This window comes from Delphinus delphis, chromosome 14 (genome assembly GCF_949987515.2).
Source record: "Delphinus delphis chromosome 14, mDelDel1.2, whole genome shotgun sequence".
Classification (NCBI taxonomy): Eukaryota; Metazoa; Chordata; class Mammalia; order Artiodactyla; family Delphinidae; genus Delphinus; species Delphinus delphis.
This window is the reverse complement of record NC_082696.1, coordinates 51609607-52095492: the sequence shown is the minus strand read 5'-3', so window position 1 is coordinate 52095492 and position 485886 is coordinate 51609607. Positions and strand designations below refer to the sequence as shown.

The 485886-nt window shown below is 42.2% G+C and overlaps 4 protein-coding genes and 1 pseudogene across 10 annotated transcripts; 3 read left to right on the top strand and 2 right to left on the bottom strand.

The window, feature by feature from the left end:
- Nucleotides 1–6714: 6714 nt before the first annotated feature.
- Nucleotides 6715–7347, bottom strand: LOC132437156 (RNA binding protein, mRNA processing factor 2-like; annotated as a pseudogene).
- Nucleotides 7348–21655: 14308 nt separating this feature from the next.
- LOC132437155 (collagen, type I, alpha 1a-like) lies at nucleotides 21656–168773 on the top strand. Its single transcript, XM_060030438.2, has 2 exons — nucleotides 21656–22158; nucleotides 168155–168773. The coding sequence occupies exons 1-2, from the start codon at nucleotides 21656–21658 to the stop codon at nucleotides 168255–168257; spliced, it is 606 nt and encodes a 201-aa protein (XP_059886421.1). The 3' UTR covers nucleotides 168258–168773.
- Nucleotides 168774–168905: 132 nt separating this feature from the next.
- LOC132437024 (beta/gamma crystallin domain-containing protein 1) lies at nucleotides 168906–226010 on the top strand. 2 transcript variants are annotated; one of them, XM_060030155.2, is made up of 20 exons: nucleotides 168906–169707; nucleotides 174682–176968; nucleotides 179996–180043; nucleotides 180130–180248; nucleotides 181239–181407; nucleotides 184339–184478; nucleotides 197648–197774; nucleotides 200579–200614; nucleotides 201858–202006; nucleotides 202696–202822; nucleotides 202914–203059; nucleotides 209795–209921; nucleotides 210120–210152; nucleotides 211112–211200; nucleotides 212760–212889; nucleotides 216095–216234; nucleotides 217845–217968; nucleotides 218636–218794; nucleotides 220462–220624; nucleotides 224244–226010. In XM_060030155.2, exons 1-20 carry the CDS (start codon nucleotides 169031–169033, stop codon nucleotides 224330–224332), a joined length of 5079 nt encoding a protein of 1692 aa, XP_059886138.1. In that variant the 5' UTR covers nucleotides 168906–169030; the 3' UTR covers nucleotides 224333–226010. The 2 variants fall into 2 exon arrangements, with proteins under 2 accessions (XP_059886138.1, XP_059886137.1); XM_060030154.2 differs by having other exon boundaries at nucleotides 168907–169707; nucleotides 211088–211200.
- Nucleotides 226011–227308: 1298 nt separating this feature from the next.
- RTN4IP1 (reticulon 4 interacting protein 1) lies at nucleotides 227309–345974 on the bottom strand. Of its 5 annotated transcripts, XM_060030162.1 has the most exons (12): nucleotides 345636–345974; nucleotides 337877–337921; nucleotides 337590–337759; nucleotides 335033–335116; nucleotides 265913–266064; nucleotides 265048–265116; nucleotides 264011–264135; nucleotides 251493–251541; nucleotides 244138–244274; nucleotides 240497–240680; nucleotides 236100–236192; nucleotides 227309–227680 (listed from the first exon to the last, which is right to left on the bottom strand). In XM_060030162.1, the coding sequence occupies exons 5-12, from the start codon at nucleotides 266036–266038 to the stop codon at nucleotides 227573–227575; spliced, it is 891 nt and encodes a 296-aa protein (XP_059886145.1). In that variant the 5' UTR covers nucleotides 266039–266064; nucleotides 335033–335116; nucleotides 337590–337759; nucleotides 337877–337921; nucleotides 345636–345974; the 3' UTR covers nucleotides 227309–227572. The 5 variants fall into 5 exon arrangements, with proteins under 5 accessions (XP_059886145.1, XP_059886143.1, XP_059886141.1 ...); XM_060030160.1 differs by lacking the exon at nucleotides 337877–337921; XM_060030158.1 differs by lacking the exons at nucleotides 335033–335116; nucleotides 337590–337759; nucleotides 337877–337921; nucleotides 345636–345974 and adding an exon at nucleotides 270411–271109.
- QRSL1 (glutaminyl-tRNA amidotransferase subunit QRSL1) lies at nucleotides 271204–303819 on the top strand. Of its 2 annotated transcripts, none has more exons than XM_060030156.1 (11): nucleotides 271204–271322; nucleotides 280247–280406; nucleotides 280949–281047; nucleotides 282512–282608; nucleotides 284931–285107; nucleotides 293215–293390; nucleotides 293477–293589; nucleotides 294466–294658; nucleotides 295198–295315; nucleotides 299123–299328; nucleotides 301946–303819. In XM_060030156.1, the coding sequence occupies exons 1-11, from the start codon at nucleotides 271299–271301 to the stop codon at nucleotides 302161–302163; spliced, it is 1581 nt and encodes a 526-aa protein (XP_059886139.1). In that variant the 5' UTR covers nucleotides 271204–271298; the 3' UTR covers nucleotides 302164–303819. The 2 variants fall into 2 exon arrangements, with proteins under 2 accessions (XP_059886139.1, XP_059886140.1); XM_060030157.1 differs by lacking the exon at nucleotides 301946–303819 and adding an exon at nucleotides 300748–300968.
- Nucleotides 345975–485886: the final 139912 nt, after the last annotated feature.

Below are 485886 nucleotides of genomic sequence, written 5' to 3'. Positions count from 1 at the left end.
ACATTCATAACTTGTATACATTTGTGTTTTAATTTTTGATGCCCCAAATTACTATTATTCTTTAAAAAATCTTTGAATTAGATTATTTGGCTGTTCCCATAGGAATATTTTCTATAAATAGCTCCTATTAAAAACTGGGAAAAATTAGTCAAGCAGCTTTTCAATCTGTTTTCTCAATGTGTGCAGAAGAAAAATAGTCTGGGAAATATAAAACTGAAGGGAAAGTCTTAAAAAAAACAAAACCCAACTGAACAACCTGATTCTTGAAACAGCAAAATAAATCCTTGCAATAATACGTTGCTGTCACCAGGTGTCACAATGAACCTGACACAAAGCTCAGAGCTTCCCAACCAGCAAGTCCAGTCAGTAGCACCCTCAGTGATGTAATAGACTGTTTCCCAATAGGAAAGTGCAAGTTATCTCAAGAGATTTTGTGAAATCCTAAAAAAGTTTTCACAACAAAATTATTTTAATTTGAAAAAAAACAAACACTTTCTAAACCTTGTCAGTACTGACAAAATTTCCTTCAAATCCATTCCCTTTCCTTCACCTGTGTTTGTTCTTCGATCATAAACTAGTGCAGTATAGCATAGCTGAGCATGTGCTTTTAAATCCCATATGCGACGTCTATTATCTGTGTGGCCCCAGAAAAAAAAATATTTAACCAGTTCTGGCTACGTAATTCCACAGGGCCAGTGCAAAATGAAAATGAGGGCTCTTTGTTGAGGAAAGGAATTTGAAGATGGCGACAGCAGAGCATTAAATCAAGTGCTGTGCATACGACAGGTCACATGCCCAAGAACCTGACTCTTATGTAACTTCTCCCAGCCTCCATTTCTCCATTTTCCTCACGGTTAAATGAGGATAATGATAGCACCTGCTTCATAGACCCGTGAAGGTGAGGGAGGATGATGCACATGAAACATTTACCACAGTGCTTGGTAAATGGTGAGCTCTCAATAAACAGGAGCTGTTGTTTTTATGTCCTTCATCAGGCTCTGTGCCTCCCTTCCCCTGCACCAACCCATTTTACAATCTTCTGCCAGAGTAATCTTCTTTAGCACAGTTCTAATTATGTCGCTGCCCTGTTTTTTACAAAAGCCAACCCTCACTGCCTACAGAATAAAACCCAAATTTCTTGGACTAACCTAATCCAGTTTTCCAGCTTCATCACCCATCACTTGTCTGGCTCCCTGGTCTCTCTCTGACCTCTGCCTCACATCCTGCGTCTTTGCTGATGCTGTTCCTTCTGCTGGAAATGCCCTCTCCCTGGGACTGTAGGGGAAATGCAAGAATAAGAGTCACAGTTCTGCCTTAGAGCTGTTTACAATATAGACTGGGAAACAATATCACACAGAGATTCAGCAAGAACGCAAGACAAGATGAAAAGAATGGTCAAGGAAAAAAATGTCTTAGAAGTTCAGAAGTAGAAGCCATGACTGAAATGGCACTTTTTAAAGCATTTCATTTCATAGTTTATTAATGGTTACTATGTTATGCACAGACTCTATGTTATATGTATCAAAACACAGAGCTCCATGGATTCTTTTTCAAAAATATAATTCATATCCCTCAGTTATTAAATGCTAAACTTAAAAGCAGGGGCAATATATACTTTTAATTCATTATTTTTAGAGCAGTTTTAGGTTTACAGCAAAATTGAGCAGAAAGTCCGGAGTTCCCATATGCCATCGCCACACACACACAACTCCTTCCACTATCACATCCTGCAACAGTACGTTTGTTACAATTGATGAACCTACACTGACACATCTTTATCACCTGAAGTCCATATTTACATTATGGTTCACTCTTGATTTAGTCAGAGAGGCTAAACATGAGTTTAGTCAAATGTGTAATGACAGGTATTCACCATTATAGTATCATACAGAGTTGTTTCATTGCCTTAAAAACCCTCTGTGCTCTGTCTATTCATCCCTCCCTCCTCTGAACACTTGGCAACCACTGATCCTCTTATGTCTCCATAGTTTTGAGTTTTTGAGAATGTTGTATAGTTGAAATGATAAAGTATGAGGCCTTTTTAGATTGGTTTCTTTCAGTTAGTCATATGCAATTAAATTTTCTTCATGTCTTTTCAGGGTACAATGTTTTTTAAATAAAATTTTGAATGAAAGTCACATTTAATTATACAGAGTACTAGTTTATTACTTTAAAAAGTAGGTTTAGGACTTCCCTGGTGCCGCAGTGGTTAAGAAACCACCTGCCAATGCAGGGGACATGGGTTTGATCCCTGGTCCAGGAAGATCCCACATGCCGCAGAACAACTAAGCCCATGTGCCACAGCTACTACTGAGCCTGTGCTCCAGAGCCTGCGAGCCACAACTGCGCCTAGAGCCCATGCTCCACAACAAGAGAAGCCACCGCAATGAAAAGCCCACGCACTGCACCGAAGAGTAGCCCTGGTTCGCTGCAACTAGAGAAAAGCCCGCGGGCAGCAACAAAGACCCAACGCCGCCATAAATAAATAAATAAATAATTTTAAAAAGAAGACCCAAAACATACACATAATTTAAAAAGTAAAAAAAAAAAAAGATGTATGTTTACCAACAACTCTTGTGTTGGGGACCTTTCTGTGGGATAATTTGCCCACATACATACAGTAAGTATCAGAATTGTCATCTCAGAGGTGGTATGTTCCTAAAGTCTCTCTCAATTTTAGGGACAAGCGGGAAGGTTTAAAATACTGATTTTTTAAAAAATTCAGGTATTCAGTTTGCCTAAAAATAAAGTCTGTTGTGGAATAACTGCTGAATTTTTAAAAAGCCCATTGTGTAATCATTACTTTTTTCATTCGCCTCCCAGATCTGATGGCACAGTCAGTCCATACCTTTCTCCTTTATCTTTCTCCTTTAGTGGTATCGCTACCACACACATGCCATGGTTTACTTTTCATGTTTTCCTAAACACTACTACTGACACGCTCTATAGCCATCACTGAGTTCCTAGGATCCATTTATTACCTTGGGCTTTATAGGACTGTCATGATTTAAGAGAATGAGAGAGAAGGGAAAGGTATAGGTATTTCAGGAAAGGAAAAAAGAATGATCAAAAGCAGGGATGAAACAGTCACGTTCACGCCTGGATGCTGTGAGTATATTTTATTCTGCAAATGTAAGGTACTCTAGGTCAGGAGGTTAGACAATTCATCATACACACTACTTATCTAGTTAGTTAACATTTACAGAGCATACTGTGTGCTGGGCATGATTCTATAACACTTTTCTAATATTCTAACCTCATACAATTTGGGAGGTCCTCTTTGGAAAGCACACATACAAAGAAATACAAAATTAGGTGGCCTTAGAAAGGACCCATGTAAGTGAAGAGACCTGAAAATTAAGCTTCACAGTAAACTCACCTCCATTTCCCATGACTGAGAGACTGAAGTGAAGAAGTAAGCTTCAGGCAGCCCAATTCTTCACCTCTCACAGGTATCCAAGACTGCTTCTTGTCCCATGATCTCCATTTCTCCCTAGAAGAGCTCGGTTATATTGCCATTAGAGCAAAGGGCAAAATTAAACAAGAAGCTTTCATGTTCTGCTTGCCACACATTTCTAGCCACCATTTATGCACTGATTTTATTCACTGCCTTATTCTAGGCAGATTTTCTAACATTCTTTTCATCTTTTCATCAAACTATAACATGAAATTTCTGTATTCCAGAAAGACGGATATGAATAAAGTATCCTTTTTTGCCCCCTCTCCACACTTTCCCAGCAATTTATAAAATGATTAGTGTTCTCACAGAACAGTGTGTTCATTCACTTAATAGGCTTTTATGTGCCAGGCTGTACCAGGTACTCAGGATACTAAGATGCATCAGAAATTAATTTCTTCCCTCAGGGAACTCACATTCCAGTTTGGCAGAGAACAGATAAGTAAACAAATGATTGCAATAGTCCCTAACTGGCTGTAATAGGACTATGTACAACTGTTATGGGAACCTAGCTTTGAGAATCAGTAGAAACGTATAAAATAAATCTTAGAGGATAAATAGATACAACATGTGGACAAGGAAAGAAAGGGCTTTTAAGCCAGGGGCTCTTAACCAAGGGGTCCACGGTTCAAATTACGGAGCTTGAAGAATTTGGATGAGAAAATGAGTACGTCTTTATTTTCACTAACCTCCAGTTTGAAATTTATCATTTTTTTCCATTATAAATGTAGGGCACAAACTGGAGTAGTATTAGCAATACTTGTAACTTGTCACCAGTAGAAACATAGATATATTCAACATAGATATATTCATATTGCAGTTGACTCAGATTCTTGAAACATTATTTTACACATATTGCTACTTTGAAATTACAGTAGGAATTTGACTCACTGTGAGACCTTATTATTTATTGCATACTACATAACACAAATTTGTTTTCCTAACATTCTGATAATTGTATAGGAATATACAATTATCTCTTTGTAGTAATACGTATGTCTATGTAATAATATGTATGTTTATGCATTTAAATATATTATTCTGAGAAGGGCTCCACAGACTTCACCAGACTAAGAGATTCATTGTGAAAAGAGAATAAAAGTAAGGTTAAGAATCGCTGTTCCAGGCAAAGGGAACAGAAGACACAGCAAGTTTGGGACTTCCCTGGTGGTGCAGTGGTTAAGAATCTGCCTGCCAATGCAGGGGACACGGGTTTGATCCCTGGTCCAGGAAGATCCCACATGCCGCAGAGCACCTAAGCCCATGCACCGCAACTACTGAGCCTGCGCTCTAGAGCCCGCGGGCCACAACTACTGAGCCCACGTGCCACAACTACTGAAGCCTGCGCGCCTAGAGCCTGGACTCCGCAACAATAGAAGCCACCGCAATGAGAAGCCCGCGTGCCACAACAAAGAATAGCCCCCCGCTCATCGCAACTAGAGAAAGCCCGCACGCAGCAACAAAGACCCAACACAGCCACAAAAAAAAAAAGACACAGCAAGTTTAAAGATAAGAACTTGTTCAAGAATTCAGTCACCAGTGCTGCCTTTTCTTTCTCTTGACTCTGAATTCTTCCCACTCCTCTTTCTGCCACTCCCCTAGTTTGGGACACCTGTCCATTTGGCCCTCTTCTAATTTATGTTCCACACTTCCCACTGTTGGGAATCCATATTCCCAAAGCTGATATTGTGTCACTGCTATCCTGGTTGAAGGGGATCAGGAGAGCCCAGCCTGCTTGGCCTTGGTATTGCCTCTGCAGGCAGAGGCAAGATCAAGGAGCCCTTGGGATCCCTCGGACAGATCTGGAAACCCCTGGCCTAAAAGAGCAAGTGTGGCTTTCAACACCCTCCATGGGGCATTAATACCTCTCCATCCTTATCTTCTATCATATTCCCTGAGCTCTGTCCTCCAGCCTCACAGAAACACTTTTCACTTTTCATAAAGATCCTGCCCTCTATCACCTCCGGGGGTATACAAGCTATTTTTTCTGCTCGGGACTCTACTTCTCACCACTCCTTTTTCCTGGTTAACACCTACTTATCTGTTAGGTGTTAGTTTAGAGGTCTCTGCCTCTGGGAAGTCCTTCTACTCCCCACGAGAATGGCCCAAATATCTCTCCTATGTGTTGCCTTAACAGCCTGTATTTACCTTTTTTTTTTTCTACTTTATGTGGCATAAATATTTTGTCACACAAGGTACAAAAATACTTTCACGTTTTGGTTGGTTTCAAAGTTTGAAAAGAATGACGGGCCACAGTAGGGGTGGGGTGCGATGTGGAGAGGTACGCAAAACGGGCAGAGAAAGGATTTTTTTTTTTTTTGTGGCTGCTTTGGGTCTTCGTTGCTGCACATGGGCTTTCTCTGGTTGCAGCAAGTGGGGGCTACTTTTCGTTGCAGTGCGCGGGCTTCCTATCGCAGTGGCTTCTTTTGTTGCCGAGGCAGGGCTTTAGGCGGGGACTTCAGTAGTTGCAACACGCAAGCTTCAGTAGTTGTGGCACATGGGCTTCGTTGCTCTGCGGCATGTGGGATCTTCCTGGACCAGGGATCAAACCCATGTCCCCTGCATTGGCAGGGGGATTCTTAACCACTGGACCACCAGGGAAGTCCCGAGAAAGGATTTTATTAACGGCTGTTGGCCCATCTGAGGAGGAGGAAGCAGAGGACCCCGATTTGAAGTGACCAGGAAAATGCTCTGTCTTGGCTGGGTGGTCCTTCCTGTTGGGCCGAACTGGCTGCAGGGCTTGGTGCTCACTGAAGCAGGGTGGGTGCAGGGAGGGGTGTGGACAGAGGGGCTGGGAATGATGAACCATTCATGGTCAGGACCTGTTGCTATGGTGACACAATGTGAGAACAAATGGTACACTCACATATACACAGGTTTAAGTGTCTTAATCCATTCCAGAAAACATGCAAAATTAAACATGTCGTTTCTTTGAGATGGAGCTATGGAAGCACATTTGGACTGGAGGTCAGGCCTCGCTCAGTCCCAGGGAGGCCTCTGAGCTGGGTCTGGGTGTCCCAGAGAGAAGGCCCCTGAATCCTGCCGTAAGCACCTTGAAGAGGGGTTTGGGGGCAGGACAGGGCTGAGGAAGAGGAGAGAAAGGAAACAGGGAACAGTGCACTGAGTCACGCTTAAAATTCTCAGGCTTTGGAGGGAAGCAGCAGCTCTGCACAGGCTGCCTGGGGGCAGTGGAAGCTCAGGACGGCTTCCTCCTCAGTGGGGCGGGGGCCTCGAGCTGTGGTGACAAGACCGAAGAACTAACAGAACTGACAAGACTTCCAACCTTGCTGGGTGGTATCAGAGGAAGGGTACCAGCGCACCTCTGAACATCAGTTTCTTCATCCTGAAAATGGGAAAGCGCCACCTGACCTGCATCCTCTGAGCATGTAGGGCAGTGGCGGCAGCGGTAGTGGCAGCGGGGTAGGTGAGCGCAGCAGGTGAGGTGGCTGGGGTCAGCTCTGTGGTGTACAGAGGGCAGGGGGCCCAGGACCCTGGGTATGCGGGGATCAGAGGGGCCCCCATCAGCTCTGAGTGTGCTCCTAGGGAGGGGTGAGCGTTGGTGGATTTGGCGTAGCCGTCAGCTTGTTCTTGGACGTCTTGGTGTTGGCTTTGGCACACTCTAGCCTCAGGGTCTGCGGGTTCTCAGGATCAAAGCGAATACCGTTCAACGCCTTCTGGGCGGCTTCTGCTCCTGCCCGGTCGTCAGAGATCGTAAAACCAGCAGGCTGCCTCGATGTGAGCTTGATCGGAGACGCTTCATACCCCTTGCACGGCCTGAAGAGCAGGTAGAATTCTTTGGGTGGAATGTCCACAGGGAGTCCACTGGCGAACAGGGTCCGGAGCGCCTCCTCCGTGCGAGCCGTGCGGGCGCTGGGCGCGCAGTCCGGCATCAGGTTGCTCGCGGTGCTGGGGGTGGGGTGTGGTAGCGGTGACGGGGGCAGCCAGCGGGTCCGGCTGGAGTCGCATCAGGCTTCGCGGGCGCGGGAGACGGGGAGGTGGTGCGGCGGACGTGGCGCTGGGAACCCCGGCCGAGCCGTGGTGGCCGCCGCTTCCGCCTTTTCCCTGCGACCGGCGAGTCTTGCCTTCCTTTTATCACGGAATGGTAATAGACCTTTTACTGGTCTGCGCTCTTCTCTCTGGTCGGCACTGACCCTTTACCCACTGTTTAATTCCCCACATAGGGCCTGACAGTAGTGGGCGTTGGGCGGCTACTTACTGGTTAGACGGATAAATGAATGAATCCAGAATTGTCACCTAGGGCTATAGTAGAAAAAGGCTTGGAAACCGAGGTAAGTGGTTTGAACTATATCCCCTAGGCCAGGATTTTCCAAACTGTACCTTATGACCTATTAGTGGATTGTGAGATCAATTTAGTGGTTTGCAATAACTTTTTATGTGAAATAGAATTTTATAGAACAGAAGAATAGAATAGAATAGATCCGAGTGCATCACAAGAAGCAAGGGTAGGTTTGTTTCATAAAACTTTTACTGCAGTTATACATATCATGCATATATATGCACATCCTGAACTAGTATGTGTGCCTTGAGTTGTGATTATTTCTTCCAATAGATTAAGTCAAGAAGATTCTAAAGCTCCTGCTGTAACCACAGGGGAGCCGCTGGGAAGGGTTTCAATTAAGGATGTGATACGATCAGATCTGTGGTTTGGGAAACTTCCTCAGACCATGGCATGAAGGGTATTTTGACCAGCGATGGTGGCAATGGGAGCATCTGAAAAGCTACTAGAGTCAACTGAGAAATGACAAGAAAGATAATGGCGTGGGATGGAAAGGAAGGGGTGGGAAGGAGAAATAGTGACTGACTGGAAGACGGTGCTTTTGAGGGGGTTGAGGTTTAAGATCTAGTACTATGGGCTTGATCTGGAATGCCGTAATTCAGGTAATGGAAACATCACAGCCAATGTCAATTCAGTAGGAGGAAAATCAATTATACTAACTTTTGAATTGAATTGGCTGATCCGTTTGGTCAGAATAATTAGCCCACGTTGATATGAATTGCTCTGGATGCTAAATATAGTAGTGACTAATGGGCTAGATTGTCCCAAGTATAAATTACCCATAACTAGTGTTTGAATCTAGTTGCTTAAACATTTAAGCTACTTTTATTATGCTATCACTACAGTGTATGAAATTATCTATGTTTTTGAGTGGGGAAATCAACCTACATAGCCCATTGCTTATGAATTATCTATAGTTTACTCACCTACCTCAAATTCTTTTCTGGAACAAGACAAATATGAGGAAAAAAATCCAGTAATATGTAATTCATGTAATTTAATAAGCATGGCATATGAGAATAAATATTATTTTTGTTTCTCTATATACTAATTATGTCTTCTCTCGCAAAGTCCTCATTCATCTGGAAGAATTATATAATGTTCTCAATTTACTACGGATGGGTAATGCTTAACCTGGGTGGTATGTGGATCACCATATCTTAGTTGTAGGACGGGACCGCCTCCAAGCAATCTGAATGTAAATCAGGTGTGGGTGTTGTCCTGAATAGTTATTTAGGAGCAGAGGAATAATGGTGGACGAAGGTGCAGCCAAGGAATGAGACAAAATAAAATGTATTAGTTTTATGCATTAGATGAGTAAGCGAATGATAAAATAATGATTAAAGGCTCACATTAGAGCAACAACTTTTAAATTTTGACCCTTACCATTTAATGTTTAGTCTTACGTGTTAAACTGGATGTTAAATTCCTAAAGGATGTTGTGGGCCCCGCATAGCACTTAGCAGTGCCCTGAGCCATGCTTACTGACTGAATGATATATTTATTAAAAATTACAATGTTGCCCATCAACAGACAATTGGCTTGAGGAGATGTGATATATAATGGAATATTACTCAGCCATGAAAAGAATGAAATATTGCCATTTGCAGCAACATGGATAGACTTAGAGAATATTATGCTTACTGAAATAAGTCAGAGAAAGATAAATACTCTATGATATCACTTATATGTGGAATCTAAAGAATAATACAAATGAATCTATAAACAGAACAGAAACAGATTCACAGACATAGAAAACAAATTTATGGTTACCAAAGTGGGGGAGGAGAGGAGTATGGAATTAACAGATAAAAACTACTATACATAAAACAGATAAGCAACAAGGATTTACTGTATAACACAGGGATTTATGCCCAATATCTTGAAATAACCTATAATGGAATATAATCTGCAAAAAAAAAAAAATCTGAATCACTATACTGTACACCTGAAACTGATATGATATTGTAAATCAACTATACTTCAATAAAAATAAATAAAATATTTTCAAACTCTTAAAAAAAATTCCAGTGTTAATTTCCAATTACCACTAAATTCTTTTTATAGCTAAAATGAATTACTTGAATTAAAGCCATCTGCTTAAAGGTACAACTATAAATTTAGGTGACTTTTAAAAAAAACATAATGAAATATAAATTATGTTGTTCCTCAAAGTTGAAACTCCAGAAGGCTACACACTTGTTGAACAATAATGTAATTACTCAAAATGAAACAGGAGGGAAGGAGGCAGGGCACAGCCTTTGAAAGAATGACAGAGCCTGAGGACATGACATAAACTGATTAGAACCAAATAGGTCCAAAATGGTGGACAAGTCGACTTCCACTAGACCTTGAGCCTCAGTATACGCCCACATCAGCAAGCTGAATGACACACCCACAGGCGCCATGACAGTTCCATAAGGATCAAAAAGTGGGCAGTGGCCCAATTCCTAGAAATCCCCTCCCCTTCCTAAAATAGCTGGAGTACTCCTCCCACTCTTTAGCCTATGAAATTTATATATCTTTATATCTTATTTATATATCTTTATATCTCTCCACTCCTATAAAAACTGAAAAGGCCATACCCTGGGGCCTTTCTCACCTTCTGAGATGGCCCACACTCTGTCTGTGGAGTGTGTTTCTCTCTAAATAAATTCACTTCTTACCTAACACTTTGTCTCTCACTGAATTCTTTCTGCAATGAAACATCAAGAACCTGACCTTCGTTAAGTCCTGAAACCAGGTGTGTGATCTCAGTTGGAAGACTGTGGGTTTTGGCTCGGGTTCGAGTCCCAGCTGTGTGGGTTCAAGTCCCAATCTGAGGTGCATGGTTTCAAAAGCATCAGCAAACTCTTTTGCAATTGCCTTTAAAGCCAATTTAAGAAACATACAAGAAAAACAATTCAGTTTATAAATACGGCTAATTTCTGTTACCCCTCCCACTGGAAAAAAATACATATTTGGATTGTTCATTTTATTCATCATATTTGGCTTTAGATAACTCTTGGTTGTGTGTGTGGTACGTGGGCCTCTCACTGCTGTGGCCTCTCCCATTGCGGAGCACAGGCTCCAGACGCGCAGGCTCAGCAGCCATGGCTCACGGGCCAAGCCACTCCGCGGCATGTGGGATCTTCCCGGACCGGGGCACGAACCCGCGTCCCCTGCATCGTCAGGCGGACTCTCAACCACTGCGCCACCAGGGAAGCCCTCTTGGTTGTGTTTTTAAAAAATGTCCTTGAAGAATAAATTTGTAGCCATTAAATGTACTGAAATAAACATGACATAGGATCATTGTAATATACTAAATCTCCATATTGAGAAATTTTTAAAATTGTGTTGAAGTATAGTTGATTTACAGTGTTTGTTAATTTCTGCTGTACAGCAAAGTGACTCAGTTTTATATATATATATATATATATATATATATATATATATATTCTTTTCCATCATGGTTTATCACAGGATATTGAATATGGTTCCCTGGGCTATACAGTAGGACCATATTGTTTATCCATCCTATATATAATAGTTTGCATCTGTTAATCCCAAACTCCCAATCCTTCCCTCCCCTCCCCTCCCTTCCCCTTGGCAACCACAAGTTTGTTCTCTATGTCTTTGAGTCTGTTTCTGTTTCATAGACAGGTTCACTTGTGTTGTATTTTAGATTCCAAATATAAGTAATATCATATAGTATTTGTCTTTCTCTTTCTGACTTACTTTGCTTAGTATTATAATCTCTAGGTCCATCCATGTTGCTGCAAATGGCATTATTTCATTCTTTTTCATGGCTGAGTAATATTCCACTGTATATGTATATATCATACCTTCTTTATCCATTCATCTGTCAATGGACTTTTTTTTTAAACATCTTTATTGGAGTATAATTGCTTTACAGTGGGGTGTTAGTTTCTGCTGTATGACAAAATGAATCAGCTATAGATATACATACATCCCCATATCTCCTCCCTCTTGCATCTCCCTCCCACCCTCCCTATCCCACCCCTCTAGGTGGACACAAAGCATGGAGCTGATCTCCGTGTGCTATGCAGCTGCTCCCCACTAGCTATCTATTTTACGTTTGGTAGTGTATATATGTCATGCCACTCTCTCACTTCGTCCCAGCTTACCTTTCCCCCTCCCCGTGTCCTCAACTCCATTCTCTATGTCTGCGTCTTTATTCCTGTCCTGCCCCTAGGTTCTTCAGAACCATTATTATTATTTTTATTTTTATTTTTAGATTCCATATATATGTGTTAGCATATGGTATTTGTTTTTCTCTTGCTGACTTACTTCAATCTATATGACAGTCTCTAGGTCCATCTACCTCACTACAAATAACTCAATTTCGTTTATTTTTATGGCTGAGTAATATTCCATTGTATATATGTGCCACATCATCTTTATCCATTCATCTGTCGATGGACACTTAGGTTGCTTCCATGTCTTGGCTATTGTAAATAGTGCTGCTGTGAACATAGGGGTGCATGTATGTTTTTGAATTATAGTTTTGTCTGGGTATATACCCAGGAGTGGAATTGCTGGATCATATGGCAACTGTATTTTTAGTTTTTTGAGGCACATCCATACTGTTTTCCACAGTGGCTGTACCTATTTACATTCCCACCAACAGTGTAAGAGGGTTCCCTTTTCTCCACACACTCTCCAGCATTTATTATTTGTAGATTTTTTAATGACGGCCGTTCTGACTGGTGTGAGGTGATACCTCATTGTAGTTTTAATTTGCATTTCTCTAATAATTAGCAATGATGAGCATCTTTTCATGTGCATAATTGGCCATCTGTATGTCTTTTTTGGAGAAATAGCTATTTAGGTCTTCTGCCCATTTTTCAATTAGGTTGTTTGTTTTATTCTTATTGAATTGTACGTGCTGTTTGTATATTTTGGAAATTAAGCCCTTATAGGTCTCATCATTGGCAAATATTTTCTCCCAGTCCGTAGGTTGTCTTTTCATTTTGTTTTTGGTTGCCTTTGCTGTGCAAAATCTTATAAGCTTGATTAGGTCCCATTTGTTTATTTTGTTTTTTATTTCTATTGCCTTGGGAGACTGACCTAAGAAAACATTTGTATGATTTATGTCAGAGAATGTTTTGCATATGTTCTCTTCTAGGAGTTTTATGGTGTCTTGTCTTATATTTAAGTCTTTAAGCCATTATGAGTTTATTTTTGTGTATGGTGTGAGGGTGTGTTCTAACTTCATTGATTTACATGTGGCTGTCCAACTTTCCCAACACAACTTGCTGAAGAGACTGTCTTTTCTCCATTGTATATTCTTGCCTCCTTTGTCAAAGATTAGTTGTCCATAGGTGTGTTGGTTTACTTCTGGGCACTCTATTCTGTTCCATTGATCTGTATGTCTGTTTTTGTGCCACATATTGAGAAATCTTAAACCGTGTATACAGGCTGAAACTGTATAGTGAGGATTGTCTATAATTAACCCATGGACCACTCTCTTTAGGCATTCTTTCTTTTAAAAAATTTATTTATTTATTTATTTTTGTCCACTTTGGGTGTTCGTTGCTGCACGCGGGCCCTCTCTAGTTGCAGCGAGCGGGGGCTACTCCTTGTTGCAGTGTGCAGGCCTCCCGTTGCAGTGGCTTCTCTTGTTGCAGAGCACGGGCTCTAGGCGCACAGGCTTCAGTAGTTGTGGCATGTGGGCTCAGCATTTGTGGCTCGCAGCTCTAGAGCACAGGCTCAGTAGCTGTGGCGCACGGACCTCGTTGCTCCGCGGCATGTGGGATCCTCCTGGACCAGGGCCCGAACCTGTGTCCCCTGCATTGGCAGGCGGACTCCCAACCACTGCACCACCAGGGAAGCCCTCTCTAGGCATTAAGTTTGCTCAAGCATTAATACTAATAATACACCAATAAAGGGGAGAATTTTTACCGTGCATCTCCTAGGACCCAAAGTTGGTTAATGACAACTATGTTTGTAATATTAGCATCACCAGATGCCACAGCAGTTTGATTAAATGTAGATAGGAGAACAACTATGTTTTGTGACTATAAGCAAACATCTAGGTACACTTCAACATGTCTCCTAAGTACAAGAATAAGCTCCTATGTAACCACAGTATAATTACTACACTCAGAAAATCCAGCATTGATACAATACCATCATCTAACATAAATCCATATTCAAATATCCCCAACTGTCCATAGGCCACATGTTTTGAATCCAAAATTGAGAATCCCTCCCAGAAAGAAGTTCTCTACCACTAGGATTATATCTTTCACCTTCTTATCTGCCATATTCCTTGCACCACAAAAAGAAAACTCTTGGTTTGCTCTCATCTCTGCTGAATTTCAGGTCAGCTATTCTTTGTGGAATGTTTCCAAGCCAGCTATCGATTTGTATCTATTTTTGAGACGTTTAATATGTATTTGGGTAATTCCTGGGTTAAAGTCCACTTCTCCCACAAGACTGTTCCACAAGGATAGTGAGTGTTTCCTCCAGCCCCAAATGTATTTCCAGGTGCAAGTGCTTGGTGCACAGTAGGTTTTCAAGAAATATTTTTGGAATGAATGAATATATAAAGTGTTTAAGTTGGCAGAATGCCTGTATTGTCTTTATATCTCTCTGCATCCCATAGAGTGGGCCCTCAATGGGAGTTTAACAGACCTTTGTAAAGTGAAAATATTCAGCACCATAGCTGGAAGTATGTTCTGACTATTTCCTTTGCACTTTCCTTTGATATTTAATAACATTTAAAGAGCAGAAGAGGTATACAGGGAATGCTGAATTTGATCTCCAATTCAGTACACCGAGATGTAGGAATTGATTAACTATGGGGAGAATCATTGCTGTGACAATGAAAAAATCAATTTTTCATAATTTTCATATATTAAACTATCATTTATTATGCACTTACTAAGTGTCAAACACTGTGCTAACTACTTCACATGCATTGAAAATTTTTATTATTATATTTTTAAAGATAAGTTTTACTGAGGTATACTTGACATTCAGTAAAATTCATACCTTTTGGTGTACAGTTCCATGAATTTTGACAAATGCTTTAGTCATGTAACTAACTACCATTACAATCATGATATAGAATATGAATATTTCCATCCCCCCCAAATCCTCTTATGTTCCCTATTAACACACGTCACTTACTCTTCCTACTTTAGTATATTTTTCTCATTTTTTAAAATAAATTTGTTTATTTTATCTATTTATTTTTGGCTGCATTGGGTCTTTGTTGCTGCGTGGGCTCTCTCTAGTTGCAGCGAGCAGGTGCTACTGTTCGTTGTAGTGTGTGGGCTTCTCATTGCGGTGGCTTCTCTTGTTGCGGAGAATGGGCTCTAGGTGTGCGGGCTTCAGTAGTTGTGTCACGTGGGCTCAGTAGTTGTGGCTCGTGGGCCCTAGAGCTCAGGCTCAGTAGTTGTGGCACGCGGGCTTGGTTGCTCTGCAGCATGTGGGATCTTCCCAGACCAGGGCTCGAACCCATGTCCCCTGCATTGGCAGGCAGACTCTTAACCACTGCACCACCAGGGAAGCCCCTTTCCCATTTTTTTTGGAGAAGAAAAACTGAGGCTAAGAGCAGTTGAGTAATTTATTCAGAGTTACATAATTAGTAAGTGGCAGAGCTTGGACTCCAGCCAAGGTCCGTCTGACTCTAAATCACAAGATTTAAGTATGCCACCCTGCCGTTACTACTTTGTGGTATTCCACTTGCTCAGCATCGTATTTCCCATTTTGTTACACAATGGCCATAGAGCTGTAACAACAAGAGGAAATTAAAATGAACCTTTCAAAAATACTAAGAATAGGGTAAATGAATTACAAGATAAATTTTATGTCAAACTAGAGGTATATACTCTATTGCATAAGATTAAAAGCAAGTAAATTTTTGGTTCGTTGATATGGTAGTAAATATTTTAGTAGTTGTGAGTTTTAACTTTACTTCACAACTGAGGACTCTATTAGCCACTTGAATCTAGGAATATCCTAGGATAAAATTTGGGGGTTTGTCGCTGCCTGACATGTCAGACCCAGACAGTTCCTGTCCTCAGGTAGCTTACCACTGAATCTCAGATAAAACAATTACCTGCATTATGGTTTTATTTAGAGTTCTAACATGATGCATCTTAGCCTAAATCAGTTACAGAGTGTTTTGCTGAATTAGATAAATTAAAAATCTACTTAAAAATAATTTTAATAGATGGAACAGGGAATCCTCAAAGTAGCCTTAATATAATAAACATTTTGTATTTGTAGTATATTAGAAAGACAGTGTTCAATTTAACTACTAAATTTGGGGGTGGTTTGTTATGCAGCAAAAGACAATAGAAAACTGATACAGGTACTAGCTTATTGGTCTGTTCAAGCAGGAAGATCAAGTCGCATTTTTGAAGTCTCCAAATTACAAATTAGCTGCATTTTGTAAGTCAGTTGTTTAAAATTTAGAATATATTGTCTCATAGAAACAGATGCATTTTCTTACCAAGTAGTTTGGAATAATTGAATCTTTATGTGGTAGTTCAGGATTTTTCCATTGCCTACATTCATTGCACATCTCTGAGGTTAAGATACAAAAGGTGCTCACAACTGAGTTGGCTGTTTATTGACCTTGTGCCAGGTCACTGCTTTTTTTTAAGCAAATGTTTTTAGACAAAAAACTAGTGGCTTAAAACTGCACCATTTATTTGGCTCATGAATCTGCTGGGCAGTCCTGGTCTGGGACAGGCTTAGCTGATCTCCAATGGCTCTTTCGTGTGTCAGGGATCAGTTGGTGGCTTGACTGGGTATTGGCTTGTCCCAGATAATCTCACTCATATTTCTGATGGTTTGCTGTCTGTTGGTTGGGGGTAATAGGGGTGACTTAGCCACACATCTCTCATAATCCTGTAGGCTAGTTTAGGTATGTTCATAGAGCAGCAAGATTCCAAGAGAAGCAAGGAACTAAGCCCCAAAGTGCAAGTTCTTTTCAAGTACTGCTTGCATCACATGTGCTAATGTTTCATTTGCCAAAATAAGTCACATAACTCACCTAGATCTAAGGAGTGAGTAAATGGATTCTACTTCTTTATGGGAAGAGTGGAGAATTATGGGCATTTTTACAGTTTACCTCAATGTCAACTTAAATTCAGATAGAAAATATAAGAGAAGGCTAAAGAAAGAAATAAAAAATCAGTGTAGGTTAGAGACAGCTGGCCTCTTGACCTCATTCTCTGTTGGAGAATGAGAAGAGATGTTAAATGCACCTGAGATTGCTGGATAGAGGGAGAAGAGTGCAAAGGGCATAATAAGATAGAGGACCCAGCTTCTATCTATCTATAAAATCTTGAAGATAGGCATCACATGACGTTGCCAAAGGGATGCACTTTGCCCCAGACAACCTCCTACCTCTTTAACTGCACTGTCTGGCCTCTGTTGTGTGTAGGCTCCCCCTCACCTGCAAAGCACGTAAATGTCAGTGTTACTCAGGGTTTTGTCCTTGCTCCTCCTTTATCCTTATTCTACACATTTGCCCTAGGTAATTTCACCTGATTTCACAGCATCAGCTTCCACCTATTCGGTGATGAAGTCCAAATCTACGTATGTAGCCCTGACCTGTGGCCTCCATAACCATATGTTTCAATGAATTCTTAGACATCTGTGCCTATATAGCCTCCAAGCCCTTCAGCCTCAATATGTTCAAAACCAAATTATTTTCATGCCCAGAGACCCTGATCTTTCTCCTGCTTTCCTGTTTTTAGTTAATGGTTTCACCTTCATCCATTTACCTAAGCTAAAAATCTAACCTCATTGTCATTCTTGATTACTTCTTCTCTATTTACTACAATTCCTGGTGATTCCATCTCCTACATGATTTTGTATCCCTCCCCTTCAGTCCATTTCCACCCCATCGCCTTGGTGTGGACTCTCATCACCTCTCCCCTGACCTCTTGCAGCAACCTCTTAACTGGTCTTCCTCAAATATTTTCACCTTTCTAGTTTTTCGCTACTCCATTCCATTCAGGGACGTTGTAAGACCCAAGTTTGTTCATGTCACTCTATTTAAAAATGTAAGCTGGGCTTCCCTGGTGGCTCAGTGGTTGAGAGTCCGCCTGCTGATGCAGGGGACACGGGTTCTTGCCCCAGTCTGGGAAGATCCCACATGCTGCAGAGCGGCTGGGCCTGTGAGCCATGGCCGCTGAGCCTGCACATCCGGAGCCTGTGCTCCGCAACGGGAGAGGCCACAACAGTGAGAGGCCCGCATACCGCAAAAAAAAGAAGAAAAAAATGTAAGCTGGGTCCCTATTGCCTACAAAGCTAAGTCCCAATTCCTTAAAAGCATGGCTCACCAAGTGCTTAGCAATCTGGCCCCACCTGATCATACCAGCATCATCTCCTGCCATCCTGCCCCACCCCATCCCCTTTTATCCAACCTCACTGAACTTCTCACTATTCCCCACCAACACATGCACCTTGCACAATGCTGGGCTTTGGCCCATGTTGTTTACCCTTTCTGGATTGCCAGCCCTCTCTTCCCTATCTGATAAATTCTTATTCATCAGCACAGCTCATCAACCTGTCACCTCCCTGCTGATGACTTCCCAGAGCCATGCAGAGTTAGTCACTTGTTCTGTGTTCCCATAGCCTTTTGCCCTTTCCTTCGGCAGTGACCATCTTGTGTGCTTTTGGCTGCCTAGGTTCTTTTCAGTATCGGTGTTACATTTGGCAAATTTTGAGCCACATGAATTCCATCTCTCTGAAGTAGAACCCAGAAATCTCAAATTTCCCTTGCAGCTAAGAAGCCATTAAAGGATGTGAGCTCCCTCAATCAGATGTACCTGAACGGAACTTTTTTTTTAGAAGTGAGCATTAGTGTGTAAGGGGGCAAGGTGTGGGGCTGATCTTCGGTCAAGAGTGATCAGAACAAGTCTTTGATTCTCGGGATGGCAGTAGCAGAGCTGCCTGTGTGTAGCCCCTACTGCGGAGAGGTGGTAAGTGTGGTGTTTGCTAGACCAGCTCTCAGGAGTGGCTGGGCATGTTTGGGCTTCAGAGCCTGGCTCTCTAGCTTTGTGGGATAGTCTGTGAGCCATCTCACATGCCATGATAAGTTAATTTATTGCTTAAACAAGCCTAAGTTTGTCTACTTTTGCAATGACTGGAAAACAGTGAAACACTTTGGTTAGAACATATCAAGTTTTATGGTACAAGTTATATTTTATCAAGTTGTATTTAAGTGTCTATTTCCCTCACTAGATTAATCACAAGTACTGTATTTTAGGCCTCCTATATGTAGTTCTAATTTCTTATCACTCAGAAAAAAAAAAATCTATATTGGGTGCCAACTCTGTGCCATGCACCGTGCTAGTCACTGGGGATATAATAGTAAAAAAGACCCATGTGATCTTTGCTCTTACAAACTAAACAGTCTACAAGATCTGTGCCTGAAACATTCTAGGTATCCAGTTAGTTTAAATACCAATTCATTTGATTAATTATTTCAATGAATGGATATTTACATTTTGAAAATGTAAAAATAAATGAGAAATGTTCTTATGTTTCTCTCAGGCTAATAGGAGACACATACGTAAACAAATCATGTCCGATATGGACAGTGTGATAACTGAAATATGTTCCAGATTCCTTGATGGTAGAAGGGAATAGCATGAAGAATCTGCTTGGAGGAGTCAGGAATGAAAGAATGAATTACTGAACTTGTAATATTTGAACGAGTGTGCTTGAGAAGATGTCCTCTTTTTTCCCTTTAACTTCTCTTTTCCCTCTTTCCCTCTTCCCTTCTCTTCCTTTTTTCTTGCTGATCCCTTTGCCCTTCAAGATTCAACTCAAGGGGCTTCCCTAGTGGCACAGTGGTTAAGAATCCACCTGCCAATGCAGGGGACACAGGTTCGAGCCCTGGTCCGGGAAGATCCCACATGCCGTGGAGCAACTAAGCCCGTGCACCACAACTACTGAGCCTGCGCTCTAGAGCCCACGAACCACAACTACTGAAGTCCACGCGCCTATGCTCTGCAACAAGGGAAGCCACCGCAATGAGAAGCCCATGCACCGCAACGAAGAGTAACCCCCGCTCGCCGCATCTAGAGAAAGCCCGTGCGCAGCAACAAAGAGCCAACACAGCCACAAATAAATAAATAAACAAATAAGATTCAACTCAAGGGCTACTTTTATAATAAACCTTTACTGACCACTCCTCTTCCTCCCTCCCAAACTCCCAGGCTGGGTTAGTAATGTTTCCAAACTCCCATAAGGCCTGGTACATACCTCTACTAATTCTCTTACCCTTTGACGTATATCATCTATGTGTCTGTCAGTCACCAACACCCTTCCCCCCAAGTCAAGGCCTGGCACATAATTAGTACTCAGTAAACTCAATAAATGTTTCTTGAGGAAATATAAATTAAGACTACAGTGAGATAACATTACACCTCCATCAAAATGGCTGAAATTTTAAAAATTGATATCAAGTGTTGATGAAAATATAGAAAAACTGGAAGTTTTAAACATTGCTGAAAGGAGAATAAATTGATACAACCATTTTGGAAAAATTTTTGGCAAAATCGATTGAAGCTGAACATATGCCCACTGTGTTACCCAGAGGCTGAGCTCCTGGGTACAAATCCAAAAGAAATGGATGCTTATAGTGAAACAGGTTCACACCAGCTTTATTCATAATAGCCCCAATCTGGAAACACCTAAATGTCCATCCACAGTAGAACAGACAAGTGAATTGTGGTATATTTATATCATGGGAGAGTACACAATAATTTTTTTAAATGAAAAACTGCTATGTGAAGCAATGTGGATGATTCTCATAGACTAATACTGAGCAAAAGAAACCAGAGACAAAGAGGTACATCTTGTGATTCCACTTCAGTGAAGTTCCAGAAGAGTCAAAATTAATCTCTGGTGATATAAATTGAAATAATGGTAAACTTTTACAGAAGGGAGGGGTAAGGCAGTGGAAGGGGACAGGAGAGGGACTAAGGTGGTTTGGGAAATATTCTATATTTTTATAATGGTATATTTAAAATCCACATACAGAAGGATTTTCTAAGGCAATGTCAACTGTCCTTTTTAAAAACATTTTATACCCCCAACCACATAAATATGTAAATATTTGAGTTATATACTTAATGGTTTGTGCTTTTTTTTAACTATATGTAGGATTACATTGATAAAAATGTAAATATAAAAATAATTAAATAAAAATGAATGTTCTTGAATGAATGAATGAATAAGTTGGGTCTTCAAAGAGCAAAGAAAGAAGAAAGTATTACAGTGTAAGAGGGACTTGTACTGCATTGAATTTTAAAGCAGTACTTGGTTCTTCAGCACTTTATACTCCAATAATGCCCAAAGTGAATTGCTCATGGACTTCTTTTGCTTAAATATTAGTCCCCTTTGCTACTTAACCAGGATTGTGTGGTTAAAAAAGGAAATCATTAACAGTAAAACAGATGTCGCAGACGCCTGTGGGACTGGCATTAATTCACAATGAGGGATCTATTAAGCCCTTGGGAACTGGGGAATATGCCTCATTCCCTTCAGTTTTTTATCCTTTTGTGCTTTATGAGGTGCAAGTACAAATTAATTTTTCAGACTCTTGAAGGGAGAGGAGAGGAGTTGGCACCCGTGATTACAAACAGGAATAGAAGCCACCCCTCACATGACATTGCTCAAGACATCTAAAGGGCAGAGTAGATTAGTTCTAATTGACGAGCAGCCCGGCCACGGGATGCGCCTCTCCCCATCCTTCTTTCAGGCGGGGCTCGTGGCTTAGCATTCTTCGTGCCAGCCTTGCGAAGGCCAAGAGTGACCAGCAACTCCTCAGACGACCGATGGCACATGCGTCAGAGGTGGTGTCAAAACCCGACCCGAAAAAAAAAAAAAAGACCCGACTCTTGCTCCCACTAGGGTAAAGGATGCAGCGTCAGGAGACGCGGTTCCCAGGCTGTCCAGTAGGTGTCGCTGTCCCGCGGCCGCCGCGCTCCTCGAGGCCAGGGACCGGGGGCGTGTCCTCCCTACCCTGGGACTCCGGCGCGCGCACCTCACCTGGGCTCCCACCCCTTGCCTTCCGCGCCGCGGTCGGGTGGGGGGGGGCGCGCTGTGCTGCGGTCCCGCGACCAGGGGGCGGGGTCGGACGGCGCGCTGGGAAAGGCGGGCCAGCTTGGCGCCCAGGTGCGTTCTTCCACAAGGGCCGGGCGGCGGAGACGGCAGCATCCGAGCAGCCGGAGGAGGAAGCAGACGAGAAGATGCCACTGTCGCTGCCACCTCAGGGCGACCACGGGGAGTCCAGTCCGTCCAGGACCCCCAAGAAGCACGCCTCTTTCCATATCTGGCGCTCCAAGAAGAAACAGCAGCCTCCGCGGTCTGACTGTGGGGTGTTCATTCCGCACCCGCCCCCGGCGTCCTTCGGCGAGGCCAGGTAAGCCCCTCGCCGAGCTCCTCCCTCCCCCCAACAGTCTCACCTCCTCCTGCCCCCTTTCTACTCCTGCTGCGCTGACCCTGGAGTCCTCTCCACCGTCAGCCCGCTCGACCCCTCGCGGAGAAGGGGAAAGGCCCAGGGTCGTTTCCCCCGACAGGAGCGTAACGGGCTCCAAGGGGGGGGATGTGGTGGCCGCTGCGTGTGACCGGGTTCCTCGCGGCTTCTAGCTCAGACCAAGCTCCAGCGAGAGGAACTTGTGCCCACACATGTGTTCTTTATTTTGACTGGCAAAGACTCTACACCAGAGTCTATGCTATCAACTTGCTAACGAGAGCGTGTGGGTTGTGAAGGGTTATTACCATAATGAACGATGATCGGAGCTCCACCTGGGGATTCTGTAAGACTTGATAGTGGTGCCTGAATTGTGAAGAGTCCCACTCTTGCAGTTGTTATATCTCCATTGTCCTCAGAGGATCCGAATGGAGGAAGAAGTGGGAGGAATGGTTACCCCCATTTTATGCGTGGAGAATCTGAGACCAAAGGGTGAATGGCTTGTCCCCATTGGAATCAGTGGGAGAACCAGGCAGAACCTAGTTATTCAAAGTGTAACTGCCATTGTGCTTTTAAATTCTTTGCCATGATTTTGTGATGATTTTATCCTTTATGCATAATTATTCAATTATACTATCTGAACTGATGGATTCGTTGAACAATAATCAATTGGATGTAACAGTATTTTTATGGAGTACAGGTGTGTGAAATATTTTTAATGAAGGACAGTTGGCAATATCCAGTATATCCTTCTGTATGTGTTTTTAAAACACACCTTTATGAACAATGAGAATAATATTGTGCAAGATTTGCATTGTAGGAATATTTTTCCTTTGTTTCTAAAAAAAGTCTTAATTTGCAACACATTTTCATTCATTTAGCAAATATTTTATTAACTAAGTGCTGGGATATCAAAAACAATGAGAGTGGTCTCTGTTATCAAAGACTTTTTAGTGTCTTGAGGAGCCCAAAAAGTAAACAGTGGGATAAGTGCTATGATAGTTGTTAGCATAGAGGAGGGGATCTAGGGAGGCTTCCTGGAGGAGGATGACTGAAGCGCTTTAGTCAGACAGAAAAGGGGAGGAGCAACAAGTTCCAGGCAGAGGTGCATTATGAGCATCGCCAACACTTGGAAGAATATGGTACTTTCTGAGAAGTACTTCCTGAACAGGTGGTTCAGGGCAGTCTATGTGTGAGGGCATAGGGAGAGGTGTGCTAAGAGAGAAGGTATTTTTTCTCATATTTATCATTCCCGGTAGTACTTGGTTGTAATAGGACATTTTTTTAATCCACATAAAGACTTACTGTGCTTAACTACTAATTGAAATTTCTAACAATATATGTTACTTAATAATGATGTATCCAACATAAAAGCATTTTTCCTATTACCTCAGTAAATATTTTAAAAACTTCCATAATGGTGGTTCTTATTTGACCTAGTCACATCATTTCGTATCTATCAAATGAGATAATGCACAGCTGTAAACAATTTATTCAAACGCAAATACGTTTTAGATTGAAACTTAAAATAGGAGTCTTTGTTTCTCTCCTCGAGCTTCATGTATTTTAGTTCAGTCTTGAAGCATTCCATTCTTTCCTTCAGAACTATGATGAACTTTGTACTAACAAATGTCCTGAGAACTAAACTTACTGGTCTGTCTTTGGGATGTTTTTCTAGTTATACCATGTTTATAAATATTTTGTTTACTTCTGAGAGATTGTACCTGTTTCTAGTAAAGAGAGCAGCTAAAGCACACTTAGGTTTCTGGCCCATCTTTGGCCAACGTGGCTCTCTTGAGCCATCTGCCCTGTACGTTCATTTCTGTCCAGGATTTGGAGGTGGTGGACCTCAGCTGGAATGTGCAGCACTCACTGTGGCCTTTGTTTCTACATAACGATGGGACAGTCAGGTGGCCACACTTATCTGCTGGGCATACACGATTAATATTGTGGGCTTTTAGAGCAAATGAAAGTGAATTTATGTCCTGGATGCGTGACCTTGCGCAAGTTACTTCACCTTTCTGAGTCTCAGTTTCTTCATATGGAAAATGGAGAAAAGAGTAATACTAACTTTGTAAGGCTGTCATGAATATCACATGATAATTCATGTGATTAAATGTAAAACTCTTATCACACTTCTGGACACAAAGTAGAAACTCAGTAAATGTAAAGCCATCATCACCATCACCACCACCACCACCACCACCATCGTCATTATTATAAATGCAAAGGTCTAATGGGAGAAATGGAAAAAACAGGGTTGGGGAGGGGGAAAATGCTTCTCTTCCTAAAAGAGCTTTTACCACTCCAACGATGGTTCAAAGTTTATTGATGTCAGATTTCTGTATTCTGCAAATATTTGTGACTTTCAGTGTAGATGTTCTAAAATTCAGTGACCATTGCTTGCTTTCTTTACATAAAATAATTTGAACATGGCTGACTCTCCTCCTGAAATTCACCCTTAGAGGTTTTTTTCAGCTTGGTTTTGGTAAACATGTTAATATGTAATTTTCCATAGAAATAGAGCCTTGCCCTTCTGGGTCAGCCTCATCTCCTGTCTCGTCCATTCTGCTCTTGCCATCAGAGGGACCACGTTGGTGTGTGGAGAGGGCATGGCGAGCTATGGCCAGACTTTCCTTAGCAGCCGTTAGTGGCACCGTCATTTATTAGGTTTTGAATTATACTTCATTTTTAAAAAATTTTTTATTTATTTATTTTTGGCTGCGTTGGGTCTTTGTTGTTGCGTGCGGGCTGTCTCTAGTTGTGGTGAGCGGGGGGCTACTCTTCGTTGCGGTGCGCGGGCTCCTCATTGCGGTGGCGTCTCTTGTTGCGGAGCACGGGCTCTAGGGGCACGGGCTCTGTAGTTGTGGCTTGTGGGCTCAGCACGGGCTCAGTAGTTGTGGCGCACGGGCTTAGTTGCTCCTCGGCATGTGGGATCTTCCCGGACCAGGGGTCGAACCCGTGTCCCCTGCATTGGCAGGCGGATTCTTAACCACTGCACCAGCAGGGAAGCCCTTGAATTATACTTCATTTTGTAAACAATTTATTCAGAGTGTGGATTCCCTATCTGGGTTTAAATCCCTGTTCTACTTACTGTGACACTGAGCTGTGTCATCCTGGGCAAGTTATTATCCTTTCTGTGCTTCAGTTTTCTCATCCATAAAAGGGACATAATAAGCATTGTTATAAAAATAAGTAAGTTAATGCATGTCAGGTGCTCAGAAAAGTGACTGGCACATTATGAGTGCTCAATAAATGGGAGCTGTTTCTCCTTTTTCTTACTACTATCTTGCCTATACTTTCTTTTTTTTTTTAATAAATTTAGTTTATTTTATTTATCTTTGGCTATGTTGAGTCTTTATTGCCGCGCACGGGCTTTCTCTAGTTGCAGTAAGCGGGGGCTACTCTTCGTTGCAGTGTGTGGGCTTCTCATTGCGGTGGCTTCTCTTGTTGTGGAGCACAGGCTCTAGGCACGCAAGCTTCAGTAGTTGTGGCACACAGGCCCAGTAGTTGTGGCTCGTGGGCTCTAGAGCGTAGGCTCAGTAGTTGTGGCACATGAGCTTAGTTGCTCGGTGGCATGTGGGATCTTCCTGGACCAGGGCTCGAACCTGTGTCCCCTGCATTGGCAGGTGGATTCTTAACCACTGTGACACCAGGGAAGCCCTATACTTTCTTTTGAGTAGTAATTTCATTGTTTATTTTCTGCTAGAAAATAGTTCTTCCTTTTTATTCTCCCTAATCAAGACATCCAGTGTTATTTTGACTAGAAATGGGCTCTTCGCTAAGGTCAGTACAGTGAATTAAAAATGATCACCCACGAACTGAACTGAACTCGAAAGCTAGAAGCAAGCATTAATGCTCTCTGCAGGGAAGCCAAACTCAGGTGATGGCTGGGCTCCATAATCCTCTGAAAATCAGCAGACCTGGTTTCGTTTGGAGGAAAAAATGCAGCCAGAGCCAGAGAGCAGAGCATCCTCATTTCAGGGTACATAGGTTCAAGTTTTGGGACTGTCAACAGTCCCTTAGTTTTTCTGTCCTGGCATGGACCTTTTCCTTCTATAAAGGGAAAACAACTTACTCCCTGTTTATATCACTAGAGTGTTGTGAGGATAAACTGCTGTTTTATTCCATGAGAAAAAGAACAATAAAATGTTATTTGAAAGCGTTCTGGAACTGTAGAGTGTTAGTCTTCGTGACTTAATTGACTCTAATTTTCAGTCTTTTGTGGCTGGTTTAGTGTTTAGAACTCTAAACAGGTTTAATTATTTTCTAATATAAAGGACATAGCTAGATAAGCCTAAGTTTGTTTTACCTAATATTGCATCTAAACTGGTTAATACATACTGGGTTATTTCCCTTATTTAGCTTATGCCAAAGGCAAGAGTTTGACATTTTAAGTTTATGTGGTTTCACCACTGATAAAGCAGGAGTTTAAATTTTAGCCCTGTCGCTTACTAGTGGTGAGCTCCTGGGGAAGTTTCTTTACTGCTCTAACTTCAGTTTCATGATCTGCGACCTACCTCTTAGCATTGTTTTGGAGACTTCTAAGTATGTATTTACAATGACTAGCGCAGTGCCTGGAAGATAACAGAGGCTCAATAAATAGCTCTGAGAGCACGCTGCAGTGGAAAAAGGCATAGACTGTGGTGTTGGACAGACTCAGTTTCAAATTTGTCTCTGCTATTTGGATAAGTTTTGCTAAGCCTCAGCTTTCTCTGTAAAATGGAGACAATAGCACTTCTCTTCTGGGGCTCTCTGATGGTTAAATACTATCTATGTAAAACACCTGGCCCAGGGCCCAACCTGAAGTAGGTGCTGGACAGATGAAAGGTGATGGGAGTGGGAGTGATTGTGGCAGTGATGTTGTAATTGTCGTTGTCTGCATAGTAATGGTGGTAGCATTCATAAATCCCTTTGTACTTTGTAAGTGGAGCCAAACAACTCCAAGTCCAGGAGAGGTTGTAACCAGGTCTGTCAAGACTTGAAGTACCTTTGGGTAACTGGAAGTACCTTTGTAGTTGTAAAAGTGCAGGCCTTTGTGCATTCAATGACTTAAAAGTCTTAATACATCTGATTTAAGAAGCCAAAGATAAACTTTATACTTGAAGTTAGAGGCATTTCTCCTGAAGTGATTTTTTGGTTTTGTTTTGTTTTTTTAGATTTTTTTAAAATGTGGACCTTTTTTTAAAGTCTTTATTGAATTTGTTACAATATTGCTTTCTGTTTTTATGTTTTGGTTTTTTGGCCACAAGGCATATGGGATTTTAGTTCCCCAACCAGGGGTCGAACCCACACCCCCCGCATTGGAAGGCACAGTTTTAAACCACTGGACCGCCAGGGAAATCCCTCTCCTGGAGTGATTTTGGAGTCTAAGTTTAGTATAGGATAATTCTTTGCCACTTAGCTCTGCCATTATATTACTTTATCCACTCTATTTCTACACTTTTAGTCATAATCGTCTTAGTCCGTAACCAAGTGATGTGAACACTTTTGGAGACCTTTAGTACTTCTGGGCTTAGGTTTATTTCTTTTTTCTTCTGTAGCTTTCAATTATAAATTTTATTTATAAGGATGAGACAGCGAATCACTGCTTTACTATTCATGCATGATTAGAGCCATGTAGCAAAGATATTCAATATTGAAATTTATTTTCTAACTGCTAATATTCATTCAAAATGCCCATCTTACTATGAACATTAAAAACGCTTATCTGTCTTTTAGTTCACCTAAGGCGTTGGTTGTGTTTTAGGAATGTCCATGCAGAAAGAAGTGATTTAGTTATTAAAAAAACTGTGTCTGGTGAGATTATTTGAATCTTGAACTGTATGCATTTCTGTTTACCTTGAAAAATTTATCAAATGATTGTTTAATCTCCCTTTCATGTTTTAGTTACTGTATAGAAGATCTAGAGAGCCTGTTCATGAAAAGCAATGCAATCTTACCTACAGAATCATTTTTCTAGGATTAATGATACATTTTTCTATGGCAGCAAATTCCTTTCTGTATCTTATTGAAATGATTCTCAATCCGAAGTTAAAGAGAAGTTTCTTATGTCCAACAAACACTTACTGAGCACTTATTCTGTATCAGGCACTGGAGAAAAGAACAATGAAATTAGAGCTGACCTCTGCTCCTAAGATACTTGTAATTTAGTGGAGGAGGGGCACATGGATGAATAAAGTAGCATATCATGCCTTAAGTGCAGAAATAGAAGATTTAACCAAATGCACTGAGGTCAGAATAAGGATTACCTTGAAGGAGGAGAAAATTTTTTCTCTCCTGAAGAAGTTTTACTCATACTGAATAATTAATGAGAATTTTTATTCTCTCATATAAAGATCGTCAAAGGCTCTAAATCTTCTTCAGATTATGCTCATCTTAAACTATATCCAATACTGGACAAAAAGAAAAATCATGGAAACTTTTATTTTCTCAGTGGCATTTAAAACAAAGAGAATCATGTATTCAGGATTATGCATAAATAATTTTCTATTTAAAATATCTAGAGCCTTAGATTATCTCAGCTATTCTATCGCATTTTGGCACCTAGGAATAAAGATTGGCCTTCAATTGTGACATATTGATTTGAAAACCTTCGCTGAAATTATAGGTAAACATGATATTAATACTCTAAAATTACAGGCTGAAAATGAGTGGTTCTTGACATTTTTTAGATAGATTTACAGATCCAGAGAGGATTGTTATATAGGGTACACAGCTAACTTGGTGTCTACTCGATCTCCGTCAGAATGATTCTGGAGTCTCCTTCAGGAAGAGTCCAGCATTGCCTGTGTTCTAAAAGCAAGGTGTTCTTCCTTAAGAGCAACCTATCTTTATTGCCATACCAAATTTCCTGGCATATCCCACAGGTGTCTTTTCATATATGCACTTTAGAAAAATGAATTCTGGACTTTTACCCAAGAGAGGATTGAAATGTGAATTCTATATCTTGTCCCAAAGTGAGTTTTCAAGATAAGGTATGTATAAATATCTGACACCTGTGGGGATTTTGGCAAGAAAGGCCAGTCAATTGTTTATGAGTCTCATTAGCTCACTTATCGCTCCCTTAAAACACAGCTGCGTTGGGCCAATGCAAATGCCTCATCAAAATACCTCTGTGCGTTCAGGTTTATGAGACGCCTTCACGCTAGAGAATGAGCACTTGCTTAGTGCTGTCTTTACAGCACTGTGTGTCTCCTGGATTGGCCTATTCAATGGGAGTGAAGCAATGATAGAGAAACTTCATAACAAGGGATCATTTTGACAAAGTACCAGGAGACCCCCGAGACACACAGGTGAGGCAGAGAATCCTGAGTCCGTTTGTGGTGTCCCAGTTTCTCTCATCTACAAGTTATAGATAAGACGAGGACAGGTAGAACCTGTAGCTAACGCGGAAGAATGAAACACAGAATTAACGAGTGCCTTTTGTTTTTTACCTTCCCCTGTATGGAAGTTAAATGAGTGAAAATAAGTTACTGTTAAGCTTGGCAAGATATTGGTTTGTAGTTTGGTTCTCTAGTTGGATAGTTTTTTATCTTGAAGTTGGGGTCAAGAGGCAAAATAACGTGTGCTATGAATAAGACAAGAAAATACAGGAGGCAGTTGATTTATAATAGCTTTAGACCATGTCTGTGAAAACATTGATTTTCCATCAAGATTTCGTTGAAAGATGCAGTTTATTTAACATACACTGTGTCTGTCAGACACTGTTCTAAGTACTTTACAACTATTAACTCACTACAGTTAATTCATAACATCCCTGAGAGGTAGGTAATATTATCAATATTATTCCTATTTTGAGGAAGAATGAGGTACGGAGAGGTATATGGTAACTTGACTGTCAGGGAGTTCATTATGGTTGGGGCTGGGGTTCTCCAGCTGGTGGTCTTGAGTCCTGCAGTTAATCACTGCAAATTGAAAGCACTGTGGTTAACGCTACCTTCTTTGTATTCCCACAGTGAGTGTATTTAGGCTGAAGATTTCACATGCAGGAATTATAATATACATAGGAAAACAAATTAATGTTTGGTACTAAACAATTTCTATATTAATTAGTGAAGAGAAAAACTATTTAAATACATTAAAGTACCATGTGTTAAATTCTTGGAAGAAAAAACAATTTTAAAGCAGAAATTCTAAAGTGTATGTTATATCCAAAAGCATCCGTGTCTAGATCCTTAGTCTGGGGCTTCTGCCCAAGCTTCGTCAGGAAACAGCATGACCTGGAAGGGGACCTGGTTGGTACACCCTTCTTCTTCCCTCACAGTCTCAGCCCAGGCAGTAGAGTGCAAAGTCAGATATAAGTGGCTAGCTAGGTGGCCCTCAGAATTTATAGTTGCTGCTCAGGCTAAGTGGGGTGTCAGAATTTCTCAAGGAGTAACTCTCACTTAGGTCTCTAGAGGTTCTGCTGCTTGAATCCTTTGGTTTTACTTGCTGATTTATCATTGAGGGCTCCCTGTTAACGAATACAAGTTTCACCTTATGTTGACCTTACACTTCAAGGATTATAAACTACTGCTGGTATTTTATCCCTCATGAAGCTCGTAATGGCTCTGTGCAGTAAGCCCAGACCCTCATTTTGTAGATGAGGCAACTGAAGTTCAAAGAATGCAATGCAAATGGGGAAGTGCAACTAAAAGCAGGTTTTCTGCTTTCTGCTCAGCTGTTCTTTTGGATTCTCTTGGGTTATAGACTGTACCGCTCCATTCCTGGCCTCTACCCAACTCTGGCAGGAGCCCAACTGACTCATCTAACTTCCTGATGACTATTCTCTGGGAAATCTTTGCCTAGATTCATAAACCAACAACTATGAGACTGTCTGATCCCCAGATTGAGTTATTAGTTATTCAGCTGGAATATACACTGTAGTCTGCTTACTGACATGCTGAATACCTTCAGAGTTCCTGCTATAATTAGTACTTCACCTACTACCTAAAAAACAAAAAAGAAACAAACCCAAAACCCAAACAAACAAAACACGCACACACACAAAATATCTTAATTCATGTTTTCAAAAAATGTTTAAAGTTTGCACAACCCATATTTTATAATAATAAGATGGTCTTTAAAATTATAGAGTAGGGACTTCCTGGTGGCGCAGTGGTTGGGAGTCTGCCTGCCAATGCAGGGAACGTGGGTTCGTGCCCTGGTCCGGCAGGATCCCACATGCCGCGGAGCGGCTTGGCCTGTGAGCCATGGCCACTGAGCCTGCGCGTCCGGAGCCTGTGCTCTGCAACGGGAGAGGCCACAACAGTGAGAGGCCCGCATACCGCAAAAAAGAAAAAAAAAAAAAAAAGAATCCGCCTGCCAATGCAGGGGACATGGGTTCGAGCCCTGGTCCAGGAAGATCCCACATGCCACTGAGCAACTAAGCTCGTGTTCCACAACTACTGAGCCTGCACTGTAGAGCCCACGAGCCACAACTACTGAGCCTGTATGCCACAACTACTGAAGCCCATGTGCCTAGAGCCTGTGCTCTGCAACAAGAGAAGCCACCGCAATGAGAAGCCCACGCACCGCAACGAAGAGTAGCCTCTGCTCTCCACAACTAGAGAAGGCCCGCGTGTAGCAACGAAGACCCAACGCAGCCATAAAAAAATAAATAAATGAAAAAAAGTATAGAGTATATGAATGTGTCCCCCTAAAATTCATAACTGAAGCGCTAAACTCCAATACCTCAGAATGTGATTGTATTTGGAGAGAGGGACTTTAAAGAGAAAAAGTTAAATAATGAGGCCATTAGGGTGGGCCCCAAACAAATCTAACTGTTGTCATAATAAGAAGAGGAGATTAGGATACACAGAGAGACACCGGGGCATGTACGCACAGAGGAGCAACCATGTGAAGAGGCAGCAAGAGAGCAGCCGTCTGTAAGCCAAGGAGAGAGGCCTCAGGAAAATCAGCCCTGCCGACACTTAGGGCTGGGATTTCTAGCCTCCAGAACTGTGAGAAAATAAATTTCTGTTGTCTTATCCAAAAAATAAATAAAATAAAATTATAGAGTCTATCCATATTGTACCCATTCAAGAATTCCTTTTATGGGGCCTGACATAATAATGGTGCTGAGATGGGGAATATATTTTATTTATGATCTGTCATTTAAATGTTTTCGTAATACTGATGAATTTCATAAATACTCTATGAAAGCACAGTTTGATTGTTTTTGCCTCTGCTATTAGAAAAAGTTGACAGTAGAACCAAACTGTTGACATTGATGTTGACATACAGTGTAAGTGTCTCCCTTATCATGAGCGCCACGTGCAAACCTAAGAACTGGCCCTTTTCAAGCCTGTGCAGGGGAGGCTGCCCCAGGCCTTGCCAGCCGTTCTTGGCTCTACTTGCAAAGGTTGGCTTGCTTGCCCACTGTTCCCCTCCTGAGAACTAAGTGGTTGCTATTATCTGCAAGGAATATTATCTTGCTGTTATTATATGCAAAACAAAATGTAGTTGCTCCAAGGTGGGGTTACAAAACTATTCTCTTTTACTATTGACTCCCCAAAACAATTTTGTCTGGAATAGACTCAGTTATCGTTCAGGAATCCTTCATTGGAGGCTACTTTGGATGGAAACAAGAACATTTGTATTCCCCATATGTGTCAGTAAACATGTTTAAACAAGTTAGTCTAAAACTAGAAATTGGATAATTTTTTTCAAGATAAAAAAGCAAAGTATGACAAGTATGACTGAATATCCAGCATTGGCTCGGTTTTGACTTTTACCACTTTGCATATTGTGATTGTCCTAATCTCACCCTGTAAGAAGTTTCAAGTACTTTGACCTAGAAGTCATAGTAGCTAGTGCATTACCGGTGCTTAATTGTATCCTTCCTTGTTATTTCACTTTTATTTAAAGTTCTTTTTTATGCCCATAAGGGAACAATCAGTCCTAGATCTAGGTGATAACTTGATGCATTGAGGCTGTGTTTGCTTCATCACGTGGTTTCCCACAGAGAAGCGTCTCAGGAGTTTATGCATCGACTTCCTTGCTCACTACAGGACTCCTGGTTGCTTTCTGTGTGTGTAATCATACTCTGGTTACAATTCCACAAATTTACAAAGCCAGCAGATGTTAAACAAAGGGGAGCACCAATTTTTGTCTTCATGCCACCCAGGAACTGATCAACAAAGAGCAAAAGACAGCCAGTTGGGTTTGGGCCGTTTTCTGAGGAAAATGGGTGCGGAGGTGGGGAATGGAGGAGGGGAATTCTTCTCAGCCCAATAATTCCCAACCTCTCCTATAAGTTAAGTAAACATAAGAAACTTAAGAATACATAGGTGGGGACTTACCTGGTGGCGCAGTGGTTGGGAGTCCGCCTACCAATGCAGGGGACATGGGTTCGATCCCTGGTCCGGGAGGATCCCGCATGCCACGAAGCAACTGAGGCCATACGCACGGCTACTAAGCCTGCGCTCTAGAGCCCACGAGCCAAAAAGAAAAAAAAAGAATACATAGGTGAAAGGGCACGAGTTGTTGATTACCTATTATGTGACAGTTGCCTTAATATTCAGTGTATCTCATCTAATCTTCATAATAGCTCTGCTAAGTAGGTGATTTTACCCCCATTTTTACAGTTGAGAACACAGAACCTGAAAGAGGGGAAGTAGCTTACGCAGGCTGATTTAGCTGGTAAATGACAGAACAGTATTTGAACCCAGGTCTTTCAGACTCCAGAGCTCGTAATATTTTCACCACACCATGAGAAAACTAAAGCTGATTGGATGAGCAGTTGGTAGAATGTGTGAATGAGTGTGTGTGTGTGTGTGTGTGTGGTAGTTAAAGAACAGAAGCATCAAACAGAAATGCAGAAATGTAGTTATCCATTTACTCTCAGAGCAATCACCCTTTCAAAGACCAGGAAAGATGCATTTCTCCTTTTTAATTATCTGCACACTACCACAGCCTATTTAGAAAAGGGGAATACCCAAGAATGAAGAATTCCTGTGTGCTGGGAAGTCCATGAGGCATTCTTGTTTTCCTGGGAACATTTGACTTGAGATAATACTGCCGAGAATCAGTGACTCAGTCCCTGAAGTGTTAGCTAAACTTGTTGCACCTGATTTCCAATCCACTCTCAAAGCCACCAAGCCTTTACCTGTTGCTGAGATGATTCACAGAGTATGCAAAGGAATCTAAGGTGAAAAATGTTGAGGTTTTTTCACTCTGCGCAAAGATTAATCATAGCCCTAGAAGAGGAAGGAAAATGCTGGTGACCAAGACTCGGAATTTATAGGAAATACTGTTGGCTTGAAAGACGTAGATCTAGAGAGTTTGATGTAAAAGGATTATGAAAACCCTTTAAATAATCTTTCTCTTTATAGGAGCTAGCAAGTTTGTCTTTAGTGCTCATTTCTCTGAAAATTGAATTTTATTTTGACTTTTATGTGTTTGAGTTATTCTTAAAATTACATTTAAGAATGTTCATTAATTTCTATGAGTATTATTATACGCACAAAACTAACTTACAATAGTTCATAGAAGAGAGTGAATTTCTTTTTCCATTATACTAGGCTAAAACTTCTGCTCTGGTACTTAGATTTATTGTAGTTATTTTAAAGCCTAAATTACTATAGTCATTAGTACTGCCTAATTTCCAGAGTACAACTGGAAATTTGCTACTTTATCTTGAACCACACTCTCTGCTCAGTTCTGCTTATTATAGACTTTCTCCAATTTTAAAAACAGTTATCCAGTGATAATGGTAATTGAAGCATCAGGTTTGCTTCTTTCATGTGACTCAAGCAACTGAGCAGATGTTATCTCTATCAAAAGCGGTCTTAATGTATGGTCTTTGGTGTCTGTGTCTGTCACACTCAGGAAGGTAAGTAAATGTGAGAGTGAAAGTGCACCGATGGGGCTTCCCTGGTGGCACAGTGGTTGAGAGTCCACCTGCCGATGCAGGGGACACGGGTTCGTGCCCCGGTCCGGGAAGATCCCACACGCCGTGGAGCGGCTGGGCCCGTGAGCCATGGCCGCTGAGCCTGTGCGTCCGGAGCCTGTGCTCCACAACGCGAGAGGCCACAACAATGAGAGGCCCGCGTGCCGCAAAAAAAAAAAAAAAGAAAGTGCACCAATGTAATTCACTTATTTAACATATGTGGACATCTGCTGTGTGTGAGGCCCTGGGGTATGGGCTGGCAAACCAGTTCAAGCTCTATTGTTGGGAAACTGAGTCTCATTCCCCTGTCTCTGAAGACTGTGCAATACTCACCATTAAAATGAAAAGCTGCCCATTTGCCATTATAATAAGGTAGAAGAGTAAATGTTCAAACATGCACAAGACAGAGGCTGAGAGATACAGGAACTTACGACTCACGGGGGATGAAGGATTTATGTTTGAGAGGTCTCAACATTGATACTGCTAAAGGAATTCCAAAGACCACTCGATAATGTTCTATCCATCTGTTCTATGGACATATGTATGTGTAAAGTACTTATTGCTGGCATGTGTGTGTGTGTATATATACACACACTCTGTGTATCTTTATATGCACACACCTGTATGTATTTATATGTACTCAGTGTGCATGTATGCATGCATATGTGTATACACACATGTACTCATATCTGTGCTCAGTGCTAGATTACTTACTTGGTAAATTAAGCATGTGCTTACCATATTAGCAAAGCAGGGAGGGATGAGAAAGAGAAAAAACTTCAGAATATGCCTAGAAGTTTTATGTTATTTCAGAATATCAACATTTTGTTTTAGAGTTTAGAATTGTTTTTATTTTGAGTGGCATATTGGTTGAGAGAGGCATAACCTTTTTAGTGGTTCAAGTGATCATTATACAGACTTCTCTATATTCCTTGTTTAAAGAGCTGCCGGTTGGGGTTGGCGGGGGTGGAGGAAAATATGATGTGAACTATGGAAAGTAAGAGAGAAATGTGCCCAGTTTATTCTCATGTTCTTCACATGAGTTGTATTCCAGATCCCAAAAGTATCATTTTATCTTCCCTGAAAAGGCTTGATTGGTTGACACCACTTTTCAAATGACCTGTCCAGTTCTATGGAAGTGGTCAGAGTAGTGAACCTTCGAAGGGACTGTTCTTTTATGATTGAGACTCTCGTTTTTTTGGTTGATGTAGACTACATTTGCTTCAGCTATTTTGGTAGCTTTAATAACTAGTTATGAAAACACTTTCTGTTCTTTTTCTGTGCATATTTTCATATAATTTAGCACTAAAGATGAAATTACAAAGGCAGCATTAGATGCCTTTTGTGTCCTGTTTTATCTTCACTTAGCGTTATATCATAAGCATATTCTCATGTAGTTGAAATATGTAAAATAATTTTCTTACTCATTCCCCTATCGCTGGACACTTAGGTTCTTTCTGATTTTTCATTATTAGTAGTAATGCTGCAGTGAACAACTCTGTGTGAAACCTCAGTCTCTGGATATTCTCTGTTTGCCCTTCCAGATCCACTCTCCACCTTCCTCTGTGCTCCTGAGAGCTGATTGATAGACTGTGTGGACCAAGCTCTCCTGCCCTCTGGTTTCTAGCTGGGTTCAGCCAATGGGAGGCTTTGGAGGAGAGGGCAGGAGCAGGAGGTGGCACTGGAGTGTGGTAGTGGTTTTGTTACTCTGCTGAAAGCTACAGCCTCTTCTACAGCTCAGATCTTGCCAGTTCCAGTACTCACACCCTCCCCTTGCCTATCTGTCTAGAGGTAGCAATGATTTCCTGCTGTTAGGAGCCCTGGGCTGCTCCACTGCCCTTTATTGATTTTCCTTCTCCTTCCCACATCTTGTAAATAGTTCTTTAAACACTTTTCAGTCATCTCTTCTGTGTGTGCCATCTGTTCCCTGCTGGGATCCTGTCTGACATCATCTGAATCTGAGTGGTATGTTCTTTTTATTATATTTTGTTAGGGTCTTTGCACTGCAGAAAGGTAAAAGACCATTCAGAATAGGGTAGGGAAGTTCAATGAGGTCAGGACCAAGCTGGTGCTAGATTGAATTAAATTACTCTCATAGAGATATAAGCAAATTGCTTTTGGAACAGAGAGAAGGGGGCAATAAAGTCTTCCGTGCCCTGTGTTGAAAATGCCTGTACTTAAAAGATAAGGAGGATATCTTAGCTGCCAAATGTTTCCAGTTCTCATGTTGCATTTGGGTATAATTGGCTCAGTTCTGGGATTTTGTGGCTCACCCCTTATATTTTTCCTCCTGTTCTTGGCAGTTTGCACATTCATATATACGGCCTTCTATATCCACTTACATTGTGTTGGCCAAAAAGTTTGTTTGGGTTTTTCCATAAGATGTTATGGAACTTTTTGGCCAACCCAATATTCCTTCTTCATCTACATGTTTCTTATGACCTCTTCCTTATAGAAAGCACACTTAGGATTTTGTAAGCTGAGTAGATGCCATGTGTTTGGAATTCCTCCATATATAAGTGATAACTTCCTTAGTCTTTAAATAAAAAGCAAAGCACCTAGCAAACAGTTAACTTCATTCACTTTTGCTTCGTTTCGAAATCTTAGAGTCTATAATTTTCCAGAACAAATGCCAAAGTGTTCATCAAACTTACTAGGGGCTGTTATTAGTTCACAAATCTTTTCAGTCGAATGATAATGTCATCCATGGCTAATGGGTCATCACTGACCAGATCCCTGACTGACATGGAGTACTGAGGCTTATCCAAGGACTCACCTGGTTGCTCAAAAGTCTAGTCCCTTTTAAAAAATAAAGTTTATGTATTTTAGGAAATGTCTTTGTTGATTTGATATTCACATTATATTTCATGCCCTTAGAAATGTGAATTGTTATGAATATATTCTACCCCAGGTATGGAGTAAGGATAATTCACTTAAAATTCAATGTATAAAATTCTCACCATTTAATAATTACCACTGATGGCAGAAAAGAAAAAAACAAAACCAAAAACCCAGCAGTAGAGAAACGAGAGGGCTTCGGTCTTAATCCCGTATTTCTCAGTTCCAAATTAGAAAACTTTGGGCAAATCATCTAAACTCTTTGAGCCTCAGGGTATTCATCAATAAAATGGGAATGATACCAACCTGCCTAGCTCCCCACCAGGCTGTTGAGAGGCTCCTTGGAAACAGTGTGTGAAAAGTGTGGTGAGAACTGTGAGGTTTTCGGTAAACTCCATCACCCCTTGACTCATCCCTTGGCTCTCCTCACTTCTTTTCTGGAAGACTCGTAAATTATTTTCCCTTTTCCTTTGGTCTTTTCAAAACTGAGTGGATACATGGCAGTATTCGCTTTTCCTTATCTTTTCTCCATCCTAATCTCCTCGGTGTCCATTCCTCCCCGTCTCCGGAATTCTGGTCTGAAGCTGGTATGGGGCACTCTCATCCATGTCCCTGTGCAAAGTGACGAGGTGAAAGTGGGGACTCTGGATCCTCGTGCTGTTCTGCACGGCCCCTCCTTCTCGGCTTTCTTCCCCTATCCCTTCAGTCTGTGCCACCTAAATGCCTATGGGAATTGTGGTAGCTGGATGGACACAGCCAGCTATTTCCTCAGCCACTGCCAACCGGTTGCCTTTCTCTTACAGATGCAGCGTATTTCACAGAGGAGGCTCATGGGATTCCCACATAATTCTAGGTAGTTAGGTCTGGTTGTCTCCATTTAACAGATTAAGCAGTTGAGGCATGAAGTTTTTTAATGAAAGTGAGCACTATATCCCAGGACTCCAGAATTGCAGCCAGTGCTCTTTCCGCTCTAGCTTCACAGATGTCCCGTCCCAGCAGGGTAGATAGAAAAAAAAAAATGTTTGTAGCTTTATTGGTTTTTGTGATGTGCTTTCTTTTTCTTCCCTTTTTTAATTTAACATGGTCAAGTTAATGGAATAAAATGATATTTAAGTAGAAGAGGAAATTGAAAAATATTTACTTGATTAGTAGCGTAAGACATTATCCTTACATTCTACTTAAAGATTGCACTTTAAAAAAAAATAAATTTATTTATTTATTTATTTTTGGCTGCGTTGGATCTTCGGTGCTGCGTGCTGGCTTTCTCTAGTTGCGGTGAGCGGGGGCCGCTCTTCCTTGCGGTGCACGGGCTCCTCACTGCAGTGGCTTCTCTTGTTGCGGAGCACAGGCTCTAGGGTGCGTGGGCTTCAGGAGTTGTGGCACATGGGCTCAGTAGTTGTGGCTTGCAGGCTCTAGAGCGCAGGCTCAGTAGTTCTGGCGCATGGGCTTAGTTGCTCCGCGGCATGTGGGATTTTCCCAGATCAGGGCTCAAACCCCTGTCTCCTGTATTGGCAGGTGGATTCTTAATCATTGCATCACCAGGGAAGCCCAAGATTACACTATTATAAATATTAAATTTCTAAGATAACATTTCTAAGAAAATTCTATATGTAGAAAATAATGGATTTTTTTTTCTTTTTTCTTTTGCTGTACATGGGCCTCTCACTGTCGTGGCCTCTCCCGCTGCAGAGCACAGGCTCCGGAAGTGCAGGCTCAGCGGCCATGGCTCACGGGCCCAGCCGCTCCGCGGCATGTGGGATCCTCCCGGACCGGGGCACAAACCTGTGTCCCCTGCATGGACAGGCGGACTCTCAACCACTGCGCCACCAGGGAAGCCCCGAAAATAATGGATTTTTGTTAGTAACAAATGGATGGCTGTTGAATTGGCAAGTTTGACTCTTACCTATTGTATGCTCTTTTGAAAGACAGTTGTCTCTAGGGCCTTTCAGTGTTTGGAGTTGGATAACCAAAGACACTGTCCTGACTTGTACAACTTCAGTGGAGCAAAATCTCAGAAGTTATTACTCCACCAGACACCTTTCCTATCAGAGCTACTCATGTTCAAGTCCTAGCACACACCTTCAGTTGTGTTTTTTCCCCTAAGTGGAAATTTGAGTATCATTGAACACAATGTATTTAGGAAATTCAAATATTTAACAAATAAAAATATCCCTAGGGTAATTTCATTTGGGAACTCGCGATGTGAATCATCAAGAGGTTCTGTAGCCCCAAAGCCAAGGCTTGGGCATGGACAGGAACCCAGAGTAGCTGCAGTCAACTTCCCTGAGCATTGAAGCCTGGTGGTGGATCAGAGGGCCGGTGGACTAGCCACCTAAAGGAGTCTGATGGTTTATTAGCCATCGGAGGAGGATGTAGCTGTTTCTATCACAATCTTTGTATTTTTGTACCAGTCATGTAGATGAATTTTTTTTAAAAAGGAGATTAATAACAATTTGGGGAAAGAGCCAAAGCAGAAATCTGAAGACTTGGATCTCTACTTATTGGCTCTGTTAATTCAGTAAAATCAGTTGTCTTTCCTGGAGCTTAGGTTCCTCATTTATAGTAGGAGAGGGTGAATTTGGTCTTCCATCATAAGGTTTGTTCTTGTCTAAGTCCTCTGAATTATGTATTCGAGTTGATCATTTTCCAGGAAAGTTGGTCAAGGTTTAAGTACAATAAACAGCAATGTGTAAGGCATACAGAAACTGAGTTGGTTCTAATGATAAGTAGTTATTTCTACCCTTTTCAATGAGAGTGTCCCTTGATGAAAAGTAGAGCCATCAAGGTCATGAGGTAGGTTGGCAAGGTTAGAGTTTCTATACCTCTTATGAGTAGGAAGCTTGTACGTCTTGCACAGCTGCAAAAGGGAAAAGAAGGAAACATTAAGCGTTATGCGTTTAACTTAGACACATGACATGAAGGGTGAATCATATAAATACTGTTTTGAGGAGTCTCTTAAGATGTATACATCTGTGTCTTTATGTTTGGTCGTCATTTCACTAATGCAGCCTAGGATCATAAAATTCAACTGAGGAATGTGCAGACAATCCTATTTGCAGCCTAGAAGCCTTTACTAACGACACGTATTTGGGGAAAAAATGTAGAAAATGTCTATGTCTGGCTTCTACGTAGTCATAAAGTATCTTTTGACTTCATAAAATAGCATACTACTTTCTTTACAGGTTTGAGGCATAGTGTCTTCAGCCCTGAACTTGTGGCCAAAACATCTAAATTCTGCTCCTGGTTCAGCCGTTTCTGATTGTGTTGCCTTAGGCAAATCATTTCACCTCTTTGGAGCTCAGTTCCCTCAGATATGAAAAGTGAACCAGTGGGATGATGAAGGGATTTTAATCAACCTCTTTCCAGATTTTATATTCTGTTTGTCTACAGATTCCAGCTTGCTATTGGGGAGGTTGAACGACATAAACAAATGCAAATGTTATCTCCAACATTTATGCACCAGCCAATCGCAAATGTTAAAAACCGTATCCAGGGAAAGCTAGTTTAACTGAGGACTGGCTCCTAGGAGATGGTTCTCCCAGAAGCAGGTGCTATGACAAGGATTCAAGTACAGCTAGAACTCAGGAAATACTTCTAGGGAGTGAGAAAGTGAGCAGGCAAGGGAAGCCAGCCAGTAAAGGGGGAATGATCACTTCTGTTTCCACTGTAAGTAAATGGAGGTTAGTCCCCTCAGGGAATCCTGAATGTCACTGTAAAAGTCAGAGCTGTGCTATCTCTGGGGCAGGGGAATTGGAGTATTAGAACAGCAGGTTCTGCAAGTCACTGGTTGAGAGCTGCCCCTGCAGGGCATTGTTTCTCTGGCACTTCCTGCCTCAGGCGATGTGGACTGTTGCAGGCCAGAAAGCCCCCTGGTGGTTGGAAGTGCAGGGTCCCAGGCCACAGTGTCCTGAAGGGATTACAGTGCCTGCCATAATCTGGTTACAGCGGTACAGCCAGAGCAGTACAGCGAAACTACTGCCCTGTGGTGCACCAGCTGAGGGTAGGTATGCATCCACGTTCAGAAGGATGCACCACTAAAGGACACTGAAGCAGTTCACCCGGAAGTGATGAGCAGCCCTCCCAGCTGCAGAGATTTCCCGTCTAACAATGTTTTCCTAAACACAATGACATGTAGCAGCCAGGGAGGGGCAGGCTCCTGAGTGCCCGTTTAAGATCTGGGAGGCAGGCCATGGACATTGCAAAAAGACGTGTTGACAGTACACGTGCCATGAGTGTAGTCAAAATTGCAGGGCCTAATTGCTGGCTGGCTACGTCTGGGACACTTTAAAGGGAGTAGCATCCATGAGAACTTTGTGATGCAAAGGGTGAAACGCAAGGAATATGTTTTTGTTTTGTAGAAACTCTCCTTTTGATAGAGAAAGCACATTCTCTGAGGTGTTATAAAAGCATGTTAGGAGATACAGAATTTCCTTCTATCAGGTTCTATGGAGAATCAGACCAGCTGTCAGCAACATCCTTGACTGATTTTGAAACATCTGGGTTTTAAAATAGAATGTTTGGCATGAGCATTAAATTTTTGTTCCTTCAGCATCACCCAAAGTTTTGTGAAAACTCTGTTGCTTTCCAGGTGAAGTTGGCTTTTAAAAATCAATCTTTTTTTTCTATGTTTTGCTATTTATACAGTGGAAAAATGTGTTTTCGAAATATAACTATATTTCTGTTAGAAATGTAACTTTGTTTCATATTTCTGTAATAATTAAAATTAAATATTTAGGCCAGAATTAAAAGCTAAGTGTTTAAAAATGGTTTCTGTACTACTGGTAGGGAGAAGCTAGCAGAAGACCTTTGATAATCGGTGTACTTACCATTATTATAAAAAAGGTGTTATTAACAATAATATGCCCCAGTGTATAATTGTCCTTGATTTAGTCACACTGCAAAAGAAAATGATAATGAAGGCATCATGACTATATTGCTATTAGGTAATCTGCTTACTCCAAGATTATTGATATCCAGGTAGGACTAATGGGAAATCCTGCAATCGTTTTCTCATGTCTCCATGTCCATGAAAGGCAGATAAGAAATCAAGAGGGCAGATGGACTCTTTAGGTAAGATCTTTGGGGAAAGGATGTTGAAAAGTGAATTTGAGCTAATCATGAAGCAAAATTTTATGGATTTTTAAAAAGTATGTAAGGAGGTCTAGTGTTTCTCAAATATCCAAATCAGAATCACCTGGAGAAAAAAGCAGAGTCCTGTCCCCACGTCCAGGAATTAAAATTTGGTAGGTTTGGAGTAGGGCCTAGGAATCTGCATTTTGACCCACCTGTCAATGTTTGAGAACCACAGATCTAGCCCAATGGGGATTAGGATATAAAAATCTCAAGAGGATGGGGCTTCCCTGGTGGAGCAGTGGCTGAGAGTCCGCCTGCCAATGCAGGGGATGCAGGTTCGTAACCCAGTCCGGGAAGATCCCACATGCCGCGGAGCAGCTGGGCGCGTGAGCCATGGCCGCTGAGCCTGCGCGTCCGGAGCCTGTGCTCCACGACGGGAGAGGCCACAACAGTGAGAGGCCCACGTACCGCAAAATAAATAAATAAATAAATAAAAATCTCAGGAGGGTCTTCCCAAGGTTACCCAGCTGCCTGGTGGCAGAGCTGGGGCCAAAACCAGGTCTCTTGAGTTTAAAGTTTGTTTCTTTATATTTATAATTTTTATAAATATTTGAACCCATATTCCAAACTTATCCTTTGCATAAGTAATTATTGACTACAGAACCAAATACAGCAGATGTGTAAAGTCTCAACCCTCTTATATGTATAAATATGTAAATGAAATGTATGCAGACTAGAATAATAGGAACAGTTTTGGAAGGCTGGGCTTTACATCCTAAAAAAATACAAAGCACAACAAATGACTAGTTCTGGTATGAATGGATTTCTAACAAGGCTCTGATACGAATGTATCATATGATTTGTCACACGTATTTTTCCTCTGATCACTTCTTCATTTCCACATCTATTGTTCATATTTGACAAGTTTGCCACAGATAACTTCCTCCTGCAGTTTTTCATATTCAACCTCCTACGTGTTCCAACCAGCAAGTAAACTGCTCAGAGCCAGGTAGTTGATGACTGTGTGGGCTGGTGAGTTTGCATGATTAGTACTTGGGGCTAGGGAAGCTGTAATTGCGGTTCTCATTCCTGTATGTGACCAGTCAGCTTTGCTCTAAGAAAAATAAAATGCTTCCTTGTTCATAAACTGCATTTGTCACAAGGCAAGTCTTCCTGAATATGTGCAGTGTTGTCCGTGCAGGCACCAGGTGAGAGCAAGTGCACAGCTCAGCTCAGCACATCACCTGGGAGGAGGGCAACTTGCAGGGCACTTCCTGCTGTTGGTAAGTGGTTAGTGTCACCTTTGTTGAGGATGGGAAATTCCATGAGTTTAAACAAGGCTGCAGAGAATCTTCTGTGACCCTCTGACCCTCCAGGAGCCTCTCACAGGTACCTGGGCCCTCTAATTTAGAGGAGACAGAGTCGCGACAGGTTGATTTTGCACCAGGGTTGATTTTGACATGGATTAAAGCAAAAATAGAATTGGGAGACAATTGCTCTACTTTGTCTCCTCTCTTGCCCTTCCTTCTTGTTCTTGTAACCTTATCTTAACCCAGTAAGGATTTCAAGCCTTTACCAGGGGGCATAAAATATAACAAAGCAGCATAATTTACAAATATAGTAAAACAACAATGAAAAAACAAAGGTGGGACCCAAGTTAGTAAGGCTAAATTTATTGATCATAATGACCTACCCACTAGTATGACTGGGCCTCAAATTTGGTGCTGAGTTTTCTAACACTCTCATAAAACAAGAAATGGTTTAAGTCACACAGTTCAGTCCTTAATTTAGAAGAGACCCATAAAGAGAATTACAACACTTCTTTTTATTCAGATCAGAATTCTCTCTGGGGCATCCTTATAAAGAGAATTCTATGATCTAAGGAACAATGCTATTGACAATTTCTTAAAATAGATTAAACAATAAATTTCCTGGGGTGAGGGGTGTTTCTTAAAACCCCTAATGTTGACTTGGAATATAATTTAGTTAAGGCAGTTCTGCAGGAGGCCAATACAAAGCAATCTAGGAATTGATATGCAAATTAATAAAATGACAATATGAAGTTGTAGGGATTTAAAGAATGTGTTGAGCTGTTAGAATTTCCACCAACACTGAGGAGAGGTGAGGAAGAAAAAAGCTGAGGAAGATAAACTCAACCTGCCTTTCATGTGCAGGAGAGACAGAAGTTTCCAAGTTTCCTCATGGGGCCTGGAGCATGGGGCAACTGTACCTTCCTCTGTACTCACAGCCCACCCCTCCAGAGGCCCTTTCTCCTCTCCCCTGCCTGGCACTCTTATTACCAGCATCCCCTTGTACTCTTGAAAAGATCCTTGTTTGAACGATAAGTTATAAGGTCACCCCACCCTGAACTAACTACACTGCTTTTTCTAAGCTTAAACTTAAGGCCCTGCTGCCACATTGGGAGACTGGTGAATTACATGCACTTCTTTTCTGTGTATGTTGAAAAGCTTCCCCAGAAGTCTGAAAATCACTTGATGGGTATTTTTACTACCTACATCTTTGCACCTCCAACTATTTCTGGGCCCTGAACTATCTTGGGGCTAATGCAAGGGCTAATGCACTGCACTTAAATGTGAAGAAGGGAGGGGAGATTTGATTCCCTTTTCTACCCTGTCCCTTTCCTCCATCCTCGCCCAGGAACTAAGTATTCTTCATAAATTATTGGCAATTGTTTAATTGAACTACTTCCTTCTAGCTCTATTAGTAGCGATTTCAGAGCAAACTCTCTTATGGTTCAAAGATATCTTAAATATATAATTTTATGTGTATTAAGACATTTCATTTTCAGCAGAAGCCTCATAAAAAGGGGAATATACTTCAATTCAGAGTAGTATAGTAATTTCTGGCATCAACCATCAATCAGTGTGCAGAGAAAAAATACCATCTAATCTATGGCCTTGTGAATTACATTATACTTTTCACTTTATAGGTTCAGATTGGCAAGTTTATTTCTCAGGCTGTTTCTATTTATGTACTCTCCTAATAATTAGAGTAAGATGCCGCCATACAAGAAACAGTATTTGGGTTATAGCCATCTTGTGAAAACCCTAGCTTTATACCACAGAGGTGTCTAGCTAAGAGAAAAATCAGTGTCTTTCACAGTTTTATCTAATTTAAAATAAAAATAGAATTCTTTACTATGATACCTAGGAATATTTAGTACTTCTAAACTTTTAAAAAAGGAAATACCTAAGCAGAAAAATAAACACTGGCATAAAGTTGGTACCGATTTCACCAATTTCTAAATTACCCAGAGTTTAGTTTATATTTTTGCTCACCTATTTATCCTCAGCTCAGTACTGAGATTGCACTTTGAATTAAAATTCCTTTCCCCAAAACTTCCTTCATAGTTTCATCTGTCTTTCATAATTTTAAAAATCTCTTTTCTTTCTTTTAGGTTAAAAATTGCCTTTTGTTGATGTATGATTTGTATTTATTTGATTACTAGGGAAGTAGAAATTGCCTCATATGCTTATTGGCTATTTATTTGTATTTATTCTTTTGTGGCATGTCCTTTGCCAATTTTAATATTGGTGTGTTGGTATTTTCTTACTGATTTGTAAGAGTTTAGGAGTAAAATTAAAGTGGGCAGAGGGCGTTTATTGGCAATATGCTTTTTCTTAATATGGTGAATGGAACCACTTTTCTTTTACAAAATTCAAGTCTATATGTCCAATTAAAAATTTTTTATGAACCATAGTAGTGTTCCAAATTTTGTCAAAATTCATTCTTTGAAAAAAATACTATGAAATAAACCAATCAATTGCTTCAAAATTCAAGGCATCCTGGTAAGACAGAGATCACATATTTTTTTTTTAGTTTGTCATCTTAAGTTATATTTTAGAAAAATAGTAATTATTTACCTCTTTATATACTATAAGTGTGAGTTTTCTTTCTTGAGCAGGAATTGGAAGTAACTTATACAACATATGTTAGCTGGATATTTTTGTGTGTGAGAGAGATGGTTGAGTCCTTTTTGACATTTACTTTTATGAATTATATATATATATATATGAATATTTTATCACTTTTTATTTTTTGCATAATTTTCTAGTCTCATTGAACCCTGTAATGAGAGGTTGTATTGTATTTCTGTTGTATTGTGATTTTTGGCTTTTTTCAGCTGCCATAACTTGTCATTAATGTTAAAATCAACTTTATTTCATAATTACTGTTAAAGTAATTTAAGTGCTCACTCTTTTGGCAGAAGAAATTATTAATTTTTATGTCTGTAATTGATTTGAATTGAAAATAATCCATAGATTTAGATAAATAGTTTAATTAATTTTATCCCTGAAGACTGTTATTGTTCAAAGACAAATAGCATTAAGATGAATCTTTTGTAAGATGGACCTATAAAGAAAACTGTATTCTGATTAGACCTACCAAAGAACAAATATTCTACTGTTTGGAGATGCTGGGTTTTAAGGGCTTGGTAACAAAGCAGAAAATATTATTGTAGAAATTACCACAGGTTCTTTGGTGCTTCCTTATTAAATCACAGTGTCTGAGGCAGCGGCATGGTGTAGTAGCTCTCATGCCCCCCCAGCCCCCGCTTCCTATCCTCTCTCTTTCTTCACTTTCCTTTCCTCTTCCCTTCTTTCATTTCTAATTGTGGTATAGCTTACACAGAGCAAAGTACCAAAATATTAAGTACAGCTATTACTTATTAGTAGTACAGCTAGTTTATTTTTTATGTATTTATGTACCCATGTAATCACAGAACAATGCCATCACCCCAGAAGCCTTTCTTGTGTAATGCCCCCTTCCTCCACCAATGTGAAAATAACTGCTATTCTGGCCTCTGTTCACCATGAATTAACTTTACCGTTTTTATCTTTATATCATTGGAATCATATGGTATGTGTCTGGCTCTCACTCAATATTACATTTATAAGAGATCCATATTTTGCATAAAATAGTTATTGCTGTGTAATATTCTATTATATGACTATGTCATAGTTTATTTTATACATTCTATTGTCACTGGACCTTCGGGTTGTTTCCAGTTTTTCACTATTATGTATAAAGCTCCTATGAGCCTTCTTGTGCCTTTTGACAAACATAAACATCTGTACTCATATCTGCTGGGTATACTCAATATTTGAATGGCTGGGACATAAGGCAAACATATGCTTAGAGTAGTAGATACTTCCAAACTATTTTCCAAAGCGATTGTACCAACTTACATTCCCACCAGTAGTGTATTAGCATCCCGGTTACTTGTCAGTCCTTTTAATTTTGGCCATTCTGGTGTGCACTGGTGGTTGATAGTGTATCTTGTTGTGGTTTTTTTTTTTTTTTACAGATTTTTTTTTTGATGTGCACCATTTTTAAAGTCTTTATCGAATTTGTTACAATATTGCTTCTGTTTTATGTTTTGTGTTTTTGGCCGTGAGGCATGTGGGATCTTAGTTCCTTGACCAGGGATCGAACCCGCACCCCCTGCATTGGAAGGTGAAGTCTCAACCACTGAACTGCCAGGGAAGTCCCTCGTTGTGGTTTTAATTTATCTCTTTTCCCTGATGACTAATGATCTTGAAAACCTTTTCATAAACTTACTGGCCATTTGATATCCTTTTTTTGTGAAGTGACTATTAAATATTTTACCCATTTCAGAAAATGGATTGTTTTCTTTTTTATTTATTTTTAAAATTATTGGAGTATAGTTGATTTACAATGTTGTGTTAGTTTCAGGTGTACAGCAAAGTGAATCAGTTATACATATATGCACTCTCTTTTAGATTCTTTTCCCATAAAGACCATTACAGAGTATTGAATAGAGAGTTCCCTGTGCTATACAGTAGGTCCTTGTTAGTTATCTATTTTATGTATAGTCGTGTGTATATGTCAATCCCAATCTCCCAGTTTATCCCTCCTCTCCCTTACCCCCTGGTAACCATAAGTTTGTTTTCTACATCTGTGACTCTATTTCTGTTTTGTAGTTAAGTTCATTTGTACCCTTTTTTTTAGATTCCACATATAAGCGATATCATATATCTGTCTTTCTCTGTCTGATTTACTTCACTCAGTATGGCAATCTCTAGGTCCACCCATGTTGCGGCAAATGGCATTATTTCATTGTTTTTTGTAGCTGATTAATATTCTGGACTGTTTTCTTTTAAAATTATTGATTTATATGCATTCTTTTATATCTTTTATATATACCAAGAATGGTATATATAATATACAAATACAACATTAATTTATCAATCTTTTCTTTCATAATTCTTTTATGTTTACTATTTTGGAAATCTTTGCCCACCATGTAATAGACATGTAGTAAATATTTAATAGATGAATGAGCTATGGGAACAAGTATATTTTCTACATTTTATAAGTAGTATTTCATAGCACCAATTACTTCTATTTGAGGTGTTGTATCTATATTATTTATATTTTCTCTCCAGTCTTATTTCATGGAAATAAATGTATTGATTGCTGTTTCCCACAAGCTCTGTGCCCCTGCTGTATGGGAATGTCTCCTGCCTCCATCAAAAGTTTGGGAAACACCTGTTAAGGACAGCTGACGAGTCTGGGTGAGGTGCTGTAGGTCATGTGTAGCTGAAGATAAGCAAGTGTTTCTTTATTCACTAGTGATGAATCACCCAAGTTTGCCTGGCTCTGACTGTGCAGCCGGTGCCCTCCACATGTAAACACTCCATACTTAGGTGTCTTCTGCAAACGTCATCTTTCTTCTCTGCTTTTTTTGTCCACTCTTTCTAGAAGCACCTTTACTATGAACTTGTACACTTTACACTTGATTCAACTTCCCTGGCACCATATTTCTTTGGCATCTCTGAACACTGCTTGCTAGTAATTGTCTCTAACATTGTTTATCCTTCGCTTTGTCCTGTTTACCCTCATGTTTTCCGAAGGTTCCATGTCTGCTATTTTTCTTAGAAGTACAAAACAGCATCTTACACTCATGGGTGTTCACTACTCATTAAGTGTTTACTAAATATTTATATTTTCTGCATCATGCCCATTTCCATTTATCACAGACAACTGAGTACATTTTTACTCAACTGGTAAACATATTGGTAAACATTTTTTTTCTTTCAAACCTCCAAGCTTCTTTTATGTTCTTATAAGATTATCTTAGAGTTGTTGTCAAGGGATTGCTTTAAGCGGCCGAATTCTAGAAAAGCTGGGCATCAAAACACCTTGATTTTCATTCCTGGCATCGTTAAGCACCGTATCTGGTAAAGAAAAAATAAAGTGATTTTAAGTTATTTCCGAAATATAAGCTTGTTTTCTAAAGTAAAGCAGTTTCTAAACAAGTAAGTTGTTTGTTTCATAATAGTGCATTCAAGTTAAATGAACCATGTAATTTCTGCTTATGGATGTTAAGTTAAAAAGCAAACATTTTAAAGAAACTTGACAAGCTTAATCTTTCAAAGAAGAAAAAAAGAGTATTTCTTATTTGGTAGTGCAATGCCTTAGGGAGGTTATAGCAATTGTGTTAAATGCACACAGCAGGAATTGATACTAATCACATTTTAAAGTGCTCTTTCTAAAAATACTTAGACTTCAAAGGAAAAGTGAAGAAACACTGGAGATCTTACTAGAACCTTAAATATAGCTCAGTATATACTTGATGATTTGTAAAGAACAATTTAAGGGAAAAGGAATCACCTATATCAACTTCTGAAAGTAGAAACCTAAAAAGTTTATTTCCTTGAGTTATTCTTGCTACAGTTATTAAAAATATTATACATTATTATTATATCATAGTTTTAAGAGTACTTTAAATATTGAATCTCCTTTGAAATTATGGATATATTGTAGAGTTCCAAAGAGTGCTAATACCCATCTATGTCTTTCTTGAAAACTTTTTTGTTTTAAATTGTTCAATGTGTATTTCATGCACAAAAAATAGGTTTGCTTTTTTTTTTTTACAAACTTTATAATTGTTAACAATTTGCCAATCTGTCTCCTTTTTTTTTTTTAAGAAAAAAAACTTACAGATTTGTGGGGTTTTTTTTTTTGTGGTACGTGGGCCTCTCACTGTTGTGGCCTCTCCCGCTGCAGAGCACAGGCTTTGGACGTGCAGGCTCAGCAGCCATGGCTGTCGGGCCCAGCCGCTCCACGGCATGTGGGATCTTCCCGGACCAGGGAACGAACCCACATCCCCTGCATTGGCAGGCGGACTCCCAACCACTGCCAACCAGGGAAGCCCTTACAGATGTATTTTAAGGCTGTCCCCATTCATTCCATTTTCCTCCCTTTCTCTAGTTGTCATTTTTAACTGAAATTGGTGGGTATCCTTCCCACTCATGTTTGAATACTTTTATTGCATGTGCATGTGCCCGTAAGTGATATATATTATTGTTTTAAATATTTTAAGTTTACACAAATAGTATTGTATTGCTTTTACCTATCCTTTTACGATCTGCTTTTTAAAATACTCTATGTTTTTTGAGATTTATATATGATGGTATAAGTAGATCTAGGATTTTTTAACTGCTATAGAAATTTACATATTTTTGCAATATCATAATTTATTTATATCCAATCTCTTCTGATGGATATTTAGGTTTTCCTGATTTTTCTAATTTTCAATCATGTGAAAACACCATCCTATTTGAGTGTGAACACTGAATGAACTACCAATTCAGTGGGAAGCAAAGATCACATGACAATTCTTCCATATTTAAACATCAAATAATTATAGTATTAGCCTTTGTATGTATGACTTCACCAACCTCTAGCAAAGGAGAATTCTACCACTTTTGCCAGAGTTTGTAATTTCATTTCTAGCATTTCAGGAATGACCCATTTTTCCTCATTGACAGCTTTAACACCAGAGTCAGGAAAACCAGCACCTAAAATCTCTGGCATGCCATTCTTAGCATGGGTCAGTGGAAAGGCCAAGTCTAATGATATTGCCTTCTGACCAAATATGCAAACGATGTGGCAGTGAGCACCCTTGTCTACCTCTCTTTATAGCACATGTATAAACGTTTCTCTTGGGTTTTTACCTAGAAGTAGACTTGCTGGGTAATAGGATATGTGCATTTTAAACCTTATTAGAAAGTAAGAAATTCTTTTCCAGTGTGGATTTATCAAAATGTGTGAGTTCCCATTTCCTACATCCTCACCAACATTTGGTATTATCCAACTCTTAAATTTTTGCCAATCTGATGGGTGTAAAATGGTATCTGTGTGTTGGGTTTTTAAGAAAATTTTAATTTGGAAGCATTTTCAAACTTACAGAAATGTGGGGAAAATAATACAAAGCACTCTCATATACGCTTTACCCAGATTCACCGATTGTTAACATTTTGCCTTATTTGCTTTTTCATTCTCTCTGTATATGCATATTTTTCTGAGTCACTTCAGATTGAGCTGTTTGCATTATGCCCCCTTACACCTAAATGTTTCAATGTATATTTCCTAAGAATAAGAATATCTCTTATATTATCCCAGTACAATGATCAGCTTCAGGAAAATTAACCTAACATATAATACTTTTATCCAATCTACCACTCATAATTTTGTCCATTGACTAATAATGTCCTTTATAGCAATTTTCTCCCTTGTTCAAAATCAGGTGTAGTATTTGATTAAAGTCTTTGATCTTTAATCTGGATCAGATCCTCAGCCTTTCTTTGTTTTAAAGAATATAGAATATTTGAAGAATATAAGAATATAGTCCTAGTGTATTGATAGAATGTTCTTCATTTTGAGTTTTAATGTAGTTTAATCTACATTTTCCTGGTGAAATTTTTTTTTTTTTTTTTTTTGGTGGTTCGCGGGCCTCTCACTGTTGTGGCCTCTCCCGTTGCGGAGCACAGGCTCCGGACGCACAGGCTCAGCGGCCATGGCTCACGGGCCCAGCCGCTCCGCGGCATGTGGGATCTTCCCGGACCGGGGCACGAACCTGCCTCCCCTGCATCGGCAGGTGGACTCTCAACCACTGCGCCACCAGGGAAGCCCTCCTGGTGAAATTTTTTATATGTGTATTGGTTATTTAAATTTCCTCTTCCGTGAATTAATATGTGTATGTTTTGCCCATTTTTCTGTTGAGTTATCCTTCTTGAGTTCTTTCTGTATTCTGAATACTAATCCTTTGCTTCTTATATGTATTGTGAATAGCTCCTCTCAGCCTATGGCGTTTTTGTTGTTATTGTTTAACTTTAATGGTTTCTTGTGTAATATAGAAGTTTAAAAAATTTTAATGTAATAACATTTATCAATATCTCCCTGAAAGATTTCTCCTTAGTCTTCCTCAAAATTGCCTTGGCTATTTTTGGCCTTTTGCTCTTCCATTATAAATTTAGGATCATCTCGGTAAGTTTGTTGAAAAGATCTCATGGCATTTCTATTAGAAAAGCAGTGGGTTTGTAGGATAATTGGAAGGAAATTTGACATCTTTGTGATGTGAATTATTCTTATCCATAATTATATCTCTCTATTTAGATCTTTATTCATGTCCTTTAGGAAAGATTATAATTTTATTCCTGAAAGCCTGGACTGGTTTTTTGAATGCCTAGATACCTTTAGTTTTTGTTATTGTGGACAGGATTTTAACAATTTTTTTTACATTCTCTAATTATAGTTTTTGGTATATAGAAACATAACTGATTTTTGTACATCAATCTTAAATGTAACAACCTTGATAAATTCTCTTGTTACTTTTAATAGTTTGTAGATTGCCTTGGCTTTTCTTAGATAATCATTTAATCCATGAATAATAACAATTTTGTTTCTTTTATTCTAATCTTTATACTATATTTCTTTTTCTTATCTTTTTCACTGACTAGAAACTCCAGTTCAGTGATGAATAGACATGGTGATAGAGGTATCATGGTCTTAATCTTGGCTTTAAAGAGACTGTTTCTAACATTTCACTATCGTATGATGCTTGTTGTATGCTTTTTGTAGATATCCTTTGTCAGGGAAGAACTCCAACTTCTGTTGAGAATTACAGAAAGTAACAAGACTCCAAAAGAGACACAAGGCATCAGGTTGTCTTGCCATAACTCCACAGATGCCTAAAATAGGTAATGAGACTCAGTGGGTCAGAGCATGACAATTTATTATTCACACACAGCAAACAGCTTGAGCATCAGCATGGCATGCCAGTTCTCCTGACCCCCACGGACCTTGGTGTGATGTGACGGCCCAGTGTGCCAAGCTGAGAAACCCAGGGCTAAGAGCTCAGCACATTTTATATCAAGCAGTAAACAAGCCAGTCCTCCCCCACAGAATGAGTAGTTGTCCCACAGTCATGTCTCGGTTGCCTTGATCTATTTAGTTGGCTGCAGAAATGGTTCAAGGATGGGCTGGTTAAGGCCTTGAGATTTGGCATACTCAGAAAGGCCCTGTAAGGATGTTTGGAAGTGATAGCAGATTGCATCTCACAACAAGAATTTTTCTATTTAGTTTGCTAGGGGATTTTTTTTTTTTTTACTTTTTTAGCTGCGCTGGGTCTTTGCTTCGTTGTGGCGTGCAGGCTCCAGAGCACGCAGGCTCAGTAGTTGTGGCGCTTGGGCTCTCTAGTTGTGACACGCAGCCTCTCTAGTTGTGACGTGCGGGCTTCTCTAGTTGTGGTGTGTAGGCTTCTCTAGTTGTGCTGTGTGTGGGCTCCAGAGCACACAGGCTCAGTAGTTGCGGTGCGTGGACTCTAGTTGCAGTGTGTGGGCTTAGTTGCCCCGTGGCATGTGGGATCTTAGTTCCCGGACCAGGGCTCGAACCCATGTCCCCTGCATTGGAAGGCAGATTCTTAACCACTGGACCACCAGGTAAGTCCCTGCTAGGGGATTTTGACATGAATGGCTATTGAATTTTATCATGAGATTATTCTGTGTATATTGAGAAAACCATATAGTTTTTCTCCTTTAATTTGTTACTCTCATTTGTTATATTAGTAGTAACACTAATTGTCTAATGTTAAATCAGGCTGAAATTTATGGGGTAAATTCTTCTTGGTGAAGATACATTGTATTTTTATACATTGATTGATTCATTTTGCCAATATTTTATTTAGCATTTTTGTGACTATGCCTGTAATTGAGATTGGCCCACAGTTTTCTTTCCTTTATATAACCCATATCTGTTTGGATATCAAGTATATATGAGCCTCAAAAAATTAATTGCTGAGCTTTTCCTCTTTCTGTATTCTCTGTAACAGTTTACATAAGAGAGGTTATAAGATAAATGTTACCAGAAGTTTTAGTAAAGGTTACTGTAAAAATATCAGGGCCAATGAGTTTTTGGTAATTTTTGGAATACTGTTTCAATTTCCTTAATTTAATAGGACTTTAATCAGTGTGTCTATTTCATCTTGAGTCAATTTTGTTAATTTATATACTTTTAGAAAAGTTTCTATTCTCTTTAAATTTTCAAATATATTGGCATAATATTTCATGATTTAGAAAACCATTTCTGTTTCTGCAGTTAGGTTTCTGTCATTATTCCTAAAGTTTTTAGTTTTCTTTTTCCTCTCAAGTATTTGTTTCCTATTTCATTAATTTCTGATCTTATCTTTATATTCCTCTCATTTGTATAAACTGTATAAACTGTTCTTTTTCTAACTTATTATGTGAATGCTCAGTTCATTAATTTTTTATCTTTTTTCTTTTATATATATTTAAAGCTCTGAATTATTTTCCAAGTACTGATTTACCCAAATACCTTTAATTTGTTAAACAGTATAGTATTTTCATTGTTATTCAGTTCTGTTTTACGTTTCTAATTATGATGTCTCCTTGGACTCATGAATAATTTAGGTGTGAGATTATAAATTTTCAAAGATTTAGGATTTTGTTTATTTTCTTTAAGTGGTGGTTTTGCTTCTGCCCTACCTGCAGGAGTCTCATCTATTCAAGACTAGTTTTTATATTAGTTCCTCAGCTGTGATTACTACATTACAAAGGTACTATAAATTCAGACCTTGGCGTTTTGTTTTTCATGGGAGACTTTTTTCCCTATCCTGAGCCTTGGGCACATGGCAAGCTTCCTTATTCTTTCCCTGGGCCATTGTGGGGTGTTTCTGCTTCCATTTTCATGGAAGAGGTACCCCACCCATGGATCCAACCTTATGACTGGGTCTTATTTCCAGCTCTCTGCCTTGCGTGATCCTAGGGCTGTGTGTCTTGTCTCCTCAGGATCATTGAAGCCCTAATCTCTAGATATTAGAGCTTATTTCTGGATCTGCTATCCGCATCAGGATGTCTGAGTGCCAGCTTGTGCACTTACTGCTTTTGCTTTGAGTCCTTTATTTATTTCTGATGCCAGGATATTTGTTTTTCTTTCTTCTCTCTCTCTCTTTAGCTCAGCTATGAATTTTAATTTAGTAAATTTTTTCTCACATTTCTGTGTTTATAGTGAAAAGGTGTCAACCTTTGATTAGCCTCTCAGTGATCTTTCTAGGCAGAATTGTGACCCCTGTTTCAGAGTGGACAGCAAATGAACTCGTAAATTCAGTGGGAAGTAAAGAGCACATCACAGTTCTTCTGTAGTTTACATCAAGTAATTTTAGTATTGGCATCTGTGTGTGTGACTTCACCAGCCTCTAGCAAAGGAGAATTCTACCACTTTTGCCAGAATATGTAGTTTCATTTCTAGCATTTCAAGAAGGACCCATTTTTCCTCATTGACAGCTTTAGCACCAGAGTCAGAAAAACAAGTACCTAAAACCTCAGGCATTCCACTCTTAGCATGGGTAAGTAGAAAGGTCAGGTTTAATAGTATTGTCTTTTGACCAAATGTGCAGACTGTGGACTTGCTGATGCCCTGTTCTGCCAGAAAAACAAGACCTCAGGGCAACACCCACTGCTTGAATTTTGATTGATTACATCATGGTATGCAAAGACACCCAAACTGAAGTTGCTGTGGTATTACATGAAGTCATAGTATTTAAGAACTATATTTTTCCAAATGGCTGTTATCCTGATTCACTTTACTTTTAATATGTATGTGACTGTAGATTCAAAGAGGGCTTGAAATCATTGTTTCAGAAATTGCCTCAAATAAGAGAAACATCAGGTTAGAGTTTAGGAGCTGAAAGGTTAGGTACTTTTAATGAGCTCCATTCAGTTCATGGCCTGCGACACAATCCTTCTATAATCCCCGGCTTTAGTCCGCTCATCTCTGATGAAGGAGAGGGTGTGATCAAGGAACACAGAGTGCAGAAGTCAGCTTTATGCCCAGAATGAGGTGGTTTGGGGTCAGTGGAAGGCTATTTTCATACCTGCCTCTATGAAAACAGTGGGGCGTATCACCACCCACTCCCTGACGACTGAGTGATAATCTTCACATTTGAAATATTTCTAATGAAGAATTAACTAGGGATAAATTGTAATACTCACCCACTCCCTGTATAATTCCAGGAAATCCTGTGTTTTTACCCTTTGCTATTATAAATGCAGGAATTTGAGCTGCTGTATCTCTGCATCAATGGAGCCTTTGGGTGTTGACTGTCTCTAAATCAAATTTATAGGCCCTACATTCTCTAGCAATTAGTGTCATCATGAAATGTACCCTAGTTTATCAGCAAGTGCCAAAAAGACCAAGTCTCATTGTGCTGTCATACAAATTGTCTTTCATTTTTTTCCTCAGGAAGTTATGAAGTACAATATATATATTGAACCCTTGCCCATCTTCCCTACTTTCAAGGATCTCAGGTCTAGTAGACAGGAGTATACTAAGCAAAGGGAACAGAATAATAACAACAAAAATTCAACAAACAACAACCAATGAATTCAGAAGCCATTTCAGCAATCGATGGCAAAAAATCTATCTCCTATAAAATATACAGAAGTGTGTTCTTTTTTTAATTGAAGTGTAGTTGACTTACAATATTGTGTTAGTTCAGGTACAGAGCTCATTGATTCAGTTACTATTTTTTCTGATTATATTCCATTATAGGTTATTATAAGATATTGAATATAATTCCTTGTGCTATACAGTAAATCCTTGTTGCTTATTTATGTATAATAGTTTGTATCTATTAATTTCATACTCCTAATTTGCCCCTCCCCTTCTTTGGTAACCACAACTTTGTTTTCTATGTCTGTGAGTCTGTTTCTGTTTTGTGTATAGATGAATTTGCATTATTTTTTAGGCTCCACATATAGATGATATCATACAGTATGTCTTTCTCTGTCTGACTTACTTCACTAAGTATAATATTCTCTAGGTCCATCCATGTTGTGGCAAATGACAATACTTCATTTTTTTATATGGCTGAGTAATATTCCATTGTGTGTGTGTGTGTGTGTGTGTGTGTGTATGTATATATATATGTATCTCACAACTTCTTAAGCCAATCGTCCGTAGATGGGCACTTGGGTTGTTTCCATATCTTGGCTACTGTAAATAATGCTACTGTGAACATTGGGGTGCATGTATCTTTTTGAATTAGTGTTTTCATTTTTTCTGTATATATACCCAAGAGTGGGATTGCGGGATCATACGGTAGCTCTATTTTTAGTTTCTTAAGGAACCTCCATGCTGTTTTCCATAGTGATCATGCTAATTTACATCCCTACCAGCAATGTACAAGGGTTCCCTTTTCTCCATACCCTCTCCAGTCTTTATTATTTGTAGACTTCTTGGTGATGGCCATTCTGACATGTGTGAGGTGATACCTCATTGTGGTTTTGATTTACATTTCTCTAATAATTAGTGATGCTGAGCATCTTTTCATGTGCCTATTGGCCATCTGTATGTCTTCTTTGGAAAATTTTCTGTTTAGGTCTTCTGCCCATTTTTTGATTGGGTTGTTTGTTTTTCAGTATTGAGTTGTATGAGTTGTTTGTGTATTTTGAATATTAACCCCTTGTTGGTTGTATCATTTGCAAATATTTTCTCCCAGTCCATAGGTTGTCTTTTCATTTTCTTTATGGTTTCCTTTGCTGTGCAAAAGCTTTTAAGTTTGATTAGGTCGATTTGTTTATTTTTACTTTTATTTCTTTTGGATCGGGAGGCTGATCTAAGAAAACATTGCTGTGATTTATGTCTGAGAATGTTTTGCCTAGGTTCTCTTCTAGGGATTTTATGGTATCATGTTTTATATTTAGGTCGTTAAACCATTTTATTTTTGTATATGGTATGAGGAAATGTTTTGATTTCATTGATTTACATGTAGCTGTCCAGCTTTCCCAGCACCACTTGTTGAAGAGACTGTCTTTTCTTCATTGTACATTCTTGCCTCTTTTGTCATAGATTAATTGACCATAGGTGGGTGAGTTTATTTCTGTGCTCTCTATTCTGTTCCATTGATCTATATGTCTGTTTGTGTGCCAGTATCACACTGTTTTGATTACTGTAGCTTTGTAGTATAGTCTGTAAGGATTGCTTTGACAATTCTGGGTCTTTTGTGATTCCGTATAAATTTGAGGATTATTCTAGTTCTGTGAAAAGTGTCATGGGTATTTTGATAGGGATTGCATTAAATTTATAGATTGCTTTGAGTAGTATGGCCATTTTAATAACATTAATTCTTCCAATCCAAGATTATGGGATATCTTTCCATCTCTTTGAACCATCTTTAATTTCCTTCATCAGTGTTTTATAGTTTTCTGAGTATAGGTCTTTTAGCTCCTTAGTTAAATTTATTCCTAGTTATTTTATTCTTTTTGATGCAGTTGTAAATGGGGTTGTTTTCTTCATTTCTCTTTCTGATAGTTCATTGTTAGTGTATAGAAATGCAACAGATTTCTTTAAACTAATTTTGTATCCTGCAACCTTGCTGAATTCATTTATTAGTTGTAATAGTTTTTGGATGGAGACTTTAGGTTCCCTATATAGAGTATCATGTCATCTGCAAACAGTGACAGTTTTACCTTTTCCCTTACAATCTGCATACCTTTTATTTCTTTATCTTGTCTGATTGCTGTGGCTAGGACTTCCAGTACTATGTTAAATAGAGCAGTGAGGGTGGGCACCCTTGTCTTGTTCCTGAATTTAACAGGAAGGCTTTTATCTTTACACCACTGAGTGTGATGTTGGCTGTGGGTTTGTCATAAATGGTCTTTATTATGTTGAGCTATGTTCTTTCTATACCCACTTTGGTGAGAGTTTTTATCATTAATGAATGTTGAATTTTGTCAGATGCCTTTTCTGTGTCTATTGAGATGGTCATGTGATTTTTGTCTTTTCTTTTGTTAATGTGGTCTATCACATTGATGATTTGCATATGTTGAACCATCCCTGTGATCCTGGAATGAATCCAACTTGATCATGGTGTATGATCCTTTTTATGTATTGTTGGATTTGGTTTGCTAATATTTTGTTGAGAATTTTTGCATCTATATTCATCAAAGATATTAGCCTGTGTCTTTATTTTTTTGTAGTGTCTTTCTCTGGTTCTGGTATCAGGGTGATGGTGGCCTCATAGAATGAATTTGGGAATATTCCCTCCTCTTCAGTCTTTTGGAATAGTTTGAGAAGGATAGGTATTAGCTCTTTTTGTATGTTTGGTAGAATTCCCCAGTGAAGCCGTCTGGTCCTGGACTTCTTTTGCAGGGAGTTTTTTTTGCTTGTTTTTTTTTTAACTACAGATTTTCTCTATGAGTGATCAGTCTGTTCAAATTATCTGTTTCTTCTTGACTCGGTTTTGGCAGGCTGCATGTTTCTGGAAACTTGTCCATTTCTTCTAGGTTGTCCAATTTGTTTATAGTTATTCTCTTATGATTTTTTATATTTCTGTGGTATTGGTTGTTATTTCTCTTCTTTCATTCTTATTTTGTTTATTTGGGTCCTCTCTCCTTTATTCCTGGTGAGCCTGGCTAGAAGTTTGTTAATTTTGTTTATCTTTTCAAAAAATCAGCTCTTGGTCTCATTGATCTTTTCTATTCTTTAATCTCTATTTTATTTATTTCCTCTCTGATCTTTATTATTTCCTTTAGAAGTGTGTTCTTTTGAACACTAAAATATTCAAAGTCTCTCTGGGGTGACCTTTTTTCTGACCTTTAAGCTATCCTCAAGTCTTATTTATTCATTTTCTTATCCTACTTCTCAGTTGCTCGAATGTTATTTCAGAGTGCCACCTCTTCTATGAAATCTTCTTGGTTTCCTTCAAGCAAAATTGACCCCCTTCCTTCTTTTTGTCATATCTTCTAAATCCTTCTGTCACAATGCTTTCTTGCATTTGTTTGTTTACATGCCTGTTTCTCTCCACCAGAACATCAGCTTCTTAAAGGCTAGTGTCATCCTTTGTCCCTAGTGCCTAGCATGATATGTGGCACGTAATACATCTCCCATAGAGATTTGTTGAGTGAATAAATGAAGACTAGGTTAGTCTTAGTGTTTTTTACCTAGATTCTATTAAGAACAATAGTGCACCTTTCTATTAAACCTTTCCAGTGAGGAAGTTTGCCCAGAGAGCCAGTTTATTTTCCATAGTAGAAGCACCGACAAATATATAGAATACTTTAAAATACCAAATTTAATTCCAACTTGAGTCTGTGCATTTAAAAAATAACTGAAGAAGTGTGGTGAGTCACCTTGCCACTTCTTGTCAAAGCCTCTTCACCTCAGAAAAACCTTTTGGTCAGCACTTTGATAATTGGGTATGTAGAAAATCCTGACATGAGTCAATAGATCAAACACTGTAGACAGTTTTTGCAATAAGCTTAAAAGGAATTTCTTTTTCACCCTTTAATTGTCTAAATTACAATTTGTCTCATACTTTAGTTTACCCTTCTAACTTTCTAGACCAAAAAATAACTCACTACTATCTTACAACTTACTTGGTGCCCTTGTTGCACCTCAATCATTAAATATCAAGAACTTAAAAAGTTACATTCATGTTTCTTTTAGACAGTTTTGAACTTGCTGAGAGCAGCCATTTGAACAACTTTTTGGATGTGTAATATAGAGATGGTAAAACCTTTAAAAACTCTGTGGACCCAGGGAAGTAAGCTTTAAATATTCTCTTATTGTTTAGAAAGAGATTTTTCTGTGTGATAACTTTAGTTTGGGTTTTCCAGATCTGTTCTTTAAGATGCAATATTAAACGTATTGCCTCCACATATAAAAACAGACATTGCCAAATCTTACTTGAGGCAGTACCCTTTTTCTTTTTTTTTTATATTAGTGAAATTATGTTTGTGTTTTCTCCATCTCTTATTTCACTTTATTGGACCCTAGAAATGGATGGAAAAAATATTCCAGAAGGATAGGAATGAAAACAGGTGCAACAGAAGGAGCAGTTTGATCACAAGTGAGGGCAGAATATTTTCAGGTAGTCATGAAAAGATTTGCCTTGGTGTTGGAAGAAACTGAATGATTTATCGGAGCCCTTTAAGAGTGGACTCTTAAATATTTATTGGATACTTATAGAACACAGAATGAACCCCAGTAAGTGCCAGCCACTGTGCAAAGAACGAGAATAGAAATAGAAAGATGAATGTGATACACTTCATGCCTACATGGACCTCATAATCTAGTGGTACAGACAGACACTGACCAACTATCTATAATGTCATAAGAAAATTACGACACCCACAGCGTTTATGAGGACATAGAGGAGGGTGATCAGTTCTTTGAGGGAAAGTCAAAGATTTCACAAAGGAGGCACATGAGCTAAATCTTAAAGTAGGAGCTAGGTAGAGGAGGGCTAGGGGAAGAGCATTTTAAGCAAAGAGAAGGTGAGTACAGCTACGAAAGTGCCTGGTGCTTCGGGAAACTGTCTTGCTAGCTAGTTGAGGTATTGATCAGTGACCCAGTGCTATGCTCTCACTGAGGCAGTGCCCGCAGGCACTACCTTTTCTTCTCCAAGTTCCTAGATTATCTAATGATCTTCTGGTCATAACTGAGTTTTCAGGTAAAAAGAGGTATGAAGGATTTTTTTCTTGATATTAACTCTAAAATTGTGAAGATTCTCTGAACCTCTTTTCGACATGCAGAGCAAATAATAGAGTTGGATTCATTTGTAACAAATAACTCTTAAGAAAGAACTGGTGAATGCTTTGGACTTTACTTGTATTTTGTGTGTGTTATCTACCACGGAGAGAGTTTTACCTTCATTTTGCTTTTTTAAATTTTTATTATTTTTAATTTCTAAATTTCTTTTTCATTTTGCTTTTTTTTAAATAGGAAATTAGATTCTGAGAATTTTTCAGTCATATTTTCTATCACTAGTAATATCATTCTCTTGTCTTGTGAATGAGTCTTTGACACTTGCTCAGGATCATTCAGTGAATGATGGGGACATGTCAGGGGAAGTGACCGTGAGGAAATGACACCCGAGCCCTTTGTCTGTGGCCTGAAAAAGGAATGAGCATGAGATCGTTAGCTCAACGGTATGTGGGCTCGGGGTGCTGGGCCAGGAGTAGAGAGTGAGGGCTGTGTACTGAGCAGACCCACCGGTGGCGAGGAGCATGCTGCATTCAGACCTGCATTGTAAGCTCTGTGGGGGCAGGGAGCTGGTCCGGGCTAGCTCGTGCACCTAGAACATCGTCTGACATGTGGCAGGTTCCTAACCAAACAACCTGTTGAAGGAGGAATTGAAAAGATCCCTTTGTGGCTGGGACACAGAGCACAAGGGGTTGCATGGAATAATGTGATTCTGAGAGAAAGACAGAGCTATACAAGGCCTTGTGTCCATGTTAAAGATAAGGGGCTTTGTCCTTGGCAGTGGAACACCAGTAAAGGATCTTAAGCATGACTGGATTTGCTCTGCAGTATAAAGCCAGTGCTTTCCAACTCTTTGATGGTGACCAATAGTGAGAAACACATTTTACATTAAAACCCGGTAAAACACACATACACATAACTGAAATAATGTTTATGAACAGTGCTTATCCTTACTAAGTGTGTTGTGCTCCATTATTTTCTGTTCTATTTGGTATTTTTAAAAAGTAGTGGTCGAAACCAATATGACTCATGGGTCGTAAGTACACTTTGAAATGGATTTGATTCTGTGGGGAATAAAATCTCTACTGATGGAGGCTCTCTGCATAAAATTATAGGCACCATCAACTTTAGGTGATCTAAGAAAGGTCAAAACATGATAGCTTAAAAACAATATGCAAAGCAGAAATCTGGAGAGATGCTAGTTCCAGGGGAATGTATAACAGCTGTCAAGTGTGGGAAAGATTTTAGGAGTTATAGAATCCAGATGGAAAGTCTGCCATAGAGAAAACCTGCTTCAGGGCACAGGGGAGTACTATCAGAGGGGACTAATGCCCAGATTTCTCCCCTATCTGTGATCTTTCCATGGTTCCCTTCAGCCTTGCCTGTCAGTGCTTTTTCACAATGATCTGAGGCGCGGAGGCTTGCTGATCTTACCACCATTTCATACATCTGGATGCTGAAGCCTAGGGAGGTCATGTGACTTGCCGCAAGGCTACAAGGCTACAAGGCTACATGGCTACTGAGAGGATACAGCAGAGCTGGGTTCCAGGCCTCCTTATCACTGGTCTGGCGATCTTTGCATCATACTGCACTGTTTCATACATACGTGTGGAAAAAGAACTAGGCTTATAAAGCGACGGTGCTACGTTTTGACAGGTCTACGTTTCTGTGCTAGAACTATGAGTTCTGCTGCTAATACTATTTAATCAATTTGGTATTAAAAATGAAGATTGAGGTGTATGAACCGCTTCTTCAGAAATCTAGGAACATAATCGTTAATCTGTGTCGTAAAAAGAATGATTATATCTGAACATCCAAATCTCAGTCACATAATATCTTCATTGATATTTTGGCAGAAAGAGTGGGAGAGTAAATCAAGAAATGTATTCATCATAAAAATGCTAATGGTTGAAAACCCCTGGGAGATTGATTTTAATCTTAAGAACTGGGTAAAAAGATGAAAGGTAAAATGTGGTTAATAAGTAATGTATATAAATTAGAAAGCATTTGTGATGTTGACTTGAGGTAGTAAAATCAGTTTGAAATACATTTTCTGCTGAGCTTCTAGAGGAAATTGGCTTTTTGAACTATCACAGAGCACTTTGGGCCATAAAATGTTCTGAAAAAAAATTTTGTAACCATGTATGGTGACAGGATGTTAACTAGACTTCTTGTGATGATCATTTAGCAATATGTACAAGTATCAAATCATTACATTTTATATTTGAAACTAATACAGTGTTGTACATAAATTATACCTCAATTTTAAAAAAGAAAAGAAAAATCATGTACAAAACCAAAAAAAAAAAAATCCAACTTGTATTGACCTACTTTTGACTGGGAACGTTTCTGAGATGAGCTTCTCTGTAGCAGGGTTGATTTCTGTGGGCACCCCATGTGTGCCCTGGCCTGTGGGGTTACACCCAGGAGGCAGCCTAGCATCTGCCTACTGGTTTCACCAGGGTTCAACAGGTTTTTTTTGTTTTTTGTTTTTGTGGTACGCGGGCCTCTCACTGTTGTGGCCTCTCCCGTTGCAGAGCACAGGCTTCGGACGCACAGGCTCAGCGGCCACGGTTCACGGGCCCAGCCGCTCCGCGGCATGTGGGATCTTCCCGGACCGGGGCACGAACCCGTGTCCCCTGCATCAGCAGGCGGACTCTCAACCACTGCGCCACCAGGGAAGCCCAGAACTCAACAGTTTTAACGTTAGTTTAGTTTCTTGTCTGAGAGCTTCTGTCACCATATATTTGTATCTACATAGGCTTAAGGTGTTGGGTATAAATTTTTTTGAGTGATGTTTTTTTACCCAGAGTTCTCTTTGCATCTTATTGCCGGGGCTGCAGGTGAATCTTCTTCTAGTCCTTCTTACAACTTCACCTTCCTCACATGAGGCATGATGCCCCCATGCCCGTCCTGGTACTGGCATTAAAGACCCAGCTCTAGGGAGTGGATTTTTGGCCCCAGTATGCCCCCTCCCCCTATGCCAGGCAGCTTCACACTGCTTTGCTGATGGTTTGAGTCTCCTCTTCTTTTTGGCACCATAAAATTGTCTTTCTTGCTTTTGAGTGTAAATTACATATTTTAAATATTTTATTATGTATCCAGATTTTCTTTGTGTTTGGAATGGCATCACCTGAAGTACTTCCTATTACTTTAAAGTCTGACTTTGTTAGAAAAAGAAGGTATCAATATGTTATTGCAGTATTGTTTTATCCCACACATGTGCAGGGTGGCATGGACTGTAGTGGATTGTTACTGTGGTTGTGTGGTCATCACTGCTGCATGAGCCTCGCCCTCATGATTAGGGAAATTGGTCTTTGTTTACTTTGTCCTAACAGAAGTTGGGAAATATTAAAGCAAAGAAAATATGACAAAGCTTATTCTCTCTTATTTTCACCTTCAACTCTGAACCTGATGCGGCTCCAGATTTCAGTGCTTTTTGTTCTCCCCAGTGAACTTAGCCAAACTTTTGGAGAAGTTGGCAATGTTCTCATTCCTTGTAGCATCCAACTGAATGAAATTGCTGACACCTCTTGGTACGATCAGCTCCTGGCTTTGCTCCATCCTGTGTGTGCTCTTTCATCTGATAAGACTTTCTGGTTTGTGAGCCTCTTGGATACTACAAAGACTTCCATTGCCTTTGAAATATCCAGAAAGTTTCAAAAATTACCTTTTTAAACAACACTTCAAATGGAAGTGAATCTTGACCTTCTGTGCTCTGGTGGAATTCCTTTGATGCATAGCAGCACACTTAGTTTGCTCCTTTGGTGAAGAAGAAACTCCACGAGCTGTGCTGGCTCACTGACCGTCTGCACAGGCATGGATTGCTACCATGGGCCTGGCCAAAGAAAGCCTTGTTCGTTGCAGACTACTCCTCCAGAGCCAGAGTGGGGAATTTCTTCCCCTTTGAGAAGTTTTTACCAAGAACTGGAGCAGCATATCAAGTTTTTCTCTATTCCACAGAGGGCCATTGGTTCTGGAAGACAAGTTGGAAGTACTTAATTGACCTTCAGAAGTTTCACTTTCTTTTGACAGAGAGATAAGGAAAGTCCATTCTTGGAGCAAGTTTACAGGGAGCTGTAAATGTTTGTTTTGGCTTCACTTATACATGTTTAGCTTTGTCAGTCATGTGAACCTTGATACTCACAGCCCTGCAGGCAACGTTAAGGATGCTGCTCCTAGAGCAGAGGGAAACATGGGGAGATTAGCTGTGAGTTCTAAGCTATCCCTCTGGATGAAGAGTTCGGAGGCACACAATTATGTGGACTTTTCAGGACGAGAAGCAGGGTTGAGGCAGGCTTTCATCACTTTCTTTGTAGGCAAAGATCACCTGGAAACACTATCAATTACTTTCAAGAGTACTTTTTAGCCCACGTGACTTAAAAATTGGAAGTGGATTTATAATCTCTTCCTTTCTCGTAGAACCAACATCAGCCACATAGCCCTGGCTGAAGATGATCTTATTGACTTGAGGACAAAAGAAAGAATGCAAATGAATTCCACTGGCAGAATTTTGAAGAAATCCTGACCTTTTTTCACATAAATTTGACTGTAACCTGGCAAAGTGAGAGATGAGAGTTTTTTCTTTCCAGTTTTATTGAGATGTGATCAACATACAGTGAAAGCTCAGAGTCCACCTGGTTCTACAGCCTTTATGAGTCCAGGTTTTCAGCTGTGATTGCCCTTAATATGCAAAGTTAAAATTGATAGAATGTCAAAGACCATCTCATGGTTTTAGCTTCTTACTCAGGTTAAATAACATTAAGTATCTCATTAGGATGTTTCTTTATATTTTTTATATATAGTTAATTGTTTTTGGGAAATAGATATTACTTTTTTTCATAAAAAAATAGTAGGTGACATAATTCTGCATTAAAATGCTCTTTGAAAAATCTGTTTATATAAAAGTAATCCCCAGTGCTTTTTCTCCAGCTCTACTTTTAAGACTGGGCAGGGGAAGGAGTGATTGGAGGAAGAAGGGCAAAAATCTTCCACTTGGCTGGTAAAATTTGACTCTCCTCTTTTGGCTCTGCATATGGCAGGTCTTCAAATGTTGGCTGTTTCTCTCTTGGTTCACTCTTGGGGTGATTTTATGGATTCCTTGGAAGCTTCAACAGGTGATTTGACCCTGCAGCATTCCCCGATACGGGCAGTGATGTGACTCTCCTCTTAGCATCCCTTTTCTGGCCTCTGCCCTGGAGTCCAGCCCACAGCCTCTCATTGTCTAGTTCCCTTTGCCAGAGCAGCAGGCCTCTTGGGGGGCCCAATTAAGATGACGCAAGTCTGGCAACTTTGCAGCACGGATCTCTTCCAAGAAAAACTCCTGCAAACTTACTGGAGACTCTTCCCTCTGCTGCCCCCTTTCTTGGTCTCACAGTTGAGAGTGACTCTAGTCCCTCAGCCTTCAGACTTCTCCTGGTAAGAAGCCAGCACTGACCTCTGTCCGTGTATGTCCCCAGACTCCAGGGCATACTGGTCAGACTCTCCCAAGAATGCTTCTACGGTGGACCCATGGCACCCCCAGGGCCAAATTCCATAGTGCAATAAACAGTGTTGGGGGAAGTGCTGTCTTTCCTTCTTGCAGGCATTTCTAATTTCTATTTTTGATTTTCTTGGGGCTTCCCTCACTTGGTTTGCTGCAGTGGAGAGAAAAGTACTCTCTCTTCCCACCATGAGGGAAGGGAAAGACACCCAGGTGTAAGCTTTACTCTGATGGCGCTCTTAGGTCTCCCCTCAGATTTCTAGTCTTGTTTTATTTTAGCCTAAGGTAAAAGGCGGGGGTAGATAGTTGCTAGACTGGTTCTGCTGTATTTTAGTCAGTCTGGCACAGGGTTTTCTGATACCTTTCTTCAGAATGTGTTGCCCATTGTTCTCAAATGTGGAGCTTCAGCTGAAATTTTGAGAACAAAAAGGAAAGTTGTAAATATTTGAATAAATGAATGTTTATCTCAGAGTGATTTAGAAAAGCAAAAAAACTGGAACCATCCTAAAAGTCCTTCAATCAAGGATTTAGTAAAAAAAAAAAAAAAATTACGGTATTCGTTAAACACATTGTGTGTGTATGTTTTGGAACACAGAAGCTACTCATGATACACTGTTAAGTAAATAAAATAAGAACAGTATGTATAGTCTAATCTCATTTTTGTTGAAAAAGATGTGTGTGCATGTGTGCGTGTGCATATGCAGTGAATAATCTTTATAATGTTTATCTCTGGCTGTGGCATTATGGGGATTTTAATTTCCAACTTGTTTCTGTGGGTTTTTTCTTCCAGTTTTACTGAGATATAATCGACATACAGCACTATATAAGTTTAAGGTGTGCGGCATAATTACTAGACTTAAATATATTGCAAAATGATTACTGCAATAAGTTTAGTTAACATCTATCATCTCATATAGAGGAAAAAAAAGAAGAAACAAAAGTGTATTTTTCTTTGTGATGAGAACTTTTAGGGTTTACTCTCTTAGCAACTTTCCTACATGCCATACAGCAGTGCTAACTATGGTCATCATGCTGTACATGACAGCCCTAGTACTTATTTATCGTGTAACTAGAAGTTTGTACCTTTTGACCACCTTCATTCAGTTCCCCTACCCCTACCCCCGAGCTTCTGAAAACCACAAATCTGATCGCTTCTTCTATGCGTTTTTTTGTTTTTTTTTAAAATAAATTTGAGTTACTTTTTGATTTACACAATACTCCTTTTTTAAAAAATTTATTTATTTATTTTTGGCTGTGTTGGGTCTTTGTTGCTGCGCACGGGCTTTCTCTATTCGCGGCGAGCAGGGGCTACTCTTCATTGCAGTGCACGGGCTTCTCATTGTGGTGGCTTCTCCTGTTGTGGAGCACGGGCTGTAGGTGTGCAGGCTCAGTAGTTGTGGCACGTGGGCTCAGTAGTTGTGGCTCGTGGGCTCTAGAGTGCAGGCTCAGTAGTTGTGGTGAACACGGGCTTAGTTGCTCCACAGCATGTGGGATCTTCCCGGACCAGGGCTCGAACCCGTGTCCCCTGCATTGGCAGGAGGATTCTTAACCACTGTGGCATCAGGGAAGCCCCTTTGAATTTTTATTTATTTTTAAGATTCCACTTATACTGTGTTTCTTGAATTATTTTCCTTTAAGCATGTTTTTCTTTAACAAACAGAAGAAAGCCATAGTGGAATTTACATTTTTTTAAATTGATTTTTTTAATTTTTAAAAAATATATTTTAAAAGGAGGGCTAGAAATTGGCAGCTGAGATGTTGAAGAGTAAGGAAGAGAAAGTGGCAGCCGAGCTGAGACTAGGGTGAGTCAAGAGAGGCATCTAGGGTTTAAAACAGAGACGCTCGATCTCAGGGTCGAGCAAGTGGCCTGAGAGTGGGCACTTCTTTAGAGTTCGCACCATAGATGCCTCTCTTGCTCACCCTAGTCCTAGCCCTGTGTGTCAGAAAGAAACCCAAGGAGCAAAATGTGGAAGATATTGCTCTGTTTGACCCTCAGACCACCACCCTAGACACAGGGCATGTATGTCTCCCAAAGTCTAAATCCTGTAAAGATAATCAAATGCTCTTACCTTTTTCTGCTGCTTTATCTTCCATCATTGGTATCTTCCATCAACGGAAGGTGATACATTATCTGTTCTTTACCATTTACAACTCAAATTCAATTCTAAATTCCTTTTCCAAACTCCACTTTTGTTTCAGCCTGAACAGCCTCACCGTCAACTCACAGATGTTTTCCAACCTGTTAACTGCCATCATGACAAGAGTTTGGCAATGACTTGGGTTCATAATTATGGAGTCAGTAGACATGACTCATCTACATTAAGCATAGTACCACGAGAAAGATAAAGAAATATAAGAATTAACATTAGCCCTTCCAAGTTTTAAAGTGACAAGCTAGTCATGCTGGGAAAGCTTAGCACAGAAACGTTACTCCACTAATTCAGAAGAGCCTCCAGCAAGCTCAACGCTGATTTATGATCAAAACTCCCAAGGCAGGAAAAAAATCCTCCGAGTTGCAAATATAGCTGTTTTGAAATTTTTATTCCTTTCTGAATAGAGATTGAAGCTGTCCCTGAGGCCAGACCATACTGATTTAGATTTGTATCTGTAAAGCCACTGATCTAATAAACTTTGCTCTCTGATTTCCTCGGCAGTTCATCCTAAGTCTAGCAGATCAGAAACGTGTGCTTTTAGCATGTGTTTACAACGGGAGATGGGACCATATAGAAGTCCTCTCAGCCAGCTCAGACAGTAGGCTGTAGTAATTTTGTACACTTCAGTATGATTCCAAATATTAAAGGAAAGGTACGTTATATTCCGTGTACTCTGAGGGCAAAGAATCACATACTTTGGCACAAATTGCTGTCAAAAATGGTTACGTTTTTGGTAAAGTTACGTTTTTGGTAAGCTTCCATTTTTTAGTATATTCACTTATGGGGAAAGCCTCATTTGCTGATAATGCCAAGTACCGGAGAGGTGAGGGTAAGAGTAGGATGTGCCAACAGAGCAGTGAGGAGAGTGAGAACATGGACACGTGCGAAAAGGAGAGATCTCCAAGGAGGCTTCCTGGCCTTGTGGGGAGGCTTCAGAGGGGCTGGGGCTGTGCTGGAATGGAGGCAGAAAGCCCTCCCACCCGGAAAAACGGAGGGAGTCGACACATCCAGGAGAGAAGCAGTGACGGGGTCAGAGGCCAAGGAAGCCTGGGGATTTGGGAGGCTACAGTGGCAATGGAAAATAAGTCATATATCAGCATAATAATGCAGGGAGACTCATTACAGCTTAGCTGCTGACCGGATATGGGTAATGGGAGTGTAGAGGAGTAGAGAATGATTTCAGAATTTCACGTTTGGGCAATGAAGTTTCCCTTACCATATCCTGAACGGAACTTGATGTAAAGTCATTTTTGGCTGCAGGGGAGATGGGGTGGTGGAAACCATCCTTTTTATTATTGAAGTGTAATTGAATTGCAATTTTATATTATTTTTAGGTGTAAAACATAGTGGCTTGATATTTTTATACATTATGAAATGATCATCTTGAGAAGTCTAGTTGCTATCTGTCACCATACAAAGTTACTACAATAGTCCCTGTGCTGCACCTTACATCCCCATGACATTTATTTTATAACTGAAATTTGTACCTCTTAATCCCCTTCACCTATTTCACTCATCCCCCCACGTCCCCTCCCTGGCAACCACTAGTTTATTCTCTATATATACCATACTTTTCTACATGTAATCAGTTCCAGATGGTAGACGCCCATATGTGTGGATGTGTTTCTTGGGAGTTTGGGTCCCGATTGCCTTTAGGACCACTGGAGCTAAGCCTGAGAGAGTAGGGCCTCTAGCTTCCATGAGAGGCCCTCGAAAGCAGAGGGCTATGCGTCGGGTGTCATTTGGACCCCACCTTAGATATGACTCGGTATCTTGTCCTTCTAGTCTACGGACTAGGATCTCAAATTTCTCTTGGTTTCAGCTTCCTCTCTCACCTTCCTCCACCCCAGATTCAGCTTTCTTTCAGTGTTTTGGGCCTTGAGGTCAGCTTGCGGTCTTCTCTTAGTTCTTCTCATTAGTGTTGGTGACCCCCTCCTGGATCCTACTGTGGCCTATACATACGTACTTCCTTTATGGCCCGACAACCCTTTTTGCACACAGTCTTTACATGTTTGTCTCCTCAGTAGTTGATAAACTCTTAACAGAAGAAAACATGGCTTTGAAGCTCTAGTGACTAGTGATTTCCTGGAACCAAAGAATCTCAGTAAATGCTAGTTCGTGTGTGTGTGTGTGTGTGTGTGTGTGTGTGTGTGTGTGTTGGGTTGGCCAAAAAATTCATTCAGGTTTTTCCGTAACATCATATATATATATATATCCTTCGTTTATCCCTTAAAATATATTATGATTCCTTGAGAGTGAATTCACCAGAATCTGGGATAACCCCTTATATTTCCCCCTGATGTCTGATGTTTTTGATTTGGGGCAGGAAGGGTCACTTTAGGATAGGAATTATTCTTTGTTTCTCTGGTACTGAACAGTCTGCTTTCTTCTCTCTGCTATTAGCTCATTTGTTAGAATACATAAGGTATTCAAATTAGAATAATATCTTACATTCATACATCACTCTATTAAGTGATTTCATAAACATTATTAGACTAATCAAGTAACAAGGGCTTCCCTGGTGGCGCAGTGGTTAAGAATCCGCCTGCCAATGCAAGGAACATGGGTTCGAGCCCTGGTCCGGGAATATCCCACGTGCCGTGGAGCAACTAAGCCCGAGCACCACAGCTACTGAGCCTGTGCTCTAGAGCCCGTGAGCCACAACTACTGAGCCCATGTGCCTAGAGCCCATGCTCTGCAACGAGAGAAGCCACCGCAATGAGAAGCCCACGCACCGCAATGAAGAGTAGCCCCTGCTCCCCGCAACTAGAGAAAGCCCACGCACAGCAACGAAGACGCAACGCAGCCAAAAATAAATAAATTAATTTAAAAAAACCCCAACAAATCAGCCAAATGAATGCCTTAACAAATGGACAATTAAAAAAAGATAAACTTCTGGACAATTAAACTACATACATATATTATAATTTTCCATGTGATTAGTTATTTCTCAAAAAAAAAAAGGTTAATGGGTGCAAATTATTCCATTGTGTCCAGAACTGATACATGGCAGATGCCCACCAGTAAAATATCCTAGTCAACTTCCATTTGGATTGATTGGGTGTCTGTTTTAATTAGTTGGCATCTATCTGGTTCTTAAATATTTTGAATATCATCCCTCATTGTATGAGTAGATTATGTCTACTTCGAGACTATGAAATACATTATAATATCTAAATCCAAATTCAAATAAAACTATTTAAGACTTTCCTTATTTCAGTAGAATACCCATTTCTTCTGTATCTAGGTATGGTATCACTGTTTTATGACTTGAGAAAATTGATATCTCACATTTAATATTTTTAAGAAGCAATTTGGTATATTTTGTATTAACGTTTTCATGGTTTGGCCCTTAGTTAGCTATCCTGTCAACATTATTCTTATTAGTGTTTCAAACTGTATTTTTATGAATTCAAAATTGTAGTGCCCCTTTAAAAATAGTTTTCTTTTTTCCAAATAACCATACTCCTTTTCTCTTGCTACCCTGACCTATTTCATTTCTCCTCCATCCCACTCTCTCTCTCTCTTTTTTTAAATAAAATACTGTGGAAACTTGGAATTCCATAGAGGAATCAATTCCTTGTTAAAAGAGCATGTTAAGTATTATTTGGGAAGTATTGGCAAATAAAACTCTTCAGGTGGTAGCATTGTCAAGAATCTAGTAGATAGATTTTTGTTTTGTTTTTTCAGGAATAAAAAGCACACATTTCAGTCCTTCTTCTGCAGTCTAACTTGGGAAAATACATAAATGTTCTTATTTGCTACTTATTCCGTAATGTTTTTTATATAGACTACTGGGGATGATGAAAGATGGTCCCTTCCCTCAAGGAGTTCTTTTCAAGTAAATGGACAGAATCAACAGCTAGATAAGGATGTGGTGATGCTATCAACAATCGTGGAGATTAGGTGCCTAAAACCAGTGTGACTCACATTATCACCTTTTTCAGGAGCTTCATTTTAGAATAGTGATGTTGCTGTGGTAAAGTCGGAGAAGAGCAGGTACTTTTTAAAGTCCTTCAAAGGTGGATGGTGACTAGCATACTCTAAAGTGAATTGTCCTGTTGGTAAGTTCAACAGACTCTTGGAAGCAACCAGGACACCATTTGGTCACCTGCTGCCCTGATGTGGTTCTTGGTGTGTGGAAAAAAACACATTTACTTTTTAATGAACTCTTGATCTTTGGAAAATAATGAATTGATGTCAGAGAATCACAGTCTGGGTTGAATTAATTGAGGAACTGATATCACCTGCAGACTAAAGGAAGCTTGACTCATCAAAGTAATGCTGGAGTTAATTGTTTTTATGAACAAAGACTTTTTCATAGCAAGTACATTTTGCTAAGGTACCTCCCAGCCACAGTTCAGTCATTCAACTTCTTCTTTTTCTTTTTTGAATCAAATTCATTAGGGAAAAAAACTTGATCTGTCAAGCAGTTTTCATGTAAAACTCTGCAGCAGAAACATTTTTATTTGTGTTATAAATATAGACACAAGCATAACATTCAGGCCTATTTATGTTAATACAAGAGGTGTATTGAAGCACATTCCAGTTGAACTATTGGGGTACTGTTTTAAAATACTGGAAGATTTAATTTGCTTTAACTTCCTTTTCTCCCTTTCTCCTCCTCCTTCCTCTTCCTCCTTCACCGCTCTCCTTTATATGTTGTGATTTAAGGTAACCTAATATACAAAAAGCGAAATTATGTAAATAAGCAAGCCAGAACCATTTGTACTGCAAAGGATTCTCCACTTAGAAAAATAACTTCTTTTACCTCACAAGCTATAGATAATATTTGGTTTATAAAATTCTGCGTCCAAACAACTTTTCTAGGAATACATAGTACAAAGCACGATAACAGGTGGGTTTTTTTCCTCCTATTTGTTGCACTCTTTGAAGGGTAATTAATCAGCCAACTGGCTTTTCCTCAGCTTCCAAATAAAACTACAAAAGTTATTAACAATGTACATTTTAATAATCTAATGATGACACAGGACTCACAGGACTCTCTTACTGCAGTGAAAAGCCAGACTTGTTTCTATTGATTCACTCATTCACCACATGTGTGAGGAGCACGTGGAGGCCCAAAGAGCCCCCTGAGCACCACCTTCTCCTCCAGCCCAGCTGCACGTGGCCCTGAGAACCGGCCCCAAAAGGAGGCTCTAGTGAGAACCGATTCTTCAGAGGCCGTCAGGACCAACCTGCCAGGGCCTGCGTGCTGTCGGCCTCAGTCATTACCAGAAGTCTCTTCACTCTAGTCACTCTTTGTCATTGGGCTTTTCTCTCCAGACTCTCTGAACTTCTCCCCAAGTCCTTCCACTGTGTCCTCTGCAATCTGGGGTGCATCATCAGGAAAATCCCCCCAGACTCCCTCCGGGTACGCTTCAGAGCAAATATTTGATACCCCCCCAGGATATTACCTTTCCCGCGTCCCTCTCCCATAGTGGATGCCTGCTTTCTCAGTTCTGCCTCTCACTCAGTGGGGGAGGGGTTTTCCTGCCTCCTGTTGCTCTTTCTAGACCATTGTTCTGCCTACCTTTTCAGCCCCACAGAGACATATGCCATCCTTGCCAGTCCTCCTGCTACCCCCCTCTCACTCAGTGAAGACTTAGCACTGGGGTCACCTTCTCTCTGGCTGGCCCTATTCCTGGCCTGGCTCTTGGCAATTTCAATATCCATGTAGATGACCCAGCCTTGATTCTCAGGTTGCTGTCCTCACCTCCGCCATGCCCGCTATTATGCCCTAGGCCTTGTCATTACCAGCATTTTCACTATCTCCAGAAACCTTAGTTTATCCCATGCCTTGACCTTCGCCTTTTATACCGTCTATCATTCCACCCAACTCCCTCCAGTGTAGATTTTTGGTCCATTACCATCACTCCTTTGCACACAACCTCAGCTTCCTTGCCTCCGTCCCATTATATTCACCTGGGAAAACCCCAATACTGACAAAATACAGTTGCCTAACCAAATACCTTTTCTAACTGAAAGTGACTGGAGAAAAATTCACAACTGTGCTGACTGGTTTCACTTTACAATCATGACCGCATAGGCTGGATGGGTCCTAGGTGCTGACCCGCAAGCCTATGGTATTTCCTTAAATCCTTCATTCTCCCACATCATTGCCTGTCCCCAGATCTTCAACCCCACACCCCCATCTCAGCGGATGACGTTGCTTCTCATTTGGAGAAAATTCAGCCACCACTAATTTACCTTCATTTGTACTTATACCCTGACTTTTCTCCTACTACCATGGATGTCCATGCTCCTATGTAAAGCCAAGCCTTCCACTTGTGCATTTAATCCCATCCCTTCTCACCTACTCAGGGATCTTTGCTCCATGAGTAAGCTCTCTCCCGCTTCATTAGTCCTTCCACTCTCTGTTGGATCATTCCTATCAGCAAACTAGCACTATAATACCGTCTATCTTAAAATACATACAGCTGCCTTGGCCCCATGTCCCCCTCTTCATTTCTCTGATGCCCTTGAGCAGAAAACCTCACATATGCATTGTTTATACTTGCTGTCTCCATATTTTTTCTCTTCACTTTTTTTCCTTTGAAGCTTACTCCAACCAGTCTCCTCTGACACAGTGAGGCTCTGGAGGTCTCCACGGGCTGCCTAATTAATAGCACTCATTTTCTTGCCTGGGTTCTGTACAGATTATATCTCAGGCTCCCCGACCTGGGCAGAGATCCTGCCCGCGGAGAAGCAGAGAATACCTGCTCCCTGCAAGCAACCAGCTCCCAAGAGGAGGAGAGATGAACCAAGCATGCCCAGTTAATTCTGCCGAGATTTACCGCCTGGAGAAGTCACTGTCTCTACAGAGGCAGAGTGAGGATAGGTGTGGACAGGGGCCAAGAGTCACTCTAAATGAATTCCTTCCATGTGGAACGAGACATCAGGTTTAAGGGCTACCAGGCTGCAAAATTCAACAGTCAGTTTGTAGATCTTATTTAACTCAAATTATCAGCATCGTTTTGCACACCTCCAGGCTTCCTTCTTTCATTGTGCTCGTGTGACGCTAATACGTCTTCATTTCTCTCCTGTCTCCGTAGAATCTCTTTTTACCTCGTTGGCTGTTTATTCCTCCTCTTCCCAGTCTTGGAGGTTACTCTTTCTCTTCTAAATGTTGGAAGGCCTCAGGGCTCAACCCTTGGAGCCCTTTCCTTTCTCTGCATTTACTTTCTAGGTGAGCTGTCTAGTCCCACACATTTAATCATGCATATGCTGATGACTCTCTTATTTATATCTCCAGTGTCAACCTGTCTCCCACATCCCAGACTCATATATCCAGTAGCCTTCTGACATCACGACGTAAATGTCTAACGTGCCATTCTAGCATAACAGGTCCAAAACCCACCTCTTCCCTAGTGCTCCCCATCTAGCAAACCTAATAACCCAGTAGTTCAGGCCAAAAAAATCCTGTAATCATCTTGAAAACCTCTTTTTCTCACACCCCAACTTCATTTTATCAGTAAATTCTGTTGGCCATAGCTTTAAAATATGTCTAGAATCTGACCACTTCTTAGCACGTCCTCTGCTACTTTCATCCTGGTGCCTACTTGTACCATATCTAGCTTGGATTATTCTAGCGGCTTCTGGTCTGGTTTTTCTCTTTTCACTCTTACTCTCCCTACAGTCTGTTCCCTACATATCAGCCAGGGGGATTCTTGAAAAACCTGTCATATGGTATTATTTCCCTGTTCCAATTCTCCCCACTGCAATAAGAATAAAATTCCAAGCAGCATGGCCCATGACCTAGTCCCTAACTGCATCACCTCCTGCCACTGTCTTCCTTATTCAGCCCTTCCATACACACTAGCCTTTTTGACTTTCTTGGACCACATCAAGCTCAAGTCTTTGTGTTTGCTGTTCCCTCTGCATAGTAATGCTCTTCCCCGAGATGTGGGCTTATTTTACATATGTGTGTGTGTGTGTGTGTGTGTGTGTGTGTGTGTGTGTGTATATATATGAAATATATATATATAAATTAAATATCTCCTCTCTTCTGGTTTTTGATGTGTCTGAGTTAAACAATCAATATGATGTATAATAGTATATTTTTTTGGAAAGTTAAGAGTAGTACACTCATGTAATATACAGTAAAATGTTCCTATAAGGTAGGAGACCTTATAATAATTAAAATTTGTCATGAGCTTTGCAATTTACAAAGTGCTTTCACAAGTACCATCTCATTTAAACCTTACAACAACTCTGTGGCATGTCGTATCATCATCCTTATTTTACAGATGAATCTGAAAATCAGACAGATTAAGTGTCTTGCCCAAAGTGATACAGTTAGATGTGGCAGAGATGGTATTTTAGGTGAGGTCCTCTGATACCAAATCAGATTCTCCTTTTACTCTAAGGATGCAAGTACACACAAACGTTTGTCCTAAAACAAGCATATCAGTCCTTTAGTTCATTGTCCTTTGCACATATCAAAGCATCATCCTGAATTCTAGTGCGATTTGGTAAAGCCGAGAGGCTATGAAGGCTCTTTGTGGAAGTAACAGATCAGGTGTTCTGAGGTTTGGTAGCTTCTCCTCCAACTTTTTATCAGATAAACAAGAGTGTCCTTTCCCTTGATCTTTTGTGAAAGCAAGTTGCGGATTAAGGTTCTAGAAGCAACCAAAACTAGCCATTCACTTGGTTTTAGAACAACACTTCTTTGGGGATTTTTACAACGTGTTTAAACTCTTTGAAATAGAAAACTATTTTGTAGTGCTGGCAGAGTTGATAACCTGGAAATTATACCCTTTGACAAAATTATGTTCCTTTCATTTCCTTCTATTCTCTGGCTCTGTGTGGACTATATTGCTATCTGCAGCCTTGCTAATCAGGGTTATTGAGTATGAGCCCTCTCAATAATGAAAGGATAGCATGTACTTGTGTGAGGGAGAGTGTGTGTCTTTGAAAGAAAGGAAAAATAGGTGAGATGGGCAGGGCCAGCCGAAGTAGAGAGCAAATCAAATGTTACGGTTCACAGGAGGACTGGTCAGGATAAATCCTCAGAATCAGATGGTGATGCCTCCGTTCTACCTTTTGTGTAACAAATAATCTTCTAGGAAGTATAAAACAAAATAGCAAAAGGACAGATGTCCATACTGTATATGAGAAATTTTCCTGTAGCTTCCAATAATTATATAGCATGAATCTGACAGAATACTGTAGTAATGCAAAAGGATGCCAAAATGCATGCAAAATACTTAAGACCAAAATACGGCTTTATTTTCACTATTATTACTGTGGGACACATTCTCCTCTGAACATAAAGGTACCCAAATAATGAAACTATTTTACTGTTAAAGCTGCAGGCTGTATTGTACATTAAATAGTTAAAAGGCTTTCATGTTGGGCTGGCCAAGTTCAAATCCCAGCTCCACAACTTCCTAGCTGGGTGATTTTAGGCCAATTGCTTAATCTCTTTGAGCCTCAGTTTCCTCATCTATATAAAAGGCAGATAATAACAGCTATCTCACAGTTTTTTGTTTTTTTGTTTTTTTGCGGTACGCTGGCCTCTCACTGTTGTGGCCTCTCCCGTTGCGGAGCACAGGCTCCGGACGCCCAGGCTCAGTGGCCATGGCTTACGGGCCCAGCCACTCTGCGGCATGTGGGATCTTCCCGGACCGGGGCACGAACCCGCGTCCCCTGCATCGGCAGGCGGAGTCTCAACCGCTGTGCCACCAGGGAAGCCCTCTCACAGTTTTGTTGTAAGGATTAAATGATATAATAACTGTAAAGCACTTAGCACAGTGCTTGGGATATAGCAATCACCCCATAAAAGGTAGTTATTACTACTACACTACAATTATCTTAGGTGCTTAGTACTGCTGAGTTGATTCTCTATTTGTCCTCCCCTACTGCTCTATTCATTTAAAATAAGATAAAAATTACAAAACGTATATATATCTTTTAAAATAAAAACTGGGACTCCCTGAATCTTTCTATCCTTTCTAGAGTATATCTATTCAGATTCCAGGTTCTACCTAATAAATTCTTAGTACAACTGGATGATTTCTGTAAGAAATAACCAAGTGTGGCGTTTTAAAAAAAAAGGATTTTAGCAGAAAGCTATTTGACATTAGCCTGTTTCAGTTATCTATTGCTGCATAACATCTATCCCAAAAGTTGGTGACCTAAAATAACAATCACTTTATTGCTTCTGATGATTGGAATTCGAGCAGGACACATGGGATCAGCTTGTCTCTGCTCTACGTGATGTCTGCTGAGGCTGGAACTTCTCAGATTGCTCCCTCAGTCCCATGCCTGACAACTCAGCTAAACAGCTGGGAGCTGTTGGGGACTGTCCTACTGGGACTGTATGTCCAGGGCCTCAGTTCTTGCTTTTGGTCGAGTCCCAAGGTTCTCCCTGTATCCTCCCTCCATGTGGCCTCTCCCCCAGGGTAGCTGCATCTCTTATAAGGCAGCTCAAAAGGGGACAATAACTCCACCATTCAGCGTGAGGATTAGCAAGCAGAACCCAGAGAGGGCAGACTGCTGGGGCCGTCTCTGGAGACCACAGCCTCCTAAAAATGTGTCCATCCAGCCCTCTACCATTTAGGCTCCTAATCCCTGCTTTGTAATAAACCTCTCTAAATAGCCTATAACCTTCCTAAGTGATATATAAATACATTCTTAGGTGGACACTTTAATATTTCATTCAGTCCAAATACTTTCTTCACACAGTCTTTTCGAAACTTAAACATTCAGATTCCAAACCATCTTGGGAATCATGTCTGAAGTGGAATTTAAGACAAGGGGATTATAGACCCAGATGGGCAAACAAACTGCCTATTTTGGTCAAGCAGACACACCAAACTGAAAAAGCGGCATTGGGTTCTATTTTATTGACTTCATCTTTCTACCTGTAGGTAGGACGATTACACCAGGGTGGGGGGAAGATACATGCAGAAATAGCCACATTTCTTTGTGGTTTGTTGTATTTTTTGTTTTGAGCACTTTCAATATTTTGTCAGAGCTTGTCCTGTGAAGGTGCCCAGGTGTGCTTGGAATGTTTCTGTAGCCTGCAGCACCCACTGTACCGAGGCTTGGCTGGCTCCCTGGGAGTCTGTCAGGGCCAAGAGCTGATGTGGGTCCACTCTGGACTCTCAGAACCAGATGTTATCAGTGGGCACAAATGACATGATGAATGTGCCACCCACAAGGTTGTGTTTACATGGAGGGGTTTCTTTACATTGTTCGCTGAGTCATCAATTTGTTTACAGGTGCTTGTGGGCAGGGCCCTTGGTAACACTGCTATAAATAACGATTATGTTCTTTTTTTTTTTTAACATCTTTATTGGGGTATAATTGCTTTACAATGGTGTGTTAGTTTCTGCTTTATAACAAAGTGAATCAGTCATACATAAACATATGTTCCCATATGTCTTGCCTCTTGCGTCTCCCTCCCTCCCACCCTCCCTAACGATTATGTTCTTAAGGGAGCAGAATATTAATTTCAGCATGACAAAAATCATTGCTGTCTTCTGCGTGCCTGTTGTCTCTTGAAGCTCTTCGAGAGTGCAACATTCCAATACACATAGTCTCTTAATTGTGCCTCATAACCTAGATTTCTTAGAAGATGAGTCACTGTTAATTCAAAGAGGAGCTTTTCTCCCCTCCTTTGTCTTCCATTAATGTTTTCTGCCAGATTTTTGTCCACTTCAGAAATTGTAAATAGAAGGAAGTCCATCAAGGGAAATTATACACCTTTGTTTAAAATACTTTGTAATACAGTGGGTTTTATAGGTTGAAGAAGAAAATTATATTATTCGTCACATCCCTTCTTTACTTCCTTCCTCTTTTCCACTCTCCTTTCCTTTCTCACACATTTATTGAGGACCTTCCATGTGAATTCACTGTACTGCAAGCTGCTGGGGGGTACAAAGATGAGTACCTGCCCTCCAGGAGTTAAGTATGTTATCAGGGTAACAAAGGTTCTTGGAGGGCTTGAACAGTTGAGGGTCAAGGGTGTGATTCTCTAATCCAAACATAGAAGTTATTATGGAGAGTGTGCCCTGGGTAGTGAACCTGAGGAAAAAATGGGGTTCTCTGGTAGAATCCTGGTAATGGGGTGCCACCAGGGTGACCTCAGCCTGTCCCCACGACCCCTGATTTGGCCTCTGAGGCCCCTCCATTAAACTTCTGGGCTTTGCACATTCTCTGCAAAACATCCTAATACTTCACAGAAATAATCAGATGCTATTTTCTATTCTGATACTAATATTCTCTGTCTTAAATATTAATCTCTCTTAATGTTCTCTCTCATCTCATCTTAAAGTAAGATGACTCTTTTTTATTGAAGTATAGTTGATTTACAATATTATATTAGTTTCAGGTGTACAACATAGTGATTCAATATTTTTATAGATTATACTCTAAAGTTATTACAAAATAATGGCTATACATCCCTGTGCGGTACAACATTAAAGTAAGATAACACTTTAAACCTACAAGTCAGGGTTGCTTTGAGGATTAAAGATAGAATATCACATAAAGTCATTACTTTTCTAATGACTAAGTGCTACAGAAATGTGAATATTTTTGGTATCGTTCACCTCTCCTGGTAGAAGTACAAACAAGGCTGAAAGCTGTTTGGAAGCCTAAACTGGTCTGCGAAGTTTGAGCTCAGGTTCCCACGACACTTTGGGGGTTTGTTTGCTGTGTTCTGGTGGGTTTTAGTCCTCCTGGTGTGGACATGGTGTTGTTTCCAGGGCCCCCATGTTACCTCAGTCATCTCAGTCTTTAGCATCTTTGTTGCAGTAGAGAGGAATAATTAAGAGCTGCTTTAGTGGCTGACGTAAACCTGGAGTTTTTATAGTACAGAGGAAAGTTTCCGATTGGTTTGAAGCCCATGACATTTATATTGTGACCTGAGCTAGGTCCAATTCAGGATCCGTTTCAAGGACCATGTCTTATGTCTGACAGTCCTGTGCAGAAAGCTTTCCAAAGCTAGAAACTGGGATATGTAAGTGGAGGCAGAGGAAAGTGTATTCGTTACCTGTTGCTGTGTAAACAAATTACCCCCAAATTAAGGGGCTTAAAAAACAAACACTTATCATCTGACAGTCCGAGCAAATCAGGAATTTGGGAGCAGCTTAGCTGTGTGGTTGCAGCGCAGGTTCTCTCTTCGGTAGCAGTCAAGCTCTCGGCCAGGGCTGCAGTCGTATGGAAGACTGACGGGGGCTGTTACTCATATGGCTGTTGTGAGGGGGCCTCAGTTCCTCACTGGCAATTGGTTGGAGGTCCCAGTTCCTTGTCATGTGGGCCTCTCCATGGGATGACAGAGTAGGTGATGAGAGACAGAGAGATAGAGACAGAGGGAGAGAAAAGCTACATTGTTATGAGTCTTAGAAGTGAGATACCGTCACATGTGTGAGTGAACTACCCAAAGCCATAAATACCAGGTGGAGCAGATCATGGGGGACATCTTGGAGGACAGCTGCAACAGGAGTCAAGAAAACTAAGTAAATCAAAGAATTATGCAGATTTGGACCTACCTCTAGGATTGTGGGTGAATTTTTCCTGTCTTTGAATTTATCCAAACTTGGGTAAACTTGAGCCTAAGGTGTATGGTGACTACCTAATAATATTTATTAGAGTTTTAGGAGTACTTATTCCTCTTCAATGAAGGTTATAAAGGTGCAAAAAGAAGACCCTCTGCCAAGCAAGCCTGTAGGAGTTTATGATCTAAAAGAGGGATCAGCAAATAAAGGGCCAAAGAGTGAATAGTTTAGACACCGTCGACCATCTAGTCTCTGCCATTGTAGCACTAAAGCAGCCATAGATACTTCTGGGTTACAACTACTGTGTGGTTGTTTCAATAAAACTTTATTTACAAAAATAGGCAGTGGGCCAGACATGGCCTCCAGACCATAGTTTGCCAACCCGTGATGTAAAAGAAAACTACAGAATAATAAATCAGAAGATTTGGGGCTTCCCTGGTGGCGCAGTGGTTGAGAGGGCTCAGTGGTTGAGAGTCCGCCTGCTGATGCAGGGGACACGGGTTCGTGCCCCGGTCTGGGAAGATCCCACATGCCGCGGAGCGGCTAGGCCCATGAGCCATGGCTGCTGAGCCTGTGCGTCTGGAGCCTGTGCTCCGCAACAGGAGAGGCCACAACAGTGAGAGGCCCGCGTACTGCAAAAAAAAAAAAAAAAAAAAATCAGAAGATTTTATCCAGGATCAGTGTGAAAGCAGACCTCCACCAGTTTCATTTTACGGATTTACTGATTTATTCTATTAAATGTATATAAATAATAAAAAAAAAAAGCTGCAGGAGCAATAAAAAGATACAGAGCTCTGGAAAATGAAACAATAAGTGAAATCAGGATACTCATTGGTTATTTGCACCATGTCCCCTTTGAAGTAGAATAAATGATTTTGGAATTACGCACAGTAGGAAACAAAATCATCCTCTGTCAGTTTCTGTGCTCTCCTGTCCCTCATCTCAATCTAGCTGCCACCACTGCAAACCTACCTTTCGATCAAGATATGTTTTGACAAACTCAAAACAGATCTTGATTGCCTCAAACAGGGTGAGGTTCCCTGAAAGTATTCTTTTTCCTTGCAAATTTTTTTTTTTTTTTTTTTTTTTTTTTTTTTGTGGTACGCGGGCCTCTCACTGCTGTGGCGTCTCCTGCTGCAGAGCACAGGCTCCGGACCCGCAGGCTCAGCGGCCATGGCTCACGGGCCCAGCCGCTCCGCGGCATGTGGGATCTTCCCGGACTGGGGCACGAACCCGCGTCCCCTGCATTGGCAGGCGGACTCTCAACCTCTGCGCCACCAGGGAAGCCCTTCCTTGCAAATTTTAAAAACAAATGGTGTCTTGGAAACTACCCAAGAGAAAATTTGTGACTCTCATGAGATAATTGACAATAACTTGGGGTATTCCAAAATCTAGGCTGGGAATTATTGATATTAGCCTAAGAAATTGGCAAAAAGAAATTGAGACTGGCAAGTAAAAATCTGTGCATTAATATTTTATTAGATTATATAAAAAGTCTGTCTCATCATTTAGGTTTTACCTTCTGCTATTGCCACTCAAAATCATTATTTAAACTTCCCTGAGGAGGCTATTAGGAGTTTTAAAACTTTTTAAATTAAATATTTTTCTTACTGGAAGAGACTGTATGACAATGTGGAAAATACTGGTAAGAGCATAAATTACTCATAATCCAACTAGCCAGAGATGACCACTGTTAAGATTTTAGCGTATGTCCTTTCCGTGTGTTCTTGGATATTTAACATAGTTGATACATACAATTTTTTATTCCACTTTTCAACTTACCATGATATCACAAGTCTTACCCCATGCCTTAAAGGATTAATGGTATTCTATAATATGGATGTTCCATAACTTACTTAATCATTACCCAAGTTGGTTGAGTTGTTTACACATTTTATTATAGATAACACTGCCATAACATCTTGGTAAAAAAACTTTGAATACGTCTTTATTTCCTTATAAACCTTTCCTAGAAGTATAATCACAGGGTACAGGTATATTAACATTTTAAAGTCTCTGGATAGATACTAATAAATTGCTTACTAAATGGCTGTGGCAATTGATATACCTGCCCCCAGTAGTATGTAAAAGCATTGAGCATTGTTAATTTTAAAATTGTATCTATTGTTACTTTAATTTGCATATTTTAATTACTAGTGAATTTGGGGAAGTATTATCATTAAACATTTCTTTCTTTCTTTGAAAATTATTTATTTCCTTTACCCATTTTACCAGGTTTGTTAGTATTTTTCTTATATATTTGTATGATATCTTAACCAGTTGTTGGATGTTTATGTTGAAAATATTTTCTTGGCTTGTTATTGCCTTTCACTTTTTAAAAAATGTATAAAAATTTAAACTTTTTGCACAGTAAAATTACCAGTATTTTTCTTTTTCTTTTTTCTATTGCTTTTAATCTTAGGAAATTGTTTCCCATCCTGTATTATCTTCTAACATGACATATAGTGACCTTCTAATCTTCTTTGTGATTTCATGTTTTTATATTTAATTCTTTCAGCCACCTAGCATTAATATTGCTATATGTTGTGACTTTGCTAGGATATAAAGGAGCGAGTGGTATAGAGATATACAGTGCTGTTTGTTAGAGATTCTCTCTTAGTACTCCTGTGGTTCTTGATTTTATTTCAGGGTTTCTGGTTACCCGAAGCAGCGTTTTTTTACCTCAGGACTTTTGGTGTCTTTTGAGTGCCCTGGATGGCAAAGTGCATTCACCCTTTTCATTTCTCTTTCTTCCCTCCCTAAGGCTTAGTAAAATGCTCCACTCAAACTAGTCCAGACGCATATCTCCATGGAGGAGGCTGCTACATGCCAAGCTTTATTTAAAAGGAACTCAGAAGGCCCACATCCCTAAAAATGTCTTCTCTAAGTTATTTTTCATGCCGGAAACACCTGTTATTTCATCTCTTTGCATTAAAGATCGCCCTCTTCCAGAAATCTTCTTAAAAACGCACATTCACCTCAGCAGAGTAGCACAGTGTTTTAGTTTCTTCTGGCAGCCATGACAAATTACCACAAACTTGGTGGTTTAGAACAACAGAAATTTATTCTGTCACAGTTCTGGAGGCTAGAAGTCTGAAAACAAGGTGTCGGCAGGGCCATCCTCCCTCAAAGGCTCCAGGGAAGCTCCTTCCTTGCCTCTTCCCAGCTTCTGGTCATTGCAAGAAATCCTTGGTGTCCTCAACTAGCATCACTCCAGTCTCTGTCTCCAGCATCACATGGTTTTCTTCCCTCTGGGTCTGGGTCTGTGTTTGTGTATCCAGATTTCCCTCTCCTTATAAGTTCACCAGTCATTGGATTAGGGTCCAACCAAATCCAGTATGACTTCATCTTAATTTAATTAATTACACCTGAAAAGACCCTGTGTCAGATAAGGTCATGTTCTGAGGTTCCAGGTGAACATGAATTTGGGGGGATACTATTCATCCCAGTACACACAGTGAGTGAATAGTTCTTTCACATTACTTAGTTTTATTAGATCACCTTTCTGTTTAACAGCTGACATGGAACCAGAGGAAGATCCTGGGATCTGTAGTGAGGAGGCAAAGGGAGAAAATGCAGGGAGAACTGAGGGGGAGGGGAAAGGGGCCAATGTCAGATTCCACCCCTTTGTCCATGGCTGGTCCTATAACCAGATAAATGGTAAACCCGCATCTGTTTTGCTTTCTCGGTAACTTGCTTGCATTTTAAGTGGGGAGTCCAAGTGTTTAATTAGGTTGACCAATATCTTCCTTTTCTGTTAGTAACATATATAAACTGTTTGATGGGGAAGTAAAAGAATAAAATGAGTAATCCTTTGGAATGATTTAAAAGATTCATGTCAAATCTTTTCTGTTTTCAAAAAAATATATTACATAAATTAATAGTAACTGAAATCATTGGATTTTTTCATATTTGATGTCTAGTGACATGAGTTGTAACTACTAAATTCAATAACGGGAGAAAAATACTTCAACTCTTTCCTAAATAGGGGGAACCCTAAGATTCTGTTAATTTAAAGGGAAAAAAGAATGACAGATTGGAAATTAATTTTGCTAATCATATTATTTTGATTCTTTTTAGTAAAAAGCAATTGCTAAGGCTGGGGAAATGCCAGTAGCCCTTTTTATCCATTTAAAACAATATGCCAAATGAAAATTTTAAATAAAATTTGCATATCTACTATTTGATTTTATAAATTGCTCATTTTTTAGAAGCATTTTAAGTCCCACCATTACCTGGTTTATGCAAAACAAGTTTATTTCCTTTTTGAAGTATTGGCCATATTTAAACATTTTTATTACAGAAACAGTCTGAAGATATTTTTAAGCGAAGAAAGTGAAGATAGCTCTTCCTTTCTGTTAGCTTGTGGCTGATTTCACAGCCAAACAGTGAGAAAGTCCCTTCCTTCATCTTGAGTACAGAAGTAAAGCTCTCCTGTGTACACAGAGCTTGTTGACTCACAAGTTCCCATTATACTGATGAGATAACACTGCCTAATTTAAAATCCTATTAGACAAAATAAATATTTTCTTAGGGTAGAATGCTTTATGGTTTAGTGACTCAACTCTCTCTCAGTGCTGGAAACTGGGTTCTCAGTCAGTGCCACAAGAAAAAACTTGTTTTAAATCATCCCTGTCTTAAAAAAAAAAAAAGCATTTATTATATACCTATTGAGTTCAGGTTATAGGGATAGAAGAAGATATGATTCTTAACTCCTCAAAACACATAATTGAATTGAAAAATGATATATGTTCACAGAAAACCTAATTGAACACCTAACAAATAATACTAGGTTGAACCACGTGGAATTGCAATATTTGACTGGTTTTGACCTACACAAATGATACTTAAAAACATTCAACCTAAAAGTTCAAAACCAGTTACTGTCACTCACCTGAATTTTGCACGTTCTTTAGTCCTTTGTGTATAAAAAACTGTGGTGCACAACATCCTGTCCTGAGCCTTGTACCTCAACCCTCAGCCTAGGGGATGGGGGGCCAGTGGGTTTTCCCTCGGAGAACTGTGCACAGGCCATGCTGCCTCTTTTCTTCTGCCCTCAGCTGTCCGTCCCCAGCTCTATTATTTCCACATGTGAGGATTTTCTTTCCTCCTAAGCATAGCCTCACCTTGTTTTGAATACTTTCCTCTCTTCCTGTTTCCTTCTGGTTTTTGCCAAGGAAATTCTCTCCCCATCCCTCTCCTCCCTTCCTCTTCCTCTTTTTTTTTTAAATTTTTAAATTTTATTTATTTTTTTATACAGCAGGTTCTTATTAGTCATCAATTTTATACACATCAGTGTATACCTGTCAATCCCAATTGCCCAATTCATCACACCACCACCACCACCACCCACGGCTTTCCCCCCTTCGTGTCCATATGTTTGTTCTCTACATCTATGTCTCAATTTCTGCCCTGCAAACCAGTTCATCTGTACCATTTTTCTAGGTTCCACATATATGCGTTAATATACGATATTTGTTTTTCTCTTTCTGACTTACTTCACTCTGTATGACAGTCTCTAGATCCATCCACGTCTCAACAGATGACCCAGTTTTGTTCCTTTTTATGGCTGAGGAATATTCCATTGTATATATGTGCCACATCTTCTTTATCCATTCATCTGTAGATGGGCATTTAGGTTGCTTCCATGACCTGGCTATTGTAAATAGTGCTGCAATGAACATTGGGGTGCATGTGCCTTTTTGAATTGTGGTTTTCTCTGGGTATATGCCCAGTAGTGGGATTGCTAGATCATACGGTAATTCTATTTTTAGTTTTTTAAGGAACCTCCATACTGTCATCCATAGTGGCTGTATCAGTTTACATTGCCACCAACAGTGCAAGAGGGTTCCCTTTTCTCCACACCCTCTCCAGCATTTGTTGTTTGTCAATTTTCTGATGAAGCCCATTCTAACTGGTGTGAGGTGATACCTCATTGTAGTTTTGATTTGCATTTCTCTAATAATTAGTGATGTTGAGCAGCTTTTCATGTGCTTCTTGGCCATCTTTATGTCTTCTTTGGAGAAATATCTATTTAAGTCTTCTGCCCATTTTTGGATTGGGTTGTTTGTTTTTTTAATATTGAGCTGCATGAGTTGTTTATATATTTTGGAGATTAATCCTTTGTTGATTTGTTTGCAAATATTTTCTCCCATTCTGACAGTTGTCTTTTCATCCTGTTTATGGTTTCCTTTGCTGTGCAAAAGCTTTTAAGTCTCATTAGGTCCCATTTGTTTATTTTTGTTTTTATTTCCATTACTGTAGGAGGTGGATCAAAAAAGATCTTGCTGTGATTTATGTCAAAGAGTGTCCTTCCTATGTTTTCCTCTAAGAGTTTTACAGTGTCCAGTCTTACATTTAGGTCTCTAATCCATTTTGAGTTTATTTTTGTGTATGGTATTAGGGAGTGTTCTAATTTCATTCCTTTACACGTAGCTGTCCAGTTTTCCCAGCACCACTTGTTGAAGAGACTGCCTTTTCTCCATTGTATATCCTTGCCTCCTTTGTCATAGATTAGTTGACCAAAGGTGTGTGGGTTTACCTCTGGGCTTTCTATCTTGTTCCATTGATCTATGTTTCTGTTTTTGTGCCAGTACCATATTGTCTTGATTACTGTAGCTTTGTAGTATAGTCTGAAGTCAGTGAGCCTGACTCCTTCAGCTCCATTTTTTTCCCTCAAGACTGCTTTGGCTATTCGGGGTGTTTGGTGTCTCCATACAAATTGTAAGATTTTTTGTTCTAGTTCCATAAAAAATGCCATTGGTCATTTGATAGGGATTGCATTGAATCTGTAGATTGCTTTGGGTAGTATAGTCATTTTCACAATATTGATTCTTCTAATCCAAGAACATAGTATATCTCTCCATCTGTTGGTATCATCTTTAATTCCTTTCATCAGTGTCTTATAGTTTTCTGCATACAGGTCTTTTGTCTCCCTCAGAAGGTTTATTCCTAGGTATTTTATTCTTTTTGTTGCAGTGGTAAATAGGAGTGTTTCCTTAATTTCTCGTTTAGATTTTTCATTGTTAGTGTATAGGAATGCAAGAGATTTCTGTGCATTAATTTTGTATCCTGCAACTTTACCAAATTCATTGATCAGCTCTAGTAGTTTTCTGGTAACATCTTTGGGATTCTCTATGTATAGTATCATGTCATCTGCAAACAGTGACAGTTTTACTACTTCTTTTCTAATTTGTATTCCTTTTATTTCTTTTTCTTCTCTGATTGCCATGTCTAGGACTTCCAAAACTATGTTGAATAATAGTGGTGAGAGTGGACTTCCTTGTCTTGTTCCTGATCTTAGAGGAAATGCTTTCAGTTTTTCACCATTGAGAATGATGTTTGCTGTGGGTTTGTCGTATATGGCCTTTATTTTGTTGAGGTAGGTTCCCTCTATGCCCACTTTCTGGAGAGTTTTTATCATAAATGGGTGTTGAATTTTGTCAAAAGCTTTTTCTGCATCTATTGAGATGATCATATGGTTTTTATTCTTCAATTTGTTAATATGGTGCATCACATTGATTGATTTGCGTATATTGAAGGATCCTTGCATCCCTGGGATAAATCCCACTTGATCATGGTGTATGATCCTTTTAATGTGTTGCTGGATTCTGTTTGCTAGTATTTTGTTGAGGATTTTTGCATCTATATTCATCAGTGATATTGGTCTGTAATTTTCTTTTTTTGTAGTATCTTTGTCTGGTTTTGGTATCAGGGTGATGGTGGCCTCATAGAATGAGTTTGGGAGTGTCCCTTCCTCTGCAATTTTTTGGAAGAGTTTGAGAAGGATGGGTATTAGCTCTTCTCTAAATGTTTGATAGAATTCACCTGTGAAGCCATCTGGTCCTGCACTTTGGTTTGTTGGAAGATTTTTAATCACTGTTTCAATTTCATTACTTGTGATTCGTCTGTTCATATTTTCTGTTTCTTCCTTGGTTCAGTCTTGGAACGTTATACCTTTCTAAGAATTTGTCCATTTCTTCCAGGTTGTCCATTTTATTGGCATAGAGTTGCTTGTAGTAGTCTCTTCTGATGCTTTGTATTTCTGTGGTGTCTGTTGTAACTTCTCCTTTTTCATTTCTGATTTTATTGATTTGAGTCCTCTCCTTTTTCCTGGTGAGTCTTGCTAATGGTTTATCAATTTTGTTTATCTTCTCAAAGAACCAGCTTTTAGTTTTATTGATCTTTGCTATTGTTCTCTTTGTTTCTATTTCATTAATTTCTGTCTGATCGTTATGATTTCTCTCCTTCTGCTAACTTTGGGTTTTGTTTGTTCTTCTTTCTCAAGTTCCTTTAGGTGTAAAGTTAGATTGTTTATTTGAGATTTTTCTTGTTTCTTGAGGTATGCTTGTATAGCTATAAACTTTCCTCTTAGAACTGCTTTTGCTGTATCCCATAGGTTTTGGATTGTCATGTTTTCATTGTCATTTGTCTCTAGGTATTTTTTGATTTCCTCTTTGATTTCTTCAGTGATCTCTTGGTTATTTAGTAACGCATTGTTTATCCTCCATGTGTTTGTGTTTTTTACGTTTTTTCCCCTGTAATTCATTTCTAATCTCATAGCATTGTGGTCAGAAAAGATGCTTGATAGGATTTCAGTTTTCTTAAATTTACTGAGGCTTGATTTGTGACCCAAGATGTGATATATCCTGGAGAATGTTCCATGTGCACTTGAGAAGAAAGTGTAATCTGCTGTTTTTGGATGGAATGTCGTATAAATATCAATTAAATCTATCTGGTCTATTGTGTCATTTAAAGCTCTGTTTCCTTATTTATTTTCATTTTGGATGATCTGCCCATTGGTGTAAGTGAGGTGTTAAAGTCCCCCAGTATTACTGTGTTACTGTCAGTTTCCTCTTTTACAGCTGTTAGCAGTTGCCTCATGTATCGAGGTGCTCCTATGTTGGGTGCATATATATTTATAATTGTTATATCTTCTTCTTGGATTGATCCCTTGATCATTATGTAGTGCCCTTCCTTGTCTCTTGGAACATTCTTTATTTTAAAGTCTATTTTATCTGAGATGAGTACTGCTACTCCAGCTTTCTTTCTTTTTTTAATAAATTTATTATTTATTTATTTATGGCTGCATTGGGTCTCCGTTGCTGCACACGGGCTTTCTCTAGTTGTGGCCAGCAGGGGCTACTCTTCGTTGTGGAGCGCCGGCTTCCCACCGCAGTGGCTTCTCTTGTTGTGGAGCACGGGCTCTAGGTGCGGGCTTCAGTAGTTGTGGCTCACAGGCTCTAGAGCACATGTTCAGTAGTTGTGGCACATGGGTGTAGTTGCCCTGCGGCATGTGGGAATCTTCCTAGACCAGGGCTCGAACCCATGTCCCCTGCATTGGCAGGTGGATTCTTAACCATTATACCACCAGGGAAGCCCTCCAGCTTTCTTTTCATTTCCATTTGCATGGAATATCTTTTTCCATCCCCTCACTTTCAGTCTGTATGTGTCCCTAGGTCTGAAGTGGGCCTTTTGTAGACAGCATATATATGGGTGCTTGTTTATGTATCCATTCAGCAAGCCTGTGTCTTTTGGTTGGAGCATTTAATCCATTCATATTTAAGGTAATTATCGATATGTATGTTCCTATGACCATTTTCTGAGTTGTTTTGGGTTTGTTTTTGTAGGTCCTTTTCTTCTCTTGTGTTTCCCACTTAGAGAAGTTCCTTTAGCATTTGTTGTAGAGCTGGTTTGGTGGTGCTGAATTCTCTTAGCTTTTGCTTGTCTGTAAAGCTTTTGATTTCTCCATTGAATCTGAATGAGATCCTTGCCGGGTAGAGTAATCTTGGTTGTAGGTTCTTCCCTTTCATCACTTTAGGTATGTCATGCCACTCCCTTCTGGCTTGTAGAGTTTCTGCTGAGAAATCAGCTGTTAACCTTATGGGAGTTCCCTTGTATGTTACTTGTCATTTTTCCCTTGCTGCTTTCAATAATTTTTCTTTGTCTTTAATTTTTGCCAATTTGATTACTATGTGTCTCGATGTGTTTCTCCTTGGGTTTATCCTGTATGGGACTCGCTGCACTTCCTGGACATGGGTGGCTATTTCCTTTTCCATGTTAGGGAAGTTTTCAACTATAATCTCTTCAAATATTTTCTCTGGTCCTTTCTCTCTCTCTTCTCCTTCTGGGACCCCTATAATGCGAATGTTGTTGCATCTAATGTTGTCCCAGAGTTCTCTTAGGCTGTCTTCATTTCTTTTCATTCTTTATTCTGTTCTGCAGCAGTGAATTCCACCATTCTGTCTTCTAGGTCACTTATCTGTTCTTCTGCCTCAGTTATTCTGCTATTGATTCCTTCTAGTGTAGTTTTCATTTCAATTATTGTATTGTTCATTTCTGTATGTTTGTTCCTTAATTCTTCTAGGTCTTTGTTAAACATTTCTTGCATCTCCTCGATCTTTGCCTCCATTCTTTTTCCGAGGTCCTGGATCATCTTCACTATCATTATCCTGAATTCTTTTTCTGGAAGGTTGCCTATCTCCACTTCATTTAATTGTTTTTCTGGGGTTTTATCTTGTTCCTTCATCTGGTACATAGCCCTCTGCCTTTTCTTCTTGTCTGTTTTTCTGTGAATGTGGTTTTTGTTCCACAGGCTGCAGGATTGTCCTCTTCCTCTTTTTCTTTCCTTCTTTGTGTCTTCTTTCATTCCACTATGAATCATGATCACACGGTCAATGGCTGTAAAGCCCAAGAGTAAAGCCAGTGATACATTTGTGTGAAAGAAAGGGAAAACCATGAGTTTTGATGTGAAATAATGGCAATCTAGATCTGGTAATAACAAAAGCTCTGTAAAGTCACTTTATAATCTCTGAAAAAATCTCTAACCATTATCTCTTTTCAGCTGAACCTTTTTCTCAGTAATCCTTATCTCAGAAAGAGAATAATCCCCTTGGGAAAAAGAAAGACTATTTCTCAGACTGTTTTATTGCTTTCTTGTTTTTTTTTTTGTTTTTACCAATACTGAAACAGTTCTGTCTTTCATATTGGCTTTCATTTTTCCTTTCTTTTTTGCTATGACGTACTATTTCAGCTACATGAAATTGACTTTTAGGGCTTATTTGGGAATTAAACCACCATTATAACTTTGTATTTACAGAATAATGTATCAGTTATTAAAAAAAAAAGTTTGGAACACAACCTTTTGGTAAATTAGGATTTCCTTTAGTATAAACCGGATATCTAAGGGGTAAGGAAACACAAGATTCATTACAATCAGTGATATTCCGGGATAAATGACTTTTGTAATTAGTTTTAATAGAATCTGACAGCCAAAGATTGCAAAGAGAAAAGGGAAAAGAATTAATAGGCAGCCCAAGCAAAGACATATAAATAATGAAGCAAGGTGTACATAAGGGAAATGCAAACAGATTTCTCTGACCATGACTGAAAGGCTGAGTTTGGAGAGAGGAGAGGGGGGTTAGAGTGGTGTTGGAGAACCCCTCAGGGTGGGGAATTTGGAGATTGTTGCTAGCATCTCTGTAAGGACAACTTTATTAAGCTAGATGGAGAGTAGGGACACAGTGATAATCTCTTGTTGCCTCATACACCTGAGAGATTTCAGTTCATGAGAGCCGAGATGATAAATGTCAGTCTGTTCTCAGATCCAGCTTCCCACCATCTTCAGTCAGCAATCTGGATTCCTGATATGTCGGCAAGATGTTTTACATTATTACTTCTTGTTAGAGATGATTTTTAATTAGAGTTTTCTTTTGTAAAGACAATTAATTTTCTAATGTAAAGACATTAATTGAACTCATTCATTAAGTAAATGATAACAGTTCTAGTCACTACCAAAGGATGTATCTAGGAGACCCTTGTGGCGTTTACCCACCTGGTGCAGGTGGATAGGGGAAGCCAAAGATGTAATTCAGGCAATTATGTACTAATTACTGTGCATGTTACATTAATCATCAAACAACTGACAGGTATTTGGAAATCCAGTAAGTCTAACATGATGAAATTGACAGTTACGAAAATTAATGTAAAAGCTAACCTCCATAAGACTTATCTTGAAAAGTAGAAAAAAAAGAGATAATGAGGCTTCCCTGGTGGCACAGTGGTTGGGAGTCCGCCTGCCGATGCAGGGGACGTGGGTTCGTGCCCCGGTCCGGGAAGATCCCACATGCCGCGGAGCGGCTGGGCCCGTGAGCCATGGCCGCTGAGCCTGCGTGTCTGGAGCCTGTGCTCGCAACAGGAGAGGCCACAACAGTGAGAGGCCCGCGTAGCACAAAAAAAAAAAAAAAAAGAGATAATGAGACTCATCCTCATATTTTGAAAGTTTTTTTAGTTTCACATTATCATCAAAGGACATTTACTATAAGCACCAGATTGTGTGTGGGAATGTTTTAATGTCTTATAAGTAACATTTAAAGACTCAATTCTCACTTTTAGGTTTATGAGAATTACAGACCATCATATAGCAAAAACATATTGATTAGAGCCTTTAAATCTCTGAATTATAGCTGTGAGAATTTTGAGAGTATCTGATTTGTAGGAAAAATAAGTATTTGTAAGTTCAGGAAATGCCGTAAATACTAAGCATTATTGGTATGAGGAACAAATTACACAATTTCTCTTGAAACTTTATTGCTCCTAGAAATGCTACAAAGTAATAATGTTTACAGCAATGCAAGTATTATCAAAGCTCTGGATTGAGGAAGATAATCCTTTGAGTGCCTGGAAGGACTAACTAAGGCAGAAGAGTTCAGTTCCAGGTTATTTAGGGACCCCAGAGTTTCATAAACTCCTAATTGTCATGGCACCAGAGTCGTTTTGGACTAGTGAGGTAGGTGGGGCCAAGGTAAACAAAGGAAGTAGATGGTGCCTAGTAAAGGTGCTGTAAAGTCAACTTCAAAGTATGTGACATCACCATAGACTTGTGGAAAATAATGACAGACCAGCCTAGCATGCAGCTGTCATGGTTAGGAAGAGGTGCTTTTGAACTAAAGCTTTATGTTGACCTTCTTTGAAACAGTCGTAAACAGCAGGCTCTGCAAGCTGCTACTTACGAGTAGTTGTAAGCTACTAGTTATGAGTCAAACCATCTTTGCGAAAGGGGCTTTGTATTCTCTCACCCAGGAAGTCCTTACTGAATGTCTGTGATGTGCCAGATGTGGTCAGATGCTGTGTCAGAAACAGAGGGAATTATATACACAAAGGAACTTCCTCTCTGGGATGAGAGAAGGAACCATCCATGATTATGATAAAGCTAAATTACAGTAAAATTGCCTGTGACATAGGGCGTGTAGGAAAGCTATGTTTGAAAAGGTAAATTGGGTCCAGAAAGTAGAAGAGCTTGAATACTAAACTATGGAGTTAAGACTCTTCTGTACACAGTGCTGAACCGTCTGATGGTTTTCAAACACCAGTATACACCAGGAAGATCAATCCATTCATAGCTTTAGAATGGGTTAGAGGATGCAGGAGAGACCAGATAGCAGAGAGTAGCTGGAAAACTCTGTAAATTGAAGAGATAGTGAAGTTAGGAAGTAGGATAATGGTAGTTGGAGTGGACAAGGGGAGATGGACATCATACTGGCAAGGTGGAAGCATGTTCCATGCATTTATAACTTCCACCCCATCCCTTCCTCCTCTAAAGATTTACAGTTTATCTTGAATTAACAATGTAAATAAGTGAAGAAAACTAAAGGAATAGTAGTGTGATAAGGCCAGAGAGACAATTACTTTACAGAATGTATATGATTCTGTATAATTATTAACATTTTTTCATGGTCAGGTACACAGTCCACATTGTCTGAAAGACACCTGGTGAGGAAAAGAAAAGGTTTATTTGGCACTTAAGAAAGAGAGAAACTTCTCCTTTCAGTCCCTGCAGAGAGAATATTAAATAAGATGGTGGCTTACACCCTTCTCGGGTTCCCTGCAATATGTTCAACAAAGAGGTCTAATGTGGCTGCATTTTTAGTGGCTCTCAAAGCAAGCTCAGGTATGATGACAAAGAGCCCCTGACCAGTGATCGGAGGTGGGGTGCTGCGAACAGGAGAGCTCAGGGATAACTCCCCAGAGTTGCCTCTGGTGATTCGGGGTTGGTTTTCTACCCTTGTACATATAACTATATTCCAAGCTTCCTGCTCATTGCCTGCTCCATGGTTATATAATCACCATTAGCTCTTGTTTTGTGTTGCAAAAGACAGCAATTTAAAATACTCTCTCTTGGGCTTCCCTGGTGGCGCAGTGGTTGAGAGACTGCCTGCCGATGCAGGGGACGCTGGTTCGTGCCCCGGTCTGGGAAGATCCCACATGCCGCGGAGCGACTAGGCCCGTGAGCCATGGCCGCTGAGCCTGCGCGTCTGGAGCCTGTGCTCCGCAACGGAAGAGGCCACAACAGTGAGAGGCCCGCGTACCGCAAGAAAAAAAAAAAACTCTCTCTTGAGTGGCATGGACATATATACACTACCAAGTGTAAGATAGATAGCTAGTGGGAAGCAGCCGCATAGCACAGGGAGATCTGCTAGGTTCTTTGTGACCACCTAGAGGGGTGGGATAGAGAGGGTGGGAGGGAGACGCAAGAGGGAAGAGATATGGGAACTTATGTATATCTATAACTGATACACTTTTTTATAAAGCAGAAACTAACACACCATTGTAAAGCAATTATACTCCAATAAAGATGTTAAAAATAAATAAATAAATAAAATACTCTCTCTTGCATTATTTATTTGTTATTTATGAGCTTAGTAAAGTCATTAGTCTTTCTTTGGGGGTTATATATGTCGTCAAAAGAAGAGCTACATTTTCTCTGCTCTTAGGTTATAGAAATTTGAGTAGGCTTAAAAGGAAAATACGAGCAATCAAGGAAACTTTTTATATTTTGACAACTAAAAACTAAACCTGTCCAACTGGAATATTGTAAAGAAAAGCTGAAAAAAAAGCCAGAATCTTCAGCAGCTGTAAGTGAGAGCATATGCAGTCATGCATGAAACACAAGACTCCTGATGAACCTAAGCCATTCCTCGAGATACAGACCACGGGTCCTCAGTTCTCTCGGGGTTTTGGGCAATGATTCCCCGGCTGGTTTGGGCCCTGGTCCTCTTTGCTCTTGCTCAGATCGAGATCCTTCTTTCCTCTGGGACCAATACTAATAAAGCCAAACCTCGCTGAGCCCAGCCTGGTTCTGGGGGGGCTGCATAGTTTGTTAATCATGGGAAGCGATCCCAAGTGACCAAAATTTATGTATTATATTGGTCCCGAGATAGCTTAGTTAAATTTCACACACTCTGTAGCACCCAAAGCCTAGATTCCACTGCATGGAGCTACTAGGGCAAAACCCAGCCTTGGTAGGAGAGAAGATGATCTGCATTCCCAGCGGTCAGATATGAGGGGAACTTGGACAGACACGGGGGGAATTCTGTCCCACGCAGCACATCGGGAGATGGTTCCCAGCTTTTGAGCTGCCATTTAAAGCATCGAGTTTAGTGACACGCGCTGCACTGGGGTTTGCTGGCCACTGTATTTTTTGGTCATTTATAGTTGGGTTTATATTCTGTTTCAGAAATGATAGCTGAAAAATAGTTTATTTTTATGGAAATAATGAGCCATAGAAGAATGTTTTATCATTTGTTAGTGGCATCTGCCAGTTTCCTTGGCAGTGCATAACAATAAATAGCTTTCTTGCTCTAAAAAAAAAAAAAATCAAGGGGCCCAGAAAGATGGAGGCAGTTGGGAGCAATAGAGGCCAACCAAACCAGGGTGTGTTACTGTTTACAGAAACACTACTAAAAAGGATGAAAAGATTGATGCTCTAGTGCAACCACTAGATGGCAGCCTTTCTGCATTAAAAGCGATCACCGTTTGCTAACACCAAATACTGGTATTAATGATGTAAGTAATTCTTTATATGGCTAAAACTATGAAGATGTTTTGGATTTTCAAAACTTGAATGAGCATAGAGAATTTATTCATCTCTCCATCCAACTAGGGATTTTGTGATCATAAAACTCATCTACAGAGAATTTGAAATCAGTCTCTAAACTAGGAGTCAGACGGGTTCTATACCCTCAACTCTGTCAATAATTAGCCCTGTGACCATGAACAATGAACGCCTCTGGTCCTCAATGAGCTCAACTGAAAAATGAGATGATTGGGTCACTAGATTATCTCTGAGGTATCTTCCAACTCAGATATTCTCATTTCTATATCCTTTCGTAGTTGAGCCTGATAAATATGCTAGCTCAAAATACAATCCACATGATGCCTAGTAAGTTATTGTATTCTTCAGCAAATGTCAACTGATATTCATAGGCATAATTAACATAGCTGATACTTATTGAGCACCTACTATGTGGCAATACTAGGCTAAGTGTTTCATGAGCATTACCTAATTTAAGTCTTCTGACAGTCTGATTCTAATCCCCATTTTTCAGATGAGGAAACTGAGGCTGAGAGAAGTTAAGTAAGTAGCCCAAGATCACATGGCTAATGACTAGGCTGGTATGACTCTGAAATCGGTGTGTATACCATTGCTATATTTCCTCTCTGATTCAGGTGAGAAAAATACAAATTTGAATGCATCATTGCTTCTGAAAGAAAAACTCATTCTGTAAATCCAAAATCCTTGGTTTTCCAAGGGAAATATATTAGGGTTTTTTTCGTTTGGTTTTTGGTCTTTTTTCCTGGAGATAGGACAGATTTACTTGGCTCTACTGTCACACTGTCATTAGATGCCTCTTTGTGAGTCTTGGCAGAAAAGCCTAACATCCAGTTTCATGCACATGGGTAACCAGCAGGCCCAGGGCCCTGTCAACCTTGTGGTTTCTCAGAGCCAGTGTCTCTTTAAATGTGCAAAGAGGGACTGCACCAGGTACTCACTAGGGACCTTTCCAGGTCTAGAATTATCTGATGGTGTGTCCATAATCTGATACAGGGTCTAATATTAGCAGGATAGAAGTTGCTCAGTATATGGCAGCTCCCTACCATTTAGCAGTTGCAGCAAGGAAATACTACACATACTATTTAGTGCCGTTTGTTAGTGAATTAAAAGTTTCCTCCCTTTCTTTGCGGCCAGAAAACTTACGTAGCCTTACAACCACTGCCTTAATTCAGAAGAGTGGTTCTAATATCTGGTGTTTTCAGCTCTCTTGGAGACGCCTTTTGGTATCTTTCAAGTCACACCTCCAAGGTTTAGTAGAACATACTGTGAATTCTCTGAGTAGCCACTAGATGGCAGTAGAGCATCAATTTATACCCTAGAGTTAATCCCAAACCTTTAGTTTTCTGTCTCATTTTATTTTACATGTACATTATCTCTGAAGCAAGAATTATTAGACAGAGAAGCTCATAACTTGCTTTATATTGGGCTACGCATATTAAAATGCTTGAGGAACAGCTTGATGGAGCAGACCAGATCAGGAAAACCTGAGGTGGATTTATAGGAAGCAAACAAAGCTGAAGTTTCATGGGCAGCTCCAATGCCTTAGGAGGGGCCCTAGTGCTATAAATTTTGTTTTCTTTTTCTTAAAGAGGGCTCCAAAATTATATAAGCTTCAAGCCTCCCAAAGCTTGGATTTGTCTGGAAATAGCCATGTGGCTCTTTTAATTTAGGAAAGGGTAAACAATCCTGCCATTATTAATTTTCTACCTACCTAATCTCCAAGGACAAGGGCAATCTGGTTTTTAAAAGCAAGCCAAATAAAAAGGAAACAGGAAATAATGGAATGAGTGGGCCAATATTCCACTTGTTTATGAGTCTGAGTAAAATACAATACTCAACACTGAAACTCACTTCTGGCAGCATAATACCTGTACTAAAAAGAGGAAAGTACAGATTATAAATTAGCAAATTAGTAAATTATCCTCTGCTAAAACTCCAGACCGGTATGGCAGTGTTTGAGGATTTGATTTTATTCTGTCTTATTTTTTAACCCCAGAAGTGTTGTGCTTAATAAGAGACCAGTAGTGACTATTCAGAAGGGACAGTCTACTTTCATTTATAAATCTTAAATTTCTCACCAGGGGGCTATGCTTAGTCTTTCTTAAGACTACCAACAGCCCATCAGGAGTTAAACTGAAATGTACCCTTTGGAAAAGAAAAATGAACTTTCCAATTGGTCTTTCCTGTTGCAAACACTAAGATTTTCTTTTAAGCTAGGGGGACTTATCTGTGTCTAGCTCCATCTGTGACTATTATTCACAATTAAAATATTTTGTCCACGCGATGCGCTCCTATGTCTACTAGACCTTGATATCCTGAGGGCTTCACCTTTGTGTCCTTGGACATATGACACATGACAGGAAATGTAAAAATGCTTGCTGAAAGAATGAGAGCTAGATATTATTTCAAAGTTAATGTAGGGCCTGGGGGTCCCTCCAGCATGATTCTGGGTGTATTATATCTGTGTCATGTTTCGCAAAGGTTGTGTTTCAGGAGACACACTTGTGTAATACGTTTGCCATGAGTAGAAGTTCTGTGTCTGACATTAGAGGAACTAGAAAATGCTCACAGGGTGGCCTCAGCGTCTAGGGGGAGAAGCTCCCAAAGCTGAACTCGGCTTGTGAAGCCCTCCCAGCCCACACATCCCGTGGCCTTTCTTCACCTCCCAACCGAGTCCTGGGGCCAACTTTGAAATAATGACACCTGTGACCAGGTGCTCAGCAGGACTGCTTGGATCTGGATCTGGAAGAAAAGGAATTCAGCCAACCCCTCATCCCCCTCCCCTCCAAGGGAGGTCAGAGGTCACTGGCTGTAGCACAAACTCGGCAATTCCTGGCTTGGGAATTGCAGATGAAGCAAGGACCTTGCCTGGACTACCTGTGAGGGTCATCCCCTTCCTCTGACCACTGGGAAGCTAAATCTGCCTTCTGAGATCATGACCCAAAGCATATAGAATTGACCTTTGGATAGCAGGCTAAGTCTTGTTAGTTTATCCCCAAATCAGGAGGACAAGTACACTGCCTGGGTTCAACATGCAATGAGGCCAGAGTCATGAACGTTTCTGCTTTGGTAACTCAAATTCAACCATGAGTATATACCGACTCCACGTCTACCAACAGTGTAGTAGGTGTGGGGAATGTGTTGTCAGACAGGGAGGTGAGGTGACACACACCAACATCCACGTCCACTTGCCCCCTAATCCTCTCTTCCTGATAGAACACCAGCTTGTTCTGGTGCCCACTCTCTGCATGGTGATGTCCTTTAGGCCCCAGCCTCAAGGGGGTAGGTCCAGTGATTGTTTTGGTGTAGGCATGAGACACGTAGAGAAGTCTGCTAGGTGGTTTCTAGAAAAGACTTCCTTACTTCTTTATATATATATATATATATATATACACACACACACACACACACACACACACACAGACACATATATTTTTTATATTGGAGCATAGCCGATTAACAATGCTGTGATAGTTTCAGGTGCACAGCAAAGGGACTCAGCCATACATATACAGGTATCCATTCTCCCCCAGACTCCCCTTCCATCCAGGCTGCCACATAACATTGAGCAGAGTCCCCTGTGCCATACAGTAGGTCCTCGTTGGTTATCCTTTTTAAATATAGCAATGTGTACATGTCAATCCCAAACTCCCAAGACTTCCTTACTTCTGAGAGAGAGACACAGGAAAAGATAGTCTTTTCATCCCCTGGAATTATCGTATCTATCATATCTATATGTAATGACCAGAACTGTAGCAGTCACTCAATTCAGCAGAAACTGAATAAACCGATTAAACCAACTCAGTCCACCCTTCTCGTTTATATGCAGTAATAAACTTCGTGTTTGATTAGGCTTCTGTGAGTTGGAATTTCTGTTACTTGTAGGCAAAAGAATCCTATACTATAGGCAGGGATTGGATCACAAGAAAAATTTAGAAAAAAGAGCACCATTGCCAGCTTTTCATCACACAATACATAAGTATCTAGCAGGAAGGGAGAACTCCGTTTTGGAACTCTGCCCACCTCCAACAATATAAAGCTTAGGAAGCACATGTAGTTCAGGTTTATCACTGCAGCACTAGATCCATTCAATGGCATATATTTTTTTCCTCAAAAAGAAAAAATACTAAAAGTGGCAGACTTTCTGTACATTTCTTGTTACTTTTACAATTTATAAAACTGCAGTGGTTGGAATCCATTTTCTGTCCTGAGTCCAAGCTTGTACTGCTCACCTCACAATATGCCAATAAATCGAGAAATGAGGTGTTGACGCAAGGAATACGATTTTATTTGGAAAACCAGCAGCTGGAGAAGATGGTGGACCAAGGTCCCAAAGAACCATCTTGCCTGGGTTTGGATGCTAGTTTCTTTTACAGAACAAAGAGTGGGAGGAGGGGAGGCAAAGTTAAAAAGGGGATAAAGCTGTTGCAAATACTTCCTGGTCCAGCCAGACTCCAGAGGGGGTGTGTTAATTTCTTCTTTCCTGCTGCCGTTTACAGGTGGGCCTGGTGAGGATGTTTCCTGTGAACTTAAACAAAGGCACTTTAGCTTACACCTCAGGCTTGGGCGGCAGGGTTCCCAGATACCGGCCATTATGTATACTTTAAACTATAGGCAATGTCTCTTTAGTGATGAACTTGCAACAAAAGCAATAGAATACGAAAGTAAAAGGAATAGATGCAATATGGAGTCAGATTTGTTCTTCCCCATTGTAGTCCTAGTGGTCTTCTCTTGCTTGCTGCTCTTCTTGGCTTATTTGTGAGCAGAAGAAGGACAAGGAGTGTGGTTTAGGGTCAGTGGACCAATTAGTAAAAATAAGTCTTGATGCAGACATACAAGCGTGGTTAATTCTTTAACACCTTCTCAACTCTAAGATACCTTTCAGTTGTTAATGTGATTCTCAGGGAGCTAGGTGTGTTTTTCTATCCCTTTATACATGCCGTCTGTAATTCCTAAGGAGACATTTTCCTCAAAGGTGAACTTCAGTGCTTTCTTTTAGAGGGTAGAAATGTTTTTTTCCTAAGTCCTTATATATGATGTAAATATTGCAGGAAGGAAACAGTTCAGAGTGGTTACTTATGCAGAGAGAAATTGTGACTGGGCTAAAGAAATTATTTTTTTATTTCAGTTCCCATGGAGAAGACAAAAAGAAATTGTTGCTGCTAATATATTTTCTATAACACAAAGAATAATGTTTTCTAAAACAAAGAGGTACAAGATGAATTTCTTCAAATTACTCCCATACAGCCCTTAATTTCTCAGCCTTAATTATATGCTTAAGAAATATATCAACCTGGACTTCCCTGGTGCCTCAGTGGTTAAGAATCCGCCTGCCAATGCAAGGGACTCGGGTTCGATTACTGATCCGGGAAGATCCCACATGCCACGGAGCAACTAAGTCCGTGCGCCATAACTACTGAGACTGTGCTCTAGAGCCCGCGTGCAACAACTACTGAAGCCTGCATGCCTAGAGCCCGTGCTCCACAAGAGAAGCCACTGCAATGAGAAACCCATGCACTGCAACGAAGAGTAGCCCCCGCTCGCCACAACTAGAGAAAGCCCACGCACAGCAACAAAAACCCAACACAGCCAAAAATAAATAAATTTTTTAAAAAAGAAAAAGAGGGCTTCCCTGGTGGCGCAGTGGTTGAGAGTCCGCCTGCCAATGCAGGGGACACGGGTTTGTGCCCCGGTCCGGGAAGATCCCACATGCCGCGGAGCAGCTAGGCCCGTGAGCCATGGCCGCTGAGCCTGCGCGTCTGGAGCCTGTGCTCCGCAACGGGAGAGGCCACAACAGTGAGAGGCCCACGTACCGCAAAAAAAAAAAAAAGAAAAAGAAATATATTAACCCTTGTATCAGTTATAACGCTGCTCAACTACAGATAATAGAGAACAGGTGACTCAAAGTGGCTTAAAGAATAGGACATTTATTATGCAACATAACAAGAACTCTAGAGCTAGGGCAGGTCTAGGGTTGGTTAATTCAGCTACTCAACAATGTATTTGAAGACTCAAGTTGCTCTCATATTTCTGCCCTGCTTTCTCCTCCATCTATTCTCCATAGGCTAATGCCACTTCTGGTCCCAGGATGGCTGTCACATTCATCACATGCAGTCATGACACTGGCTTTCAGGGAAGAACTGTTGCTTTCTGTAAACCTTCTTTTAAGAGAAAGACCTTCTCCTGATTCCTTCAGCAGTTGTCTCTCTCATATCAGTGGCCAGAGTTGCATCAGATAAGTAGGGCAAAGTACAAACACTTTAAGGGTCAGGTAGACCTAAATCAGTGTGTTGATGCCAGCCAGACAGATATGTATGGGCATATGTCTGAGTCAGTTACTGGCGAGGGGAGTGGGACACCAGGATTAGACCAATCGTGATTGATTATCAGGGCAGGAAGCAGCTTCCTCTGAAGCACATGGATATCTGAACAAAATCAGGGTTATTAGCAAAGAAAATGTGTGTTAGGGGTGTGGCAGTTAGGCTGGGGGTTTAGATAAAGGAAATGGTTTTGGGCTAGGCAACCACCAGTGTCTGCTAAAACTCTCTGCCTTCGTTGGTTTGCATTCCTTTTAAATCTAATAAATATTATAATCCTGGGAACAGTTTCCTTTGCCTGGCATAGCCTAGATTCCTCCCCTAACTGGGAGTCAGTTTCCACTTTATTTCCAATGTTCAGGAAACATACAAATGTCTTTTTTTTTTTTCTTAAGAGCAATGACAGCAGAGCAACCATACAAATATAAAATGAAATTGTATTGCTTTCATGTCAAAATCTAACCATCTAGCAATTTACCTATTTACCCATCTATCTCAATTTGTTTTCTGCACAGGGTTTAAAATAATTCTGTTTATAAATGTGTTATGAGAGTACCAAGTTATCTGCAATCCTGTGTAGGCTTTGAAGAATGATTCATTATTTTGGTTGATTGGAAATATACACAGGGAAGTGTGCCTTTGGGCTTCTTGATTTTCCAGCATCCTTGATAAGTTGTTGTTTCCACTCTTTACAGAGCTTTGGAGGTAGTGGATGGAGGCCATGTGGCTGGAGAGTGCCAAGAATTTACACTGCACTGCGGGGAGTCCCGGTTCTTTCACACTGCCTGTGAGGTGCCTGGTCCTTTACCTACAGAGTCTGGAATGTTTAAAAAGGTAATGCTTCATTTCCAGTATTTGGCTCCCAGGACTAAACACTTTAATGAATTAAAAAGTGAAAAATAACCCCTGTCTGATTGAAAAACACATACTTGAAAAGAACGTAGATGGTAAAAAGGTCATTATATATCAACGCACCAGGATAATAAATAAGGATCAAGGGATAAGTTTGAATCTTTGCTCTTTGCTGCCTTCAAATGTTCTACCTCATTGTCCTGGGTGCCTTTTGCCTGCCTTTTTCCCTTTGTATACCTTTAACTCAAAGGTATACAAAATAAAATGACATCAATATTTGGAAATAATGATTCATTCCCATAAAAGGCATTTTTACTACTTCCTACTGTAAGGCATTTAGAGTTGTTACCATTCTATCGGTAGTTACATCTTAATATCTAGATGTTTGCACAGAAAGTTCTGACTTAACTATATTGCCTTGAAAAGTTTTCCCCAAAGTGGGAGATAACGTGTATGCATGTTAACTGCATCCTTTCACCCATGAAAAGACGTGGCTCCTGTCCTTGCCTGCAGGCAACAAAGTAGAATAAAGTCTTGAGTCACAGTGTGAGAGCTGGTTTAGCTGCCAGGCTTTGAAGGTTGTATAATACATTTCTTGTTACAACTTCTTATAAGATCACTGAGGGTTAGTAATGAAAGATATTTTGTCATGAAAGAAATCTCCCTCCCAAAGGAATTTGCTTTAGTAATGCTATATATTAAAAGTGAAAAAATTACTTAGTGCAAGATGAAAAATTTTGGAGATTGGATGCACAACAATGTGAATGTATTTAGGACTACTGAGCTATATACTTAAAATGGTTAAGATGGCAAATTGTATGTTATGTGTATTCTACCACAATTAAAAATTAAAATGAAAAAATATCCTTACTGGTGGAAAGCAGTAAGAAAAAAGGACATGATGCGATTATAAACTCATATTTTATTAGAAAATGACAAAAGTAGGTAGGGAAATTCAACAGAAAATGCTTTCTAACTCAAAGTAGGATAATATCAATCAGAGTACCAGAAATATAAAATTAAATTTTATGAAATGTTGAAATTAAAAAATCAAATTTAAACTAAAAAATTAAATAACCTGGCTTCCTATAATTTATACTCACTTTCAAATTGGTTTTGCATTTTGTTCTTCTTTCTGTATAAGAAATAGTTTATAACTGGAAACAAAACCTGATAAATCCAGTCACTGGCCCTGAGTTTCGAGTTGTTTTCTACATTTTTCCTTTAATAACTTAAAATAAAAATAATTCTGCAAGTATCATGCCATTAACTATCCTATGATGTTTCCTGAAGTCCAGGAAACAATTGGGGGCAGCATTCAAAGTTGCGGCAAAAAGTAAATTCCCTGAGAAGGGTGGCGGTGAAGGGTCTGCAGTGCCCCCTCCCTTGGTCTGCAGTTCAGCAATAGGCGTGTCTTCTTCCTAGTCCCCTTATCCCATCTAGACATGCTCTCTCAGCCCTTGCTTGCTGTCCCAGGCTGCAGTCAAGGAGCCCTGAGCACCAGGCAGCTCATGGGAGAGGCCCCGAGGCCAAGCCAGAGAGCTCAGTCCCATGAAGGCTGGCAGGGAGAAAGAGGCCAGTCGGTACACCTGGGGAAGGCAGAGGCCTGGGACCAGAAACGGATGAACTGGGAACCCAGTGTAGGAAGGGAGCCAGGGCAGATAGAAACAGGGTAGGAACTGGACGAAAGGAGCAAGCAGAGGCAAAATGTCCTTCTGGCTACACTGTCTCCACGTGTTGCCTGAAATGGGGTCAGCCAGGCACCGTCTGTACTCTCTGCCTGTACCACACCCTCCTGCTCAGAGATGGTCAAACGTCCACATCAGGAAGAACTGGCTCCCGGGTCCACTTCTGGATCTGCCTGTTTCTCCCTCTCCCGCTCCCCGCCTCCATCAGCCCTCTTTCTTCCTCCTGCTTGCTCTGGGCTCTAGCTCTCTGGATCTTTCTCATCTGCATATTCTACTAGGGCTGGGAGAAAGGAAGAGGCATGGAACAGACGTTCTCTTGCCTACTGATGTGTTCTCAACTTTATGTCTCTTGAGATCATGGCTGAGAGGAGTAACCAGACCATTCTCAGAAGTGCAGGACAGCCCCACACCACCAGCCTGGCCAGTAGTACTGGGAAACAGAAGCTTACTCCATGTAGATTCTGGGTAGTTCGTACCCACTGTGAGTGCCAGCATGCCAGGGCGCCTCCCATACGTCCAAAGGACTCTTCTCTTAATCCACTCTGGGCAGCAAGCCTGGTCATTTCCTGCAGGATTCAGCAGATTTACTAGGCAGTTGTATCAGGGCCACCCTTGGCGCCTTTCCCAGGCAGAAGGCCATCAGTTCTTCTTAAGATACCTGACTTGATCTAGCCCTCTAAGTTATATCTATTTACTCAGATGAATGTTTCAATTTTTTATTTTCATTGAAGTGAAGCCATGTGCCTTCCCCCAAACAACCAGGATTTATTCCTTCTCTATATTTGTTCCATACACTCTGTGTTACTGTGTTTACTTATTTAACATGCTATTAACATTCCTTAGACATTCTTTAGAGCTGACAATACTGTACTGAATCCTTCAATTAAAAGAAGACATTGTTCTTCCAGCTTGTATAAACGGAAATAGGGATTTATAATTATAAAGCTGGTATTGCCTCTCAAATGCATGTATACGTCAACTAGGAAAAAAAGCACAACTACAAATCAAAGGAGAATATTACTAGAATTTAAATCTTAGATGAGAAACATCATCAGGGATTATATTTATTTATACCAAACAATTTTTCCTTTAAACGGCTACATAAAACCTTTAGTCAGCTTTAGAGTAGAAGATATATTTATGTAAATATTTATTACAAATATTTATATTTGTAACAGACTTTTAATATGAGAGAAAAGCATAAGGAAGTGGTATCATTGAGTGAAAACATATATCATATGTGATAATTATATTGAATAATTCTTTCTTTGCATGTAAGAAAGGATTAATATTGTAGATTAATATGTTTTGCTGTATTATATACTTATTATATTTACTACTGAATTCATTTTTTAAGTGAAAATGTCTTAATTCCACTACATAGAGATATTTCCAGAACATGAAGTAACACCCTTTATTAATTAAAGCATTTCTTTAAAAAAAAAATAGAATAAGAATACTGAGCAAAGTATTGTTAATTAAAATTAGCATCTTCAAAGAGAGTAATTACCTTAATGAGAATTTCAGTGATTTCTAGTATGAAAATCTTTTAATTTCCCTTCAATTCTAGTCACTTATTTTGATCTAGAAAATTGTATCTGACAATAGTGATAAGTAAAATTGTCACATTTTCAATCCTTCTGGAGCCAAGTTCAAACAAGTAAAAAGGAATAAGTGGGCACAGCAATTGTTTGATTAATTCAAGCAAAAGAAAAGAATGATTTTGCTTTAGCCGTTTGGATTTTTTCATTCTTGACTTGGATAAAGCCTCTAATTCCCATTGCCTGTAAGTGTGTTTGCACGTGCGTGTGTATAAGTGTGTGTATGTATACTTTTTAAAAGAAAAAATAAGCCCCACACCCCCGAACCAAAGTTGCTATAATCTATAGAGGAGAAAGAATTTTGCCAAATCAGTGCTGCTTCTTCAGAACTCATGTGTACAGATTTTGATTCTTGTTAATGCTTCTCTGCCTCATCATTCAGGAGATATCTGTGAAGGTCTCATCCCACCCTTGAGATTGGGATGCTCCCAAATCATCCAAGACAGGTATCTGCTTTAGTCTCAAGTATCTCAGAGATGGTTCTACCACAGTTGCTTTTGACAGCTTTTTCATCGCCCAATTAATCTTGTAATTGTCAAGGTGGAGTGTTGTCCAGCTTCCAGCCTGGTTATTCTAGTTCAGTCAATAAGGATAACAGTTCAATTCAACAAGCATTTGTCGAGGTAGCAGAGAGGACAGAACATTTCCTAACACGTTCATTCCCATGTTTCTCAGGTGGTTGAACACTCTGAGAGGTGACATCCGTTTCTCTTCCCAACCCTATAACTTCTGCTTTCTGTCTCTCTAGCTGCTCCACATGGGCCCACTGGTTTTCCTCTGGATGCCCAATCCCCAGGCTTACCTCATTTCTTCGGTTGGACTAAGTTCAAAATATGAAGTACTTAAGAGGGCTCAGACTTGTCCACCCGCCCTGCCCCATCCCATGCAGCCCAGTGTTGGGTTGGCCTGGGACACAGTACGTGAACATTGGTTGCTGGGCTCCTACATTTTGTCTCAGATCACCCATGTTGCTGATCTCACCAAGGACTCTTCTGAAATTATCCTGCAGGTAGTAAGACCTTCGAAATCCAAGTTCCGACCCCCAAGCCCTAATCCTGAGACGGAGGCATTTAATTACTAAGGTTAGCCTTTCCCGATAGTGACCTCCTTGAAGGACTTAAGAGTAAAATCCATCTGTTCCAACTCTGCATTCCACACTCCTATTGGCACTTTGTCTTACACTTGCATGTGTCATCTGGTGTGTGATTAGGGACTGCTGGCCCCTTAGACCTACCTTGTCCCAAATCTCTGCTTTCATCGTCCTTCAGATCTTGACATCATTTTACCCACCCTACCCTGGGACCGGTCCTAGCCATACAGGTAGGCCTAGTGCCCAGTTTCAATCTCTCATCCCTTTCCCTACTGGCTGCATGGCAGGAGTCTCTCTGTGCTCTATAAGTACTGATCTAAAAGGCTAAATATACTGTTAAGAAAAATAATTCAACATAGAGAGCAATGTGTACAGCATGTTACATTTTGCGTAAAAGGGGGATTAGAATAGATAGATAGATAGATAGATATAGATATATCTTTGTAGATTCATTAAGAAATTATGGAAGGATACATGAAAAGCTAGTAATAATTACTTGTGATAGAGGTGGGGGAAAAGAGTAGATAGGGGATGCAGGTGGGAGAGAGACTTTACTGTGCACCTTTTCATATTTTGAATTTTGAACTATTTGAAAGTATTGCCTATTCAAAATATTTTTGAAGATGGAGGAATGAATAGATATGATTTAAGTTATATTGTGATTAAAGTCACATTGAAATGGTTTAGGTATGCACGTGTGATTTTTTTATGATCCTCTGATTTGCTGTAAACTCTACCAGTCCTGACTGCGTTGCCGGAGGACGTTACTGTTGTTCCCAAATTTCTTATTGCACCATTCTACTACCTTTGCCTATATTCTTTCCCATGCCTAGAAAGTCTTTCCACTTGTCTACCTGCAAAATTCTACTCATCCTTTAAGATCCTGCTGAAACAGCTCTTTCTTTGTGATCCCTGCCCTCAAAAACTTGTTTATTTACCTTGGGTGTATCATGAACTCAGCATTTACCATATTGATTTACAAGTCTCCTTCCTTACCAGACTGGGAGGCCCTAAGGGTCAGATTGCATTTGTATGGCTGGAACATTATCAATTTTGCATGAATGAAATGCTGTCTATTTGCAGTAAAAAGTAGTGGAAAACAATGCTATTGCAAATGTGCAGCATTTCAGCTCCGTATGAGTTGAATTTTTATTTACGCTCTAGAAGGTAGAGAAGGAAAGCTCAGCAAATGCATATACACACAGGTAAGCCATGTGTGGGCAGCAGAAAGAGAATGTGATTGTTTCCGGAGCATGACTCCACCCTCCTTCTCCAGCACTTGGGCTGTGGGGTCCGCGAAGATCAAGGTAGAGCATAGTGGCCTAGGGAGCACTTTCCCTCTGAAAAAGCCTGGTATTATTGGATGCAGCAAGAGGTGCTTTTCCTATATAGGAAGTTTCACATGTTGGGCATTCTGTGGGCTGGAGAATGTTGCTTTAATAACCCAAGAATGGCATTACAAAAGCAGGATATGGTATACCAGTTCTTTTTCTCATTAAAGCTAAATGTCTGGCCTTATAAGAAAAAGGTTGATTGCCTATGCATAGCTGGCTTTGGGAAAATCAAGCCTATGGATATAACTATCTGTGATATTGTACATTTGAAGGTACCATGGTCACAAGGAAGCAGCAGGAGATCAATGAGTGATTTGTTGTTGTTTTTTTTTGTTTGTTTGTTTTTTGCGGTACGCCGGCCTCTCACTGTTGTGGCCTCTCCCTTTGCGGAGCACAGGCTCCGGATGCGCAGGCTCAGCGGCCATGGCTCACGGGCCCAGCCGCTCCGTGGCATGTGGGATCTTCCCGGACCAGGGCACGAACCCGTGTCCCCTGCATCGGCAGGCGGACTCTCAAGCACTGTGCCGCCAGGGAAGCCCGGTTTTGTTTTGTTTTTTTACACCCCAAGTACCTGTGTTGTCTTCCTTTGAGGTAGTGGCTGTGGGTGCTGTTTATTCACATATGTATAAATAAATATATAAGTATATATTAACTAGTCCATTTCCCCATAACCCAAACTGGAAAGCTTTGTCTGTGGTAGGGTTTTGAGGTCTGTTTGTTTTTTAAATGTGGTAATATATTTATTATTTTTCTTCTAAATATTATATTTGTTTGTTGCAAAAAGTTTCCAAGAGTGTGAAACATACAAAATGAAGACTTAAATTCTCCCATTACACTTGAAGGTAACTAGTTTGGTGTGTATACTTTCAGAGTTTTTTGTTATGCATTTATGTAAACAGAGTTAGTGTATTTGTACTTTTCCAACCAAAAGATATCACTCAATGCATACAATTCTCTAATTTGTTTCTTTTTACTAAGCAATCTTTGTGATCATCTTTCCAAGTCGGTATCTATAAATACGCCTCTTCTGAACTACTACGTGATAGTATTCCATATGTATATTATGATGGCTGTACTATTCTATAGTTAACCAATCTTTATTTATGAACGTTTAAGTTATTTCCACTTTTTTTTCTTTTATAAACATTGCCCTCTCTCTGGGTGTTTTTTGTCAGTATTTCTTTTTTTTTTTTTTTTTTTGTGGTATGCGGGCCTCTCACTGCCGTGACCTCTCCCATTGCAGAGCACAAGGCTCCGGACGCACAGGCTCAGTGGCCATGGCTCATGGGCCTAGCCGCTCCGCGGCATGTGGGATCTTCCCGGACCGGGGCATGAACCCGTGTCCCCTGCATCGGCAGGCAGACTCTCAACCACTGCGCCACCAGGGAAGCCCTGTCAGTATTTCTATGGGATAAATTCTCTAGAAATGGAATTGCTGAATCAAAAGTACACTTATTTTTAGATGTTATAGATATTGTCAAATTGCCCATAAAAAGGTTTTATCAACCTAAGTTCCCAACCAAAGTGAATGAATGTGCCTATTTTCCTACCACTTCATAAATGTTGTATGTAATTGATTTTTTTTTTTCGTTTTGTTATTCTGTTGGTATCTCATTGTTTAAAGCTATAGTTCTTCAATTAGGAATGAGGTTGGGGGACTTCCCTGGTGGCACAGTGGTTAAGAATCTGCCTGCCAATGCAAGGGACACAGGTTCGAGCCCTGGCCTGGGAAGATCCCACATACCATGGAGCAACTAAGCCCGTGCGCCACAACTACTGAGCCCACGTGCCACAACCACTGAAGCCTGCGTGCCTAGAGCCTGTGCTCCGCAACAAGAGAAGCCACCACGAGAAGCCTGCGCACCGCAATGAAGAGTAGCCCCTGCTCACCACGACTAAAGAATGCCTGCCCTCAGCAACGAAGACCCAACACAGCCAAAAATAAATAAATTTATATAAAAAAAAAAAAAAAAGCATGAGGTTGGGCTCTTTTTCTATGTTTACTGGCCATTTGTATTTCTTCAGTGAATTATCTTTTCATGTATTTTGCTCACTTATGTGTTGGGTTTATCTTGCTTAAGATATTGTGACAAGGTGATAATCATTGGTATTCAAACTGGTTAAAAATTGTGTTTTTACAGGGGACATTTTAACCTTTTTGTATTCTTTTTCTTTTAAAAAGTTATTTTAAGTTATTTAAAATAACTTAGTGTTCGGTTATCCAGTTAAGGTTTAAATTTGTTGTGTGCTTGTAGGGGCGGGAGTTTTGTGTGGCTGGAACTGTTAGGTAGTGAAGACCCGAAATGCTTCTCTGCTCTTACTAGAGAGTGGGTATCAGAGGAGACGGGAGTGGGAATGGGACTTGTGAAATAATATTTTTTGGTCACTCATGCAGTGGAACTAAATGACAGTCTCAGAAGAGTCACTGAAATGTTTTTCCCTCTCATTCACCTCAGCCCTGCTCCTGTATGTCTTTCAGTCCCTTTGTTCAAATGAATTTCTTTCACTTACTATAAAAAATATTTACAACAGTCTTAGACTCAAAGTATCAAGGGCTGAAAATATTTAAGTTAAAGTCCTTCAGGATTCTGTGTCTAGCTCTAGTCAAGACAGATCCATTTCCATCAGGAATCCCTGGCTGGTGGTCATCCTGACCAGCATGGCTGTCTTGTAAGGATCGTTAGTGACTGTAAAGCCCAGGGCATATACAGAGCTCTCTGTAAGTAGTAATTATTGTTATTCTCTGATATCCTTAAATTTCAAACTGAATTCCTACCAGCTAATGTAGTACAGGAGAAAATTAAAGTTCTTTTGACGTCATTCCCAGAATAAAGAGGAGTCACTGGCCGGCGACACTCATTTGTTTTCCTGAAGAAATCGAGAGAGGATCACGTCGTCATGTTGGCCAGAGAGAAGACAATTTGGGGGGGGGGGGGTCTTCTTTTGAATATTCTAATCATAGAATATTTATGTAGGTCAGGAATCCCTCATTGGGGATCCCTTCTTTAGTCAAGAACAAAGCCCTCTGGCTACACTCGACGACATTTGGGCCAATTGGAACGTGATCTGGTTGCTTATGTAGCTCTGGACACTGCATTTCTGCAATACTTACTTCTGAGGAAAATCTGAAGACTGGCCTAACCCAGAGCCTCAATGGGTGGGTCGAACCTGCTGTGGTTCTGGTTGTGGCAGGTGCAGTGGGTGTGCTGACAGTCGCAGCGGGAGGGCAGACTCTCGGAATAGGTGCCCCGACTCCCGGAATAGATATGAAAATTCCAGAAACAGGTACTGTAACCGGGATCTAGAGGTGAGTCCTGCTGAGGGAATCTTTCTGAATATTGATTTGTCCAATGTCACTTTAATAACAATTGAGTATGAGGTACATGATTGGGAATCAGTATGTGTTACTGTTTCACAGGGCTAATGCCACGGTAGTCTTATATATTTGATAGTATCCTGGGCACTATTTATTAACATACTCCCTTACTTTTTTTTCTGAGTGTTAAACAATTTTTTTTTTTTTTGCAGTTGGTTAGAGCTTAATTGGGAAAGTCGATGCTGGTGAAGGTAGCTCCTGCTGGGTACTGCTCTCTGAGACTTAGTCTTCTCTACTTCAGGCTTTTGAGAACTTTGAATGCTGGGAGAGAACCATGCTACCCTACAGTCTCTCAAAAGCTACTTTCCTGTGAGCTGAGCTTATTTGCAGATTACCAAGTTCTTAATTGAATCAGATATTAAATCACATAAAGGTGCTTTGAACAGTGGAATGATTCGTTTAAGGTTCTGAATCAGCAGCTCAGAATTGCTTTTTGTGTACCGAATTTGACAGGAGCTGTTGTCTTTTTTATATATATATATACATTTATTTATTTATTTTTGGCTGTGTTGGGTGTTCGTTGCTGCACGCAGGCTTTCTCTAGTTGTGGCGAGCGGGGGCTACTCTTTGTCGTGGTGAGCAGGCTTCTCATTGCGGTGGCTTCTCTTGTTGCGGAGCACAGGCTCTAGGCGCACGGGCTTCAGTAGTTTTGGCACGCAGGCTCAGTAGTTGTGGTGCTCGGGCTTAGTTGCTCTGTGGCATGTGGGATCTTCCTGGACCAGGGCTCGAACCCATGTCCCCTGCATTGGCAGGCAGATTCTTAACCATTGTGCCACCAGGGAAGTCCCAGGAGATGTTGTCTTAAGATTGAGAGGTGACTCAAGGTCTCAACACCAGTGGTCACTCATGATCCCCAGTCCCTGTTTGTTAAAGCCAGTGTTTTGTTTTAGTAGTAGATCGTCTGTGCTACTTTGTAATATGTGAGGTGGCCAGCACCACCAGCCTGAGCTTGCCTTTGATGCTTATTCATCCCCCTCTTCTCCACCTGTAATATTATACATCTGCTTTGTTTTGCACATGATAGCTTTGAAGCTACTGGAATGGAATGTGTAGAATGTGTATGTCAGACTAGTTTTGTAATGTGCTTTAGAAAAAGCAAGCTCTATGTACTTCTGAGCTACAGTTTCCTCAGGGTACTGATTAGAATGTAACCCATAACTTAATGAAATGGGTAATAGATTTAAATATATATGTGTGTTTGTATGTGTGTGTGTATATATGTATATACATATATGTTTGTGTGTTACACGCATACACACACACACACACACACACACACACTTTTGAAGAACATCTAAATGCTGAAGTGACAGTTGAAGGTGGAATTAAACATTTGAAGTTAGTACTTTGCAGACCACATTGGTCAGATGGACCCCTCTTAGCTGTTTCTTATGTTCAAGTCTTCAGACTTGAATACAAGGGACTTAGTATTTTAATTATTCTATGTGTATTCCCATGATTATTGATTTTACTGTCTTCTTAGCAGAGCTTTGATTTCTCTCTGCCATTTTACCTAATGACTTTCTCTTTTGGAAGCTTTAGTCAAACACCATCTATAGAGAGGTCAAAAATTTAGTATTACAGATTTGTGTCCTCTGATAATTAGTGGTTCATTATCAGCTACCAAGGGGTATTTTTAATGACTTTCAACCAGCAATATGGAAAAAATGTCCAGAAAAACATGGGAAAAAACGAAAATTTGTGACTGGAAGACAACCAGATAACACTAACTTAAATGCTTAGAGCCTTTGGGTAACATGTGATTATGAGAGATCTCTGTAATTATATGACAATTGCAACCTAAGTGAATCTCTCCAAGGCAACCTGGGTCATCTCAATGAACAGTGGACCATCTCACCTAATTCCCTGCTGACTTTGAATGTAGATCTTAGAAACTTGAACATGCTATTCACCAAAATGATCCAAAAAAGAACCCCAAATAATGTGGAACTTTTGTCTTATTTGATTTTGTTTTATTAGTATCTTAAAATGAACATCAACCAACTTAGAAGATGAGGCAAGTAGGGACTGATTTGGCACTGATGCTAAAATTCCTAATTTAAAGCATCGCTCTATTGGTGATAATGTCATTCAAACCAGTGCAGAAGACTTTGCCCTTGAATTCTCTCATAAGCTTTGCCCAAAATAACTAAAGAGAATATCAAAATACTTCTAAGAATTAACTTCTATGAGCTTAGCAATTAAGTGAAGTTCCATCATAATGTATATGTTAATTCAAAATATCGAATTTTTTCAGATATTTTCCAAAATGACAATATACATTGTAACAATGATAAATACCCTGAAAAAAAAAACTCTTTGATTTTCTATTTTAAAATGGTGATAATCCAAACTGGCTAAAGTAATCTGGTAAGTACCTGTGAATGCGAAAAATTATGACTTATCATCATCTATTCATCTTTAAAACCCCAATTAAATATCATTTCATTTGTGAAGTTCCCCTGAATTCTCAGGTGGTATTGTCTGATATCTCTCATGTTCTCATGGAATTTTATAATATCCCAAGTGATTTCTCCATATTATTATTCAGAAATTATGTCTCTTCTCCACTAGACTTCTGTAGGGCAGGGTATTCACATTCACATCTTATTCACACCTAATACTGTGCCTGCCATATAGAAGACACTCAATACACTAATTGCAATAACTGGAAAAGTGAATTATAAAGCACAGAATGTAGCCCAAAGACCAGAGCTCTGATTTCAACTTTTATATTTGTAAATTAGGAGATGAGAGTTGGATGAGACAGTGCTCTGTAGAACCCTAGGGATCCCCTGAGATGCCTTGGAGGCTGCAACAGGAAGAAAGGGATGGATGGAAAGCTGGATGGGAGAGGAACTCAGGCTTGCAAGCTTCACGCCTTGTCTTCACTCAGAGATGCTCACTTATATCTGTTTTCTATATATGACTGAATCCCTGTACAACTTCTTTTGAATAAAATGCTTTACTGCTGATAGAATCATGAAAACAACTGGACTAGATTACATATAATGTTCTTCCACTTCTAGTGTCTGTAATTTTATGTAACATTTTTATTAATTCATCTTATCATATTGTCTTTTTTTACAGATTTATTATTTTTAAATTTCATTTTATTTATTTTTGGCAGCCTCGAGTCTTAGTTGCATCATGCGGGATCTTCGTTGAGGCACGAGGGATCTTTCGTTGGGGGTGCGCGGGCTCCTCATTGCGGAGCGCAGCCTTCTTTCTAGCTGTGGTGTGTAGGTTTTCTCTCTAGTTGTGGCACGCGGCTCCAGGGCACGTGGGCTCTGTAGTTTGCAGCACGCGGGCTCTAGTTGAGGCGCGCGAGCTCAGTAGTTGTGGTGCGTGGGCTTAGTTGCCCCGCGGCATGTGGAATCTCAGTTCCCCAACCAGGGATCGAACCCCCGTCCCTTGCATTGCAAGTGGATTCTTTACCACTGGACCACTAGGGAAATCCCTGATATTGTCTTTTAAGAGAAACTTAATAATCACATTGCTCTCACTGACTTGTTACTTATACCCACACCACCCCCCATCATACCAGTCTTTTCTGTTCTATTTTGTGCTTAGCCAGCTTGTCTATTACACCTTGTAGTTACTCTTTAAATCTGAATGTTCTTTAGTTTTGTAAAATCTGAATGTTCTTTAGTTTTTAAAATCATTCTTAAATTTAATTGTTTTGAAATTCATTCCTATCTATCTGAGCATTAGCAACCTTGAATATCTAGTTTCATCTATAAATCTGATGATAGTATTCAGGTTGGAGTTATTGGGAGAGGGATGGTTGAGTAAATTGATATTCCGATCTTCCTATGGTGCTTGCTGATTTTGCAATGAGTTGTCTTCTCGACCCTCATCTTGTTTAAAAATGATATTTGAGAGAGCAAATATTTTAAAGTTTGTGAGTAAATATTCATGATGGTCATCTAAAGTACTAAATAGAGCAACACATATTTTCACAGCATAGATAGTAATGATGGAATTAGTAGGTAGGTTATAGGAGAAAAGGAAAGAAGCAGGAGAAGGTCAAAGTACACAAAATAAGGAAAGAGATTCAAATACCCATGTGCTCAGCATTCATTCAAAGCTCATTAAACGTCCCTAGTGCGTCTGCAGTTTTAGTGCTAGCATTCTGCGGATGGCTTATCCTTTGTTCCTTATGTTTGGTACCTGTGCTATTTATGTATTCATTTCATGCTTGTTAATGAGGTACAAGCATGGGAGTTTCCTCTTTCAATGGAGGGGAATGAAAAGGGAATTGTTGGAAGTACACTGACTAATTCAGTCTCACAAATTACCAACAACTTACCCTAAAACAAGCCTAAAAGAAATGACAAACTAATTTTACTTAAGACAAAAAATAAGACCCAGTGTACCAGTTACATTTGATACTGTGTTGTTCTGTCTTACAATTAGGAAAGGCATCAGAATTGAGGCGATAGTTGAACACATGAGATGATAAATTAAGCAAAGTATTGATAGAATGTATTTGGTTAGAGAGAATGGTACAGAAAGGAAACTTAGGAAGTAGAATTTTTTTCAGGAATAAGTGTGGGGTGGGGTCCAGTCTTTAAATACAGAGAAATTATTGTAAGGTCTTGAGGAAAGAAGAATTTGTAATGAATGCAGTATTTCAGAGGTAGTGGCATTGATATTCCTGGTGTGATGGAAGGGCAGTGTTGAGGGATGTAAAAAGCTGTGAACAGAGGTGGGGACTGGGATCTCAGAAACTGCCCAAGAGGCTATTAAAACAGTATGGGCTTGGGGCTTCCCTGGTGGCACAGTGGTTAAGAATCCGCCTGCCAATGCAGGGGACACAGGTTCAAGCCCTGGTCTGGGAAGATCCCACATGCCACAGAGCAACTAAGCCTGTGCACCACAACTACTGAGCCTGTGCTCTAGAGCCCGCGAGCCACAACTACTGAGCCCGCGTGCTACAACTACTGAAACCCAAGTGCCTAGAGCCTGTGCTCCGCAACAAGAGAAGCCACTGCAATGAGAAGCCTGTGCACCGCAACAAAGAGTAGCCCCCACTTGCCGCAACTAGAGAAAGCCCGCGCACAGCAACGAAGACCCAATGCAGCCAAAAAAAAAAACAGTATGGGCTTGTATTAAGGTAGAGGCTGTTGAATGGGTGAAGTCAAGAGATCCAATGATGCATTACATGTAGGAGCAAAAGTGCATAGAATGAAAGATTTTAAGATTTTTAATTTGGGAGGCTAGAAAAAATGGTGTTCCTGGTGACAAATGAAATCCTTTAGAAAGGAAGCCTGCTTGCAAGGAAAAATTGATTTGTTCCTTTTAGAAAATGTTGACTTTGAAGTAGGAACTTGAAAACCAGGTAGAAAGTTTTAGAATAAAAGAGAGAACAGGGCTTCCCTGGTGGCGCAGTGGTTGAGAGTCCACCTGCCAATGCAGGGGACGCGGGTTCGTGCCCTGGTCCGGGAGGATCCCACATGCCGCGGAGCGGTTGGGCCCATGGGCCATGGTGAGAGGCCCACGTACCGCAAAAAAAAAAAAAAAAAAAAAAAAAAAAGAGAGAGCAGTATGGAGAAATAGATTTGTGCTATCATCAGAGCAAATGAGAAGTGGAAAAATTTTCAGTTTTACTTTTCTTTCTCTCTCTCTTTCTTTCATTTTTTTGTTTGTTTTTGTTTTTTTTGTAGATTGACATTGAAACTCACTTGGCAGCAAAATCTGACCTGAATGCTTATAAGGCAATTTATTATCTTTAATTATCCCATTTACAGTAAATTGTCATACATTTTTGCTACAGAAATATTAATGTGTTATGGTACGTATACATACTACCTTTCCAAAATCTGAAGATTGTTACTTTTGAAATACTTCTGACCCCAATGAGATTTGCATCAGGGATTGTAAGTTTGGAGAAAGAATGCCAGTGATGGGGTAAGACAGAATCATCCATAACTGGGAGTTGTCTGTAAGGTTGAATAAATGACAAGAGAATGAATGATTAAACTTAAAAAGAAAAACATTATAGTTCACACAAGTAGAAGGTAAAATTGAAAGAGGGAATTCAAGAAATAAGTAAGTTGAAGGGGATAATGGATTTGGCAAAAAGAAGGATATAGCTGCATTCATACAGTTCTTAAAGGTTATGGGAGTGGTGGAAAATGGGCACTGGCAGCTGGAGAGAGAGCCTGAGGTTTATTTACAGGTTAAAGGAGAGCAAAGACTGGACGGGGAAGATTTAGGAAAGACTGTCAAAGGGGTAGCAGCACAGAGGGACGGGCTGCTTGTTAAGATAGGACAAGGCAGTTATAGAAGCTGAAAAGAGGAAAAAGGAGAAGGACTATAGTAAAAATGCTTCAGAATGAGGGCATCATTTGGGAGGTGCATATTGGTTGCAAGACAGACCTTGAGCTCAGGTGGTCTGTAGTTTTGGAGAAGAGAGACATCTTCTCAAACTAAGAGGAAGCTATCAGAATGTGAAGCTGACACAAGAAGGAATTCCTCCTGAAGAGTTTCACTTTTCTTTGTAGAGAAAGAAAGTCGCTACCCCAAAAAGTAGGTCTGGGGGAGAATTGATGATTGAGTGTGGTTTTGGTGTAACCACTGACAAAAGTATGGTAGGAAGTCAACAGTAAACCGAGGGCGTCAAAAGGGCCAGGATGAGTAAAACACCATAAATCTACAATTCAGGTGTACACAGAGTACCACTTGGCAATGACTCTCTTGTTATTTAATGCGATCTAAAATTTCCCAGTCCACAAAAGTGGGATAGCTCTGTGTCCCAGCAGACATGTAGATGTGACATGTGAAGTGATGCACACAAAATGATCATTTGTCATTTGCTTTCCCAACAATGAGCAAGTAGTTATCCCAGGACTAAGGACGTAAGTGCCACACTGCAGTCGTCTCCTCGCTGGTCTCTCTGCCCCCCTTCTTACCCCCACCATTATTTCTGCATAGGGCAGCAGAGTCATCTTTTCAAGGCATAAATCAAATCCTACTGTTTCTCTGCTTGTAACTCTCCAAGGGCTTCCTATCACACATAAAAGAGAAAACTCTGGGGTTTTGGGTTTTTTTATTTTATTGGAGTATAGTTGTTCAGTTATACATATACATATATTCAGTCTTTTTTAGATTCTTTTGTCATATAGGTTATCACAGAATATTGAGTAGAGTTCCCTGTGCTATGTAGGTCCTTGTCAGTTATCTATCTTATATATGGTAGTGTGTGTATGTTCATTCCAAGCTCCTGATTTATCCCTCCCCCTGCCCCATGTTTCCCCTTTGGTAACCATAAGTTTGTTTTCTATATCTGCAAGTCTGTTCCTGTTTTGTAAATAAGTTCATTTGTATCGTTTTTTAAAATTAGATTCCACATATGAGTGATATCATATGATATTTGTCTTTGCCTGTCTGACTTACTTCACCTAGTATGGTAATCTCTAGGTCCATCCATGTTGCTGCAAATGGTGTTATTTCATTCTTTTTTATGGCTGAGTAATATTCCATTGTATACATGGACCACATCTTCTTCATCCATTCCTCGGTTGATGGACATTTAGGTTGTTTCCATGACTTGGCTATTGTAAATACTGCTACAATGAACATTGGGGTGTGTGTATCTTTTTGGATTATGGTTTTCTCTGGATATATGCCCAGGAGTGGTATTGCTGCATCATATGGTAGTTCTATTTTTAGTTTTTTGAGGAACCTTCATAGTGGCTGTACCAATTTACATTCCCACCAACAGTGTAGGGCGGTTCCCTTTTCTCCATACCCTCTCCAGCATTTATTGTTTGTGGGCTTTTTGATGATGGCCATTCTGACTGGTGTGAGGTGATAACTCATTGTAGTTTTGATTTGTGTTTCTCTGATAATTAGTGATGTCGAGCATTCTTTCATGTGCTTTTTGGCCGTCTGTATGTCTTCTTTGGAGAAATGTCTATTTAGATCTTCTGCCCATTTTTTGATTGGGTTGTTTGTTTTTTTGATATAGCGCTGCATGAGTTGTTTGTATATTTTGAAGATCAATTCCCTGTCAGTTGCTTTTTTTGCAGATATTTTCTCTTGAGAAAACTCAGGTCTTTATACGTGTTTACAGGCCTTTTGTGAACTGGCCCCTTCCCTTGCCCAGCTCAAACTCCCCCCAGCTCTGCCCCAGACACACTGGAGCAGTTACTTGATGTGCTGAACCCTTTTTTTGTCTTGAGAATTGGACCCTACCTGTTTGCCTGGCCTGGAACACACTCCCCCAGTCCTCACAGGACTGATTCCTTTTCATCCTTCACAGCTTAAGTGTCACCTGTGCAGAAAGGTCAGTCACCATCACCTCAACCTGCATGAATTATCTGCACAATACGGATTGCTATATATTTTCTTGTTTATTTGTTTGCTTGTTATTTTCTGTCTTTCTCCCCTACAATATAAACTCTGTGAAGCAGAGATTTTTGTCTCTTATTCACTGCTATACCCCCTTCCTAACACAATGTCTGACACACACTAGGTGCTCAATAAATGTTTGTTGAATGAATGAACAAATGTTTCTCTGTACCTTCTACTTTCAACTTAATTTCCTTAACTATTTTATTTTTTAATGACTACTTAGTAGGTATTCAGCACTTTGTTCAATTTTCTTAATTTGGTTTGATTTATTAATTTCAATTTGATACTGTAAGTACAGTGCTTCTCTTTTCTACAGTTTTGTAACTGTTGGGATTAACCATCCCTGCAGTGTTTCCTAGGCAGTCGCATCTGAAACCTGTTTTGTTCCCTTGTGCCACAACCTTCCCATCTTCTAACCCAATTAATGGCATTAAAAGGACCTTGCAGCTATCTTACGTAACAGAAAGTCAGTATTTTTGGTCAGGAACCAGTTTTGTAACAAACAGCTTTGACGACTCTGCCCCAAGGCCCATGGAGCCTACACATACAGAGATAGTAAGCTGTCACACGTGCTGCTGGGGGTGGTGGTATAGCACTCAGGCTGCCAGGCCAAGTCCTGGACACGGAGCTTCCCTTTGTCCCCAGGTCGTTAGTGTAGTCACTCCTGTCCTGTCTGTCCAGCAGAAGCCTGGTAAACACAATGCTCTGAAGTGACTGAAAGCCAGACACAGGTAAGAAGTTAAATAAGAAATATAAATACAGTAATTCTGCACCATGAAAAGGATGAATCTAAAAATAGGAAAACAGGGACTTCCCCTCTGGTCCAGTGGTAAAGAATCTGCCTTCCAATGCAGGGGACGCGGATTTGAACCCTGGTTGGGGAACTAAGATCCCACATGCCACAGGACACCTAAGCCCATATGCCACAACTACTGAGCTCACGTGCCTCAACTAGAGAGACCGCGTGCTACAAACTGCAGAGCCCACGTGCCCTGGAGCCTGCGCGGCACAACTAGAGAGGAGCCTGAGCGCCGCAATGAAAAAGCCCAAGTACTGCAACGAAAAAGATCCTGCGTGCCTCAACTAAGACCTGACACAGCCAAAAATAATAATAATAATAATAAAGAAAATAAATAGATAAAATAGGAAACCAAAAAACAAGTATATAATCATAAAGAACTGGGGTGGGTCTACTAAGACCACCTTCCTCAGTGATTGACACAGCTTTGCTGGGCTCTCACACAGTGTAATTCCCATGTGTTACTCCTCAAGGGACATATTACCTGCCTGTACCATGAAGCCTCTTTATATTTAGCCCTGTGCAATCATTAATTAGCTCATACATGAGCCCCTGAGTTGCTATCATTAGCTCTCCTTTGCAAACAAGAAAAAGCAAGGGTGTTGGTGCCTAGACTCCAAGCAGTGTGCTGCTGGGCTCAGTAAAGAATCCTGGAATTCCTGAACTTGAGTTTCCTGCACTGTAGAGTCAATGTATCACATTGTCAAACACAGTCAAATGGACATGACCCAAATACCTGTTGTTCTTGCAGTGTTTTGGCCCCGCCCTTGTGGTCTTCTACCTGAAGGGAGGCTGCTCTCTGCTTGGCACAGTTGGGGCTGGAGGAGAGGGACCGGAGAGGAGGGGCATGGCATGGGGAAGTGGAAGGGACATGTATCATGTGATTTCTAATCTTTAGAGAGAAGTTACTTGAACTAAGCTTTTTGAGGATGTCTCTTAGGTCTGAAAGTTATGTTGGTCTCCATGGAGCAGGGCTGAACATGCAACGTGGCCTCCCCTTCCAGAATGTTGCTGATAAATCCTAGAAGCAAAAAGCAGACAAATCTTGACTTAAGGCAATATCCCGGCGCCAGGAATGGCAGAACAATGAACTATGAAAACAGAGGGAACATGTGTGTATCAATGAGCGGGTCTTTTCTGCAGGCATTTCAGAGGTACCTGCCTGGTCTGCTGAGAGATAATGCTGACCTGGTTTCACTATTCATATTTCCACAGGATCATCTCTATTTTAATCGTCTCTATAAATTATTCAAATGAGCTCAGAAGCCTTTCTGTACCAGATAGGTAAAAAGTACCTGGGGATTAATTTCTGGAACATCATACCCCAAGAAGAGTCCTCTTAAGGGAGTGCTTGGCACAATCTCTTGAATGCAAGTTACTCTCCCAAGGAGGCGACAGCACTACCAGCCAGGTGACAAGTGGGATGTGGGTTAGGGGTGAGCAGGAGCCTCTGAGCTGTTGCAGTTTTCCAAGCCTCTCCCCTTCCCAAGCCTCTCCCCTTCCCAAGCATGTTTTAGCCTTATTAAGGTCTCTTTATGCCAGGCACTCAAAAGAGAAAGAGTCCTATTTATTTGCATGCCATAGACAAAAAGGATAGAATAAGTAAAAATAGATAATAGCTAACAGAATAGACAAAAACAGAGAATCTTTCACCCTCTATCTCTTATCTTTGGTCTGATTTAAGAGAGAAGTTTAATAGTAATTGTCGAAACATTTCTTTCAACAGAATGGGCTGGCCAATAAATTGCTCACTGATTCAGGGTATTTTTAAGCAAAAGATACTTACTCTCTGACACTAGGCATATCAGTATGGCTTTAGCTTCTCCTTTGCAGGGAGAGAAGAAGATCACAGTATTCTATGAAAAACTTTGCAAACATAAGATGATATCTGCTTAATATCTTTAATCAGAAGTGGAATTTGAAAAAAAGTCAAGTAGTATTTTTCCTTCAAAGAGTTATTAGAGTGGGAACTGATTTTGTTGAATTATTTTTTTTTCTTTTTAAGGTAAATTTGAGACTGCCATGAACACTAAATGTGTTTCTGTGGAAATATAAATTACATAGATATTTTGGAGAACCGGGTGTCTATCCCTGACTTGTGGTACTTGGCTGTCTGGAACTTTGGGAAGTGAGTTGTTCTAAACAGCTGAGTTTTATAGATGACTTAGTGTCTATCCTTGTATGTTGGAAACTTCTAAAGTTTTACTGTTTTGAGTAAAAACTATCTGAAGATATGTTTACTTATTTTTTCTTTTTTAAAACAGAATATGCTAAAATTATTTAGCTTTTTCTTGATGAAGCATGATTATTATGGATAACAGCATTTTTTATGGAAATACAGTAATGTTCTGAGAGCCTATTGAAGTGTATTGTTCTGTCTGCTATTGCAGCAAATTATTTCTGTATTCTTTTTTTTCTAGAAGTTTCCTTTTTATTACCTGTCATTTCTTACTTTTGTCACTGTGTACTTTAAAAAAATCTTTTAAAATGTTTAAAGTGTTTGGATTAGTTACATGTTTGGAAATTAGCTAACAGTGCTCTTTAGAATCTTGTATAAAGGAAGAGTAAATGGGCTTGAAGTGAGGCCAAGACTACCTTCTCTAACTGTTCTTATTTAAAAAAAATTTTTTTATTATGTATAAAAATTTTTTTTGGTGTGTATTATTCTCTCCACACGAAAGTAGAGAGAATAGCATAATGTACCATCACACCATTCAACAATTACCAACTTCTGGGCAGTCTTGTTTTCTCTACACCTCCTCTACTTTCCCACCTTACAGCTGGATTAAAAACTGCTTTCAACATTAGTATGAAATCATATTTAGCTTAATATAGATACAGGTGGTTACATATGGAAACATTTAGGTATATTTGTATATACACCAGTTAGTATACACACACATATTTCCTTGCTCTGTCAGGTGAGCGGGTCTAGAAGCAATGACACCGCAGTAGCAACAAGCACTAGAGCCCAGATCTTGGTTTCTGATACCATTCTCCAGTAAAATAAACCAGGGCTTCTTGAAAAAATGGCTGATTTTAGGACTGGAGCACAAAATATACAAGATGAGCCTGGAATGTCTTATAGTGCCAGAAAGTAAAAATGTACCAAACGCGCGCGCGCACACACACACACACACACACACACACACACACGAATATGCAATAATAGAGATACGTCAAAAGGTCCTAGAAGCTAACTGAAATAGTTCCCAGTAGTCAAAACTGGAACAATTTGAGCAATAAAATAAAGAAAGCAGCACTGTATTATAACTCAAAGTATAAAATAAGTATTGTTGAGTCCGTACTGATAGAAATAAGTGAGTAAATAAATAAATAAATAAATAGAGGAGAAGAGACAAAGCTCCAATGCAGAATTTCAAATAATTTATGTAAATACTGCACCTTTAAGGAGGGGGAACATAATAGCCCCACTCTGTAAGTGTGAGCTCCGCATGGGGACTTCCTTCCAAAGACTACGCTATAGAAGGGGGATCAAAGAGTAACTTCACAGTGGAGAAACATGGCAAACATTACCAAAGTCAACATCAGTAGCCACAAATCATGTTGATAGTATGTACCCTTGATATAATATGGTGAAAATCACATTGACCTCTGTACTCGTCTTCACCAAAACCCATAACCCCAGTCTAATCATGAGAGAAACACCAGACAGATTCCAGTAGAGGCTCATTCTACAAAAGGTCAGACCCGTACTCTTCAAAACTGTCAAGGTCATAAAAACCAATGGGAGTCACTCATGGCCAAGAGGAGTCTAAGGAGACATGACAACTAACTATTCAGCTAGTGTCATAATTGTCTGTGCTGTGACTGCATCTCTGCAAAAATTATATTATGGGAATATAAAAGATGAAAAACATCCATTTATTAGGCTTATATGACACTGGTAAAGTTTTAATCTTTAAAAATGTGTATTCATAATGTTAAGAAAGTCAATTCCAGAAGAGGGAAATAGCAGGAAGAGGATTACATTTCTAGCAAGGGTGACTATCACTGGAAGGTTTAAGGCACAAACAAAAGAGAAAAGAGAACCAGGTAATGGATGCAGCAGAAGTGAATAAAGAAAGAAGAGGGGACAACAGGAAAAAGAGAAGAGAGAGGGAGATACATACAGTGGAGAGAATGTCAATAATATTCTGTTCACCAGTAATAATAACTGCTGACCTAAACGATCTCTGTTTTGTCATCCCTTTTTTGGATTCTTTATTTACTATGAATACTAACAAAAAATTATCAGAATAAGATTGAGTACTGTTTCTTGACATTTTTCTTTTTCTTCGGTGGTACATAAGATAATTTTCTGGACATGTAATTTCAAAACATGTTTTGGTCTGTTGTCATCTTCTGAACTAACCATGAAAGATAGACTTGTCTTGCATAAACTGAGACAAACATATATTTACATATTCAGTGAGGAATCTAATTCATGGAGAGTTGACTTATGATTATATCTTTATAAGAAGAGCACTGCTTGCTTAGAAAAGATGGTGACTATGATTACATTTGCCAAACTACTCCATGACTCGGAAGCTAATCTGGAGAAGGACTGAAAAAAATAACAATGCAAAAGAAGCTGTGTCTTGCTGTTCATTAAGTTATACATCTGTGGTCATTTTTTAATTTATATATTCAGATATTGTCAGTTGTGACCTTGACACCTTTGCCAATGTGTTTTTTGTTTGTTTGTTTTTTTGCGGTACGTGGGCCTCTCACTGTTGTGGCCTCTCCCGTTGCGGAGCACAGGCTCCGGACGCGCAGGTTCAGCGGCCGTGGCTCACGGGGCCAGCCGCTCCACAGCATGTGGGATCTTCCCGGACCGGGACACGAACCCGTGTCCCCTGCATCGGCAGGCAGACTCCCAACCACTGCACCACCAGGGAAACCCCGCCAATGTGTTTTTAATATTAACCATCTTGCTATTCACACACTGATATGTTCCTAGCAATAGTTATAGTGTGTAGTAACTTGCAAACATTTATAATTGTACTATGTATTTCTCTTTTTAAAGTGCTTTTACATTTAAGAAGATGAAATTTAATTTAACTGATTTTTTAAAGTCATAAAGGTTTTACTTTTATTTGGTATTTTGATGCAGCTATACATTCTGAATGAATTTATGTTAAGAAGTAAAAAAGAACAGATTCAATATCTCCCCTAGACCTGGGCAAGAATGGCCCCACGTTAAAAAGAACTCTTCTTTGCCTTCCTCCCTGAGGGCAGGCCCTGCTACCACGGTGTGTAGCCCCAGGCCTGAGAGGTGGCAGGGAGTGTGTCCAGAGGATGGAGAAGCAAGGTAATATCCACTTGGCGAACGTGGGAGGCCACTTGTAGTGCATAATGGAGACAGGGGAGAGAAGAGAAGGAGGCAAAGCTGGGCTTGAGGTCGTTTTGAAGGTGTATTTTTTTTTTTTTTTTTTTTTTTTTTTTTGCGGTATGCGGGCTTCTGACTGTTGTGGCCTCTCCCGTTGCGGAGCACAGGCTCCGGACGCGCAGGCTCAGCGGCCATGGCTCACGGGCCCAGCCGCTCCGCGGCATGCGGGATCCTCCCGGACCGGGGCACAAACCCGCGTCCCCTGCATCGGCAGGGAAGCCCTGAAGGTGTATTTTTAAAGGCAAGATATTAGAACATACTTTAATAGTTTGTTAGCTTCATTTATAACGTTGAAATATTTAAACATATAGTAAGTGAGCCTCAATTTATATTCTTATTCCCCTTTAGCCACCAATGTTGGGGCAAATTTGGGTAGATTTTAAAAGCAAGACAAAAACACATTAAGCTCATCTGTTCCTATTTTCTTAATTCTCTTAACCTATTAATAAGTACTCTAACAGGTGATCTTTGAATTTAATCATGAATTATAGGTAAAAGGCTCTTACTTAAAGATATATCCTATAAGCTTTTCAGTTTTTAGAATAAGTGTATAAAATCATCCCAAATGTTTTCAGTGCCAGCTCTTCAAGGAGAATATTGGGGGAGGAGGAAGAAAATGGAAAAGCAATTAAATAACCAGCTATTGATACTTAGTTCTTTATGTGTTTAATGCAGAGGAAATATTTTTAGTCTTAAAAAACGTATCCTGCTCTAAAGGATAAACTGGATGGGAAGGCAAGAGAAATGCACATGGAAAAATTAAAGTAAGACTGCAAATATGAAATCAGTGTTACTAGTAATAAATGCTTTCAGAAAGGGAATTCAGGAAGTTTGGGTTGTCAGGGAGGCCTCCAGGCTGGACCTTGCAGTGTGAATCAGAATGGGATTGGCACATCTATTTACAATAGCCAGGACATAGAAGCAACCTAAGTGCCCATCAACAGATGAATGGATAAAGAAGATGTGGCACATATATACAATGGAATATTACTCAGCCATAAAAAGAAACGAAATTGAATTATTTGTAGTGAGGTGGATGGACCTAGAGTCTGTCATACAGAGTGAAGTAAGTCAGAAAGAGAAAAATACCATATGCTAACACATATATACGGAATCTAAAAAAAAAAGGTTCTGAAGAACCTGGGTCAGGACAGGAATAAAGACACAGACGTAGAGAATGGACTAGAGGACACGGGGAGGGGGGAGGGGAAGATGGGACGAAGTGAGAGAGTGGCATGGACATATATACACTACCAAACGTAAAATAGATAGCTAGTGGGAAGCAGCCGCATAGCACAGGGAGATCAGCTTGGTGCTTTGTGACCACCTAGAGGGGTGGGATAGGGAGGGTGGGAGGGAGACGCAAAAGGGAGGAGATATGGGGATATATATATATATGTAGAGCTGATTCACTTTGTTATAAAGCAGAAACTAACACACCATTGTAAAGCAATTATACTCAATAAAGATATTAAAAAAAAAAGAATGGGATTGGCACAGACAGATGAGGTGATATCCTGGGAGGGAAAAACCACATAGGCTAAGGTACCATAAGACAGGTAAACACTACGTGTGTTTGGGGGAACTGGAGACTTACTAATTTGGCAGGAGAGGACGGTTTGTATCACACACAAAGGCAAATGGACTTGAAAGATATGTAGTACTGTCTGTTTAGGGTTCTGAAAGTTTGGGCTTTACCCTGTAGACAGTGGATAGTTGCTGAAGGTTTTTGAGATACAGATAATAGTATGAAATCTGTGACTTGCAAGGAACGATCAAATGGCTGTGTTCAGACGCACTGGCAGAGAGAGATGAGAGGCAGGCAGACCATCTGGCAGGAAGTCCTGAGCTCCTGGACCAGAGAACAGGCCAGGGATCAGACATTTTGAAAAAGAGACATTTTCTTTTTCACAGAATTTTAAACATTTCCTGATGGTTTTCAGAAATATCAGCAACAGTTTCCACCAGGAACAAATGACTGGTGATGAAATATAATGGAATAATAGAAAATAAAAGTAATATACATTTTCCACTTAGGACACTCATATTCCATGTCCTAGTGTTTCTTATTTACCTGTCTGCTTCTCTAAATGAAGAAAGGTAAGCACCACCTAACTCATAATTGAAGCAGTTCAAGTATATTTACAAAATTCAACTGTTGGAATATCATTATGTTAACCTTGTCTGTACAGAGCATAGGAAAGTGTCTTTAGCCCCAGGTAATCAGAACATGTCACTCCTTTATATAAAAATGTCACATCGGGTGAGGCAAGCAATGTGGTAAAGAGGAAAAAGACATTGGAACCTAGGGGTCTGTGAGGTTGTTCTGGTGACGGTCCTTCCACCGAATGGCTCTTAAGACCTGGGGCAACTCCTTTATCTTTCTGGAACAGCCTCCCTTAAGGAGATTAAATTCTAAAAACTCCAAGGCCCTTTTCAACTCTAACGTTCTATAATTATGGAGTTAGATCTAACACCAAAAGAGCATTTCATAAAATGGATTTCTAATATACTTTGAGTCAGACTCTCTGGTTAGGTTTCCTGGCGGCTGAGAATAAATGCAAGTATGGATTTATCTACAGTTAATTTGAGGGAAACTTGAGGTAGAGTTTTTGTTTTTTTTTAATGCTGCATGTATAACAAGGTTATTAGGTCATTCAGTATGTGAAATGATATTTCCCCTTCCCCATGAATCACCGTTAAAAATGGGTTAGTGTGTAGATGTGACTTTTTTGGTTTTTTTTTTTTTTTTTTTTTTTGCCGTACGCGGGCCTCTCACTGTTGTGGCCTTTCCCGTTGCGGAGCACAGGCTCCGGACGCGCAGGCTCAGCGGCCATGGCTCACGGGCCCAGCCGCTCCGCGGCATGTGGGATCTTCCCGGACCGGGGCACAAACCCGTGTCCCCTGCATCGGCAGGCAGACTCTCAACCACTGCGCCACCAGGGAAGCCCGTGTAGATGTAACTTAATGGATGATATTCCTTCTGTGAAATTTTTAGGGACTGCCCACGAGGGACAGGAAGTGTGGCCAGTTCCCTGTAGACAGTGTGGTAAATTGGTTAAAAGCATACATTCTGGAGTCACATCACCTCAGGTTCAAATCTGAGTTCTGCCACTTGTTAGCTGTATGACCTTGGGATAGTTACTAAACCTTTCTGTGCTTCTGTTTCCTCATCTGCCTCATTGGGTTGCTGTGGGGATTAAGTGAGTTTATTACAAGTAAAGCACTGGGACACCACCCACCACAAGGATTTGGTAAGATGTTATTATTATTAGACAAGGCAAGAATAAAGCTATTTATCTAGGAAGGCACCCTGGCGTGGAGAGCTGGAGGCATAATTATGTGGACCAGCCTATCTCCTTCAAGATCAGTTCAGCCACTTTTGCAGTGATTTTTTGTATTGGTCGGATTGTAACTCCAAAGCCACAAAAAATGACTGTTCTCATCATTGTTTCATCCTATTTGCGGTTTGCTAAAGATGAATGTATTTTTTTCTGTATGCTTTCAAGAAGGAATGTTCTGCAGTGAACATTCAGGAAGAGGAGGTTTAGAGGCAGAACGAAGGAAGTGGATCTTATGTTAGCATTGTGCTTCCAGTAGATAGTGAATATTCTTTAAAAGGTGTTTTCTGGGGGAAAATTCTGCTATAGGTCGAGTTCAGCTGAAGCAGTGAGTCAGGGTTTCTAAGACCAGCCCCATCCAGGCTACTTCATCTTAGATAACAAACTGAGGTTGGTTTTCAACTCATAGCTAATGGATTACCTCAGATTACCTCAAATTAAGCTTCATTTATTTGGGTTTTAGAAAACTCCTAGCAAAACATCTCACTTTCAATCATCCCTGGTGATCCGAGCTCTGACCAAATAGACAGAAAAGAAAAAAAGAGAGAGGGAGGGGGACGATGGGTCTTCTTGTAGCCCCACCCTTCCTTCAGACCTTTGTTTGCCCTATTGGAGAGCAACTTTCTGCTGAGGTTTTCCTGAAGTTTCTCTCTGTTCCTTAGCTGAGAGGGAACCACGTTTATGGGGCTCATCAGAAGAGGGTGTGAAGGCTTTCTTCCTGTCTGAAGGATCTCAAGCCATGAAAAGGTCTTTTCATTCTTCATTTGGTGGAGCCAGAGCAGGGCACTGGGCCGTTTGGGAGAGGTGTGCCAAGGCACCAGTTCCTTCCCTTAGGGCAGGGGAGGCTCTGTAGGAGTTCCTGTCCCTCCTCCAGGAGGAGGGCACACTGTGCTCCCTGGCGGGGAGCCAGACAGCAGCTCAAGTGCCAGAATTGTGCCTCCTGGTCTGGGATGTGGCCATCCACAGTGTGAGACAAAGTGTGGAGGGACGGCGATGGTTTCCACGACTGCCCCCTAGGTTTAGAAGATGCCAGGAGAACCCTTCATACGCTGCCCTCCGAGGCTAGATCTGCACGCCGTGGAAGAGCTGCTCTGTAATGAGGGTGCAGGAAAATGAAAAAGAAAATGAGTGCGTTTTCTTTTATTTTAAGAAGATTAGCTCTATCTTATCTCTCCTTCTAAACCTTTAATTCCAATTATGTTTGTAACCAGACAAAGCCAGTTAAACTGTGGTTTGGGCTGAGGCTGATGACAGCTACAATCTAGAAACTGATGCACAGGCTGAATTGTAAAATCTTGGGCTGAAAGTAATGGCCACGTGGGACAACGCCTGAAGGATTGGGTTGTGCCTCTCACACATCTGCTAAGGACAGGTCGACATTTGACAGAGCACAAATCAATGGAAAGGATGCCCATGTCAAGTGTATTTTGCAGGCATTCTTTGAATACCGACGCCAGCTTTACTTTTGAACCCTTTCAGGCTGAAGAGACCATGCCTTTCCCAGGCCTTTTCTAATCGGTGTGTACCTCTGATTAGACATAAACACAGGACAAGAGAAACCTTGCTGGGGTAATAGCTGATGCTCAATGAATGTGTGAAGGAATGAATGAATGAACCCAGTTTCGCATGGGCCTTGACACCAAGAGCATATACTTTAATCAAAAATCATTTCCACCAGTGGAACATCTGTATCCTTCCTGGTGTTTTACATGTATTCTATGATTGTATGTTCACTCTCCTTATAGCAGCTACAACATGTTATACAGATTTCACCTTGTTCTATTTGAATCTCATATTCCACCCCCCCTTATAATCTAGAAGGTGCGTATTTTATCATTTGTGCATTTCTCATGTCCAGGTCACCCCCTCCACCTGGACCCGCAACTCAGCCTTGCTTTCTGAATTGTGAGGAGGGCTACTCATCTGAGTGGCATTCCTTTGATTGGGTAGGACTCAGTATGCGAAAGCAGAAACAATCAAGATTATTCCTTGTCATCACTGTCTTTTCAGAAAAGTTCTATGGGGCTTCCCTGGTGGCGCAGTGGTTGAGAGTCCACCTGCCGATGCAGGGGACACGGGTTCGTGCCCCGGTCTGGGAAGATCCCACATGCCGCGGAGCGGCTGGCCCCGTGAACCATGGCCACTGAGCCTGCGCGTCCAGAGCCTGTGCTCCATAACGGGAGAGGCCACAGCAGTGAGAGGCCCCCGTACCGCAAAAAAAAAAAAAAAAAATTCTATGAACTATTTCCTTTCCGTCCCCTGGATTTATCACTCCTTCTTAGAAAGTAAAAATCTTTAATTCCAGTGATTTAAATGTCTGGCCCAATGTAGTAGTTAAAATTCTAAATGTCATCCAAGTGGTCATTCTCCCTTTGCCCAGCTAGGGTTGGTTTTGGGTGGGGCCCCCTGCAGGGAGGGAGGGGGTAGCTGGCTTCTGCTCTGTTCCCCCCGCTCCCCGATTTTACCCCTTTGCTCTTCAGTCCCAGCTCACACTCATTCTCTGTGGGTTAGGCCCAGACGGAGTGGGGATTTGGGTGGAAAAGGGGCACTGTCTTATGTTGAAGGTGTTGTCTGGCTTAAGTGGATATTTATAGCTGCTTCTTTCTCTCCAGGGGCTTTTGTGGTTTTCTCTAGGGCTCTTGTTGGACATATAGCTCACTGTAATTCCCAGGGTGGCCAGAACTTGCCCCTTAGCCCTCAGGCGTTGAGTCCACCCCACACTGACCCTGCTAGAGTCCAGATCCACACCCTCCCCCTTCTCGGGCAGAGTCTCAGTCAAGACTGCTCCAGGCTGGCTCTTTCCTGCAGGGTCCACATCTGTTCCATGGAAAACTTCCCTCACCATCAGTCCAAATACCAGTGCCTCCTTCTTTCTGTCCAATAATCTCAGCCCCTTAACTTTAGATCTCCCAAATGTGAGGCAGACACTTGTCTTCTGTGTCTCCCAGCCTCTAAGAGACACACATGAAGCTCTCCATTTGTCCCCCTGAATTTCTCTCACTAGGCTTGAGGGAGGGGAAGCACCTGTGTTCTCTCTTCCACGGGGGAAGTGAGAGAGGGAAGAAAAATTCCACCCTGCAGCAGCCTTCTCCAAATGTAATCTCTTTCACAGCTTCTTTGACTTCAGAATTTCTTACACTGGCTCTGAGACATCACCTCTGCAAGTCCTGGTATAGGCGGTCGATGCACCTCACTTTGGAATGTGCAGGTACCTGGCACTACGGGTTTGTTCTCAGATTTGAGGTTTACCTGAAACTGAGCACAAAGCATTCCATTTCAACATCCTGTTACATATGTATATAGAGGATAGGTATTTTTACAAACCCTGCTCATTGTACTGTGTTGACATGGAGAAATTGTATAAAACAATAATAGCAGATTCTTACATAGCACAGCATTTATTGTATGCCAGGCACTGTTCTAATCCTGGAATTGTTTAGTGTTTTTGTTTTTATAGCAGTATTCACATATTTATTGAAAGGTATAAAATACATGTGGCCAATGTTGTTATTTTCATTTGCAAATGGAAGTGTCGGAAAGTATAAAGACCTGTACTTAACTTTTTGTCAAGGTTATCTGCCGTCAAACTACTCTCATTGAGGCTTCTGCAGGTCTGGAATTCTCTTTCCACTGGATAAGAGTATATAGTGGGAATCCCAGTTGATGATAACTTACTTGTTAAAAAAAAAAAGAAAATCAGCACAGTCAAGTTTCTTAGTCGTAAGGATTTTTGGATTTTGTCCTTGAAAGAGGTCAGGATCTTCCCGAGTCCTGGGTCCTTGAATGTTCTTTCAGTCATCAAAAGTGGAGTCCTTTATTTTCTCATACTCTGATTCCAATGACAATTCATTCATTTTTAGTTTTTGTTTTTCCAATTTAAGATCAATTAGATTACCAGTTTATTATAAAAGGATGCAACTCAGGAACAGCCAGATGGAAGAGATGCATAGGGCAAGGTATGGAGAAGGGACCACAGAGCTTCCATGCCCTCTCCAAGCACACCCCTCTCCCAGCACCTCCACGTGTTCACAACCCAGAAGCTCCATTTAATCCTTATAACAACTCTGAGGTAGATACAGTTATTACTCCTATTTCTCCAGATGAGAACCCTGAGGAATAGAGGTCTCTCGACTTGCCCAAGGTCACTCAGTAGTAAGTGTCAGAGCTGGGATTTGAACCTGTGTAACAAAGCTACATGTGTGCTCCTGACCACTGCATTATGCCACCTCACATGCTATTGTAGAGGGAGGGGCATCCTCTCTGGAGCCAGGCAGACCTGGGATGAATTCCATCCAGCTCTACTTGCCATGTGACTTTGGAAAAGTTACTCTTACCTCTAGTTTCTTCCTCCGGAAAATGAGGATAATGCATTTGGCCTTTTGCATCCATGTGGCATGCATCCGGTGGGACTGGGCCCTTCCCACTCCTTCTCTACTCTCCTCCCACCATGCTAGCTGAAGAAGAGTCTGTTTACATCAGGTGCTCCGAATCCTTTAGGATCTGTCCAGCATGGCGATAGTAAGCCCTGCTCTTGCTTAGCAAGCAACCAGAGATGGCATTTCTGCTCTGTTTAATGTGTGGTCCTCTCTTTAAGAATGTAGGGAAGGTCCTGCAAAGATATTTCTCTATTTCTGGTCAAATGCAGGCCTTGAGTGGAGTTTCTCAGTTGTGTGTCCTTCTTCCAAGTAGTCCTGAAACATTTTCAGGAGCAGCAGAGCTTTGGGGAAGGGTTCTAGCAGGATGTGAGTAGTTCCTCCAGCAGCCTGGCTATGATCAAGACTGTACACAAGGGCACCATGTGGTCCCAGGGACCTTGGCAGAGGGGGTGCTCTGGTGCATTTAAGTGGAGAAAAACCTACAGTTTCACCCTTCATCTTCTTTAACATGTGAAAGTGGCACCATGAGTTCTGGTATCAAACAGACCTGGGTTCAAAGCCCAGTCACATGACTTTGCAAGACAGGTCAATTAATTTAGTCTTACTGAACCTCAGTTTTCTCACTTATGAAATGGGACCATAATATATACCTCTTGGGGTGGCTGTGGGGCTTAAATATTATCAGGGCTCCTCAGAAATTAAGAGAGGCCGAGCTCACTCCCATTTTAGAAACTCCTAATACATTAGAACAACAACAACAACCAAAAGTCAAAATGTCAAAAATAGGGTTATGAAAATACTGATTTTTACTTTTACTAAATTTTTACTTTTTAAAAATTAATATTCTTAGCATACACAAATATAATTATGTATTTGCAAGATAAGGATATGCTAAAAAATACTAGTTTATATTTCATGAGATGTCATTTTATAAGGGACAAAAATTCCTGTTATTGTCTCCATGTACTTGAGTCTTTTATGTCATTGACAAATACAAGTTTGTATCTGAGGCCCTTCATGAATGTGAGCCCTGGGCTGACTGCCATGCTCCTGCCCCTTGTTAGGGACCTCAGGCTTTGCCGAAGTCGCCGACTCATAGGAGGCACTCCCGGACCTTAATTACCATCCTCCCTTCTTTCCATTTCCCTTTCTGCAGCTGCCACTAGAACACAGTGAGAAGGCCTTCCATAGCGCTTTCATGGATTTGGCCTTAGCATTGTTCCAGGGCCCCATAACTTTTTTCTTGCAACTTGAGATCTTATTTTACTTTCATTAGTTTCCTTGCACTGGGGCAATAAGGACACTGGAAATAGTCTCACTTCATTATTGTTTATCATCCATTTTTTAAAATTGAGAAGTGATCCACATACCATAAAACTTGTCCTTTTAAAGTATACAGTGGTTCAGTGGTTTTTATTTCCAAGGTTGTACAGCCATCACCACTACCTAATCCCAGAACATCTTCAGCACCCCAAAAATAAACCCATCCATAGTCCCTCCCCACTCCCTCTCCTCCCGCCACCCCCCCCTGCCCCATCCTTGGCAACCGTTAATCCATTTTCTGTCTCTGTGGATTTGCCCGCTCTGGATATATGGTAAAAGTGGAATTATACAATATGTGGTCTTTTGTGTCTGGCTTTTTTCACTTAGCATCATGGTCTCAAGTTTCTTCCAGTATGTAGTATGTATTGCAACATAATATTCTCCTGCATGGATATGCCAGATTTTGTTTATTCATTCATCAGTCAATGAACTTTGGGGTTGTTTCCACTTTTTCGCTATTATGAATAATATTACCGTGAACATTCATGTTCAAGTTTTTTTTGTGAACATGTATTTTCAATTCTGATAGTATATACCTAACAGTGAAGTTGCTGGGTCATATGGTACTTTTATGTACCAAAACTGGTACTACCAAACTGTTTCCCAAATTGGCTGCAATTTTACAATATATAAGAGTTCTAATTTATCCATATCCTCACCAGAATTTGTCATTGTTTTGATTGTATCTATCCTAGTGGGTGTGAAGTGGTATCTTATTATGCTTTTGATTTGTGTTTGCCTAATGACTAATGATGTTGAGCATCGTTTCATGTGCTTACTGTCTATTTGTATATCTTCTCTGGAGGAATGTCTATTCAAGTCCTTTTAGAATTGGGTTATTTGTATTTTTGTTGTTGAATTGTAAGAGTTCTGGATACTAAACCCCCACATGTGGTTTGATGTTTGATTTACAAGATATGTGATTTGCAGATATTTCCTCCCATTCTGTGGGCTATCTTTTCACTTTCTTGCTAGTATTCTTAGAAGCGCAAAAGTTTTTATTTTTGATGAAGTCCAATTTATCTGTATATATTTTTGGTGCTTTACATATTATAAGAAACCATTGCCAAATTTAAAGTCACAAAGATTTACACCTATGTTTTCTCTTAAGAGTTTATAGCTTTAACTTACATTTAGGTCTTTGATCAGTTTTGAGTTATTTTTTTATATATGGGGTGAGATGGGGGTCAGCATCCAGTTTTTTGCTAGAATTATAGTTTATTTTCTCAGTGACATGATGTCTGGGAAGACATAATTGCAGAAATGATTGCCAGGACTTAAGGGAAGTATAAAGCTCATAAGGTCTGAGGTCCAGTGATTCTCATTAGGTCCAGTATGGCCGGCAAAGATGGTGTGGGCCACAGGAGGGCCTGGCTGACCCTGTGACCAAGCTAGGATTGCTCAATGCAGCCTAGCATGTACCAAGAGGATCTGAGTATTAAAGGAAACTTGGCTGCTACAATGGAGATGAAAGTTCAGCTTAGAAGAATTCTGTCACTCTGACGAAGTAAATTTAGGAAGAGAATAATTACAAACCCTTACCAGCTGGTGATTCTTATCAGCCAGTAGAATTAGACCATGACTCATATGTCTGCAGTACTCCATGCTAGTCTTTATGATGATGAGGCCTCTAGCTCTTCCTTTCCCTAATCTCAGCTGCACCTCCTTCAGAAACGGCAAGAGGGAGAGGCGAGGCTTACTCTTGCCCCAGAGATTCCTTTGCCTTCTCAGCTGGAGACCCTCCATTTGGCCCTCTGGGTTCCTCTCCACCCTTCTCCAGGTCTGGCTTTGGCCTCTCGCTTCCTGATGAGCTCAGTCAAAGGGAGTCACACCAGGAGATCAGAGGGAGGGAGGGGAGATGGGGCATCTACCCACCCTGATCCCCTCCCTCCGGGGTGGCTGCAGGCTCCTCTCAGTGTCCTACTCAGCACAGCCCTCTGCTCTGTCTGTCCTGGTATCTGCTCCCTCCTTGCCCTTCAGACCCGTTAGCAGCCTCGGAGCAGGACATAAGCTTCTTCGCGCCCTGCCCACACCTTTGCCCTGTTGTCAGACTCTCATCAAATTCTCCCACTCTTCCTGTACTTACTTACACCTGGCTGATACACCTTATCTCCCAGTCAGGCATGTATGTGCAGACCAGACCTGAATCAAGCCTTTCACTATCTGTGAGTGCCTCTATTCATTAAGCGGATGTCTTTCAAGTACCTATTATACATGTGAGATGCCTCTTATGCGCCAGCTCTTTTAGGCAACTGGGGGTTTGGGGTGAGTGAAATAGGGAAAGTCCCTGCTCTCCAGGAACCTGCATTCTGACGGGAGACAATCAAATAGATACATTGTATCATTAGCTAGTGGTAGGTGCTGGGGAAAGCAGCACAGGCAGAGGAAGCAGAAATGATGGCAGGGAGTGCCATTTTAGATAGCATCAGCAGTCACGGAAGGCCTCCCTGAAGGGACTTGAGTTAAGTGAAGAATGCCCATGCAGCTCTGTGGGAGAAGGGCAGCACACACAAAGGCCCTTGGCTCTGTGAAGGAGTGGTAACGAGAGCACAGCGGCTGGAGGGGAGCGACTGAGGCAGGCAGGGGCTGGATCACGCAGGGGCTTGATGGCCATTGTCAGAGCTTTGAATTTCTTTATGAACATCATGGAAGCCATTGGAGGATTTTAAGCAGGGGAGTGACATGATCTGACTTGTGGTTTTAAAAGGATCGCCATTCAGCGGGACCAGGGAAAAAGGGTCCCTAGATAGCACTGTCAACTGACAAAAATAATACAATGTAGTAACAAGTTTGATGTCCTTTATTCAAGGGAAAGGACTGGATCTGGGAAGTGCAGTGCCTCACAAGCGGTGGAGCTCTCTTCCTGAGGGATTTTGGGCAAGAGCGAGATTTATGCAGCATTGGAAGTGGCAACAAGGAAACAGGATGTGATTGGCTAGGAGGTGGTGATTTCCATATAAGGCTAGTAGGTGCTGGTTTCTAGGGCGGGTGAGCTAAAGCTGAGTTGGAGAATTGTGATTGGTGTGTGTGTGTTCGGTTTCCTTGACAGGTGTTTCCTATAAGAGCCGGATGACTTAGATTTGTGATGTGGGCTAGGCTACTGGGGCAGTCTCCATTTTATGGGCCCCCATATACGAATTACCTTTATCAGCAACTAGCCTTGCCTCTTCCTGTGTGGCCTCAGCCACATTCCCTAACCCATCCCAGGAGGCTGAGTGTCTATCTACCCAATGAACTTGACACGGTATCTATGGTGCGGGAACATACCGAGAGAGACGCCCCCAGAAGATGGCTGGATGCTCCCAAGAGACAGCAGAAATTACATTTGAGGTGGCGGGGGGATTAAAAAGGAAATTGATAAGAGGGAGACAAGCAAGAGGGTTATGAGGGAAGACAAGGGGGAACCAGAGAAACAGAGTGGTTCCCGGTAGAGCAGTGTGGTGAAAGCTGGTGTAGAGAGCGGAGGGTAAGAACATGGGATTCGGAGCCCAGCAGCACTGGGTTTGAATCTGGACACTGTTGATTCGTTCTCTGCCCTTGGGCAAGTTACTTACCTTCTCTGAACTTGCTTCCTCATTTGAAAATGGGGACAGTAACAAGTACCTCTTCAGAGTCAATAAGATTATGTATATCAAGCACTTAGCAACATGTTTGGGACATAGTTAACCCTTATGGTTGAAATTTATAAAAATATAATACAAATATCTGCTATTTGGTGTCCCCCAAGACTTCCAGCCATAGGAGGACACCTGTCCTTCAATGCTCAAATAAAAAGAGGGAAGCCCCCTTCCACATGCTGGGCAAAGCCAGAGGCCTCCCTGCCCTCCCCCACCTCTGGCACTGACCCTTCTCAGGGTGTCCACTCCCTCTCTCACCTCTCCTCCCATGTTTCCTTTGGCCACACGTCAGCCTGTACGTGGACTTCAGTCCCCTTCTTGATTCTCCAGAAGCACCACTACCCTCACAGTCGCATACAGAGAACTCTTACTGAGGGTGTGGCACAGCATGGCTAGCAATTGAAAATCATGTATTCATCACTACTGTTGATAAAATTTCCTCAGCCATTCTCCACACTGGGAATGACTCACTGACCTTTTCTCTAAGTCTCAACCTTTATTCTATTTTTAGAGGCCAGTCTTCAATCCCCCAAATTCCTTTTTTTTAAAATTTCCCATGAAGATCTATGCTTCCTACTCTGATCTGTCCTATTTTTCAATATATAAATCTTTTAAAAATTTCTCTAAACCAAGGGCCATCTTATTTGAGATGTCTATCCACTAAAATGCACAGATTTTGAAATGATTATCTTCTTTTCCACATAATTTGATTCTTGTTAGATATGAGTCTCTTAAATGGAAGAGAGCGTATAGACTGAGCCTGCTGCTGCGTGCCCTTCCTCCACCTCCTGATGAAATGGATCCGGTATGTGTTTTGTTGCAGAGATCGGAAATCTCCTTTCTGTTAGTAAACAAGATATTTGATATCATAGAAGGAAAAAAACCCTTAGTGTTTACTGCATAGTGAGAATCAGGAAGCAGGTGAGATAACAGTATCAACATCTGAAAAGCCAGGAGAGAGCAAAGGATCTCCCTTATCTTCTGAACCAAGAAAGCAGTCAACCTTTCCACTTAGATGGAGAGCCAAACATTTGCTACCCTTGTTAACACACAAAAGGTGCCTCTCTTGCCTTCAAAGGCTGCCTGTTGATCACCAATAAAGTCCCAAGCAACCCCTACGGGAACTCTGTTTCAGCCAGAGTGTTTCATTGGCTCCTCCCTAAATAGACATTGCACTTTTCCATCTCTGCTTTGCTCACGCTCTTCCTTTGTCCTGGGATGCTGATCTACCTCATTTCTACCTAGCACAACTATTCAAACTCCAGCTTGTGCCACCGCTTTCACAAAGCCTTCCCTGACTGCTCTCCTCCTTCACATTCCTAGTTTAAGAATTGCTACAACTTATCAGATACATGCTGCTTTATTTTGTCCCCACAGAGTTGCCTATATTATGGTCCCCAGTAGATGAAAGTTTCTCAAATACATGGATTAATCTTTACACTTAAAAAAAAATCTATTGCAAAATGTAGCCCAGCAAAAAGTGGCCAATAAATATTTATTGATATTGAATTAGTTTTCTACTGCTGCATAACATCATGAATTTAGCAGCTGAAAACAACATGCATTTCATTGTCTCAGATTCCATGGGTCAGGAGTCTGAACAAGGCTTAACTGGATTCTCCACTCAGGGTCTCACAACCTGCAATCATGGTGTCAGCTGGGGCTGGAGTTGCATCTGAGGCTAGGAGTCCTCTTCCAAGCTCCTGTGGCTGTTGGCAAGATTCCACTTCCTTGCTGTAGACCTCATAGCAGCTTGCTTTTCAAAAGTCATCAGGGGAGAGTCTTTGATGCTTCAAGTTTCTGACCTCTGGGCTCTCTTTTAAAGGGCTCACCTGACTGGGTCAGGTCTACCTAGGATAATCTCCCTTTAGAGTAACTCAAAGTCAGCTCATTAGGGAACTTAATTACATCTGCAAAATCCCTTCACCTTTGCCTCATAATGTACCTAATCACAGAAGCGACATCCATCATATTGTTAGGACCTGCCCACACTCCAAGGGAGGGGATTACACAGGGTGTGTGTACCAAGGGTGGGAATTTGGGGAACCATCTTAGAATTCTTCCTACCACAAATACTTTTTGAGCAACAGTCTTAATAGAGTGTTTTTTATTTGATTGTGTCACAGATCCCAAATTACTTCAAAATAATAGGAAAAATTTCAAATTCATTAGTATTTTGAGAGATTGAAAAGGAAAACAATAATTATTTTGAATCATTTTAGTTTGGTTGTAGTTTATGTTGTTTAGAGTTGGTTTCAGTTCATTTTATTCAGTCTGTACACAAGAACACAAAATTATCCCGTGTAAGTGACAGAGTTGAGTTTGTTTATTAATAGTGAGGAAACAGACTAAATGTCTAAAAAGTGCATAGATTGAGGAACAGGTAAAGAACTATGGAAAGACTTTGTCTGGAATGGAGAGACTAATGCCTCTAGCAGGGCATGAAAATTCAACCACAGGGGAGTCCTTAGTCTAATGAGCTCACATTACAGTGTTGTTTCCCTCTCACAATCCCACCCAGCCTTTTATTAAAATATATCCACAAAAAAGAAACAAAATTGAGTTATTTGTAGTGAGGTGGATGGACCTAGAGTCTGCCATACAGAGTGAAGTAAGTCAGAAAGAGAAAAACAAATACCATATGCTAACACATATATGTGGAATCTAAGGGGAAAAAAAAGGTCATGAAGAACCTAGGGGCAAGACAGGAATAAAGACACAGACCTACTAGAGATTGGACTTGAGGATATGGGGAAGGGGAAGGGGAAGCTGGGACAAAGTGAGAGAGTGGCATGGACATATATACACTACCAAACGTAAAATAGCTAGCTAGTGGGAAGCAGCCACATAGCACAGGGAGATCAGCTCGGTGCTTTGTGACCACCTAGAGGGGTGGGATAGGGAGGGTGGGAGGGAGGGAGAGGCAAGAGGGAGGAGATATGGGGACATATGTATACGTATAACTGATTCACTTTGTTATAAAGCAGAAACTAACAGACCATTGTAAAGCAATTATACTCCAATAAAGATGTTAAAAACAAAAAACAAATATACCCACAGAGATAGGGTGGTGTAATGCTGCCGGTTTCTGAATACAGCTAGAAGAATCCCTAGTTCATGCTGGTGTGAATGGAAGCACTTTCCCCTAGAAGACTGTGAGCTTTGGGAAATCAACAGCGATGGCATAACCATCTTTAAATCAGATTTGTGACTGGTCTGATGGTTCCTAAAGGAATAAGCACAGAAAGAAAACTCTACAATTCAGTTAATGAGGGGGACATCTCACCAGGAGGATTATGAAAGAGGAATTAGAACCTAAAGCAATAGATTGAGTAGATTAAAAAAAAACAGAGGGTGGCAATTTAAAGATGAATTTCTTTTTTTTAATAAATTTATTTATTTTATTATTTGTTTATTATTTTTGGCTGTGTTGGGTCTTTGTTGCTGTGCCTGGGCTTTCTCTAGTCGTGGCGAACGGGGGCTACTCTTCGTTGCGGTGCGCCGGCTTCTCATTGTGGTGGCTTCTCTCATTGTGGAGCACAGGCTCTAGGTGCATGGGCTTCAGTAGTTGTGGCACGCAGGCTCAGTAGTTGTGGCTCACGGCCTCTACAACGCAGGCTCAGTAGTTGTGTTGCACGGGCTTAGTTGCTCCACAGCATGTGGGATCTTCCCGGACCAGGGCTGGAACCCGTGTCCCCTGCATTGGCAGGCGGATTCTTAACCACTGCACCACCAGGGAAACCCCTAAAGATGAATTTCTTTTGCAAAATTGTGAAGTTTGCATATTGAATTTTTGCACTGGGAAGATTCATTGGGCCCTGTGAACACATGCTCTGCATTTATTCATACGCCTATTCTGTGACTAGTAGCTGAAATATGTTGATGTGAATATTTTCCAATGTGATACAGAAGGGCAGGGCCAATGAATGTGAGAGGAAAGTCAGGCGTTGGCAATTCTGCTGTCTTTTGCATTTAGCTCCTGCTCTGTGCTCTTTAGAGACCCAGCCATAGAGTCAGGGGCAGGAATTTTTCGTATTTTCCTATTCCTGCCTTCCTGCTCCAGAATACAGATTCCCACAGGTAGAGAGGGAATGAGTGGGTGAGGAAATGAAAGGCCCTGAAGCTGGAATGACCCCTGGGGAACTGGGGAACTTGGCTGAGGGGGCAGGAGGGAGGCCTGCCAGATTCTCGGGCCTTTCCCCACCCCCTGTGAGGAGTCCTGTTGCTGGCTCTGAGCGTCTATTTTTCAAGTTGCACTTAAAAAAAATGTACAGTAATGAAACAGTACAGCACCTCCAGTGAGGCTGGAAAGTAAATGAAACTGGCAGCTCTTCCTCTCATCTCTGTGTGATGTTGATTTAATGAAGTCTCCTCTCCCAAGAGGATTTTCATTGGTTTCAAAACAGAACTACACGCTTGCTGTTTTTACTTCATTCATTATGAGAATCACAAAGCATGACCTTTTTTCAAACACTTTATTTAAACAAAATGATGTCACGTCAGAGTGGTTGTTACTTACGTTTATTAATGCCCTTCTCACTACAGAGGTGGCTCAGCAGGGGCCATGTGTGGATGAGGCACATCTGGAGAGACTGAGTCCTGACCCAGCTCTGTAAAGCGCCGATGGCAGCTGAGGACAGACACGGGTGTCTTTCATCTCTTTTACGGGGAGTAAGAGCACGTCTGGCCCTTCATAGAGCCGGCGATGCCAGTTACAAACTGTCACTTATGTCTTTCCTACCAAATTGTGATCTGGTATGTGACTGCTTGAGACTTCAGGTACGGTGTAGATATGTAGCTTTGAAAATGGAAATGGGTTCCAGGTCTGTTCCAGATGGCGTGTGGACATTTCCATGTGGAAACATTTACTGTGCCCTGAGTTCAACATGACTCACGCCAGACTCCTGAGCTCCGAGGGAGCTCCCAGGGTTCTCCGAGGCATCACGGAGTTCTTCGGAGTCATCTCTCTCTCTCTCTCTCAGTGTCTGCTTTCCTGCAGTCCTTTCTTTTCTTCCCTCTGTTTCCACAGTCGGTGGTCACTTCAGGCTCCTCAGCCCTTCATGTCTCAACTGCTGACTCCAGGTCCGCATGCAGTTGAGCCCACCGCAGCCTGCCATGCTTGTCTTCCTCCATCACTGCTTTGAATCATGTCACTTCCCTGCTCAGAAACCTGCAAAGAGCCCATATTTCTCGTGACATCACACCTAGGCTTCTTGACGAGCCTTTCAAGGCCCTCACCAAACTAAATTATTCTTACTTATTCAGCCTCCTACTTACTTATCCCACTGACCTTCATTATGCACCGTCACTCAAGCGAACCCCTATGCCTGTTGTCACTTCATTGCCTTTATTCTGGCTGTTCCCTTCACCTGGAATGCTGTTCCTCCACTCTTGCCTCATTAAATCTATCCTTCCAGGCAGTCCTAGGTCCTTCCTGCAGTCTTCCGGCACATTGTCACTCCTCTCTTCCTCTTTGAACTCTTGAAGCATTACAAATGTCTCTTCTACACGTTTTAGCACTTAATTATATGCCTGTCTGCACACTGGTGGTTTGGTGGTTATTTTATAGACAACTCTATAAGCTTCTAGAAGTCAAAGTAAGCCTTATGTTCTCTACCTCTCACCGAGTGAGTACATGGTAGGTACTTATAGAAGATAGTAATTGTTTCATGGCTTTTCTGTCCAGGTTGAGTCAGTAGAAGAATTCTTATTTTCATCCTATATATATATATATATATATATATCCATATCACCAGGTAAATATTTTTAATATAAATGATTTATATTAAACTGCAGAATTAATATTAGATTACAAGGGTTTTATCTGTTAACCACAGTACCATAACTAGGATACATGCATTTTAAGTATCAATTCAAATGCCACCCCTTCTATAAAGCACTACTTTTTCTACACAGGCCATCCATTCATGGTAGCTATCATCAGATGCCCACTGCATCCTATACACACCTCTAAACAATAACATTGCTTTGCTCTGTCTTGGCACACATCTGTCCTCTTTCCTTCCCTTTTACCCCAAACTGTGAGTTCCTTGATGGCAGAGACTGTATCTTTTAATTCCTGAATCTGCAGAAACTGACAGAGTTGGCAACCAATAACTGCTTGTTGAATGAATACGTGAACTATAAGAACCCTCATGTAATCATGAGTGTGACACTCTATAAATACAGTTATGGTTGGCAAATGACCATTGAGTCTTTTTATAAATAAACCTTTTAATATTTTTTAAGTAGTTAAGATAATTTTTTTTTTTTTAGTTTTTGGAGAGTTTATCTCTCAATCTATTCAAAATTTATCTTTTTACATAGATGATTACAGAGGAAATTACAGCTGAGTTTGCCAAGCCTAGAGAAATTTATAATATATATTTTAAATAAGTTTAGCCATCTACTTCTTCTAGCTTTTCTTTAGAATAGCACTATCGCTCAAAAACAAAACAAAACAAAAAACAAATAATCACCACTTCATCATTAGGAAGACCACTACCAAAAAACCAAAAAATAACAAGTGTTGGTGAAGATGTGGAGAAATTGGAACACTTGTGCCCTGTTGGTGGGAAAGTAAAATGGTACAGCTGCTAGGGAAAACAGTATGATGGTTACTAAAAAAATTAAAAATAAATGACCATATGATCCACTTCTGGGTATATATCCTAAAGAATTGAATGCAGGATCTTGAAGAGAGACTTGCACACCCATGTTCATTGCAGTGTTATTCACAAAAGCCAAGAGGTGGAAGTAACCCAAATGTCCATGAACAGATGAATGGATAAAGAAAATGTGATCCATACATACAGTGGAATATTGTTCAACCTTAAAAGAGGAGGAAATCCTGTCTTATGCTACAACATAGACAAATCGTGAGGACATTATGCCAAATGAAATAAGGTAGTCACAAAAAGACAAGTACTGTACGTTTCCACTTTATGCGGTACCTAAATAGTCCAGCTCGTAGAGACAGAAAGGAGAATAGTGGTTTCCAGGGGCTGCAGCGTTGGCAAAATGGGGAGTTGTTGTTCAATAGGTATAAAGCTTCATTTGTTCAAGATGAAAAAGTTCTAGAGATCTGTGCACAGCAGTGTGAATATAGTGAGCACTACTAACCTGTACACTTGAAAATGGTTAAGATGTAAATTTTGTTGTGTGCTTTTTACCATAATTTAAAAGAAAATTGAAAACATACAAAAGAGTAATAGTACCTCACATACACACTCACCATCATCAATACAAACTTGCACATTGAAATGAGCCAGTAGATGCTCAATAAATGTTTCTAATACTGATGCTCATGATGAAAAAATTAGGAGAGCACTTTTTTATGATTGATGTCACCTAATAACAAAGACTTAAGAAATATTGGTCTAATAGTAGTGTGACTATTTCGTTGAAGAATAAACTTGTTACCAAATGCTGAAAACTTCTGATCAGACATATAAACTAGAAACTTTTGGAACAAATGTCATGGTAATCTCTAGTTATTGAATCTTACTTATTGATGAAAATAGGTATCAATTGTTTGGGTTTTAATGAGGTGGACATAATTTTTACATTTTCTGTTAGGCTGCATGCTTTCATTTTTGGTAATGTTACATGGTATGTGGCTTATGGGATATAATTTATATCTTTTTAAGAAAGCATAAGTAAATAGAAGCTGGAATTAAAACGAGACATAACAAAAACTCGGCATTAAAGAAAGCTGACCTCGTTCACCAGAGAAAGAAAATCAAAGCTAAGAGGTTCTTCTCGCTCTACTTCCTATCAGGTTTTCCAATTTAATATATTCAGGGCACCTTTCCCCAAACTGCCCACTACTTCCTCTGTTGTCTTTTCAGCAATTTTGGGTCAGTGTCACACCCAAAAAAGGGCGCACCTCGTTAACCCTTTCAACTTTTGACTCAAACACGCCTTTGTTAAATGTGCTCTTCACATAAACAGTCAGTAGCTGTCATTCAGCTCGGGCTCTGGGAGAGAGCAGCACTGCCAGGAAGGTGAGCTGGAGAGAGTTAAACACAGTCATCTGGGAGGAGGAGGACAGACAAGGCTATTCTGAGAAGTCGGAAGATTGATCTTGGTAATGCCTGCCCAGCTACACTGTACTTCTCATATTCTCTTGGTGTGTCTATAGAAAGGAAAAAAGAAGCCACATCATGGTAAGAAACTAAGTGAAGTTTTGTTATCTCTTCACTGACCGAGACTTTTTATTTTAAATTAATTAGTTAATTAATTTTTATTTTTGGCTGTGTTGGGTTTTTGTTGCTGCGCGCGGGCTTTCTCTAGTTGTGGTGAGCGGGAGCTACGCTTCGTTGTGGCGCGCTGGCTTCTCATTGCGGTGGTTTCTCTTGTCGCGGAGCACAGGCTCTAGGCGCGCGGGCTTCGGTAGTTGTGGCAGTTCGGCTCAGTAGCTGTGGCGCACGGGCTTAGTTGCTCCGCGGCACATGGGATCTTCCTGGACCAGGGCTCGAACCCGTGTCCCCTGCATTGGCAGGCGGATTCTTAACCACTGCGCCAACAGGGAAGCCCGCTGACCGAGACTTTGTTTTGAATTTATGTAGTATTATTATTAATGACATCAGTTAACTTCACAGTGTGTTTATTGTCTAGAGCTGGTAAATTCTCTGGGCTTAAAAATCGTGAGCAATTGTGAGTAGAAGGAATATAGTAGGAGGCTGAGGAGTAGAGTGGGGGCTAAGTAGCCTTGGAGACTTTGAAATAGAAATGAAAACACTAGTATGTGATCTACTGTGTCTGCCCTTCTTGAGGTTCTTTAAATTATTGCAGGTAATCATTGACAAGCTGCCCTTGCTGACTATATTTGAGTTAGTTCCATCAGCCATTCTAACGACGCCAATTTTATAGACCTGTTGTTGAGTGTGCTGCAAAGAACTTAGTTACTCCTTTTTTCTCCCCTGAGTGGAAAAAAATCTTTTCCCCACCCCTTTTCCAAATATCAAAGGCAAACTGACATCTAGCCCCTTGGAAGAAACTAGTTGGGAAACATGGTGTCGAGTGCTAAGGATTGATTTTTATTTTTCATCATGGTAGGGAAAGGTAGATCTCTATTACACTTTCTTTGAAAATGTAGGTTATCTTTCAGATACATTCTCCACTGGGTGTCGGCTGTTGCTGCTCACGCGGGCCTGTCCCCGTAACACGTTATTATGTGTTGCACGTACTTTCCCCAAATGAGATTTTATTAGGACACAGAAATTTATAGGAGTGACTCGGCTTCTTACAACCCTATCATTCCAGAAGTGCCATGGCTTAAAGGAAGTTATGAGAAAAAAGCAATCTTGTAAACTTTTCAGAAAAAGGAGTTTATGTGAGAGTCTATTAAACTTTGCTTCACTACTTTGCTCAGAGAGGCACAAATATAAAGGGCCAAGTAAGCGTTGGGCATTGTTGCCATCATCTTCTCTGTTAATTCTTATCACTTTCCCCTATCCTTTGATATTTTAGACACAGTGGCTTAATAACTACGTGGACAAATAGTCTTTACACTTAGGATATGAACTCCTAATCATCCCCTAGAAATCTTAACAGAATTAATACCTTGTGTTTTACAAGAAATGCCTTTTTTAAAGTGAATTTTCCAAATTAAAAAAATAATAATAAACAGCTAGGATTAAGAGCATTAGGACTATAAACCTCCAGAAAACATCTTAAGTTTAATAAGTAAAATTTCTGATGTTTTGGTCAACCATCTGATTAAGGCCTAATTGTAAATATCTATAAATGCACTAAGCAGATTAACGTAACTGTAGCCTATGCACCTTGGTAAGTAAGCTTGGCGTGGGGTGGGGAGGACAGTGCGGGGAGGTATAGTGGCCAGGCTGGTAATTTTGAAGGTTGCTTTTCCCTTGAGTTTCTCTGTGATATGAGATAAAGGTACGTGGAGTGCTAAGAAGGCACTGTGGGTGCTAAGAGCGTGGTGGCTAGTGAGCCAACATTCTCATTTTAATTCAGATGTTGAAATGGGCAGGAAGCTGCTGCCTGTGTCTCCAGGCATAATCAGGACTGGGGCAGTGCTCAACCTGGGTGCACAGGCTTGTCCGCCTCAAGTCTGTACAGGAGCAGTGTTTGCAAAACACACTCTAGACCTGCAAGCTGAGGCAGAGAGTGGCATCCAAGGCTCCTGCCGCCCGCCAGGAACAGAGTGGTGAGAGGTGATGAAATGCTTCTCTTTTCAAAATTGAACGAGCAGCAACTTTCTCACAGTCTTCCCACTCCCAGCACACACACACACACACACACACACACAGTCCCAATCCCCCATGACAGAGTCTAGTGGAGTCAATGAAGAATAAGGCTAAATTCCTTGGGAGGGTAAAAAGGAAGCGAGAGGAAGGGTCAGAGACCCAGAAAGTGGAAAAAATATTCATTCGACGCTGGATGAAAACCCATAATTGTATAGGCCCCAGCGAGCTAAAGTGTGAATTCCCCCCACCCCCTCCAGTTTGTTGGTTCAGTGCTGTTCCCTGGACTCCCCTGGAGCTGCCCCTCCCAGCCATTTCCTGTCCTCACAGGGCCCCTCCTCCCCACCTTCCTTAGCAGCACCCTTTACTTCTCGGCTTTTTCTGTGTCTGGGGTGACCTCCCTTATCTCTCTGTTCATATTTAAGTATGGGTGGGTGTGTGTGTGGGGGGGGTGTGTGTGTGTGTGTGTGTGTGTGTGTGTGTGTAACCAATAGAAGGAGAGAAATAGCACAAACATCGCAGTGCATCTTCTGGTGCCACCAGCTATGCATGACCTTGGGCAAATCACTTTTCACATTGCAGTTTTCTCAAACGTAAAATGAGGATGATAGTTATCACCTCACAGGACTATTAAGAGGTACCTGGCACATGGTAGGTTCTTAAATGTTAGCTGAAATAAATCACAAAAGAGGAAAAATAAAAGGTCAATAAGGATATAAAAAACATGTTCAATCCCATTGGAAAGCAAAGAAATGCAGTTTACCTAGTCATTGTAGATTACAGCATGCATCAGAAAAGTGTGTAAAATATAGATGTAAGGTATAATGAATAATTATAAAGCAAGCACCTCTAATAACTAGGCGCAGGTCAAGAAATAGCATATTGCTACCACCTCTTAAGTCTCCTGTGGGTCTCTTTCTGATCACACCCCATCCCCTCCTTCACCATCAGGGCTAGTAGTAGGGTAAGGGGAGTGGGAGTAGGGTAAAGGGAGTGCCTCAGGAGCAAGTGGGAGTAGGGTAAAGGGAGTGCCTCAGGAGCAAAGTTTAAGGGGGTGCCAAAAAACTCGGTAATCAAGATAAATAATATATCAATCCAGTCTTTTATTGCAATATTTTTAAAAACAAAAGTTAAGGGGCTTCCCTGGTGGTGCAGTGGTTGAGGGTCCGCCTGACGATGCGGGGGACGTGGGTTCGTGCCCGGGTCCGGGAGGATCCCACATGCCGCAGAGCGGCTGGGTCCGTGAGCCATGGCCGCTGAGCCTGCGCGTCCGGAGCCTGTGCTCCGCAACGGGAGAGGCCACAACAGTGAGAGGCCCGCGTAACGCAAAAAAAAAAAAAAAAAAAAAAAAAAAGTTAATGCAAAAAATCCATGTGAACAAGATATCAAATTTTTAAACAAAGAGAGGATCTGTACCACAAGAGGTAACTACTCCCTTAACTGTTATAATCATCATATCTCTTCTTTATAATTTTACCACCTATGATTTTATCTCAAGACAGTGCAAATTAACTTACTTGTTCTTGAATTTCACATGAATGGAATTATACCCCAAGTTCTCATTCGGGTCTGGATTCTTTCAATCAACTTTATGTTTATAAAATTCATCCACAGATTTTGCTGCCGAAGTTCATTCATTTCTGTTGCTGTAGAGTATTCTGTTTTATGAATGAACCACAATGAACTTACTCATCTTGCTGTGGCTGGGATCTGGGTTGGTTTCTTGTTGGGGGCTTGTACAAGCAATGCTGCCGGGAACATCCTTGTGCTCATGTCCTTGAACAATGTGCATGAGCCTCGAGGGCAGCAGTTCTCAAAGTGAGGTCTGGGGACACTTGGGGGTTCCCCAGATCTTCCAGGGGAGTCTGTAATGTCAAAACTATTTTCATAAAAATGCTAAGATGTTATTTGCCTTTCACTTTCATCCTATCACAAGGGTACAGTGAAGATCGAGAGGCAACGTGATATGCGATGATGTCTTGCTCTGATGACTAATAGAATGTGTCCTGAGTATTGTTGAACTTTAAAAACAGCTCAGTTTTAATTTCTAAGCTGAGAAGTGTAGATCGATATAACCCATACAAACAAAGGCTCTTGGGGGCCTTAACTTTTTAAGGGTGTCAAGGAATTCTGAAACCAAAATTTTGAGGACTGCTACTCTAGGGAATATGCTGCTATGCTCATAGGGTATGCATATCTTCTGTTCTATTCAACAATGCCAAAGTGTTTTCCAAAGCAGTGGTTCCAATTTACACTCCCATCACCAGTGTGTGAGCGTTCCTATTGCTCCACAGCCTCTCTTATATTTGGAATCATTGCTCTTTTTAATTATTTTCCAATCTGATGGATTTGTAAAGATATCTCATTGTGGTTTTCCTTTTCATTCCCTTCACTACTAATTAGGAACATATCCTGTGGGAATAATTAAGGATGTGTGTAGAGATAAGGTACAAATATAGTTTCTGTAGTCTGCAATGCATTGAAAATAACATAAACTGTAGGCATTGTGGTACACTGACATGGTAGAATTTAATGCAACCATTAAAATATTGTAATAGAAATGTATTTATTGGCATGAATTCAGTGAAAGAATAATACACCAAAAAGCACGTACAAAATGCTATTATACAATGCCCTGATAAAAAGCCAGAAAGAAAAAATAGTAAGAGTGGTATTTGGGGATAGAAAAGATAAAGGACAATTTATATTTTCTTCATTGTACTTGTTTATATAGTCTGACTTTCAAATATGAATATGTATATATATTTTTTAAGGTTTCCTTTCCCATTCCCTGTCTCTTCCCCAGAGACTGTGCTAGGTGTTTCACAGACATCTCATTTGATCCTCAAACAGTCCAGAGGATGAGCATTTCAGAAACTGGATTTTAAGGGAATCATTTGAGAAGTGGGCCAAGGCTAGAGACAGGCCTTTGTTCCTGTCTGAGAACGTTCACTGAGGGCCTCAGTCATAATTCATTGCCCCCAAACTACTGGCTGAACCATTACACAATGTCGTCTGGCTCTTGTCTGTGGGAGACTGAGAGATTTCTGGAAAATATGGTTGGTGTGTTCTTTTGATAAATATTTATTCAGTGCCTATTGGTACCACACATTGAGGAAGGAATAGGGACATAGTGGTGAACAAAACTACATTCTTATTCTCATGAAGCTTACATTCTATGAGGAACGACAGACAACAAAGTATACAAATAAATATTAAGTATTTTCAGTTCAGGTAATAAGTGCTATGAAGAAAAATAAAGGAGCATAAGGTTATAGAAAGTGAGGTGCTTTTTTTACATAGGGTGATCCAGAGGTGTTCATTCTACCTAGTTGCATATCTTCTATGCATGATGATCTGGAAAAGATAATGTTTACGAGGAAGGGTAGACTTCAGTTTTTCATTATTCTAGTCATGACACATTGAAGATGAGTGCCCATGAGCAATGATATGCCAAGTTCTGCATGTCTATCATATTCTGTGTTCATCTCCATCTCACCAAGAATCATAAATTAATCCTGTTATTTAGTCAGCGTCAACTTGGGTTATGAAACATCAGCAGAATATCAGACTATGAATTATGCCAGCCATCACCGTCTTAGGTACTTTGTGCTTTTCAAAGCATGTTCACATATATCATTTCACGTGAATTTCTCAATACCCTCGAGGACAGAAGAGGAATTTTTGAGAGGACAAATTATTTGATCCCTATTTAGTAGTATTCCTGAGTTCTCTCCATGAAAGCCTGCATTTTCCTTCTTAATTTGAAATGAATTGCCAGGAAGTCAATAATTCTCACTAGAAATTGCAGAAAACGGAGATATTTCTGGGAAGTATATATTAATTGGAAAGATAAAGAAATAAATTTATTTTTTAGGGGAAAACCCCACCATTTTCTGCCATACTTTTAACTGTGGTTACACTAAGCTCAAGTTATGAGGTGTCAAGGTCACTAGAAGTCTCAGACGGAGCCTGGAGTTGACAGTGCTGTGTTGGAGAGGCTTCTTCATTCTTTACAGAGCTGCTACCTCCGAGTTCCTTCTCTCATCCTGGTCCCCTTAGTGGACTTGGTTGCCAGCTGTGCCTGGTGGAGACAGGCATGCTGTGTCAGTCTCTCTTGGTCTGCTTCACCCTCATCTCCCCAATATCCCTATCCGTCTCATCACATCATCTACATATGGATGACCTAACTGGAAGTTAATCCTTGCGACTTGAGCACTTGGATTCGGCAATGCACTGATGGTTTTCTAGTGTTTTAAAGTACTCATTCTTGGGCTTCCCTGGTGGCACAGTGGTTGAGCGTCTGCCTGCCGATGCTAGGGGACGCGGGTTCGTGCCCTGGTCCAGGAAAATCCCACATGCCGTGGAGCGGCTGGGCCCGTGAGCCATGGCCGCTGAGCCTGCGCGTCCGTAGCCTGTGCTCCGCAACGGGAGAGGCCACAACGGTGAGAGGCCCGCGTACCGCAAAAAAAAAAAAAAAAAAAAAAATCTAAAGTACTTATTCTTGATCTTTGGCCTGAGTTATTGTACAAGTCATTCTTTTTTTTTTAAATATAAATTTATTTATTTATTTTTGGCTGTGTCGGGTTTTCGTTTCTGTGCGAGGGCTTTCTCTAGTTGCGGCAAGCGGGGGCCACTCTTCATCGCGGTGCGCGGGCCTCTCACTATCTCGGCCTCTCTTGTTGGCAGATCACAGGCTCCAGACGCGCAGGCTCAGTAGTTGTGGCTCACGGGCCCAGTTGCTCCGCGGCATGTGGGATCTTCCCAGACCAGGTCTCAAACCCGTGTCCCCTGCATTGGCAGGCAGATTCTCAACCACCGCGCCACCAGGGAAGACCCGTCATTCTTTTTTTTTTTTTTTTTGCGGTACGCGGGCCTCTCACTGTGCCAGCCTCTCCCGTTGCAGAGCACAGGCTCCGGATGCGCAGGCTCAGCGGCCATGGCTCACGGGCCCAGCCGCTCCGCGGCATGTGGGATCCTCCCGGACCGGGGCACGAACCCGTGTCCCCTGCATCGGCAGGCGGACTCTCAACCACTGCGCCACCAGGGGAGCCCCTGTCATTCTTTTTTAAAATATATAAAGGACATGCTTTTTTTGTTCTGAGTCAATAAAAAAGGAACTAATTTGACAATGAGCACATTTTCATTTTCCAGTTTGGCTAAGCTTCTTTACTCCAACTAGGAGCTAGCTAGCTAGTGATTTGAATATGTACTTATCAAAATATGCCCACAACCCAGGAGGTAGTAAGAAATATTCGCTATCCCTGTCAAATTCCCATATCTCCTGTAATTTACACATTATACATGGGAAAAAATTATTCACCAAATTAGGATTATATTTACATCTCTACTGTAAAGCAAATTAATTCAGTGTGATAGAGAAAAAAAATGTTGGGGGAAACTGTTCAGTTTACACAGAGAGAAACATTGTGAGTTATCTGTTACCTATGATTGAGCACATAGTAAATCCTAGTCAGGATCCCAGCATGGGAAAGGGCACAGTCAACTTGGATGATTGAGTTAAGTAAGAGGGGCTACGTACAAAGCATGGGCAAAGTTTTAAGGAAACCACAAGAGGCAAAAGAAGCTTAAGCTTCACGATTTCTTCCTTCACAAGGCCTCTTCCCAGGCTCTGTCCCTAAATCTGTAATCTAATATTCTGTTGTCGTCTTCTTAAAGAAAGCTCTCAAAATTATATATGCTTCATGCCCCACAAAACCTGGTTCCAGGGGCTTCCCTGGTAGTGCGGTGGTTAAGAATCTGCCTGCCAATGCAGGTGACATGGGTTCGAGCCCTGGTCTGGGAAGATCCCACATGCTGTGGAGCAACTAAGCCTGTGCGCCACAACTATGGAGCCTGTGCTCTAGAGCCCGCAAGCCACAACTACTGAGCCTGCGTGCCACAACTACTGAAGCCTGCGTGCCTAGAGCCCATGCTCCACAACAAGAGAAGCCACCGCAATTGGAAGCCCGCGCACTGCAACGAAGAGTAGCCCTCGCTTGCTGCAACTCGAGAAAGCCCGCGCGCAGCAATGAAGACCCAAGGCAGCCAAAAATAAAAAAACAAAACAAAACAAAAAATCTTGGTTCCACCCCAAGCAAAGGATAGTGAAGCACTGCCAGGCCATCACCACTGAGACCCTTTCCATCCTGGGCCTGGAGGAGTGAGAGAAGAAGCAATTACTGGGACGTGGCGACAGAAGTGTAGCTGCAGGGGTGGTGCTATGACCGATGCTATGGTCATGCTGGACCACACCCAACCCAGAGCCTAACAAGGAGAGAGAGGGGTGGGAAGGAATTACCTTGACCTCACTCTAGTCCCTCCCTTTGGTTTCCTGTCAGTGTCTTCTACTGGTTGAACCTATCAAAGCCAAAGGGTAAGGGAGTCTGTTTCTCTGTTCCTCATGGTCAAGGGCCTGGGGCACAGAGAAGGGTGACAAAGGGTGAGCAAACAGAAGTGCCCACTGTTTACAGAGTTACCTGATTCTACAGCCAGCACTCCATCATAAGTGAGAGCTCAATCCCGGCCATTATTATATTGCAAGGCTCAGGAGGAAGCATGCCACACAGGTGTAACATACTCTATATAGTCAGTACGTACATAAAAGTGGTACGAAAGTCATATTCTAGTAAACGAAATCTTATTTTCCTAATGATATACTATAAGTTCAAAAGCAGACTCTCAATAATTATTAGCGGAATGAACGAGTAAACGACCCTACAATTCAAACATTCTATGATCTTACCTTCCTTTCTAATTGATCAAGTGTCAGTGGCTTTAAACAATTAGCTTTCACTCTGCTTCTTTCAAACAGTAAATGACCTAAAGACAATCCTTAGCTGGAACTGGGAGTCTACTTTTTAAAAGAAACTCTTTACTTCTTCAAACCCTCTGAAAGGGTGGGGAATACTTTTGGAATAACGAACATACAACTATTTCCTAAATTATGGCTTTCATATTCAATAACGCCTCTTTTTCAGGATGCTGTTAAACCTGACAGTTTAAAAAAAAAGTCTGCTGCTATTCTTTTACATAATAGTATACCTATAATTCTGTCAACAGGATATGGTTGCCATTTGGTTTGAAGTGACAACATTAGAAAAAAAACAAACATTGAGGTTGTAAGTAGAGAAGTATGTGTCACATGAAATGGAAAGGACAGAGATTTAAAAAAAAAGAGAGAACGATGGTGAGCAGCAGAGATGGGGTGGGCAATGGGATGCTGACAGATATTGAAAACAGCACAGGGGCAAGCATCCCACCCCGAGAGACAGGGGAGCAGTGAGAGTGGAGAGAGGCTCTGAAGGTCTGATGCAACATACTGTTGGTTGCACCGTATGAAATTGTACATAGATCAAAACTGGTTGAATGCAGTCATTTCCTGTGCCTCTTCGTAAGAGGCCTGCTTATGATTAAACAGTATTATAGTCTGTGGGTCATTTAGTGCAAACCTTAGTCTATACTCATTGTAACAGCCATGGAAGAAATCATTATTATAGCACAAATGTAAATAGTTCTGTCTCCAGAATCATTAAGCCGTAGCTAAATTATATTTAGTATACTCTGAGGGAGGGAACTTGATAACATATGAAAAAAAATACTTGAAAAGTTAAAATGAAAAGTTTCAGTGTTTAATAGGTCAAGCTGTATTTATGTGAACATTTCTTCGTTTGCATTTTGTGTGCATGTATGTTGTATTATTTAGAGTGGGCCATATATATTAGCGCAAGCAATACCAAAAAGATAGATTGATGAAGAGGACAGTAGATCATTTTAAATGCCTATTACAAATCTCAGTCCGTAGTGAGCTCACAGGGAATCACAAGTGTTTAAAAAAAAAGAGTTACTTTTGTACATCACTGACCACATTTTAGCAGGAGGCACATGTGAATACATGTAAAAGATCTTGATCTGCTTTCTCAAGTGAGACTCAGGCTGGGAACCAGCAGTAAACCTGAAGAAATCCAAGTTTGTGTGCCAGCAGCTGCGTCGCCGTGCAGAATCCTCACATGGGCAGAAGAGAGCTGCAAATTCTTGACCACACTAAGTCTTTTTTTTTTTAATAGATCTTTATTGGAGTATAATTGCTTCACAATACTGTGTTAGTTTCTGTTGCACAACAAAGTGAATCAGCCATATGCATACACATGTCCCCTTATCCCCTCCCTCTTGAGCCTCCCTCCCACCCCTCTAGGTCATGGCAAAGCACGGAGCCAATCTCCCTGTGCTATGTTGCTGCTTCCCACCAGCCAACTATTTTACATACTGTAGTGTATATATGTCCATGCTACTCTCACTTCGCCCCAGCTTCACCCTCCCACCCCATGTCATCAAGTCCATTCTCTATGTCTGCCTCTTTATTCCTGCCCTGCAACTAGGTTCATCAGTACCATTTTTTTTGTTTTTTAGATTCCACATATATGTGTTAGCATACGGTATTTGTTTTTCTCTTTCTGACTTACTTCACTCTGTATGACAGACTCTAGGTCCATCCACCTCACTACAAATAACTCAATTTCGTTTCTTTTTATGGCTGAGTAATATTCCATTGTATATATGTGCCACATCTTCTTTATCCATTCATCTGTCAGTGGACATTTAGGTTGGTTCCATGTCCTGGCTATTGTAAATAGTGCTGCAATGAACATTGTGGTACATGTCTCTTTTTGAATTATGGTTTTCTCAGGATATATGCCCAGTAGTGGGATTGCTGGGTCATATGGTAGTTCTATTTTTAGTTCTTTAAGGAACCTCCATACTGTTTTCCATAGTGGTTGTATCAATTTACATTCCCACCAGCAGTGCAGGAGGGTTCCCTTTTCACCACACCCTTTCTAGCATTTATTGTTTCTAGATTTTTGATAATGGCCATTCTGACCAGCATGAGGTGATACCTCATTGTAGTTTTGATTTGCATTTCTCTAATAATTAGTGATGTTGAGCATCTTTTCATGTGCCTCTTGGCCATCTGTATGTCTTCCTTGGTGAAATGTCTATTTAGGCCTTCTGCCCATATTTTAACTGGATTATTTGTTTTCTTGATATTGAGCTCTCTGAGCTGTTTGTATATTTTGGAGATTAATCCTTTGTCTGTTGTTTCATTTGCAAATATTTTCTCCCATTCTGAGGGTTGTCTTTTTGTCATGTTTATGATTTCCTTTGCTGTGCAAAAGCTTTTAAGTTTAATTAAGTCCCATTTGTTTATTTTTATTTTTACTTCTGTTACTCTAGGAGGTGGGTCAAAAAAGATCTTGATGTGGTTTATGTCAAAGTGTGTTTTTCCTATGTTTTCCTCTAAGAGTTTTATAGTGTCTGGTCTTACAGTTAAGTCTTTAATCCATTTGGAGGTTTTTGGTTTTTTGGTTTTTTTGGTTTTTTGCGGTACGCGGGCCTCTCACTGTTGTGGCCTCTCCTGTTGCAGAGCACAGGCTCCGGACACGCAGGCTCAGCGGCCATGGCTCACAGGCCTAGCCACTCCGCGGCATGTGGGATCCTCGGAGACCAGGGCACGAACCCGTGTCCCCTGCATCGGCAGGCGGACTCTCAACCACTGTGCCACCAGGGAAGCCTGGTATTTTCTTCTTTTTGTTGCAATGGTAAATGGGAGTGTTTCCTTAATTTCTCTTTCTGATTTTTCGTTGTTGGTATATAGGAATGCCAGAGATTTCTGTGCATTAATTTTGTATCCTGCAACCTTACCGAATTCATTGATTAGTTCTAGTAGTTTTCTGGTGGCATCTTTAGGATTTTCTATGTATAGTATCATTTCATTGGCAAAGAGTGACCATTTTACTTCTTCTTTTTCAATTTGTTTTCCTTTTATTTCTTTTTCTTCTCTGATTGCTGTGGCTAGGACTCCAAAACTATGTTGAATAAGAGTGGTGATAGTGGACATCCTTGTCTTGTTCCTGATCTTAGTGGAAATGCTTTCAGTTTTTCACCATTAAGTATGATGCTCGCAACCACACTAAGTCTTGTGCAGAAAAGATTTCCATTCTGTTTTTGTTTTGTTTAGAACTAACCATGTTTATAGTTGTCTGCAAGAGTGCTGATGACTCCCTTTGGAAGGGAGTGGGGATGTTACTAATTTTTTAGTAGCATCAAATAATTTATGTCCACCTCTACTGTAAGTCCCTGTGCTAGGTGCTGGGAATACAGATTGGTCAATTTTCTTGCTCTTAAGGGGCTTATATTCCACTGTGCAAGGAAAAGATGGGAAATATATGAAAGATTTATTTTTAAACAGTTTGTTAGTTACATTTTCAAATAATATGCTCAACGTATTTTCCTTCAACCTCCAAACATGATTTAGGTGAAGCACTTCTAAATTTAAAGCAACAACTTCAAGGTAATCTTTAAAAAGCAATAAACTATTTTGCCTGTATATCCAAACATTTTGGTATACTAACAGTTTATCCTGTATTTCCTGACCTTTTGTTCCCCACCAGTGAGCAGATAGTAGAGATCTCTGAAATTATTTATAACAGTACAAGGTAGCTTTTATCTAGTGGCCGCTGTTGATAGTAGGTGCTACCATACCAAGAAGGTTGAGAATCAGAGAACAGCACTGCAGCCAGTACTGCCTGGGCCTCTACACACTGCTGGACTGTGGTCTTGTTACAGATACTTGCACACGGCCCCCCATGAGCCACATGTAATGTTTGACAAAAAGAACACTAAAACGAATCCCAGCACACAACCCATGGACCATTTCTAACATTGTCCTATTGTGGATTACGCTTATCTCAGTAGGGCATTGGTGACAGGAGGATTCCAGGTGCAGGTTTCTGCACAGCGAGGTGGGCAGAAAGGACAGGGGAAAAAGCTAACTACAAAGGAGGTCCCGGGTTTGCATGGCTGTGCTATAGTCCGAGAACACCCAGCCTGAGAACCCTCAGGACCCTGACCACACCAGAAGAGCCTGAGGAGTAGCCTGGGGGAGCAGGAAGAAGACTGATGGGCCCCCATGGCCTCTGTGCAGAACACTCCCCTTCCTAACAGATGATCATCAAGGTCGAGGGGGAAGGTGCTGGGTCTTTGGCCTCCCATTCTAGGTTTAGGACTCTAGGTGCAAAGGCTCCTACTTAAGGAGGTGCCTACTCTCTAGACAACTCCCAGGCCATCTCATTTTTGTTTTCCATCTACTATACTCATCCTTCCTCCATGAACACTGTAATGAAATAATCCCTGGCTGAAAAGAAACGTGTCCTGTTTTAAGAAGGGGTGTTCCTCAAAGATGTGACTGTGAACTTTACTCAGGAGGAATGGTGCACTCTGAACTCTGAACTCTCAGAGATCCTACACAGAGATCTGATGCTGGAGATGCAGGGCCCGGACCCCTCGGGGGAAGACTGCATTCCCCTGTAAATGAGAAAGTAGCCTTTGAAACAACTTGAGGCCCCCATTGACTAAGAACTATGAAATGGGCACCTGAGCCAGATGGATTGTGTTTCTGCTCTTTACTTCCCAGGGAAAAACCTTTATTTTTAAATCAACTTTATTAAGATAATTTACATGTAAAAATTGTCCCCATTTTAAGTGTACGGTTTGATGAGTTTTGAAAGATATGTACACATGTGTAACCATCACCACAATCAAGATCTGGAACACTGCCTTTATCCCCCAAAGTTCCTTTGTGCCTGTTTCCAGTCACACCTCCTTGCCCACCCCGCACTCAGGCAACCTTTGATTTACTTCCTACGATTATAGATTGGATTTGCATTGCCTAGAATGTCATCTAAATTGAACCATGCAATACCTTTTGAGTCTGGCTTCTTCCAGTTAGCATAATGCTTGTGAGATTCATCCATGTCATTACATGTTTTAGAAGTTCGGTCCTTTTTATCGCTGAGTAGCATTCTGTTGTATGGGTGTACCACTATTGGATCCATTCACCAGCTGATGGGACATTTAAGTTGTTTCCAGTTTTTGATTATTATGAATGAAGCTGCTGTGAACATTCACATCTAAACAAAAGTCTGGAATTCTAGTAAGTTCAACAGACAGAGCAGCTTGGCAGGTGACAAACTGGCTGCCCCTCTGGGGGGAGAAGGAGTCAAGTAGTTGATGAGGTCAAGTTACAAAGAACAACCGGTTCTGTAAAAAGCAGCTATAGCCAAAAATGAAAAACAAAAACCCGTACTGAGCAGAGAAGACGGCTGATCAGACGCCTTTCAACCGCATGGGAAAAATGGATTGCAACATCATTGGCAGGACGGGATAACATGTACAGTAGTCTTTTTTGGACATGGTCTAGAATTGAGCCAATAAGACTCAAACCTATTCCTGGCTACTTCTTTAGGATATGTTTGAAGGCCTGTTGAGGCAGCAGAGACAAAGAGCTCCATTTCCGGAGTTAGAGAGACTACTGGCTGTGGGACCTTGAGCAAGGATAAGGAACCTTGGCAAATGAGCATAAAAACACTACCTATCTTCAGGGCTGTCTCTGATGAGAATCTATGTAAATCACTTAGTAAGTCTAGTGCCTAAGGAATTATTACGTTTCAAAACCATGTAATACCTTTGACTCATAGTGAAAGAGTCCAAATATATTCCTTAGGAGACTGGAATATTTTAATGTATTTTTTCTTAAATTACACAGTGAATTCTTCCTATATTATTTATATAACTACTGAATAATTATTAATCAAAATCTGGTTAAATTTTAGAAGCGTATCAACTCAGTCACAAAAGCTCCCAGTGGCTGCAACGTTCAATTGTTCCTCTCCTCATGCAGCAGCTGTCTAGTTCCAAAGCTCCCACCAGGGCCTTCTCAAGCGCGAAGAATCACCTCTGGAGTTTGTCAGTAAATCTGATTCAGGAGCATTTCCTCAGGAGCCGATTCTGGGGGAAGTGTGGCCTGCAGTCTACTCCTCTGGGCTGACTCTGGCTCAGGGTGCCCACTGCACTGCCATGTCCTCAGTGGGGAGTTGGGGGTGCTCGGACTGGAAGCTGAGGACCTGGGTTTGGATCCTGACTTTATTGCCCCCACCCCTAACACACCTTAAGTCTCTCTGCTCTGAGCTTTGCTTTCCTTATTTCTGCTGTTGGGTGACAAGCACCTCACGGGGCTGTTGCAGAATGACATGATGTTACAGTGCCAGGACTGTCTCAGTAAATGCTTGTGGACCCTGCTACTTCCATGCTTTATCTTACAGTCTTTCCTATTTCCCACCATCTCCCACGTCCACTGGCTGCATATAATTCAAATGAAATGAAGCCGCTTTAAAGAGTGATTCAGGAACCCCTCTGTAAGCAGTCAATATTGTAAAAACTGCCCTTCCGAGAAAGGTAGCTCTCGGGTTTTAGGTGGAAGAGGTAATTCTTAAGTTATTGTAGCCACACGTGTGGTCTGGGTTGCCGTGGGCTCGTTACCGGGAATAGGCTTCCCTCCGCTAGGAGCTTGTCTGGACTCGCCGCTCGCGCTCCCTCCTCCCGCAGGCGGGCCTCTTCCTCTTTCTGCCCGCCCGGGCACCTCGCGTACCGGCTCCCGGCGCGCCACGGCGCCCATTGGCCGATTTGCTTTAATTGATTTGTTCTGAGCGCCCTCCTGGCTTCCCGCGCGGGCGCCAGGTGCCGGCCGTTTTGCCGCAGGCTTTGTAACAGGCGCAGGTTTCTCCCCTTACCGGCACCCCAGCTGCTCGTCGCCGGCGGCCAGGGCCCCTCCCATGGGTGGGTCCGCCCCCTGGGGTTCCCCCCCGCCCCTGGGGTTTCCCCCCCGCCCCGGTGCGCAGCCGGAGCCCAGCGGGGTGGTGAGGGACCGAACCCCGGCCGAGGTCGGCTTGGGAGAGCCCCGCGCCCTTCCGTCAGCCCCGGCCAGATCGGGGTGGGGTCGGGGGGTGGGGACCTGCGAAGGCGGTCGCCCAGCACCTTCGCCCTCCCTCCCGCAGGTGCTCGACCTACTGACACTCCCCGGAACTACCCGCGGAGAAGACCCTCTCGGGTGAGCTCGGCAGGGGTCAGCTGTGTTCCATGAGGACTAGCGGGCGTTTGATGCCCACGTGCTTCTCCCATTGGACGCGCGCTGCCTGGCGCGCCGAGAACCTCGGGCTTGGTGAAGGGCACGCCCAGGGGCTCGAATTCTCGTTTTCTCAAGGTTTTTCGTTTGCAGTCACGTTGAACCCAAGTGGTTTCCTTCAGTTCTGGAGAAGGCTGTTCTTCCTCGTACTCCTTTCCGCCTACAAAAAGAAAAGGCGGCATTTCAGAAAAAATTCCGCCTTTATTATGGTTACTGCTGCCCTGTAGTCACGCATGGATGTTTTGCAATTGCATCTTTACAGAGGAAGGAGGTAAAAAGCAAAACGTAGAAAGGCCTAGGAGTTGTTTATTTTGCTTGAGTGATTATTTGGACCTTCCGAATTTTCTTTAATAATTTTTTTTCTGTAGTTAATGTTACTCTTCAGTAGCGCCAAGCATAGATGGTGATTGAGAAAAATTCAAAAGGTAAAATAAGAGTTTATTTTGTTGGAATGAATTCCCAAACACAAATCTCGTTTTCAGTTAGAAACTCTGGCCTATTATCATTTTGGCTTGTAGTTCCATAATATACTTAACTACTAAAGGAAAAAAACGGATTCTCAGGTTCTCTCTTTCCCCATCCCCTTTTATTTTTCAGTCCAGCGCACAACCACCAGAAGAGAACAAAAGGAAACCAGTTTTGGGAAAACTCGGCACTCTGTTCACGGCAGGAAGGAGAAGGAACACCAGAAACGGGTTAGAGAGTCCCACCAGCTCAAATGCCGTATCAGTCTCTCCCAAAGAAGTAACCTCTTCCAAACTCCCCGAAACAGAGACTGAGAAGAGTCAACTTCAGGGCAGCCAACGAAAGCAGACAGAAACGTGTGAGGAGGGCTCCCCCCAGGAAAAGTGCCAGGAGCCGGAGGGCCAGCGCCCCGAGGGCTGCGTCCAGGCGGCCCCCCCGGACGCCGAGCGGTCACCTGGCTCGGGCAGCCGTGCAGCGGAGGCGGCTGTGCAGCAGGGCCATGAAAGTGATTCACCCCAATTAGAACCTCTGGAGGCAGAGGGAGAGACTTTCCCAGATGCCACCACCGCTGCCAAGCAGCTGCACTCCTCACTAGGGAATTCCTCCGGGCAGGAGAACGCTTCGCCCGGCGCTGGCCGCGAGCAGGAGCCAGCTCGGGGAGCGAGGGGCGTGCCGGGCTCGCCCGCCGGGGAGCAGTCGGCCGACAGGGCCGCCCGCTTGTGTGCCCAAGGAGGCTCTCCGGAGCACCAAGACGCGCCGAGCCAGCCCCCCAAGGACGCATCGGCTCCTGCGGGCAACCGTCCCGCTGAGGGCGCAGAGAACCAGACGGGTTCGGCGCCGGGGAACAGCAAAGCCGACCCCCCGGGGCGAGATTGTCGGCCCCGCGAGCGCGCCCACCCCGCCAAAGTGTTGACTCTGGACATCTACTTGAGTAAGACTGAGGTGGCGCGGGTGGACGAGCCGGTCGTGATCAGTCCCGGGGCTGAAGATTGCGGCGATTGCGAAGATATGGAGAAGAGGTCGAGTGGCCGAAGGTCGGGGAGGCGGAGGAGGTCGCAGAAATCCACCGACTCCCCCGGTGCTGACCCGCTGCCGCCTGACTTTGAGCCCCGGAATGACGCGGTCTTCGACAACGAGGTGGCGCCAAACGCAGCCGCCGAAAACGGCTCTGCTGAAAAGAAAGTGAAATCTCCTCCAGCGGCCCCCGACGGGGGCGTTGCCTCTGTTTCCGGCCTAGAGTCCAAGCCCAGCCCCGACCCCAAAGGGCAGCCGCTAGGGGAGTCCGAGCGGAGCAAACAGCCGCCGCCCGCCTCGTCCCCCGCCAAGAGGAGGGGCCGGAGCCACGTTCCGGAGGCTGTGCCCACCTCACCCGCCGGCGGCCCGCGGGCTCCGGCCAAGGACTCTCTTCTCAGGAGGGCGTCCGGCCCCGGCCCGGCCGCCAAGGAGAGCGGGGAGGAGGCGGCCCGGGTCATCCACCGCAAGCTTATGGTCAAGAGCAGCTCGCTGCCGCCCGAGATCAAGCCCAAGCCCAAGAGGGGGCCGCTCCCCAACCTCTTCGACGGCCGGGGAGAGGGAAGTCGAAGCAAAGAGCTGGGCAGATCGGTCGGAGGTTCTGACGCCGACGGCTTGAAGCCCAGGAACCATTTCGGTGGGGGCAGGTGGACAGTGACCACTACAGTGACCATGTAAGTAACTGCGGGGTTGGGCTGGCGAGCCGCGGTCGCCGCACACGGGCTGGGCGGCCGCTCCGAGGGGCGCAGGTTCTTTGCATTTGTGGAAGAACTGTGTGCACTGGGTTTTCTCCTCGGTGGTGAAATTAAGATAGTGAAGGGCTAGTTAGCACAGTTAAGGTTTAAGAAGATGACCCATTCGGGACCTTAGTTGGTTGTTAATTCCTGTTAATATAAGCCTTTTAAGTTCAATGAATGTGAAAGTGAGCTATCTCTGGAGGTTCAGTGTTTACATAAATAATAGAAGACTGCATGGCTTGACGAACTAATTCTATTCTTTATTCAGAATATGCACCAGCATTCCTGGGTGGGTCATTCTTAAAACACAAATGAATTTGAAAACGGAGCAAACACTAGTACGTACAGTATACCCAGTAGCTTTGAGGTGTCTGAGTTCAAGAGAATTCACAGAACCTTTTATGGAACTTGGTGCATTATGGGCCTAAAGCTTTACAAAAAAAATCTCTAATACGAGTATCTTGGTTCCCTTTTATAATGTTAGGTAGTTTTGTGATATCTTTGCCACCAGGTCGAAAAGTAATTTTCAATTATTGAAATGAAGAAAGATCAGTGTTTTTACTGGAAGACTATTTGATAAATGAAAGGACACGTTAGAAGGATCAAGCTCAACAGCAGACTGTGACCACTTGCTGTTAAGTTTATTGATTTCTCAAATATTTATTGAGTACCTTCTTTCTGTGCATGGTAGTGTGCTAGGCACAATGGGAAAAATGCCACAACTGTGATTCAGTATATATTGCCTTTGAAAAGTTTATGACACATTCTGGCACCCAAGATGCTGACAAATCAGGTAACTGTAAGAGGTGATAATCTGATTAAACTGCCAAATGGATGTTACCATCCCCAAGGCTGGGGATGTGCACAGGAGGAAGAAATCACTGTTGGTGTTTTGGAGGAAATGGGATTGTGCCTTGATGGTGGGTGTGATCTGTATAGGTAGACAGGACGGGGAGGGCACCCTGGAAAACTCTTAAGACCATCCCCCTTCCCACACTCATCCTCCTGCGTCTCTCAGCACATGTGAAAAGTGAGTATCTAAACTTTTTCCAGCATTCACACATTTATTAAAAGAGCTGAGATTTTCACAGTGTTATCATTCTTTTTATATATATATAAATTTATTTCTGGCTGCATTGGGTCTTCGTTGCTGTGTGTGGGCTCTCTCCAGTTGTGGAGAGCGGGGGCCTCCCACTGCAGTGGCCTCATTCGTTGCAGAGCACGGGCTCCAGGCACGCGGGCTTCAGTAGCTGTGCACGTGGGCTCAGCAGTTGTGGCGCATGGGCCCAGTTGCTCCGCGGCATGTGGGATCCTCCCGGACCAGGGCTCGAACCCCTGTCCCCTGCATTGGCAGGCGGATTCTCAACCACTGCGCCACCAGGGAGGTCCACAGCATTATCATTCTTAAACTGAATGGATTCATTCTATTTGAATTCTTGGATAAGTAAGCTTAAGAGTAGGCAGTCTGCTTGGTAAACATAGGGGAGGAAATCCTGCTTAATGAATAACTTGAGCTACCTCACCAGCTGCCAACCTGGAGAACTTTGATAGAGTCAGCAATTTATTCTGTAACAGCAGCATCGGAGAAATAACCTGAGTGAATGATGCCCATTATTTGTAGAAGGCCAGTGTGACTGAACATTCAGACCTCCTAAGTGTGAGCCTTAGAGAAACTATGCTGTGTACCTGGTTAAGGGTGCTTCCCCGGTCTTCCAGTCAGAATACACCAGTGGAAAAACCAGAAATGTTACACCGTTAAGGGATAGGGTAAACAAACCAAGCAATCTTGCAGTGAAACTCTTCTTCATGTGCTGTTTCCTGTGACAGAACTAAACCAAATGTCTTTTTCTAAGGAGTGATTATTTCCTACCTAAAACTTTCCTTTGCCAGAGGCTCAGTTTAATTCTGTTTTGCACACGGCCTTGCACTTGGTGAATCGGCAAATTATTGGAATGGAGAATTAATAATTGTTTCTCATCCTTTGACCCATTTATGTTTGACTGATGGATTTTTTTCAGACCCTTTAGTTTTTCCTCATTGTTTTCAACTGGAGATGTTACGCAGATTATTTCTAAAAACAACTTGAATCTAAAATTTTATAGTTAAAACCATTTTATATTCTCCGAAAAATAATCACTGTGAAGCAGCATGTTTCTTGATGCTGCTAGAGAAATTATGTCTTCAGTTCTACCAAGTATTGAATGTTGAGATTCTTAACATGGTATGTTTAGAATAAGGAGAATTTTCTTCTCATACTATAGCCATGGCTTCTTAGACTCCAGAATATTTTCCCTTCTCACATCTTAATGAAGGCATTACAACGCGAATTATAGGAGTCTTCCTTTTAATCAGTTTGAACCAGGTTAATTGTAGTGACTCTCTGTAGCAGAAGTTAATAGTACAGAAAGTTTGGTTGTAAAATGTATTTTGATCTTGGTGTAAATCTTTAACGTGCAGATGTGTGTGTCCTGTCCTTAACGTAGCTTATTGGCTAACCTGGAGCATTTTCCATTTACATCATAAGATCTACTTTGATATTTGACTGTTCCTTGAGCTGATTAGTGAGAATTTTTTAAATGTATATTCCCTGCTATGTGAACATCCCTCATTAATTGATAGCATTTGTAAGTTCTCTTATTTCTAATCATCTCACTGGTTTTAGAATTTAATCTTTAAGGAAGTGCTTGTAAGTTAATTTTGCTTTTAAATTTCAGGTAAGGGCCCACCGTGAGGGAGCTTAGATATCTTAAGGAGCTATTGGGGAAAGCAATGCCAAGGAGAAATTCATGAGAATATATCAAATATAGTATTTAAATAAAAAATTTAAAAATGAACATCTAATTCTTAATGCTGTATTTGGGAAGGACATCTCAAGTCTTCTCAGTCTAATCATTTTCTCCAGAAGAATAAAGTGTCTTCTTCCAAGGTCCTACTGCCTGTTCCTTCAAAAGGCTCCTCAGGCCCAGCCTTCTTGAAGGCCAGTGAGTCCATGCAGGAGACAGTGTGAGATGTTAGTGCTTCCCTACTTTGTGTTCTCATTATCGAGGTGGCCTCTGAGGTATGATTATCTTACAGCTCTCTTGATAATTTACTGACTCCTTGGATCATAAAGCTGGACAGAACCAGAGGCGGTCATTGAGGCGAAGCTAGTCTGATCCTATCTGGGGAAGCAGAATAGTAGAGTTGTTGGGAGCATAGCATCTGAAACCAGAACACCTGGCTTCTGTCACTTACTAGCTGTGTGGCTTCAGGCAAAGTACTTACCTTCTCTAGATGCCAACATCCTAAAAGAGAATGTGGGGCTTCCCTGGTGTTGCAGTGGTTGAGAGTCCGCCTGCCAATGCAGGAGACATGGGTTCGTGCCCTGCTCTGGGAAGATCCCACATGCAGCGGAGCAGCTGGGCCCGTGAGCCATGGCCACTGAGCTTGCGCGTCCGGAGCCTGTGCTCCACAACGGGAGAGGCCACAACAGTGAGAGGCCCGCGTACCGCAGAAAAAAAAAAAAAAAAAAAAAAGAATGTGTAAAATTGTACATGAGGCAAGCCATAGAAAGTGCTTGACGATCAGTGAATGTCAGTGGGTGTTATCTCTTACATTTTATAAACCACTAGACTAATGATTTAGACATTTTTGTTTTTAGCTTTAGAGTCTGTTCTTCTTGGAAAGCTTATATAAAAGTGATATATAAAAATAAGTAGGAGTGATTCTGGTTGAAAGGAGGGTGGTTGGCCAACAATTCCATCCCCCAGTTTCTACTGTCCCCTTTTGCAGCCCTTGAAGAGAACCACAGGATATCTTCAATGATAACATGTATGTGTGTGAACCAGTACACACACACGTTCTAAACCATCTAGTTTTTTGTTTATTTTTACAGGTAGAGAAGGTAGAGTTTAGAGAGTTAAGGTGGCTTGACCAAGTTCACACAGATAATTGGTATAAGAGCCAGGACCAGAGCCAGAGGACATTTTTTTCCTCAGAAAGAAAACAGTGTGTACATTCAAAGACTTAAAATTTCCATTAGGGGGCAATTACACCCAAGAAATGTGAGAAAGAAGGGAGACCCTCTTTGCCCCCAGAATGGTGGCAAAACCAACAACTGAGTAATTGATAAGTAAATTGTGGTACATCTATATGATGGATTTTTATGCAGACATTATGAAGACTTTTCATATTTTTTAGTAACTTGAAAAATGTTAAAAATGTTAAATCTCTTTTTTTTTTTTTAAGGCAAGATACCAAACTCTATGAACAGACTAATCTCAATTCTATTGAAAATATTTCCCTATGCATACAAAAAAGACGGGAAGTATACTAGAATGTTGACAGGGATAGTGTTTGAGTGGTAACATTATGAGTGGTTTTTTGTCTTTATATTTTCTAAATGTTCTATAGTGGACACACTTGTATAGTCAGAGAAAATTTTTATGGGGGAAGGATGAAGGGAATAAACTATCCAAAGAGGTAAATAATAGATAAGTATTTTTTATAATCTCACTTTTGAGATAATGTAAAAAAAAAGTTATAAAAAAATACACAGTTGATTTTTGGGGAAATCATTTACATATTTAAAGTATGGGAGTACAGGAAGTATTTAAATTGGTTCTAATGTTCTTCAGTCCCAACTCTAGTGCCAAGCACTGTACTTATCTACTAGGTACATGATAAACTTATTAGAAAACTTGTTACCCTCTCACCTCTAGCCTTTCTTAGCTATGTAATTTTTCATCCCTCATACGGAAGCGCAACATCCATTAAAGGTAACTGATAGTGTATTTAGAATTGTTTAAAAATTGTTTCATCAAAAATGTTACCTATCAGAAAGATACTGGCTTTTCACAGTTTTGTAATAAATCGGTATGTTCACTTTAAAACCCAGGTTAATAACTTTATCTTGCTCCTTTATTCTTGCAGCCCTGCCAAGCCCAAACATGTGGAACTAAATCTTAAAACCCCTAAGAATCTTGGTGGTTTGGGAAATGGGCATAATCCACTTAGCCAGCCAGTTCACAAAGGAAACACTGCCACCAAAATCTCCTTATTTGAAAACAAGCAGGCAAATAGCCCAAGACACACTGACCTTCGAGGTGCGAGGAACACTCCTGCCTCTAATAAAACATTTGTCGGGAGGGCACAGCTGAATTTAGCCAAAAAAGCCGAGGAAATGGAGCGGCCTGAAAAGAAGTTGCCGCCAGATAGTCACCAGAATGGTGCGCTGGGGAAGGAAGCCTCGGCAGAAGCCAGAGTTACTGTTCCTGAAGAGGAGACTCCTGGTTCTCCGCTTAACCAAGGTGATAAGGTAGATGGGCAAACAGATGCTGGCTGCCCTTCTGAACCAGTGGTTGCTGCTCTGATTCCTGTTAAGGACCACGAGCTCTTAGGAGAGGACGACTCAAAGGTTGCCGACCGCAAAAGACTTGAACGTGAAAATATGACTGATACAGCACAAGACAGCCCTGCCGTTCTTGAGGCCAAAGATTCACCTCCAACAGCCATACCGAAGCCGCAGGATGGATTTTCTGACTCCCAGCACCCAGCTGGGTCATCTAATGGGCCTTCTCTTTCACTGGCTGCCCGCATTCCTGTGGATGATCCCAAAGACACAGGTGCTCAAGCTCCTGTAAGCAGTTTTCTGTGCACTGATCTGAAAGTGTCGGAAAACCATAATGGATGTACTCTGCCTGTGTCTCATCAGAATAATGAGATGATGTCCCCCTCCAGACTGGCAGGAGGAGGAGGGGGAGAAAGAAGCCCTCCTTTGTCCCCAGAGCACAGCCTGGCAGCTATGGGAAATGAGTGTCCATCCAAGGTCCTTGTCCAGGTCAGGTCCTTCATGCTCCCTGTGGAGAACACCAAGGATGTCCGCTCTGGGATCATCTCAGATAGCTCTGAAGTTAGAGAAGCACAGTTGCCAAGCTATCACAATAAGGAACTTGAAGTGGTTTCCGTTGCAAGTCGTACTCCCCAGAAAGAGGAAGTACAGGGCAATAAGAGCACATCACCCAAACACATTCATTGCACAGAGGAACATGTAACAAAATCTGGCCCACAAGTCATGCTGCCCGAATCAGAAAAAACTCTGCCTATTCAGGGCAACGGAAAACCCCTGAAGACTGAATCCAGCACCACCAACTACCCTGGCAACAGAAATCATTTAGAAACCCCTCAAAGACCCAATCAAAATGTTGTAAATGGCCAGGACAGTCCTGCAAGCCTTTTGAACATTTCTGCTGGTAGTGATGATAGTGTATTCGATTCTTCTTCTGATATGGAAAAATTCACTGAGATTATAAAAAAGATGGACAGCGCAGTTTGTGTGCCCCAGAAGAAAAAGAAGGCCAGGATGCCAAACTCCCCTGCCCCTCACTTCGCCATGCCTCCTATTCATGAGGACAATTTAGAAAAGGTGTTTGATCCCAACGTGTTTACCTTTGGTTTGGGTAAGAAAAAGGAAGGCCAGCCAGAAATGTCACTGGCTTTACATTGGATGCAGAATCTTGACACCAAATCCAAACTGAGACCCAAACGTTCATCCACTGAACAGAGTGTCCTTTTCAAGTCCTTGCAAACTCGCACTAATGGGAAAGGCGAGCCTCTGGCGGCTCCAGAAGTAAATGACAAGGAGAACAGGGATGTCACAAACGGTGGAGTCAAGAGATCGAGGCTAGAAAAAAGTGCGCTTTTCTCAAGCATCTTATCTTCTTTACCACAAGACAAAATCTTTTCTCCCTCTGTAACATCAGTCAATACCATGACCACATCTTTCGACACCGCTCACAACAGTTCTCTTTCTCGGCCTTCCGTGTTACAGCCTGTGGCTGAGGGTGCCCCACCCTGTGGTTCAGAGAAAGAACAGCCAAGTCTGCCACCCAGCAACGTAAAGGTCTTCAATTTCAACTCGTCAGATACGTCTCATTCGGGATTGGAAAGTCCGAGCTCCGTGGAAAAGTACCTGCAAAAAGAGGAAACCGGAAAAGATCTGGATTCACGAAGCAACCTACCCGTGCCCAAAACTACATATTCTGAATTTTCAAAACTGCAGAACAGTGGTGATATGGAAAAGGCTAATCATATTGAAAGTGTTCTTAAATCGAACTTGCCGAGCTATGGAAGCAGTGACACAGACTTCCCCGGTCTTTTCAAATCCACCCTGTTTGACCCAAGCATTTCTTTTTCTGAAATGTCATTATCAGATACAACAGTAAGTAGCAACATAGTATTATTTATGTGGGGTAGTTTTAAGTCAGAGGAGAAGGGGACGATGAACAATTCATGTTATTTGTTTAAAAATGGTTATGCTCGTGTCTGATAGTTTTTTATTCATTCATCACATATTTGAAAACCTACTATGTACAAGGGTCTTTAGAGTCCAAGAGAAAAGGTACTTGGATTCTGTTCTCAAGGCATTTGTAGTCCAGCAAGGAAAATAAGCTACAAATATTTTAGGGCACTTGTGAATTTATGTGTTGTGTTGTGAAAGGTGTAGTTAAGGTACCTTGAGAGCTCAGAGACAGGGTGTTTTTTCTTCCCTAGTTCTGTGTAAAAATGCTCAATACTATACCTAGAATTTTGAGCATTTATGAAGCAAGCTTCCTTTATCTGGAAAAGCCTCCACCGAGGAATCTTGTTCCTAACCGTTTCTCTTGTACTTTGAGATTCACTGTTTCTTCCCCTTACTAGCAATAAATGTTTATCCCACATGGTTGATAAAGTATTTTCTCTTTATCTGGAATTAGTTTTCATTAGGGAAATATTATTTTCCTGCAAAGCTGTTGGGAAGTAAAGAATTTGGTCTACATTAGCACTTTCCTGTAACGGAGTAGAAAGGATGGCAAAATACCATTTTGAGAAACAGTTAAGATTTCTCCATCTTCTTTTATCTGACTGCTGGAAGTTGTTTTCTTTACTCAGTTTTTGATGTGAATTTGTGGCGTTCCGTTACCAAGCTTGATACTCAAGTTGAAAGAGGGAGGCAGATAAGATTTAGAGCTCAGCTCTGCTAAGCCCAGAAACAGGAGTGGGCCTCTGTATTCCTGTTGCCCACCCTGTGAACCAGGCTACCTGGCAAGTGTAGATCAATATCCAACACAGTTTATCCAGGCAGAAAATATCTTGCCCACTTCCTCATTTGTACAGGGCACTGCCCCATGTTTGAATTTGTTGTATTAGCTTTTGCTACAAGCCTATCATGGAATACAATTCTGGAAGCTCTTTCAAAATGTATAGTTGGATTTCCAGCAGAGGCTCAGATCCCTCTGCTCAAAAGTTTTCATATTTTTTACTCTTAGGATGACACACACACACACACACACACACACACACACACACACACACACACACACACACACACACACACACACATAGATAGATATAGATATAAAGTAAAAATTATTGAGGACCCCAAAGAGTTTTTGTTGATATGGGTTATGCCTATTGGCATCTATTACATTAGAAATTAATACTGAGAAAAATTAGAACATACAAATGTACATTCCTGTAGCCATCAGAGCAATGATGTCATCACATGTCATGGACCCTCTGGAAAATTCCGCACTACACCTGTGAGAGAAAGAAAGTGAAAAAGAGAAATAACCTCTTCTTATTATGAAAATGGTTTTGACCTAATGGACTCCCTGCAGAATTATTGGGGACCCTCCAGGGACCCCTGGATTTCACTTTGAGAACCACTGCTGTAAACAGATAAAACTGAATCAGCCTATAGCACTTAGAAATCCTAAGATTTTTGAGTATTTCTCTGAAAATTGACACTGGTCCACTTCCCGTTCATTACAGCATTATTCTGTCTTTTTAATCATTCTTAGATTACCTCTCTTTGACAATGAGTCTGACAACAGAATATACAGTTTCCCTATGGAGTCCCTTGAAAAACCCAATCAAATGGAGTAAAAAGGAGAAACAAAGTACTTTATACTTTCTCTAGGCCTTTTTATGATTTAAAAAAATTTTTTTGTTTTTTTTTTTTTACACCTTGGGCTTTGTTGTCTATATAACTATTCTCCCTTTAATGTCTTAACTGAATTTCATTTAAATACCAGGCTTTTTCTTTAGCTTGTCTTCTTGAAATGTGCATATATAAATAAGCATATGGCATTTTAATCTGTAATAATGCTCTACTGAGGCCCTTCCTATGGTCTTTCAGGCATATTCCACCCTGGTGTGGTGCAAGAGCGATCAGATCAAAGGCCGTCCTTAGAATAGGCATCCTGTTCAGCAGTGAAAGTAGTCCATGTTTTATAATATTTTTACATGTGTAATTACTATTTTTATTATCTTAGGCATTTCTGGTTTTGCTGGTCAGATGGTCTTGAAAATGATTAGTTTTGGAGCCATATAAAAATATATTTTGTTCATCAAAAAGGAGGGATTAAAGTAACCATGTACAATGTACATTGTGAAATATACCATAAACACTTTATTTAGACTAGTTATGTGATGAAAAAACAGTAATTATAGATTCAGATAAGATATGTATATGAACACATAAAATGGATTCAGCTCATTCTAGATATGTGATTAATCCATTAGAATTTCTCTGTTTATTTGAAATTATACTGAGATGGTTTGAATTATAATCTCTTAGCTGAGTTCTTGTTCTGTGAACTGATGTAAAACATAGGTCTGACTCTTACGCCCTGAACTTTCCAGATTGGTGGAAGTATCCTAGGCATTTAAATGAAAAGAAATTGAAATGTCAAATACAGTTGCGGGGGGGGAAAGCCCTTATTTTAATAGAGTCAAAGAGAGTTTGTTTTGTTTTTTAAATTTTTATTTATTTTTATTTTGGGCTGCCTTGGGTCTTTGTTGCTGTGCGCATTGCAGTGGCTTCTCTTGTTGCAGAGCACGGGCTCTAGGCGCGCAGGCTTCAGTAGTTGTGGCACTCGGGCTCAGTAGTTGTGGCTCGCGGGCTCTAGAGTGCAGGCTCAGTAGTTGTGGCACACGGGCTTAGTTGCTCTGTGGCACGTGGGATCTTCCCGGACCAGGGCTCGAACCCATGTCCCCTGCACTGACAGGCGGATTCTTAACCACTGTGCCACCAGCGAAGTCCCGTCAAAGAGAGTTTTCAGACAACTTTGGCATAGATCAAGGTAGACATGTTTCCAAATTGACAAATACGAGGCAAATACGATCTTAAAGGATCATGAGAGGAGAAAAGAGGACTTTACATAAAGTTTAATTATTTGTTGTGTTTTTGTTCATCTGATTACAGACACTTAAAGGAAGTGTCCAGAATAAAATCAATCCCCGACCTGGAAAGGTAAGATTATTTTCTATTCCGAGTCTAGATTTCATTTTGATCTGTTAAAGTGCAGTAAAACGTGCTACCACTCTCACTTTCTTCAGGTGGTGATATACGGTGAACCTGACGTGTCAGAGGAGTGCATTGAAGTGTTCAGTGACATTGAGGATTGCAGCTCTTGGAGCCTCTCTCCCGTGATACTCATAAAAGTTGTTAGAGGATGGTAAGAGTGACACTTTGTGTTTCTGACTTGGAGGGTGTGTGTTTCACATTTTTAATTACCCTTTTGGTCATTAGTACTTATTTTAAATTATGCCCTTAGCAGTGTAAAGGGCAGACAATACTAGTCATAGTGAATACTAAAAGAAATTCATGTGTAAGAAATATGGTTTATAATGTTATTTCTGATGATAGGAATGCTGCATGTTAAAAGCATGTCAAGCTTTTGTTGACTTCTCTTAAGACCAGCACTGTCATATATTGTCATGAGGTTTCTCTTTAGTGTTCGGATGTTGTTGGGAAGAATACTGTAAAAATGCTTTTTGGGTCACGAAAGTTAAAGTATTACATGGTATATCTGAAAGTTGCTAAGACAGTAGATCTTAAAAGTTCTCATCACTAGGAAAAAAATTGTAACTGTGAGGTGGTGGATGTTAACTTATTATGGTGATCATTTTGTAATATACACAGATATCAAATCATCATGTTGTACCACTTAAACTAATACAATGTTATATGTCAATTAGATCTCAATAAAACTGCAAAAAATGTTTTCCATTAACAATAACATGCATGTAGTAGTCCTTTGTATCAATATATCCGTTGATATGGTTCTAATATATAAGTTAAAATCCCTCAAGAGAAGTGTTTTTTACATACATAAAAAGAAAAAAATTGCAATAAACGTCCATTTATCTGACATATTACTAAGTCTCCACCAACTGGCAATTCTATAAAACTTTAGTAGCTCTATAATGTTCATATTGATAGTCAAAAGTCCTCTAAAATCCTGATAAAATTCTTCAGTTATCAGAGCTTAATTATGCCCACTGAAGTTTTAGTTTTAGGGAGAGTTTATGCTGTTTTAATTGCTAGAGAATTGGCCACTAATATATGGTGTATATATATATAGTGGCTATTGGCCAGAATATTTGCGTATTCAAAATCTCTCTCACCAAGACTGGCTAATAGTTTTGCTATGTTTTATTCTTAGCTGGATTTTTTATGAGAAACCAAATTTTGAAGGACACTCCATCCCCTTAGAAGAGGGAGAATTGGAACTGTCTGGTCTTTGGGATATAGAAGATATTCTGGAAAGAAACGATGACGAGGCAGAGTCGGCCAAGCCTGTGGTGATTGGTTCAATCAGACTTGTGGTCCAGGTAGGTAAAATTCGTAAGGTTTTAATAAAGGCAAACTGGATTTCATCCATTCTTTCAGCAAATATTTATCGAATGCTGGGTATAATTCTTTTGAGAGAGAGTTTCATTTTATGATAAAAGTGGGACAAATATTTGGTGTTTTATGGATGTATTTTCTGTATTTTAAACATTTGTACATGTTAAATGAATTAGAACTAAGAAACATTCTAATTGGTTAGTCATCTTTTTCACAATAAATCCTGAAGGTAAATTTCTCATTCCGGCCCCCCATTCCCATCTGCAAATGTATTTTACTTAATAACCTAGTTTTGATGTGTTCTGTACGTACAGATTTTTGTTTTTTTAAAAATAAATTTATGTATGTATTTTTGGCTACGTTGGGTCTTCGTTGCTGCGTGCAGACTTTCTCTAGTTGCAGAGAGCGGGGGCTACTCTTTGTTGCGGTGAACGGGCTTCTCATTGCGGTGGCTTCTCGTGTTGCACGTGTTGCGGAGCACGGGCTCTAGGTGCGCGGGCTTCAGTAGTTGTGGCATGTGCGTACAGTAGTTGTGGCTTGCGGGCTCTAGAGCACAGGGTCAGTAGTTGTGGTGCACGGGCTTAGTTGTTCCGTGCATGTGGGATCTTCCCGGGTTCCCTGCATTGGCAGGTGGATTCTTAACCTTAACCACTGTGCCACCAGGGAAGTCCTGAACAGATTTTTCTTTCTTTTTTTTTTTTAATTAATTTATTATTTATTTATTTTTGGCTGCGTTCAGTCTTCGTTGCTGTGTGCGGGCTTTCTTTTTTAGTTGAGGCGAGTGGGGGCTACTCTTCATTGTGGTACACAGGCCTCTCATTGCGGTGGCTTCTCTTGTTGCGGAGCACGGGCCAGATTTTTCTTTTACTTAGTTTTTTGGTTGCTGTGCGAGTTCTTATTACCTTGAGTGGCTTACAGGAGTTATGTTTTGGAAAAATAAATAATCCAAAGATAATTCAGTTGATCAACTCTGGCATTTCATGTGGGTTTTTAGAAAAATAGGTATTTAAGGCCACTTTATGGATTGGGTAAAAATTTCTTGGTCCCTTATTCGTTGTTGAGGAACTTGTATCAGTTCTTCACGGTTCTTGGCATTTGATGATTCTTTACCTTTAAAAATGTAAAAGGTATCTTCCAAGTGAAAAAACTCCATTTGTGTACTAGACATGGGTGTTGGGGTACAATAGGGAAAAAAGCCATGTTCCAAAATGAGAACGAGTAACCGTGACTAACAGCTTTTGGCGGAGGAAAATGTCACCTGTTTCCTGGGTTAACATTTCTGAGTGACTTAGGTGGTAATATTGGTATTCTAAACGATTTATCTCTTACTAGTTTTAAGTACATAATGTGATGAACCTTATGTAAGACACGAGAAACACCATTTTAAAATGTCATAGTGGGATAATTTACCTGCAGTTTTTATTTATTACTCAAATAGTATTGGTAATGAAACAATATTTTAAACTATCATCCAAAATCCCATCTCTCATGAAGTGTCCTCCCTTCGTTTTTCTGAATTCTCTACTCTTTCTTGGCCATATTATAATCTGCTTTTTCTATAGTTGTAATCATAATACAGGTACAGTGTTGTTTTCCTTTAAAACTGTGATTCTCAATCCTTTTTTTCTCTCTCCATACCACTTTCCTGAAGGTTACACTCCCGTTTGTAACATCTCTCAATGATTTGCAACTGGGGGAGGTATTAGGATCTGGTGGGGTGGGGATTTAGGGATCCCGGAAGGTGGGCTAAGGGAAATGAAGCACATTGGTAAAGAGGCCTCCTATTTCCCCTGATAATAGCAGACCTAAGGTGAATTAATGCTTTTCATGTTATTATATGGTTTGGGGTTTAACTGAGCATCATATTCCAATGGTATGATGCGCTATCATTCATTTTACCTTTCTTCTTACTGTGGGACTTAGGGAAAAACTTACCTTAAATAATACTGCATGAACATTTTTGTGCATTTAATAATGTATACATTTTCTGATTTATTTCCTTGGGGTAAGTTTTTCTGAATGGTGTCATGTTAAAGGGAAGGAATACTTTCATGGCTCCTAATATGTGACGAATTGTAACTTTTTACAGATTGTGTTTATGGTTTCTTGACACATAAACATAAGTCACAACGTATATTCAAGGGGGTCACCTTTTCAGTTCACTAGATTTGTTCCTTTTGTTAATGTTTGAAAGAGCTGCCCTAAACTGACCCAAGTGTTAACCATTTTTTCTGTACCTCAGTTCACCTCGCTCTGCAACACAGAAGAGGTTCAAAGAACATTCGATCAGGGCTCAGGCACTCAGCCAGGAGAGGCCTTTTGTAGAGTGTTTGATGGACGTGCAGTGCATGGAATAGTGACTAAAGTGTAGAGATTTAAATCACCATAAACGTGTGCCTTTGCCTTTTATGACTTAGACCAAGCCGACATCATAGTCAAGGAGAGTTACCACAGGGGGCTTATGGGCACAAAACAGCTGAGGAAGATTCCAAGTGCAACCACTCTATAAACTAGTATCCCTGGACATGGACGGTCACAGGAGAGCAAAGGAACTAAAACTCATGTTACCAAGGAAAGCGAAGCAGTTTTGTTTTTTTGTTTGTTTGTTTGTAAGGATGAGAGAAATAACTATGTTCCAAAACTCTAAAATACATTTCTGGTGCTCTTTGCTTGAATGTAACACTGAGATATATGACTAAACCAATGTGTCTGCCCCGAAAGATCATATATTATTAGGTCATGGGTGAAAACAGGAAAGGGATAAAGTGGCAGGTGATCTGTGCAACCTATTGTATATTTAAAGCTTCTTTTAACTATTTGAAAAGAAGAATAATGAGCCTACTGTAGAGTTTAATACATGGTGTACTATTATACATGTATACGTGTATTCATTTTTCTTTTTTTTTTTTTTTTAGGATTACAGAGTTAGTCAAATTGACTTATTTACTGAACCAGAAGGGTTAGGACTTCTAAATTCCTACTTTGATGATATTGAAGAAATGCAGGGGTTTGGTATGATGCAGAAGACTTGTTCCATTAAAGTACATTGGGGCACGTGAGTATTTTATTTCCAATACAATTCTAATGAAGCCCTTTTTTGAGTGTAAAAGGAGGACTTAAGATACTCTGTCTCTGATTTGTTGTCCTGTCAAGTAATTATTGACTACAAGGTTTTATTATTTTTTTGATAAGGCACATAAAAATCTGATATTTTTGGTTACTGTGTTACCTATGTTCTTATGATTCAGCTCTCTTATAAAACAATGATGATTTCTTGGAGGAAGTGCAGGGAGAAAACTGCATTTTTTAAAAAAATTTATTTATTTATTTTTGGCTGTGTTGGGTCTTCGTTGCTGCACACGGGCTTTCTCTAGCTGCCGCGAGTAGGGGCTACTCTTTGTTGTGGTGTGCAGGCTTCTCATTGTGGTGGCTTCTCTTGTTACGGAGCACGGGCTCTAGGCGCGCAGGCTTCAGTAGTTGTGGCTCATGGGCTCTAGAGCGTAGGCTCAGTAGTTGTGGCGCACGGGCTTTGTTGCTCTGCGGCATGTGGGATCTTCCTGGACCAGGGCTCGAACCCATGTCCCCTGCATTGGCAGGTGGATTCTTAACCACTGCACCACCAGGGAAGTCCAAAAACTGCATTTTTAATGTGGGAATTTCCTTTTTGCAAACGAACCTGATTCATTCAAAGCTGAGTTGCAGATTATACCTTCAGGGTAATTCAAAGGGGGTAATTAAAACATGTGTGCCCCTGATATTTCAGGTGGGATGGAGGCCAACATGCATGCTACTTCCTTTAACATTTTCACACAATGCTTTCCAAAGCCCCTAGAATGTTGGTTTCAAAAATCACAGGAAATTGCAAGGGTATTTTGAAGGAAATGGGAATATCTCAGAGGAGAAATAAGGCTAGAAAGTTCAGGCTGCAGAACTGAAGCTTGTGGCTTCTGCAGTGGAGCGCACAGCCCAGGGCATGTGACAGACATCCACTGAGATGCAGGAAAAAACACTAAAGCTTCTTTATATATTATTTAAAATCTTCTTTTCAGATTTTGTCTTTGTGTATATTTTCTAATCAATTCATAATATATTCAGTGGTTATATATATAAGTTATATATTCAGAGACTGCTCAAGAGATTTTATTAATGGAATATGCATAAGATAATACATATGTAATGAGTCCGAAGGTAAATACTACAAGAAACATAAATTATGGAGAGGGACAGTGGAAGTGCTACATTAGAGAGTGGTCGGGAAGGTCCCTGGTGACCTTTAAGCAGAGACCTGAGGAAATGAGGCAGTCAGCTGAGGGACATCTGAGGGAGGCGGAGCAGGGGAGTGTCCTAGGCAGGAAGCCCAGCATTTGCAAAGCCCTCCAGGGGATGTTTGGGCAACAGGTGGGAGGTCTGGCTGCAGTAGAGTGAGCTAGGAGGACCAGTGATGGGAGAGAGGCCTCCTGTCATGTCAGACCTTGAAGGACTTGGGAGGGATTTTAGATGGCTCCAAGTGACGTGAGAACTCATTGGAGGATTTTGATCTAACTTGTGTTTTAGGAGGATCACTCTAGCTGCTGTGTAAAAGTAGATTGTAAAGAGGTAAGAATGGAAGCAAAGAAACCAGTGAGGAGGTCACTGCAGTTACATAGGCAAGAGGTTTTGGTGACTTGGCACGATAGTAGTGGTGAAAAATGGTCAGATTCTGGATACATTTTGAAGACAGAACCAACATGTGCTGACAGATTTTATGTGGGGTGTGAGGGGCTGAGAAATGTCCAGGGTTTGGGACCCCAGCATTTACCAGAATGGAGAAAACTAGGAGGGGGAATGAAATCCAGGAGATGAGTTTGTGAGGTTAAGTTGGAGATGTCAACTGCACATTCAAGTAAGAGGTCAGGAAGGTGACTGGATGCATGACACTGGAATTCGGGATTGGGGTGAGGCTGGAGATAAAATCAGGAGTCATCAGCACGGAGAATGTATCCAAACCGGGTGCTAGATAAGATCTCATCGGGGAGTGAGTGTAAAGAGCAGAAAAGGCATCTGAGCTTCCGGCACTTTTGTGTTTAGTGACTGGTAAGAAAAGGAGGAATCTAAACAAAAAAAGTGTCTTCATCTCTTGCTGCCTTTTATTTTTTTCACATCAAAGAGATCTCTACATCTTTTTTCTCAAAGCATTTAATGTTGAGAAATATCACTTTCCTTAGAAGAATGAAATAGGCGTCTGCCATAATATTTTAATCTCCATGTCTGGAAGGTTTCAGGACTCAGGCTTGGGCTATGTGGAAGCATAATGAGCTACACTTAAATAAAGTTTCTTACCTTGACAGTAAGTTTAACCTAGTTTTATAGGTGGTAGTTACAAACCAGTAATGTTTTACAAGTTTTGATGGGCTTGCGTGGCAGTAGACTTTTTTTTTTTTCCCTGGTTCTTCATTTCCGTTAGGATAATAGGAAGCTGCCTTGGATGTCAGCTCAAAGTTTGGGGTCATTGAACTTGGTCATCTTGGGACCAGGTCAGTAGTACTTTTACAGATCTCCAAGGAGAACCTCAATGGGTTGGAAGAATTCAGCTGATAACAGGTACCCGAGCTCATGTTGCTTCTGTTGGTGCAGCAGTCCCCTGAACTGGTGTAAGAGAAGATTTTGCTGGGGGTGGTGTAGGGGGCGTGGTACTTGTTTAGATTCCATTAGGAGATTTATTTCAGGGCCTGTTCATTCTGGGTTAGGTTTTGCTACACATACACAAATTAAGAGTATTACTTGTCGGTTTCTTATTTGGGAAAGTGAGACATTTCTAACTCACATTTCCTTTCAGATTCTGTTGCCTGTGATTTGTTTTTAAACCTTTGTTTAAAGCAGCTGGCTAATCCTGGTACCCGTCCTTGTAGAGGTGAGGGCGCATCTTGTTTTGAGTGTAGTTCTAATAAACAAAGCTAAAGGATTTTAGAACTTCAAAGGGAGCATTATGAGCATCTGTTCCAACACCATCATTTAACCAAGGAAGACAGGTTTTGGTCACTTTCTCAAGTTGGATTAGTTGTTAGGATTAGTCGTCAGCAGAACAGGTACTGGAATGCAGGTGTTCTGAAGTCAAGGGACATTTTTTAATAGCCACATATTCTTTTGATCAGTGCTGTTATGAAATATTTGATATATAAGAATATGTGTATATGTGAATTACGAAGTCTAGTAGTCAAGCCCCCACGTGCCCATCACCCGACTGAGAACCTCACCGTTACCAATGCTGCCGCAGGACCTGGCATAGCCCGCCTGCTCCCATCCCCCTGACTCCTCTACGTGTGTGACCCCTCTCTGAAACTTTGTGGTTTTCTCATTCCCTTATTTTATAGTTTCATCCTATGGTATCTGTCCCTGCACTGTTTTAGTTGTGCTTGCTTTTGAACGTCATAAAAATGTTATCAAACGTCCGTGTGGCTTGTTCCTTTTTCTTTACGTTGTTTCTAAGATTACCCATATTGATGAGTATATCTTTACTTACTCTTTTTGTTTGTTTTAAATTTATTTTTTGGCTACATTGGGTCTTTTTTTTTTTTTTAAATAGGACTCTATTCACAGGAGTCTTAGCCTCTAGAAATGTTTTGCATTGAAAGAAAGCTATAAAGAATTGATCTTTTCTTTAGATCAATTCTTTAGAATTGTTTAAAAGTATTATGTTATATAACCACATGTAAAAATTATGACTAATGAATTCAATCAAACTCCAAATACTAATCCTCTGAAAGTAGCTTTTAGGTTAAGATATTAAGTGTGGCTCAATGTTGTACCTTCAGTTGACTTGTCATCTATTGAAAGAAGGCCCACTTGGATGGGAGCCCCATCTTCCTCTCTGCCTTGACTCAGGTGGGCCTGTGCTCATACATATCCCTACTTGTAGGCATGACCTGTTCTTAGATTTCAACTCTCTGGTGGGTTCAAGAAATTCTGTAATCTTCTACTTTATCCAGCTTTTTCTTCTTGTTAGGATAACACTCTTCACAGCTTTCTCCATCTTAAGTGGAAACTAGCAGTCCCATTGTGATGATTTTTTTTAATTAATTATTTTATACAGCAGGTTCTTCTTAGTCATCCATGCTACACATATCAGTGTATATATGTCCATCCCAATCTCCCAATTCATCCCACCACCATCCCCCGCCACTTCCCCCTCTTGGTGTCCATACGTTTGTTCTCTACATCTGTGTCTCTATTTCTGCCCTGCAAACCAGTTCATCTGTACCATTTTTCTAGGTTCCACGTATATGTGTTAATATATGATATTTGTTTTTCTCTTTCTGCCTTACTTCACTCTGTATGACAGTCTCATCCATCCACATATCCACAAATGACCCAATTTTGTTCCTTTTTATGGCTGAGTAATACTCCATTGCATATATGTACCACATCTTTATCCATTCGTCTGTTGATGAGCATTTAGGTTGCTTCCATGTCCTGGCTATTGTAAATAGTGCTGCAGTGAACATTGGGGTGCATGTGTCTTTTTGAATTATGGTTTTCTCTGGGTATATGCCCAGTAGTGGGATTGCTGGGTCATATGGTAATTCTATTTTTAGTTTTTCAAGGAACCTCCATACTCTTCTCCACAGTGGCTGTATCAATTTACATTCCCACCAACAGTGCAAGAGGGTTCCCTTTCCTCCACACCCTCTCAAGCATTTGTTGTTTGTAGATTTTCTGATGATGCCCATTCTAACTGGTGTGAAGTGATACTTCATTGTAGTTTTGATTTGCATTTCTCTAATGATTAGTGACGTTGAACAGCTTTTCATGTGCTTCTTGGCCATCTATATGTCTTCTTTGGAGAAATGTCTATTTAGTCTTCTGCCCATTTTTGGATTGGGTTGTTTGTTTTTTTTAATATTGAGCTGCATGAGCTGTTTATATATTTTGGACATTAGTCCTTTGTCCATTGATTCGTTTGCAAATATTTTCTCCCATTCTGAGGGTTGTCTTTTCGTCTTGTTTATGGTTTCCTTTGCTGTGCAAAAGCTTTTAAGTTTCATTAGGTCTCATTTGTTTATTTTTGTTTTTATTTCCATTACTCTAGGAGGTGGATCAAAAAAAGATCTTGCTGTGATTTATGTCAAAGAGTGTTCTTCCTATGTTTTCCTCTAAGAGTTTTATAGTGTCCAGTCTTACATTTAGGTCTCTACTCCATTTTGAATTTATTTTTGTGTATGGTGTTAGGGAGTGTTCTAACTTTACTCTTTTACATGTAGCTGTCCAGTTTTCCCAGCACCACTTATTGAAGAGACTGTCCTTTCTCCATTGTATATCCTTGCCTCCTTTGTCATAGATTAGTTGACCATACCTGCGTGGGTTTATCTCAGGGCTTCCTATCTTGTTCCATTGATCTATATTTCTGTTCTGTGCCAGTACTATATTGTCTTGATTACTGTAGCTTTGTAGTATAGTCTGATTCTTCCAGCTCCGTTTTTTTCCCTAAAGACTGCTTTGGCTATTCGGGGTCTTTGGTGTCGCCATACAAATTTTAAGATGTTTTGTTCTCGTTCTGTAAAAAATACCATTGGTAATGGCATCGAATCTGTAGATTGCTTTGGGTAGTATAGTCATTTTCACAGTATTGATTCTTTCAATCCAAGAACATGGTATATCTCTCCATCTGTTGGTATCATCTTTAATTCCTTTCATCAGTGTCTTATAGTTTTCTGCATACAGGTCTTTTGTCTCCCTAGGTAGGTTTATTCCTAGGTATTTTATTCTTTTTGTTGCAATGGTAAATGGGAGTGTTTCCTTCAGATTTTCCATTATTACTGTATAGGAATGCAAGAGGTTTCTGTGCATTAATTTTGTATCCTGCAACTTTACCAAATTCATTGATTAGCTCTAGTAGTTTTCTGGTGGCATCTTTAGGATTCTCTATGTATAGTATCATGTCATCTGCAAACAGTGACAGTTTTACTACTTCTATTCCAATTTGTATTCCTTTTATTTCTTTTTCTTCTCTGATTGCCGTGGCTAGGACTTCCAAAACTATGTTGAATAATAGTGGTGAGAGTGGACATCCTTGTCTTGTTCCTGATCTTAGAGGAAATGCTTTCAGTTTTTCACCATTGATAATGATGTTTGCTGTGGGTTTGTCGTATATGGCCTTTATTTTGTTGAGGTAGGTTCCCTCTCTGACCACTTTCTGAAGAGTTTTTATCATAAATTGGTGTTGAATTTTGTCAGAAGCTTCTGCATCTATTGAGATGATCATATGGTTTTTATTCTTCAATTTGTTAATATGGTGTATCACATTGATTGATTTGCGCATATTGAAGGATCCTTGCACCCCTGGGATAAATCCCACTTGATCATGGTGTATGATCCTTTTAATGTGTTGTTGGATTCTGTTTGCTAGTATTTTGTTGAGGATTTTTGCATCTATATTCTTCAGTGATATTGGTCTGTAATTTCCTTTTTTTGTAGTATCTTTGTCTGATTTTGGTATCAGGGTGATGGTGGCCTCATAGAATGAGTTTGGGAGTGTTCCTTCCTCTGCAATTTTTGGAAGAGTTTGAAAAGGATGGGTGTTAACTCTTCTCTAAATGTTTCATAGAATTCACCTGTGAAGCCATCTGGTCCTGCACTTTTGTTTGTTGGAAGATTTTTAATCACTGTTTCAATTTCATTACTTGTGATTCGTCTGTTCATATTTTCTGTTTCTTCCTGGTTCATTCTTGGAAGGTTATGCCTCTCTAAGAATTTGTCCATTTCTTTCAGGTTGTCCATTTTATTGGCATAGAGTTGCTTGTAGTAGTCTCTTTTGATGCTTTGTATTTCTGCGGTGTCTGTTATAACTTCTCCTTTTTCATTTCTAATTTTATTGATTTGAGTCCTCTCCCTCTTTTTGTTGATGAGTCTTGCTAATGGTTTATCAATTTTGTTTATCTTCTCAAAGAACCAGCTTTTAGTCTTATTGATCTTTGCTATTGTTTTCTTTGTTTCTATTTCATTTATTTCTGCTCTGATCTTTATGATTTCTTTCCTTCTGCTAACTTTGGGTTTTGTTTGTTCTTCTTTCTGTAGTTCCTTTCGGTGTAAGGTTAGGTTGTTTATTTGAGATTTTTCTTGTTTCTTGAGGTAGGCTTGTATAGCTATAAACTTCCCTCTTAGAACTGCTTTTGCTGCATCCCATAGGTTTTGGATTGTCGTGTTTTCATTGTCATTTGTCTCTAGGTATTTTTTATTTCCTCTTTAATTTCTTCAGTGATCTCTTGGTTATTTAGTAACATATTGTTTATCCTCCATGTGTTTGTGTTTTTTACATTTTTTTTTCCTTGTAATTGATTTCTAATCTCATAGCATTGTGGTCAGAAAAGATGCTTGATATGATTTCAATTTTCTTAAATTTACTGAGGCTTGATTTGTGACCCAAGATGTGATCTATCCTGAAGAATGTTCCTTGTGCACTTGAGAAGAAAGTGTAATCTGCCGTTTTTGGATGGAATGTCGTATAAATATCAATTAAATATACCTGGTTTATTGTGTCTTTTAAAGCTTCTGTTTCCTTATTTATTTTCATTTTGGATGATCTGTCCATTGGTGTAAGTGAGGCGTTAAAGTCTCCCACTATTATTGTGTTACTGTCGATTTTCTCTTTTACAGCTGTTAGCAGTTGCCTTATGTGTTGAGGTGCTTCTATGTTGGGTGCATATATATTTATAATTGTTATATCTTCTTCTTGGATTGATCCCTTGATCATTATGTAGTGTCCTTCCTTGTCTCTTGTGACATTCTTTATCTTAAAGTCTATTTTATCTGATATGAGTATTGCTACTCCAGCTTTCTTTTGATATCCATTTGCATGGAATATCTTTTTCTATCCCCTCACTTTCAGTCTGTATGTGTCCCTAGGTCTGAAGTGGGTCTCTTGTAGACAGCATATGTATGGGTCTTGTTTTAGTATCCATTCAGCAAGCCTGTGTCTTTTGATTGGAGCATTTAATCCATTCACGTTTAAGGTAATTATTGATATGTATGTTCCTGTGACCATTTTCTGAATTGTTTTGGGTTTGTTTTTGTAGGTCCTTTTCTTCTCTTGTGTTTCCCACTTAGAGAAGTTCCTTTAGCATATTTTGTAGAGCTGGTTTGATGGTGCTGAATTCTCTTAGCTTTTGCTTGTCTGTAAAGCTTTTGATTTCTCCATTGAATCTGAATGAGATCCTTGCCAGGTAGAGTAATCTTGGTTATAGGTTCTTCCCTTTCATCACTTTAAGTATATAATGCCACTCCCTTCTGGCTTGTAGAGTTTCTGCTGAGAGATCAGCTGTTAACCTTATGGGAGTTCCCTTGTATGTTATTTGTCATTTTTCCCTTGCTGCTTTCAATAAGTTTTCTTTGTCTTTAATTTTTGCCAATTTGATTACTGTGTTTCTCCTTGGGTTTATCCTGTATGGGACTTGCTGCGCTTCCTGGACCTGGGTGGCTATTTCCTTTCCCATGTTAGGTAAGTTTTTGACTATAATCTCTGCAAATATTTTCTCTGGTCTTTCCTCTCTCTCTTCTCCTTCTGGGACCACTATAATGCGAATGTTGTTGCGTGTAATGTTGTCCCAGAGGTCTCTTAGGTTGTCTTCATTTCTTTTCATTCTTTTTTCTTTATTCTGTTCCGCAACAGAATTCCACCATTCTGTCTTCCAGGTCAGTTATCTGTTCTTCTGCCTCAGTTATTCTGCTATTGACTCCTCGTAGTGTATTTTTCATTTCAGTTATTGTATTATTCATCTCTGTTTGTTCATTCTTCTAGATCTTTGTTAAACATTTCTTGCATCTTCTGGATCTTTGCCTCCCTTCTTTTTCTGAGGTCCTGGATCATCTTCACTATCATTATTCTGAATTCTTTTTCTGGAAGGTTGCATATCTCCACTTCATTTAGATGTTTTTCTGGGGTTTTACCTTGTTCCTTCATCTGGTACATAGCCCTCTGCCTTTTCATCTTGTCTGTCTTTCTGTGAATGTGGTTTTTGTTCCACAGGCTGCAGGATTGTAGTTCTTCTTGCTTCTGCTGTCTGCCCTCTGATGGCTGAGGCTATCTAAGAGGCTTGTGCAAGTTTCCTGATGGGAGGGACCAGTGGTGGGTAGAGCTGGCTGTTGCTCTGGTGGGCAGAGCTCAGTAAAACTTTAATCCACTTATTTGCTGATAGGTGGGGTGTGGTTCCCTCCCTGTTGGTTGTTTGCCCTGAGGTGACCCAACACTGGAGCCTACCCAGCCAGGCTCTTTGGTGGGGCTAATGGTGGACTCTGGGAGGGCTCACGCCAAGGGGTACTTCCCAGAACTGCTGCTGCTGGTGTCCTTGTCCCTTGGTGAGCCACAGCTGCCCCCTGCCTCTGCAGGAGACCCTCCAACACTACCAGGTAGGTCTGGTTTAGTCTCCTATGGGGTCACTGCTCCTTCTTCTGGGTCCCAATGTGAACACTGCTTTGTGTGTGCCCTCCAAGAGTGGAGTCTCTGTTTCCCCCAGTCCTGCCAAAGTCCTGCAATCAAATCCTGCTAGCCTCCAAAGTCTGATTTTCTAGGAATTCCTCCTCCCTTTTCCAGACCCCCTGGTTTGGAAGCCTGACGTGGGGCTCAGAACCATCACTCCAGTGGGTGGACTTCTGTGGTATAAGTGTTCTCCAGCCAGTTTGTGAGTCACCCACCCAGCAGTTATGGGATTTGATTTTATTGTGATTGTGCCCCTCCTACCGTCTCATTGTGGCTTCTCCTTTGTCTTTGGATGTGGAGTATCTTTTTTGGTGAGTTCCGGTGTCTTCCTGTCGATGATTGTTCAGCAGTTAGTTGTGATTCTGGTGTTTTTGCAAGAGGGAGTGCGAGCACGTCCTTCTACTTCACCATCTTGAACCAGTCTCCTGCGTTGGGTGGAACCAATCTCCTGCGTTGGGTCTTTGTTGCTGCGTGCAGGCTGTCTCTGGTTGCGGTGAGTGGGGGCTACTCTTCCTTGCGGTGTGCGGGCTTCTCATTGCGATGGTTTGTCTTGTTGCGGAGCATGGGCTCTAGGTGCACAGGCTTCAGTAGTTGCAGCACATGGGCTCAGTAGTTGTGGTGTGTGGGCTTCAGTAATTGTGGCTCATGGGCTCAGTAGTTGTGGCTCGCGGGCTCTAGAGCGCAGGCTCAGTAGTTGTGGTGCACGGGCCTAGCTGGTCCGCCGCATGTGGGATCTTCCCGGACCAGGGATCAAACCTGTGTCCCCTGAATTGGCAGGAGGATTCTTAACCACTGAGCCACCAGGGAAGTCCCAGCCACTGACTTTTTGAAGAATTTAGATTAGCTGCTTAGAGAATGTGCTACATTCTGGATTTTCTGAGTGTTTCCTCATGATATCATTTAACTCGTTCTTCTGTCACCTGAATTTTCTGTATAGAGGTGGTTGAGTCTGCAGGTATGATCAGATGCAGATTGAAGAGTTTTGACAAGGTTGCTACTTCCTGTAGATAGTGGTGTATATTCATGCTGTATCACAACTTGTGGTACATGCCAGCCTGCTTCTCATTAATGATCCCAAGTTTGATTGCTTGGTTAAATTGGTGCTTCCCACATCTCCCCATTGTAAAGGCACATTTCCCCGCTTGAGATTCAGAGCTCACCCTCCTCTGAATAACCTCAAAGTTGGCACGTTCATACTTAATCTTTTGAGTACCCCGCTGGTTTCTGTACGTAGCCAACATTCATGTGCAGCCATGTCTGGAGAATAAGACTGAGGATCCAGCCGGAAATACTGTTTCTTTGTTTGTTTGAGAACAGTGTTTGTTTAAGATAAGACCAGTTTTTCTTGTCTGACTCAAAGGGTATTTCTGAAAGAGTAATTATGCAAATGTTTTTAATGAATGGATGGCCATTGTTATTAGTTCAACAATATTCATTTGTATGTATACTTCTGTTATTTTTTTTAAAAAGTTCTTTATAGTCATACTGTTTATTCATAATGTAAGCAAAAGCTCATTATCTGAGTACATGGGAAAATAAAAGAATACCTTTAGAAAATGAAATAACACTGCCTGAAGGTAGTTTCCTCCTCTCTTGAGCGCCTCGTGAATAATGTATCTTGTTGGAATAGAATTTAGGGGAAAAGGATCACACTCTGTATATGAGTTTTCAAATTCCAGAGTCCACCGAACATTCATAAATGTCTGTTTGAGTTACCCAGGAGGCCCTTAGCACTCACTCACTGAGGAGGAACCCTCAGAACAGCAGTCTTTTCAAGTGTGGCAGTTTATATGTTCAGTTTTTTGAGAAATTACCCTTTACCCCAAATTACCTTTCTTCTATGAATGTTATTGTGACTAAACCATGTGCTTCCAGGAAAGTGAGATATTTAGTATCAGATGAATACATACCCTCGGACCTCAAACTATAGAAGGAAAGACTGAATGAAAGGGTACTTCAGTAAGCATCATGTCGGAATCTCAGAATCACTGGTTTATGAGCTGTCCATTGTGTTTATGAAAAATTCACCCTGTTTACTTGTGAAGAGTCAGACTTCAAGGCCCTTGGCTAGTTTGCCAGATACCACAGTGTATGACAAGTTGCCATTATTTAGCTAGGGCATCAGTGTGCGGTGCGCGTGTGAGAGCGTTGAGCTCCAATGAAGACATAATGCATCCTTAACTGTCGTGCTTTAAACAAAAGGAGGTTTAGAGGGCCCCACCCTTAGCCTCTGCTTTCTTGTGGTTTAGGGATATTGCAGTGATATTTAAAAGATGTCTCTTTTTTCCCTTCATTTTTTACTGAAGTATATATAACATTTGTATTAAAAGATACACAACAAATCATACATGTGTAAACTGAGTGAATTTGCAAAATGTAGCCACCATTCAGATCAAGAAATAGTGCACAACCAGTGTCTTAGAAGCTCCCCCTCATTCCTGACTTCTCCTGGTTGTCCTTGTAGCTATTATCCTGACTTCTAACCCTGTGGATTAGTTTTGATCCCGCACCCATACACCACACACAGCCTCTCAGCATTCGTGTGTGTGTGTGTGTGTGTGTGTGTGTGTGTGTGTTGACAGGTCTTCAGTGGGATTTTGATTAGAAAACTCTGTATAACTAGTCGAACGAAGTTGCTGATTCATCCAGGGGAATCTTTAACAAAAACCATCACCAAAAATATGCCCTTGGGCCAAAATTGTGAACTAGAGAAAAACAAAGAGGGGAGAATCAGAACCATTTTGCTGGTAAAAGATTGCCTTTACAGCCATCCTCTTCTTGGTTCGGTATTCCGGGAAACATGGTCACGTTACCCCAACTAGGATGCTTTAGCAAGACTAATAAAGAATTGTCGGGTGTGAGTGATCACCGAGAATTCCTTATTTGTTTACGAAGAGGAGGGTGAGGCTTCTGATTTTCTGACTGCAGCAGACGTGACAGCTGACAAGTCTGATAGAAGGGTGTGCTACTGAAAAGCCGTAAAAATCACGTCCAAGAGCTCAACAAGCTTTGGGCCTGGGAACAAGCAGCCTTAGACTTTCAAAAGCCCCACAGACGTCACTGTGCATTGAGTCATACTCACGGCGATGATCTTGAGTCATTGTGAAATTACGTTCAGTGCACTCTCTGGAAAGAGAAGCATTGCTGTCAAAGGATGGTTGGGAGCTTGGCTTTGGGGTCAGCTAGAATCAGCCCTGCATTTGATACTTGTAGCTGTGTGACCCTGGGCAATTTACTTAGCCTCATCTGTAAAATGGGGACAATAGTATTTTTTCCCAATAGCATTGTTGTGAGGATTACATAGAATTCTGAGTGGCATTCCTTGTAAGCTCTTTTGCTAGATGTTACTAATTTTTGATTGTGAAAAATTATTAGGTGGAACATCCTATTCTTTGGTTACAAATGGGATGTAACCTTTTAAAACATTTGAGATCTCCTGGGTAGAGCCTCTCTAAACACATATAGTGCAAAAGATAACTACTTTCATTACTTGGAAGTAATAGAGACATTTACACTTTGAAGCAATTCATAGTAGAAAGTAAAATAAGTGGACAAAGACAGCCAAGCCAGGGAGACTAGTAAAAGCTCAAGAAGAGGCGCATATAATGGCCTGTTCCTCCTTGAGTTTAATGTTGCTCTGTTACCTAAGTGTCACCGTACATCGTCCAGATCCACATCCTCTCCTGCTCTGTTCCTCTCTCATTAGTGGGGTGCTGTGTCCCACTGACAGAAATGATGAATTGTCTCTGTTTCTTCCTTCCTTGGTACTTATTTAGATGGCTGATTTACGAAGAGCCTGGATTTCAGGGTGTCCCTTTTATCCTGGAACCTGGTGAATACCCTGACTTATCCTTCTGGGATACAGAGGAGGCGTATATTGGATCCATGCGGCCTCTGAAAATGGTAAAGATGGAATCCAACGATGTGTTCTTAGAATCAGTAATTCTTTGCTTAACTTTGGTAATTCATGGGATGTGACTTTAAAGCAATAAAGCAGACTTTTTAAAAACAAATATGTAGAAGATGGGACCTATTGCTAGATAGAAATAATAGAAAGGTTAACTTGCTAGATGCTACAGATGAAAAAATGTGGATAAGCCGATGGCCTTGGCCTTCAAGGTGTTCTCGGCCTTGCAGAGCCACTGATGTGTGTGCAGAGCTCGGCCCAGAGCAGAAATGAGAAAGTGAAGAATTAAATCTTTGGGGAAGAACAGGAGGACGGGCAGATAAAGTCCAACTTGTAGGTGTTAGAAAAGAGAAGGGGGATAATTAGGAGAGCTTCACGATAATTCAAGAGGGTCTTATAAACCAAGCAGGGTTAATTTAGGTGAAGGTTTCAGAGTACACTGCATGATCCAGGGCGGAGCTGGGCAAGGACGGGGCTTGCTGCGGACCAGCCAGTTGTAGTGACAGGAGGCCAGGCGGGTGGCAGCTTTGGGGGCCCTGGAGCTGGATGTCGGAATGAGTGTTGTTCTCCAAAGCTTTTGCCTTAGAAAGGGCCTGTGCTTCCTTCCCTGTATTTTGCCTTGTTCTTTGTCTGTTTCATCTGCAAGACTCTAAGCCTTGGGAGGATCCAGTCTGCAGCTCAACCCATGTTGAGCTGCACTGTAGTAGGTGCTCACTAAAAACCTACCGCATGAGTGAGGCTCCTGTTAAACCGTGTTCTTGAAATTCCGCTTCGTGATTGTCTTCTGAGGCAGTTTGAGACAAATTAGAAAGGCAGGAAGATAATTTTTTTATCTTAATTTTACCCCTCCTGCCAAAGCTTGTAGTGTATTTACCTAGATGTCTGCTGGTCTTCATGCAAATAGTGTTGGGCTTTTTTCTAAAGTTAAATCCATTTTCAAAGAACAAAGTTTTGTTAGTTTTATGAATGTATGAAAGAATCACCTCAGGTTTTGAAGCCAGGTTTTTTTTATACATCTTTATTGGAGTATAATTGCTTCACAATGTTGTTAGTTTCTGCCATACAACAGAATGAATCAGCTGTATGCACACACATATCCCCATATCCCCTCCCTCTTGAGCCTCCCTCCCACCCTCCCTATCCCTCCCCTGTAGGTGGTCACAAAGCACCGAGCTGATCTCCCCGTGCTATGCGGCTGCTTCCCACCAGCCATCCATTTTACATTTGGTAGTGTATATATATGTCAGTGCTACTCTCTAAGTTGGTCCCAGCTTACCCTTCCCCCCTGTGTCCTCAAGTCCATTCTCAATGTCTGCATCTTTATTCCTGCCCTACCACTAGGTTCATCAGTACCATTTTTCTAGATTCCATATATATGCATTAGCATACGGTATTTGTTTTTCTCTTTCTGACTTACTTCACTCTGTATGACAGACTCTAGGTCCATCCACCTCACTACAAACAACTCAGTTTCGTTCCTTTTTATGGCTGAGTAATACTCCATTGTACATATGTGCCACGTCCTCTTTATCCATTTGTCTGTCGACGGACATTTAGGTTGTTTCCATGTCCTGGCTCTTGTAAATAGTGCTGCAGTGAACATTTGTGGTACATGTATCTTTTTTGTTTTTTTTTTACGTAAGTAAATTTTATTTTTTTTGTACAGCAGGTTCTTATTAGTTATCTATTTTATACAAATTAGCGTATATATGTCAAGCCCAATCTCCCAGTTCACCCCACCGCCACCACCACATACTACATGTATCTTCTGAGGTATGGTTTTCTCAGGGCACATGCCCGGTAGTGGGTTGGTGGCAGTTTTTAATGGTAAGCAGCAGAACTGTGAAGTTCACAGCATTCCGAAAGGATTACTTTTGAAAAGCGTACTTACTTGGCTGTGTGAGCCCTGGTTTGTTGATAAAATCAGCCACATTCCTTTATAATTACAGTTCATTTGCTGTATTTGAGTGTCTTTGGCTGTACTTTTTTTTAAGGCTTTTAAACATAGAGGTGAAAACTATCCTTCTTTCCCACTGCTGATTTTAACTTTTACCCTACTTAATATTTGTATGAGATACCTCTTCTGTGGTTGATTTTTAGTGAGATTTTTGATTAAAAAAACCATTTTTATTATAAAAATAGAGCAACCCCCATAGACCCATCCTTCTGGCTGCTTTAAATTTATCTAACAGTTTACCTGGTTATTTCAAAAGTCCTTCAGATCATATTGTGAACTTGAGGGAACTTCAACAGTTTTGTAAGCCAGCGGTTGCAAAATCAAATGCCTCCGGGGCCAGGCAGCAAATAGGCGTGAGTAGGCTGGCAGGGAGTTGAACTGCGGAAGAGGTGGAGACAGGCAAACCGCAGCCTGTATCCTGGCTGGAGGGTGAGCCCAATTAATAAGCGCAGATGGTGAAGGTTGCTGCCTGTGAGAATTTGGGTCCAGAGATGTCAGATTTTAGGACTCCTTTTTAAGGTAAGTGAGAAATACGCATTTTTTTTTGAGAAGTTTATTGAGTTAAAACAAACAAACAAAAAAAACCCTAACACTCATTTGGTTAAAAAGCACAGCTACTGTACAGATTCAGCTTATAGACCGCCTCTGTGAGACTCTGCTTTAAGTCTTCCTATATCTTCCCTGCGTTTTTGGTAATTTTAGAACTGTCTCAGCATTGATTAAACAAACAGGAATGTGGTTGCTCTGCAGTTCCATGGCTTACCGCAGACTGCTGTGGGTAATAGAAAATGGTAACGTATCAGTGACAAACGGCTTTTCTTATTATGTTATTTTTCTTTTCAGGGTGGCCGTAAAGTTGAATTCCCTATAGATCCAAAGGTAATCTATATATTTTAAAAATTTTATTCCCGTTCCGTCTCCACGAAGGTAATGCTTGTGTGATTTTACATATCAGCTTCCATAAAACATAATTGCAGCCAAAGGAAGTTGTCCAACTTACACGGCATCCTTCAGGCTGGAAGGTGATGCTGACGGCACCAGTTGTCACTAACAGTATGCATAGCTGTGGCTCAAAGCGTTCGCTGTTGTATTAAGTTTGTAGTTTGTGGTTGTATTTACTAACTGCAGGACCTGTTGCTACTTGCCAGTTAGCAAGGAAAAACCTCACTTCTCAAGACAAGTTCTCCCTATTCCCAAATGCTCTTTCTGTTAGTTCTACTTGACACATCTATGACACATAGTTTGATCTATAGTTTGTTTCATTTTTAAAGCAACTTAGAATACTTTGGTTCCTTTAGTTTGGCCTGAGCAAAATTCTAAATATCAGTTATAGACATTGAACAAAAACCAATTATGCATAAACTGTCTTTTGAACCTTGACTTCAGGCTACCCCACAGCAGAAAAAAATTTCTGATTTTTAAAATTACATTTCATGGGGCTTCCCTGGTGGCACAGTGGTTAAGAATCCGCCTGCCAAGGCAGGGGACACGGGTTCGAGCCCTGGTCCGGGAAGATCCCACGTGCCGCGGAGCAACTAAGCCCGTGCGCCACAACTACTGAGCCTGCATGCCACAACTACTGAAGCCCGTGCACCTAGGGCCCATGCTCCACAACAAGAGAAGCCACCGCAATGAGAAGCCTGCACACCACAACAAAGAGTAGCCCCTGCTTGCTGCAACTCAAGAAAGCCTGCGCACAGCCAATGAAGACCTAATGCAGCCAAAAATGAATAAATTTATTAAAAAATTACAAGATACTGTTATTTAATTAATTTAAAAAATATTAGAACTTTTTTTTTTTTTTGCAGTATGTGGGCCTCTCACTGTTGTGGCCTCTCCCGTCGCGGAGCACAGGCTCCGGACGCGCAGGCTCAGCAGCCATGGCTCATGGGCCCAGCCGCTCTGCGGCATGTGGGATCTTCCTGGACCGGGGCACGAACCCATGTCCCCTGCATCGGCAGGCGGACTCTCAACCACTGCGCCACCAGGGAAGCCCTAAAAAATATTAGAACATTTTAATTTGTGTTCCAGGACTTAGTGATATTAAGTGACTAATTTAATGTTTGGCTATTGAGATATTTAACTTTCAACAAATTACTAGCGTATCTCATTTATGTTATAGGTAGTTATTTATGAGAAGCCTTTCTTTGAAGGAAAATGTATGGAACTAGAAAAAGAGGTGTGTAATTTTATCATGGAAGGAGGTGAAACAACTGGAAATGAACCTTTGCCCCTTACATCAGTGGGATCTATGAAAGTTCTAAGAGGCATGTAAGTAGACAGGAGTGACCTGTAAGGATTTCTTTTTATTCCCTTTAATAAAGTAAAAATACATGTTCTCTCTCTCCCAAAGATAGCATTCCAGATTGTATGGTAGAGTGAATTTCAAACATGTTTTCTTCAGCTGGTTGTGACCTGGATCTGACAGCAGTTTGATGGGCTGTTTTGGGGTCAGTCAGCTGAGCAAGGCTGATAAAGTGGCCCATCCAGATTGATCAAATCTACAGTCTTGTTTATTAATATTATGCTCCAAACTATTGAACTGTTAGTTTGCTTTCTATTTTTTAGGATCATATTTTGCACTTTATAGATCTTAACATATTTCCTTTAGAATTGTACACTGAAAATGGCGTGTAAATAGCCCAAAATCTACAATGTTTTAATTACTATTGGAAGAAAGTTCATTCAGTTTTATTTGCTGAAGTTCTTTTGAGTCAGTTCTTAGACACACATGTACGCATGCACGCTTACCCCACCATACCCCTTCTCGGAACGTTGGTGTGTGCATCTTAGGTTGATTTCTTGGGGCCATTCTGTTAGTCTCTTCAATGCTAGGGAAGCATTCCAATAGTCATAATGCATGAGTCCATGTCTAGCTTTATAGCTATTTATATTTGTCAATGAAACTGATACTTTAACACTACTGAAAATTTCTACTCCTTCATGTTCTTTTGTTGTAGCTGGGTTGCTTATGAGAAGCCTGGCTTTACTGGTCATCAGTATTTGCTTGAAGAAGGAGAATATAAGGACTGGAATGACTGGGGAGGCTACAGTGGAGAACTTCAGTCTTTACGACCTGTATTAGGTGTAAGTCAAAGAAAAGCTAATGGCTAATACTAGGGCGTTTTGGGATAATAAACGGCTAGCCTTTGAATTTTGAATTTTTTTTTCTCAATAGGATTTTTCAAATGCTCACATGATAATGTACAATGAAAAAAACTTTGGATCCAAAGGTTCCAGTATTGATGTATTAGGAATTGTTGCTGATTTAAAGGAGACTGGATACGGAGTGAAGACACAGTCTGTTAATGTACTGAGTGGAGTGTAAGTGCAATAACCCAATTGGGATTTTAAATATGGGTTTCGCTTTGGTTTGTGTTAAAGTAATGGAGTCTCTGACCCAGAGTAGCACTCAATAAGTACATATCTCAAAAACTAAAACATTAAGTCAGCCATTTAATACTTACTGCCACTATAATTTAATAGCTGCTTTTTAAAATCTTTCTCATATAGTATTTTTTATGTGTAATATAACATTGGAGCAGGCTTTTGAGTTTCATGATAGAAATCTGCAGATCCACTTCCCTTGTCATTCTTCATGGAAAGAACTCATGAATTTCTTATGATGGGAAACAAATAATAATAGTGATCTAACATTAGAAACCTGAGGTTGAGACAAAGTCCCATTTGATTTTCCTGTGGTCCTACACCTGCTCCATTATATTTCCTCACTTTCATGTATAATGTACAGCAGAGTTAATTATATTAAACATATTCTAGATTATATCCCCAGTATTTATCTTATAACTGGAAGTTTGTACCTTTTGACCCCCTTCCTCCAACTCCCCCTCCCCCCCCGACTCCCACCTCTGGTAACCACAAATTTGATCTCCTTTTCTATGAGTTTGTTTGTTTTTTAAGCATAATTGGACTTTCAACAGCATGTTAGTTTGTGGTATACAGCATAGTGATTCAGTATTTCTATGCATTTCAAATGATCACCATGATAAGTCTAGTTACCTTCTGTCACCACACAAAGATATAACATAATTATTGATAATATTCCTCATGCTGTACCTTTCACTCCCGTGACTCATTTATTTTGTAACTGGAAGTTTGTACCTCTTAATTTCCCTCACCTACTTTACTAAGCCTCCCACACCCCTCCACTCTGGCAACCACCTGTTCTCTGTATCTGTGACTGTTTCCTGTTTTGTTATGTTTGTTCGTTTTGTTTTTTAGATTCCACATATAGAAGAAATCATATGGTGTTTGTCTTTGTCTGACTTATTTCACTTAGCATAATACTCTCTAGGTCCACCCATGTTGTCACAAATGGCAAAATTTCATTCTTTTTCATGGCTAATATAATATATATATATATATATATATATATATATATATAGACACAGACCACATCTAGCTATCCATGTAGATAAATAGGTTGCTTCCATATCTTGGCTATTGTCAATAATGCTGCAGTGAACATAGAGGAGCACATATCCCTTTGAATTAGTATTTTTGTTTTGGTGGGTTTTTTTGTTTTTTTAATGGTACGCGGGCCTCTCACTGCTGTGGCCTCTCCCGTTGCGGAGCACAGGCTCTGGACGCGCGGGCTCAGAGGCCATGCCTCACGGGCCCAGCTGCTCTGCGGCATGTGGGATCTTCCCGGACCGGGGCACGAACCCGTGTCCCCTGCATCGGCAGGCGGACTCTCAACCACTGCGCCACCAGGGAAGCCCTGGATGCTAGTTTCTTTTATAGAACAAACAGGGGGAGGTGAGGAGGTAAAGTTAAAAAGGTGATACATTGTTGCAAATACTTGGTTCTGGTTCATCCTCCCCAGAGGATGTGCTAATTTCTTCTTTCCTGCAGCCAGGTTTGTGGAGATGTTTCCTGTGAACTCAAACAAGAGTATTTTAGCTTAACACTTGGGCATGGGAGGCAGGGTTCCCAGAGGTGGGCTATTTTGTTGACTTTAAGCTATGGCAACATCCCTTTAGGGATTAACTTGTAGCAAAAGCAATAAGGTTAAAGTAAAGAAAAGGATCCAGTATGGAGTCAGATTTGTTCTTCCCTGTTCCGCTTTCTATCTGGGACCTGTGGTGGGAGCATCTTGCTTTTGTTCTCAAATCTCACTGCTTCTAGGGGAAAGCTTCTCTTTCCCACAGAAGTTCCAGGTTTGACTTTGATTCTGTATGCTTAAGTCATGTGCACCTGTCTGAATCAATTGCTGTAGCCAAGGAGATGGCTGTGCCTGTGTTACATGCCCAGCCCTGCAGCTGAGATATAGGGTCAGTCCCATGGGGAGTACTAGTGTATATAGGGCTGAGGAGTTCCCCAGGCACATCAGAAAGAGTGGGTACAGATACTGGATTGGCAAAAGCAGATGTCTGTTAAAGTGATTTATACAGTTATTTTTATGGTCCAGGCTGATGTCAGTTATAATTTGTTATAAGTGAGAGTATTCTTAAATGGTCATATGAAATCATTTGACACCGATTCTGTTAAAAATGTTTGGTGTTAGGCTCTTATGCTATGAGTAACATAGACTATGCGTCATTCTAACCTCAACTCTACTGTATTTCAAGGGGCTTCCCACAATAGCCCTGGATATTTGAGATGTGTCTACAATGTAATATGCTTTTAGTGTTAGTCACGTTCACTAAAGTCTTGTGTTGGTTTAGAGAGAAAATACAATAACCAACTCAATGTGGGGAAACAGTTGCACATTTTCATACTCACCAGGTGTGTTGGTTTCATTAGTCAGAGCCCAGTCATGCACCCTAGCAGAGGAAGCAAAAGGATGCTGGGTGGAATTCCCTTAGGGCATTTACGTAGATTATGCTCTTAGCACCTGTAGAATTATTGTGCCTGGAGCCAGTCTCTCTTTTTAATCCAACCCTTACTTAAAATCCCTTTCCTTTATAAAATGTTGCTTTTATATGTTTCTATTTTTAGTTATTTCTAGTTACATTTCCTGGCTTAGGCTTTTTTTGGGGGGGGGGGTTTGTAGCAGTTGAGTTTTGTTGTTGGGAGGAAGTTGAAAGGAGGCATGCATGTGTGCGCGCACACACACACAACTTCCTTTTAAATTCTGTGGTTATAGAAGCGCTTCTGTACTTACCAGGGCCAGCTGCTTCCTCATATTTCATTCAGTCCATCGTTTGCTAAATATTTATTGAGGTCTGTTATGTGCAAAGCATTGTATTACATCCTCAAAGAAGTTACAGTATTTATATGAAACCTAATTATTGCTACAAAATACAGAAAGATTAAGTGCTTTGGGGATCCACGGCAGAGAGAGATTAATTTCCAGTTTGGACACAGGGAAGACTTTGGAGGAGGTAGCATTGGAGTTCAGCCCTGCAGGATGGGAAGGTTGAGATGCGCCACTATCACATGCGTAATAAATTCCCTGGGTGGTGAACTCAGTATTAGCTCTGAAACTGAGAACAGCCTTCAGGAAGCATCCTTGCAAATCCAGCAAGTGAGGTTTTAGGAACCGCATTTTGTTTCTTGTTGAAACATCAAAAGAGAGGCCTTTACACATCCCTCCTAATCATTTTCTAGTTCTGTGCTGTCTTCTTGTTCAAATAGTGGAAACTGGACTAATTTTTTTAAAACTCAGAGCAAAATGAAATATTTGTAGAGTCCAGATTTTTTTTTAAAGTGTTGGTTTTGAGTTTTTTCCTTTTCCCTCCACAGAAGGGCAGGTTTGCCCTGCTGCCCTTAAATTCTGAGCAGTGACCCCAGGAGGCTAAGACCCGTTTGTCCTTATACTTGGCAATCTTATAGACAGAGGAGTGTTGATTCACATGTACGGAATATGCTTAAACAAGGACAGGAAGGAGTTTTTTTCTTAAGAGTTTCAGGTGTAAGTTGTAAGTAGACTCTAGATCATAGATATACCAGAGAATCTCAGAAATGAATTTTGGATTGGGGGCTGCATCTTGGAAGGAAAACAACACTATTGTCAATTCAAGTGACATTTTAATAAATGGTTTTCCTTTTTCAACTTCAGTGGGTTAGATAGGCATACTTGGGTGTTGGGTATTTTCTTACAGGTCATTTATTTTGTTTTATAGGGAAATACAATACTCACAGTTGTGCTTTTTTTTAAAAAAGCACTGGCTAAAGTGTCATCCAAGGTTTGCTCAGTTGTCACCTTCTCTCCTGCATATTCAGACTTTCCCTCCTCACTGGCTGTTTTCCCTCCAAACCTTAAAATCAAACAATCAAGCAAAAAGGACTTTACCCTCTCTGTTTCCCTCTAACTTGCTATAGACCCAGAGCCTTGCCAAGACTACTTTTCTGTGATATGTCTTATCCTCTTTAATTTTTTTTGTTTTTAGGTCTTGGCTTTTGTAAAGTAGATGTACTTGCTCTGCAGAAATTCCTCCCCACATAGCAGTGTTCTGGGCCCCCGCTTTCTTTTCTCTTCATGACTCGTGATAAGCCAAAGGCTGTGTGAACAGAGGCCACACACAGAGGCACCTGTGAGCTGTACAGCCTCCCACCCTGTCAACACTGGGATCTTGGTCAATGCCCTTACTTAAAAATGAAAATACGGACTTTGACAAAGGTTGAATGACCTCTTTAAAGTTATCTGAAAGTTAATGTCATGACCACACCTAGAACCAGGCCTCCTAATTCCTCACTTCACAATGTTGAAGAATAGGATTTTAAAGTTGCTAATGAGGTTCTGAAGTGGGAAAGCGGCATTTTCTGAAATAGACTGATTGGTGCTTCTAGCAGTTTCTCCATTCAGCTGGCCAGAAGTGAGTCCCCAGATACTAGCTGCCGTAGCTCATCATCACTTGAGATTTTTATAGTGTTCTTCTTCATGGCTGCTCGTTTCCAAGTAATAACAGCACTTGAGTTTTTAAGTCAAACCCTTTAGATAGTAAAATTGTAATCTGTTGTAATTGTGAAGCATGTGGGCTGTTTTAGGTATGGCTTAATGGAATGGTAAATGAAAAACTACAAGGGTAGGTGGCAGTTCGGGTCACAAGGTGAAGAGACCTGGTGAGCCTCAGGAGACTTGGTCAAGGGTTCATTCATCCCTGGCCACTAACTGACAGGTCACTTCCCATTCAGAACAAACACCAACAAATAATACCACGTGATGCTCCGTACCCATCTCTGAACTTTCGAGGGCAAGGATTTTGTCTTTTTTTTTCATCTTGCATTCCTAGTGCCAGTCTAGTTCCCAGCACATGGTAAACGGCCAATCAGTTTGTTGAATGAATAAAGGAATTACTTTTTCTGTCTTTAGGTTTTCTTTTCAGTAAAATGTGAAAACCAGTACCTCCCTGTTACCGAGTCCAAGTGCGTACTGCTCGCCGCACAACAGGCTAGTAAATCGAGAGACAAGGTGTTAGGGCAAGGAATAGTGACTTTATTTAGAAAGCCAGCAGACGGAGAAGATAGTGGGCTAGTGGCCCAAAGAACCATCCTCCCCGACTTAGAATTCAGGCTTCTTTTATACTAAAAGGCGAGGGGCTGTGGTAGGTTGTTGCCAACTTCTTGGTGCTGGAATCCTTTGCTCTTGCAGCTGTCCACGTAGGTTTGGTCACAGTGTTCCTAGAAACCTCCACAAGACAGTTGTTATTTTCTGTTCTGCAACTTGATTTATCTCTATGTGAATGGAAAAGTTTTACACTAAAGCTTTAAACGTCAGAGCCTTGAGAATGGACCATCATGTGTATTTCAGGCAATAGGCAGCATTCCTTTATAAAGGTGCAGGGCCAGCATGACTAAGCACAGGCAACAGAGCACAAAGGTTAGAGCTAAAGGACTAGATCTAATACGAAGTTCAGGTTTATTATTTGTTATTCTGTGTTACATCCCTAAAAGATTAAACGTGATAATAGATGTGAATGCATTTTGGAAAGTTCTGAGCATATATATGGGCATAAAGGTATTATTTCTTTAAGCTGTGAGAGGATCAATATAGGGCTATGAATTAACTGAGGAGAAAACAGTATCTCCTGAATATAACAGAATTGAAAAACTCTTGTCCCTTCAAAGACTTTATCTTTGTATAAGAAATAGCGTCAGTAATTTGTTGATTTTCCTCTCTGAGTGTGGATCATTTAAAAGATAAATATGAAAACATTCCAAAAGAGATTCATTCTTAGTATTCTCAAGAGTTTGTTCAATTTTGCTTATTACATAGTTGTGTCATGTTGGAAATCCTGATTGAAACAAAATTTTCATTATTTAGCTGTTTTATTATCTTTTTTTTTAAGCATTTTTTTATGTCAGCTTTTTTTTTCCAGTGTGGTTTGTTGTGTAATAGAGACATAGCTTCCTGTAGTATCTTTCTGGAAAAATACTTTAACATTGATAACAGAAAGACTTGTTTATTAAAAGAACTTTTACAGCTACTTCTTTAAAGTCCAAATTGTTTCCTTAGAATAGAATTAGAAAGAAATATAGAGAAATGGGCTTATTGGAGTTTTCTCAGGGAATAAGATTTGATAAGCGAGAACACCAAAAGGTTCATGTAAAGATACTCTTTCACTTGCCACTTTGATTTATCCTACAGACAAATCTATCTGCTCCTATAAGATTAATGGAGAACCAGAAAAATTATTCAGATTACTTATTAGTAAAACAAATGAAAGTTGCTATACAATGTATATTTATCCAAATGGGTGTGATAGTTTTTTTTCTTTTTTTTTTTAATTTTTAAAAATTTATTTATTTATTTATGGCAGTGTTGGGGCTTCGTTTCTGTGCGAGGGCTTTCTCTAGTTGTGGCAAGCTGGGGCCACTCTTCACTGCCGTGCGCGGACCTCTCGCTATCGCCGCCTCTCTTGTTCTCTGTGGAGCACAGGCTCCAGACGCGCAGGCTCAGTAGTTGTGGCTCACGGGCCCAGTTGCTCCGCGGCATGTGGGATCTTCCCAGACCAGGGCTCGAACCCGTGTCCCCTGCATTGGCAGGCAGATAGATTCTCAACCACTGCGCCACCAGGGAAGCCCTGGGTGTGATAGTTTTATTGTGAATGTAAACTATGAACTATAACAAGTCAGTGTTTTTTGTTTCTTTAGATGGGTAGCCTATGAAAATCCTGACTTCACAGGAGAACAGTATATACTGGATAAAGGCTTTTATACCAGCTTTGAGGACTGGGGAGGCAAAAATTGTAAGATCTCTTCTGTTCAACCCATATGTTTGGTAAGGAGTTACATTTTTCTCTGAGAATATTTAACTGAATTTTGGATTCCCTTAACGTGTGCTTCTGGTTCATGTAATACTTAACTATAGAAACTATCCTGAGACTATTTTTAATGGTAATTGTCAATGACCCACAGAACAATTTGCAAGATGTCTGCCCCACTCACTTCCTTTTCTCTTCTCTCTAAAAATTCTTAGGATTCTTTCACCAGACCAGGGAGACAAAATCAGGTAACTTAACAAACATTCTATCATTCATAATTAGAAACCTTCTGTTAAAAAGCTGAATTTATGTGTAAAACATCATACATTTGGGAACATATTGTTAGTTTTACCCATTTTTGTGCCTGAAAGCATAACTATATTTTAAAATTAATTTAAGTTTACAGTAAGGCTTAATTGATAGCACTGACCCATATCTAAATATTTCTTATAAAATGTTCTTATGTAAAGTTAAATTTTTATATCATTACAGTGGATCAGAGTTTTACATTAATACACTAGGATTAGTATTTCAAACAACAGCGTAGAGTTATTGTGGAAAACAGTAAAATGAATTTTCGTATTTGCTGTGTCTGCATTAGGCTTTTTATATAGTGTCTTTTATATGGTGTCTCACTTAAGCCTTTTGAATGCTGACTCTCTGTATCAACTGAAGTGTTAAATTTGTTAAAGACTTTTTAATGGAAGTGTTCAGAGAGCCATAATTACAGAGGCACTAACACCACTGTAGCCTCCTTTATTGGCATACAAAAGAGTCTAATAAGTCAGCAGGTAGCTTCCATTGAGAGGGAGGAAAACTGCACTACATGTTTCCAAAATACAGTTTCTTGTAAATGTTAGAACTGTGAACAATTACTTTTGGCCACAGTAAAGCTTTAAAATGCCTGGCAGCTTGTTACAAGAGGGTGTTCTGTAGAAAGCTGCCTCTATTGTTGGACTATCCTTTGATGTCTCTGAATGAAATTAAACAATCACGAATGGTGCAGCCAAAGTATTTCTAATTGATCATTAATGTAGAAGTAAAAAATTAAAGGTTTTATAAAATTCATGCCAGTTTACAGTAACAAAAGTTAGCAGGTCATGTTTGGTTATCATTTCAGAGGCTGAATGAGTTAATGTGTTTAGGAAAAGAATTTTATGTATTTCCGTTTACTTTTTCAAAGATTCACTTGTTTTCGGAACCACAGTTTCAAGGTCGCAGTCAGTGTTTTGAAGAAACAACAAGTCAAATTGATGAGTCATTTTCTGCCAAGTCTTGCAGAGTTTTAGGAGGCAGGTAAGCAAAACAGTGGACTGGCAGAGCCCAACCCGTGGGGGAAAACAGGATTCACATATCAGCAAGTAAATACACTTGTAGGAGCCTGGTACCTTATGAGACCACCACATAGTACAAGACCGTGTGAGTACTGAAGTGGACTTCAGAGCACTGAGTGCTGGGCGGCAGAGGACATGGACATCAGTGTGGGTGGGAGAAGTTGAAGATCACCACCTCGTTGTGCAGTGGGACTCAGACCAGGTTCTCTGCTCTCTAGGCCTCTCCCGTCATCTGTAAAGGGACTTTAGATCATCTCTAAGGACCTCCCAAGATAGATTTGTTTTTACAGATGGGTAGGAGTAGGGCAGGCATTCTGCATGATAGGCAAGTGCATGGTTGGGGTGGAGATGCTGATGAGGGGCACACCACCCTCTCTAGCTGGGAGGGCTTTGTACAGGGGGGAGGGGAAGTGAGTTTGGACAGGGAGGGTGGGCTCAGGTGATGACTCTTCTGAGCATATGAATTTGGATGGATGCCAAAGGAAAACACAAGATGGGCAAGGCGAGGAGCTCAAAGTCAGGGAAACGGATCAGGAAACCCTTGGAGCAATCTGTGCAAAAGGTGATGAATTAAGTTGAATAATAATAAGTAGTAGTAGCAGTAGTAGTAGTAGTAATGCCTTTAATCATATAGTTCTTCATGGTCTAAACAGCACCATCATGCCATTTGGCAATGCAAAGTGGAAAGAGCACCGGCTTTGCATTCAAATGCGTAGATTTATATGAAGCTTCACTGTTTATTAGCACATACCTGCACCTCTGTCCTAGTTTCTCTTTGTCCCATATGCTGCTTCATTTATTACTACCAAGCATGTACTTTTTTGTTATTCATTTATTGTCTGTCTCAGCTCACTAGGGTATAAACTTCAAGATAACAGGGATTTTGTCTTGTTATATCCCCAGCAATGGAAAAATACCTGACACACAGTTATTCCTCAATAAGTATGTGTTGGGTTAAACAAAAACAAAACAAAAAGACCCCCACCTCCTCTAGGGAAGCATGGTAAATCACCATTTTGTCAATAATGCTGAGTGCTAGAGAGACTAAGTGACTTGTCTAAGTCACTGTGGTATCTTGACTCCTGGCCCAGTGCAGAGGTGTTGGAAATGAGGATAAAGGGGTGAGGGAGAAATCTGGGGAGGAAGCAGTAGACCCAGGTGACTGACTAGCTCTGAAGGTTGAAGGAGTGTTCAGAAAAGACTCGAAGACTCAAGGGCTTGACAGAACCACCTTGGCTGGGAGAATGGTGGCACCATGAGAGGTGCAAGGAATGCTGGTAGGTGGAGAGGTGAAAGCATTAATCATTTCATGGAGAAAAATGTTGTATTTCCCAAATGACTTATGAATATTAGGTTGCCACAAGATGAAATGCAGTAAACATATCCAGACATTTTTGCAGAGAGAACACTGTTAGCCATAAGCATTGTTTATTGTATGGCAGCTACCTCTAAATTCAGACTCCTTGACTAGGAAGACTCAAATTACACTTTATACGTGTGTGTGTGGTTTTCCCTCTATAGCTGGGTTGCATATGACGGAGAAAATTTCTCGGGTAATCAGTACGTGTTGGAGGAAGGCCACTATCCTTCGCTGTCTGCAATGGGATGTCTGCCTGAAGCAACTTTCAAGTCTGTTCGTTTTATAGATGTCGTAAGTATCTCAGGGTGAATATAGCGTTACAGAGATGTATGGTCACACAGCTGACAGACAGAGCAAGGGAACCAGCAGGCAGGCTTACTCAGGACAAAGTTGGAGGCAGAAAAAATAGTTTCGTGGACAACTTCCTACCCTGGTCTCTTTCCAGATCTTTAAAACGTAAACTGTTTGCTGTTTTCTCAGACTTCAGGGGCAGTGTTGGGCCAGTCATGGTGCACAGTGCACAATCATGGGCTAGTTCAAGGCCCTTCTGTCTTGTTTTTTTCCGTTTCACACCTGAGCCCTATTTCTTTTTTCAAGATTTATTTATTTATTATTAATTAATTAATTTATTTATTTATGGCTGCATCGGGTCTTAGTTGCAGGATCTTTGTTGAGGCATGCGGGATCTTTTGTTGTGGCGTGCAGGCTCCAGGGCGCATGGGCTCTGTAGTTTGCGGCACTCGGGCTCTCTCATCGAGGCGCCCGAGCTCAGTAGTTTCAGGGCGCTGGCTTAGCTGCCCCGCGCCATGTGGGATCTTAGTTCCCCGACCAGGGATTGAACCCGTGTCCCCTGCATTGTAAGGCAGATTCTTTACCACTGGACCACCAGGGAAGTCCCCCTGAGCCCTATTTCTATACCTCTACCTTTAGAGGTACCCATTCTAATGTGTTTGGAGTACAGCTTGGATATTCCTATAAAATACATGTTTTTAAAAATATGTATACAGCCTTTTAATTTATATACAGTATTATGCTGTAGTTCTCATCATGTTATAAAAACTCTCCTTACATGAAATTTTTTGGGAGCCATCCGTTATGGTGTGTACATCTAGTTATTGATTCTAATGGGTGCCCATGATGTAATATGTATTTACAATATGGAATCATTAACTAGATGTACATACAGCATAATGGATTACCCTGGGATCTTTGGGGGATACGTATTAAAAAGTGGATTGGGACTTCCCTGGTGGCACAGTGGTTAAGAATCTGCCTGCCAGTGCAGGGGACACGGGTTCGAGCCCTGGTCCGGGAAGATCCCACATGCCGCAGAGCAACTAAGCCCGTGCGCCACAACTACTAAGCCTGCGCTCTAGAGCCCGCGCGCCTAGAGCCTGTGCTCTGCAACAAGAGAAGACACCGCGATGAGAAACACGCCCACCACAATGAAGAGGGGCCCCCGCTTGCCGCAACTAGAGAAAGCCTGTGGGCAGCAACGAAGACCCAGTGCAGCCAAAAACAAAGAGTGGATTTACTGGATCTCACGTGCGTGAATATGCAACCTTCAGTAAGTACTGCCGAATTCCACCACTTTACACTGTTGCTGGCAGTGCATGTGGATTCGTTTTCAGCATCATGGCCATTATTGAGTATTCTCTGACATTCAAACTTTTGTCAGTTTGAAAGAATGGGGTAGAAGTTGTGTTAGTTTGCATTTCACTGTTGGTGAGATCTCATATACGTACTAGTCATTTAGGTTTTCTGTTCAGTGAATTGCCTATTTATATCCTTTGCCCAGCTCTTTAGTTTCCCGTCATTGTTGTTATTGATTTGCAGAAATTCCTTATAGTTTTTAAATCTATTCCTCTGTTGTTTTAGAGATTTGCAATGAAATGACTTTTCTCAGTTTCTCATGTATGTGCCAATCCAGGTTATAGTGCTCCTTTTTGACCAGAGATCTTTAATTTTAATGCAGACAAAGCAATATTCGATAGAACAATACTGCAAGATAATGTTCAGATGTTAAAGTCTGGGTGTATCTGACAGTTTGGGAAGTATTTGTTAGTTTTTGGTAGCTGATATCTCATAAAAAGCTTTAAACATACGTAGTTGGTGATTTTAGCTTTAAAGGTAGAAGGAACATATGTGAGCTGGCTTTTTCTCATCCCCTCCTGCCCGTTCAAATAACGAAAATGTTGACCTTCCTTGAGATGTGAAAATAGTAGCAGTGAAACATAAAATGATGTGGTAAGATTCATTAGCTTACAAATAATAAAATATCTAAAAATTTGATATTTAACCTGCTTAGAATTCTAAAAGCAACCTACAAGTATTTAAAAAAAACAAACCCACTTTAGATTTAAAGCTTTCAAATGCCTCCCTTCAAGCAGAACTTAGCATATATGCTCACATCACTTTTGACATTTACAGATGATGTTCTTTTAAGTTTTGATTACGATGAAATGAATATTTTACCCATATTAAGAACGTATATTTTAATTGTGACTTAGTACTTCAAAATCGTTTGGTTGTTGTCGCTAGATTAGAGTGCTTGGAACGTTTTAGCATGCCAGCTCAGAAAAGTGCAGTGAACGTGCAAAGTAGTGATACTACCACAGTTTCTGTCATTTCCTTCTTGTATGGTTTATATAACCTAATTTCTAGACCATATAGAACACGTCTACACACTGATCTGCTCTGTTTATTGGTCAAGATCTTTCTACACATCAGAGCACATCCACATAAATGAAGCAGTAAGGTGTCACACCGTTGCCACAAAACTTTAAGCAAGTTAGGGAATTTTTCATGTATCATTTATGATTTTAGGATTATTATCATCAGAGCTTAGTCTAGGGTCATAAGGGTCTGTAATCTGAAAAACAAGCATAAGCTGCCAACTTCTCATTTTTCTGAAAATCAGTGGACTTGAACTTGGGGCTTCCATCCTATTTTTTCTCTCCTAACAATTATTCCTACAGGAAAGTTTGGGGATACACAGAATCATTGTCTTATTGACAGTTAAAAACAACAACAAAAAGACATCTGAAAATGCATACAAGGGGAAGCTTCCTTTATTAGGCAGATTACCACTAGACCCCCAAAGATCACCACAGCCCCCGCCCCTCGCCATTTATGTCTTTGACTTTCCAGCCCCTTCTTATCTCAATAGAAAACAGAAAAGTTGAAAATAAAGTCCATTAGAATTGATATTCCAGGCATATATACCTGTTCCTTTATGCCTGGGATATGTTCCCCATTTTATAATACTTTACATTTACCTGCCTTTCTATGTAAGGGAAAAACTTTCTGCCCTCCATCCTTCCTTGCTTTAGCTTTGGAGTATATAACCACCCAGACGTTGCTGGAAAAGGGAGTTTATGAGCAGGCCAAGTCCAGCCAGATCTTCTGCTTTGTCCTTGTAACAAGGTGATTTTCATGTTAAGTTCGAATTACTATCAAGGATGAGTAACAGAACATTATTTTTGTTCCTAAACAGGAATTGTCTGAACCAACAATTATTCTTTTTGAAAGAGAAGACTTCAAAGGAAAAAAGATTGAATTTAGTACAGAAATAGTTAATCTCCAATCCCTAGGATTCAACACGCGCATACGCTCTGTTCAGGTGATTGGTGGCATGTAAGTGAGTTCCTACTTGTTTATTCAATAAAATAGATTTTAAAAATTAAGTTTGATCATATTTCTCTTCTCTGTTACCTTAACCAAATTGACATATAACCCCTTTTTTTCTGTAAGGGTTAATATTTATGTTCCCTCACAGTATACTTTTCCTATTGGGAAGAGCCATGTGTGGGACATCATCTCTTCATCCAGATTTTTAGTTTACTTAAGATAAGGACTCTCAAAGTTCCTAGGCGAACGCTTTGCAATAAATTGAGCACTTCCTTAGCAAGTAGGAAAGAGAACTGATTTTGCTTATCCTTTTGAAAGACCAAGTCCTTTGATTTTGGAGTAAGGGTTGGGATTTTCCTTCGGCTAGGAGTGACTAGCAGATGTTATAGGCAAAATGACTTAATGTCAACATGGGAACATTTTTCTCAACTTTGAATAATTTTGAAATTAAGATGTAAAAATGAATAAGGACTATCAATGTAATGTGTTTTTACAAAAGTATTTTTCTTTCACTCACCGAAACAGCAGGTGTAGTTTGAAGGCATCAAATGGTGGAGAGGACTATAGCTATTTAAAGAACAAATTCGGATTATTAGGGTGATTGATAGAATTTTATGCATGACTTTTTTTCCCAACAGGTTTAAACTAATATTTTGTTTTTATGATAAAATGACTACGATGATAACATTTTAGAGTTGCAGGGTTAAAAACAGAGAACCTTGATGTAATACATCAACCAGAGAGAAAGATTGCTGTGTTGCTTGCATGCTGGTCTGCGCTGGAACCCAGACTTCAGGTGTGGGTACCAGCATCTCTGTGTGGAAGAGACCTGAGTATCTTTAGTAGTTCTCTGGATTGAGGAAGATTACTCTCATTTTAAATAAAACTTTATTATCTATTTTTATCTAACCCTTATATAGCACCCTGTGTAAGAACTTTACAAGTATTAACCATTTAAATAAAGGTCTATTATTACAACTGAAGATGTTTTATGTAAAGTTCACAGGAAGTACTGGGCTGTCCTGCTAAAAGACTATCTCTATTGAAGAAAAAACTTACCTATTTCTCTTCAAGAGTGGAACTTTTGGGCATAAATACTCATGTACCATGAATTTGCTATTTGTCAAGACATGGGTGCTGTAGCTGTTTTTGATAATAAGGTAGTTTCCTTTTTTTATCCTCCAACATATATTTAAAGTATAAAAAGCTCGGTCTAGGTACTTCCCTGGTGGCGCAGTGGTTAAGAATCCGCCTGCCAATGCAGGGGACATGGGTTCGATCCCTGGTCCAGGAAGATCCCACGTGCCATGGAGCAACTAAGCCTGTGTGCCACAACTACTGAGCCTGCGCTCTAGAGCCCATGAGCCACAACTGCTGAAGCCCGCATGCTGCAACAAGAGAAGCCACCACAATAAGAAGTCTGTGCACCGCAATGAAGAGTAGCCCCCACTCACCGCAACTAGAGAAAGCCCAAGTACAGCAATGAAGACCCAACGCAGCCAAAAATAAAAAATAAAAAGCTCAGTCTAAAAATCAAAGTGTTCTGAAAATATAATTGGTGCCCACTGTGAAATGGATATTGCTACTTACTGTGGTTATCTCTTTTTGTTTTCCAGATGGGTTACTTATGAATATGGCAATTACAGGGGTCGACAGTTCCTGTTGTCACCAGCAGAAGTGCCTAATTGGTATGAATTCAGTGGCTGTCGCCAAATAGGTTCTCTACGACCTTTTGTTCAGGTACTTTCTTCTTTTACATGCTTTGAATAGACTCTTCTCTGAAATCTTTTTTGTAAATGTAATTAACTTTTTAGTTTCAATTTTAAGTGTGAAATTGGCCTCTCCCCCACCCCACCCCCGAGAATTTCTGAATTTCGGCTGTGTCTCTGGTGCCAGAAGGTTGTGACTGCTTTCAGAAATGTTATTACACCTGACATCAAAACCTGGTATGGGGCTTCCCTGGTGGCGCAGTGGTTGAGAGTCCGCCTGCCGATGCAGGGGACACGGGTTCGTGCCCCGGTCCGGGAAGATCCCACATGCCGCGGAGCGGCTGGGCCCGTGAGTCATGGCCGCTGAGCCTGCGCGTCCGGAGCCTGTGCTCCACAATGGGAGAGGCCACAACAGTGAGAGGCCCGTGTACTGTAAAAAAAAAAAAAAAAACAAAACAAACAAAAAACCTGGTATGTCCCAAGCCCTGGGTTGTCCATAGGCAGGCTCCCAGCCCCAGGCACTTTGAAATTCTGTCAGCCTCTCCTCACTGAGAAAATCCTAAAGCCTCTGAAACTCTCAGATGTAGCAGTTTTCCCTTATCCAGCCTCATCTGGGATTCTGCCCCTGCTACTGATGCTTGTTCAGTGCTTCTGAAGTACAGCTTGTATATGACTATTGCTGGGGTTTTGTCTTCTAGAAACGAATTTATTTCAGACTTCGAAACAAAGCAACAGGGTTATTCATGTCAACCAATGGAAACTTAGAGGATCTGAAGCTTCTCAGAATACAGGTCATGGAGGATGTCGGTGCTGATGATCAGATTTGGATGTATCAAGAAGGATGCTTCAAATGCAGGGTGAGCTTTTTGGATTAGACAAGGGTCTATAATAGCATCTCTCCTCAAGTAAAGTAGATGCTACTTCATGATTCCTGGAGCATTTTCAGAAATAAGTTAGAAGGTTTTTCATGAAACTATTTCTTAGTTCTGATAGAACCTGTTTAGGAACCAAATGGGAGGTAAATCTAGCACTGATCCAAGATAGAATCTTTATATCTATACTTGATTTTTATACAGTAATAGAAAAAGCAAGTGTCTGTGTTACCCTCCCCTTTTTCCTTAACCTACTTGTTATAGAAATAAACTTATAAGCCCCATCATTATCAACACAGATCACTCTTGGTTTGTTTCCATTTTGGAGGACCCCACAGACTAGGTTGAAGCGTGAAGAGATAACCACCCTGTGTACAACACAGTCCATTTCCTAATTGTCACACGTTGTAAAATGGAAAATTGCCCATCTCCCTCCTATCACTCCCGCCACAATGCACATTTAAAAGCTGAGTGCTGTAAGATTTTATGAGAGATGCTCACACTTCTATTGTACGTACTCATTTTAACTCCTTGATTTTATGGGCTTGACTGTTTGCTCCTGATTTTTTTAATCCTGGTGCCCTGTGAGTCAGCAGAAGGCATTACGGCCTGCTGAAAGGAAGTACAACTTGTTAATTGGGTCTGTTGTGCTTGAGGGAGAATCATCCTTTAAGTAAACAGAAGTACTATTTAGACATGCATAGAAGAAATAGCATGGGAAACAGAAGTAACTAATATAGAGGCATAGAAAAAGCTTCTGCCTTTGAATTATCTTAATTCAAGAAAATGGCATCTTTCAACAATTATTTCTAATGAACATTACAGTGATATTATTTTAACAGCTTTGAATTTGGTAGGTCAGTGAGAAAAAGGAAAGTGTCCTAGATTATCACAATCCTTTTATCTCAATATATTGTAGAACAGTACACTTTTCATAAGCATTTTCTATAGCAATATGTGTGAATGCCAATATGAACATGACTACCATACCTTATTTATATTATATTAAGGGTAGATTCACTTCATAGAAGGACCCGTAAGATCTTTGCATTAGAACACACTCTACTGCATTTATGTTTTCTCTTTTTATACTTGGATAGCATGCCTTTTTAGAAAATTTTAGACATTTCTCATGAAGGGGAAGACAAGACAAATCAGTAAATGGAATTCCAAGTTTTAAAATGATAAAATGCCCTTTTAGCAACTTCAGTGCTACAGCAGCCTTCAAAATTAGAGATGCAGTCATATTCCGGAAGGGTCAGGCTGAGTGGAGTGGATACATCGGGGAGATTAGCTACAGACCCAGCCTCAGATCATGGTGATTTCTGGGGGGAAATATCATGATGGGCATTTTTAGTGTTCTAAGGAGGCTTCCCTTACTTATAAGACAGAGGGCCTCACAAAGGGCATAAATCTCTTAACAATGGACAAGAATTGAGAACTTTCTATCACAGGTTATCTGAAATGAAGGGCATAAATATTTGTTTGATCCCAGTTACCATGGCTAAAAGCTGAAATTCCTCATGTGGGGTATAAATGAAGCTAGGAACTAAGATAACTTTAAAAATCAGCTCACACAGGAAATTGCTTACAATGGTAGCTGAATGTATATCCACCCATGTCTACGATACCTTGTCTTTTCCACTGAGCAGATAGCAGAAGACTGCTGCCTGACCATCGTGGGGAACCTAGTAACCTCTGGCTCTAAACTGGGCCTGGCACTCGAACAGAACATCGACAGTCAGTTCTGGAGCATGAAGTCTGACGGCAGGATCTATAGCAAGCTGAAGCCAAATTTAGTTTTAGATATCAAAGGTAAGGATCGTTTCCTTTATTTTCTTTGTTGTGTCTTCTTTAGTTAACTAAAAAGCTCTTCTTTACTTTTGAAAATGATGCATGTACTATTATTAATAGCAAGTGATCCCTTACTACGTGCCAGCCTCAATGCTATACACTGTACCTACGTTATCTCACGTGATCTTCACAGCAGCCCCAAGAGGCCTGTGTTATCCCTCCTCCCCCCACTTTACAGCCTCCATACTGCGGCTCAGAGGAGTTAATCAGTTTGGCCACAGTCTCACACCCATTAAGTGCTGAGGTGGAATCTGGACATGGGCCGACTTTAAACCATTTATTATAACAATGTTAGACTAAAATTCACAAGTTAAAAGGCTATGACCTCAGTCTGTAGAGTTGATGATTCTCAGGTACACGCATGTAAACTTTCATTGTAAAGATCTAAGACTGAAAAGGAATTAAAACAAACAACATAGCCAAAAAGATTTCAACTGAACATTTGTTCAGTGAAGTTAATCCAGAGCAAACCGATTGATGGTGCTTGGGGAAGAACAAATACATTTAGGCCAGGGGTTTCCAAACTTTATCTGCATGAGAATCCCCTGGAGGGCTTGTTAAAAAACACAGATTGCTGGGTTCCACCCTCAGAGGTTCTGATTCAGTAGGTCTGGGGTAGGGCCCAAGAATCTGCATGTCTAACAAGTTCCCAGGTAATGCCCATGCTGCCTGTCTACGAGAACTACTGATGATAATTTTAAAACAACATAAAGCAAAAAAAACTGACCTCAAGTAGACATGGGAATTCAGTGAACCTTTGTTGCTATAGACAAGCAAATGACGATGGTGTGTTTTATTCATGTCATATGGGGTAATTTTGCTTCAAATTATTAATGGAGACTTTCTGTCCCCTATCAGGAAACCAGTGTGGTTATGTTCGTCAATTTAGTGGAACCATACTATACCACACACCACTTTAAATCATGGCTAGAAAGTTGGCTCAGTTTTACCTGAGTCAGGGTTCTAGGCCAAAGCTGTCATTAAAAATTAAGACAGAGTGGTAAAGAAACAGCTGGTTTTAAACTAAATTTTGTGGAAGATGGAGAATAAGCCTGAACATTTCCATCAGGGGCTTTGGTGACTGCCCCTGGAGAAAAGTGGCCGTCACTTCTGATCTGCAGGTGGGGAGAGTGGCCAAGCCACCTAACAATGGGCTTCGAATTTACAGAGAATCTGAGGAACAGAAAAGTGCTCAGAGGCAAACTAAGTTTAGTGAGGCAAAGGCAGGGCACTACATGTAGGGAGCACCACTAAGCAATATCACTCCAGGCTGGATGGGGCCCAAAGTCGTACAGCGTATAAAGTACCAGCAGGAGACAAATGCACTGTAGGCTGGCACGACAGATCTGTCCACAAGTAAGATACCCATTGTATAGATGATCCACCGGAGGTTCAGACTGTTAAGAGTCACTATCATTCTATTCTTACTTTGAACAACTTGTTAAACTGGAGCTCCTCAGTCTATACAAGATAGAGTTTGAAAACCTCCAGAGAAGCCAAAGGAGTGTGACTAGACTGAATTGGAAACATGGATTTTGGGGAAAATACGGACTCATGTTTCTTACAGATGTGATCAGCTTCCTATGTCCAGGGTTAAGGTCACTGTAATCTTTACGAGCTAGTCTCTTAGAGCATTCCTTTTATTCTTTCAACATGTATTTATTGGGTACCCAATATGTGACAGGCTCTGTGCCACACACTGGGGGTATCAAACTGAAAGGAAAAAAAAAAAGACAGTACCTTGGCTTCAGAGCGCTTACATTCTGGAAGCTCCAAGGATATGGGATTTTCCCCCACTTGCTACCCTGGCAGTTGACCAGGAGTAAGGATTCCTGGCTTTCTAGTCTTCGACTCTGAAAAGGACTGTGGGACTTCAGGAGCCTCCTCCTTAGGGCTTCGCTTGAAAGCTCCAAGATCACTTCCTAAAATGCAATATAAATTAGTCCAGTGCCTTTGGAATAAGGCTACTGTTCTGTATGTTTGTGAACTCTCAGTATATCGAGTATGGTAGCTACAGTAATCACTTGTTAAACTAGTTTAAATGTCTCAGAATGTGGGAGAATGATGCCATCTTGTGGACAAGAGAGAGTAGGGCCACACATCCCACATACTGTGCAAGGGGGATAGAAATACATCCCTCAATAGGAGACTGTGACTTTCACTGGCTACAACTGTTGACCATTTGTTACCTACTAATATTACCATAAGGTTTATTTCTTTTATCTCCTGGTGTTTTGGTAGACATCCGTGTATTATTCCAGACCAAAGACATTATAACAACAGTATAAGCTAGTTCACACTCACTTTAAAAAAGTCTGTGAGGATTTTAATCCTCCCCAAAGGCAAAGAATGAATCAGATTATTTCTCAAGAACTTTCTAGTCATCATGACTCTAATTAGAATTATGATGTAATATACACAGAAGGTATGTTTAAGATACTATAATCTTGAAGAATGAAAAAAGACATTGTGACCTTAAGATAATATTTGCTGAAATCTCAGTGGAGTGGAGTGTGTTGTGTCTCAGTGGAGATGGTGGGGTTTGTGGTAGTGGTGACTTTTTTTCCCAGACTTAAGCATAAAATGCCCAGGGCACCTTGCCTTCGTATTCTATACCTAGCTGTGCAGAGGCTCTTAGTTATCATGATGATTAACCAATTTCTTAGAAGAGGGGCATGCATAAGAGATGATTTCCCTATCAAAATCTATTGTGTAAGTTTTCAGACCTTTTGGATGTTTTGTAAATGCTTTAAAAGAGAATAAGAACATTTAATTCCTCTTGGCCTGAGGCTGCAGTATGATTTCAATACCAGTCGCACTTACCCCAGCGAGTTGAACAGATTTTAATTTTGATGGAGTCCTTGGTGCTATGACGTTGGTACAGAGGCTTATGCTGAAAAGGATAAGGTATCTGTTTACTCCACACTGGAAAAAAAAATCACATGGCCCTTTCTTTTGTTAATGATACTTCTCCATTGAAAGAAGAGGCCACGAGGCTAAAGAATCTGAAATATCTAGTAGGCACCCTTGGAATATTCCGGTGAAAGGGAAACCATACTAGCTTTACAGTCTGATGGAACGCAGCATGTTAAATGCTATGAATTTTTATACACCACAGCCTGTGCGTTCCCAGAAGTGGGAGTGCTGCCCTGCCTATACTTCTGGGTGTCACTCAGACCTCCCCTTTGACCTAATACAACTATTTTTCATTGTTCATGCAAAATTTGTTCCGATGACTATTCTACTCAGGCCTGCCTGCTTATTTTGCTGGTATCTCAAATCCACAATCCCACACTGAATATTTGTCACAATCTCTTTACTCCTTTTCCCATTTCTAGATTCTGCCCCCGCCCCCCGCCGGTGCCATATGATGGGGCTTTTTAACACATCGCCCCCCGGAGGCTGGAGCCTCTCAGCCCTCCGTGCGTTTCTGGGCTTTCCTCCCTGCTTTGTCTCCTCGAGGCACATAGTTTTACACTTTGCTTGCTCTTGTTACATTGGTGTTGTGATAAACTGTGTCTGCTACAGCCTCTTCACGTGGGCATGTTTCCTTCTATCGTTTTCCTCTTCTGTCTTTCAGGGGGTACACAGTATGATCAAAATCACCTTATCCTCAACAGTGTCAGCAAAGAGAAGTCAACGCAAGTGTGGGAAGCCATGGTCCTATAGACCTGAATTAAAGAACGCAGGAGGAATATTTCTGGAGGTCTTTCAGCTACCTTATTTAAACAAACAAAAAAAAAAAGAAAAAACAAGGGCTGCAGACAGAAGCACCAAGAAGAAAGTGGACCTGCTCCTTCAACAGCTCTAAATTCTCTCTTGAATCACACCACCGTGACCAGGACAACCACTCATCTTCTCAAAAGACTGTAATCGTTTTAAACCAGTCATTTATCCTCCTCTTGTTTCATCCCTTTCATTTCTTTTCAGTAGCTGCTTAAACAGGTTGTCTTAGCAGCAAGACTATGTACAGTTTAAATTATATCCAAAGATAGAGAACAAGAACAAACTTACCGACCTTGCAGACCTACAAGTCCTGTACACTTTAAAGGGAAGGACAGAAGCTCAAGTTTGTATGGTAGGAGACTGTTCAGCATCTGAGAAGAAATAATTTATTAGGCCTGTAATTTTGGTCCTTGATCTTCTGATTTCTGGACTTAGTAATTATGCCGTACAGCAAAGTGGGGAAAGCCTTATCTAGTCAGACCTACCTTAAGCAACTAAGTATAAACAAAATGTTTCTGTTCATATTAAAAATTAGGGGACTTCCCTGGGGGCACAGTGGTTAAGAATCTGCCTGCCAATGCAGGGGACACGGGTTCGAGCCCTGGTCCAGGAAGATCCCACGTGATGCAGAGTGGCTGAGCCCGTGAGGTACAACTACTGAGCCTGCATGACACAGCTCCTGAAGCCCGTGCACCTAGAGCCCGTGCTCTGCAACAAGAGAAGCCACTGCAATGAGAAGCCCACACACCGCAACGAAGAGTAGCCCCTGCTCGCCGCAACTAGAGAAAGCCTATGCACAGCAGCAAAGACCCAACACAGCCAAAAATATAGTTTAAAAAAATTAGTAAATTTACAAAGATAGCATGTCCATGTCTGCTAACATTTATTAGCAGGATCTGGATTATTTTAACCCACTCTAGAATGTCACATGTGAGTGTTGTTTAGTGCTTTTCTTGCAGATGCTACTGAAACAGTATTACCATGACCTAATTTATGAGCCCATCCTCATCTACAGGTAGTTCTGAAGCAGCGTTACGCAGGCCTTTGCTAAACTCAGGTCTTTTAGCCCAATTTCCTGCCCCCCTGTCCGGCTGCACTGGCACGGGGCTGCCTTCCCTGTGAGGCTCCACAGCCCTGCACCTGCTGTGACTGCTGGGGGACAGCCTCAGGTCATGTACTTCTGGGAGCAGAAACGAGAGGTGTGGGGGGCTCAAGAGGATGACCAGCAATTCTCTCCAGAAAGCGAAAGAAAGGAGACTGAAGCAATCCTAGTTGGCCAAATCTCAGACCTGAGAACCCTAAGACGCAGCAAGTATTTCAGTGGGAATTGAAAATATTTAGCTGCTGATTGTACGCTCCCTGGCCTCAGTGCTGGTCATAGTTTGAACAAAACTGCTAAACATTCCTTGAATACACGCTTCCTCCTTTTGTCCTCATGTCGTTGTCCTCGTCACTGAACACTGGTGCTTGGAAGAACAAATCTTGTTTCCTTTTCAGCTACTCCGTATGTTTCCAGTTGTAAAATGTTGATCCTCTGGAGCCTGTGGTGGGCAGTGGCGGCCATCAGAGTAGTTTACCTTCAGCTTTAAGATGCTCGCACACGTCCGGCAGCAGCCGCCACGCGTCTTGTTCTTGGGTGCACAGCTCTGGCCTTAGGCCTTTGTGTGTCTCACTGCAGTAAGGTGGGGTAAGACTGTCTGTCTAGTCTGTGTTGAATTCATCTCTTGAATAAACTTGTTTCTGGTTAACCGTATTGATGAAATCTGAGAGAGTCCATTCTAGCCCTCGTAACACTTCAAAGAGGGTCAGCAGGCAGATTAGAAACAAATGTCTGATCTGGACGAGGTGGGTTTCAGAGCTGCTAGAATAACAGCAGGGGGAGATTTTTGACTACCCTCTTTCCAGACTCAGTGGTGAAGGGGCACACTCCACTTTTCTGAGTGGACATGAGGGTAAGTGAGGTCGTCCCTCGAGAGATGCCCCTCACTACCACTGGGAGGCCTCAAAGAGAAAGAGCTGAGGTTGAATTCAGAGAAGTCAAAAGTGGCTTATTCACACCTGGAAAAACATCTTGCTTTTGAGGTAAATTTGTACTGGTGAGAACAGCAATTCTAGAGAAAAACCCTCATGCAACACTACAAATGAGTGTCTATCAGGAAGAAACCAAGTAGAAGGCTACTCAGACAGGTCTACATCAGAAGCCAAATGATAGCAGCTGAGCTGCAGTAATGAGGGGATCGTGGCAGGAACTGGACACTTACCGTCAATGATCAGAGGGCACAGACTAGAGACTCAAAAGCCGCAACGGGTTTATTGGCGAGATACCTAAATGCAAGCATTTCAGGTCAAACTGGAGAACTCTGGTCCCCAATGGAATGGTGGTAATTTCCACGGAAAAGTCCCCAGAGAAGCACGTTTCCGTTGCCGAAAGAGGACTAGCCTTATGCAAAAAAGTAAGTGTTTTAAAAAGTTACAAACTTTACATCACATTTCATTTTCTAAAAGCGTAAACAACCAAATCGCTGGCGAGATTTTTACATATGACCCTAAGAGATTCAGAACTCAGGGCTGTTATGACCGCACACTGGAGCAGATGGAATAAAAATCAAAGGAAACTTTGGCCAGTGGGAAAAGTGCTCACTATGACCCTAAGAAGGAATTAGCTTTAAGTAAGCTCTTCATGCTGCCATCCCTCCACATGCTGAAAGTTCTAATCTCTCACAATTGTTAAGATGATAAAACAGAGTTTGAGCTACTAGAACAGAAGGTGCCGCCACAATTTGCAAATCTGCTGTGAAAGAACAGCTTGAAAAAAACAATAGGCAATTTTCAGCAACTTTATAGACAAGTCCAAGTGCAGAGATGTTCATATCTTGTCCCTGCTTACGTGTGTATCCCCTGCGCTTGGCATGGAGGAGCTCGGCGGACAGTGCGCAGCCGCGTCGGGGTAGGTGACGCGAGAACGCTCTGGGCAGAGCAAGGCGATGACAGAGGGTGGGGCTGTGGCTATAAAATCAGTCTCTGCTCAGCTCAGCAGACAGGAAATGACTGGCAGAAACGTGTGCGTGCTAAATTTATTTCATGGAACTTCTAGTCTAAGCTGGAAAGGGACGACTGGAAAAGAGTCGGGGCCTACAGGCACTCACCAAATAAGAGCCCACAGGCACCAAACTGAGTGTTTATTTAAACGACACTGACGACAGTCTTTCCTCGCGCGTGTCCTCTTTCTACCTTCAGGAAGGCTTCTGGAACTTTAGAAAACGGAAAGGTTTTCTCAATAACTGGCTGAATCTGTAAAACACAAGAAAGGTTGACGAGCAGGTGAGAAGAGCCGCGTGGGTCAAGTCGGGTGACGTCGGTGGTTGGTTGCGTCGCGTGGCCAGCCCGGGCGGGCCTCTCTCCAGTCTGCGTGGTGCCCCCGGGTCAGGAACTCAAGGCGGGCCGGCAAGACGGCTGCCCCCTGGCTTCTCCTGCCTCTTCCCGTCTCCGGTGTAAGGGAGCCCAGCCTGACCAGTAACCCTCCTCCGGCTCCACGCCGGGCGCCTCGCTCCCCTGTTCAGGGCCCTTCCACGGCGCCCGAGGCCAGCATCCCAAGGCCACTACCGTTCCAACCTCCACCCTCCGTGGACCCCGCGTTCCCAAAATGGCCTAGCTGCCATTGTCTGAGCGTGAGGTGTGTGCCCCTCTGCGACGTCTGCCGGGCGCCCGGCCCGGCCCCAACCCGAGCCTGCGGTGCGTCCTCTCCTTGAACCACCGCAGAGCCTGTGTGGCCCTCCTCATAGACGGCCCGCTACAGCCCAGTGCCCGTCTCAGCCACGCCGTCCTGCGTGGTAAACGCCAAAGAAGGCGTCCCAGGGTTCTCGCTGCGTGTGTCCCCGTGGCCCCTCACAGGCAGTGCACAGAAGAGGGACAGATTGTTTCCATTTGTTGAATGTCTGGCCCGTCTACTCAGTCAAAGCTTAGCGCACCTGTGGGCTAGTCACCTCTTGTATCCGCCCCCCAACACCCAGCACAATGCTAGGCACACAGCAGGAGCTTAATAAGTGTCACTTAGGTGAAAACCAGTAAGATAACTGGGAAGCGAGAGTCTTGCGTGGGCTCTGTGGCCCTTCCCTGGCTGCAGCTGCCCTAGGGGCTTTGCTAAGCCACACGGCAGCTGGGTAGAACTTACAGGAACGCCAGCTCAGCCAGCGCATAAAGGCTTGAGTGCTGCCGGTTCTTTTTACTGTAGCGTTAGTACTGCCAGCAACCTCCTTTGAAACTAGGACCAGTTAGCGCCCTCCCCCTATGCACGAATCCAACTGAACTCATCCTTTTCAAAACTTCAAGCAAAAATCAGTAACTATCCACTGGCTCTTTCCACAGGCAGGTGTAAGTTGTCAGAAGGCATAAGCCTACGTCTCGCAACCCTCTCCCTTTACAAGAGGAAGAAGTACGTGCTTTTGTGCTCGCATGCACCCGACAGACCTTGCTCTTGTGTGAATTTCACAGCCCTGCCACCAGAGAGCATCTCGGACTCCAAAAGTTCCCTTCTCCAGAGTTGAAAATTCTTTTGTACCCACAAACCACGATAAGCTCATAGAAGTCACAGCACACACTGTGCTCACTGTGTGCCAGGCACTCTTCTAAGTGCTCTGTATCATTTACTTCATTTAACCCCTACAACCACCTTATGAGGTAGGTACTATTATTCCCCTTTTACAGATGAATAAATTAAGGCGCAGAGTTAAGTAAGTTGCCCAACGTCCCATAACTGCTAAGCGGCAGAGCAGGATTCAAGCTGGCGCCAGAGTCTGTGCTCTCTCCACTGCGCACTGAGCCTTTCATACATCAGCAGCTGCTTTCCACATCTACTCCTGAAATCTTAAGGGGAGGGAAAGGTAGCCAAGGATTATGACGATTCATCACAGCCTGCATCTTGGGTGGCCTGCCTCATGCTAACAGACTGCGCCACCTGAGGATCCAGTCTCCAGGCCACCAGGATAGCAGTTGCGTGGTCCATAGGCCACCACTCCCACCTGCACCTGTGGACGACATCACTGACGAATAATCGTGGCACTCTCCAGCAAGCTGAGGGTGACCTCAACCTCCCCCAGCATGGTGGCCGCTGTGAACGGAACAGATCTGAGCTGGCTTGTTAGAGGAAATCAGCTTGCCTTGTCTGGTAAAGGAGTGGAATGCACCCAAGTTGTTCCCTGCATGTCCCACCCAAAACCTCCCGAACCCGTCCCTCTCCTTCAAGCTGCTGGGACACTGCTTTCTGGATGCTGATTACTTGAAAAGGAATCACCTGAATGCATGTTTAAAATGCAGAGTCCTTGGTCTCCAGTTAGAACAACTAAATCAGGATCTCTAGGGGTGGAGGTGAGTTTTCTGCACATCAGGGAGGGAATCACTGCAGCCTTTTGCCTTATGCTTAGGGTTCCTGACTTGTGTCCTGCACATTCACCCACTCCACAGAGACTGTCTGCCCTCTAAGTTTCAGGCACTGACGCAGGGCAGGCACACAAAGCAGGCACCAGAGAGAGACATCGAGAAAAGAAAGGAGGCAGGAACACCCATTCGTTGTCACTGAGCACCGGACACCAGCAGCACGGCATTACGAGAGGTCACAAGGGAACCGGAATCCACCTGCTCCGCCCAGGATGAGCGGCCCGCCCACCTAGCTCCGCCCACTCTAGAACCTGACCGGAGAGACAGACCCTGAACTGATGACCCAGGCAGCCCACAGCGACGGCACACTTTAATCTGGCTGGTCAGGCCTATTGTGGCGGATAATCCCACAGGGCTGACTGTAGCATAACGGGCATTCAGTTCTTCCCGTAAGTGACAATGAAAAAGAGGCTTTCAATTAACAGGCAGGCAAAAGCCACCGTTGGCTGAATATATGACAGCAAACAGAGATTAACGGGATAATGAGGCAGTGTCTACACACAGCCTCACGTCAGACCTGGAATGCTTGTTTGCTATGGACAAAGGGATCAGAGCAAAAATCCAGAGAGGGGAAAGAAAGGTTACTCACGGTGAGGTGGGGACATTATGTGATGACACTGCTGTAGTCTGGCCGGCTCAGGGAGTCCTGGTATAAAGCGGCGGGCTTGATACCACACTCGAGGGCGACACGGACGCGCGGGGCACACAGCTGACCGGGAGTCCACAGCGGCAGCGTTCATCCCAGTCTCAGACCCAAATTCAGGCTCTCTGATTGTCCTTTCCCTTCCTAAACAAAGGCTGCACAAAACCAGGCCCCGGGGTTTGGCACCTGCTGCCTGACATCCCTCCCGTGAGAACAGGGACCATGGGAACCTCAACCTCCCTGGTGTGGCCTCAGACGGGCAAGCCTCCCTGCTTCTCAGGCAGAAACCCTCTCAGCACAGGAACTTCGGAGAGCTGGTGGAGAGAGGATGGCACCCAGGCAGACACGGTGGCCTGCAGAGAGGTTCTCCCTCCATCCCCACTTCCCCGCGCAAATCACAGAACAGTAGAGCTTAAAGCAGGGGAGCCTCTGAGCCAGCCTGTTGGATAGATTAGGAAACTGAAGCGCAGGTGTTTACATGCTAAGTGCAAGGTCAGAGCTCTTAGCAGAGGAGCAGACTTAGGGTCCCAGACACCCGATGTCATCACTGCATGGCATGGGGGTGTTTTGGGGAGGTAAGCCCAAATCTGTCACCTCTTCCCCAGACCCTCAGCCGCAGCCTCCACAGGGCACAGAAACTGATCTCAGAGCGGGGGCGGGGGGAGTTCGAGGAGACAGAGGCCAATGACAGAGATCCAGGGAGACCTAAAGGCCCCTGGCAATCCCTGTCCTCACGCCTGTGGACAGGCCCCGCGCAGGGCGGCAGGACACAGTGCCAGCACCCCCTCTCGGATAGGCGTGGCCCTGAGCTCTGCCACAGGATCAGTATTTCCTGGGGCGGGACAAAGGGGCAGAAGGGGGCTTAAACCAAGCAGATATGAAGAAGGAAAAGGTGGGCTTTGCTCAGACTTGCTATTTCTGAACTTCCTGGCCCCAGATGGAAAACTCAAGGCTGGAAGATAGGAGGTGCGATTGAGCTGGGGGAGGATACTCTCCAAGGCAGTAAATGTGCATCCCAGGACTTGTCCCTAGGCCCCCCTAAAAACAGGCACTTCTTCTAGCCAGAAGGTGAGGGGAGAAACTCGGCCTATGTTTACCCATAGAAGCAATTTTCAGTGGCATCTGAAAACTTCAGTAGCATCAAGGCTGTGAGGTACCTACCACATCTGGCAAGATAACACTCTCGTAGTGGTCCCAGGGATTCAGTGCCTAGCCGTTACATTTTTTCTATGGGAGAAAAAATCCAGCTGCAAATAAGGAGTTCAAAGTTTTGGAATACAGTTCATTGCAAAACTAGGGCCTGGCCATCCCAAAGCGGGTCTGGGAAATCATTTGCCTCAGAACTTATTACACTGTCTCTAAAGCTGCACTATCCAAAATGGTTAACCTCGAGCCACACGGGGCTACTTAAATTAAATTAATCAAAAGTAAATAAAATGAAAAATTGAGTCCCTCAGTTGCACTTTCAAGTGGTCAACAGCCACATACGGCTAGTGGCTACCACACTAGACAATGCAGGCAGAGAACATTTCCATCACTGCAGAAAGTTCTAGTGGACAGCACTGCTCAGGATGTAATTCAGCGTGACCAACGCATCTCTCCACACACTACTGGGCGAAGCAAAGTGCCCACTAGCCCTCACTAACTGTTTTGAATTAAATTCAAATAACTTCCACAGGAACTATTCTAATGCTGGCTAAAATAAATAAACCGAGATACATCATCGTTCAGCCGAGAAGCTTGGCTAGTCACCTAGGATCTTGAATGGACCTGTGGACTCCAAAGGCCTTAATAAGTACATGAACCACAAGTGCGTACACATGCTCAACAAGATGAAAGGGTATGAAGGAACATCTCCCTCCCATACTTGATCCTCAGCCATCTAGTTCCCCTCCTCAGGGGCAGCAACCAGTATTGCAAGTTTCTTTCATGTCTTTTTTTTTTTAAGTGTTTTTTTTTTTTTTTTTTTTTTTTTTTTTTTTTTTTTTTTTTTTGCGGTATGCGGGCCTCTCTCTGCTGTGGCCTCTCCCGCTGCGGAGCGCAGGCTCAGCGGCCATGGCTCACGGGCCCAGCCGCTCCGCGGCATGTGGGATCCTCCCGGACCGGGGCACGAACCCGCGTCCCCTGCATCGGCAGGCGGACTCCCAACCACTGCGCCACCAGGGAAGCCCTAAGTGTTTTTTTTTAATAGAACTTTATTGGAGTATAATTGCTTCACAATACCATGTTAGTTTCTGTTGCACAACAAAGCGAATCAGCCATATGCATACACATGTCCCCTTATCCCCTCCCTCTTGAGCCTCCCTCCCATCCTCCCTATCCCACCCATCTAGGTCATCACAAAGCACCGAGCTGATCTCCCTGTGCTGTGCTGCTGCTTCCCACCAGCCAGCTATTTTACATCCGGTAGGGTATATATGTCCATGCTACTCTCACTTCACCCCAGCTTCGCCCTCCCACCCCATGTCTTCAAGTCCACTCTCTATGTCTACCTCTTTATTCCTGCCCTGCAACTAGGTTCATCAGCACCTTTTTTTTTTTTAGATTCCACATATATGCATTAGCATATGGTATTTGTTGTTCTCTCTTACCTCACTCTGTATGACAGACTCTAGGTCCATCCACCTCACTACAAATAACTCAATTTCATTTCTTTTTATGGCTGAGTAATATTCCATTGTATATGTGTGCCCCATGCATTGTGGTAGGCACCCCACCAAAAACAGTTTGCTAAATAGTATAAAAACAGGAAATGTTTATTGTGCTTAGGAGAAAATGCCAATAAACTTCAGGCATAAGGCACAGTGTCAGTAGCAGCCCATTAACCTCATTGTGCTAATTATAAATCATTTTTTTGTTTCACCCTACTGAATCACAAAACGTCTTTGGAATGCCCAAAAAACTGATAATGTTGGGGCCCTGACAAGGAGAATCTCCATGACTAAGGGACAGGAGTCAAAGGAAGAGTCTATGAAATAACTTTTCCTACCTTTTGGATTTTGAATATTACAAATGTATTATTCATTCCAAAGCTTAAAGTATTTTAAGAGTAGCCTCTTCTGGTTCATGGCCTCACACTGTCAAAAAACAACTCCAGCCCCTCTATCGGATACCTGCTAATTAGATTCATTAAGCAGTCAGCCAAAGGTTGGAAGGATTTCAGTGTCCTCGTCCAACTTTACAGTCTTTACTAACCACACAATGGGTAAGCAGATCTGTTCTGTTATCCTTTCCAACTTCCCAGTGTAGACAGGCAACAACCTCTCACACCCACAAAGAAGCAGGATGCACAGCACAGCTGGCCGCTTCGTGGATCCGGTGTCACATATCAACCGCCATAGTCCCAGAGCGCTTCACTGTCAGAAATGACTCCTGAGCCCAAATAACCCTGGTGAGAAGAGAATCAAAGGCCAGAGGAACATCTCCTCCCTCACCCTTGGAGGAGGACACTTGAAGGGCATCATTATTTCTACCATGTCCTCTTTTAGCCATTCCACCAGTTATCTACCAAATTCAATAGGGACATGTACACAAACACCTCTCTTTGTTGCATAAATAGTAATTTCTAGGTAGAGAGAGCGTCACAATATTTTGAACACAAAAGAGCAATGATAAGCATGTGGACAGTCTGGAGCCGACGTCAGGACAAGTGTGGTGACTTCTGGAGGACGGGGACCTCTCTAATGATGAGGCTGCATCCCCATTCAGCACTGTGCAGAACTATGGGCCGTGTTATCTGACGATGGCTCATTTCCTTCCTCCTAGAAATAAAATAAGCATCCCTGTGGGATATGGGGAGATCCCTACAGAGAGGCACATTGCAGCCACAACAAGGCTGAGCTCCTGTCTACCCAGTACACATCAAGACTTAGAAGTCTGAGAAGAGGCAAGCAAACTTGGAACCAAAATATTTGGGAAATAGTAGTGGGCCATTTTCTATCATAAGTTCCTTGGCTGAAATAGAATAAAAAAACTAAATGCACAAAAAGCAGCCAGTAGTTCCTAAAAACATTTTTTTCCCAAACCAAAATGGAAAGATGAGATGGGCCAGCAAGGGGCAGGTGCCAACACAAGAAAACCCATTTCAAGGGGCTCTTTCCATATGGCTTAGCAAGGATCACGTGGTGTGATGCTAGACTTGCTCCAGACCCTTTCCCTGCCCAGTGTAAAATGACAAGTCAATTTAAGCTGAAGTCCTAGATCAGCTTCAAGCACGAAGAATGCAGCTTAATGGTGGGGAGGGAAAAGCACAGGACTGGGGTCAGAGGTATGAGTCCTGGTCCCACGTCTACAAATTTGAGCATGTCCCCTTATCCCTTTGAGCCAGTTTTCTCATCTATAAAACGAGAATCATTTTATCTATGACTTCATGCAACCCTCTAGGGTACATAAGCCTCTCCAATCATTTGGAGAAAAAATAATCATTATTATTTATTTTATTTATTTATTTTTTTACTTTTGGCTGAGTTGGGTCTTCGTTGCTGCCCGCGGGCTTTCTCTAGTTGCGATGAGCAGGGCCTACTCTTTGTTGTGGTGCGCGGGCTTCTCATTGTGGTGACTTCTGTTGTTGCAGAGCACAGGCTCTAGGCGCGTGGGCTCGGTAGTTGTGGCGCACGGACTTAGTTGCTCCGCGGCATGTGGGATCTTCCCGGACCAGGGCTCGAACCCATGTCCCCTGCACTGGCAGGCGGGTTCTTAACCAATGCGCCACCAGGGAAGCCCTCCCTTCATTTATAATTCCATATAATTTCTCAATAAAATCACAAATATCAGTACCAGAATATGAGTTTGCCTTCTGGGTTATTCTTCCAGAGGTGGCACGTCTGAGCCGTTAAAACCACGTAAGAAGTTAAATAGGCAGGTGGTAGCTAAGGAGTCTTTCAACTGCCATCAGCCCTAAGAGCCCTTTCGACACCCAAAAGGGGCTGACCAGGCTCCAAGCAGTAGTCCCTCCCCACCAAGTCCGCTGCAGGACAGACTCGAATAGACAGAAACACCAACCAGCTGTCTCTACCAAAATCGCCATCAATCCTGAATCACATCCTGCCCACTGACCCTCTCAGACATACCATTTATTTGCCGACGTTATTACACTGGCCTGGGAACAGGAGACCCAGGGACCTAACTTCTAGTCCAGTTCTGTTTAGATTCCACAGTGTTTGATCTCCTTGCTCATCTGGAAATCTGCTTGCCTCCAAAGCAGCCTCACCCTCGGACTAAAGAAGCTCAAGAAGCAATTCAGCTGTAAACTCACAAGTGTGTCCCCACCTTTGTGCAACAGTTGCCTTCACGGTGCCTTCTCTTCAGGACCATTATCAAAATAGCAGCAGCCCAGCTGTAGATCCCAGCTCTGCTACCACGTAACCAAGCGTCTTTGGGAAAATCACATAAGCTCTCTGGGCCCGCCTCTCATCTGCAGACCAAAGGGGCTGCGCTAGATGGTGTGCGCTCTGTCTCAAATGCAGCAGCCTATGGCTATGATTCCCATGGAGACAGAACCCAAAACACAGCACTTAAACTCGGCGTGTAAGGCAGTATGGACATCGGCCGAGCCTACCTCTGCGGAGTTCCCATTGACTAGGCTTGCTGGGCAGGTCACCAAGGTGACAAGGGACGCCCTGGCAATACACTTACCTTTCCCGCATCCACCAGTTCTGCAATGTCATCTAGATATGGACCACTGGCCATGAAAAAAGCCCAGCGATAATGGACTCCTTGCCAGAAATGCTAAAAAGAAAACAAAACGTGTCAAATATAGGAAAGGATGAAATCTGACAAAATGCAAATTTTGGGAAAAGTATTGCCTGCATGACTAAGACAGACAAACTGCTTTCCCATTTCATGCTGCCACAATGAGCTGTACACCCAGCACCTCAGCACAGTGACTGACAGACAGTGGACGCTCCGTAAATGTTTCATAAATAAGTGAATGTACAGAGATATACCCACGTGAACTCGGGCTTCTCCCCCAGGTTGTGACTGACAAGAAAGTAAGCACAGGAAAGCCCTTCTTAAAATGACAGTCTAATCTTACACACTCATTTCTTCCCTAGAACATATGAGGGGCTGAGACCTCTAGACCTTCCCTACCAAGGTTTGAATAAAGCCCTGAGGCACCAGAAAAGAGCCTTCACCTAATCCAAGAATGCTTTAAGGGCAAAAAGGCACCAACAAATGATCTTAAACAAGAAATCCAATCAAAACATTTTTTTCTGGCTCCGAGAGGAACTAAGACGGCTTTCAAGACAAAACAAAGCATAAAGTTCCTCACGCATCGTGGCTGGATCTTCCCCTATAGTTATAGCAAGTCCCAAGCCACCTAATCTACTGTGGGGCAAAATGCCCCCTGGTGAAGACAGGCAAAAATCGTACACCAAGAGGGTTCATGACCACTCTACTGCCATAGCCACTTTGATTATTATTCTTTATGTCGGAGGTAGGGTAGGCCTTTATCAAAGCAGCAAGTGAGCTGAGGTTCTCAGTGATACCTCAACGACCTGCCCAACTAAACTTCATCAGACGGCAGCAACCCAGAGGCAGGAGGGGGGCCAGCCAGTACCTCCCCGCCACCTCCCTCCCTGCACCTGCCCCAACTGCTGGGCGAGCTCAGACTTTCTCCACTGAGCTCACCGCACAATCTCAGCATGACGGTCAGCTACCATCACGGCATGAAGCCGGCAGGTGCAGTGGAACTCCCCTGCTACTCTACCTCAGGCCTTGACAGCTGTGTTATTTAGGGCAAGCTACCACTTTCAGCCTGTTTCCCGGCCTGCAGAATGGAGGTACCACCACCCAGCTGACAGGGGGGCTGGAGGGACTAAATGAGAATGTATGTAAGGTGCCTGACACATCGAAAATATTTGATAAATATTTACCTAGTGCTGAAGGTAAAGCTTACTGAGGAAAGGCTGGGGCAATGCAAATAGAGTTTGAGATTGCGGAGAGACAAACCCAAGCTGTGGTCGAGGCAGAGCTTCGCAGTGAGTGCGCCAGGAACAGCCTACTGGTTTGGCTGGGTGACCCTTATTGTCTAACCTGGAACAACTTGTAAGAGTTAAAGGGGTCACCACTGATCATTATTTCAGGACCACAGATGTAAACAGAGCCAAGCTCACCCTAGCATAGGTATGACAAGCCCTCGGAGTAGCAGGGCAGAGCCTGGGCTAACGCAAGTCTCCAGGTAGCTTGCTCTTGGCCCAGAGTGGTCTCGATATGCTGTTCAAATACTATCATTTTCTCTGCGTGTCAGAGCATGAAAGAGGTCAGGAAGCATTGGTCTAGACAACTAACTTAAAAACAAACAAACACACACAAAAAAACCATTTGAAGGCTTAGGTGGCTAGACACCAGAGGCACTGGGACTGTCCCAAGCTTAGAGCAGGTCCAGTTAATTACAATCACAGAAGACCTGTTCATGTACTTCTCCATAGGGCTGGTTTTACAGACTATAGTTAAAACCTTCTGATCACTGTTCAGAGTTTTAAAGAGGAACAGCGGTGGCCATAACTGCCGTATCTGTAATTCCTTTACAGCAGGCTGCCCCGTAAAGGGAAACATTTGGTCTGCAACAGCAGAATTTTTATATTCTGCTCTAAGAGGTCTGTGTAGGTTTTCCAGGCCATTACAGGAGAGAGTAAACCAAAGCAGGCAGGCATTACAATGAGGCTTTAACTGTGCACATTCTCAGAAAGACATCAGAAACTACTTAAAAGGTTTTCACGTGAGATTACCACTATCATCTTTCAAGACGGGGGAAAGGGAAACGAAGAGAGCTATGCCTGTCTTACTCTCGGAGGATAGCTCTGAAGCTTAACTTGTAAGAGGTCTCACTGCAATTCAAACTGTGAAATTTTATGGAAAACTTAAACTTATATCTTAAAGCAGGTGGGAAGCCCGAGTTTCATGAAAAGAGAAAGAAGAGACAAAGGACAGCTAAGATTCCTTCCTCCACCACAAAGCGCCCCGTGGACACTGCTGCTGGCTGCCGTCTGAACCAAGTGAAACCGAAGAACCCGGAGCACAGCGCCCGGTTTGTTCACTCCTATCACCCAGACCCAGCTCCTAAGGACTGAGCAGCAGTCTCCTCCGTCACAGCTCTCCTTCACCACCTCTAAGGACTTAGTACACAGCATTCAAGAGACCAAAGTCCTCAACTTCACCCCTCAAAAGGTTCCAAATTAATTTCGAGAATCAAGGAGAAGCTAAAGAGAATTAGCAAGCCAGTCATCTTGCAAATACATGGCAGTGCTGGCTAGGTCGACGTGACTCACAACCTTTTCACCCTTGAGGGACCTTCTACTGCCTTTTTCCTGAGCCTGGAGTATTTTGTCTAATTAAAAAAAAAGAACAATGTATATTTTCTTGTCACTTATTCCATTTCAACACTGATTCAGATTTTAAACCAATAAGCTATAATTACCAACAGTGCATAACATGAAATTATAAGCCTCTGTCACCACTGTCATGTCAGGTAGAGAGCAGACTCTGGAGCTCTGCTGTCAGTCCTGTACTAGGGCTGATCTGCACTAGTCTTGAAGGCCCACCATGCACGGGATGTGTTCAGTTGGGTGACATAGCTCCTTACGGCCCTGTTAACAAAATCAGGCTGACTAATCAAATCTTTGAAACCCCCAGAATGCCATCAATAGTTAGAGTTTCTGATTCACATGGGACATGTACTGTCAAGACAAGTTGACACAATTCCAGAAGAAGCATGATGGTTCCATTAGTCTTTGTAGGCTCGCTGACGGAAGAATACAATTTCCTTCAGTTTCTTTTTAATTAATTAATTTATTTATTTTTTGGCTGAGTTGGGTCTTTGTTGTTGCACGTGGGCTTTCTCTAGTTGCGGTGAGCGGGAGCTACTTTTCATTGCAGTGCACGGGCTTCTCATTGCGGTGGCATCTCTTGTTGCGGAGCACGGGCTCTAGAGCGCAGGCTCAGTAGTTGTGGCGCACAGGCTTAGTTGCTTCACGGCATGTGGAATCTTCCCAGACCAGAGTTCAAACCCGGGTCCCCTGCATTGGCAGGTGGATTCTTAACCACTGTGCCACCAGGGAAGCCCCTTCCTTCAGGCTTTTGAAATTCAAAAAAATTCCCATGGACCTCTAAAGGTCCAAAAGCCCCAGTCTGGGAATCACTGGCATATCCCAGTGTTACTACCATGAAAACAGCCAGCTCTATGCTGTCTTAATGAAGCTTCTGCCTTCATATACAAGAGACTGTATGTATTAAGACAGTGAAACAGAGAGCCATCAGGTGCAGACAAGAAAAAAGCGGAAGGTGTATCAGATGGAATCAGGAGCGGTAATGATAGCTAATAATAAAGGTTAACATTTAACGGGACTTCCCTGGTGACACAGTGGTTAAGAATCCGCCTGCCAATGCAGGGGACATGGGTTCGAGCCCTGGTCCGGGAAGATCCCACATGCCATGAGCAACTAAGCCCGTGCGCCACAACTACTGAGCCTGCGCTCTAGAGCCCACGAGCCACAACTACTGAGCCCGTGTGCCACAAGTACTGAAGCCTGCGCACTCCACAACAAGAGAAGCCACCGCAATGAGAAGCCCACACGCCACAACGAAGAGTAGCCCCCACTCACCGCAACCAGAGAAAGCCCTCACGCAGCAAAGACCCAACACACCAAAAATAAATAAATAAATTTTAAAAATAAATAAATAAAGGCTAACATTTAATAAGAACGTCTTGGGTACCAGGCATTGTGCCAAGTTCTTCACATGGGTGGATTATCTCATTTAATCCTTACAACATACAGTAAGGGAGATACACCATTAGCCTCATTTCTCAGGTGAAGATGTTGAGGCTTAGTGACGCTAAGTAACTTGCACGGGGCTACACAGCTACCAAGTGGAGGCCAGAATTTGTACCCCGTCAGTACGTGACTCCAGAGCCCGGCTTGCAGCCACTGTGCTGTGCTGGCTCCTTGAGAAAAGAAACTGGCTAGGAGGAAACCAAATTCCAGAAGCCCCAGGCGCCTGCTTGCTCTCACCAACCAAGACTCTCCCCCTACCTTCAATGTCTTAGAGCCCACGGTGACGCCTGTCTGCAACATGCCATCCGCTATGCCCAACCGGTCCATGTTCAGGAGGAAAGGAGTCACCAAAGTCACGTACGTGGCTCCCGACCACTTCTTGAGAAAATTTAGAGCCCATGTTTCGGTGGATCCACCAACACTGTCGAGAATAAAATCAAACCTGGAGAGAAAGAATCAAATCAAAACATCCTGGTCAGCCTTTATCCAGGGCTCCAAGCCGCCTTCACTCCCAGCGCCGGTTAGCTACAGGGTTTGTTTCCGTGACAGCTCGCAGACAGCAGGGGGTGGATGCCCGGACAAAGGAGAAAAGGGCACACCCACTTACTGGATCTCTGGGTTTTCTCCACCGTATGTCAATGTCATTTTTTTAAATCATAAAATCATATTATTTTCAAATACTTTAAGAATGACTTAAACAAGTGGTTTTCAACCGAGGGTGATTTTGGCCCCCAGGAGACATATAAGGCAATGTCTAGAGACATTTTTAGTTGTGACGATTGGGGGAGGCGGTGGGAAGGGGGTACTGGCATCTAGAGGCGAGGGATGATGATAAACATCCTACAACGCACAGAACAGCCCCTCACAACAAAAAATTATCCACCCAAAAGGTCAGTAGTTGAGAAACTAAGGTTGTCAAGGCTGAGAAGCCCTGACTCAAGCTTTATAGAAAACTGCAAAGCTATCCATCCAATGTGAAGTCAAAGTACTCTTTCGTTCACATGAATACTTGAGAGAAAAGTGTATTAGGTTTTGACCCACACAAGTCATTTGCTTGCATTCCCTCCACAATCAGAACTGCTTGTAGAAGCATCCTCTTCACCTTATGGAATTTTCTTCTTTTGGTTTCATGCACATCAACACAAAGCAAAAGAGAAATCAACAGCCTGCTCTCAGTCTTCAGCTCTGCTCTAACATGCCAAAAAAATGCAGTCATGATGGAATGCACAGGAGCTGACAGATATTCAGCTCCTTAAATCTAACCTAAAATTGCTATAATTGCTACATTCTACTTAAAGGGGATAAAACCCAATGAAGCTTTAAAATACTTTAGAAAATAAAGATCTGTTTAGAGAATGCATGCTTACATATTAAGCAAATTAACAGAGGAATTCCTTTTGGTAAGTCCCTTTTCCCTCCTAAGTTCGTCTGGATGAACGTCAAAGCTTCTAAAACCAGCTTTGGCCAACTTTGTGGCTCTTGAGTTCTTTCATGGGACTAAAGAAGGGCAAATAAAAATTAAAAGATATGAAGTGCAGGAGAATGACCTTACTAGATGGTTATTCTCATTAGAAAAGAACAGAAAATTTCTTCTTCATGAGTTTACGTTTCTGCTTAAGTTTCTACTTTTAAGTTCCTATTTCATTCCCAAATTTTGGATAAACAAGCACGATGGCACTTAATTTAGATAAAACTTAAGGGCAGCCTGGTATTACAGAACTGGCACTGCCTGCAAAAAGAAGTCCAGAGACCAGGCTCTAGACCCAGCTCTCCCACCAATGATTAAGTGGCATGACCCTGAGCATGAAAAAAACTCCTAAATCCTCTGCCCCTTATTTTCTCGACTATAATGCCATAGAGAAGGACTGAAGGATTTCAAAGCCCTTTCCTGCTGTAAAATCCTAGGATTCAAACCCAAAAGGCTGCTGTTTGGAAGGAGGAACACATTTATTCTAGGTGGATTAAGAGGCCAACCTCCAGGCAGAAGTTACAAAGATCAATTTTAACTAAAGCGATCATTAAAAAAACAATAGCCTGCATTTGCGAGCTGGTGAGGTCCCCTGACTGGACAAGAGCAAGCAGAAGGGGCAAGGCCGCCAGGCGGAGACTCGGAGGAAGAGAGTGAGGTGCAAGGTGAGAGGCTAGCCTGGGTGCGCTCTCGCCTTCACCCGTCAGGGTCTCTATTCTCTGGCAAAAGATTCCAGACATGCAAAAAACTCAAGGTGGATGGGGGGAAAGGGTGGGCCTTGGCCTGTCTCTGCTGCTATTCCTAGAAGCAGCAGACGAGAGGTGATTGACCGAAACTACCACTATCTGGAAGCCTTGGTCCTGCCACACAGGCAGGGATCTCCTCAAGGGACAGCGTGCCTCAAATGTGCCGTAGAGCGTGTTCCTGCCACAGGGGCTTTACATTGGGTGTTAGCTCCACCTGGAACAAGTGTTCCTCTCCTAGATTCCCTCGACAAGTCATTAAACAAATACTGACTGTAGGTCACTACACCATCCCGGGGTGGAGGGGGACACAGCAGGGAACAAGACCCCTGCCCCCAACAAAAAGAAGTCCTATCCTCCTGGCTTGCTCCCCAAAGCCTCTGCCCAAATGCCTCACTTAGAGGCATTCTTCAACCACACCATCGCAAACAGCCTCCTCCTTCTAAAACAGCCTTTCTTTCCCCCTTTCGCTGCATCAGTGTTCTTGAGAGCACTAACCACTAGAACACAAGCCCACGAAAGGGGGCAATGTGTCTTGTTTGCCACTGCGTCTTAGCCTGTGCTTAGAACACTGCCGAGCAGGAAGGGACATTCCATAAAGAGCTCCAGGACGATGAGTGGCCGGCTGCTCCCGGCTGTACCGCCAAACATCTACTGTTGGGAGTTGGGGTGCTGGCTGAGAGTCTGGGCTGTGTCAGATAGGGGCTCCCTTTGTCTCTTTTTTTTAACGCATGAAAATATACTTCTACTTAAAGTGGGCAAGAATAATTAGCTTCTGAAAACTAATTTAAAAAAGGAAAAATCCTTGAAATAGAAGCAGTAAAACAGCTTGCCAAATACTCCTCAGGCACGCTCTCTGCTGCAGCTTTGCCTGGGCTGGGTGAAGACCAGATTCCTAAGCACCTCCGTCCCTGCCCGAGCCACAGTCAGGAGGGACAGGGCCTGAGAGAATTCCTGAATCCGCTCTCACTTGGTACACTCCGTCAGACCACAGCCTGGCGTTCAGACGCACCGAGAACATCCACGGAGTCCCATTACTGATATCTATACTGCCTTTGCTTCTCTGAAACCCTCATTATGAAGCCAAAACACTAATCATGTATTTCACGTACTGCTCTATGTTCTTCTTGTGGCGTCAAATGCTCCTGGAGGGAATACACTTCCAATTTTGCCTTCGGACCTATTACACACGAGCAATAAAAGGAAGTTAACTTAAAAATTAGCAAAAGGGGGCTTCCCTAGTGGCGCAGTGGTTGGGAGTCCGCCTGCCGATGCAGGGGATACGGGTTCGTGCCCCAGTCTGGGAGGATCCCGCATGCCGCGAAGCGGCTGGGCCAGTGGGCCGTGGCCGCTGGGCCTGCGCGTCCAGAGCCTGTGCTCCACAGCAGGGGAGGCCACAGCAGTGGGAGGCCCGCGTACCGCAAAAAAAAAAAAAAAAAAAAAATTAGCAAAAGGCTAGGTAGGCAAAATGTCTTCCTCAGTACAAATTTCATTCCACAATCATGTTGTATTAACATCTGGAGTTAAAACAGAAACCAACCTAAATAACCTCTGGAGACATGGAGTGTTTTCGTAGATTCTTATCTAAGACTCCAACATGACAGTAAGGCCACACAACCATCTCAGGCTTGCATTATCAGCTGTCTTTGTTCCCACCTTCCCAATATGAACATTGTTTGAATACATACGGCTTTAAATATTTCAACTGCTCTTCCATATTTCCGGATTTGTAATCAATTACATCATCTGCCCCGAGCTTCCTTACAAGTTCACTGGCATCCTGAGAGCAGACTGCTGTCACATGAGCATCCCACGCTTTCATTACCTGCCCAAAAAAGGGGAAAAAAGGGGGGAGGGAAGTAGAAAAACTGAATTAAATAAAAAATAGTTGGCACCATGTATACATATATCAGGTTAATCTCTAGACAATTCTAAGTGCTCTGTCTTAACAAGAGCTACAGGAAGCTATCTGCCAGAGACTAGTAAAATGATTAAACTTTTGTTCACTAAGAAAAATCCAAGAAATAGATCTCATTTTCCGTGGACGAGACAGTTAGTCGCCTTGCTGTCATGAAGTTATAACCAATCCAATTATAGAAGGGCTCAGTGCCTCACCAGCATCAGAAAAGACAGGAGTTGATGGCCTTAAGCTCAGCATTTTCAATGATGACAAAGGAAAATGGGGGAAAAAAAAATCATGTCCTCAGAAGATGAATATTTAAAATGCGCCCAAAACATAAAAACGCAACATCTCTTCATTTGCATCTCCAGTAAGTGTTAGTATAATCTTGAGTCAGACAACTGGGTAATCAGGTACTGGGTAATAAATGAAAGGTGCTCTTAAAAAGAGGGGAAGAAGGGACTTCCCTGGTGGTCCAGTGGTAAAGAATCCATCTTGCAATGCAGGGGACACGGGGTTGATCCCTGGTCGGAGAACTAGCAATCCATGTGCCGCGGGGCAACTAGGCCCGCGCACAACTGCTGAGTTCGTACACCTCAACAAGAGAGCCCGTGAGCCGCAAACTGCGGAACACACGCGCCACAACTAGAGAGAGAAAACCCACAAGCCACAACTAGAGAGAGGCCCACAAGCCACAACTAGAGAGAGGCCCACACGCCACAACTAGAGAGAAGCCCGCGCTCTGCAAGTAAGACCCACCACAGCCAAAAAAAAAAAAAAAAAAAAAAAGAGGGGAAGAAAACATGGCCATTTTACTTTTTTTTTTTTTTTTTTTTTTTTTGCGGTACGCGGGCCTCTCACTGTTGTGGCCTCTCCCGTTGTGGAGCACAGGCTCCGGACGTGCAGGTTCAGCGGCCATGGCTCACGGGCCCAGCCGCTCCTCGGCATGTGGGATTCTCCCGGACCGGGGCACGAACCCGTGTCCCCTGCATCAGCAGGCGGACTCTCAACCACTGCGCCACCAGGGAAGCCCCATTTTACTTTTAAAACATGCATCAGGTCCTCTCCTTTGGAGTAAAAAGACCTAAATAAATGGTTTGGAGGATTTAAAATGCAGATACCTTATATTTTAAAAATAATATATTTTAAAATAACTAGACTTAAAAAAAAAGGATTCAGGATTAAGTATCCAGAAAGCATCATGCTCCAAAATTACTACAGTTCCTTTCTATAATGACAATGTGATAGAATTAAAAGGGGGCCATCAGCAGCAGAATTTGAGAACAGTTGCTTGAAGTTCACTGAGAAATTTTCAAATGGGCAGTTACAAGTCATAACAAATCAGCTGTTTTCTCACTCCTGTCCTCAATACCAATTTCCTGAACTTCCCTAATATAAGTTGCAGAGGTTCACTAGAATATACAAGATCTGTGTTTGTTCTGTTCACTACTGAATCCCCATTCTGTGGTACACACAGATGCTGGAGATCTGTTAAAAACAAAAAACAATAAAGGATTGAAAAACTACTCACAATCTTATCTCTCACTTTTAAAAAGTAATACTGACCAGGGAATATGCCCTGGAAATCTGAGGGGAATTAAAACATTTAGGGACTGACATGATATATGATAGTTTAAGTTTATGGGCCACAAACAGAGACACTTGAGTATAATGACATGTTGCTTTCAACAGCAAGTCCCAAACTAAATTCAAATATGTGAAGAATACAATCCAAGATAACCATCCAGTATCTGTATAAAAAAAGAAACTGTCAAGGAAAAGGGAAATTGTGTTCTAAGCACCTACATTTGTGTTTTCCTTAAACAGTATTAAATCCTCAGGAAGAATCTGTCGTATCTTGAAACAGTTCAATGAATTTTTTTCCAAATTTCTAGATTTTCCTCTCCCACTTAGAACTATCTAATATCTTTGCACACTACTAAAAGGTTGTTTTACTATTTTATGTAAACTAAAACACAAGTATAAGAGACGTCCGTAAGGCAGACACCACTCAGACAGAGACAGCAAGCTGGCTGCCACTCCAAAAGCTCTTCCCTGTGCCTGGTCCCCACACAAGTCACCGTTACCCTGATATTTATAGTAATCACCTCCTTGCATTAAAAAAAAAAGGTTTTATCACCCATATATGCATTCCCTAGATACCATAGTTTACTCTTACCTACCTACCTATCGATTTATTTGACTGTGCTGGGTCTTAATTGCAGCACTCAGGATCTTCGTTGCAACATGTGGGATCTAGTTCCCTGACCAGGGATCAAACCGGGGCCCCTGCATTGGGAGTGTGGAGTCTTAGCCACTGGACCACCAGGGAAGTCCCTATCCCCTTCACTTTCTTAAAATTTATCTGTGAAAGAATCTAGGCCATGTGACCTGCAGAGTTTTTCCCACTGGAAACTCTGGAATTTCTGATTGCACACCTGGGACAGTTCTACCTGTTACTCTGTCCTCTGTCTCTTCTGTTTCAATCCATTTAGCAAGACTATGAATAGTGTCTGGCAAAATTATAGGATGCATAGCATATCTGGTTGTTGCCCTTTTTATTATCTCAGTGGCTGTCTACTGGTGGTTGCAAAATGGTGATATTCTCTCTCCTTTTTTCATTTAGTAGTTGGAATACTTTTATAAAGAAACACCTCTCCTCATATATTAGTTTACTCAGGTGTACAGTTCATATAGAAAAGGCCAATAATTTTTTCCTTTTTTCAGTTTATAAAATAATAAATTGGTTTCCTATCATCTTCCAAAAGTGACCACTTTTTAAAAAATATCATCATGAACTCATGGATTTAAACATAGTTGAAGGATTTCAATTCACTGTAATTTATCATTATGATTACTGAATCTCAAATTGTCTTCTTTGACGATCTTTGGGAGTTTCTTCAAGTTGGCTCCCGAGTCTTTTTGACATGGCTCAACTAGTCTTTACTAACTTCCTTGCTATTAATATATTCTAGGCTCATTCTCGTACATTTTGCGCCCTAGATCTGGAATCTGCCGTTTCTCCAAGGCGCTGCATTTTTTCTGTGTGTAAGCAATGATATTTCAAGAGACAGCTTTACATACATACATATACAAAATATCTCTTGAGTTCATATTGATACTTCCAATTCAAATTCCAGACTGTCAAGCTTTTACTTAACCTCTTTTCCGTTACATCTGTATCTCCTTTCCTCCACTCCTAAAACCCTGGTTGTCAAAGACAAAGGGGATGACAGAATTAAAATATGCCATAAATACCCAACTGTTCCACTGTATATTACAACATGACAGTCTCTGAATAATAGTACTAATATCAATATGATTAATGAAAGGATTCAAATAATTTTAATATATGCTCTCTGTTCCTCCGCTTTTTAAAAACAGCTGTACTGTTTACCTTGTCAGAGCATACGGCTGTTACACACTATACTCTCTTTTTCTAAGCCCTCATTTAGTTTTAGTTCTACAGATAACTTTATATTTAACATTTACCACCAGTCCTTGGTTCGATGTCTCTCTGGCCATTTTAGTTTTCAGAAGCTCATTTTCTAGTAGATTTCTCAGAAAGGGATCAGAAGAACATATTCCCCAAGTTCTTGCATGTTATTAACAGTTCATATGCGCCCTTTAGCGTTTGGAGCCCAGTTTTGCTGTATATAAAATTCTTAGCATGTTCCTTCTCGAGTGTCTTAAATATGTTACTCCATCCCTGCTGCCTCCACTAGCATTAAAGCACTGCTGTCAAAAAGTCTGCTGATAATTGAATTTTACTTACATGTCACATGCTCTTTTTTTAAAAAAATAACATTTTTTTCTTAAAAAAAAAACAACTGGTGTATAAAGCAGAAACTAACACACTATTGTAAAGCAATTATACTATTTAAAAAAAAAAAAAAAAAAGAATCGGTCCCAAAAGGGAAATGTGAAGGCAGTACTATGGAGAAACTTCCTCTACTTAACCACTTGACTCAATTCTAGATCGTAAAGACCAAGTTTGACTTTAATTATCTTTCTTTCCAAGTCCCTTTCATTATATCCTCTGTCAGCCTTGGTTTTCTCATTTGTGAAATAAGAATAGTAATGCCCACCTTATAGTTTTGTCAGAGGATTAGACATTAAAATAATTAAATGCAACCAGGATATTGTATCTAGCATCTAGTGTGTACTCAATAAAACTACTTTCCTCCCCGTGTAAAACAAACAAACAACAAGCAAAAAACCTGGTGGCGCAGCAGTTAAGAATCCGCCTGCCAATGCAGGGGACACGGGTTCGAGCCCTGGTCTGTGAAGATCCCACGTGCCGCGGAGCAACTAAGCCCGTGAGCCACAACTACTGAGCCCACACACCACAACTACTGAAGCCCACGCACCCTAGAGCCCATGCTCTGCAACAAGAGAAGCCACCGCAATGAGAAGCCCGTGCAACAAAGAGTAGCCCCAGCTCACCGCAACTAGAGAGAGCCCGCACGCAGCAATGAAGACCCAACACGGCCAAAAAAAAAAAAGAAAAAAAAAAAAATGTCCCAAGGTTTTTTTTGTTTGTTTCTGCTTTTTCTTTAAGTGCCAGTAATTTTACTAGAGTTCCCCTGGATATTGCTCATTCTGGGTCCATGTTCTTAGATAAGTGCTTTGGTTATTTAATACGTAGTTTCAAATCATTTAACTTCAGGAAAGCAGGGAAGTTTCTTGAATTACTGATTTTAGTATTTGTTCTATCCCCTTGTTTAGGTTTTCTTCTTCAGAAACTCCTATTATCCATACAGCAATCTTCGTTCCTGTCTTCAATATGTGACACTTTCTCTGAATCTGTTTTTATCTCTTCCCTTCTTTTGTAATTTACAATTTTTCCTGTTTACACGTTCTATCAGGCCAGCATTATGTATTGTGTTTGTTATTGAGTTCCTTCTAGTTTAGTCTTCATTGCTAAATAATTTGTTTTACTTTTTTTTGAGTTTTCCAATTATGATTTATTTCGTTCTTTCATGCTCTCTATCGTATTTTTTTAGATATATTAATTTGTTTATTTTTAATTAATTTATTTATTTTTGGCTGCATTGGGTCTTTGTTGCTGTGCAGGCTTTCTCTAGTTGCGACGAGCGGGGGCTACTCTTCATTGCCATGCGCAGGCCGCTCATTGCGGTGGCTTCTCTTGTTGTGGAGCACAGGCACTAGGCGCACAGGCTTCAGTAGTTGTGGCGCACAGACTCAGTAGTTGTGGCTCACGGGCTCTAGAGCGCAGGCTCAGTGGTTGTGGCGCACGGATTTAGTTGCTCTGTGGCATATAGGATCTTCCTGGACCAGGGCTCGAACCTTCTTAACCACTGCAATACCAGGGAAGCCCTCTATCGTATTTTTAATTGTTTTTTTAGCTTGTTTTTGAAATTGCAGGTTTCATTTTGATGTTTTCCAATGTGTTTTGTCTGTAGATATATTATTCTACCTTGATATTTATCTATTACTCAACTGTTTAATCTTACTAAAATATGTTCATTGTGAAACATAACACACAAAGTGCATGGAATATAAATGTACAGCTTAACAAATTATTATAAAGCAAATACTATTTTAAGCATCACTCAAGATTAAGAACTAGATTAATCTAGTTCCATCCCTGCTGCCTCCACTAGCATTAAAGCACTGCTGTCAAAAAGTCTGCTGATAATTGAATTTTACTTACATGTCACATATTTTATGGCTGAATAATATTGCTTTGTATATACATACATACATACACACACACACATCTCCTTAAGCCAATCATTCAATTGCGGCTTTGATTTGCATTTCCCTAATGACTAATGATGTTGAACATCTTTCCATCGACTTACTATCCATTTTTATATCTTCTTTGAAGAAATGTCTATTCAAGTCCTTTGTTGATTTTTTAACTGGATTGTCTTTTTGTTGTTGAGTTGTGAGAGTTCTCTACATATTCCGGATACCATGCCTTTATTAGATAAGTGATTTGTAAATATCTGCTCCCATTCTGTGTGTTGTCTTTTTACTTTCTTGATAGTATCCTTTGATGCACAAAAGTTTTGAATTTAATCAAGTCCAATTCATCTAATTTTTTCTTCTTTTGCTTGTGCTTTTGCTGTCATCTCTAAGAATCTATTGCCAAGTCCAATGTATGAAGATTTACTCCTATGTTTCCTTCTAAGAGTTTTATGGTTTTAGCTCTTACATTTAGGTCTTTAACCCCGTTTGAATTAGTTTTCACATATGACATGAGGTAGAGGTCCAACTTCATCCTTTTGCATGTGCATCTAGTTGCCCCAGTACCATTCACTGAAAAGACTATTCTTTCCCCTGTTTAATGGTCTTGCCACCCAGGTAAAAAATCAATTGGCCACTGGGACTTCCCTGGTGGTCCAGTGGTTAAGAATCTGTGCTTCCACTGCAGGGGGGCACGGGTTGCATCCCTGGTTGGGGAACTAAGATCCTACATGCCACATGGTGTGGCCAAAAATAAAATAAAATAAACCTTTAAAAAGTAAATCAACTGACCATAGGTTCATTTCTGGATGCTCTATTCTGTTCCACTGATCTATATATCTATCTTTATGCCAGTACCACTGTTTTGATTACTGTAGTTTTGTAAGTAAGTTTTAAATTAGAGAAGTGTGAGTCCTCCAATTTTGTTCTTTTTCAAGATGGTTTGGCAATTTGGGGTCCCTTGCAATTCCATATGCATTTTAGGTTCAGCTTTTTGCCCATTTATGCAAAAAAAAGGCAGCTGCCGTTTTGATAAGACTGCGCTGAATCTGTAGATCACTTTGGGGGAGTATTGTCGTTTCTATACAGCATTTTGGCTATTGCATTTCTACATATATTTTAGAACCAGCTTATCAATTTCTACAGAATTGTAAACTTCCATCCACTTTCACTGCCCATGGTCTTCCTCCTTAAAAGCTTTCCTACATTTGTTACATAGGCCAGCCAGAAACTCACTCATATATTAAACCACTGGAAAGGTTAACACTTCCTTCTACATTAGAAAATTTCCTTCTTAGAAGAGCAAGCTGAAATCACAATGAATGTAATTTCTCTCACCTTTCAAGGAAAAATAGTTCACAATATATAAATTTATAAATTCATGAAAATAATAATCTTCCTATTCACAAGATAAAGAAATTGTCTTACCTGTATAGCAAAAGTACCAACTCCGCCTGAAGCACCCAAGATTAAAACACTGCAATGCAAAAATACTATAACTAATGAAAATATTAAGCCAACATAACTGGATAAACAAATAAGACGTTTTCAACATGTAACTGGCTCAAAGATAATCCCCAAAGCAAACAAAATCATTCAGCTTCCCAAGATTCTACTACACAAGGATTTTTTAGGTTCACCAAGAACCTATAAGTGCTTAAAGTTAGACATACTATGAACTCTTTGCCAAGAATACAATATACCAAAAATACCAATGATTTGTATTTTTTAAAGTAGCTCAGATGCTGCTTGGTAACATCTGTCTTACAATTTTTCTGGGCTTAAATTACCACAACTTTCTCTATAAGAGGGAGCTTTGGGATCCTTTTTAGTGTGTTACAGTATATTCAGTTGCTCTCTAAGAAAAATCACATTCCTGACCACATTCTTGCCAAAGTGGAATAAACGTCTTTTGTTCAGACATGTCCCATCACACTCACCAGCTTTCATAAATGGAAACCAATCTTATCTTCAATTTGGCTTCTCGTTAAGCAGATGAATCTGTTCTGTCAGCACAAACATGCTTGTGCTCCAGGCTTTTACCATGTTTCCTTACTGTATGTAGTCTTCCTGCCACTCTAGACCAAGGATGTGCAGCCTGGAGTTTGTGGATGAGTGCTGGTGAGAGCTGTGATGGTGTGAACCCTGTGAAATTGTGAACTGACTGAAATAACATGCAAAGTTTGGTGAGATCATGCATATGTGCATCGGGGAGAAGAAGGATCCAGACTTATCATCAATTTCCCAAAGAAGGCATGATTCAAAAGAAAATCACGAGTCAAGAATCACTGCTTTACATATTCTCACATTTTATTCTGAATTAAGCTAGAGCTCCAGTGAACTGCCTTCCCTAGACTGCATAGATTCAGGTCCTCAGAAAATTGTTTGTACTGAACTGCACTTTGGTGTTCTGTTACCAGTCTAGGCTGAGAGACATTATAAAAAGTGTCCATTTGATATTTGACACTACATTAGCTAAGGAGATACTGTTGAGAGAATTCTTCCTGAGAATTCTCTTTATGAGTGCCCACAGGAAAAAAACATTTTTCTGAAGACTAAGTTGGTGGCAGTAGCTATGCTTCTATTTATCTGTCACTGCAAATTGCGTAACTGCAGGCTGTGGGTCCCTCTTTGACTTGGCTGCTGGAAAGCGCAGGGAATTCTGTCACCTATCTCAATCAGGTACACCTGGAACGTACATTCTGTCTACAATCTTAACCCTAGTTTCATTTTATTTTTTTTTCTCTCTTACCCAAATCACAGAAGGTTGGTTGTCACCCTTTAGATCTTAGAAGTTATTCGTAATATTTGTAAGCCAGCTATTCCCTTTGTAATTACCACCAAATTACCATCAAATGTAATTAAGGCAAGTCTTTTTGAAAATGATGTTCCTTTTAGAAGTTACTTTTCGTTTCATGGAATTATAAATTGTGAAGAATAAAAGAAACTTTAAAGACCAACTCCTCCAAAATCCTTCAATTCACACATTTAATAGCTTTAATGCTTCCTAAATGGGGGCACGGTTGGGGAGGGGAGAAGCACTAAGACTGCTTCACAGATACAGCCCAAAATTAGTTCATCCATTGGATATTATACCCTCTTATTTTGGCACATTCTTATAAAATGTAACTGGTCAAACTCTCAGTTAAGTTCTTCACAATCTAATCTTTTTTGCAACTCCGACTTCCTCTACTTCTGGAACAGAACTCTCCACCTGAGCCTCCCTAGTCCCCTCACTCGGAACCCAAAGTCCCATGCACGCTGGCCCACGCCTCAGGCTCTCAAATGCCTTTCACTGCCTGCTGAGGTCTCCCTTCCCTCAAAGGCTCAAATCCCAGTTTGCCTGCGCAATACCCTAGAGATAGCCCTGAGCCTGATATCCATGTCCGCATTTGGCATTGGACACATTGTTAACTTTCATTCACATGCTTGCTGCCCAGGCCATTCTTCAAGACTCTGAGGACAGAGACCTCATATTACACCCAGCACCAGCCATACTACCCTGGGTGTAGCAGATGCCTGATCACTGTTGCTTGACTTTAAAAATCATCTAGGGACTTCACTGGTGGCGCAGCGGTTGAGAATCCCCCTGCCAATGCAGGGGACATGGGTTCGATCCCTGGTCCGGGAAGATCCCCCATGCCACAGAGCAACTAAGCCCATGCGCCACAACTACTGAGCCTGTGCTCTAGAGCCCACAAGCCACAACTACTGAGCCCGAGTGCTGCAACTACTGAAGCCCATGTGCCCAGAGCCCGTGCTCCACAACAAAGAGAAGCCACCACAACGAGAAGCCTGTGCACCACAACAAAGAGTAGCCCCCGCTCGCCGCAAGTGGAGAAAGCCCGCACACAGCAACAAAGACCCAACGCAGCAAAAAAAAAAAAAAAATTAAATAAATAAAAATAATCGAAATCAGCATTATATCCCACAATTAACAACAACTGCTACTACCCCAAATGAGGGAATCACCTGGCTATTTGAAAGACTGCATTAAAATTTCTTCCAGTAAAGAAAAACTTGAAATGAATTTCTAATTCTCACCCTGAGAATTAAGAGGATACCAAACACAATGGATGCTTAAGGATCCAATGGCCAGACACATCTCCAACTCATTATTGTCAATTCATAGCTTCCCCATAACTCTTGATTCAAAGCAGTCTCACTCCTCTATATGAAAATGCAAAAATGTGTTTCTTAGCATTCTTGGTGGAAGAGGGAGTGGTTCTGCATTAGCAGCTTCAGTTCCTGATGGTGCCACTTGACGGCGCCCGCGAGTGCAAAACAGGCAAGGAACAAGCCCAAAGAAGTACTACAGACAGGTCAGTTTGTGAAGCAGCCCTGGGGGCACACCATTCATTCTCTGGTCATGCAAACTCCATGTTTCGTGCAGGTTCAACCAGGGCCTGTACTTTTCTTTAAACAAAGAAAGTCCCCAAAACGGACAGCAGGCAAATATATTTTTCAAGCCAGCAATAAGTCAGGTGGTCCTCCATGGTTCGAAGCCCTATGGCTGAAGGAACTATTCTTGTACTCTTCAAAGCACTTTCAATACAAAGGGAAAATACTGCTATTGCTTACCCCCTGTGGCCATTCACTTCATAGTGGGAATACTTTCTACCCTGCTTGCTATAATGGTCGTGAAATATATTCAAACTTCACCGAAGTAGTAGCCTATTTGTAGAGTGAAGAAAGGCGTACTGCTGTATCTTCTACGTATTGCTTATCGGTTTATAAAGAGTAAGGGCCCAGGAAATACTCTCTTTACGGAAAGCACTATAATTCAAAATTGCCAAGAATTTTAGTCACATTCTTCTCTTACTTCCTAAGTCCACACGCACAGCTTCTTTGGCAGTCAGTGGGAACCGCACTGTGGCAGATGTAAAAATATGAGAGAGGGCTTTCCTGGTGGTGCAGTGGTTAAGAATCCACCTGCCAATGCAGGGGACGTGGGTTCAAGCCCTGGTCCGGGAAGATCCCACGTGCTGCGGAGCAACTAGTTTCCTTTCCATGACTGAGTCACTTTGTGTTTAGCATCTGGGCACCTAAGTCCTCTACAATCACATTTTTCAGTATCACAATCTTACGAGACAAGGCATCAACACCCTAATTGCCTCACGCATAAAAAATATATGAAACATACTACAAAACAGCAGGCGATCCAGAAGCAGGGAATTGCCTTTCAAATTTCTACATTCTGGCTAAGCCCCAGAAATCTCTGAACGCCAGGGCCAGATATCTAGAGGCCTGGGATCTAGTCACAACTCTCTCATTAACTGAATCTCTAGGCCTCAGATTCATCAGCTATGAAATGATAATCACAGAGGTGTACTCTAGGTGTTAGTGAATGAGAACTGGCATTTTCAATCTAATTTAAGCTTATATTTAGTTTCTCCACCTTTCTAACGTAGACATATATGACCTTCACGATTCCCCCCAGACCACATACTTGTAATGGGAAAAAAAAAGTCACAAGAGTAGAGTGCCCTTCATTAAGTCCTGATGGCTCTGAAACAAGGCTGATTCAAATATGGCTAAATCTTCCATCAGTAGAAATAAGTGGTCTTTAAAAGATAAGGATGATGCTGAAAATGTATAAACTCATCTTTTAGTTTCACACACTACTTTTAAATCTGGAGGAAAAATGGGTGAAAGATAGCAAAGCGTATCATAATATGCTAAATTTATTCCCTCAAGTGAGAAACTTAATCTGAATAAGGGGAATAGAATTACAAAATAAATCAACCAAACATGACTAAGACAGCCTGGGTTTGTGTGTCCCCTTCTTCTACTCCTCCGTAATTCATGCAGACATTCCCCAATTTACAGAAGAGTTCATGTGTAAATTAGTTGTTCAGAACTTTAAACACATTTTCCCATGAAAACAAAGCTATTTATACATCTTGGCAAGATGCCCAGGGTAGCCCTTTAAAAAGGTTTAGTTAACCCATAATGGACCAAGAACCTTATACACAGTATAACGATGGTTCTGGGGGACATGTACTCAGAATTTCAACCTGGGGTACTGGGAACACATCTCCCCAAATGGGACAGGCAGTGGGAACCATTCCAAGACACTGGTTCCTTCCATCTGGTGGCAACACGAGAATGGATGAGAGAAGTAGCATGGTCAGAGGAGGTTCACCGTGGAAGTGACAGGATTCAGGAAGTACCACCTGAACATAAGGCACCTTAGCAGACTGAATATTTTAAGCTGAAGGAATTCGAGAAACAGCACGTGAGGGAAGGACCCTCTGATCTTCTCCCATGAAGCTGGTCATAAGACCCTCGTGTGAGAGGTGTACGCCCTAAACCTGGAGGAAAAGAGCACCTTATCTCCAAGATGGGACACAGTGAGGACTCGGAACGAACAGGCCTTGCTAAGTTTTCTCAGTGTACTACACTTGGCGCGTATGTTTGTCCTATCACGTTTTTTTCACGACTCTCCACTCTTCATCAAAGCTGGCATAAAAATGCTCAGGTTTAAAAATGGAAACAGGGACTTCCTTGGCGGTCCAGTGGTTAAGACTCTGTGCTTCCAGTGCTGGGGGCACGGGTTCCATCCCTGGTTGGAGAAGCAGGATCCCACATGCGGCGCGGCCAAAAAATTAAAAAAAAAAAAAAAAAAAAGAAATACACTTACAGACACAGAGAGCAAATAGGTGGTTGCCAGAAGGGAAGAAGACTTGGGCAAAATAGGTGAAGGGGATTAAGAGATAAAAACTCACAGTGAGGGCTTCCCTGGTGGCGCAGTGGTTGAGAGTCCGCCTGCCGATGCAGGGGACACGGGTTCGTGCCCCGGTTCGGATAGATCCCACATGCCGCGGAGCGGCTGGGCCCGTGAGCCATGGCCGCTGAGCCTGCGCATCCGGAGCCTATGCTCCGCAACAGGAGAGGCCACAACAGTGAGAGGCCCGCGTACCACAAAAAAAAAAAAAAAAAAAAAAAAAAAAAAAAAAAAAAAGCTTACAGTGATGAAATAAGTCATGGGGATGTAATGTACAGCATAAGGAATACAGTCGATAACACTGTAATAAGTTTGTATGGTGAAAGATGGTTACTGGACTTGTGGTGACCGTTTTGTAATACATTTGATTGTTGGATCGTGTGTCCTACACTTGAAACTAACATAATACTATATGCCAACTGTACTTCAATTAAAAAAAAAAGCTCAGGTTTAACCACTTCTTTGGGTCTTCATTTCCTTATAAAGGCTCCCATGTTGCATAAAACTTACAAACAAATAAATGTGTATGCTTTTCTCTTGCTAATTTATCTGCCTTTTGTTACCGGGGCCCCAGCCAAGACTTAAAAGAGCAGAGGAAAGATATTTTTCCTCCCCTACAGAGCCAGTGAAGCTTAAGCTTCAGTCCCTCCCACTTACACAAGGCCTGGAGAAGAGCCCCAGCAATGTATCTGAATGGACATGTAAGCAGATAGGGTAGGGGATCCCCAAAGAAAGAGAACCAGACCGGGCTTTCTTGACAGAAGAGAAGCCATTTTTTGGCCTAAACCATTTTGCGATTTAAGCCTGGCCACAAGGCTTGCCCTTGAACAGGTCTCAGTAATTAACGATCTTAAGGGAACAAAAGAATGCAGAAATAACTCTTATCAGGCAAGAAAGTAACAATAGCAAAGATAGTATGTCAGTTGTAATGACTCCCAGTTCTGTCAATGATAAAGATTAGCCTGAAGCGCTCAACCACCAGACGAACTGGAACCTAAGGGATGATGATGTTGCCCTTTTCTGACCCTTGTGACTTCAATCAACTAAAGGCCAAGCCCCTTCATGAATATTCATGTTCTCTTAGCTTAAAATTTACCCAATTTTGCTGTTTGGAGAGAGACTGCTTTGGGAAAGAGCCCCACCGTTCTCCTTACTTGCTGCAAGTGATAATGTTACAAGTCCTTCCTTCTCCTTATCTTTGGCGTGGTTGTGTCTTTTGGCTTGACACCCACCAAGAGGCGAACCAAGTTTTAGGGTAACAGACGTATGCTTTTGTAAAACTTGCAAAAGTAAGATATGCTAATGAAGGCTAGAAGAATATGGCACGCCAAAATATGCCACTTACGCATAAGAATTATTCAGAGCTGAAGGCAACTGAGAAGAAGTAGGCGTAAGAAATCTCTGTACTCCCCCTATTTGCCTAAAAGCAGGACAGAAGTTTACAAAGGTGCTTGCTTTACTCTTTACCAAGGACAAAGGTTAATCCCTGGAGATAACTGTAGACCCTTATCAATGGAGGAGGCAGCAATTTAAATCTGCATGACTAACTTTATTCTTGCTTTTCCTGGTAAACTTTCCACAACTGGCCTTCCCTACACTCCTCTATCTTTTGTCTTTTACTAAAAGATGGCATTTTGGCCTGAATTCTAAGCTAACTCTTTGAGTTACTCATTTTGCCTGGGTATCTCGTGTATACGTGAGGTGCACATGTTAAGAAACTTCTGTTTGTTTTTCTCTTGTTTCCCTGTCTTCTGTTACAGAGATCTCGGCAGAGAACTCAGAAGGGTAGACGGAAAATTATCTTTCCTCCCTACTAACCACAATCAGTAAAACTGCTGCCTCTTTCCACTCCTACTTTCCTCTCCACTATACTTCCTCTCTTGTCAGGTGACACTAGATTTGATTTGGAAATACAGCTGCTTTGGGCTTAGTGGGAAATACTGATGTGGTTCATAGTAATTTCTGAGTACAGTTAAGTTATTACAGGCTGTCCTGGTTTAAGAATGCCTTCCAGGAATATTCCTATTTCCCACTAAGTCAACACAACAAGGTATCATAACATTTTATTACGATAAGACTGAATATCATGGTACCTAGCATTGGATTATATGAGCAGTGAAAGAGAAGTGAAGCCTGAAATGTACAGAACCAGAAGCTGGTCTATAGAAAATTCTTCCAATTAAAAGACATGTAAAAACGTACAACACATCACTGATAAAGGTAATTTGTGATTCAGGACCCACAAAATGGAGGCCGCCCCAGTGGCCCAGCCCATGTCCCAGCCTGCCTCACTGCCAAGGAAACCTAGCACTAATCACCATCCTTCAACTCAGCTTTAGCTCACCTCACCCTAGAAACCAGCACCTGCTAGCCTTATAGGGAAATCTGACCTCCTAGCCAATCACGCCTTGTGTCTGTGTTGCCACTTCTAACGCTGCATAAAACACAGTCTTGCCCAAAATCCCTTGGGAAGAGAGCTCCGCCACTTGTGGACGGTTTTTCATTGAATAAAGGATATTAAACTGGTTATTAAATTGTATTATTTGATACCACTATAGGGAAGATATCAATAACAAGCTAGTAAATGAAAGTTGTCAATTAAAATGCAAAAGTATTTTGGGCTTATTCACTGCACAAGGAAACATGAGATGCCCTGGAATCTTGCAACTCATAAAGAAACTTGGAAGACATTTTTCCAAATCTGACAAGAATCCTAAGTTTTACATGACACGGACAATAATGAGTTGCACAGAAGGGGAGGGAGCAGGGTTTGGGAACAATACCATATTTTGGCTTATGGAAAATCACAGTTAACTGACAGTAGGAATATAGAGAAAGCGTCAGGGTGGTCATCGGTAAGTCTTGTTTTGTACAAGTTGAGTTTCAGCTGCAAAGGGGACACCTAACTGGATGGAACTGAGTAGAGAGGATGCGGTCAGAAATAGGATCTGCAAGTTACCAAAATATAAAAAGAGGGCTTCCCTGGTGGTCTGGTGGTTGAGAGTCCGCCTGCTGATGCAGGGAACACGGGTTTGTGCCCCGGTCTGGGAAGATCCCACATGCCGCGGAGTGGCTGGGCCTGTGAGCCATGGCCCCTGAGCCTGCGTGTCCGGAGCCTGTGCTCCGCAAGGGAAGAGGCCACAACAGTGAGAGGCCCGCATACCGCAAAAAAAAAAAAAAAAAATTATATATGTGTGTGTGTGTATATATATATATATATATATAAAGAAACTGGGAGCAGATGAGATAACCCTGGGAGACAGGAAAGACGGAGGGAGACAACGGGAAAGCAGGTACAGTGCAAGGGCTGGGGGAGGAAAGGGAACCTTTAAAAATGATAAGAATTGGTTCAAAAGGCAAGAAGAAAACTAAAGGAGTTTAGTGTCCCTGAAACCATGGAAAAAGTGAGCATAACAAAAGTGGGCAACAGTGCCAGAGACTTCAGAGGTCAAATTGTAAGAACTGAAAAGTATCGTTGGGTTGGCAACTCGGTCAGCTATGACCCCGGTGAGAACACCTGCACCTGACTGGCAAAGCCGGAAGTGAGGTTACGGTGCACTGAAGAGTGAACGACTCCTAAACGTCACAAGATAGTTTTCTAGGTGACAGGAGCAACTATCTGTAAAACACAAATGGCCAGGAAAGAGTTTGCTACTAATTCCTTTAACAGATCCCTCCCGGAGCTCCCTGGAAAACAGGCCTGGGGTGGAGACGATTCATCGGCAGCACACCAGCCAGGCCAGAGCCAGCACCCTTCCTCACAACCCCAGGATTTCTCCAAGCAAGTAGACCACAGGGGTTTCTTTCTCTTTCCCCTTTCCCCTCTCCCCGTACAATCTAGTCAAAGTGCAAATGAAAACCCAAAGTCCCCAGGGGTGGTGGGAGTGGAGAGGGCAGAGGAACAGGTGGGTCGGGTGGGGGAAGGACAGGCAGGCAAAGGCAGCTGAAAGAAGGAAGCTGTTGTAATTACCGGTGTAAGCATATGGGGTGGGGGGCGATACAATGTTTTATGTTTGAGCCTGTCTAATTCTATAAACAGAATTAATCAGACACCTAATTTACAATTACATGACTAAGTGTTACTGTCGTAAAGCCTAATCTCAAAAAAGAAAAAGGGAAAAGCATTCCTAAATCCACTTCATTGAGTTTCAAGTATACACAATTTAAAAGTGAAATTTATTTTGCGGGGGAGGAATGGTTCAATTTCTAACACTTTGTAATACCTCTGTCAAACAGTGAAGTACAACCTCGCAGCAAGAGATGAATTTCAGGCAGAGCATGACACTACCAATAAATATAACCATCAAATAGAACCCCTTTCCAAAAATATCTGGTGTAACCACTTTTTTAAAAAGTTCTATTCGTCTTGAGAACCCTAAGTTATCTATGTGTTCCTACGGAATAAATCACGAAGAAACTATGGATGGGCTGATAACAGGGAAATCATTTCATCTGACTTTTCTAGTGATACCAAAGCACGGGCAAAAAAGACACATGACGTCAATATTAAATTATCCCCTTGGTTAACTGATGCTCAGTTGTTACAGAAATATAATTATAGAACAAAGAAGGAAAAGCAAAACACCATCGAGGCCTTAGAAAGCTTTGTCTTAATTTCAAAAAGCTGTTTGTTACAAAGAAATCCTGTAAAATCTTTCAAGGTGGGTGTTTTTGTCATTGTTAGTTTTAGGGTTTTTTAATTAACTGGCTAGAAAAACACTGTTGGTCCTTGATGACAAACACTGATTTGCTTTGTGCAGACTAAAGACTACCTTAATGCCGAGAGCTAACAGTAAAAGAATAATTATTGCTTAGAGAAGCCAAAATATGCTCCACCAATCACAAAGGATAGTCAAACTGAAAAAAGCCACTTTGGACACCAGAACCTCTGCATTTAAGTTAGTAAAGTCCCCCTATAATAGTAATTTCTTCATGTAAAATTATTTTTACAGTATTTTAAGGTGCTCACATCTCTCATGTGATTCTCACAAATAAGGAGTTGGAGGGACTTCCCTGGTGGTACCGTGGAATCCGCCTGCCAATGCAGGGGACACAGGTTCGAGCCCTGGTCCGGGAAGATCCCACATGCCACAGAGCATCTAAGCCCATGTGCCACAACTACAGAGCCTGCGCTCTAAAGCCCGCGAGCCACAACTACTGAGCCCACGCGCCTAGAGCCTGTGCTCCACAAGAGAAGCCACCGCAACAAGAAGCCCGTGCACCACAACGAAGAGTAGCCCCTGTTCGCTGCAACGAGAGAAAGCCTGCGCGCAGCAACGAAGACCCAACGCAGCCCCCAAAAATTAATTATTAAAATTTCTAAAAAAAAATAAAAATAAGGAGTTGGAGAGGAAGGCCATTATTACTACCCATGTGTAATAATTTCAGTAAACAAATTTCCTAGAGCAGCAAGGGAACTCAGAACAAAGGCATCCTGAGTCACCACACATGTGAGAATGTGACACAAGTCCATGATATGAGCCAGTGAGGCTCTTTCAATGGATTTCATTCCAGTGTGGTTAACATGTGGCTAAATCAATGAACTGACGCAACTCAATATAATATATAAATCACTTCTATAAGTATAAAACTTTCCACTTCTCAAAGCTCGCCTAACAACCTACATTGTCCTACACTCAGTAACTTGGTGGAAACAGCAAAGAGACCATAAAAAGCATGCATGTGGTCAACTGATTAGTTAGTAGCGGTGTAGAGAGAGGAACCCAGGTCTCTACTTCCCCAGCTCCCAGCCATTACTGCTTAAACAGAAGATAACATAGTACCTACAAAGCCAACGATAAACTGGGAAGACAAGAGATAGTTAGATCAGTTTCTAACTCATTTTCTACAGAATACTAAAAAATGTATGCCTGGAGGGCCTGAACCAGCAAAAGGAATGAGAGCTCTTTATCTGGAGTGGTCATGGGGGCACAGAAAGCTGAATGCTTTTAAGGAAAAGCAAAACAAAGCATCAATGTCACTGCAGAGTCTACAATAATAATAAACGTCTAAAAATCCTGAACATGATTTTTGCAAGGTTATTATTAACTAAGACAAACCATTAGAAAAATCTACATGATCAAACTGATTTAATTTAAACAAAGTGTTGGACCAAAATGGCAACTTCAAGAATGATAAGGCCCAAAAGCTTAAAAATTAAACAGCGCTGACCTTTAGAATACTTACCTTGAATTCTATGATGAAGGGTAGCACCTCATTAGATGAATAGCCTTTATACTGCTTTCAGAAATACAGCTATTAAGCGTTCACTAAATTCAATGTCTATAATCCAACCCATTAAAGGTAAAGTGCAATGTTTCATAACAACAGGAGTATAGATTGACACAGACTTGTTATTTTTCTGGCACAGTCTTTAGCAATCAGAAAACAAAATTTGACCTACAGCTCTCTCCTTCATCACAATCACTGAATGGTTCTGAGGACCTAGTTTTCTCACCAAATAATAAAATCATCCGTTTTCTCTATGATGCCAACTTTCTGAAACACAAAGAACACAGTAGTCGCATTGCTAAGAACAGTAGCCACCATGTACTGAGTGCCTTCTGTGTGCCGCAGCCTGTGCCACCGATTTTATGTGTTATCTCTTCTCACCCCTAAAACAAAACTCACAAAAGAGAAGTGTCCAAGTGGGCCACCCGGCTAGAAAGCAGCAGAATCTGAATCTGAACTCAAGAACATCTAACACTCACTGTGTTTTTGCAAACTCAGCAAGCACACCTGCAAGTCCTGGAAGCACCAGAACTGCCTAAAGGAGCCTGAGAGAGCACAGAGCCTAAGAGAACTCAACAATATTCAAACCCTTTATATCTGTTTTTCATAGAAACCTTCAAGTGTGAAAGCAACTCCGTCATTCTTTAAAATCTGTAAGGAAGTCATTCTTAACCTTTTTAGGAATCTGATGAAAGCTACGGATCTTCTTCCCAGAGACTGACATACAAAAATTGTGCATCATTTTAGAAGGTTCAGACTCCTAACATCCATCTACATATTTTTAAAATTCTCAATTGATTGAGCTAAGAATCAACAGAATGAGATGAAAAAAGTACGAACTGGCACAAGAGTTCTTTGGAAATTGTTTGAACTGTTAGCACAACTCTGCTCATGTAAGTGAGCCTAGTTTTCATGCTTCTGACAAATCTACTGCAAAGACGTCACCAAATGAAAGAAGGGAGTTTTAGATGCCACTGCTGATGCTCACCGTTTTCCTGCGCAATTCTTATCATTCAGGCCACCGATCTTGTTTATGGCAGACCAGGCTGTGAGGGCCACGTATGGCAGAGAGGCGGCTTGACCATGAGTGAGTGACTTGGGCTTGTGAGAGACCTAGATTTGAAGATAACAGTCAAAAATAAGCAATGACTTGCAAACCTATGAACACAATTAAGTACATCTATCTTCACAGGAATCCGCTGTTTTCAGAGATGTAACATTCGGCCAGTTTCAGTGGTTATTGCAAACCCTGCTCCAAGATTATCCCTAAGGAATTTCTCCAAATGACTCAACCTGCCTCGCAGAGGTTCAGAAAGGTTTTATAGGTTACATTATCAGATACTGCTGCATAATGCTTCATAAAAAGACCACATTCAACAATACCATTAGTCCTAACTATACCCAGAAATAAACCCAAATAAACCTTGAACCCTCATAAATACAATCTAATTTGTTTTTGTGATCAGCTGTTTCCTTCACCCCCATTTACTGGAAGGTAATCTTTCCGACTTTTTCTAATCTTATCTTTTTTCTAATCCTTTCTCCCTTCCTGCCCTCCCTTCTGTAGGCAATTTCCTTAATATTAACCCCCTTCTTTCTAATTAAATCGTTAGGCCTCCTGACTGGATTTGATTAGACTCCTGTTTTGAAAGTTATCTGAAACAGCTTGGTACTTCCATGCTTCTGTTTATGATGCATCGGTATGCGCCACTTGGTATATTTGGTTTCAACTATTTATACTGGATAAAACCAAGAAACACAGCAGGGTTTCTAGATCTTGCTCCAAATCCCTGTTCCACAAGACAAAGATAAAAACGCTTTGGCAGGCAGTGTTATTTAAACGACATCCAATACTTTTTTAGATCTTTTAAAAATTCCTATTCTCTATCTCGGTTCTTTCAAAACTACCCATAAAACTTGAACCTGATCTCAAAAAAAAAAAAAAAACTCCAATTATTTCAGAGATATTTGTCAGTCTTTGTTTCTACTTTCCAGTGGCATTTCAGCACAGAACTGGTGAGTTACCTCATTCCCACTGACTACAACAAACTCTGAGAGAGTGCCTTGCTTCCAGGGAGGAACTGCAGCCCAGACCTGAAACACACACAACTTCGTTAGAAACAGATCTTTTTAAGCCAAAGTTAAGCATGAGAGTGTTCCCCAATACATATGCCACCCTGTGATAAAAACCACAAGTCAGCAATCCAGCAAATAATAGAGTTATTTTCACATGATATCAATGTATTATTTAGTATGATTCTAGATTTACCTAGTCAAACCAGTTTGGAGGTAGATAACCAGTAAATCCTGCTGTATTTACTGGCTACTTAGAGTACCAGTAAGAACACAGTCTCTGGGGCCTGAATCCTGGCTCTACCACTTATTAGCTGTGGGACCTCTTTATAGCTTGACTTTCCTCACCTGTAAACTGGGCCTAACTGTACTTACTTCATAGGGATTAAATGAGTTATTTTATGAAAAACAACTAGAACAGTGCTAGCTATTATTATAAGCTGACCTTAATTTCTTGGTATAAAAGTTCAAAGTGACAAGGGACAGGTGATTATATCAACCTTCAGCTATTTTAAAACCATCTAACCCATAAGGTAGAAATTGTCATTTAAAGACTTAAAAAGTCCCAATCATATATATCTTAAAGTCTTGCAATTCTTAAGCACTAGATTTAGAAAAGTTCAAGCACAGCAAGCTATTGTGACAGAACTAGAAACAACAGAAAGAAGAACTGAACCAAGAAAATGAGGGCTCCAGCCAAAGCTCACTATATTTGTTGAAAAGAAGAAAAAAGGTCAATGATATGGAATATATTTCCAAAAGCAGCAGAATGAAATCTGCAAATTTTGAGAAGGAATAGTGGAATGTGATAACTCACCTCATCGCCAGGCTTGAAGTACCTCACATCAAGTCCACACTCCATCACCACACCAGACACATCCCGGCCCAGAGTCAGGGGAAATTCTTCTCCTTTGATTTTAATATGTAAAGGATCACGTTTCATATTTAAAGCTGTAGCTCCATAGCCACCTATGAAATACAAGTTATTTGTTTCTTCCAAAAGAATGGGATGATTTCAAAACTACTGCAGGGTTACAGGCCAGGTACAATTCTAGATCTTCAAGATGCAGATTATAAAGTAATCAACCTTATACATTTTTTACCATCACACAAGAAAGCATAAAAACAATGAATGTTGTTCCTTTCAAAAAAATTATTTGGACAGTCATAATCACTGTTTTTAATTTTTATTTTATACTGGAGTATAGTTGATTCACAATCACTGTTTTTGAAATTCCAATTTTGAAACTGTCTTCAGAACTTTAAGTATTTCCTTTTATAGGTTTTACTTTGTTCTTTGAAGATGGTTTCTTTGTTAATTTATTCATTCATGGACTTTTTAAATAACAAAGTCATCGGAAGCCAAGTCTGGTGAAGAAGATAATGTTAAAGTTGTCTGGTTAATAAACAAATAAATAAGGCATGGATATAGTAGTTGACACTGACACTGGTCTATGAGTAATTGTCCCTGCCTCACAAAAAAATGTTTCTAGAACATCTCTGGGTTAAGTGCAAGGTTCCCAAATGGAAAAGAACCACTTGGCTGCATCAGTTCTGATATGTTAAATCAGGTTGGCTGCTTTATTATACATCATTTTATTTTTAAGAACATTTACATAAACATCAGCTAAACAGAGCTGAAAACATTCCTCTGATCAGTATTTTTTTGGTTCAAATAAATTGGCTATGATAATCCAAAGTAGTTTATTACACAGCTTCAACATCTAAAATGGCTCTTCTAAGACACAAAAGTACTGTTGTCATCTCTTCTGCTCGACATCCTTCTAAGAACATTTCTGCTATGTAAGGCTCTCCAAGATAAGCACCCTGCTTACCTTTCTAGTGTCATGTACCACAATTTATGCTCCAGAATCACTAAGCCACTCAGTAAGTCTCCCCTTTTCTCCCTCTCATCCTCATTAAATCCTAAGGATGGGGAGAAACCAGCAAAGAAGCCTGAGAAGGCTTGGCCACTGAAAAGGTGTTCAGAAAGCCAAGAGAAGAGGGTCATTTAAAGAAGTCAAATACTGCTGATGGGGAAGACAGTTTTTCAAATAAGGTCAAAAGCTGCCAATAGGCTTTTAAAAAACAAAACCCCCCAAACAAACAAACAAAACAAAATACTAGATCCAACAACACAGCAGTCTTTCGTGACCTTCATAGGAGCGGTTGCTGTGGCATGGGGTGACAGAGAGAATGGGAGTGAGGAATTGGAGATCATGAGAATATTCAACTCTTTCAAATAGTTTTGCTTACAGAGAAGAGCAGAGAAATGGGGCAGTGGCTGGAGGGGGACTAGTGCGATAGAGGAAGGATGTTTAAGGTTGTTTTTTTTTCCTCTTTAAGAATGGAGAAATTAACAGCAAGTTTGTATGCCAATGGGAATGATCCAGTGGAAAGGAAAAGACTGAAGATGCAGGAGAGAACTGCTGAAACAATGCTCCTGTGTGGGTGAGAGGGCATGGGGTCTAGAACCCAGGTGGAGAGCTGGGCTTAGATGAGAGCAATGACAGTTAATCCATGCAGCAGGAGGTAGAGGATACAGGGAGAGAGGCTGACAGGAGGGTAGCTTGCAGAAGTTGTTTTTAATAAAAATCAAGACACATGGAAGAAAGTGTTTGAAAGTTGGGAGAGTCCCAGAAAATCTAAGCTGATGGCCACCATGCCAATATTACATACTTGCCAGCTGGCTGGTTACGAGTGCATTCTATCAGGGGAAAGAAAAACTTCACATGTAATACTCACAAAAGTCACATTTTACTTTCCTGTCTTACATTCCTTTTCCACTCTCAAACACAATTAAACAATTATTCACTGAAATTCCTATGTGGTTTGATCAACAGAAGCGGGCATTTAGCTATGTCAAATTTTAGCTGCTGTTTCAGAGCTGCAAAAAAAAAAAAATCTTCAGTCCTCTCTAAGCTACACAGCCTGCAGGGCAAGGTTGTTTTCTTGGTCACCTCGATATCACCTGCGTTAACTCTGGCTCATTGGTACCAGCTAAACTAGCCCCAAATCCAGAAACAGCTGGTAGTTAGGAACTGAGAACCTGCTTGGTGACACAATGAATGGGAACCCTTAGGAGCTCTGTCCCATTCTTAGAGGTGACCAGTTTGGTTCAGAGTTGGAGTGGTTTGGAAAATCCTAAATCTGCCCTCCGTTTTAAAAGCTTTAATTCCATCTAAAGAAACCAAACTTTGCTGGTATGATGCTGTTGGCTGTATTTTTTTTCTATTTTAAGATTATTCATTAGCCATTTATATGATTTATGATTTTATGTCCAACAATAGTGGACATCTCCAGAAAAACAGCTGGCTTTCATCTTTCAAAACAGACACGTCCTTGCTTTCTCATCAAGGGAAATAACTGCTCCCTACACTTTACGATCTTATAATCATTATTTTATTTCCCCATATTTCAGGTATCTTCCGCAACGATAATCACACATTCTCCAAAAAGAATTCATGAGCAGGAAATAAAGAGGATAACTTGCAAATAATATTACCCACTCAAGTCATAAAAAAACTAAGATGTCTCAAGAATACTATATAAAAGTAAAATGTGTTATAATATTACATTAAATAGCAGCCTAGAAAGTCCAGATGCAGCCATTCTACTGAAGTTAAAATGTACACAATACAAACTGTGCATGTGCATTCAAAGAAATGAAAAGTTAACAGACCTAAATGAAGATGAAAACCACTTATTTTAGTTTGTAATCTTAAATTAGAATGAAAATATAAAATGACATTAAAAATAATGACTGGGCTTCCCTGATGGCGCAGTGGTTGAGAGTCCGCCTGCCGATGCAGGGGACGTGGGTTCGTGCCCCAGTCTGGGAGGATCCCACATGCCGCGGAGCGGCTGGGCCCGTGAGCCATGGCCGCTGAGCCTGCGCGTCCAGAGCCTGTGCTCCACAACAGGAGAGGCCACAACAGTGAGAGGCCCATGTACCGCAAAAAAAAAAGGAAAAAAAGACTGAATGACAACTACACATGTGAAGCATAGAAACAGGCTACAGTTGACAGGGCATGGGATCTACCTACAAAGAGCTTATAATCAAGGAAATGAAAAAAACATAATGCTCACTGGGTATAAATCTACCACTTAAAGATAATTCTGATAAAAACTACATTATCTTCATGCACAATGTAAATGTAATAAACTGAAACAATATGCCCAACTAGTAATAGCAATTATTACTTTAAAGCGAACAAAAAGAATACAAATGTGTATTTCATGAGGCAATCATCATCAAGTCATTTCAATTAATTCTTAATAGACCTCTCCAGCTACATTTTGAGTCCAAGTCTTTCCCCAAACTCCCTCCCCACAAAGAAATACGTAACAGTTATTCCTCACATGTCTAGATCAGCACTGTCCAATAGATATAATGCAAGCCACATATCTAACTTAAAATTTTCTAGTAGCCACTATAAAAAGAAAGAAGTGAAATTAATGTTAATATTTTACTTAATATATCCAAAATAATATCAGGTTAATATGTAATGAACATAAAATTATTAATAAGATATTTTACATTCATTTTTTTCTAAGCCTTTGAAATCTAGTGTATATTTTACACTAACTGTACATCCCACACTAGCCACATTTCAATTGCTCATTTTTTTGTCATTATTTTCCAAAGTTAAAGTAATTCACAAATGGTAATCAATCTTTTCAGCACTATAATAATTGCATAAGGAATACAGTACTCTCCAAGCTTTGTCAATATCCACCAGCAGAAATTAAGATAACATTATTCCCATTGAGGATGGCGCAAAACAGAAAAGTACATTTTAACTTTGCAGAATGCAACAGCAAAAATGAGGAAAGTACTGTGTCTATATCCTGGCATCCTGTTCTGCTGCTTTGTCCACTGGACCATTAAACAAAGCTGTGATTAGTGGGAGGGAAATAAAAATTACTATGGAAATGCTAATTCTGAACTGATATGAAAACATAAGCATACCTCTAAAACCTGTGATGGACCTCAGAATATCACAAAGTTCCCAGGAGAGTGTACCACAAAGTTAGCTGTGGATACAATTCTCAAGTCCCAATTTACATTTTTAGGTAGTATTGGAAGCAATTCAAACTTATATTTTGTTAAAGATTAAAGCATACCGTAGACATTGCAATTTCAAAAATTTTGTAAATAATATATACTGAGATACTGTCAAAACCCTAAACAATTCCTTTGTGTTAACCAAACAAGTGTAGTCAATAACAACTGACCTTTTAAAACTAATCCCTGATGAGATTGTCTGAAGAAAAAAAAAAAAGGTAATTGAGGAATGTCTTTTGAAACTTACTTCTCATATTAACATCTATAGGATTTATACTCGCAGCGTGAACTTTGATAATGACTTCATTTGGATAGTGTATCATTGGTATCATCATGTTCTGAGTAAATCGAAGCACTTCATTACTCCCATATTTATCTATCACCCAAGCGGGCATGACAGTGCTCCTTGGAGAGGTAGTACTAATCTTTCTAACTGAAGGCTTTTGTATAAATTGTCTTCTCCAGAAGCAAACCGCAGTGCATGCATTTCTTCTAAGTACACAGGTCTTCAGAAATCCCATCGTAAACAGTGGTTGAATTGCGTGCCCTAATTGAAAGGCACTTATACTGGCTCAAACCCTCACACCTGAATTCGGTCAAATTCTGCCAAACACTCTGGCCGGTTTCAAAGTTGAGAATTCAAAAATGAAGTTAGACTAATGGAGCAACTGAAGAAAGAAGAGTACGGAACTACTCTACTCTTCACATCTGAAATGCTCCAATTAACATTCCGGCCAGTATTCTGTCCATTCTCCTCCTCCCTTACACCCCCTCCCCTTAAAAACAAAAACAAAACCGCTGGAATCCTGCCCTGTCCCGGGAGCTCTCTGCGGGACAAGCCGACTCCGCTCGCGATTCGGATGTCAGAGAAATTCACACACTTCCAGGCTCCCGCCGCGACCCCCGGAGTCTTCTTGCCACCAGCTCTACTTCCCCGCAGGACTTCCTTAGCGGCGCCAGCCAATCGCGTGCAAAGATCATTTTCCTCGGGCTGCAATTCGACCAATCTGAGTACTCGGTGGTGACAGGTTCGCTGGGAAATGGCTGCGCCCATGTAATACCGGCAGCGGCAGCTGACCTTTCTTTTTCCTCCTTGACACCAAGCCCATGTGGTGGCGGGTGGGACACGAGGACCATGTTGGGCCGGACCCTCCGAGAAGTGAGTGGAATTGTCTGCTGAGGGCCCAGGGAGGTCGGGAAGATTCGCGGAGTCCTTGTTCACGTGGACGTGGCGTCCCCCGGCCGGCGTGCATCTTGGTCAGCCTCGCCGCTTCCTTCCCTGGAACTTGGTGGGGGATTCGGACCGCCGGGTTCTTAGGCTGTGCTCCTTATATCCGTTCAGGAATTAGGATCTCCGCGGGGGAGGCTTCTGCACCGCCGCGCTGTGGGGTGGAAGGGAACAGTGGCTTCTCTCGATTATTCGTTCGCCCTGGCTGCGTGGGGCCCTGGCCGGTCTCAGCCAGATATGGGGGATTTGGCTGGTCCACGTCAGTCTCTCTTGTCCGCTACACACATCTGATGCAGTCCTCACTAAGAAGCCCGCAAATCTGACCCTTGCAAAAGCCAAACTAGTGATTCTTAGCTTTTTTCCCTCCTGGACATATTCAAGCTTCAACTACCACCAAGATACCAATGATTCTCTTACCCGTGTCTCCATTAATTGGACATCGTTTTTGAACTCTAGGCTATATTTGTGAATGTCTAATGGACATCTCTTCCAAAACTCCCACAAGAGTTTGATGAATCTAACCAAAGCTGACTTCATCCTTGTAACAGAATCACCTCTTGCGTCTCAATCTCCATCATAAAAGACAAACAAAAACCTAATTATGGAATTCTTAATAGTCTGTTTTTAGCGGCACAACTGTTATCCCAGGTGCCCTTAGATTCTTCTTCATAGGTAATATCCAGTAAGTCACTAAACCGTGTTAGTTCTCTTTTGAACTTATGTCTGGGATCTGTTCTCTCACTTTATCCCTGCTGTTAGGGCTTTAGTTCCGATCTCCTTGCTTTCTGATCTCTCAACCTGCAGAGCTGTCTGCAGGCCCACTGCTATCAGAATCACCTCGGCCCGCCTTAAAACTATAGCTGTGTCCCACTCAGGAAGGTTAGTATGGTAAGGCCCAGAGTGTATGGTTTAACTTGGGTTCCAGGTGATTCTGCTGATAAGTAGCAATTGAGGACGTCCCCCGTCTTCCATCTTCATTTGTATCTTCACCTGGGAAGTCTTTTTTTTCTTTTTCCAGCTGGCAGCCTTTTAGAAAGCTGTAAATTATGAGAACTTTAAATCCACAGGTTTTAAATAATAGTTATTCCCCTAAATACATTTTTGTTTTATTATCCTAAATTGTATCTTGTATACTGTCAGTGAAGAATCCAATTTGTTTTTAAAAATTAAAAAATTTTTAACTCCAAACTTGTTTTAAAATGAAATATAACCTAAAAAAATACGGTATTTTCTTTTTCTGCCCTTTCCCCCAACACTACCTTTTTTGTGCCACCCCTTCCTAATGTCCAGTGAGCCATTGTCAGAAACAACTTTTACCTCAAGGGGGAAAAGGGAAGCTGACCCAAGGGTAGTGAGGAAATTGCCTTGGCATGATTACTTTCACTTAATCACTCTTTTAACAGATATTTATCGATGCCTATTGTGTGGAAAACATTATTTGCTTATTTTCCCAGCCCATAATATATCTTCTGTCCACTTTGTTCTTTCCATATCATTGTACCAATGCCCTAAATTCTACCAATTAGAGATTAATTAATTTAGTACACATTCTATTTTAAATATGTAAAGATGCTTGGGAAGGGTGAATGATTTATTTATCCACTGTTGTGAATTATTATAGTTCAATCAGATTTCTCTCCATCACACCCTGGCTGAGATAATCAGTTAAGGAAAGGGAAAATTTTGCGGGGGAGGGGATTGAGGGAGGGGCTGGAAACTATGGCATTTTGAGACAATTTGGGGGGCCTAAGTGGAGGCTTAGGGCAGTAGGGGAGCCCTAGGAGGAAGCACTAAAAGGAGGTAAAATGCCAAATAGGAGGTATACCTGCTACTTGTAAATTTTACCCAGGTACACTCAGTAAGGGGGAAGAGTCTTACTTTCACCTTCCTTTCTTGTGGCGTGATCCCAGTGTTTCTAGCAACCAGATGCCAGGCTAATATTATTAACCCTAAAGTTATATTAAATGATTACTGTTATATTAAAGAAAGTTAATTATATATCCAGTAGCCTTCTTGGGGGTCTAGCCTAAGAACATTTAATTACTGTTCTATGGGAAAATAGCCTCCAAATTTTAAACAACTCAGTTATTCATTCAGTTAACATTTATTGAGCACCTCTGTGTTCCAGACACTGGGGATTAGCATTGAAGACAGTAATTCCTGCCCTCATGAAGCCTACATTTTTGTGGGGAAGCAGGCATTAAATAAGTTTCTTTGTTTAAGTAAATAATAGAATTTCAGGTAGTGTAGGTGCTATGAAAAAAGGTTAAGCAGGCTATAGTGTGCGAATTAGTTGGAGAGATGGATGTTTTAGATAGAGTGGTCAAGGAAGGTTTCGCTGACTGAGTGGGTGATATTTAGTAGAGACCTGAAGGGTGAGAAGGGTGAGCCCTGGGAAGATCTGGGAGAAGGGTGTTCCAGGCAGAGGAAAGAATAAAAGTGCAATGTCTCTGAAGCAAGAGCAAACTTGATGTGGTCAAGGAATAGCAGGAAGGCCAGCAGACCCAAGAGAACTGAACGAGAAGAGTAGTGGGAGATGAGGTTATAGATAAGGAGGAGCCGGATTACCTTTCCGGCCATGTTAAGGAGCGTGGATTTTATTCTAAATGTAATGCAGATCCTCTGGGAAGTTGTGAGTCTTTGGACATGATCTGACTTAAAAATTAAAAAGCTCCTTCAGGTTATTCAGGATTATGGTCTATAGGAAAGCAAGTAGGGAAGAAGAAGACCAGTTAGAAGGTCGTTGCATTGTCAAGAGCTGATGGCAGCATGGATAGGGTGATGGGAGGAGAGGTAATGCAAAGTGGGTGTTAGTTTTTTGTTGTTGTTGTTTTGGGGTTTTAAAATTTTATTTAGTTATTTATTTTTGGCTGTGCTGGGTCTTCGTTGCTGCCTGCAGGTTTTCTCTAGTTGCAGCGAGCAGGGGCTACTCCGTTGCGGTGCACGGGCTTCATTGCGGTGGCTTCTCTTGTTGCGGAGCACAGGCTCTAGGCACGTGGGCTTCAGTAGTTGTGGCACATGGGCTCAGTAGTTGTGGCTCACGGGCTTAGTTGCTCCACGGCATGTGGGATCTTCCTGGACCAGAGCTCAAGCCTATGTCATCTGCATTGGCATGCGGATTCTTAACCACTGCACCACCAGGGAAACACAGGTGTTAGTTTTTTAAGGTATGGCTTTCTGGTGGATTGGATATGGGATTTGAGGGAAAAGAGATGAATCAAGGAGGATGCTTAGGTTTGGGGCCTGGGCAATTGGAGAAATGGTAACATTTATCAAGATGGGAAAGACTCTACAGGGAGCATGTTGTGAGGAGAAAGTTATCAAGACATGTTAATTTTGAGATGCTTCTAAAGATATCCAAGTGAAGATGTCACTTAAGCAGGTGGATATAGGAACGTGGAGATCAAGAAAGAAGCTAGGTATGAGGATATAAATTGTCCAGAGTAGAGGACATAATTGAAGTTATATGGTCAGATGAGATCTGAGTGTAAATATAGAACACGGCCTAAAACTTTCCAACATTTAGGGGTCAGCGGTAGGAAGCAGAGCCCGCAAAGGAGACTTGGAGGAGTGGCCAGTAAGGCAAGAGGAAAACCAGGATGGCTTGGTGTCCCGAAGTACAAGTGAAAAAGAAGTGCTTCAAGGAGGGAGTGATGTCTTGTGTTGAATGCTGAGTGCTGCTGGACTGGGCCATGACTGCTGGATTTAGGAATGTGGAGGTTACTGGTGATCTTGATGTGCTATTTCTTGGAACAATGGCGACAAAAAGCATGAATGTTAAATGAGTGTGTTAAAGAGAGTACCAGTCAACCAGACACTCAGCTTTCAAGGGCTCTTCTATACCTTCAGCATTTATCAAGACAGTTTTTCTTTTGAAAGACAGTTCTTTTCCTAAGTGAAGCTTTGATGCTATCTGTAAAGTTAACAAAATGTTCTCTCTTTGCTACAGAGGAGTAAATGCTGTAACAGCCTGCATAGAGAAGTAGTAGAGTATAGTGGTCCAGAGCATGGGCTTTGGAAACAAGATCAGGCCTTGGTTGAATCCCAGCTCTGCTACTTCCTAGCTATGTGATTTTAAGCAGGAACTTCAGTAATTTATCTGTAAAATGGAAATAATATCAGCCTCTTAGTGTGGATATGAAGATTAAATGAAATACAAAACATCTAGGATAATGCCTAGAACCAAGTGCCATTATTAACACTAATTTTGTTACAGTGACAAAATTACTAGATTATATGTATTTACAGTTTTCTCTTCCCCTGTTTTCTAAGAAGAATGGTTCCTGAGGGAGATTTCTTAATTTTTCTAAGAAGGTATATTACTTTTCTACTGCTGTGTAACAAATTAGTATAAACTTTTCAGCTTAAAATAACACATTCTTAAAACACACACACAATCTTATCATCTCACAGTTTTGTGGGTCAGGAATGCAGGAATGGAGTAGCTGGGTTCTCTACTCAGAGTCTCACAAGGCTGAAATCAAGGTGTCAGCCAGAGCCGCAGTCTCTTTGGATGCCTTGGGATCCTCTTTCCACCTCACTGGTTGGCAGAATCCATTTCTTTGTGGTTGTAGGACTGAGGTCCCCGTATTCTTTCTTTCTTTTTTTTTTTTTTTTTTTTAACATTTATTTATTTATTTTTGGCTGTGTTGGGTCTTCATTGTCGCACGTGGGCTTTTCCCTAGTTGCGGTGAGCAGGGGCTACTCTTTGTTGCAGCACGAGGGCTTCTCATCGTGGTGGCTTCTCTTGTTGCAGAGCACAGGCTCTAGGCACACAGGCTTCAGTAGTTGTGGCACATGGGCTCAGTAGTTGTGGCTCGCAGGCTCTAGAGCGTGGGCTCAGTAGTTGTGGCGCACGGGCTTAGTTGCTCCATGGCATGTGGGATCTTCCTGGACCAGGGATCAAACCCATGTCCTCTGCATTGGCAGGCGGATTCTTAACCACTGCGCCACCAGGGAAGTCCCTGTTCCCCGATTTTTTGCTGACCATGTGGGTAGTAGAGTAAATGAGCTCAGGGGACGAGATGTGGGATAATTAGAACTGAGGTTTGGGAGATGATACAGATGTTGGTAATGATATAGTCTGGGCTAATGACCATGTGAGCCGGTAACTGGGGTGAGGTGACGGAAGAGTTTGTGTGAAGTGAGGTCAGGAACGGAGAGGCCTGGTGTCCGTGTACCTGACTTGAATTTTGAAGTCAACAAAAAGAGCAATAGGAGCCATAGAAAAGAAGATTACAGCAAACCAGCTGCTAAAAACTTCAGTGAATGAAAAGGAGTATCAGGAAGACTGTAGATTAACACACCAGGGAGAGTTATATAATCTCCTTCAAGGCCTGTGCTTCAGATGAGCTGGGGGTTTTGAGAAAAGAGGGAAGAGAAAACTTTTCTAGTTGATTTCATCTTATATTCAGATATGATACCTTTAGTTTTGCTCCAGGAGAGCTGTACTATTTTTATGTCATAATCCTTACATCTAATCCATTCTAGCTAATTAGCATCTTTGTTTTCATTTCTCTTCTCCAATACCCTTATTGAGGTTGTCAAATCTAAATTTCCTAAAAATGATCCTAACAAAGATTACCATTTAAAATGAGTACTCCCAAAAAAATAAAAAATAAAAAAATAAAAAAAATAAAAAATAAAATAAAATGAGTACTCCCAAGGACTTCCCTGGTGGTCCAGGGTAAAGAATCCTCCTTCCAATGCAGGGGATGCAGGTTCCATCCCTGGTCGGGGAACTAAGATCCCACATGCCACGGGGCAACTAAGCCCACGCGCCACAACTACTGATCTTGCGTGCCCCAACGAGAGAATCTGCATGCCACAAACTACAGAGCCCATGTGCTCTGGACCCTGTGCATGTCACAACTAGAGAGAAGCCCGCGCACCACAACTAGAGAGAAACGTGCACCACAAGGAAGAGCCCACGCTGCAACGAAAGATCCTGCACGCCTCAACAAAGACCCAGCATGCTGCAACTAAGACCCAACGCAGCCAAACAAAATAAAGAAAATAAATACAATTTTTTAAAAATAAATAAAAAATAAAATGAGTACTCCCAGAACAGTAGGACGCGGCCTTAAAAAACTAAAAATAGAGCTACCGTATGATCTGCAGTCCCACTCCTGGGCATATATCTGGAGAAAACCATAATTCGAAAAAATACACACCCCTCAATGTTCATTGCAGCACTATTTACAATAGCCAAGACATGGAAACAACCTAAATGTCCATCAACAGATGAAAGGATAAAGAAGATGTGGTACATATATACAATGGAATATTACTCAGCCATAAAAAATGAAATAATGCCATTTGCAGCAACATGAATGGACCTAGATATTATCATACTAAGTGAAGTAAGCCAGACAGAGAAAGACAAATATATGATATTGCTTATATGTAGAAACTACAAAAAAAGAAAATTATACAAATGAACTTATATACAAAACAGAAATAGACCCGCAGACAAAACAAATTTATGGTTACCAAAGGGGAGGGGTGTGGGGGAGATGGATAAATTAGGAGCTTGAGATTAACATATACACACTACTATATATAAGATAGGTAACTATATACTTTATAGCACAGGGAACTATATTCAATACTACGTCATAACCTATAAGGGAAAAGAATCTGGAAAAAATAGATATATTTGTATGTATCACTGAATCACTGTGCTTTGCACCTGAAACCAACACAACATTATAAATCAACTATACTTCAATAAATAAAGAAAAAGAATGCTCCCAGACAGTCTCATTTCTTGCCCTTGTAACCATAACTGCAGTTCCTTACCTCTTATTCTCATATCACTTGGCAAGTCAGAAGACAACTTGGCATTAGGGGACTTGAAGGGAGACAAAGAAGAAGAGAAAATGGCAGGCATAATTTTCCTCATTTTTATAATTTTGCTCCGGGGTAGGCCTGTCTATATACCTCTCTGTGTCTCTAGCTTTCCGTTTTTGCTAGTTCTGACGCTTGCACTCAGCCTATTTACATAAGCCCACTCCATGTTTACAACATTACAATACACTGCTGTCGTTTCTTTTTCTCCAGTTTCTCTCTTCTAAAGAGTTTACATCTCATACAAACCGTTCAACAGAAATATCTCTTCTTGTTGCTAGGTTACCTCCTTTAAGTTGAGCCCAGCTGCCCCTCCCCATTCTGAACCCCTCCCCCAGCATCCCCATGGCAGCCCTTTCCTCCTCTTGTGCATCAGCGTTAGGGGTCCTCTCAATGGCCTATTTGCACTGCTTTTCTGGCTTAAAACCCTCAGACCTAAGAATACCACCACTTTGATGATTTATTCAACAGCCTAGAGCAGATCATTTGCAGATTTTCCCCTAAATGCAAATTCCTATTGCTTGATGCATATAGGACACGTGGAAGTACAGTCAGCATACAGGACAAGCTAAGCTTCCACTGGTGCAGAGAGAAATGGTGAAGGAGCAGTTAGTTACCTGTTAAATTTTAATATTACTACCTGTTAAGTTACTCTTTACTATTTCTGTGACTTTGGACACATCACTTAACCTCTCTTAGCTTCAGTTTCTTTATCTATAAAATGAGGTTAATAATACCTAACTTAAGTGGTTGGGGTTTTTTTGATTTTTTAATAAATTTATTTATTTTTTGGCTGCATTGAGTCTTCGTTGCTGTGCACAGTCTTTCTCTAGTTGCAGCGAGCGGGGGCTACTGTTCGTTGCAGTGCGTGGGCTTCTCATTGCGGTGGCTTCTGTCGCTCTAGGTGCACGGGCTTCACTAGTTGTGGCTTACGTGCTCAGTAGTTGTGGCTTGCTGGCTCTAGAGCGCAGGCTCAGTAGTTGTGGCGCACGGGCTTAGTTGCTCCATGGCATGTGGGATCTTCCCGGACCAGGGCTCGAACCCGTGTCCCCTGCATTGGCAGGCGGATTCTTAACCACTGTGCCACCAGGGAAGCCCTAAGTGGTTGTTTTAAGGGCTAAATAAAGTAATAATGAATCTAAAGCAACAACAGTGCCTGGCTCTTGGTAAATATTCAGAAAATGTTACTTTTCCCCCCATCCCCCTTGTCTGAGCTACCATCTTATCCAACTCTTTTCAGATGGTCTCTAAAGACTTGGTATCATCTTTGACTTCTTGTTATTCATTCCTTTTATTCAATTAGTAAGTATTTATTATTACTTCCTGCAGGAAGTATTACAAGTCATCACTTCACCTTAGGCTTTACTTACTGTCAATATGCAAGGTCTGGTCACTTGAAGTGCAGTTTATTTTAACGCGTTCTTTACTAGCCTTCCTAATGCATCAAAGACAGAGTTTTAGAAAAGCTTGTTTTTAGTTGGCTTTTGAACCCATATTTTACAAGCATTTCTCTCAATTTGTAGTGGCTCTTGCTTGAATTCTCCAATAGATAAAAAGGTCTATTTAATAAAGATCACTTATTTGGGGCCATAAAGTCCTGTAATGCCTTGTCTAGTTCATTCTGTTTTTTGCACTGTGGATGGCCTGTGTTGCAGCTAAGCTTCTCTCTGTACACTATCTACCCTAACCCATGATTCACCCACACTGGGCCTCTCCTTCTCCTAGACAGGGCGGCTTACCTAAACCAGCGATCTTGTTTGTTCAAGCCTGATGTAGAGTTCCTCAGCTAGGGCTATGACTGTGGTGTCCTCCAACCCATCTTTCAGCTGACCAATGTTACCCTTATTCACCACCCTAAGTAAGTGTAGACTTGATAGGTTCTCCTGGTTTTGAATCCAAGCCTCACTTTAAATTTTTATACTCAACCACTCTATCTGCACGCCTCAGTGTAACATTTGAAACTTCTGCAGACTTGGCAAAGGGTTTTTGAATTGTGTATACTCTAGGTTTCTGCGGCACTGAAACAAGGCCAAGTTACTCCAACTGAGCTCTGTCAAAGATGTCTCTCCCTTATCAAGAAGACCAAGTTTCTAAATGCTTACATTACTGTATCAGAAGAGGTGGCCTTAAAGCAAGCTGAAGAATCAGAGAAAAGATATAAGAAAGGTAAATTACTTTGAATTATACTTAATTGTGACATCCCAAGAGAAAGAGTTTAATTGGATGTAGCAGTCTCCATTTGGCAAGTGGAGCTTTAAACATAAGAAATTCCCTTATTTAAAGAACTGGGGAATTCCCTGGCGATCCAGTGGTTAGGACTCCGAGCTTCCACTGCTGGGGGCCCAGGTTCAGTCCCTGGTCGGGGAGCTAAGATCCTGCAAGCCAGCCGGCATGGCCAAAAAATTTTTTAAATATAAATAAATATATACATACATAAAAGAACTGGCCATGAGGTATAATAAAAATGAGGCTAACGGGTATAATGTCCAACTGTAATAATTTCTAACACAAATTTGATTTCTGAAGATGTATCTTTAGCAAAAACTAGTAGTTATTTTAATAACTATTATTAATATCTGTATTTTGAACTAGATACTGGGTTGGCCAAAAAGTTCATTTGGCTTTTCCCATAAGATGCTATGAAAAAACCCTAACAAACTTTTTGGCCAACCCAGTATTTCTTCTATTCTTTTGGCTTTTTAATGCAGGTCACTCACTTGGGGATTTAGATGGAATTCCTGTTGCGGTAAAAGACAACTTTAGCACGGCCGGCATTGAGACAACATGTGCGTCAAACATGCTGAAAGGTAAAGTTTAACTGACCGGAGCATTGTTTTATAAAACTAGGTATTTTTCAGTTTAAATTAAAGATAAGATACTAAAGCACAAAGATATTCTCAGACTGATTATATTTGCAAAGGAAATAACTTAGGGTAGAATATTACCTTTTTACTATTTGCTCTTTCAGAATGCAAAATTATTCTTCAGGGGTAGGCCTGCTTAATGGATGCATCCTACTTAGGAAGACTTGATAACTGACCACAAACATGCTAAGTGACCTCTAACACCCACTCGTTGGTAACACAGAAATAAGTATAAAGTGGCTGTCATTCCCCCTCTTTTGCAAATGGTATGAGGATTTATTAGCATCTACTGTCTGGTTTTTTTTTTTTTTTTGCGGTACGCGGGCCTCTCACTGTTGTGGCCTCTCCTGTTGCGGAGCACAGGCTCCGGATGCGCAGGCTCAGCGACCATGGCTCACGGGCCCAGCCGCTCCGCGGCATGTGGGATCTTCCCGGACTGGGGCACGAATTCGTGTCCCCTGCATCGGCAGGCAGACTGTCAACCACTGCGCCACCAGGGAAGCCCTGTCTGGTTATTTTTATCTCCTGACTCCTCCATCTATCACTATACTTAGTATAGTGAAGCTTAGTTTTATTTTTTAAAGTTTAGTAGGTCAAAAAGGAATCATATTTATCAAGATATTTGGATCCAAGGAGGAAAAAGAAATGGAAAAAGCATATTTAGGGTACTGTGCACTAAAACTAACATTCTATGAGGTGTATGCCCCAAGTTCCTCTGATAGGTAGACTTGTTAATTGTCTGGGAATATACACTAGATAGAGGAAATTTTAATTGACAATGAAGATCTATTCCTGCTGGAAATGGATAAAAATTACCATGGTATTTGCACATCTGAGAAGAGAAAGTCAAGTACAATGAGCAAAATAATGATTTGTGATTAGTTTCAAATGAATTGGGTACATCTCAGTCAATACTTTGTAGTACTAACTGTTAAAAGTCAATTGTTTTAGGATGTAAAGACAGAATATATAGACTTTCTTTGGAAAACATATAGCAATTAGCAGTAGAAAAAATTAACTTTCAGAAGAAAGTACAACCTACTACTTAAATTAGGAATAATTAACATGGCAATATGAATTGCTTAATTGCAGTTTAAAATTTTGTTTCTTGTATATGATTTACGTGTTCCCTGTTTTCTTTCCTATGATAAAAATTACTGAATTTTTAAGAGGACAGGGGCAAGGTAGGGGAGGGGATTAAGAGGTACAAACTACTGCGTATAAAATAAGCTACAAGAACAGCACAGGGAATTTTATCATAAAATTCCAACATTTTATAATAACTTTAAATGGAGTATAATCTATAAAATTTTTGAATTACTATGTTGTACACCTGTAATATAACATTGTAAATCAATTATACCTCAATTTTTTTAAAAAAGAAGAAAATAACTGAATTTTTTTCAGGTTATGTACCACCTTACAATGCTACAGTAGTTCAGAAGTTGTTGGATCAGGGAGCTCTACTAATGGGAAAAACAAACTTAGATGAGTTTGCTATGGGGTAAGTAAAATTGAAATTTTCTCTTCTTGTATTTCTTTCATCTGTATCTTTAATTTCATTAAGTGTAGGTACCTAAAAGTAGTGAGGTGATTTCTTGAGGACTCTAATGCCAGTTTCTCAGACCCTCCATGAGATTATGTTCTGCTAATAGGTCATATCTCATTTTAGTTTTAATTTGCATTTCCCTGATGACTAATGATGTTAAACACCATGTGTTTATTTTGCTACCCATACATCTTCAGTGAAGTATCTATTCAAATCTTTTGCCCTTTTTTAAAAGTTGCATTGTCTTCTTACTGAGTTATAATAGTTTTTTCCATATATTCTGGATTCAGGTCCATTATCAGATAGATGATTTGAAAATATGTTCTCTGAATCTCTGGCTTGTCGTTGCATTCTCTGAACATGCCTTTCAAAGAGTGAAAGTTTCTAATTTTGATGAAGTCCAGTTCATCATTTTCTTTAATGACTTATGTTTTTGTCTTTTCAAAGAAATTGTTACCTTTCCCAAGGTCATAAAGGTTTTTATCCTATGTTTTCTCCTAGAAGTTTTATAGTTTCAGTTCTTACATTTAAACTTGTGATCCAGTTGAGTTAATTATTTTGTACATGATATGAAGAAAACCAGAGTTCAGTTTTTTTACATATGTCTGTCCTATAGATCTGGGACTATTTGTATAAGAATTCAAATTAAATTACTTTGATTCCTTTGGCAAAAATCAGTTGAACAGGGGCTTCCCTGGTGGCGCAGTGGTTAAGAATGCGCCTGCCAATGCAGCGGTCCCGGGTTTGAGCCCTGGTCCCGGAAGATCCCACGTGCCCCGGAGCAACTAAGCCTGTGCGCCACAACTACTGAGCCTGCGCTCTAGAGCGTGCAAGCCACAACTACTGAGCCTGCGAGCCACAACTACTGAAACCCGTGTGCCTAGAGCCTGTGCTCCCCAACAAGAGAAGTCACCGGAATGAGAAGCCCGTGCACTGCAATGAAGAGTAGCCCCCGCTCACTGCAACTAGAGAAAGCCCACGCACAGCAACAAAGACCCAGTGCAGCCAAAAATTAATTAATTAAAAAAAAATCAGTTGAACACATATATAGGTTCATTTCTGGATTCTGTTTTGATCTGTGTATCCAGTATCACGCTATCTTGATTATTGTAGCTTTATAGAAGCCTTGAAATTAGGTAATAAGAGTTCTTCAACTTTGTTGTTCCTCTTCAAAATTATTTTACGTATGCTAGATCCTTTGCGTTTCCATATAAGGCTTAGAATTGGCTTACTAATTTCTACAGAGAAGCTTGATAGGATTTTGATTGTGGTGGTATTGAATTTATAGATCAAGTTGTAGAAAATTGACATCTTAATATGTGCCTTCTGACCTATGAATTCTGTATATCTTTCCATTTATTTAGAGTTTAATTTTTCTCAGCAATATTTTTATGATTTCTGTATATAAATCTTGCACATTTGATCTGTCTCCAAGTATTTCATGTTTTTTTGTTTGTTTTTTGCGGTACACGGGCCTCTCACTGTTGTGGCCTCTCCCGTTGTGGAGCACAGGCTCCGGATGCGCAGGCTCAGTGGCCATGGCTCACGGGCCTAGCCGCTCCGCGGCATGTGGGATCCTCCCAGACCGGGGCACAAACCCATGTCCCCTGCATCGGCAGGTGGACTCTTAATCACTGCGCCACCAGGGAAGCCCTATTTCATGTTTTTTTAATGTTATAGAAAATGGTGTTTTCTTTTCAATTTCTAATTGTTTAACATTGTTCGTTTATAGAAATGTAATTGACTTTTTAATTTTTTTTTATTTAAAAAAATTTTTTTTGGCTTCCCCATGCAGCATGTGGGATCCTAGTTCCCTGACCAGGGGTGGATCCTAGTTGCCCCTTGCAGTGGAAGTGTGGAGTCTTAACCACTGGACCACTGGGGAATTTGCCTCTTAAAACTTCTGATTAACAGAGGAATTCCTTCAAAAGACTACTTGTTAACTGTTTGGATGTTTTGTAACACTCTTCAACTGGAAGACCTTAATTTACGAAGGAAATCATCCTAAGCTGAATTAGATGATCAATTGGGATAAAAATTTTCTTTTCTTAGCAGACTAGTTTTTTCCTACTTTCCACCACAAATGCTTTTACTTCCCTTCCTTCACCTCCTCAACTGTCTAATTAAAGAAAGGTACATCTAAGCAGGCTTCCTACCTTTTCTAATTCAAGTTATAGTGGATTATACAGTGTCAGAAGCAAATAATACAATCAGGAGATGAAAATTTTACATAAAATGAATTGTATTAAGATAACTTGCTTCACTACTTCATCTCAGATCTGGAAGCACAGATGGCATATTTGGACCAGTTAAAAACCCCTGGAGTTATTCAAAACAATATAGAGAAAAGAGGAAGCAGAAGTCTCATGGTGAGAATGAGGATTCACATTGGCTCATAACTGGAGGAAGCTCAGGAGGGAGCGCGGCGGCTGTGTCAGCGTTCACATGCTTTGCGTAAGATGTTTTTTACTATCTGTACTTTAAAAACCCAACCTAATACAAATAGTCATAAACCATACACAAAATTCAACAATAGAGTCGTTCATACCTTGGTATTTTTATTTCCCTTTACTGAGCTATTTGTGCTCAATGGTGTATCAAAATTATATCTTAAATACACTCAACTTTATGGTACACTTATGTGTATTCTAACATTTAACTTCAATTTAAGACAGCATTTAAACTCTTCCTCTATAGTATATGGTCCTCTTAAAAACATGATTTTACAGAATAAACCAGTTAGCTTAAATAGACTTCATTGAATTTCATTTTTAAATAATTTATTTGGGTATCTGCTCACTGATACAGATATTTAGAGACTAACATACCTTGGCTTTAGTCGAGTGCTGCTGAACTAAATTGTTAGCTATGGTTTATCCTTCAGCTAAATCTGACTTAAGAAAAAAAAAAGGAAGGAAAGAAAGAAGGAAGGGAGGGAGGGAGGAAGAAAATGTTCCTAATATGTATCAATAGAATATATTAAATAGTGTTTTTCTAAACCTATAACTAAAAATGTATATAAGTACATAAAATTTTTTCAAATTTGTAGGGAGGTTATTTGTTCAACTGTCATAGTTTGTATTTGGAAAGAATCCATCAATCAATGCTTTTGTCTTAAGTCCCATTTGTAAAGCATTTCTTAACCATCTAAAGAAGAGTAAATAAATATTGCTGTTATTATATTTATTTTATTGGTCTCAATTTAACCAAATAGAATGTTTTCTTTAGCAGTACTATGTGTATTTTATCTCTCCTTAATTATCCACTGAAACTAAGCTCTTTCTGAGGCACTGCAATCAATAAATGATTTATAGTTTTTAGAGCTATGGAGATTTAGATTCTACAGGTTTTTAAGTTTCCCTGAAATCTTGTTAACAAGTAAAAGCATTTCATTTTATCTCTGTGGAATTTTATAGCACCACATTAATATTAATGAGAGTTCTGACAAGCAAGGGTTGCAAGATTAGGGGCTTTTTTCTATCCTCCTCACCCCACTTAGTGTTCATCTTTCTGAATGTGCTTTGAGAAGATGGCATTTTGACACATGATTCCTATGGAAATGTAGGTTTTACTTTTACCCAGACATCAGGGAATCCTAATAAGAAAATGTGTCCTTTTAGAAATTGTGAAAGCAGCAGTCTGATTTTGTGGCTCAAGTGGACTTGGTAAGAAAGACAATCTAATTTGCATTTTCTGTAGAGCACAAGGGCCATGTGACACATAGGAGCCTTGTTCAGTCCAAAGCTTCACTCTGGATGTACTCAAGAGAGGCACAGACCCAAAGTAACTCCAGGTTGAATGGGTCCCAAACCATCAGGTGTTCTGATTTGTTTTCCCCCCTATTGACTTGTTTCTTTTATAATAGTTTTTAAAACAGGAAGATTCTAGGAGTATTGATACTATGCAACCACTAAAAAGAATGATTTAGAGTGCTATGTGGTGACATGGGAAGAAATCCAAAATACACTGTTAAGTGGAGAACAAGTTGCAGAACAGTATGTATCGTATGTCTTATTTCTGTTAAAAATAATAATTACATATGTATATATGTTAGTTGCATGGAAGTGTCTGAATAAATATATATAAAAAGTGATAACAGGATTATTATGGGGGCAGTGATTATAAGAGAAATATCACTTTATAGATCATATAGTTGTAAAATATTTTAATTTTTACAGTAGACATTACACTTTTCTAATCAGAAAAACCTTTTTTCCTGAAATAGTTTAAATTTTTAATTGTGGTAAAATATACACAACAAAATTTCTCATCTTAACTATTTTTAAGTGTACAATTCTGTAGTGTTAAGTACATCCACATTATCACACAGCCAGTCTCCAGAACTTGTTTCATTTGCAAAGCTTAAACTCTGTACCACTTAAACAATAGCCTCCCATTTGCCCTTCCCCCACCTCTCCAGCCCCTGGCCACCACTCTTTTACTTTCTGTCGCTGTGAATTTGACCACTCTAGGTACCTCATATAAGTGAAATTGTGCAGTATTTGTGCTTTTGTGACTCACTTATTTCACTTAGCATAATGTCCTCAAGGTTTTTTTTTTAATAAGAAAAACATAGACTATATAGATAACTAAGCAAAGAAATGAACAGACACTTCATAGTTGGGTAATGCAAATACAAATAGATGTGAAAATTTATTCAAAAATGCACATTAGCAAAGCTTTAGGTTATCAAATTAACCAAATTTTAAGAGCTGCTAGTATTCAGTGATGATAATGAAACATAAAAAAATCCGACTCACTGCAATTGGGAATATAAATTGGCATAACCTTTCTGACAAGTAATTTGACAAAATATATTAAGAACTCATAATGACAGGTAGACCTTTTGTCCCATTAACTCTACTTCTTGGAAGCTAGCCTAAAATTTAATCAGATATATGGACAAAGATTTATGTTTAAAGGTGTTTATTACAAAGTACTTTATTGATTGATTGATTGCTGCACTGCATGGCTTGTGGGATCCCCAACCAGAGATCAAACCCAGGCCCTCGGCAGTGAAAGCACAAAGTCCTAACTACTGGACCACCAGGGAATTCCCTACAAGTACTTTATTATGCAGTTATACTAGCTGGCAACAACATAAATGTTTAAATAACTTAAAATACATTTCTAGCCATGAATCTAAATAAGGTAGTAGAATGGCTGTATCTGAATTTCTGGGAGGGGTGTGTTTAGTTTGTAAAAGCATATTATAAAATTGCCATTAAAAGAAGGTATAAGATTTGTATGTGTATAAATTGTACCAATGTTTTCTTAGGTCAGTCTCCCAAGGCAATAGAAATAAAAATAAACAAGTGGGACCTAATCAAACTTACAAGCTTTTGCACAGCAAAGGAAACCATAAAACAAAGAGACAACCTATGGAATAGGAGAAAATATTTGCAAACAATGCAACCAACAGGGGCTTAATATCCAAAATGTACAAACAGCTCATACAGCTCTATATCAAAAAAACAAACAACCCAATCAAAAAACTGGCAGGAGACCTAAACAGACATTTCTCTAAAGAAGACATACAGATGGCCAATAGGCACATGAAAAGATACTCAACATCACTAATTATTAGAGAAACACAAATCAAAACTAGAGTGAGGTACCACACCACCTCACACTGGTCAGAATGGCCATCATTAAAAAGTCTACAAATAACAAATGCTGGAGAGGGTGTGGAGAAAAGGGAACCCTCCTACAGTGTTGGTAGGAATGTAAGTTGGTGCAGCCACTGTGGAAAACAGTATGGAAGTTTCTCCGAAAACTAAAAATAGAATTACTATATGATCTAGCAATCCCACTCTTGGGCATATATTCAGACAAAACTATAATTCAAAAAGTTACATGCACCCCTGTGTTCACTGCAACACTATTCACAATAGCCAAGACATGGAAACAACCTAAATGTCCATCAGCAGATGGATGGATAAAGAAAATTCGTGTATATAATGGAATGCTACTCAGCCATAAAAAAGAACGAAGTAATGCCATTTGTAGCAACATGGATACAACTAGAGATTATCATACTAAGTGAAGTAAGTCAGAAAGACAAATACCATATGATATCACTTATATGTGGAATCTAAAATATGGCACAGATGAACCTAACTACGAAACAGAAAGACTCACAGACAGAGAGAGCAGACTTGTGGTTGCCAAGGGGGAGGTGGGGAGGGGAAGGGATCGACTGGGAGTTTGGGGTTAGTAGATGCAAACTATTACATATAGAATGGATAAACAACAAGGTCCTACTGTATAGCACAGGGAACTATATCCAATATCCTGGAATAAACCATAATGGAAAAGAATATGAAAAAGAATGTATATATGTGTATAATTGAGGCACTTTGCTGTACAGCAGAAATTAACACAACACTGTAAATCAACTATACTTCAATTAAAAAAATAAAGAACTTAAAAGAAAGATTTGTATGTATATGGATAGGAGAATGGACTTTAAAAATGGGAATCAGTTGGGAATTGCCAATTGATATGATAGAGTATTATACATATTTAAAATTTTCAGTAATTTTATTGACATAGTAAAAGGCTCATGATAAGCAAAAAAGAGATGGAAACTTATGATTACAGAATGACCTGAACCGTGAAAGAAAAATTCATTTAAAAAAAGACTTGAATATCAGATCAGAAATAAATGAAAAAGAAATGAAGGAAACGATAGCAAAGATCAATAAAACTAAAAGCTGGTTCTTTGAGAAGATAAACAAAATTGATAAACCATTAGCCAGACTCATCAAGAAAAAAAGGGAGAAGACTCAAATCAATAGAATTAGAAATTAAAAAGGAGAAGTAACAACTGACATTGCACAAATACAAAGGATCATGAGGTTACTACAAGCAACTCTATGCCAATAAAATGGACAACCTGGAAGAAATGGACAAATTATTATAAATGCACAACCTGCCGAGACTGAGCCAGGAAGAAACAGAAAATATGAACAGACCGGTCACAAGTAATGAAATTGAAACTGATTAAAAATCTTCCAACAAACAAAAGCCCAGGACCAGATGGCTTCACAGGCGAATTCTATCAAACATTTAGAGAAGAGCTAACACCTATCCTTCTCAAACTCTTCCAAAATATAGCACCGGGAGGAACACTCCCAAACTCATTCTACAAGGCCACCATCACCCTGATACCAAAACCAGACAAAGATGTAACAAAGAAAGAAAACTACAGGCCAATATCACTGATGAACATAGATGCAAAAATCCTCAACCAAATACTAGCAAACAGAATCCAACAGCACATTAAAAGGATCATACACCATGATCAAGTGGGGTTTATTCCAGGAATGCAAGGATTCTTTAATATATGCAAATCAATCAACATGATACACCATATTAACAAATTGAAGGAGAAAAACCATATGATCATCTCAATAGATGCAGAGAAAGCTTTCGACAAAATTCAACACCCATTTATGATAAAAACCCTGCAGAAAATAGGCATAGAGGGAACTTTCCTCAACATAATAAAGGCCATATATGACAAACCCACAGCCAACATTGTCCTCAATGGTGAAAAACTGAAACCATTTCCACTAAGATCAGGAACAAGACAAGATTGCCCACTCTTACCACTATTATTCAACATAGTTTGGAAGTTTTAGCCACAGCAATCAGAGAAGAAAAAGAAATAAAAGGAATCCAAATCGGAAAAGAAGAAGTAAAGCTGTCACTGTTTGCAGATGACATGATACTATACATAGAGAATCCTAAAGATGCTACCAGAAAACTACTAGAGCTAATCAATGAATTTGGTAAAGTAGCAGGATACAAATTAATGCACAGAAATCTGTGGCATTCCTGTACACTAATGATGAAAAATCTGAAAGTGAAATTAAGAAAACACTCCCATTTACCACTGCAACAAAAATAATAAAATATCTAGGAATGAACCTACCTAAGGAGGGCTTCCCTGATGGCGCAGTGGTTGAGAATCTGCCTGTCAATACGGGGGACACAGGTTCGAGCCCTGGTCGGGGAAGATCCCACATGCCGTGGAGCAACTAGGCCCGTGAGCCACAACTACTGAGCCTGTGCGTCTGGAGCTTGTGCTCCGCAACAAGAGAGGCCGCGACAGTGAGAGGCCCACGCACCGCAATGAAGAGTGGCCCCCGCTTGCCACAACTGGAGAAAGCCCTCGCACAGAAACGAAGACCCAACACAGCCATAAATAAATAAATAAATAATTTTTAAAAAAATAAAAATAAAAACCTACCTAAGGAGACAAAAGACCTGTATGCAGAAAATTATAAGACACTGATGAAAGAAATTAAAGATGATACAAATAGATGGAGAGATATACCATGTTCTTGGATTGGAAGAATCAACATTGTGAAAATGACTCTACTACCCAAAGCAATCTACAGATTCAATGCAATCCCTATCAAACCACCACTGGCATTTTTCACAGAACTAGAACAAAAAATTTCACAATTTGTATGGAAACACAGAAGACCCCGAATAGCCAGAGCAATCTTGAGAACGAAAAATGGAGCTGGAGGAATCAGGCGCCCTGACTTCAGACTATACTACAAAGCTACAGTAATCAAGACAGTATGGTACTGGCACAAAAATAGAAATATAGATCAATGGAACAGGACAGAAAGCCCAGAGGTAAACCCACGCACTTATGGTCACCTTATCTTTGATAAAGGAGGCAAGAATATACAGTGGAGAAAAGACAGCCTCTTCAATAAGTGGTGCTGGGAAAACTGGACAGGTACATGTAAAAGTATGAAATTAGAACACTTCCTAACACCATACACAAAAATAATCTCAAAATGGATTAAAGACCTAAATGTAAGGCCAGACACTATAAAACTCTTAGAGGAAAACATAGGCAGAACACTCTATGACATAAATCACAGCAAGATCCTTTTTGACCCGCCTCCTAGAGAAATGAAAATAAAAACAAAAATAAACAAATGGGACCTAATGAAACTTAAAAGCTTTTGCACAGCAAAGGAAACCATAAACAAGACCAAAAGACAACCCTCAGAGTGGGAGAAAATATTTGCAAATGAAGCAACTGACAAAGGATTAATCTCCAAAATTTACAAGCAGCTCATGCAGCTCAATATCAAAAAAACAAACAACCCAATCCAAAAATGGGCAGAAGACCTACATAGACATTTCTCCAACGAAGACATACAGATTGCCAACAAACACATGAACGAATGCTCAACATCATTAATCATTAGAGAAATGCAAATCAAAACTGCAAGGAGATATCTCACACTGGTCAGAATGGCCATTATCAAAAAATCTAGAAACAATAAATGCTGGAGAGGGTGTGGAGAAAAGGGAACCCTCTTGCACTGTTGGTGGGAATGTAAATTGATACACCCACTGTGGAGAACAGTATGGAGGTTCCTTAAAAACTAGAAATAGAACTACCATATGACCCAGCAATCCCACTACTGGGCATATACCCTGAGAAAACCATGATTCAAAGAGTCATATACCAAAATGTTCATTGCAGCTCTATTTACAATAGCCAGGACAGGGAAGCAACCTAAGTGTCCATCAACAGATGAATGGATAAAGAAGATGTGGCACATATATACAGTGGAATATTACTCTGCCATAAAAAGAAACGAAATTGAGTTATTTGTAGTGAGGTGGATGGACCTAGAGTCTGTCATACAGAGTGAAGTAAGTCAGAAAGAGAAAAACAAATACCGTATGCTAACACACATATATGGAATCTAGAAAAAAAAATGGCTCTGAAGAACCTAGGGTCAGGACAGGAATAAAGACGCAGACATAGAGAATGGACTTGAGGACACGGGGAGGGGAAGGGGTAAGCTGGGATGAAGTGAGAGAGTGGCATGGACTTATATATACTACCAAATGTAAAACAGATAGCTAGTGGGAAGCAGCTGCATAGTACAGGGAGATCAGCTCGCTGGTTTGTGACCACGTAGAGGGGTGGGATAGGGAGGGTGGGAGGGAGACACAAGAGGAAAGAGGTATGGGAACATATTTATATGTATAACTGATTCACTTTGTTATAAAGCAGAAACTAACACACCAGTGTAAAGCAATTATACTCCAATAAAGATGTTAAAAAAAAAAAAAAAAAGACGAAGTTACTATGCCAAAATGTTAACAGTGCTTGCCTCAGGGTGGTGGAATATTTTGTTACATCTTTACACTTTTCTGTATTTTAAGAATTCTCTGGGGCTTCCCTGGTGGCACAGTGGTTGAGAGTCCGCCTGTCGATGCAGGGGACACGGGTTCATGCCTCAGTCCGGGAAGACCCCACATGCCGCGGAGCGGCTGGGCCCGTGAGCCATGGCCGCTGAGCCTGCGCTCCTCAACGGGAGAGGCCACAACAGTGAGAGGCCCGCGTATCACAAAAAAAAATAAAATAAAAAAAATTCTCTGAGATGAGCACGTTTTATTTTTTGTAAAATCAGGAGGAAATACATTTTTAAAATATACATTTAAAAAGATAAATTCCAAATATAATTAGAGATATATTATCCTGCTAAAGAGAATTTCATTTAAATTTCAGGGCTTTAGGATCAGATACAGGAGGATCAACCAGAAATCCAGCTGCCCACTGTGGGGTTGTTGGTTTGAAACCTAGCTACGGCTTAGTTTCTCGTCATGGCCTCATTCCCCTGGTGAATTCAATGGATGTGCCAGGAATCTTAACCAGATGTGTGGATGATGCAGCCATTGTGTTGGGTATTTAAACGATTCCATATAGTTTCAAAACATTGTTATTTCACTTCAGTACTGTGTCTGTCACTCATAAATATTCCTACTTACAGGTATACTAGCTGGGCATGATCCCAAAGATTCTACCACAATTCAAGATCCTGTTAAACCATTTACGCTTCCCAGTTTGACAGATATGAGCAAACTATGTATAGGAATTCCGAAGGTAAGTCTCTCTTTACAAAAGTACTGTCAAGTCAAATACAGAGCACAGACTTGGGAAACAGACTGGTTGGGTTTGAAGCCCTGCTCTGCCACTTTTATTAGCTATGTGACCTGAGCACATGAAAATAGATATGTTAAATTACTAACCTTTTAAAATTTTAACTTTGAGCTTAGCAATAATTTTTTGTTCTGGGAGACTGTGCTGTGCATTGTAAGATGTTGAGCAGCATCGCTGGCCTCTAACCCTAGAGGTAGCATCCCCACCACCACCACTGCCCCACTAGCAAAACTGTCTACAGATGTTACCAGATATCCCCTGGTTGAGAGGAAGAGGAGAGGAAACTGCCCCCAGTTGAGACCACTGCTGTAGAGAAATACTGTAAAATCTTTAAATCTTTAAAATCTTCAATTAAGGTAATAGGTGTGCCTACTTTTAAGGATTTAGAGAGAAACAGACTTAGTTGAGAATCCTGGATCCTCTACTTACCTGCTGTGTAACATTAGGAAAGTTAGTTAACTTCTCTAGTCTCAATATTTTTCATTAATAAAAAGAAGGATGATAATACCTACATCGTAAGACTGTTAAAAGCATTAAATGAGAGAACCTGTGGAAAGTATCTAGCAGAGTGCCTGATATATAATGAACATTTAACAAATATAAGTTCTCCAACCAGATCTCCAATCTTTAATATTATTATATCGAGCTCACAGTATCTTGTCATGCCATAAGCACTCTTAAATTAGTTCAGTCTTTCTAGCTACCTGCTAGCCATTTAATCAGATGTTCTAATGTATTGCCAAAGTTTCTGGAGTACAAATTTTTATAACACCATCTATACGATATTTTAATTTCTGTATTTTGACTTTTTCCAATAAGGAATATCTTACACCAGAATTGTCGAGTGAAGTACAATCTCTTTGGTCCAAAGCTGCTAATCTCTTTGAGTCTGAGGGCGCCAAAGTAATTGAAGTGTCCCTGCCCCACACCAGTTACTCAATTGTCTGCTACCACGTATTGTGTACATCGGAAGTGGCTTCGAATATGGCAAGATTTGATGGGCTAGAATATGGTAAGTTGCCTGTGTTTTGGAAGTTGTCTCAAACATTTGAAAGGTTCGTTTATTAGTAGCAAAATATATTATTGCCAGGGATAATGTTAAGATTTAGAGAAGTAAATCAGTGAATCCTTTTACCTTTGTCATTTTAGCATTATAGTCACACTATTCATCATAATATCTCTGTATCTTCAGCTTACCCTCTGGACTGTGCGTATCTTGAAGGTAGAGTATTTTAGCTTTGTATTATCAGTCCATACAGTGTGGTACCTGGCACAGGGTAGGAGCTCAGTAAACATCTGAATAAAATGAATGAATGAATGAGGGAGTGAACAACTGAAGTTTCCCTCTTCATTATCATTTTCTCTCTCCTTGCTTCCTGACAAGTCAGTCAGTCCAAAGGCAGATGAAAAAGAGAAACCATTAAGGTCAATCTCATGAAATTTTAGTATTGGTCACAAATGTGAATCTAGACCTGCTTTTCAGCCAAAACTTTACTTCCTTTTCAATTAATGTTTTGTGGGTTTTTGTTTGTTTTTGTTTTTTGTTATCAGGTCACAGATGTGACATTGATGTGTCTACTGAAGCCATGTATGCTGCAACCAGACGAGAAGGCTTCAATGATGTGGTGAGAGGACGAATCCTCTCAGGAAACTTTTTCTTATTAAAAGAGTAAGATAATCAGCTTAGGAATTTTCCCCATTCTTGAAAACTCCATAGTAAAGTAGTAGCATGTCTATCAAGTCTTGTAAGTTGAGATATTTGCTAAGGAAGCAAAATCCTTATGATTTAAATTAGAAATCATAATTAAAGGCCCATTTATGGTACTTTTGGCTCCTGGTTATTCAAAAACAAACCAAATCATTGATGCTCTAGCTGAATGATTAGTACAAGCTAAGTAGGAAGCCCTGAAGGATTTTAGCCTCATTAAATGTCCCTTATTATTGCCACATTGTCTTACTGCTCTGAGAGCCTTAAGCAGGAAGTTACACTGGTGTCTCTTAAAAAACTTAGTGAATCAACGTAGTTTTCCCTTGCATCATGTATCTGTTCACTCCAAAAAAGAATTTTAAATTACTATGACTTTGGTATAAGTTTGTTCACCATCTTGTGAATAGGATTCATCTTCCATACTACCAGGTCTGTCTAAGAGGACATGAGAAGTGTGAAAAAGCAAGAGTGGTTGTACCAATAGCTTCCTGGGGTTTTGCTCTATGTCCCATTGATAGATAGATAGATAGATACATACATACATAGCATTTTATTCATCTGTGCATCTCCCCAGGGCCAATAGTTAGGATTACTTTTTCCAAAGATACTATTTGAACAGCTACTGTGAAAAACAGTATGGAGATTCCCCCAAAAATTAAAAAGAGAATTACCATGTGATCCAGAAATCCCACTTCTGGGTATATATCTGAAGGAAAGAAATCACTGCCTCAAAGCATTATTCACAGTAGCCAAGACATGGAAACAACCTAAGTGTCCGTCAACAGATGAATGGACAAAGAAAATGTGTGTGTGTGTGTGTGTATATATATATATATATACACACACAGCAATTTTATAGTCAATTATATCAATAAAGCTGGAAAACAAAAACTAAAATTATTATTTGATTAATGGGGAAATCAAAGGGCTTTGTTTATTTGCTTCCCTTCTAATGTTGTCTAATGTCTGAAAATGGTTGTTTCATTTTGTCTAGTTTTCGGTTGTTTAAAATGGCAGAGTAAATCCATCCCTAATATTCCCATCATTGATGGAAGCAGAAGTTGGGCTTTTGAACTATATTTAAAGTAGGAAGAAGTTTAATAGAAGTATTTGTTCTTTTATAAAAAGATATTGTTAGTACATTATTTAAGCCATCAGCTGTTGGGTAAATTATACGTGATGCCTGCATTCATCTCCCTATAGATCCTGTGGTCAAATGATAATAAGGACATCTGATATTTCTATAGCATTTTTCGAGATAAAAAGATTTCACATTTTTATCTCATTGTATTTGGTCCTCAGAAAGATTGGAGTTGTTATATCCATTTTTCAGGTGAGGAAACTGAAGTTAGAATGATTAATACTTTTGCCACCTTCATTAACAGCTTCAGGAGGATCTAAGGAGTATTTTCTTTTTCCATTTCTTTGCATCATTGACTTATACTCACGCCTATGTCTGGCTAATTCCTTAATCTTTTCAGTAAAGTAAGCATTTTTTCTTTTGGGGGCGGGTGGGGAGTAACCATATCCTTTATTATTTTTTTTTATTACCACAATTAGTTTAGTGAACATCTATCATCTCATATAGACACACCATTAAAGAAATAGGAAGAAAAAATTTTTTTCTTATGATGAGAACTCTTAAGATTTACTCTCTTATCAACGTTCGTGTATAACATACAGCCGTGTTAATTATATTTATCATGTTGTGCATTACATCCCTAGTACTTATTTATTTTATAACTGGAAGTTTGTACCTTTTGACCACCTTCATCCAATTCCCCCTCCCTCCACACCCCGCCTCTGCTAACAACAAATCTGATCTCTTTTTCTGTGAGTTTGTTTTTGAAGTACAATTGACCTACAACACTATGTTAGTTCCTGGTGCATAACGTAAGTGATTTGATACTTCTCTGCATTTCAAAATGATCACATGATACATCTAGTTGTCATCTGTCACCATACAAAGATATTACATAATTACTGACTGTAGTCCCCAAACTGTACATTTCATACCTGAAAGTTTATAACTCTTAATCTCCTTCACCTATTTCTCTCCTTGCCCCTCACCCCCCTCTTCTCTGGCAACCACCTGTTTGTTTATCTATGACTCTGTTTCTGTTCGTTATGTTTGTTCATTTGTTTTTTAGATTCCACAGATAAGTGAAATCATACAGTATCTTTCTCTGACTTATTTCACTTAGCATAATACCCTCTAGGTCTAACCATGTTGTCACAGATGGCAAGATTTCATTCTTTTTTATGGCTAATTTTCCATTTTTTATATGTATTGATACTACATCTTTATCCATTCATCTACTGATGGACACTTTAGATGGTTTCCAAATCTTAACTACTGTAAATAATGCTGCAATGAACATAAGGGTGCATATATCTTTTCAAATTAGTGTTTCTGTTTTCTTTGGATAAATACCCAGGAGTGGAATCGCTGCATTGTGTGGTAATTCTATTTTTAATTTTTTGAGGAATCGCCATACCGTTTTCCATAGTGGCTGCACCACTTTACATTCCCACCAACAGTGCACGAAGGTTCCCTTTTTCCTACATCCTTGCCAGTATCTGTTATTTGTTGTTTTTTTTTTTTTGCTGTATGTGGGCCTCTCACTGCCGTGGCCTCTCCCGTTGCGGAGCACAGGCTCCGGACGCGCAGGCTCAGCGGCCATGGCTCATGGGCCCAGCCGCTCCGCGGCATGTGGGATCTTCCCGGACCGGGGCACGAATCCGTGTCCCCTGCATCGGCAGGCAGACTCTCAACCACTGCGCCACCAGGGAAGCCCTGTTGTCTTTGATAATAGCCGTTCTGAAAAGTGTGAGGTGATATTTCATTGTAGTTTTGAATTGCATTTCTCTGATGATTAGTGAGGTTGAGCATCTTTTCATGTGCCTGTTGGCACATCTGTATGTCTTCTTTGGAAAAATCTCTGTTCTGGGCCTCTGCCCATTTTTTAATTGGTTGTTTATTTTTTTGATGTTGAATTGTATGAGTTCTTTGCATGTTTTGGATATTAACCCCTTATCAGATACAGCATTTGCAAATATCTTCTCCCATTCAGCAGGCAGGCCTGAAGCATCTTTTCATGAATTTCACATTTCCATTTCTGGGCTATACCTGTCTGTAAAGTACGAAATTGCAAACACTGCATACTTTCCCCAGTTACTGTGTCCAGAGCTTGCTAGTTTCTAGTGTCTAATTCTGATGGCATGTTAGAATTTTCCAAAACTTCAGAGTCCTTATAATAATTATAACTATAGATGAAACAGGACATTATAATAATAGAAAAGATTGGAATGAGCCTCCAGAGACCTAAGTTCTAGTCCTTCCTCTACCCCTGTCAATCTTTGCAGCCTTTAGAAAGTCATTTAGTTGCTATGCACTTGATTTTCCTCACCTGAAAATGAATGTTCTGGTTTAATGATGTCCATGGAAGCGTTAATATTTTGTGATTATATGTACAGAATTGCATCTACTGGTGATTTTTAATTAATTCCAGTTATACAAACTTTTAGAGTAACAGTGTGGTTGAACAAAATTCATTTTTATGTGTTGTTAGGAATCTTACTGGCGCCTGCTCCAACAGGCCAAGAATCCAGTGATTCTTTAACAAGCCTTATGCATGAGAATTGATTCAAAGAAATAACAAAAAGCCCTTAAAGTGTCATCTATTTTTTTTAACAAGCCTTATGCATGAGAATTGATTCAAAGAAATAACGAAAAGCCCTTAAAGTGTCATCTACTTTTTTCCACAGAAACTATGAGAATTATTTTGTCAAAGCACAGAAGGTGAGACGACTCATTGCTCGTGATTTTGTGAATGTTTTTAACTCTGGAGTGGATGTCTTGCTAACTCCTACCACCTTGAGTGAGGCAGTGCCACACACAGAGTTCATCAGAGAAGACAACAGAACACGAAGTGCCCAGGATGATCTTTTTACACAGGCTGTAAATATGGCAGGTGAGGATCCCTCAAGAACATTCTGGTTTTCTTCAATTTTTAGGTAGGCACCCTGATCTTCGACTTAGGTTCTAGCTAGATTGTTCCCTAAACACAATAGCTTGTCCTTCTGGAATGCTTGGGAATGTGTGTTTGTGTGTGCATGCGTGTATCTATAGGCTTGCACTTACCACACACACATACATTAATTTTCAAACCTACAGAAAAGTTGAAGAAGTCGTATAATGAATACCCATATGTCCTTTACTTGGATTCATCTTTGTTAACATTTTGCCTCACTTGCTTTCTCCTTCCTCTCTCTCTCTCTCTTTCACACACACACACTCAGCTTTTATTTGAATAATTTGGAAGTTTCAACATCGTGTTACTTCACCCCTAAATACGTTAGCATGAATCGTCTAAGAATAAAGACATTCTCCTACATAACCACAATTCCATCATCACACCTAAGAAAACTAACACAAATACAATAATATTCCAAATACAGTTCATATTTAACTTTCCTCAGTTGTACCAAAAATGCCTGTTATAGAGTGTTTTCCCCGATATATGTTTATGATATCTCTCAAAGTCTAGAACAGTTCCCCAGTTCTGTATGTTCTACAACAGTCTGAACCACATCAGACTGTTATAATTTTTGTTTTAATCATCAAACATAATGTAGGAAACTCAAGGGCAGAGGGAAAAGTCTGTTGTATTTATCTATCTATACTTTTATTTACTGTGTTCATTTCTCCCCGATGTATCAGATCCTTTGCTTTACCATATCCTTTCTGTTTGGAGAACAGTTAGCCATTCTTTTAGGGTAGGTCTGCTGGCAACCAGTTCTCTTAGCTTTCTTCTGAGAATGTCCTGATTTTCCTTTCATTTTTAAAGGTTATTTTTGCTGGATATATGATTCTGATTTGACAGTTCTTTTCTTTAGCACTTAAAAAATGCCCTGCTACTTTCTTCTGGCCTGCATAGTTACTGATAAGAAATACCCAACCTTTTAAAAATTTTGTTTTAAGTGACATTGACTCTTTTGAGGAGTCTAGTACACTTGACCTGTAGGATATCCCATCTGTAATCTGAATTTGTCAGACTGCTTCCTCATGATTGGGTTGAGTTGAACATTTTTGGTACAAATACTACATATGCTTCATGTCAAGAAACAGTTAAATATCAGTTTGTCCCACTTTTGGAAGCTAAGTTAATCCCTTGGTTAAGGAAGTAACTACCAGATATTTTCCTTATGAAGGCACATTTTCCTTTTGTCAGTTGTAAGCAATTGGTGATGTAATACTTTGAGACAGTGTTTCCCAATAAACTTGAACCCACTTTTAGCATCTATTGATGATCCTTGCCTGAATTAAGTATTACTTAGAGAATTACAAAATGCTGACTTTTCTAATTCTACCATTCCTCTACATATGTTAGCTAGCAGTCTTCTCTAAAGAACAGCTTTCCTGGGACTTCCCTGGTGGCGCAGTGGTTAAGAATCCGCCTGCCAGTGCAGGGGACATGGGTTCGAGCCCTGGTCTGGGAAGATCCCACATACCACAGAGCAACTAAGTCCGTGCATCACAATAACTGAGCCTGCGCTCTACAGCCCGCAAGCCACAACTACTGAGCCCACGTGCCACAACTACTGAACCCACGTGCCACAACCACTAAGCCCATGTGCCACAACTACTGAAGTCCACACGGCTGGAGCCCGTGCTCTGCAACAAGAGAAGCCACCGCAATGCGAAGCCTGTGTACCACAACAGAGTAGTCCCTGCTCGCCGCAACTAGAGAAAGCCTGCAAACAGCAACGAAGACCCAACGCAGCCAAAAAATACATAAATTAATTTAAAAAAGAAAACATAATTTTTAAAAAAGCTTTCCTTTTTTAAAAGAATTCAATGTATTATAAGTAATTAACTGTCATTATTTTTGATGCTCAAATTTAACCAACAGTTGCGTATCCTTTAGACCAGCCCCCATTAATTTTTGAAAACTTTCTTATTTTATGGCATAACAAGATGTCCCAGGCTGTCCTACTTTCTCTTCCCCAAAACTAAAATTAAAACGACCCTGAATTACTATTTTTCATGTAACAAATTGGCAAAAATTCAAAAACTGAACAACTCTATAGGTGAGGCTGTAGGAAAACACTCATTTTGCTGATAGGAGTTGAACAGGTACAACTTTTTTGGAGGGAAAGTTGGCAAAATATCTAATTACATATGCATTTATCTTTTGATGAAACAGTTCCTCTTCAGCTGAGAAACGTTCAGGAATACCAGAAAAATACACAAGGTAATTCACTGGGGCTTGGCATGAAATAGCTAAATACCGAAAACAACCAAAATCTCCAACCACAGAAGAATGGTTGAATAAATTATGGTAAAAGCACATGATGGAATACTATGCAGCTATAAAAAAGGAATGAAGAAGGTCTCTGTGAACAGATATACAGTGATTTCTAAGATATTAAATGAACAAAGGAAGATACAGAAGCATACATGTAATTTTTGTGATTCTTTTTCATTAACCTTGTCTTGTATCTACTGGCACTGGAAAGTGGAAGAGGTCTCTGCATCTTAGGGTGGAGAATTAATCAACATTTAATGGGTCTCTTTCTTTTCCTCAGGGTTGCCAGCAGTGAGTGTCCCTATGGCCCTCTCAAGCCAAGGGTTGCCAATCGGACTACAGTTTATTGGACGTGCATTTTGTGACCAGCAGCTTCTTACAGTTGCCAAATGGTTTGAAAAACAAGTACAGTTTCCTGTTATTCAGCTTCAGGAGCTAATGGATGATTGTTCATCAGTCTTTGAAAATGAAAAGTTAGCTTCTGTTTCTCTAAAATAGTAGTGATAACTATATCATGCAAATTATGACTTGTAAAGATTTTATATTCTAGAAAAGTCAAGTGATCTTGCAATTTGGTTCACTGTCAACACAGTCATTCCTTGGAATCGCTTTTTAAAATTCTTGTGATATAGTTAATTACTTATGAATAATCTGTCAGCATTTATTAAGCATCCACTAAGTATAAACAAAGTACAGGATTTCTATTATAATACAAGATACATGTTCCTGAAAAATGATGCATTCTGTAAAAATGTTCATTAAGAAGAACATTGCTTACAGTACTAGTACTGTACTGTACTGTAAGCAATGTAAGTACTAGTAAACCTCTCAAAACTTGTACATCTTTGTAACCAAAGCACTAACAAAAACAGGAAGTGGTACCTCCAGAGATAACCTGGACAGCCCAGCTGACAGGCAACTCATCATGCGGTGGAGGCCACCTCAGCGGATGTTAAAAATGCACAAAAACAATAAAATGGGAATATCCACTTCTAAGTCTGAGCAGAGCAGGTAGAGGAGGAGCTCTGAGCACAGGAGGAAGTGCAACCTGCTGGGGCCCAGAGTCCTGCAAGACAAGGGTGTGCCTCTCTCTCTGGGGAGAGCCCCAGGTGCAGACACTTCTCTAAGAATAGAGCTGCAATGACTGAGAACTTTTTTCCTTTCCTGCTAACAGTTAAAATCTTACTTCTGCCATTCCAGAGCCCCATGCCAAGGAACCAGAGTAACTCCATGTTACACTGAGTTCATTCTAGTTCGATCCCAAACAAGCTCAGTGATGCCATAGAGACATTTGTTGTGACCTAACAGACCAGACTGGACTCGAAACTTGGTAGCTAGTAGAGCATGGTTTTAGTGAGAAAGTTTCAAGATACACAAGTAAGATCCCATATGAAAAACTTGTATATAATTTGGTGAGGATGCCAAAGAGAAGAAGCCCGTGGACCTCCTCCCTTACCCCAGATTCTCTATTCCTTATGGTTTTCTTACCCTCTCGACTTTCTTTACAAGTGCTCTCTCTTTGGGCTCCTTGAGCACAAAGAAACATTAACGGGAATATGTATTCAGAATCTGAAAAAAAAAATCTGATGAAAATCATAATTTACCCGCTATAAAGTTTCACTGTTGGATTTGTCTTTGCCAGAACACCGTTGTCATCTCATATTTATCATGTGTTCTAATTTGACACTTGTTTACTGTTGATAAGTATAAGTGGGGAGCTGAATTATTATTTAACAGATTCACTTTGTTTAGTAAGAAAAAAGTCCTTTCTAAATATGAAAGACCTGAAGGAAAAACATAGGCAGAACCTTCCCAGAACCACTAGGATGTTGAGTGGTGGTAGTTTAACCTGCGTGGTACTTTTCATTAATAATTTTCTCTCCCCCTGGGATCCTCCCACTCCCAAATACTCTATCTGATAAACTTTACATAAAAGTTTTCTGTGCCAGGCCCGTAGGCCCACTAGGATTCTTAAATATTTTGACGTGAGTCCCTGAAAAAGGAAGAAATTCATGACAGAGAATTGCTTTACTTTATAACACGAGAAAACTTAGTTGGGGGAGCTAGTATGATGCAAATGGCAAGCAGATGAATCTTTGCCCCAGTCTTTCTTTTATGTGTGTATAATTCAAAATAAAAATTTTTCAAAGAATATTTATGTAATTTCTCTTATTCCTGTATCTCTGCTTGAGTTGCACTAACGATTTGAACTGGAAATAACAAAGTGAAACATTTACTGTTCTCACGTAATAACACCCAACTAGCGTGAAATGATACCTAATCTGTTCTTTCTTTTCCATCTTTACCCTAAGTCTAGTAGATCTCATTTTGCCAAATCACTGTCTGGGAATTTAAGGGGAAAACGGTTTCTGTGTCTCAGCTAATTAAACCCTGAAATAGTTAGCAACAGGGCTGCCACAGCAGAGCACGTCAGAAAGGCGAAGGTGGCTGCAAGTGTAAGATGAGTTCCTTGATAAGACAGCGAAACAAAGCACTGCTAGAGTGAAAAAATGTGATGCGTTCACAAATCTTTGCACCCTGACACCACACAGCCAAATCCAAGCCAGATCCGTGTTGACCAACACTTAGCGTTACCAAGAAAATCGCTTGAAACCAGGGAGGCAGAATGTTCTATTTGAATGGCTATTTGACACCAGGTTGTTGGGAACACAGGACTGTGGGCCATCTAGAAAAGACAGCATGGTACAGAAGAGGAGCTTCTAAAAATGACAAAGGATGGTGATTCCTATGAGGAAATCACCTGCACCTTCTACAGTGGACAAGAAATATCTTTAGGATTTTAGAACAGGATCTAAAGAACAGTGAAAAGAGATCTGGTTACAGGGCACCAAAAAGTAGACCTCGGGGATTCTGTAAACTGTGTCATACCCTGTTCCAGTTTAAGGGAACAAACTAATGGGATTTTCACAATAGTTTCTGTTACGAACTTTCATTTATTAACTACTTTTACTCTCCCTCCCTTTCCTCAAATATGTGATTATGCTGAGGCTAAATATGTGTTGCCTGTGCGAGCCTAGGGTAAAAATTACTCACTGCGTTTAGAAGCACCAGAGGACAGTTTAAAGTGGAAGGCTTTCCTCAGTTAGTTCACAACTTAAGCAGTGTGTACACTAGGACAAAACGCTGAAAATTTAATGAAAGCAAATAACACGAGAAAACCCCAGCCAACATTAAATAAAAGGAATTATGGGATTTCAGAGGGGCTTTCATTTCTTTTTCTTTGTACCTCAATGGAATATAAATCCAAAAGGATTTTAGGCACTTTATTAGAAATATATTATTACAATGGTATAAAAGTAAATAGTTGAGGAAATCACTGAATTGATAAAAATAGGGGAAAAGGTTAAAACCAAGAATAAGATTAAAAGTTAACGATGCTTGTCAAGGTATTTACTATACAGATACTAAGGCTGTGTAGTGTGATATGGTGGGAAATTTCCCAGTTGCTTCCCTAGTGGGTAAGGCCACCAGATTTAAAAATCAGATATACCTGGGTTTGAATCCTATTACTGCCATTTACAAGCTGTGTAACCTGTCTGAGCTTCAGTATCCTAACCTGTAAAACGGAGGTAATATTTACTCCGAGGGAGGGTTGGGAGGATTAAATTTAAATGATGCACTTAAAGCACCCAGCATAACAACACAGAATAAGTATTCAAAAGTTTGGAGCTATAAATATATGCATACAATCATGAAATTATCATTTTCCCATGGATGCTATAGATACACATTAAACTAATATGACCAAATTGCAATTTACTGAAAACTTATGCTAGAGACCAGCTATATAGCTCTCTGATGATCTGGCTTCCTCTGAAGATAAAGTTTAAAATACCTGGAAGAACTGATGGACTGCACATTTTTAAAGCAATTTCCGTGAGCCTATAATAAAGAATTGGCTAACACAGGGTTCAAAGACCCGGAGGTCTTTTTTTGTTTTTTTAACATCTTTATTGGAGTATAATTGCTTTACAATGGTGTGTTAGTTTCTGCTGTATCACAAAGTGAATCAGCTATATGTATACATATATCCCCAGATCTCCTCCCTCTTGGGTTTCCCTCCCACCCTTCCTATCCCACCCCTCTAGGTGGTCACAAAGCACCGAGCTGATCTCCCTGTGCTATGTGGCTGCTTCCCACTAGCTAGCTATTTTACATTTGGTAGTGTATATATGTCCATGCCACTCTCTTACTTTGTCCCAGCTTACCCTTCCCCCTCCCCATACCCTCAACTGTGTTTAACTTTTCGAGGAACAGCCAAACTTCTCCAAAGTGGCTGCACCGTTTTACATTCCCACCAGCAATATATGAGGGTTCCAATTTGTCCATATTCTTGCTAACCCATGTTATTGTCTGTCTTTGTTATTTTAGCAATCCCAGTGAGAGTGAAGTGATACCTCACTGTGGTTTTGATTTGCATTTTTCTAATAAGTAATGATATTGAGTATCTTTTCATGTGCTGACTGGACAATTATATATATATTTTTTTTGGTGGGGGGAAGAAATGTGTATTTAAATCCTCTGCTTATTTTAAAATTGGGTTGTCTTTTTATCGTTGAGTTTAAGAGGTTTTTTAAAAGATATATTTGGGACACAAGTCCCGTATCAGATATATGATTTGCAAATATTTTCTCCCATTCTGTGAATTGTCTTTTCATGTTCTTGATAGTTTTCTTAAAAGCAGTAAAGTTTTTTATTTTATCAAAGGCTAATGTACCTATTTTTGATTTTGTGGCTTTTGCCTTTGGTGTCACATATCAAATGTACCTGTAATGAGGCGGAGTCAAGATAGCAGGTGGGAAGATGCAGAGTTAGCATCTCCCCACAACTAGGGGGCCTAACGGCTGCTGGTGGGGGATTCTGATGCCCAAGGAGATGGAAGGAACCCCAAAGTGAACCGGTAGGACATAGCGGGACTGAGGGGGGAGGAGAAGTGGAGGCCAGACAGGATTGGCGCCTCTGAGACTGGGGAGATCAGGAGAGGTAGAAGGGAGGGACTCTCCGGGAAGAGTGGGAGAGGAGCAGGGGGTGATCGCCAGGACCACTCGGGCCGGGGAGCCTGCTGGGCTCCCAGGTGAGGTCCTCCGCCCTCTGAGACCAGGGGTGTGGGGCATGGCTGGGCCCTTCTGTTCCTTGAGCCTAAGCCCCACCCCTCACAGCCCCCAGGGCCTTTTCCAGCCATGTGGGTCCTGAGCATAGGCCCTGCCCACTGCCCAAACCCCACCCTTGCTTAGGCCCCGCCCTCCACAGCCAAGGCCTCCCCCCCTTTTTTTTCTTTTCCCTCCTCCTCCTCTTTACTGTTGTGGTACTGATGTACCTTCATTCATCTATATTTTAATTTATTCTTCCTAACATACCTGTTAGTTTCCTAGTCTAATTTTTTACTTTGTTATTGTTTTGTTTTTTCCCACCCCAGGTGGATTGCGGGATCTTGGTTCATGAACCCAGGGTCGGGCCAAAGCTCCTGTGGTGGGAGCTCCGAGTCCAAACCACTGGACCAACAGAGAACCTCAGACCCCAGGGAATATTCAAAGGAGTGAGGTCTCACGGAGTTCCTTATCTCAGCACCAAGACAAAGCTCTACCCAAGAGCCTGCAAACTCCACTGTTGGAAGCCTCAGGCCAAACAACCAGTAAGAAAGGGACACCAACCATTTAAAAAAAAAATGAGATGGCAAAAAAATGTCACAGATGAAGGAGCAAGGTAAAAACCTACAAGACCACATAAATGAAGAGAAAATAGGCAATCTACCTGAAAAAGAATTCAGAATAATGACGGTAATGATGATCCAGAATCTCGGAAATAGAATGGAGGTATGGATTGAGAAAACAAAAGCAATGCTTAACAAAGATCTAGAAGAACTAAAGAACAAACAAACAGAGATGAACAGCACAATAACTGAAATGAAAAATACACTAGAAGGAATCAATAGCAGAATAACTGAGGCAGAAGAACGAATAAGTGAGCTGGAAGACGAAATGGTGGAAATAACTACCGAGGAGCAGAATAAAGAAGAGAGAACAAAAAGAACTGAAGACGGGCTTCCCTGGTGGTGCAGTGGTTGAGAGTCTGCCTGCTGATGCAGAGGACATGGGTTCATGCCCTGGTCCAGGAAGATCCAACATGCCACGGAGCGGCTGGGCCCGTGAGCCATGGCCACTGAGCCTGCATGTCCAGAGCCTGTGCTCTGCAGTGGGAGAGGCCACAAAAGTGAGAGGCCCGTGTACCACAAAAAAAAAAAAAAAGAATTGAAGACAATCTCAGAGACCTCTGGGACAACACTAAATGCACCAACATTAGAATTACAGGGGTCCCTGAAGAAAAAGAGAAAAGGAAAGGGTCTGAAAAATATTTGAAGAGATTATACAGTCGAAAACTTCCCTAACATGGGAAAGGAAATAGTCACCCAAGTCCAGGAAGCACAGAGTCCCATACAAGATAAATCCTAGGAAAAAACACACCAAGACACATATTAATCAAAGTAACAAAAATTAAATTCAAAGAAAAAATATTAAAAGCAGCAAGGGAAAAACAAAAAATAACATACATAAGGAATCCCCATAAAGTGATCAGCTGATTTTTCAGCAGACATGTTGCAGGCCAGAAGGGAGTGGCAGAATATACTTAAAGTGATGAAAGAGAAAAACCTACAACCAAGATTACCCTACCCAGCAAGGATCTCATTCAGATTCGATGGAGAAGTCAAAACTTTTCAGACAAGCAAAAGATAAGAGAATTCAGCACCAACAAACCAACTTTAAAACAAATGCTAAAGAAACTTCTCTAAGCAGGAAACACAAGAAAAGAAAAAGACCCACAAAAACAAGCCCAAAACAATTAAGAAAATGGTAATAGGAACATACATATCGATAATAACCTTGAATGTAAATGGATTAAATGCCCCAGCCAAAAGACACAGACTGGCTGAATAGATACAAAAACAAGATCCATATATATGCTGTCTACAAGAGACCCACTTCAGACCTAGGGACACATACAGACTGAAAGTGAAGGGATGGAGAAAGATATTCCATGCAAATGGAAATCAAAAGAAAGCTGGAATAACAATACTTGTATCAAATAAAATAGACTTTAAAGACTGTTACAAGAGATAGGAGGGACACGACATAACAATCAAAGGATCAATCCAAGAAGAAGATATAACACTTATAAATGTATATGCACCCAACATAGGAATACCTCAATACATAAGGCAAATGCTAACAACCATGAAAGGAGAAACTGACAGTAACACAATAATAGTAGGGGACTTTAACACCCCACTTACACCAATGGACAGATCATCCAAACAGAAAACAAATAAGGAAACACAAGTTTAAATTATACTTTAAACAAGATGGACTTAATTGATATTTATAGGACATTCCATCCAAAAGTGGCAGAATACACTTTCTTCTCAAGTGCACACGGAACATTCTCCAGGATAGATCACATCTTGGATCACAAATCAACCTCGGAAAATTTAAGAAAATTAAAATCATATCAAGCATCTTTTCTGACCACAATGCTATGAGACTGGAAATCAATTACAGGAAAAAACTAAAAAACACAAATACATGGAGACTAAACAGCGCGCTACTAAATAACCAAGAGATGACTGAAGAAATCAAAGAAGAAATTTAAAAATACATAGAAACAAATGACAATGAAAACACGATGACCCAAAACCTATGGGACACAGGAAAAGCAGTTCTAAGAGGGAAGTTTATAGCAATACAATCTCACCTCAAGAAACAAGAAAAATCTCAAGTAAACAATCTAACCCTACACTTAAAACAACTAGAGAAAGATGAACAAAGAAAACCCAAAGTTAGAAGGAAAGAAATCATAAAGATCAGAGCAGAAATAAATGAAATAGAAACGAAGCAAACAGTAGCAAAGATCAATAAAACTAAAAGCTGGTTCTTTGAGAAGATAAACAAAATTGATAAACCATTAGCCAGACTCATCAAGAAAAAAAAGGAGAGGACACAAATCAATAAAATTAGAAATGAAAAAGGAGAAATCACAACTGACAATGCAGAAATACAAAGGATTATGAGAGACTACTACAAACAACTATATGCCAAAAAAATGGACAACCACAAAGAAATGGACAAATTCTTGTAAAGGTACAGTTTTCCAAGACTGAATCAGGAAGAATTAGAAAATATAAACAGACATATCACAAGTAATGAAATTGAAACCGTGATTAAAAATATTCCAACAAATAGGGCTTCCCTGGTGACACAGTGGTTAAGAATCCGCCTACCAATGCAGGGGACACAGGTTCAAGCCCTGGTCCAGGAAGATCCCACATGCTGTGGGGCAACTAAGCCCGTGCACCACAACTACTAAGCATGAACTCTGGAGCCCGCGAGTCACAACTACTGAAACCGGCATGCCTAGAGCCTGGGCTCTGCAACAAGAGAAGCCACTGCAGTGAGAAGCCTATGCACTGCAACGAAGCACAGCCCCCACTCTCTGCAACTAGAGAAAGCCTGCATGCATCAACAAAGACCCAATGCAGCCAAAAATAAATAAATAAATATATATATATTCCAACAAACAAAAGTCCAGGACCAGATGGCTTCACAGGCAAATTCTATCAAACATTTAGAGAAGAGCTAACACCCATCCTTCTCAAACTCTTCCAAAAAACCGCAGATGGAGAAACACTCCCAAATTCATTCTACAAAGCCACCATCACCCTGATACCAAAACCAGAAAAAGATATCACAAAAAAAGAGAATTATAGACCAACATCACTGATGAACATAAATGCAAAAATCCTGAACAAAATGCTAGCAAACAGAATCCAACAGCACTTTAAAAGGCTCATACACCATGATCAAGTGGGGTTTACCCCAGGGATGCAAGAATTCTTCAATATACGCAAATCAATCAATGTGATGCACCACATTAACAAATTAAGGAATAAAAGCCATATGATCATCTCAATAGATGAAGAAAAAACTTTTGACAAAATTCAACACCCATTTATGATAAAAACTCTCCAGAAAATGGGCACAGAGGGAACTTACCTCAACATAATAAACGCCATATATGACAAACCCACAGCAAGCATCATACTCAATGGTGAAAAACTGAAAGCATTTCCAGTAAGATCAGGAACAAGACAAGGATGTCCACTCTCGCCACTCTTATTCAACATAGTTTTGGAAGTCCTAGTCACAGCAATCAGAGAAGAAAAAGAAATAAAAGGAATACAAATTGGAAAAGAAGAAGTAAAACTGTCACTGTTTGCAGATGACATGATACTACACACAGAAAATCCTAAAGACTCTACCAGAAAACTACTAGAGGTAATCAATGAATTTGGTAAGGTTGCAGGATACAAAATTAATGCACAGAAATCTCTGGCGTCCCTATACACTAATGATGAAACATCTGAAAAAGAAATTAAGGAAACACTCCCATTTACCATTGCAACAAAAAGAATAAAATACCTAGGAATAAATCTACCTAAGGAGACAAAAGACCTGTATGCAGAAAACTATAAGACACTGATGAAAGAAATTAAAGATGATACCAACAGATGGAGAAATACACCATGTTCTTGGATTGGAAGAATCAACATTGTGAAAATGACTATACTACCCAAAGCAATCTACAGAGTCAGTGCAATCCCTATCAAACTACCAATGGCATTCTTCACAGAATTAGAACAAAAAATTTTACAATTCATATGGAAACACAAAAGACCCCAAATAGCCAAAGCAATCTCGAGAAAGAAAAACGGAGTTGGAGGAATCAGGCTCCCTGACTTCAAACTATACTACGAATCTACAGTAATCAAGACAGTATGGTACTGGCACAAAAACAGAAATATAGATCAATGGTACAGGATAGAATGCCCAGAGATAAACCCACACACGTATGGGCACCTAATTTACAACAAAGGGGGCAAGAACATACAATGGAGAAAAGACAGCCTCTTCAATAAGTACTGCTGGTTAAACTGGACAGCTATATGTAAAAGAATGAAATTAGAATACTCCCTAACACCATACACAAAAATAAACTCCAAATGGATTAAAGACTTAAATGTAAGACCAGACACTATAAAACTCTTAGAGGAAAACATAGGAAAAACACGCTTTGACATAAACCACAGCAAGATGTTTTTTGACCCACCTCCCAGAGTAACAGAAATAAAAATAAACAGGTGGAACCTAATGAAACTTAAAAGCTTTTGCACAGCAAAGGAAACCATAAACAAGACAAAAAGACAACCCTCAGAATGGGAGAAAATATTTGCAAATGAAACAACAGACAAAGGATTAATCTCCAAAATATACAAACAGCTCATGGAGCTCAATATCAAAAAAAACAATCCAGTTAAAAAATGGGCAGAAGACCTAAACAGACATTTCACCAAGGAAGACACACAGATGGCCAAGAGGCACATGAAAAGATGCTCAACATCACTAATTACTAGAGAAATGCAAATCAAAGCTACAGTGAGGTATCACCTCACACCAGTCAGAATGGCCATTATCAAAAAATCTAGAAAGAATAAATGCTGGAGAGGGTGTGGAGAAAAGGGAACCCTCCTGCACTGTTGGTGGGAATGGAAATTGATACAACCACTATGGAAAACAGTATGGAGGTTCCTTAAAAAACTAAAAATAAAACTACCATATGACCTAGCAATCCCACTACTGGGCACATACCCTGAGAAAACCATAATTCAAAAAGAGACATGTACCCCAATGTTCACTGCAGCACTATTTACAATAGCCAGGACATGGAAGCAACTTAAATGTCCATCGACAGATGAATGGATAAAGAAGATGTGGCACATATATACAATGGAATATTACTCAGCCATAAAAAGAAACGAAATTGAATTATTTGTAGTGAGGTGGATGGACCTAGAGTCTGTCACACAGAGTGAAGTTAAGTCAGAAAGAGAAAAACAAATACCATATGCTAACACAGATATGGAATCTAAAAAAAAAAAAAAGTTTATGAAGAACCTAGGGGCAGGACAGGAATAAAGACGCAGACGTAGAGAATGGACTTGAGGACACGGGGAGGGGGAAGGGTAAGCTGGGACGAAGTGAGAGAGTGGCATGGACATATATACACTACCAAACGTAAAATAGATAGTTAGTGGGAAGCAGCCGCATAGCGCAGGGAGATCAGCTTGGTGCTTTGTGACCACCTAGAGGGGTGGGATATGGAGGGTGGGAGGGAAACCCAAGAGGGAGGAGATCTGGGGATATATGTATATGTATAGCTGATTCACTTTGTTATATAGCAGAAACTAACACACCATTGTAAAGCAATTATACTCCAATAAAGATGTTAAAATAATAAAATAAAATAAACAAGTCATATTCATTGGAAGTAAAGAGATAAAATGATCACTTTTAGATTATACTAATTGCATACTTAGAAAATTCAAGAGAATCAAATAAGAAATTCTAAATAATGTAAGAATTGAATAAAGTGGCTGAACACAAAATTAATGTTCAGAAATAAATAATCTTTCTATATACAAATAAAAATCTGTTAGAACCGCTTTGTCCAACACAGCAGCCACTAGCCACACGTAACTATTTCAATTTTAATAACAAAGAAAATTTTAAATTCGGTTCATTAGTAACATTAGTCATACCCCAAGTCCTCAATAGTCACTTGAAATTTGGAGGGAAAGAGCTAATTTGGAATTATTTTCCATAGGCCCTATGAAAAAATAAACAAGCAATAAAGGCCAGGAAAATTCTGAAGAATAGTAATAACGGAAACAGTCCTATAAGATATCAAAACACATTACAAGGCTATAATAAAGTGTTTGAATAGACTGCTCTATAATAAATAAAACAGAATAGGAATTCTAGAAACTTACTCCAACACCTATAAAAATTTTGCATGTGATAAAGGAGGCATTTCAAATCAGTGGTAAAGAGGAATTATTCAATAAATCATGTTAGGACTAGACTTCTAGAAAAAAAACTGTATCCCTACTTCACTTCTTACTCCAAAATAAATTGCAAATGTAGCAAAGATGTAAACATAAAAGAAAGCCCTATTACAGGTTTGCTTATAGTAGCAAAGGATTGGAAACAACCTGAAGGCCCTTTAATGATTAAATAATCATGGTATATACATTCAATTTAATACTATTTAGTTAATGGGAAAGAATATTTGTATTATGTTCAGATAATATAAGTGGGCCACATAAGTGGCCCATTATCATTCCTTGTTAACAAAGAGGCAACCAATGCCTTCTAAATATATCAGATTTGTTTAATTCTTTTTGTCTTCACCTGCACTAAGGTTGCCAAGTGTCCAGCACTGGATTGTGGTTTAGCTTTCTGTCCAGCAAAAGGAAAAATTTAAAACTAGATACAAGATGCCTTTATCATTAAAAACTTACTGGAAAAATTTTTTAGAAATAACATTATCCTGGTGGGTAGACAAAGCAGTGTTTTTAATAAGGGGAAAAGAGGAATACCTGAATAAATGACACCATTTGTGGAGTCTCTGTCGTAACAGATATTTTTGTTTTAATTTTTTAAACAAAATTTGAGATCTAATCTATTGGCTTCCTGTCATGTAAAGGGAGGTTTTTAAATTTACAGTCTTCCACCTCACACACACACACAAAACACACGTTTCTCCTCTCAATTACAGCATAATTCTTGGTTAGATAAAAATTTAGCATTTACATTATTACAAGTAAGCTGCAGTGGATGCTGTGATGAGCCACCCAGCTCCCTCCTTAGTACAGAATATATCCCCCAGCTGCTGGAGGCACTGCTGGCAGACGCCTCTCCACCGGCAGCCTTGGAATTAGCTTCTGAGAGTCGGCTCACGGATGTCAAGACCCCTTCCCAGACATGGTGAGTGGCTGTCATTCAACGACTGCTCAGCATGGAGGTAAAAGGCCCTCACTGCAACTTGGGACAATCCTCAAGGGCCAGCCCAGCTTTAGAGCTCCCTATGGGTTCAGCTAAGGCCTTTATCAAGGCCAAATTTTTCATCTGCCCAGTCCTGCTTCCTTGCTTTTCTTCCTTCCCACAGGTATTGATCTCAAGAGCTCTCCCTAATAAACCTCCTGCCTGCCAATCTCTGTCTCCGAGGCTCCTTTCAAGGAACGCAACCTGTGACAGTGGGTACCAGAAATGGTCTGAGAAAGCAGTTGCTAGGATGGGATTCTGGAGCTGGATCTGCCGTCTGGTTGGCAGAGCCCCAGTGTTGGTGGAAGGGGAAGCAGACAGCATGAGGCAACAGTGCAATTGTTAAAACATTCACTGGTGGTAGCAAAAGCACTAGCTGATGCATTGTACCAGGCATTTGAACAACAGGGGGGAAATGATAATATTGGTAAAAGGACAGTGAAAGTGGCTATCGCTAAACTCAATTCATGCTTTGGAAAAAGATAACAGACTAAGAGTGATTAATTGACTTCATAAAGTGTGCAAATGTGAAAGCCAGAAGGCCTCCTTGGTAGCGTGTAAAAAATCTTTTTTCTCCTGCAGCAAAGATGTAGAGAAAGCTGAGGACCAGGCTCAGGACTTAATCATAAGGGTAGCAGAGCTCCAAAAAAGTTAATCTGTCAGACAAGGCAGGCTTGCTCTGCCAAGGTCAGAGCCCTGGTTAAACACACAACAGGAGCCTGAGGAGAGGATGGAGACCTCTGGATTGAGGCACCTGCAGAACTGCTCCATCCCCCGCCTATTACGGGCTAGCCCTCCCCTCTTCTAGAAGATAATTTGAAGGCCACACCCCTATGAAACAGCGTGACCCCCTCAGATCTGCCCCAACCTCCCAGCCTGGCCACCAGGCCAATCACTAGATTTAAGTCACAACACAACTCAGCTGAGGAGTGCAGGACTCAGCAAACAGGTCCTGGTAGGGCCGGGAGAGAATCCATGGGACAAGATTCAAAGGGTGTTGGATCAAAGCAGGCAAACTTTACTTTGGATTCAACACCCTGGCAGGAACCCCAGGAGACGGTGCGAGCATGCTGTCAGGATGACCCCAGGAAGTAAGGAAAAAGCAATGATCCGCATTAAGTGAGGTTTAAACGCCAGCATTGCCCTGTCAGATGGTGGAAGAAGGGGTAAAAGGCTCAGAGAAGTGGGCGTGTCAGAGTGGATGTACTCTATAAGGCATAGATGACTGTGCTGGGGGGCAGCACCAGAGGATACACGATTTACCAAAGCAGTAAGCGACGTGCTGGCGAGAGGGGTGCCAATGGCTCTAAGACTTCAGCGGTAGCTCTCCTCCACAGACCAGGGATGAAGTGCTGTCTTTACAGAACTCAGCTCACTGACAGCAGTGAGAGGGATAGGACAACTCCCACCTTTGCCCCAACCCCGTCCTCATAGAGGCCAGAGGTGGTACTTAGCCGTCAGAAGCCAGGTGGATGCAATTACTGTAATGAGCGGTAGGGTTGAAGTGGCAGCCAAGTGGCCTGACCTACATAGAGTTATGGAGATGGTAAATAAGCGTAGTGTTCCCAGAAGCAAACGCATGAGTAGCCAAAGAAAGTACTACTTAACCTGTACAAACAAAAGAAATCAAGGAGGATGGAGGATGGAGGCAGTCATCCCAATGAAAAGTCAGGATGCCTTTTGCCCATTTTACAGAACGGAGCCAGCTTTGGGCCCGGAACCCATCAATTAAAAGAGGCCAGGGCTTCCCTGGTGGCGCAGTGGTTGAGAGTCCGCCTGCTGATGCAGGGGACACGGGTTCCTGCCCCGGTCCGGGAAGATCCCACATGCCGCGGGGCAGCTGAGCCCGTGAGCCGTGGCTGCTGAGCCTGCGTGTCTGGAGCCTGTGCTCCGCAACGGGAGAGGCCACAGCAGTGAGAGGCCCGCGTACTGCAAAAAAAAAAAAAAAAAGAGGCCAGGTGCCCAGGAAGGCATAACAAGTGTTCACAGTAATGATTTCCTAGTCCTTCTCCAATGAAATCCATGGCCATTTACTTGGGTAACTCTACACTGGGGGAAGTGGAAGACCGAAACACTATAAGGACAGTTGGACACAGGGTCCAGGTTGACATTAATGCCCAGAGCCCTGAAACAGTAGTATGGAACCCTGTTAGAGTGGGGGCCAGTGTCATGGATGTGTGTGTGACCTGTGAGGTTCTAAGTGTGGTTTAGTTCTTGGTTTAATGCTCTGATATTGCCCTTTTGAAATTCTTAATAGCTTTCGAACAAGGGACCCTGCATGTTCAGCTTGTGCTGGGCCCTGCAGAGTATGTAGTTGGCCCTAGTGGGAATATATGAGTGGCCTGGAAATGAATGGAGCTCTAGCCGAGGTGTGGCTTACTGTGCATCTGTTGGGTCTGCAGACCCATCTGTAATACTTTCCTGGTCTCTGACTGTATACTTGGGATAGACATTCCCAGTAACTGACAGCAAGCACCATTCTGCCTCCTTGGCCTGTGGGATAAGAGCTATCACAGTGAAGACGGCCAAGTGGAGAGCGCTGAAACTGCCAATCTCTTACACTTACACACACACACACGCACGCACACACACACACACACACACACGGCCAAGATAGTAAATAAAAAACAATATTGCATCACAGAGGATCTGGCAGAAATTAGTGCCACTCTTAAAAACTTAAAGAATGCAGGGGTGGTGTGTGCACCCCATAATACCTCCATTTAAATTGACCAATCTGTCCTCTGCAAAAAACAATAAAACAAAACCAGAATTTGAAGGGTAACAGTGGACTATTTAAATGTAAACAAGAACTAGCCCTGATTACAGAGGCTGTATCAGATGTGGTATATTTCCTAGACCCCATTTAAATTCCACCAACCGTCCAAACCACCCCTCTTTTTCTTTTAAGGTCTAGATTCTCATATGGAATCATATTTATGTGTCAGTCTGAAACAGTTCCACAGTCTTTCCCTGTCTCTCAAGTCATCAACAGTCTTAAGAGGCTTCCCTGGTGGCGCGGTGGTTAAGAATCTGCCTGCCAATGCAGGGGACACGGGTTCGAGCCCTGGACCAGAAAAGAAGCTTCACTTATAATGTTTTTGAAATCTTCAACTGCTCCCTATAATATTTCTGTTTTCTCCAAGTCCCTTCTTTCTTCTTGTTTCTTCTCTTTCATACTGGAGGTTTTCTTAAAATACCTGGCCTCCCTCGGCTGTCTGTTTCATGAGAATGGGGCACCGAAAACCTATGTTTAGAAGCTATGGGGAAGGAGAGGAGGGAGAGATTATTGACTGATAGATTCTACTGTAGGGCTTAGGGTGATCTGGACAGGCTTGGTCAGTTTCTCATAATAATCCTCCAGTCACATGCCTGGATAATGCATTTGTGGATGTCTATGTTCTCAGAGCTGAGTCGAGCAAGAGGCTAGAATCCCACTGGCTTTATTAGATTCTTACATAATACCCACATTCAGTATGAAACCTTTACTTCACCTTCTCAGAATCAGCCTCTCTAAAGAATGAATTGCTGGCAGCCAGAGGATAGGGTTTTCTGCCTGGTGCCTCTTGCTCCTAGCCTTTGGGGAATTCTCTGGCGAGAACAAATCTGCTTCTGGACTCTCCCCTTAGAGATACTTTTGGTTTTTTTCTGATTCCCTAAATCAATGGTTATGAACCAGGGACAGCTTTGCACTCAGGAGACATCTGACAATACTGGAGATATTTTTGGTTGTCACAGTTGGGGAGGAGATGCTACCAGCATCTAGTGGGTTGAAGCTAGGGATGCCGCCAAACATCCTACAAGGCCCAGAACAACTCTTTACAATAAACAATTAGCTGGCCCCAAATGTCAACAGTACCCTGTTGAGAAACTCTTACCTAAATCATTCAGCGCAAATATTTCTTCCAGCTTCTAGTTTTTGGATGCCACCTCATTTTTTCTTCCACTCTGAGGTTTTGTACCTTTATGCCTTTTAAAAATCCTTTCCTGACATTTAAGAGTTAGTCCTAGTAAACATAATTGTTTAACTAGCACATTTGACCTAAACTCATATGGTGGAATTTGAATTTGGATTTGTTGAAAATATTTCAATTCCTGTCTCAAATGCTGGCTTAGATGAATGGTTAGTGTTAGGAAGAATGTGTGAACCAAAGAGTGAAACAGGATGCATGTGGAATCTGTAAGAAATGGATTTTGGGTCTTATGGAACATTCCATACAGTTGTTCTGAAGGTAAGCTGTCATTTTTTTTTTTTTAATAAATTTATTTATTTATTTTTGGCTGTGTTGGGTCTTCGTTGCTACATGCGGGCTTTCTCTATTTGCGGCAAGCGGGGGCTACTCTTCATTGTGGTGTGCGGGCTTCTCATTGCGGTAGCTTCTCTTTGTTGTGGAGCACAGGCTCTAGGTGCACGGGCTTCAGTAGTTGTGGCTTGTAGGCTCTAGAGCACAGGCTCAGTAGTTGTGGCTCGCAGGCTCTAGAGGACAGGCTCAGTAGTTGTGGTGCACAGGCTTGGTTACTCTGCAGCATGTGGGATCTTCCCAGACCGGGGCTCGAACCCATGTCTCCTGCATTGGCAGGCAGATTCTTAACCACTGCACCACCAGGGAAGCCTCTTAAGGCTGTTGATGACTTGAGAGACAGGGAAAGACTGTGGAACTGTTTCAGACTGACACATAAATATGATTCCATATGAGATTCTAGACCTTAAAAGAAAAAGAGGGGTGGTTTGGACAGTTGGTGGAATTTAAATGGGGTCTAGGAAATATACCACATCTGATACAGCCTCTGTAATCAGGGCTAGTTCTTGTTTACATTTAAATAGTCCACTGTTACCCTTCAAATTCTGGTTTTGTTTTATTGTTTTTTGCAGAGGACAGATTGGTCAATTTAAATGGAGGTATTATGGGGTCCACACACCACCCCTGCAATCCAAGTTGCCATTTTTTTTAAAATAAGAAATGAATAAATGAAAGCTACAGAGAGCAAAAACTACATTATCACTTGAAATGTATAAAATACTTTTTAATCTTCACAGGGGCTGATCAGAATTTTTTTTTTTTTTTTTGCAGTACGCAGGCCTCTCACTGTTGTGGCCTCTCCCGTTCCGGAGCACAGGCTCCGGACGCGCAGGCTCAGCGGCCATGGCTCACGGGCCCAGCCGCTCCGCGGCATGTGGGATCTTCCCGGACCGGGGCACGAACCCGTGTCCCCTGCATCGGCAGGCGGACTCTCAACAACTGCGCCACCAGGGAAGCCCAAAAGTTAAGTCTTTGGTTGAAAATCATACACATACTCCTCCAACATTTCTGGTTGTGTCTTTTTCCATGAAAAACCTCCATGGTTCTCAAAAACACAGGAGAAATAGCTGAATAAGTAAATCTTGATTAAATTTGTATATTCATTACTAAATAATTGCTTCAATTGTGTAATTCCATTTACTATAATTTGAAGAGAAAGGTATTTGTGTGGCCTAGAAAGAACATGTAAGACTCAGTCATCATAGTTTTTTTATAGATAAAATGATTCTGAAGCTAAATTATTTTAGCAATTCTTGACATAAAGATAAAGGCAAAAACATACATATTTTTCTCTGATGCCCTTTTCCACTCTTACAAGAAAAAAATAAACAACTGCATTTCAAAGAAAGTATATTAGTTGCCTAAGATTTGATCGGTTTTTAAACTATCAGGGAATTTGTTCCTTTTGAGAAATGAGAAAGCCTAGCTATGACCTGGAAGTGAAATATAGAGCTCTCATAACCACAGCAAGACCAAAAATCAATCTCTCAGATCTATGCCAAAGTCAACCCTTCCAGTCCCTCCCACCTGAGACATAGATAGTTCATTGAATTCTACTCCATGGCATTGAGGAATGAAGCCTGTCAGGCGGTTTCTGCATGTCAGTGAGGGCGGCCTTTCTGCTGGAGGTCAGCCTGGGAGGGAACTCCTAGGCAGCAGGGTCAAGGCCGCAAGTTGTGACACAGCAAGTTGGCAGCATCGCGTGACAGCTTGCTCTAGACTCTTCTTCGTGCGTGGCTTCGGTTTCTAACGCCACACAAAGCACTTCAAGACAAAAGGCTAGAAATGCTACCCCTCCTGAGACTTGCAGAGAAACTGTAGCTATAAGCCAATTCCCTGCCCTACACTCAGTGAAAATACTGTTACGCAGCCTCCCACAGGGTTTCCACAGAGGTAAACCTACAGAACTTCTGAAAATATTATTAATAATCCAGTATTTGTTTTCCTGCACCTCCTCCACTCCCATCAAATGACTCTGAAGTCTAATTTCTTTTGCTCTGACAAACAGAGCAAGGGAAGAATCCATGATCTCAAGGGAGATAAAGGCAAAGCAGAGATAAGGCCAGGGACCCTGGAATGGTGTCCGTATTCACACATCCCCTCTTGGATGTCCCCTGTACCATCCCTCCCCGCTTTACAACCCATTTCTGTTTCAGTAATCCTAGGAATCGTCAGAAAGGGGGTGGGGGGGTGGGGGGAAGGGTGTTTTTCATCCAACACAAAGTATTCAGCTGGGACTTCCCTGGTGGCACAGTGGTTAAGAATCCATCTGCCAATGCAGGGGACATGGGTTCGAGCCCTAGTCCGGGAAGATCCCACATGCCACGGAGCAACTAAGCCCGTGTGCCACAACTACTGAGCCTGTGCTCTAGAGCCCGTGAGCCACAGCTACTGAAGCCCATGTGCCTAGAGCCCACGCTTGGCAACAAGAGAAGCCCACCCACCGCAACGAAGAGTAGACCCTGAGAAAGCCCGTGCACAGCAATGAAGACCCAATGCAGCCATAAACAAACAAACAAACAAAGTATTCAGCAAGCCTTTCTCTACCCTCTTACAGCCTCCGGCTGGGCCTGAGGATTAAGCTGATAGGAGACAGATTAACAGGAGGAAAGCACGCAAATTCTATTTAGTAGTTTTACACGCACATAGGAGCCTTCCCAGGCAAATGAAGACCCAAAATGCAGTTAGGCCTGAGTGCTTAGACACTAGGTTGAACAACAAGTAGTCACTGTGGAAAAGTAACTAAAATGTCTGTGGAGGCTAAAGGAAGATGAAGGTTATCCTAACAAGGTCTGTTTGTACAGATCTCTCTTAGCCTCAACTTTCCATCTCTGTTGATAAGAACGTTTCTTTCCTCCTGGTACGGGGAGGGCATCGTTCACGTGGGAGTTTTATCTCCTGCTTTTAGGAAGAAAGGTGAGGTCAGCACACCTTTCTTGCATGTGCTGTTTTTCAAGTGCCTTTATCTCAAGATCATCCTTTTGACAAAGTGGTATGTTTGGGGGTGGCCATGCGGCTTATAGGATCTTAGTTCCCTGACCGGGGATTGAACCTGGGCCCCAGCAGCGAAAGTGCCAAGTCCTAACCACTGGACCACCAGGGAATTCCAAACAAGGTGTTATAGACTGAATTGTATCCCCCTCAAAATTCATACGTTAAAAAAAAAAATTTATAGGTTGAAGTCTTAACCCCTGGTACCTTAGAATGTGACTGTATTTGGAGATAGGACCATTTAATTAAGGTTAAATGAGGTCATATGGGTGGGCCCTAATCCAACATAACCCATGTCCTTATAAAAAGAGATACTGGGGCACAAGCACAGAGGATCCACCATGTGAGGACACAGCAAGAGGGCAACCATCTGCAAGCCAAGGAGAGACACCACAGAAGGATCCAACCCTGCAGAAACCTTGACCTCAGATTTCTGGCCTCCAGAACTGTGAGAAAATGCATTTCTGTTGTTTGAGCCACCCAGTCGTGATATTTTGTTATGGCGGCCTGAGCAGGTTAATATACAAGGTAAAAGAGTATCACATGAAATGTTTTCCTGAGGAACTATGTAGACTTTCCTCTTGATAAATTCCAGCAGTCTTAAAGCACAAGAAGATATATCTAAAGGAGTTCTGTAGCTAGTGAATGATTAAACTTAGAACCTATTTACAATCAGCGCTGTCTTCCGAAAGGTTACATCTTACAGGCTCTTGTCCGATGTGTGTGTTCTCCCTTCTGGCTCTGTGATGACACTTTGCTGCATCATTTGCCAGTTCCCTAATTGGTTTTCTATTTTCCAAGGGCCAGTTTTCTGATGAAAGCTCTTTACAGCCTCACCACTTTGGACAGAGGAGGGGGCGGGAGGGAGACTGCCTGTTGACAGAAGCTGCTTCTAAGAAACTCATCTCTTATTTTCTCTTGATACAGTCTGTGATGGGAGAAGAGACTGAAGGGACAAACTTAGGAAACAAAGTACCAAATCTCAAGCAGGGATGCGATTCCCTGCAGGGTGCTAGCCGCGAGCCATTCAGCCACTATGGCTTGCGCTCCAATCCTGAGCCAGGCACTGAGGACATACACAGCCAAGAATGAGTTAACCTTTTAGTTAAGTGTGATGTCTTTTTTTTTAGGATGCTATTTTTTTTTAATATTTATTTATTATTCATTTTGGCTGTGCCGGGTCTTAGTTGCAGCACATGGGATCTTCGCTGCGGCATGCATGTGGGATCTAGCTTCCCAACCCAGGGATAGAACCTGGGCTCCCTGCATTGGGAGCTCGGACTCTTACCCACTGGACCACCAGTGAAGTCCCAAGAGTAATGTCTTAATTCATGAACCCTGAGACTAGTGCTCCTCTAAAATGAAGTTGTGTGCATTAAAAAATAAAATAAAATCTCCCATTCTGAAGGCACCACAGAGACGTTTGGAGCTCAGAATGAAGAAAGTGGGGGAGAGGGTCTCACTTCCAGAGAGCTAAGTGGCAGAATCAGAATGAAGAGGCAGAGACATGGCAGAAGGGGGGTCGGGGCTAAGGAAGAGGCGGCCTCGGTGAATGGAAGAGGCCTTGACCTTCTCCCAGCTGTAACCTCAGGGCACCTCCCACCCCCCAGCACAATTGCTGACACCTTCTCTGTGGTGGGAACCTGTTCGCAGGGCTCCGCCAGCCCTCTAGGCAAGAGGCGGGTGTTTAGAAGGAAGGCGGGACCTTGCCCCTTCTGGAGCAGGAGAGCAACACCAGTGTGTGAACTGCAAGCCGCAGCTAAGCAACCAGACTGAGAACCGTCACAGTCTCCCTCGACCAACCTGAGACTCTCCCTCTATCAATCGCACCCCACCCCAGCCATGGGGTCAGAAAGCAGATCCCCAAACAACACCCAGGATCAACCAAACCAAAAGCTGGTTCTTTGGGAAAATTTCCAGATCTACCCACATGGAAAATAAGCAGCCCACAGAAAATTACAGGTTTTACTGCTTCAGGAAATAGAGGAAAAAATTGAGAGGAAAAAATGCTAACAGTGTGGGCCTCCCCGGTGGCACAGTGGTTGAGGGTCCGCCTGCTGATGCAGGGGACACGTGTTCGTGCCCCGGTCCGGGAAGATCCCACATGCCGCGGAGCGGCTGGGCCCATGAGCCGTGGCCGCTGAGCCTGCGCGTTCGGAGCCTGTGCTCCGCGACGGGAGAGGCGACAACAGTGAGAGGCCCGCGTACCAGGAAAAAAAAAAAAAAAAGCTAACGGTGAGTGATAAAAAGAGTGACCAAGGGAATGAACTTAGAGGCCCAACCCCCAGCCCTCTTCAATGCTGAGCTCCAGCTGCAAGCAAGCCAGTTTAAAAGATGAGTTCAGTGCATTTGACCTGGAGTTGGAAATTATTGAATTCCCAAAAGATGACAGCCTCCGGGGACACCTGGAGGGGGTGGGAGGTGGTACTGCTACCTCCTAGTTTGAACCTTTGAATCAGCATAGGTGATAGAACTACTTTACAACTAAACAAACCCTCAGATTCTATTCCTACCCTTCAAACAACAGGTCATGTAGACTTGAGGGTATTGGCTGGGCCACATTTGTAGTGTGTGGGTTTGTGATATATAGAAGAGAAAAACGAGCCATGAAGCCGTCTAGAAACAGAAAAGCACCACTTTGATTTCGGAGGTTTCCCAAACCCAGTTGCATGAGGAATAGTTCTACTTTGACCGGAATGCATGTGAGATGGTCTGCTGTTGTTCTACTTTCGTTTTTGTAACAAGCTCTCTCTTTTTTGAACTGACTTGGATGTGTTTCTGTCTCCTGTAATAAAAAGCTCTCTGGCTAAGACCCTCTCCAGAAGACCACATCTAGATGACCATAAAATAAGACATTTAAAAATATATCTACTGGCTATGCAATTTTCTACTCAGTGAAACAGAGGTTTCCTGACAAATTTTATATTCGGAGAGAAATGAAAGACCATGCCAGGAAACATGAAGTTCTTAGGAAATAATTTGGTTATAAACATATTTCCTTAATAGGATACAACTGGATTCTCTCATTACCTTTTGATAAGAACATAAGACACCCGTTGTTTAGTCAACGATTCATGATGCTTTCTCAAATGTTTGCAGCCCAGTAGAGTACACAGCAGATGCCAGCATCCATCTTCATTTTACTGATGGGGCTGAACTCTATGGCTGGAGAATATATGAGATCACAAGGGCAGTACGTAAGAAGCTGGCCCGTCTTTGGGTTCTTGGTCCAGTGCTCTTTTTACCACCATGCATTATTCCATGGTGCCTTTTTCACCCTTGTAAGCATCAAGGAAACTTTTTTCTGACCAAACAGACCTCCAGGTTCCATTAGAGCCTTTCCAGAGCTTACTGTTCCATAGAGGTCGTTATCATATCATGGTCAGTTAGGGAGCTCTTCAAAATATAATGCTTGTCATAAAGTCATCTGCTTGCAGATGTGTCCTTCTATGACCAGAAATTTCAGTGCTCTGAGGACATCCTAGCTTTGAAATATTTTATTGAACCCACTTCTATCAATGTTATGAAAATCACTCGAAGTCCCATTCTTGTAACAAAGGTGACCATATAATCAAACTTTTGGGCACTGTTCACAATGGCACAGCATTCAAATGGGACAACAGGGTAATCTTTATTCACTTCCTGTGGATATTCTGAAACATTATTTTGAAAGCTCACACCTGCCTTCTGCTCATAAAGTAGCAAGGTCAGTGTGCCCCTGATGCTGCCATGACCCCCTCCCAAACCAAGAAGCTTATTCAGTTTTTGCATCCTTTTGAAATGTTCTCAACCTTAAGTGGCCGTCGGAGAGTTTGGTTAAGCTCCAACAGAAGTTTAAATGCAAGAAACATTTCAGGGGCTTCCCTGGTGGCGCAGTGGTTGAGAGTCCGCCTGCCGATGTGGGGGACGCGGGTTCGTGCCCTGGTCCGGGAGGATCCCACATGCCGCGGAGCGGCTGGGCCCGTGAGCCACGCCCACTGAGTCTGCCCGTCCGGAGCCTGTGCTCCGTCCGCAATGGGAGAGACCACAACAGTGAGAGGCCCGCGTACCGAAAAAAATAAAAAATAAAAAAAATAATAAATAAAAAGAAATATTTCAGGAGGATTTCGGAAAAAGGAATAAGCTATAACGGTAGTTGAAGTGGTGCACTGACATTCCAAGTTTAACGTGGGAAGGTCATGTACCATTTGGTAGGTTTTGTTTGACTCTCCTTTCCCTGTCAGGCATGCCATCCTTGACCCTCCTTTCTTCTACTCCTGAGATTGGCCTTTATGCAACTCAGGCAAAGGCCAAAGGGGCTATGGCCTGAAGGGCTGCTAGGCCTGTCAACCTGCACCCTAGAATGTTGCTGCCTGGTCATCTCTCTGCTAGGCAAGAGCAAGGATGGACTCTGATGCGCACAGGTTTGCATCTCCCAAACACAGAACAGTCCACTGTCCATTAACCTGCTTCTCACGAGATGACTAGGGATAAGGCTCACACCCTGACAGTCAGTGACAACACAGCGTCAGATCATTTCTCAGCCGTTTCTCTGCTTCGTCTTATGTTTTGATCTCAAGTTGAAGAGGGTAGGAGGTTGTCTAGACATAAAGATACAGCTCCCTCTTTGGGGCTATTGTCAACAGCAGTCTAGAAAGTCTTTGGATCTGATTTGTGCAAATCTGAGAGAATCACACACAACTTAGTGCAGTTGTTCCTTGGTATCCATGGACCCCTGCAGATACCAAAATCCTGTTGATGCTCAAGTCCCTTATATAATGTTGTAGTATTTGCATATAACCTATATACATCTTCTCATATACTTTAATTCATCTTTAGGTTACTTACAATAGCTAATACAATGTAAATGTTATGTAAATACAATGTAAATGTTATGTGAATAGTTGCTGGAGCACGACAAATTCAAGTACTTTTTGGAACGTTCTGGAATTTTTTCCTCGAATATTTTTTCAATTGAAGTATAGTTGATTTACAATATTGTCTTAGTATCAGGTGTGTGGCAAAGTGGTTCAGTTATATATATAATTCTTTTCCAGATTATTTTCCATTATAGGTTATTATAAGATATTAAATATATTTCCCAGTGCTATACAGTAAATCCTTGTTGCTTATCTATTTTATGTATAGTAGTTTATATTTGTTAATCCCTTACTCCTAATTTATCCCTCCTCCACCTCCCTGTCCCCTTTAGTGACCGTAAGTTTGTTTTCTGTGTCTGTGAGTTTCCATTTTGTATATAATTAGATTCATTTGCATTATTTTTTAGATTCCACATAAGTGATGTTATAGGATATTTGTCTTTGTCTGACTTACTTCACTTAGTGTGATAATCTATAGGTCCATCCATGTTGCAGCAATATTTCATTCTTTTTTACGGCTGAGTAATATTCCATTGTATATATGGACCACATCTTCTTAAACTAATCATCTACTGATAGGCACTTGGGTTTTTTCATGTCTTGGCTACTGTAAATAGTGCTGCTATGAACATTGGGGTGCATGTATCTTTTCAAATTAGAATTTATCTTTTCCAGATATATGCCCAGGATCATATGGTAGCTCTATTTTTAGTTTTTTAAGGAACCTCCAGACTGTTTTCCATAGTGGCTGTATCAATTTACATTCCCACCAACAGTGTACAAGGGTTCCCTTTCCTCCACACCCTCTCCAACATTTATTATTTGTAGACTTTTTGATTATAGCCATTCTGACCAGTATGAAGTAATACCTCATTGTGGTTTTGATTTGCATTTCTCTAAAAATTAGCAATGTCAAGCATCTTTTCATGTTGGGCATCTGTATGTCTTCTTTGGAGAAATGTCTATTTAGGTCTTCTGCCCATTTTTTGATTGGGTTGTTTGCTTTTTTATTTTTTTGGCTGCACTGGGTCTTCGTTGTTGTGCACGGGCTCTCTCTAATTGTGGCAAGTGGGGGCTACACCTCATTGTGGTGCACGTGCTTCTCATTGCAGTGGCTTCTGTTGTTGTAGAGTACAGGCTCTGGGCATGCGGGCTTCAGTAGTTGTGGCACATGGGCTCAGTAGTTGTTGCTCGTGGGCTCTAGAGCACAGGCTCTGCAGTTGTGGTGCACGGGCCTTAGTTGCTCCACGGCATGTGGGATCTTTCCGGACCAGGGATCAAACCCATGTCCTCTGCATTGGCAGGCAGATTCTTAACTACTGCACCACTAGGGAAGTCCCCTGTTTGCTTTTTTTGATTATGAGTTGTATGAGCAGCAAATTGAACAATGTAGAAGAAATGGACAAGTTTCTAGAAATATACAGCCTGCTAAAATTGAGTCAAGAAGAAACAGATAATTTGAATAGACTGATCACTGGAAGTGAAAAAGAATCTAAATAAATAAATAAAAACCACCTCCCTGCAAATAAAAGTCCAGGACCAGAAGACTTCACTGGGGAATGCTACTAAACATACAGAGAAGACCTTGTACCAACCCTTCTCAAACTATTCCAAAAGATTGAAGAGGAGGGAACACTCCCAAGTTCATTCTATGAGGCCACCATCACCCGGGTACCAAAACCAAAGACACTACAAAAAAAGAAAATTACAGGCAAATATCTCTGATGAATATAGATGCAAAATCCTCAACAAAATATTAGCAAACTGAATCCAACAATACATAAAACGGATCATACACTATGATTAAGTTAGATTCATTCCAGGGTCACAAGGATGGTTCAACATACGCAAATCAATCAACGTGATACACCACGTTAACACAAGAAAAGACAAAAAACACACAATCATCTTAATAGACACAGAAAAAGCATTTGATAAAATTCAACATCCAGTCATAATAAAAACTGTCACCAAAGTGGGTATAGAGGGAACATATCTCAACATAAAAAAAGCCATTTACGACAACCCACAACAAACATAATACTCAACAGTGAAAAGCTGAACGCCTTCCTGCTTAAATTCAGGAAAAAAACAGGGATGCCCACTCTCACCACTTCTATTCAACATATTTTTACCGAATATTTGCAATCCCCACTTGGTTGAATTCTCGAATGCAGAACCCACAGACATGAAGGGCCAGCCGTAAATCTGTTTGAATCAAAACAAGTCTTCCTGAAAGGAGCTACCCTGATTTATACTGATCTTTAAGTAGGCCTGAGGAATTATCAACCAAGATACTCCCCTTAGATTGAGCCTATCTGTGCTTTAATCTCAGGCCCCAAGTTAACATCACAAATTTCTCTTCCCACTAAATTCTTCAAAGTGAGCCCATGCTTTCATTGGTCTAACCTACCTCCACAGGCCTCTGTGATTCCACCAATTCACCTCAACATTGAAGCCTGGAACAGCTGTGGGTAAATACCAGGGTTGTATCTCGGGTGATACGACAATCTGCATCTCCTAATTTTGCCACATCTCTTCTTTGCCAGTGGGGTTTGGCCCTTAGGGAATTGAGAATTTTAGTCTCTTGAGACTTCATTTACAACTTTTTTGGGGGGCCGAGTCATAAAGGAAAGTATAACCCCTAGACCTGAGATGTTAACGGGACAGTTCTAGGTCAATTTTTTTTTAGCCTCACATGATTGGCATTTGGGGCCAGATAATTCTTTGTCATGGGGGCTGTCCTGTGCAATGTAGGATGTTGAGTAGCATCCCCAGTCTCTACCCACTAGACGCCAGTAGCTCTCCCCACCCCCACCAGTATGACAAACCAAAAGTATCTCAGACAGAAAATGTCTCTTTAAGGGCAAATGGCTCCTGGTTGAAACCTGCTGTGCTTATACGAAGCAAAAGGCCTGCAAGGACTTTTCCCCTTGCCGGCCTTCTCTCACATGGCTCTCAACGAAACTCTGCCAAAAACTAAATCTTGGTTTACTTGCAGTAGCTCTATTCATGTAGCGTTTCATAACAAAGTTTATTCAGCATTCACCATAGGACAGCCTTTGTAGTAAGTGCTTTCCATACATTACTTCATTAAATCCTGACAACAATCCTAAATGGTAGGTACAACGGTGAGTAATGCCCAATTAAAAAGGAAGAAACTGAGGCTTGACAAGGTCAAGTGACTTGCCCAAGGTCACACAGTGAGTCAGTGCAGAGACACCTCCCCCGCCCCTTGACCACCAGGCTTTACTGTCTCATTTCTGCAGGACAATAGAATTGATGAGATTCACAACACTGGGCAAAACTACAGCAGACCTTGTGGGTATACTCATGGTTTCCGAAAACTCTTCAAGTCTGTGTGAATCTGTCTCCATTCATTTCACATGTTTTTATAAACACCAGGGGAACAATAATCATTTGAACAGTTAACTGATTTAGCACGGTAAAATCCACTTTTTTTCAGTCTTGAAATTACAGTGGATTTTGCCATTCTAACTGGGCTACTGCTTCTCCTTAGCCCCCGACACCACCCCATTTCTCTCCCGCTGCTCCTCAGGCCCCAGTACCTACACTTTTATTTTTCTTTTTATTTTTCCAAACAAGAAGATTGTATTTTATAGTCCAGATATCGCTCCAAGGGACAATCATGGGGAACGCTGCAGCCAAAATGCTCAGAAGGAAATCAAACGAATCGAGAACGGAAGAGAGTGGAAAAGGAAAAATGAGAACACAAATATTTTCTAGACCCCTCGAAGTTAAAGCTTGAAAAACCCCAGTGCTTTGCAAAATATCACATTCAATTGGTAGTTAAAAAAACTTTTGTTGGACGCGCCCTTTGTGCACCAAATGGTTGGGAGAAGGCGCTGTCTGACCTGGGGAACCGCACCCTGGGGGTCCAGGCCTTTCTGATATGGTAGAAAGGTATGAACAGAATCTTTTAAAATCACTAATCTTTCTTACCTTTCTCGAGGCACCAGGAGGCCTTTTGGGGTCCGGAGTTAGGTCAGGTTGGTTAGGTCCTCTCTCCCTCAGACTGAGTCTGGCTCGGGGTCCAGAAAGTGGCATTCAGACACGAATTAGGAGGTGAAGGGAGGAAAGAGCGTCTTCAGGTAAGACTGCCCGGCAGACTCCTGACGCCATAGTCCGAATTGGCATCATCCCCTTATATGGGTTCTCAGCTGTGATCTCAATTAGAACAAATCTCGAGAACAGCTGTGAATCGTTTATAGCTTAAGACGACCGAATCACACTTAAAATGTGAAAGCCTCATTTTAATAACAGTTTTAACCACAGTTTTCCCTGTTCTTTTCCAAAAGCAGGGCCTAGTCAAGATCTTTTATTTCACAAAGGTATTTGGTACTACTTTTCCTGAAGGAAAAACCCAGCCCTAAGGCCTCCCCTGCCTATTCTACCCCAGGAGGTAATTAGCATGGAATTCTTTGGAGGAAGAGGTCTAAGACTTTTAACATGCTTAAGTTTAGATTGAATTTGGTATTTTTAAAATTGCAACCCTTTAGAGATTGATAAAATCAATTTGGTAAGTTGCAAACAGCACTTGAAAAGAAAGAAAAAGATTCGACTCCCATGGCATGGTTTGAAGCTTTGCCTGGTGAGAGCGTATCCAGGAAAGGCCTAGCTTGAGTTCTCCCACCTGCAGGGAGGCATCCTCTCCAGGTCACTGTTTATCACAGTCAGGTGTAGAGGCTTGAGGAAGTTTAATAGCCCTTTCAAGAACTCACTAACGCAGTGGTAACAAGTCCTTCCCTACCAATCTGGTAGAATCTGCTTAGAAACTGCACACTTAGCCCACAGCCTTCTTCCCAAGCCCAGGTGCAGAGGGATACCTAGGCTTAGAGCAGTTTTATTTTCTAATGTAGGTTTTTTGAAAAAAGGTTTCTAGGGTCAACTATTTGAGAAACACTCTATACTGGGATCTTCTCGTAGATTCCCAGGGCACCTTAGCCTATGGAAGAATACAGTAAAGAGACCCATTTACTTATTTCACCTGATGTGTTCCCTGCATGTTTGACCTGGGCGTCCTTTAGTAAACAACCTCTATCAACAGTTGCGCTCCCCCAGACCAAGCCCTTAGCCTCGTAGCTCCTCCCTCAGCTTACCACATCGCAGCATTGCCCTTTATCACGCTGGGACCCGGGCAGTCTCTACTCTGCAGTCCACAGTAGGTCGTCTGTGTTCTCTTGATGGACTCAGGAAGTAAGATTTGCCAAATTACCTCCTCGACAATTCAAGGACCTTTAACACTGGGGACCCGATCATCACTATCACACTTTGGATTTTATTTAGAAAAGGACTTTCCACCCTGAGTTGATTTCTACCGTGACTGTGGAATTAAATCGAAATGAATCTAGCTGTTGGTCAGTTGATCACTGTGTGTGAAGTCTGTTTTTCTTGGCTTTCACGTTATTTTATATATTTTTTTCCTCTTTTTTCCCTGGGGTGCTGTGCTGTGCAGTGTGACCTGAGCACCTGCCGGTGTGCACAGCGCCGGGAACTCAACTGTTCAGCCACTTTCTTTCTTTTTGTATCATGTTCACACAGGAGAAACGGCTCGCTGGCCTGGAGTTCATTAAGGAACTGAATATATATATTGTTACAAAGCAGTCAACACTGCAGCCTGTCCTTTAGAAACAGGTGCCAAGAAAGGAAATGTTTCATATTTTCCAAGTGGCACGGACGCCATCAGAGAGTGTTTCCAATCAGAGTCTGTTTGCGCAGCAAAATCATAGGTCTCGATTCTTCCTTATGCCTCAAGGGTACGGTTGCTGGCTCACGGCCGGCCTCTCTCTGACCCTGCGTCTTTCCTGCCATCATGCTGCTGTGCCAGCTGCCACTTCTGGGTGAAAACCTAGCTCTGGTCCCCTCCAGTGTCAGCTGGCCTGGATATGTGAAAGCTACTCTTTTCAACTAACCCTTCTTTGTCATTTCAGAAACCAATCCTGCTTTCCAGCAACTAGGCTGGCCAGGGTGTTCCATGCTTGCCGACTGCAGCAGCTGTTTTCTGCCCCCAGTAGGAGCCCCGGGGACATACCCACCCACTGAGAGCCACCCTTGGCAGGCGACTTGAGGGGCAACTACTCAGCCCAGCCTGCTCCCACCCCGAACCCCCGATTTCCATCCTCTCTTTGTTCTAATTTCTACTTATTTTCCTCCCTCGCATTTAAACAGCACCAGTGAAATAATGCCAGATGTGAAGGCTTTTTAGTTGACAGGCTCTAATCATCATGTTACCAAATTCTGCATGTCCCTGCAAAGTAAGGCTTAGCGGTCTGAAGGTTTCATTTGTTCATTTTACCAGTAAGTATGGACTGTGAACTGTGTACCAGACAGTTCTAGGCCCTAGAGAAACAACAATGACACCATCCCTGCCCTGGTGCCTACGTACTAATGAGGGAAGCAGAAAATAAACAAAGCAGGCCAAATATATAGAACACTAGTGATAAGTGCTCAGAAGAGAAAATAAGGCTGTGAAGGTGGGGAATGGAAGTTTGGGGGCAGGGGTGGGGGGGTGAGATTCTAGCAGGGGTGACCAGGGAAGCCCTCTCTGACAAGACGGTGTTTGTACAAAGACCCGAAAGGACAGTGGGAGAGAGCTGTGTGAGGGAAGCACATTTCAGACCAAGGGACCCACCAGTGCCAAGGTCCTGGGGTGGGATATGCCTGGTAGGGTCAGTGTGCACCGAGCCACAGGGCTGCTGTGAAGATTAAATGTCTGTGGAGTGCCTGGCATCCAGATAGTGCTCAATAAATGGGAGCTATAGTTATGATAGTCACTGATCAGATATTTGTGGTTTGATTGTTGTAAAAAGGTACATAGGTCCAAGTAGGTCCAAGTCTGTTCCTTGGCCTCGAGAGGAGTGTTTTATTACAACTCTGCAGACCTCTGAGTGTGACCCCAACATGCCTCCCATTGGCATCCCTAGTTTTCCCTTTCAGTAGGGGCATAAAGCCATTGCCCAGCAAAAAAATGTTGCTGAGCAGATTGCGTTTGCCTACTACGGGGCAGTCATTCCTGAAGTCTCGGTAACACGTGGGAACTTGCTAGAAATGCCACATCTCAAGCTGCACCCAGATCTACTGAATCAGAAACTCTGGGACGGTGCTCAGCGAGCAGTGTTTATCAAGCCCTCCAGGTCATTCTGACATAGGCTAAGTTTCAGAACCACTGCCTAGAGTTTCTGTTCAAAATGTCTCCCAGGGCTGGAAAAGGCTTCACTAAGTCCCCTTGGTTGAACCAACTGATCAGAAAGAAGGTTTGTTTCCATTGTTGCTGTTTAAGTTTCCTGAGATGCCCTGTGGCCTCTAGGATGGTTGCTCCCCAGATCTCTAGAGATGGTACATCTGCTTTTCCTATGTCACCGAATTCTGAATGAAAACAGCTGCAGCTGGGCTCTGAGACCCACTTGGAGGATTCCCTCTGCCCTGATTACCTCCGCCAGCACTTGCAAAAATGACACTGACCACCTCTGAGAGCTATTTTAAGTTTTGTTATTATGGAATTTAAAAAAAAAACAAAACTTTCAAAACCAAGATAGACCAGCTCAGATTTTCAGACACGACTCAGCATTTATTTCTCTCCCTGTCCCAGGAAGATGTTATCTTGCTGTTTACTGTGAATGAGATGAAACCTGATGCTCCAGGAACCAAGGCCACTTCCACTAACTTTTCTGGCATTGAATGGCAACATGACCCAACTTTTCCATAGGAAGTGGTGTAGTTAGAGTAACAGCCCTACTGGTCCTCCACGTGGGGATGGGTGCGCTGCGGGGAGAAGAGGAAGGAGGTCTTTGAAAATCCCATTTTGTTGCTCCTCAGTTTGAACCCTCTGGTAACTTCTGTTGTCCTAAGTAGCAGTTCTCAAAGTTAATCCAAAACCTCAAAAGTGTGCTCAGTGAAAGAAACCAGACACAAAATAACACCTATTGTATGATTCTACTTATGTGAAATATCCTAAAAGGAAAATATATAGAGAAGGAAAGAAAGAAGATTAGTAGCTGCCTAGGGCTAGAGGTGGGAATAGGGAGTGACTAGATGGGCACAAACTTCTTTTTAGAGTAATGGAGTTGTTCTAAAATTAGATTCTGGTAGATGATTGTATAACTTTGTAAATATACTAAAATTCATTGTATTGTACACTTAAAATGGGTAAATTCTATGCTACGTAAAATATCTCAATAAAACTTTTTTTAAAAGCAAAAAAAAAAGTAGTATTAAAAAAAAAGGTAATCCAAAACAGACTTACCTGGGTCTCTTGTTTGAAATGTAGATTCCTGGGGCCCTAAAACAAGTGCTTCTAATACAGGTGGTCCTTCACATTTTGGGGACTCTAGGAAAGAAATAGCTTAACATTCTTAATTTCACAGGCACAAAAAAGTTCTTTATGATGTAGGAGTTGCTACCTCTCAAGACCAAATCTCCTACCATTCTCCTTTTGCCATTTAGGATAATATTTGTTCTTATTGTTTGTAGTCTTTAGTATGTTTTATCATTTTTATAAATTTTATCATTTTTCTTCTGTTTCTAATTTACCTTATTAGGAATGTCTGCTAAATTTTATTTTAAAATATTTTTAGGACCAAAATGTCCATCAACAGATGAATATATAACAAAGATGTGGTGTATATATTTACAATGGAATAGTATTCAGCCATAAAAAAGAATGACATAATGCCATTTGCAGCAACATGGACAGACCTAGAGATTATTATACTAAGTGAAGTAAGTCAGACAGAGAAAGACAAATATAATATGATATCACTTATATGTGGAATCTAAAAAAAATGATACAAATGAACTTATTTACAAAACAAAAATAGACTTGCAGACATAGAAAAAATTTATGGTTACCAAAGGGGAAAAGGGGAGGGGGAGGGATAAATTAGGAGTTTGGGATTAGCAGGTACAGACTATTATATATAAAATAGATACACAACAAGGACCTACTCTGTAGCACAGGGAACTATATTCAATATCTTGTAATAACCTATAATGGAAAAGAATCTGAAAAAGAATATATATATATCTATTCAGTTATCTTCCTAAAATCTCCATCTTTTATCATTTTAGGGATTGCCTGACTCTCTCTCCTATGGTCCTTATCTTCTTTCTTGGTTAACTCTCACATCGTGAGGGAGCACATCCTCCAATAGCTTTCTGAGGAAGGGTACATATAAGTTAAGTTTTTCGAAAGCTTCCAGAAAAAATTTTTTATTCTGCCTTCAGATCTGATGGTCTGTTTAGCTGGGGTATAGAATTCTAGACCAGAAATAAATTTTCTCTGAGAATTCAGAAGGCATTTCTCCCTTGTTTTCTGTAGAAAATTTTTGCCGTTCTCATTCCTAATCCTCTGTATGTGGCTTGATCTTTCACTGTTTTGTCCTTAGTGCTATGCAACTTCATAATGATTTTTTTAAATTAAATTAAATTAATTTATTTATTTTATTTTTGGCTGCATTGGGTCTTCGTTGCTGAGAGCGGGCTTTCTCTAGTTGCGGCAAGCGGGGGCTACTCTTCCTTGCAGTGCATGGGCTTCTCATTGCGGTGGCTTCTCTTTGTTGTGGAGCATGGGCTCTAGGCACATGGGCTCCATAGTTGTGGCTTGTGGGCTCTAGAGCGCAGGCTCAGTAGTTGTGGCGCATGGGTTTAGTTGCTCTGAGGCATGTGGGATCCTCCCGGACCAGGGCTCGAACCTGTGTCCCCTGCATTGGTAGGTGGATTCTTAACCACTGTACCAAAATGGAAGTCCCATAATGATGTGTTTTGTCAGAGATTTTTTTATCCTTGTGCTTGGCTCTGGGTAGACTCTCTCAATCAGTTCTGGGAAACTTCCTTGATAATTTTTTGTGTCTGTTTTCTCTGTTCTCTTTTTCTAGAACTCCTTATCATTCAAATACTGGACTTCCTCAAATGATCTTTGAATTTTATTATGTCTCTCTCTCTCTCTGGTTATATTTTCTTGGAGATTTCATCAAATTTGTCTTGGAACTAGGGTTACTAAATAAAATATAGGATACTTAGGTAAATATTAATTTCAGACAAATGAAGTATTGCCTGGGACATATTTATACTAAAAAAATTTGTTGTTTTCTGAAATTCAGATTAAACTGAGAGTCCTGTATTTCTGTTTGCTAAAATTGACAATACTTCATCTAATTATTCTCTTGAATTTTTCCTTTCTGCTATTCTATTTTTAATCTCCAATTAAAAATATATCTCTAAAATATATATATATATATATATTAGAACAGACTTCTGGTTGCCAAGCACGAGGGGTTTGGGGGAAGGATGGAGTGGGAGATTGGGGTTAGTAGATGTAAACTATTATATATGGAATGGATAAACAACAAGGTCCTACTGTATAGCTCAGAGAGGTATATTCCGTATCCTATGATAAACCATAATGGAAAAGAATATTTAAAAAAAGAATGTATAGGGGCTTCCCTGGTGGTGCAGTGGTTGAGAGTCCGCCTGCTGATGCAGGGGACATGGGTTCATGCCCTGGTCCGGGAAGATCCCACATGCCGTGGAGCGGCTGGGCCCGTGAGCCATGGCCACTGAGCCTGCGCGTCCGGAGCCTGTGCTCCGCAACGGGAGAGGCCACAGCAGTGAGAGGCCCGTGTACCGCAAGAGAAAAAAAAAAAAAAAAGAATGTATATATATGTATAACTGAACCACTTTTCAGTACAACAGAAATTAGCACAACATTGTAAATCAACTTGACTTCAATAAATATATATATATATAAATTGTTCTCTAAATGTTACTTTTTAATTGCTTCTTTTGTTTCTTGAATACAATACCTTTTCTCTCCAGGTGATACTGAGGACTTTTTAAGTTTTCTTCTGTTGCCTATACTTGTTCCTTTTTTCCAAATTTTTTTATCTTTCTTTCTGGTCTCTGCCTTCCATGTTAGATTTTTCTTACGTATCCGGTGATCCTTGATTATTTGCTCATATTTAAGAGTGATGTACTACAGACATAAAAAACAAACATGGTTACCAAAGGGGAAAGCGGAGGAGGGATAAATTAAAAATTGAGGATTAACAGATATACTCTACTGTATATAAAATAAACAATAAGTACTTACAGTACAGCACAAGGAACTGTATTCAATATCTTGAATATCAATAACCTATAATGGAAAAGAATCTGAAAAAGAATATATAATATGTATATGTGTGTGTGTGTGTGTGTGTGTGTGTGTGTGTATAACTGAATCACTTTGCTGTACACCTGAAACGTTATAAATCAATTATACTTCAATTTTTTAAAAAAAGAATGCTGTACTAGATGGCAGTGTAGGAGTTCAGTGTGTGGGTGGAATCTGTTGACTGGTGGGCTTCCCTGCAGCACCGTTTCATTGAGTGTTTCTAACTATCAATATCTTTAGGTCTTCTCCCTGGAGCTGGTCAGGTCCTCCAAGGGGAAACCTCCAGTTCCCTTCTGAGAGGGATAAGCATGGCTACTAGTGTCTGAGAGGTGCGGCACAGAAGAAGACCAGGGCCCAGGGATCCCACCTTTCTGTAACTCATCTTCCACCTCGTCCCCATTTTCAGTGTGGTTTCCTTGCCTCGGTGTGCCTGGTGGCCTTTAGTCCAGAATCCCTCTGGTTCAGCCTCTAGGAGAGTCTTTGGCCAGGAGGCGTTGGAGGGCCACTCATCCTGGGTGAGGCAAGAGAGGTGACCTGGGAGCCTAACTCCTTCTTATACAGATTTTTAAAAAAATTATATATTTTTTTTTCTGAGAACAAGATATTATTTTCCTCACCAATTTGCATCATTTCCCCACAGAGATGCTTCCGCTCTCTTCTGATTCCCCATCACTCCAATAAGATGAGAGGTTTAGAATCATTTTACTTTCCATTTTCCTCCCTTAGACTTTTGGAATTTTATTTTTTTCTCCCTCTCTTTCCACCCACCAGCAGTTGCTATTTTGTCATGGAAGCTCATATCCCTGTCCCTCCCCCACTCAGACATGCCTCTCACAGCTTCATCTTGCTGGGAATGTATTTTGCTTTTTCTCTCTGGCTGCTGGCCCCTTTTAGATGGCATGGTATTTTTCTGTGTGAGCTCTTCACGTCTTAGGACATGGGGGTTTATGAGCCCCAAGTGATGAGAATCCCACAGATGGCAGAAGCAATCTCTGTCCCCACGGGCTGACTTACAGAAGCTGCAGGAAACCCTTCCCTCCAGACTTCTCACACTGGCCCAGCTACAGGGTAGAGGACCCAGTCCCCATTCAGTTCCTTCTTCGCCTCTTGGGGTGGGAAGACCAGCACAGACACACTGGGCCTGTGTTGACTTTATCCCCAACAGCCCAATCTTTCCAGGGTTTGCTGCTCCCACTCCTGGCCTTTGACATCATTCTCTAGGCACCTGCCCACCCACTGGGAGAAGCAGAAACCTCACAATTCTCTCTACTTGGAACCCGCCAAAGCCCAAGGCCTCACTCATACCCAGCCACCCACAGGAGTTAGCAGCTTATCTGGTTCCAGAGAGGAAGAAATTGGGGGTTTGGGAGTAGGAAAGATGAAAGTTGCATCTCGGTTGTTATATTCCCAGACTCCCCTTCAGCCACCATAATTTATTTTCATAGCCATTCATCACACAAGGGCGGCCCTGATTAAAAAAGCAGAGTTGGAATGAATAGCTATAGTCCTGGTTTGAAACCTGAATACAAGCTCATCCCACCCTTGAACTTCGGATTGGTCCATCTGGGAGACACATGCCAACTCCTGTGTCCTACACCATGATTTTAGCACCAATGCATTCAGAGATGAGAGAGAGTTACTGCACTTTCACCGTGAAAGAAAAAAAAAAATCAAAATGACTCAGAGTAAAAATGTAAGCCTTTCCTAACCCTGCTTTATCTGATGAGATATCTACCTGCAATGAGGAATCACTGCCAGTCTCACCTCAGAAAGTTTAAGGATCAGGCTAGTTCTGGAAAGGAAGATTGAGTGGGCACGTTATTAACCTAAATGGAATTAGGTTTCTGTTTCAATAAAGATTCCCATGAAAGCTGAAAGCAATACAGCTACAGCAGTGCAGCCATAACACCCCACTGCCTGTAGGAAGATGTGCTTAAATTACACCTGGCTGTGCACCCCATTATCACTTTGCAAAAGGCAGTAACTTGAGGTGGACCTCTGTGGTCACAGTGTCCTTCAGGTGACAGCCTCAAAGGAATTCTAGCTTGGATGCAATCAATACTCCAAACAAGAGGCTGACAATGATTAATCAACTAATTATGATAGGCTCTCCTCATCCCATTATACGTGACTTATTGAATGTTTTGTATTTTTGGTTTAGTTGCAGTGAAGAGGGTGTGACAGCCATATTTCATTCAAACTGTGTCCATCTGGAAAGGTAATCAGCATCTTCATCCTCATCAGGTAGGCATCGCCAGGGCCTACCACACTGGGGCAAACAGCAATGCAAGAGACTTTGTCTCGTTTGCCTGTTTCCAGTCTGGTGAAAATTTCAATTCTCCTCTCTTACGAGACTCAGGAAGGACATCACACACTGGCAGCTTGTGGCTGCGTCCAGCCCTCAAATGTGTTTTGTATGAGCAACAGGGTTTTAAAAATGAATTCACTGTCAGCCTTTAAAATCAGAAAATTTAACATGAAAGTCTGGACTCCTAGCTTTTCTTGGAATAAAGATCATCCGGGGGACTTCCCTGGTGGCGCAGTGTTTGGGAATCCGCCTGCCAATGCAGGGGACACGGGTTCGAGCCCTGGTCTGGGAAGATCCCATGTGCTGTGGAGCAACTGGGCATGTGCACCACAGCTACTGAGCCTGCACTCTAGAGCCCGCGAGCTGCGGCTGCTGAGCCTGCGTGCCACAACTACTGAACCCACGTGCCACAACTACTGAGGCCTGCACGCCTAGAGCCCGTGCTCCGCAACAAGAGAAGCCACCGCAATGAGAAGCCTGTGCACTGCAACAAAGAGCAGCCCCTGCTCGCCACAACTAGAGAAAGCCCGTGAGCAGCAGCAAAGACCCAACACAGCCATAAATTAATTTAAAAAACAGGTTTAAAAAAAAAAAAAGATCATCTGGCCACTCTGGCCCTGACAGCTGGCAGGTCTGAGTGGAGGTCACCACTGTTTTGACGCGTCAAGTGCTCTCCTGTTGACCCTAGACCCAACACTTTCTTTTTTTTTTATATCCAGCAACTTCTCTCATTTTCACCACCTGCCTGGCTGCTGACTTAGGGGTACAATCCAGTAGAACAGTCTCCAGAGGCCACAGTTCCAGTCCCCACTGCACTGGGAAACTCTGGGCATCTCACATCACAATATTAAGGTTTTATTATATGTCAGGGAACAGGGAAGTGGTTGCCCGAGGGCATGAGTCTAGTATTCTTTCCCATGCACCTGTGATGAAGACCCTCCATGCAGGGCACAGACAAAAATGCTTCCATTATTCAGGGGCAAGAAAGGGCAGCAGGAGCTGAAGGGACATGTGGCAGCATGCATGTCGGGCAGGGTGCCTCCCTGGGTGACCAGACATGTCTAAAGGACAGTCCTAACCCTCCATAGAGAAAGAATGTTAACCACGCCTTAGTTCCTCCACGCCTGTTACTTTGGATCCAGATGACAAGTTCTAAGAATCCCTCAGCGCCTCCAGCCTGACTCTGGCTTGGGGCACCTCTGTCCAGATCAGAGTGCCAAGGGGAGTGACACATCCTGGATCTTGGACCCCACCTGTTTAATTGGGACAGCTTCCTGGTAAATTCAGAGATCACACAAAGCCCCAGGCGCCTTCCTGTTGATTTGAATCTGTTTAACCCCCAGCAGAGGAAAACAACATCAACAGATTAGTGGACACAGGAATCACCTGAGACCTTGTTAAAATGTGAACTCTGATTCAGAAGGTCTGGGGAGGGGCCCGAAACTCTGCATTTCTAACAAATTCCTGGGTGAGGTCAATGCTGCCAGTCCAAGGACACTTTCAGTAGAAAAGGGCTATGAAAACACCTTCTGTACCTGCTCATGGACATTTTTTGCCCTTCCTTCTGGGGCTCTTGTCTGTTTTCTCCACCCTATCCTTCTTTTTTCTTATCCTGCTTTTCCTCTCTCCATCCATCCTTCTTCTTGCCAACTCATTATTCCTACCAGGCATCCCTACCATCTCCCAACCTTCCCCCTTTCAAAGGATAAAGAAATTCCTGCCCCTTTCCCCCTGGACATTCATCTCCCTCCCTCCTCTCCTCAGTAGTGCCAGAAAAATAAAAGTCACCATTCATCAACAATTGTGTGCCAAGCACTGTCTCAGTGTGTTACTGTTACGTTGCACCCCGCAGGCCTGCAAGCCATGTAATTGCCCAGCTGCAAGACCCAAGAAAGAGCCCAGAGATAGAGATATCAACCATTTATTGAATAGGGAATCTTATAAGTCTGAAGCAAAGTCCTGGAGCAATACTCTATCATGTATGGCTGCAGTCAGGAACCTTCGCCACTCAGGGGAGAAGGAGGCTACCATTTATAGGAAAACCAGTGGCTGGGGCAGGGGGCAAGCGCATAGGTAGGTCATGATTAAGCCCTATGATTAAGAGGATTGGATAGTCATGTGGGTAGGGTATAGGTGAAGCAGGGACTGGTCCAGCAGGGGATGTATAAAGAGCAAGAGAACAGCCATCCTGAGTGGCCTGACCATACAGTTACCCATATTATTTAATTCTCACAACAACCCTACAGAGTATATATCAATACTGTCATTTTAGAAATGAAAAAATTGAGATTTGGGTAGTTAAAGAAACTTTGTCCTCAACTAGGAATTAATAAGTAGAGATTAGAATTTGGATCTGTTCAATGCCAAAGGCTACAACCTTTATACTACATTATGCTCATAGAAGGTGAAATGGTCTAGAAGTCAGCAGGTAAGGGTGGACTGAGAAAAAAAAAAAAAAAAAAGTGCCCCAAGCATCACTCTAGTTATGCATCCTGTATGGTCCTCTGCACCCTCCTTAAGCAAGTGCCCTATGGGACAGCTTGACATAGCGACAATAAGAGCTATTTTAGGAAAGCCCAGATTAGCTGCAGTGGTACAGGGTTCCAAATAACAGAGTAGTAGTATTAAAACCCAAACTTACCAATATGCCTAAATTTTCAAGGTAACTCTTAAATTGGGTTCATAACTGTACACATAGAACCTACTACCAAAAAGAGAGTCCCACCATTAGCCAATCACCCAATCATATGGAGTCTAAAGGATGGTTCCAAATCTCTCCTATCAATCCACACAGGGTCCTCCATGGATGGGAAGTCAATTCCCTTCTCTCTTTCTAGCTCCTCTTCCATAACCGCACCTCTAGCATCCCCTTGGTCTGTTATTATTCTCTGCCTGTTCTCAAGATTCTACCTAAGTGTCCTGGTTTCCAACCAGGGAGCCTTAGCTGATCTTAAAAACCTTTGTTTCTTTCAACAGAAACAGAATCACAGACATAGAGAACAGACTGGTGGTTGCCAAGGGAGAGGGGGTTGGAGGAGGGATGGAGTGGGAGCTTGGGGTGAGCAGCTGTAAGCTTTTATATATAGAACAGATAAACAACAAGGTCCTAGCACAGAGAACTATATTCAATATAGTTGAATATAGCACAGAGAAATATATTCAATATCCTATGATAAACCATAATGGAAAAGAACATTAAAAAAAAGAATGTATATATATGTATTGCTGAATCACTTTGCTGTATAGCAGAAATTAACACAACATTGTAAATCAAGTGTACTTCAATTTAAATAAATAACTACCTTTGTGTCTTTCAGATTCTTCAAACTGCAGCATTTACAAGACAAGCAAGTCTTGCTTATGTTGGCTATCTCCCTCCCCTGACTTTTTTAGGTGTAGCAAAATTTTTTTAAATCTCCTTTTAATTTATCCCAAAGATCCCAGAAGGTATGAAAAGAGAAAAGGCAAGAGGTACGGATGAGGAAAATTCCATCTTGACACAAAAATTTTTTAAAGGTCTAAATTCACTCAAAGGAGAAGAGTCAGAATTTTAAAATATGGAATGGACAGGCAAATTGGGAGCAGTATCATTTGGGGGAAGGAGCCCTGGCCCAGTAGTCATGAGATTTAGGTTCTAAATCCATCTTTGCCACAAACCAGCTGTGCAACCTTGGATAAGCTGTGTCAGTTTTTTGGACACTGGTTTCTTCACCTTTGGAGTGAGGGGATTGAATTGAAGGATTGCCAAGATTCCTTTGATCTCTACTTTTCAGTGTCTTCCCTAGCACCTAAAATAAAATGAACCAGAAAGCTGTTGTGAAATAATGTGGCATTTCACCAGAAATTTAGACATAAACTAGGTTGAGTCAATGCATGAAAACAAGAGGGTAAAAAAAACAGTGATTAATAATGATAAGTGAATAAAAATGATCAAAATAAAAGACCAAGAAATTAAAGACAAAAAATGGCTGATTCTATAGTTTTTCTTTTTAAAAAGATTTTAAATTCTCTACCAAGTGGCCACCCACTGTCCATAATTATCAGTTACTTATAAAGTATGTAATTGGGGCAAGGCATGTTCCATTCTGTAATATATTGTCATTGAAAAAATGTTTTCTGATAGAAGTATTGAATTATAAGGTCAACCACCAACATTTTTATCTAAACAATGGTAGGTAGATCAGAAATAAAATTAGGTCAATGTGAATAATTTCCTTCCTGTCAGGTTATGTAATTTTGCATACATGGTATTTTCCATCTCTGAAGTCAACATGTAATTATGTTTGTTTTATACCAACTCATCTGCCCCCAAATGTTTCAAACTGAAAAAGAGAAAAAGCGGCCTGTAGCTACCACTCCCTCCATGCACATACCCGGCCGGAAAAGAGAATTGCTGGGACACACCAGCCCTGGACTCTTTTGGGGAGTGTGCTTGGGGGAAGGCCCACCCCCCAATACTATAATGGCAAAGATAATAACTCTGTGTTTTCTAAGCATCTGGATCAGTAAAAATGTATCACTCAGTCTGTATGGACACCACCTTCCTGAGTCTGTAATTAAGGATGCCCTCCCACATCTGGCCCTTGAAGACCTGATCTCTCCTGAAGGGTCATCACTTGTCTTCTGTGAATCACCCTTCATCAGCCCAAACCATGTGTGTAGGAGGATGCCTCAGCCACTCTACTCAGGGGGCTGTGCCTTGGTGGAACATTTTCTGTGATGATGCTACAGTTGAAGATTCATCTCATTATCTTCCTTCTGGAGCTCCACCCTGGTCTCAGGTACCAACGCCCTCTATGCCAAAAATCACATTTGAAAATAATATTTTGATCCTTTGTCCTGAACTCCCCAGGCTGACTTAACATTTACCATTGAGAGAACTCTTCTTTCTGAAATAGCAGTTATTAGCTTGGAGAACCCAAGTCCCATCATTCTGTGTCCACCACATTCCCAGATGAGGGAAATGAAAGGCACCAAGAAGCCTGGGGTGTCAGAATCCTTACCTAGATCGAAGGACAAATTTTGAACAACCTCCTGCTCTTCTCCACTAGTCACTAGGACCTACTTACTTCTTACCTTCATCAAGAACAATTGGAAAACACGGCTGAAGATGTGGATTGCAAATTGACCCAAGCCATTTGACAATTTGGTAATTATGACACCCCTGTGGTAAATAGTGCTAGTACCTGGGGTTAGAAGAGGGTGGAGCCTCTGTATCCCTTTCCCCCACCATCTCACCCCCAAGCAGGTCATCATGGTGAAAGTCATTCTTAGGCCAGTTTCTGCCACACATACAAACCTTCATTAAGATACAAATACCAAATCACTATGTTGCACACCTGAAAACTAATATAATGTCAATTCTATCTCAATTTTTTTTTAACTTACTTTACAACGCTTCCCTGGTGGCGCAGTGGTTGAGAGTCCGCCTGCCGATGCAGGGGACACAGGTTCATGCCCCGGTCCGGGAAGATCCCACATGCCGCGGAGCGGCTGGGCCCGTGAGCCATGGCCGCTGAGCCTGCGCGTCCGGAGCCTGTGCTCCACAACGGGAAAGGCCACAACAGTGAGAGGCCCGTGTACCGCAAAAAAAAAATAAAATAAAAATTGCTTTACACATGAAGGGATAAATATTTAAATGTACTTAAAAAAATCTTCGTTAGCAAACAGGCACAAAACCCATCATCGTATCCTTCCTTTAATCTTGGTCAAGGCCACACACTCAGATACTAACACTCACCTTAATGAGAAGGAGCAGACATCCCAATATTCTGACAGCTGCTCAGCTGGGCTTCTGGAGAAATCAGGCAGCAGAGCCCCCCAGGCAGTGGAAGGAGGCAGGGTCAGATGGATTTCTGGACCTGGAGCACTGCCCCAACGTGTAAGGCTCGTGGGCTTGCTGGAAAGGTACACTTTTTCCATGTAAGGTGGGCGGGACCTATCAGTCTTCTATCAAACCTCAAAGCTTGAACACTCTTCATTTAGCCAATGAAAAAGTCTTTTTTACACCACCTAGGCTAGTTGACATATCCTCTGGAATAGAATTTTATAACAATATTTAGAATGCTTACATAACCACTTCTGGATGGTGATTTCCTTATTAGTTTCCTTCACGTGCTATCCGTAACTCCCAGAGTGAAAATTAGAGTTAATTTACACATATGTGCATCACAGTGTTTATAATGAATTATTTTCAATTACCAAAGAGACAACTTTCTGACACACCCTATCTGCAGATTTGACGTCTGAAACCCTTCCACTACTCTCATCCATTATATTGCTGGAGAAATTATGGAAACTTGCAAATAAAAATAGTAGCATTCTTTTTTGAGTTTACATCCCAGTTCCATGTTTAGCCATTACAGAAAATGTATTTGAATAGAGTACAGAGGAAGAAAGGCATGTGAAGACAAGGTGGAGAAAGAAATGACCTGGGGACCTAGGAAGTTGTTTTAGCTTAATTAAATTGTCTTAGCAAAGCAGACTTTGCTAGAAAGGATGGTGAGAGATGGGACAGAGGAAGGGACTGGAGAGAGATGGGTGGGGGGCATCCCCACAGGCATCTTCCCTGCAAAAGGAGCCCAAGCCACTTGGTAGAGGAGGGATTCCCTTTCTGGGCTTTGCGTGGTGTACACTGAGCTTATTAATAGCAGCTCGTGGAGTCACTGGTCAGATAAAAACACAGTGAAAGGGGCCATTGATCAGATCCTTCCATCACCTGTTCATTGAAGGAACAAACCAAGTTCTTTACCAGAGTCATTTACCTTTGCAGACAACTCAGACCATTGTTCCCTGGGGTAGGACAATGACTCACTTGATCAGTGACCTGCTGCTTTATCAGTTATAATAACTCATGCCTCGCCCCTTTCCACTCACTGTTGACATTTGCTTTGGACAATAAGTTAGTAGATTAAAAGAACAGCATAGTTTTACTTGGCAAAATGTTCAGGAACACGTTCAGTACTATCCCCTATTATTTTTCTTAATTATCAGTTATCAGTATTGAACTTCCACGGATGACTAAAAAGTCATAGAATAAGCAGAGCAATGAAAAAGAGACCTGGGTTCTTGTCCCAGCTCTACCACTCACTAAACATGTAGCAGCCTGGTCCCTTCTCTGAATTGAGACCAGACCAGATGACGTCTAAGGTCCCAACATTCATTCCTTTAACCATTATTATTATTTTTTTAAAAAATATATATATATATTTATTTATTTTTGATTGCATTGGATCATCTTTGCTGCACGTGGGCTTTCTCTAGTTGTGGTGAGCGGGGGCTACTCTTTGTTGCAGTGTGTGGACTTCTCATTGTGGTGGCTTCTTTTGTTGTCTAGCATGGGTTCTAGGCACGCGGGCTTCAGTAGCTGCAGCACACAGGCTCAGTAGTTATGGCTCGCAGGCTTAGTTGCTCCATGGCATGTGGGATCTTCCTGGACCAGGGCTCAAACCCGTGTCCCCTGCCTTGGCAGGCAGATTCTTAACCACTGCACCACCAGGGAAGTCCTCCTTTAACCATTATTTATTGAGCATCTCCTACATGTGAAACATTGTTCTAGGCTGTGTCTAGAGGATACGATAATGAATTAGAAAGAGAGTCCTAACCTAATGGAACTGACATTTTAATGGGGGGTGAAAATAATAAATAAAGTAAGAAAACAAACACACAATATGTCACATTATGTGATAACTGCTATGGAGGAAAATGAAGTGGAGTAAGGGGGATAGGGTGTTGTTTTATGTCGCGTGGTAAGAGAAGGCCTCACTAGCATTTAAGCAGTGACCCCCTGTCTCTGTGTTTATCGGGGTGAGGAGTGTTCTAGTAGAAGGAACAGCAAATACAAAGCCTCTGAGGTAGGAATGTGCTCAGAGTGAACAAGGAACAGCAAGGCAGCCAGTGTGACTGGAGCAGAGTTAAGAGAAGACGACAGTGGGGAAGAGGCGAGGGGGCAGTAGGGTGTGTAGGCATATGAGGTCTTTGGCTTGTACTCTGGGAAATGTGGGTGACCACTAAGGGATTTTTGACCTGAGAACTGCAATGTTCTGACTTACACTGGAACAGGATCCCTCTAGCCACTGACTACAGGGGTTAAAGCGTAGAAACAGGCCAGAGATGATGGTGGCCTGGACCATGATGAAAGCTGTAGAGGTGGTAAAAAAGTGGTCAGGTTCTGGATATATCTTGAGGACAGAACCAACAGTTTATAAGAAAAAGAGAAAAATCAAAGACACCTCTAGGATTTTTTTTTTTTTTTTAATTTTTTGGCCGCACCACGTGGCATGCGGGATCTTAGTTCCCCACCCAGGGATCAAACCCACGCCCCCTGCAGTGGAAGCACAGAGTCTTAACCACTGGAAGTGGTTAAGTAGGAAGTCCCCTAGGATTTTTGCAAATGGAAGAATGCAAGGGTTTTTTTCTATTTGTTAACTGGTGGTGTGAAAAAGTAGAATTAAGTTTGGCTTGGGACGTGTTAAGGACGAGTTGCCTATTAGATGTCCAAGAGGAGATATTAAGTAGCCTGTTGTATATACTTCTGAAATTCAGGAAGGTTTAGGATACAGATATAGAGTAGGTCCTGAAAGTGTCTTGCCAGTATCTATTTGGCACACGCTGGAGGTCACCTTCAGCTTGGTAGATAGTTTCCATACCTTCTGTGGCAGATAGACTCCTAAGGTGGCCCTATGATTTCTGCCTCTTGGTGTTCTTCCTCTTGTGGGATGTCCCTCCCTGTAAGTGTGGGACCTGTGACTTGAATGGAGCAAAGGTGGCAGGATATATGTGATTATGTGTACATGATTATGTGATTATGTTCCACAGAACTGCGGTGCCCATCGTACTAGAGTTTTCCTTTCCCTGTGAAAAAGTAAGTGGCCAAGTTGGGCAATCGCAAGTAGTGAAGAACCATGAGCATCCTCTAAAAGCCAAGGGTGGCCTCTGGCCAACAGCCAACCCAAGACTAAAGCTCTCAGTTCTATAACCACAAGGAGATATATGCTGCTACCACCACCATGTGAGTGGGGAAGTGAACCCTAAGGGCTTTCCTTGGAGCAGGGTAGCAGTATTAGAGAGTCAATGTCCCCAGGGGCAACCTTTAAGCAATGAGTAAGAGGGGTGGGGGAATAAATATTCCAGATTCCTCAGCCCTTGGTGAGATAAATCTGGAATGTGAAGTCAAGCCCCAAGGACAAATAGACCAAAGGAAAGGAAGGAGAGAATCCAGAAACAGATGCTCACTTGGATGAACACTTGATTGTGACAAAGGTGGCACTGAAGAGTAGGAAAAGAATGGCCATTTCAATACATAGTGCTAGATCAATAAGATGGAAAGAATTGAAACTCGACCCCTGTCTCACACCATACTAAAAATCAATTCCAGGGGGACTTCCCTGGTGGCACAGTGGTTGAGAGTCTGCCTGCTGATGCAGGGGACACGGGTTTGTGCCCCGGTCCGGGAAGATCCCACATGCCGCGGAGCGGCTGGGCCCGTGAGCCATGGCCGCTGAGCCTGCGCGTCCGGAGCCTGTGCTCCGCAGTGGGAGAGGCCACAACAGTGAGAGGCCCACGTACTGCAAAAAAAAAAAAAAAAATCAATTCCAGGTAGACTGTAGATATAAATTTGAAAAGTAAAACAATCAAGATTCTAGACAATAACATAAGAGAATAATTTTATATCCTCTGAGGTAGGCAAAGATTTCTTAATCAGGAATTGTAAAGCACTAACTATAAAGGAAAAGACTGACAAATTGAACACCCAAAATTAGGAATGTCTGTTCATCCAAGGACACCATTAAGAGAACCACAAAGAGGGTGAGATTATTTGTGACACGTATAACAAAGAGCTTGTATCCAAGCTCTCTAAAGACCTACAAATTAGCAAGTAAAAACTGACAACACGATAGAAAAACGGGCAAAACACTTGAACAGTCACTTCACAAGAGAGGAAATTCAAATGACTGAAAATATGTGAAAAGGAGCTTAACCTCATTAGTCATCACAGTGGTACAAATGAGATATTATTATATACCCACTAAAAGGCTAAAACTTAGTAAAGTAAAATACTGAGTATTGGTGACAATATACCTACTTAGTTTAGAAAACTGGCAATATCTACGAAAGTTGAATAGATGCATACACCTAGGCTGCATTTTCACTCCAATGTATATACCCAAGAGAACCGAGTGCATTTGGGCATCAAAAGATGTATACAAGAATGTTCACAGCAGGATTATTTGCAATAGCCAATAAATGGAAACAACTTACATGGCCATCAATAGCAGAATGAATAAAGGTGTTCTAGTCACACAATGGACAAATTACTCAGCACTGAAAATCAACAGAAGCCCCATTGATGAACCCCACAGGTGCAATGCTGGGGAGTGCAACAAGGAATGCCAACTTTAAGAAATGTTCTTCGTTTCATATAAAACAGTGTCTGAAACAAAAGTGAAAATTTGCCAACATTTGTTAATTCTGGGTAACGGGAACACAGGTGTTTATTACACTATTCTTTGTACTTTCTAGAATTAAAAAAAAATGTGCCCTCCTCAAAAGGCAAAAGCAAGCCAACGTGTGGTGTGTGAGCAGAGGTAGTGAGGATGCCCATGCTAAGGCCTATTTTCCTCTCTGCTAACTTTTTTTTTTTTAATACCACACAGTTTAACACCTAATTACTGATTATTTTGCCTCACTGGCTAATTGCTTCATGTATATTATTTTTGCAACCTGAACTAGATTGTAAATTCAGGCCACAGACTGAGTAACATTTCTCCAATATTCCTCACTGGTTCTTTGTATCATGAAAGGCACATCTTGAAATAATCAATAAACACTTGAGTGATTTATGAATTGATTGGCAGAAGGAAATTTGGTATCTCAGGCAAGACATTTACTTAACTTTCCAGGCTCCATTTTCCCCATTTGTGTGAATTCTTTCCTGTGTACTTTTATATCCATCCCCGTATTTCACTAAGGCTTTGCTGTAATAGACTTCAATAACTATGTATTAAATAAATACATTAATTTTAGGGGGATTCACACACAAGCGCACATATTTTCCCCATCTGGAAGATGCAAGAAATTTTAAGCTGCATCTCTTCCACTGGCTGTTGAGCCTGGCAAAATGCCAATATCTCCATAGAAATAACATTTTCAATTGTTATTAGTCATTTACACTTTAGCATAAACTAAGCCCACCATTTTAATGTTTTTAAAAGTTCAAAACCTATTTTAATTTGATTCCTCTTTTCAGCAAGCCCGGAGCACAGAACCTGGAGATGAAGTATTTCTCTTTAAATGTGTTATTGCCAAGTGAGGCTGGCCTGCCGGGGAATGCGACTTGCAATATAGAAGCAGCTAGCAAATTCATTCTAGATCGTCCTGGTGGAATGCGGAGTCTACTTGAAATTTGCTAAAGCAATGCCGAGGTTTTTTCCCTTTCACTGAGTTTGAGTGTTTTGGGGCTAAAAAAAAGAAAAAAAAATTAGTTTTTCGACTCCTATGTATAATACGGAACTGGTAGGAAATAGGCCTCATCTCTCCCATTCCTCTCACTTTTCTGCTTTTCCGCAATTTGCCCCAGCAGGACCCTTTGAATTCTGAGCAGCTCAGAGAGAGCCTAGACCCAAGTTGGAGCAGCATGGCCCCGAACCTCTTCCCAGAACCCTTCTTCAAGGCAGGAGCCACCTCCCTCCTCAGCCTTGGCCTGTGGCTACTGCCCACCTGGGCCTTAGTTCACAGTCAAATTCAGCATATCCTGAGACCCTCTGGGGGTGGAGCTGCCAGGATAGAAACGAAGTTTGAAGGTTGTTCTATGCAAGCAATTTCCTCCACAGAACAGGTTAATTTCAAACTGGCAAAAATTATACACTTAGTAATCATCTAGACTGGGGGCAAAGTACCAGTAAGTTGATGGCCACATAAAATAGAATTTAAAGAAAAGAGCACAGAGAGAAACAATCTGGGAGTTTGCCTCTAGCTATTCTAAGCAGATATTTGCTTACAATGACCCTCCGCTCTGTATCTTCTGCCCTAACCTGACTTGTCAGCTCCACACCCAAATTTCAACCCTGTGACCTTCAGTGACTCCTACTTGCCCTCAGGGAGCCATGTGAGGTGCATGCAATCCCTTTCTGAACCAGCCCCACTGACATTCCCGGCTCACACCCGTACGCCAGCCACACACAGCAGCTCCCTTGCAGCTCCCCGGAGGCCCCGTGCTCTAGGGGCCTTCCTGTGCTGTGCCTCCTGCCCGGAACGCTCTCCGCTCAGCCTTCCTGCCTGGCTCACTCCCGCTCATCCTCCAGAATGCAGCTTACGCCCCATCTCTTTACAATATTCCGGAGCTCCCTGCTCAGGGAGGTGCTTGTCTGTGCGTCACCACAGTTCCCATGGCTCTGTCTGATGACTGACTATATTGATCTGTTTTCTCATCTTTTGCGCACCAGGTTTAGTGGGGATCTGGGCCTTCCATCCTTGTGCCCCCAGCTCAGGTCCTGGGTACCTCTCCCAGGGACTTCTGTAGACACCTTCATAACAGGCTTTGCTGCTTTCAGTCAGCTTCTCCCCTCCCCCATTCTCCCTCTTCCCCACTCCAGAGTTATAGCTCTAAAACATTTAATTCCGCCCCCCTTCTTTTCTTTCAAAATCTTCTGTTGCTTCTCATTGCCCAAATTCTGGGGCCCGCAAGCATTCAAAGACCTTGCCAACCTGACCCCAAATTCCTCTTCCGTGTTCTTGCACCATTTGGGCCCTACGGCCCATCATCCATTCAGGATTCCCCAATGGGCTCACAAAATAGCTCTCTTCCACTTTGGCTCCTGGGGTTCCCTCCTTCTCCGTACCTGATAGGCAAGTCCCAGGTGAAATAGTACCAGTGAATGCCGTCAACTCCTAAGCCAGTGTCCAGCCCTTCTCTGGGCTCTGGTAACTCTGGCCAGCTCTGCTCAGCTTCTCCTCGGCAGGCTGAGCTCCTGACCAGATACTTCAGCTGCACCAGCAGGTGGCAGCTGGATTTGGTTGTCTGACCTTGTGCTCTGAGCCTGAGGTGAATCTTCAGGAGCTGAAGCAGCAACGGCTACCTCCCAACACATCACACAGACACACACACGACACAGACTCGCAACACACCGTGACAGCCCTTCAACAAGAGTGCGCCATCTGTCCTGAGCACCACCCAGGATGGCCAGGGGTGCTCTGTTACATGTACTATCACAGACCCTACTAGCCCCAGGGCATGGGTGACCACTGGGTCCACTGCAGGCAGCTGTCAGGGAGAAAAAAATTTCCTCTACCCTTCTAGGCTCTACTGACTGGTCTAAGAGTTAAACTGACATGAGACAGATGAACAGAAAGTCACATGAATTTTAATGACATGCATACATGAGGGAGACCCAGGAAAACTGAGTAACTTGCCAAAATGGCTGAAGCCACACTTTAAACCCCATCTTCAGCTAAAAACCAAAAAGGAAGTTGGGGGTAGTGGTTCGGGATTCAAAGGGAGGTAGGCAATTCACATGGAGATGGCAGAGCAAATGTTGGGTAAACAAATGTTTTCTGGGCCAGGCAGAGGCGATGGGACACAGAGAGGAATGATAATAAACAGACATTACTAGGTTCCTTCCTGTCTACACATCTAGCTCATAATGCAGTTATCTACATTATGATGGAGTTAGAGGACCAGGTCCTCTGTCTACATTCTTTTAGGCAGTTAAGAGGAAGGGCAAAGGTTCCTTCTGAGTCTTTTGGGCCTTACATATTTTCAGCTTGAAATAATCCACGTGCTAAAGAGACATGTTTTGGGGTGGCAGGTTATGCTCCCCTGCACCGCCTTCATGAATGCTCGTTTCTTCAGTGCTGTCCTAGTCCATTCAGGCTACTGTCACCAAGTACCATAGACTGGGCGCTTATCATCAGCAGAAATATACTGCTCACAGTTCCGGTGGCTGGAAGTCCCAGCTCAAGGTGCCAGCACGGTTGGGCTCTGGTGGGAGCGCTCTTCCGGTTTGTCTCCTTGTTATGTCCTCACATGGTAGAAGGGGCCCTAATCCCATTCATGAGGGCTCTGTCCTCATGACCTAATCACCTCGTAATCAGAGGCCCCATCTCCTAATACCATGAGGATGTCAACATATACATTTTGCAAGGAAACAAACATTCAAGCCATAACAAGTGAGATCCTCTTAAATCTTTCTGAAGAGACTAAGAACAGGCTCTAAAAACCTAGCATGTACCCTCTCACCAACCTTGACACAATCTGGTGCTTGGTTTTCTCAGGCAGCCCCTGTAGGGTGGATAAAAGTGTGGGGATGTGTACATTCTACTCCTTCTGTGGGACTCGAGGGACATTGTTCCAGCTAATGATTAAGAACTCTCCAGACAATAGGGGCTTCTTAGACAATGGGTGAATTTCCAGGATGTCCCTCCTTCTCGGAAATTCAATGGGTGAATTTCCGAGAAGGAGGGAGATAAACAAAATGTAAAAAAGGTATCTGTCAAAGACCAATCAGGAAGCTGGGGACAAGTTCCCTCTCTGGTCCAAGCCTAAGCCGGGACCAATCAGCAGGAAAACACAACCAACTCTATAATTTACATACGGGGAAATGGGAACCTATAAAACTGACATATTCGCGCCCAAAAGGGGTTCCTTCTTCGACCTCCTGCGTGAGGACCAAGGAACCCCGGTGCACCGGCCTTCAATAAACCTCTTGCGTTTTGCATCGGCTTCCGACTCTTGTTGTTTCCTGGGCGAGTCGAAACTCCTAGGAGACCGCGTAGGTCTAACACTTTCAATGGGGCCTCCCAAGACACACCTTCTCAAGCCCCAGGCTGAACAGGCTAGAAAGACAGTGCAGTGTCTGCCCTTGAAGTGAGTACTGACAAAACTGTATCTGTTCTGGGTGTCAAATAAGCCAGGTACACACCAACCACAGCCACAGAAATGTAGCCTAGTCCCTGCTGGGTCATTTAGTCTTATCTTGGCTGCCCCTGCTTCTGCAGTTACTCTTACTCACATAACTGCACCATTTCCTACTCACTCTTTATTTGTATGTGTGTAGTGTAGGTTAGAGAAAGTTTTTTCCTCTACCCTCCTAGGTTTTCCAGCTGGGGCCCTGCAAACTAGACTAACAAAAGACAGATTAACAAGGGAAAAACAAACAGAGCTTATTAACATGTGCATCTCACACACACACACACACACACACACACACACACACACACACACACACACACGAGAGAAATTCATCACTCAAAGGGCTGATTAGAACGTGGGCTTATATAGCATCTTAACAAAGATCAATACATTTGTAGAGAAGCTGCAAGACAAAGAAAATAGGTTTTAGGCTTCCAAGGGCAGCAAACTTGTGGGAAGGTGAATACATGGGGGAAACTAATGGAAGATAAGGGCTGCTTTAGTAAGTCGATTCCTCTCCTGTTGTCTCTGGACTGATAAGAGTCCCTGGTGGTAAGGAGTCTACGCCTGCTTTTAGGCAAATAGGAGAGGGAAAAAAAAAAAAAATAGGAGAGGGCAGAGAGCTTTTTTGCATCTGCTGTTTCTCAATTGTCTTCAGCTCAAAATAATCCTTATGCCAAAGTGGTGTATTTTGGAGTGGCACATTCTGGTCCCCTAAGTAGTGACCTCCAGAGCCAGCTCCTCTTAGGGGAAGCCAACGTCCTCTAGCTTCTTCCTGTTCTCTGGGTGCCTTGCTTCTCAGAGGACTCCAGTGTTTCCAGCTTTCACTGTTCCTCCAACAAAACTGGGGCAGATGAACTCAGCATGCTGTCCAGGGCCACGTCCCAGACCCTCAGCCTGCAGGGTGGAGCAAGCCCCAGTACACCCCAGGGAATCTCAGAGAGCCCCTTCTTCCAAGCACTCTGCTTACTAGAAAGGCATTTCTAAGAAAGAAATGAGCTGGGAAGTATTGCAAAATATTGTCGCTCTACAAGTATGACTGAATATTCCTGCCATGCCAGGGGCATGGGGACTTCCTGACTATATCTCTATGGGTCTGTTTGCATACTGACACCCAGCAGCCCTCAGGCTTAAGTGATAGGAGATTATCTGAGCCTCTTGGGGGATCTGGATCTCCATTACCGGAGGATTGCATTCTTTTTTAAAGTTTAGGTAGATGTCTTTATATTAAAGAGAATGCTGAGATCATATCACCTGTTACTCACCCCAAGGAGCCCACAGGTGTGATAACACAATTGGCTAAGAAGATTTCAACTCCCCACTGTGCCCGCAACATTGCAGTGAACCTGCTCATATACAGAGACAAGTTCACAGAGAGGCTGATGAAGCCTCAGCTTTGAGACTTCTCACCTGCACAAATCCTTTTCAAAGCTCTGTCCCCAGCTTTTATGTTTATAATCTGTACTCTTCTTCTCAAATAGTGTTCCCCAGTTATATAAACTTCAAGCCCCACAAACCCTGATTGACTCCTGCTTCTACGTGTCCCTTTAATGGGCATGCATGAGAATTGCTAAAGGACCTAGGCCATGAAGGGAATTGCTGGGTTCTAAGGTAACCATACACTTAATCTGATTAGCTACTGACAGATAATTCTCCAACCTGTGCTCCCACGAGCAGCAAGAGGAATCTCTATCCCCACACCCTGCCAGCACTTGGCATTACCCAGCTTTCTAGCTATGCTAGGCTAGTAGCTGCAAGCCTTATAGCATATTACTCCCTTCGAATATCACCTGCACCTATGCATTTCTCTGGTTATCAATGAGCAATTTCTTTCATATACTTGTAAAGCCTTTGGCTTTCCTCTTTCATAAGTCGTCTGTTTATATATTTAACCCATTTTTCTTTTGGTGTATTCTCCTTTCTAATTGAATTGCAGGAGTTCTTTGTGTGTTCTAGATGTCTATCCTTTGTCACTTCTAGACATCATAAACCTCATAAATTTCCCAATCTGTCACCCATCTCTTAAGTTCAACGGTGGTGCCGCTCGTTAACAGAAACCCTTAATTTTGATGTAATCGGATCTATCATTTTGCCTTGTGGTTTGTACTTTCTAAGTCTGGTTTAAGAAATTTTTACCTGTCCCAGGTTACGCTTTTCACCTGTTTAACTTTATAGTTTTACCTTTTGTATTTAGGTCTCTAATCCACTGGAAATCTCCTTTGTATGTGGGGTTAGAGAGAGACCCAACTTTACTTCTCTTCATTCTTTCTTTCACTGCCTGTTTTCCCACCACCACCTACTAAACAATCCATCTTCCCCCTATCGATCTGTGGTACCACCTCTGTGTGAGATGAAGTTTACAGGTAAACACAGGACTACCAGTGCACTCTCGATTCTTCTCCACTGCCACATTAAAAACAACTTTGTAAGCGTCTCAGTATCTGGTGGGCAATTTCCCCCTCTTTATACTTCTGTTTCTAGATTGATTTTGCTATCTGTGAAACTTATTTTTCCCTATACATTTTAGGATAAGTATATTAGGTTTCTTAAAAAAACTACAACTAGAATTTTGATTGGGATTGCACTGAATTTATAAATTTATTTGGAGATAGTTGATATCTTTATAATTTAAGTTGTGCAATCCAAGACGTGATATGTCTGAAATGACAGAATCGTGAGAAGAAATTAAGATAGCTATGAATGAATATCTTTGAACGGGCCCCAAACCCTGTTCTCACTATGCCTCCTTATTTGGGTCTGGGGAGGCGGGGCAATAAAAAATTCCCATGCTGATCAAGGAGGAACCAAGTGTGCAGGGAACTGTGCTTCACTTCCCGGGGTGTGGGCCAGGAGCTCTGCAAGCATGTAAGAGATGGCTCTGACTGGCATGGTACCAGCAGTGACTGGGCAAGGGGGCAAGGGAGTGTTTCAGAGATGCCCACTCCCCAGCAAGGGCAAGAGGAAGCAACCAAGTGTGCCCAAGTGGCCAAGCACTTCCAGCTTGCAGAGTCAAAGGAATCTGAGATGTAGATCAAGAGAATGTGAACGTGGAGGCCTGCTGGTTGGAGGTCGCGGTGGGATTGGGGGCATGAATGGTGGATCCCAGCCCACGAGGACAAGACATGATGAGTTCTGGCTGAGTTCATGCCAGTGGGGGGCAGAGGATGCCAATAAACCAGAAACTCCCTCTCACCAATGCCTGGGGGCTGCAGCGCCCTCTCTCCCTCTGCACAGGGACTGGGATGGCCTCCAGGGAGAAGGTGGACCAGGGGGAGGGAAAAAATCCAGAAACTGACTATTTATTCAGAGGAGTCTGAGTTTTAAAGCAGAAGTTATCTTGAATTAGTAAGTTCAGTTCTGTAGAAATAAATACTAGCCTTTTTTTTCTTTTAAAGCATCTGAGATGTCAGACTACAGTGGTTCTATAAATTTCATATCCACTCTACAGATTTTTGGTTTCTGCAGACTGGATTTCAGCAGTAGAAGAAAAATCTCGTAAGGAGGGGCTGGGAGAATTAAATAAATATGACATAACCGTAAGGCAGGTAAAGGAACTGAGGCATAAAGAAACCAAAAGCTTTGCTTCTCAGCAAAGTGAATGAATGGCAGGCAATCGCATCATTTCCGGTTCTCATTCTGGCTCTGAATTTCAACAAGTACCTTGAGGGGATTCTGGAATAACCCCCTTGAGACCACAGCCCTGCTCACAAGAGCTCTGCTCAGTCTAGGATGTTGAATTGCAGCACCGGGAGCTCTTCCCTGAGGCCCCCTGTCTGCAGGGTGATGTGACTCCCCACAGGAAGTGTCCAGCACACCAGGGCTGGCTGGGCTTCCTGCCACTGCCAGGCGACCCCTTTCTCAGACAGAATGTGCAGCCCCTTGGGTGGCCAAGCATCCTGCAGCTGATCTGGGAAGCCCTCCTTGTCCTCTGGTAAGAGATGGCTGTGGCTTTTCCACATCCCTCCTTTTGTGTGGATAAAAATGTTCTCAGCAGGGGCTTCCCTGGTGGCACAGTGGTTGAGAGTCCGCCTGCCGATGCAGGGGACACGGGTTCGTGCCCCGTTCCGGAAGGATCCCACATGCCGCGGAGCCGCTGAGCCTGCGCATCCGGAGCCTGTGCTCTGCAACGGGAGAGGCCACAACAGTGAGAGGCCCACGTACCGCAAAAAAAAGAAAAAAAAAAAAAAAAAAAAATGTTCTCAGCAGATACTGCTGCTAAGAGGACACACCGGACCCTAGGTCAGCTTCAGTTCTGGCGTTGGCAAGCTCAGAACATGCAGTCCCCCAGGTTCCTCTAGCACAAGTAGATGAAAAGCCCTTCTCCCCTGACCCTCATCAGCTCCGGGGAACCCGGAGGAGCGGAAGCAGGCTGCTTCTCCTCCGAGGAGAGCCTCGTGCCACAAAGGCTTTGGGTGTCACCCGCTGCCTCAGCCGTCCCTGCTGAGGTCCCCTGTCCTGCCATGGCCTCCGGCTGTGGGCCCGGGCAGGTCGCTCCTCTCAGCCCAGCCTTCTCTGAATCGGCTGGCTGCCAGACAGCATCCCCCAACACTCTCTCTGAACGGGGCCCCGGGAGCTCTGATGCTTTGCTCTCACCGCTCCGGCCGCGTATCACAGAGCTGGAGCCAGGCCCTTCTGTCCGTGCCTCTCCCTCAGCCACTGTTGCTCTGATGCTCCTGTGCCGAGGGGCACATGGCATTTCCACAGGGGGCTCACAGCCTCCCCAGGGCTCACCCTGGGAGGAAAGCCCAAGCCTTCTCCGCCCTGAGTGCCCCTACCAGCACGTTTATCTGAGGCACCCATTCTATACCCCAAACCCCCAGCACTCAGGCGGGGCAGAAAGCAGGCGCTTCAACCCTGCACCTATGCTCTCATATTGTTTTGGTACAGCCTGCAAGGTAAGGACGGCGCTTACATTTCTAAATGGCTGAAAATACATCAAAAGGATATTTTGTGGCACATGAAAATTTATAAAATTCAGATGTCAGGGACCAGAAATAAACTTTTATAGGAACACAGCAGTACCCACTCGTTTACGTGTTGTCTGTGGCTGCTTTTGTGCTCCAAGGGCAGATTGGAGTAGTTGTGATGGAGACTGTAAGGCCCACAGAACCTAAAATATCTGGCCCTTTGCAGTAAACATTTGCTGACTCTTGTCAGGCACGAACCCTCCCTGTCCCCCCTCTCCTGAAGCCCCACTGGCCATGTGTAGCGAAAGCTACCACTGCTCCGGGAATGGTGGGGAAAAGCAGAGAGAACAGCCTCCACCAGTAGACTGACAGCCACTGGAGGGGATCATGGCTTTCATCATCATATTAGGGGATCGCTACATGTTCCATCCTATAGTAAATAATTTTCCATAGCTCCAAGTTACAAGCTCTCCTTATAACCAAACTAATTTTTATTTCTATGGAAAAAAAAGGTTACTGCTTTCTTATAATAAATTAACTGTCCTTCAAAGTTACAATAGAGTGAGTTGATAAATAACTTCCAAAGGGGAAGATGATCTCAAACCAGTTCTGGTTAATTTTTAGATGAATCAGTTGGAACCACAAAATTGGGTACTAAAAGTACTGAGTACCATCTAAAATCAAAACAATTCCTCTGGGTGTGTGTGTTTATCCGTGTCTGTTTCCGTGTGTCTCTGTGTGTTGTTTAGTTCAACAAACTAGATTGAGAATAGGATAGGAGAATTTACCTTCTCAAGGGAGATTTTTAAATCTGATTAAGGATTTATATTTTAAAAAATTAGCAGTGTTTCTCTAATCTCATGGAATAGGAAAGGCTTGGGGAAGGGGAGTGGGTGCTAGGAAACATGACCATCCTTTGTTCAACTTTGAGAGAGCCAAACTGAAGGTATTGCAATCTAAGACAATAATTGCATAAACCTGTCTGCTCATTGGGCTTTCAAAAATTCTCTTAATCAGCATTCGTTTCCTGAGAACCCATTATTTACCATGCGTTGTATTAGGGGAAAAGAGCTACAAAGATACATGCCGCCATCTTTGCCTACAGAGAGAACACAGTAAAGGCTGCGGGGGGTGGAGGTGCTCTCGGTCCTCAGGGGCAGATCCAGGCTGGCTAGCTCAGGAGGAGGATTTTTTTTTTTGTAAAACTACATGTGAAGCGTTAATGGGGCTGGTCTTTCACGACGGCCAGGGACAGGCATTGGAGGGGGCAAGTTCCTGGCACTGGGAAGCCACTCTAGTTTCAGGAGACCGCTGGGCTCTGTGGCAGGAGTCATGCCTATTGACCTATAGCTCAGTCTCTGCTGGGCTTGAAACTCTTCTCTCCTCCATCACTTCTGCTTACTCATAGTTTCAATATTTTGTAATTTGGGCTCATTGTGACTCACTGTGGCCTCAGCTCTTATTTTCTTGTTTCTAAACATCCTACCAAGTCTTTTTCTCTTGACATTTCCCTGTTTAAATTTCTAAGGGAGAAATAGGGATGAACCCAGCTTTCATACGTGTGTGTGCCAGGTTATGAAATGAGCTGCCGACCAGCCTACTGAGTGGCTGCCTGTTGGTTGGGTGTCCACCCTGCACCGATCAGCTCTAGGGGTGGGGTCATACGGGACAAAGCGTAACCACTTACAGCTGCTCCTTTGGGTTTCCCCTAGCAGGGTTAGTGAGAATGACAGATAATGTGAATAAGTTGTTCACCATGGAGAGACCCATATAAAATTAACCCTCTGCTGTGAAAACACTACAAGCGAAATTCACTGGGCAAGCTTGGCAGCACAGGTGGTGGTGGGGAAAACAATCCTATAACCAGGTAGGACGGGGAGCCTTGTCAGCAGGGCTCCCTTCCCCAGGGGCAGCCAGGAGGGCGATATCCAGAGGAGTTAGCAGCTGCAGGCTGTGTATTGTACCCAAACGGGCTCATGGCAGCCGGTCAGGCAGCATAGCGTGGTTCTGGGTGATGCGTCTGCTGATAGCCAGTGATTGGTTATATCATAACCAGGGTAGGTTCTAGGCCTATAGGGAGGAGCGACAAGATCAAGGCAGGATCTCCATGTTGTCTAAGTTCAGAGCAAACCACTAATCCCAGTGAGGAAATGGAGTGCCAAGCAGACACACAAGATTGAGGCCCACTCTTACGGAATTTGCGTGGGGCACGCAGGTGTATGTGTAGGGGAGAGCACTGATACAACTCTGGGGACACGTATCAGCTGCAGTAACACCAAGGGTCAGTAGTGGCACAAATAGCTTGAGACCTCTACCTGCGACGGGGCTTGGGCTCCCGGCCAGCATGGAGGGTCAGCAGTGCATCCGTGTCCAGGGCTCGGAGGCTAGAGGAGGAGGGAGCAGCAGAAGTTTGTACAGAACCGGGGCAGCCATGACAGATGACTTTTCAGCTGACGTTTGCTGTAAGTATTTATCAGGAAAAAGGGAGGAAGGTGAGGAACCTTCCAAGTGGTCAGTAGAACCAAAAGATTCTGGGGCCCCTCTGATATCTTCCTCTGGGACTCAAAATTACCTACTTAGCTAAGGAGGTTGTAAGGGAACTCAGAAGGTAAATGACTCCCAGTTACAACCCCCAGACTGAGAGCCACCTGGGGAAGCCAGCAAGTAGACCAAATCCCCCAGAGTGTTGGTAGACACACTAAGAACGGTGGTGGTAGGGGGGGAGCTCCAGGGCCCAGCTGCTCTTCTCTTCATTTTCAAAGAGCAGGGTCTCATGGACCTTTCTTTCTTTCTTTCCCTTCCCTTTCCTTTCCCTTCCTTCCTTCCTTCCTTTCTTTCATGGCTGCATTGGGTCTTTGTTGCTGTGCGCAGGCTTTTCTCTAGTTGCGGTGAGCGGGGCCTACTCTTCGTTGCAGTGCGCAGGCTTCTCATTGCGGTGGCTTCTCCTGTCGTGGAACACGGGCTCTAGGCGCTCCAGCTTCAGTAGTTGTGGCACGCGGGCTCAGCAGTTGTGGCTCGCGGGCTTAGTTGCTCGGCGGCATGTGGGATCTTCCCGGACCAGGGCTCAAACCCGCGTCCCCTGCATTGGCAGGTGGATTCTTAACCACTGCGCCACCAGGGAAGTCCTCATGGACATTTTTAATTGCTCTTTAAAAGTCTCAGCGACTTCTGTTGTGTCCATTAGTTCACCATAAAAAACGTACTCAGGTTGTTGCCCCAAGTGCTTTAACTATCTTTATCTGGAATCAGAAGCTTGGCTAATTAGCAAAATGAATGATAGAAATGGCTTCTGTTGGCAAAATTAGAGATCTGTTAATTAACATAAAGGATATTATACATGGGCTTTTACCGTGAAACCTTAATGGTGTTCAAGACATGAGCTTGGCTAGAACATCAGGGCTATGCTCTCTGTCTACTCTATGTAAGCTGAGAATAAGATTCTAGCCAGACCTTTACCAGTCGCCTTTCAGAATGGCGTCAGAGGCATGATTTGGAACTTGTCCTGTGTTCAGCCATGAATTCAGACAATTCTGGTTGCCTGATGCCAACTAAAATCTGGTCTTTAGAATAGTGCCCTGTCACTCTCAAGAGAACCTTTCATGTAAAGTGTGGACGGAGCACCTAAAAGGTCAGAGGGCTGGGACTTCTCTGAGCTTACAGAACCAGCTGCTTGAACATTTTTAGATCTTCTTACTGATAAATATGTACGTGTGTGTCACAGCACTTGGTCTGAGACCTACTTTCATTATTACATCACAGCGGGGCTGTGGGGAGATGGGGTTAATCAGATCCCACCACATCTTGGCTAGGAATGGGCAACCTCAGTGATGCAGAAGTGGGATACTCTGTTGCGGTTGAATTCATCCCTTCAGCAAATATTTCTGGCATAACGTCTATTTGCCAGGCATGTGCTTGATACTGAGGGTACAATGTTGCATGAGGCAGACATGATCCCCTCCCTCGAGAAGCTTCCAGTCCAGGAGGCAAGTGATCAAGCAAATAGCAACAATCAGTAGTGAGCATCACGGCGGGGGGAAGTACAGAGGCGTGGGGACACGGAGTAGACAGGATATACAAACTGGGAGGTCAAAGCAGTTCCTCCTTTTTTCTGGAAAAATACAAGTGCTAGAATTGACCCCACAGGCCACTGGACAAATGCCCAAGGGCACTGATGTGGCCTGACCCTGTTGCAGAGTTTGAAGCTCAAGGATATTTTTGAGGTCCTGTGGTCATTCTCCTCCCATCAGTTTGAGCCCACATGGACACCTGGCTCCCTTGTATTTTTATCCCGGAGGCCACTAAGGTTCAAATCCACATGATGCAGTTGGCAGATTTCATCCCCAGAGACCGCAGCACGAAGAGGCTTAGTGACTTGCCCAAGGGCATGTATTGAGTCAAGTGTAGAACTGGGAACAAAACTCAGTCACCTGACGCTGGGGCCAGCTCCCCTTCCCTTAGACGCGTCACCTAACAGGGAAAATAATCTTCTGAAATATCAAATAGCATTGGTCTTTTGATGAGTAAGCAAGCTGATGAGCAAATAATGAGAAAAGTGGGTATTGAATTTCCTTTGACATACCCCTTTGGAAAACGCAGCAACAGATGCAAGAAGAGTGTGACTTATAAATGAAAGCAAAAATCTTTTAAGATAGCCTCAGACAGCTGATAAACAGCCACAAGGCCTGAGTGTCAGTGCAAAGGAGAGAAAGAACCAAACATGTAAGACACTAGAGTTCTCAGGCAGGCAAGGGAGTCGCGGTCTCAGGAGTCACGGTGTTTGTATAGGGACTGAGTTGCCCTTTCTCGTCCTCTTGGTTATGGAGGGAGAGGGGAGAGGTACTTTTGAAACACAGATCACTTAAGGGTAGTCCCATGTGAGACGTTGATAAGCTGACTGAAGACGCATGCCTGATAAAATCACGGTTGGCCGAGTTCTTGTTGAGATGAGAGAAAATACTACCTGCTTCTGAGAAACAAACTTATGGTTACCAAAGGGAAGGGTGAGGGAGGGATAAATTAGGAGCTTGGGATTAACAGATACACACCACTATATATAAAATAAACAGCAAGGACCTACCGTATAGCACAGGAACTATATTGAATATCTTGTAATAACCTATAACCTCTGCCCCGCACCAAAATAGTGCTGTGTCATTGCCTCAACGGCAGCACCTAGGACTAGGTTTCTCCAGCCTTCCTTTAACAAAACAGAACAAACAACAAAACTGAATTTCCTTAATGTCTTTCAGTTTGAGAGAGAAAAGGAAGTTGGAAGAGAAAAGGGTTTCCTTTGACCCTCTAATCCACTCAGTTTACTGAAACATGTCTGTGGGCTTCGTTTTGTAGATACAACCAAATACTGTCAACGTCATGGAACATATAACATCCAGGCCCCTGGGTAATTTAGGATCAGAAAGTTCAGGTGTGATTGGCCTCGGTGTGCTCACTGCACTCCATTTCTGCTTCCTCATCTAAAAGATACTCAAGTGTGGACTCCCGGGTCGTATTGGGAAAGGGGAGGGGGCAAAGGTCATTGGAAGTTGGTAACACTTTGACAGGTTTTATAAGTTTCCTAACGTGGGAACAAATCTCCCTAGACCTAACTACACAAGAAAAAAATTCTATTCCTATGAACAAATGTTCCACTTGACAGGATGAAACCTTTAGTCTTTCTTTTTGTAGGTCAATTCTATGGAAGAACCCAGAAGCTAGTTTACAGAGAAATCTCAGTGAGGATCTGTCTCTTGAGCTCTACACACATATCCAACTGTGGAAGTCATTTTCCTAGATGCCCCCAAACTCGACGCTTCCCGAGCAGAGCCCGTCGTCTCCTCTCCCCGCCCCTCCGGCGCTGCTCTACTGACCGCGCTCTGCCTCAGCGAATGCCACCATCTTCCTCACGGGCATCCAATCTAGAAGCCACGGAGTCCTCTTTGATGCCTTTCTCTCTCACTTGCTCCGCTTCCAGTAAGTTACCCAGTCTGGTTACTGCTGCCTCCTAAATCTCTCCCATATTTACTTGCTTCTCTTCATTCCCACCACCTGCCACCACCCTAGCCCAGTCTGCTAGCACCTCTCACCTGGATCACTGCACCAGCCCCTAATCAGGCTCCGCCTCCTGCCTTGCCTGCCATGCTTCCTACATGCGGGGAGAGTGATACTTCTAAAATACAACTCTGATCCCCTCACTTTCCTGCTAAGACCCTGCAATGGCTCCCCACCATCAGGGAATAAGGACCAAATAAGACCTTCTCTGTTTGAAGGTTTATCTCTTCGGATTCTTGACTTGCCATGCCACTCCTACCCCCTCATACTCCAACCTTGAGCTATGAAAACTTTTAGGTCCCGGACGAACCTGACTTGCACTCTGCCTCCTCTTGGCCTCAGGTATCCCTATTCCCACAGCTTGGAACGCTTCTTACTCTCACTCCTCCTCACCTGATTAACTGCTATTAGCCTTCAGCACTCAGCTTGGAAGTCCCTTCTTGACATCACTTATGTGCTCCAATAGCACAGTCTGTGTGTCCCATTTCAAAACTCTTGCCTCATTTGGGAGTACACATGCCTATTTACTGTTTTAGCTGTATTTGCTGTTGGAAAGTATGTTCCTTATATGATGCTAGAAAAGGCAAACTATAGGGACAGAAAGCAGATCAGTGGTTGCCAGGTGCTGAGGGTGGGGGGAGGGGATTGACTGCAAAGCAGCCAAGCAAACTTTTTGAGGTGATGGAAGTGCTCTATATCTTGACTGTGGTGGTGGTTATATCAGAAGGAGAAAGGGAAAGAAAATCCCATTTAAAAACACCTCAAAAAACAAAAACAAACCTAGGAATAAACTTAACCACTGATAAAGTAAACTGAAGATGATTCAAAGAAATGGAAAGATGTTCTATCCTCTTGGATTGGAAAAATTAATATTGTCATACTACCCAAAGAAATCTACAGATTTAATGCAATTTCTATCAAAATACCTATGTCATTTTTCACAGAACTAGAAAAAATAATCCTAAAATTTATATGGAATCAAAAAAGACCCGAAATTTCCAAGCCAATCCTGAGAAAAAAGAACAAAGCTGGAGATATATCCCTTCCAGATTTCAGATTTTACTACAAAGCTATAGTAATCAAAACAGTGAGGTATTGGCACAAAAACAGACACTTGGATCAATGGAACAGAATAGAGAGCCCAGAAATAAACCCACACACTTATGGTCAATTAATCTACAACAAAGGAGGCAAGAATATACAATGGAGAAAAGACAGTCTCTTCAACAAGTGGTGCTAGGAAAGCTGGACAGCTACATGTAAATCAATGAAATTAGAACATTCCCTCACAGGACTTCCCTGGTGGCGCAGTGGTTAAGAATCCGCCTGCCAATGCGGGGGACATGGGTTTGATCCCTGGTCTGGGAAGATCTCACATGCCGTGGAGCAACTAAGCCCGTGTGCCACAACTACTGAGCCCGTGTGCCACAACTACTGAGCCCGTGTGCCACAACTACTGAAGCCCTCACGCCTAGACCCCTGCTCTGCAATGAGAAGTCCATGCACCACAATGAAGAGTAGCCCCTGCTTGCTGCAACTAGAGAAAGCCCGCATGCAGCCAAATGCAGCCAAAAAATAAAGAATTTTTTTTAAAAAGAACATTTCCTCACACCATATACAAAAATAAACTCAAAATGGTTTAAAGACCTAAATGTAAGACATGACACCATAAAACTCCTAGAAGAGAACATAGGGAAAACTCTTTGACATAAATCAGAGCAATATTTTCTTAGATCAATCCCCCAAGGCAAAAGAAATAAAAGCAAAATTAAATAGATCCTAATCAAATATAAAAGCATTTGCACAGCAAAGGAAGCCATCAACAAAACAAAAAGATAACCTACGGAATGGGAGAAAATATTTGCAAATGATGTGACCCACAAGGAGTTAATATCCAAAATATACAAACAGGTCATACAACTCAATATCAAAAAAACAAACAACCCAATCAAAAAATGGGCAGAAGACCTGAATAGACATTTCTCCAAAGAAGACATACAGATGACTAACAGGCACATAAAATGATGCTCAACATCACTAATTATTAGAGAAATATAAATCAGAATCACAATGAGGTATCATCTCACTCCAGTCAGAATAGCTGTCATCAAAAAGTCTACAAACAGTAAATACGAGAGAGGATGTGGAGAAAAGGGACCCTCGTACACTATTGGTAGGAATGTAAATTGGTGCAGCCACTATGGAAAACAGTATGAAGGTTCCTCAAAAGACTAAAAATAGAACTACCATATGATCCAGCAATTCCACTCCTGAGTATATTATATAGTCAAAGAAAACAAAAACACTAATTCAAAAAGATACATGCCCCACAATGTTCACAGCATCATTATTTACAATAACCAAGACATGGAAGCAACCCAAGTGCCCATCAACAGACAATTGGCTTGTGAATACACACACGCACGCACACACACACACACACACACACACACACACACACAGGAATATTACTCAGCCATAAAAAAGAATGAAATACTACTGTTTGCAGCAACATGGATGGACCTAGAGAATATTATGCTTAGTGAAATAAGTCAGACAGAGAAACACAAATACTACATGATATCACTTACATGTGGAATCTAAAAAATAACACAAACTACTATACATAAAATAGATAAGCAACAAGGATTTACCTATAGCACAGAGAATTATACCCAATATCTTATAACAATTTATAATGGAATATAATCTGCAAAAACACCCAAAAAACAAAAAACTGAATCGCAATGCTATACACCTGAAACTAGCACAATATTATAAATCAACTGTACTTCAATTTAAAAATTTAAAAATGCATCAAACTTTACACTTAAAATCGGTGAATTTATTGTATAGAAATTACATGTCAATAAAGCTGGTTTTAAGAAAAATAAATGTATCCCCCCTGAGGGCAAGTTTGTACTTAGAACAGTGCCTGGCCCATAGTAAGTGCCTACAATAGGTCATTGTTAAATGAATGGATGGATGAATGAATGTATATTATTCCCTTTCCCTACTGTTTTATACAATTGGCATAAAAAATTTTTAAATCAATGTGTAAAAAATGTGTTATGACTTGCCCTGGCATCCCATGAATGGGATTCAAATTTCTCTCAGTGAAACATGTAAACATAAGCCCCATGCATGTCCTTTGGAGAAACATGGTTCCAGCAAGAGCTCAGGAGAAGGCATTTCAGTGACATGAGACAGCAGTTCTGCTCGCCTTACGAATGGAGAGGGTGAGAAATAAAAGCTTCAGTGGGGTGGCTACTGGCACTTCTGAGGCCTGTCTGCCCAGAGGCTTCCTTCCTGGAGCTCCAGGCAGATCTGTGCTCTGAAGACACTGACAACACCCACCTCCATTCCTTAGCTGCAAACTCTTTGTTCCCACGGACCAGGCAGCTCAGGAGAAGCGGGGTGGAAGCTGCTGCCTAGACCACCACGTAAATGCCTGGGCATCGCTGCAGAGAGACTAGAAACAAGCACCTGCCCTGGCCTGAGATCCCCTTGACCAGAGGCATGGGTTGTCCTTGGTTCACAGGGACCTAGACCCAGAGTTAACCCTTGCTCAGCTGTCCAAGGTTAAGAGCCCTTTCTCTGTATGGAGACCTACACTTACAATCCCTACCAAGAACAAAAGAAAATTTAGAACTGGAAAGGGTCAGCTTGCTCATTAGTTCATTTTCAGATGAGGAAACTGAGGTCAGAAAGGATGAGAGACTTGGCTGGATTCTGACCAGACAGCTGGGCTAGATCTTTGTTTCTAGCCATAAGGACCAGCTACCAGCCGCCTCTTCTCTGAGCGCTCAGCCTCCCTGGTCAGTTTGTTCACCTTAAAGCGCTGCAGTGGGGACCGTGCTTCTCCTTTACAACCAAGCAGGGGTTAACCCAGTTTGCTTCGCCGGTTTTAGAGAATACTTGGTGAATCAAAATAATGGATCTCGGAATTCAAATTTTCTCTCAGATTTTATCACTGAACGAATGAAAAGAAGAAAAAGCGAAAGCAAATGGACTGATTTTCTGATCACACAACTCCTTTGGCTGGGAGACGGGAGACTCCCCACTGCTCTTCGAAGGTATCGTCTCCCTGGGAAGGTGCCCGCTTCTCTCCCATCTGTCCAGGCACACACAGAACACAACAAGTCTGCTCTCTGTATCTCTCAACACCACCTCTTTTCTTCTCGCACACCTGGTGCAGACTGTTGAATGAATAAACAGACAAGCTCATTGGAAAGTAGGTGGCATGGAATCCAGGATACGTTTTCCAAAGGAAACGACGTCATGAGAGGGTTTGGGTTTCCTGAGCCTGCCCACAAAGCCGAATCAATCTATCACACCACTGAAAGGCTACATATTTTAGTAGGAAATAAGGGGGAAAAGAAGTACAGTTACCATATTAATCATAAAATAAACAAACAAAAAACCTGAACAAGAAATGTTTGCTGGGGCGGATCTTACCCACACTGCTGAGCTCCACTTGGAAGATGAAGGGGGGCCGTCTCCCTCTTGAGTGATTATGCCTTGAAATTAGTGACTTTCTTTGCTAACAGCCGAATCTCTCTCTGACAGCTGCTCAGATCAACCAGGCATGCATTACTTTCATCTTTAATAAACAGGCACTCTGAAGTCAGTGGCTGGTCTCCATGGCAACCAGATCAAGTTTTTCAACTGATGTTAGAGGCAGAAAGGAAGAAGGGATAGATCACTTTTGCTGAGGCGCTGAACCCTGAGATGGCAGAGGAAGGCGGGTGTGGGGTACACGTACTATCCTCCACTTCTTTATGGGTCCCAGGAGAATGGGAAGTGACTGTCCTGATCAGCAATATAAGACACAAGGGAAAGGGTTCCTTGAGACAGCATAGCCCACATCAAGGCCTGCACTGCCAAGCACCTAAATGCAATTCAGTCCAACTTAAATCACATTCACTGTGTGTGCCTGGCCCTCTGCTACATGCTTCAGGGGTTACTTACAGTAGGAGGATATAGAAAAAGTGACCAGCAACTATGTTGAGGGGTGTGAGGTGCGTGGGGCAGGTTCCCAGAGAAGGTTCAGCCCCTGCCTCTCCCAGCCCAGAATGGCTGCAGCTCACAGCACCCTTCCCCATCAAACTCAGCCATACCTAGTCCTTGAGCTGTAGCTGGGATGACTAGCAGCTGGTCAGGCTGGAATGAATAGTTTGTTGATAGTTCACCGCTGCAGTGTCCATGGGCCTTTACCACCTGGGGCCCATGGAATTTCCACCTTCTCTGAGCTCTCCCTGGTGGGTCCACTTGGTCTGCATGACTGGGATCTGAGTCACTCTCCTGATCCAGGCTGGGGCCCTGACATTTTGCCTCGCTCTTGCCTGCCTCTTCTCTCGGGCTTTGGAATCAGAATTGTAGTTCCATATCCCCAGGTGGGGTCCTGCTCTAAGGAACCTGGTTACCTGGAGCCACACGGAGAGACTTGTCCCTTAACTTCAGCTGTCGCCCCCTGCTGCAACCGTCTGCCTCTCTGCCCCAGCAGGAAGCTGGACCCTCCAGGTTACTGACTGATGCTTACGGGAACTAAGCTGTTAGTCTGCTGTTGGCCCCTGCAAACTGGACCTTGGGCCACTAGCACCCACTCACATTACCACCCCAAGGCCTGTCAGCTTCTGGTCCTAAGATCCTCCTTTCCCTCCCAGACCAGGGCTGCTGCCAAAATACCAGAAAGCCTTACTCCTGAGCCTGAGTGGGCTATAATGGACGTGGTATTTGAGGTGAGTCTTGAAGGGCAGCCAGGATTTGGAAGGTAGAAGAGAGAACTTTCTGTCAGAACAAGGGTCCTGGATGAGAGTCGGAGGGTGAGGAGGCATGCCTTTATCCAAACCTCAATTAGGCAATCCCAACTTCCTGCGCCCACTCAGCAGGGAAGGGTGCGGGTCATCCCGGCTGGAGGGGTCAAGTCCTGCAGGGCACCTGTTTCAGGAACTCTCTCACAGCTTCTCCTGGAGTTGGGCCCCGTAAATACAGTTGATACCCTCCTAGGATTCTTCAAGTGGAACTAGACAGCCAGATTCTGTGAACAGGATTGCAACTAAAATTTACTAACACATTAACTCATTATTCACAAAATAGATGAGGGTGGAGGAACGAGAAGGGATGTGTCAAGAAAGGCACTTGTAAGCCATATTAAGAAGCTTGGACTTTTTAAAGAGATAATGTCAAGCTATTAGATAATTTTAATCTGGGGATTAATGTGATCAGATGAGGTTTTATGTTGTAGGCGCAGTGGAGGGAGAGGCGAGCTCAGAGTCTGAGACGAAGAAGCCAGGAGACAGCTCGCCCACCCAGCTGCTTCCCGAGGGGCACAGATTCACAGGCTGCAGGTGCCAAGGGCACAGTGGCCCTGGCTTCGGGGTCTCGTCCACTCACACCATCTACGTTTTCATTGAACTCTCTGCCGGGTTCCCTTCCCCTCTCCTTGCTCCTGCTGTGTCTTCTGTTTGTTCCCCATGGTGCTGCCCTGTACTCACTTTCTCCCGTGCTTTTTCACTTTCACCCTCACTTCAGCATCCTCTATCCTGGCCTCTCTTTTTCCTGCTTTCCGTCTGCATTCTCAATGCAGATGGAAAGCTGCTCGAGAGACCCACCCTCCCCACCAACTTTAAAGGAAAAGACTGACCCCAGGAGACAAACGCTTCCTCTGGGCTGTTGGAAACAAGCCAGTTGATTTTTCCATTACAGAAGCAGAACACCAAAGGCTGTTGACCACCCCAGTAGATCAGCAGAAATGGCTATTAGGAGTTTATTGCTCACTTCTACCCATTCAGTGTGGAATATGCTAGGAGCTTCCCTTGACCCTCCCTTGACCTGAAATACCTCTTCTACTGATGCCTGAAAGCCCACCATTGAACCGGTCATTCCTTTGTGTTAATCATTACTTTCTCCCAATGGTTTTCCTTTGAACATACAAATCCTCCTGGAAGGGGAAACATATTAGCTTCCTAATGCTTTGATGTAACAAAGCACAGAGGGGAAAAGTACAAAAGGTTTCCATTCTCTCCTGAACATCATACGTGCGACTGGGGATACATCTAATTTGACTGGAAGCAGAATTAACAAAACATTTAAATTATGGAACTGCTGATGTCCATGTGATCATTTTCTTCTTTTACCTTTTCTTTTTATCTTTTTCGCTGAAGTATAACACATACAATAAAGCATACAAGTCTTAAGTGTACAGCTTAATGGATTTTTACATATTTACACACCCATGTAACTACCACCTAGATTAAATATATTTCCAGCACTCCAGAAGGCTCCCTGTGCCTCTTCCTAGTCAATATTCCCACAAAGATAATCACTGTTCTGACTTCTATTACCATAGATTAGTTCTGCCTGTCTTCAACTTTATGTAAATTGAGTCATGTGAACTCTTAGCTTTTGGCTCAATACAATTTTTCTGAGATTCATACACATTCTTACATGTATGAGTCATCCGTCTTTTCTATTGGTGCTTAGTATTCCACTGTATGAATATACTACAATTTCTTTATTTTTCTGTTAATGAACACTTAGGTTGTTTCTAGTTTCTGGCTATTATGAATAAAGTAGCTATGAACATTCTTTTTTTTTTTTTTTTTTGCGGTACGCGGGCCTCTCACTGTTGTGGCCTCTCCCGTTGCGGAGCACAGGCTCCGGACGCGCAGGCTCAGCGGCCGTGGCTCACGGGCCCAGCCGCTCCGCGGCATGTGGGAGCTTCCCGGACCGGGGCACGAACCCGCGTCCCCTGCATCGGCAGGCGGACTCTCAACCACTGCGCCACCAGGGAAGCCCCTATGAACATTCTTATACAAGTTTTTTTGTAAACATATGCACTAATTTTTCTTCGATATATATCTAGAAGTGGGATTGTTAGGTCAAAGAGTAGGCATATATTTAACTTTATTAGAAACTGTCAAACAGATTTCCAAAAGTGACTGTATCATTTTGCATTCCCACCAGCAAATATATTAGAGCTGCAGTTGCTCTGCATCCTTGCAAACACTGGGTGTTGTCAGTCTTTTTAATTTTAGCTATTCTGGTAGAGAAATATTTGTGATATGTTTGCCTGAGACAGGTGGATTCCTGAGCTGGGAGTTCTGAGCAGGAGAATGGAGCCCTCCTATCAGTGATAGCTATGGGAGCGGAGTCCTGATGAATTTTGTTGTTTGTTTGAATAACAAGAAACTGTAAGGGCTAGAAAGCTAGAGGAATATTTTCTGTTAGTACCAGCTTTAAAAAACCAATCCTGGAGGCTGTGTCACCAGTGGAAGAAAGAGCTCATTTAGGCTAATTCTAGAATATTCTAGACAGCGTAGATGTGAAGCTAACATTGCAGACCCACCTGGGATGGTCTAGCCAGAAAGGGATCTTGTACCAGAATTCTTGGTTGCAAGCAACAGAAACCAGTTCAAGCTAAGATAACCAAGTGGGAATGGATTAAAAGCCATCTGGGTACTCACAGAATGGATAGGAGTGTCAAGGGCCAGGCTTGAGATGGGCAGGAATTGAGGAGGGTCTAAGAGGTCAGGAGCAGACACGTCAGCCTACTCAGCATGGCTTCCTGCCAACTCCAGGTTAAAGTTCCAGAAGAGCTCATCAGATTTGCTGGCTTAGACCATATGTCCACCCTCGGGGCTGAGAGAGGCAGAAGCAGGTCTCTCCTAGAGTTTCCATAGTGGGGTAGGCACCTGGGTTTATACCCCACTACGACTGCATGCGTGGGGAGGAGGTGATTCCCTAAAAGAAATCAGATGCCGTCAGGGACGGGGGGAAAGGATGTCGTGTAGCCCAGGAAATACTACACGTTCACCACAGCCCTGACTTCAACAGCATTCCTTTCACACCAGGATGTTAATCAGGAAAGAAGTGGTGAAAGAACACTGGCCTGGGCCTACAGGGTGGGGAGGGAAAGGGAATTTGACAGGACAATAAAACCTGATTTGCTAACCTGTTTTCCAATGGACTTGAATAAGATGAGATCAAATGACTCACAGTTTGCTAAACTGTCTGTCATTTTCAGCAAGTCTGAGTCACTCCATGATCCCTTTACCGTGCAGTCAACCCTGGCTGAGGGAGTCCTGGGTGGATGTGAAGGGTGGGGACTGCAGAAACTAAGAAGAGAAGATCACCCGGACGGCACTCCTTTTCAAGTCCTCATCTCACAGGCTCTACAAACATAGTGTCTAGGGCCCGTGAGCTTCTCAGGGCCTTAGGAAACATCTGAGAGTCGGGGGGAAATTACAGGTGCCAAAATACATAAAGAAAAATCGCAAATTAAAAAATTTTTAAGTGCTCAATCAGCATTTAGCTACCCTTTTCCCCCTCTTTTGTGACACTCCTACCCCCAGCTCAGAGTTCCCCAACCTTCAGCCTATGGTGCGTTGTTCCTAATTACAAAGCCACCAGCAAATGAGAGTAAGCAAGAGAGAGCAGAGGCAGGTGACGTGGCTTCTCCACAACAGGTGACCACATCTTGGTCTTCATCTGAAACTAAGAGTCCAATCAACTCCAAAAAGAAGGAAAAATGACTAAAGCTTTAACCTTAAGTTCAGAGACCTAGTTTCTGAATCCCTTTGCTCAATGGAATTAACTCAACATGGCTTTACATCCAGGAAAGATTTTGAAAATGTCTTTGAGTTACCTGAAATTGGGCCAGAGGTCACACCCAGGCTGGACTTTTGGAGCGTTCATTTTCTCACAATGGTAAGAACACAGGTCTGGGCGTCAGAAGACCCAAGTATCATCCAGGCTGTCATGAACTCGCTATATGACCTCAGACAAGTCACAGCCTTTTTTCTCCTCTTTCCTCTTGTAAAATGAAAGGAGTTGACTGAATGAGCACTGACGTTTGTTCAAGTCCTGTGATCACTTAAACTCTTAAGTGGATTCCTAAAGCAAAGAAAGAAACCACATTAGCCTCGCTGACACGTCTTCCGTTATGCTCCACAAAAGACCAAACGATATAATAAAAAGCATCTCTGTCCCCCAAACCATGCTTAATCTCCAAGTTATGCAGCCTGTGATTAGTAGAACCTATTTCGCCGTAACTGAGTGGGGTAGTTCTAGGAAAAGATTATACCGAATTTCACTAAATATGCATTCATTTGGTTAACCAGACCACTAGGGCTAACATACTGTACCGATTACCTAATATGAGTACCATCAACGTTCTTCCATTTTCGGTGAATTGGCTTTTTAGCCATCAGGCTAGAGCTCACTATAATTTATTTTCTTTGTGGTAGCAGCAAGCATGTCTAAATTAGTTAAATTACTTAAATATGTGGTTGCTTGAAGGCTCAAAAATTCCTGACCGCTCCTTCCAAGGAAACATCAACCCACAACATGTGGAATAAATCTCCATTTTCATGTCTTTGTTTCACTTGGGGTTCTTCTGAATGACTTCATTTTTGTTGCTGTTGCTAAATCAACTTAAACTGGGGACCTGACTAAACACTCCAAGAGTTGTGCTTTTGACCAAACACCTTCCTTCATTTTCCTCCCCTGACCCCCACTGGGCAACATAACTGTGATCAATTACAAATTGCTGGATGGCGAGCTCTTCATTGTGTCCACAGCAAGATAAATGACTTCCTTGCCTAAACAACCTCTTGTGGATTAAGATTCTGACCTCCTCTCATTCTCCATCCTTCTCAGAGGAGGCCAGTCCAAGCCAGGCTGCCGAGCCACGTGGAGGTAATTAGAGCAGTTTGAAAAATGTGCAAACACGGTATTAGCAACGTGTTTAAACAGCACCATTCCCTGAGGTGTTCATAATCCTTTAAAGTTATGACATAATTACTCCTTCCGGCATCACTCTAACATGTATACAGCACAGCAAGAATTATATTTGTCAAGGAACATGACAGTTATGAATAAATAAAAATTATTTCTCAGATCACACAAAGCATTGGTCTTTATTTATGGGATCTAGGTATCCCCTGTCTCTTTCAAAAGGATCTGAGGCATCTGACAAACTAATGTTATAGCATAACTCTAACAAAATAGGAATGAAACCACGATGGGAGGTAGGAAAGCTCTACCCAACAAGACAAGAAGCCTTAAAGGGAAGTGTGACAGATTTGATCTCACAGAAATCTAAAAGTTTTAGGTTGCAAAGGTCAAGCAGCAGGGCAACAGGTAAGGGGTTAACACCACAATATCAACTGTATAAAAATGCCTAAAAATCAATAAAAGAACAATCACTCAAGTGTGTATTTTGTGTAAAGAATGTGAAGATTAGGCCAGAAGAAGAAATACAAATAATCAAAAATCTTGGGGAAAAAAATGCTTGAACTCTAGTTCCTACAGAAGGAGTTTCAAATTAACAAGATGACAGTTTGCACCTACTCAATGGCAAAAATAAAAATAGAAAGAGGTATAGCATACAGTATTATATGGCCATTTTGGTTGTTTTAACTTTTTTCCCAGTGCAAACAATGCTGTAATGAACATCCTGGTACATATATCTTTTAGCAAGTACACAAATATTTCTATAAGATAGGTTCCTAGAAGCAAAATTGAGTTAAAATGTATATGCATTTAAAAAAATGATAAACACTGCCCATTTACTCTCCTAAAATATTGTTCTGCTTTACACTTATACCTGTAGCATGAGTGTGCCCATTTCCCCTAAACATGCAATCACCATACAACCCAGCAATTATACTTATGGACATTTATCCCACAGAAATATAAACTCATGTTCACACAGAAATTGTCATGAATGTTCAAAACAACTTTATTCATAACAGTCAAAAACTGGAAACAATCCAGCTGTCCTTCTGTGGTTGAGTGGTTAAACCAACTGGTACGTCCACATCATGGATACTACTCAGCAAGAAAAAATATGATACACACAACAACTTGGATGAATCCCCAGGGAGTTATGCTAAATGAAAAAGCCAATTCCCAAAGGTTATAAACTATATGATTACATTTATAGAACATATCTGAAATGACCAAAGGATATAAATGGAGAACAGATGAGTGCTTGTCAGGAGTTAGGAGTGAGGGAAGGTGCAGGAGGGCAGGGGGTTGGGTATAAAAGGGCAACACAAGGATCCTCATGGTGACGGAACTGCTCGTACCTTGACTGTGATGGTTCACACAGGAAACTGCACATGTGATAAAACTGCATAGAACACACACACACCCGCACACATACACACACCCAAATGAGTACAAGTAAATCTAGGGATGTCCGAATAAGATTGACGAATTGTATCAATATCAATATCCTAGTTGTGATACTGTACTATAATTTTGCAAGATGTTACATCGGAGGAAACTTGCTACAGGGCATATGGGATCTCCCTGTACTATTTCTTACAACTGCCTGTGAATCTACTATTATCTCAAAACATAAAGTTTAATTTTAAAAAGCTATAAGGTGGATCTATATGATGTAATATGAGATCTGTGATATACTGTTGAGTGAGAAAAGCATGTCACAAAATAATGGGTACGGTATTATCCTATTTGTGATAAACAAACAAAGCCATATATCGGCTTGTGTGTGCATGTGAGTAAATAGAACATTTAACACTGCTTACCTCTGAGGAAGGAAGGGAAAAAGGGAGTCCATTTTTAGTCCGTATTTAGTCTGTATTGGTGCAGTGCTTTACAGCCAACATGTCTGACTTTTGTGATTTAAGTTTTTTTTTTTTTTTGCGGTACGCAGGCCTCTCACCGTTGTGGCCTCTCCCGTTGCGGAGCACAGGCTCTGGATGCGCAGGCTCAGCGGCCATGGCCCACGGGCCCAGCCGCTCCGCGGCATGTGGGATCTTCCTGGACTGGGGCACGAACCCGTGTCCCCTGCATCGGCAGGCGGACTCTCAACCACTGCGCCACCAGGGAAGCCCTGATTTAAGCATTTTTTTTTTTAAGCATTTTTTTAATTGTACGGAGAGATTAAATATGCCAACATGAGGGTTAACCAACTGCTCTAGAGTATAAGCTGTATCTCCTCAAGCAAACTGGGCCCAAGGAGGTGCTCACTGGAAGGGCAAGTTTCAGTGAAGGCAACGAAGCACAGGAGCCTGAGAGACGAACGGAAGGATGTAGAAAAGGGAGTGGTCTGCAGCGGAACAGGCATTGAGCGAAGGGTTGAGTGAGGGAGGAGCATCCTGGGAAGAAACGCAGAGCCGAGAGTAAGAGGGAAGCTGGAGAGCGACGCTTTCGGGGTTTCCCAGTGGGGACAGGAATAAAATATTGCTTTTGGTTTAATATTTGGGGTAGGGCATTTATCATTTATCAGGGAGGTGGTGGCACTGCCATCATAACCCTCAGGGAACCACCATGGGGAGCATTCCATTTCCTGAGGACATCTCCTCGAACGATCCATTCTGGGACAGGGGATCGCGTTGGACTGTGGTCTCACTGGACCCCTTGTTAGTTCAGGTCAAGGCTCTATCATCTGATCTCAATAGCCATTCCTCTAGTGAACCCAGATGGCATTTCTGATCTAGGGATCAGCATAAACTCAATAACAACCCCCCAAGGAGATGGATAGTACACTTTCCCCAGTACTCAGTCATCCTGATAAATGGTCACTTGTCCCTCTAGGCTTGAGGTAAGTTGCAGGGTCCTTTCTCAAAAGGTTCTTGGTCTGCAAACTGGCTTAGGTCTGGGAACTGGATAAGAAGCTATATATTCCCAATATGATGATGCAAGTTTGGTCTCTGCCCAGCAGAGCTAGAATTTTTCTCCCTACATTTGTAAGGAAGTAACTTAGTACACTGCCCATCCAGTTCATTTTAGGTGATCAATTAGCCATTGATTGCCACAGATCCCTGCATATAAAATTCTATTTCTCCATCCCTGTGGCTTATTAAGGTAATTGCATTTACCTTCTCTCTGATGGAAACCAGAGACCACAGAAACCAATTTCATTGCCACATCAGCACTGTAATTTCTTTTTTTTTTAACATTTTTTTGATGTGGACCATTTTTAAAGTCTTTGTTGAATTTGTTACAATTTTGCTTCTGTTCTATGTTTTGGTTTTTTGGCCACGAGGCGTCTGGGATCTTAACTCCCCGACCAGGGATCGAACCCGCACCCCCTGCATTGGAAGGCAAAGTCTTAACCACTGGACTGTCAGGGAAGTCCTCTGTTATTTCCGATCTTCAGAGAGCCACCTCAGAACTCTTCAATGATTCTGGTGCCCTTTACCAATGCATTTTTTCCTTCCTCGGTGGGTCCTCCCAGGGCATTTTTTAAAGATTAACTAATTTATTTATTTTTGGCTGCATTGGGTCTTCGCTGCTGCACGTGGGCTTTCTCTAGTTGCGGTGAGCAGGGGCCACTCCTCGCTGCAGTGTGTGGGCCTCTCCCACTGTGGAGCATGGGCTCTAGGTGTGCGGGCCCCAGCAGCTGTGGTGCGTGGGCTCAGCAGTTGTGGCTCGCAGGCTCTAGAGCGCAGGGTCAGTAGTGGTGGCGCATGGGCTTAGTTGCTCTGCGGCATGTGGGATCCTCCCGGGCACGAACCCATGTCCCCTGCCTCGGCAGGCGGACTCTCAACCACTGCGCCACCAGGGAAGCCCCTGATTCATTTTTGAAAGAGCAAATGCCCAAGCCTCAGCTTCAGAGTTTCTAATTCTGTAAATCTGGGATAAGATTTAAAAATTTCCATTTCTGTAATACATTCCCAGTTGATGTTGATGGTCCCAGGTGATGTGGTCACCACTCTGTTTGAACCACTGTTCTACATTATGCCAGAGAATTTACAGAACTTTGACCTAAAGAACCACAGACCATCATAGACTCCAGGCTCTAATATCCAATCCAACATACTATTCACGCCGCTCCCTGGTGCTTGAGCCAACCCTGAGTCCTAGGTGCTATCCCGTGTCAATATATTCAGCCTGATGGAGTCTCACTATCTTCCCCCAACACCCTTACAGTCTCCTCCCACATATGATCTTCCCACTCCTCCAGATACCACGTGTCAAGATCTTCTAACTCTCTTGGTGGGTAGACTATTTTACCCTGGAGCAGGACTTTTCTATTTCTCCTTATGGGCTATATTGAGCTCTAACTCTTCTTACAGAGCTGGAGGCAGAGAAGAGAGAGTGCGGGCCCGAGAATAAGCAGCAGCTCTCGAGGCAACTGCTCCATGTATAGTCACTGAAAACACTGTTTTGCAGAAACAAGGCTCAGGGACATTTAGAGCTCAAAGTTTTCAGCCTTATCCATGTCCCACCAGTGCCTTACACTAGCATTAGAGACCTAGAAAGGCTGAACTTTTCATTGGCACTTTAACTCTGCAACCCTTGCAATGAGACCCAGGGCTTGGCTGTTCGCGGTAAGAACTTCAGGACAAGAGATTTCTTCAAGTTTGCCATGGAGGTTCGATTCTCCACAAGTGTTCTTAAATATATTATATATATTATATATATATGTACATATATATATTCATACTCTTATCTTTTTTGCCTATATATGCACTTTGGAGCTGTAAGAAAAACGTAGATGACTCTATAATCTGTAAAATCACTTCCTTCAGAGCAGCTAAGTGCCACAGCCTCTCGATCTCCCCATGTCTTGCACTCCCCTTACTCTTCATGCCATGCTATGACCGCTGATCATCTGAATGATTGTGATACTACTGCATGCAAGGATGATGAGCGTCCATTTCCATCCTTTAAACCTCCGCATTCTCCCAAGGTTATCGTTCAGCTCCTCGAACATGACCAACCCAATCCCAGAAGCACATTATGAGGATCTATTTCTTGGTGCAACTTCTAATATCAATGACTCTATCAGCCGAGTACCAGAAAGAAACAGCAGGTGTTCAAATGAGGATAATTTCAAGAGGGAACTATTTACAATGGTGTAGACAGAATATAGGGAAATCACAAGAGAGAAAGCAATAACCAGGAGCTGGTAGCAGCTGAGCAGAACTGCCCTAGACTTGAGGAGGAGGGTCATGCAGAGACGCCCCATTAAGAGAAGCAGCGACCTTCAGTTAAGGGAATCAGGCAGCTCCTGGCAACCTCACAGACAGGGAGCTAAGGGAGTGAACACCTTGACCTCACTCTCTCCCCAGTTTCCAACCTCTCCCCAGGGATCCCCAGTGGCCAAACCCAAGTGGAAGTCAGAGGTAAGGGAGCCAGTGGATATAGTCAACTAAATCAGCCTCCTGGGTTGTGAAAGTGGATCTGGAGAGGAAAATGCAAGATCTCTGGCATGATGGGAAAGGCCATGAGTTTAGTTCTAAACAAATGTGTTTGTGTCATCTAAGCATAGATGTAAAGCAGGTAGTCAAGAAGCTCTGGAGATTGGAGAAAAGTCTGAGCTGTTGTACAAATTTGAGAGGATAGAGATGAGGCTGTGAAGGTGGGTGAGATGACTTAGGCAGACAGTGTAGAGTGAGAAAAGTAGAGGATCCAGGGTTGAACCTGAGCAGTTCCAATGTTTAAAGGTCAATTAGAAGAGGAAAATCTGCAAAGGGACAGAGAGATAGAGCCATAGAAGTGGGAGAAAAACCAGGAGAGTATATGGCAGCTTAGATACCAAGAAAAATAGTTTTTCCCAAAGAAGGAAGGTTAAATTGGCTACAGTCTACTGAGAGGTCAAATACTGTGAAAATTCCGCAGTGTCCATGAGATGTAGGGGTGTAGAGGCCACTGGATACTGTGATAAAAATAGTTTTAACAGAGAAGTAGGGGAGGATGCCAGCTGAACGGGGCTGATGGGTAAACAGGTGCTGAATGAGGGCAAACAATGACTGTGCACAACTCTCCCAAGCAGTTTGGGTGTGAAGGGGAGGAGAGGAAAAGCGTAGAACCAGGAAGGAAATTGGGGGTCTGGGAGCGGGATTTTTTAAGAATAGGAGTGACTAGAGCACGTTTAGATGCTGATGAAAAGAATCCATTAGAGGGGAACAGATCAAGGCTAGAAAAGGTGAGATGGTTGGTAACACACATTTTCTGAGAAGGTTGGAATCCATGGCCTTGGGAAGGGAACTGACCTTTCAAGGAGGAGGGACATCACTTCCATTTTGTCAGGAGGGAGGTGCAGAGAATGGGCTCAGGAGCTAGTACAGGTGCAGGCTGGGTTATGGGTGCAGGTGGCAGGAAGTGAGATAATTCCCACCTGAGGGCCTCTATTTCTTCTGTGAAGTAGGAACAAAGACACCTGGCACTAGAGAGGGATGAGATGGGGACTAAAGGCTTGAAGAGGAAAGTTTGAAATGGTTGTTCAGAGACTGAAAGGTGAGTGGACAAGAGGACAGTGGGATTCCTCAGGGGTGGAGGTGATAATGAAGAAGACTCTGCTAGGCTGGGGGGTTCTTCTCGAGTCGTGCTTTTCTGCCTAGGCAGAGATGTGAAAAGGGCTATGGTTGAGTTCTTCTAGGACTGACTTTTTCCCCAGGTAAAAGTGATAAAAGGACAAAATAGACCAGTAAGTTTTCGGTGTTGGTGAGATAGTGATTGACATAATGGACCATGTATCTAACGTGGCTTCAAAGGGAAACAGATAGAGTGGGTTGATGGATAAGGAAAAGTAGAGGGGCCAGGAGGCTAAGGGCCTCAGTAGGGTTGGGGCACAGACTAGGTGAGCAAGCAGACTAGACTAGAATGAGAGGGGATTGTGAACAGAGGGGAGTTTTGACAGATGACAAAGTCCACAGTGTGACAGAGAAGTAGGTGCTGGAGGTGGCAGGGTAGATTAAGGAACTGGGAGGCCAGAGTACGGACTGGGTCATCCGTGGGTACCCTCACGTCTTCCAGGAATATGGCAGAGTTGAGGTGTGAGGGAATAGTGTGCGTTAGGAGGCAAAGTTCTCAGGGAAGCAGAGGGAGTGTTCCAGCGGCCAGTGGCTGTCAACGACACCAGCACTTCAGAGAGCAGCCATTTTTACAGGAATGTTTGGACTCTGCTCCAGGGAATGAGGAGCGGGCTATTCCCACCCGTCATCCTGGGGGTGTGGGCTGCGGAAGAATACTTAAGAGAGCTGCAAAAGAAGTGATACCCTCTGGGTAGAGCTGAGTTTCAACTCAGGCCAGGAGACAGAGGTTCTCCAGGGGGCCGATGCAAGCAGAGACAGCAGAAGTGACCAGGGATGAAGGAGGAGGCTTCAACTTGAGTACGTTTGGGTCACGGATTGTAAAAAAAAAAAAAAAAAAAAAAAAAAGGTGCCATTAGGAAGATTCGAAATAAGTATAGAATCTATAATAAGTCCAGAAAGCATTATACTGCTTTTCAAAGACAGACACATATGCCAGCCCCAGTTGTCCTTCACTTTCAACAGTGACCCGCTGTGTGTGTGGTCTGACTCGGGAACAATGCCTAACCAGCAGTATTTTCTCCACGCTCAGGGCTGTCCTTGGGCTTCCTTGTTTCCAGCTGTTTTTTGCTGAGTCTGGCATGAGTTTTACCTTTGTCTCCATATTGCCTAGTTTACCAAACTCCTTGGTTAGGAGATTCTTAAAAAGAATCCTCCCACCAAGGACTGTTTAGGCCAGTTTTCTCTAGGGTTTCTGTCTGCCTCTCACCACATCTTTCGGCCTTGTCACATCCTTTGCTCTTGTCCTCCAAAGATTTCTCTGTGCTGTTCTACCCCCACTTCACTTCTGCGTGGGTATCCATCCTCTGTCTTTACCCATTTTCAGCACATCTAGGGCAATGAATGGGGTTACGGGGCAGCCAGGGTGCCTCTAAGATCGCCAGGTGGATGACAGTGTAACTGATGTCTGTTCTCAATAAAAAAGATGACATGAGAGTAAACTTTCAGGATTTTTTAGCTGCACCATAGATGGCTAAACAAACACTGCAGGTATCACTAAGCAAAATAAAAGTCAATGTGTAAACGGTGAAACTGAACTCACCAATTTTCCCCTTGACTTTCCCAATAAGCTTTTTTCCTTTCCGTTTGACTTGGTTACTAATTCTTCGTAGGCAGGCTGTGACCTCCTCTTGACAAACAGATCGCCAGTGTATGCTGTTGTTTTTTCTCATTCCTAAGGATACTCACGCACCATGGTGAACACGCCAACTCAGTATCTAATCACATGTGAAAGACGCACTAAACAAACTGGTTTCTTTATGCAACAGGATGACTTAGAGCAGTCACATAACAAGTTCTTGCCCTTTGGGTACTCTCAGTCAAAACTCTTCACATAACCTTCAATTCAGTGTTCTCTCGCCCATGTTGTCTGTGATTATTGTTGGGAATTTTGTTGCTGTTGTTGTGAGAGCCCTCAATATTTAAGATAAATACCTTTTTCATTATAGGCACAACTTAAGTTAGCTGAATCAGACCAAAGGGAAGGATTTATAGTCCTTGCTTCAAGGAGGAGTTTTCTTGCTTTTTCTTCCTCATGCTAGATGTGAACAAATCTATACACGTAGCCCCGTGCCCCAGCAGATTTCTTAAAACCTGAAGGGAGTCAATCTTAAGGTGAAGGCTTTGCAGAGAACAGCAGAACAGGGAAGGAGGAAACATGGGTCCTTGTTGACATGGTGGAGTTGCTGAATCAACCAGCCCTGGAGCCCACCCTACCTCTGGAAATTTCAGTTTTGTGAGATAATGAATTTCTTTATCTTTAAGTCAGTTTGGTACAGTTTGTTTTTTAATTTTTTAAAATTGTTATTATTGGCCATGGAAAGCCTCCCAGGTATCACAGGTACTCACAAGTGCCTGAGCTGTGTAGCAGAGGAGAACCCAGCAGGAATGTGAGTGATTAGGGGTAATTCCTGCCAATCTTTCCTCTATTTCCCCTCCCTCAACCTGATTCCTGATATGAGGTTATTTGTGCTTTGAGTTAGCTTTCCGTTGTTTCTTCCCCACCCCACCCCATTTTCTCTACCTCTTAGAAATCAGTTATTCTCCATCTAAATATAATATGACGTTCAAGTTGAAGTTAAGCTGGAGTCAAATCAAGGTAAAATGTTTGGAGACCCCATCTCAGGGTGGCCTGAAAGAGGAACGTGGGAAAAGTGTACCTTAGAGTTGCTTTCTGGAGTTAGCCAAATTCTGGGATGACATCTTTGGAATTCTGTCAGCATCACCACTGCCTCTCAGTATTTGTATCCTACCCCAGAAGTTTTATATCTTGTCAGTGAGTGGGTGGGGCTGGGGTTTGGGTCAAAGATATCTAAATGCCTGAAATTATCCTATTTGAGGTTTGCTGACATTACTATTTTTCATCAAATTTAAAAAAATTCCAATATTTCTTCAAATACTTTTTCTTCTTCATCTGCTCTCTCCCCTCCTTCTGGGACTCTAATTACATGTACATTAGATGGCTTGATACTATCCCACAGGTTATTAAGGCCCTATTCTTTTTCTTTTAATCTTTCTTTTCCTCTTTGTTTAGATAATATCCATTGACTTTTCTATAGATTCACTGATAATTTCATGTGTTGTGTTCATTGTGCCTAACCAATGAGTCTTCAATTTCATATATTGTATTTTTCAGTCCTAGGATTTCCATTTGACTCTTTTTTCAAGTTTACATATCTTTTCTGAAATTTCCCATCTCTTCACCGACTATTCACATATTTCCCACAGATTCCTTAACATATTTATCATAATTATTAAGACTTAGTTAATTCTAACATCTGGGTCCTATGTGGGTCTGTGTTTATTGACTATTGTTTCCCTTCATTATGGAGTACATTTTCCTGCTTCTTTGCACATTGAGTAATGTTTTTATTGTATACTGAGCCTTATGGACAGTAAATTAAAGAGACTTTAGATTCTGCTATCTTTCTTTAAAGAAAGTTGAGATTTGTTGTAAGCAGTTAAATTACTAGCATACCACCTTGAGCCCCTAGAGCTATGGCATTCAAATGCCGTATAGACATGTTCTATACTCTGTGCAGTCCACTATAATGGACATTAACCACAAGTGGCTATAAGCCTTTAAAATGTAGCTAGTGACTAAGGAACTGCAATTTAAGTTTTATTTAATTTTAATCAAATTTCAAATGCCACATGTACATGGAGGTTATTGTATTGAATAGTGTAGCTGTGAATAATTGGTTTTAAGATCTGTTAAGGTGGGTCTATTTGGGTTTTGCCTTTACTCCTAGGGCATAACCTTCAGTCCTGGGAAGTAGTCCTTACTCCTAAGGTGTGCCCTCTGTGGCCTCCGTGGAAAGTCTTGGGTATTTGCCACACCACTCTAACTGGGGAGGAATTGAACTCTAAGCTCCATCTTCCAACACAGAGCAGCCATCATTTCAGCCTTCCAGCTATTGCTCTTCCCTGGGCTCCCTGCACCTCACTTTGCACATGCACCGTGCAAGAGTCAGCTGAGGAGCTGAGGGAAGTTTGTACATAGACTTTGGAGCTCCCCCTCTGAGGCTCCCTCCTTTCTGGGGAAGCCCCAAACCCCAGCTTCTGCCTCCTCAGCTCATAGGGCTGCCACTTTCCACTTGAGCTCTGTCTCTTGCCATCCTGGGAAGAGGAGAGTACTGCCAGAGGAAACGCCTGATCAACATGGACCTCGCCCAGTGGGATCCCCCCCCACTTTTTTCAAGGATCATATCTTCTCCAGTTTTTGTCTTCAGAACGAAACCGTTTTGGTTGTCCTCCAGGACCTTAGAACAGGTTTTGTTATTGTCTTGTTTTAGGTCCAGAACTTATCATTGTTTTTGGCAGAAGGATTAGTCAGATAGTATTTACTCAGCCATTATCAAAAGCTGGAACTGATCTGAATGGCCAAAACTAGACACTAAAATACTGAGTTCAGTGGGAAAGCTTGGCTCTCCTTTCCTCCTAACATACTCTCCTGCGTCTCTTTGCACCAGAAGGGGCTCAATATTTGCTAATGAAAATTTGCTGAAAACTGGAAATTCTCTTGAAGGAGCCATACTTTGAAGCATTATCAGTTGTTCATAATTTAGAATGGACAATCCTTTCATGAAAGAAGATTTTGATAGGGGTTAGTGAGAAGGAACAAGAGGTTCTTGGGTGTATCTGAATTCTGATTACAAGTGGTAGAAAACCTGACACAATTTTGGTGTAAGCAAAAGGAGAATTTATTGAAAAGCCTAGCTTAACACTCCATGGTAGGGCTGGCTCTAGGCATAGCGGTTTTTAGACCTCATATAGTATCATCAGAATGCAGGTTTTTCTTTTTTTTAAATAAATTTATTTATTTTATTTTATTTATTTTTGGCTGTGTTGGGTCTTCATTGCTGTGCATGGGCTTTGTCTAGTTGCGGCGAGCGGGGGCTACTCTTCGTTGCAGTGTGCGGGCTTCTCGTTGCGGTGGCTTCTGTTGTTGTGGAGCACGGGCTCTAGGCATGTGGGCTTCAGTAGTTGTGGCACATGGACTCACTAGTTGTGGCTCACGGGTTCTAGAGTGCACGCTCAGTAGTTGTGGTGCACGGGCTTAGCTGCTCTGAGGCATGTGGGATCTTCCTGGACCAGGGCTCAAACCCGTGTCCCCTGCATTGGCAGGCAGATTCTTAACCACTGCGCCACCAGGGAAGCCCAGAATGGAGGGATTTGGGGTTTGTTTTTTTATTTCTGTTCCCAGCTTTCAGACCTGCCTGTTGCATTGATAGAATTAATCTCAGCTTCCTGTGACTGCAAGAGGATGGCAGCAGCTTCAGCCCTGCGTCCTCTCAAGTGTCCAGTCCAGAGGAGAAAGTGCAAGCCTATTTTCCAGAAATACCCATGAAAATCTCACTGCCTCTCATAGGTTCTGCCTGGGTCATGGGCCCATCGGAAGCAATCACGTGGCCATGAAACAGGATGAAATGATTGGCCTCAGCGCGCCTCATATGCTCCACTCCCCAGTCAGAGGGGTGTCAGTTTCATCAGACCCCCACGGACTGAGAGGGGGGAAGGGGCACTTCCCCTGATAAATGTCTGGATTCTTATTCACTGGAAGGGCAGACACACGCTGGGGCAGAAACAACGGAAGCCCACTAAGGTTGTTATTGGAGGAGACTGGAACCAAGGTACCCGGAAGGGGTTAAAAGGCTACAAGTAGAGAAGCAGGGGGCCTAAAGGAAAACCCTGCCTCTCTCTCCACTTAGCCCCTTGGCTTAGGGCCGCTGGAGGCTGGGCTATGCTGTGTCATTGCTTCATGGTGACTGTGCTTGGGCACCTGGCATGAGTAAAATCCATGAAATTTAGATACCACAGCGGTATCTTTAAAGGTATCAGGTGGAGAATGGCTTTTAATGTGGAATCCGGGCCTCCAATGAGAGGCTTGTTCCACTTGCTAAATTTGGTTTGGGTTAAATGCCCACTGACCTCTTGTCCCTATAGCATTTCATCACTGTGATGAATGCTCGAGAACAAATCCTCCTCTCCCCCGCCCTTCCTAATGGTACACGCTCTCTATACCGTTAGAGTTCTGAATTCTTTTCCCAGATCAATTGCCAGGCCCCCCTCTCCATCTCTTCCATGAGTGAGGAAGCAATCCAAGGAAAAACGACAACTGCGCCAAATGCAGCAGCGCTTCCGAACGTCCGCTTGGCTCGGCCAGTGCCTGACCGGCACCTGCCACTGCTCCAAACCTCCACCAGCATTTGGCGGGGGGGGGGGGGGGGGTTGGGGAGGGGGCTGGGGAAGTGGAGGCTTCCTTTTCTCTCCCCCTCCAGGAAACCAGAGAAAACATAGCCGACTTCAGAGACCAGCGAAAAATACCTCTGGAGTCTCTCAATCCACTCAGTCCCCACTGACTGCTCCTAAGCACGTTCTAACTTGAACCTAATGGTTCTAAGATAGCCCAGTGAAAGGGGCTTAATTGCTTCCCTAAGCAATGAAGAGAACTCTCCCCAATTTTTCAAAAACGTCTGTGCTTTTTAGGATCTCACTTTTTTTTTTTTTTTACAATAAGCATGCCTCACTTTTGCCACAAAAAAAAAAAGTACGGATATTCAAAGTTTCAGAATTTCCACAACGCTTTGCCCCCTTCAAAGCTCCCTCTGTAACCAGTGGCTGACTTGAAAGTCGCTGCTCGCAGCATTTCAGGCTTTTTCTGTCACTGCAATTACATCTAATCATAAAAAGAGAAATATACTTCTGACGAATTTAAAAATGCAACATGGAAGATGCCTCTGGAAAAAATTCCTGTCAGCTCTTTTCATACCCGGGTGCCCTTGGTGATAAATTCCTAGTCTTTTCAGGAAATCAGTTCCTCCTTGCTTGCTTGATGAAACAACTCAGCTCACTCGCCTCAGCCTCACCTTCCTGATGAGCTTGTCTTCTGAAGCATAGAGATATTCTGGTAGTTTCCCCCTCTTTCCTCCCCCCCCCCACCGCCCACCCAGCTTCTTCACTTGCTCTGCATCCCACCGTGCCGAGGACACCTGCCGCTGACCTCGTTCTCAGCTTTGTTTCCCCGATAAGTTTATTGGCCAGGTGCTGTAATCTTTGGTTTGCTGGGCAATTGCCTCCGTGCAGTTCCTGTGACCTACTTGGACTATGGAGCAGACTTCTTCATTATTCACGATGAGCTAGAGGTGCAGTTACCAGTAGGGTCCACCTCCGAAACTTGTTTAGCCAGTTTCCTTCTTTCACTGAGCCGTTCCAAGACCGGCACATGCAGATTGACAAAAACACCGAGAGTTTCTGTGTTCCCAGAAACAAATCCCACCAGAACAAACCTCCGTCTGTTGCTAAACTATGATTCTCGTTTCCTCTCCCCACACTGTCTTCCCCCTCTGCCTCCACCACCCTTTCCTACAAAGCTAAGGACCATCAGGTTTAAATGCAGTGTTGAGTTGTTGATGAAAACAGGGTGTTTTTTTCTGAATGTCAAACAACATATGAACATAAAGCAGGCATAAAAATATCAGGAAAACAAGCGTGCACTGCTTCTGCCCGGGATGCAAGTGCACAACTGGCTGAGCTTAAAAAGCTTCCATGCTCACGAGAAGTTCTGGAGCATTAAAATTGACGATGGGGATTAGGTTGTCTTTCAGAGCAGCAGAATCTGTATAACTGAATCCTCCTGGATGGAACCATTTTCAGCCCAGGCATATTAAGTTGGCTGGCTCTGAGTCGACTTTTGTACACACACGCACAATATTTAACCACGAGTGCGGTGGGCCCCAAATTGAAACCATATTTTGTTAGCACCACGTGTTCCAGCCTTGACAGTATTTATCAAAGGGGAAGCTGCTGGATTTATTGAAAGAAAAGAACTTAACCAGAGTCTGGCAGACGCAACCCCAATAGGGAGTTGTTATTTTTACCCCGCCTGGTGAGCAGTACTGTAGCTGTCAGCGCAACGCTGTTAACTGGCTTCGGGCACTGTTTGCTACTGGACCTCTCCAGGGCCTGCCTCCCAGCTGCCTGGGCCTCATGTGACGTCATCAGCGCCACAGCCGTTTGTTCTTCAAGCCTCTGTTTGTGTTCCTTTCTCTTCTGTGAGGTCCTTGCTCCTTGAGCCAAAGGTCGTTTCTTCCTCCTCTGATCTCTCCAGCATCAGCTGGGGCTGTGGTGGAAATGCAGAGTCCCAGGCTCCACCGCAGACCTCCTGCATCTGCATCTTAGGAAGAATCCCAGGAGACTCCGGAGCACACTGAAGTTTGAGAAACACTGCTCTACCCGCACTGACCTTCTCTACCAGTGGCTCTCAGTGGGAGTTGTTACCCCCTACAGGTGCTTTGGAAATGTATAGGGGGATTTGGGAGTTGTCACCATGGTGGGTGCTGGGCGGGAGAATGCTGGGCAGCCTGCAGTGTAGAGCACAGCTCCACATAAGGAAGACTTGGTTCATACATCACATAACTTTCTAAAGCGCCGCCAGGCAGGCAGGTTGGTGAAAAACCTATTTTTAATTATCTGAACCCGGAACTGAATTCCTTTTTCCACACAGACACAAAGTATTGTTTGCACAGTTTTAATATACACTCAATTTTCTAGGAATTCAACTTCTGAGAATTCAGGGAAGACTGTGCTTTGTTTTGTTCAGAATTTTACCTTCGTTTTTCTTTTCTTTTTTTTTTTTTGGTACGCGGGCCTCTCACTGCTGTGGCCTCTCCCGTTGCGGAGCACAGGCTCCGGACGCGCAGGCTCAGCGGCCATGGCTCACGGGCCCAGCTGCTCCGCGGCATGTGGGATCTTGCCGGACCGGAGCACGAACCCGCGTCCCCTGCATCGGCAGGCGGACTCTCAACCACTGCGCCAGCAGGGAAGCCCCGTTCTTCATTTTGGAAGCACATTATTGACAGGAATGCTGCTTACAGTATTTCAGTCTCCAGGACAATATATCTGTATCAGTGTGCCTTGGTAGCTGTCCCAGTACAGTGATTTTATATCTGACGACTTCATTGGTTTTTGGTATAAATATGCCTGAGCATTTATATATTGAAATATGTTGTTTTATTACAAATTGATTTTATTCCTTCATATCAGAATTAAGGAATTCATTATACAGATTGAGTTAGTTATATTATTCATGGATTCTAGTTATTTAATTCATGGATTCTATTTTAAGAAAATGAAGTCATTTTAAGGCATTAGAGAATGTTGGGGTCTGGTAGGGTTGGTGCTACATTCTTCAGTTGGCCCTTATTACATACTACCTAATCAGCTTAGTTATATTTTTGAGACCATGCATAGTCTCACCTACGAGATGATAAACATTCTTGGGGCAGGACTGTGTTTTATAAACTTGGTATTCTACTCACCACTTAGTTCAGCATAACGCACCTATTGAGCATTAAGTAATTGATCACATGACTACTTCAAGGACAGCCCCCCATCCTGCATTCCATCCCTCAAACGCTACTGAGTTCCTACCGTGCGCGGAGAACTGACAGCCCGGCTACAACAGTCATTAAGAGAAGGTTCGGCACTTGCGCTGAGCGTAAAGCTTAACACAAAGATTTCTGAAAGAAGTGGAGGTTGGAAGTGGTCCACTAGGGAAACAACATGCTATGGGGTTATGGAGGGGAAAACAATCCCAACACGTGCCTGTGCACATACACAAGTCTGGAGCGGCAAATTGCACGTATAGGTTCCTTTATGTACGTTTTTATTTAATGGGATGGCCACCATCTTCTTTGCCCCGTTGAATCAGAAGCGTTTTGAGAGCCGGTCTCAAGTTCTCTAATTCGTTCGTATTACTGCCAAGCTTCAGTGTTGTGTCCGACAAAATCCCTTCTATTTCTTGGGACAAGGACCACAGACGTACAGTCTTTTCAATCTCATGTGATAATGTGACATTTTTTGTGTAGGCTAGATTGGCCTGGGGGTCCAGGGTCTGGATTTTAATCTGTTGATAATTTGGATAGGTCATTTCACCACCCTGGTGGTCATTTTCCTCATCAGAAATGATGGACCAGATTGATGGTTCCCAAACTTGACTGTTCCTGAGGAGATTTTTAAAAATACAGAATTCACTGGGCTCTACTCCCAACATGTTGAAAAGACTTTGGAGGTGGAGTCCAAGTCGCTGTAGATTTTAAAGGCTATCAGGGAATTCCAATAGGTGGCCTGGTTTTCTTTCTTTCTTTCTTTCTTTTGGCCACGCTGCGTGACATGCGGGATCTTAGTTCCCTGACCAGGGATCAAACCCATGCACCCTGCAGTGGAAGCACAGAGTCTTAACCACTGGGCCACCAGGGAAGTCCCTAGCCAGTGTTTCTTTTCAAACTTTAATATGAATACAAATCACCTGAAAGATCTTAAGATGCAGATTTGATACATCAACTCAGGTGTGTAGCCTGGGCGTCTGTAGCCCAACAAGGTCTCAGGTGCCATCGATGCTGCTGATCAATGAATCCCACTCTAGTAGCCAAGAAAAAAGACTTAAGTCTTTTTCAGCTGAACACTCTCCATCCACATCAATTACTAGTGAGTAATGTTATATAAGATGCCATTAAAAATCATCCACATTTAGTGTAAGATGACCTAACCAAGTTAAATTGTCGTGGCAGAGTATAGAATTAGTTCCCTCATTTATAAATTTTAAGTGATACTCTCAAATAATCTATGGAGGATTTTTTTTCCTCTTAAGTTAGCATCCCATAGTACAACATTGAAAGAGTTTTCAAAAATCTTTAAGACTAGAAGAAAATTTTCAACCAAGCAGCAGACTTCAAACTGACCTTTTTGTGGCACAGGGAGCTCAGTGCCAGTGTGATCTGAACATCACAGAAGGCACTATCTCTTCCCAAATCCTCCCATGGGCTGGCATATGCCTGAAATTCCTTTAGCAGAGGACAGAGACTCTCGCTCACTCCGCAATTAGTGATGAGGCTTAAAATACAAATATCTCTCAGGAGGGTAAAGCACTGACTTTACATCTTAGCAGAATAAAGAAATGATGGGGGAGATATTCACAGAAAGACGTTTTCATAGGAAAGAGTTGGATTGGGGGATGCGGGCTGGAGCAGAGAGTGAAAAAGATGTTTCAGAAAGGGAAGCCAGGGGCTGAAGTACACTTAACCTTCTTCATAACCTTGTCCAAAGGAGGCTGACCTAATGGTTTTCAGAGAACTGCAGCTAGCCAGGAGAGCCGCCACGCTCTCTGGGGAGGCAGCAGGGGGAAGGGAGGAGAGTGGGTCTCCTCCTGAGAAACAGACACACCCCCAATTCCTTTGCTCATTTCTTAGGTTCGTATGAGAGGCCCTTAGGCCTCTTTTTCCTACAGTCCTGCAAACGAGCAAAGGAGTGGGTCCCAGGGAGGAGAGGGTCAGGATGAGGGACACTTGTGGGGCCTGAGCTGACCAAGGAGGCTGAGGGAGGGAGAGGGTCAGCAGGAGAACTGAGGTGGACACCAGAAGAGGGAGGTGGGTGTGACCCGCAAGACAAGGGGCCCCATAAAGCTAGGTTTGCTTCCAGCACTACACAGCTGCTCAAGGTCTTGGCAATGCAACCTCTTCCCAGTCTCCTGTAACTCACCTGGAGGTCACGACTGCCAGTTTGCGACACGTAAACAAGGCCAAGGAAGTTGATCTTTCTTCCAGCAATTAAGACACTCAGTCTCCGCCACAAACTCGTGATACTCAAGGGCGTCCACTCTCAAGGGAGGCAGCGAGGCAGCTGGAAGATCTATCAGTCTGGCTGCTGCCCAGGCTAGATTCGCCTCTGGGCACAGCGGCCGAGTATCTAAGATCTGGAACAATCTCTAAGAGCGGGGACAGACTGGGCACCTGACAGGACGTTAAAGCCGGGAAGAGCTTTTGCTCCAGCAAACCTCCCTCTCAAGGTGTATTCTTTTACCTCTTAATCACTTTTTTTTCCTGAAAAGGAAAGGAGCTGAAGAGAGGCATACAGATCACCTGGGCTGTGGAGGCCAAGAGGAAAGATATTCCAGGTTCATATGACATCTCTACGTCTATAAACCACATGATTCACTGAGTATCAACTGACATGCAGACCCACAAGTGAATGCTCAACTCAACTAGCGTGAGGGGAAAGAAATTGTGCAGTGAAGGCTGCAGGAGCACGGCAGCCCAGACCCGCCAAAAAGATGAGAGGAAGGTCTCTGGTCCCTGTTGACTCAGGGCAAATAGACAGGGTCTCTTTCCAGGGCCCCCAGGACACAGGCTGCCCACCACGACTTCAGAACAAAGTCCATTTGTGCTGAAGGAGAAGAGAGGAGTGTTACCTTCACTTACGTTAGAAGTCACCTTAGAACCCTCCTACACTGTTGGTGCAAATGTAAACCGGTACAACCATTATGGAGAACAGTATGGAGACTCCTTAGAAAACTACAAACAGGGCTTCCCTGGTGGCGCAGTGGTTGAGAGTCCGCCTGCCGATGCAGGGCACACGTGTTCGTGCCCCGGTCTGGGAGGATCCCACATGCCGCGGAGCGGCTGGCCCCGTGAGCCATGGCCGCTGAGCCTGCGCGTCCGGAGCCTGTGCTCCGCAACGGGAGAGGCCACAACAGTGAGAGGCCCGCGAACCGCAAAAAAAAAAAAAAAACCACAAAAACAAAAAACTAAAAATAGAACTACCATATGATCCAGCAATCCCACTCCTGGGCATATATCCGGAGAAAACCATAATTCGAAAACATACACACCCCGCAATGTTCATTGCAGTACTACTTACAATAGCCAAGACATGGAAGCAACCTGAAATGTCCACTGACAGAGGAATGGATAAAGAAGATGTGGTACAGGGCTTCCCTGGTGGCGCAGTGGTTGAGAGTCTGCCTGCCGATGCAGGGGACGCGGGTTCGTGCCCCGGTCCCGGAAGATCCCACATGCCGCGGCGGGGCCCATGAACCATGGCCGCTGAGCCTGCGCGTCCGGAGCCTGTGCTCCGCAATGGGAGAGGCCACAACAGTGAGAGGCCCACGTACCGCAAAAGAAAAAAAAAAAGATGTGGTACAGATATACAATGGAATATTACTCAGCCATAAAAAGAATGAAATAATGCCATTTGCAGCAACATGGATGGACATAGAGATTATCAAACTAAGTGAAGTAAATAAGACAGAGAAAGACAAGTATCATATGATATCACTCATATGGGGAATCTAAGTTAAAAAATGATATAAATGAACTCATTTATAAAACAGAAACAGACTCACAGATTTCAAAAACAAACTTATGGTTACCAAAGGCAAACGTCGGGGGGAGGAATAAATTAGGAGCTTGGGATTAACATACACTCACTACTATATATAAAATAGATAACCAACAAGGACCTACTGTATAGCACAGGGAACTCTACTCAATATTCTATAATAACCTATATGGGAAAAGAATCTGAAAAAGAATGAATACATGTATAACTGAATTACTATGCTGTACACCTGAAACACAACATTGTAAATCAACTATACTTCAATAAAATTTAAAAAAGAAGGAGTCACCTTACCCAATGAGAGCAAGGTAGCCTAAGGATTTTGGCACTTGGAGGGATTTTAGATCATTTAATTCACACTCATTTTATAGGTAGGGAAACAGAGGCCCAGCAAGGGAAAGAAGTTTGTACAAGTTCACTGGTAAATTCTTGGCAATGTTGAGTCTAGAATCCAGCTGACTCCCAGAGCCACTCTCCTCCCTTCCCCTCTGCTGCCTCCCAGAGAGCCCGGTGGCCTCCTGGCTTACTACAGTTTTCTGAAACCTCTGGAGTTATCAGAGCTTGCATTCCCATACCCTTATTTCCTCAGCTCTCTAGGTGGTGCTGGATGAGGCTGCCCTCCAAGGTGCCCCAGCTCCAAGCTTAAAGACCAGTGCGAAAGGGGTCCTTGGCAAAGGCCCATGATGGGCTTGAAGAGACAAAACTTAGGTTCATGAACTTATACCACCCCTTTCAGAACTCCATTTTCAAGTTTAGGGGGAGAAATGAAAGCTCTTACCAGACCCAACAGCTGGGCTGCATCGCACAGGCCTGTAAGCCTCGTAGTTGCCCAGCCCAGAGACTGAAGAAAGAGCCCAGACACAGCAACAGAGACACCAGCAAAAGGTCCGAGAGCAACACCCCACTGTAGATAGCAGGCAGCACGTGGCGGCAACCTCCGCTACTTAGCGGGAGAAGGAGGCTACCACTTACAGGCGGAATTGATGTCGGGTTGGCTCATCAGTTACCAGGGAAACCAGCGGCTGGGGCAGGGGGCAAGCACACAGGCAGTTACTTATTAAGCCTTATAATTAAGAGAATTGGATAGTCATGTGAGTGAAGCAGGGCGTGATCCAGCAGGGGACGTACAGAGAGCAAGAGAAAAGCCATCTTGAATGACCCGATCATACACGAACTCATTCAGCACACGCTAAATCCAGTGTGGGCGTGAGCAGGTGCAAATGGGACTCTCAGGCCATGGTTGGCTCTGCATCTGGAAGTTAGGATCCCATAACCATAGAAAATATCAGTAGCCTGCTACGGTCGGACACAAGTGGGGCCTGCACAACTCTACCCCAACAAGCTTGCTGCCAAACGGGGTTGTTGCAATAAATGTGAGTCTCAGCTCACACCAAATCCCATCCAATGCAGGGAACTTTGTCAGCTAGCGGACAAAATTAAGCTAACAAGTCTCATTTGTGGTTCAGAAGATATTTCTCTTTTTTCTTCCTGCACCCCTCTCACTCCCACAAAAAAATCAGCAGAAACGCCCAGGCAAGAAGGCTTGCTGTTCTCAGCCTTGTCCTTCAAGGGGTAACTCTCTGGCCCTCCTCAGGCACCCTCTCCACACAGGGCAATGAGTCACAGGGCCCAGGGAGTGTGTCTACCCAGAGCTCATACCTCACCTCCTAGACCACCCTTTGGTACCTGGGATCCCAGAGTTCCCTGCCCAAGGGTCCTGAAATCATCTCCAAAGCCTGCATGGTCCTCTCCTCGGGCTCTGAGTTCTGAGAATGGACTGGCCCATGGCTGTGCCTCGCCCCTAGGCCTGAGGAAAGGCCGGGAGACAGCTCTTCACAGAGACATGGGGTGTGGGATAGAGCTGGGGGTAGGCAGAGAAGGGGCAGCCAGGGAGGAGCAGGTGGAACTCTGAGGGGTCTGAGGATTCTACATTCAGACTCTGCATTCCAGGTCCCTCTGAAGACAAAAGGATAGAACATATTCTATTATATAGTTTCTAGGCTAGATTTGCTGCTTTTCAATATTTGGACATACGGTATGTGGGTCTGCATCTGCCGTCTTGCCCCAGTCTGCAAACCTCTGTTGGAGGCATGTTTTTTGAAGCAAACACAAAGACTGGGCTCCTGTGGTTAGATGGTGGGGAGAGGGTGAGAGTCATCCTATCCCTGGAGACACCACACCAGTGGACCCTAAGCTCAAGGCTTGCTGATTTTTAACCCTTATGCACACAAGGCAATTAGCCCTATTATATACACATACCAAACACATACCAAAAAATCGGGGGGTTCTACTAAATCAAGAATTCCTTCTCTAAAAAAAAGAATTACTTAGAACACTTTTATGCAAATAAGGCAACTTAAATTGTTGACAGAGCCTAGAATTGATTTGCTTGCTTTACCCACTAATTAACCCACCCTGAAGAGCTAAAACAGATTAGGATTTACTTGTTCATGTACATATCACATTACTCATGCCAGGGTATTTAAAAATAAATGACCACGTATACAACACAACAGCCAGCCTCCCGGGGTCCCCCTTTGTTCCTCAGATGGATAAGCCTAGGATGGTGCTGGGAGCGCAGCCCCTGGGGTGAGGAGTGGGCCGGGCCTCAGCAGCCCAGGACTAAGGGGTTCTCTGGCTCCCCCCCTCATCCCCCCGAAGGGGCATGCCAGCCCCCAGAGATGACTTGTATCACTGTATCAAGCAATAATTCTGCCACTCCACAAGCCACATACCCCAGGTCTATGTCCAGGTTTGGGATTATAAAATATTTACTCTACAATATGTAAACAATCTCTCTTTTTTCCTGTGCCAGCGCTCCATGTTAAGCAACTTCCCTTTACCTGCACTTATTCTACAGGACCTAAGAATTTTCTATTTACATCCACTGAGGGGCTTATGAGCCGGCCTGGCCAGGACCTACTACGTGCTGATTTTCCAACTCTCTGCTGTGGTTACTCTTCACATAAGCTTGGGCTACTCTAACAATTGCTTTTCAACATTCTCAGGAGTTATAAGAAGGCAACGTTGAGCCCAAAACACAGGATCAGAACGAAAAGCTGTGACATTAAAAATTCTCTCCAAAATTCTCCAGAAAGTCGATTAAAACCCTAGGTAAATTAACTGGAAGAAAATCTTTATCATTTAACGGCAGACAGTAGCAGGTAAAAACCTTAGTCTACAGATACGTAAATGTTTCTTTACTTTTCTATAACCCAACTTAATCTCTAACCCTCATTTCACGAGAGGAGAGAAAACTTTATCAGTTTGGGGTTATATCTTTGCTCTAGGGCACAAAGGGCTGTGGGAGGGTGGTGAGGCCGGGCATCTAGTCTTCAGTCATCTGTCCACAAGGGCATCTGCTGAGACCATCATCACCTCATCTGACCTTGGCCATCGTCCATGCAGATGGCTGCTGAGCTACTCCTCATCCTACCCACTAAGCCCTTTCAAAGCCAGCCACTCTGCCCTGCCCTGCCCCTCTCAGCAGCCTGGGGGTCATTCCCTTGCTCTCAATCCATGCTGTGGCATGGGGAACTTCGTGAGGCTGTTTCTACAGCCCTGTCTGCCTAGACATGCCCCAAATCCATTTCTTTAGGGTCTTGCCACTTTCCTAGGGCTCGACCCTAGAAGTAAGAAACGGGTCCCTCTCTCTCCAGTCTCACAACCTAATCGGTGGGTTCTATCATGGGGTTCCATTTCCACCCACCTGGGACACACTATCCTGCTTTCAAACATCCCTTAATGACTATACAGTTCTTGCTTTCCCTCTGTGCCCCCTCTTCCCCCAGAGTCCTCAGGGACTGGGGACAGGGACCTTCAAGTGGGGTATCATGTCCTCTCTCAAACCTCTGGTATATGTCAGAGTCCTTCCTTCACACACACGGGCTTAGACTTGAGAAACTCAAAAGCCAGCAAACAGGCCCTTCTCTCTGTTGAGAATCCTTCACTGAGGTGATGAACACAGACTAACCTTGCTCAGAGGAGCAAGATGAGAGGTAGGTGAGACGGTGAAGAAAGATATTAGGAGAAGAAAGCCTGCTGGTATTTCAAAATTATACCCAAGCATAATACTAACTGACGATAGAATGATCTTTCTGAGATACAGATATGATTATCTAACTGCTCTGCTTCAAATCCTCCAGCGCGTCCACGTTGCCCACAAAGGCAGTCCAAGATCCTCGCCTTCAGAGATGTGAAGGGCTTTCTGAGCTGTTCGTCTGGGAGACCTACAATTTGCACGAGCAGACAAAGCAAATATTCACGTGGCCTATCCAACCACTAAAGCATCAGGTCCTGGGACCAAAACGAACAATTTCCCGAACAGTTCCAAAACCTGGCTCCGACCTCTTCTTGCGCAAAAACTCTGACCTAATTTTAGAAGATCCTGTTTGATTTCTTCAATCAAATATCCTTATCCTTCATGTACTATGGCTGCTCTCAACCAATAAGAACAAGAGCAACATTAAAAAATACCATAAGGGCAGTTTCAATGCTCGTTTTCTCTCCTCCTTTCTCCCTGCCTGACCCTGGTTTCTCTTTTCCAAAACATGGCTGGAGCACCTCCTTCAAGAAGTCTTCCTCCCTGTCTTGACCTTGTTTTAATCACACCATGGCTTGTGTGAGAGGCACAGATCCCGGCTGTTGCAGCTGTGTGTATCGTGTTGTTTTCTCTGTCTTCTTTCTCTGATTAGCCTATGAACTCTCCTCGATGAGGTCTGTACCCCTACTTCTTTTGCAGCACCCCAAGCATTTAGTCTGCACACAGAGGGAACTTAATAATTTCTGCAGTTTGATAGCTGGGTCCCTACCCCAGCTCCTGGGTAATCACTGTCAGCAAACAAATTAGTTATCAGTACAACAGCCAAGGTTTCCAGAGTGAATCATTTGTATTTCCACTGCTGGAAAAAACAACACATGCCACTCTCCTTGCAAAGAGGAATTTCAGTAGAGGAATGTGGTCATGACGCCACGGGCAGATCTCTCCTGAGAGTTTTGACACTTGTAACTCTTTGACCTGAAAAGATGAATCAACTTTTATTTGGAATCCTGTGATCCCCTAGGTTCTTTTAACCTAAAGGCGTAAAAGCCGGAGAAGGTGAGCCACGTCCTACTGGTAACAACAACAAGTAAATACGCATATGGTCTCGGCTGACCACCCACTAATAAAATTCCTGGGAGCCAAGCACCGCCTCAGCCCCTGCAGCGTTCGGGACCGGCTAAGAGATGGCTCAGAGGCTGCACCTGCCTTGGTTCATCCCAGGCGCGGTCCCACCCACGTGCCGAGGCTGCTTCTCTCTTGCAGGGGCTGATTCTCCTGCTGATGCCCAGAGCCTGCCTCTTCGGCCTGCCTCACAGCTCTAAGCCTGTCCAGGGGAGGAAGGTCCTGCCCTGGCCTCTCCTGGTCCCCTATTCCCAGGTGGGCAGCTTCATGAGTCAGCCCAGCCCCAGGGGAGCTTTTTGAGGAAGGGTTCTTTCCCTCCACCTCCTGTCTCCACCTCCCTCTTCCCCTCTTCCTTCTTTTTTTTCTCCCTCCTCCCTTCCTAACTCAAGTAGGGCTTGAGGGCGCAGCGTCTGGTCCCGAATGGGGTTTTGTCCTCCCTGCAGCATCTTTCCTTCTTCTACCAGCAGTGTGGGAGAACCCAGACACCCCAGACACTCCACCCACCAGAAAAGGGAATCTCTTCCCTCTCCTGTCCAAGTCCCCTGCACAACAGGGCAGCTCCATTTCAGTTCCCAGCCAGGTTTCCAAGCTCCATCCCCACACGGGGCCTCCAGACCTGCTACCCTGTTTCTTCAGGGAACGTAGTGGCCATTAGCTAGAGACAGGGCCGGCTCTGTGTTCTTCTGGACCACAGGAGGTGCCCCTGAGAGCCCTTTCCTTCCACCACGGCACACAGGCAGGCCCTCTGTGCCAGGCACTCTGCAAAACACTTGTTGGGCCCAGATAACCAATGCCCAAGGTGTGCAGTCTGCAATGGAGCAGAAGGGCGGGAACTGGCCGGGTCCAACCACCACCCATCGGGATGCAGACAAGAGAAAGGGGCTCTGGGAGGAGAGGGGGCTGCACCCCAGCGTCAGGGAGGGGGTGGGCAGGACACCAGGAGTGGGCCAGACTTCAAGTGGACAACCTACTGTGGAGTTTGAAGATCTCCGAGGGGCCCCCAAAAGATTCCTCTGCCCTTTGCCCCGCCTCGGGTGCACGTGCAGGGTCTCAGCAAGGCGGCTGGACTTTCCTCTTCCTCTATCCATTCCTGCTTCTATGGAGGTCCTGCCCGACACCTGTATGTTCACTCCTAAGTACCAAATCTCACGCACAACACACTTCAGTAGCTATAGACTCTTTAAATGTTACTGCTGAAATTCTGTTCCCCTCCTTTACCGCCATCCCATTCCCTTCCACCCACTCTCCCAGTATTTTCACAAGGAAATCATGAATCGAACATTTGAGTCACCCTCAATTAGCCCTTTCTGCAAGTTTCAGGGCCTTGTGACCATCTGTGATCTCCTGTGAGGTCATTGTAAATCCAGACACTTGAACTGCAGTGGACCACGGTGATCGTGCCTTTCACTTTCTCCCTGTCATCCTGGACAGGGGCAGGCCTGGCTGGTTTCAGGGCACACAGATTCTTTCCTGCCTCCACAGTAAAAAAAAAAAGGGCCAGTCACAGCAGAGGTAAAGGTCCCATGGACAGTCCTCACTCCCTCTGACCAGGAGGAGGTGGGCAGCAGGACTCAATACTTGGCAGGGGAGGAGACAAGACTGAATGTCTCCGGAAGCTATAAAGTCAGAGAAATGATACTGACGAGCAGGCACTGGGCTCTGATCCCTGTGCTGGGTGAATTATGTTCCCTGAATCTTTACAATAATCCTGGGGGTTAAGTTCTATTACTACCCCCCCACCCCCATGCAGACAAGTAAATTAAGACTCAGAATGGCTCCATAACTCACCCATGGTCACACAGGCCAAAGTGAAGAGAAAATGGCTTGCTGCATCTCCCTTGGTCCCCAGGAACTGGGCAAGAAGGAGTTGGACCCAGCTGGCATAATAAGGTGACGGAGATTTGCTGAATTGGCCCCAGAGCTTCAAGAAAGAACACGGCTGATGAAGAGAGACGGGGCTTCCTGGGGAAGAGACAAGGAGGATTGTTAGAAACTTGTAAAAACTTGTCTGCTGTTGACTTATTGGCATGTTCTCATGCTGGGTTGGGAAGACCTGTAATTCGCTTCTGCTACTCCCAAATCTCCCGTAAAAGGCAGCCAGATGTACTCACACCACCTACCCTCATTAATTAGCAGAGGTATGTGTTGCTTGGAGAACAAAATGGGGGAGCAAGGTCTGGCCTGGAGGGAAGCAATGGAGAGAGAGGATGGTGGCTTGGACTAGCCAGACAGCACTGGGCCACTTGAGGGCTTGTTCTGAGCAGGACCCAGAGGGAGAGGGAGGCCATAGGAACGTACATGCCCTGGGAATCTTCAAACATGCTGGGAGGAAGCTAGATTCCGTGTGTAATTGGGGATGCAGGCTTGAGCCGTTTGATGTGGATATTAAAGAAAGATGATTTCCAGAAAGTTGAAGGATTTAGAAACCTGTTTTACCTCATGCAATTCTAAAAACCACCCTATGAGGTAAATAATTTACTTTCTCCTTTGTGCAGATAAGTAAACCCACGTCGTTTAGGAGGTGGAACTTGTCTGGAACCAAAAGCTAGGGCCCTAACACAGGCCCTGTCCACCCGCTCTGCTCCAAGAGCTGCTCTCCCACAGAGAACTTCAACCTGCCTCGAGCTCCATCCATTCCTCACAGGCCTTGGTCGGAAGCCCTTCTTCGTGAAGAATTCATATTCTACCTTACTCCCCATGCCAGTGCAGCCTAAGTCTCTTTCCTTGAGGACTGCAGTGTTAGCAGTCCTGACTCTAAAGTCAGGCAGCCCAACTGTGTGACCCTGACTTCACTGAGACTCAGTTTCTTTATCTGTAAAACAAATAATAATAACATCTATTTTGTAGGGCTGGTGTCAGGATTAAATGGAAAAAAAAAAGAAAAGAAAAGAAAAAAAAAGGAAGTCCCTAGCATATAGTTAACTTGCAATAAAAATTAATTGTATTTCTATTATGGTTTTGCCTCGGCTAATGGGCACAGATTGTTTTCCTTAAGTTCTAGAAACATTGAAAAAAAACAAAACTTCAAATTAAGTTGTATTCTGCAACATATGGATATTAAAGTTATCACAAGAAAAGTATTTTGGAAGGACTCATTTTGGAAGGAATAATAAATCCTGATTGGTTACTTTCCCTATTGCTGTCATTTCAATGCAGGTTTACATTTAGTGTTCCAAAGAACTTTACAACCTATAATTAAATACTTTGATAGCCTCAGGCAGAACTCAGAAAATCACCAACTGTAATTTCGCTATCCGCATTATTTTGATACACTAACATTTCTTGGCATACTTTAAAACTAACAACATTTCTTTTACTTCTAATGATAAAAGTCAAATATTGTAGAACATTTAAAAATAAATGTATAAAAAGTATAAAATAGGAAATAAAAATTGTACACTCACCATCCATAGATATCACTATTAACAAAGATTTATTGCTACCTTGTCTGCTTAAAAATTACACTTAACGGGCTTCCCTGGTGGCGCAGTGGCTGAGAGTCTGCCTGCCGATGCAGGGGACACGGGTTCGTGCCCCGGTCAGGGAAGATCCCACATGCCGCGGAGCGGCTGGGCCCGTGAGCCACGGCCGCTGAGCCTGCGCGTCCGGAGCCTGTGCTCCGCAACGGGAGAGGCCCCAACAGTGAGAGGCCCGCGTACCGCAAAAAAAAAAAAAAAAGAATCCGCCTGCCAATGCAGGGGACATGGGTTCAAGCCCTGGTCCGGGAAGATCCCACATGGTGCAGAGCAACTAAGCCCATGCGCCACCACTATCGAGCCTGTGCCCTAGAGCCCGCGAGCCGCAACTACTGAAGCCTGCGTGCCTAGAGCCCGTGCTCCGCAGCAAGAGAAGCCACCGCAGTGAGAAGTCCGCGCACCGCAACGAAGAGTAGCCCCTGCTCTCAGCAACTAGAGGAAACCCGTGTGCAGCAGCGAAGACCCAATGCAGCCAAAAATTAAATAAATGAATAAATGGATTAAAAAAATATATTCAGGATATGCACCATATGTCCTTACTAAAAAAATCGGACCCACAGGGTTTCCACAATAAAGTGATGATTCTCAGTCTTGCTTCAATTGGAATAATCTGGTAAGCTTTTAAAACAAAAAACACTAATGCCCAGGCCCAGTCCTAAATATTCCGGTTCAATTATATCTCCCAGTTTTTGTAATATACTTTTTTAAAATTAATTACTCTATTTATTTATTTTTGGCTGCATTGGGTCTTCCTTGCTGCACGTGGGCTTTCTCTAGTTGCGGCGAGCGAGGGCTACTCTTCGTTTTGGTGCACGGGCTTCTCCTTGCGGTGGCTTCTCTTGTTGCCGGGCACAGGTTCCAGGCACTCAGGCTTCAGTAGTTGTGGCACGTGGGCTCACTTGTTGTGGCTCGTGGGCTCTAGAGCACAGATTCAGTAGTTGTGGCTCACGGGCTCTAGAGCACAGGCTCAGTAGTTGTGGTGCACGGGCTTCGTTGCTCTGTGGCGTGTGGGATCTTCCCAGACCAGGGCTCGAACCTGTGTCCCCTGCATTGGCAGGCGGATTCTTAACCACTTGCGCCACCAGGGAAGTCCCAGCTTTTTATTTTGAAATAATTATAGATTCATAGGAAGTTGCAGAAATAGCTCAGAAAGCTCCTGTGTACCCTTAGTTTTCCTCAGTGGTAACATCTTGTATAAAACCAGGACATTGATATTGCTACAATCCACAGATTTCATCAATTTTACATGTACTCGTGTGCGTATGTGTGTGTGTGTGTGTGTGTGTGTAGTTCTGTGCAATTTTATCACCTGTGTAGGTTCATGTAACAACCACCAGAATCAAGATATAGAACTGTTCTATCTCCACAGCGATCCCTGTGCTACTCCACCTCCCTCCTTGCCCCATTCTTAACCTCTGGCCCCATTTATTTTTGAGTCCCAAGGAGATGTCTCACAGAGAAACCTCACATATGTTTCCCCACACCAGCATGCTTGATACCGTCACTTCCTACAGGCCCTCTAGAGGAGGCCCAGTACTGTCCCTTCTACCATTGCTGTCTCCAAGTCCATGCCCTCCTGTTTCCAGGAATACCCGAATCCTACAAACCTTGGATATGCCAAATGGGGCCATGATATGTGTCATTTACCCAGGATGATCTCTAAGAAATGGAAAGACTGCCCATTCTCCAGCTGCGTCACAGTTTGCCAGCAGGGTACCAGAGCAAGATTGCCTCTGCCAGAATGATACACCCTCTAACCCTTCTGACTGCCATTCCCGTGTCTTTGGAGGTCAGCTCTAAGCCCCAGTGCTGTGCTGGGCAGGCACTGCCTTTCTTCCCTATGTCTCCACCTCTGTCCCGCAGGGGCCTCTGTTCAAAGCTCCTTCATCACAGTGTCCAGATCCTCTAGGTAAACAGACGCCTGGGGGGTTCATTGCACACAAGTGCATCAGTTACCACTAGGCTAAATTGCAGAATCACAAGTTTAGGCTTGGCTGGGAGTCCCACTCATCTCAGGATAAATTCAACAGCATTAAAAAGGGATGGATAGGGCTTCCCCGGTGGCTCAGTGGTTGAGAGTCCGCCTGCCGATGCGGGGGATGCGGGTCCGTGCCCCGGTCCGGGAGGATCCCAGATGCTGCGGAATGGCTGGGCCCGTGAGCCATGGCCGCTGAGCCTGCGCTTCCAGAGCTTGTGCTCCACGGCGGGAGGGGCTGCGTACCGCCAAAAAAAAAAAAAAAAAAAGGGATGGATATAGCCAACTTAAGCTCAGGGACTATGTCATCAGTTTAGCACATCCATAATCTCATTCAAAATATACAGGTTTCACTGAATCTAGCTTTGGTCAAAAATGTTTGATTGTCTAAAGAAGATCCTCTCTCATTCCCTTCCCGTGTAACATAAGATGTGTTCCTGGTAATTAACTGTATACTCTAGTATTCAAGTCACAGAACAGCAACAAGGGAGTGTGACTTTGCTAGGACAGGAATTAACGTCACCCAAAGAGAGATACAAGGACTCTAGAACCTCTTTACAGGAGAGGGTAGCATGTTTTAGGTGGTCCAAGAATAATTACACCATGTTAGGCAAAAACACAACGTTGCTATTGTCTTTATCTGGAAGCAAAACAGGAATAAAAGAAGGGTACGTGAATGCCAAGTCGACAAGGCCTAGACTGTAGCGGCTTTGTACCATGGGAACTGAGCTGCAGCAGAACTACGTTTCCACGAATTCCCTCGTCTGTAGAGTTCCAGGTTTGCATTGGCCACAGGCGATGTTTTGCATCAGATTTGGAAGGTGGCAGGAAAGCAGTAGCCGTGTTCTCACTTCCTGGAGGTACCTGCAGAGTAGCGGCACCGTGGTCGCCTGTGAATATTGCCACTGACTTGCTGACTGGGCTGGTTAGCGGGAGGCAACATCCAGTCCAAGGTTCCTCCAGCTCCTGCCAGATCTCCTCTGTCAGTTTCTCTGAGTCCTAGGCCAGGTACGAGTGCAGATCTGTCGCAAAGAGAGCAAGCTTCTCCTTCAGGTCACCTCGTAATGAAGGTTGGGGACGATGAGAGACAGATGGAGGTCCCAGTGTGTCTTTGTTGTGTCTGTCTGTTCTTATCCACCCCCAGCTCCCTTCTCAACTGCCCATCTCGTTGACCCATAGCAACTTCAGCCTTAACCCTAGATGCGGGGCCAAAGGTACACACAGGCAGCTCCCTCAGCTCATCCAAATGCAAAGACAGGACCCCTGTCCTCGGTATTCCACATTCCTCCAGTGCTCCTGCATCTTTGATCAACCCCTGACGGACACAGATTTCTGTACCGATTACCTCTCAGAGAAGCTCTAACTGACGGAACTTGGAATTTGTTGATTGAACAGAAGATCAAGTGTTAACTATATACTGATTGGAGTGGTGGAAAATGAACAAGAAATAAAAATGCCCTGTGGAGATGCATGAAAATATATATTCTCGACCCTGAACAACAAATCCTACGTAACACTGGGCCTTTCTACTCTGACACTCAAATATCCTGCCTGTTCCTCAAACGGGAAGCGTCTTTACGAATGCTTAATCATTCATTTACTGGACAAACGATGTATGGTTAACCTCTGAGGTATGTCTGCCCCACCTGCTATGCCCCACCTGGACTCAAGCACGCATTAGCAATGGTTCAACAAATTTGCTTAGACATTTTCCTTCCTCCCACCCTAGCCTTGACCCCAGACTTCCTTCACTTCCACTTGCTCTCTCAAACTTGCAGCTCTAGATTCTGAGGCCCTGACTCAGATCCCGGCCTTAGGAGGGGTCCCAAGATGTCACATTCATCTGTGTGCACCCTGGTACCTGGACCTCAGTCTGCCTATGGACCCTGGCACCTCCTGGGGTTTTCAGGAACCCATAGCCCCAGCTCCTACCGAAGTCAGTTTCAACTTTGATGACCTCGATGGTGCTTCCCAGTGGGACCCCACATGAAGGTCCCAACACCCTGGAAGTGGAATTAAGCCACATAAGAAATACAATGTAAGCATCTAAACAGTTTTGAGGAAAGCCCACTCCATTCCACCCAACCCAAGGTAATCAGGGAAGTCTTCCTGGATTAGGTGACCTTTGTAGGACTGGTACAAATTTAAGCATAACCCCAGCTATATTTCACAGTCCAAGAGATGAACTGGGCAGGTTGGAAGGGAAAAAATGCTTTGGATAATGGGGGAAGCCAGAGAATTGGAGCATGAGGCCTTGTGTACATAAAAATCAGTTAAATGATTAAAATGTTGTAGAGAAAAAGGTAGGAAATACAGGCAAGTTCTAATTTTCGGTTCTAAAAAGAACCAAGGAAACTCTAACCACCAAAAATCAGCCTTTAGTTTGTCGATCACTTAAAACTTGTCTTTCACAAACTTCTTGCTGGGGTAACAAACACCTGAACGGTGAAAAAGAGGAAAAACCAGATGAACATAAATTGTTAGTTGGTTGCCCCCAGATTAAGAGTGTACCATTCCATAACGATGAGAGACAAGTCCCAGTTCTGAGGCTTTCGGCAGTTCAGGGAAGCACACACACATCTCCTGGACTCCATGAGCGCTCTTTACAGGCTGCGTTGGTGAACACAGTCTAAGAATGCATTTTTGAACCTGATAAATCATATTAACAACTTCTCTAGTAAAATACATAGGGGAAAAAATGGCCGAAGATATTTGTTATAGATAAATATAGCACCACAGCTTTCTGACGGCTTATGGAAGTAGAGATTTCTCTCATAATAATTTTTTTAAAAAAACAAGTTGGAAGGACACCAGAGGGACACTGTTCCCTCTAAAAAAATTGTTTTGACTACATTTCTGCAAGACAGGTGTGATCCTCAGAGGATTCTCCAGACAAGAGGATGAAACAAACCTGGAATATTTTGAAACTTATCTAACAAATATTCCAGTCAATACATTTGGAATAAGTTCCACAGATCCTCACTATTTAAATAAACTCTGATTAGAAAGTTTCTCACCAGGGAATTCCCTGGTGGTCCAGTGGTTAGGACTCTGCGCTTCCACTGCAGGCAGCCTGGATTTAATCCCTGGTAGGGTAACTAGGATCCCATAAGCTTCACCTCATGGCCAAAAAAAAAAAAAGAAAGTTTCTCACCCATGGTAATAAAATAGTTCTTCTCAGATTCATCAGATTAGTTAGAGATGAACTATGTCTACAGTTACTGTAGACACATCCAAAGGACTGTGATCTACCTCAGGATAGCCAAATCATGAAGCTGTGTGATCATAATATTGTGCCCCTGAATTGGAGCTAAGTAGTAGAAAGGCTTAGAAAAGGAGGGGACACAGGAATATTTTTCATGGATAACCTGTACAAAGCCAGGATCCACATGGTTCAGTCTCAGAGTGGTGTGGTGGTCAAAGAAATACAGTCCACTAGAGATTATCATATGAAGTGAAGAACACCAGACAGAGAAAGACAAACATCATATGACATTGTTTATACATGGAATCTAAAAAAAAAAGAAAGAAAGAAAGAAAAAGAACTTATTCACAAAACAGAAATAGACCCACAGACATAGAAAAGAAACTTATGGTTACCAAAGGGGAAAGGTGGGGAGAGATAAATTAGGAGTTTGGGATTAACATATACACACAACTATATATAAAATAGATAACCAACAAGGACCTGCTATAAAGCACAGGGAACTCTGTTCAATATTTTGTAATAACCTATAATGGAAAAGAATCTGAAAAAGAATATATATATATATATATATATATATATATATATATATATATACACACACACCTGAAACTAACACAATGTAAATCAACTATACTTCAATTAAAAAAAATTTTTTTTTACATAAGAGAATACAGAAAAAAAAACCCTCCATCTCAACACATTGGTTTGTTGGTAGTGATGATGTGGAACAGACACCTTCAGACATTGCTGATGGCTGTGTTTGTTAGCAGAACTTTTTGGGGAAGCAATTTGCAATATGTATCAAGAGTCATTAGTATATTCATACTCTGAGCCTGTAATTCAACTTGTAGAAACTAAAGAAAAAATTAAAATATAGAAAATGCATTACAATGGTATATATTATGGATTTATTAATACCATTAAAATTATAAACAAACAGAAATATGATTAATATATTTTAGTAATCTCCTGAATGAAAAACCATCCATTCATTAAAATATGTTCTTAAAAAAAAAAGAAAGAAAGAAATACAGTCCAGCACAAAAAGGAATTTCAAAGACTCACATTCTTTAGTTGAGGTTCTTGGAAACCATGAGGGCCAATATGGCACACAGCAACATTTACGAATTTTCCTTTCTTCTCTGCCCATCTCACTCATAGCTGCTGCATTTGTTCTAAAGAATCTCTTTCCACAATTTCCCCATTCCTTTTTCCAAACCCAGCCCCTGTCTTTCCTTTCTTTACTTTCTCTCCTTTTCTATCTCTTGATTGTGTATGTTGATACAGCCCCTCTCCCAGCAATTAAAAAAGGAATAAAACCACTCCCTTTTTAGGGGGGGAAGGGGGGAGGAAATTGGGCAGGCCAGGACAGCATTATTTTTTGTTATCTGGGAAAGGGAGGAAGGCTGCAGACATTCCCACATAACAATCTTTATCCCATTGAACACCCTCCCTGCCAGAGAGAGATAAGAGGACTTAATTTATAGTTAGATCAGGATGGGGAACGCAATTCAGAGACAGAAATGAATCCAGGGCCACACACTCATAAAAAGCATATATTTCAACCATCCTTGTTGGTTGATGGATTATTTCTTTATTGTAAGAGACTAAATATGTCAAAGAGCTCATGCTTTGAAAATCATGAAGAGGCAACAAAACTTGACTTAATAAATGTCACAAATAAATATAACAATAATAAATTATAAATGCTGATATGTATCCAATTATCTCTCTTACCTTTAATAGAGATGTAATGTTAGATAATTTGAAGGGGTGTGGGTTCAGATAAAAGAAGTTTCTTCCTCACATAAAAGCTACACCCTAACTCCAGCATGGGAAAACATCATAGAATTCATCCCTCATAAATTCCAGGTACTATGCCAGCCCTTAGAGTCACACCAATATTCCGGTGTCTGTGAAGCCCATTTTACAATTTTTTAAAGCAAGATTTTAAGTAGAATCTTATTATGGTATACACACTCTGGGGCAGGATTTTACTTCCCTGACCAACATCGGGGCTGGGGTGGGGCGGGGCCCCTTGAGGAATGAGGGCTGCTGAGCTCAACTGCTCAGCTTGGCGGGAGCATCGAAACTGGCAGAGGAGAGAGGTCTGGTAGGGAACTAGGGTTGGAGCTCCTGCAAATTCCTTGAAGCCAATAAGGTGTGGAGAGAGAGAACAGCAGGAACCTAACAGCCTGAAGTGGCATTTCTGGTGTGCAGCCAGGCAGCTTTTTTCATCTGTTTTGGTAAAGTCCTCCCTTACATAGAACTGGTACATCCCTCTGTGAACTGCGTAAGCCAGGGCAAGGTGTGCACAGCCTCTGGGAACAAACATGATGCCCCCCTCCAACCTACCCCCAAAACAACTCAGCGCAGCACTGTGCTTCAAATAAACTGACGAGCCCTGCGGCCCATAGTCAGTGACTTCACCCTCAAGCCACCAAGGACTTCACCCTGGCAAGAAAATGATGATGATACATAATGTAGGATTAGTCTGCTTGAGCTGTTATAACAAATTACCATAGACCAGCTATCTCAAACAATAGAAACATTTATTTCTCACAGTTCTAGAGGGTAGAAGTTCAAGATCAAGGTGCCAGCATGATCAGGTTCTGATGAAAACCCTCCTCCTGTTTCATGGCCACCTTCTCCTTGTGTCCTCACATGGTAGAGAGAGAGAAAGCAGCAAGCTCTGATGTCTCTTTTTATGTGGGCACTAACTGCATTCATGAGGGCTCCACCCTCATGACCTTAACACCCTCCAAAGCCCCCACCTCCTAACACTGTTACATTGGGGTTAGGATTTCAACATATGGATTTTGGGGGTCCACAAACATCTGGTCTCTCACACACACACGCACGCACACACACACAATTTACAGGCATAGGATTCTAAAATTACACAGCGTGAATTCTCTTAAAAGTCACCAACATTCACTGATCATCTATCTAAGCAGAATTCTATACTAAGGTCAAGAGATTTTTGGTTTTATTTTTAATTATGGGATACTGCACTTTGCTAAAGAGGCATCATGGATGGAATAAAGGCAGTCCCAATGATACTGCTATTTATTTACCTGAGGAAGCCACTTACCTGCTCAGAGCCTCAGTTTCCTCATCTGAAAATTTGGGGATGATAAAACCTGCCTTATAGAATTTGCAAGAATACTAAATGAACGAATTACTCTATGAAAAGCAACTGGCCAGAAATAGTAACAAGCAACAGTAGAATTTAGAAAAAGGATTTGTTTGGCTTTAACAGATGCTCTCCAAAGGTGAAAAAACGAGGTTGGTGAGAAAGGCGGTGGCTGGTTGGTAACGAGGCTTTGAGAGCCGCCCGCCCGCCTGCCTGCCTGCCTGCCATGTTTGATTGTGAAATCTCGGGCTCTTAGAAGCTTCTATAAGGGAACGAGCAGTCACAATGCCGCACCTTGTAGCGCCGGTTGCAAGGATGCTTGTAAAACACTCAAAGCCTATTAAAAATTCCCAGCAGATCTCTTCTCCCAGATCCTTCCCCACTCTCCACCAATGAGCCACTACACATCCAAGGGAAACAAAGAAGCAATTCTAAAGCACAAAGGAGCTGCCCAACTATTCCAGTAGTTTCCCCAGGGGGGGAGATGTGCGTCCTGACATGCTTGGCTGCAACTGATTGGGAACCAGACTGCGTTCACTGAGCAAGCTGAGAAAGATTTGCCTCTAGCTTTGGCACATTATGACATCATCTCTTGGCATTTTAAATATTCAATTGTTTACCTTGAAAAGCCTCTTGCATTCATGTCTTGTCTGGGTTGAATAAAATAGGCCTACTTCCAGCTTGTGTTAGTTTAAACTCTTAAGGAAAGAAGCTTTATCTAACCCACTTGAGAAAAAACAGTTCCTGGTCTGATGGGAAGAAAGCACTGGAACGGAAGACTGCAGAACTGGGTTCCCAGTCACTCCCTCGTGGTTACCAGAAACAATCCAGAAACACGTTCCAGCCTCCATTTCCTCACCTGTAAGATGGACCGAGACATCTTTAAGGTTCCTTTCAGCTCTGAGAGCTACATGACTTGGGGACAAATGAACCAAAGAGCGAAGGGCTTGACTCTCACCTGCGGCTTCTGCTCCTTGAAGGAGTGAGGATTAGCTGCCATTTAGCCACAGGAATGCAGTGCTTTGATTATTTTGGTGTCTGTTTTCACAGGCATTGAAGCCGAACCCACAGCCAGCCGTGAGACCTGACCGGACCTCTCCTCCGCTTTGAAAGTCAGCAGGCCTGGCTGATACGTGACACCACAGAGGTGCGGCCCCCCACCAGCCCCGCTACGATTACACCCCATCTTGTTGCTTGCTGGGTGTGTGGCCTTGGTAAACCACAAACCCAGCTACCTGCCTCCCTGGCGGGCCAGCTGAATGCCGCTGCTTCCTACCCAGCCCCTTAGGGATATGATTAGAAGAGTTACTTAAATGTGAAGATGTTACATTCCTAAGGCCCTGGCTGTAACCCAGAGGGGCTCCAGGCAAGATGACTGTCCCAACCACTTCACTCCTAGATGAAACTGAAGTCACCTGGTGTCCTTGGGGTGGCATGGTGTAGAGAATGGTGAGTGAAACTAAAGCTTTTTCAGCAGTGAACTGAGGTTCTCTGAGCAGGTGGCAAAGGAAGAAAGCACTGGCTTTATTTAAAAGGGCAATTAAAGTTCAGGCAGGAAAGGAAGTGTTGTTCTTCTTAATTTTTCACACTCTCCCTGACCCCAACTTCCATTCCACAAATAGCCCAGGGTACCAGTTTGCTGCCAGCAGAAGTATATGGATACCTCTGGAAAGCTATGAATGATTTACAAGCTGGGTCAATAATTAAGTTGCTAGGGAATGTGTACAAGACATAACGAACCTTAACTCCTTCAATTCCAGGAGAAATGCTCCCGGGGCTGGCAAGAGAATAATGGTTGCAAACAAAACACAATCCACGCAGATTTGAAATGCTCTGAGGTAGTAAAATGTGTCCGTCTGTTACTTGGGACCCAAACCCACAACTTCTGTTCTATCTCTGCTCTGGGAGGCTGGGTGGGCTTGAGTGGACCCTTTTCCTGGACCCTGCTGGAGCTCTCTCAAGGACCTCCCCAACGAAGATTTTAATCATGGCAGATCCAGGTCAGTCCTAAGGGAAAATCACCCACACATTCATGTGGGGGAAGGGAGTCTATGTGTGCAATCCATGGGAGGCACAGTCCCAGTCACCCATTCTCAGTAAGGGGTCAAGGATAACACCCCGGAAAGAGTCAGCAACAGGAGCCTGTGCAAAGCGCAGAGAAGTTCAGAGAAGTCAGCCAGGTGTGGGAAGGCCTCTCAGGTGAAGCAGGGCTGGACCCAGGCCTCAGATGATGTGTGGATGAGGGACAGGACACTTCAGGAACAGACAGTAGCTTCTTTCATACAGTCATTCCAGCCACAGGCCTACGCTGAGTGCTGCCTTCCACGAGCCAGACACGGGGATGGGCGCCGGGGACACACGAGCGACAGAGAAGGATAGTGCCCGTTATGGGCAGAGCTGTGTTCCCCCAAATTCACACGTTGAAGCCATAACTGCCAGTACCTCAGAATGTGACTGTGTTTGGAGACAGAGCCTTTAAAGAGGTGATTACATTAAAACGAGGCCATTGGGTAGGTCCTAAGCCAATCTGACTGGTGTCCTTATAAGAAGAGGAAACACGGATACACAAGGAGACGGCAGGGATGCAGGGCACAGAGGGAAGACCGCGTGAGGACACAGTGAGGAGGAACCATCTGCAAAGCAAGGAGAGCGGCCACAGGAGAAAGCAAACTGGCAGACGCCTTGGCCTTGGACTTGCAGCCTCCAGAAGTGTGAGGAAATGCACAGCTCTGTAAGCCTACCAGTCTGCGGTACTTTGTCACGGCAGCCCTGACAGAGTAACACGGTGCCCCCAGCGCCCACAGGGCTTGAGTCTGTTGAGACAGACAGACAATAAACAGAAATTACACAGTCAATACGTCAGTGACCACTGTGCCAGGTACTAGGAAGGCGAGGACAAGGCATTTGAAAGCACCCAAAGAACAAAATTGGGCCGAGGGAGTCCCGAAGCCTAGCCTCAAAGGGATCGCGGGGAGGAGCTGGACCGGAGCGGCCGCAGGGAGTGTTGGCAAGACAGGCTGACGAGCCTGGGAAGTCCAGAGCGCAAAGCTCCTTGATATGGGCAGAGGGATTCACGCTCCACCTCCAAGGCGATGCGGAGCTATTTCAGGTTTCCAAGTGGAGAAACAGCTCAAGGAGAGCAAGACTTTGCAGAGATTTGTCTCTTGGCATATGCTGAGGGGCTGCAGGTCTCAAGACAAGGCCGGGGCGGGGGAGGAGGGGGGCAGGGAGGAGGGCTGAACCAAGGTGGAGGAGAAGGGGGGGATGGAGGGGAGAGGCTGCGTGCGGAAAGCCTTGTGAAGAAGGGACAGGCCTTGGTGACTGACGGGAAACCCTTTGTTCATTATCTTGTCCCTGCAGTGTCCCGTTGGGGATGCTACTGACCCAGGAAGGCCCTCCATAGACCCATCTCCAGGGTCAGTGGTTGCTATGGTACCCGGCTTTGGGCTTAAAGACCAAACGGAGAGTTTACCTGACGCCTTCCTTCTCCATCCCCGAGGTTGTGCACTCCTGAGACCCAGAGAGCTTCTTTAATCTGCACAATGGGTATCATCCGGACGGTGGCCGGAAGGCATTTCATCATGGCTTTGAGACTCAGGAAGAAAGTAATACCTGGATAATGTCCATAAAGCCATATTGCAGATTTCTTTCTTAGGGTGTCCAACTTCTTGCTGCATTTTCAGCTGTTCACAGCCAGAGTGGGGTGGCAGTGGAGGGTTTGTGGGTAAAAAAAAATTACTGAAATAATCAAACTTCCCATACCTCCCCCTGAAGGGATGTTCATGTCTGACTGACAGAAGCAGGCCAGCAGTTGCTTAGATCTACTGGGAAAGAGATGAAAATGTGAAAAATACTGGGGCTAACGTGCCAGAGCGCCTGCGCGGCCAAAGCCCATTGACTTGCAGAAACAGCCTGATGGAGAGAGCTGTAAGGAAGTGGATCCTGGGCTGTCAAGTGCCGGATGAAGCTTGTCACCAGCGTCAAGGAGAGGGGATGCCAAGCCACGTCAGGAAACCATGGCTCTACAAGCCAAACTTCACAACTGCAGACAACTGCCAAGGCCAGAGCCCACCGCAAGGCGCCGACGGGAGAATGTCAGCCTCATCTGCCATCCGTCAGCAGCCGATGGTTAACTTAGAGATCAAGTTAGAGGCACTGCTCTCTGCGAGACCCGCATCTGAAGTACTAGGTAAAGGCTAATATAAGCACATGTGGATAAAACACAGGGCAAGAGAGTCTAGCAAAACATCTTAGCATGCCAGCTGACCCTAAATGCATTCTCAGGATACGGGTGGGAGGCAGGGGGAGTCTTTTTAAGGAGTAGACCATTTAAGAAACTATTTGTGCATGGTGGACAGCTTTCATTATTTTACCATTACTTTTTAAAATCTCTTAGAACTACGTGGCTTCAAGATGCTCCATTTTGCCCTGGCCAGAAAAGCTAGTAAATGTTATTTGTAATTTGGGTCTGAAGACCAGCTGCACTGAGACTAGCCAGGAGCCCAATACAATCAGAGAATCTCAGACCCCAGCCCAGACCTACTGAACCAGAATCTGCATTTGAACGAGATCCCTGGAAACTTCGAGTTCAACTTATAGTGTTAAAAGCACCGCTTTAGAGCAAGTTAGGCAAAAAGAAGAACTGAGACAGGTTGATAGCTAAGTGCTGGCTGGCTTTAAACACGGAGTAATGCTATAGCCAGTTCAGTGCCCACTTCCACTCACTGGGCAGGAGAACTAGAAACAGCCCCTGGGGCCACAGTGAGATGGTGTCGATGGCAATGAAGAGGCAGAGGAAGAGGGCCCAGCTTTAGCTTCTTCCACGAAAAGGACAGCACAGGTGCCTCTCCCTCTACATACTATCATATGTTCTCAGCCTTTAACCACAGAAGGCCAAGGCCCCGAGGAATACAGTTCATTCAAAGGAAGCCTAAGCAATGTAAAAGAAAAGAGATTTGTTTTCCCAATTAACAAAGGGTAATGGACCTCTTCGAAAAATTGTGCTTGGTGGTACAGGCCACATAAGTAATTTTCCTTTTGTTTACTTTTCCAAAGAGGCTATACCAGGACTAGCCCAGATAATTGCTTTCAGTCTGGTGGAGCAGCAACTGTTTGTGGTACCTATGCTTCCCACCTGAAAGATCAATGAGAAAGGGATTCTGTTCATCAAAGCTGGGCTTAAATCCTGGCTGTTCTAGTTACCATGTGACCCAGGACAAGTCTTTTACTTCCTGAAATGGAGAGAGTAAACTATAAAATGCCGAGTGTTAATTACAATTATTACTCATCATGGAGTGGAAGCATAGCAGCACAGCTTAGCGTGGCCTAATAACAGCCACTATTATCCCTGTGTTACAGTCTAGGAGACCAAAGCTTTGAGAGGTATGGCCCAATGTCCTCCAGCTAGAAAGTGACAGAGCCTCGAACTGATAGATGCCAGGACTGTCTCTCTCAAGAGCCCAGAGGATGGTTAAAACTGATTCCATATTCTCCATGCACGGGAGGCGCAGTCTCTCTCCCAGCCCCTTTCGCCCTGCCCCATAATTGATGCTCCCACACTTTAAGATGAAATTACAAGTGAACCAGATTTACAAAGGGTACTCATCGACAATTTATGTTAGGAGAGTAATCAATGCTCACATCATTTATCTTACTACCCTTATGACTGCAAAAGTAATTATTGATATTTTAAATTGTGACCTGTTCAATCTTTGCTCTCCTTTGCTCCTGAATCATTTCATTTTTCACCCCGGAAAAATCTTAACTCTTCATGTCAACAAGAAAAATCTCAAAACAAGCTGGTAAAACAAACACCCTATCTACTCTCCTACTGTAAAATAACTAGCCTTCTCCCTCTTTCTCCCCACCCCGTCTTCCCCCTCCTCTTTTCTTTTCTTTTTTTTTCTTTTTTTTTAGTGCAAATGAAACTGAGCTTTGAGCTCTCTCCCAGGCCGGAGAGTAAGTATACCCTTAGCCTGAGTGAAACAGAGAAGGTTGAAACTGAAAGATTGAATAGACTTGAATTAAAACAACTTTCTCTCAAACAATAGCATTTAAGAGAATTTGGCAAAGGTTAGGCATGCCGAGAATGCTGTATTTCCTGGTATCATCTGATTAGCTTTTAAGATAATTAGTGGCAATGAGAGTATTACTTGAGCAACGAGCACATTCCTGGAGAGAAGCAGGAAGGGGAGAGCTGAGAATCCTGAGCAGTAGCCTCGCTGGCTCACCAGCTTCTTTTGCATCTGTAAATTCTCTCCCTGGCTTCAGTGCCATGTGGGTGACCCTAGGGGCAAGACTTTGATGTGTGGGTTTGGTGGCATTCAAACTCCCAGCACTTTGCATGCATTACCCTTAGCTATGCGTCCTACCACTTTTCTGGGGGAAATATTTGCTATCCCCATCGCAGGAAGAAGGAATGGCTGCACGCACACTGACAGTCCTCATGACAATCCAGTGTGGCACCTACAATTATTATTCCCATTTTGCAGATGAAGCAACCGAGGTCTAGACAGATTTAGTAACTTTCCCAATACAGTTCAATAAATATAGAAGCTGGAATTAAACCCAACTTTCTCTGACTCCAGAGCCTGGGCTACAATAAGTAACGTTTCTGCCTTATCTCGCGTCCTTGTTTTACGTCTACATTTCCACAACTGCAAGATAAAGAGAGAAATAAAAATGTCATGAATGTTTCCAAGAAGTACTAGGCTTTTTTTTTTTTTTTTTACCATCTGGCTGGCCAAGCAGCCAGGCGGGTGCCGCCAGAATAGATATTCAACCAACTCTGGTTTCTATCTTTTCTCAGACACGAATTACTTCTGAGTAATGTTCATAGTTTCTCTTTCTTTCTTTCTACTTTCCTTCCTTTCCTTCCTTCCTTCCTTTCCTTCTCTTCTTCCTTCCTTCCTTCCTCACTCCCTCCCTTCCTCCCTCCCTCCCTTCCTTCCTTTCTCCGCCAACCAGGGATCAAACCCATGCGCCCTCAGTGGAAGCACAGGGTCTTAACCGCTGGACCGCCAGGGAAGTTTTTCATTTTTGAAAAATCTCTCCCAACGTTGCCACATTTTAAGAGAAAAACTTGACAGCTGCTGAGTGTTTAGTGTGGGCTATGTTAACAAACAGACTGCCACTCAACTGCTCCCACACCTCATCAGTCATTATTAATCAGTCGTACTACTCTTCCCTAGTAAGGCTGAAAAGAGCTTCAGAGTCCTTCTCAACACAATGCTTTAGACAACTGTACACTAGAAATCAACTAGAGCTGGCCCACAGGGTGACACCTATTTGTGCTTCCTTGTCTAAGTATGTAGCTGGGTACTTTCCCATAGCTGTTAAACTACCCAAGTTTCAGATGTGAGGTTGCGCAGAAAAAGCAAAAGTCATCATAACACAAAAATATTCACTTAAGGAACTGACCACTCTTCTATGTCAGACCTCCTCAGCCATCTGTCCCATTTTTACACAAGCCAGTTCCCCTGAAGTAAGAATGTTATGCTCTTTGTTGACTGTTTTGCAAGTATATATTCAAACATGCAAAGAGATGGCAAACGTTGGGAAATATAAACTTTTGTGAAGTGGGTAAAAGTGATCTTGGCAAAGTGCTCAAATCAGACACGTGAAGCCATCAACAAATGAGAATCTGGAAAAACTATACCAGCTAACAATTGAAGAAGAGAAAATCTAAGGGTGATGACAAGACAGGTGCTTCAAAAGAGATTATTTATATATCAAAGGGTTGGGCTGAAGCTCCTGGGAAAAACTGATAAAGCCTTGGAATACTTTTGCAAAAAACAGTGATCTTGCTTATGCATGTACTGTGAAATCCAAACAAAAAGTGGAGGATTAAGCCACGCCCCTGCACAAGTTTGTCAGAAAACAATTATGCTGAGAAAAAAATCAACACTCCACTAATTGAATTCTTAATGAAGTATTTTTTGCAGGTAATTCTATGCAAAATGAATCAGACCCGGTCCCACCATTCATATTGTTTTGGAATTTAATATGGAGCTTGGAATTAGCTGGGGGAATTATGTGGTTGTTGTTTTGTTTAAAAAGAAAAAACCCTTAGTCCAAACCTCTTTACAGATGAACTGACTAAAGGTCACCGAGAGAATCAGTGATTTGCTGAAGTCACACAGCAACCTAGAGCCTAGACATAGTGCCAGAGACCCTGAGGAGCCATCGATTTAACATCTTCTCAGTCACGTCTCTGACCTGAACCTAAATTCCTTAGTTCCCCGGAGGTGATAAAGAGAGTGGTGAGACTAGGTCTGATTCATTTTGTATAGAATTACCTGCAAATAAAACTTCATCAAGATTTCAAAGAAAGGCACATGTCCCATCTCCTGCCCCATCACATTTTTTACCTGTCATATCTCCCAAGAGATAAGGTGTCTCTGGATGGTTCCTCCCAAAATCGGGTAGGGCAAAGATGTAAAGCTCAAAGGGAACCGGGGCTTCCCTGGTGGTGCAGTGGTTTAGAGTCTGCCTGCCAATGCAGGGGACACGGGTTCGAGCCCTGGTCTGGGAAGATCCCACGTGCCACGGAGCAACTAGGCCCGTGAGCCACAACTACTGAGCCTGCGCGTCTGGATCCTGTGCTCCACAACAAGAGAGGCCGCGATAGTGAGGGGCCCGCGCGCCGTGATGAAGAGTGGCCCCTGCTTGCCGCAACTAGAGAAAGCCCTCGCACAGAAACGAAGACCCAACACAGCCAAAAAATAAATTAATTTTTTTAAAAAGCTTAAAAAATTTTAATTAATTAATTTTAAAAAAAGCTCAAAGGGAACCTTCTAGGTGAGGGCTCCTGGGTAGTATGCTCAAGTGGTTAAGGCCACGGACATTGAGTCCAACAGTATAGAGTGTGGCTCCACAATGTACTAGCTGGGTGACCATGGGCAGGTGAACTAACCTCTCTGAGCCTCAGTTACCTCATCTGTAAAGTGGAGATAATAATAGCCACCCCACAGTGTGGTTATGAGGTTCAAGTCAGCAAATGCCTGCTAAGTACCCAGAGTAAGATTCAGTCAAAGATAGACTTCTTCCTATCCCCCTTCTCCTTCCTATCCCTTCCTATCCCAGTCTTGGTCCAGCCCTTTAGGAATGCCTCCTCCTCCCCTGTCCCAGGTACAAATGCATAGACAATGAAAATCACATCTTCCCTTTCTACCCTGTTCCGCAGACACCATGGCCCTCTCCCCAGAGGCAGGCAGGTCATCACCTTCCTGTGATTACTTCCTGAGATGGTCAAAGCACATACAAACATGTATATGTCCCTGTGATTACCACACTAATAGCACAGCTCTGTACACCCGTTCTCATCTGTCTCCCAAGTCACTATAGGTCTGTACCACAATCTACTCAACCAGGCCCCTGTTGAAAGGCACCTGGGGTGTCCCGTCCATCTTTTGCAACTTACAAACAATGCTGAGATGACTATGTCTTTACAAATGTCCTCTCACATACATATCTATATCCTGCACAGTATTCCATCCTGGGAAGGTACATAATTTATTTAGTCAACTCACTATTGAAAATCATTTAGGTGATTTTCAACTTTTGGTGTAACAAACCGTTCTGTGATGAACATCTTTCTACATAAATTTCTTAAAATAATTCCTTACAAAGAAATTGCTAGGTCGAAATGTGTTCAAATTTAAAATTTTTGTCAATATTGTCGATTTTCCCTCCAAAGAGGTTGTACCAACCTACCTGTCTCCCAACTGTGTTTGAGTGTTCCTTTCTCTGAAGTCTCACCTAAACTGTTTGTTATAAAAACTTTTTGATTTTTAACAATCTAATAGGTGAAAAATGTCATCTTGCTGTTGTTTTTGTTAGCATTTATTTAATTATTCATGCACTTGGCATTCTCCTTTATGTTTATAAAGCAGTTGTATTTCTTTTGTTGGCCTCTAGCTGGTCTTTGCCCATTCTTCTACCGAGTTGTAGGTCCTTTTCTTACTGAGTTGTAAAACTTTTGAAATATATATTCAGTAAATTATCTCTTTGCCATATATATATATATATATATATATATATATAGGAGGCAAAATATTCAAAATACAAATAACTTAGGAAAATGTCTCAAATATTTTCCTAAGTTTTTATTTGTATTTTGAATGTCTATATGGTAATTCTTTGCTATGTAGAAATTTAAAACTTTTTTATAAATTTATTTTATTTATTTATTTTTGGCTGTGTTAGGTCTTTGTTGCTGCATGTGGGCGTTCTCTAGTTGTGGTGAGCGGGGGCTACTCTTCGTTGCGGTGCGCGGGCTTCTCATTGCGGTGGCTTCTCTTGTTGCAGAGCACGGGCTCTAGGCGTGCAGGCTTCAGTAGTTGTGGCTCACAGGCTCTAGAGCTCAGGCTCAGTAGTTGCGGCGCATGGGTTTCGTTGCTCCACAGCATGTGGGATCTTCCTGGTCCAGGGCTCAAACTCATGTCCCCTGCATTGGCAGACGGATTCTTAACCACTGAGCCGCCAGAGAAATCCCTTAAATTCTTGATGTAGTCAAACTTGCTAGTCTTTTCTTTTATGGCTTCTAGGTTCTGTATCTTAGCCTCAGAAAGCCTGGACTCATTTAAAATTCTTTCATGTTTATTTCTAACATTTTTATGATTTTACTTTCTTATACTTAAATTTGTGATCCATCTGGAATTTATTTCGGTATAAGGAATAAGGTACAAGGGGTGTCCCGTGCCCCTCCTCCTGGGGTCTGCAGCACCAGCCTAAAGTGTCTCAGGTCCTATTTGGCAGCCACAAATAGAACTCCTAATGAAAACATCATTTCAAAAATGAGCATAGTAAATGATGTAGGAAAAACAATAGATACAACTTCATTCACAATTTTGAAGCAAAAACTTAAAGGAAAAGGAATTTGGAGAAGTCATCAGCAGAGGGGCACCCGGACATAATACAAAGTGCCCTGGGTGAAAAGCCAGAGCCTTGGCCTCTTGTTCCAGCCATGGAGTACCTACACGTCTCCTCTCCTCTTCATCTCTAAAATATGGAGCTTATGCTAGAAAAAGCCCGAGTTCCTTTCAGCAGTAATACTTGAGATTCCAGAACTGCCTCCGAGACCCTTTCCAAGGTTTTTTCTCAAGTCCCATAGGCTCCTTGGTGAGAGTCCCCTGAAGCTACTCTCATGCTCTGAAGCTTCCTTGACTTAACCTTGCCCGGGAAGTCTCAGATCATGACCCTAGAAGGAAGCCCCTCCTTTACGTTATTATTTTCAAAAATTTCTCATGAAACTAGCAGAGTCTCTCACCTTCCTGGGTCTCATTCTTTGAAAGAAACAGTAAAGTAGGACGGTCACCTGGACTTTAACAAGCTTCTCTTTTCAGCTAAGATACTAGAACTCAGAGACGTGAGCCTGTGGGGGCCCTGGAGAGCATTTGACCCTTGGAAAAGAGGAAATGCTGAGTCCATCTCTTGATAAGGAAAAAAGGCCACTTCTGGGGAGCCTTCAATGCACGCTGCGTGACCCAGCAAAGGGAACAGAACCCAGGTTACCATCATTTCCACCCTGAAGCAACAAATCAGGAAGTTCTCAAAGCAGTTATTTTACAAGAAGTTTTGAGGATTTAGAGCATGGGAAAGATTACTGTCTTTTCCTCCTTCTCCTCCTCCCCTTCCTCCCTCCTCCTCCCCCCTCCCCCTCCTCCTTCTTCTTTTTTTTCAATAGTTAAGATTGTTTTCTAGGCATCACATATAAGGCAGGCTGAAACTAGAAGCCCAGAGCCTTCCGTGAATGAGTCTAGCTAAGAGTTCATTTCAACCGTGGGCTGCACAGATCCAGATGGGATTGAGGAGAAGGAATGGGGAGCATTAAATACTATGAATTTTGATATGTGTGAGTTTCGGGGCAAGTGAAGGTTCTCTCAGACGTATTCGTTAGGACTTTACATTTTTAGATAGGATAGAGAAGTAAAAGAAAAAAATGAAAAGAACTGAGCCTTCAATGTCGAGAGGGCTTGGGATTGATAACCCGATGGCATATTCTGGTTGTCCAAGAAGCTTCTAGATGCCACGTTTGTGGATACAATGATTCAGCACTCAGAGGCTTAAATGCTCTTTGTTCTTATTGCAGAGAAAAGGGCCTGGAAGGACTCATTTCCAATGCTAGCAGTGTCTCTATTGAGGGGTCAAGGATGGGGGTGAGGGAGAAGGTGGATGGAAACTTTCACTTTTCACTTTATCTGCTTCCATGCATTTTATTTTTTATAACAGATATTTATTCCACTGAATGTTGCAAACACATTTTTAAAGACCTCATTGAGATCATTCAATCCCATGAAGCAAAAGGGTGCCTGGACATTGCATTGCGGAGGAGGGTTTGGCCAGAACTTACAGTATTTGGTTCCCCAACCAGAGCTTTGGGTGTCAGCTGAAGCCACCCTGGGCGTTTGTGTCACCTGCTCCTGTCCCCGCTTCCACAGAGATGATTTGCAAATGAAGTTCCTTTGCTGACCTGCCCTTGGGGTTGAGGCGTGAGTGGGAGGCTGGAAGAGCAGTGTGGAAGGTGGTCCTGGTGGGCTGGGAAGGGAGCCTGGAGGTGAGGGAGTCAAAGTTAGCCAGCAAGGTCAGAGCTGGAGACACCACACCTCTGATGGGATTCTCCTCCTCTGTCTTTGCCAGTCTAGCACTTTCAAGGCAGAGATCCCCGCCTATGGAACAAGGCAGGTCCTGAGCTTTCTAATCTGGCAGGAGGAGAGTGCGAGGGGCAATGGGGAGAGCTTCCCCTGCCAGGAGGTTGGAGAAGCTCAAAGGTGCCCCAGATTTCTTGCTAAGAAAAACGAGAAAGTGGTCTTGACCCCAGTCCTAGCCCAGAGCACTGAGAAAGGCCCAGGGGGAAGAGAACAAGATAAATCTTCGACTCCAGCCCCCAGTCACTAGGAGACTGAGCAGTTTTCTCAGGGGCCCCGCTGCCCAGCTAATGGATGTTTTTTGGGGGTTGGGTTTTTTTTTTTCCAGTTCATTAAATCTCTCTTCAAAATGCTGGGTTAAAGTGTGCCCTCCATGTAATTTTTCACCTGGTGGGGGGACCAGGGTAGAGAGGAGTGGGATTTACGTGGTTTGAATCCTGTGTAATTAATCTGTGTCCTTCTTCCCTCCCCCCAATAAAAGTTACATGATCTTTGGATGTTTTCTCCATGTATATTTTGCATATACAAATACACAGTATTCTCCTCTGGATTAGACTTTCCTATGTTTCTAAAGCATTGACAACCCTTCTCCTTGTCTGAGTTCATTTCTGATGCCTTTCCACTGCTTCTACCATATTTAGCCTCAAATCCTGTACCCAAATACTGAGCCTGGTTCTTTTTTTTTTTTTTTTTTTTTTTTGCGGTACGCGGGCCTCTCACTGTTGTGGCCTCTCCCGCTGCGGAGCACAGACTCCGGACGCGCAGGCTCAGCGGCCATGGCTCACGGGCCCAGCCGCTCCGCGGCATGTGGGATCTTCCCGGACCGGGACACGAACCCGTGTCCCCTGCATCGGCAGGCGGACTCTCAACCACTGCGCCACCAGGGAAGCCCAAGCCTGGTTCTTTTAGACAGCTCTGTAACTTGATATAATCCCTCAGTTCTGAAACAGACTAGAGCAGTGAGCACGTGGCTGTTGACCTCATCAGTGACATCAGATTGGTGACAACGACTGTCCTTTCTCATGGGTTTGGGCAGTCCTGGATTTTTAGATCGTCTCTAATATAAATGCATAGGGTCCTTCCATAGACTACCTAGCTCTGACTTATGCCTGTTTCAGGAGAAAATCAAAAGTTGAACTAGTGTTTCATGTCTGGCATCACCCTGGTAGAACCCTCACGGGACTGGAGGATCCTGAGGACCAGGGCCCTCACCAGACAGACTTTCAGCCCAAGGAGGAAGGGAGGGATTTAACCTTGGTGAAAAACCTAATAGTTGCCACTCAGACTTATCCCATTCTGCAAGTTCCCAGGCCCATTTCTGCTCTGCTTCTCTGCCACACCCCATACAAGCAATAATTTAACGAAAAGCAGGCTTGAAAATTGACTACAAAACATCAGAATCAACAAGGTCTTCAGTGCCCCCACCCTCAATTCATCATCACTGTAGCATCTTACCCTGGACAAATAGGTAATAAAGACTCTTTTTTTTTTTTTTTTGGCCTCCTTTTGCATCTCTCTCAGGAAAGCTGAGCTAATTAAAAAATAAAAGTAACCAGCTGGTAGAGATCTTGGATCTGTGCTTTGAAGCCAAGGTAATAAGCCTTTTGAACAAACTGCAAAATAAAGGACAAGGGGAAAATTCAGGCGGACTTTTGCACAGATTCTTTCTTATCATTTCGTGACATGGTTTTCACATCAGATATTTAACAGCCCATCAATCTGATTATGGTACAGTTAGTCCCACTTCCAAACCTGATTAGCCACTCTGGTCTTGTTTCTTACAAAGATTAATTTTAGATTTTTCTCAATTAGGATTAAATGTCAACCAAAATGTAATACATGAAAAGTGTTATTAAAATTATCATAATAACAACTTATGTTCCCTCCACATTAAAGCATGTAACACATTTACCTACAATCTGTGGTTGAGACCCTTTTCTTCCCAAACTTAAAAGAAAAGCCAAAGATACTGGAACTGAATATGAATGAAACATCTGTCAAGAGCTTTGCAAATCCTGCCCTTCATGCAAAATCAAATTTATCTCCATTGGATTAAGTTTAACTGGTTCAGGTCCACACAGTTGCCAAAGATAAGGTGTTAAACTCCTTTAAGGAACAATAACTTAGGAAACATCCATTGGATTCTTGCACTTTTGTATTTGAACACTCAAATGCCCTTCATGAATTATCAATGAGATTGGACAGCACTGACTTTCCTTGGGAATTATGTGAGATATTCTATTTTTAACCAGAAGTTTAAAAAGTGTGATGAAATCAATGCTTTAAATTAAGTCTGCATAATACCTCAAGAAAAGTTCTCATTAAAGGAACCAACGAGATTGCAAAAAACGAGGAGCAGATTGAAGTAATCCTGGCTAAAATTCTTGATAGACAATAGTTGTTGCTATTCCTCGTTGCCATGGAAGTCTGGTGTCTGAAAGATGGCTTAAGAAAAGAAACAAAACGAGAAACACAACTTGCACACTATCAGCCAGAAACTAGCAGAAATCCCCAGTTGCTGGCACTGAAGCTAACCTTGGCATTTATATTCCAAACCAGTTCTAGAGATGAAATTGCAAAGGCAAGGCCTGGGGTTTTAGCTGACAGAAAAATGAATTAGAAACATCTTCAATTTAGATTTTGAAAATGAAGACAAGTATCAAGAAAAACATTAAAACCATGCTTTTTGGGCTTCCCTGGTGGCACAGTGGTTAAGAATCTGCCTGCCAATGCAGGGGACACGGGTTCAAGCCCCGGTCCGGGAAGATCGCACGGGTCGCGGAGCAACTAAGCCCGTGCGTCACAACTACTGAGCCTGCACCCTAAAGCCCACGTGCCACAACTACTGAGCCTATGTACTGCAACTACTGAAGCCCACGCTCCTAGAGCCCATGATCTGCAACAAGAGAAGCCACCGCAATGAGAAGCCTGCGCACCGCAACGAAGAGTAGCCCCTGCTCGCCACAACTAGAGAAAGCCCGCGCGCAGCAACGAAGACCCAATGCAGCCAAAAATAAATAAATTAAAAAAAAAAGAAACCATGCTTTATTCAACAGCCCTAGAATGTAGATATAACAACTACTATTTCTAATATTTCAGAATATTTCAACCAATATTCTAATATTGGTTTCCAACCAATTTTTTTGAGAAAGAGAACTAGATCAGTTGTGCATGTTTGTGAGTGTATATGCGCATGTGTGTGTGTGTGTGTGTGCGTGTGTGTGTGTGTGTGTGTGTAATCTTTTACAAATGAAATTGGGATCCTACTACATATAAATTTTACCATCGCTATTCACCAAAGGGCTATCCCTACAGGCCAAGCTCTGAGAGGCTGTCCCTTCCTCTCTAACACTGATGGATGCCAGCAACCACCATAATGGTGCAGGTATAAAAAGGTCTCTGTGTTTCTCTTCACAGCACAAAGGCTAATAGAATGAAGTGGGTGTAAGAGTTAGTGTCCAAAGGTGGAAATTCAAGGCGATATGGAGCCCATCATCTCATAACAGAAAATCATCAGGTTTACTATGTTCAGTTAAGGAAATCCTACCCTTAAAAAGCATGGTAAAGCCTAGTCCTAGAAGGATGTGATGTGTTCAGGAACCTAAGTGATTGATGCAGGAGGAAATGGGCCCACAGAGGAAAGCCTTCCTGCCTCTACTGTGAGTCTTAGGACGATGAACGGGGGAGAAAGGGAACCATACTGAGCACCACCCCTCCGGTGCTCAGCCAGCCACTCTATGAACCTGCAGCCCTTATGGCAACCTTGGAAAGTAAAAACTTATTTTGCTGTTAACAAAACTGAGGTTCTGAGCCCAAAGTCACCAGCTAATAACTGGCAGAGCCATGACTTAAATCCAGATCTCTCCATCACGGAACCTCCCCACTATACAACTCTGTATCACCAGAACTGGGATCCTTTTGTCTGCTCAGTTACACACAGGATGAAAAAGTAACTCCAAGTGTCTACAGAGCCTCAGACTCCAACAGGTCATCCATCTATTCATTCAGTAACCACCCAGCACCTTCTGTGTCCTGGGCATTGTTCTAGCTGCTGGCGATAGCCGTGAACAAAGACAAAACCCTTGGTTTGCATTCAAGATAAAGAATAAACAAATTTAGATAGATAGATAGATAGAGATATAACATGTCAGGTGCTGGTAAGGGTACACCTTGTTGAAAGGAAGGGTAAAGGGAACAGAGAGTGGCAAGGGTGGGGCTGCATATTAGTTTCCTGGGGCTGCCATTAGTTAGTGGTAACAAATTACCACTAACTTGATGGCTTAAAATAACAGAAACTTATTCTCTCAGAGTTCTGGAGGCCAGAAGTCCAACATCAACATTATCAGTAAGGCCTTGCTTCCTCCAGAAGCTCTCAGGGAGGGTCCCTTTTCAGCCTCTGGGGGCTGTCAGCATTCCTTGTGGCCACATACTCCACTCTCTGCCTCTGTCTGCATGTTTGTCCTTCTTACTGTTGGTCTGTCTCAAATCTCCCTCTGATTTCTCTTACAGGGACACTTGGCATTGGATTTAGGGTCCACCCAAATAATCCAGGACGATGCACCCTCATCTCAACATCCTTAACTTAATTACATCTGCAAGGACCTATTTTCCAAATAAGGTCACCTTCACGAGTTCTGGGGTTAGGATGTAGACATACCTTTTGGGAGGCCACCACTCAACCCACTACAGGTTGCTGTCACTGTTTCTCACGAGGTGGTCAGAAAAGCCCTCCCGATTAAAAGGAAATCTGATGGGCCTTCCCTGGTGGTGCAGTGCTTAAGAACCCACCTGCCAATGCAGGGGACACAGGTTCGAGCCCTGGTCCGGGAAGATCCCAAATGTCTCGGGGCAGCTAAGCCCGTGAGCCACAACTATTGAAGCCCACACACCTAGAGCCCGTGCTCTGCAACAAGAGAAGCCACCGCAATGAGAAGCCCGCGCACCATAACGAAGAGTAGCCCCCGCTCGCTGCAACTAGAGAACAGCCCGCGCACAGCAATAAAGACCCAACGCAGCCAGAAACAAATAAAATTAATAAATAAATTTTTAAGAAAAGGACATTTGAGGGCTTCACTGGTGGCGCAGTGGTTGAGAGTCCGCCTGCCGATGCAGGGGACACGGGTTCGTGCCCCGATCCGGGAGGATCCCACATGCCTCGGAGCGGCTGGGCCTGTGAGCCATGGCCACTGAGCCTGCGCGTCTGGAGCCTGAGGAACATATGGGGATACGTGGGCAAGTGATCAGAGCGGGGAGTCAACCCAAAGTTCTGGGGTGGGAGTGTGCTTGCGGTGTCTGAGTCACAGCGAGGAGGGTGAACAAGAGGTGAGGGCCTTGAGGAGATGAATCGTGAAGAAGGATCTTGGTGCCACGTGTGATCACATAATGTCTGAAGGTTACAAGCTGTTTCCATCGAGTGGCCCACAGAGGCCAACCAATCTAAACAGTTGGTGAGATGAACATACAAGGACAGCTCACTGCCATGTTTCTTCAAAATAGCTCAGGAACTCTGGCAGAGTAAACTGTACTGTCGAAAGGTAAATTCCAGTCCAGCAACCATACCCTTACTATTTTATAAATGGACACATCTGAAAGGATGTCCCTGACCCACATCTGACTGCGTTAGATAACCTCCGTTTTTATTTCCTTAGAACCCTCTCCATGGCTGTCCCACACGCGTCGTGGTGTGCCGTGATGGGCTGTCACCAACCCCCTTAGGCTGCTGTGTCTCCCATTCTAATCTTCACACTTCTTGAGGAGAGGAAATAATCCATCTTTATTCCCCACACCTATACATGTCTGGCATACGACAGGCAAACAATTAATGCCTGTTGAATGAGTGAATGAATGAATGAATAGTGAAGATCTCATTTCATCCATGATTGGAATGCCACACAGTCACACTTCAAAGAAAGTTCTAGCCCTGAAGGTTTTATTTCATCTAGGTATAAATGTAACTAAGAATATATTTATCCTCGTACCTGGAGCCGAGTTAAATAAGAGACAGAGCTTTGCTTCCTATTATCACAAGGAGATCTTGGTTCTAGTTCTATCTCTGCCAATAGCTGTGTGACCTCAGACATATCACTCCACTTCTCAGGGCTCTGGGCCCTCACCAGCAATAAGACCCAAAGTCAGTCATCTCAGCCAGCTGCCCTCAACAATGCAAGCCCTTTCTGGACATCCAGACTGGGCTTGAGAACCTCCTTCTCCGTGATTCTCACTGCCTGATAGTGTCATTTGGTTCTGCTAAAGCCTGTTCTCAAACTTCTCTGCTGAAATAACCCCAAAAGCAGAAGACCGTGAACGACTTACTATTCCAAGAAAGCCAGGGGAGTAGGTCTATGGCTGTCCTCAGAGGCTAGAAATTTAAATATTTTACTTTCTTACAAGAAATTTATTTTAAAATCTGTGCTGACTGTTTAAAATTCATGTGGATTTTATACTCTACAATCTATCTGCTTATTTAAAAAAATAATGTAGCTTTTCTGCCAAACCTTTGAGGGAAATCATTGCACAAAGGCGCTCTGCAAGGTGGGATAGCCCTTTCTTTACGGATTCTCTTTCAGGAATTAAGGAGCTTCTTAGGAATTAGAAAAAGACTACTTCTCTGTGCGCACACAAACCCCCCAGCAAAGATTCCCTCCCTGCTGTTGCTGGAAGCGCTCTTGGAGCATGCTTGGTTTCTGCTCCACTTGCCCCTCAGCCACAGGCCTTGTGCAGGTCACCAAAAATAACTGCAGTCGGGACTTCCCTGGTGGCGCAGTGGTTAAGAATCCACCTGTCAGTGCAGGAGACACGGGTTCGAGCTCCGGTCTGGGAAGATCCCATATGCCGCAGAGCAACTAAGCCCGTGCACCACAACTACTGAGCCTGCGCTCTAGAGCCCACGAGCCACAACTACTGAGCCCACGTGCCTAGAGCCCGCGTTCCACAACAAGAGAAGCCACCGCAACGAGAAGCCCACACACCGCAAGGAAGAGTAGCCCCCGCTCGCCACAACTACAGAAAGCCCACGCACAGCAACAAAGACCCAATGCAGCCATAAATAAATAAATTTTATTTTAATAAAATAAAAAATAACTGAAGCTTTTAAGAGTCAGGGAGCTTCCCTGGTGCCTCTGAAATCCCCCCACAGGGGCAGCTGTCTTCTCTGGCACCCACAATAGACCTTGTTCTGGGCATTCCTAGCTCAATATCATGGATTACTTTTGGGTCTTCCCTCATTGTTACGAAACCCTCTACCACAGAAGTTAAGTCTCTTTTTGCCCGGTTGTTTTTAGCCCTGACCCTAAAGCAATCTTACTTTTATTTTCTTCACTTTTCACTTGTTGGCAGAAAATGCTTTTCTCATTTACCTCTTAACTGAAGTCCTTTATCCCCTCACTGTCCCCCCTTTTATTCTTTTCTTCCTAGAAACTTCTTATCTCTTGCCATCCCCCAATGCCCCCTCCAGGGGAAGAGAGCGGCTTTCACCTTTAGGCATTTACCAGAAGTCTCTGTGTCAGGTGCCTTGGGAGGGGGCTGGCTCTTTCAGGCGGCTGTGGAAGCCTCGGGCCTTTTCCTGGGTAAAGGTCACAAGGAAGGCCAACCAAGAGTAACTGGGTTTCTGGGAAAAGCCTAGAGGCCCTAGAAAGCCCTTCCAGACAGTTCTACCCACTGTTGCCATAGATATCAGAAATAATTTCTTTAGCACTGATATGCATAAGACTCTGTCGAATACTGTTTTGAATTACAAATGAAGAGTGTTCCAGTATACCTCACCAAACACATGTTAAAAATGGCAAAGAGTAGAGTTAATTGAGAAATTTTTGTGACAATTTTGCAAACAATCTGTTAGTACAGGTTTGGGGGGGCGTGTAGAAAGAGTTCCAGAATACACTACTGTGGCAGAAAAATTATTTTGAGCAGAAGCCATTTGAGTTCCTGAAATCTCTTATCTGCCTCAAAGCAGAGCCAAAGAAGTAAAGAAATTCAATTGTCATAAATCCCTTCCCCCAGGAGCAAGTGGAGATGAGAAGTCTCACAACACACTTAAACAGACATTGTCACAAAATGATCACATCTCCCGTCTACTCTCCTGAGGGCTCATTTTATCTTTGCAGAAAGTCAGGTTTTCCTGTAAATGTTGCTCTCCCTCTCCCCTTCCTCTACTAAGAGGGTATATAAGCCCCAATTTTTTTAACTGTCCCTTTGAGTCACATTTTTCTGTAAGCTCCTGTACACACATTAATAATAATATGTGATTAACAGGGAACTATACTCAATATTCTGTGATAAATCATAATAGAAAAGAATATGGGGGCTTCCTTGGTGGCGAAGTGGTTAAGAATCCGCCTGCCAGTGCAGGGGACACAAGTTCAAGCCCTGGTCTGGGAAGATCCCACATGCCGTGGAGCAGCTAAGCCCATGAGCCACAACTACTGAGCCCAGGTGCCACAGCTAATGAAGCCTGCCCGTGCTCAGCAACAAGAGAAGCCACCGCAATGAGAAGCACCCTCACCGCAATGAAGAGTAGCCCTCGCTCGCAGCAACTAGAGAAAGCCCGCGTGCAGCAACGAAGACCCAATGCAGACAAAAATAAATAAATAAAATAAAATTTTAAAATACATATAAAAAAATAAAAGAATATGAAAAAGAATGTATATATATGTATAACCGAATCACTTGGCTGTACAGTAGAAATTAACACATTGTAAATCAACTATATATCAATAAAACAAATTAAAAAAAAATAATATGTGATTAAATTTTGTCTTACCTCTGGCTATGTGTCTTTTGCCAGTTTCATTTGCAGGCCTCCAAGAACTAAACCTAAGAGTTTAGAGGAAAAGTGTTTCCTCCCGGACAAGGGTTCGGAGCAGATTAAGGGGAGAGAAAATGCTAGCTGCTTAGTTACTCTAAGATATATAATATTTTGCAAAGCATAAACAAGTATAAAGTTGAAAGATTCCTTGGTATCTTTAAAACGAAAACTTTATACAAATCATGCAAATCGTGATCTTTATACTGTCCTCAAGTTATTTCTGGTATGTTACATTTCGCATAACACCTCCATTAAGCTTGACTTCTTGATGAGAAAGCAGAACGAGAGAAAAAGGAGTGTATTAAGGTGTAAAGACTGGACCTCAAAAATCCAGGATCTGAAATTGGAGAAGAGCAATATTACTTCCCACTGAAAGATTATATAAATACTATTGTCTAATCTTTTAACACACATAATATTTCTTTTGATAATTATATTAACTTTTTAAAAATTTAAACTACTTATTGTTAAAAATGTGCAAAATACTCTTGGTAAAACATTTAGACAGGGCTTCCCTGGTGGCGCAGTGGTTGAGAGTCCGCCTGCCGATGCAGGGGACACGGGTTCGTGCCCTGGTCCGGGAAGATCCCACATGCCGCAGAGTGGCTGGGCCCATGAGCCATGGCCGCTGAGCCTGCGCGTCTGGAGCCTGTGCTCTGCAACGGGAGAGGCCACAGCAGTGAGAGGCCCGTGTACAGCAAAAAAAATCAAAAAAACAAAAAAACATTTAGACAGCAAGCAAAATGAATGAACCAAACAACTGGATGAATCTCAACAATTCAGTAAATAGTAACTAGCAAACACAAATGCCAAAATTTTACATGAAATATTATTCCTCTTTCATAAAACTTAAGACAATGACAATAAAGATACATAATTTTTAGGAATCCATTTGCTGCAATAAAACTCTATTAAAAGGAAAGCGAGAGAAAGATTAATTTCCAGCAAAGATGATAATGGCTGGGGCAGTGGCAGGGGGATAAGATGGAATGAGAGAACCATATGGTTACATGTAAATTATTAGAAAGATCATAGCTTTTTTGTTTGCGATGGTGGCTTCACAGGTACTTACTGCGGTATTTAATAATAAAAGGGAAAAAAGAAATTGAAAAAGTTCAGAAATGGATAAGTATATAAAGTATATTGGATCTCCAGTCCAATACCCCAGAAGTATCCACTGAATCAGTTTCTTATACATCCTTCGAAATTTTTTCACATTAGTATTTGAAAGCATATTCTGATTCCCTAATTTAAAAGCAAGAAATAGCCTGCAAGCTTACTCCCAGGGAAAACAAGTGAGGTCGTGAGTGAAGTTGCTGGTGTTAACAGTGACTGCAAGAAGGGCCTCTTGGGTAACTATGTACAGTACAGTAAAGGCTTTGAAAAAGCAGAGTAAAGTCTTATGCAATGGGCCTGAAAACTGTTAGTAATGGAAACCCACAGCTTCCTCCTAGCTCAACCGAGGCTGCTCTCCCCTCAGAGCCGCTGGACAGACAAGTCTTAAAATGTTTTCTGTCTGCCCTGAATTCCTAATATTAGACTAGAGCAATCAGAGGAGCTGGTGAGGGCAGAGGGCTCTGAACAGAGTCCTCCACGTCTCCACTCTCTAGAAAACCACAGATTTCTCAGGGTCCAGAATCCAACAGAGGAGCGTTGGGAGTTTCTCTTTTTTACAAGAGAACTGGGTATAAAAACTTTGTAGGTCTAGACCCCAAATGGGGAAAACATTTTAATTCATAATTCATAATTAATTCATAATCTCTTCCTGGGACAAAGGTCAACTTAGTCCTGTCAGATGGAGACCACAGCTCTCAATCTCCAAGCAAGCTACCTCTTTAGCTCCTCCAAAGAGAAGGTCCCCCAGCCTGTTCCCCAAACCGTCTACTTCCTCAATCTCACCACAGATCTCACACCTCAACTTGACCAGCACATGCAGAAAGTGGGCAGGAAGTAGAGATGAAAGAGGACATTATATCCCTCACAGTTGCATCGAGGGACTTCGTTGTCATTGCCTGATTCAGGATGGTGGAATTCTGCACCATTGCCACTGTCCCTCTTCACCAATTGGGTTGTCACCATTTCTTCAATGAGCAATTAGATTTCACTAATATTTCACCCCACATTTGGACTGTAACCAGTAGTGTGCTGGTAAATCTTAACAACTGGCTCCATGGGGGAAAAGAATCAGTGACATTTGTTGATCTCCGTGGTGTAAATACTCCCACCATGGCTGATATCAGGCTACCAATGTGATGTCACTGAAGGCAGAGCTGGGAAATGATACATGCAATCAGCTCTCACGAGCTGGTTTGAGCGGGCTCCCTTATACCACTAACTCTAATACTTCCATTATAGTTTATTATTATTTGGGTAGGTAGCTGTACAAGTGGCCAATATTTTACAGCCATGCCCCAGTTTCTTCAGTTTCTAACATGGGAAAATAAGACCCACTTCTCCAGACTATAGTGAGAATCCAAATGATGGGCATATAAAGTTTTCAATTCATGTCAGTCTTGCTTCCCTCATCTCCTTTCCTTCTCACATTGCACCTTTATTCCTTTCCCTCATTGTGAAGACACAATCCCACCAGGGACCTAAGTTCAAGGAAGGGCCACCTGGAGCCCAGGAGATGGAGAAGGGCTCCAGTTGACGGCCAGCTGGAATGCCAAGAGGACATTTTCTCATAGAAAGATGCTAGCGGACTCTATATAACATTGAGGTCTACGCCATGAACGCGTCTCCCTATAATGGGTTCTGCTTGTGTTTGGCATTCTCCCTAGTGGTGCCCTTGGGGATCTTTGTGGAAATGGACAATGGGTCCTACCTGGTGACAGATCCTACACAACAGTGAGTTCCAAATGGTGGTGTATCCTACAATAGCACTGGCACCATACTGTACCATAGATATGACATAGGTTAATAGGTGTTTGTGGGGTTGCTCCATTTCCTATGGAAGGCATTTCTGTGGGAAAAAGCATTCCCAATTCCAAATTTATTCAACCCATATTGAATTCAAGCTTTAATATTTGGGGAGCTATAGAGCAGAAGCAAGAAGAACTACAATCCTGCAGCCTGTGGAACAAAAACTACATTCACAGAAAGATAGACAAGATGAAAAGGCAGAGGGCTATATACCAGATGAAGGAACAAGATAAAACCCCAGAAAAACAACTAAATGAAGTAGAGATAGGCAATCTTCCAGAAAAAGAAATCAGAATAATGATAGTGAAGATGATCCAGGACCTCGGAAAAACAATAGAGGCAAAGATCGAGAAGATGCAAGAAACGTTTAACAGAGACCTAGAGGAATTAAAGAACAAACAAACAGAGAAGAACAATACAATAATTGAAATGAAAACTACACTAGGAGGAATCAATAGCAGAATAACTGAGGCAGAAGAACAGATAAGTGACCTGGAAGACAGAATGGTAGAATTCACTGCTGCAGAACAGAATAAAGAAAAAAGAATAAAAAGAAATGAAGACAGCCTAAGAGACCTCTGGGACAACATTAAACACAACAACATTCACATTATAGGTGTCCCAGAAGGAGAAGAGAGAGAGAAAGGACCCAAGAAAATATTTGAAGAGATTATACTCAAAAACTTCCCTAACATGAGAAAAGAAATAGCCACCCAAGTCCAGGAAGCTCAGCGAGTCCCAAACAGGATAAACCCAAGGAGAAACACGCCGAGACACATAGTAATAAATTGGCAAAAATTAAAGACCAAGAAAAATTATTGAAAACAGCAAGGGAAAAATGACAAATATCATACAAGGGAACTCTCATAAGGTCAACAGCTGATTTCTCAGCAGAAGCTCTACAAGCCAGAAAGGAGTGGCATGATATATTTAAAGTGATGAAAGGGAAGAACCTAAAACCAAGATTACTCTACCCAGCAAGGATCTCGTTCAGATTTGATGGAGAAATTAAAAGCTTTACAGACAAGCAAAAGCTAAGAGAATTAAGCACCACCAAACCAGCTCTACAACAAATGCTAAAGGAATTTCTCTAAGTGGGAAACACAAGAGAAGAAAAGGACCTACAAAAACAAACCCAAAACAATTAAGAAAATGGTCACAGGAACATACATATCGATAATTACCTTAAGCATGAATGGATTAAATGCTCCTACCAAAAGACACAAGTTTGCTGAATGGATACAAAAATAAGACCCATATATACGCTGTCTATAAGAGACCCACTTCAAACCTAGGGACACATACAGACTGAAAGTGACGGGATGGAAAAAGATATTCCATGCAAATGAAAATCAAAAGAAAGCTGGAGTAGCTATACTCATATCAGATAAAATAGACTTTAAAATAAAGAATGTTACAAGAGACAAGGAAGGACACTACATAATGATCAAGGGATCAATCCAAGAAGAAGATATAACAATTATAAATATATATGCACCCAACATAGCAGCACGTCAATACAAAAGGCAACTGCTAACAGCTATAAAAGAGGAAATTGACAGTAACACAATAATAGTGCGGACTTTAACACCTCACTTACACCAATGGACAGATCATCCAAAATGAAAATAAATAAAGAAACAGAAGCTTTAAATGACACAATAGACCAGATAGATTTAATTGATATTTATAGGACATTCCATCCCAAAACAGCAGATTACACTTTCTTCTCAAGTGTGCATGGAACATTCTCCAGGATAGATCACATCTTGGGTCACAAATCAAGCCTCAGTAAATTTAAGAAAATTGAAATCATATCAAACATCTTTTCTGACCACAATGCTATGAGATTAGAAATGAATTATAGGGAAAAAAAAGTAAAAAACACAAAAACATGGAGGCTAAACAATACATTACTAAATAACCAAGAGATCACTGAAGAAATCAAAGAGGAAATCAAAAAATACCTAAAGACAAATGACAATGAAAACACAACATGGGATGCAGCAAAATCAGTTCTAAGAGGGAAGTTTATAGCTATACAAGCCTACCTCAAGAAACAAGAAAAACTTCAAATAAACAATCTAACCTTACACATAAAGGAACTAGAGAAAGAAGAACAAACAACACCCAAAGTTAGCAGAAGGAAAGAAATCATAAAGATCAGAGCAGAAATAAATGAAATAGAAACAAAGAAAACAATAGCAAAGATCAATACAACTAAAAGCTGGTTCTTTGAGAAGATAAACAAAATTGATAAACCATTAGCCAGACTCATCAACAAAAAGAGGGAGAGGACTCAAATCAATAAAATTAGACATGAAAAAGGAGAAGTTACAAGAGACACTGCAGAAATACAAAGCATCCTAAGAGACTACTGCAAGCAACTCTATGCCAATAAAATGGACAACCTGGAAGAAATGGACAAATTCTTAGAAAGGTATAAGCTTCCAAGACTGAACCAGGAAGAAACAGAAAATATGAACAGACCAATCACAAGCAAAGAAATTGAAACTGTGATTAAAAATCTTCCAAAAAACAGAAGTCCAGGACCAGATGGCTTCACGGGTGAATTCTATCAAACATTTAGAGAAGAGCTAACACGCATCCTTCTCAAGCTCTTCCAAAAAATTGCAGAGGAAGGAACACTCCCAAACTCATTCTGTGAGGCCACCATCACCCTGATACCAAAACCAGACAAAGATACTACAAAAAAAGAATATTACAGACCAATATCACTGATGAATATAGACGCAAAAATCCTCAACAAAATACTAGGAAACAGAATCCAACAGCACATTAAAAGGATCATACACCACGATCAAGTGGGATTTATCCCAGGGAGGCAAGGATTCTTCAATATACACAAATCAGTCAATGTGATACACCATATTAACAAATTGAAGAATAAAAACCATATGATCATCTCAATAGATGCAGAAAAACCTTTTGACAAAATTCAACACTCACTTATAATAAAAACTCTCCAGAAATTGGGCATAGAGGGAACCTACCTCAACATAATAAAGGCCATATACGACAAACCCACAGCAAACATCATTCTCAATGGTGAAAAACTGAAAGCATTTCCTCTAAGATCAGGAACGAGACAAGAATGTCCACTCTCACCACTATTATTCAACATAGTTTTGGAAGTCCTAGCCACGGCAATCAGAGAAGAAAAAGAAATAAAAGGAATACAAATTAGAAAAGAAGAACTGTCACTGTTTGCAGATGACATGATACTATACATAGAGAATCCTAAAAATGCCACCAGAAAACTACTTGAACTAATCAATGAATTTGGTAGTTACAGGATACAAAATTAATGCACAGAAATCTCTTGCATTCCTATTCACTAATGAAGAAAAATCTGAAAGAGAAATTATGGAAACACTCCCATTTACCATTGCAACAAAAAGAATAAAATACCTAGGAATAAACCTACCTGTATGCAGACAAAAGACCTGTATGCAGAAAATTATAAGACACTGTTGAAAGAAATTAAAGATGATACCAACAGATGGAGAGATATACCATGTTCTTGGATTGAAAGAATCAATATTGTGAAAATGACTATACTACCCAAAGCAATCTACAGATTCAATGCAATCCCTATTAAATTACCAATGGCATTTTTTATGGAACTAGAACAAATCATCTTAAAGTTTGTATGGAGACACAAAAGACCCCGAATAGCCAAAGCAGTCTTGAAGGAAAAAAATGGAGCTAGAGGAATCAGGCTGCCAGACTTCAGACTATACTACAAAGCTACAGTCATCAAGACAATATGGTACTGGCACAAAAACAGAAACATAGATCAATGGAACAAGATAGAAAGCCCAGAAATAAATCCACATACCTATAGTCAACTAAACTATGACAAAGGAGGCAAAGATATACAATGGAGAAAAGACGGTCTCTTTAATAAGTGCTGCTGGGAAAACTGGACAGCTACATGTAAAAGAATGAAATTAGAACACTCCCTAACACCATACACAAAAATAAACTCAAAATGGATTAGAGACCTAAATGTAAGACCGGACACTATAAAACTCTTAGAGGAAAACATAGGAAGAACACTCTTTGACATAAATCACAGCAAGATCTTTTTTGATCCACCTCCTACAGTAATGGAAATAAAAACAAAAATAAACAAATGGGACCTAATGAAACTTCAAAGCTTTTGCACAGCAAAGGAAACCATAAACAAGACGAAAAGACAACCCTCAGAATGGGAGAAAATATTCACAAATGAATCAATGGACAAAGGATTAATCTCCAAAATATATAAAAAGCTCATGCAGCTCAATATTAAAGAAACAAACAACCCAATCCAAAAATGGGCAGAAGACTAAATAGACATTTCTCCAAAGAAGACATACAGATGGCCAAGAAGCACATGAAAAGCTGCTCAACATCACTAATTATTAGAGAAATGCAGATCAAAAGTACAATGAAGTATCACCTCACACCAGCTAGAAGGGGCTTCATCAGAAAATCTACAAACAACAAATGCTGGAGAGGGTGCGGAGAAAAGGGAACCCTCTTGCACTGTTGGTGGGAATGTAAATTGATACAGCCACTATGGAGAACAGTATGGAGGTTCCTTAAAAAACTAAAAATAGAATTACCATATAATCCAGCAATCCCACTACTGGGCATATACCCAGAGAAAACCATAATTCAAAAAGACACATGTACCTCAATGTTCATTGCAGCACTATTTACAATAGCCAGGTCATGGAAGCAACCTAAATGCCCATTGACAGATGAATGGATAAAGAAGATGTGGTACGTATATACAATGGAATATTACTCAGCCATAAAAAGGAACGAAATTGAGTCATTTGTTGAGACCTGGATGGATCTAGAGAGTGTCATACAGAGTGAAGTAAGTCAGAAAGAGAAAAACAAATATCATATATTAACGCATGTATGTGGAACCTAGAAAAATGGTACAGGTGAACCGGTTTGCAGGGCAGCAGTTGAGACACAGATGTAGAGAACAAACATATGGACACCAAGGGGGGAAAACCGCGGTGGGGTGGGGATGGTGGTGTGCTGAAATGGGTGATTGGTATTGACAGGTATACACTGATGTGTATAAAATTGATGACTAATAAGAACCTGCAGTGTAAAAAACCAAACAAGCAAACAAACAAAACAACTAATACTAAACTTTCTTTGGGTTATTCGTATGGAAATATGTTAATATAAATGTTTCAGACGTTACATGAAATTTCTAAAAATCTTATATGTTCTGGTATAATGTTATAAGTCATAATTCGTTATTACTTTAAAATGTATATCTCAGAAATACCTAAATTTCCTTGTCAATTGCATTATTATGAACTTTCCTCAAATCTTTAACCGTGGTCATTTTTTTTTTTTTTTTTTGTGCAGTATGCGGGCCTCTCACTGTTGTGTCCTCTCCCGTTGCGGAGCACAGGCTCCGGACACGCAGGCTCAGGGGCCATGGCTCACGGGCCCAGCCACTCCGCGGCATGTGGGATCTTCCCGGACCGGGGCACGAACCCGTGTCGCCTGCATCGGCAGGCGGACTCTCAACCACTGCACCACCAGGGAAGCCCCCGTGGTCATTTTTAAGTCTTTTGTCATTTACAGATAGTTCTGGGTGCACTCTGATGCTTTTGCAAATATGTTCCCTTGAAAGGGTTTCATCTTCAAGGAATTCATGGAAAAGACTCTGACAAGTACAGGTTTCTGGTAACTGACTATACTGCTGAACTGAATGAATAAGCATTTTCAGAACTCTAATGGAGAACTGATGGACTCATAAAAGTGCTAACAAAAGATCAAGATGAAAAAAATTAATTACATGGGACTGAGTGAACTGATGAGGATGATTATAACTTTTGTGACTTTCTGTTTGAATTAAAAAAAAATCCCACAAGGACTCAGAAGCAAAAAATATACAAATCAATTTTCACTGCAAAGTAAAGGAGCTGTTACAGTGGAGGATTACTGGACTGAATGTCAATATTATGACATAGTATGAGTGTGTTTCCTGTTTGGTAATTGCAATCATTGTTGCTTTTGTTGTGGTCATCCACTTACAATGCTTGGTGTCAGTCTATTTATCTCTTGTAAAAATAAAATACAGTGTGTGTGTGTGTGTGAAAAAAAAGTATTTGGGGGGCTATATAAAAATACAGGCACTGTGCTAACAAATAGATATTATATGAGGTTTAAAAAAATCTTCCTCCTCTAACAATGAAGTTATACCTCTTTTTCTTTACAGTCAAGTTTCTAGAAAGAGCTGAATTGCCTTCCCCTCGCTCAACTGCCCACACGGTCACGTTTCTTTCCACCCAATTTCCTGACACAGCTCTGGTAGAAATCACCCAAGGCTTCTGAAGTGGTTTTGAAAATATATCCACAAATTCTTTGATACTTCTCCCCTAAAGGGGTGGAGTGTGATTCCCTTCTTCTTGAGTGTGGGCTGTACTTAGTGACTTGCTTCAAGTGAACAGAAAATGGCACAAATGGTGGGTTATCACTTCCAAGATTAGGTTGTAAAGAGACTACAGTTCTGTCCTGGATCACTTGCCATGGAGCCATGGAGAAAGCTACAGATGTCCCTCAGAGATAATATGAGTTTGGTCTCAGACCACCACAATAAAGCAAACACCAAATAAAGTCACATGAAGTTTTTGGTTTCCCAGTGCATATAAAAGTTATGTTTACACTATACTGTAGTCTATTAAGTGTGAAATAGCATTATGTCTTTAAAAAGTACATACCTTAATTTAAAAATACTTCGTTGTGGGCTTCCCTGGTGGCGCAGTGGTTGAGAATCTGCCTGTCAATTCAGGGGACACGGGTTCGAGCCCCGGTCTGGGAAGGTCCCACATGCCGCGGAGCAACTAGGCCCGTGAGCCACAACTACTGAGCCTGCGCGTCTGGAGCTTGTGCTCCGCAACGAGAGGCCGCGACAGTGAGAGGCCCACGCACCGCAATGAAGAGTGGCCCCCGCTCGCCGCAACTAGAGAAAGCCTTCTCACGGAAACGAAGCCCCAACACAGCCATAAATTAATTAATTGATTAATTAAATTTTAAAAAATACTTCATTTCTAAATAAAAATTGCTAACCATCATCAGAGCCTTCAGTGAGTCATAATCTTTTTGCTGGTGGAGGATGTTGATGGCTGCTGACTGATCAGGGTGGTGCTTACTGAAGGCTGGGGTAGCTGTGGCACTCTATTAAAATAAGACAATAATGAAATTTGCCTCATCAATTGACTCTTCCTTTCATGAAGGATTTCTCTGTAGCATGCAGTGCTGTTTGGCAACATTTTACCCACAGTAGAACTTCTTTCAAAATTGGAGTCAATCCTCTCAAACCCTGTCACAACTTTGTAAACTAAGTTTATGTGATATTCTAAATCTTTTGTTGTCTTCTCAACAATCTTCACAGCATCTTCACCAGGAATAGCTTCCATCTCAAGAAAGCACTCTTTGCTCATGTGTAAGAAGCAATTCCTCATCTGTGAAAGTTTTATCCTAAGACTGCAGCAATTCAATCACATCTTCAGGCTCCACTTCTGATTCTAGTTCTCTTGCTATTTCCACCACAGCTGCAGTTACTCCCTCCACTGAGGTCTTGAACCCCTCAAAGTTATTCACGAGGATTGGAAATCAACTTCTTCCAAACTCCTGGCAATGTTGATATTTTGACCTCTCCCCATGACTCATGAATGTTCTTAATGGCATCTAGAACAGTGAATCCTTTCCAGAAGGTTTTCAATTTATTTTGCCCAGATCCATCAGAGGAATCATTATCTATGGCAGCTACAGACTTACAAAATGTATTTCTTAAATCATGAGACTTGAAAGTCAAAATTACTCCTTGATCCACAGGCTGCAGAGCAGATATTTTGTTAGCAGGCATGAAAACAACATTAATCTCATTGTACAGTACATCTCCATCAGAACTCTCAGGTGACCAGGTGTATTGTCAATGAGCAGTAACATTTTGCAAGGAATCTTTTTCTTCTGAGAAGTAGGTCACAACAGTGGCTTAAAATATTCAGCAAAACATGTTGTAAATAAATGTGCTGTCATCCAGTCTTTGTTGTTACATTTATAGAGTACAGGCAGAGTAGATTTAGCATAATTCTTAAGGGCCATAGGATTCTCAGAATAATAAATGAGCATTGCCTTCAACTTAAAATTACCAGCTGCATTAGCCCCTAGCAAGAAGGTCAGCCTGTCCCTGGAAGCTTTGAAGCCAGGAATTGACTTCTCCTCTATAGCTATGAAAATCCTAGATGGCATCTTCTTCCAATATAAGGCCGTTTTGTCTACATTGAAAACCTAGTGTTTTGTGTAGCCAACTTTATTAATTATCTTAGCTAGATCTTCTGGATAATTTGCTGCAGCTTCTACATCAGCACTTGCTGGTTCACCTTGCACTTTTATGTTATGGAGACGGCTTCTTTCCTTAAACCTCATGAACCAATGTCTGCTAGCTTCAAACTTTTATTCAGCTTCCTCACTTCTCCCAATCTTCATAGAATTGAAGAGAGTTAGGACCATGTTTTGGATTAGGCTTTGGCTTAAGGGAATGTTGTGGCTGGTTTGATCTTCCATCCAGACCACTAAAACTTTCTCCATATCAGCAATAAGGCTGTTTTGCTTTCTTTATCATTCGTGTGTTCACTGAAGTAGCACTTCTAATTTCCTCCAAGAACTTTTCCTTTGCATTCACAACTTAGCTAACTGGTTCGAGGCTAAAGTCACATCTCAGCTTTTGATATGCCTTCCTCACTAAGCTTAATCATTTCTAGTGCTTGATTTAAAATGAGAGACGTGAGAGTCTTCCTTTTACTTGAACACCTTAGAGGCCATTGTAGCCTAATTTCAATATTGTGTCTCAGGGAAAAGGGAGGCCCCAGGAGAGGGAGAGAGATGGGGGAATGGCCAGTGTGTGGAACAGCCAGAACACACGTGTTTATAGATTAAGTTCACTGTCTTATATACAGACACAGTTTGTGTCACTTCAAAACAATTACAACAGTAACAGCAAAGGTCACTGATCACAGGTCACCATAACAAATATAATAGTAATGAAAAAGTTTGAAATATTGCGAGAATTACCAAAATGTGACACAGAGATACAACGTGAGCGAGTGCTGCTGGGAAAACGGTGCTGATAGACTTGCTTGAAGAGGGTTGCCACATACCTTCAATTTGTAAAAAAAACACAATATCTGCAAAGCACAGTAAAATGAGGTGTGCCTGTATGTGTTAAGCAGTCCCTTAGAGAGGCCCACAGGGGAGGACCTGAAGCCTCCAGCCAAGAGCCATGTGAGTAGCCATATTGGAAGTTGATCCTCAGGCCCAGTCAAACTTTCAGAGGCTGTAGCCCTGATTGACAACTTGACCACAAACCCTTGAGGGACCCTGAGCCAGAACAACCCAGCTAAGCCAATTCTGGATTCCTGACCCTCAGAAGTTGCATAACATATTAAATGTCTGTTGCTTTAAGTTGCTAAATTTTGGAGTGATTCATTATACGGTAATGGTTAACTCAGTAATGACATGCAGTAAGTGTATCTAAATAAGATAAACAGTAGTAGATAACTAAGCTTTCTAGGGTACAAATCCTATGACTGTTTTTTTCCTTGACTTGACTCAAGTTCTGTTATATGTGACACTTCTTTTTCTTTTTCACATTCCCTTCTAGAATCGTGAAACACTCTGCTCCCTTATCTTCTGTATAGTCCCACCTCTCATATGAACGTTTCTTGGCCTCCTCCTCCTTGGGGTTCCCAGAGTTCTGTCTTGACCTTATTATCTTCTCACTTTACATGTACTGCCTCATCCACTCTCATGATTTTGATTAACACTTGTATTCTTTTGAAGGCAGATGACAACTCAAACTCACAGAAGCAGATGAAGAACATATTGCCTCATATATAAATGGATGAAGGGTCGGGGCCTGGGGTGGCTAGGGGAGCTCACAGAATTCCTACAAGATCTGCAAGAATTTGGCCCCAGGGGCTAGAACCCAAGACTCAATACTACCAGGACATTTTATCTCTGACCACTTCTTATCACCACTTGCTTTGGTTTCTCTTTGAGTGCTTGCCACATTCTTTTCCTGCTACAGACAGACTGTCTACAGTCTGAAGAAGACAGTGCCATAACTGTCAGTCCCACTGAGACCACACAAAGTGGCAGAGAAGTAGTTCAGCAAAAGAAGGGATGACAGTCAGATAGAAATGTCCTATGCCCACCAGCCTGGGGGATGGATGGTTGACTCCATCACTGGCCTAGTGCTGTTTCCTGAACTCCAGACCTGTGCATCAATTGGTTCCCAGACATCTCCAGTTGGATAGACATTGGGTACTACATTAGTTTGCTAGGGCTGCCATAACAAAGTACCAAAAACTGGTTGGCTGAGAACAACGGAATTTATTGTCTCACAGTTATGGAGGTCAGAAATCCAAAATCAAGCTGCTGACAGGGCCCTGCTCCCTCTGGAGGTGCTGGGGAATAACCTGTCCCAGGTTTCTCTCCTAGTTTCTGGTAGTTCCTTGGCTTACAGATGCGTCACCCCAATCTCTGCCTTCATCTTCACGTGGTGTTCTCCCTGTGTGCATGTCTGTCTCCGTGTCCAAGCTTCCCCTTTTTATCAGGGTAGAGTCATATTGGATTAGGAACCATTCTCATGACCTCATCTTAACTTGATTACACCTGCAAAGATCTCATATCCAAATAAGGCCACACACTGCTGGACTAGGGGTTAGGACTTCAATATATGAATTTCAGAGGGACACAACTGAATCCATAACAGGCACGGTAAGAATTCTAATTGAGAATGTATTGTCTTTGCCAGTTCTTATCTCCCTGTTCCCTAAATTGGTTCCTTTCCCCATATATGTTGTCCTGGTTATAGATAACATTACATATCCTGTCATCCAAACCAAAAAACTGGGAGTCGTTTTTCTTCTGTATTCAATCTTCGTTAAGTCCTGCCATGGCTACACCTTAAATGTCTCTTAAATAGGTCCCTCCCTCTCCAATCCCAGGGTGACACTACTTTAGCTCAGGTTCTTAATACTTAATACTTCATGTCTTGATGTTACAAACACCTCCTAAATGGTCTCTTTACCTCCATTTTTGGCTCGGTGTTCAGTCCACTCCACTCCCTCCCCTACCACCAATCCATCCAATACCCAGAAGCCTGTGTGATCTGTCAAAAAATAAAATTGTTTTTTTTAACCACTTCAGAACTTTTCCAAAAAGTCCCAATAAATAAACACAAAGCACAAAGTTCTTAGTAAAGCCCCACCTCTGGCCCTGATACTGTGATCCCTTCATGGTCTCACCTCTGACCATTCTTCTCTTTAACCTTCAACCCGACTGAAATGGCTGCAGTTCCCCTAAGATCAGGCCTCTGTTCCTCCCCACCATTTACCTGTCAAAAGCCTCCTCACTCTTTAAGGTTCAGCTCAAGAACTCTCTCTGGGAAGCCTTCTGTCTTAGTCTGTTTAGGATGCTGTAACAAAAAAGCCATAGACTGGGTGGCTTAAACAACAAATATTTATTTCTCACATTTCTGGAGACTGCGAAGTACAAGATCAAGGAGCCAGCAAATCCGTGTCTGGTAAGAGCCCACTTCCTGGCTTGTAGTGTGAAAGGAAAATCAAAATGGAGTCGGTATTGCTAAGAGAGCTCTCTAAAATGGAACTAGAAGGCCATTGAGGAAGTGTGCACATCTCAGCCTGGATTCTGGATGGATTCTGACCTTTTGATACCTACTGTGCTAACAAAGGTATCCAGCACAGCTGACAGAAACTCAAGACACTTATCCAAACTTTACCCTAAAACAACTTGTCATGGCCACCCCTTAAGGACAAATATTTCCTTTCTTGCATCAGAGCACAACTTCATGGCTTTTGCCTTTATAAGCCCTTAGCTCTGTCTCTTCCCCAGATCACTCTTTCACTTTTACCCAAATCTGTGTCTCCTGAATTGCAATTCTTAAGACTTCAAATTTTAAATTTTAGGACACCCAGCTAGTGTCTGACAATTGCTTGTTGGTGTGGGAAAACTCCCCCTTCTTCATTAGAATCGAAGTCAGAATTCTTTTAGGTGTTGATCCCACTGGGTAACGGTGGGTGAAGTGCTAGATGCCGGCCAAATGGGTGGCAACTGTGGGTGGACCCGCTGGCAGAGGCCCTGTCACAGGCAGTTGGCAGGTGATGATGACTTGGCTCCCATCAGGCTCCTGGACCAGGACAGTGTCCTGGCTGAGGCCCTTTGCTAGGTCCTTTCACCCAACTCTTCCCAGCAGGAGGCCCCCTCCTGTCATGGGCGACTACAAAACAAACCAGCTAAGTGCCAGTCATAGAGGAGTTGGAATATTCAATTCCAGCTAATAGTTGGAACTTCCTAGCATAAGCCAGGAAGGACAGGGACTGTGTCTTCAGCTTTGTAGACCCAGCACCAAGCACAGGGAGGGACACATAGAGGGTGATAATACCAGCAACTTCCATTTATCGAGCACTAGTCATGTGCCAGACGCTGCTAGAAGCTTAAGGAGTACTCAGTCTTTTAATCTTCACAACAGTTTTATGAAGTTAGGTCTATCATTATCTCCATTGCATAGATGGGGGTACTGAGGCACAGAGAGGTAAAGGAATTTGCCCAAGGTTGCACACCTAGTAAGAGGTAGACCAAGGATTTGAACCTGGGCTATCTGGCTCCAGAGCCCACAGTCTTAGCTTTTATGCTCTATGGCCCATCAAGTAATATGATTAGTCTTTGTAAATAAAATTAAGATGTTAATATCCCATTTTATTTCAGTACACACAAAATCACTTTTGGGGCCCCAGGAAGGTCACCTCAAGGCTGTAGTTTTCCATCCTCTAAAGCAGCTGAAACGTGAAACCACTGTCTGGGCAGCACAGGCCACAAGGACTAAGAAGCCATAGAGAGAGATTGGCCTAGAAGGTGGAGTAGAAAGACCCTGAGCTCAGCTCCTCTCACAAGCACACCAAAATTACAACTATTTACAGAACAACTATCAATGAAAAAGCCTGGAACCTGCCAGAAAATATCTTCTACGACTAAAGACATAAAGAAGGAACCACGATAAGATGGGTAGGAGATGGAAAGTTGCAGTATAGTCAAGATCACGTCCCCAGGGTGGGCACTCCATGAAAGAGAGGATAATCACAATTGCAGAGATTCTCCCCAGGGAGCAAGGGGTCCAAGCTCCACACTGGGCTCCCCAGCTCGGGGGTCCCGCACCAGGAAGACAAGCCCTCAGACATATGTACGGCTTTGAAGGCCAGTGAGGCTTTTACGTTCAGGAGAGCCAGAGGCCTGTGGGAAATAGAGACTCCACTCTTAACGGGCTCACACAAAACCTCACACGGTCTGGAACCCAGGGCAGAGGCAGTCATTTGAAAGGAGCCTGGGTCAGACCGACATTCTGATCTTAGAGAGTCTCCCAGAGAGGCAGGAAGCAACTGGAGCTCACCCTGGAGACGCAGACACTGGCAGAAGCCATTCTGGGGAGCTCCTTCTACCACGTGGACACTGGTGCTGGCAGAAGCCATCTTGGAATCCTCCCTTTAGCTTATTAGTACCAGAATCAGCCTCACCCTTGACCAACACCTGTAAGCCCTGGACGTCTTAGGCCAAACAACTAACTGGGTAGGGCTGTGTCCCTCCCCACCGGCAGACAGCCTGCCTCAAGACCCTCTGAGTCCACAGCCACGCCTGCCCAACAGAGGGCCCAAACCCGGCCATGCACACCAGTGTGCAGGCTTTAGATCCAGGGCGCCCAGGGCCCTGCAGCCAGAGACTCTGGGTCTCAGCTCCACCCACCAGTGAGCCTACTCTAGCCTCGTGACCAGCCTCACGCACCAGCAGGTGGACCCACTGGCAGGATGACTGCAGCCACAGTCCCCCACCAGCGGGCCAGCACCAGCCCTAGGACTGGCTGGGCCCTAGCACCACCCACCAGCCGGCCAGCACAAGCTTCAAGACACCCTGGACCCTACTGCCACCTGTGTCGGGCACAGGCCCCATCCACCGGCAATCCAACAGCAGCTCTGGGACCCTGGGGCCCTGCAGCCAGACGCCAGGATACAGCTCTGCCCACCAGTGGGCCACCACTAGCCCCAGGACCTGACTTCACTCACCAGTGGGCGGGCACCAGCCCCAAGGTCTCCTGGAGCCCATCTCCACCCACCAGTGAGCCAGCACTAGACCTGCTCCCCCACCAGTGATTCCATAGCCAGCTGCCTCATGACCCAGCCCTGCCAACCAGCAGCCTCTGCATAATGCAGGGCCTGGCACCAACCGGACCGGGGACCAGGCAAGCCTACCAGATAGATCACCCACATAAGCAGTCCACCACAGCAGAAGGACCCACACAACTCACATAGGGGGCGCCCCCATAGCTCTGATAACGAGAGGGGAGTGCACTTCTCACAGGATACAAACATGTATAAAATAAATAAGCTACAAGGATATATTGTACAGCACAGGGAATAGAGCCAATCTTTTATAATACCTATAAGTGGAATATAACCTTTAAAATTTGTGAATCACTGTGTTGCACACCTGAAATTTATAATACTACAAATCAATTATACCACAATAAAAGAAGAAGAGAGATAAGCTGCACTGAAAAAAAATGAATCCATATAGAGAGAAACCTTCAGTGTTTTTTCCCTTTAAACCCCAAACAAAAAGCCAGGAGGGCAAAGGCTCCAATGCACCAGGGTAAATTTGTGATGGAGCCATTTCTCACATGGGCCACTGTTATGGGTTGAACTGTTTCTCCCCAGAAAAGATATGCTGAAGTCCTAACCCCCAGCACCTCAGAATGGGACCTAATTTGGAAACAGGGTCTTTACAGATGTAAGTAAGTTAAAATGAGGTTATTAGGGTGGGCCCTTACACAACACGACTGGGGTCCTTATAAAAAGGGGAAATTTGGACACAGATACAGACGCACACACAGGGAGAACAACAAGTGAAGATGAAGAGGCAGAGATCAGGGTGATGCATCCACAAGCCAAGGGAGCCCAAAGATGGCAGCAAACCACCAGAAGCCAGGAGAGAGGCCTGGAAGAGGGTCTCCCTCCCAGCCCTCAGAAGGAACACTCTGACACCTGTTAACACCTTCATCTCAGATCCCTAGCCTCCAGAACTGTGAGATGATACATTTCTGTTGTTTAACCCGCTATACCCCCTCAAGTGGCACTTGGTTACCGAAACTTAGCAAACTCACACAACCAGTTTTTGTAGATGCTCCTGGGTGTTTGGGAGCTAGATTGACATTGATAGTCCACAATTCTCCTGGGATTCTCCAGGGAAGCCAGCACAGAAATGAAAAGCAAGGAAGGTAGGGATAAATAGTCTAAGTCACAGTGGGTAGAAGAGAGCTTCACATGATCTCGCGATTGACCTGCCATCTTAAGAGGTGGACAAGATTAGGGCTAGTAGGGAGGAAAGGATTCTAGGAGGAGGGCCCAATGTGAGCAACGTTTTGGAGGGCAAGCGTGCATGGGTGTTGGGAGAATGATAGTATGACTTAAGTGCAGCGGGTGGCGGAGAAGAATTCTTATGGCAACGACATAAAAATGAAAGTCTTAAAATAGGGCATGATTCCTCACATCAGAGGTCAACAGGGAGTGCATATAAAAACCATTTAATCATTAAACACATGCTCTTGAATGCTTATTGTGTTTGCAACACTATGCAAGTGTGGGAATAATTCATGAAATCCCATGACAAACTAAATGCTGAGACTTCAGCCAGCCTTCACCTCTGATGACAGCACAGTCAACTTGACTTCCCAATTTACTGCCAACTTTTAGTTCAGCTGAGTGATTTCTTTAAATAGTCCTAGTACTAAACTCCTCCGAAGACACTGAATATGGAAACAAGATTTTTATTAAGGGATCCCAGAAATGCGTATAACAAAAGTCTTCTAATTTTATAAACATGCAAGTACTAAACATACTGAGTTACCGTGTCTAATGCTATGAGTTGGAGGATTCTGAGAGGAAATTCATCTTTTCACTAAAGCCTTCCTGCAGTCCTCCTTCTGGTAAAGATAATCAGGAATGAAACCCAGGCTTCAAAAACGATGTTTTAAAAATTAATGGATTTTGATACTCAGGTTAGAGGTTTATTAAATTTCTTCTTATGTACTCTGTAATCTCTCTATAATCACCACCTGTTTTATTCAGTTCTTTTGACCGCCCGGTCAGTACACTGCTAATTCAAGTCATATTTACTTTAGCTTTAGTCAATATTTGATATTTTTAGTAAATGTTATACTGTTATACTGCTTAAACATTTATTAAGCAGTTAAAATTGACTCTTTACCGCATTTAGTATTTATCTTTGAACAGACCAGGTACAGCACAGATAATCATACAATTCATAACTTATTTTAGTCGACTTGACCGAAAGTCATTCTGCATACTTGGAAATGTGTGTGACCAAAGCAGTTCAACACAGAGAAATCAGCCTGTACAACAACCAGGAAGCCCGTTTATTAGTGATTCCACCAACTCCAACCCTTGTTGGAAGAAGCTAGTTAATCTTCAATTAAAATTGCAAATTAACTTTTAATTAATCTTTTTTAAAAAAATAAATTTACTTATTTATTTATCTATTTTTGGTTGCACTGGGTCTTCATTGCTGTGTGCAGGCTTTCTCTACTTGTGGTGAGCGGGGTTACTCCTCGTTGTGGTGAGCAGGCTTCTCATTGTGGTGGCTTCTATTGCCATGGAGCACGGACTCTAGGCACATGGGCTTCAATATAGTTGTGGCCCACGGGCTCAGTAGTTGTGGCTCACAGGTTGTAGAGCGCAGGCTCAGTAGTTGTGGAACACGGGCTTAGTTGCTCCGTGGCACGTGGGATCCTCCTGGACCAGGACTTGAACCCATGTCCCCTGCATTGGCAGGCGGATTCTTAACCACTGCACCACCAGGGAAGTCCTTTAATTAATCTTGAAGCATATGCTGAGTATGTCAGTACACTCACAACAGTTCTGTACCTTGAACAGTTCCTCATATTCTACGTTTCTTTTTTATCTGGTGAAATTCTGAAAATACAGTATTCTTCCTCTGATAGCCAGAGTGAGTCAGCCTTTGTGCGGTCAAAGCAAACTCGTAGAAGGTGGGAATGGAGAGGGGAGACTCACTTCTTTGACACCAGCAAGTGCTTTGAGTCCCACCAAGAAGAAGAGGAAGACCACCCTCTAGTAAATAGCCTGTGGATCTGGAACCCAAGCTCATTCATCCTGCAAATGTTTATGGAGCATCTTCTATGTGCTACTGTGTGCCAGGCACTATGCCAGGGGCTGAGGCTATGATGTTGAACAAAACGGACCATGTTCCTGCTACCTTGAGGAGAGAGAAAATAGGCAAATAAACAAGAAAAAATTCAGATGTTGATCATTTCAGGAAATTTTAAATAGGATAATTTGGTAGACAGTTGACTAGAGTCTCCTCTGGATTGAGCATCAGAGAAGATCCCTCTAAGGTGGTGACAGTGAAGTCTGAAAGAAGAGAAGGATCCAGCCATGGAAAAAGCTGGGAAAAGAACATTCCAGAAGAGGACACAGTTATGCAAAGACCCTAAGGCAGGAAGGAGTCTGTCAGCTTCTGGGAATAGAAAGAAAGTCAACTTTTCCCCCCAAATGTTCATAATGATCGTCTATTATTTTATAAAAAGAAAAAAATATTATTCTGGAAAAAGTTCATGCCCTTTAGCATTTGTGGGCATCAATCTTAATGAAATTCTGAATGAAGAAAAAACTTTTAGGCATACTGATATTCATAGCAGCATCATCAACAAGAGTGAAAAAATAGAAACAACCTAAATGCCCAACCCTAGCTGTATGGTTACATAAATTGCAGCATATTCATTTGTTGGGGATTATATAAAATTTCAAGAATTTTGAGATAATGCTAAATGAAAACAAGCAGACTATAAAACTGATGCTCTCAGCTACATGGAAATTTAAAAGGGAAAAAAATGAAATATGAAAACATTTTAAAATTGTGTTTGGGGGGAGAATTATTTTTCTATTCTCTATTCTCCAAATGTCTTTTAATAAACATGAATTACTGTTATGATTAAACAAAAAATCCTTGAGCCTGTAAATAGTATAGTCCTTTCTCTCCTCTCTGCTTTGGCCCCCCCAAAATGTTTTTCCCCTTCCCATCCTCCACCCTAGCTTTTACTCAAGAGTGTAAGCATGCATGGATTCTCCTATCCCACTGCAGTAGACAGACATTTCTGTGGATACAAATATGTATGAATGAGTACATAAATACCAATGAACCACATACTATGTAAGTCAGTGGCTATGACTACTGACTGATACCATCAGCCCAGAGACTGCACTGAACAGTTAGCACCTGGATAATACATGAAAAGAAAAAGGCAGGCAGTGGTGGAAGGGGAGAAAAAGTTTTGATATCCTGGCAGAAGTTGAATTCCCCTGGGGGGAGGGCACTAAATATGGGAAAACTAAGAGTTAGCCATGAAACTCTGGGGGACGATGACGGTAGGTCTGGAATGCAGAATCATAAGTAAACCAGTAGTGTCACAGATCGGATTCCCTGGAAAATAGATAGAGATTTGCAAGCAGGAAATTTGTTGGTGTTGTGTGTTGAATTGTGCTCCACTCACTCCCAAAAATAAGCTGAAGTCCTAACCCCCATACCTGTGTATATGACCTCATTTGGAAATGGAGTCGTTGCAGATATAATTAGTTACAACGAGAACATACTGGATTAGGGTGGAACCTTAATTCAATATAACTGGCGTCCTTATAAGAAGAAGAAAATCTGGACAGAGTCAGCAGGAGAATGTCATGATACGACGCAGGCAGAGATGGGAGTCATGCATCTACAAGGAACACGGAAGATTGCTGGCATCACAAGAAGCTAAGAAAAAGGTATGGAAAAGATTCTCCCCTAAAGCCTACAGGAGGGAGCATGACCCTGCTGACAGCTTGACTTGAGACTTCTAACCTCCAGAACCATGAGAGAATACCTTTCTGTTGTTTTAAGCCAAGTCTGTGACACTTTTTATGCCAGGGCAGCCTTAGGAAAAAGACACAGGTGGGGACGGCTCTCGGGAGCTACACCCTAGGGAGGGAGGGAGGGAGGGAGGACTGGGCAGTTGTCAAAGTGGCTCAGCCTTGGGGGAGCTCTGGAGTTGGAAAGACCCTACAGAAACATCCCAAATGGAGGCAAAGGGCCTTTGGGCCTCCAGCATCCATCTGTCGTTGGATTGAGGCTGCCCCCTGGGAAGGGGTGAAAGCTGGGATGAGGCAGTTTCCTTCAGATCTTTGCTTCAACCCCACAAGCCGACATCGGACTCTATCCAAAAGTGAGGGGGAAGTGCAGCCTCCCTCTACAGTGACCCTTTCCCCAGGAGATGGAGAAGTTCTTCCCTACTGTCAGCTGAGATCAGCTTTCCTGGGACTCTGTTTTTCCACCTTGCCAAACCTACTTACTCCCAGCAGACAAAAGATACGTTGAGTTTAATGTTTTGTAGTTTGCTGTACCACTCTTTCCAATGACACACAGTTTCTCCCACCCCCTTTCCCAGACAGCTGCTGAGGTTCATTGCTTGGCAGCTCCAGGGAATGTGTCTCCCTTCCTCCATCTGGCAGCTCTTCAGATATTAGAAGACACTTTGTACGTCCTCCCTGAATCTTTTCTCCAGGCCAAATATCCCCAGGACTGGAAAAACTCTAAGTTCCTATCCACCTATACAATTCATTACACTAGGACATTCCTTGATCTTCCTTATATGCTCGTGTTTCAAACATTCATTCAATCATCATTTATTTGTTAAGCATCGATTTGGGGGCAGGTGTTTTACTAGGTTCTGGGGATAAAATAATAAACAAGGAAACTCCTGCTCCATGAGTTTATACTCTAAAGTAGAAAAGACAAGGAAAAACCAACTGCAGTTGAGTGCAGAGGTGAAGAGCTCAGGACATGTAGAGTTGTACTGCCTAGATTCAAATTCCATCTCCACCACTCACTAGTACTATGTCTTTGACTTACTTAATCTCCTGACCTTAGTTCATTCCTTCATAAAAGGGATAGATACAATGCCTACTTCATAGCATTGTCATTAAGGGATTAACGTGACATTCTTAAAACAACGCCTGCCATATCATAAGGGCTTAATGAAAGTGACCCGTGACTACTGTCCTTATTACTACTGTGAAATTAAAGATTCTATGGGAAAGAGAGGCATCAAAGATGATGTTCAAGGTTCTGCCTGGTCCACTAAATGGAGGGTAGAATATTTACTGAGACCGGAAGAGGGGCGGGCCTGGGATAAAGTGTTGAGCTTATTTTTGCACACCTTAGGTTTGAGGGAATGATGGGACATTCAAAAATAGTTGTCCAGGAGACAGTGGATATAAATTTCTGGAGCTCAGGGCACAGGTGTGAGTTGGAAATTTTCATAACCTCTTAGTATCCTAACCACCCTTTTCAGAATACTCTCCATGTTCTCAGCCTCTAGAAACAAGGTGTCCAGAGTTGGACACAGCCCTTCCGAGAGCAGCCGAGGGCACATATATGTCTCGGAATGAAGGGCAGTTCTTACACGTGGTCGAAGACAACAAGCCCCACCCTTGCCAGTGCTGTGCTGGGTGCCCGGCACATGCAGATCAGTGACTCGCACTCCTGCTCTCAGAGAGCTTGCTGCCAGCAAATCAGTCATTCCTGAGGTGGGTACAGAGCTCTATCCCCAACAAAAGAAAGAAAATGCCCTTTGGTTTTTTTAAGGTCTCAATTTACTTTCCAGTAGGAGACCCCATTCTACTGGGTGGCAGAAACTCAATTTCAGTCAGCTTGGGTTTTCTTTGCCCTTTCCCTGGGGTTGTGTCTGTCTAGGTTCCAGGGAGTCTCTAGGGGCATCCAGAAGGAATTTGGGGGAACTTTGCTGTCAAGTGTGTTTTCCTCCACTGAGATGGCTGTTAGCCTCTCCGATTCTAAGTTACGGGCCCACACGGCACCTGCTGAGCTGTCCTGTTCCTCTCCTCTCATGGGGCTTCTAAGGCCTAGGACTCAGTCTCTCTCTCCCCCCTTTTCTCCATTCTTCACCCCACCCCTACCCCATCTCCCTGCCTCCATACCCTCTCTGAGGTGGTCATGGGGAAATGCTGGAGGGTCAACCAAGGCACTGTCTAGCTAACACACCACAAAGCCATTCCTATCATAGGTCCTCCAAGGAAGCCTGAGCCCCAGGGAGGCACAGGCTTGCAAGGGGGCCGTTTATCAGAGACTGTCTACCCATTCAACAATTCCTCTTCAAAACAGGTCCCCCAAATAAAAGAAATACTACAAAATAAAAACATTCTTACTATTTCACCCCCAGTTCACCCCATCTCTGTCCCTTGAAGCCAGGCGGATCCATCACCCACAAGGCTAGACGCCGCAATCTTTTGATTCTCATGTTTTTAACCTGATGTCCTCTCCCCACTGCCAGACTCTCGACTCCATTATTTTTCTTCCATTCTGATTAGAACTTCACTCAGTTAGCCTCACTCTGGTTCAGTCGAATCCCCACCTCCAGTGTCTCCTGGTGTTTGAGGCAGGAGAGCGAGGTCATCAAAACCAGAGGCAGGTAGGAAGACCAGAGGATGTTGGCTGTAATCTAGGCAAGATGCAATGAAGGTCTAACCTCAGGCAGGGCCAGGGGGTGTTCGATCCCCCTACCTTGGGGGATGCCAAGGCCACTCCAGGCAGCTGGCTAGTCGGTGTAGTGCCACAATCCAGGCTGAGCTATCATGAGAATCACAAAAGCAGAGAGCCCGTCAAGAGGGATTCTGAAAGTAGAATCTAGATTCTCTTGGTGGCTTTTGGTGAGATCCTCCAGCAGGCCTGGGAGGTGTAACAATTACATCTAAAGTGTTGACATGGGGCCGTCAGGGGAATGGAGACAGTGCAGAAGAGAGAGATTTATCTACAGAATCTGGTAACCAATCGGTGTGGAGAGCAAAGAACCTGACAAACCCAAATTTCATATTGTAGGAAAGGAAGAAATACTTTCCTCTACCCTCTGTGTTCAGCTCTATGTTCTGTGACTGGGACCGGCAAATTAAACTGACAAAAGACCAGATTAACAGGAGAAAAAGCATACAAATTTTATTTGATGTTAATATTTAATTTTTTTTTTTTTTAATGTGCACAGGAGGCCTTAATAGATAAGAAGTGAAGACCCAAAGAAGCAGTTAGACCCAGGGACTTATGTACCACTTAACAAAGGATGATAAATATGTAAAGAAGTGACAAGACAAAGGAAAAAGTGTTTGGGCTTCTAGGCATTATAAATTGTGAGGAGGTAATTATATGGGGGAAACTAATGATAGACAAGGATTATTTTCATAAGGTTTATTTGTGCAGACTGATGACAGTGACAACGGTCTGTCTCTAGTGATAAGGGTTGTGCTCCCCGTTATGGGAGAGGAGAGGGTGAACACCTTCACAAAGGGAAATTTATGTCCTGCGTCTAGACAGCAAGTGGGAGCGCAGAGAGCTTTTTCTGCATTTTGGCTTCTCAATTGCCTTCAGCTCAAAACAATTCCTGTGATATAGTGGCGTGTTTGGGGGTGGCATATTCTGATTCCCTTCAATATTCAAGTCAGGGGTCGTGCAGGGAGTGGTAGGGACATGCCCAAGTTTCCAGCTTGGAGCCTGGGTGAAAAGTGGTAGCATTCGCTAATGCAGACGGGAAAGGAATGGTTAGGAACAGGGAGACGATAAGCTCAGAACAGGTGTAGTGCAAGAGATGGGAGCGCGAGATGGAATCGTGCAAGACAGTGCTTGGAGAGTGTGGTGCTGGAGGGGTACCAGGGGGAGCAGCTCAGAGTAACAGCGAGGTCCAGAACATGGTCATGATATTAAAGAAGACAAAACTCCTTAGAAGGAATAGGCCCAGGATCTGAGGGCTGCGGGTGTTGGATGGGGTGTCCACAGGGACACGGACGCATCGAGGTGTGAGGTTGCCCTTCCTGGCACGGCTGCTCGCCCCCCTGTCACTACGCGACATATCAGCCGTCCCTCCCCACCTCTGTCAGCTGAACAACTGTGAACGTTCCTTTTACATTACTCTTCAAGTTGCTGGTAGAAATACTAAACAGGCCAGAACCGAATACTTCCTTTGAATGTGCTTGGGGAGTTCCAAATACACTTTCACAGCTATGAAGAACTTTGTTTTATACAGTTAGGAAGAAACTAATATTCTATATATTCAGCCAATACCTCACCTCCACTTATTTTCCCATGACAGCCTGATCATAAGGTATGGCAGAGAGAGAAGTGTAAGCTATTTATCTCGTGGCTTATTTCCTGGGTTTTCTCATGTATTGGTAAGTCAGATTTCCTGGAATCTACGGAGCTCGGGTCCCATAGATAATAAAAGGCTGTACTTCTCTCCATAAGATACATGCAAAATGCAAAAAGGCTCTTGGGCTTTCCAGCAGTGATGCATTTTCTGTTGCACCTGAACCCGATAAACTCAAATTTCATATTCAAGTCGAGGATGGTCAGGGGGATGGGAGGGGGGCAGGGAGGTAACATGAGGGGAGGCTGCTGGTGGTAAACAGGCTAGAATGAAGACAAATTGAGTCACATGAGCTGGATTCTCACTTAGGCCCTGCCCTTCTTAGCTCTGGGAAGTGAGCTGAACTCTGGTTTCCTCTCCGCTAAGTGAAGATCACACTAGTTTACCATGCTGGGCTTAGTAGGTTAGCACGGGAATAAAGGTGAAACAATGGATTGGAAAACACTTTGTAAACTCTTAGCCATTAGAGATGTGCCCTGTGTTTATTAGGAAGAGCCACTGGACCTGCATTTCAAACACTCAGCAAGTCTTTGTTGCTGTTAACTGTTTGCCCATCGCTATGCATAATCCTTCCCCTCAGCAAGATCTTTTGAAACCCACGGGCTGCCTGAAGAACTGATTGATTCTGGTTGCAGAGAAAAGCTTCTCTGGCCAATCTAACCTAAACCAAGGCCACCTGTAGACCCATCTCAGCACCAGGTGGCAGGGGAAAAAAATCTGAATGTGAAACATCTTAAAGAGGCATTTTAGATTTCCGGATGGCAGGGGGGTGCAGCCTGGAAAGAGGGATTACACTCTGTCAGAAACACTCTCAGATCCTCATTAGACAACACTCTCGCCAAGGCCCGTCGTTCTTACTCACATTTTTCATTCTTATGTGGATAATTTGCAGATGCTTCTCTCCACTCATAACCCAAACAGCCTAGCAGCTCAGCTTCACAGGCGCATTAAAGGAAATGCTGTGAATACCTAACTTTTTTTCCGATGACACTTAATTTCCAGATCATGACTGCCTCTGCCCTGAAGCTGTGTATGCGTTGTGTCAGACTCAGGACAGTAGCAAAAGACGAGGTAAAGATCTTCAAGCCTTCACCTCCACTCTCCCCCAGCTCCTGGGCAGAGCTTGCTAATCCAGGAGGGCTGCCTGCCCTCAGAAGCTGGAGTCCCTGGGGGGGCAGTGGACGCCACACCATGGCCCACTCCCTCCCTTCTCTCCCCATAGTAACCACTGCTCCACAAGTTTAAGGCAGGTAAGTGGCTCATAAATTGTTCGGTAAAGGGTAGCTGTTAAGATTACTAATAGCATGCTATGTGCTGTGGGGTATTCAAGGGAAATATGACCCAACTCGCCTTAGAGACCCTTAAGATCTATCCATCCATCCGGGTGAATAGTGTTTCTTAGGTTCTAATATAGAACCTTAGATCTGACAAGACCTCAGGAAAACAAAGGTCAAGTCCTCTGCCTTTCAGCAGGAAAAATATCTTTAGTTTACATATGAAGCCCTTGAGGCTTGGACGGGTTATAATTTTCTCAAGGTCACACATTTGGCCGGGGCAAGAACCAGGTCTTCCCCTGGCCTTAATGCTGTCTCCTTAAGACGACATTCATGTGCTTTCTTCAGAAAGTAGCCTTTGCCTTCTAAAAGTGTCGAGTACAACGCTGTGAAAATTGATAATTCTATTGTTTTTACTCCCTTAAGATATTTGGGTCATCTCGGACTGAGGCTAATTAAACCCCCAGAGCTGTGTCTCCAAACCAGCAGCAAAGAGGCTGAAGTAGACACCATCTATCCCGAGAGGACAGATGTACCCTTAAGAGGGAGGGAAGAAAATGTAATAAACAGTGTAACAGCCACGTGACAACAAAGGAAAGATCTTGAACGTATTAACGGCATTTTCTTTAAAAAAAAAAAAATGTGGCAAGGTGGGAAAAGGAAGAAGCAGGATGTGGTCTCAAAGAATGTAACTATAGAGACATGCTGATTAAGACATGTGGGTAGCTGCATGAAATCAATGTAAAAGAAATACCTGAGGGCTTCCCTGGAGGCGCAGTGGTTGAGAATCTGCCTGCTAATGCGGAGGACACGGGTTCGAGCCCTGGTCTGGGAAGATCCTACATGCCGCCGAGCAACTAGGCCCGTTAGCCACAACTACTGAGCCTGTGCGTCTGGAGCCTGTGCTCCACAACAAGAGAGGCCAAGGTAGTGAGAGGCCCGCGCACTGCGACGAAGAGTGGCCCCCCGCTCAACACAACTAGAGAAAGCCCTCGCACAGAAATGAAGACCCAACACATCCAAAAATAAATAATTAAATAAATAAAAATTTAAAAATAAAATAAAATGCTTTATTTAAAAAAAAGAAATACCTGATCAGGGGCTTCCCTGGGGGCGCAGTGGTTAAGAACCCACCTGCCAATGCAGGGGACACGGGTTTGAGCCCTGGTCTGGGTAGATCCCACATGCCACAGAGCGCCTAAGCCTATGCACCACAACTACTGAAGCCCACGTGCCTAGAGCCTGTGCTCCGCAACAAGAGAAGTCACCGCAATGAGAAGCCCAGGCATCCCAACGATGAGTAGCCCCCGCTCGCCGCAACTAGAGAAAGCCCACGCACAGCAACAAAGACCCAATGCAGCCAAAAATGAAAGGAAGGAAAGGAAGGAAGGAAGGAAGACCTGATCAGGTTAGACTCTGCCACTACAAGGAATTAGAGAAGATGAAAATCCTTCCTTCCTTCCTTTTGGTCTCTGGCTCTCAAGAAGGTACTGTCTCTGTCTCTCTCTCTCTCTCTCTCTCTCTCTCACACACACACACACACACACACACACACACACACACACACACACACAGCAGGGTAAATATTGTGAATGCAGAACAAACTACCAATCAAAGGTCATAAACATCCTATTTCAAGTTTTTCTGCAACTCCAGTACTTGAGATGGTTTATTTGAAGAGCTTTCAAATGCTACAGGCTACAAAAGCCTCTGGATCTACTTCTTGCCTTTAAACTCAGTTGAAAAGTACCTTTCTTCCTCCCCTGTCTCTCTGAGATGGAAGTCTGTGCTATCATCAGTAGTTCTAAGATGGTGACAGTGGAGTGCTCTTCAGCTGACCAGTAACTTAAATCCACCAACTGGACTCCTGGTGGTGAAAACACCACCTCAGGGATCAGCCTTTGTGGTGGCTCAGAAAAATTCAGATCAGTGTTGGCCATACTGCCCTTGACCCTCTAATGGCATCATTCTTCCCACACTCTTTTCAGATCCATCTTTTTGTTTCCTTTTAATTAGTAGACATTTTTTCTAAAACAGTTTTAGGTTTATAGAAAAATTGAGCAGAAAGTACAGGGTTCCCATATACCCGCTCCCGCTCTCTCAGTTCCCCTATTATTAACATCTTGCATTAGTGTACGTTGGTTACAGTTGATAAGCAAATATTGATATGTTATTATTAACTACAGTCCATAGTTTACATTAGGGTTCACTCTTTGTGTTGTACATCATGTGGGTTTCAACAAATGTATAATGTCTTGTATCCACTGTTTCAGTATCACGCAGAGTAGATTCACTGCCCGAAAAATCCCCTAATCTCCACCTAGTCATCACTTCCTCCCCTACCAACCTGCCAACCGCTAATCTTTTTATTATCTCCAGAATATTGCCTTTTCCAGAATGTTACATAGTTGGGAGCATACAGTACGCGTGCATTTCAGCCTGGCTTCTTTCACCTAGCAATATACATTTAAGGTTCCTCCATTTCTCTTCACGGCTTGATAGCGCAGTTCTCTATAGCGCTGAATAATATTCTACTGTCTGGATGTCTCACAGTTTATGTATTCACCTACAGAAAAACATCTTGGTTGCTTCCGAATTTTGGCAATTATGAATAAAGCTGCTGTAAACATCCTTGGGCAGGTTTTTGTGTGAACATAATTTTTTAACTCCTTTGGGTAAATACCAAGGAGCATAACTGCTGGATCGTGGGGTACGAGTGTGTTTAGTTTTGGAAGAAACTGCCAAGTTGTTTTCCAAAGTGGCTCTACCATTTTGCATTCCCACCAGCAATGAGTGAGAGTTCCTACACATCCTTGCCAGCATTTGGTATTGTCAGTGTTTTGGATTTTAACCATTCTTCTAGATGTGCATTCTTTTAGATCTTGTTGTTTTAATATGCAACTCCCTAATGATATTTTCATATGCTCATTTGCCATCTGTACATCTTCTTTGGGGAAGTGTCTGCTCAAATCTTTTACCCACTTTTCAATTGGTTGTTTGTTTCCTTATTGCTGAGTTTTAAGAGTTCTTTATATATTTGGGGTTTTTTTTGTTTTTCGGTTTCTTCTAAATTAACACTTTCACTCTTTATTATTATTTTTTATATTTATTTATTATCTTTTTATTTATTTTGGCTGCACCGGGTCTTAGTTGTGGCATGCATGCCAGATCTAGTTCCCCGACCAGGGATCAAACCTGGGCCCCCTGCATTGGGAGCGTGGAGTCTTACCCACTGGAGCACCAGGTAAGTCCTAAGTGTTCTTTATATATTTTGGATACTAGTCCTTTATCAGATGTGTCTTTTGCAAATATTTTCTCCAAGCCTGTAAATATTTTCTCCCAGCCTGTGGCTTGTCTTTTCATTCTCCTGAAGATCCATCTGTTTTTCTAAATCAATGTGTTCTCTATCCTTAGCCACCCTGTCTCCTTGACAAAGTCTTCTCTTTGTCAAGAGAAGAAAACTTCTCTTGAAAACTGGAGAAAAGTACAGTTCTATATCAAAACTCCCGAGGTCCTGTGAAGGAAGTCAAACAAACCCAAGAGTCCTGAAACAACCTGACAATCTGAGTCCTAAGGAGAATCAACTCCTAACAGCTACAGAACTGAGCCCAGGAAATAAAACCTGCTCCTGCCTCCGTAGAACCTAGGATGGAGCATTGTAAAAGAATCTGGATGCAGTTTGCAGATTTTTAACTGCCCGAGAGAGAGAAAGAGAGAGAGAACACTCCAATGAGCACACGACTAGCTGGCCCTCATCAGCTCATGAACACTGAGTGCGAAAAGAATGAATAAATCAAATCTAAGAGAGTTAAAAACGGATACGGTTACATCTTAATGATAAGTTCATTATTTTCCACATTGGCTCAGCTCTGGACTCTATCAAATAAATTGATGGTACTATCTAATGCAACCCAGACCACTGGAAGGGGTTCCATGGGCAGGATCACATGTGCACATAAGTGCGAGGGTTCAGAAAGACCAAGAAAGTAATCTAAATAACAGAGGTCCAAGAAGTGGTGGTTCCAAAGAGAAGCCTGAAATATCTTCTCCAAACTTTACAGTCTCACATTTGCCCTGATTACCCTGTGGAAACAGGATGAACTCGTTGGGTAGGTTTTACCCATTTGTTGGTTTTTTTACTGTTGCCAAACATAAGTCCCAGGAATTGTGTGTGTGTGTTTTTTTTTTTTTGCGGTATGTGGGCCTCTCACTGTTGTGGCCTCTCCCATTGCAGAGCACAGGCTCCAGACGCGCAGGCCCAGCGGCCATGGCTCACAGGCCCAGCCGCTCTGCGGCATGTGGACCCTCCCGGACAGGGGCACGAACCCGCGTCCCCTGCATCGGCAGGCGTACTCTCAACCACTGCGCCACCAGGGAAGCCCCCAGGAATTGTGTTTTGATCACTTACTCTCTTGCCTTTTCCAGGCTCTCTCGATTAGGCACCATGGAATGGGAAAAAAAATAACCCCTTTTACAGTTTAAGAAGAGGCACCTATAAAATCAGCTGTAATGGAGCCACTCTCACTGGGCCATGCGCTGGGCAAGAAAGGCCAAGAAGAGTCACCTAAAAGGTGAACTGGGGCTTCCCTGGTGGCGCAGTGGTTGGGAGTCCGCCTGCTGATGCAGGGGATGAGGGTTCGTGCCCCGGTCCAGGAAGAGCCCACTTAAAAAAAAAAAAAAAAAAAAAAGGTGAACTGTCCCCCACCAGCGTAATTCAAAATAAAATTAAACTACAAAATAAATGTCAGAGTTAAAATTTTTCTATTTCTTATGATGACTACATCAACACTTTTTTATTTGTACATCAAATAATATATACTTTCCAAAACCTCTCTCTTTTTCTCTCTGCTGCCGCTGCTGGTGACCTCATCACAGGTTGTGTAGCTGACTTGAATGATCCCACATGATAGGGTCCAGCTACGCCCTGGGTTCCATTGGACAACTACCCCAAACCCAAGAATGGTCCAGCCCAGTCCTGGGATCGTCAAAAAGTCCTGAAGAAGATCACTTATTGACAGACATCATTAATTCTTAGCTACTTTTTATGGTCTGCCCTACCTTTTCTATCACAAACTAAATCAACGTACTGTGGTGACATGGTGTTTAATTTGATGGTGGCTGAGGAAGGAAGGGTATTTCAAAGCCCCGTAGGGTTTTCTTTGCCTGTTACTAGACATTTCTTCCAGGTAGCTGACAATAAAACATTTATATCTATGTATTAGTAAACACTACTGAATTGTCACGTGTTCTGGCTTCTTTGCCATTTGACCAGTAGAATGTGAAATTTTACACAATGGTTTTTTGTTTGTCTGTTTGTTTTCCGGCTGGGCTGCACAGCTTGTGGGAATCTCAGTTCCCCAACCAGGGACTGAACATGGGCCACAGCAGGGAAAGCCCAGCATCCTAACCAGAAGGCCACCAGGGAACTCCCAGTAAAACGTGAAATTTTAAACAGATCAACTTTTGGACACTTTCAGGATTGGGAAATACTAATTTTCTATCCAACCTTGAGATTTCTTTTTTCTGGCAAGATTTAACCTTCAAATTGCTTTTCCAATTAATCTGACTGCTTTCTTCTCCTTCCTTCTCTTATCCTGTTCACAGTTCTCACAGGGAGGGCTGACAATCTCCTATCTTGGGAGCCGTGAGCCATTCACACTCCAGGCCTCTCAGTCATCCCAGGGGGTGATCAATGCATGGCTCTCTCTTCCTTCAGAGAATTTGAAGGTAAAATAAAATCCGTATTAACACAGGAGAGGTGGGTATTTCTCTCCCTGGAGGTCCTTTCAGAAATAATTCTCTTGCCTAACAAACAGGTTGGTTCAGGCACTGCCCTGCCTAAATTCTGAGCAAGACAAGTTAGGCGACTTCTTTCTTTCTTTTTTTTTTTTTTTTTTAGGAGAGTTCTTTCTGCCTGATGGATCTTTTACTGACAATTAGGGACAATTTTGTTTAAATTCAGAATGCAAGGTGACTCCCCCATCACAGATGACCAACCGCACATCACTCACCTCAAGGAAAAACCCTTCAGCTTATTCTTCCCAAGGTTAGAGAATATATTCACGACCACCACTAGCATCGCTGAAGAAGGGATCAATTGCACCCAAAGCTATAGGGAAATGATATCGCTTACATGTGGAATCTAAAGAAAGGATACAGAACTTCCCTGGTGGTACAGTGGTTAAGGCTCCATGCTTCCAATGTAGGGAGTACAGGTTTGATCCCTGGTCGGGGAAGTTCCGCATGCTACACGGTGTGGCCAAAAACAAAACAAAAAAAAGGGTACAAATGAACTTACCTACAAAACGGAAATAGAGTTACAGATGTAGAAAACAAACTTTTGGCTACCAGGGGATGAGGGGGAGGATAAATTGGGAGATCGGGATTGACATATACACACTACTATATATAAAATAGATAACTAATAAGGACCTATTATATAGCACAGGGAACTCTACTCAGTACGCTGTAATGCCTATATGGGAAAAGAATCTAAAAAAGAGTGGATACATGTATATGTATAACTGATTCACTCTGCGATACACCTGAAATTAACACAACATTGTAAATCAACTATATTCCAATAAAAATTTTAAAAAAACTATAGGGCAAAATAATCAGACTTAGCATAAGATGAATCTAATTCTCACTTTTATCAACGTGCTTACTAAAGTTCTGATTGTTGCGACAAAGTAATTACGTAGTGAAGGAGCTATTTATTCCAGCTGACATTCTAATAAAGCAGCATCAGGGAGCTAATCTCCCAACGTTATTGGGTAAAGAATTTCAAATTGAAGCAAAATTATAAATAAATGTCTCACTGCTCTTACATAGTTTGGATATACTAAAATTAATGGCTAGGATCTGGTGGTGCAATTAATTTTGATATAAGGCCCAGTGTAGGGCATGGTAAACAGTACAGACTGGTAGCTCTAGGACTTAGAGCCTGAGGCTAGACCATAGTGCCCAGACATATCTCCTAGCTAACTTCCTCCAAATCTTCTGGAATATAGCTGAATGATGCAAAAGTGTCCACTGCACCTGTGCTTAGAGGATAAAGGGGTTCTTCTTCAGGCTGAGGAATTTAAAGGAATGCTAAACGCATGCAAATTCCACCCTAAATACTGGGACTAGCTAATCACTGCAGCAAAGGTAAGAATTCGGGCATTCATTCAAAGGAAAGCTTAGGGTTTCTAGAACAGAGATAATGTTACAAAACCACCACAGACCCCACCACAGGCTCAAATGTAATTTTGTATAAAATGTAATTTATGCATAAAATGTTGACTTTTCATATGTATTTGTGTTTTCACAAGGATTTGGGAGCTGTTCAAGTACAGCTCTGAGATTGTTTTCAACAGTATTTTTTGCTGTCCCCTTGTACCACATCAAAGCAACTGAAACTCTATATTTAATTTTAAGAAAGCATTCTAAAATGTCCAAGTTCTTAAGCCCCAAAGGAGAACAAGGCAAAGCTAAGCCCTTCACAAACAGTAACAGAAATGATCTCATTAAGCATCATTGTCCAAACACGTCCGCTCTTCAAACAGACCAGGTAGTGAAAGATTGAATAAAGGTGCTGGTTTCTATTTTATCTCCACCTAAAGGTTTCTGTCTTAGGCTGAAACTGAAGCTTATGTTCTTCACAGAGTTCACTTGTTTCAGAAGGAAAGGAAAACATTCCAAACAAATTACTCTAAAAACTAAAAATTATGGTTTAAGTAATGCTATCTCCATCGGTCATAGCCTGAAATACAAAATCAGCGACACAGAAAGACCCTTTAAATGTTCACACTGATTTTCTCCCCTAATTTTGGTTTCCCTGCCGTACCCTCTCCACCCCTACTCCTGCCTCTTCATTTAGGGCAACACAAACACTCTCTGTTCACAGCAGTTGTTTCAGGGGAAAACAAACCTCTATGTCACTTAACCCATTAGGAGCTAGTTAGTAATTTGTGTGAATGATTCAATTCAACGAATATTTTGTGCATCTACTAGGGATACATCAGTGAAATAAGCAATCATAAAGAATCTCTACCCTTGGGAAGCTTACATTCCAGTGGGGAAAACAAACAATAAACATTGCAAACAGTAACTATTCAGTATGTTTGAAGGTATTAAATAGAATGGACAGGGTAGGCGTCGTTGAGAAGCTGGGGGAGTTCGCAGAGTGGACACCACATCGCAGGGAAGAGCTTTCTAGGCTGAGGGAAGAGCTGGAGCGAATGTCGGGGGGCTGGAGAATATTCAAGGAACCAGTGAACGTCCGCTGTGGCTGGGGTAGGGTGAACAGAGAGATGCTCAGAGAGGTGGATGGGGAGTATGTTAGAGAAGGATGGCAGAATGTGTCATTCCAAAACATGCCTCTTCGGCATAAGGATTATTTTGAGCTGATTATTTTGAGAAACAGCAGACACAGGAGAAGCTCAGAAAATAGAGTCGAAGTTCCCCTTACATAAGGGAAATTTACATGGAGAAAGAAAATTTCCCTGTGTAAGGGTGTGTCCCTTTCTGTACCAGGAAGAGAAGGTTCACTAAATCACAGTAGACTCTTGTCAATGGAGAAAGCATCACGGAAAACTTCACAGCAAAGCTTACCCTGTTGACCGTGCTTTCCCTGGTAACTTCCTCATAACCAACCTCCCCATTGATAGTATTTAAGCCGGAGTTCGAAGCCACCACAGGGAGTTCCTCATTTTTCCCTGGGTGTCTCCCATGCTTCCGTGAGGTAGATATGTTGATAAACTTCTCTTTGTTTCCTCTCTTGTTAATCTGTCTTTTGTTATAGGGGCCTCAGCTGAGAACTAAGAAAGGTAGAAGGAAAAATTTTTTTCTCCCCTACATAAGGACTCTGATTTCTCCTTCTTAAAGGAGACAAGACGGTCTTAGAAAGGTGACACACATCTCACAGCAGAGCCTTGACGGCCAGTGTTCTTGTCCCATGTCTTCCAACATCAGAAGATGAGGCATGGTTTAATTTTTCTAACGTGCATAAGTCACCCTGCAAATCTCCATTTATTGGTGTCTTTCATCCTTAACATTTAACTTGGAATTGTTTTCCAGTGATAGCTCTTTCTTTTTATTTGCAGAAAAGATCTTCACTTTGGAACTTCTTGCCCTCAGATGAACATTGTAAACTTTACCTTTCTGCTGGCTACACAACTGTTGGCTCATAAAAATGTCGTTTGCTTTTAGTTCAGACATAAAACTTTCTTCTCCAGGCACACTTTCATCACAATTGTGAACTTTACCAACTAAGACATTTTATCTCTTTTCCAGTTCTCAGTCTCCAACCCTCCACCTTCCACTCTTACTCCTCAGACCTCTTTTCTGTGCCATCTTAAAAGGGCAATTATCTCCCCATTATTCAGAGATGGGTTATCCATCTTATGGCTCATTTATACCCTTTGCTCATTAACTTCTTTTCCTGTTTTAGTCATTTCAAATTATCATTACTAGAGAAAAGCTAGAGATAACATTTTATAAAACACATTTACCTACATATGATAGAGACAATGCCATTATTTTACCAAATCTCATTTTATCTTTCTCTTACTGGGCACTTGGGAAACTACATTTTTCAGCATACCTTGCTGTTCTTTGGGGCCATGTGACTCAGTACTGGCTGGTAGGGAATGGATGGAAGTGACATAAACCACTCCTACATCTGAACATTTGCAATATATCATGCAGTCCTGCATCCTTTCTTCCCTTTCTTCAATAATCTTGGAGGCCACATGTTCAGGCTGTATCAGAAGATGATGAAAATAAGGGTGATGAAAATCTCAGGGTTTTCAGAAGGAGGGGAACCTCCACTGATTCACATCTGAATCCACTTTGGTTGCGCTAAGCCACTGAGTTTCAGGGGTCGTTTCTGTAACAATCTACAGACTCTAGATTCTGTAACAATCTATCACCATAATCTATCTTATTCAATTCTTGTTTCACTTTCCCATCTCCCCTGAAAACATTTCACAGATGGGGAAACCAGGGCTCAGTTTTGCCTGTGGTCTGGCTAAGCTAACACAGCTAGTAAATGAGGCAACCAGTCCTTGGTCTTCTCTACACCAGAACTACTCTGTTTCTGGGGTTCTCAGCGTACACTTTCTGCTCTTTGTCATGTAGGGAAGGGAAAAGAATCTTTTTCCCTCTACCCTACTAGGATCTCTGCACGGGGCCCTGCAAATTAGACTGACAAGAGACAGACTAACAAGAGGAAAAATAAACACAGAAGTTGATGAGTAGCTCAAAGAGGTGGTTAGAACTTGCGCTTATAGAACATCTTAGCAAAAGAACAAAAAATTTTTAGAGCTTTGACAAGACAAAGGAAAAGGACTTTGAGTTTCTAAGGCAGCAGATTGTAAGAAAGTAAACATATGGGGAAACTAATGGAAGATAAGAGTCAGTCAGGTTTATTATGTAGATTCCTCTGGTGCCATCTCTGGGCTGGTAAGGGTCTAGAGTTGTCTCCAGTAGTTATCTTCTGTCGTTCCTGGTAGAAAGGGGAGGGGCACAACTTTACAAATGTATGTCCTGCTTTTAGGTAAATAGAGGGAGGGCAGAGAGCTCTTCTTTTTTTTTTTTTTTTTTTTTTTTTTTGGCGGTACGCGGGCCTCTCACCGTTGTGGCCTCTCCCGTTGCGGAGCACAGGCTCTGGATGTGCAGGCTCAGCGGCCATGGCTCATGGGCCCAGCTGCTCCACGGCATGTGGGATCCTCCCAGACCAGGGCACGAACCTGTGTCCCCTGCATCGGCAGGCGGACTCTCAACCACTGCGCCACCAGGGAAGCCCAGAGAGCTCTTCTTGTATCTGTCTTCTCTCAATTGCCTTTAGCTCAAAATAACCCTTATTCCAAAGTGGTACATTCGGGGGTGGGCTACAACTTTCATTGGGTCATTCACCCCAAAGTATCCTACACTTAATCTCTTCAGAATGGTCATTTATTCCTAACCACCATAACTCTATTAATATGCAAGGAGAGAGGGAACAGACACACTGCAGCTGTGGCCTACTGGGGAATAATGGCAGACCTCTCTGATGTTTAGCTTATATAACCAAAATAGCCACTAGTTTCATGCTTCCAACCAATAAGGCAAAACAAACAAAAAGCCATGTATCACAACAGATACTACAAGGAAGGACCCAAGCAAAAGTCACCAGGTGCTATGAAAAGGGTCTGAAGCAAACCATCATAATTCAGGTTTCTCCTGTGCCATGTTGTGTGGAACCTCTACACCATCTATTCATTTTGCAACCACATCACCACTTATAAATAATGATACCTCCCAAAAGACATGGCAAACATAATTCTACATTTATGGGTTTGTGTGTATATGGCCAGACTTTAGAGATAACTCTGCAAACATCCTTATATCTAGAGTTTCCTCTCTATATCAACGCACCACCATCTACCCAGTTATCAGAGCCAGGAATCCAAGTGTCATCCCTGAGTCATCTGTTTCCTTCACCCAACATCAAGTCCAACCATTTTTCCTCCAAAATAACCCTCATCCCTGACTTCTATCCATCTTCAATGTCACCTCATCTCTTACCTGAATTAATGGAGAAACCTTGTAACTGGTCTCCCAGCTTCCACTTGAAATCTCCATTAGCCAAATCTCCTCAGCAAAAGTGATCTAAAAACATAAATCAGATCATTTCACCCTTCCACCTAAATCTTTAAAATAATTTATTATTGCACTTAAAATAGAATCTAAACTCTTCTCTATGGCCTTCGAGATTCTGCAAGACCTGGGTCCTGCCTATTTCTCTGGCCTCATGTCACAGAGTTCTCCCTACTCCCCACTCTCTATTCACTGTCCTTCCAACAGTTCTGTCTCACCTTTGCCTTGAGATCTGCTCTTGCCTCTACCTGGAATGCTTTTGATTTTTAGACATCACCTCTCCAGGGAGTCCATGCTGACCACCTACATGAAGAAGGTCCCTCCCCCATTATTCTCTATTACGGCATTCAACCTCTTCAGGAAACCCATCACAGCCTGCAGTGATCTTATCCATCTTCTGTTTACTTGTCTGTTTTCCCCACCAGAAAGTTATGTTCATAAAGGTAAGATAATAGCTAATACTTTCTTTGTGCCAAGCACTGTCCTAAGTGCTTTACATATGCAAGCATAGCCTGCCAAGTATCTCCCAGAAACAACACCTTTTGTTTTTTTAATACCCAAACTTCATAGAATGTATGTATTTCCCAATAGAGTTTGTCTATTTTAAGCTGGTATTACATTTTATATCTTTGTCTCCAAAAATGTAATACATGTTAGCAAAACAACATGGAGGAAAGTTTTCCAGTTACCATCCAAATGCAAGTGGTAGAACAGCAGGAACAATCGTAGACATTTTGAAAAGCACAGCAAGTATCCACAGAGGGGGGGTAGTCTTTGGATGTTGCTGACGCTTCCAGTGACCTCAGAGCACCATGCTCAGAGTGAGTCATGCTGTCACTGGCGCTTGTCCTGAATGCATTTACCAGTGCTTTCCATATTGAGCCATTGTGTTTTGCCCAGAGCTGTACAGTGAGTACCAGAAACGTTGAGAAATTTTGGAGAGCATGATGGATAAGGAATTAAAGGAGTAAAAATAGTACTTACAATGGAAGAGATGTTACTATACATAAAGCAACTGTTTTAATTTTCTGGTGATCAATGTTTTAAACATTTTGCACCCTAATGTGACCATTGTTAATAATACCTAGGCGTGTCAAGGAGAAAAAACTTTTTCTTTACTCTCTTAGGTGTTCTCTTGGGGACCTGTAAATTAAACTGACAAAAGACAGATTAGTAAGATAAAAGAAAGATTTTTATTCATGTGTATGTGGGAGTTCACAGAAAAATGTGACTCAAGGAGGTGGTTAGAATAGTTTATATATCATCTTCGTAAAAGATGGGAGGAGTAGAGCAGCACTTTTTGGAGAACAAATGTCTTCTTAGAAGGAGGGGAGAAAGGGCTCTTATACAAACACCATTTTTGAAAAATAAATGTGCCCTCAAGGAGGATAGAAGGAAGGCATGATAGTTTGTGACAATGTCTGTCTGGGTGTGGTACAACTTCTGACTTCTTATCTGTAAGAAGAGAAAATCAGGGTTGCTCCAGGGAGGGAATTTATGACTATTGAATTCTTTTGTGAGGCTCTGCTTTTAGGCAGGTGAGAGAGTTCAGGAACTCAGATGCCTTTGCTTAAAATAATTCTTATGCCAAAGTGGCGTATTTTGGGGTGACCTATCCTGATCCCTTCAGACGTTTTAGTGTACTTTAGTTATGCCTCAGGAAGTTGGTTGGGGGTTTAGGGTTGATATGTAATGTGTTATACTTTTTCCCTTTAAAGATAATGTGAAATAGAACCCAGGTAGCACCTTCACACAGAACATCTAATTTTCAGATGCTAATATTTACTGAGATGTCAGTATTGTGGTGCTGCGAGGACAAAGGACGACCCTGCCTGAAAGAGTGTCAGCCTTACGCCCCCTCCTGGACTCTTAATCGCCCTCCCCACCCTGTTGCGATGTTTACGAAATTCCTGAGCCCACCTGGGCGATGTCCACCTGGGCCACAGGACCTGTTCCAAATAAGGAAAGGCATCTGCCCTGACCCACTCCCACCCTATAGAAGGAAGGTATATGTGCCTCGACCAATCAGTAAACAAAATGTTCACCTCGAACCATTCCTTTGTCTTCTGGCTATAAAAACTGATCAATAGCACATGTTTGGGCTCGACTCTCCCAGACTACTAGGAAGTCAGCCCGCTGTTCTGGCAGCGACCCTTCCCTCTAATAAATTCTATCTTCTTTACATTCGGCCTTGTGTCTGCAAATTCTTTTCCAGCCCACGTTCGGACCATGACAATATGAACTCATTTCAAGCAAACGTCTATCTTATGTGGTAGGTATTTTTATTCACCTTGCCTCTTTCTGTGCAGCATGTAAAGGTTTAGCAACATGCCCAAGATTCTAATGGAAGTAAGTACATCTGGGACCTGAACCCAGCTATACTCAATCGAAATTCTGCTTTCTTACCCATTACAGAGGCTATAAGGGCCTCTCCCAAGGGAAGGTCTGCATCCATCTAGTTCACCATAGATCCCAATGCCTGACAGGGCTCCGTCCATAGTAGATGATCAATTACTTGTCCCAAATGAATGAATTTATGGATTGAAGGAAACCAGAATGTGTCACCTCTTTGCCATAAAAATTATTTTGAGCTGAAGGCATTTAAGAAGCAGCAAATACAGGAAAAAGGTCTCTCTACCCTTAACAGATGGCACTAGAGGAATCTGCAAACTAACTCCCTCCAGTAGTTTTCTCCCATATATTTACCTTCCCACAGTTTGCCACCCTTGGAAGTCTAAAACCACTTTCTTTTTTCCAGTCATTTCTCTACAAATATATTGTTCTTTGTTGAAGATGCTATTATAAACCAGAGTTCTAAGCCACCTCCCTGAGTTACTCTTTCCTTGAGTCTCTCCCTTGTACGAGATATACATGTTAATAAAATTCTGTATTTTCTCTTGTTAATCTGCCTTCTGTTACAAGGGCCCCAGCCAAGAATTTTGAAGGGTAGAGGGACAAGAATTTTTTCCCTCCCTTACAGATGAATGGATGAATGGGTTAAAACAGGTGCCGTAGGGCTTCCCTGGTGGCACAGTGGTTGAGAGTCCGCCTGCCGATGCAGGGGACACGGGTTCGTGTCCCGGTCTGGGAAGATCCCACATGCCGTGGAGCGGCTGGGCCCATGAGCCATGGCCGCTGAGCCTGCGCATCTGGAGCCTGTGGTCTGCAACGGGAGAGGTCACAACACTGAGAGGCCCGCGTACCGCAAAAACAAAAACAAAAACAAAATAGGTGCCGTAATAACTGGCCTGTAATCTTCAAACCTGTTCCCGAGGAACTCTTCTAGATTGAAGAAAATCAAAGAGATATGACAACTAAATGCATATGCGTGATCCTGGATTGAAACCTTTTGCTCCAAAGGATGCTATTAGGGCAACCGGTAAAGTCTGAATGGGGACTGTGGATTAGATGGTATGATTCATGGGACTGATAATGCACCTGAACGACACAAAGATAACTTCAAGGTGGAAACAACTAAGCTACAACTGATGCAGAAAGAGCTCTTATCTGAACTTTCCTTACCATGGCTTCATGAGAGTCCGCTGCCACAGCCCCTCCAAGATTTCCAATCAGAGAAGCCTGACCTTGGGCACCGGGACATTCCAAAAGATTGTGTAAACAAGCCTCATCCCAGCCTTCCATCCTTTGAAGCCCTAATCGGCACTAACACCACCCCCCACCCCCCCCCCCCACCCCCCCACCCCCCCCACCCCCGCTGTTAAATTGATACATAAACCTCTACCTTCAGCTGTTCAAGTTGTCTCTTCATCTGAAGGCTCCCACATGCATAAACAAACTTATCCTGTTAATCTGTGTGAGTTAATTCACAGAACACCCCCCCCCTTACCATATAAAATGGTAAAAGAAAATCTTCCTTCCAACATGATCTATCTCCGTTAAGTTCCTGATTTTGATGGTTGTACTAAGGTTATGTACGAGAATGTCCTTGCTTGCCAGGAGGAAAATTGGCTTCTATGAACACTTCTGCCATGATATCTACAGGAGTTTTTTTGTTTTTAAGTTATGAGATGAATAAAGTCTGTACTCCCTTACAAGGGAGATGGGGAAGTTATATGGCAGCAGAGGGATGAGTGATGATGGCCACATATATCAAGGCTATAACCATACCTGTTAACACAGGCCAGAGTTGGTGGAACCCAGGGAACTTCCTCAAGGATCAGACCCCCCAGAAGGCCACGTGGTAAATGAATCAGGAGAGGTGCAAAGGGTAGAACTTCGAGTGATTCTTACTCTTTTTTTTTTTTTGGCTATGCCCTCGGCAGTGAAAGCACAGAGTCCTAACCACTGGACCTCCAGGGAGTTCCCTGAGTGATTCTTATTCTTGTGCACATTTGACTGCCTTGGCCCTCACACTGCAGGCCATTACCATCGCCTTAGGTGCCCCCCTAGAGTCCACCTGGGTTCCCTAGAGTGAGACAGACGGTAACACAGGGCTGAGTGAGTGGGTTCAGAACATGCTGCCCCAAAATATACCAATTTGACTTTTTGATTATTTTGAGCTAAAGGCACTTGAAAAACAGTAGGTGTGAGAAAGGCACTCTGACCTACCCTTTTCTTCCTGAGGACAGAAGACAAAACTCCTATATGAAACGCACCCTCCGTGAACCTGGAGACAGCAAGGGGAGGCCAAGAAGCATTCGTGCAAGGAAACCTTGTTAAAATAACCTTTATCTTCCTTTAGTCTCCACGTATATTTTAGTTACTTTCTCATAAATACTACTCTTTGCTCCACCTAATATATAGAACACTTAGGCCTAACTGCTTTGGGGGTTTTCATTCCCCTGTGAAGGCTCCCATGTACACATAAAAATCAAATGTGTAAAAAATAAATAAATAAATAAAAAATAAAATAAAATGTGTATGCTTTTCTCCTGTGTATCTGTCTTATGACAACTTAATTCTCAGGCCCAGCCAGAGTCACTAAGGAGGTAAAGGAAAAGTTCTGTCTCCTTAACAAACCCTAATAAAGTCCATGGGAGGGGAGGGGGAGGGGGACAGGGGAGGCGGTGCTCTGAAAACGGTGGCCACCGAAACAGAATTTTCCTTTCCTTTTTCAGAAGATTTGCTATCATACACATACCTGGGTTATTCTCAACATGGACTGACAGAGGAAGGTGTAGCACTGACCACATTGCTAACATAGCCCGTTTCCTGTGACCAGTGACTTAATTTGACGAACAGCTTAAATTCTTGGCTCTCTGATTCCCTGCTGACACCAAGATAAATGCTGTCAGTCTCAGGGATTTATTTTAATTCACTTCCATGTATTAATTTGATGCAAATAAATCATTAACTCCTCCACTGTACCTTTGCTCTTCTGATGCTTCGCTCTACTACCTGGGTATCTTGCTGATTCCCACAGACTAGTGAAGGTGGCTCTTAGCTGGGATACACTTAAAAGGCCCAATGGGCCTTCTGGTTTCTCCTTCACCTCCAGTACCAGCCGTAACTGCCTCTCTTTATGTTCTCTTTGTTGAGTATCACTTTAGGCTTTATTTTCACTGTGTGGAGGATTTCATTACTCTGATTTGACCCAGTTACAGCGCCCATTTAATTATATTGCCTAACTTTCTTATTTGGATAAATCTTTCCAAATCTTAAGAAGGCATTTTAGAGGGCAATCAGGCCGGTTCCCAAGGTTTTACACTTCACACTTAAGAATTTTATTTAAAATGAGTGTGGTTGTAAAAACAAAAACAAACAAACCCTAGACACAGAAAAATTATTGAAAGACAATACATCAAAATATGTTTTCTGGGACTTCCCTGGTGGCACAGTGGTTAAGAATATGACTGCCAATGCAAGGGACACGGGTTCGAGCTCTGGTCCGGGAAGATCCCACATGCCGCAGAGCAACTAAGCCCGTGAGCCACAACTACAGAGCCTGTGCTCTAGAGCCCACGAGCCACAACTACTGAGCTCACGTGCCACAACTACTGAAGCCCGCGCGCCTAGAGCCCGTGCTCCGCAACAAGAGAAGCCACTGCAATGAGAAGCCCACGCACCACAACAAAGAGTAGCCCCCGCTCACCACAACTACAGAAAGCCTGCGCACAGCAATGAAGACCCAATGCAGCCAAAAATAAATAAATAAATTAAATTTTTAAAATATATGTTTTCTTTTTAATTTTTCTGTGTGAGTTAATATTCATAATGGGAAAATGCAATTACTTCGTTAAATAAATTGAACACAGAACATTATCTTTCTTTTTAAAACATCTTACCATATCTTGGATCAAGGTGAAGATAGGATAGCCTTGGTTTGACACAATATTTTTTCCCCAAAAAGTAGCTATAAGGACTATTTCTCTGATGCAAATCTTATTTCCAGTCGACTCTCACTAAAAAATTAACGATGTGGTCGCACTGAAAAAAAGAAAGAAAAAAAAAATCTCAGTAGTGAGCATGTAGTACTTTCAATACTTGTAGAGGTACTCAAAACAATGCATAATGTAGTTCTGTTAATAGGGAACTCATTTATCTCTCCATCCATTCATTCAACAAGTCATCCAATTCCTGAGCCCCCTGAGGTCTTGGGGAAGCAGCGGTGAATAAGACAAGCCCATCTGCCACTCTGAAGCTAGAGGACTGGTGATGAATGGCAGCAACGAAACAGGCCATCTGGAGTAATTACACTGGGAGTCACAGAACCCAGAGAGTAGAGAGAGGGGCAGCTGTAAGGAGTGGACAATCTCTTTGGATGATGGCCTGATGAATTTGCTTAGAATTTCCAAGAATTAGGAATTATTTTAAAGATGCAAATTCCTGAGTAAGTCTTCTTGGCCCACCCCTTGGCTGGGGGGAGCATAGCCCCCAGCAGCAGATGAAGCCCTTCCATCACAGCCCCTACTACTGGATATTGACATTACCTGCCTCCCCACATACCCCAAGAGCTGTATGTCCAATTCACTTAGTCATCTTGGTATCTGGCTCAGGGCCTGGGCCAGAAAATACATTTAATAATGCTGAGTGAACTGTTTGCTGATAAGTAACGGGACTGCAGGTCCTTGCCATCTATCGAGTATGTGAGACTCACTCTGTGAATCTAAATAATGATGAATTCATGAGAATTAGTACTCATTACTGGTGGAGAGTGGAGGCGAGGGAGCTTAAAAGTATTATTTGTTAAGTGCAAACGTGTAAAATAGTTCACATTTATGTAACCTTGTGGGTGCGTCTCCTGATCTTATCCAGATGTGGCTATAAAGGTGACCTGAGATGATCCAGACCAGCGACGACCTCACCAGGCCAAGGACCACCACGCACCCACATATGCACGTATGGGAGGGCAACATGTATTAACACTGGTGAGTTTGCCAACTTCTCTGCTCCCTTAATCTGCCAGTGAGGATCCCAACATTTTTGGTCCCTTCTTCTCAGCTGTACCCCAGCCTCTGAGGACAGGCCACTCCTGCCACATTTCTTTCTGGACATTGTGTGATGGGGAAGCCAAAGAAGGAGGCAAAGAGTTTGTGGGGGAGGAAAAAATCGTCTTTCTTCTACTTCCCAGGTTCTCCAGTTGGAGCCTTGTAAATTAGACTGACAAAAGAGAGATTAACAAGACAAAAACAAAAACAGAAGTTTATGACCATGAGCTTCACGCGTACACATGGGAACACTCAGTGATGAATAACTAACTAAAAGCGCTGGTTAGAACTTGGGCTTATATAGCATCTTAACAAAAGAACAATACATTTTAAAGAAGTGACAGGACAAAGGAAAAGGACCTTGAGTTTTTAGGGGTGGCAAACCGTGGAAAGGCAAACATATGGGGAAAGTAATGATAGATGAGTGCTAGTATTAGCAAGGTTTGTTATGCAGATCCCTTTGGTGCCACCTCTGGGTTGATAGGGGTCTCTGGTGATTAACTTCTGTCCTTCCTGGTAGAGTGGGGAGGGGAACATCTTCACAAATTTATGTCCTACTTTTAGGCAAATAAGGGGAGGCCAGAGAACGTTTCTTGTACCTGCTTCTTCTCAAATGCCTTCAACTCAAAATAATCCTTATGCCAAAGTGGTTCAGCTTGGGGTGGCGTACTCTGCCACCCTTCAGGTTCAAAGAGATGTAGTCAATCTACAACCTGAAGAGACTCCAGAGCTGGGAGCCAACACACTGAGGCTGAAGAGAAAGAGTGCTTTGAGAGAATGCAGTGGCCAGCGAGAGGCATCTGGGAGTATGGATGACAACAGAGTTTGAGGAGGAAAGGAGAGGGACAGAAGAAGGCATGCTAGGGACCGTGATTTAGATCTTCTTTGATATCCTTGGAGAGACCAGAATAAAGAAAGTACTTTCTTGTTTCTCTATCTACCTGCCTTGGTCCATTCGGGCTGCTGTAGCAAATATACCAAATACCAAATCACAAGGGTGGCTATAAAGAGCAGAAATTTATTGCTCACAGTTCTGGAGGCTGGAAGTCAGAGACCAGGGCGCCAGCACGGACAGGTGAGGGCCTTCCTCTGAATCAGAGCCCAAATTTCTTGCCATGTCCACACACGGTGGAAGGGGCTGGGCAGCTCTGTGAGGTGTCTTCTATAAGAACGTTAATCCCATTCAGGAGGGCTCCACCTTCATGACCTAGGCACCTTTGAAAGGCCTCATCTTCTAAGGTCATCACCTTTGGGGGTTAGGATTTCAATGTATGAATTGGGTTGCGGCCGGGGTGGGGGTGCGGGCAGGGGCGGGATGCAAACATTCAGACCATAGCACCATCTTATCTCTCTCCTTCACCTTTGGGGATAGTATTTATTTAAATATGACACCCCTCCAGGACTGAGTGATGAGGTCCCAGTGTACCTATTCATCTCTACTTGGTTCTGACGAGAACAAATGAGCATCTCATGCTCAGCATGTCCAGCACTGAAGCCCGGACCCTCCTCCACAATCTGCTCTACCCACAGCCCACTGCTTCTCAGCTGATGGCAACTCCATCCTTCCACAGACTCAGGCCAAAGCCTTAGTGTCCTCCATGACTTCTCTCCTCTCATTCCAGTGTCCCATTCATCAGGAAATCCTCTAGGCTCTACCTTCCAAATACCTCCAGAACCTGACCACTCGCCCCGACCACAGCTCCTCCCAGTTGGAGCATCCATCAGCTTAGGTTACAGCAGGGACTCCCAACAGGTGTCCCTGCTTCTCCTCCCTCCTTCTTATGACCTATTCTCACCAGAGAAACCAGAATGATCTTTATGTACCTTCTAATAAGGTAAAAATAATTTAGCTCATTTACCTCCAATGCTTAAAATGCTGGAATGGTTAAGATAAGATAAGATGGTTAAGATAAAAGCCAAAATTCTTTTAAAGACCTAGAAGGATGCGTTTTGCCCTACCCACCCCGCCTCACCTACTCTCCTCTCTTTGGATAACTCCCCTGCAGTCACAATGGCCTCCTCGCTCTCGTCTACACTCACTGGGCACACTCCAGATGAGGAACTTAGGGCCTCCGGCTGCTCTCTCTGCTGAAACACCGGCCCCAAAAGCCATGAGGCTAACTTCTTCCGCTCCTTCAAATCTTTGCGCAGATGCCACTTTCTTGATGAGACCTACTCCTATAAAAAATTGCAGGTCTGTCCTGAGCCCCACATTCCTAATCCCCTCACCCTGCTTTATCGTTTTTAGAATTTATCACCTTATCTATAGTGCTAACTGTTTAGCCTGACCAGATTGTAAAGTCCATGAATCCATGAGGATGGATGTCTTTGTTTTGATCTCTGCCACATCCCTATCACCTGCAAGAGTGACTAGCACAGAGCAGCTGTTCAGTAAGTATTTGCTGAATGAATGAATGGAATCCATTTACACCAACAGGCAATCGAGGATGGCTTCTAGACTAGGGGAACTGTCCATGCCAGACGCAGCCTTCACGAGCTGGGGAGTGAGCCTTGTCCTTACTGACAGATACAGGCTGAGCTTCAGAGTCAAGCTCCAGGGACCCAGCCGTCTGGCACACAGACTTTTATCTTCATTATTAATCTGCTTTGCTTCAGGACAAAGGCAAGGACATTAGTGTTGACACAATTCAAAGACAACTCCTACCGTTTCTATGCTCCATTTTATTCAATGGCTAGACATGCAGCAGGCCCAAGGTCCAGGCCAGATGAGGGCAGCTGGATGGTTTCAACTAAAATCTTGGATATATGTGATATACTCATATATGGATACACTTGATAAATTCCTTTAGGTACAAACGGCAGACCAATTGGTCTCAAATGCAACATCTGGGCTTCCCTGGTGGCGCAGTGGTTGAGAGCCCGCCTACCGATGCGGGGGACACGGGTTCGTGCCCCGGTCCGGGAGGATCCCACATGCCACGGAGCGGCTGGGTCCGTGAGCCATGGCCGCTGAGCCTGCGCGTCTGGAGCCTGTGCTCCGCAACGGGAGAGGCCACAACAGTGAGAGGCCCGCGTACCGTAAAAAAAAAATCCAACATCTGGCAGCCCTAAGCAAGGTGGAAAGGGAAGCCAGAGGGAGGCTCACAGATCTCTCCATCTTTTCCAGAGAGAAATATTTACTTCCTCACCATTACCATAAGAACAACCAATGTTTGCCCCCTTCATCCAGTACCAAACAGGAGCAAATGCATCCATCACTGCAGTCACAGGGTCTCACCAGAGAGCTAAAACCTACCTCTGCAAATCAGCTCCGTGAGAACCACGAAAAAGATGCATCAATATGCTGCGGGGTGAGGAAGGTGGAGCTACACACATAAATAAGAAAATGGCTATTTTTCAAGATAGACAAGTGTATGGGTTGAATTGCGTGCCCCCAAAATTCATACGCTGAACTCTTAACACCCACTACCCAAGAATGTGACCATTTGGAGATAGAGTCTTTACAGAGGTGATCAAGTTAAAATGAAGTCATTAGAGTGGACCCTAATCCAATATGACTTCTGTCCTTATAAAAGGGAAAATTTGGACACAGACATGCACAGAGGGATGAGGATGTGAAGAGATGTAGGGAGAAGGTGACCACCCACAAGACAAGGAGAGAGACCTTTGGACAGATCCCTCCCTCACAGCCCCCAGAGGGAACCAAACCTGCTGACACTTTTTTTTTTTTTTTGGCTGTGTCAGATGTTCGTTGCTGTGCACAGGCTTTTTCTAGTTGTGGTGAGCAGGGGCTACTCTTTGTTGTGGTTCTGACTTCTCACTGCGGTGGCCTCTCTTGTTGCGGAGCACAGGCTCTAGCTGCACGGGCTTCAGTAGTTGTGGCACACGGGCTCGGTAGTTGTGGCTCAAGAGCTCTAGAGCACAGGCTCAGGAGTCATGGCTCACGGGCTTAATTGCTCCGTGGCATGTAGGATCTTCCCAGACCAGGGCTCAAACCTGTATGCCCTGCATTGGCAGGCGGATTCTTAACCACTGCACCACCAGGGAAGCCCAACCCTGAGGACACCTTTATCTCAGACTTCCAGCCTCCAGAACTGTGAGATAATAAATTTCTGTTGTAGAAGCCAACTAGTTGCAGTACTTTGTTGGCAGCCCTAGCAGACTAATACAACAAGAAATTACATTTCAACGTGTAGTTAATATGATAATCCTGCCTCGTCTTACATCACTAAAATTTTAGAACTTGTTGTGACCTGATCATTCAAGTACGTAGCACTGGGCAATGGGTATCACCGAATCACCCATATGTAGTCAGTGTTTATATGTTACACAAAG

Coding starts and splice junctions, on each gene's coding strand:
- LOC132437155 (XM_060030438.2), top strand. CDS start 21,656: ATGCAGCGTCAGGAGACGCGGTTCCCAGGCTGTCCAGTAGGTGTCGCT. Junction 22,159..168,154: donor GCGTCCTTCGGCGAGGCCAG/GTAAGCCCCTCG, acceptor TTTATTTTTCAG/TCCAGCGCACAACCACCAGA.
- LOC132437024 (XM_060030154.2), top strand. CDS start 169,031: ATGGAGAAGAGGTCGAGTGGCCGAAGGTCGGGGAGGCGGAGGAGGTCG. Junction 176,969..179,995: donor TGTCATTATCAGATACAACA/GTAAGTAGCAAC, acceptor ATCTGATTACAG/ACACTTAAAGGAAGTGTCCA. Junction 180,249..181,238: donor ATAAAAGTTGTTAGAGGATG/GTAAGAGTGACA, acceptor TTTTATTCTTAG/CTGGATTTTTTATGAGAAAC.
- RTN4IP1 (XM_060030158.1), bottom strand. CDS start 270,684: ATGGGATTTCTGAAGACCTGTGTACTTAGAAGAAATGCATGCACTGCG. Junction 265,117..265,912: donor ACTTCAAGCCTGGCGATGAG/GTGAGTTATCAC, acceptor TGTGTGTTTCAG/GTCTGGGCTGCAGTTCCTCC. Junction 244,275..251,492: donor TTGGTACTTTTGCTATACAG/GTAAGACAATTT, acceptor TTTTTTGGGCAG/GTAATGAAAGCGTGGGATGC.
- QRSL1 (XM_060030156.1), top strand. CDS start 271,299: ATGTTGGGCCGGACCCTCCGAGAA. Junction 280,407..280,948: donor AGAGAAAAGATATAAGAAAG/GTAAATTACTTT, acceptor TTTTTAATGCAG/GTCACTCACTTGGGGATTTA. Junction 293,391..293,476: donor TGATGCAGCCATTGTGTTGG/GTATTTAAACGA, acceptor TCCTACTTACAG/GTATACTAGCTGGGCATGAT.